General features: G+C 44.5%; 7 protein-coding genes across 10 annotated transcripts; 4 read left to right on the top strand and 3 right to left on the bottom strand.

Moving 5' to 3' along the window:
* Positions 1-1869: 1869 nt before the first annotated feature.
* On the bottom strand, positions 1870-49801 carry LOC121576437 (FYVE and coiled-coil domain-containing protein 1-like). Of its 2 annotated transcripts, none has more exons than XM_045223494.1 (18): positions 49740-49801; positions 45280-45386; positions 43187-43293; positions 42752-42877; positions 40413-40519; positions 35201-35344; positions 34977-35070; positions 32299-34812; positions 31702-31794; positions 29538-29656; positions 28354-28521; positions 25544-25693; positions 24777-25006; positions 21090-21243; positions 18669-18761; positions 18192-18402; positions 4103-4212; positions 1870-3734 (listed from the first exon to the last, which is right to left on the bottom strand). In XM_045223494.1, the coding sequence occupies exons 2-18, from the start codon at positions 45338-45340 to the stop codon at positions 3662-3664; spliced, it is 4554 nt and encodes a 1517-aa protein (XP_045079429.1). In that variant the 5' UTR covers positions 45341-45386; positions 49740-49801; the 3' UTR covers positions 1870-3661. The 2 variants fall into 2 exon arrangements, with proteins under 2 accessions (XP_045079429.1, XP_041745508.1); XM_041889574.1 differs by having other exon boundaries at positions 32299-34815.
* A 25280-nt stretch (positions 49802-75081) lies between these two features.
* Positions 75082-76600, top strand: LOC121577229 (chemokine XC receptor 1-like). The gene is made up of 2 exons (XM_041890989.2): positions 75082-75156; positions 75451-76600. Exons 1-2 carry the CDS (start codon positions 75141-75143, stop codon positions 76485-76487), a joined length of 1053 nt encoding a protein of 350 aa, XP_041746923.1. The 5' UTR covers positions 75082-75140; the 3' UTR covers positions 76488-76600.
* A 2150-nt stretch (positions 76601-78750) lies between these two features.
* LOC121576438 (cytochrome P450 2J4-like) lies at positions 78751-97367 on the bottom strand. Of its 3 annotated transcripts, XM_041889575.2 has the most exons (11): positions 97276-97367; positions 96788-97008; positions 96191-96356; positions 95238-95282; positions 94990-95139; positions 92521-92681; positions 92204-92380; positions 91296-91434; positions 80608-80795; positions 80294-80435; positions 79569-79833 (listed from the first exon to the last, which is right to left on the bottom strand). In XM_041889575.2, the coding sequence occupies exons 2-11, from the start codon at positions 96983-96985 to the stop codon at positions 79658-79660; spliced, it is 1542 nt and encodes a 513-aa protein (XP_041745509.1). In that variant the 5' UTR covers positions 96986-97008; positions 97276-97367; the 3' UTR covers positions 79569-79657. The 3 variants fall into 3 exon arrangements, with proteins under 3 accessions (XP_041745510.1, XP_041745509.1, XP_041745511.1); XM_041889577.2 differs by lacking the exon at positions 95238-95282; XM_041889576.1 differs by lacking the exons at positions 80294-80435; positions 95238-95282 and having other exon boundaries at positions 78751-79833.
* A 27035-nt stretch (positions 97368-124402) lies between these two features.
* On the top strand, positions 124403-132993 carry LOC121577230 (T-cell acute lymphocytic leukemia protein 1 homolog). The gene is made up of 4 exons (XM_041890992.2): positions 124403-124486; positions 126314-126979; positions 131304-131401; positions 131867-132993. The coding sequence occupies exons 2-4, from the start codon at positions 126462-126464 to the stop codon at positions 132325-132327; spliced, it is 1077 nt and encodes a 358-aa protein (XP_041746926.2). The 5' UTR covers positions 124403-124486; positions 126314-126461; the 3' UTR covers positions 132328-132993.
* A 12508-nt stretch (positions 132994-145501) lies between these two features.
* Positions 145502-148816, top strand: LOC121577231 (PDZK1-interacting protein 1-like). The gene is made up of 4 exons (XM_041890993.1): positions 145502-145672; positions 147748-147862; positions 148339-148428; positions 148587-148816. Exons 1-4 carry the CDS (start codon positions 145606-145608, stop codon positions 148657-148659), a joined length of 345 nt encoding a protein of 114 aa, XP_041746927.1. The 5' UTR covers positions 145502-145605; the 3' UTR covers positions 148660-148816.
* Positions 148817-150658: 1842 nt separating this feature from the next.
* Positions 150659-390723, bottom strand: LOC121577422 (inaD-like protein). The gene is made up of 49 exons (XM_045223383.1): positions 390654-390723; positions 389405-389464; positions 389059-389237; positions 386747-386929; positions 385298-385437; positions 384599-384800; positions 373173-373301; positions 369218-369460; positions 368864-368966; positions 368329-368417; positions 367519-367657; positions 352523-352666; positions 345244-345323; positions 344545-344601; positions 344297-344431; positions 339399-339575; positions 339203-339274; positions 338785-338988; positions 313831-314040; positions 313331-313426; positions 310277-310648; positions 309782-309963; positions 299855-299917; positions 298662-298733; positions 291392-291506; positions 291122-291184; positions 290617-290727; positions 289685-289744; positions 287209-287314; positions 221463-221659; positions 215145-215236; positions 174736-174808; positions 174027-174152; positions 173423-173521; positions 172768-172848; positions 172381-172524; positions 169936-170074; positions 169514-169620; positions 169041-169124; positions 165567-165760; positions 165157-165304; positions 163450-163536; positions 162975-163110; positions 162416-162453; positions 162115-162237; positions 161874-161978; positions 153821-153912; positions 153448-153571; positions 150659-153203 (listed from the first exon to the last, which is right to left on the bottom strand). The coding sequence occupies exons 2-49, from the start codon at positions 389424-389426 to the stop codon at positions 153057-153059; spliced, it is 6084 nt and encodes a 2027-aa protein (XP_045079318.1). The 5' UTR covers positions 389427-389464; positions 390654-390723; the 3' UTR covers positions 150659-153056.
* LOC121576439 (TM2 domain-containing protein 1) lies at positions 390714-409808 on the top strand. Its single transcript, XM_041889578.2, has 7 exons — positions 390714-390885; positions 392868-392941; positions 396925-397033; positions 397778-397869; positions 402538-402611; positions 407525-407637; positions 409768-409808. Exons 1-6 carry the CDS (start codon positions 390752-390754, stop codon positions 407633-407635), a joined length of 594 nt encoding a protein of 197 aa, XP_041745512.1. The 5' UTR covers positions 390714-390751; the 3' UTR covers positions 407636-407637; positions 409768-409808.
* Positions 409809-416657: the final 6849 nt, after the last annotated feature.

Genomic DNA, 416657 nt, shown 5'->3' on the forward strand with positions numbered 1-416657 from the left:
TATACCTGGTGCATGTTATACCTGGAGCATGTTAAACCTGGTGCATGTTATACCTGGTGCATGTTATACCTGGTGCATGTTATACCTGGTGCATGTTATACCTGGAGCATGTTATACCTGGTGCATGTTATACCTGGAGCATGTTATACCTGGAGCATGTTATACCTGGAGCATGTTATACCTGGTGCATGTTATACCTGGAGCATGTTATACCTGGTGCATGTTATACCTGGTGCATGTTATACCTGGTGCATGTTATACCTGGTGCATGTTATACCTGGAGCATGTTATACCTGGAGCATGTTATACCTGGAGCATGTTATACCTGGTGCATGTTATACCTGGTGCATGTTAGCACCAGGTATAAACGGGGCTAAAGACTTCCAACCTGGAACAGGTGTGAGGAGTTAGGAAGTGGAAGAAAGTGACATCATTAACAAACTTTATTTAAAAGTTGAACAGTACATGTTTTACAGGTACCGTAACCATAGTGACTGATAAAGAATAGGGTCATGTGGATTTCACTGAAGTCACATGATACTGGTGGCAGACTCTTGAAAGCCCTTAGTCAGTTTGTTAATTAAAAATACATAGGATATCTTTCCCAACACAATCTCTTTTACAAACACCATAAAATACTATCAAAATACTATTTCTGGTGACATTGTAAATCATTATTATTGCTCAATTCCATCCAAAAGTGCAGAACTGTAGAGAAAATATGAGGCTTTGTATACAAATTGCACACATTTACACCACTTGTAAAATACAAAAGAAATGTTCCCTATAAAAATGGAAAACAGTTCTCTGCAAAAGCAGCATTCGATTTAGCTATTGAGCCCCATTGGTGTAAGGTGAAGTTGCCCCTATAATCTGATCTTGGGTCAGTGTTTAATTTTCCCCACTAATGGTTAAGGTTATGATTGGGGAGGGGAAGTAGATCTGCACTAAGGGAAAATTCACCCCAGAGCTTGCTTCATTAGTGAAGAACATTGGTCGCCTCCTTGACTGATGGTATGACAGATGTCATTCCTTATTGCTTTCAGATACAATAATACATACAAAGGAAAAAGATCAACACTTAGGATCCTTATAAGAACAAAAAACAGAGGTCCTCTCTATACATGGTCTCTAAAATGTATGGCTATAACAAAATTCTAAAATCCCTTACCACGAAACATAACAAAATCATATTCCTATGATGGTATATAATCTATAGGCCTGCTATTATGCTCAATCCAGATATTATCCAAAGAGACACAAACATGATTGTGGACTACAGGAAAAAGAAGAGGACCGAGCACACCCCCATTCTCATCGACGGGGCTGTAGTGGAGCAGGTTGAGAGCTTCAAGTTCCTTGGTGTCCACATCACCAACAAACTAACATGGTCCAAGCACACCAAAACAGTCGTGAGGAGGGCACGACAAAACCTATTCCCCCTAAGGAGACTGAAAAGATTTGGCATGGGTCCTCAGATCCTCAAAAGGTGCTGCACCATCAAGAGCATCCTGACTGGTTGCATCACCGCCTGGTATGGCAACTGCTCGGCCTCCGACCACAAGGCACTACAGAGGGTAGTGCGTACGGCCCAGTACATCACTGGGGCCAAGCTTCCTGCCATCCAGGACATCTATACCAGGCGGTGTCAGAGGAAGGCCCTAAAAATTGTCAAAGACTCGAGCCACCCTAGTCATAAACTGTTCTCTCTGCTACCGCACGGCAAGCGGTACCGGAGCGCCAAGTCTAGGTCCAAGAGGCTTCTAAACAGCTTCTACCCCCAAACCATAAGACTCCTGAACATCTAATCAAATGACTACCCAACTATTTGCATTGCCCCCCCCCCCCCTTTTACTGCTGCTCTTGAATTATTTGTTTCTTTTTTTCTAATTATTTAAAAATTATTTTTAGTATTTCTTTGGTATTCTTTCTTAAAACTGCATTGTTGGTTAAGGGCTTGTAAGTAAGCATTTCACTGTAAGGTCTACACCTGTTGTAACCGGTGCATGTGACAAATAACATTTGATTTGATAAGCTTGCCATGGTAAACTACACTGTGCCTTGAGGTGCTCGGTGAGGATAGCCTAAACACAAAAGAAGTAGAAGCCCTGTGCACAGCAGTGTATTCTCAAAGATGCAGACCATAGCACGAACTGGCTATGCAAAACACGTGTAAAATACACACACTTGGAAAATCGTAATTTTGTATCTTCAAAGTGCAGTTTTATATGTGTCTTTTGTAATTGAAACATAATTCAAAACAATGTTAAAAGGGAATGTATCTCCTTTAGGCAAAGGTTGGCACTTGCTTTGTCAGTGAGTGAAATTGAGCTTATAGGTCACGGTAATAGATCATGTTAGTTGATAGTGTGCTATATAATATAACCTTGGAGTAATACAACAATATTATTATGTTGCAGTTATCTTAATGAAATTATCATTAAACATTGTATTTTGCATTAAAACCATTAGAAAATTGATGTCTTAAAAACTATCCCTTTGGGATATAAAAGCTCCCCATGTGCTTTTTACATGACAATAAAGATGTCAGTCTTTCATCTGAAAACTTGAAATATGGAAAAACTTGAGGAAAGCCTATCAACGGTTGAAGAGAGAGTTCCTATATAGTGTATGACCCATGAGTCTGAGTTCAATTCATTTACACAGTAGGCTTCAAAAGCTCCCACAGACACAAGTAACTGGTAGCAAAGCTTTCAATCCCTTGCATGAATTACTGCCTGTTCTCCCCCCACACACAATTATCTTCCCTTCAGACTGACAGCATTTGAAGATGACACAAAGTAACTGCCTCCTCCTAAACGCAATGTAGTCTAGCTGTACTTGTTTTTGTAACATTCATCATGTTGTTTTTGTAGCATGAAACAGATGCTATATTGTCCAGTATTCTCCTCTGTATTGTGTGATTACAATGTGTGCAGTTGCTCAATAAGGGTAATCTTACTTGTGGACACTGTGTTAGTCCGTTGGTAGAACAAAATCATAACTAGTAACATTGTATAAATGTGTGCACAATAACCTCTCTATCTGTGTTTAACAAGACCATGTAGTGAACTCCTAAGGTTACCATTTTAACTCCTCACCTGTGGTTTTGTTTTGAATTCCTGGTTTTCCTATAGATGTAGGACCTACATTTGAGCCAGTTTGCTACAGCAGGAAAATAATCCTGCAGCAACAGAAAATGTGAATTATTATGTGGATTATAATTAATGGGCATTTTTGTAGGGTTTGATACATTTTTCGTAAGGGAAAATCAAGTCTGAAATTTAAAAGTGGAAATTGCAAACTTTAGAAACCTCTTTAAGCCTAAAATATACTACAGGTTTTACATTTCATGAAAGTTCTCCTGCAAGAGGGTAATCAAATAAAGATCCTTCATCTGTACGTTTGTTTCACCACATACTCTATGTGAAGAGTCCATTAGGTCAAAACATTTGACTTAAGAGTGAACAACCATGTCTGTAGGGTGTTTATGCTCTAACTAAAACATAACCAACACACTCAAAACATTAAAACATTAGTGTTAAAAATATAGGGATCCTACAATAACTGCATTTTTTCTAAAACAGCAAAACCAAATATAAAATACTGTACTTGAAAAAAAACATAACCTTCACCCTGCGTGAGTATCCCTTATCCAGGGTTAGAAATCACTTCCATCGTATATAATCGTCTTCTCGATTGTCAAGTGGTAGAGAACTTTCTTTGAGATGAACCTGTCAGGGTTATAGTGAAGAAATAGAACAATATAAAATATGCAACAAAGATTAAACCATCACAAGCAACTTCATAGTACTGCAGTGCTTCAGAGAGATGTCATCCTTCATCACAAGGGCACATGGGATCTGGAGACTGACTTGATGCTATAGATAGATGTTCTACACAAGCACACTCTGCCATGAGAAGTTGGGTTTCAGCGTGAGCATTCAAGGGTTTGAAGTGATTACGGTTAAGAACATGACTGTTTTGCCTATCGTTCGCTGAGAAGGCATAACTTTCTGCTCTACACAAACACACGGAGAGGTAAAGAGTTTTGACTGAGTACAGGGTAATTATAATAATAAAGGTGTTTAGTGTATCATACCTTGAGAAGGAGTTGTCGAAGATGAGAGTGTAGAGACCAGGGTTCCTGACTTTCAGCTGGCCTTGGATGGTCTCTTTGTGAGAATGACAGCGAGTCAGAGGAATCAGCACCTGAGAGCAGAACACGAGAATAAGTCAATGGAGTCCTAGCTTATAACGCTCAGTGACAATACTGTCGATGTGGAGCAGTTTTTATTTGAGATATTAAAGTTCATGTTCAAAAAGAGGCCACAATCTTCAGTCTCATTGTAATCTGATAGGTTATTTGAATTGGGAATTGGGAGGTGGGGGAGCCCTTCTTTTTGGTGACCATTCAAAATCAAAAGCTATTTTATTGCTATTAAAATAGGCTGTGGTTACGAATACAGAGCTTTAGCCCCCGCCCCCTCCCGCCCCTATGGAAACCTCTTTCTCAAAGCTAAGGATCCGGATCACGTTCTGCGCATGTGTTATTTTACACACACTATGTACAGTTGAAGTTGGAAGCTTACATACACTTAGGTTGGAGTCATTAAAACTCGTTTTTCAACCACTCCACACATTTCTTGTTAACAAACTATAGTTTTGGCAAGTCGGTTAGGACATCTACTTTGTGCATGACACAAGTAATTTTTCCAACAATTGTTTACAGACAGATTATTTCACTTATAATTCACTGTATCACAATTCCAGTGGGTCAGAAGTTTACATACACTAAGTTGACTGTGCCTTTAAATAGCTTGGAAAATTCCAGAAAATGATGTCATGGCTTTAGAAGCTTCTGATAGGCTAATTGACATAATTTGAGTCAATTGGAGGTGTACCTGTGGATGTATTGCAAGGCCTACCTTCAAACTCAGTGCCTCTTTGCTTGACATCATGGGAAAATCCAAAGAAATCAGCCAAGACCTCAGAATAAAAATGGTAGACCTCCACAAGTCTGGTTCATCCTTGGAAGCAATTTCCAAATGCCTGAAGGTACCATGTTCTTCTGTATAAACAATAGTACGCAAGTATAAATACCATGGGACCACGCAGCCATCATACTGCTCAGGAATTAGACGCGTTCTGTCTCTTAGAGATTAACGTACTTTGGTGCGAAAAGTGCAAATCAATCCCAGAACAACAGCAAAGGACCTTGTGAAGATGCTGGAGGAAACAGGTACAAAAGTATCTATATCCACAGTAAAACGAGTCCTATATCGACATAACCTGAAAGGCCGCTCAGCAAGGAAGAAGCCACTGCTCCAAAACCGCCATAAAAAAGCCAGACTACGGTTTGCAACTCACATGGGGACAAAGATCGTACTTTTTGGAGAAATGTCCTCTGGTCTGATGAAACAAAAATAGAACTGTTTGGCCATAATGACCATCGTTATGTTTGGAGGAAAAGGGGGAAGGCTTGTAAGCTGAAGAACACCATCCGAACCGTGAAGCACGGGAGTGGCAGCATCATGCTGTGGGGGTGCTGTGCTACAGGAGGGACTGGTGCACTTCACAAAACAGATGGCATCATTAGGAAGGAAAATTATGTGAATATATTGAAGCAACATCTCAAGACATCTATCAGGAAGTTAAAGCTTGGTCGCAAATGGGTCTTCCAAATGGACAATGACCCCAAGCATAATTCCAAAGTTGTGGCAAAATGGGTTAAGGACAACAAAGTCAAGGTATTGGAGTGGCCATCACAAAGCCCTGACCTCAATCCTATAGAACATTTGTGGGCAGAACTGAAAAACGTGTGCGAGCAAGGAGGCCTACAAACCTGACTCAGTTACACCAGCTCTGTCAGGAGGAATGGGCCAAAATTCACCCAACTTATTGTGGGAAGCTTGTGGAAGGCTACCCGAAACGTTTGACCCACGTTAAACAATTTAAAGGGAATGCTACCAAATACTAATTGAATGTATGTAAACTTCTGATCCACTGGGAATGTGATGAAATAAATAAAACCTGAAATAAATCTTTCTCTATACTATTATTCTGACATTTCACATTCTTAAAATAAAGTGGTGACCCTAACTGACCTAAGACAGGGAATTTTTACTAGGATTAAATGTCAAGGAATGTGAAAAACTGAGTTTAAATGTATTTGGCTAAGGTGTATGTAAACTTCTGACTTCAACTGTATCTACTGCTCACACTCCCCCTCCCTTTACGGTTCAGTCTTTACTCACTCTCTTCTGAACCATGATGATGTAGCCTATCTCTGACTCATCTTTCTGAACAGCTGAAATAAATGTAAACAAACATTAACGCAAATGTTTATTGAAGGCTATACAACCTCAGATATTGCAGTTGCACAAGCAGGATGCAGTCCCTACACATTGCATTGGAGCAAAAACAATCAGTGTTTTCTGTGATGATGTAGGATCATCTTTGTAGTTGCTGCCATATTGTAGCCACTAGCCAGAGTTCCTGAAAAAAAGAATGTAACTCCCAACTTGAGTTTTGCATTGGGGCAAAACTCTTTATCAAATCAAGCTGTATTTATATAGCACATTTCAGATATGAATTCAACGCGATGCACTTCAAAGGAAAAATAACATAAATAAAAAACAATGACAATAAGAACATAAATATTTATTACACAAACATAAGAGGATAAAAAACTAAAGAATAACAATAAAAACTGAAAGACTAAAAAAGCACCCTGAGGAAAAGCTAAGCTAAAAAGGTGTGTTTTAAGATCTCTTTTAAATATGTCCACAGTTTCGGCCCCCCTCAGGTTCTCTGGCAGGCTATTCCAGAGGCTGGGGGCATAGTAACTAAAGGCTGCCTCTCCATGCCTCTTGGTCCTAGGCTTTGGGATAGTTAAAAGGACAGTGCCAGAGGACCTGAGGGACTTACTGGGTACATAACTCAAAAGCATGTCTGACATGTATTGGGGTGCACAATCGTGGATTGATTTAAAAACCAATAGAAGAATCTTAAAATTAATTCTAAAACTCACAGGCAGCCAATGCAGACTTTAAAACCAGTGTAATGTGTGCTCTCCGTTTGTTCTTGGTCAGTACCCGTGCTGCAGCATTCTGTATGGTTTGCAGTTGACCAATGGCTTTCTTGGGTAGACCAGACAGGAGAGCATTACAAGGACAAGGACATCCCAGCTGGCCAAACCCTCCCTTTACCCGGACGACGCTGGGCCAATTGTGCGCCGCCTCATGGGTCTCCTGGTTGCGGCCGACTGCGACACACCCTGGGATCGAACCCGGGTCTGTAGCTCAGCTGGTAGAGCACGGCGCTTGTAACGCCAAGGTAGTGGGTTCGATCCCCGGGACCACCCATACACAAAAATGTATGCACGCATGTCTGTAAGTCGCTTTGGATAAAAGCGTCTGCTAAATGGCATATTATTATTATTATTATTATTGCTATTTCCCCAAAATACATGTCCTATTTTTGGCTTCAAAAACAATAACAATTGTAGGCTATAACAAATTTGCATTGTCATGCAGTGACAGAATTATAATTTAGATAATGCAATCATTTTAGATTTAGATAAAAATCATTATTGATTACTTACTGGGCAAACTTTTTTTTTTACTTCTTGCTGTTAGCCTACTTCATCATCCTCTGTCTGCATCCCTAATCTCTACCTGTATCCTACCTGCTTCTGGTATACAGTGAGGGAAAAAAGTATTTGATCCCCTGCTGATTTTGTACGTTTGCCCACTGACAATGAAATTATCAGTCTATAATTTTAATGGTAGGTTTATTTGAACAGTGAGAGACAGAATAACAACAAAATAATCCAGAAAAACACATGTCAAATTTTTTTATAAATTGATTTGCATTTTAATGAGGGAAATAAGTATTTGACCCCTCTGCAAAACATGACTTAGTACATGGTGGCAAAACCCTTGTTGGCAATCACAGTCATGTGTATGCACACATGACTGTAAGTCGCTTTGGATAAAAGCGTCTGCTAAATGGCATATTAGGTCAGACGTTTCTTGTAGTTGGCCACCAGGTTTGCACACATCTAAGGAGGGATTTTGTCCCACACCTCTTTGCAGATCTTCTCCAAGTCATTTGGCAACTGACATTTGGCAACTCGAACCTTCAGCTCCCTCCACAGATTTTCTATGGGATTAAGGTCTGGAGACTGGCTAGGCCACTCCAGGACCTTAATGTGCTTCTTCTTGAGCCACTCCTTTGTTGACTTGGCCGTGTGTTTTGGGTCATTGTCATGCTGGAATACCCATCCACGACCAATTTTCAATGCCCTGGCTGAGGGAAGGAGGTTCTCACCCAAGATTTGATGGTACATGGCCCCGTCCAATCGTCCCTTTGATGCGGTGAAGTTGTCCTGTCACCTTAGCAGAAAAACACCCCCAAAGCATAATGTTTCCACCTCCATGTTTGACGGTGGGGATGGTGTTCTTGGGTCATAGGCAGCATTCCTCCTCCTCCAAACACGGCGAGTTGAGTTGATGCCAAAGAGCTCGATTTTGGTCTCATCTGACCACAACACTTTCACCCAGATCTCCTCTGAATCATTCAGATGTTCATTGGCAAACTTCAGATGGGCCTGTATATGTGCTTTCTTGAGCAGGGGGACCTTGCGGGCGCTGCAGGATTTCAGTCCTTCACGGCGTAGTGTGTTATCAATTATTTTCTTGGTGACTATGGTCCCAGCTGCCTTGAGATCATTGACAAAATCCTCCCGTGTAATTCTGGGCTGATTCCTCACCGTTCTCATGATCATTGCAACTCTACGAGGTGAGATCTTGCATGGAGCCCCAGGCTGAGGGAGATTGACAGTTATTTTGTGTTTCTTCCATTTGCGAATAATCGCACCAACTGTTGTCACCTTCTCACCAAGCTGCTTGGCGATGGTCTTGTAGCCCATTCCAGCCTTGTGTAGGTCTACAATCTTGTCCCTGACATCCTTGGAGAGCTCTTTGGTCTTGGCCATGGTGGAGAGTTTGGAATCTGATTGATTGATTGCTTCTGTGGACAGGTGTCTTTATACAGGTAACAAACTGAGATTAGGAGCACTCCCTTTAAGAGTGTGCTCCTAATCTCAGCTCGTTACCTGTATAAAAGACACCTGGGAGCCAGAAATCTTTCTGATTGAGAGGGGGTCAAATACTTATTTCCCTCATTAAAATGCAAATCAATGTATAACATTTTTGACATGCGTTTATCTGGATTTTTTTATTGTTATTCTGTCTCTCACTGTTCAAATAAACCTACCATTAAAATTATAGACTGATCATTTCTTTGTCAGTGGGCAAACGTACAAAATCAGCAGGGGATCAAATACTTTTTTTCCCTCACTGTAATGCATTTCCACCTCTCACTCTATCAGTCTTGCTCGTCCATCTTCCTGAATTAAAGTTAGATATTCTAACAGATCAATCTTGATGGCAAAACATCATTAAATATTGCTACATTATCTTATGTGGATGTAGGGCTTAAGGAGAGCCTCACACTCTGTTTAAATATAATGAGCACCCAGATTAACTGCTGCTTACGCACCACAATAATATCAGACAGAAAGCTGGCCCCGGGAAAAAATTGTGCTAGCCGCCCCCTCATTGGCTACTATGTTGCAGTATCAATATCCTAGGAGCAGCGTTGTTGATAGAAAATGTTTCAATATTATGTGAGCAGTGCCTCGTTCTTTGATACAATGTTTCAATATTCTCAGACCCACTGGGCACAGATGTCTATTCCACGTTGGTTCAACATCATTTCATTGAAACGATGTGGAAACAACGTTGATTCAACCAGTGTGTGCCCAGTGGGGAGACACCTTGTTGATACAATGTTTCAATATTCTCAGAATGTTTCCCTTACCTGGCGAATAATGTAGACAGGCAAATGCAAAAATGAGCTGGGTGCACACATTGTGAGGAAGATCTCTGAATGCAGCGCAATCAGAGAAGAATGTACTACCCGAAATAAATAGGTTTGACAAGGTGACATATAAAGGGGCCTTAGCTCCCTTTAAAAAGATTAGATGTAGATTTTCCTTTTGTATTTTGTGATTTCCGTCATTCTTTGGTCGAGTTTGTTTGTTTTCATGCATCCTTGTCGATTGTAAGCCTAAGTAAGTCCTTTGATGTAGGCCTACGCCTTTTACTTCAATGCACGTGTATGATTTATCTGGCATAGCTTGCACACTTTACAGAGGTGTATGGCACCAGTTAGACCTCTCATTCAAACCCTTGTAATTTTGTTTGTCTTGTGTCAACCCCAAATGTTGTATGAATATTCTTCATGCTACTGAATGTATCCAGAGTATTTCCAGATGTGATTTCGTTATTTACAAATGGCTGCAGAAAAGAAATGTAAACGTAAAATGCACATAAAATCAACTCTGCAAAGTTTGACTCCGGTGTTGTGTCAGGTAAACTGTTGTGTTTCTGCCCTGGTAAAATGCAAGTGCTGTTATTGTGAAGTGGGAACGTCTAGGAGCAACAACGGCTCAGCCGCAAAGTGATAGGCCACACAAGCTCACAGAACGGGACCGCCTGTCCTCGGTTACAACACTCACTACTGAGTTCCAAACTGCCTCTGGAAGCAACGTCAGCACAAGAACTGTTCGTCAGGAGCTTCATAAAATGGGTTTCCATGGCCGAGCAGCCGCACACAAGCCTAAGATCACCATGCGCAATGCCAAGCGTCGGGCTGAAGTGGTGTAAAGCTCGCCAACATTGGACTCTGGAGCAGTAGAAATGCGTTCTCTGGAGTGATGAATCACGCTTCACCATCTGGCAGTCCGACGGACAAATCTGGGTTTGGCTGATACCAGGAGAACGCTACCTGCCCCAATGCATAGTACCAACTGTAAAGTTTGGTGGAGGAGGAATAATGGTCTGGGGCTGTTTTTCCATGGTTCGGGCTAGGCCCCGCAGTTCCAGTGAAGGGAAATCTTAACGCTACAGCATACAATGACATTCTAGACGATTCTGTGCTTCCAACTTTGTGGCAACAGTTTGGGGAAGACCCTTTCCTGTTTCAGCATGACAATGCCCCCTGTGCACAAAGCGAGGTCCATAAAGAAATGATTTGTGGAAGAACTTGACTGGCCTGCACAGAGCCCTGACCTCAACCCCATCGAAGACCTTTGGGATGAATTGGAATGCCGACTGCGAGCCAGGCCTAATCGCCCAACATCAGTGCGCGACCTCACTAATGCTTGTGGCTGAATGGAAGCATGTCCCCGCAGCAATGTTCCAACATCTGGAAAGCCTTCCCAGAAGAGTGGAGGCTGTTATAGCAGCAACACCATATTAATGCCCATGATTGTGCTTAATCTTAAAAATCTAAATTAAAATTCATTCCTGTCCCGTCTTGTCCTGTCAAATGTATTCCTGTACTGTCCTGATCGCGGAACTCTACTGTCCCTTCCCGATAAAAATCACTCCCATTTTATCCCATGCACATTTTTGCATGGGATTTCGCTTTGGATAAGAGTGTATTGTAAATCACCTAAATGTAGCTGGATTAAGGATGGAGGATGAGGACAGAGACTGCAGCAGGATGGTCTGCTCAGCACAGCACACATACAACTGTAGCTTACAGCTGAGCACTGAGCACATAAAACTGTAGCCTACAGCTGAGCTACAGAGGACCACAAAACTGTAGCCTACAGCTGAGCACTGAGCACATATGAACATTTACAACACATTAACATTTAAGAAGTACAACATGACACAAAACACATTTTTTAAAACCTGAACTGTGAGAATGCTATTCATTGACTACAGCTCAGCATTCAACACCATAGTGCCCTCTAAGCTCATCACTAAGCTAAGGATCCTGGGACTAAACACCTCCCTCTGCAACTGGATCCTGGACTTCCTGACGGGCCACCTCCAGGTGGTAAGGGTAGGTAACAACACATCTGCCACACTGATCCTCAACACGGGGGACCCTCAGGGGTGCGTGCTCAGTCCCCTCCTGTACTCTCTGTTCACCCATGACTGCATGGCCAGGCACGACTCCAACACCATCATTAAGTTTGCCGACGACACAACAGTGGTAGGCCTGATCACCGACAACGATGAGACAGCCTATAGGGAGGAGGTCAGAGACCTGGCCGTGTGGTGCCAGAACAACAACCTCTCCCTCAACGTGACCAAGACAAAGGAGATGATTGTGGACTACAGGAAAATAAAGAGGACTGAGCACGCCCCCATTCTCATCGACAGGGCTGTAGTGGAACAGGTTGAGAGCTTCAAGTTCCTTGGTGTCCACATCACCAACGAACTATCATGGTCCAAACATACCAAGACAGTCGTGAAGAGGGCACGACAAAGCCTATTCCCCCTCAGGAGACTGAAAAGATTTGGCATGGGTCCTCAGATCCTCAAACAATTCTACAGCTGCACCATCGAGAGCATCCTGACTGGTTGCATCACCGCCTGGTATGGCAACTGCTTGGCCTCCGACCGCAAGGCACTACAGAGGGTAGTGCGTACGGCCCAGTACATCACTGGGGCCAAGCTTCCTGCCATCCAGGACCTCTATACCAGGCGGTGTCAGAGGAAGGCCCTCAAAATTGTCAAAGACTCCAGCCACCCTAGTCATAGACTGTTCTCTCTGCTACCGCACGGCAAGCGGTACCGGAGTGCCAAGTCTAGGTCCAAAAGACTTCTCAACAGCTTCTACCCCCAAGCCATAAGACTCCTGAACAGCTAATCATGGCTACCCGGACTATTTGCACTGCCCCCCCACCCCATCCTTTTTACGCTGCTGCTACTCTGTTAATTATTTATGCATAGTCACTTTAACTCTACCCACATGTACATATTACCTCAACTACCTCAACTAGCCGGTGCCCCCGCACATTGACTCTGCAACGGTACCCCCCCTGTATATATAGCCTCCCTACTGTTATTTTATTTTACTTCTGCTCTTTTTTTTCTCAACACTTTTTTTGTTGTTGTTTTATTTTTACTTTTTTTGTTAAAAATAAATGCACTGTTGGTTAAGGGCTGTAAGTAAGCATTTCACTGTGATGTCTGCACCTGTTGTATTCGGCGCATGTGACCAATACAATTTGATTTGATTTGATTTGATTTGAACGGCAGTACTGCCAAGTCAATCTATTTTTATTTCACTCTTCACCTCAGATTGCACTGGTTAAGTTAAATACGCGAACAATTGGGCTTGATGGTAAAGTTAGGAGTGGAGCAGCTATGTCACTTAAGGCAGCTTGTCCCACTCTCCGATTGGTAGCCTAATTGATTAAACCGCAGCATTTTTTTTACAAGCTGTGTACTCGGTTTCCTTCTTTGTCAAAGACAACTCCATCAAATGTAGCTAAACATATCTCATTCCTTTGCTCTAATGTTAATATTAATGATGGGTCCTTGGCTGCAACAAGACATTGCAATTCCTCTATTGAAGGCTTCATTGTTTAGCCTACTGACATAGGTTAGCATCTGCAGTAGCCTAGTGACTGGCTACAACTGGAGCGAGGCGCAAGAGTGAGCCGACCGAAGGGAAATTACAATGTATGTTTTTATAGATTTTAATTAAGTAAACTATATTAAGCCAAGCCTACACCGTTTTTTATGAAATGCTCCACACATTACATATTTCTGCCCATGAAACTCAGTTTATAACTAGTCCTGTACTGACAGTTCCTGTGGACAGTTGATCCTGTCCTGAACTTGACTCTAGAACTTGACTCCCATTCCTGCCAGAATCCCGCGGGACTCGCAAGACCCGTGGGAGTCCTGTTTCCATGTCAACCTCTATGCTACGCTACTATGGCAGAGACTTTGATATTACTGGCCGCAATTGATATGGTGAAAACAATGTGTGGAGAGGCAGACGCACAGAAACTCACATCAATACCTTTGTCAGATAACACTGTTAAACAAATAATTTATGCTATTGCTTGCTATCAAGAGGAAACTCTGACTAAACGACTCAAAAACTCCCCTATGTATCCTCTCCAAATGGACGTTAGCTGTGAGGGCTGAGATGCCCATGCATTGACTTTTGTTTGCAAAACATATCGGGGATGCTATTCACGAGGACATATTGTTCTGTTTCACGATTCCCGAGCATGAAACGGCACAGGGTATGTTCAGTGTGCTGCGTGGCTATATTGACAAAAAACAGATTCCATATGCGATCGAATGGTGGGCTTTTGCACAGATGAGGCTCTATCTATCACGGGACGGCGGGGAGGCCTCTGAACTCTAGTTATGAATGCGTCTCCCTCTGCCATATGGATGCATTGTATGATACACCAAGAGCAACTGGCGGCAAAAGATCTGAGCACAGAACTCAAAGAGATATACTGCAGCAGGTAACTTCGATTGTAAACTACATCAAACCACATCCACTGAGCACGCCTGTTCGCAAAACTATGTGGCGATATGGGATCAGATAATGACAGATAATGTTCTATTTCACACCGAGGCTTGGTGGTTATCGACCGTGTGCATTCCCCCCGAATACCTCGATTTGGCGCACGTGTTTTCCAAAACGCAGGCGACCAAATTACCACCTCATCGGGCGTGGATTGCGCGATAAACCTCCGGGTAGACGCTGTGCCTCCCAGGAGTCATGTGTATCCCCTGTCACAGGCTGAAACTGAGGCGATGGAGACATACGTCTCCGAGTCCCTGCGCCAGGGGTTCATACGTCCCTCCACTTCGCCCACCTCCTCAAGTTAATTTTTTGTGAAGAAGAAAGACGGAGGTCTGCGCCCATTCATTGATTACCGAGCACTGAACAAGGGGACAATACGTTATAGATATCCTCTACCCCTCATTCCATCTGTGATCGAGTCAATGCATGGGGCGCGCTTCTTCACAAAATTAGATCTCCGGAGTGTGTACAACCTGGTGTGTGTCCGAGAAGGGGACGAGTGGAAGACAGCATTCAGCAAAACCACGGTGCATTACGAATACCTGGTGATGCCTTACGGTTTGATGAATGCTACATTCGTCTTCCAGTCCTTTGTGAACGAGGTGTTTCGGGACATGCTTGGTCGCGGTGTAGTGGTCTACATCGATGACATTCTGGTGTATAGATAGGGATAGGCGCTGTCTCAACGCTCGGGCACGCCACCCAAGCTCCACCCCTGTGCCTTCTTCTCCAAGAAGCTCAGCCCGGCGGAGCAGAACTACGACGTTGGTGATCAGGAGCTGTTGGCTGTTGTCCGAGCCCTGACCGTGTGGAGGCACTGGCTCGAGGGGGCCAAACACCCTTTCCTCGTCTGGGCGAACCACTGTAACTGGAGTACATCCGGGCAGCGAGGAGGCTGAAACCTCGCCAGGCCAGGTGGGCCCTATTCTTCATCCGGTTTGATTTTATACTATCTTACATCCCGGGTACGAAGAACGTGAAGGCAGACGCACTGTCACGGCTGTACGACACAGAGGAGAGGCCCATAGACAACACCCCCATACTCCCGGCCTCCTGCATTCTGGCGCTGGTAATGTGGGCGATGGACGCGGACATAGAGCGGGCGTTACGCACAGAGCCATCTCCACCTCAGTGTCCAGCTGGGCTGCAGTACGTGCCGTCTCTTTTCCGTGACCGTCTGATCTATTGGGCACACACGTCCCCCTCTTCTGGTCACCCAAGTATCGGTCGTACAGTGCGCTGCCTGACCGGAAAGTACTGGTGGCCTACCTTGGCTAAGGACGTGAGGGTGTATGTCTCCTCCTGCTCGCTGTGCACCCAGAGTAAGGCACCTTCGCACCTCCCAGCGGGTAAGTTACAGCCCTTACCAGTTCCACAACGCAGACGGCCCTGCAGACTGCGGAGGCCCCGTTTACACATGTCTTCCGGCACTACGGGGTGCCAGAGGACATAGTGTCTGACCGGGGTCCCCAGTTCACATCCAGGGTCTGGAAGGCATTCATGGAACGTCTGGGGGTCTCGGTCAGCCTGACCTCTGGTTTTCACCCCGAGTCTAATGGGCAGGTGGAACGGGTGAATCAGGATGTGGGTAGGTTCCTGCGGTCCTACTGCCAGGACCGGCCGGGGGAGTGGTCGGTGTTTTTGCCATGGGCCGAATTTGCCCAGAACTCTCTCCGCCACTCCTCCACTAACCTAACGCCATTTCAATGTGTTTTAGGTTATCAGCCGGTTCTGACACCGAGGCATCAGAGCCAGACTGAGGTTCCTGCGGTGGATGACTGGTTTCGGCGCGCGGAGGAGTCCACCTCCAACGCGCCGTGCGTTGCCAGAAGGCCAACGCTGACCTCCACCGCAGGGAGGCCCCGGTCTTTGTTCCGGGTGATCGGGTCTGACTCTCGACCCGGAATCTGCCCCTCCGCCTGCCCTGCCGGAAGCTGAGCCCGCGGTTTGTGGGGCCGTTCAAAGTCCTGAGGAGAATAAACAAGGTTACTTACAGGTTACTACTCCCTCCTGAATACCGCATTAACCCCTCGTTCCATGTGTCTCTCCTCAGGTTGGTGGTGGCTGGTCCGCTCCAGGAGTCTGAGGTGCGGGAGGTCCCTCCGCCCCCTCTGGACATCGAGGGGGCCCTGGTGTACTCTGTCCATTCCATGCTGGATTCGAGGCGTCGGGCCTTCAGTACCTCGTGGAGTGGGAGGGGTACGGTCCGGAGGAGCGGTGCTGGGTTCCGGTGAGGGATATCCTCGATCCCTCCCTATTGCGGGATTTCCACCGTCACCATCCGGCTCGCCCTGCTCCGCGTCCTCCTGGCCGTCCCCGAGGCTGGTGTCGGCGCGCTGCTGGAGCTGCACGTCAAGGGGGAGGTACTTTCACGACTTCCTCCGAAGCGGCCACATCTCCGACTTCCGACTTCTGTGCGTTCAAGACAACTGGGAACTCAGAAAGAAACGAGCTCCGACTGAACGGTCATCATACTCGGAATTCCAACTCGGGAACTCAGGCCTCTTCCTAGAACTCTGACATTCCGAACGTTCACTGATGTCATGTTTTGACCTCGTATTTTTCAGAGTTCCCAGTTGTCTTGAAAGCACCATAAAACTCATGGTAGGCTACCCTTTGCCCGCTTATAGCTGGATTCAGTGCTCTCGTCTGCATTACAACCAAATATCGATCCAGGTTGGATGTGACAGCAGAGATGAGGTACGCACTGTCGACCACGCCCCCTGACTTTGAGAAGCTCAGACTCAACATGCATCAAGCCACACCCATCTCATTAGTGCTGGTGAGATAAGAGACATTATGTCAGACTAATTTGCAATTGACTGTCATAGCCCCACATTAAAAGTATGTGATGGTGAGTTGAGAAGACAATCAGAAATACTGTTAGAATGTTTTTCAATTGACTGCCATAACCCCAAATAAAAAAGTAAACATTGGCTGTTAATTACTTACTTTTTTTCAAATTGATGGGGTCACGAGAATTTTCAGATGTCAAAATGGGGTGGTCAAAATGGGGTGGTGGGCCAAAAGAGTTTAGGAACCCCTGCTCTAAAGAGTTCCCTTTCACCTGCTACCATGGTTATGCATTATGCTTTTCATAATTGTTTCCATTAGAAGCATTTACATTTGGGCCTGTCCATAGCTAATTCCCTGGAGTGTAATGGGCTACCTGAACTGCACCAGGCTGCTTGCTCTTCTTTGGGTGAAAGGTTAATAAAGAGTTCTGTTCTCAGCAGGGGGAGCTCCTCTCCCATTTACACTGCTCCCAGGTGAAGCTTCCCCTAGGTACAGATCTAGGAGCAGCTTTCGCTTCCCCAATCCTAACCTTAAACATTTGTTTGGGAAATGCAAAACTGACCCAAGATCAGCATCTAGGGGCAACATCATCCTACACTATTTACACTCAACAAGGGTTATTATTGGCTACTGGGATCATCTGCAGCAATAGTCCTCCTAATCACGGCCCTGGAGAGCTACAGGCCCAGCACTAACACAGTATGTATCAAGCGTCTCCCAGTAGGAGTGCTGATCTAGGATCGGTTTTGCCTTTTAGATCATAATGAACAAGCTTACATGGACAAGGAGGACCTGATCCTAGATCAGCACTCCTACTCTGAGATGCTTGATACATACAGCCCCTGACTCAACTAATCTTAGTCTTGATGACTGCACAAAACCCTGCTTGTACCTCCAATAGCTCTCTAGGTCCAGGGTTGGTGACTGACCACTGGCCTAAGAGCGGAGCTTCTCTATAGTGGTCCTACCTTGGACTGTTCCACTGGGACGTCGGCAGTCTCACGGTACACCACGCTGAAAGAGATGCTCTTGGGCTCCGAGGAGAACACCCAGCTCACGGTAGGCCCGCAATCGACCACGGCGATGGTGATCACACTGTAGCAACTGGACTTGACAAAGAGCTCTCGGGAGCCGTCGCCAAACTGAGAAATGTCTTCGATGCTGAGAGGGACAACCAGCCTGGAAACACAACCAGATAGTAGAGGAAGAGTAGGCATTGATTTGACTGAGATTTCAACTTGAGTTTTCACACAGAATACACTGCCAGTCCTGGCCGGGATTTGGTGTAGTGATTAGGGTAGGTGTAGTGGAAAAAGGAAGTACTGCCAGAGGAAGCTGTAATGGTAGTGCTTTTATTGCCACCATACGTGTGTGTGATTGTGTGTGTGTGCGTGTGTGTGTGCAGGTGTGCAAGTGTGTGTGTGCACGCAAGGTTCTAGACTCACGTGACTTCTCCAGACTTGAGAAGGGTGATCTCTGTGTCCTGCACAGTTGGTACATTCTCTTCCTGGTCGTCTTGGGTCACGGCTCCTGTGCATCTGCAGGTCACGGGTCACATGACAAAAGACGGTATTGATTTACGACATAGCTCCTCATAACCACATACAGTGGGGAGAACAAGTATTTGATACACTGCCGATTTTGCAGGATTTCTTACTTACAAAGCATGTAGAGGTCTGTAATTTTTATCATAGGTACACTTCAACTGTTAGAGACGGAATCTAAAACAAAAATCCAGAAAACATTGTATGATTTTTAAGTAATTAATTTGCATTTTATTGCATGACATAAGTATTTGATCACCTACCAACTAGTAAGAATTCAGGCTCTCACAGACCTGTTAGTTTTTCTTTAAGAAGCCCTCCTGTTCTCCACTCATTACCTGTATTAACTGCACCTGTTTGAACTCGTTACCTGTATAAAAGACACCTGTCCACACACTCAATCAAACAGACTCCAACCTCTCCACAATGGCCAAGACCAGAGAGCTGTGTAAGGACATCAGGGATAAAATTGTAGACCTGCACAAGGCTGGAATGGGCTACAGGACAATAGGCAAGCAGCTTGGTGAGAAGGCAACAACTGTTGGCGCAATTATTAGAAAATGGAAGAAGTTCAAGATGACGGTCAATCACCCTCGGTCTGGGGCTCCATGCAAGATCTCACCTCGTGGGGCATCAATGATCATGAGGAAGGTGAGGGATCAGCCCAGAACTACACGGCAGGAACTGGTCAATGACCTGAAGAGAGCTGGGACCACAGTCTCAAAGAAAACCATTAGTAACACACTACGCCGTCATGGATTAAAATCCTGCAGCGCACGCAAGGTCCCCCTGCTCAAGCCAGCGCATGTCCAGGCCCGTCTGAAGTTTGCCAATGACCATCTGGATGATCCAGAGGACACGATACGACTGCACCGTATTGAGGGGAGGATGGATGGGGCCATGTATCGCGAGATCTTGGCCAACAACCTCCTTCCCTCAATAAGAGCATTGAAGATGGGTCGTGGCTGGGTCTTCCAGTATGACAACGACCCGAAACACACAGCCAGGGCAACTAAGGAGTGGCTCCGTAAGAAGCATCTCAAGGTCCTGGAGTGGCCTAGCCAGTCTCCAGACCTGAACCCAATAGAAAATCTTTGGAGGGAGCTGAATGTCCGTATTTCCCAGCGACAGCCCCGAAACCTGAAGGATCTGGAGAAGGTCTGTATGGACGAGTGGGCCAAAATCCCTGCTGCAGTGTGTGCAAACCTGGTCAAGACCTACAGGAAACGTATGATCTCTGTAATTGCAAACAAAGGTTTCTGTACCAAATATTAAGTTCTGCTTTTCTGATGTATCAAATACTTATGTCATGCAATAAAATTCAAATGAATTACTTAAAAATCATACAATGTGATTTTCTGGATTTTTGTTTTAGATTCCGTCTCTCACAGTTGAAGTGTACCTATGATAAAAATTACAGACCTCTACATGCTTTGTAAGTAGGAAAACCTGCAAAATCGGCAGTGTATCAAATACTTGTTCTCCCCACTGTATCTACTGTGCCTATTGGCTGATTAATAATATGGGGCTGACCAGAACCGTACCGTGCTGTGCTGGACCATATGTTATGCTTTCACATTGTCCTTTCCAGCACGGTTCTAGTATCTATGGTGGATGTGTAACCTGGCCCAGTACAGCTAGGCTTGGCTCAGCTTGGCTCCGTGATCGACTAGATCACCAGAAGGATACAAAGTGAGACAAATAAAGCTGTAGGTTTCCAAGGTTTCTCAGAGGACTGATGAACGTGAAGGGAGTGACTTATTGACCATGGCTATGGTGAGTCACAAATCGATTTCTGGAATGATCTTGGCTGACATCACTCACTTTGTTCATGGTGAGTTTTTTGATAACAACACACCTTACAGACAAGGGTAAAATCAGGCCGAAGCATCATCTGAGATTAGAATATTCTCCAAAACGGGAGATGATGATATAAGAAATCACACTTATAAATCTGGATGTTTTAAATCGCACCTCTGGATGCATAAATTCACGGTCATTTTCTCTCCCATTGTTAACTCCTGGGTTTCTCCTTGGTCTGCTCATGACTTCCATTTACAATCATTTCAGCAGCGTGTGTTCATATATGGAAGGCAGCAGAGTGTGTGAAGGTCACTCTGAACTTATTGTCATGAAATGAGTGCATGTCTTTCAGAGATCTGAGAGAGAGTTTGTCATGACTCTTTGAGAGAGAGTTTAGCATGACTTTGTCATGACTGTCTGAGAGAGAGTTTGTCATGACTGTACACTTGGACTGTGAATGCTGTGTGTGTGTGTGTGTTTTATTTGGCTAGGTATCTGTCCATGTCTGGTTGCACTCACATGTCTAGTGCCCCCGGTGTCCGTGCGTCCTGTTCCCACTCCAGTGAGCCCCCTGTTGTTTGGGACAGCGAGTTGCTGTAGTATGTCCCGTTCACTTCTTCCTCTGTGATGATGTCATAGGCCGCGTCATCAGACTTGGCGCTGGGGTCCGACACTACACAGGAAACAGGACGTCAAACCAGTCATGTACCTGTAACACTTCACTGTAGCCTCTTATGTATGCATTCATAAAGCCTTCATAAGAGCTAAATAAGACATAACAGGAAGTCAAACCTATACCTATTCTATACCAGACAGTCATACATGTTTTACACAGAGAAAAGCCATAGTGATGTTCACATTGTGTGTTTATGTACAACAGATTGTGATCACCAAGGCTTTTCTCTTGCTGTACTTACCAGCCTATCTATTATCCTCATGGGTGAAAGTAGATTTAATTTCTTCCCGGTACGGGGACCTCCTATGTGTTCAAGCACTTCCTTTTTTTAAAATGGACCTAATCATAGAATGACATATAGAGTCCCTATTAATTTAATAGGATCTTTATGGACCTAATCATAGAATTACATATAGAATCCCTATTAATTTAATAGGATCTTTATGGGCCTAATCATAGAATGACATATAGAATCCCTATTAATTCAATAGCATCTTTATGGGCCTAATCATAGAATTACATATAGAATCCCTATTAATTTAATAGGATCTTTATGGGCCTAATCATAGAATGACATATAGAATCCCTATTAATTTAATTGCATCTTTATGGGCCTAATCATAGAATTACATATAGAATCCCTATTAATTTAATAGGATCTTTATGGGCCTAATAGTGAAGATATGTTGTTGAACTTTTAAAATGCATTAGCCTACCGTTTAATGTGGCATAAACATAACCAGTCATGATTTTTTAAAATCTGATTGTCAAACAATTACTTAAAAAGGCTCATGTAGGCTTGCCTGACGACTCAAACTTAATTATTCCGCTGCTCTATGTTTGCTAGATACTTTAGTCTGAGACTGCCATCGTTGAAGTCGTTTGTGGTGACGTCAAAATGAGGGGTGTTGTACAAAACAAAGTAATCAGCGATTGAATCACCTCTAACCAATCAGAGTATCAAAGCCAATGACGGATGTTCAAAACGCTGCTTTATCCACGTGTTCTGGCTCTGTCCCAACCCATCGGATTCTGGGACCATTTAGAACAGTTAGAATGTGTTTGCGTTCTAGAAATCGTCGGCAAGGTACTCAGATCCAGACTAATTGCGGAGAAGAAACTAACGCGTGGCGTAGCGTTTGGCCGGAGCAAGGAGTTTGGGTAGCCAGTCAACATGTAGGCTACCAGCGCACGTTACTCAGGGACGGCAGAACTAGCAAAGTTGCTATTCCTCAAAAAGGTTCTTGGAAATGTTTTTGCATTATTTCTTATGTTTCTCCTTAAGCAAAAAGTTAAGAAGAAATAAGATCCTTGAAAATAAAGTTCTTGGAAATGTTCTTAATTCCAAGACAGCTAAACCCTTGTCTTAAACTCAGGGAAGTGAGAGAATAAGCTAATGAAAGCAATTGAACATGTTTAATTCACTCAGAGACTTTATCTGAAAGTTTCAGTATTGATTATTTTAACATTGATTATGATCTTAAGAAGATAGTTAAGAAGTTAATAAGAAGATATTTGAAAAGTTTGTAAGAAAATCATTACAACTTAAAATATTGTTGAGGAATTGCACTGTATTATTATTTATTTTTATTTTTTGTAAGAAGTGTTTTGTGAATCTGGGCCCAGGTCCCTAAGCACACATTCGCATTCTCTCAAGATGCTGAAATAAATAAATCATATCTCTCCACTCCTGTTCCTGAGACAAAATTAACATTTGGTCTACAGTCAGTGTCCAGACTTCAGTTACTATTCCAACTATTAGGCTACTCCACTCTAAAATAAAAGTTTTATGAATGACATTCGGTTATTGTCATTCATTAGGCCTACACAAATCTTGTAACCTGAATTGATACGTACACTGTCGTCCGCGCGTCTCGGTCACTCATCTTTGCCTTGGCAAAATGTCTGCGTTACCGTCGAACCACACCGCATTTTGGAACCTATTCCACAACTTTAAGTCTATTCACTAATTCTTCATGCGACCGACGTGTGGTAATGATAAATAGTGTAATAGCCTTAAGTTTTCTTGGAATCTATGTTTTAATTATTGTGATAGGCTCATGTTTTACCGGTACGGTGTACTCCCACTATTTATTTTGCCGGTTCCGGCTTACTTCCACCCCTGCTTATCTTGTCTGCCAGGTTTCATATGTGTGATGATGATGTAGCTCAGCTGGTAGAGCACGGCGCTTGTAACGCCAAGGTAGTGGGTTCGATCCCCGGGACCACCCATACACAAAAAAAAAATGTATGCACGCATGACTGTAAGTCGCTTTGGATAAAAGCGTCTGCTAAATGGCATATTATTATTATTATTATGTATGTCATTGGGATTTGTTGTTATGCTCTGTAACCTTCCACAACAGAACTGCCCTTTAGGGACTAGAAAGATTTATTGAAATGTAATTTCTCTAGTAGTTGTACATTTTGACTTCCCAGTACCATGTTGTGACAAAACAAGACCGATGATTGCCAAGGCAACCTCTGCTGCGGGTTTTGCCATTTTCAATCTTTTTTTAAATGAAAGCAGTAAAGCAGAAGGGAGATTAAGAAATTGAGGTGGCACCCAGTACCTTAACAGTGTTTCCCTTTTTGCTCAGAACAAGGTAAACCCCTAGAATCAATCACATTTATTTATAAAGCCCTTTTTATATCAGCAGATGTCACAAAGTGCTATACAGAAACCCATCCTAAAACCCCAAACAGCAAGCAACGCAGATGTAGAATCACGGTGGCTAGGAAAAACTCCCTAGAAAGGCAGGAACCTAGGAAGAAACCTAGAGAGGAACCAGGCTCTGAGGGGTGCCAGTCCTCTTCTGGCTGTGCCGGGTGGAGTTATATGGTTCCTGTCCTTATTCCGCAGGGTACAGAGGCTCCTTTGTATGTGCGGGTGTGTAAGTGTGCATACTAGAATTGTGTGCGTGTATGCATGCGTGTGTCCATCTACAGTAAGCTACAAAAGTATTGGTAACACATTTTTGGTTGTTAATTTGAGGGTATTTTCATCCATATCAGGTGAACCGTTTAGAAATTACATCACTTTTTGTACATAGTCCCCCCATTTTAGGGGACCAAAGTATTGGGACAAATTCACTTATATGTGTATTTAAGTAGTCAAAAGTTTTTTTAGTATTTGGTCCCATATTCCTAGCACACAATGATTACATCAATCTCGTGACTTTACACATTTGTTAGATGCATTTGCTGTTTGTTTTGGTTGTGTTTCAGATTATTTTGTCCCCAATAGAAATGAATGGTAAATAATGTATTGTGTCATTTTGGAGTCACTTTTATTTTAAATAAGAATATAATATGTTTCTAAACACTTCTACATTAATGTGGATGCTTCCATGATTATGGATAGTCCTGAATTAATTGTGAATAATGATGAGTGCGAAAGTTACAGACGCATAAATATCATACCCCCCCCAAAAAAGCTAACATCCCGTTATTGTAATGGTGAGAGGTTAGCATGTCTTGGGGGTTATGATATTTGTGCGTGTGCATATGTGTGTCCATCTATATCTCACCTTTAACCCTGGGAGTGGGTTTGTAGTGGGCTGGTTCGGGAGGTGAGTGAGGCCCAACTCCGGGGGGAGGTGGCTGGGTGTCAGAGGGGCTCAGCTCACCCTCTGTGAACCTCTCCACCACGGCGCTGTGCTGGGAGTAACACTCCCTGCAGCAACGCTCCTTTTTCCCACTGTGCTTGGTCATCACAAAGTTGTTACTGCAGTAGTAGCAGAAGATGCGTCCACACAGCCTGAAACAAGAAGAGTGTAGCATCGTATCACCCAAAACATGAAACCTCTCAGATTGTCTCAATTCTGGAAACTATTGTATCACAGTCCAAACAAGGTTAGCGATAGAGCAGATCACCTTTTCACTCAACATCAATTCAGAAGTTAAATTCAAATACTGAATTACCAGTCAGACTGTAGTGTATGGAAGCCACGATACGGAAAACATTGAAGAGTCAACAAAGCCACTGACTCTCTCTGACATGACCAGGCTGAACAGTCAGCTCTAGAAACAATAAAAGCATTCCCATTACAGCTTCCTGTGAGTCCAGCCAGTACTTCCTTTTTCCACTACACCTACCCTGATCACTACACCAAATCCTGGCCAGGACTGGCAGTCTATTGTGTGTGAAAACAGTTGAAATCTCAATCAATGCCTACTCTTCCTCTGCTATCTGGTTGTGTTGCTAATAGCTAATAGTGCTTAACATGTTGTCCATTGTTCCCGTAACAAGACATAACAAGGCCATCTAGTGAGTCAGCGCCCTCTCAGTGCCCACCTGCAGTGGTGTCGGCGTAGCCACCAGGTGAAATGGGCCTGGCAGCCCAGGCAGTGGGTGGTCTCCTTGTCCTGTAACAAACGCTCCTCTGTCCACAGCTTCTGCTCAAACTCCAGAGCGTCCGACTTCTGCCACAGAACATCCTTATCCCTGCCGGAGCACATACACACTGTGAATACATTTGGAATGTTTGGATCCAGCATCGAAGTACAAAGGACCCAAAAGATCACATGAAGACATACAAAGACACACACAGGTGGGGGGTTAAGGCGTCAGCATGCTTCAGTTCGGCTGGTGGCTAGCCGAAGTCGGCTAGGCGAACCGAACGAGTGTGCTCGCATACTCCCTTAAAAGACATTCGCTTGAAAAACGTGAAAAAAGCGGCTATAGTACTGTTTGTCCATTTAGAGACGCTGTAGCCAGTATACACAGAATTAATCTAAAATAACTCAAGAAATCTGTCATTAATTTTGACTTTTTGCTGAGGAGATCTTAGTCGCCAAGTTTACATCTAACTAAGATGTTTGGTGCAGTATTTCTCAATGAAAAAATGTGCATGAAAACGAGTTGTCTCTCGTTGAATGACAACAAAGACTTTGCTGAAGAATCCCTACTGTTGACCAATCACAGACGAAGGGGCGTAGACTTCGGCTACCGACATCGGCTTGCCTCAAGAAAAAAATGTGTGTGCCCGAACAACTGAAAAAAACATTAACGCAGTCCAAAACGAACAAAAACATCACAAAATGTCATCATAATATATGCACAAACTCTTCCAGCTGGGAAGCATGCGGATGCCTTTAGAGTGCAGGACCTGCTGCCAAAAAGAACATGGTTATATCAGTCTGGTTGTTCCACTCTGATCATCAGGCAATTATCTGCTCAGTTAGGTTTGTTCAGGCATGGTTTCTTGTCCTAATTAATTAATTAATTAATTGTCCTAATCTAACTTAACATGCACTTCCAACGACCCCGTTCTGATGTATGTCTCTCTGCCAATGAGCAGTTGGAATATAAAAAAATGAAGGAGTAAATGAAGATAAACAAAAGAGATTGAAGGGAATTAAGGACACCCCAGGGAGCGGGCATTGTGTTTTATTCCCTACTGGGATGAGAGCTATGCAAATGGAGGATTCACACACAGAGAGAGACACACACACACACACAGAGAGAGACACACAAACACAGAGAGACACACACACACACACACAGAGACACACACACAGAGAGACACACACACACTCACAGAGAGAGACACACACAGAAACACAGACACAGACAAAGAGAGAGAGAGAGAGAGAGAGAGAGAGAGCTGTCGCTTTCTGTTCTTTCCTCTCCTCCTTCATATCCCCCTCTCGCTCTCTTCCTCCTTCATATCCCCCTCTCGCTGTCTTCCTCCTTCATATCCCCCTCTCACTGTCTTCCTCCTTCATATCCCTCTCACTGTCTTCCTCCTTGATATCCCCCTCTCACTGTCTTCCTCCTTCATATCCCCCTCTCACTGTCTTCCTCCTTCATATCCCCCTCTCGCTGTCTTCCTCCTTCATATCCCCCTCTCACTGTCTTCCTCCTTGATATCCCCCTCTCACTGTCTTCCTCCTTCATATCCCTCTCACTGTCTTCCTCCTTCATATCCCCCCTCTCACTGTCTTCCTCCTTCATATCCCCCTCTCACTGTCTTCCTCCTTCATATCCCCCTCTCACTGTCTTCCTCCTTCATATCCCCCTCTCACTGTCTTCCTCCTTGATATCCCCCTCTCACTGTCTTCCTCCTTCATATCCCTCTCACTGTCTTCCTCCTTCATATCCCCCTCTCACTGTCTTCCTCCTTGATATCCCCCTCTCACTGTCTTCCTCCTTGATATCCCCCCCTCACAGTCTTCCTCCTTCATATCCCCCTCTCACTGTCTTCCTCCTTCATATCCCCCTCTCACTGTCTTCCTCCTTCATATCCCCCTCTCACTGTCTTTCTCCTTGATATCCCCCTCTCACTGTCTTCCTCCTTCATATCCCTCTCACTGTCTTCCTCCTTCATATCCCCCTCTCACTGTCTTCCTCCTTGATATCCCCCTCTCACTGTCTTCCTCCTTCATATCCCCCTCTCACAGTCTTCCTCCTTCATATCCCCCTCTCACTGTCTTCCTCCTTCATATCCCCCTCTCACTGTCTTCCTCCTTCATATCCCCCTCTCACTGTCTTCCTCCTTGATATCCCCCTCTCGCTGTCTTCCTCTTTGATATCTTGGACTACTCCTAGGCAAAGATCTGAAAGAATCGGATATGTATAAGATATATAGCAATTCTTTCATCTTGCCCTCTGGTAGTCTAGATGCCCATTTTGCCATATTGGATACACCTAACCAATCCTTTCACACCTACAGAAGTGCCTAGGGGTTGATTTGAAATTCAGAAGCGGTCTCTCTTAGTCTCCAAACAACTTCTTTATTTTTCACCCACCTCTGTGTCATTCACCTACATCCTTTTCCACAATCCACCTCTTTTCCTTTCCCTCCTTCCCTCCTTTTCATCAGATGAGATTGTCAGTGGTGAGATGGCATTACAAAGACCGACACTGTGCTCGCTATGGGAGAGCATCCTCAGAGGACACACTCCCCACAGGACTCAGCCAAGAGGGTAGAACCAGAAATACCTTGCTATCTGATCACCCAAACGAAGGTAGAAAACAACATCAACACCCTTTCCAGTTTCTAAACAAAAGCCCGTCCCAGATCTACTGATCAAAGGTTCAGCTGTCGCTTTGTGTTTTTCTACCCGCGCTCAGGACAGTGCAGAGGAGGGACTAGATCGTACTTTATAAGTTCGATGAGGCGCTCCTCCAGGGTGCTCTTGGTTCGGTAGAGGTCGTCGATCTCTGCGGTCGTCCTGAGGTAATAACTACGTTTGTCCACCTCGGCCTGCTCCAGTTTCTGCTTTAGCTCCTCACACACCGCCTGGACCGTGGAGAGAGCCTCCTCAGCACTAAATGACAGAGAGATAAGGGAGAGAGAAATATGAAAGTAAAAGGCTCTGCATGGTCAATCCATCATCTGCAGCGTTTACTGCGATGCGGACTCCACAGAAGGCAGAGCATCCATACTTCTTGCGCTTCGCGGAGCAGAGCCGAGCTGTTGTCAAGGAAGCTAGTTTGTATTTATACAGGACCTCCCGCCCCCACCTACCGTCTTCCCAATCATGTCAATGTGGAGCTATACGGAGCCCTCCGCATTGTTACAAAATTTGAGAGGCACACGGCGATGCGGTACGGAGCTCGATTTGGCCTTTGCAAGCCTCCGGAGGCTCCACAGTGCATTACACTCTCTGTACGGAGCCTCCGGATAGCATTTCTGGAATAAGCATAAATTGGCTTTAACTGTCCACTGAACATTTGTAAAAGGTAATATTCTGTTAACTCATCCCAAATAATGTTGTTGACTCGTCCTAAACTTGTATTTGTGGCCAAAACATAAATTGGAGAAAAAACACTTCAAAAACCCCACCTCAAATTTGTATCTCAAAAAGACTGTTTAAAAAATGCTTGCTATTTCCTCATAGAACATGATATCATGTTGGCTCATTGGCAGAGCTGGCCAATCAGCGGTCTACTCGCATTAATATTTTGAATGACCGGTATACGCCCACACAATTCCAACACATAAAAGCTGTTTTTTAACATACTTAATAAAAACGATTTGGAAGAAAAACGATTTCACTCATATTGTAATTAATTATAGTTCATAATTCATAGAAAACTGGAAATACTGGACAGTTAATTTAAGAGAATGGAAGAGGGAGTGTGTACGATTACATGGTTTTGACTGCATCATCTCTGACTTGTCCACTCACATAAGAGAATAGTAGACAGAATTGTCTTGTCCATTCTGTATGATGCGTTTAAAAATATATATCTTAAAGACAGGGGCTACTTAGTTCATCTAAATGGAGAGGTTGTTTTCTGTTTGGGGTATAATAGGTAAACGGCGGGGTTATAGCCTTACCTGGTGACAGAGTCTCTCAGGTGCTGAATCTCTCCCTCACTCTGACGAATGGCGGCTTCCGACTTTGTGATGTGAGCATCCTTCTCTCCAATCAGCCGTGAGTACTCCTCATTCACCCCCTTCATCACATATAATCATAACATTCAGTAGTAAAAAAAAAAAGAACAAACAACCTTTCAGAAACAGGTGAACTTTTTACCCTTTTATTCGACCATCTCCATTCTTTATAGTGTTTGATCGGTTGATAAATGAATATAGACCAAGGATTAAGAAGTCTACAGAGGAGCGATGCTTTGTAAATGAACGGCCTATCTCTCTCCTTCTTCACTCAATTATCATAGCAAAGTATTACAGTACAGGCAGATGAATTACAACGTGTCACATCCTCTCTAGGAGAGGAAGGAGATTAAGACCTCTGTTTTATCAAACTCGGTTGATGAACACTGGGCTCTAATCTGTGTCGTATGAATTAACCCGGTCAAGTGTGTACAGGCCTGCTCTTCTCGCCCTCTCTCTCATATTCATTTATTTGCCCCTTTGGCCTCCCTCATATTTATTCCTAGGTATCTCTAATGAAAACGTAAAAAGGTACGCCAGAGCAGACAGGCTGGATGTGACACATCTCACTTTGGCATCTCCCCATTTATTTCATCATCTTACAGATTCTTATCACTGCTTCTTTACTTTCAGCTATTTAAATGGCAGCTATTTCAATGGCAGCTATTTCAATGGCAGCTATTTCAATTGGGTCTAGAGACAGTGCTGAACAGACATGCCATTTAGCCAATTATTTTTTCCGGTGCCAGTGTATCCCAAAGTGTTCTACTGTATGTATCTTGATTTTGATTTCTTAGGATCCCCATTAGCCGACGCCAATGGCGACAGCTAGTCTTACTGGGGTCCGACACATAACGAAAAATACATAACAGACAAAAGACATTACAGACAAGGGATTGAAGACTGTGTCTATTATATTGTACTCTTGTCATACAGTGCATTCGGAAAGTATCCTTTGACTTTTTCCATATTTTGTTACGTTACAGCCTTATTCTAAAATTGATTAAATTATAAAAATTCCTCATCAATCTACACACAATACCCCGTAATGACAAGTGAAAACAGGTTCTAAGAAATTTTTGCAAATGTATTACCAATGAAATACCTTATATACAGAACCTTTGCTATGAGACTCGAAATTGAGCTCAGGTGCATCCTGTTTCCATTGATCATACTTGAGAAGTTTCTACAACTTGATTGGAGTCCACCTGTGGTAAATTCAATTGATTGGACATGATTTGGAAAGGCACACACCTGTCTATATAAGGTCCCACAGTTGACAGTGCATGTCAGAGCAAAAACCAAGCCATGAGGTCAAAGGATTGTGTCAAGGCACAGATCTGGGGTAGGGTACCAAAAAATGTCTGCAGCATTGAAGGTCCCCAAGAACACAGTGGCCTCCATCATTTTTAAATGGAAGAAGTTTGGAACCACCAAGACTCTTCCTAGAGCTGGCTGCCCGGCCAAACTGAACAATCAGGGGAGAAGGGCCTTCGTCAGGGAGGTGACCAAGAACCTGATGGTCACTCTGGCAGAGCTCAGACTGGGGCGAAGGTTCACCTTCCAACAGGACAACGACCCTAAGCACACAGCCAAGACAACACAGGAGTGCCTTCGGGACAAGTCTCTGAATGTCCTTGAGTGGCCCAGCCAGAGCCCGGACTTGAACCCGGTCGAACATCACTGGAGTGACCTGAAAATAGCTGTGCAGCGACGCCTTCCATCCAACCTGACAGAGCTTGAGAGAATCTGCAGAGAAGAATGGGAGAAACTCCCCAAATACAGATGTGCCAAGCTTGTAGCGTCATACCCAAGAAGACTCGAGGCTGTAATCGCTGCCAAAGGTGCTTCAACAAAGTACTGAGTAAAGGGTCTGAATACTTATGTAAATGTGATATTTCTGTTTTTTATTTGTAATACATTTGAAAAAAATTGTTAACCTGTTTTTGCTTTGTCATTATGGAGTATTGTGTGTAGATTGATGAAGGGAAAACAAACAATTTAATACATTTTAGAATAAGGCTGTAACGTAACAAAATGTGGAAAAAGTCAAGGGGTCTGAATACTTTCCGAATGCACTGTATGTGAATAATGTGAAGATACAGACCTCTAACTCTGAGACTTTGGCCTCCAGACCGGACACCTTCTCCTGCTCTTTTGGCAGCTGGACTCTCAGTTTCCCCAGCTCATCATTCACACTCTGGACAGAGAGCAAAACACACGTGTTCAAATGGTGCCAAGTGGTCTGTCTGATTATCACATTGCTCTTAATGCTGCTTTTCGACTGTAACACCAGTGTTACACTAGTGTATACACCATTATGTTATACTAAGGACATTGTGTTTCCATAGCTAGGGCTGACAGTGAGGACTTGTGAAGAGCAATCAAAACAGTTGCTTTGTGACGAGGTGTTAAAGTCCACAGTTAGCCATTGTTATTTAAATGTCAGCTGAAAAGTACCAGTGGCATGGCTTTGGCCCCAAGTGAGAGCAGGTCCGCCTGAGCCATGGCCCAGTGAGACACTGGTGCCGGCCCGCACAGATGGAAACAGAAGTCTGAGACTTTTGGGTAAAACACTGGGGTAAATCCTGTATGGAAATACGGCATAAACTGCCCTTTCATGTGGTGCCGTAATGATATGATTTTGCTACGGTCCGTGTTTCCCCCACGGCCAGGCTTTTCACAGAACTCCAGTCAAACTCACCTTGATCTGGTTCTGATGATTCATGCTCTCGGAGCTCATCTGGAACTTGACCGCCTCCATTTCCTCCTGACTGGAGTCTTTGAGGCTCCTCACCTGGCCCTCCGCCTTCTCCAGCTTCTCTTGGAGCTCCAGCATGGCTGCCGGAAGGTTCTCCATCATCCTCAGCTCCTCTCTCAGGCTGGCATTCTCCTGGCGAAGGGTGGCCATGCTGGCCTCCAGCCGCTCCACCTCCCTGGACGTCCGCTCCTCTAGCTCCCCTATCCTGCCTGCTTCCCCCGCCCAGCCTTCCTTGGCCTCCTCCCTTTCTGCTGTCAGTCTACAGATGGTCATCCCAAGCTCTGCCATCTCTGTATTGGCCCGGTGGAGGCCCTCGCGTGTCTCAACATTCTCCATGGCCAGCCTCTCGTTCTGGGCCTTGAGTGTGGCCAGCTCTCCCCTGGCGGAGGCCTCAGCGGCAGCCAATTCTGTCCGGGTGGCTGCCTCCACCCGGTCACGCTCCCTGCTCAGAGCCTCTTCCCTCTCATTACACTGCAGGAGCTCGGCTACGTGCCTCTGGTTGAGTGCCTCGGTCTGGGCTTTAAGCTGCTCTGTTAGGGTCCTGAGTTCGTCTCTCTGGGCCTCCGTCACCTCCAGCTGGGCCTGGCTCCTCATCCTGTCCTCCGCAGAGGTGTTCAGCTGCACCCTCAGATCCAGCACTTCCGCCTGGAGCCTGATCACTTCCTTCATGTTCACCTCCAGCTGGCCCTCCACCATGGTCAGTTTGGCGGCTATCTCCTGGCTCTCCTTGGCCTGGGCAGAGCTCCTCTCTAGCTGGGTTCTCTCCACCGTCTGCTTCTCGGTGGTGAACCTCTCTATCAGCTTTGTCTTTTTGGCACAGGCCTTTTCTGCATCTGCCTTAGCCTTCTCCAGTGCCCTTCCCCTGGCCTCTAGGGCCTCCACCCTGGCCTGGAGCTCTACACAGCCCTTTTCCTGGTTCTCTAGCTGGCCCTCCCGGTCTTTGAGCTGCTCCTTCAGGCTGGCCTCACTCCTGCGGGACCGACCCAAGCTCTTCTCCAGCTCTCCGATCTGCCCGTGGATGGCCTTCAGCTCCTCCTGCATTGAGCTCAGGGCCGCCCTTACTGTGGCCTGCTCCTCCCTCAGGCCTTGGTTCTCCTGCTCCAGCCGTTTGCCGGCAGCGTCAGAAACCTCTGCAGCCATGGCTGCCCTCTGCAGACTCTCATCCAAGGCCCGGTTCTCTTCACGCAGCCTCCAGTCTTTCTCATCCACAGTCACTTTGGCGTCGTCCAGCTGGCCCCTCAGCTGCTTGTCAGAGGCCCTCAGTGCAGCCACCTCGCCCTCAAGGGCTGCCCGGCTCTCCGCCAGCTCCTTCTTCAGCTCCTCATTCCTCTTCACTGTGCCCAGCAACTTCCCATTCAGCTCCATCAGGTTGGTGCACTGGGTCTTGTACTCCTCGATCCTATTGGCCTGCTCCCTGACGCTGGCCTCCAGTTCGGAGAGGTTGGCACTCAGGCCGTCCCGCTCTGTGGTCAGGCTACGGCTCTGGACCTCCAGGTGCTGGAGCCTCTGGGTGCTGGAGAGCAGCTCCACCTCTCTGGTCTTCAACTGCTCCTTCAGGTAGAGGAGTTCCACCTCCAAGGCTTCTTTCAGATTGCCCATGCTTCCCTGGATCTCCTCTTTCTCCTCCTGCGCCCTGTCCCTGGCCTCCTCGGCCTGTATCCCCTTCTCTTCCAGAGCACTCTGGAGGTCATGCAGCTGCCTCTGCAGGTTGATGGCCTCCTTCTCCCTCAAAGTTAACGCCCCCTGCAGCTTGTCAATGGCGTTACACTGCTCCTCTGCACACTCTGTGAACTTAGACTTCTCCTCTGCAGCAGACTTTGACAGCGCCTCCAGCTTGGCCTCATCCTCCTTTGCTGCCACCTCCTTGACCCTTAGCTCATTTGCCAGCTTTTCGGCCTGCCTCCTCCTGTCCTCTCCCTCTGCCAGAGCCACTATCTTCCCACCCTCTGCCTCCTTCACTCTGTCCAGCAGCTCGTGGATCTTCTGTGCTGAGTCAAAATAGCTGGTCGCCTGCTGGCCCTTCTCATCCAACACACCATCCAGCTTGGCCATTAGTTCTACGTTCCTCCCCTCTGCGGCCATCAGCTTCTCCTGGAGGTGGCGCTGTTCTGCTTCCCTGGCCCTCTCCCCAGCCCTCAGGGTCTCCAGCTCGCAGGACAAGGCCTCCTCCCGCCTCTCCAGGGCTTTCAGGGTGCCTTGCATACCCTGCTGTTCCTCCTGTGCGGTCAGCGACACGTCCAGCTGCCTCTGGAGCTCCACCACCATGCCCTTGAGCTCGGCACCCTCCTCTCCCATCTGCCGCACCCTGTCCTGGAGCTCCCGCTGCTTCAGCTCTGACTGGTCCAGCTCCAGGCGGAGCTCTTCCAACATGCTCACCTCCACGCCAGAAGGCAGCGACTCGTTCAGCTCGCTCAGCATGCCCGGGCCGTACTCAGGACTGCCGGGGAACTCATGAGCCTGCTGGGAACAGGGTATTACAGTGAGTACTGCAGACTTGACACATTGTTAAGACTTGACTAGAAATACTGTATGATCTGACAAGATATGACTAGATCATAATAGAACCATATTAGTCCCAGTAGAGTAAACGCTCAGAGGAGGAAGGCGGGCTGTGTCAGTACCTGTGAGTAGGTGCTGGCCAGGCTGTTAATGCTGGAGCTGCGACTGGGTGGTTTCCACATGTGGCCAGGTGAGTTGGGCATGCCCAGTGTCCTCCTGGAGATCAGAAAACACACATGTGATGTGACATCACCAAGTGTCTACAATTGATCAATTCCTCAATCCAACACACAGCATCTTGAGTATGGGGTGCATTTATAAACAGAATGCCTTTGCGATTGGTTACCTTGCAAAGGTGGGCCAGGACGAGTCAAGGTCATGACCCCTGGAAGCCACATCAAACTGGACATCATTGAGCTCATACAGGTGACTTATGATGTCAACACTGAGGTGGGATTTCAGCAAGGGGCTGCGAGCATAGTACCAGTCACTGCAGGGAGATGGAGAGAAGCATATAGACAGGGGAAGGAGAAGAGAGATAGGTATAACACATTCACATAGAAATACCTTCACTAACATACTTAGATTGTTCGTTATATTAAATCACCTCGACACTTACAAAAAGTACAAATATGGACTAATGGACATGCCTTTTACAAACACACAGATACATTTCACAAGTGTTTATTTAATTTTTATTTAATTTATTTATTTCACCTTTATTTAACCAGGTAAGCCAGTTGAGAACAAGTTCTCATTTACAACTGCGACCTGGCCAAGATAAAGCAAAGCAGTGCGATAAAAACAACAACACAGAGTTACATATGGGGTAAACAAAACATAAAGTCAAAAATACAAAGAGAAAATATATATACAGTGTGTGCAAATGTAGTAAGTTATGGAGGTAAGGCAATAAATAGGCCATAGTGCAAAATAGTTAAAATTTCGTATTAACACTGGAATGATAGAGGTGCAAAAGATGATGTGCAAATAGAGATACTGCGGTGCAAAATAAATGATATAGGGATGAGGTAGTTGGGTGGGCTAATTTCAGATTGGCTGTGTACAGGTGCAGTGATCGGTAAGCTGCTCTGACAACTGACGCTTAAAGTTAGTGAGGGAGATAAGAGTCTCCAGCTTCAGAGATTTTTGCAGTTCGTTCCAGTCATTGGCAGCAGAGAACTGGAAGGAATGGCGGCCAAAGGAGGTGTTGGCTTTGGGGATGACCAGTGAGATATACCTGCTGGAGCGCAGACTATGGGTGGGTGCTGCTATGGTGACCAGTGAGCTAAGGTAAGACGGGGATTTGCCTAGCAGTGATTTATAGATGACCTGGAGTCAGTGGGCTTGGCGACGAATATGTAGTGAGGGCCAGCCAACAAGAGCGTACAGGTCACAATGGTGGGTAGTATAGGGGGCTTTGGTGACAAAACGGATGGCACTGTGATAGACTACATCCAATTTGCTGAGTAGAGTGTTGGAGGCTATTTTGTAAATGACATCGCCGAAGTCAAGGATCGGTAGGATAGTCAGTTTTACGAGGGCATGTTTGGCAGCATGAGTGAAGGAGGCTTTGTTGCGAAATAGGAAGCCGATTCTAGATCTAACTTTTGATTGGAGATGCTTAATGTGAGCCTGGAAGGAGAGTTTACAGTCTAACCAGACACCTAGGTATTTGTAGTTGTCCACATACTCTAGGTCAGACCCGTCGAGAGTAGTGATTCTAGTCGGGTGGGCGGGTGCAAGCAGCGTTCGGTTGAAGAGCATGCATTTAGTTTTACTAGTGTTTAAGAGCAGTTGGAGGCTACGGAAGGAATGTTGTATGGCGTTGAAGCTCGTTTGGAGGTTTGTTAACACAGTGTCCAATGAAGGGCCAGATGTATACAAAATGGTGTCGTCCGCATAAGAGGTGGATCCGAGCGTCACCAGCAGCAAGAGCGACATCATTGATGTACACAGAGAATAGAGTCGGCCCGAGAATTGAACCCTGTGGCACCCCCATAGAGAAGGCCAGAGGTCCAGACAACAGGCCCTCCGAATTGACACATTGAACTCTATCTGAGAAGTAGTTGGTGAACCAGGCGAGGCAGTCATTAGAGAAACCAAGGCTATTTAGACTGCCAATAAGAATGCGGTGGTTGACAGAGTCCAAAGCCTTGGCCAGGTCGATGAAGACGGCTGCGCAGTACTGTCTTTTATCGATCGTGGTTATAATATCGTTTAGGACCTTGAGCGTGGCTGAGGTGCACCCATGACCAGCTCGGAAACCAGATTGCATAGCGGAGAAGGTACGGTGGGATTCGAAATGGTTGGTGATCTGTTTGTTAACTTGGCTTTCAAATACTTTCGAAAGGCAGGGCAGGATGGATATAGGTCTGTAACAGTTTGGATCTAGAGTGTCACCCCCTTTGAAGAGGTGGATGACCGCGGCAGCTTTCCAATCTCTGGGGATCTCAGACGTTACGAAAGAGAGGTTGAACAGGCTAGTAATAGGGGTTGCGACAATTTCGGGCTAATTTTAGAAAGAAAGGGTCCAGATTGTCTAGCCCAGCTGATTTGTAGGGGTCCAGATTTTTCAGCTCTTTCAGAACATCAGCTGTCTGAATTTGTGTAAAGGAGAAGCGGGGGGGCATGGGCAAGTTGCAGCAGAGGGTGCAGAGCTGGTGGCCGGGGTAGTGGTAGCCAGGTGGAAAGCATGGCCAGCCGTAGCAAAATGCTTGTTGAAATTCTCGATTATTGTAGATGTACAGTGGGGAAAAAAAGTATTTAGTCAGCCACCAATTGTGCAAGTTCTCCCACTTAAAAAGATAAGAGAGGCCTGTAATTTTCATCATAGGTACACGTCAACTATGACAGACAAAATGAGAAAAAAAAATCCAGAAAATCACATTGTAGGATTTTTAATGAATTTATTTGCAAATTATGGTGGAAAATAAGTATTTGGTCAATAACAAAAGTTTCTCAATACTTTGTTATATACCCTTTGTTGGCAATGACACAGGTCAAACGCTTTTCTGTATGTCTTCACAAGGTTTTCACACACTGTTGCTGGTATTTTGGCCCATTCCTCCATGCAGATCTCCTCTAGAGCAGTGATGTTTTGGGGCTGTCGCTGGGCAACACAGACTTTCAACTCCCTCCAAATATTTTCTATGGGGTTGAGATCTGGAGACTGGCTAGGCCACTCCAGGACCTTGAAATGCTTCTTACGAAGCCACTCCTTCGTTGCCCGGGCGGTGTGTTTGGGATCATTGTCATGCTGAAAGACCCAGCCACGTTTCATCTTCAATGCCCTTGCTGATGGAAGGAGGTTTTCACTCAAAATCTCACGATACATGGCCCCATTCATTCTTTCCTTTACACGGATCAGTCGTCCTGGTCCCTTTGCAGAAAAACAGCCCCAAAGCATGATGTTTCCACCCCCATGCTTCACAGTAGGTATGGTGTTTGGATGCAACTCAGCATTCTTTGTCCTCCAAACACGACGAGTTGAGTTTTTACCAAAAAGTTATATTTTGGTTTCATCTGACCATATGACATTCTCCCAATCCTCTTCTGGATCATCCAAATGCACTCTAGCAAACTTCAGATGGACCTGGACATGTACTGGCTTAAGCAGGGGGGACACGTCTGCCACTGCAGGATTTGAGTCCCTGGCAGCGTAGTGTGTTACTGATGGTAGGCTTTGTTACTTTGGTCCCAGCTCTCTGCAGGTCATTCACTAGGTCCCCCCCGTGTGGTTCTGGGATTTTTGCTCACCGTTCTTGTGATCATTTTGACCCCAGGGGTGAGATCTTGCGTGGAGCCCCAGATCGAGGAGATTATCAGTGGTCTTGTATGTCTTCCATTTCCTAATAATTGCTCCCTACAGTTGATTTCTTCAAACCAAGCTGCTTACCTATTGCAGATTCAGTCTTCCCAGCCTGGTGCAGGTCTACAATTTTGTTTCTGGTGTCCGTTAACAGCTCTTTGGACTTGGCAATAGTGGAGTTTGGAGTGTGACTGTTTGAGGTTGTGGACAGGTGTCTTTAATACTGATAACAAGTTCAAACAGGTGCCATTAATACAGGCAATGAGTGGAGGACAGAGGAGCCTCTTAAAGAAGAAGTTACAGGTCTGTGAGAGCCAGAAATCTTGCTTGTTTGTAGGTGACCAAATACTTATTTTCCACCATCATTTGCAAATAAATTCATTAAAAATCCTACAATGTGATTTTCTGGATTTTGTTTTCTCAATTTGTCTGTCATAGTTGATGTGTACCTATGATGGAAATTACAGGCCTCTCTCATCTTTTTAAGTGGGAGAACTTGCACAATTGGTGGCTGACTAAATACTTTTTTTCCCCACTGTATCTGTGGTGACAGTGTCTCCTAGCCTCAGTGCACTGGGCAGTTGGGAGGAGGTGCTCTTATTTTCCATGGACTTTACAGTGTCCCAAAACGTTTTGGAGTTAGTGCTACAGGATGCAAATTTCTGTTTGAAAAAGCTAGCCTTTGAAAAGTTGCATATCGCGGGGGTTGTTCGATGCTAATGCAGTACGCCACAGGATGTTTTTGTGCTGGTCAAGGGCAGTCAAGTCTGAGGGGAACCAGGGGCTATATCTGTTCTTAGATCTGAATTTTTTGAATGGGGCATGCTTATTTAAGATTGAAAGGAAAGCACTTTTAAAGAACAACCAGGCATCCTCTACTGAGGGAATGAGGTCAATATCCATCCAGGATACCCGGGCCAGGTCAATTAGAAAGGCCTGCTCGCTAAAGTGTTTTAAGGAGCGTTTGACAGTGATGAGGGGTGGTCGTTTGACCGCGGACCCATTACAGACGCAGGCAATAAGGCAGTGATCGCTGAGATCCTGGTTGAAGACAGCGGAGGTGTATTTAGATTTAGTTTACAGATTTAGGGTTGTACCTGGTAGGTTCGTTGATAATTTGTGTGAGATTGAGGGCATCTAGTTTAGATTGTTGGTTGGCCGGGGTGTTAAGCATATCCCAGTTTAGGTCACCAAGCAGTACGAACTCTGAGGATAGATGGGGGACATGATTCTGTACAACGGGAGACTTTTCGAGTAGCGGATCGGCACAATATACTGTATCTCTACTCAGTCAGACAATGTCTAATCCCCTCCCACTGGACACTGCTTCCAGTAACCTTTGGTAACATAAGAACCGGCACACTGTGTTTACTCACCTGAGGAACTGGGAAACATGTTTACAGAAGTAAAACACCACAAGGGAAAAGAGAAATGAAAGGCGCTAACAAGAATCAGGGAGGAAACGTTGTTTACTTGAAACAATCGATTTCAGAATAGTAGTCTATAACATAAACAAGTGTCTTAATTTAGCCAAACACTATCCCAAATTTGAACCTATGACCTACGCATCCATGTTTAATACCTAAAACTGTTGCCGAAGTGGGGTCAGGTTTGAGATGTGAAACAAAAAGTGTCTTCTCACTTTGCAGGTCCAAAGTGTGATATTTATTTGAGACATGAACCCCTCTATCCCTCAGGGATTTCAACAACTGATCATCTGTGAATCCTGTTCTGGGTAGAGTTTTACCTGGTCACCCTTTGGTTCATCAGGCACTGCTGCAGCGTGTCGGCCAGTCTCTGGTGCACCAGGGAGTAACGAATGAAAGCCCTGCCTTTCCCCAGAGAAGTCTTCAGCTGGAAGGGGAAATTAAAGGACATATTCACAGTACCGTACAGCAAATATATGTGATAGCTGTTCATCTGCAGCACCAATGAGGCCTTAAATTAGCGTACAGTGCTTTCGGAAAGTATTCAGATCCCTTGACTTTTTCAACATTTTGTTACGTTACAGCCTTATTCTAAAATTGATTAAATTGTTTTTTTCACCTCATCAATCTACACACAATACCCCATAATGACAAAGCAAAAACAGATTTTTAGACATTTTTGCTAATTTATTAAACATAGAAAACTAAAATATGACATTTACATAAGTATTTAGACCCTTTACTCAGTACTTTATTGAAGCACCTTTGGCAGCGATTACAGCCTCAAGTCTTCTTGAGTTTCTCCCATTCTTCTCTGCAGATCCTCTCAAACTCTGTCAGGTTGGATGGGGAGAATGCTGCACAGCTATTTTCAGGTCTCTCCAGAGATGTTCGATCAGGTTCAAGTCCGGGCTCTGGCTGGGCCACACAAGGACATTCAGAGGCTTGCACAGAAGCCACTCCTGCATTGTCTTGGCAGTGTGCTTAGGGTCGTTGTCCTGTTGGAAGGTGAATCTTCGCCCCAGTCTGAGGTCCTGAGCGCTCTGGAGCAGGTTTTCATCAAGGATCTCTCTGTACTTTGCACTGTTCATATTTCCCTCGATCCTGACTAGTCTCACAGTCCCTGCCGCTGAAAAACATCCCCACAGCTTGATGCTGCCACCACCATGCTTCACCGTAGGGATGGTGCAAGGTTTCCTCCAGACGTGACGCTTGGCATCAGGCCAAAGAGTTTAATCTTGGTTTCATCAGACCAGAGAATCTTGTTTATCATGGTCTGAGAGTCTTTAGGTGCCTTTTGGCAAACTCCAAGTGGTCTGTCATGTGCATTTTACTGAGGAGTGGCTTCCGTCTGGCCACTCTACCATAAAGGCCTGATTGGTGGAGTGCTGCAGAGATGGTTGTCCTTCTGGAAGGTTGTCCCATCTCCACAGAGGAACTCTAGAGCTCTGTCAGAGTGAAAATCTGGTTCTTGGTCACCTCCCTGACCAAGGCCCTTCTCCCCCAATTTCTCAGTTTGGCCAGGCGGCAAGTTCTAGGAAGTCTCTTGGTGGTTCCAAACTTATTCAATTTAAGAATGATGGAGACCACTGTGTTCTTCGGGACCTTCAATGCTGCGGAAATCTTTTGGTACCCTTCCCCAGATCTGTGCCTCGACACCATCCTGTCTCGGAGCTCTAAGGACAATTCCTTCGACCTCATGGCTTGGTTTTTGCTCTGACATGCACTGTCAACTGTGGGACCTTATATAGACAGGTGTGCGCCTTTCCAAATCATGTCCAATCAATTGAATTTACCACAGGTGGACTCCAATAAAGTTGTAGAAACATCTCAAGGATGATCAATGGAAACAGGATGCACCTGAGCTCATTTTCGAGTCTCATAGCAAAGGGTGTGAATACTTATGTAAATAAGGTATTTATTGTATTTTATTTTATTTGTTTTTATCGCAAAAATGTCTAAGAACCTGTTTTCGCTTTGTCATTATGGGGTAAAGTGAGTAGATTGCTGAGGAAATGTTTTTATGTAATCCATTTTAGAATAAGGCTATAACAAAATGTAGAAAAAGTCAAGGTGTCTGAATACTTTCTGAAGGCACTGTATGTGCTTCCTGAATGTGTCCATTAAAAGGATAGTTAAAATCAACATTTTCATTCCTATAATCAATCATCCATATTCAACGACATCTGTTGTGTAGATCCTGTTAACAAAGATTATTTGTTTTTCATGGCTAGTATCCACTACCCAGCAGAATGCCAAATTCCTCCATGCCATTATAACGACTTATCAGTGAGACAGACAATCTACGTTAATAATGCAATCCATAACAGCTGCAATGTCAGGAGTATTATCCCTTTAAATCACAACAGGGATCACCGTTGTGAAATATGCGTCAAAGCAGATTTGGTAGATCATTTGTAGATGAAGTTAATTTGTTCCTTCGTTATTTCACATTTGGTGACACAATAAGACCCAAAACTGCAATGGTATCCATAACTTGAGATAGAGGGTGCACAGAAATGGTGACAGTAGTGTTTAAAAAGGTGGTAAAAAGCTCTAAAGATAGAATGTCATTACATATGAATTACTACTATACATTGTGTAATAACAGTTAATGATCCTTATAATTGACTTTTAAAAAGTGCTGAACTCTATATACCTCTGGGATGGATTTGACAAAGCGGATACCATCGTTGGCTCCTTTGATCTTGGCCAGACAGTCGCTGAAATAATCCCAGTAGTCTTTTCTGGTGCCAAGAAATGTCGTCTTCTCCTTCTGGTCAAACTGAATAGCGTAGATGACGTGTTAGCGACAAATTGTATATGACCTACTTTATAGAGATGTGAACAATGCCATATTGGTGAGCATGCCAGATTGGCCTTGATTTGACTTGGACTCTGTAAGGTGGTTTCCTGAACACATATTAAACCTAATCCTGGACTAAAAAGCAGATTGTTCTATAGAAGATTGTTCTATACATTGTATTGATTCATTAACCAGTCCTGGATGTTGCTTTGGGGCCTTTGACCCGACTGAAGAACGGGAAAACACTGTTCGTACTATCTCACTGTCTATGAACATTGAGGGACTCACCTGTAGAAGGTACTCCAGTTTGTAGGAGAATTTCTGCAGATTGGGACTATCATCTGTGATTGGCTCCCCGTTCTCCCTGTACTCTTTAGTGAGCTCAGCAACAGCATCTGTGGTTCGAGAGAGAGAGAGAGAGAGAGAGAGAGAGAGAGAGAGAGAGAGAGAGAGGACGAGAGAGAGAACGAGAGAGAGAGGATGAGAGAGAGAACGAGAGAGAGAGAGAGAGAGAGAGAGAGAGAGAGAGAGAGAGAGAGAGAGAGAGAGAGAGAGAGAGAGAGAGAGAGAGAGAGAGAGAGAGAGAGAGAGAGAGAGAGACGAGAGAGAGAGAGAGAGAGAGAGAGAGAGAGAGAGAGAGAGAGAGAGAGAGAGAGAGAGAGAGAGAGAGAGAGAGAGAGAGAGAGGACGAGAGAGAGAGAGAGAGAGAGAGAGAGGACGAGAGAGAGAGAGGGACGAGAGAGAGAGAGAGAAAGAGGACGAGAGAGCGAGAGAGAGGACGAGAGAGAGAGAGGACGAGAGAGAGAGAGAGAGAGGACGAGAGAGAGAGGACGAGAGAGAGAGAGGGGGAGAGAGAGGACGAGAGAGAGAACGAGAGAGAGAGGATGAGAGAGAGAACGAAAGAGAGAGAGAGAGAGGTCGAGAGAGAGAGAGGACGAGAGAGAGAGAGAGAGGGATAGAGAGAGAGAGAGAGGTCGAGAGAGAGAGAGAGAACGAGAGAGAGAGAGAGGACGAGAGAGAGAGGACGAGAGAGAGAGAGAGGACGAGAGAGAGAGAGGACGAGAGAGAGAGAGAGAGAGAGAGAGCGAGAGAGCGAGAGAGAGAGAGAGAGAGAGAGAGAACGAGAGAGAGAGAGAGGACGAGAGAGAGAGAGAACGAGAGAGAGAGAGAGGACGAGAGAGAGAGAGAGAGAGAGAGCGAGAGAGAGAGGACGAGAGAGAGAGAGGACGAGAGAGAGAGAACGAGAGAGAGCGAGAGAGAGAGCGAGAGAGAGAGCGAGAGAGAGAGAGAGAGAGAGAGAGGACGAGAGAGAGAGAGAGGACGAGAGAGAGAGAGAGAGGACGAGAGAGCGAGAGAGGACGAGAGAGAGAGAGAGAGAGAGAGAGAGAGAGAGAGAGAGAGAGAGAGAGAGAGAGAGAGAGAGAGAGAGAGAGAGAGAGAGAGAGAGAGAGAGAGAGAGAGAACACACTTCAGAAAGGCATACAAATACATGTACTTCACACAAGCATTCCCCTCACTCAGACACAGCTGACAGGAACTGAGAGTTTCTACGACACTAGCTACATGCCCTTTACCTGTTGAGAGAAACACATTGCTGTGATTTGTCCCTGACCTGGTAGCCTCTTTCTCTTGAACTAAATGGGAAAACAACTCAAATCGATCTAGGCCAATAGGCACGGTATCTGTGGAACGTTTTGAGTGGGCACAGAAACCCTGGAACTTCTAGAAACCATTACAATGCACCAAACATACACACAGTCATATGTAATATCCTCACAGAGCCCTGGATACATTTAAATATCCAGGTCAAAACAGAGTTGAAAGCCCAGTATATCCACCCAGGCATGTCTCCCCAATCCCTACCCACAACCTCTTCCTCCAAACAGACATCCCCCAGTCCCCTTTCACCTTCCTCACATGTCCCAGCTCAGTACAATTACCCACTTGCCTCTCATCCAGCGTAAAAACAGGAAAGACACCTGCGACGGGTGCACCCTGAGGCTAATCACCCCCTCTATCTCTCGCTGCATGCTGACAGGGCCTCTCTGTCGCCCCAGCCACACCCTGGGGGGCACACCCCGGGGGCTGGGGGAGAGGGTCGGCTCCATGATGTCCTTCCAATGAGGAGACGGGACAACCAATGTGTGGAAAGAAATGCTGTTGGGCTTGTAACCAAGACCAAGCCAGTCACATCTAGGCCACTGCAACCCCTCTGTCACTTTCTCTACCTCTGTGATCCTACTCTCTTTCTATCTTTCTTTTACAGTGGCGGTCTACCCCTGTAACATTCACACAGGCCCGGACACACTCGTTGTTACAAAGGGACTGACACGCGAGAAGTCACACGCAGTCACGCACACAAACACACAATGGCAGTGTACCATGCAGATCTCTGATAATCCTCTGAAGCTGGCTCTCCCCCACAGCCACACCGGCAGCCATGGTCCGACAGGCTCTATGGCAACCAGGTCACTGGGTGATACACAGTCTGCTGAATCAGAGAATCAGATGGACAGTCAGGAACAAAAGACAATTATGTACTGACACACACACACGGGTGGGGGGGACTGGGACCAAAAATCTGCCCCCCATTATTAGCCACATAATGATAATTTTGCGGGGGAAAAAACAAGTTAGATAGTCCCACTGGGCTAAAAATGGACCAGCCCTACATCACAGTACTACATCCCTTTCACATTCTGTCTGTCTGTCATTCATTCACTATATCACACCCACCCACTCACACACACACACACACACACATGCATGCAAACACACACATACAGTCAAACACACACACACACACACACACACACACACACACACACACACACACACACACACATACATACAGTCAAACACACACACACACACACACACATACAGTCAAACACACACACACACGTTCATTACACATTTCTAAGCACCACTGGAGACCATGCAGTGTTTCCCAACTTGTGGTTTGAACTCCACCTAGGTTGTGGCTAAAAATGAGAAATATGTATGCTGGTGCATAAGCCTGTCAGCTCAGTGTTGGCTCAACACAAGACAAGTCTGAGAAAGAAAGAATTAGATGTACTTTTAGGTTGTGAGTTTTTCTATGAGCTCCACATGGAACTCACTTTTAGAATATGGTGTTATTGGCTGTCTGGTTGCATAGAGATCACCCTCTGCGAGGCCAGAACAACTGGATGCATCTGCTTTTCATGGGAAATGGAAAGAGAGCCTGTGACGCGCCTACCGCTTTTGGACGTTAACAACAAAGACAGTACAGTCTAAAAGATAGGCAGAAACTGCTTCTCCAATAGAAATCCCTGATTACACTTGTAGGCGATGTCATGGCGACGTTGGCTAGCTTAGCTCATGCGTAGAAATATGTCAGCGGGTCTAATGGTCATCTCGCACCGAACTGAGCATGTGGAGGCCATCAAATCAAAGACACTTCTTCGATATAAAGTTGTTTTGAACAAAAATGAAGTTTTTCACTTTCACAAGGTTGGAGTATTAACATGTTCAACTAGTTAAGACATTGGCTCGAATCTAGGTTGTGCCTTTACATTTCGAGAAAATGTACTAAGATTTTTCACTTCTCCCTTTGACTTCTCAAACCCCGGCCTGGTCTGCTTGGTCTGTTTCGCAAGTCAGTTTCGCAAGTCTCGCCTCTGGTTTTAGAAACTCTGTATTAACAAGGCGACACTAGGCAACACTCCACCTTAACATGCTGACCACACCAGCCGCGTTGCGTGTGTGAGCGTTGCTAAATAAATGTACACATACGCTATACGGCATGTACACATACACCACATACAAAAGTATGTCGACACCTGCTCGTCGAACATCTCATTCCAAAATCATGGGCGTTAATATGGAGTAGGGCCCCCCTTTGCTGCTATAACAGCCTCCACTTTTCTGGGAAGGCTTTCCACTAGATGTTGGAACATTCCTGCGGGGACTTGCTTCCATTCAGCCACAAGAGCATTAGTGAGGTAGGGCACTGATGTTGGGCGATTAGGCCTGGCTCGCAGTCGGCGTACCAATTCATCCCAAAGGTGTTCGATGGGGTTGAGGTCAGGGCTATGTGCAGGCCAGTCAAGTTCTTCCACACTAATCTCGACAAACCATTTCTGTATAGACCTCGCTTAGTGCACGGGGGCATTGTCATGCTGAAACAGGAAAGGGCCTTCCCCAAACTGAGTGGCGCAGTGGTCTAAGGCACTGCATCGCAGTGCTAACTGTGCCACTAGAGATCCTGGTTCGAATCCAGGCTCTGTCGCAGCCGGCCGCGACCGGGAGACTCATGGGCGGCGCACAATTGGCCCAGCGTCGTCCAGGGTAGGGGAGGGAATGGCCGGCAGGGATGTAGCTCAGTTGATAGAGCATGGCGTTTGCAACGCCAGGGTTGTGGGTTCGATTCCCACGGGGGGCCAGTATAAAAAAATATGTATTCACTAACTGTAAGTCGCTCTGGATAAGAGCGTCTGCTAAATGACTAAAATGTAAAGTTGGAAGCACAGAATCGTCTAGAATGCCATTGTATGCTGTAGCGTTAAGATTCCCCTTTACTGGAACTAAGGGTCTAGCCCGAACCATGAAAAACAGCCCCAGACCATTATTCCTCCTCTACCAAACTTTACAGTTGGCACTATGCATTGGGGCAGGTAAAATAACAACCCAATGTTTACATCCCAGGACAAATTAGCTAGCAACAGCAAGCTAGCTAGCTAAATGTCCATGAATGTTTCATGTGTTTTGACCTGTCCCCAAATTAATATAGTTGGTTCAGAGTTCTTTTTGATATTTCAACCTGCATGTCATGATCTCATCTGGTGTGGATGGACAAAATCAATATGTACGCATGCGGACGCATGTGCGTGCCCAGTGTAGTCAGCATGTAACTCCTCCTCCTCCACATTTACTGGATTGATTCACCAGTGCAGAAGAGAACCTTCCCCAACTGTTTTTTTCTCTTGTCAGGGCCATAAAAAATGAAACGCTGCTCAGGCTTTTCTTTTATGCCAGCTACATTACATGCTGACTAGACTGGGCACGCGCATCGCGCGCATGTTGATTTTGTCCATCCACACCAGACGCAATCTGGACACGCAGGTTGAAATATCAAAAAGAACTCTGAACCAACTATATTAATTTGGGGACAGGTCAAAACGCATGAAACATTCATGGACATTTAGCTAGCTAGCTTGATGTTGCTAGCTAATTTGTCCTGGGATATAAACATTGCGTTGTTATTTTACCTGAAATGCACAATGTCCTTTTTTTCTGGATCTTTGTAGAATTCTGACACTTTGAGTCACACAAAATCGTGTGTTCTCTACTCCGACGATTAATCCACAGATAAAAGGGGAAACCTAGTTTGTTTCTAGTAATCTCTCCTTCTTCAGTCTTTTTCTTCTTCTGTGGACTTTATATGGTGGTTGGCAACCAACTTTAAGGTGCATTACCACCACCAACTGGACTGGAGTGTGGACCTCAGTTCATCTTTCAATTACCCACATGGTTATATGCTCCTAATGAGGAGATGGGAGAGGAGGGACCCTTTAACATGTCAAGCATCAAAAATATAATCAAATTCTATTTTAGCGCCTGGCTATACAGACGCTTGTTGACACGCGCGAGCAGTTTGGATTCAATGATTGAATAACATGTATGTGTACATTTATTTTGCAATGCTATAGCACGCAACACGGACGGTGTGGTCAGCATGTTAGGTTACATAGAGATCATATTTAACACAGCAGCCATGGCCTCACCTCCACACCTATCATTTACTGCACTGAGAGTTTTGCTTAGTCTTATCTATGATAAGTGAAGTGGATATTATTAGGTTGGCACTCAGGCTCCAAAGGCAAATATGTCTATAAAATATGCAGGCAGACAGTTAGGCATACAGCAAATTCTAAAATACTGTATCACACTTCTTAATTCAGCTGTGACTGTCTTTTTCTTTGGTTCTTCCTTTCTTATTTATTAACGTTATTTCTCTCTCTCTATCTTAGCCTAGTAAAGCAGTTTAACGTGATGGGTGCAAATGTGCACAGTATTATATATTGTGTATGTCTGTGTTTAAATTGCATAACGTTAGTTGTATCTTCTGAGTGGAACAGATTTTGTTGTGGCTGAAACAAGATTGCGGTCATTGCAAACTGTTGCGTAAGGACAGGGTAATGTCTGACTATCAATCCCCGGAAGGCGAAAACATTGTGCACTTGTCCTTTAAACATTTTACTTGTCGCTGAAAGTAGATTATGTTCGCACACAACAAGGTTTCAAACATGAGAAAGTCCATCGATCGATTGCAATACGTGAGAGACTAACAAAGCTCCACTCAGACCCCGATATTGCCGAAAGAGGAAGTGGGGAAGTGTAAACAAAGTGAAACTATTAATACATTGTATCGTTTCCTAATTGTTGGATAAGGGAAACCGATTACATCTGGGCGCGGACTTATTGTGGCTTTTATTTAAAAAGGACAAGCTGTCCAAACGTAAAAACAATATAGACTGTACTTAATTCGTAATAGCTGATCAAATTAAAACATGAATTGCCAAAACATTTGACTCTAGACTACATTATGTTGCCGACACATTTGACTAAATCCCTAAATCAAATGGGGAGTAAATGGGCTGGTAGCTATGAAAATGTAAATGTAAATGTCAACATTGCTAATAATGTTGTTATTATCTGACTATATCCAGCCTGTCCTTGGCATGCATATAGCACTAAATCAGTTACTTCATTAGAAGTGAATGTACATAAAACACATTTAAATTAATTTAAACAAATAGACATAGATCATTTAACAAAGAAAACAACTTAAACGTACGTTAAACTGCGTGATCCATGAAAATCCTGATACTTTACAGCCACATACAATCATGCGATGTATGGGGCGGCAACAATAACTGGATTGACAAGTAGGTCAACCACTTACAATGCGAGAATGAGGACAAGGCAGGGTTTACCCTAGTTACCACAGCCGCAAAGTCGAAATTGGCTATAGGCCTATCGATAATTTTGTTTGCTTTTTGCGCTTAATTTAAGGTTACAGTTAGGCATAAATTTAGCAGTGTGGTTAAGGTTAGGTTTGAGGTTAGGGATAGGTTTAAAATCAGATTTTAAGAAGATACATTGTAGAAATGGGCGGGGTTTATGACTTTGTGGCTGGGGTAACTAGGGTTGACCCATAGGCAGAGGACTCGGTATGTATAGTTTGGTTGTAGAGTATTACGAGGTAAACTGTAAAATCGTGTGACTAATGTACGACTGGTTTATTTCTCAGGACTACCACACCCCACGCAGGCATGATTTGTAAGAAAATAGGCTTTAAGCCAGAGCGGCACAGGCAAAGCGAAAGGGTTTATTCCACCCAACATCTGTCCACGAAAATAGGACCACGAAGTGGGTTGCAACCTGGTCTCAGAGCATTTCGTATTATTCTATACGTAAATCCGTGACACTCCATTTATACTGAACAAAAATATAAAGCAACATGTAAAGTGTTGGTCCCATGTTTCATGAGCTGAAATAAAAGATCCCAGAAATGTTCCATATGCACAAAAAGCTTATTTCTCTCATTTTACATTCACATTTACCTCATTTAGCAGACGCTCTTATCCAGAGCGACTTACAAATTGGTGCATTCAACTTCTCATAGCAAGTGGGACAACCACTTTTTTCTTCTTTTTTTTATGGGGGGAAGGATTACTTTATACTATTCCAGGTATTCTTTAAAGAGGTAGGGTTTCAAGTGTCTCCGGAAGGTGGTCAGTGACTCCGCTGTCCTGGCGTCGTGGGGGAGCTTGTTCCACCATTGGGGTGCCAGAGCAGCAAATAGCTTTGACTGGGCTGAGCGGGAACTGTGTGTCTGTAGAGGTAGGGGAGCTAGCAGGCCAGAGGTGGATGAACGTAGTGCCCTCATTTGGGTGTAGGGTCTGACCAGAGCCTGAAGGTAAGGAGGTGCCGTTCCCCTCACAGCTCCGTAGGCAAGCACCATGGTCTTGTAGTAGATGCGAGCCTCAACTGGAAGCCAGTGGAGTGTGTGGAGGAGCGGGGTGACATGAGAGAACTTGGGAAGGTCGAACACCAGACGGGCTGCAGCGTTCTGGATAAGTTGTAGAGGTTTAATGGCACAGGCAGGGAGCCCAGCCAACAGCGAGTTGCAGTAATCCAGACGGGAGATGACAAGTGCCTGGATTAGGACCTGTGCCGCTTTCTGTGTAAGGTAGGGTCGTACTCTGCGAATGTTGTAGAGCATGAACCTGCAGGATCGGGTCACCGCTTTGATGTTAGCGGAGAACGACAGGGTGTTGTCCAGGGTCACGCCAAGGCTCTTTGCACTCTGGACACAATGGAGTTGTCAACCGTGAGGGCGAGATCATGGAGCGGGCAGTCCTTCCCCAGGAGGAAGAGCAGCTCCGTCTTGCCGAGGTTCAGCTTGAGGTGGTGATCCGACATCCACACTGATATGTCTGCCAGACATGCAGAGATGCAATTCGCCACCTGGTTATCAGAAGGGGGAAAGGATCAAATGAATTGTGTGTCATCTGCGTAGCAATGATAGGAGAGACCATGTGAGGATATGACAGAGCCCAGTGACTTGGTGTATAGAGAGAATAGGAGAGGGCCTAGAACTGAGCCCTGGGGGACACCAGTGGTGAGAGCACGTGGTGCGGAGACAGATTCTCACCACGCCACCTGGTAGGAGTGACCTGTCAGGTAGGACGCAATCCAAGAATGAGCAGCGCCGGAGATGCCCAACTCGGAGAGGGTGTAGAGGAGGATCTGATGGTTCACAGTATCAAAGGCAGCGGATAGGTCTAGAAGGATAAGAGCAGAGGAGAGAGAGTTAGCTTTAGCAGTGCGGAGAGCCTCCGTGACACAGAGAAGAGCAGTCTCAGTTGAATGACCAGTCTTGAAACCTGACTGGTTTGGATCAAGAAGGTCATTCTGAGAGAGGTGGCAGGAGAGTTGGCTAGAGAAGGCACGCTCAAGAGTTTTGGAGAGAAAAGAAAGAAGGGATACTGGTCTGTAGTTGTTGACATCGGAGGGATCGAGTGTAGGTTTTTTGAGGAGGGGTGCAACTCTCGCTCTCTTGAAGACGGAAGGGACATGACCAGCGGTCAAGGATGAGTTGATGAGCGAGGTGAGGTAAGGGAGAAGGTCTCCGGAAATGGTCTGGAGAAGAGAGGAGGGGATAGGGTCAAGCGGGCAGGTTGTTTGGCGGCCGGCCGTCACAAGTCGCAAGATTTCATTTGGAGAGAGAGGGGAGAAAGAAGTCAAAGCATAGGGTAGGGCAGTGTGAGCAGGACCAGCGGTGTCATTTGACTTAATAAATGAGGATCGGATGTCGTCAACCTTCTTTTCAAAATGGTTGACGAAGTCATCCACAGAGAGGGAGGAGGGAGGGGGAGGAGGAGGAGGATTCAGCAGGGAGGAGAAGGTGGCAAAGAGCTTCCTAGGGTTAGAGGCAGAGGCTTGAAATTTAGAGTGGTAGAAAGTGGCTTTAGCAGCGGAACAGAGGAAGAGAATGTAGAGAGGAGGGAGTGAAAAGATGACAGGTCCGCAGGGAGTTTAGTTTTCCTCCATTTCCGCTCGGCTGCCCGGAGCCCTGTTCTGTGAGCTCGCAATGAGTCGTCAAGCCACGGAGCAGGAGGGGAGGACCGAGCCGGCCGGGAGGATAGGGGACATAGAGTCAAAAGATGCAGAAAGGGAGGAGAGGAGGGTTGAGGAGGCAGAATCAGGAGATCGGAGGGAGAAGGATTTAGCAGAGGGAATAGATGATAGGATGGAAGAGGAGAGAGTAGCGGGAGAGAGAGAGCGAAGGTTGCGACGGCACATTACCATCTGAATAGGGGCAGAGTGAGTAGTGTTGGAGGAGAGCGAGAGAGAAAAGGATACAAAGTAGTGGTCGGAGACTTGGAGGGGAGTTGCAGTGAGATTAGTAGAAGAACAGCATCTAGTAAAGATGAGGTCAAGCGTATTGCCTGCCTTGTGAGTAGGGGGAGACGGTGAGAGGGTGAGGTCAAAAGAGGAAAGGAGTGGAAAGAAGGAGGCAGAGAGAAATGAGTCAAAGGCAGACGTAGGGAGGTTAAAGTCACCCAGAAAGTCACACAACACAATTCAACAGTCTCAAGTTTTGAGGGAGCGTGTAATTGGCATGTTGACTGCAGGAATGTCCACCAGAGCGGATGCCAGATAATTTAATGTTAATTTCTCTACAATAAGCCGCCTCCAACGTTGTTTTAGAAAATTTGGCTTTACGTCCAACCGGCCTCACAACCGCAGACCACGTGTAACCATGGCAGCCCAGGACCTCCACATCCAGCTTCTTCAGCTGTGGGATCATATGAGACCAACCACCTGGACAGCTGATGAAACTGAGGAGTATTTCTGTCTGAATAAAGCCTTTTTGTGGGGAAAAACTAATTCTGATTGGCTAGGCCTGGCTCCACAGTGGGTGTGAAATCCATAACTTAGGGCCTAATGAATTTATTTCAATTGACTGATTTCCTTACATGAACTGTAACTCAGTACAATCGTTGAAATTGTTGCATGTTGCGTTTATATTTTTGTTCAGTGTAGTATGATATGTTCGTTTTCGTGTGGTTATATAAGACAGATGGTTACACGAGGCACAAAAATGAAAGTAGGGTGGTTGGTTGGGTGAGCGTATAACGTAAATGTCTAACAACCCAAAGGTTGCGAGTTTGAATCTCATCATGGACAACTTTAGCATTTTAGCTAATTAGCAACTTTTCAACTACTTACTATTTTTTAGCTACTTTGCAACTACTTAGGATGTTAGCTCAGTCTGAGAGCTGTTGAGGGACTGGTACATTCAGTGAGGTGAGAGGTCACACATGGTTTAGATGGTAAATATTTGTCAACATAGCGGTTCATCTCGTAAGCAAAAGTGAATATGTTCCATCATCTATGTTAATTTACATTAGTGCAAATTGTCCATGTATTTTCTCGCCCCTTTTGGCTGTATGAAAGTTTATTTCCCCTCAGGCACACACATTTGTTCTTTGTTATTAAGAAAGTAATTTGTGTAGAATGTACCTTTCCCCACATCTCTTTACATTGCTTATGCAGTTGTCAGAGCAGCTTACCAATCACTGCACCTGTACACAGCCCATCTGTAATTAGCCCACACAACTACCTCATCCCCATATTGTTATTTATTTTGCTCATTTGCACCCCAGTATCTCTATTTGCACATCATCTTCTGCACATCTATCACTCCAGTGTTAATACTAAATTGTAATTATTTTGCACTATGGCCTATTTATTGCCTTACCTCCATAACTTACTACATTTGCACACACTGTATATAGATTTACTATTGTGTTATTGACTGTATGTTTTGTTTATCCCATGTGTAACTCTGTGTTGTTGTTGTTTTTATCGCACTGCTTTGCTTTATCTTGGCCAGGTCGCAGTTGTAAATGAGAACTTGTTCTCAACTAGCCTACCTGGTTAAATAAAGGTTAAATAAAAATATTCGGTGGCCTGATTGCGTCCAGACTGTCAAATACCGAACACAACACCATCCGGGGAGATCTGAACCTAATGCGAGCACAATGTGACTTTCGTGTATCCAGACATAATGCAGCTTGGAGTGATCGGATGACAGAAGTCACATTTAAGCACCGGGTGTAACCGAGGCCATAGACACTACATATCCATTACTTTTAGTGTTTTATATAATATAACTACATGTTTCTTTCTGTGTTGTAGGGGCAGTCAAGAAATGGAACGGCAAGGACACAGAACATGACATACGCAGAGCTGTGGGAGACCGGGGGTGGTGTTTACCACTGTAGCCTACCATGGGTGGTGTTTACCACTGTAGCCTACCATGGGTGGTGTTTACCACTGTAGCCTACCATGGGTGGTGTTTACCACTGTAGCCTACCATGGGTGGTGTTTACCACTGTAGCCTACCATGGGGGGTGTTTACCACTGTAGCCTACCATGGGTGGTGTTTACCACTGTAGCCTACCATGGGTGGTGTTTACCACTGTAGCCTACCATGGGGGGTGTTTACCACTGTAGCCTACCAAGGGGTGGTGTTTACCACTGTAGCCTACCATGGGTGGTGTTTACCACTGTAGCCTACCATGGGTGGTGTTTACCACTGTAGCCTACCATGGGGGGGTGTTTACCACTGTAGCCTACCATGGGTGGTGTTTACCACTGTAGCCTACCATGGGTGGTGTTTACCACTGTAGCCTACCATGGGTGGTGTTTACCACTGTAGCCTACCATGGGTGGTGTTTACCACTGTAGCCTACCATGGGTGGTGTTTACCACTGTAGCCTACCATGGTTGGTGTTTACCACTGTAGCCTACCAAGGGGTGGTGTTTACCACTGTAGCCTACCATGGGGGGTGTTTACCACTGTAGCCTACCATGGGTGGTGTTTACCACTGTAGCCTACCATGGGGGGGTGTTTACCACTGTAGCCTACCATGGGTGGTGTTTACCACTGTAGCCTACCATGGGGGGTGTTTACCACTGTAGCCTACCATGGGGGGGTGTTTACCACTGTAGCCTACCATGGGTGGTGTTTACCACTGTAGCCTACCATGGGTGGTGTTTACCACTGTAGCCTACCATGGTTGGTGTTTACCACTGTAGCCTACCAAGGGGTGGTGTTTACCACTGTAGCCTACCATGGGGTGGTGTTTACCACTGTAGCCTACCATGGGGTGGTGTTTACCACTGTAGCCTACCATGGGGGGTGTTTACCACTGTAGCCTACCATGGGGGGTGTTTACCACTGTAGCCTACCATGGGGGGGTGTTTACCACTGTAGCCTACCATGGGGGGTGTTTACCACTGTAGCCTACCATGGGGTGGTGTTTACCACTGTAGCCCACCATGGGGTGGTGTTTACCACTGTAGCCTACCATGGGGGGGTGTTTACCACTGTAGCCTACCATGGGGGGTGTTTACCACTGTAGCCTACCATGGGGTGGTGTTTACCACTGTAGCCTACCCATGGGGGGTGTTTACCACTGTAGCCTACCATGGGTGGTGTTTACCACTGTAGCCTACCATGGGGGTGTTTACCACTGTAGCCTACCATGGGGGTGTTTACCACTGTAGCCTACCATGGGTGGTATTTACCACTGTAGCCTACCATGGGGTGGTGTTTACCACTGTAGCCTACCATGGGGGGTGTTTACCACTGTAGCCTACCATGGGGTGGTGTTTACCACTGTAGCCTACCATGGGGTGGTGTTTACCACTGTAGCCTACCATGGGGGGTGTTTACCACTGTAGCCTACCATGGGGGGTGTTTACCACTGTAGCCTACCATGGGGGGGTGTTTACCACTGTAGCCTACCATGGGGGGTGTTTACCACTGTAGCCTACCATGGGGTGGTGTTTACCACTGTAGCCTACCATGGGGTGGTGTTTACCACTGTAGCCTACCATGGGGGGTGTTTACCACTGTAGCCTACCATGGGGGGTGTTTACCACTGTAGCCTACCATGGGGGGTGTTTACCACTGTAGCCTACCATGGGTGATGTTTACCACTGTAGCCTACCATGGGGGGTGTTTACCACTGTAGCCTACCATGGGTGGTGTTTACCACTGTAGCCTACCATGGGGGGGGTGTTTACCACTGTAGCCTACCATGGGGGGGTGTTTACCACTGTAGCCTACCATGGGTGGTGTTTACCACTGTAGCCTACCATGGGTGATGTTTACCACTGTAGCCTACCATGGGTGGTTGTTTACCACTGTAGCCTACCATGGGTGGTGTTTACCACTGTAGCCTACCATGGGGGGGTGTTTACCACTGTAGCCTACCATGGGGGGTGTTTACCACTGTAGCCTACCATGGGGGGTGTTTACCACTGTAGCCTACCATGGGGGGTGTTTACCACTGTAGCCTACCATGGGTGATGTTTACCACTGTAGCCTACCATGGGGGGGTGTTTACCACTGTAGCCTACCATGGGTGGTGTTTACCACTGTAGCCTACCATGGGTGGTGTTTACCACTGTAGCCTACCATGGGGGGGGGTGTTTACCACTGTAGCCTACCATGGGGGGGTGTTTACCACTGTAGCCTACCATGGGGGGTGTTTACCACTGTAGCCTACCATGGGGGTGTTTACCACTGTAGCCTACCATGGGTGATGTTTACCACTGTAGCCTACCATGGGGGGGTGTTTACCACTGTAGCCTACCATGGGTGGTGTTTACCACTGTAGCCTACCATGGGGGGGGGTGTTTACCACTGTAGCCTACCATGGGGGGGGGTGTTTACCGTGCCACTATGCCTTCAGCAGGCTTGAAAAGTGGGATTGATCTGTTTGTCTTTGTCTGATCCAATTGTCTGTTTCAGTTTTCAGTAGTTAAATCCTTTGACATACGGTTAATTTCAACATTTTACATTTTTAACACAAATGCACTGGATTGGGCCTCCCGAGTGGCGCAGCCCGGTTCGATTCCGGGCTGTATCACAACCGGCCGTGATCGGGAGTCCCATGCGCACAATTGGCCCAGCGTCATCCGGGTTAGGGGAGGGTTTGGCCGGGGTAGGCCATCAAAATATTTGCTCATGGACAAACAAGATGGTTAAAAAACATTTATCTAAGACAGGTCTCAATAATTGTGCTATTTTTACAAATAGTGAGATGTAGATGTAAACAAATCAAATCAAATTGTATTTGTCACATGCGCCGAATACAACAGGTAGTTCACCTTACAGTGAAATGCTTACCTACAAGCCCTTAACCAACAATGCAGTTTCAAGAAAAATAAGTGTTAAGTAAAAAATATATTTATTTTTGTGTGAAAAATAACAAATAATGAAAGAGCAGCAGTAAAATAACAGTAGCGAGGCTATATATGTCACGTTGCTGTGGATTGGTGTGGTGTAGAATCAGGCGCAGGAAGCAGAGGATAAGTCCAACAAGACTTTACTAGAGCACACAAAAAATAATCCAAACAGCCCGGAGGCAAAAAGACGCACACAGGCGTAAAATAGCGAGCGCACACACAGGTGCGAAAATACTCTCCTAACACAAGGAGGAAGCTATGAAAATAGCGTACCGACACGGGTAGCGCAACAACACGACACGAACAATTACACACAACACTAAACTAACAACAAGGAAACTAAATAGGGTGCTAAATGAGACATAACACAAAACAGGTGTGACTAACAGACAAAACCAATCAAACAAGAAACATAGAGCGGTGGCAGCTAGTACTCCGGAGACGACGACCGGCGAAACCTGCCCGAACAAGGAGGAGGAGCCGCCTCGGCCGAAACCGTGACAGTACCCCCCCCTTGACGCGCGGCTCCAGCCGCGCCCGCCTCCGGCCTCGGGGACGACCAGGAGGACGCGGAGCAGGGCGCGTAGGATGACCACGATGGAATTCGGTCATCAGGGACGGATCCAGAATGTCCCTCCCTCGGCACCCAGCACCGCTCCTCCGGACCGTACCCCTCCCACTCCACGAGATATTGGAGACCCCCATCCGGCGTCTCGAATCCAGGATGGTCCGAACAGTGTACGCCGGAGCCCCCTCGATGTCCAACGGGGCGGAGGAGTCTCCTCAATCTCAAAGTCCTGGAGTGGACCAGCTACCACCGGCCTGAGGAGAGACACATGGAACGAGGGGTTAATATTCTTGTAATCAATAGGTAGTTCTAACCTGTAACACACCTCGTTCAATCTCCTCAGGACTTTAAAAGGCCCCACAAACCGCCCGACCCAGCTTCCCGGCAGGGCAGGCGGAGGGGCAGGTTTCTGGTTGAGAGCCAGACTCGATCTCCAGGTGCGTACACTGGCCCCTCACTGCGGTGTAGGTCGGCGCTCGTCTTCTGTCGACGTATGGCACGCTGCAGATGGACGTGTGCAGCGTTCCACGTCTCCTCCGAGCGTCGCACCCACTCATCCACAGCGGGGGCCTCGATCTGGCTCTCATGCCACGGTGCCAGAACCGGCTGGTACCCTAACACACTGGAAAGGGGTTAGTCTCGTGGAGGAGTGGCGGAGAGAGTTCTGTGCCATCTCGGCCCAGGGCACATATCTCGCCCACTCCTCCGGCCGGCCCTGACAATATGACCTCAGAAACCTACCCACATCCTGGTTGACTCGTTCAACCTGCCCATTACTCTCCGGGTGGTAACCCGGTAAGGCTCACCGAGACCCCCAAACGTTCCATAAATGCTCTCCGGACTCTGGAGGTAAACTGGGGGCCTCGATCGGACACTATATCCTCGGGCACCCCGTAATGCCGGAAGACGTGAGTAAATAGAGCCTCAGCGGTCTGTAGGGCAGTAGGAAGACCCGGCATGGGAAGGAGACGACAGGCCTTCGAGAACCGATCCACAACGACCAGGATGGTGGTATTCCCCTGTGAGGAGGGAAGATCGGTAACAAAATCCACCGAGAGGTGAGACCAGGGTCGTTGTGGAACGGGCAGGGGCTGTAATTTACCCCTGGGCAAGTGTCTGGGCGCCTTACACTGGGCACACACTGAGCAGGAGGAGACATAAACCCTCACATCCCTGGCTAACGTTGGCCACCAGTACTTCGTACTAAGGCAGTGCACTGTCCGGCCAATACCTGGATGTCCAGAGGAGGGGGACGTGTGAGCCCAATAAATCAGCCGATCCCCGGACCTCGAGCGGGACGTACGCCCGACCCACCGGACACTGTGGAGGACTAGGGTCGGTGCGTAACGCCCGCTCGATCTCCGCATCGACCTCCCACACCACCGGTGCCACCAGACAAGACTCCGGTAGTATGGGGGATGGACTCCACGCACCTCTCCTCCGTGTCATACCGACGGGACAGAGCATCTGCCTTCCCGTTCTGGGACCCAGGGATGTAAGTGATCTTGAACACAAACCGGGCGAAACATAGTCCATCGAGCCTGGCGAGGATTCAGTCTCCTAGCTGCCCGAATGTATTCCAGGTTACGATGGTCGGTCAGAATGAGGAAAGGGTGCTGAGCCCCCCTCAAGCCAATGCCTCCACACCTTTAGGGCCTGTACTACGGCTAACAGCTCCCTGTCCCCTACGTCTAATTCCGCTCCGCCGGACTGAGCTTCTTAGAATAAAAAGCACAGGGGCGGAGCTTAGGTGGTGTACCGGATCGTTGAGAAAGAACTGCCCCGATACCGGCCTCAGACGCGTCCACCTCAACTTGGAAGGGTAAAGTGGGATCCGGGTGCGCCAACACCGGAGCCGAGGTAAACAGGTCCTTCAGTCTCCCAAAGGCCCTGTCCGCCTCAGCCGACCACTGCAAGCGCACCGGACCCCCTTCAGAAGAGACGTTATGGGAGCTGCCACCTGTCCAAAACCCCGGATAAACCTCCGGTAGTAATTTGCAAAACCCAAGAACCGCTGCACCTCTTTAACCGTAGTTGGGGTTTGCCAATTACGCACGGCTGCCACTCGGTCCACCTCCATTCTCACCCCTGACGCAGACAACTGGTAACCCAAAAAAGGAAACTGACTCCTGAAAGAACAGACATTTCTCAGCTTTGACATACAGGTCATGCTCCAACAGTCTCCCTCAATACCCTGCGCACCAGGGCTACATGCTCGGCCCGAGCAGAACTGTACACAAGAATATCATCTATGTACACCACTACTCCCTGCGCCTGCATGTCCCGGAAAATTTCATCTACAAACGATTGGAAGACTGATGGAGCATTCATTAACCCATATGGCATGACGAGATACTCGTAATGGCCGGAGGTAGTACTAAATGCTGTCTTCCACTCATCGCCCTCCCTAATGCGCACCAAGTTATATGCGCTCCTGAGGTCCAATTTTGTGAAGAACCGTGCCCCGTGTAATGACTCCGTCATGGTCCCAATCAGCGGGAGTGGATAACTATATTTCACAGTTACCTGATTGAGACCGCGGTAATCAATACACGGACGCAAACCTCCATCCTTTTTCTTCACAAAAAGAAGCTCGAGGACGCGGGAGAAGTGGAGGGACCGTATGTATCCCTGTCTCAGAGACTCGGCAATGTAAGTCTCCATTGCCCTTTTCTCCTCCTGTGACAAAGGATACACATGGCTCCGCGGAAGCGCGGCTCCTGTCTGGGAGGTCTATCGCACAATCCCCCCTGTCTATGAGGTGGCAACCGTGCCGCTCTGGTCTTACTAAACACGAGCGCCAAATCCTCATACTCAGGAGGAATGTGCAGTGCTGGCATCTGGTTCGGACTCTCCACCGAGGTCGCCCCTCACGGAAACACCCAGACATAACCCCTCACACTGAGCAGACCACCCTTTAAGAGCCTTCTCTCGCCCACGAAATAGTAGGATCATGGGTAATCAACCAGGGAAGCCCCAGTACCACCGGATACGCAGGAGAGTCGATCAGATAGAGTTGAATCGTCTCCTCATGACCCCCTGCGTCATCATCCTAAGTGGCGCTGTGACCTCCCCAATCAACCCAGATCCTAACGGACGACTATCTAAGGCATGTACAGGAAAGGGCTTTTCGACTGGAAGGAGGGGGAATCCCCTAACTTAACACAGAATCTCCGATCTACAAAATTCCCAGCTGCGCCTGAATCGACTAGCGCCTTATACTGGGAACGAGGTGCAACCTGTGGGAAACAAACAGGTAATGTAATGTGTACGACAGAAAGCTCTGGGTAAGTAGGGCGCCTACTCACCTGGGAGGACTCCCCACTGTATGACCTGCCATCTCCCTCACCAGGGGACCCTCCCCAGCACCTAGCCGCGGTGTGCCCTCCGCGGCCACACTTGGTGCAGGAGACTGCCCCCCTCGGGCTCCTACCTCTTCTCCCTCTAGCGCCAGCACCTCCAAGCTCCATCGGACTCTGCTCGGAGGCGCTGGAGGGTGGAATGGGAGGCCCCCACCGGGGATGACCGCGGGTCGCAAGCAGGGTGTCCAGTCGAATGGCCATGTCCACCAGCTGGTCAAATGTTAGTGTAGTGTCCCTGCATGCTAACTCCCTGCGGACGTCCTCCCGAAGGCTACATCTAAAGTGGTCTATGAGGGCCCTCTCATTCCACCCAGCATCAGCCGCTAGAGTCCGGAACTCCAGCGCAAACTCTTGAGCGCTCCTCATCCCCTGTCGGAGGTGGAATAGACGCTCCCCCGCCGCCTTCCCCTCTGGTGGATGGTCGAAGACTGCACGGAAGCGGCGGGAGAACTCCGCATAGGTGACTGTGGCGGCGTCTATTCCCCTCCATTCGGCGTTGGCCCACTCCAACGCCTTGCCGGTGAGACAGGAGATGAGGGCGGAAACGCTCTCGTATCCCGAGGGCGCCGGGTGTATGGTGGCAAGGTAGAGCTCCACTTGTAAGAGGAACCCCTGACACACGGCAGCGGTGCCGTCGTACGCCCTCGGGAGCGAGAGCCGAATCCCACTGGGTTCGGTCGATGGACGGGCTGGCTGTCCGGTGGTGATGGTGCGATAGGTGGGGCTGTGGGAACCCCGCTGGTTTCCCATCGACGAAGGGTGTCCATGACGCCCTCCAAGGCGTGCCCGATCTGGTTGATCCGGTGCTCTTGACCAAGGAGACGCTCCTCCATGATGTCGACGGGTGCTCCTGCTGATTCCATGTATGGTGTGTAATTCTGTCACGTTGCTGTGGATTGGTGTGGTGTAGAATCAGGCGCAGGAAGCAGAGGATAAGTCCAACAAGACTTTACTAGAGCACACAAAAAATAATCCAAACAGCCCGGAGGCAAAAGACGCACACAGGCGTAAAATAGCGAGCGCACACACAGGTGCGAAAATACTCTCCTAACACAAGGAGGAAGCTATGAAAATAGCGTACCGACACGGGTAAGCGCAACAACACGGCACGAACAATTACACACAACACTAAACTAACAACAAGGAAACTAAATAGGGTGCTAAATGAGACATAACACAAAACAGGTGTGACTAACAGACAAAACCAATCAAACAAGAAACATAGAGCGGTGGCAGCTAGTACTCCGGAGACGACGACCGGCGAAACCTGCCCGAACAAGGAGGAGGAGCCGCCTCGGCCGAAACCGTGACAATATACAGGGAGTAACGGAACAGAGTCAATGTGCAGGGGCACAGTTTAGTTGAGGTAATTGAGGTAATATGTACAGTTAAATTCGGAAGTTTACATACACCTTAGCACAATACATTTAAACTCAGTTTTTCACAATTCCTGACATTTAATCCTAATAAAAATTCCCTGTCTTAGGTCAGTTAGGATCACCACTTTATTTTAAGAATGTGAAATGTCAGAATTGTAGAAGAGAGAATGATTTATTTCAGCTTTTATTTCTTTCATCACATTCCCAGTGGGTCAGAAGTTGCCTTTAAATTGTTTAACTTGGGTCAAACGTTTCGGGTAGCCTTCCACAAGCTTCCCACAATAAGTTGGGTGAATTTTGGCCCATTCCTCCTGACAGAGCTGGTGTAACTGAGTCAGGTTTGTAGACCTCCTTGCTCGCACACGCGTTTTCAGTTCTGCCCACACATTTTCTGTAGGCTTGAGGTCAGGGCTTTGTGATGGCCACCAATACCTTGACTTTGTTGTCCTTAAGCCATTTTGCCACAATTTTGGAAGTATGCTTGGGGTCATTGTCCATTTGGAAGACCCATTTGCGACCAAGCTTTAGATTCCTGACTGATGTCTTGAGATGTTGCTTCAATATATCCACATAATTTTCCTTCCTCATGATGCCATCTATTTTGTGAAGTGCACCAGTCCCTCCTGCAGCAAAGCATCCCCACAGCATGATGCTGCCACCCCCGTGCTTCACGGTTGGGATGGTGTTGTTCAGCTTGCAAGCATCCCTCTTTTTCCTTCAAACATAACGATGGTCATTATGGCCAAACAGTTCTATTTTTGTTTCATCAGACCAGAGGAAATTTCTCCAAAAAGTACGATCTTTGTCCCCATGTGCAGTTGCAAACCGTAGTCTGGCTTTTTTATGGCGGTTTTGGAGCAGTGGCTTCTTCCTTGCTGAGCAGCCTTTCAGGTTATGTCGATATAGGACTCGTTTTACTGTGGATATAGATACTTTTGTACCTGTTTCCTCCAGCATCTTCACAAGGTCCTTTGCTGTTGTTCTGGGATTGATTTGCACTTTTCGCACCAAAGTACGTTCATCTCTAGGAGACAGAACACTTCTCCTTTCTGAGTAGTTTGACGGCTGCGTGGTCCCATGGTGTTTATACTTGCGTACTATTGTTTGTACAGATGAAAGTTGTACCTTCAGGCATTTGAAAATTGCTCCCAAGGATGAACCAGACTTGTGGAGGTCTACAATTTTTTTCTGAGGTCTTGGCTGATTTCTTTTGATTTCACCATGATGTCAAGCAAAGAGGCACTGAGTTTGAAGGTAGGCCTTGAAATACATCCACAGGTACACCTCCAATTGACTCAAATGATGTCAGAAGCTTCTAAAGCCATGACATAATTTTCTGGAATTTTCCAAGCTGTTTAAAGGCACAGTCAACTTAGTGTATGTAAACTTCTGACCCACTGGAATTGTGATACAGTGAATTATAAGTGAAATAATCTGTCTGTAAACAATTGTTGGAAAAATTACTTGTGTCATACACAAAGTAGATGTCCTAACCGACTTGCCAAAACTATAGTGGTTGAAAAACGAGTTTTAATGAATCCAACCTAAGGGTATGTAAACTTCCGACTTCAACTGTACATGTAGGTAGAGGTAAAGTGACTACGCATAATTGTTACCTACCCTTACCACATGGGGGCAGCCCGTTTGGAAGTACAGAATCCAGTTGCAGAGGGAGGTGTTTAGTCCCAGGGTCCTTAGCTTAGTGATGAGCTTTGAGGGCACTATGGTGTTGAACGCTGAGCTGTAGTCAATGAATAGCATTCTCACGTAGGTTTTCCTTTTGTCCAGGTGGGAAAGGGCAGTGTGGAGTGCAATAGAGATTGCATCATCTGTGTATCTATTGGGGCAGTATGCGGTCTAGGGTTTCTGGGATAATGGTGTTGATGTGAGCCATGACCAGCCTTTCAAAGCACTTCATGGCTACAGATGTGAGTGCTACGGGTCGGTAGTCATTTAGGCAGGTTACCTTAGTGTTCTTGGGCACATGGACTATGGTGGTCTGCTTGAAACATTTTTACATTTTAGTAATTTAGCAGACGCTCTCATCCAGAGCGACTTACAGTTAGTGAGTGCATACATTTTCATACTGGCCCCCTCCGTGGGAAACGAACCCACAACCCTGGCGTTGCAAGCGCCATGCTCTACCAACTGAGCTACAGGGATAGGTTGAAAATGTAACCACTTGCCAGTTGGTCAGCGCATGCTCGGAGTACACATCCTGCTAATCCGTCTGGCCCTGTGGCCTTGTGAATGTTGACCTGTTTAAATGTCTTACTCATGTAGTGTATTGAGATTATGATGGTGTTAAAAGTTTTTTAAGTGGAACTGAAAGAATGTTGATTTTAGTATCAAGAGGGAATGTTTTAGTGTAATGTCACATACAACAGACAGGAAGAGTGTTGTAGACAGGGGAGACTGGTGATTGGCCAGAAGAGGGAGCCACCCATCTTTTTGCATTGTTTATAAATAGGGGTTAAACGAAGAAGAAAGTCAGAACGGCCATGGCAATCTGGGACGCCGTTCTCCGGACACCGCGGGTCTGTAACTTATGCTGTAACCTCATGATTTTAATAAAAGCCTCTAACACAGTGCAGCTTGAGCGGACTCTTTGTTGACAGCAATAATTGCCACCATTCACCCGATACGACAAATGGCGCCCAACGTGGGGCTGGTCTGCACCTCTCCTGTGTTTCAGTCAGCCGCCAGGCTAACTCGCTTTGAAGCATGGCCAGACAAGGGTGAGTTTTTCTTACCGCTTCGGAGCTTGTTAGATTGGATACGACTTGTGTACACTGGAGAGATGTACCATATGACCGTGCCTCGGGTGGCGTTGTTGCTGTCGACTAGGAGGCTGCCTAAAATGTTATTCCATTGTAAACGGCAGGTAATTGGAAGTTTAGAGCATAAAACGGTAGGAATTAAGTATTGGCAGGTGTACAATTAAGGCAGATATGCGCATTCATTAGGGCACTGTACCGCTTAAGACCCCGGGGGGGCCATTTAGAAAATGATGGGCCGGCAAATCCGCGTGCACGATAGAATGTGCATTCGGTGGGTTTTAAAGAAAACTCGGTTTGATGGGATTTATCTGATTGTGATTATGACTCGACTCTCGTCCGACGGGGGGTTTGATTGGGTTTGATTTCTCGGTGTAATGGTCATTAATCCACGGTAGCAAAAACGGTAGGATAAATATGTTAAAATAAATAGGGCAGTGCAGGATGTTTGTTTGTGTGGTAGGCCGCAGTTAGCTAAAGGCTAATGTTAATGCTAAATGGGATTGGGTTTCATGCTACATGGTACATGGCGGCTAATGCTAAATGCTAATTGTGTTGCGTGCTACATGCTAACGGATATCCTTAGAGGGCCATTGCGATGGATTAAAGCCTCTTAAATTTGTTTGTATGTGGGTGGAATTCAGAGTTCTATGCAAATGTGAGTTCTGTTATGTGTAATTGTCTGAGTATAAGGTATAAAATAGTGAAGCTGTAGCGTAATGCTATCGGTCTAGTGTTTGGGAATCGTATCATTGAATGCATTTGCGCATGCGTTTAATTTTGCGACACTACACTACAGAAAGAGGGAGTTTATGGCACGAGATTAGGACACGTTGGTTAAAGATGAAACTTGTTTTGTGACCTATTGAATTTATAAATTAAATATATGTTGGCGAAGTATAATGAATTAAATTAAATGACGGATTAAAATTAAATAAAAATGTTTTTGAGCGATCTATTTAGTCCTGAGTTAAATGACGGATTAAAATAAAATACGTAATGAATTAAATTAAGTCTTGAAGCGAATATGAACGAAGGAATATTGAATATGCTTGAAATAACTCAGTGATTGCATTAACTACTAAAATCTTTTCCTGTGTCTCTGTTCTTTTGTCATCTGAGAGGAACCAGAGGAGAGAGGAGATACAGGAAGTGCTGACGTGCGTCACGTGACAAGGTGTGACACAGGCAGAGGATCAGATATCAGGCTAGTTCACAAACTCATCCCTTACAAAATATGTGATGTTATGACAATTTTGCATAGGCTTGGCAAATGATTCATTAAAAATTGCATTTTGGAGGCTATGTGCATCACTTGGGTTAATTACAGATGGGTTGGGAATCAAGGACTGACATTATTCTGTAAATTTAAGATAATTAGGTGCCTATAGAGCAAGGGGGTTTATGGGAATTGTAGTAATGGTAGGGTTACAGGCTTTGTTTTGGGATTGCTTTGAAGTTGACTAACTTACATTTGCATTTGATGGGTTGTGGTAAGATAGCCACCACTAATTGATAAATTGGTGACATAGGATATAGGAATAAAAATTGGTTTTAATTATTCATGATTTTTAATTGATTTATTTAAAAAAATATATATATATTTAAGGGGGGAAGCCATAGGCTATATAGTCTAAAATAAAATAATTCACGATAAAGGAATATAAAAGGGTTGATATAGGGGGAAAAATAGTAATCCTTTAACTAAAGTAGTGTTAGAAAAACTAATGGCAGAAGTTAGTACACCTTTCTCACATACGGATTCAGCAAAATGACACCCACCTTATGAGAAGAGAAGGAGAGCTTAGGGATGTTTATCCTCAGCTTCCAGGGATCATCCAGGAGGGTGATTGTTGCATCAGAGATGGAGATGAACGAATAATAGATAGAGGACAAGCAGAAACGACGATAAAGATGAATCCAAAACTCCAGAAGGAAGGAAATGAGATGTCTGGAAGAGAAGAGTGAGGTTAAAAAAGACGAGGATGATGAAGATGAGAGTGATTGAGAAGAGGTCATGCATGGGTGGATATGACTCTGTGATCAGAAGGAAGTTGGCAAGAGAGGAAAGAAGAAGGATACTAGAGATTTGATCTCTGATGGAAGTTGAAGGAAGAAGGATACACAAGATTTGATCTCTGATGAAAGCAAAGATGAAGAAAGCGATGAAGATTTGGAGATTAAAGGTGCTTTATGTTCAAGAGGATTTTATCCTACAAGGACTGGCACAGAAGAAATAGAAGGAGATATAGACCGAGGCTTATCAGGCCTGGAGGAAGCGAGGACTTTGGGAGAGGTAAAGAGAGCTAGAGGAACAGCTCGAGACGTTGAAGAGACAAGGAGAAAACCTGCTGAGAACATTTTTAATCCCAAGAATTGGAGGAGAAGAAGAATACATTGAGGCAAAGATGCTGAAGAAGATGATGGAAGATGATATTTTGAGGACAGAACTTAGAATATAAGCTTTTGAAGAATCCTGATATGTCAACAGCAAGAAAGAACAGGACGAAGAAACTCTGAGAAAACTCAATCATACAACTGGTGGAGAAGAGAAGCTTTGGTTATGAAGAATCAGAGTGAACCAAATCAACAATCACTGTGACAGCTTCAACTGAACAATATCAAATGTAATTGTACCAGCCAAGGGGGGTACCAAATGTTCCATATCCACAGCCAGTTTCTGGACAGACACAGAATTGGAGAGGAAGAGGACGAGAAGAAATAGAAGGAGGAGGAAGATTTCAGCTACACTTCCAGCAACTTTCAGAAGACTGTTATAATTGTGGACAGATTGGGTACTTTACCTGTGAGTGCAACAAGTCAGGAGGAAAAAACTGAGAACATTTTTAAGGAAGATACAGGAGCAAGTGAAGATTCTAGAGTGCCTAGAAGATCCGGAAGGGGGGTGTCAGCTGATAGCATCGATTAGAGAAGAAGAGAAAATAGCTAACAATTGAAGTAAAACCAGAGGACTATGAGAAATAATGGTGAATAGTGGAAAAACTTATCTGTGTTCAGCCTAAAGAGGTTAAACATCTCACTATGTAAAATTGACTAATTAGGATAGGGATTTGAGGTAGTAAACAGCTAATTACTCTTAGGGAACCAATTGAGCTATGTTATAAAAAATCAAGGAGAAATTAAAATAGACATACTAATATTAGAAGATACTGTTATGGCAGTGTTGGGAAGAGATGCATTGTTTAAATTGAATTGTACAATAAGATGTACACTAGACGACTGTCTGGTAGAGGATTTGAAAAAGTACGGTTTTTGGGAATCATATTTGCTTAAAAAGATAATATCATAGGAAGGATGATAATCTATTAGACTGCCTATTAGACAATCTGTCTGGAAAATAAAGTTAAAAGGGGTGACTGTTATTCTGGGTTACATTCTTACACCAAGAGATTTCAGGCTAGGCTAAAAGGTGTGTAGTCGTTTGCCAAGTCTGTGTGTAAAAAAAGTCAGAAGCAGGTGGGGACCTTCCCAATCACATATTCTAAAAATTTGGTGGTAAAGGGATTTTGTGAATAAATCAGTGGAAAAGGTTTTAAAGGTTATGAGAGAAAAGATTAGATTAAAATAAGTTAGGAGAACTAGGGTTGAAGGAACTCTAAGACAGTAAGCTAAGTTTCAAAGTTAGTAGTAAGACAGAGAGAGAACAGTGATGAAGGACATTTTAAAGTTTAGTGGGAAGATATGGTAGGAGTTTAGATCTGTTAGGAGCAGATGCATTGAGAAAGTATGTGTTGCTGAATGATAAGAGAAGATTGAGGGTGATTGAGTATCTATATTTACAGTTCCAGCAGGGAGATCAAGGTAATTATAGGTGTATTTTTTATAATCAAAAGTTTGAAAGTCAGGGATTAGAGATAGGACTGAGAGTTGGGAAAAAGTGACACTAGTGGTGATAGATGGAAGTACAAGCAAAGACTTCAAATCTTTGGAAAATGGATTAAGTAACAATAAGGACATTAACACTTCAGTCTATTATAACAACAGTGAGAAGCAAGTTAACTCTTTCAACATTGATAGTTATTAAAGCCATAAATATATCGCATTTGATTATAAGGGAACCAATAGCTCCAGCGCCAATTTTAGGGGAAAAAATACTTATTAGGGTTAGGATGGGGACGTTCCTCCCACATGGAGAGATAATTATGGAGAAGAAGTATTGTTATCAGGACCAAGAGTAGAAGCTGTGGCACCTAATCAAAGGAGGTATAGTTTGGAAGAGGGTTAGGAGTGACTGTTCACTTATGTTGCGTAATGTTACAGAGAAAGGTCAGGGAGAATATATGTGTACTTATCTAGTGCAAGCATTAGAATTTGTTCCGGTTAAGAATTATTGGTTAAAAGGCTATGTAATTCATAAAGTAACGCTTATAATGGAAGAGTTGAGGTCTGTTGTAGCCTCCACAGTCATTGAGGGAGTTCAGGAGGAGTAGATTACAGTAGTCACTCCAACAGTAGATAATACACAGAGGATATTGGTAACTGTGCCACTAGAAATAATTAAGGTTAATACATACTTTAATGGTAACTTTGGAAGGGATTAATGATACGATGGCAATAGCAAATGTAGGAAGTATGACACCGACAACAACTTTTCTGAAATTAAATGGGGAATTTTAGACTCAGGGGTTTATGTTACGGATGGAGAGTGCTGTCAATGATAGTACGAATAGGGTTAAAATAGGAGAGCAGATAGTGGTAGAGAGAATATAGATTCATCATGGAGGTACAGGATGAGGTCTTTGATTTTAATGACAGACAAGGAGAGGTATCTGATCAGTACCGCTCGTTAGGGGAGAGAGAAACTAAAGGGAGTGGTTTGATTCTTCTGTTGTGAAAATTAGAGATAGATGGGCAGGTTCCAGCAGCTCATTCTGTAAGATCAGTGAGGAATCTTGAGGGTCCATGTCTGTTGAGAATTCCAGCAACAAACATGTTAGAGACGGTCGTTCGACCTCTATCAAGTATGTGTCAATTTTATGCGTTGTCATGACTGTGGTATCAGCAACAATAATCAGTAACAGATAAAATAATGTTGTTGTCAAAACATTTGTTTAAGCCTAGGTTTAGGTGTTATTGGGTTAAGTGAATTAACTTGTGTGAATTTGTTAGATGGGAAGGAAACTCAGGTAACAGCAAACCCTGAAGCATTTGAGGTGTAACCATTGAGGGCTAAAAGTTGTTTTTGTTCTAATAAAACATATGAGGTAAGGGGTATGTTTATGGGAATATCAGATTGTGATGTTATATGATAACTTTGGGTAGGCATTACCTTAAGGGTAGTAATGAGAAATATGTTACTTTTTATGTACCAGGTAGTAAGAAGAGCAGGACTTTGATGGTTAAAAGATTAGCTTTTGCCTGACAATGTGACTATGGGGAATTTTAGAGATATTTGGAGGGTTTGTGGTGATAAAGCATATATATTCTTACCTTATGGATAGACAGGATGTTGTTACATGTCAACGTTGAAGCTTCCATATGAGGTTTCTACCATTATAAGAGGGGTAGCACCGGACACAGAAATCTGAAGCTATATTTGAAATTGGATGAAAAGAGACATGGTTACATGTCATAGTCTTCAAGCCTATCATTGAAGGATAAATCTAAGGGAGAAGGGGGGACTTTTTCCATGGTATGGTGTAACATAAGGTTAGTTATACTTTGAGTCCAGATAGTTCAGATAGTTATATATGCATTGAAGAATATAAGGGATGCATTTGGGAGATCTGAGAAGACTTGGTTGCAAGATCAGGTAGGCCAGTAGGGGCAGTGATGGGTTACATTTAATGGCAGCTTTGATAACACTGTGTGATGTTTGTAATTTGTTACTGACCTTTGAGAAAGCTATGATATTGAGATAGGTTGGAGAGTGATGCCTGGAGACAACACTCAGATGCCGGTGTTGACTGTTCCTGATCTGGATGAAGATGGACCAGTGGAACTGAATGGATAAATATCATTTTTGATTATTTGATGATTTTTCTTTTTTTTTTTTTTTTTTCAATATTAGGGTGATGTTGGTATGATTTTATGAATCAAGGGGGGAAGAGGTTAATGTGATTCATACATCATTTATATATCATTTTTATATTCTTAGTTGATATTGATGTTTAATTTGAAAGTGTTGTTTTGCAAAAGATACTGTTTGGTTTTTCCTTTTCTTCCAGAAGCATTTGGGGAACATATGGAGATTGAAATACTCAAACAACGACAATATGAAGGGACAATATGACTGGAGGAGATGAAACAAGGAGGGTGTGGCCGATTCCATCATCAACAGTCCATTGGAAGAGGAGACTACGGGGAGATGAAGTGTAGTGGACTACATTCCAGTGTCTGCAATGAAATATAGACATGTGTAATACATAATTGTGTCATATTCTTAGGGATTAATTTTTGTAGAAGGATATTTGATGTTATTGAATACATGTGAGGATCTTAGATGTTTTTGTTTATTTCGGTGATGTTTAGGGACAGGGAATTTAGGCAGGGAGAGGTTCACTGTAGGGTCCAATGGGTTGACCAGCCTTACAAGTGGATGTTTTTGGATAGGATTTTGTTTGCAGGGGCTTACATGTGTATTTAATTGCATCATAGTTTCAAATGCATTTACATTGTTTATGAGGTTATCTGGAGTACCGAGGTGGTTGCCTGGGGCAGAGGGACCGTGAGAGAATTTTACTGTCTTGATTGATATGGATGGAAGGTTGCCAGACAGTTTTTCGCTCTTACACTCCATAGAGATTTGTTCATATTTCATAGTAATGTATTCACACTTCATAAACAGTTGTTCATATTTCATAGAAAGGTATTTACACTCTAGAGGAGAATGTTTTTGGTTTAATGTTAAAGATACTCAATAAGATAAATTGTTACTTGTCATAATCCTATTCTGTTTGTTTTCGAGACTTTTAGTTTGTCTCGAAAGGGGGGAATGTAGTGTATTGAGATTATGATGGTGTTAAATGTTTTTTAAGTGGAACTGAAAGAATGTTGATTTTAGTATCAAGAGGGAATGTTTTAGTGTAATGTCACATACAACAGACAGGAAGAGTGTTGTAGACAGGGGAGACTGGTGATTGGCCAGAAGAGGGAGCCACCCATCTTTTTGCATTGTTTATAAATAGGGGTTAAACGAAGAAGAAAGTCAGAACGGCCATGGCAATCTGGGACGCCGTTCTCCGGACACCGCGGGTCTGTAACTTATGCTGTAACCTCATGATTTTAATAAAAGCCTCTAACACGGTGCAGCTTGAGCGGACTCTTTGTTGACAGCAATAATTGCCACCATTCACCCGATACGACACTCACATCGGCTACGGAGAGCGTGATCACACAGTCGTCCGGAACAGCTGATGCTCTCATGCATGCTTCAGTGTTGCTTGCCTCGAAGCGAGCATAGCAGTAATTTAGCTTGTCTGATAGGCTCGTGTCACTGGGCAGCTCGTGGCTGTACTTCCCTTTTTAGTCCATAATAGTTTGCACGCCCTGCGTCGGAGCCGGTGTAGTACGATTCAATCTTAGTCCTGTATTGACGCTTTGCCTGTTTGATGGTTCGTCGGAGGGCATAGCGGGATTTCTTATAAGTGTCCGGGTTAGAGTCCCGCTCCTTGAAAGAGGCAGCTCTACCCTTTAGCTCAGTGCGGATGTTGCCTGTAATCCATGGCTTCTGGTTGGGGTATGTACGTACGGTCACTGTGGGGACGACGTCATCGATGCACTTATTGATGAAGCCAGTGACTAATGTGGTGTACTCCTCAATGCCATTGGAAGAATCCCGGAACATATTCCAGTTTGTGCTAGCAAAACCGTCCTGTAGCTTAGCATCTGCATCATCTGACCACTTTTGTATTAAGCGAGTCACTGGTACTTCCTGCTTTAGTTTTTGCTTGTAAGCAGGAATCAGGAGGACAGAATTATGGTCAGATTTGCCAAATGGATGGCGAGGGAGAGCTTTGTACGAGTCTCTGTGTGTCGAGTAAAGGTGGTCTAGAGTTTTTTTCCTCTGGTCGCACATTTAACATGCTGGTAGAAATGAGTTAAAACTGATTTAAGTTTCCCTGCATTAAAGTACCTGGCCACTATTAGCGCCGCCTCTGGATGAGCATTTTCTTGTTTGCTTATGGTCTTATACAGCTCGAGCTTGAGTACGGTCTTAGTGGTGGTTTGTGGTGGTAAATAGACAGCTACGAAAAATATAGATGAAAACTCTCTTGGTAAATAGTGTGGTCTACAGCTTATTTACATTTGAGTCATTTTAGCAGATGCTCTTATCCAGAGCGACTTACAGTTAGTGAGTGCATACATGTTTTTAATTTTTAATTTTTTCATACTGGCCCCCCATGGGAATCGAACCCACAACCCTGGCGTTGCAAGCTCCATGCTCTACCAACTGAGCTACACAGGGCTTATCATGAGATACTCTACCTCAGGCGAGCAAAACCTTGAGATTTCCTTAATATTAGATGTCGTGCACCAGCTGTTATTTACAAATATACACAGACCGCCACCCCTTGTCTTACCGGAGGCAGCTGTTCTATCTTGCCGATGCACCGAAAACCCAGCCAGCTGTATGTTATCCATGTCGTCGTTCAGCCATGACTCGGTGAAACATAAGATATCACCGTTTTTAATGTCTCGTTGGTAGGATATTCTTGATTGGAGCTCATCCATTTTATTATCCAATGATTGTATGTTGGCTAATAGTACTGATGGTAGAGGCAGATTACCCACTTGCCATCGGATCCTTACAAGGCACCCCGACCTACGTCCCTGATATTCTTCATGCGAATGACGGGGATTTGGGCCTTGTCGGGTGTCTGAAGTAAATCCTTCACGTCCGACTCGTTAAAGAAAACATCTTTGTCCAGTATGAGGTGAGTAATCGTTGTGCTGATGTCCAGAAGCTCTTTTCGGTCATAAGAGACGGTGGCAGAAACATTATGTACAAAATAATTTACAAATAACGCAAAAAACACACACAATAGCACAATTGGTTAGGAGCCCGTAAAACGGCAGCCATCTCCTCCGGCGCCGTTATCTTCAGAGCCATGTATTTAGTTAATATATGGCTCTGCATGTAATTACTGAATTATGAATTCTTATAGATATATTAGATATGGCTGTACATATGATTTGTGTGTATTTCTGGTACTTCACTATTTTTAAAGGTTTAACAGGAACTGTAGGAGGAAGAGAAACGTTATGGGGGATGTTTATAACAGAGATGCAGTACCTTAGCTACATCACAACTCCCCTGTCCTCATATCATTGTGTAGCCTACCAGGGACAGTGAAGCCATCACGCTAAACCGTAATGACAGGCACAATAGGTACGTTTGTTTTGGTTAATAATATAGTCAGCCAAATTCTTCAAACTTGATTCTAGATTTAAACCCAAACCAAGATATAGAGCAAAACCAATATACAGTTTTTACATTTTAATTGTTGCAGTTTTCATGACTTCTTACTTTTTCTCTTTTTTTATGCCTTTTTATATTTCTGTAATTGTAATTGTAGGTGTGTTGCTAAATCATCTAAATAATTTGAATTGCTGCTTTAAAAACAGTGTATTGTGAATGAAGATGTGATGTAACTAATTTAATCTGCAAAATTCACTTTTCAAGATTCCAGCCTTTCCATAAACGATTATGAAACTAACAGCACCAATGACGAATATGATGAGAATTACACAGACGAGGTCTGTAACAAGGCCGCCGTTGTCAAGTTTGGTTCCATCGCCACCCCTGCCTTCTTCTCTGTGGTGACCATCCTGAGTCTAGCGGGCAACATCCTGGTCCTCGTCATCCTGGCCAAGTACGAGAACCTCAAGTCTCTCACCAACATCTTCATCCTCAACTTGGCCCTATCTGATCTGGTTTTCACCTTCGGCCTGCCCTTCTGGGCCGCCTACCACATCTGGGGCTGGACCTTTGGCTGGATCCTCTGCAAGACTGTCACCTTTGTCTTCTACGCTGGCTTCTACAGCAGCGTTTTGTTCCTGGCCATCATGACTATCCACCGCTACCTGGCCGTGGTGCATCCTCTGTCCGACCATGGTTCCCAGAGGGGCTGCTACGGGGTCACAGTCTCTCTCGTCATCTGGGTTGTTAGTTTTGGGGCGGCCGTCCCTGCTTTGATTTTTAGCTCTGTCCAAGAGAACCCCCATGAAGGAGACAACCATTTGTACTGTGAATACTGGGATCGGCTGTGGAAGAGAGTGGGCAGCTACCAACAGAACATCTTCTTCTTGGCTGCTTTTGTAGTGATGGGGTTCTGCTACGTGAGGATATTAGGGACAATTTCCAAGTCAAGGTCACACATGAGGAATCGAACCGTGAAGCTGATCTTCAGTATAGTGGCAGTATTTTTCCTCGGCTGGGCACCTTACAATGTGGTGATATTTCTAAGGTTGTTGCATGACGACTCCATAGCACCTTTCAATACTTGTGAGGTCAGCACGAGGCTTGACTATGGGTTCTATGTGTGTCGACTGATTGCTTTCTCCCACTGCTGTCTCAACCCTGTCTTCTACGCCTTTGTTGGGATTAAGTTCAGAAATCACTTGAAGGTGATTCTGCTGAAATTTCGCCATCGCCAAAGCACCATGGATTCACAACAGATTAGATCAGCTAACATTTACTCGATGGGATCTATGTACTAGCGCAGGGGTCTTCAACCTTTTCATGCCTAGGAACCAGGCAAACCGGCGACGCAGGGACCCATCATATGTTAGCAAAAAAAATATGTAACATCTTGTCATATCATCAGGTTAATGTACGGGCGCAACTTTGGTTTTAGAAGTGGGGGGGGGACATAACCCACCCCCCCCACCCCCAAAAAATAAAAAATAAAAATAAACATTGTAAAGTGGTTATCCCACTGGCTATAAGGTGAATGCACCTATTTGTAAGTCGCTCTGGATAAGAGCGTCTGTTAAATGACGTAAATGTAAATGTAAATGTAAATAACCTGGTGGAGGGTCTGGGGGCCTCCAACATAATTTTTTGGGCATCTGAAGCTAATTTTGTGCATTTCTACACAATCTAATATGACTGTTTTGGGGTCGTTTTGGGGTCACTTTTATTGTAAATAAGAATAGAATATGTTCAGGGCCTAAAATGAACACCCGCCACCTGCCAAATGCGGGTAGATTGCGCACAGACATAAAGGTTGGTCTAATTTACTTTGAATGTGGATGCTACCATGATTATGGATAATCCTGAATGAATTGTGAATAATGATGAGTGAGAAAGTTATAGACGCACAAATATCATACCCCCCAAAAAAATGCTTCCCTCCCCTCTTATTGTTATTGTAATGGTGAGAGGTTAGCATGTCTAGTGGTATGATATTTGTGCATCTGTAACTTTCTCACTCATCATTATTCACGATTCATTCAGGATTATCCATAATCATGGTAGCATCCACATTAATGTAGAAGTGCTTAGAAACATATTATATTCTTATTTTCAATAAAAGTGACTCCAAAATGACACAATATGTTATTTACCATTCATTTCTATTGCGCACAAAATAATCTGAAACACAACCAAAACAAACAGCAAATGCATCCAACAAGCTTGATGTAGTCATTTCATGCTATGACTGTGGGACCAAATACTTAACTTTTTACTACTTTAATACACATACAAGTGAATTTCTCCCAATACTTTTGCCCCCTAAAATGGAGGGACTATGTACAAAAAGTGCTGTCATTTCTAAACGGTTCCCCCGATATGAATGAAAATACCTTCAAATGAAAGCCGACAAGGTCATTGTTAGATTTTAAGTATAAAACGCTAGATTTTAAGTAAAAAACGCTTCACTGTCCCAATAATTACGGAGTGCACTGTAATTTATATTATAGGCCTAATAGTACTGTAGAGCTCTTTTTACTTTCACACAATATAGCTGGACTGCCCCGTCCTGCCCCTAGGCCCTGCAGCGCTCCAACCCAACACATCCCACTCAGCTTCAGGATCTTAGTGAAACATTCATGATTGGTTTCAGGTGTGTTAGGCCAAGGCCAGAGTGACAACCAACAGTACAGCAGATCCCCAGTAATTTACTTCTGTTGGAACGGGACAAAACAAAGGCTACAAAAAATGTCAATACACACAACAGCTGTTAGACACTGCCATCTGACAGATAGCTAGAGGCTATAGCTGAACTGGCTGTGGTAGCTACTAATTAGCTAGCTAGCTAGTTAATTCACTTCAGACAGAACATCAATCGAGAGGGGATGAAACTCTACCTAACATTACATGTCAGTTACACTACTAGTTCAGCACTGAGAATAAATAGTTTTTTTTCTGTTAAGTCAAAGAGCAGTTACATTGCCAGCTACATCAGTCAAATAAAGAGTAGATAGTTTCTGCTCTGCATCCTTTTACAACTCATTGAAAGACTGCAACGCGTACAGACTGAACTATGCTCAACTCTCCTGTGCTGGTCCAGCCAGCCTTCCAGAAGCTTTGCCTTCACATAGCCTGTCAGCCCGCTGTTTCGTGCCTGCACGGTCTTAAATCCAGTTGGATAAACACTCCAAACAGCCTACCTGAACGCACACTGTTGCGCGTTTTGTACCACATTCCAATGATAAAACTGGGGGGGACAAAAATGCAAATTCAGAATGTAGGGGGGACATGTCGTCGCCCCCGTCTGTCGTCCACCCCCACCAGCCCCCGTCCGTCCGTCCGTCCGTCCCCAGTGAAAGTTGCGTCCCTGAGTTTCATTCATCATCAGTAAGCCCATGTCTTGTTTTGAATTGTCAAATGACAGACTAAGCAAGGAATTAATAGTTTTGGGCGGCAGGTAGCTTAGTGGGTATGAGCGTTGTGCCAGTAACCGAAAGATGGCTGGTTCTAATCCCCGAGCCGACTAGGTGAAAAATCTGTCGATGTACCCTTAAGCAAGGCACTTAACCCTAATTGCTCCTGTAAGTCGCTCTGGGTAAGAGCGTCTGCTAAATGATGTAAATGTAAATGTACAGTGAGGTGTGCTATATTTGGGTTATAGATTGTGATCATGTGCAAATATAATGACAATCCATGATTGAATGAATGTGATTATTTTTATTGTTAATTTATGAAGTGGAGAGACTGCTTTTCATTCATGTGTTCATTTGAAATATACAGTATTGCAGAAGATTTGAAATAAGTATGATTAAGATAAGTAGGCTTAAGATAAAAATGACAACTTGCCTTGACCTTGCCTTGATTGACCTTTGACCATTGAACTATATTCTGAACTCTGATTATATATCGTTGAAGTGCTACTTTGGCTTTACCTGGTACCTTACGGGAGCAGAGTATGTTCAAGAGAAAGAAAATGCTGTGTTTTGTTTTTCAGGGAAGTAAATAAGTAAAGGAAACACATTTTGTAAACAATGTCTTCCACAAATCTAATTTCCAGTAAAAATAAATAAATAAAGAATTTGTATTTGAATTTGCCTGCAATTCTAATACACCACTCTTACAATATAAAAATCATGATATATCAGCTTTATGCTGGAATTCTCTCCACACCCTACTACCATAAACCTATTTCCTCAGTTTGAGTACAAAATATTTTAGACAGGTTTGACAAACAATGTAAATCACCTTCATCAACCAGTTCATGCAGGGCCTAGTCCTACACAAAGCACAAGGAATTAATATAAATCGTATTTACTTGATTCCTCACATCCTCGTCTCCTTCTCAAGGCACATTGGAGCAAAAGATCTGAGGTTCCCCCCCTCGGATCTTCTCCTCCAATGTATTTTGAGAAGGAGGCAAGGAGAGAGAACACAAGGAATCAACAAAATACAATAGAGAGTCACCCAAGGTGTCTTATCGAGGCAGGGCACAGATTTTGAAGGGCTTTGGTCCACTGATGATGCCCACCTGGCCCTCCAGGCCAAGCTCCCAGCCCTGTGGAGGTGTGAAGGTGAACCTCTGGAGCAGACAGGTGAAGAACAGAAACAGCTCCATCCTGGCCAGCTGCTCCCCTGGACACATCCTCTTACCTGAGAGAGAGGAGAGCACACACACACACACCACACCACACACACACACACACACACACACACACACACACACACACACACACACACACACACACACACACACACACACACACACACACACACACACACACACACACACACACACACATCTTTAACATGAGGATGGAGTGTGTGTGTGTGTGTGTGTGTGTGTGTGTGTGTGTGTGTGTTCTCCACCCTTCCAACCTCTATGTGTCTTGGCAGACTCTATGGAAAATGAAAACCATAACAGTTCTGTCTAATGTCTCCTCAAGAATCTGCAGTAGCACATTCCATTTTGAACAACCGTTTCTCTGGTAGGGCGGATTGAAGCAAGATAGGATAGTGATACATGTTTGGGAGACAAATTAAGGGTTTTTGTTATGGATTAACAGTATACATAAACAATTTACATTTTAAGTGCATTTTAATAATACATTACCTATAGAAAATGGGATAAAATTGTCTTTTTTGACAAATCTTCCATTTTTATCCAGGAAATGTCCAGGATTGAACTGATCAGGGGTTGCATACTCATTTCTGTCCTGTAGGATTGGTTTTAACATGGGAAGAACCATAGTTCCCTGTGCAAAACAGAAGAGTCCATTTGTCAAATGGCATTGCCAGTAAAACCTTCAGTGTGACGTCAACATGCACCATTGCACCAACACGCATCAACTCAAACATTCAGTTGATCATGTACTCCAGCAGTAGAATCACAACATCTCCACCACCATCCATCGACCCTACACCCACCTTGGGCACTAGATACCCCGCCACGGTGGTGTCCTTACTGGCCACTCTGGGAGGCGTGAAGGGGACGATGTTCCCAAACCTCTGGATCTCATGAATCACAGCGTAGGTATACGGCATTTCGGCTCGGTCGTCCATTGAGGGCTGGCGAGCCGAACCTATGACCTCATCGATCTCCACCTGCACCTTCTCTACGGAGGAAGTCAGAATGAGGAAGTTAATGATTGTCTAGAGCAGATGGCTGCATAGCGCATGCAGTATAATTGATTAATAAAGCCATAAAACAAGTCATTCTTCTGGTAAGCACTAGGCTATTATAACAGAGTACTGTTAGGGCCTGTTTACTCTTAGGGCCTGTTTCCTCTTAGGGCCTGTTTCCTCTTAGGGCCTGTTTCCTCTTAGGGCCTGTTTACTCTTAGGGCCTGTTTACTCTTAGGGCCTGTTTACTCTTAGGGCCTGTTTACTCTTAAGGCCTGTTTCCTCTTAGGGCCTGTTTCCTCTTAGGGCCTGTTTCCTCTTAGGGCCTGTTTACTCTTAGGGCCTGTTTACTCTTAGGGCCTGTTTACTCTTAGGGCCTGTTTACTCTTAGGGCCTGTTTCCTCTTAGGGCCTGATTCCTCTTAGGGCCTGTTTCCTATTAGGGCCTGTTTCCTCTTAGGGCCTGTTTCCTATTAGGGCCTGTTTACTCTTAGGGCCTGTTTCCTCTTAAGGCCTGTTTACTCTTAGGGCCTGTTTCCTCTTAGGGCCTGTTTCCTCTTAGGGCCTGTTTCCTCTTAGGGCCTGTTTCCTCTTAGGGCCTGTTTCCTATTAGGGCCTGTTTCCTCTTAGGGCCTGTTTCCTCTTAGGGCCTGTTTACTCTTAGGGCCTGTTTACTCTTAGGGCCTGTTTCCTCTTAGGGCCTGTTTACTCTTAGGGCCTGTTTACTCTTAGGGCCTGTTTCCTCTTAGGGCCTGTTTCCTCTTAGGGCCTGTTTACTCTTAGGGCCTGTTTCCTCTTAGGGCCGGTTTCCTCTTAGGGCCACAGAGGGTTGTCATCAGTGCCAGAATTCATTCATTCAGAGTGCGCAGCTGAACACTGTATGCTGGAAACACTCGGTTTGCAATTTTTGACTAAAACATAACCAATATTAGTTAAATATAAATACCGAACTTGTTTTTGCATGGATTGCGCTATCGTAGTCCATGTGGGTTTTAATGACATTATGAAGAGCAACTCTGAACAGTTGAAACTGGATTTTAAAGAGCTGATTGACTCTCTGCTATCTGGCCCTGTGCCCTCTCTGAATCGTGGCATTGAACACTTTAGCAGGATTATATTCTCTTCACAACTGGCTATGTGATTATTGCAGTTTAATGGGTGTAACTTTTGTTGACAATTTTGATACCTTTTGGAAACAAAACACATTTTATAAGGAGGATGGGATCCACCCAAAATATGTGGGTTCCTGGATCCTTTCACAGCATTATAAGGCTGCGTTGAGACAATGACTTATCAATGACCCAAGCCCAGCTCAGTTAATCCCTACCATTGTGAAGCGGAGTTGTCATTATGCTTCTGCAAATATACATTATACCAGTGACGTTGGTAAACACAATGTAAGTAACCTAATTTATGTCCCTCTAACTGCCCTGAATGCCTCTGCTGATCCTATAGCTATTGTATGCAGTAATCATGTGCCTAGGAACCAGATTGACAGTGCATTCGGAAAGTATTCAGTCGTCTTGACGTTTTCTACATTTTGTTACATTACAGCCTTATTCTAAATAGATTAAATTGTTTTTTTTTCTCTCACAATACCCCATAATGACAAAGGAAAATCAGGATTGTAGAAATTTCTGCTAATTTATAAAAGATAAATAACTGAAATATCACATTTAAGTTTTCAGACCCTTTACTCAGTACTTTGTTGAAGCACCTTTGGCAGCAATATACAGCCTCGAGTCTTCTTGGGTATGACACTACAAGCACGGCACACCTGTATTTGGGGAGTTTCTCCCATTCTTCTCTGCATGATCCTCTTAGGCTCTGTGAGGTTGGATGGGGAGCGTTGCTGCACAGTAATTTTCAGGTCTCTCCAGAGATGTTCGATCAGGTTCAATTCCAGGCTCTGGCTGGGCCACTCAAGGACATTCAGAAACTTGTCCCGAAGCCACTCCTGCGTTGTCTTGGCTGTGTGCTTAGGGTTGTTGTCCTGTTGGAAGGTGAACCTTCACACCAGTCTGTGGCCCTGAGCGCTCTGGGGCAGGTTTTCATCAAGGATCTATCTGTACTTGCTCTGTTCATTGTTGCCTTGATCCTGATAAGTCTCCCAGTCCCTGCTGCTGAAAAACACCCCCACATCATGATGCTGCCACCACCATGCTTTACCCTAGGGATGGTGCCAGGTTTCCTCGAGACGTGACGTTTGGCATTCAGGCCAAAGAGTTCAATTTTGGTTTCATCAGACCGGAGAATGTTGTTTCGCATGGTCTGAGAGTCTTAGGTGCCTTTTGGCAAACTCCAAGCAAGCAGGCTGTCATGTAACTTTTACTGAGGAGTGGCTTCCGTCTGGCCACCCTACCATAAAGGTCTGATTGGTGGAGTGCTGCAGAACTGGTTGTCCTTCTGGAAGGTTCTCCATCTCCACAGAGGAACTCTAGAGCTCTGTCAGAGTGACCATCAGGTTCTTGATCACCTCCCTTACCAAGGCCCTTCTCCCCCGATTGCTCAGTTTGGCCGGGCGGCCAGCTCTAGGAAGAGTCTTGGTGCTTACATACTTATTCCATTTAAGAATGATGGAGGCCACTGTGTTCTTGGGGACTGTCAATACTGCAGACATTTTTTGTTACCCGTCCCCAGATCTGTGCCTCGACACAATCCTGTCTCGGAGCTCTACGGACAATTCCTTCGACCTCATGGCTTGGTTTTTGCTCTGACATGCACGGTCAACTGTGGGACCTTATATAGACAGGTGTGTGCCTTTCCAAATTATGTCCAATCAATTCAATTTACCACAGGTGGACTCCAATCAAGTTGTAGAAACATCTCAAGGATGATCAATGGAAAGAGGATGCACCTGAGCTCAATTTCGAGTCTCATAGCAAAGGGTCTGAATACTTATGTAAATAAGTCATTATGGGGTATTGTGTGTAGATTGCTGAGGATAAAAAATATATATATATGGAAAAAGTCAAGGGGTCTGAATACTTTCCGAAGGCACTGTATACTGTTAGCACTGAGGCTGTGTGCCCTGGTAGGAAGTCCACTGTGTGCAGCTCACCTTGCACTAACATAAATAACATGAGCATATCTACTACTGCTAAGCTTCCCAGTAAAGCAATGAAAACAAGTAAGCATCCCAGAAGAAAAGTGCTCAAAATAGTCCACGTTAACATGTGTAGCTTAAGAAACAGGGTTCATGAAATCAATAATTTGCTAGTAACAGATGACATTCATATTCTGATCTCTGAAACTCACTTAGATAATACCTTTGATGATACAGTGGTAGCAATACAAGGTTATAACATTTACAGAAATGACAGAAATTTCAATGGTGGAGGTGTTGCTGTTTATATTCAGAACCACATTCCTGTAAAGCTTAGAGAGGATTTCATGTTAAATACTGTTGAAGTAATATGGCTACAGGTTAATCTGCCTCGCCTAAAGCCCATTCTTGAAGCTGCTATAGACCACCAAGTGCTAACAGTCAGTATATGGATAATACTCGTGAAATACTTGATAATGTATGTGATATCAACAGAGAGGTATATTTTCAAGGTAATTCAGATATTGACTGGCTTTCATCAAGCTGCCCACTCAAGAAAAAGCTTCAAACTGTAACCAGTGCCTGCAACCTGGTTCAGGTTATCAGTCAACCTACCAGGGTAGTTACAAACAGCACAGGAATGAAATCATCAACATGTATTGATCACATCTTTACTAATGCTGCATAAATCTGCATGAAAGCAGAATCCAGATACATCAGATGTAGTGATCCCAATATAGTAGCCATTTCTAGGAAAACCAAAGTTCCAAAGGATGGGCCTAATATTGTGTATACAAGGTTAAAACGGTTAAATCCCTGTGGATTGACGAGGAATTTAAAAATGGTATGGTTGAGAGGGATGAGGCAAAAGGAATGGCAAATAAGTCTGCCTGCACATCCGATTGACAAACGTATTGCAAGTTGAGAAATCATGTGACTAAACTGAATAAAAAGAAGAAGAAACTACACTATGAAACAAAGATAAATGACAAAGAATGATAGTAAAAAGCTTTGGAGCACCTTAAATGAAATTTTGGGAAAGAAAAGCTAACTCAGCTCCATCATTCATTGAATCAGATGGCTCATTCATCACAAAACCGACTGATATTGTCAACTACTTTAAAGATTTTTTCATTGACAAGATTAGCAAACTTAGGCATGACATGCCAGCAACAAACTCTGACACTACACATCCAAGTATATCTGACCAAATTATGAAAGACAAGCACTGTCATTTTGAATTCCGTCAAGTGAGTGTGGAAGAGGTGAAAAGATTATTGTTGTCTATCAACAATGACAAGCCACCGGGGTCTGACAACTTGGATGGAAACTTACTGAGGATAATAGTGGACGGTATTGCCACTCCTATTTGCCATATTTAAGCCTACTAGAATGTGTGTGCCCCCAGGCCTGTAGGGAAGCAAAAGTAATTCCGCTACCTAAGAATAGTAAAGCCCCCTTTACTGGCTCAAATAGCCGACCAATCAGCCTGTTACCAACCCTCAATAAACATTTGGAAGAAATGGTGTTTGACCAGATACAATGCTATTTTATATTAAACATATTAAAAACAGACTTTAAGCACGCTTATAGGGAAAGACATTCAACAAGCACAGTACTTACACAAATTACTGATGATTGGCTGAGAAATTGATGATAAAAAGATTGTGGGGGCTGTTTTGTTAGACTTCAGTGCGGCTTTTGACATTATTGATCATAGGCTGCTGATGGAAAAACGTATGTGTTATGGCTTTACACCCCCTGCTATATTGTGGATAAAGAGTTACCTGTCTAACAGAACATAGAGGATGTTCTTTAATGGAAGCCTCTCCAACATAATCCAGGTAGATACAGAATAGGCCCTTTTCACGATGACGTCATCTAACTTCCGCCTTTCCGCGTAGCAGGTTAACTTCACTTCCGTTCGCCCGTAACCTGAGACTTCTCTTCTGAGGTACGTTTAAGTTAAATTAGTAAAGTTAAGAGTAATAATGTTTACGTATATGCAATGGTTTGTAACTTGCTAACGTTATTGTTAATTCATAATTGTTCACTGCCTTAGTTACTTAAAAGTGGGCTAACGTTAGCTAACAACAACTTAGTACCAGATACCGATAACGTTAAAAGGTAGCGTTACATTGCTGCCTGGCTGTAATGTAACAGGTTTACTTAGCTAGCTATCTAACCCTTTGTTAGGCAGTTAGTTTATTCATGAATGTATAGTAACTCACCTATTCAAATACTGTTGTGCATGATAGCTAGATAAATATTGATTCCTGGTCAAAGCTGAATGTTAATTTAGCTGTTTCTTTTCTCCCGGTGTCTGTATCGCAACAGTATCCCATCCAACACCGAAGCATGGCACAATCTTCGAGAAGATGCTATTGCAGTGTACCATTTTGTTCAAACAACAAACAGAAATTCCCGTATCTTCCCGTAAAAATCTCCTCAGCTCAGCAGGAGGACACTCTTAAGACCCAGGCCATCGCCCGGCTGAGGATTTTAGTCGAGAGGGCCATACGGAGGGTGAAGGAGTACCATATCTGGGATGGGCTTGTTCCTCTTTCCACAGTGGGTTCAGTGAATCAGCTGTGGGCCATCTGCTGCCTCATGTCGAACTATCAGGGACCTCTTGACATTAAAGGAGACAAACCAGTCTGATGTTTTTGTCAACTGGAAGTTGTATATTTCCTGAGTAAGCTAGATGGGCTGTAAATAGAAGTACTTTTATATTACTGTATTGTATGTACAAAAAATGTAAATATGAATTAACTTTGTTGGTAATTTAATTGATCTAATGTTATACTGTATGTTTTTGTTAAGGGTAATAACTTTTTCATAGCTATTAATGAACCTAATGTGATATATTGTAAAAATATCCAACTATTAACCATGTTATGTGCTTATGTGTCATGGCACTGATGGAACTATTAAATATATGTTTGCAAGCAACTGCTTCCAATCCTTTTGATTTTGGTAAGAGCATTTACAACATCGCAATCCTTTTCAAAATTTGTATTTCAATACATAGATATACAGTATATAACACAATTAAGTTCATTTGCAGTTAAAGAAAAACATGTCGACATTTACATCACAATCCTTTTCAAAATGTGTGTTTCAGTACATAGGAGATATACAGTATATGACAAGTTAATTTGCAGTTAAAGAAAAAAAATGTCAAAGGTTCACCTTCCACATTTACCTTAACACTATTTACACATAAAATTCTGCCTTATGTTTTATAACTTAAGAAGACATCCATGTAGATGTTATAATAGAAATGATCAAGCTTCTGTCGCATTGAGTGGATAATCTCCTCATCCCTAAAGATTCTCTCAACTGTGAAGTCAGTGCGGGTATCTGTAATGAAGTCACACCACTGAAGTCCGCTTAAGGCGAGTTGGCCTTGAACCTGATAGTAGTATTTGTGGCTCTTCTTAAGGCAGGCCTGGCCTTTAACTGTGATCAGGTGTTTAACTTGGGTAACATTTTCAACATCGCAACTCTTAACCTCAGCAAGACCAAATGGTGGTGCTTCTGTTGGGCAGAAGACTTTAGCATCCGGGCTGGCTGCAAGGTGAGGTGAATCAGGGTGGATGATGACCCCGCATTGTTTCAGAGAGACATCACAAAAATCAGAATATTGCCTCAGTATCTCAGGTTCCAGATCCAACCCTCTTCTCATAGCAGCTGTCTGAGGAGTTCCTCTCAGAATGCGGGTTGCCAAAGCCTTGGCAGACAACTCCCCACCGAACATGGCATATTTCCACGGAATCTGCTGGCTGTCAGTCGGGGTTTGCGTACCTGGCTCCACAGCTGGCATTCTGACTGCATTCTTGTTTCTGCTTCAATAGCAGCAGACATCTCCTCTGACACAATCAGGCTGTCCAAATGACATTGTTGTATGTAGTTGGGCTCAAAATCAATGGGAAATTTAAAGTTGTAACCTTCAATAGGCAACTGAGGAAACTCACTGGCACCAGGGTGTTTAATAATATCTCTACTTAATTCTAGAGGGCACTGGTAAGAAAGCACAGACCCAAATGGCACAGGGCCAAATTTAGAGTCCACCAAATTAAGGCCCTCAAGCCCGTGCAGCAATTTGCAAATCCCTGGTTGTGGACGGATGTCTTTCAGTTTCTCAGCACTGGCCATGACGTGAGGATCCGGAATAGGCCCTGGCATGAAAGTGAGATATGTCAAGTTTAGATTTCATTAAATGCCACCTTATCTTTTTCACTAAAAAAGACAACCACACTCATCCAGTCTCGTACATGCTTCTAATACAAATAAAAAAATATCCACTGAAAGTCTATATAAAAAGTAACAAATAATAATCACTTTTATGTTTGTATTATTTTAGAAATGCACTAAAGTCTTTGTGCTCTAGTACAGGTGGGGGCTCATTCAGACTCACCATCATAGGCTCGGTACAGTGTGCACTTCACACCAGCTCTGACACTTGTTTTTTTCTTAGCCGCTGGTTTACACACCGCCATATCATTGGTGGCCTCTGGTACAATTCCCTGTGATATAATAATGATGAACAATACATTGTCAAAAGTCAATACAAACTGCAAAGTTCTGCATCAGTGTAACAAATAATGTCTGACCTGTGTCCTAGGCCGGTGCCAGGTCTGCAGTGCGCTGGTGCATGACAGAGGCAATGGCACTGTCTTAAAGCCCATGGTAACATAGTGAGCACTTTGAAAAGAAGTGCTACTATGTGATTACATAGTGCTTTCCCAGCAGAGCAGGAACATGACATGTGATTGAGTACCACAGGAACCTCTGCAGAGTCTAGTGTAACCTGTTCATAGAGACATAACAATTAGTGCTGTACTTACAAAACATTTTTTTCTGCGTTTCATTATAAACTACTGTACACAATTTCAAAACCCAATTTCTTTTTTTAATTAAGAAAAATTGGCTGTTCTGAAACCTTTGACAAGTAGTGCCAACACTTATCGAAAATTTGAACATTTTGAGTTATCACAGAATCTTTCCCAGTCTTTATTGCCGTCAACAACCCACATCGGTTTGTAAGAATTTCGTTGTGTATTAAGTTTAATGATACAAAATCAGAGCTCAGACTGAGAAACAAACTGATCCACAGTGGAACATTGTGGAATCATTCTTATTAAATCTGCAACCGCAGCAAAACACAACAAAAAGAAAACTTATCTATCTTAACCTATCTTATCATAATGTTAGAGAACTGTTTATCTGAGAAACCTGAAGCCGATGAGCCTCCTCATTTTTCTTCATGGACCTGTAACATCGCCCTCTCACTGTCACCTCACCGTTAACTACACTTGAGACTGTTTCAATACAGTGATTGGGAGAAAGGGCGCAGCATTAGCCATTAATACATTACTGACTCTTATCTTACGGTCGATACAAACAGCAGTAATATTAAAAAGAGGCTGCAAAACAGAAACTCGTCAGCTCATAACCTTCGCTAGCATAGGGCTAATTTAAGCTAAATAAAGATAAACACGTACCTTCATAATCAAACAGGTAACCTTCAACGAAGAACTTGTAGCCTTTATCAAGCTTCGATCTTGAAGTAAGGGACCACTTGTCAGCAAGTCGTTCTACGTCGTTAAGTCGTATTGGTGGCAGATGTGAAAGGGACTGGGTGAACTCCATAATGATGTGCTACTAGCTAAGCGTTCCTAAGCGACACCGGATGTAAACATAACCTGCATCGCGGCAGAACGGAAGTTGTCTGACGTCACGTGAAAAGGGCCTATTCCCCAGGGCAGCTGTCTAGGCCACTTACTTTACTAATCTTTACTAAGTAAAGCCAGTGTGTCTATGTATGCGGATGACTCAACAATAAATATGCCAGCTACCACAGCGACTGAAACGACTGCAACACTTAACAAAGAGCTGCAGTTAGTTTCAGAGTGGGTGGCAAGGAATAAGTTAGTCCTAAATATTTCAAAAACTAAAAGCATTGTATTTGGGACAAATCATTCACTAAACCCTAAACCTCAACTAAATCTTGTAATACATAATGTGGAAATTGAGCAAGTTGAGGTGACTAAACTGCTTGGAGTAACCCTGGATTGTAAACTGTCATGGTCAAAACATATTGATACAACAGTAGCTAAGATGGGGAGAAGTCTGTCCATAATAAAGCACTGCTCTACCTTCTTAACAGCACTATCAACAAGGCAGGTCCTACAGGCCCTAGTTTTGTCACACCAGGACTACCAAAAAAGGGACTTAGGAAAATTGCAATTGGCACAGAACAGGGCAGCACGGCTGGCCCTTGGATGTACACAGAGAGCTAACATTAATATGTCAATCTCTCCTGGCTCAAAGTGGAGGAGAGATTGACTTCATCACGACTTGTATTTGTGAGAAGTATTGACATGTTGAATGCACCGAGCTGACTGTTTGAACTACTGGCTCACAGCTCGGACACCCATGCATAACCCACAAGACATGCCACAAGAGGTCTCTTCAGAGTCCCCAAGTCCAGAACAGACTATGGGAGGCGCACAGTACTAAATAGAGCCATAACTACATGGAACTCTATTCCACATCAAGTAACTGATGAAAAAACAGATCAAAATACACCTAATGTTTACTCTTAGGGCCTGTTTCCTCTTAGGGCCTGTTTACTCTTAAGGCCTGTTTCCTCTTAGGGCCTGTTTCCTCTTAGGGCCTGTTTCCTCTTAGGGCCGGTTTCCTCTTAGGGCCTGTTTACTCTTAGGGCCTGTTTCCTCTTAGGGCATGTTTACTCTTAGGGCCTGTTTACTCTTAGGGCCTGTTTCCTCTTAGGGCCTGTTTCCTCTTAGGGCCTGTTTACTCTTAGGGCCTGTTTACTCTTAGGGCCTGTTTCCTCTTAGGGCCTGTTTCCTCTTAGGGCCTGTTTACTCTTAGGGCCTGTTTCCTCTTAAGGCCTGTTTACTCTTAGGGCCTGTTTACTCTTAGGGCCTGTTTACTCTTAGGGCCTGTTTCCTCTTAGGGCCTGTTTCCTCTTAGGGCCTGTTTACTCTTAGGGCCTGTTTACTCTTAGGGCCTGTTTACTCTTAGGGCCTGTTTCCTCTTAGGGCCTGTTTACTCTTAGGGCCTGTTTCCTCTTAGGGCCTGTTTACTCTTAGGGCCTGTTTACTCTTAGGGCCTGTTTCCTCTTAGGGCCTGTTTCCTCTTAGTGCCTGTTTCCTCTTATGGCCTGTTTCCTCTTAGGGCCTGTTTCCTCTTAGGGCCTGTTTCCTCTTAGGGCCTGTTTCCTCTTAGTGCCTGTTTCCTCTTATGGCCTGTTTCCTCTTAGGGCCTGTTTCCTCTTAGGGCCTGTTTCCTGAACACAGATTAAGCCTAGTTCTAGACTAAAAAGCTTGCTCAATGAAGACTTTCTATTGTGTCCGGGAAACCAGCCCTTTGACCCCACATTTTTTTATAGTAATAGATGTGTTCCCCCAGTGTCACACCTTGAATGTCGGGGTACTTGGCCATGTACAGCATTGCCCAGCGAAGGCTTTTGGACGTCGTCTCTGTCCCAGCCCCAAACAGATCCACCACACAGTACAGCAGGTTCTCCTCAGTGAAGCCAGCCGCCCCATCTTGATTCTGCACGGGGAAGTGGTCATCAGGTGGTCAAGTTGAGGTCAAATCATCATGCACTGTTAGGCTGTGGGAGGTTTGCTGACAATTTACATATTCAGTCATATTAAACCACAAATGTAATATTTTCTTGATGAAATTAGCCCAAAATATGACGAACAAACCATCTTAATTCTAAAGACATGAGAGTAGATCACAAGCAATAACTATTAAAAGTTAAAAGTCGTGCAGCCCGTCTGGTGTTCAACCTTCCCAAGTTCTCTCATGTCACCCCGCTCCTCCGCACACTCCACTGGCTTCCAGTTGAGGCTCGCATTTACTACAAGACCATGGTGCTTGAATACGGAGCTGTGAGGGGAACGGCACCTCCTTACCTTCAGGCTCTGATCCTACACCCAAACGAGGGCACTACGTTCATCCACCTCTGGCCAGCTAGCCCCCCTACCTCTACGGAAGCACATTTCAGTCAGCCCAGTCAAAGCTATTCGCTGCTCTGGCACCCCAATGGTGGAACAAGCTCCCCCACGACGCCAGGACAGCGGCGTCACTGACCACCTTCCGGAGACACTTGAAACCCTACCTCTTTAAGGAATACCTGGAATAGTATAAAAGTAATCCTTCTACCCACCCCTCCCCCACCCCCCATTAAAAAAAAAGTGGTTGTCCCACTGGCTATTATAAGTTGAATGCACCAATTTGTAAGTCACTCTGGATAAGAGCGTCTGCTAAATGACGTAAATGTAAAAGAGCTGAAAAAGTCCAGCAGTGGTATTACCTTCTCTATCTCTTCGAGGTAACAGTCTATGTAGTCTCTGGGATTGGACGGGTTTCTGTCCTCTTTGTGTTCCTCTACTTCCTCTCTGATAAACTGCTTTATGGTACCAAGGTTGATGAAGGCTGATTGGTGCCTCCCAGGTAAATAGTGCAGCAGTGTCGGAAACTGATTATACATCTGTCGAAAGAACAGGAAATTAGCCTGAGAAGGTAGATTTCCTGAGGAGAATCTGTGTCCTTGCAGATTCTGTGCACTATAACTCACTTTGCCAAAGAGACACACTGATCACCAAACAGAGAATAGCAGACAGATCATACCGATCCCCAGAAGGTAGCAGGCAGCTGAAAAACATCCTCTGAGCATTTCAGCATGTGGTGGAAGTGGTGATCATTGTATTTGAACCTATGACCAAACACCAGGGTGCACACGATGTTGGCCACTGCATTGTTGGTGACGACTTCAGGGTTAAAGGGCAGGCCTGAAACAGATCAGAGGTTGGGTCAAAGATGGTGGATAAATGAAGATGTCTTACTCAGACAGTTTAGACACAGATAGAACAATGAGCCAGATATTTCACCAGATGTATAAGTGTGAAGCATCTGGTTGGCGTTTCCAATCACTACCAAATATGGTGATGAGAGGAAGCCCAGTGGCCGGCAGTGGGAGAACATCGACCAAGATGGATTTTGGCCAACATTATGCTAATTTTCTCATTGATTAAACATTTGATCTCAATACAGTTTTCTGTTCCCAAAACTAAAATCTGTTATGAACCGATTGGACTCAGTCTTATACAGTTGAAGTCGGAAGTTTACATACACTTAGGTTGGAGTCATTAAAACTCATTTTTCAACCACTCCACACATTTCTTGTTAACAAACTATAGTTTTGGCAAGTCGGTTAGGACATCTACTTTGTGCATGACTCAAGTAACTTCACTTATAGTTCACTGTATTACAATTCCAGTGGGTCAGAAGTTTACATACACTAAGTTGACTGTGCCTTTAAACAGCTTGGAAAATTCCAGAAAATGATGTCACGGCTTTAGAAGCTTCTGATAGGCTAATTGACATAATTTGAGTCAATTGGAGGTGTAGCTGTGGATGTATTTCAAGGCCTACCTTCAAACTCAGTGCCTCTTTGCTTGACATCATGGGAAAAACAAAAGAAATCAGCCAAGACCTCAGAAAAAAAATTGTAGACCTCCACAAGTCTGGGTCATTCTTGGGAGCAATTTCCAAATGCCTGAAGGTACCACGTTCATCTGTACAAACAATAGTACGCAAGTATAAACACCATGGGACCACACAGCCGTCATACCGCTCAGGAAGGAGACGCGTTCTGTCTCCTAGAGATGAACGTACTTTGGTGCGAAAAGTGCAAATCAATCCCAGAACAACAGCAAAGAACCTTGTGAAGATGCTGGAGGAAACAGTTACGAAAGTATCTATATCCACAGTAAAACTAGTCATATATCGACATAACCTGAAAGGCCGCTCAGCAAGGAAGAAGCCACTGCTCCAAAACCGCCATAAAAAAGCCAGACTACAGTTTGCAACTGCACATGGGGACAAAGATCTTACTTTTTGGAGAAATGTCCTCTGGTCTGATGAAACAAAAATAGAACTGTTTGGCCATAATGACCATCGTTATGTTTGGAGGAAAAAGGGGGACTTGCAAGCCGAAGAACCCCATCCCAACCATGAAGCACGGGGGTGGCAGCATCATGCTGTGGGGGTGCTTTGCTGCAGGAGGGACTGGTGCACTTCACCAAATAGATGGAATCATGAGGAAATAAATGTATGTGGATATTTTGAAGCAACATCTCAAGACATCAGTCAGGAAGTTAAAGCTTGGTCGCAAATGGGTCTTCCAAATGGACAATGACCCCATGCATACTTCCAAAGTTGTGGCAAAATGGCTTAAGGACAACAAAGTCAAGGTATTGGAGTGGCCATCACAAAGCCCAGACCTCAATCCTATAGAAAATTTGATGGCAGAACTGAAAAAGCATTTTCGAGCAAGGAGGCCTACAAACCTGACTCAGTTACACCAGCTCTGTCAGGAGGAATGGGCCAAAATTCACCCAACTTATTGTGGGAAGCTTGTGGAAGGCTACCCGAAACGTTTGACCCAAGTTAAACAATTTAAAAGGCAATGCTACCAAATACTAATTGAGTGTATGTAAACTTCTGACCCACTGGGAATGTGATGAAAGAAATAAAAGCTGAAATAAATCATTCTCTCTATTATTATTCTGACATTTCACATTCTTAAAATAAAGTGGTGATCCTAACTGACCTAAGATAGGGAATTTGTACTAGGATTAAGTATCAGGAATTGTGAAAAACTGAGTTTAAATGTATTTGGCTAAGGTGTATGTAATCTTTCGACTTCAACTGTACATTTTACCCTTTGCCAAAGTTTTTAAAAAAAAGCGTTGTTTAGAAGGAGTACAAGGGCGAATTGAGTCATTGCACACTCGCACTTCACAGAGTAGGCATTCCCTAACGGAAATACTGTTTGCAAATAACTACATCTCAAGATGCACGTTCATAGCATTCGTTTCCAGGTAGAGAGAGGATATCTTGATCAGAGACGGTTGGAAATCAAAGCTAAGAAACATCTGGACTTCACAATAGCAAAGTTTTGTGTTTGAACCCCAGATAGCATTAAACCATACAACAACTAGCCATTCTGGATAAGAGTGCCAGTTAAACAACTGAGACTGTGGTTCATTCACTGATTTGGGCACCATAAAAGTATAGCAAAAACGCTGACCTCACCTCTCTCTGCCAGGTAGGATTCACACAGGAAGTGGCTCTCCTGGAGTATGGCGGTCTCCAGGGTCTTCTTCCCCACTCCAAAGTACTTGAGCGTGGACAGGGCAAAGCGCCTCTGCTGCCGCCACATGTGACCGTTAGAGGAGATCAGGCCTAGATAAACCATAATCTGGTCAAGACATCGCAACAATGACAGAATTACTAAGACCCAATATGACTAAATGAGACCCAATATGACTGTGTGGTTCTACCTGATGGGTCATTCTTGAATTGTGGTGGTAAATGCTGGCCGTTGACTTCGGCACCATGTTGTAAAAACACAAAATTACACAAATAATACATTTTACTGCAGTTATATTTAATTGTTATTTAATACGAAAGCCAATGTAAATCCTTTATTCTGAAAAACATTTTTATGCATTGTAGAAAATACTGAGGGCTAGCTAGTGTAATGAAATGTTTTTGGGATTTAGAGATACACTCTATCTATATATTATTTTGAATGCTAGACAGTGAAAATATGTATTTAAGATATTGTACAGATCAATAAAAACAAAGGTGGCTATTAAAATACCTTCTTTTTTTTCTACTATAATGTGTTTCCCTCAGTTTTAGGTCATCGTTGTTACCACCTTGAAAATCACTGATTACAAAGATATACAAGGACCTTGAGCATTCTCTCCAGTGGCAAACTGTTATTGGGGGAGGGGTCTATATCAGGGGAGGGTGCTGAGGGAGGACTGCTCATAATAATGGCTGGAATGGTGTCAATGGAATGGCATCAACCACATGTTTGATGTGTTTGAGACCATTCCATTGACTCCATTCCAGCCATTATTGTGAGCCGTCCTCCCCTCAGCAGCCTCCAATGGTCTATATTAAAGAACATTCTTAGCTAATCACACCCTTTTAGTATGTATACATTTGAGGATTCCATTGATAATTTGGTGTGTCTAAATCCAAAGTGTCACTTGGTGTTGGTCAATTCAAATAAAGGGAAATAACGTTGTGAGCAAAATGATTAATCATACCATTTTAGAGTTATGTTTTTTAAATGATTGATGACCTTAGATTTTATTTTGTGACCTCCATTTTAGAATGTGGACCAAAAATGTCTCATTGGTGTTACTACTCCTACTGGTGGCACACTGTTATCATAATAGTCTAAATTATTTCAATTCATTAAGCTACCATATTAGCCTACCCAAGCCTCTGCTCAGCCTGTCGTTCAGGGGGTAAGATGGCCGATCGGTGAAGGTGTCGGACTGCTCCACAAAGGCTTCCTTAAAGCCTCTGAGACCAGAGAGGAGCACACAGCGGTTCCCTCCACCCAAGTCTAGTGTAGTCACATCCCCGTAGGTCTCTACGAACTATAGAAAACACACTACAGTGGGCATGTCACACTAAGCACACTAATTACATTATAATTTATCTACAATACAAACTAATGATTACAGAATGATTACATCCAATTGGTCACTGAGTATAGCATTTTTTGTTGTTGTGGAAAAGGTGCTATCTAGGACCTAAAATAGTTATTCGGGTGTCCCCATAGGATAACTCTTTAAAGAACCCTTTTTTAGTTCCAGGTAGAACCTTTTTGGGTTCCATGTAGAACCCTTTCCACAGAGGGTTCTACTTGGAAAGCAAAATAATTCTAGCTGGAACCAAAAAGGGTTCTACCTGGAACCAAAAAGGGTGTTCCTATGGTGGACAGCCGAAGAACCCTTTTGTAACCTTTTTATCGAAGAGTGTATAATTTGAGCAGATACACACGACCTTATCTCTCACGTGTCCTTACCTTTTTAAAGGAGCCTATGCGGTCCTTGATGCTGATATTCAGCATATTCCCAACAAAAGGCAGGGGGAAGGGGCCTGGTGGGTAGTTCTTAGAAGGCAGATCACGGATGTACTTGGTCACCAACAGAACCAAGAGGAACAGGAGGACCCCCTTGGTATCGATCCAGTGTCCCACCAGACAGGCTAATGCCTCCAACATGGTGGAAACCCTCACGGAACTCTCTGGTAACACATACAGTAGCAGGAGAAACCCTGAGTATCAGTCTTTACTCTTGAAGCATGTAGTAGAAGATCACATGCGGTCAGCAGACAAAACCGTAAACTTTTATTTTGAATAAACAAGTCATATTCTGTGAGAACATAAATCCGTGGAGGACTGCAGTGATATAGAGCAAAGTTCAACAGCTTCTGGCTTTCACAAATGTAAACAAATTCCTTGCCTTTCCAGGCCAAACCGATGGTGAAAATGTTTCCTAAAATGGTACTTACATTTGTAGTTTGGTGTGACCCAGATGTATCAGCCTGTTCAGACTGACTCTTACTGGGGCAGGAATTTAGACTGGGATACTCGCACATTTGTTACTCAATATCTGCACAATGAAGGTCTCTGTGATAGGCTAGTTTTGTAAATGTGATTATGTAAAATGCTTGTACAATGAGGTTACACAAGGTAATATTCGACTGTCATGTGCCAATACTGACTACTACATTCTAGTTCATAATATCGTGTAGACAACGTACAGAGAGAAAGAAAAAGTATTCTACTCATTTTCACTTTATTATATAATTGATGAGTTCCAATACATTAAAAATGTCACAAACTATAAGCAAGTGAGAGTTACATAACAATACATAACAGCACTATTCACGCAGTAAAGCTCAAATACAGACTCCCAGACAGGTCCACTCTGTCCTGGTTGAACACATCCACCATGCCCAGCGAGGCCAGGGGTGCGTTCAGCTGGTAGTCCTCCTGCAGTTTAAACTTGGGGATCGAAATGTGGACATTGGTCCTTGTGCCCATGTTTTGCTTTTACAACTTGGAGAAAAAGCACAAAACACACAGACAACAGCTGCCTCTGTTCGCACTCTCAGAGGCATCCGCATGGTCCTAAAGCACACGATGACGCTTTTTGTATCACAATGCAATAATAAAACAAAAATGAAATGTCCGAATGTGGGGGGGTCATGCCACCCCTGTCCCCAGTGAAAGTTGCACCTCTGGATTAATGGCAAGGAGAAGTAATCAACATTTAAAAATGAATCGATTTGGTAGATTTGGACCCCCTGCAATACCTCCACGAACCCCCGGGTTGAAAACCCTTACTAGGGGCACTTGAAGTTTCAGAGCAGCATGGAGTGAGCAGGTTCCCGTCCACCCGTGATCATTTGTAAATGTACAATTGATACTATTTTAAGGATCTCAATTGATATTGTATTCCCTTTTTGCTTTTTCTACACATATTTTTCCTTACCTAATCTTTTCTTACTTTTTATTATTGTAAAAATAATTATTTAATTGTATCTTGTTCTTTTCAATCTGTTGTATTTTAGTAACTGCAATATATTAAAATGTCAAATAAAGTTAGTATTGGTATCTAAACAGATCTGAAACACTTTAGGTAGGCTACTACAATACAATGGATACTAGGGCAGATACAGAAGAGGACAGACATGTTTAAAAGCACTAAAGATAGATTTAAATATGGGGACATAGACGAAGTGGTTTAGGGGTATAGTGTAGTGTGCTCATCCCTGACCATCCCTGTTGAAAACAAGGATAGAGGTCTGAGATAGAAGTCTGAGCATAAACAAAGATGAGAGTGATTTCTGGGGACAGCCTCACACTTGTGTGTAGTTTGACAAGCTCTGGCCACCTGCCGTTCCTCCAGAGAATGATCTGTCCACACTTTGGGACTGTGTGAAGCTTTAAAAAATATATCTGTTTAAGAAACTTCAACTGGGGTTCCACTGCCCTCTGCTGGGGAAAGAGAAAAAAGAGGAAAGGATTACATTACCAGACACCTATTAATGCTTCTCAGAGTAGGATCAGGTGCCCTCTGTCCATCTTAATCTTATTCATTATGATGTAAAAGGAAATCTGATCTTACTATTCTCCATGGTTGGTCCTCTTGCCTATTCTTTGAAAGTGGAAGGAGCCACAGTTATACACCTGAGCCTGCTTAATGCACAACACAATCCATCAATCAGATTGATACACAAGTGTGTAGGTGTGGGTTATAGGGTGTCTAATTGTTCAAAATGTTTTCAATATGGGTGACTCTTAAAAGAGCCTGTTTTGTTTTTGTACAGACATCACCCTTACCTGAACAGCACCCTCACCTGAGAAGTAGAAATCAAAGGGAGAGAAACTGGGAATTGAATAACTGCAGTTGACATAGCTAAGTAAATGGAAGAATACTCTTATTGCAATGTGGATGGCTCTTAAAATATCATTTGGTTGTGTATAGTGTAGTCTATTGTGCTTCCAGGGAACAGCACCCTCTAGGTGGTGAAGATCTCCCGCACATGGATTGCCTCCCGTGCTGCATTGTTGGCCCCCATCCTTGTAACATCCTGCACAGCTGATTCAAATGATCAACTCATCATCAAGCTTCAAGTGGTATTTATGTATTCATTTATGATATGATCCTGCTGTTGTCACATGCTACACATGCATGTGTGTGCACATGCATCTATCTATCCAATATTATCATGATTTGTTATAAGAGATATTATACTTCAGTAATCCACAATGATCTGGTGATGTAAAAGTCCAATAGTGACATTATCTTCCATATTCCTACAGATACCTTGCAACTGGAGATTCCTTCAAAATGATTGCCTACAGTTACCGTGTAGGGCACTGCAAGGTTGGGTGACCAGGGCCATCTGAGACTGCCTCCTAGGGGAATGTAGGCGTGTGAAGGCTACCTGTATCCTGCATAACTTCATGAGGATGGACACGAGAACCAGGAGGGGATCTGCAGCTCGCCGCCGTGTGCACACACGTGCATGTGTAGCATGTGACAACAGCAGGATCATATATTAAATGAATACATACAGTGAGGGGAAAAAGTATTTGATCCCCTGCTGATTTTGTACGTTTGCCCACTGACAAAGAAATTATCAGTCTATAATTTTAATGGTAGGTTTATTTGAACAGTGAGAGACAGAATAACAACAAAATAATCCAGAAAAACACGTCAAAAATATTATAAATTGATTAGCATTTTAATGAGGGAAATAAGTATTTGACCCCCTCTCAATCAGAAAGATCCTCCTGCTCAAGAAAGCACATATACAGGGCTGTCTGAAGTGTTGGGGTCAGATGAGACCAAAATGGAGCTCTTTGGCATCATGTCACGAGTTGCTAAGCCAGAACCCAGAAGCAGACCAGGACAAGGTAAGTTGAAACGAAGGTGAGTGTTTATTTACAAATTCAAGAGTGATGCTGAATAATCCAGGGAACAGAGCGGGCGGCGTTGATTAGTTGTTGGGGGTGCAGTGGTTGATCCCATCCTGGGTCGGCAGCCGCCGACCACCAGGCAGAGGTTGGATGAAGGTTCCGGACGGGTGACTGCAGATGGAACAAAACGGGGGTAAGTAAGCAACAAACCAACAAGGTGCAAAAACAACAAAACTAACGCTAGGCTCTAAGACTGATACTCTGGTAAACCTACTGTTCATGGCTAACGATCCGGCAGGGAATGGATGTTAGGCCAGAGCCTAAGAAGGGTGATGATCAGGACCAGGTGTGCAGATTGCTGATGGGATGCAGGTGCGGAAATCAAGAGAGCTCCCCGGAGCGTTCCCGAACCCTCGGGAAACTGGAGATCACGAACAGAAAAACTAGTCCACAGACAGGACCCGACTCAGACTGCCGGGATCGTTACAGTACCCCCTCCGACGAACGCCACCGGGCGGACTCCCCGGAGCGCCAGGATGGAGGCGGTAGAAGTCACGGATGAGGTCAGCATCTAGGATCTGTCGCCGCGGAATCCAACTCCTCTCTTCAGGACCATACCCCTCCCAGTCCACGAGATACTGGAAACCCCGGCCCCGCCGTCTGGAATCCATGATGCGTCGCACCGTGTAGGCAGGACCACCTCCGATCATCCGAGGAGGAGGAGGAGGAGGCGGAGGAGGCAACAGAGGACTGAGGAAAACAGGCTTGAGGCAGGAGACATGAAAGGTGGGATGGACTCTGAGCGTCCTCGGTAGTTTGAGTCGAACTGCCACTGGATTGATCACCTTCTCCACCACAAACGGACCAATGAACTTGGTAACAACTTCCTAGACTCAGTCCGTAACGGAAGATCCCGTGTGGCCAACCAGACCCTATCTCCGATGGTATAGGTGGGAGCGGGGATCCGGCGACGAATCGCCTGGAGCTGATACCGGTCCGAAACTCTAAGGAGTGCCTTTCTGGCCCGATGCCAGGTCCGGTGGCAACGACGAATATGGGCCTGAACAGAAGGCACTGAGAGCCTTCTCCTGAGAAGGGAACAGGGGAGGTTGGTAGCCATACAGGCACTGGAAGGGAGACATCCCAGTGGCAGATGTAGGGGAGAGTATTGTGGGCATACTCAACCCAAGGCAACTGAGAGACCCAGGAGGTGGGGTTGGAAGAGACCAGGCAGCGTAGCGTGGATTCCATCTTCTGGTTGGCTCTCTCCGCCTGACCATTGGATTGGGGGTGAAAACCAGATGTGAGACTGACTGTAGCTCCAATGGCCAAACAGAAGGACTTCCAGACAGCAGAGGTAAACTGAGGGCCACGGTCGGAAACGATATCACTGGGCAAACCGTGGACCCTGAAAACCTCCCTAACCAGGATCTCGGACGTCTCCGAGGCAGAGGGAAGCTTGGCAATTGGCACAAAGTGGGCGAACTTGCTGAATCTGTCCACGATAGTCAGAACGACCGTGTTCCCCTCAGAAGCGGGCAACCCAGTGACGAAGTCCAGGGCCAGATGCGACCATGGTCGCCGGGGAATAGGAAGGGGGTGAAGTAGTCCAGAGCTGGGCCGATTGGTACTCTTATTCTGCGCACACCCTGGACAGGCAGCAACAAAACCCCGAGTATCCTCGGCCATGGCAGGCCACCAAAAGCGTCTGCGAAGAAACGCCATTGTCCGAGCCACGCCAGGGTGACAAGCCATCTTGCTGGCGTGGGACCATTTGAGGACAGCAGGACGAACCGACTCAGGCACAAACAACCGACCGGGTGGACCGTTACCGGGACCGGGCTGAGTCCGAAGGGCCGCCAGCACCTCCTCCTCAATCTTCCACATAACTGCTCCCACGACGCAGTTCCGGGGGAGAATTGTCTCGGTCTTGGACCCACTCTCCTCCGTCTTGGAGAACATCCGGGACAAGGCGTCCGCCTTGCCGTTCTTAGACCCAGGTCGGAACGTCAGGGAAAACTTGAATCGTCCGAAAAACAACGCCCACCTGGCCTGACGGGAGTTGAGACGTTTAGCCGATTGCACTTAAGCAAGATTCTTGTGGTCAGTCCAGACAATAAACGGTTGCTCCGCCCCCTCCAACCAGTGGCGCCACTCCTCCAAGGCAAGTTTCACCGCGAGAAGCTCCCGGTTACCCACATCGTAATTCCTCTCCGCAGGCGAAAGGCGACGAGAGTAGTAGGCGCAGGGATGGAGTTTACTGTCCGTGGAGCATCGCTGCGACAGGATGGCGCCAACTCCCACATCAGACGCGTCCACTTCAACGGCGAACTGACGGGCCGTGTCCGGTTGAGAGAGAATCGGTGCGTTGGTGAATCGCCTCTTCAAATCCAGAAACGCTCGATCCGCCTCCGGATTCCACTTGAAGGTCCTGATACTGGAAGTCAAGGCAGTTAACGGAGCGGCCACACGGCTGTAATCCCGGATGAATCTGCGGTAGAAATTCGCAAACCCCAAAAATCTCTGGAGCTGCAATCTCGTACCGGGCTGGGCCCATTCCAGAACCGCTCTAACCTTCTCCTGGTCCATCCTAATCTCTCCCCTGGAGATGATGTACCCGAGAAAGGATGTCGTGTGGGCGTGAAACTCGCACTTCTCGGCCTTCACGAACAGGCGATTCTCCAACAATCGCTGCAGAACCTGCCGGACATGCTGGACGTGGTCGGAAGGTTCCTTCGAGAAGATCAGAATGTCATCCAGGTAAACAAACACAAAGAGACCGATCATATCTCTCAGGACGTCGTTCACCATACTCTGGAATACCGCTGGAGCATTGGTCAGTCAAAACGGCATCACCTGATACCGAAGTGACCCATCGGTGTATTGAAACCCGTCAACCACTCGTCCCCCTCTCTGATCCGGACCATGTGATACGCATTGCGTAGGTCTAGCTTGGTGAACACCGTAGCACCCTGTAAGGAGTCGAAGGCAGAACTCATCAAGGGCAGGGGATACTTGTTCTTGACCGTGATGTCATTCAACCCCCGATAATCAATACACGGTCGAAGAGAGCCATCCTTCTTACCCACAAAGAAGAATCCTGCCCCCAGGGGGTGATGACGAGGGACGAACGAGACCAGCAGCTAGGGACTCCTTGATGTAGGTCTCCAAAGCCTCACGTTCAGGTCGGGAGATACTGTATAACCTTCCCTTGGGGGTAGACAGCTCCAGGGAACAGGTTGATGGCACAATCATATGGTCGGTGGGGGAGGGAGTGACAGAGCCTTCTGCTTACTGAAAACTTCCCCCAAATCGTGATATGTCTCGGGAACCAGGGACAAATCTGGGGGTTTAGCCTCAATCACCTGACTGGGAACCGAATGGGGGCAGGCAGTCTTGAGACAGTTAGCATGACAATCAAGGCTCCAACTCGTTACCTTGCCCGTCACCCAATCGAACGTGGGATTGTGTTCCTTCAGCCAGGGGTATCCAAGGACCAGAGGAACATGGGAAGACGGCAGAATGAAGAATGAAATCATCTCAGAATGATTCCCCGACAACCGCATCTTAACCGGTTCAGTCCTCATCGTGATACGTGCCAGACTACTGCCGTCCAGAGTGGTAGCTTCAATGGCTTCCGGCAATTGCTCCTTGGAAAGCCCCAGCTGTTCCACCAACTCGGCATCTAGAAAGCTTCCATCGGCACCTGAATCGATAAAAGCGTTAATCGCTAAGCTCTGATTCCTGTTCATAAGGGTAGCCGGGAAACGGGGTCTGACAGAGGTATTGAGAGGTCGAAACTGGCTCGCTAAAAGTCCTCCCAACTTTAGCGAGCCGCGCAGTTTGACGACCCGACTGGAACCTGAGAAGCTGATCGGTTGGACGGAACCCATTGCTTCTCCCTCCTTCGGCTCTCGGACTCGATTATCCACCCGAATAGACAAGGCTACCAAGCTGTCCAGGTCACTAGGCTCCGGATAGGAGATCAACTCATCCTTGAGCTGCTCCGACAGACCCTGGTAAAGGCCGCTTGCAGAGCCTCCTCATTCCACCCACTCTCCACAGCCAACGTCTTGAACTCGATCACGAAGTCGGCCACGCTGCAGTTCCTTGGCGGCGAAAACAGGCGCCTAGCTGCGTCCCTCCCTCGGACGGAATGGTCGAAGAGCTTCCTCATCTCGGCCGTGAACCCCTGGTATGAAGCCATGCAGGGATCCTGTCGTTCCCAAACGGCTGAAGCCCACTCAGCGCTCGACCACGCAGCAACTCAATCACAAAGGCTATCCTAGCCTTGTCTGTGGCATAAGAGTAGGGCTGTAGATCGAACACTAATCCACACTGCATAAGGAAGGAACGGCATCTTCCCAGCTCCCCCTCATATTTATCCGGCGTCGGAACCTTGGGCTCACGGAAGGACACAGCTTCAGAAGCGGCAGGCGAGATGGGTGAAACCGGTAGTGGATCCTCCACCGGACACTTGCGTTGGTTCTGGACCTCCGTCAGACCGGTAGAAAGGTTCCGAACTGACAACGCGATCTCCTGTAGTACCGTGCTATGATGGCCCAACATCTTCTCCTGCTGGGTAATGGCATGGCGAACAGAGTCCAGGTCCGCTGGGTTCATTACTGGCCGGATCGTTCTGTCACGAGTTGCTAAGCCAGAACCCAGAAGCAGACCAGGACAAGGTAAGTTGAAACGAAGGTGAGTGTTTATTTACAAATTCAAGAGTGATGCTGAATAATCCAGGGAACAGAGCGGGCGGCGTTGATTAGTTGTTGGGGGTGCAGTGGTTGATCCCATCCTGGGTCGGCAGCCGCCGACCACCAGGCAGAGGTTGGATGAAGGTTCCGGACGGGTGACTGCAGATGGAACAAAACGGGGGTAAGTAAGCAACAAACCAACAAGGTGCAAAAACAACAAAACTAACGCTAGGCTCTAAGACTGATACTCTGGTAAACCTACTGTTCATGGCTAACGATCCGGCAGGGAATGGATGTTAGGCCAGAGCCTAAGAAGGGTGATGATCAGGACCAGGTGTGCAGATTGCTGATGGGATGCAGGTGCGGAAATCAAGAGAGCTCCCCGGAGCGTTCCCGAACCCTCGGGAAACTGGAGATCACGAACAGAAAAACTAGTCCACAGACAGGACCCGACTCAGACTGCCGGGATCGTTACACATCAACTCAACTCGCCGTGTTTGGAGGAGGAGGAATGCTACCTATGACCCCAAGAACACCATCCCCACCGTCAAACATGGAGGTGGAAACATTATGCTTTGGGGGTGTTTTTCTGCTAAGGGGACAGGACAACTTCACAGCATCACAGGGACGATGGACGGGGCCATGTCCTGTCAAATCTTGGGTGAGAACCTCCTTCCCTCAGCCAGGGCATTGAAAATGGATTGTGGATGGGTATTCCAGCATGACAATGACCCAAAACACACGGCCAAGGCCACAAAGGAGTGGCTCAAGAAGAAGCACATTAAGGTCCTGGAGTGGCCTAGCCAGTCTCCAGACCTTAATCCCATAGAAAATCTGTGGAGGGAGCTGAAGGTTCGAGTTGCCAAATGTCAGACTCGAAACCTTAATGACTTGGAGAAGATCTGCAAAGAGGAGTGGAACAAAATCCCTCCTGAGATGTGTGCAAACCTGGTGGCCAACTACAAGAAATGTCTGACCTCTGTGATTGCCAACAAGGGTTTTGCCACCAAGTACTAAGTCATGTTTTGCAGAGGGGTCAAGTACTTATTTCCCTCATTAAAATGCAAATCAATTTATAACATTTTTGACATGCATTTTTCTGGATTTTTTTGTTGTTATTCTGTCTCTCACTGTTCAAATAAACCTACCATTAAAATTATAGACTGTTGGGGAAGGGTAAATGAGCTCAGTGAGCTGATACTAAAATGTAAAATGTAAATGTAAATCATGTCTTTGTCAGTGGGCAAACGTACAAAATCAGCAGGGGATCAAATACTTTTTTCCCTCACTGTACATACCACTTGAAGCTCGATGATGAGTTGATCATTTGATTCAGCTGTGTACAGTCGTGGTCAGAAGTTTTGAGAATGACACAAATACTAATTTTCACAAAGTCTGCTGCCTCAGTTTTGATGATGGCAATTTGCATATACTCCAGAATGTCATAAAGAGTGATCAGATGAATTGCAATTAATTGCAAAGTCCCTCTTTGCCATGAAAATGAACTTAATCCCCAAAAAACATTTCCACTGCATTTCAGCCCTGCCACAAAAGGACCAGCTGCCATCATGTCAGTGATTCTCTCGTTAACACAGGTGAGAGTGTTGACGAGGACAAGGCTGAAGATCACTCTGTCATGCTGATTGAGTTAGAATAACAGACTGGAAGCTTTAAAAGGAGGGAAATCATTGTTCTTCCTCTGTTAACCATGGTTACCTGCAAGAAAACATGTGCCGTCATTATTGCTTTGCACAAGAAGTGCTTCACAGGCAAGGATATTGCTGCTAGTAAGATTGCACCTAAATCAATCAATTTATCGGATCATCAAGAACTTCAAGGAGAGAGGTTCAATTGTTGTGAAGAAGGCATCAGGGTGCCCAAGAATGTCCAGAAAGCGCCAGGACAGTCTCCTAAAGTTGATTCAGCTGCGGGATCGGGGCACCACCAGTGCAGAGCTTGCTCAGGAATGGCAGCAGGCAGGTGTGAGTGCAACTGCACGCACAATGAGGCGAATACCTTTGGAGGATGGCCTGGTGTCAAGAAGAGCAGCAAAGAAGCCACTTCTCTCCAGGAAAAACATCAGGGACAGACTGATATTCTGCAAAAGGTACAGGGATTGGACTGCTGCGGACTGGGGTAAAGTCATTTTCTCTGATGAATCCCCTTTCCGATTGTTTGGGGCATCCGGAAAACACCTTGTCCGGAGAAGACAAGGTGAGCGCTACCATCAGTCCTGTGTCATGCCAACAGTAAAGCATCCTGAGACCATTCATGTGTGGGGTTGCTTCTCAGCCAAGGGAGTGGACTCACTCACAATTTTGCCTAAGAACACAGCCATGAATAAAGAATGGTACCAACACATCCTCCGAGAGCAACTTCTCCCAACCATCCAAGAACAGTTTGGTGTCGACCAATGCCTTTTCCAGCATGATGGAGCACCTTGCCATAAGGCAAAAGTGATAACTAAGTGGCTCGGGGAACAAAACATCGAAGTTTTGGGTCCATGGCCAGGAAACTCCCCAGACCTTAATCCCATTGAGAACTTGTGGTCGATCCTCAAGAGGCGGGTGGACAAACAAAAACCCACAAATTCTGACAAACTCCAAGCATTAATTATGCGAGAATGGGCTGCCATCAGTCAGGATGTGGCCCAGAAGTTAATTGACAGCATGCCAAGGCGGATTGCAGAGGTCTTGAAAAAGAAGGGTCAACACTGCAAATATTGACTCTTTGCATAAACTTAATGTAATTGTCAATAAAAGCCTTTGACACTTATGGAATGCTTGTAATTATACTTCAGTATACCATAGTAACATCTGACAAAAATATCTCATAACACTGAAGCAGCGAACTTTGTGAAGACCAATATTTGTGTCATTCTCAAAACTTTTGACCACGACTGTAGTGCCTAGGCACATACACCCCTTTCAGTCCCCAGGACCAGGACTGAGAACCACTGCTCTTCATTGGGACCTCTTCATCTGCAGACTGGCTTCACAGCTCTCTGTATCTGAGGACAGAAAACATAACAAGAAACAGACTTCATTATACTGAAATTAGACCTCCCTGAATATTATGTTACTATTATCTCCGTCCTCACTTCTAGGGACTGGAACTACACAAAAGAACCTGCCCTATCCAGAATAGCCTACTCTCTCACTTTGTCAGATGGGGCTGCTATCCTTTCACCCTCCTCCATGGCTGTTAGCTAGCTACCTACAAATGCATTTGGAGTTTTTTTTTTGGATAAATACATCAAGATAGCTAGCTAATATGAAGTTAGGTAGCTGGTGATATTTAATTAACTTATCTAGCTAGCTATACCATACGTAAAGTTGGCCCGCACTGTAGCTAGTTAGCTAATAATACATTGTTTTTTCTTTACATTTTAGAAATGTATTTACTTACTTGAATAGGTTCTCCCAGCCATGTGGACGATTGGAAACAGGGCTGCAAAGTTTGTCACCAGAGCGGTTTAGAGCATATTACTATTTACCTGTGAATAAATTCATGAAATGGAGAATGGATTAAACTATTTACCCATTTAATAACCAGACCTTCATACAAACTTACTATGCTGAATTATTGGCGCACAATCGAACGTGCTGCTATATGCTGCCATATGAAGCCAGCACGCCCACAAGCAAGCCACTCTGGGCGGCCGAAGCGGCACGCGGCAATTTACCGCATGCTAAGGCGACACTGTGTACTAGCTAGCTTGATAGTTAGCGACACCATGCCTCCCGCCTGCTGTGTACCAGAGTCCTCCTTAGGACAAGCTGGCTAAGCTAGCACACGGTCTCCTTTGCTCCCACCTTGCCCTCGCCGTCATTAACAGAACTACGGGAAAACCGTGCCCGACAGGCGGGGGCGAAGGACACTGTCTACTGGTGTGCGGCTGGCTAGCTACCGTTGTCTCCCCCGACCCCAAATGTTGGATGCAGAAGGCCAAAAACATCACAAAATGTAATCATAATATATGCACAAACTGTTTCAGATGGGAAACATGCAGATTCCTTTAGCCTCAGAGACCCGAGATCGGGCGTGTTCAGGGGCTTCACTATACCATAGCTCACGTGTCAAACACAAGGCCTGCGGTCCGAATCCGGCCCATGACACATTTTTATCCGGCCCTGCAATGATTTGGGTTGTCAATTCATTTTGGCCCGCTTCCATACCACCACAATGCACTGCACTACAAATCACATCAAGCACTGCCAACTTGCTGCATGCAAAATGGCAGTGCATTGCCACACACACACCCCTCCTCCCAAACCCACACAGATGTCAGCCAGTGCCCTGTAACATATCATCACTATTGGCACTGGCCGAATCTTCTACAGACCCAAAGTGTTGGAGGCTAAATGTCCATTCCCAGCATGGTCAGCGCAAAATGTTGGGTTCCAACTGGTCATTGCTTTAGCCTACAGAAAATATCAATGTTGTCAAAAAGTTATAAGATAAAGGATTCACAGGCGGGTATAAATGACTACTAAAGGACAATAGGACATACAAGTAAGTATAAATGAGTCAACAGTTGAGTCTTCTACTTTATGAAATGACAGCCTGGACCTGATCTCATCTGTGAATTCAATGTCAATTGCCCTGCTTTTGTGTGTCCCGTTTACAGCGCACAGTGGAGGGAAAGTGTACAGACACATGCCACAGTCCTAGCTAGGCTAATAAAATGTTGTAGTCTGGCTTCGGTTATTAAAGCTTGGCTGGTTACTCAACTACAAGAGATTTTGAGTGCACCATACAGCAAATATGCATTTAACCACACCAGTGATGCATTTAAACACCATTTAAGAGTTAATGTTACAACAACCTAGCTATGTTTTTGTTATTTGGAGTTATTAAATACTTTTTGATTAGGGTTGCAGCATATTATGCTCATATGCAAGCATAGCAGCAAAGGCTGGACACATTTTATTTATCTCTAATTTTGTTTTAATATGTTTAAATGCTATATACAGCATCCTATAAGTGGACATTATAAAGCCTATTTTTTCAAATAAAACAATGGCCAGTTTGCGTCGCAGTTGTATGTAAAAACAGACATAATGGGCCATGTCTGGTCCGCGAATTCGTTGTGTTTTTTCAATTGAGTTTGACACCTCTGCCCTCCCTTACAGAAAAATATTGATGTTTTGAAATTGCAGTAAAATGGCAGTAACTGCAGTGACTGTGGTATTTTGGACACAGTAATTGCAGTATACTGTCGTTTTACTGCACTCTGACTCCAATCTTTTTCGTAAGGGCTAGCTCAACACAAACAATTTAAAATAGGCTACTAAAATCATTCCAATCGCGATTAAATGTCAAATGCAGTTTAGCAGTATTAGAGGGCTGACTTTATGCGGACGCTTTGGAGTGGGAGGTAAGGCTGCTTGTATGGCTGGCTCGCTTTATGGAGAGGGCATCAATGCAGCTGCAGGGAACCGCGTGACAGTGCAGAGGTAAAGATGGCTGGAGTAGATGGCTTTGGCTAGGTCTGCTGTTTGACATGACATGACACTAAACGAGAGTTTTATTCCCAGTGCTGAGCAAGTGTGTAGCAGCTAATTATTGTACGACGTGTTTGTAGAATGTTAAGACCCCTATTCACTGAAGTGAATGAAGCTAAAGCAACAAGGTGATAATGGCTGGAGTCAATTTTGCTTGTTTTTGCTGTTCTCCAAATTGCATTTTAGAGTTTTTTTATTGTGTAGAAATGCTTTGGCTGAGGCTGCAACCTGGTCTCAGAGCATTTCGTATTATTCTGTACATAAATTATATTATTTTACTTTTAGCTTTGTGTGTTCTGTTGTGTATTGTTGGATTTTACTGCACTGTTGGTGCTTGGAACACAAGCATTTCACTACACCCGTAATAACATCTGCTAAATATGTGTATGCGGCCAATAAAATTTGATTTGATTTTAAAAGGGTTAAGGTTAGGGGAAGGGTTAGCAAACATGCTAAGTTGTTGCAAAGATCAAAACTTCACTCCAGGGTAAGCCTACACGAAACACTGTAGTAGGTAGGGAACTTCCGGTAAAGGGCAGGTATACAAGATGGCGTATTGAATACACAGCGGTACAAATCACCTCAAGATAAAAACATAATATTCAATATCAGTAAGTTAGACTAAATATTAACATTTCATATATTCGAGGGTAATAACATTCAATCTGGATAATAACACAAAATAAATTATAAGGCTAGAGAAATGTATCGACAAATATTACAACAGCACACAACACCCAAACATGACGGAAGATAAACGAGGAGAATCAATCTCCAAGAGAAAACGCGACTCCTCGACTAATACAGATGATTTATGCTTTTCACCACTGGGACTAAAAGGGACAGTCACTAGGATGGAAACGGATGTTAAGGAACTTAAAAAGGAGAACAACTTTCTGAGAGAAGCCTTACTAGACATACAAACTAGATCGATGAAAGAAAATCTAGTACTTACGGGGATCCAGGAAAAAGAGGGAGAGATTACAGAAAAAATTGTGAAGGACTTCTTTCTTACAGCACTTCAAATTCCACTCGAGGCTGTCGACAAAATCCAACTCGAACGTGTACACCGTTTTGGATAAAAAGGACAGAGATATGAGCATCCAATCATTGCCAAATGTGCTTTTTGAAAGGATAAAGTAATGGTTAAAAGGTAAAAGACTTGCTGGCACGAAAATAGGCATGAATGATCAGTTCCCGAGGGAGATTGCAGAACGGCGCAAAGTTCTGTACCCAATCTTCAAGGAAAATAGATTAAAGGGGAAGCGTGTTGCTCTTGTTGTCGATAAACTGTATATTGACAACCAAATGTTCCGCGACACAAAGACTACTCCATGGCTATTCTGAAAGTTTTAATAGAGGAGTCGAATAATAGAACAATCAATACTAGCCATGGTAGGGATTGTAATAATAAAGCACATTTATAGTAGGTATAATATTTTATAAAGGGATAAGACGATATTACAAGAAAAGATAACAAGCAAAATAATACATCTTCAAATACAACTAAATTAGAACACAAGTACTCAATCAACATAGTGGAGATAAAAACATAGCAAACAGAAGACATAGAAGACACAGTATGTGGGTATGTGTGGATGAATTGTGGTGGAAGGTGTGGTGTGCGTTTATGTGTTTGAATAAGTGTGGCGTTAAGTGAGTGAGAAAGGAAATGATTGCATATCCCAGCACCAACGTGTGTCTGTGAGCAGGGGTTGTGAGAGAGAGCTTTCAATTTTGTGCAGATGAGGGATATACATTTTTAAATATAGTATACATCTAATATATTTTTGTATTGTCCTATCATGATGGAACGATCCCCAACCCTATATCCTAGACACCCACCTGAGTGACCCATACACCAAAGAGAAGTCCCCATCTATTTTATGGACCTGCTGCCAGAGCCCCCTGATGGAAGAGCATAATATACAAGGAAATTCTCAAAGCTGCTAATGAGAACCTTGACGACTGTCACGGTTTCGGCCGAGGCTGCCTCTCTCCCTTGTTCGGGCAGGCTTCGGCGTTCGTTGTCTCCGGAATACTAGCTGCCACCGTTGTATGTTTCATGTTCGTTTGCTTTTGTCTGTTTGTTGTCACACCTGTTCTCGTTTAGCGTAATTAGTGTCCTATAAGTTTCTCGTTGTGTTTGTCTAGTGTTGTGTGTTATTGATTTTGGTCTGTCGTGTGTAGGGCTTAATTAGTATTTTCGCTCGGTTGAGCTTCCCTCCACTGCGTTGGAGTGTTACGCACCTGTTAGTGCGCTTTTGTTTTTGTTCGCCTTCGTGCGTAATTTCGCCTTCGGGCAAGAGTTGTCGTATTTCCTTGTTGGAGATTTACTAAAGTCTGTTGGACTATACTTCGGTGTCCTGCATTTGATTCCACCACTGCACCCACCTACAGCACGCGTGACAGAATAACACACCCAAGAATGGAATCAGCAGGAGCCGCAGCAGCCCAGGCGACGCTGGAGGACAGGGTCCGGGAACAAAGTGACCAGATCCTGCAGATGGGGACCGCACTGCAGGAGGTGATCACCACCATCCGAGGCTGGGGGACGCCGCCACCGCCATCCTCCCTGCCAGCACCATCGGCCAGTCAGCCCATTCCCGCACCAGAACCCAGAGGAGTCCGACTCTCGCTCCCGAGGGCTTACGATGGGACCGCGGCCGGGTGCCAGGGTTTCCTTCTCCAGGTGGAGCTGTACCTGGCCACCGTGCACCCGGTGCCCTCGGGACATGAGAGCGTGTCCGCCCTGATCTCCTGCCTTTCCGGGAAGGCGTTGGAATGGGCCAACGCGGAGTGGAGGAGGATCGACGCGGACACCATAACATACGACGAGTTCTCCCGCCGCTTCAGGGCGGTGTTTGACCATCCCCCGGAGGGGAAAGCGGCGGGGGAGCGTCTGGTCTTCCTCCGGCAGGGGAGGAGGAGTGCCCAGGAGTTCGCCCTCGAATTCCGTGACTCTAGCGGCAGATGCAGGGTGGAATGATCGGGCTCTCGTCGATCACTACAGATGTAGTCTACGAGAGGGACGTCCGTCGGGAGCTGGCCTGTAGGGACACCAGCCTCACGTTCGACCAGTTGGTCGACATGTCCATCAGGCTGGATAACCTGCTAGCTACCCGCGGACGTCCCGAGGGGGGTCCGTCCATTTCACCCTCCAGCGCCTCCGAGCCGTGCCCCATGGAGCTCGGGGGCGCTGGCGCTAGAGAGAGGAGGGGTCGGCTTACTAGGGGGTCCATCCCCTGCACCAACTGTGGTCGGGGAGGACACACCGCGGCTAGGTGCTGGGGATGGCCTCCTAGGGGAGAGGACGACAGGTCCCGCACTGGGGATTCCTTCCAGGTGAGTAGGCGCCCCACTCACCCAGAGCTCTCTGTTGCACATTTCTGTATGCCTGTGAGTTTTCCACAGGTAGCACCTCATACCCAGCATAAGGCGCTGGTAGATTCAGGCGCGGCTGGGAATTTTATTGATAAGAAGTTTTGTTTAGCTTTAGGGATTCCCCTTCTTCCTGTTGATGTCCCTTTCCCCGTTCATGCCCTAGATAGCCGTCCGTTGGGTGCGGGCTTGATCAGGGAAGTCACTGCGCCACTTAGGATTTGTGCGCAGGGGGGTCATCAGGAGATGATTCAGCTATTTCTGATTGACTCTCCTGCGTATCCGGTGGTGCTGGGCATGCCCTGGTTGAGTACCCATAACCCATCTATTTCGTGGCAGGAGAGGGCTCTGATGGAGTGGTCTGCTCAGTGTGTGGGTCGATGTTTGGGCGTTTCCGTGGGGGCTACCTCGGTGGAGAGTCCAAACCAGGTGCCCGCATTGCACGTTCCCCCTGAGTATGGGGATTTGGCTATCGCGTTTAGTAAATCGAGGGCGACGCGGTTGCCACCCCATAGGCAGGGGGATTGTGCGATAGACCTCCAGGCAGGAGCTGCGCTCCCACGGAGCCATGTGTATCCTTTGTCTCAGGAGGAGAAGAAAGCTATGGAGACTTACATAGACGAATCTCTGAGACAAGGATACATACGGCCTTCCACTTCCCTTGCGTCCTCGAGTTTCTTTTTTGTGAAGAAGAAGGATGGTGGTTTGCGCCCGTGCATCGATTACCGTGGTCTCAATCAGATCACGGTGAAGTACAGTTATCCACTCCCGCTGATTGCGACCATGACTGAGTCCTTGCATGGGGCGCGTTTCTTCACTAAATTAGATCTCAGGAGCGCGTACAACTTGGTGCGCATCAGGGAGGGCGATGAATGGAAGACAGCCTTTAGTACCACCTCGGGCCATTACGAGTATCTTGTCATGCCATACGGGTTGATGAACGCTCCGTCAGTTTTCCAATCATTCGTGGATGAGATCTTCAGGGACATGCAGGGGCAGGGGGTCGTGGTGTACATAGATGACATTCTTGTGTACTCGCCTACCCGTGTCGAGCATGTGGCCCTGGTGCGCAGAGTGTTGCGGAGGCTGGTGGAGCACGACCTGTATGTTAAGGCAGAGAAGTGTCTGTTTTTCCAGGAGTCGGTCTCCTTTTTGGGGTATCAGTTGTCTGCGTCAGGGGTGAAGATGGAGGTAGACCGGGTGTCAGCCGTGCGTAATTGGCAAACACCAACCACTGTGAAGGAGGTGCAGCAGTTTTTGGGGTTTGCGAATTACTACCGGAGGTTTATCCGGGGTTTTGGACAGGTGGCAGCTCCCATCACGTCTCTCTTGAAGGGGGGCCCGGTGCATCTGCAGTGGTCTGCCAAAGCGGACAGGGCGTTTGGGAGGCTGAAGGACCTGTTTACCTCGGCTCCAGTGCTGGCGCATCCGGATCCCTCTTTACCATTTCAGGTAGAGGTGGACGCGTCTGAGGCCGGTATTGGAGCCGTGCTTTCACAACGGTCAGGCGCGCCACCTAAACTCCGCCCCTGTGCCTTCTATTCCAAGAAGCTCAGTCCGGCGGAGCGAAACTATGACGTAGGGGACAGGGAGCTGTTAGCCGTGGTACAGGCCCTAAAGGTGTGGAGGCACTGGCTTGAGGGGGCTCAACACCCTTTCCTCATTTTGACGGACCACCGTAACCTGGAGTACATCCGGGCAGCGAGGAGGCTAAACCCTCGGCAGGCTAGATGGAATATGTTTTTGACCCGGTTTACATTTAAGATCACGTACATCCCTGGGTCACAGAACGGTAAGGCAGATGCGCTGTCTCGGCGGTATGACACGGAGGAGAGGTCCGTGGAGCCCACTCCCATACTGCCGGAGTCGTGTCTGGTGGCACCGGTAGTGTGGGAGGTCGATGCTGAGCTCGAGCGGGCGTTACGCACCGACCCTAGTCCACCACAATGCCCGGAGGGTCGGAAGTATGTTCCGCTCGAGGTTCGGGATCGATTGATCTATTGGGCTCACACGTCACCCTCCTCTGGACACCCGGGTATCGGCCGGACAGTGCACTGTCTTAGTGCCAAGTACTGGTGGCCCACGTTGGCAAGGGATGTGAGGGTTTATGTTTCCTCCTGCTCGGTGTGCGCCCAGTGTAAGGCGCCTAGACATCTGCCTAGGGGTAAGTTACTACCCCTGCCCGTTCCACAACGACCATGGTCCCACCTCTCGGTGGATTTCCTTACAGACCTTCCTCCTTCACAGGGGAATACCACTATACTGGTCGTTGTGGACCGGTTTTCTAAGGCCTGTCGTTTGCTCCCCATGCCGGGCCTTCCTACCGCCCTGCAAACTGCCGAAGCCCTATTCACCCATGTGTTCCGGCACTACGGGGTACCCGAGGATATTGTGTCTGATCGAGGTCCCCAATTTACCTCCAGAGTCTGGAGAGCTTTTATGGAGCGGTTGGGGGTCTCGGTGAGCCTCACCTCGGGTTACCACCCGGAGAGTAATGGGCAGGTGGAACGTGTGAACCAGGATGTGGGTAGGTTTCTTAGAACATACTGCCAGGACCGGCCGGAGGAGTGGGCAAGGTACGTTCCCTGGGCCGAAATGGCCCAGAATTCCCTACGCCATTCCTCCACTAACCTAACCCCTTTCCAATGTGTGTTAGGGTACCAGCCGGTTCTGGCACCTTGGCAGCAGAGCCAGATCGAGGCTCCTGCGGTGGATGAGTGGGCGCGGCGCTCGGAGGAGACATGGAACGCTGCACACGTCCACCTGCAGCGGGTCCTCCGACGTCATAAGGCGAGCGCCGATCTCCACCGCAGTGAGGGACCGGTGTACGCACCTGGTGGTCTGGCTCTCTACCAGAAACCTGCCCCTCCGCCTGCCCTGTCGGAAACTGGGTCGGCGGTTTGTAGGGCCATTTAAAGTCCTGGGAAGGTTGAACGAGGTGTGTTACAAATTACAACTACCTGTTGAATATAAAAGTATTAACCCCTCGTTCCATGTGTCCCTTCTCAGGCCGGTGGTAGCTGGCCCACTCCAAGAAAGTGAGATCAGGGAGACTCCTCCGCCCCCATTGGACATCGAGGGGGCACCGGCGTACTCCGTGAGGTCCATCTTGGATTCGAGACGTCGGATGGGGGTCTCCAGTATCTAGTGGAGTGGGAGGGGTACGGTCCGGAGGAGCGGTGCTGGGTGCCGAGGAGAGACATTTTGGACCCGTCTCTCCTGACAGAATTCCATCGTGGGCACCCGACGCACCCTGCTCCGCGTCCTCCGGGTCGTCCCCGAGGCCGGAGTCGGCGCACGTCTGGAGCCGCGCATCAAGGGGGGGGGTACTGTCACGGTTTCGGCCGAGGCTGCCTCTCTCCCTTGTTCGGGCAGGCTTCGGCGTTCGTTGTCTCCGGAATACTAGCTGCCACCGTTGTATGTTTCATGTTCGTTTGCTTTTGTCTGTTTGTTGTCACACCTGTTCTCGTTTAGCGTAATTAGTGTCCTATAAGTTTCTCGTTGTGTTTGTCTAGTGTTGTGTGTTATTGATTTTGGTCTGTCGTGTGTAGGGCTTAATTAGTATTTTCGCTCGGTTGAGCTTCCCTCCACTGCGTTGGAGTGTTACGCACCTGTTAGTGCGCTTTTGTTTTTGTTCGCCTTCGTGCGTAATTTCGCCTTCGGGCAAGAGTTGTCGTATTTCCTTGTTGGAGATTTACTAAAGTCTGTTGGACTATACTTCGGTGTCCTGCGTTTGATTCCACCACTGCACCCACCTACAGCACGCGTGACAACGACCTTGTACCTAGCCGGTGGGGTTGGTTACTTAATGCCAAGAGTGTGCAAAGCTGTCATCAAGGCACAGGGTGGCTACTTTGAAGAATCTAAAATCTAAAATATATTTTGATTTGTTTAACACTTTTTTGGTTACAACATGATTCCATGTGTTATTTCATAGTTTTGATGTCTTCACTATTATTCTACAATGTAACTTTTTTTTTTTTACAAATAAAGAAAAACCTTTAATGAGTAGGTGTGTCCAAACTTTTTACTGGTAGTGTACCTGTAACCTGTGTGTTTTCTTTCTGCATCCTTCTATGCCTCTGTACCTTTCCCTTTTACTCTGCTCCTGTTCTTCAGGATCTAGGGGTTCTGCCATGCTCTGAGATACCTACCATATCCCTTCCCCAGACCTGGATCCACCTGATGTCCTCTAGGGGTTCTGCCATGCTCTGAGATACCTACCATATCCCTTCCCCAGACCTGGACCCACCTGATGTCCTCTAGGGGTTCTGCCATGCTCTGAGATACCTACCATATCCCTTCCCCAGACCTGGATCCACCTGATGTCCTCTAGGGGTTCTGCCATGCTCTGAGATACCTACCATATCCCTTCCCCCAGACCTGGATCCACCTGATGTCCTCTAGGGGTTCTGCAATGCTCTGAGATACCTACCGTATCCCATTCCCCAGACCTGGATCCACCTGATGTCCTTTAGGGGTTCTGCAATGCTCTGAGATACCTACCGTATCCCTTCCCCAGACCTGGATCCACCTGATGTCCTCTAGGGGTTCTGCCATGCTCTGAGATACCTACCATATCCCTTCCCCAGACCTGGATCCACCTGATGTCCTCTAGGGGTTCTGCCATGCTCTGAGATCCCTACCATATCCCTTCCCCAGACCTGGATCCACCTGATGTCCTCTAGGGGTTCTGCCATGCTCTGAGATACCTACCATTTCCCTTCCCCAGACCTGGATCCACCTGATGTCCTCTAGGGGTTCTGCCATGCTCTGAGATACCTACCGTATCCCTTCCCCAGTCCTGGATCCACCTGATGTCCTTTAGGGGTTCTGCCATGCTCTGAGATACCTACCGTATCCCTTCCCCAGACCTGGACCCACCTGATGTCCTCTAGGGGTTCTGCCATGCTCTGAGATACCTACCATATCCCTTCCCCAGACCTGGATCCACCTGATGTCCTCTAGGGGTTCTGCCATGCTCTGAGATACCTACCATATCCCATTCCCCAGACCTGGATCCACCTGATGTCCTTTAGGGGTTCTGCCATGCTCTGAGATACCTACCGTATCCCTTCCCCAGACCTGGATCCACCTGATGTCCTCTAGGGGTTCTGCCATGCTCTGAGATACCTACCATATCCCTTCCCCAGACCTGGATCCACCTGATGTCCTCTAGGGGTTCTGCCATGCTCTGAGATACCTACCATATCCCTTCCCCAGACCTGGATCCACCTGATGTCCTCTAGGGGTTCTGCCATGCTCTGAGATACCTACCATATCCCTTCCCCAGACCTGGATCCACCTGATGTCCTCTAGGGGTTCTGCCATGCTCTGAGATACCTACCATATCCCTTCCCCAGACCTGGATCCACCTGATGTCCTCTAGGGGTTCTGCCATGCTCTGAAACACCTACCGTATCCCTTCCCCAGACCTGGATCCACCTGATGTCCTCTAGGGGTTCTGCCATGCTCTGAGATACCTACCATATCCCTTCCCCAGACCTGGATCCACCTGATGTCCTCCATGATCCACCACCCTCCAAGATCCCACTTTTCATTACATTATCTACAGCTACTGTTAATGTCATGTGGTTTGATATAATCTGCTAAAGACCTGTGCTTGACATATCATCCTGGGCACCGTGAGATACACAGATGCACTACATACACTAGCACTGCAAACACTCCAAGAGCAAAGAGAACAGCTCTACCTGGACTTTACAGTCTCCCTCTTCAAGTCCATCTTCCGAGACGACAGGCTGCCTGTCGAGGGTAAGTGACTGGCAGAACCACCTGTAGCACCCACCTCTTCTCTATCCCACACGCCAAAACTGAGATTTTTAAAAATAATCCATAACCTACTACTGCCAAGACTGCCCCTCTCTCATATTGTGTACTTTGTCATTCACACTTCTGTTTTCTCAATTAAATTGTAATGTATTGTTGAGGTGTTGTTAGCCTATACTCATGTTTTTCAGTCTATAACTGCCATGTGGGTATATTAAATAAAATCAACAAGTTCATGACCCACCTGTTCCACAAAAAACTACTTTTTCATATTTCAATCTTAAATATTGCCAGGTTGTTATTTTCACTGGGTGTTCATTTAATTCATGAATTGTTGTAAATCCCTTTTGGTATTTGTGAGTTCAACATTATTAAACTGTCTGTTTGTGTCATGCATTATATTCAACCACAAGTGTACTGCTGTATTACTGAGCTATGCTATGTTGTGGAGTAAGGAAGGTAGGGAAAAATAATCATAATAGGACTAATAGCATACTTTAGTAAGACAAGACAAGGGGAGGGAAGCTCAAAATAAAAAATATGCCAGCCAGAGGAGCCAGTGCATGAATTGAACTGATTTGCACATAGTGGCCGGGGACTTTAGTGCAGGAAAACTTAAATCCGTTTTACCTAATTTCAACCAGCATGTCACGTGCAACCAGAGAAGAAAAAAAACTAGACCACATTTACTCCACACACAGAGACGCGTACAAAGCTCTCCCTCGCCCTCCATTTGGCAAATCTGACCATAATTTTATCCTCCTGATTCCTGCTTACAAGCAAAAACTAAAGCAGGAAGTACCAGTGACTCGCTCCATACGAAAGTGGTCAGATGACGCAGATGTATGCTACAGGACTGTTTTGCTAGCACAGACTGGAATATGTTCCGTGATTCATCCGATGGCATTGAGGAGTACACCACATCAGTCACCGGCTTCATCAATAAGTGCATCGATGACGTCGTCCCCACAGTGACCATACGTACATACCCCAACCAGAAGCCATGGAATACAGGCAACATCTGCACTGAGCTAAAGGGTAGAGCTGCCTCTTTCAAGGAGCGGGACACTAACCCAGATGCTTATAAGAAATCCTGCTATGCCCACGACAAAGCATCAATACAGGACTAAGATTGAATCCTACTACACCGGCTCTGATGCTCGTCGGATGTGGCAGGGCTTGCAAACTATTACGGACTACAAAGGGAAGCCCAACCGCGAGCTGCCCAGTGACATGAGCCTACCAGATGAGCTAAATGACTTCAATCAATCAAATGTATTTATAAAGCCCTTTTTACATCAGCAGATGTCACAAAGTGCTACACAGAAATGCAGCCTAAAATCCCAAACAGCAAGCAATGCAGATGTAGAAGCACGGTGGCTAGGAAAACTCCCTAGAAAGGTAGGAACCTAGGAAGGAACCTAGAGATGAACCAGGGTCTGAGGGGTGGCCAGTCCTCTTCTGGCTGTGCCAGGTGGAGATTATAAGAGTACATGGCCATTAAGGCCAAATTGTTCATCAAGATGTTCAAACGTTCTATGCTCGCTTCGAGGCAAGCAACACTGAAGCATGCATGAGAGCACCAGCTGCTCCAAACGACTATGTGATCACGCTCTACGTAGCCGATGTGAGTAAGACCTTTAAGCAGGTCAACATTCACAAGACCGCAGGGCCAGATGGATTACCAGGACGTGTACTCAGAGCATGCGCAGACCAACTGGCAAGTGTCTTCACTGACATTTTCAACCTGTCCCTGACTGAGTCTGTAATACCTACTGTGTTATGTTTCAAGCAGACCACAATAGTCCCAGTGCCCACGAACGGCAAGGTAACCGGCCTAATTGACTACCGACCTGTAGCACTCACGTCTGTAGCCATGAAGTGCTTTGAAAGGCTGGTCATGGCTCACATCAACACCATCGTCCCAGAAACCCTAGACCCACTCCAATTCGTATACCGCCCCAACAGATCCACAGATGATGTCATCTCTATTGCACTCCGCACTGCCCTTTCCCACCTGAACAAAATGAACTTTTACGTGAGAAGGCTGTTCATTGACTACAGCTCAGCGTTCAACACCATAGTGCCCTCAAAGTTCATCACTAAGGTAAGGACCCTCCTGGGACTAAACACCTCCCTCTGCAACTGGATCCTGGACTTCCTGACGGGCCGCCCCCTGGTGGTAAGGGTAGGCAACAACACATCTGCCACGCTGATCCTCAACATGGGGGCCCCTCAGGGGTGCATGCTTAGTCCCCTCCTGTGCTCCCTGTTCACCCACAACTGCGTGGCCAAGGACGACTCCAACACCATTATTAACTTTGCCGACAACACAACGGTGGTAGGCCTGACCACCAACAACGATGAGACAGCCAATAGGGAGGAGGTCAGAGACCTGGCAGTGTATGCCAGGACAACAACTTCTACCTCAACGTGATCAAAACAAAGGAGCTGATCATGGACTACAGGAAAAGGAGAGCAGAGCACGCCCCCATTCACATCAACGGGGCTGTAGTGGAGCAGGTCAAAAGCTTCAAGTTCCTTGGTGTCCACATCACCAACAAACTATCATGGTCCAAACACACCAAGACGTTTGTCGTGAAGAGGGCACGACAGCGACTCAGGAGACTGAAAAGATTTGGCATGGGTCCTCAGATCCTCAAAAAGTTAAACAGCTGCACCATTGAGAGCATCCTGACTTTTTGGCAGGGGGACACTATTTGACATGACAGACCCCAAGGGGTGCACGTTTTGGTTTTTCCCTAGCACTACACAGCTGATTCAAATAATCAAAGCTTGATGATTAGTTGATTATTTGAATCAGCTGTGTAGTGCTAGGGCAAAAAACAAAATGTGCATCCCTTGGGGTCCCAAGGACCTAGTTTGGGAAACACTGCCCTAGCAGGTTTAGCTGAAATGATGCCCCTGCGTGTGTTAGGGGTAGTATGGACATAAGCATGATAAGGGAGACATTTACATGTGCATTCTGTTGAACTAACTAAACTCATGCGCTGAAACACGTCAATATAAAGTTGTTTTTGACGAAAATAAAAATGTCAGTTTGTCACTTTCACAGGTTGGAGTAATAACATGTTAAACTACTTAAGACTGGCTATAATCTAGGTTGTGCCTTTATATTTCGAGAAAAGTAACAACTAATTAATCATTTGTCTCTTCTCTCATTGACTTCTCAAACTCCAAACCCCGGCCTGGTCTGTTTGGATAGTAAGCGTTCCCGGAAGTCTCACGATGTTGCGCCTCTAGAATGTGTGTTACGTTAGGTTACATTGAATGTGACGCTTGGACTCGGAAACTGACAGGATGGATGTTGGTGGTCGTGACCGCTCAGTGGTCGTGAGACGTGACCACACTGTTTGTCTATGGTCGTGACAGAGGGAGCTGCGTTGACAAACATTAACGACAGAAGGAAATAGTTCAGCAGTTTTTCCTTTTTCTTTTTTCGACCTTTCCCACCATTAGGCATAAATGTCAGTCATCTTTTGAATGTCTGACGTAGGCTAATTAGCCAATCTGCTAGAAAAAATATATATTTCAAATGGACTCACGCATACATATTTATCCATTTAGATGTTTGTTTTGTTCACTAGGCCTACTGATAATTGACTATTAATTTAATGTCGGCATATGTCTTTGTGATTTACCCCCCAAACCCTACTTTGAAATATGGGATCGAAAATGGTAGGCCTAAGGACACATAGGAGACATGTAGGCCTCTGAGCATATACCGCACCATACCCACGTTGAGTGTCTCGCCTCCCACTTTGACTTATGACCCTGCAGGTCGTTGGCGCACTGATACCGCCATATCTCTGCCGGCAAGGTGGTCCTATGAGCTTTATACCTAATTCTGCCAAGTTTCCCAAGGCATCCGGGATCCTTCAATCACTGCAATCCCTGCAAAATGAACAAAGCAAGATAAAGGCTTCTGATAATTTAGCTGATTTAGCCTTCTATTTTTTCTCTGTAGATCTATATGTTTATTTCATTTAGACTATTTAGCTATAAGAATAGACTACACCATTGTAGAGTCAGCTAAATAATAAGGATAACCATAATTGGCGAGGTAGGCTACCCGGTGTAAGCTATGCTGTTTCAATTGATAAGGTTTTTCATGCAAACCTCTCGTGTGAATATTGAATATCTGGCCCAAGAGACAGTTGTTAGAGATAATTGATTGACAGTGTTTTGAGTGTTGTCAAATGCATTACCTTAGAGTTTGAACCAAATTACAGAGTATTCATTAATTATCATTGTTGCACAATATAATATTATCAGAAATACATTCAAAAGACCAATGCTATTAATTGTACATGTCGCATTCATTAATTCAAATTCATTAATGACTTTAGCATGCACTGTTTAGTTATTCTCCTTCATAAAAGGTTAAGATATTAGTCAAAACAAACACACGGCCTAATGGTATTTTTCTCAAGTCAACATCCTCACTGATATGTTTTTTTAAATACGCCCCATTGCTCTATAATTCATTTTGGACTAAGCCTTGGAGCATTTTACAAGGCACATGGGATGTTTTCCTTTCAAATTTCCCGCTTAGCCTATATTTCAGTGCATATCCATTCTCAATAGGCCTATAAGACAACATTTTTTCTTCCCATTTGCAAATTCCCTCGATAAAACGCCAAATAATAATGAATAATTGTATAAATAATGGGTTTAGGGGCCGCAACTGCGCGCCCTTATCTCTCGTCACCACATTGCACCAGTGTTCAGCTCGCTCCCCACACTAAGCGCCACACTGGACATGATGTGGAATTATATAAAACCTCACTTCCAGCTTCCACACAGTACTTCAGTGAATCTAAAACCTCAGACATGGACGACCCTCGACAAAATGGCTCCACACACACTCTATCAACAACACTCCGGCTATGGTAAGGACAACACACCCAAATAATCATTAGCAAGTCATATTTGTTGTTGGTGTGGATTTGTGGATATGTTATCGGTAATGGAAATATAGAAAATTTGAAAATTGTTTGTCATTGTTCGTTCCTATTTCGGGTTGACAAATGCAGGTCCATTTGTTTCTCGGTCAAGGGAAATACACCAGTTAGCTTATCGATTTAGCATTCATTTTATCTACCAATATAATAAGCTTCGATATTTTCACTTATTTATTCGTTTAGCAAAATATCCTCAGTCAATTTCCACTATCCACATACTTTGGGAATGCTATAGGCTAATATTAATTTGTGGATTATAATTTCATTCTGATATAGGCTGCTGAGCAATAGCCTAAATACATTTGCATATGTATATATTAGTCATGTAGGCCCAGTCTAAAGATGTTATTATCCCCACATCTTTACAGGCTATTGTGAAACAGAAAATGACCACTCTGTTTCTGTAAAAATGTGTGAAGCCAAGGTCTACACAGTTTGGCTATGGAATGAAAAGGTTTGCGCCTTACATATTGTGCACTCTAAAACCTGATTCAATTAGGTTCAAACGTTCAAAACCATAGGTTAATAATTAACGATTGCCTAAAATAAACGACGCAAAAAACGTACTGTATACCCTATTCTCTTCTCGTTACCTTTTATGCGCACGAGCTATAACCAAAACAATATTGGTTGTGACAAAAACTACACTTATTCCGTTAGCAGCATGGGAAGAAATAACATTTTTGCAGCATGGAAGAAATAACTTTATTTTGAAACTAAGTTATGCTCAAGCAACAAAGTAAGAATCGAAAAACTAAAATACATTCAAATGAAAAAGACAATGAACGAAGAATTATGAGATCAATTGAAAAATAGGTGCTCAAGAGTGACAGAGGTTATCATTGCAACGTAATTAATATGAGTGTGGTATAGGCTGCTATATTATAACGATAATGATACAGTGAAAGACAAAGGCTTATTATATTGATGTCCACGTCATGTTTAGTTTAGTGTATTTTGTCTAAGTCTATTGTCTATAATAGACATTAAAAGGAAGCGTTATCTCTGCGTGGACATTTAGAAATATATATATATATATATATATTGTTTTAGACAATTGTCTAAAAACCAAAATAAAATATATATTTTTAAAAAATTATAAGTTTAACGGTGCGACGATTGTTGGGCAGATGCAACAATGTGGGGGAATGATTAGGGCCCCTCCCTGTTAAAACCTGTGCGTTATCAGAACTGTTATCCACCCTGCCAGTTAACAGCAGTTTATAAGGTCAGGGTCACGTGAACGTCGAGCACCAGTTAGAACAAAGCCAGGTAGCCTATGTTTATTTTTTATTTTTTATGTGCAGGCCAAATAGGCCAACAATTGTTTTAAAAACACATAATCAAAAACCAAGGCTTTAATGATATTCTCTAAAGTAGTAGCCATGTCATGTGATATGATAATTCCCTTGTGATGGACTGCAGGAGTGCAGTCAAAATAGTTAACTGTATTATAGCCTGTAATTGACAAGGTAATGCAACAGTGTGTTCATACAGTTAAGCACATTGATAGTATAGGCCTATGCACCCACCTCCTAGAGCAAATGAATGGATGCAGCTATCTGCCTGGCGAATTGGTTGATGAGTCGGCGCGCGCGGGATTGACAGTACGCCTATACGTTTACAGAGCTCTGGACACGCAGTGTCGCGAGCACAGGAGTCTGCATTTTGTATACAACTATAAACTATAGTTTATTAATTAGAAAAATGTTAGATTCATAATTACAAAGCATAAAAGCTATCTTGTTTTTGCAGGTGACATCAAGGATTCATATCGATGAGTGGGGTCGCTTCGATGTTCAGCTCAGTCAATCTCGGATAGGCCTACCATTAAGCCTTTGCGTTTTCCTAGGCTATTTGTGGCATTTCTACGCACGGTCGAATCGATCGAATAGCCGTTGAAATGATGGAAAAACTGAAACCAGAACTTGGGCATCTCAGTCCTATGGTCAAGGAGTGCAAGTCCCCACTGCACGACAGCCTGACTACTTCCATAGCAGGTCGTGTCAGTGGGGAGGGGGACGAGGCTGTTGGTGAGACACAGGAAAACACGACGGCAGCGTCGGAAGACTCAGCTGAGAGGAAGCGTGTCCCCAGGGAGCACTGCAACCCGACTATATTCATTAATGGCGTTGCCAAGGAAACGGCGTACCACAGCGAGCTAAAAAAGTTAGTGCCGGTTATCGAATTGGCCAGGGGAGGAGGGCCCGTGGATATAAAAGCTCGGGAGCAGACGGCAGACATTAACCACAAGGGACAGACCACGGAGCTGTGCAGACAGCCGATACCCCTGCCACTGGCTCCCCTGGACCCGTTGTTGAGCGAAACTCGAATGGTGCAGTTGAGCCCGCTCGCCTTTCCTCTCCCTGCACGAGCGATGCTGTACAGTAACTTTGCTCAACCGCTCGCCACCATGAACAGGTAAGGCAAACTAACCCTTTGGAAATGTATGTCCAAATGATGTGCGTGGTCTTGAGATGTTTATGCTGTGGGTCAGCACAATCACTGTTGGATATGTATTGGATTTATGTAGCCTTATCCCAAGTTTAGGCCTGAAATGTGCATCCCGATTTATTTATGTTTTATTATTATTCATGTTATTGTTATTATAGGCTATTAAATAATAATAATAATAATAATGCTAATAATAATAATGATGATTATAAAAGCTTTGCGTTTTCCATTTCTTACTTTGGCAAATGGAAATGTGTAGGCCTATATTAACTGTCATAGTTTAGTCCAACAAAATCACCAGTATAAAAGTCTATAGATATATATTTATGTGTGGTCTAATTCAGTGGCGGCTCCTGAAAAAATTCTCAGGGGGGGCAATTTTTCTGATGATTTAGGTGACCTACACACATTTTTAAAAAGATATGTCCAGCAACAACATGAAGACAGGGGCAGCATATAAGTCAATACCAGAAGCATTTATTGACTGATCTCAAAAGTGTTGGCTTACAAAATCAAAATAAGTTATCACAGTAAAAATAATCAAGGGTGTTCTTTCACATTCCTCAACACTGCATAAACAATATGCATTTCCATAAACAAATGAAATATCAGCTGAAAATACAGCATCTTGGTATTTGTTCAGATTGCAGGATCAACAAGAGCTTTTACCACATTTTTTGCCTCATGGTTGAATTGGAAATATGTGCACCTGAGCATAATTCACAACAAGCAAGCAGGAGCTTTTGATAGAGGCTACTGAAAACATTGATGCAAGTTATTGGTAATAAGACATTTTTATAGACTTCCATATTCTGCCCTCTTGTATAGATTTGTGAAAATGAACAGTGATAGACATTTTGCTTGAAAACAGAATTTGAAAGTAATTTCTAGAAAAGGTAAACACAGCTATCTGTATGGCTTTGTAAAAATGAACAACCATATTCTGGCCAATTGTATAGATTTGTAAATATGAACAACCATATTCTGGCCAATTGTATAGATTTGTAAAAATGAACATGAACAGATATTTTTTTTTGTTTTACTTTTTTAAAATGAAAAATAACTATTTTAAACAACATCAACTGTGAACTGATTTGGGCGTGTGTGTGTTAAAGAGACAGGGAGGGAGGGACAAAGAGAGAGAGAGGCTACATTACTTGTACTGAAACTGTTCTCTTCTCTGTTTCAATACAGCAAAGCGTTCAATGACTTTCTCATTGAAATCAGGCATGCTGAGGACTAGTTCCCTCTCCATGGAAAGCATGGCCAGTGCATTCAGACGTTCCTGGCCCATTGAATTTCGCAGGAATGTCTTAACTCGTGTCAAAGTTGAGAAACATCTCTCAGCTTCAGCTGTTGTCATGGGAGTAGTTATGAGGATGTTCAACAGAGTCACAGTCTCAGAGAACGTCTCCTGGAGGTTGTAGCTCATGAGAACCTGGTACAGTGCCAGTGCACCACAGCCTCCCTTGAATTCAGGATTCTCATAGATCAGAGATAGTTCTGTCTTGAGCTTTGCCTTGCTCAGCATGGGGTATGCATTCACAGTGGCATTCAGAGCCTCATCAGGAAATGAATGGCAGTACCTTTCAAACATGTCTGCTTGCAGTAAGGTAGCACTCACAAGGTGGCCAGAGAAAGAGAACCTTTCTTTGATGTGATCCAGGATGGTGTTGCAGACCTCTTCAGACAGCCTCTGCTTCTCCTCTTCTCTCAAAGCTGTTCTGGGTCTTTTGGCTCCTGTTGCTTCTTGCAGCTGCTGTTGAGAGGAGTCCCTGAAGGCAAACAGACCAATGTGTTTGTTGGCTTTGTACAGTATTGTTGTCTATGTGATGCACAGGTATATGCAATGTATCCATGATGTATAGTACAAATACTTCAGTTCCACTTAAAATGGGCAGGGATGCATAAAGTCTTTAGTGTTTAAGTTAGCCTTTGTGTCTCACATAGCCTGGATGTTCAGCACAGTATACAGTGGTGCTCATAAGCTTATGATCCCATGCTAAAGTTGACTAAAAAGAGGAATAAAAAAGAAAATAAAATTGGTGTCCATAAAGGTTGGATTTTCCAACTTTTTTAATTAAGTCATTAAGATAAATTTCCAAAAGATTATTTTTTTATTTTTTTATTCCTCTTTTTAGTCAACTTTAGAATGTGTTCATACACTTATGAGCACCACTGCACAGTACACATAGTATATAAAATAAAATAGATTACACCACTGGCCATATATAATGAGAATAATGTAATTTCAAACACAAATGCAGTCTCCTTTCATGCATACATTTTCAAATAAAGCTCTGCTTTGAGAAAGATCGAATGATATTGTTTAATCTTACCTTATGGCCTGCACACTGCTTGTGAAGCTGTCGAGGGCACTTTTGATAAAGACAGCATCGATGTCCCTTCTGTAGCTTCTGGTACAGAATGTCGACGTGGGGCATGATTTTGTGAAAAAGCCGCAGGAAAAAAATAAAATCTTCATCATGCAGCATCCTCACGTAGCCAGATGCCTCTCTCACTGTGCCCTGGTCAAATGAACCCAATGAACCCGTCCGGATGGCTTCAAAACATTCTATTAGGTCGTCTCGATTCTCGTGAGACAGTGTTCACGACTCTGCTGTTGAAGTTCCACCGTGTGGATGAAGGTCTGGGCAGTCTTCGTGCAACAGTCTGGTCAAGAATGCTGGTGCGTTTGGGTGACCGGGAAAAAAAGTTGTAATCCCGCTCAGATCGGAAAAGAAAATGTTCACTTTTTTGATGCGAGAAGTAGCTTGCTGCATGATCAAATTCAGCTGATGCGCATAGCAATGCACGTAATGGGCATTCTTGAAATGCTCACGCACCTTTTTCTGCACACCAGCCTTCTCTCCCCTCATCACACTGGCTCCATCGTAGGCTTGCGCAATGAGTTTGACTTTCTCGTCATCGGCAAAAAGACCGTTCAGTCTCTCCAAAAGTACACTGGCGATTGAGACTGAGGTTGATTCCGAGATGGGAAGGAACTCAAAAAATCGCTCCTGCACTTTGTGCTTGCTATCTATGTACCTCAGCACAAGCACCAACTGTGTCTGTGTAGAAACGTCCGTGGTCTCGTCAGCTTGGATAGCTACGAAGTTCGCAGACTTCACCTCCTCCACAATATGTTCCCTCGTGACCGCTAGCATACACTCCAGTAGCTCGTTTTGAATGGTCTTTGATGTGCCCTTGAAAACTTTAGCATTTTTAAGATGGTCATCAAACACCTCATCTAATTGTGCCACAAAGTTGACAAGTCCAAGAAAAATACCAGGGTTGGTGGAGCCCTCAGTTTCATCTTTGCCTCGCAAAGCTAACTCCAAACACGCCGCAAAAACTTCACACACTGGATTAGCCGGCTGAGGATATGGCGGTTCTTGCTAACCTCATCGTTGTGGCGGCGGACAGCTAGCCTGTATCCCTCATCCAGTTGAGTGGCAATATTCACTCTCCCCAAAGCAGAAATTCTCAAACAGCTATCCATGTGGGTCTTTGACAGCTCATGTTTCTTAATCTTTTCTGAAAGATGGTGCATGTCGGTTACACCAGTCGCTGTCCAAGCGGTGCTGTCTGCCGTGCCGCCTTCAGGGTGAATGAGTAAGCAGGGGTAGCAGAAAACTGCATTAGCTACATCGCAGCCTGCTAGCCAGGTTTTTCGTTCATACCAATTTTTGGAAAATCCTCGGTGTAGGACTTCCCCCTTTAGTAGAAACCTGTTGAATTATTAAATTTGGTCTGGGAGGTCCTAATTGTTTCGTTGCCAATTTATCTTCATTTGTTCGCCGACAAAAAGGAAATTCTTTCAAAGACACAACCGAGTTGCACTGAAGCCTAGCCATGTTGATAGTAGTAGTGAATTGATTGACGCTGCTACCCTCTCTTTTCTTAGTTACGTTCATGTGACGAAAGCGCGTAAGTGCAAGCCCACAGACACCCATTGAGATTGTATTGAAGGCTCTGAAATTTGAAAAAAATAGATTTTACATGGGAGTCTATGACAGAAGTTCTGGGCGATTTTCAATCTGACTGAAATCGCCCCAAAAGGGGGTGGAGCCATTTGAAGCACGACTTTAGCCTGATTCGACATTTAGTGGCAGTGTGGCACTGTGGCAGATCAGACGTATAGTTTACAACACTGATAACTACTGTTGCCGTGATATAATTGATTAGAAAAAAAATCCCTTCCTTTTCCCGTTTGGCAGTGCGTCGCCCATATCGCCCTATTGAACAGGCCGTCCCTGGTCTAATTCCACACTTCTACATCTTTCTCTAGTGGCTACGGTGGCGAGACTGAGCAGTATGCCATGTACCCCAGCCATCGGATCAAACGAGGACCTGGGCCTTATGAGATTGAAATCAAGGATGATAATGGTAAGAGTATTTTAGATTTTAATAATTATGTTTAGCCACACTTTGGTCTGGATATTGCATCAATCTGTCAGGGTGCAAAGGGGTAAAGGGAGCTTCGGACAATAGTCATTTTAAAGAGAAAAGCTGCATCAGAGAGACTAACCAATTGTAAAGTGCCAAGGCATTGCATCAAGTCTAACTGTCATACCATCAAACAGTGTGGTTTAACAAAGAGTGCTGACATCTGTGTTGGTGGTCTTTAGACAGAAGGAAAGGGCATTTAGGGAATGGGGCAACAGGGATGACAAACTCAGGTCCTGGAGGGCCGCAGTGCAGGCTTTTGTTCCAGCCTAGCTCTAACACATCTGATTCAACTATACACACTGCTGGTGAATGCAGACAGTGTATTATCAAACATATCAGAAAACCTATGTTATTTTATTATTATATTACCTATGTAACACCCTCTCCTCCTCTCCCTGTCAGGCTCGCAGCCCAAAATTGTGCGGCGGATCTTCACCAACAGCCGTGAGCGTTGGCGCCAGCAGAACGTGAACGGCGCCTTCGCTGACCTCCGCCAGCTCATCCCCACCCACCCGCCCGACAAGAAGCTCTCCAAGAACGAGATCCTCCGACTGGCCATGAAGTACATCAACTTCCTGGCCAAGCTACTGGACGACCAGGAAGGTGTGGTGGGAGGCGGCGACGGCAGCGGTGTTGAGGGGGCCTGGGCCCGCGAGGGCTGTGAGGAGAGCCTGGTCCGGGAGGAGCTCCTCCAGGGCATGCTGTCGTCAGGCAACTCGAGCTGCGGGAGTCTTCTGGGCGGGGACGGGAGTCCCGACAGCTACACCGAGGACCAGGACTCGTCTGTCGAGTCTCGAACGCCAACCTCCAGGGGTCTCCATCCTCACTCTGGACTCCATATGGACGAACGCAACCACAGATGACTCAGCGTTTTCCCTATGTGGAGAAGAAAATAGACATTGTGAGAAGCAGGAGGTTGGCGATTTGGAGCAAATTTCCACCTGGGTAGAGTGGATGGGGGCCAATAGGATGTTTCCAATGGTGATGCATTTGTGTTGTGTACAGATTTGCTCTTTCTCTTCTTCCTGTTTCCCTCAATGGCTCTGTCTGTTATTGGCCAATCCAGAGGAGGGTGTGTTCTCTGGTGGAACACAAGGCTTTGTCCCAGCTGCTGTTGTAAGCAGGTGATGGATTTGGGAGTCATGATAGAACAAACTATTGAAAAACAGTGAAGGTGTTTCGGAAAAAGGCATGAAATCGCAAAATGGTACCTTTTCTTGTCTAAGGTGAAAGTTTGTTTAGGTACGCTGCTTGACTCTTTAAACAAGAATGATAACTGTGTTCTTAAGTACTACAGACCACTAAATGTAAGTGATTTGTTTTAATCTTAGAGCCCTCTAAAGTTCTTTTGAGTTATTTTAGTACCTAAAATTTGGGGTTATCAAATAATTATGTTCAGACCTGAAGTCCAGAAATTGTTTTGTTGAAGATCACCTCATTAGTTGTTGGATGACACAGTTAATCCCCAAACACAAATAGTTATTCAGTGAGATAACTGATAATCGGTCAAGATAAAAAAAAGTGTGAGATCTCTGTGTTGCTGTCAATATTTATGTTAAGAGAAGAACAAAGTGTTTACTTGTTAATGTGATATTCACATAAACAACATGGTTGCAATATTTACCATACAAAATGTCATTGAGATCATACAGTGAGGGAAACAAGTATTTGATCCCCTGCTGATTTTGAACGTTTGCCCACTGACAAAGAAATGATCAGTCTATATTTTTAATGGTAGGTTTATTTGAACAGTGAGAGACAGAATAACAACAAAAAAATCCAGAAAAACGCATGTCAAAAATGTTATAAATTGATTTGCATTTTAATGAGGGAAATAAGTATTTGACCCCCTCTCAATCAGAAAGATTTCTGACTCCCAGGTGTCTTTTATACAGGTAATGAGCTGAGATTAGGAGCACACTCTTAAAGGGAGTGCTCCTAATCTCAGTTTGTTACCTGTATAAAAGACACCTGTCCACAGAAGCAATCAATCAATCAGATTCCAAACTCTTCACCATGGCCAAGACCAAAGAGCTCTCCAAGGATGTCAGGGACAAGATTGTAGACCTACACAAGGCTGGAATGGGCTACAAGACCATCGCCAAGCAGCTTGGTGAGAAGGTGACAACAGTTGGTGCGAATATTCGCAAATGGAAGAAACACAAAAGAACTGTCAATCTCCCTCGGCCTGGGGCTCAGCCAGAACTACACGGGAGGATCTTGTCAATGATCTCAAGGCAGCTGGGACCATAGTCACCAAGAAAACAATTGGTAACACACTACGCTGTGAAGGACTGAAATCCTGCAGCGCCCGCAAGGTCCCCCTGCTCAAGAAAGCACATATACAGGCCCGTCTGAAGTTTGCCAATGAACATCTGAATGATTCAGAGGAGAACTGGGTGAAAGTGTTGTGGTCAGATGAGACCAAAATCGAGCTCTTTGGAATCAACTCAACTCGCCGTGTTTGGAGGAGGAGGAATGCTGCCTTTGACCCCTAGAACACCATCCCCACCGTCAAACATGAAGGTGGAAACATTATGCTTTGGGGGTGTTTTTCTGCTAAGGGGACAGGACAACTTCACCGCATCAAAGGGACGATGGACGGGGCCATGTACCGTCAAATCTTGGGTGAGAACCTCTTTCCCTCAGCCAGGGCATTGAAAATGGGTCGTGGATGGGTATTCCAGCATGACAATGACCCAAAACATACAGCCAAGGCAACAAAGGAGTGGCTCAAGAAGAAGCACATTAAGGTCCTGGAGTGGCCTAGCCAGTCTCCAGACCTTAATCCCATAGAAAATCTGTGGAGGCAGCTGAAGGTTCGAGTTGCCAAATGTCAGCCTCGAAACCTTAATGACTTGGAGAAGATCTGCAAAGAGGAGTGGGACAAAATCCCTCCTGAGATATGTGCAAACCTGGTGGCCAATTACAAGACACATCTGACCTCTGTGATTGCCAACAAGGGTTTTGCCACCAAGTACTAAGTCATGTTTTGCAGAGGGGTCAAATACTTATTTCCCTCATTAAAATGCAAATCAATTTATAACATTTTTGACATGCATTTATCTGGATTTTGTTGTTGTTATTCTGTCTCTCACTGTTCAAATAAACCTACCATTAAAATTCTAGACGGATCATGTCTTTGTCAGTGGGCAAACGTACAAAATCAGCAGGGGATCAAATACTTTTTTCCCTCACTGTATGTACGACGCGCGCACACACACACACACACACACACACACACACACACACACACACACACACACACACACACACACACACACACACACACACACACACACACACACACACACACCTTTCAAAGTTAACTGAGAGCCAAAACAAAGGAGGAAAATCATTCCTGTCCAATAACAACAATAAAACAACATTATAATATCTCTGTATCAAAATATATTTAAAGACAGGTACAAACATTCCACTCTATGTGTACATAAAACAGACAATAGAACTTGTCATTTTTTAAACTGGTTCTTTCCTTGTGACCATGAGTTTATCATCTTTTTTCACATTCACTTCTTTCGTTTATCTTTTATTGCTAACATTAATAAAGTAAGTGTTTTACGACTGTATTTAACATTATGCACATGCTATTTCAGCAGACTACTGAGTAACCAGAATTGGTACCTTTTAATTCTACGATGTAGTAAATAAAAGGGTTATTAATTTTTGTGTGATATTTTGTAGGATAAAACCTTTGTTGTAAAGTGATTATAGAGCCATCTATAAATACATGCAATGTTATATCTCACAGAATTGTAAGAAACCACAAAATAAAAAATGGAGAAAATGAATTTGACAAACGTGTGCTGTTGTGCTAATCTTATATTCACATTTCTATGTAATATTTATTCCAATTCACGTTATATTTGTCCGTCATCTATTAGATAAGTGGGTCTATTTTACTTGAAACATTTCCGAAACATACAAGTACTAAAACCAACCAGGTGGACCCATAGAATTACATATAGAGTCATAGTGAATTATAGGATATCTGTGGGTAGACCTCTCACAGGAAGATGAATAAGAGGTCTGTCTGCAATCTGCATGGGCAGTAGTTTGTAAACAAAGACATGGTGTAAACATTGTTTGGTGCATGGGTTTGATTCAATTCCAGTATATTTCAATGGCAGTAGTTTAATTTATGCCTACTCCAAACTGGAATCAAAATAGAGATACATGACATGGAAGGAATTGGTATGAGGATGGAATTGAATTGAGGGATTTTTTTTTAAAGTGACCCCAACCCCCAAAACGACCCATTAAAAATGCCAATCGAGTTTCAACCCATTTTTAGGGCAGTTCCCCACCTTTTGAAATTCCCTAAAGATGACCATGGACCATCATCATTAAATAATCCATCCACAGACAGACCCCACAATCAGGATAGATGCCTCTTCAGATGAGATGCAATGGGTCCAATGAAACGTTTGTGTTCCCACCATATGAATTGACCACTATTGTACTTATCCACTAATAAGATTGAGATAGCAATAGAGATAGAGTGGAGCTAGAAGGTATTTGAGGGGGCACTGGGGAGCAGTATGTCATGATTACAGCTCTATGATGAGTGGAGCGATGGAGAGGATGACTGATAAGAATCACTGCCAATGAAAAAGCCATCGGAGACGGAGAGGTTAGAGTACTGGTCCCATAGGGAATTAAGGGGTGTGTGTGAAATACTGGCACAACACCAGTTCCCACCTCGGTCTATGCTATCTATGTTCTCACAATGCGTTCATCTAGGGGCATCATTTAAATTTCAGGAGAACATGGGAAAAGAGCCTAATGGTCAGAAGCAGAGATATACTGTCTATTTACATATGGCTCTATATATGGCTCTGATTGTAAGTAAACTAGTATATCACACAAAATGTGAGCATGTGGGAAAATATTATGTGTGTATATGTGGATATATACGTTATGTGTGTATTTGTGGGTATACATTATGTGTGTATATGTGGGTATATATGAACCAAAATAATCTTTGTTAGTTTCTTCATTAAGGAGGACTGCATTGGCCTCATACTGTACATAAAGGACCCAGATTAAGACTAGTCCACGATTTAAAGGCTCTTTCAATAAATATTTTTTATTGTGATTCATTTTTAGTCCAGAACTAGGTTTAATCTATATGTCCAGGGAACCGGCCCTTAAGGAAGTAATGACACAAATACACAGTGACGGAGAGGTGCTACATCACCCCAGGATTTACACAGCAACTGTGCACTTGTCTCACCCCCGCTATAATGACACAGGCAAACGCATAGACTAAACAAACACAGGTTTATATTTCAGAGGGCCTTTACATAAAATTAAAGAAAATGTGGATTACGTTGTGTAGCTACAGTGCATTCAGAAAGTATTCAGACCCCTTGACTTTTTCCACATTTTGTTACGTTACAGCCTTATTCTAAAATGTTCATTACTCCATAAATGTGTCATTACTCCATAATGACAAAGCAAAAACAGGTTTTTAGAAATGTTTGCAAATGTATCAATAAAAAACCCGGAAATATCACATTTACATAAGTATTCAGACCCTTTACTCTGTACTTTGTGAAGCACCTTTGGCAGTGATTAGAGACTCAAGTCTTCTTGGGTATGACGCAACAAGCTTGGCACACCTGTATTTGGGGAGTTTCTCCCATTCTTCTCTGCAGATCCTCTCAAGCTCTGTCAGGTTGGATGGGGAGCGTCACTGCACAGCTATTTTCAGGTCTCTCCAGAGATGTTTGATCGGGTTCAAGTCCGGGCTCTGGCTGGGCAACTCAAGGACATTCAGAGACTTGTCCCGAAGCCACTCCTGCATTGTCTTGGCTGTGTGCTTAAGGTCATTGTCCTGTTGGAAGGTGAACCTTTTCCCCAGTCTGAGGTCCTGAGCGCTCATGAAGGATCTCTCTGTACTTTGCTCCGTTCATCTTTCCCTCATTCCTGACTAGTCTCCCAGTCCCTGCCACTGAAAAACATCCCCACCGCATGATGCTGCCACCACCATGCTTCACCGTAGGGTTGGTGCCAGGTTTCCTCCAGACGTGACGCTTGGCATTCAGGCCAAAGAGTTTAATCTTGGTTTCATCAGACCAGAGAATCTTGTTTCTCATTGTCAGAGTCCTTTAGGTGCCTTTTGGCAAACTCCAAGCGGGCAGTCATGTGTCTTTTACTGAAGAGTGGCTTCCGTCTGGCCACTCTACCACAAAGGCCTGATTGGTGGAGTGCTGCAGAGATGGTTGTCCTTCTGGAAGGTTCTCCCATCCCCACAGAGGAACTCTGGAGCTCCGTCAGAGTGACCATCGGGTTCTTGGTCACCTCCCTGTCCAAGGCTCTTTTCCCCGATTGCTTAGTTTGGCCGGGCTGCCAGCTCTAGGAAGAGTCTTGGTGGTTCCAAACTTCTTCCATTTAAGAATGATGGAGGCCACTGTGTTCCTGGGGACCTTCAATGCTGCAGAAATGTTTTCGTACCCTTCCCCAGATCTGTGCATCGACACAGTCCTGTCTCGGAGCTCTACGGACAATTCCTTCCACCTCAAGGCTTGGTTCTTGCTCTGACCTGCACTGTCAACTATGGGACCTTATGTAGACAGGTGTGTGCCTTTCCAAATCATGTCCAATCAATTGAATTTACCACAGGTGGACTCCAATCAAGTTGTAGAAACATCTCAAGGATGATCAATGACAACAGGATGCATCTGAGCTCAATTTTGAGTCTCATAGCAAAGGGTCTAAATACTTATTTGTAATACATTTGCAAACATTTCTAAAAACCTGTTTTCTCTTTGTCATTATGGGGTATGTATTTTGTGTAGATTGATGAGGAAAACAATTCATTTAATACATTTTAGAATAAGGCTGTAACTTAACAAAATGTGGAAAAAATTAAGGCGTCTGAATACTTTCCAAATGCACTGTATGTATAGAAATGAATTTAGGCTAATGTGCAAGGGAATATTTGTAGGCACTGTAACACACACACACACACACACACACACACACACACACACACACTGAATGTCATGTCTTTATACTTGCAACAGCAATCTAACAATATTAATTACAGGTCTATGCCACACTTATCTACCATTTATGTATTGCTTTCAGGGTAACACTCAGAATAAGGCCTTCCAGATATGAACAGCCCATCAGCCACATCCATAAAAACCACTGCTGTACATCCACCCATAGATGAAATATGTTAATTTCACATTCATGTCATTATGTCCACTCAAGCATATTGAGTATGAGAGCGAGTTCACTCCATTGAAATAATGGATTAAATCGAGACACTTCAACTCAGCGAAATCACAGCGGATTCTTGTCCCTTTTTAACTCTTACAATCCTTCTCCCATAAGAAGACAGTGAGAGAGCAGTCAGAGCAGCCAGTCCCAAATGGCACGCTATTCTCTACATAATGCATTTGGGCCTTTCAAACAAAGACCAGTGTTACAGACAGATAACAAAATAAAAGCTCTTTATGGCTGGAGATAACTAGACAGACAAGGGGAGAGAAATCAATTAACGGCCCCCTCTCTCCTCCCATTCCTCCCTCCTCCCATCCCTCCGTCCCTGCCTCTGTGTGTGGTTGGTGGGATGGATGGGCCATATGGGAGTTGTGCTGGCTCCAGAGAACAGAGCTGAGGGCTGGTTCTCAGCAGGTAACGGGACAGTGGGGAGAGCCGCTGCTACAGGCTCTCAGGGCTGCTATCTGACCACACATCACAGCCGGCCTACTCCCCCGAGGTGTGTGTGATGGAGAGACAGAGAGAGAGAGAGAGAGGGGAGGGGAGGGGAGGGGAGGGGAGGGAAGGGAAGGGGTGGTGTTAATGAGGGGGTGGGGTTGGCTGAAAGGGACCTGCTAATTTGGCTGGTGGTGAGGTTAGGACAAAGCCTAGTACTGATGGACTGCATAAACTGACAGACAGACAGGCGGATGGACAGACAGACAGGTGGGCTGACAGACAGACAGGTGGGCTGACAGACAGACAGGCGGATGGACAGACAGACAGGTGGGCTGACAGACAGACAGGTGGGCTGACAGAGAGACAGGCGGATGGACAGACAGACAGGTGGGCTGACAGACAGACAGGCGGATGGACAGACAGACAGGTGGGCTGACAGACAGACAGGCGGATGGACAGACAGACAGGTGGGCTGACAGACAGACAGGCGGATGGACAGACAGACAGGTGGGCTGACAGAGAGACAGGCGGATGGACAGACAGACAGGTGGGCTGACAGACAGACAGGCGGATGGACAGACAGACAGGTGGGCTGACAGAGAGACAGGCGGGCGGGTGGACAAATACACCACCCCCCACACACACACACACACACACACACACACACACACACACACACGCTCATCATGTGTCCCTGGAGTCCAAAGGGGGTGTGTCCCATAACCTTCCAGCACATCCCCCTTTCTGCTCTACTAATCAAGTCTTTTACATTTCCCCGTCATGCCTGAAATAACAACATGCACCCATGTGAAGCCCACTGCACCAACTACACCTATGTGAAGCCCACTGCACCAGCTACACCCATGTGAAGCCCACTGCACCAACTACACCCATGTGAAGCCCACTGCACCAACTACACCCATGCAGGCGACAGTAGCTACTGAAAGTACAGAAGTATGACTCTGATAAACGTCAACTTTAAGTGCAAAGGCAGCTCACTTGTTGCATAATCTGTCATTCTGGTACATTGTAAAGTTCACCATAGATGTCGTTAGCTATAGTTTTATACTAAGAAATCATCCTTGTATATTGACAGCCGTCCCATATAGATTGCAAAATAGTTGGGAAGAGATTTTTGACATACCGATTCCATGGCATAGTGTTTATGAACTGATGCGTAAAATGACGCCGGAATTCAAAACTGAGAATTGTTCAATTTAAATTATTATACAAAATTCTTGCTACCAATAGAATGTTATTTATATGGGGGATACATTTACATTGACATTTACGTCATTTAGCAGACGCTCTTATCCAGAGCGACTTACAAATTGGTGCATTCAACTTATGATAGCCAGTGGGACAACCACCTTTTTTTTAATGAGGGGGGTAGAAGGATTACTTTTATACCATTCCAGGTATTCCTTAAAGAGGTAGGGTTTCAAGTGTCTCCGGAAGGTGGTCAGTGACTCCGCTGTCCTGGCGTCGTGGGGGAGCTTGTTCCACCATTGGGTTGCCAGAGCAGCGAATAGCTTTGACTGGGCTGAGCAGGAATTGTGCTTCCGTAGAGGTAGGAGGGCTAGCAGGCCAAAGCCAGAGCAGTGCCCTCGTTTGGGTGTAGTGTCTGATCAGAGCCTGAAGGTAAGGAGGTGCCATTCCCCTCACAGCTCCGTAGGCAAGCACCATGGTCTTGTAGTAGATGCGAGCCTCAACTGGAAGCCAGTGGAGTGTGCGAAGGAGCGGGGTGACATGAGAGAACTTGGGAAGGTTGAACACCAGACGGGCTGCAGCGTTCTGGATAAGTTGTAGGGGTTTAATGGCACAGGCAGGGAGCCCAGCCAACAACGAGTTGCAGTATTCCAGACGGGAGATGACAAGTGCCTGGATTAGGACCTGTGCCCCTTTCTGTGTAAGGTAGGGTCGTACTCTGCAAATGTTGTAGAGCCTGAACCTGCAGGATCGGTTCACCGCTTTGATGTTAGCAGAGAACGACAGGGTGTTATCCAGGTTCACGCCAAGGTTCTTTGCACTCTGGGAGGAGGACACAATGGAGTTGTCAACCGTGATGGCGAGATCATGGAGCGAGCAGTCCTTCCCCGGGAGGAAGAGCATCTCCGTCTTGCCGAGGTTCAGCTTGAGGTGGTGATCCGACATCCACACTGATATGTCTGCCAGACATGCAGAGATGCGATTCGCCACCTGGTTATCAGAAGGGGGAAAGGAGAAAATTAATTGTGTGTCGTCTGCGTAGCAATGATAGGAGAGACCAGGTGAGGATATGACAGAGCCAAGTGACTTGGTGTATAGAGAGAATAGGAGAGGGCCTAGAACTGAGCCCTGGGGGACACCAGTGGTGAGAGCACGTGGTGCGGAGACAGATTCTCGCCATGCCACCTGGTAGGAGCGACCTGTCAGGTAGGACGCAATCCAAGAGTGAGCAGCGCCGGAGATGCCCATCTCGGAGAGGGTGGAGAGGAGGATCTGATGGTTCACAGTATCAAATGCAGCAGATAGGTCTAGAAGGATAAGAGCAGAGGAGAGAGAGTTAGCTTTAGCAGTGCGGAGAGCCTCCGTGACACAGAGAAGAGCAGTCTCAGTTGAATGACCAGTCTTGAAACCTGACTGGTTTGGATCAAGAAGGTCATTCTGAGAGAGATAGCAGGAGAGGAGAAGGCACGCTCAATAATTTTGGAGAGAAAAGAAAGAAGGGATACTGGTCTGTAGTTGTTGACATCGGAGGGATCGAGTGTAGGTTTTTTGAGGAGGGGTGCAACTCTCGCTCTCTTGAAGACGGAAGGGACATGGCCAGCGGTCAAGAATGAGTTGATGAGCGAGGTGAGGTAAGGGAGAAGGTCTCCGGAAATGGTCTGGAGAAGAGAGGAGGGGATAGGGTCAAGCGGGCAGGTTGTTGGGCGGCTGGCCATCACAAGTCGCAAGATTTCATCTGGAGAGAGAGGGGAGAAAGAAGTCAAAGCATAGGGTAGGGCAGTGTGAGCAGGACCAGCGGTGTCATTTGACTTAATAAATGAGGATCGAATGTCGTCAACCTTCTTTTCAAAATGGTTGACGAAGTCATCCACAGAGAGGGAGGAGGGAGGGGGAGGAGGAGGAGGATTCAGCAGGGAGGAGAAGGTGGCAAAGAGCTTCCTAGGGTTAGAGGCAGAGGCTTGAAATTTAGAGTGGTAAAAAGTGGCTTTAGCAGCAGAAACAGAGGAAGAGAATGTAGAGAGGAGGGAGTGAAAAGATGACAGGTCCGCAGGGAGTTGCGCTCGGCTGCCCGAAGCCCTGTTCTGTGAGATCGCAATGAGTCATCAAGCCACGGAGCAAGAGGGGAGGACCAAGCCGGCCGGGAGGATAGTGGACATAGAGAGTCAAAAGATGCAGAAGGATACAATCTTCCCAGCTCTGCAGATTTTGCTGCGAAGAGACAGAATCATTAGATCATTTGTTTTGGTACTGTCCATTTGTGGCTTGTTTTTGGACACAGGTCCAGGAATGGCTGAAGGATTGCAATATTTAGCTAACCCTGCAAATAGTACTACTGGGTGATCTGAAAAGTCATAGTCAATTGATCAATAATATAATAATACTTTTAGCAAAAAAAAATATTTTCAATTTACAATCTGTAGAAACAATGAGAATAGAATGGTTCAGAACTTTTGTGAAACATCACAGTACAGTTGAAAAATATATGGCAAATAGAAATCCAATATGGTTGGTGTTAAGAGACAGATGGGAGGTGTTGAATGGAGCTGAAGGATGGGACTAATAACAACTAACAACAACTAATAACAGCAAGATAACTAATGTAGGGCATACTGTGTCCATAATAAGTATATAGGTTATAGGTTGAGAGCTTTTGTGAAGTAGCACAGTTGGAGAGATATGGCATATTGAAGCAAACCGGATGGACATCATGAAAATGATCAGAGGTTGAGGGTAGGGGAAGTTCAGGAGTAAAAACAAACAAAATAAAATAATTGTAAAATTGACTGGGTCCATAAAATTTAAAATGTAAAGTGAGGAAAAAAAGTATTTGATCCCCTGCTGATTTAGTATGTTTGCCCACTGACAAAGACATGATCAGTCTATAATTTTAATGGTAGGTTTATTTGAACAGTGAGACAGAATAACAACAAAAAAATCCAGAAAAACGTATGTCAAAAATGTTATAAATTGATTTGCATTTTAATGAGGGAAATAAGTATTTGTCCCCTCTGCAAAACATGACTTCGTACTTGGTGGCAAAACCCTTGTTGGCAATCACAGAGGTCAGACGTTTCTTGTAGTTGGCCACCAGGTTTGCACACATCTCTGGAGGGATTTTGTTCCACTCCTCTTTGCAGATCTTCTCCAAGTCATTAAGGTTTTGAGACTGACATTTGGCAACTCGAACCTTCAGCTCCCTCCACAGATTTTCTATGAGATTAAGGTCTGGAGACTGGCTAGGCCACTCCAGAACCTTAATGTGCTTCTTCTTGAGCCACTCCTTTGTTGCCTTGGCCGTGTGTTTTGGGTGATTGTCATGCTGGAATACCCATCCACGACCCATTTTCAATGCCCTGGCTGAGGGAAGGAGGTTCTCACCCAAGATTTGACGGTACATGGCCCCGTCCATCGTCCCTTTGATGCAGTGAAGTTGTCCTGTCCCCTTAGCAGAAAAACACCCCCAAAGAATAATGTTTCCACCTCCATGTTTGACGGTGGGGATGGTGTTCTTGGGGTCATAGGCAGCATTCTTCTTCCTCCAAACACGGCGAGTTGAGTTGATGCCAAAGAGCACGATTTTGGTCTCATCTGACCACAACACTTTCACGCAGTTCTCCTCTGAATCATTCAGATGTTCATTGACAAACTTCAGACGGCCCTGTATATGTGCTTTCTTGAGCAGGGGGACCTTGCGGGCGCTGCAGGATTTCAGTCCTTCACGGCGTAGTGTGTTACCAATTGTTTTCTTGGTGACTATGGTCCCAGCTGCCTTGAGATCATTTGACAAGATCCTCCCGTGTAGTTCTGGGCTGATTCCTCACCGTTCTCATGATCATTGCAACTCCACGAGGTGAGATCTTGCATGGAGCCCCAGGCCGTGGGAGATTGACAGGTATTTTGTGTTTCTTCCATTTGCGAATAATCACACCAACTGTTGTCACCTTCTCACCAAGCTGCTTGGCGATGGTCTTGTAGCCCATTCCAGCCTTGTGTAGGTCTACAATCTTGTCCCTGACATCCTTGGAGAGCTCTTTGGTCTTGGCCATGGTGGAGAGTTTGGAATCTGATTGATTGATTGCTTGCTTCTGTGGACAGGTGTCTTTTATACAGGTAACAAGCTGAGATTAGGAGCTCTCCCTTTAAGAGTGTGCTACTAATCTCAACTCGTTACCTGTATAAAAGAAAACTGGGAGCCAGACATTTTTCTGATTGAGAGGGGGTCAAATACTTATTTCCCTCATTAAAATGAAAATCAATTTATAACATTTTTGACATGCGTTTATCTGGATTTTGTTGTTGTTATTCTGTCTCTCACTGTTCAAATAAACCTACCATTAAAATTATAGACTGATCATTTCTTTGTCAGTGGGCAAACGTACAAAATCAGCAGGGGATCAAATACTTTTTTCCCTCACTGTATATAGTATGTATAAGCTGGAAGTAGAGGCCTAAGCGTTGTTGTTCACTAGTTTACTCCAATTAGGGAAGGGGTGGTGGGGTTGGAAAGTAATAAAGGTTAAAAAAATTAATTAAAAAAAAACAAAAAAAACATCCCCGTATGCAACTCTAAATCATGTTAAATTATAAATGAAGCTGGAGAGGGCTGTTTAATTCAGCCTAAAATAACCTACTATAATACTTTTCTTTTGTCTAACTCCTTACTGGGCAAAAACAGAGTTCAAGGGATCTATTTAAACTAGAACCTCCAGTGACATATTAGAAGTGTGGTCATGAGACTGATTTAACACTCACCAAGCCAAAGTCCTTCTTCAAAGATTACTGTTTATTCTCCAGGTTTCTATGTGTTTTCGCTGAGCTGCTATTGGAGTCTGTTTATCTAGTCTGCTTCCTGGTCACTGTATTGGAAAATCCCCTGTCCCAAGTGTTATGTATTGAAGTGGACATTTGTAGGCCATCCATCTATTAACAGAAAATATGCTAATATTGTTATTATATTAGATGTGCAAATTAATCTCTCTGTCCTACAAATGTCAATCACTTTCCAAAATCAACAAATAAAACTTGAGGTTATGGCTATTATTACTGATTCATCACCAGTTGTTTGTCTAAGCAGGCATGGTTTAGTCATTAACCGAATACAGCACCAGGATGTGTGTTCTTTACACACCAAAAAACATCAGTGAGCTACATAGAACAAACCTATTCTGAGGAGCTACTCGCAAGGCCATTTTGTTATCTAAAAACAACATTTTGTGGATTTTCAGCAAGACTCAACAATGGGGAGAGCGTCTATTGTGGTTCTATGGCTGATGCTGACTTTGGGAGTAGGCACAGCTCAAATAGGTAAGAACTGAAACTCATGGTTACATTTGAAGTTAATGGTAGTCTACATAAAGAAATAGCTGCCTTATGTGACTGCATGCTGTTCCAACTCACTGTTGATAATAGTGGGAAGCATAATATATATACACACACATACATACACTACCAGTCAAAAGTTTGGACACACCTACTCATTCAAGGGTTTTTCTTTATTTTTTAAAAATTTTTATGTTGTAGAATAATAGTGAAGACATCAAAACTATGAAATAACACATATGGAATCATGTAGTAACCAAAAAAGTGTTAAACAAATCAAAGTATATTTTATATTTGAGATTCTTCAAATAGCCACCATTTGCCTTTGATGACAGCTTTGCACAATCTTGGCATTCTCTCAACCAGCTTCATGAGGTAGTCACCTGGAATGCATTTCAATTAAAAGGTGTGCCTTCTTAAAAGTTAATTTGTGGAATTTCTTTCCTTCTTAATGCGTTTGAGCCAATCAGTTGTGTTGTGACAAGGTGGGGGGGGTATACAGAAGATAGCCCTATTTGGTAAAAGACCAAGTCCATATTATGGCAAGAACAGCTCAAATAAGCAAAGAGAAACGACAGTCCATCATTACTTTAAGACATGAAGGTCAGTCAACACGGAACATTTCAAGAACTTTGAACGTTTCTTCAAGTGCAGTTGCAAAAACCATTAAGCGCTATGATGAAACTGGCTCTCATGAGGTCCGCCACAGGAATGGAAGACCCAGAGTTACCTCTGCTGCAGAGGATAAGTTCATTAGAGTTACCAGCCTCAGAAATTGCAGCCCAAATAAATACTTCACGGAGTTCAAGTAACAGACACATCTCAACATCAACTGTTCAGAGGAGACTGCTTGAATCAGGCCTTAATGGTCGAATTGCTGCAAAGAAACCACTACCAAAGGACACCAATAAGAAGAAGAGACTTGCTTGGGCCAAGAAACACAAGCAATGGACATTAGACTGGTGGAAATATATCCTTTGGTCTGGTGAGTCCAAATTTGAGATTTTTGGTTCCAACCGCTGTGTCTTTGTGAGACACAGAGTAGGTGAACGGATGATCTCCACATGTGTGGTTCCAACCGTGAAGCATGGAGGAGGAGGTGTGATGGTGTGGGGGTGCTTTGCTGGTGACACTGTCGGTGATTTATTTAGAATTCAAGGCACACTTAACCAGCATGGCTACCACAGCATTCTGCAGCGAAACGCCATCCCATCTGCTTTGCGCTTAGTGGGACTATTATTTGTTTTTCAACAGGACAATGACCCAACACACCTCCAGGCTGAAGGATAAATTAATAGTGTCACTCAATAGTTTATCTTGACTGCCATGTTAATAATCCCATCAACTGGGACGATATCTCAAGAGAATGAAAATCACATCACAGAACATTAGAATGACAAGTGACAGACATACTGCATTGTCTAAATTGATCAAAAACACTTAAAGGTGCAACCTGTAACTTACATGCCCAGTCGTAAGTGTTACCTCTGCACTTGTTTGTAATCTGAGCGGGTGGGCCTTGGTGTATGTAACTGTATGTTTTTATTTGTTAAAACATTTGATTCTTGGCCGAATGTGTTTGTAGTACTTCGAGTTGACACTAGGAAAACTATAGGTACATATTGCACTTTTAAAGATGCTCTATGCAGCAATTGCACCTGAAACATGTGGAATAAAAATGATTGCTTAATTGGGCACCTTTAAAGCCGCAAAATGTAACTTTTTGGGCGACCCGACCAAATTCAGATAGAAATGCTAGTTATAGATCTGTTCTATGTGCTCTATTTCTATGCTTACCGGTCTTAAGTTTAGTTTTTGTCTTTTACTTTCGGTTTTGTACACCAGTCTCAAACAGCTGAAAATATATTTTTAGTTATTGAAGATATATTTCACAGCGGTTAAGATGGTACAATTATTCTCTTGTTTTGTCACATTAACTGAAATTAGGCGAACTATTCGAATTTTAGCAAGCAGGAAATGGGGAGAGTTTTCTGCGTATTGCACCTTTAAGTATACATACCGGTATCCAATGATGACTTTCCCCCTTATGTCCTGATAAGATAAGGTGGAGCGGGCACTGCCACAGTGGCTGACGGGCATCATAGCTGTGACCGGGTTTCTCTTCCTCATCTTCGTGGCGTTTCTGGTCAACAAGGCCTGGTGTCAAGACTCGAGGTGAGCCAAGACACCACAACACTTGACCATCTCCACAGTCCACACAGCTACTGTAGTAGGACAGTCAACGTCTGAAAACGTTTCTTGGCGTCAAATCCTTGCTTCTGCTGTCCTTCTTTGCGCAATTCATCATCCCACTCTCAAAGCACATTGGAGGAGAGGATCCAAGGTTACTGTCTCGGACCTGCTCTGCCAATTACCTACCTTTGAGAACGAGGTGAGGAATCGAGGAAGCGAGGATTTGACAGCTAAGGTTTTCAGACATGGCCATGCACATCATGGTCCTAAAGTAAATCATTTAAGATGTAATGAGTGTTGGGACACAAGTATTGGGTCTTTAGAGTCTCTAGCCCAATCTCGTTTTTCCACCTGCACCCAACGACATGAGATTGACAAGACGTTATAATTGCTTCTGAATCTGAACGTAAGGGAGCATTCTTACTGTATGTTTACCATCTGTTCTCGATTGCATGAAGGCCAGAGACCAAAGAATGTGAGTGTGGGAAGACCCCTGGCTATGTCAAGACCAATGGAGACCACTATGATACCAGTCTGGACATGTTCAGGTAAAATGCCACTTATTCCACTTCATCTCTCTTGTTTTGTGGTCTACATTTCTAACAATACTGGTGACCTACAGATAAATAATGTTGGTGAGTGTGCAATTACAGTAGGGCTTGTGTTCTAATACGTGTGTGTGTGTGTGTGTGTGTGGGTCCCACAGGAGCAGCGATCACGAGAGTGCATATGAGAACATGGACGTTGAAGGCATTGAGGACAAAGTCACTACCATGTGACCGATGAGGACCAATACAAGCCACCAATCTGTGGTTTGTCGTGGACACACACAAACACGTAGTTTCAGAGACATGCGAAGGCAATTTACCAAGAGCACTCCAAGCAAGTATCAAAAAGTTTAAAGATCAGTAGATATCCATTAAAGTGAATCTTAGATATTGATGTCCAAAAACTATTTCTGATTTGTTTTAAAAGCTACAGCACATACAGTATGGGCCTAAAGTGTAATTGAACACTTAAAACCCTTTCCTGCAGTCAAATGACCAAATTGCCCTCTAGTGGCCTCATGGGTGGAATGTTATTAATATCTTTTAAAAAACAGCAGAAAATCTGGTGTTTCTATGTCAAACCGTTTTGTTATACAGTATTTCAGTCTTCTGTGATGTATATACAGTGTAATATTGGGATGTAAACTCAAAATTGAATACATTTCAACTCTATATCTGACATGGTACAGGTGTCGTCTTTTTTTAAAAGCCGATAACCATGTGTGTGAGGTGGATACTTTGGTTTCAAAGTAGATTTGTTTAAAACTACCAAGAAACACTGTGATTTAGCCCACTGCAATCCTCATAACAATGGAAGCAACTGAGATATTCCTTATCAGTGTATCAATGACACATGGTAGAATGACAATTCATTTTAAGAACAGCCACACTTGAAGATTAGAGGGAGGACATGGTGGAAATGGTTGCGGTCCCCTTGTATTTAATAAAACATACATCATCATCAAACAATTCATCAGAAGTCATAAAGAGCATCAATGTAGGAACACAGTCAGTAGGCTACACACATTTAAAGGTAAGACTTGCATCTGTGATCGTAGACAATATATTTTTCATACAATTTCTTCTATAGATATATATACTGTATATCCACGTTATTACAGCATAGCTTGTCACGCATCGTTTGTTTGGATTATAAAAAAAAACAAACATTTTAGTCATTTAGCAGACGCTCTTATCCAGAGCGACTTACAGTTAGTGAATGCATACATTTTCATACTGGCCCCCCGTGGGAAACGAACCCACAACCCTGACGTTGCAAGCGCCATGCTCTACCAACTGAGCTACAGGTGAATAAAGATGTTTTCTGTGGCGCTAAGGTCAAGCAAGTCAGTTCATCAGTGGCATCATAAGAAGGAATTATTGGGAGTTACAGGATCATCATCATCATCAGTACAACTTCTGATGAACAAACACACACGCATGTGTACACACACACACACACACACACACAGCCTATTGCTGAGTGACATGCATAGGACAAGCAAAAATTCTACAGTAGATGGAGAGATCACAGGATGACAGCAGCGCGCGAGAGAGAGAGAGAGAGAGAGCAGTGAGTGGCCAGATATGTATGCGTTTAAAGGGATTGAGCATTAAGACTTGACAGCGCTAGGCTCTCACAGAACTAAGACTGACATATGATAAACACCCACTGTCTATTCTAGCACATCAGAGACTTATGGCAAAGCAGTAGTTCCCTTAAGAGGCTCCACACGGGACTAGTAGAACACTTCCTCTAAATCCTGGGGATGGCAGGTAGCCTAGCGGTTAGAGTGTTGGACCAGTAACCGAAACGTCGCTGGTTTGAATACCCAAACCGAAAAGGTGAAAAATCTGTCAATGTGCAAGGCATTTAACCCTAATTTGATCCAGGGGTGCCATACTACTATGGCTGACCCTGTAAAGACTACCAAGGTGTATGTGACAATAAAACATATATTCTTACAAGCATTTCGCTACACCCGCAATAACATCTGCTAAATATTTGTATTTGACCAATACATTTGTTTTGATTTGACTTCTGAGTATTTAGGGCACACATTTAAGACACAACCTACTAGATATTGCCACCAGATTGCACTTCAACTTTAACTAGGGCGGCAGGTAGCTTAGTGGGTAAGAGCGTTGTGCCAGTAACCGAAAGGTCGCTGGTTCTAATCCCCGAGCCGACTAGGTGAAAAATCTGTCGATGTGCCCTTGAGCAAGGCACTTAACCCTAATTGCTCCTGTAAGTCACTCTGGATAAGAGCGTCTGCTAAATGACTAAAAATGTAAAATGTAAACTGAGACGGGCACGGTTTGAGAGTTAATATGCAGGGTAATATACAGTGTCGACCAGGGTCGTATTCATTAGGGCACAGCGTAGCAAAATGGTTTGCGACGGAAAACAAAAACAAGTATTTTTTCATTAAGTTCAGGTAGTCCCTCCTTGTTTCAGACCATTTTCCCAGTTTGGTGCCTAATGAACACATCCCAGAGGGGGCCTCAAAGTGTCTTGGAGGAACGCGTTGTCACTTCCTGTGAGCGTGGAGGGGTTTACAGGAGACAGACGAAGGGCTCCAAGAGAAACAGTATATCCTGTCATTGTTGGACGTGGCAAGCTGCTCGCCGCTGGACAGGACAGTGTGAAGCTACAGACAGACATGGGTCGTATTCATTAATGCACACCGTAGCAAAATGTTTTTCTTCGTAAAATGAAAACGAGTGTCTCCTATTGGACAAGTTCAGGTTGTCCTTTCCTGTTTCAGTCAATTTTCTTCCATTTGGTGCCTAATGAATACAACCCTGCTACATGATGATAAATGCGTCTCATAACAAGAAAATAATGGATCATTGTTGATTCTCATAGTTCCCAAAAATGATGTAAAAATAATAATTGTTTTACTGTGACAGGCTAAAGAATAAGCTTACAGTAACATACATGTAGTACCATCCATATGACATAAAGGCAGGTAAAACTAAAAGTATTAGCACCTTGTTGAAACGTGTCCAGTCCACTAACACATTAAAATTATAGTTGGTGGAGGATTGGATAGGAAGTGAATGATCCCACTCAAAGCAGAAATAGCATAATATCATAATAGCATATCACAATATCATAGCATCATTTCATAATAGCATATCACAATAGCATAATATCCCATCCCCCTTCAACCAGTAAGACATAGCCTGGTTCCAGACCTGTTTGTGCTGTCTGGTTTGGCGTGACAATGTAGCACAAAAATCTGGGACCAGGCTAGTTAAGACATGGATGTATTTTGACACCATTTCATAGGACCTATAGGCTTACAGGGCTATTCCATAGCCAGCAACAAAGGAGGTAAAGATTTGGCTAACTATTTGGCTACCCTCCATACTCACCCCCACTAGTGTAAAGCAAACCCCAGCAACAGACTCACAATGCCTGATGGAAGTCCTGAGATTCGCCTACATTACATTGTACTGCTAATGGCAACTGATCTGACAAACACACGCATACAGTACACATTTTTCCTGGTCTCGAATTCGAAGCGGGTTCAGATTATTTGTCAACACTTCGTGTACTAATAACCTGTCTCACATCTTAAAAAAAAAAAAAAGCTTCCTCGTGACGCCTACAAAATCTTACAGCAACTTCTTGCAGGACTACACAAGGTACTGTATAGTGACATACCAGCCGGTAGTTGGGTGGCCTTTATAACTGCCTTTTAATGTCTACAGAGGGTGTTATGTCATTCTTACGAGCATGCTATGAAGTGTATTACAAGTGCATGGCTGTTTACCAGTTATTTTGGCCATGTCTAGCCTAATCACTGTTGAACGGAGTAGTGTTGTGTAAAAGCCAGACACTAGGAGTTTAAATTGTGTGTTTGCACCAAGTATGACATGATATGAGACAGATGGACAAGTGTCTGTGATGAATGAGAACGTGTCAACCTGACAGTGACTAGCTAGCATATATTGTGTGCGTGTGTGTAGTATCTGTTCCAGTTTAGTGCATCATAGCCCTGTTCCCTGCCGAGACCATTCCTCCTCGCAGTTTGCACATTAGCAGTAACTGCAGCTAACATCGCTAACGGCTAACCAGTGTCTCCCGATAAGGGAGATGCTAAGCTAACGCTAGGCTAACGGTGAAGAGACCTCCTAAACCAACGGAACCACTCATATTGCTCTATCAGTGTTCTATGAAGAAAGCACATGTGTGATCACACAAATTTGAAATGACACAAAGAGATCGGATATTCACATTGTTCACATATAAAGCTTGCCCCTTTGCTTCCTTGCTTCATAATATCCAAACGTTCACCATTTTGAGTCGTGTATCCAGTCAGTGCAGCGATTGAACCGCCCTCACAGTGAAGCTCCTAAGATGGCACACAGGAAATGAGGTGCCCCTACTCTTATTTCCAATGGTTCACTTGAGGACACAGCTGAACGTGGCACACGTGTTCTCTCTCTCACTGGAACAGCCACCTGTGTTACCTATTGGCTGAATCCTTCCAGAACCAATGCCCCCTTCACGTTAATGGGCTGTTTAAAGGCCTGAAGACGGGCATCAGTTGTTGGTCAACTCCACAGAACATGTTGGAAAGTTCAAACCAGTTCAAGGGGTACAGTGTGTGTGTGAGCTAGGACAGCACTTCCAGGGTGACGGCCCCTCTCTGTCTCTTCAATATGGCCACAGCCAGCTCGTGTGTGGTCCCTTCCAGACTCTCTCCGTTCACAGACAAGATCTGGTCGCCCCTCTTCAGACGCCCGTCCACTGCTGCTGCCCCCTGCAGCGACAACAGGGGAACACACACAGACACACACACGCAAAGTGGTGGAAATAAGAAAATTGGCCTTGTTACAGTATTTTTAAATGCAACCTTATGATCCTTCCTCCCTTTTAAGTAATCACTGATCTGTTTGTGTGTGTGTGTGGGGGGAATCTGCTGCCATCTAATGTCCCAGAGGGGAAATCAGTACAAGTCACATTACCCTGCATGTGTGTGATGGTGCAGAGCTACAGATGGTTACCTTGCTGAAGACAGTCTTGATATAGATGGGCAGGTCTCCATGAGGGCTTCCGAAGCCTCCTACGATGCTGAAGCCCAGGCCGTCAGAACCCTTCTCCAGGCAGATACTCTTTGGCTTGGGGGCTCTGCAGAGAGCATCAAATTGTAAAACAAGCACTGTATAGCTTCAAAACTGGGAAAAAACTATTATTTTGATCTCATGCATCCATTGCTCGGTCTATGAATTTGGGAGCGGTTACATTTCTCCAGCCCTAGCCCTCAGCTGTTTATCAAACAAGTGGCTGGGTGACTGCTTTTTGTTCCTTTAACCTTTAGGGGAGAAGGCACAAAACTGACCTCAGATCAGTGTCTAAGAGAAAATGAGTCCGACTTACTCTGGCTCCCCTGGCTGTGTCTCGGGGCTGCTGCTAGTCGACATACTCTCCACCTGACTGGCTATAGCACTGATGTTGGTGTCAGCGATCACCTTTAAAACACACAGACACACACACACACACACAGATTAGTATGCACAAATGACAGGAGACAAAACAATGCACGTGTCAAGTTTTTCAATTATTATTAACAAGGCATGATCTGTGCATGTGTGTGTCTGTGTGTGTGTGTGTTGTAGACAAGGATGACTGTCAGTGTATATCATATCAACGTACATGCGATTTGTGTTTAAAATCACCCCCCTATTTGAAACCTTTAACATCCTTCATGGCTGAATAGAATTACTGAAGAATGGATTTTACTACAGACAGGTCCTGGATCACAGCCACACAAAGGCCTAATGTAGCAATCATTTATCACTCCTCTCTCTCTTTTACACCCCCCCCTTTAGTTGTCTTTTTAAAATGAAATATTCAGTCAGCCACCTATTGAGGGTGGCGACGGTCTGTCAGCATCTGTTCATTTCCATATTTAATCAACCGAGAGGCAATTAAAAATATGAAAACAACAACAAAGGTTAATTAATGGACGATTAACGGACGACTGGTGGGCTGCGGAGGGAACGTTAGTGGAACGCTTCCAAGCCATCGCCTGCACTTATCTTACAGACACACCTTCTTTATGGAGAGAGAGGTGGAGGGAGAGAGAGGAGGAGGGAGAGAAAGAGGGGGAGGGTAGGGGTAGAGAGAGAGAGAGAGAGAGAGAGAGAGAGAGAGAGAGTGAGTGGGAGAGAGAGAGAGAGAGAGAGAGAGAGAGAGAGAGAGAGAGAGAGAGAGAGAGAGAGAGAGAGAGAGAGAGAGAGAGAGAGAGAATGTTCTCTTCCTTTGTTAGATGGAATCCCCAGCAGGGGGAAACCGCACCACTGGCCACCCCACCACCATGGCAGTACATATCCTGCTGTTCTGACGTGTTGCAGTGATGTCAGAGGGGGAAAAACTGTGTTTTCTTGTTTGCAGTAACTTCTTTGTTGTTGTAATATCGCAAACGGACGTGGCAGTTTGACCACTAAGGATTCCAGACCAAAGTTGCGAACAAGAACGTAAGAGGGGGCAGAGAGAGATCGAGTCAGACAGTAATTGCTGGGTGTCCTGGGTGGTGTGTGTGTGGTGTAATCAGCACCAGGCAGCAGGGCTAGCCCAGTCTAACAGTCCAGACTAACAGCCCAGTCTAACAGCCCAGTCTAACAGCCCAGTCTAACAGCCCAGTCTAACAGTCCAGACTAACAGTCCAGACTAACAACCCAGTCTAACATTCCAGTCTAACAGTCCAGACTAACAGCCCAGACTAACAGTCCAGACTAGCAGCCCAGTCTAACAGTCCAGTCTAACAGCCCAGACTAACAGCCCAGACTAACAGTCCAGTCTAACAGTCCAGACTAGCAGCCCAGTCTAACAGCCCAGTCTAACAGTCCAGTCTAACAGTCCAGACTAGCAGCCCAGTCTAACAGCCCAGTCTAACAGTCCAGTGCTGAGGCTCCTGGAGCCGGACTGATAAAGCAGCATTAGCATAAAGGCCTGATATTATCTGGCAAAACTGCCAGCCGGCTGCAACATGCTGGACACACACACACAGCAGTATCTTCTAATGCACACACATACGGTACACACAGTACACACACTGCTAAACACATACACATGCAGTTCAGTTTTTCAAGAATGTATATTTAAAAAAATGATTTTATTTACATATCTTATCAGAAAACATTTATTTGATGGATGTAAAATAATAGGCAAGTAAAAAGCATAATATGGTTACATTGGGTGATGGGTGTCATTACGTTTGATAACTGATACTTCATTTGACCATACAGAGATGTGTGTGTGTGTGTGTGTACAGTGCATTCGGAAAGTATTCAGACCCCACATTTTGGTACGTTACAGCCTTATTCTAAAAAGGTTTTAATTATTTTTTTCCCTCATCAATCTACACACGATACCCTATAATGACGGAGAAAACAGGTTCTTGAAATTTTAGCACATTTATTAAAAATAAAAAACAGAAATACCTTATTTACATAAGTATTCAGACCCTTTGCTATGAGACTCGAAATTGAGCTCATGTGCATCTTGTTTCCATTGATCATCCTTGAGATGTTTCTACAACTTGATTGGAGTCCACCTGTGGTAAATTCAATTGATTGGACATGATTTGGAAAGGCACACACCTGTCTATATAAGGTCCAACAGTTGACAGTGCATGAGCAAAAACCAAGCCATGAGGTCGAAGGAACTGTCCGTAGAGCTCCGAGACAGGATTGTGTTGAGGCACAGATCTGGGGAAGGGTACCAAAACATTGAAGGTCTCCAAGAACTCAGTGGCCTCCATCATTCTTAAATGGAATACGTTCGGAACCACCAAGACTCTTCCTAGAGATGGCCGCCCGGCCAAACTGAGCAATCGGGGGAGAAGGGCCTTGGTCAGGGAGGTGACCAAGAACCCAATGGTCACTCTGACAGAGCTCTAGAGTTCCTCTGTGGAGATGGGAGAACCTTCCAGAAGGACAACCATCTCTGCAGCACTCCACCAATCAGGCCTTTATGATAGAGTGGCCAGACAGAAGCCACTCTTCAGTAAAAGGCACATGACAGCCCGCTTGGAGTTTGCCAAAAGGCACCTAAAGACTGTCAGACCATGAGAAACAAGATTCTCTGGTCTGATGAAACCAAGATTGAACTCATTGGCCTGAATGCCAAGTGTCACGTCTGGAGGAAACCTGGCACCATCCCTACGGTGAAGCATGGTGGTGGCAGCATCATGCTGTGGGGATATTTTCAGCGGCAGGGACTGGGAGTCTAGTCAGGATCAAGGGAAAGACTCAGACTGGGGCGAAGGTTCACCTTCCAACAGGACAACGACCCTAAGCACACAACCAAGACAACGCAGGAGTGGCTTCTGGACAAGTCTCTGAATGTCCTTGAGTGGCCCAGCCTGAGCCCGGACTTGAACCCGATCAAACATCTCTGGAGAGACATGAAAATAGCTGTGCAGTGACGCTCCCCATCCAACCTGACAGAGCTTGAGAGGATCTGCAGAGAAGAATGGGAGAAACTCCCAAATAGGGGTGTGCCAAGCTTGTAGCATCATACCCATGAAGACTCAATAATCGCTGCCAAAGGTGTCACGTAACAAAATGTGGAAAAAGTCAAGGGGTCTGAATACTTTCCGAATGCGCTGTATATACAGTACAAGTCAAAAGTTTGGACACACCTACTCATTCAAGGGTTTTTCTTTATTTTTACTATTTTCTACATAGTAGAATAATAGTGAAGACATCAAAACTATGAAATAACACATATGGAATCATGTAATAACCAAAAACGTGTTAAACAAATCAAAATATATTTTATATTTGAGATTCTTCAAAGTAGCCACCCTTTGCCTTGATGAAAGCTTTGCACACTCTTGGCATTCTCTCAACCAGCTTCACCTGGAATGCTTTTCCAACAGTCTTGAAGGAGTTCCCACATATGCTGAGTACTTGTTGGCTGCTTTTCCTTCACTCTGCGGTCCAACTAATCTCAAACCATCTCAATTGGGTTGAGGTCGGGTGATTGTGGAGGTCAGGTCATCTGATGCAGCACTCCATCACTCTCCTTCTTGGTCAAATAGCCGCCTTACACAGCCTAGAGGTGTGTTGGGTCATTGTCCTGTTGAAAAACAAGTGCAAACCAGATGGGATGGCGTATCGCTGCAGAATGCTGTGGTAGCCATGCTGGTTAACTGTGCCTTGAATTCTAAATAAATCACCAACAGTATCACCAGCAAAGCACCCCCACACCATCACACCTCCTCCTCTATGCTTCAGGGTGGGAACTACACATGCAGAGATCATCTGTTCATCAACTCTGCGTCTCAAAAAGACACAGCGGTTGGAACCAAAAATCTCAAATATGGACTCATCAGACCAAAGGACAGATTTCCACCGGTCTAATGTCCATTGCTTGTGTTTCTTGGCTCAAGCAAGTCTCTTCTTTTTATTGATGTCTTTAGTAGTGGTTTCTTTGCAGCAATTCGACCATGAAGATCTGATTCACGCAGTCTCTTCTGAACAGTTGAGATGTGTCTGTTACTTGAACTCTGTGAAGCATTTATTTGGGCTGCAATTTCTGAGGCTGGTAACTCTAATTAACTTATCCTCTGCAGCAGAGGTAACTCTGGGTCTTCCTTTCTTGTGGCGGCCCTCATGAGAGCCAGTTTCATCATAGCGCTTGATGGTTTTTGCGACTGCACTTGAAGAAACTTTCAAAGTTCTTGTAATTTTCCGCATTGACTGACCTTCATGTCTTAAAGTAATGATGGACTTTCGTTTCTCTTTGCTTATTTTAGCTGTTCTTAGTCTTTTACAAAATAGGGATATCTTCTGTATACCACCCCTACCTTGTCACAACACAACTGATTAGCTTAAACGCATTAAGAAGGAAAGAAATTGCACAAATTAACTTTTAACAAGGCACACCTGTTAACTGAAATGCAATCCAGGTGATTACCTCATGAAGGTGGTTGAGAGAATGTGGAAAGCTGTCATGAAGGCAAAGGGTGGCTACTTTGAAGAATCACAAATATAAAATATATTTTGATTTGTTTAACACTTTTTTGGTTACTACAGCGCCTTGGAAAAGTATTCATCCCTCTTGCCGTTTTTTCTATTTTGTTGCATTACAACCTGTAATTTAAATTGATTTTAGTTTGGATTTCATGTAATGCACATACACAAAATAGTGGAAATTGGTGAAGTGAAATAAAAAAATTACTTGTTTCAAAGAATTCTATAAAATAAATAACGGAAAAGTGGTGCGTGCATATGAATTCACCCCCTTTGCTATGAAGCCCCTAAATAAGATCTGGTGCAACCAAATACCTTCAAAAGTCAGATAATTATTTAAATAAAGTCCACCTACGAGCAATCTAAGTTTCACATGATCTGTCACATGATCTCAGTATATATACACACCTGTTCTGAAAGGCCCCAGAGTCTGCAACAACACTAAGCAAGGGGCACCGCCAAGCAAGCGGCACCCTGAAGACCAAGGAGCTCTCCAAACAGGTCAGGGACAAAGTTGTGGAGAAGTACAGATCAGGGTTGGGTTATAAAAAAATATCCGTAACTTTGAACATCCCACAGAGCAACATTAAATCCATTATTAAAAAATTGAACCACAACAAACCTGCCAAGAGAGGGCCGCCCACCAAAACTCACGGACCAGGCAAGGAGGGCATTAATCAGAGAGGCAACAAAGAGACCAAAGATAACCCTGTAGGAGCTGCAAATCTCCACAGCAGTGATTGGAGTATCTGTCCATAGGACCACTTTAAGCCGTACACTCCACAGAGCTGGGTTGAAAAAAGCCATTGATCAAAGAATAAAATAAGCAAACATGTTTGGTGTTCGCCAAAAGGCATGTGGAAGACTCCCCAAACATATGGAAGAAGGTACTCTGGTCAGATGAGACTAAAATTGAGCTTTTTGGCCATCAAGGAAAACGCTGTCTGGCACAAACCCACCACTACTCATCACCCCGAGAACACCATCCTCACAGTGAAGCATGGTGGTGGCAGCATCATGCTGTGGGGATGTTTTTCCATCAGCTGGGACTGTGAAACTGGTCAGAATTGAAGGAATGATGGATGGCGCTAAATACAGGGAAATTCTTGAGGGAAACCTGTTTCAGTCTTCCAGAGATTTGAGACTGGGACGGAGGTTCACCTTTCAGCAGGACAATGACCCTATGCATACTGCTAAAGCAACACTCAAGTGGTTTAAGGGGAAACATTTAAATGTCTTGGAATGGCCTAGTCAAAGCCCAGACCTCAATCCAATTGAGAATCTGTGGTATAACTTAAAGATTGCTGTACACCAGCGGAACCCATCCAACGTTAAGGAGCAGTTTTGCCTTGAAGAATGGGCAAAAGTCCCAGTGGCTAGATGTGCCAAACTTATAGAGACATACCCCAAGAGACTTGCAGCTGTAATTGCTGCAAAACGTGGCTATACAAAGTATTGACTTTGGGGGGGTGAATAGTTATGCACGCTCAAGTTCTGTTTTTTTGTCTTATTTCTTTGTTGTTTCACAAAAATATATATTTTGCATTTTCAAAGTGGTAGGCATGTTGTGTAAATCAAATGATACAAACCTCCAACAAATCCATTTTAATTCCAGGTTGTAAGGCAACAAAATAGGAAAAATGCCAAGAGGAGTGAATACTTTCGCAAGCCACTGTACATGATTCCATATGTGTTATTTCATTGTTTTGATGTCTTCACCATTATTCTACAATGTAGAAAATAGTACAAATAACGAAAAAACCTTGAATGAGTAGGTGACCAAACTTTTGACTGGTAGTGTATACAGTGGGGCAAAAAAGTATTTAGTCAGCCACCAATTGTGCAAGTTCTCCCCCTTAAAAAGATGAGAGAGGCCTGTAATTTTCATCATAGATACACGTCAACTATGACAGACAAATTGAGAAAAAAAATCCAGAAAATCCCATTGTAGGATTTTTAATGAATTTATTTGCAAATTATGGTGGAAAATAAGTATTTGGTCACCTACAAACAAGCAAGATTTCTGGCTCTCACAGACCTGTAACTTCTTCTTTAAGAGGCTCCTCTGTCCTCCACTCATTACCTGTATTAATGGCACCTGTTTGAACTTGTTATCAGTATAAAAGACACCTGTCCACAACCTCAAACAGTCACACTCCAAACTTCACAATGGCCAAGACCAAAGAGCTGTCAAAGGACACCAAAAACAAAATTGTAGACCTGCACCAGGCTGGGAAGACTGAATCTGCAATAGGTAAGCAGCTTGGTTTGAAGAAATCAACTGTGGGAGCAATTATTAGGAAATGGAAGACATACAAGACCACTGATAATCTCCCTCGATCTGGGGCTCCACGCAAGATCTCACCCCGTGGGATCAAAATGATCACAAGAACGGTGAGCAAAAATCCCAGAACCACACGGGGGGACCTAGTGAATGACCTGCTGAGAGCTGGGACCAAAGTAACAAAGCCAACCATCAGTAACACACTACGCCGCCAGGGACTCAAATCCTGCAGTGCGAGACGTGTCCCCCTGCTTAAGCCAGTACATGTCCAGGCCCGTCTGAAGTGCATTTGGATGATCCAGAAGAGGATTGGGAGAATGTCATATGGTCAGATGAAACCAAAATATAACTTTCTGGTAAAAACTCAACTCGTCATGTTTGGAGGACAAAGAATGCTGAGTTGCATCCAAAGAACACCATACCTACTGTGAAGCATGGGGTTGGAAACATCATGCTTTGGGGCTGTTTTTCTGCAAAGGGACCAGGACGACTGATCCGTGTAAAGGAAAGAATGAATGGGGCCATGTATCGTGAGATTTTGAGTGAAACCCTCCTTCCATCAGCAAGGGCATTGAAGATGAAACGTGGCTGGGTCTTTCAGCATGACAATGATCCCAAACACACCGCCCGGGCAACGAAGGAGTGGTTTCGTAAGAAGCATTTCAAGGTCCTGGAGTGGCCTAGCCAGTCTCCAGATCTCAACCCCATAGAAAATCTTTAGAGGGAGTTGAAAGTCTGTGTTGCCCAGCGACAGCCCCAAAACATCACTGCTCTAGAGGAGATCTGCATGGAGGAATGGGCCAAAATACCAGCAACAGTGTGTGAAAACCTTGTGAAGACTTACAGAAAATGTTTGACCTGTGTCATTGCCAACAAAGGGTATATAACAAAGTATTGAGAAACTTTTGTTATTGACCAAATACTTATTTTCCACCATCATATGCCAATAAATTCATAAAAAATCCTACAATGTGATTTTCTGGATTTTTTTTTCTCATTTTGTCTGTCATAGTTGACGTGTACCTATGATGAAAATTACAGGCCTCTCTCATCTTTTTAAGTGGGAGAACTTGCACAATTGGTGGCTGACTAAATACTTTTTTTCCCCACTGTATATATTGTGTGTCTGTGTGTGTATGTGTTCCATGTGTGTGTGTGTGTGTACCTGGAAAATTATGCTGCCGTAGGCATTCTTCAGCATGGTGACCACATCCCCATGGGACAGGCCATCCAGAGACTGGGAGTTGATACTCACAATTCTATCACCCACCTGGAGGACACACCCCCACACACACACACCCCCACACACACACACACACATGTGCCAGCGTGAGCCATCACAAACAGTAAGGGGATTCTAAGACACTGTGATGTGGGCTCACACACACAGACACACACACACACACCTTGAGCCTGTGCGTCTTGGCTGCCACCCCGTTGGCCTGGATCATAGCCAGGAAGATGGGGATATCCCCCAGAGGACTGCCCTTCCCCCCAGCTATACTGATCCCCAACGCATCAGTAGGACCCTGAGAGAGATCGTCAATGCTATTATCATTATTAATAATAAAATATTATAGAAGAGGATGTTGTGATTGTTGTCATATTTTTCATGCCAATAAAGCTTCTAGAGTTGAATTGGCACAGTATACAGTATGGTCTATAAATATAAATTAGCATATCATAACTGGAGACAGCTCAACTTACCCTTGTGATCTCCACAGTGCGCATCCCTGTTTCTGCAGCTACGACAAACCCAGAGAGGGAAAAAGATGGGGATGGGAATTACACACAGAACTAACTGGGATTTCTATTGACAGGGCAGTTTCTGAGCCTTTTCCAACATCTACACTGTCTGTGGGAAGGGTCCGGGTCTGGTCAATCCTCTCTGTGGAAAGGGTCTGGTCCTACTTTCTGTGGAAAGGGTCTGGTCCTACTTTCTGTGGAAAGGGTCTGGTCCTACTTTCTGTGGAAAGGGTATGTTCCTCCTCTCTGTGGAAAGGGTCTGGTCCTCCTCTCTGTGGAAAGGGTCTGGTCCTACTTTCTGTGGAAAGGGTCTGGTCCTCCTCTCTGTGGAAAGGGTCTGGTCCTACTTTCTGTGGAAAGGGTCTGGTCCTCCTCTCTGTGGAAAGGGTCTGGTCCTCCTCTCTGTGGAAAGGGTCTGGTCCTACTTTCTGTGGAAAGGGTCTTGTCCTCCTCTCTGTGGAAAGGGTCTGGTCCTACTTTCTGTGGAAAGGGTCTGTGTCTGTGTCTGGTCCTAATTTACCTGCACTCTGTGATGACGTCATGCTCTCCGTCATTGGCTTCCTGACGTTATTGAGGAGCTGAGAGGTGGAGGGGGTGGAGTTTAGCGGGGGGTGGGGCGTGACGATTGTGCTGCTGGCACTGACGTGACTCATCTGCTGGAGGGAGGAGGAACAGAGCTATGATCCAGTCAGGAGAAAACACACACACATGCACAGCATGCTGCCCGGTGGCAGTGAGTTTGGCTGGGTGGGTGAGTGAGTGACATACAGGTGACACCAGAAGGAACCTGGTAAACGTCCATCAGTCGGCCATTTTGGCTTCCATGCATGTGATGAATGGAGAGAGGAGGAGAAGGAGGGGAGACAGGAGTATTAATGACACAGCAGCCAGGGTCAGTCGCTGACTGAGCTTCTGCATGCAAGCTCCCATGCAGCGGGGGTGAGAATGGGCGCACACACGCGCACACACACACACACACACACACACACACACACCTGGCTTCCCTGGGAGGTGCGTCTGGAAGAGATCCAGGAGGCAGCCTTCAGTCGGCCCAGCTCCAAGAGCACCACCCCCCTGGCACACTGCAGAGGCACAGGTAGCGCAACAGCACGTAACTACCAGAGCAGAGCAGCTAGGGACTAACCTTACAGTGTCCACTTCCTAGTGCACTAATGTCTGATGGCATAGAACTGCAACCTGGTAGGATCTCCACTTCCATGTTTACTACTGAGGACAGGACATGCACTTCAACCTTACAGGGTCTCCATCTCATAGGCCGCGTCCTAAATGGTAACCTATTCCATACACTAGTGCCATTTGGGACTCAGTCATAGTGCACTACTTTAGACACAACCCAACCCATGTAAAGAACCTTATTTGTCAAGTGCACAGGATAAGGTGCTACTATATACCTCAGTGAGGGCATTGTAAACGTAGTGTACATCACTGTAGCATGGGCACACAAAGCACCCACTTCAGAGGGACTCCACATTGTAAAGAACTGCATCCAGAAAGCCCCTCAGCTCTACCAATGCAGCTTAAAACACACCACTTCATTAGAGAGCACTGCAGCCTTTGAACATAACTGTACCAATGGTGACCCCTTGTGGAAGAAGGAAGAAGAGTTTGGTGGCTACTGACAGACTTGGTATAGAGCGCTTGCCAGCTTGTAGTCCAAAAAAACGGAAATGATTTTACCTCTGGTTCGGTCAGCCATTGCTATGGGCAAAATGAATTGGGAAAGAATAGGGTTTTGGAATAAATGCCTTAAATAAGGTCTGAGGTTAACACAGGCTTAGGAGATCTTATACATTTTGTTCTATGAGATAATATAAGTCAGTTAACATGACCTTTATGAATTATGAAGCCTTTATATGCTAAATCTGCTTTTATTATTACATAAATGCATAAAAATTCACAAAAAGTGACGTTAGCTGATTAAGATTATCTCATAGAACAAAGCATATAATATCTCCTAAACCTGTGTTTACCACAGACCTTATTTTCGGCGTTTATCCAAAAACCCTCCAAAAACATTAATTTTCCCATAGGCTTTGTTCAACGAACAGTGCCTACAAAAAGACTCCATTACTATTGCTCTCTATTGTTTTGGACTGTGACAGTGAGAGGGATGTTCTTTGATGTGTTACTTTGATGTGTTTCAAGTATAAGCTGTTATTTGTTTTAGTGTAGTTCTTTGTTTTTGTCTGTGAAGGCTGGAGTTATTTGTTTGTCTGTGAAAGCTGGAGTTATTTGATTGTCTGTGAAGGCTGGAGTTATTTATTTGTCTGTGAAGGCTGTAGTTATTTGATTGTCTGTGAAGGCTGGAGTTATTTGTTTGTCTGTGAAGAGTGTAGTTATTTGTTTGTCTGTGAAGGCAGTAGTTATTCGTTTGCCTGTGAAGGCTGTAGTTATTTGTTTGTCTGTGAAGGCTGTAGTTATTTGTTTGTCTGTGAAGGCTGTAGTTATTTGTTTGTCTGTGAAGGCTGTAGTTATTTGTTTGTCTGTGAAGGCTGTAGTTATTTGTTTGTCTGTGATTACGGTGATTGATTACTGTGTTTTTTTTGTAATTGCGGAGTGTTTGTCTATGATGGCAGTTTTATTCAAACTGGACTGAAGGCCATTTCATACATCAAGTCTATGTGGTTGTTTTTTGGTGTGACGGTGAGCCTTTAGGTCTGTTCCACCCCCCCACCCCTCACCTTGAGAATGGCAGCTACCGTCTCCTGCGAGGCCGGCCTCATGTCGTCTCTGTTGACAGAGAGAATCTGGTCCCCCTGCATTAGCCGGCCATCCAGCTCGGCTGCGCCCCCTTTCACCACGTCCGAGATGAACACCCCCGTGCCGTTCCTACCATACAAATTAAAATATTTGATTTATTCCTATGGGTACGTATGCTCAAAATGGATCTCATCTTTGCCATCGAAAGGAGAGTGTGTAGGTAACCAAAGCACACTACTGACAACTAATTCCAGGTAAGAGTGTAGAAAATAGCTACAGCACAGATCCTCCTTACACCTCTTGCTGGTTCACATTAAACTCCCTGCTTGTGGTGAAACTTCTGTTATGAAGACACACCGAGTGTGTGTGTGTCAGTGAGTTGCTACTGTACCTCTTGCCAACAATACTGAGGCCCAGGCCACGGCCGGCCTTCTTCTGCAGTTCCACACTGAACACATCCAGGTTTTCCTGGTTGCGATACTGCGCCTCGTCCCGTAGAACCTTAAGACACACCTTGGCCGGTGTCTGCCTTAGGGCTGTGATGGCGTCCTCGTGGGCCGCGCTGCGCAGGTCCACGCCATTTACCTGGATGGTCGTACACACACACACACACACACACACACACACACAGTCACTCACTCCTTTATCCCTCTAACACCTACTGAAAGCCAGATAAATTATAGCAGTTCTGTATAATTCCAGTAGATGGAGACATTGTCTAAATTGAGTGCACTGGGGAACATGACACGACAATGTGATGTAAGATATGAGGTTATAAGAGGTGCAGAGTTAACTGTGATCGTTTATTTTCAACTGCACAGTTAGCAGACCTGTTGGACAAGATGAGGAGAGAGCGAGATAGACAGTTAGAGAGACAACATCATCGCTGCCAGTTTTAACGTTTTTGAAAAAGCTAACATAAGTGCATGTGATAGATGGGAGTAATAATACATATTTTGTTGCAATCTTCAGTTGTCTCCTCTTTCCTATTAAGAGGCATGAAAAAGTATTATTGTGATATAATGCTTACTTAATTGAGAATGTAGAGCATTTGAAATTGGGGGCGGCAGGCCCATTCTAAACAGATATGGAAAGGTCGCTGGTTCAAATCCCTGAGCCGACTAGGTGAAAAATCTGTCGATGTGCCCTTGAGCAACCCTATTTGCTCCTGTAAGTCGGTCTGAATAAAAACATCTGCTAAATGACTAAAATGTAAAATGAGAGACAGAGGGAAGGAGAGAGAGAGCTAGAGAAAAGCCTCACCTTACTGGAATTTAGCTAAAATATTCTAGGTGTGCAAAGAAATTCCCCAAGCCTAGCCTGTAAGGTAGAACTCAGGAGATTCTGGACACTGTAATCCAGAATATTATCATCACAAGAGAGACTGACCCTTCAGAGCAACTGGCCCAAAAGCACCAGCTAAATTCAACAATTCAACCATCAATAACAAAATTCAAACAAATAGAAATCTCTATCTAAAATTCATACACTAATTATTGGCAAAACTATATTCTATCTAAAAACAAACTTAAATATTACAAAATTCTAAACAGATATCGAATTATCACAGCACCTCGTCAAAATCCAATATTTCAAACAAAGACATCAACAATGTACAGACCGATCGCCTGGCAACAGGATGCCATAAAACAAACATGAGACGCAGAGAAAAGAAAGACTTTGTAAGCATTGTGGGTCAGGTGAAGTACAGGATGAGCAGCTCTTCCTACTTCACGGCTCCACATATGCTTCAATCTGAGGTATTTATCTCATTACATTTGAAAAACGTATTGCAGGATTTCTTAAACTGCCTGTTGAGGAGATGTATTTTGTTTTTTCTAGGAGAAAACATGGAGACAGTAGACCTTGCTGCAGAGCATGTCCTGGCCTGTCATACTATACTATAAGAGAGACAACAGTTCCCACCATTTTTTTATTTAATGTCTCAATTGTTGCTTGTTTGTTTTATTTTGTGTGTATCATTTTTTCGTGTATGATTCTTTTTTTTGTGTGGATGTTTATAAATATTGTTGCTCAAATACATTGTTCATTTTTGTAATACTTCATATACAGTTGAAGTCGGAAGTTTACATACACTTAGGTTGGAGTCATTAAAACTTGTTTTTCAACCACTCAACACATTTCTTGTTAACAAACTATAGTTTTGGCAAGTCGGTTAGGACATCTACTTTGTGGATGACACAAGTAATTTTTCCAACAATTGTTTACAGACAGATTATTTCACTTATAATTCACTGTATCACAATTCCAGTGGGTCAGTTGTAAGTCGCTCTGGGTAAGACCGTCTGCTAAATGACTTAAATGTCAATGTAAATGTCAGTAGTTTACATACACCAAGTTGACTGTGCCTTTAAACAGCTTGGAAAAGTCCAGAAAATGATGTCATGGCTTTAGAAGCTTCTGATAGGCTAATTGACATCATTTGAGTCAATTGGAGGTGTACCTGTGGATGTATTTCAAGGTCTACCTTCAAACTCAGTGCCTCTTTGCTTGACATCATGGGAAAATCAAAATAAATCAGCCAAGACCTCAGGAAAAGAAATGTAGACCTCCACAAGTCTGGTTCATCCTTGGGAGCAATTTCCAAATGCCTGAAGGTACTACGTTCATCTGTACAAACAATAGAACGCAAGTATAAACACCATGGGACCACGCAGCCGCCATACCGCTCAGGAAGGAGATGCGTTCCGTCTCCTAGAGATGAAAGTACTTTGGTGCGAAAATTGCAAATCAATCCCAGAACAACAGCAAAGGACCTTGTGAAGATGCTGGAGGAAACAGGTACAAAAGTATCTATATCCACAGCAAAACGAGTCCTATATCGACATAACCTGAAAGGCCGCTCAGCAAGGAAGAAGCCACTGCTCCAAAACCGCCATAATAAAGCCAGACTACGGTTTGCAACTGCACATGGGGACAAAGATCGTACTTTTTGGAGAAATGTCCTCTGGTCTGATAAAACAAAAATAGAACTGTTTGGCCATAATGACCATTGTTATGTTTGGAGGAAAAAGGGGGTAGCTTGCAAACCGAAGAACACCATCCCAACCATGAAGCAGCATCATGTTTTGGGGGTGCTTTGCTGCAGGAGGGACTGGTGCACTTCACAAAACAGATGGCATCATGAGGAAGGAAAATTATGTGGATATATTGAAGCAACATCTCAAGACATCAGTCAGGAAGTTAAAGCTTGGTCGCAAATGGGTCTTCCAAATGGACAATGACCGCATAGAAAATGTGTGGGCAGAACTGAAAAAGCGTGTGTGAGCAAGGAGGCCTACAAACCTGACTCTGTCAGGAGGAATGGGCCAAGATTCACCTAACTTATTGTGGGAAGCTTGTGGAAGGCTACCCCAAACGTTTGACCCAAGTTAAACAATTTAAAGGCAATGCTACCAAATACTAATTGAGTGTATGTAAACTTCTGACCGACTGGGAATGTGATGAAAGAAATAAAAGCTGAAATAAATAATTCTCTCTACTATTATTCTGACATTTCACATTCTTAAAATAAAGTGGTGATCCTAACTGACCTAAGACTGGGAATGTTTACTAGGATTAAATGTCAGGAATTGTGGAAAACTGAGTTTAAATGTATTTGGCTAAGGTGTATGTAAACTTCCGACTTCAACTGTACATTGCTTTGGCAACAATGACAACCACCATTCATGCCAATAAAGCATTTATTGAATTGAATTGCATTGAGAGAGAGAGACAGATAGAGGGACAGAGAGCGATAGAGAAAGAGAGAGAGCGAGAGCGAGCGATAGGGAAAGAGAGAGCGAAACAGAGGGAGAGAGAGAGAAAGCGAGAGAGAGAGAAAGAAAGAAAGAGCAAGACTAACCTCCAGGATCTGATCTCCAGCCCAGAGTCGTCCATCGCGTGCCGCCGCCCCCTCCTCATACACCTCATGGATCACTATGGCATCCTAAAGAGAGAGAGAGAGAGAGAGAGAGAGAGAGAGAGAGAGAGAGAGAGAGAGAGAGAGAGAGACAAAGGTAGAGGTGATCAAAGCTAGGCTATATGTCTTCTAACTGGACTGAAAGCCTCTTGAAAGATCAGTGGAAACATAATTAATGTATGTTTCTATGCTGTCCTTGGGCAACATGGCTACAGATCATTCAATTAAATGGCAGTAGCTGCTGCTGTGTGTTCTAAGGAAACTGAGAGAGAGAGAGAGAGAGAGAGAGAGAGAGAGAGAGAGCTAGGCTACTCTGCAGTGCGGCTGTGGCTCTCACCTCTGGCTGAGATGGAGACAAGTTGACGTAACCTGTCATGGTCAACATGGTCGGCCCTGAGCAGGGCTAGCAGTCTTACCAGCTGGGTGTCTTTGCCTCCTACGATGCTGAGGCCCAGGCCAGAGCGACCCTTGGCGATCTCTATGACTATCTCCTGGCCTGGAACGATAGGGCACGTGGCTGGGTCTACAGCATAGGTAGAGGGAGGAGAGATAAAGAGAGTTTCTGTTATTAAACCTCAAGGCAAGAGAGTTTATATTGTTGGTTGTCTTCTTTATAATTAATATTATGGAATATACTGTATAACACACATAAACAGGTGTCAAGTCACAACTTTCTGCACAAAGAATTTAATAGATAAATTAATAGACAGCTGATATTGAGTAAAACAGTTCTTCCCCAGTGAGCACAAGACGTTGAAAATACGTATTTTCAACATCTTGTGCTCACTGGGTCCCTAGCCCTGTAAATGGCCTGCTAGTTGTGAGTGTGGGTCCATACCTTTGCTGCAGTACTCAAAGTCTGGGCTGGTGCAGGAGGAAGGCAGGGAGGAGGCAGGGGGGGACACCAGCCCCCCTTCCACAGAGCTCACCACAGGCAGCTTACTGGAGAGCCGACAGGTTTTGGACAGGCTTGCAGTCTGCGCACACACACACACACACACACATTTTAAATACTTTATTTGAATCCACCAATCAAAGTGACAAAAAAAGGATCCAAACATTTCAAAGGTCCCTGTATGCATGGCACTCAAGGGTACAGAAAGCACCTCCTTCTCCTTCTTCTGCCCACGACAGCTGAAACAGAGCAGTACCTAGCCAATTGCTTTGCCCTAGTTCCTGTCAGGCCTGCAATCTGGAGGCCACGCACTGCAAGCCTGTGTACGTGGCCGAGACCTCCAAATATCAGTGCCACCAGCTTGCACCTACACCCAAGGCTGTCCAAGCATGCCATGAGGGGCTGGTATTTAAGCAGCTTCTCGGCAAAGGCCTGCTCCATGTAGCCGTCAAATGAGCAGCCCACTTCCAAAATGAGCCCCTCCCCGTGGCCTCCCCCCACAATAACAATATCTGGCGTATTTGGCACACAGGAAAACACATCATCATCAACATCAAACCAGCTTCCTCTTACACAAGAATGTTTCTGCATGTGTGCTGTTGGTGAGACATGTTGTCTCACCTCGCTGGCTATCAGGTCAACAAGGCGGTCATGTCTAGCAATGTACAAAACAGCAGCCATTCACAACATGGGCAATGGACTCCATTACATTTGACTCATGTAGAATACAAAATGGGTCATGGTTTGCAGGGTACCAGAGTGCTAGATTATATTTTGTTGGTAGAACTTGCAGCCTCCCCTTAACAGTAAAGGTGAGAATGTCTTCGCCAATGGCAGCATTCTGGTATATGGAATGGGAGACAGAGTGGACAGCACAGTCCAGAGCAGAGAGTTTCCCCTGCAGCCTCAGGCCAGTCCAGTGTTGCAGTAGCTGCATCCGTCTGATACCAAGGAGTGTTGTCCTGGATGTAGGATGAGATGTTCCACCATGGGTGACAGAAGCCTCCACAACAACACCGCAATCTGCCACAACTGCAATTTTTACATTTTACTCATTTAGCAGACGCTCTTATCCAGAGCGACTTACAGTTAGTGAGTGCATACATTTTCATACTGGCCCCCCATGGGAAACGAACCCACAACCCTGGCGTTGCAAGCGCCATGCTCTACCAACTGAGCTACAGGGGACTACACAGAGGCAGTCACTGGCTCAGTTTGCACCGTGTCCACCTGAGCTCCACTCCAGTCCGGTTGCACAGGTCATTGAGGTCCGGCCAGTCTGACCAGACTCCAAAGCCCGCAGCAAGTGTGTCCAATTTTCCATTGGCCTTCCTCCTGAAGCCCAGGAAGTTGTCCTCAGTGTCCCTGGCCAGTGGAACCTTCCTCCTGAAGCCCAGGAAGTTGTCCTCAGTGTCCCTGGCCAGTGGAACCTTCCTCCTGAAGCCCAGGAAGTTGTCCTCAGTGTCCCTGGCCAGTGGAACCTTCCTCCTGAAGCCCAGGAAGTTGTCCTTAGTGTCCCTGGCCAGTGGAACCTTCCTCCTGAAGCCCAGGAAGTTGTCCTCAGTGTCCCTGGCCAGTGGAACCTTCCTCCTGAAGCCCAGGAAGTTGTCCTCAGTGTCCCTGGCCAGTGGAACCTTCCTCCTGAAGCCCAGGAAGTTGTCCTCAGTGTCCCTGGCCAGTGGAACCTTCCTCCTGAAGCCCAGGAAGTTGTCCTCAGTGTCCCTGGCCAGTGGAACCTTCCTCCCCTGTAGGTCCAGAAGGAGGGAGGCTCTGGCTAACTGTCACATCGTCACTGTTGAGCATGTTCAGTCTGGTAGCAGTGCAAACCACTCAATATTCGGGACTTCTAAACCCCCCTCTCTTTGGCTCAGGAAGACAACATCACGTGTGGTGTGTGTGTTTAAGCATAGCCACTTTCTCACCACTTGAACAGTTTTGTTATTCATTTCCCTCAGAACCTTCTGTGGGATTTGCACATTTGCAAGCAGATGTTGAATCTTTGCTAGGGCCACCTCTCTCACAGCTTCTAGCTTCATGACCACAGGCAGAGGGGAAATGTCAATCATATCAAGCCTGGTTGAATACTCATGGACGAGCTCCTCAACTTGTTCCCCCCACTCGCCAGCAACATTAAACTTATGTCCAAGATAACTATATGTTTCGTGACGAGAGTAAACTCTGATTGGTTTATTCGTTAGTGTAAATGTTGGGGGCTTATCAGTTCTAGACTTGTACCAGCGCTTACCTCCGCTGCATCTTTCATAGAACACTGCATATTTAGTGTCTTTCACTTCCTGCCCAGACCATTTCAAAAAGTCATCTGTGCGAGAAAGCATGTCTTTGATAACATGCTCCTCTCTGGAGGAGATCTGAAAGTCATCAGCATACCCCTGTCCTGGGTTCGGTGTCCGCACATGGGCTGGGGCACACTGGCATTGCCATTTCAGACACTGGTTGATGGATGACGTTAACAGCACTCAATGGGTAGCCGGTTTTTATGCCAACCCTGAGTGGGATTGGCTCAGTCAGCTGCTTCACGCACACACACGCACACACACACACACACACACAGCAAAACACAACAGAAACATAAATATCATTCAATATTTTACCAGATATTTAAAATAGCTGCGATTAACTGAATAATGCATTTTACTGTTAAATATTAAACACAAGTTGTCTGATACTGTGAGGTCGCTCTGATTCATTCTACCTTCCATTGCACTACATGGAGTGTTAGGGATAGAGGTAACCCAAATCCACTGTCATGCTCACCTGCTCCAGAGGGGTCTTGGCAGCTGGCACAGTCACACTCTCCGAAGACTCAGCCGCCTCCTTCTCTGAGGCCTTGAGCTTCTGCAGAGAGCACAAACAAGAGTTACAAGCATGAACACACACACAACACACACACACACACTAGGTCAGAAGAATACAGGTCACAGGTTTGAATTCATCACCCTGGAAAACTTCAAAAGGAAAGTGCATTTGTTTTGGTTTGTGCAATGACTGCCTGGTGTTCATGTTAGGGGTGTGACTGCCTGGTGTTCATGTTAGGGGTGTAAAAGTGACTGCCTGGTGTTCATGTTAGGGGTGTAAAGGTGACTGCCTGGTGTTCATGTTAGGGGTGTAAAGGTGACTGCCTGGTGTTCATGTTAGGGGTGTAAAGGTGACTGCCTGGTGTTCATGTTAGGGGTGTAAAGGTGACTGCCTGGTGTTCATGTTAGGGGTGTAAAGGTGACTGCCTGGTGTTCATGTTAGGGGTTTGCAATGACTGCCTGGTGTTCCTGCTTGACTTTTAAGTTGCTCAACTAATTTAGACCTGAGAAATCAAGTCAGTAAACAACTCAGTGGCTTGTTGCCTGGACACACGGAGGCTCTCAGGCTGGTAGGGACTTGTAGGGTGCAAAGAGGAAGTAACACATGGGCTGACCTTTGAGGAAGTCTCTCCCTCTCGGAGGATCTTGAGTGTCGCTTCTCTGGACACAAACTCCGTAGCTGTGTTCCCACTGGACCCAACACTGGGATTCACCTGTGTGTGCGTGTGTGAGCGAGAGGCAGAGAGAGAGAGAGAGAGAGAGAGAGAGAGAGAGAGAGAGAGAGAGAGAGAGAGAGAGAGAGAGAGAGAGAGAGAGAGAGAGAGAGAGAGAGAGAGAGAGAGAGAGAGAGAGAGAGAGGAGAGAGAGAGAGAGAGAGAGAGAGAGAGAGAGAGAGAGAGAGAGAGAGAGAGAGAGAGAGAGAGAGAGAGAGAGAGAGAGAGAGAGAGAGAGAGAGAGAGAGAGAGAGAGAGAGAGAAATACAGGTCAGAGCAACAGAATTGCCAAGACACTGAGCAGAACATTTATTAAAAAGACAGCTAGACGTAACACTTCAATCCAACATCAGGTTCGTATTCATAAGTATATGCAAAATGTAGCAAAACAGGGTTTCTTTGCAACAGAAAAAGAAAACAAGTGTTTCTTATTGTCCAGGTAGTCCCTCCCTTTATCTGTCAGTTTTAGGACAGGTAACAGAGCGTGGGGAGTGGAGCCTCTTACCCTGCTGATGGAGATGGAGGCCTCCAGGGGTCCCCTGCTGAGGGCCAGACTCTCTGGGGGTTGGGGCTTCTCTGTGGGGGCCGGAGCCACTACCACCGCTGCTGCTGTTGATTTGGGGGGATGAGTCTGGGATAACAATAATGATGATGATGATTGTGATGGTGATGATGATGATGATGGTCATGATGATGATGGTGGTGGTGATGATGATGGTCATGATGATGATGATGATGATGGTGGTGATGATGATGATGATGATTGTGATGGTGATGATGATGATGGTGGTGGTGATGATGATGATGATGGTGATGATGATGATGATGATGGTCATGATGATGATGATGATGGTGGTGGTGGTGATGATGATACATTGAGTCAACACATTCAAAGTAGAAAGTTGTCAACTGCACTGCCATTCCTTCCAATTGAGTTCATATCTCCAGATAAGTGCACTGATCAGATATGTGCAACAAAAAAACATGCATGTTTTGGATAAGAAGGGTCCATTTTGGACCAAGGGCTGACGATTTCTGATAGATTTCAGTTATTGTTTTGTTGCTTTTGGAGGTGCGTTTGTGTTTAGGCCTGAGCAGATGCTTTCGCATAACATATCTGATCATCAGCTTTTGGATGACCATTCGGTCATAGGAGTGTATGTGTGTAGCTAGGTGTGTGTGTGTGTGTGTGTGTGCATGAGAATAGGACTCACCTCAGTGGAGGAGAGGACAGCAGGAGGGTTTGGAAAGGGGGGAACGGCCATCTGGTTGATAGCATCTTCATTCCTATAGGAAAGGAATGGGGAAGATGAAAAAGAGAGAGAGAGAGGAATAGAGAGAGAGAGGGAGAGAGAGAGAGGGAGAGGGAGGGAGAGAGAGAGAGAGAGAGAGAGAGAGAGAGAGAGAGAGAGGAGAGAGAGAGGAATAGAGAGAGAGAGAGGGATAGAGAGTTAGAGAGAGAGAGGAGTAGAGAGAGAGAAAGAGAGAGAGGAAGAGAGAGAGGGATAGAGAGTTCGAGAGAGAGAGGGAGAGATAGGGAGAGAGCGAGGGATCGAGAGAGAGGGATAGAGAGAGGAATAGAGAGGGAGAGAGTTAGAGAGAGAGAGAAAGGGATAGAGAGTTAGAGAGAGAGGGAGAGAGAGAGGAGAGAGAGGGAGAGAGTTAGAGAGAGAGGGATATAAAGAGAGCGAGAGAGAGAGAGAGAGAGAGGGAGAGAGAGAGGGATAGAGAGAGAGATAGAGGAGTAGAGAGAGAGAGAGGAATAGAGAGAGAGCGATAGAGAGAGAGAGAGAGGGATAGAGAGAGGGAGAGAGGAATAGAGAGAGAGAGAGAGAGAGGAATAGAGAGGGAGAGAGAGGAATAGAGAGAGAGAGAGAAAGGGATAGAGAGTTAGAGAGAGAGAGGAGAGAGAGAGGGAGAGAGTTAGAGAGAGAGAGGGATATAGAGAGAGCGAGAGAGAGAGAGAGAGGAGTAGAGAGAGGGATAGAGAGAGAGGGATAGAGAGAGAGAGAGAGAGAGAGAGAGAGAGGGAGAGAGAGAGAGAGAGAGAGAGAGAGAGAGAGAGAGAGAGAGAGAGAGAGAGAGAGAGAGAGAGAGAGAAAGGGATAGAGAGTTAGAGAGAGAGGGAGAGAGAGAGAGAGGAGAGAGAGAGAGAGAGGAATAGAGAGAGAGAGGGATAGAGAGAGGGAAAGAGTTAGAGAGCGGAGCGAGAGCGAGAGAGATAGAGAGAAGGATAGAGAGAGAGAGGGAGAGAGAGAGAGAGAGGGAGAGAGAGGAATAGAGAGAGAGGGAGAGGAAGAGAGAGAGAGAGAGAGAGAGAGAGAGAGAGAGAGAGAGAGAGAGAGAGAGAGAGAGAGAGAGAGAGAGAGAGAGAGAGAGAGAGAGAGAGGGGGATAGAGAGAGAGAGAGGAATAGAGAGAGAGAGGGATAGAGAGTTAGAGAGAGAGAGGAGTAGAGAGAGAGAAAGAGAGAGAGGAATAGAGAGAGAGAGGGATATAGAGTTAGAGAGAGAGAGGGAGGGATAGGGAGAGAGAGAGAGGGATAGAGAGAGAGGGATAGAGAGAGGAATAGAGAGGGAGAGAGGAATAGAGAGAGAGAGAAAGGGATAGAGTTAGAGAGAGAGGGAGAGAGAGAGAGGAGAGAGAGGGAGAGAGTTAGAGAGAGAGGGATATAGAGAGAGGGAGAGAGAGAGAGAGAGAGAGAGAGAGAGAGAGAGAGAGAGAGAGAGAGAGGGAGAGAGAGCGAGTTTTTATAAAACCTTTATTTTATACTCAAGTGTTTACACAAATAATGGCACACTGCCTTTTCAGAAATGAAACAACAAATGTCATTCCTAAATAAAAATTAAAACAAAAATTAAATAAAAATACAAAAGCATATATATATATATATATATATATATATATATATATATATATATATATATATATATTGTGACGTCACGAGAGGCTACACAGCTTTCAGCGGGATTGCTCAAGTAGTGCAAGGAGACCAGGTTCAACCAAAACAAGGATTTTATTAAAGGTCTTGGGGAAACTAACGAAAGTATAACACAATACTGTTCTCTGGTGGCTCTTTAAGGGTTAACAGTTCAGGGATGTCTCTTCCACATCCAAAATCATAACTCTCCTCGCTCAAATAACTTTTCCCCAGTCTTACTGTCTTCCACGTTGCAGCTAGTGGCCAACCCAGCAAAACGTCCTTCCAAACGTCCCACACGTATTTCCACAGGTGCATATATCCAAAGGTGAGTATTTCCCAAAGGTAAGTATCTCCAAATCATTATATTCCTCATGGAAGTGGACGTGCAGCACTCTTGTCCTCCAGAGAGCCCAGGTTGGAGACTGTGTCTCTTCCCTTCCAAAACCTTCAGCTCATCAGCTCCTCATTTGTTTCAGCTGCGTGGGAAGATTGGCCATAGAGGGTTGGAGTTCCCGACCATACCAGCAGATGGAGCCATAGCTGTCTGGGTTTGCAGCCACCTCAGGGGGATGTAACGTCCCTCCAGGACACAGCCTCTCGTGACATCACACATCCCCCTCCTCGGGACCGACGTCCTCGTCGGGGTAAAGGCAGCGAAGAAGGCATCACGCCGGGAGAGGGCGTCCGCATTGCCGTGGTGCTTGCCAGACTGCTCTCTCTTCAACTCCTCCAACTCTAGGACCAGGGACTCAGCCTCCTGTTGTCTCTCCTTGAGTTTCTTACTGAACGCATCAGCCTTGGTTTTAGCAGAGTTTAGCTTCTGTTGAGCAGCTTTCAGTTCCTTCTCTCTCTCTGCCTCCGCATTCTTCATCTTGTTCTCCAACACCTTGTACTTCTCCTCTGCCTTCTTCTGGACCTCCTTACTACTGCGCAGGGTCTCCTCACACTCCTCGATGGTCCTGCGCAGCCTCTCCAGCTCCTCCTGTTGCTTAGGGAAGGAGCTCTGTTGGAGTTTAGCCTGGAGGATATCTAACTCTTCTGTCTTCATGTCTAACTGTTGCTTTAACAAACGATACCTCTCAGCGGTCCCCTTCAGACCAGACAGTTCTTTGTCCAGATTCTGTAGCTCCGTCTCTGTGTCGGTCTGGGCACCTGCCATCCCTATCAGAGCCCGGGGCGGGAGTGAGTAACTCGGAGGATTGCACCGGAGCCTTCCCAGGATGAGTCTTGCCTCTCCGTTTCCGAGGTACTCGGGTTATCCTCTCCTGAGACTCTCTCCAGAGTGGGTAAAAGGCTGGGCAGTCTCGTCCAATTAGGACAGGGACGGGGAGGGAATCAACCACCCCGCCGTCGTGTGTATGGTTCCCCGTGTGCTGGTCATTGTAAGTTCAGTAATGGGGTATTCTCTGGTGTCCCCATGGACACAGGAAACTGGGAGGACTTTCCCCCGGGGTCAGACACGTTGGGCCCACCAAATCCTTACGCACCAGGGTGGCCCGGCTACCAGAATCCAGTAAGGCCTCCACATCATGGTGATTCACAGTTACCGGGCAGGTGGGGGGTCGATCTGGGCCGCCATCTACGACTCCCAAGAGCGAGGCAAAACGGTGTGTGGGTGCTGAGCTGGAGGACTCCGCAGTGGGCATAGGTTCATCGGCTGGTTTCCCACACTGCCAGGAGATATGTCCCATCTCCCCACACCGGTAACACTGTCGAGTTTCCCCCTCCTGGTGTACTCTTCTTGGACCCGCCTGGTTTCTGGCTCCCCCTGGAGCCGGGATAAGTCCTGACGTGGCTGGGTTCGAGACCTTGGGGTCCTTTGGACGGGTTCTTCCCATTTGTGGTGGGGCCGCACTCCTGGGGTCTTTTTGGGAAGCATTCAGCATCTCCGCTGTGGCCTGGTACTTTTCCACAGCTTCCACGGTCAGATCAGCCGTGGTCAAGGCCTGTTGACTGATGAACCGTTTTGCCTCATAAGGCAGGGCGCGTAGGTAACGATCCACCACAACGGCCTCCACCACCGCCGCTGCTGTATTCCTCTGCGGATCCAGCCATTTCCTTGCGATTCGGACAAGTTCATGCATCTGCGCCCGAGGAGGTTGGTCTGGTTGGAAGGTCCAGCTGTGAAAGCGCTGGGCCATACCAAACTTTGTGAGTCCATATCTGCTGAGGATCTCAGACTTCAGGGCATCATAGTCAGTAACCTGGTCAGGGCCCAGGTCCCGGACAGCATTCAGTGATTCCCCGGTTAGAAAGGGGCTAACAGACCAACCCACTGTTGCTTGGGCCAGGCTTCCCTAGTGGCCGTGGCCTCAAATGCATGCAGGTATGCCTCAATGTCATCGGTAGCTCCCATCTTAGATATAAAGTCACTTGCCTTTATTGGGCGGGTATTTTGGACAACCCTCTGTCTCTGCAACTGCAATTCCTCTGCCTTCAGAAGGTTGGCTTTCTTCTGCTCCTCCAAGAGAGCCACGTTTGCTTGCATCTGGCCGTGCTGGCCAGCAACAAGGGCTTTCAATATGTCCTCCATTTCAGTCGGCGGGGAGCCTACGGCCAACTTGGAAAACTGGGTGATCAAACCTTCGATATCCTCCTCTGACATGCACTATTAACGCTTGAGCGTTCCCGTATTCTCCACCATCTGTGACGTCACGAGAGGCTACACAGCTTTCAGCGGGATTGCTCAAGTAGTGCAAGGAGACCAGGTTCAACCAAAACAAGGATTTTATTAAAGGTCTTGGGAAACTAACGAAAGTATAACACAATACTGTTCTCTGGTGGCTCTTTAAGGGTTAACAGTTCAGGGATGTCTCTTCCACATCCAAAATCATAACTCTCCCTCGCTCAAATAACTTTTCCCCAGTCTTACTGTCTTCCACGTTGCAGCTAGTGGCCAACCCAGCAAAACGTCCTTCCAAACGTCCCACACGTATTTCCACAGGTGCATATATCCAAAGGTGAGTATTTCCCAAAGGTAAGTATCTCCAAATCCTTATATTCCTCATGGAAGTGGACGTGCAGCACTCTTGTCCTCCAGAGAGCCCAGGTTGGAGACTGTGTCTCTTCCCTTCCAAAACCTTCAGCTCATCAGCTCCTCATTTGTTTCAGCTGCGTGGGAAGATTGGCCATAGAGGGTTGGAGTTCCCGACCATACCAGCAGATGGAGCCATAGCTGTCTGGGTTTGCAGCCACCTCAGGGGGATGTAACGTCCCTCCAGGACACAGCCTCTCGTGACATCACAATATATATATATACATTCAACTCATTTCATCAACAAAAAATTGTTTCCCCTCCTCCACAAAACAAACCGCTCCTTCGTAAGCACACTTCTCCTCAAACAATGGGGGATCTTTTACAGCCGAGAAGAACTCAAAATCCACTTTTATTCTCGCTTTCACTAATCCTTTAAAAACACATCTTACATCCTGCCCATATCCCGTTTCTATCTTGTTTCCTACTCAGAAAAACGGACATCTTAGCTTGTCCCACAATAAAATGTAACAGTTGACATTTTCTTTCTGTTGCTTACTATATTGAAACCCAAAATAAAAACAGTGTTATTGAAAATCTCCCCTACAGCTTTAAACAAAGACTCCAGCATTTCCAAGAGAGGCTTTATCCTCTCACACTCCATAAAACAGTGAAAAACGGTTTATCTTATGTTACAAAAAGGACATCCATCTCCAACATCTGAGTTAATAACAGATACAAAAGAATTAACTGCAATGATGCCATGTAAAACCCTCCATTGCATATCACCAGTACCCTTTTGTAACTGAGGCTTGTACAGTGCTCTCCATGCTGGCTTTACCTTGTCATCAATGCCCAATTGTACCCTCCATGGAGTGTATTTTCTATTTTTCAATGTATCTTTATTCAACACCTTGACACACCCCCTATATAAGTATTTCCCATTCACCTCATCCAAACCCACCTCTTCCAACCATCTCAAATCCAGTAATAACGCCTTTCTTTCTGACTCTGGGACATTGGGTGTAATCCCTAGTCTTGGAAATGAGACGTTTTCATCTTGCACCTTCTTCTTATGGCTAATAAGCATACAACACTCTTCCATCCATTAAGGTGGGCCCAGCCATGGCCATGAACTGTTTTAAGGTGATGATTTTGCCCTTCACAAGAATCTTGGAGAAATGTGGAACAGCTGCAGTTATACAATCCAGTATTGCCCCATACACCAGAGGTTCCTCCAACAGCCAATGCACTGACTCCGCTGAAGTGCGTCTGGACACCTTCATTATTCTCCACACCCTAAGAAACCTCTGTAAAACGGAGGTACTCCCTCCCTAGAAATCTGGCTACTATCAACCAAAAATAAAGCCTTCTTTAAACCTAATCCCCCAACCTGCTGTAATACAAGACCTGCCACCCCTCTCCAAACCACATTTTCCGGTCCATAAAGCAACCTTTGAATAAACTGAAACCGGAAAGCAGCAGTCCTACTAGCAAGATGTACAAGACCTTGTCCCCCCTCCTCTTTTGACAAATACAAAACACTTTGTGGAACCCAATTATATTTATCCCAAAATAAATCTACAATAATCGCCTGTATTTTAGCCAGAAGGCCAGATGGTGGCTCTAAAACTGACAACCGATGCCACAGTGCAGAGGCAATCACATTGTTAACTATAATAGTGCACCCCCTATATGACATACGAGATAACAACCAACGCCATCTCCTCATCCTCCCTTCCACCATTTCAACCACCCCAATCCAAATTTTTTCCATTGTCCCCTCATCTCCTAGGTACACTCCAAGATACTTAAAACCTCACTTACACCATTCCAGCACCCCTGGCAAAGCCAAGATCCCTCCAGACCATTATCCAATCTGTAAAGCACAACTTTTTTCTCAATTTACCTTTGCAGAGGATATTCCCCTAAAACGATCAACCATTAGACTCAAACTATCCACCTCTGCTTGATTTTCCACTAAAATAACTACATCATCAGCATAGGCTGAGAGACAAATAGGAGGAATATCCTCTGAAAGGTACACCCCTTCAATGCGACTTCTAATGCTATTTAGTAGTGGCTCTATAGCAATGGCATATAACATTCCAGACAAAGAACATCCCTGCCTAATACCTCTACACACTTTAAAAGGAGCACTCAAGCCACCGTTAACTTTCAATACACTTTCAATGTCACCATATATCACCCTTATCATGGCAATAAAACCAGAGCTGAAACCAAACGCCTTAAAAGTGTGCCATAAGTATTGATGTTCAACTCGGTCAAATGCCTTTTCCTGATCAATTGAAATAAGACCAGCATCCAACCCAATAGCCCTAGAGACGTCCAAAAAATCCAGAATCAGAGAAATGTTATCCCCTATCTGCCTTCCGGGAACACAGTAGGACTGGTCCGTATGTATGATTTGCCCCATCACCTCCCTCAGCCTGTTGGACAAAGCCTTTGACAGGATCTTATAATCAGTGCACAATAAAGCCACCGGCCTCCAATTCTTCACCTCCCTAGGGTCACCCTTTTTGGGCAGTAGGGTGAGGACAACCCTTCTGCAGCTTATCGGTAGTAACCCTCCGGTCAAACTATAATGAACTACTGCTAGCCAATCCTCTCCCAACATAGCCCAAAAAGACTTAAAAAAGTAAACGGGAAGCCCATCAATGCCTGGTGCCCTTCCATTTTCCATGCCTTGTAATGCAGTGTATAGCTCCTGCAAAGACAATGGTTGCTCTAGCTCAACCTGAGCTTCTGCAGCCACCTGTGGGAGCCCATCAAGGAACTGCGGGGTCACTGTTTTATCCTCTTTGTACTCACACTTGTAGAGATCAGCATAGAACTCTACTGCCCTCTTTCTAATTTCACTAGGGCTAGTGAGCTCCTGTCCAACAGCTGATTTGAGACAATGAATAATTATTCTTTGTCCATTCTTTTTCTCTAAACCAAAGAAAAATTTGGATGAGGCATCCATTTCAGAGATTCCCTGAAACGTATTTCTCACCAATGCCCCCTGTGCTCTGATACCCAGCAGGTCTGCCAATGCAGCTTTTTTCCTCTTGAGGGCCTGAGTATGGCCTCGATCTCCTGTGGTCTCAACCAACGTCAGGAGTTCCACTATTTCAGACTCCAGGGCTTTCATTGATTTGGTGATGTCTTTGGTGACATTGTGTATTGTGTATTGAATTACAGAATTGTGTATGGTGACATTGTGTATTGATTACAGAATTGTTGAATCTGGATTTTCCCTATATCCCACCACTGTTGAAGGGATACAAAACTGGCATTTTGAGACCTCAACCTCTCCCAGAAAAAACTAAAACATTTCCTGAAGTGAGCATCACTCAATAAAGTTCTATTAAAATGCCAGTATGCGCTTTTGGGTTTTACAGCGTTAAAAAACACCACATTTGTTATTAAACAATGATCAGAAAATCCCACTGGGGTTATCACACTTGATTTATTTGCAAATTATGGTGGAAAATAAGTATTTGGTCAATAACAAAAGTTTCTCAATACTTTGTTATATACCCTTTGTTGGCAATGACACAGGTCAAACGTTTTCTGTAAGTCTTCACAAGGTTTGCACACACTGTTGCTGGTATTTTGGCCCATTCCTCCATGCAGATCTCCTCTAGAGCAGTGATGTTTTGGGGCTGTCGCTGGGCAACACGGACTTTCAACTCCCTCCAAAGATTTTCTATGGGGTTGAGATCTGGAGACTGGCTAGGCCACTCCAGGACCTTGAAATGCTTCTTACGAAGCCATTCCTTCGTTGCCCGGGCGGTGTGTTTGGGATCATTGTCATGCTGAAAAACCCAGCCACGTTTCATCTTCAATGCCCTTGCTGATGGAAGGAGGTTTTCATTCAACATCTCACGATACATGGCCCCATTCATTCTTTCCTTTACACGGATCAGTCGTCCTGGTCCCTTTGCAGAAAAACAGCCCCAAAGCATGATGTTTCCACCCCCATGCTTCACAGTAGGTATGGTGTTCTTTGGATGCAACTCAACATTCTTTGTCCTCCAAACACGACGAGTTGAGTTTTTACCAAAAAGTTATATTTTGGTTTCATCTGACCATATGACATTCTCCCAATCCTCTTCTGGATCATCCAAATGCACTCTAGCAAACTTCAGACGGGCCTGGACATGTACTGGCTTAAGCAGGGGGACACGTCTGGCACTGCATTATTTGATTCCCTGGCGGCGTAGTGTGTTACTGATGGTAGGCTTTGTTACTTTGGTCCCAGCTCTCTGCAGGTCATTCACTAGGTCCCCCCGTGTGGTTCTGGGATTTTTGCTCACCGTTCTTGTGATCATTTTGACCCCACGGGGTGAGATCTTGCGTGGAGCCCCAGATCGAGGGAGATTATCAGTGGTCTTGTATGTCTTCCATTTCCTAATAATTGCTCCCACAGTTGATTACTTCAAACCAAGCTGCTTACCTATTGCAGATTCAGTCTTCCCAGCCTGGTGCAGGTCTACAATTTTGTTTCTGGTGTCCTTTGACAGCTCTTTGGTCTTGGCCATAGTGGAGTTTGGAGTGTGACTGTTTGAGGTTGTGGACAGGTGTCTTTTATACTGATAACAAGTTCAAACAGGTGCCATTAATACAGGTAACGAGTGGAGGACAGAGGAGCCTCTTAAAGAAGAAGTTACAGGTCTGTGAGAGCCAGAAATCTTGCTTGTTTGTAGGTGACCAAATACTTATTTTCCACCATAATTTGCAAATAAATTCATTAAAAATCCTACAATGTGATGTTCTGGATTTTTTTTTCTCAATTTGTCTGTCATAGTTGACATGTACCTATGATGAAAATTACAGGCCTCTCTCATCTTTTTAAGTGGGAGAACATGCACAATTGGTGGCTGACTAAATACTTTTTTCCCCCACTGTAGACATAATATGACATTTGAAATGTCTTTATTCTTTTGGAACTTCTGAGTGTAATGTTTATTGTTAATATTTATTGTTTATTTCACTTTTGTTTACTATCTACTTCACTTGCTTTGGCAATGTTAACATACGTTTCCCATGCCAATAAAGCCCTTAAATTGAATTGAAATTGAGAGAGAGAGAGAGAGAGAGAGAGAGAGAGAGAGAGAGAGAGAGAGAGAGAGAGAGAGAGAGAGAGAGAGAGAGAGAGAGAGAGAGAGAGAGAGAGAGAGAGAGAGAGAGAGAGAGAGAGAGAGAGAGAGAGAGAGAATTGCATTAGCAGTAATCAATGGTGTGGAAAGTGTGATGTGCAGAGAGCCAATGTTAATGGGAGCATCTCCTCCTGTGTATCCGAGCGTGTGTTTGTGTGTGTGTGTGTGTGTGTGCATGTAGTGGTATTGATTGGTCAGGACATCAGAGAGAGACATCAGGTATAAACATGATCAAGGACATTATTTCCATCCGTCTAGATCGATATCCTCCTGACCTAAGGGGAACATATGATATCCTCCTGACCTAAGGGGAACGTACACTACCGTTCAAAAGTTTGGGGTCACTTAGAAATGTCCTTGTTTTCGAAAGAAAAGCAATTTTTTTGTCCATTAAAATAACATAAAATTGATCAGAAATACAGTGTAGACATTGTTAATGTTGTAAATGGCTATTGTAGCTGGAAATGGCTTCTTTTTAATGGAATATCTACATAGGCGTACAGAGGCCCATTATCAGCAACCATCAGTTCTGTGTTCCAATGGCACGTTGTGTTTGCTAATTGCACTCACTAACTGTAAGTGGCTCTGGATAAGAGCGTCTGCTAAAATGACTAAAATGTAAAAATGTAAGTTCAGGTACTCCCTCCCTGCTTCAGTCGGTTTTCTTCAGTTTGGTGCCTAATGAATATGACCCAGAGAAACACAGATGGCCACAGGCCCAGTTCAAAATGGACAACTAGCACTTGTGGAATCAATGATGAATAAGACCGGTATATGCTTCTACATATCCAATCCTTTTCCTCTTCAGAAGTGCCTAGGGGGTTGAGGGTGATAGATCTTGTGATTCTGGTCAAATCTGCAGAGGACAAATGGAAGCTATGATGGAGAAAGCCAGACAGAGTCATGTTCGGTTCGGGATTGAGAGGGCCAGCCAGGCTAGATATTGATCGTCTCTCACAGCAGGTGATTTGGCTCTGGTTCAACGGCTGGGATAGTACCACCTGAGCCCAATTCAACCTCCATACAGCAGGCAAGCTCAACATTGCATGGTCAGAATAGGCTTATGCTCTCTCTTTCTCTGAAGAGAATAGTCTCCATTAAACACAGCAACAATGTACTTGAGGTGGCTTGACATAAATTAGTATCATAATCAGCTAGTGTACATTAGTAATGGTAAACATATTCAATCCATCTATATTGATAATGATAACTATAGGTATTAACCTGTATCAGTTGCCAATAGCATCAATCATTTGTTGATGAAATGATATCATTACAGTTAATGAAGGTCAAGTAAGTCACTTCAGGGAAAAAGCAATCAGCAACTCAAATATGCATCCCTCCACAGGCCAGCATTCTCCAGTTCTTTTACATCTTCCTGTCCTCACTCCCTAGATGGGGACCTATTTTGCACATATTTTTCTTTCTTTTCGTTCACTCTCTGTTTGTGTCGTAATGGAATCTCCCGGCGATTCCCATGCTTGTCTGTATGTTCAGGGCTAGGTTTCCCTGGTTGAGATTACAATACACAGCCTGGTGGTGTTTACACTAGGAACAGCAAACACGGGAAACAAAACAGTTTGGTGTTTGTCCCCCCCACCTCAGGGGACTAGTACGAGGTGAGGACATGAGAAATATCAAAGCTGACAGATACCAGAGAGCCCCCGGGTTAGCGCTAAAGGAGTGAGACGCGGAAAGAGGGAGGGGAAGACGAATCAATAACCACTCCCTATTGCATGCAAATGGCTCTGAGCGGATTGCACCAAAACGAAATCAGGTTACAAATAGTTTGCAGACTGCAGAGGCGACAACTGTTAATGGATTTACAAGGCATAGGCTGGTGGTGCTCAGTGAGAAGAGCCGTGTGTGGTAATTCACATCAGTTGTTTGATTTATAAACCTTCTATTAAGTCTAAGCAGTCTACAGTTACCATAAATACACAAGAAGGGGGGTAAAATAAAAATATATACAGCTGGTCCCAATTTGCTCCCTACCTCTTCCCCTTGGCCCTTTAACCCTTCGATGTCTGTGAAAGCAATATAGTGGAAGCTCAACCACTACACTGCTTATACCTGTGCAGACCCGTCAGATCAGCAAACATAGAAGGGTAGGGAGCGAAACAGGGCCGACAGGTGCTATAGACTGATGAGAGTTACAAGTGGTTCACCCTTTGCAGCAGAGGAGTGTGAGCGCAGGCATCTCGTCCGATGTCGTCCTATAGAATGGATCCTTCTGTATCTTGTGACACCTTACGTCACTGGAAGCAGAGCCACAAGGAGGTCATGAGCTGTCAGTCAAATGAGTAGGTTCAGAATGCGTAGGTTAGAGACTCATAAATATCAAGAGGCTCTATGAGTTGACTCCATTCCTTTCCTTTGTCATCCTTGGGCTCTCTCTTGTCAATGTTCTCTCCTCTCCTCTCCTCTATGGTGCCCTTCTTTTTTTCCTCTCTACTGTCCTTGTCCCATCACCTCCTTTCGTTTCTTGTCATCTTACCTTTTATGTGGTTTCAGTCAGAACCGGTGGGGATGCGCTCTTAACTCCATCCCGGGGTATATCTTGGCTTTGTCGTCTCCGATAGACAGCCAGACCGTCAGACAGCCAGACAGACACAGGGAACGGCCAAGAAGAGCAGGAGCAGCTGACTTCTCCAATCCACAAGGAGGGTCCTCAGGTGGCTGCCCAGCCCAGTACCCGGTGATGATATCCTGCTATCCTTCCTGTTCACCTCTCAAGTGGTTGTGAGTAGTGTTGTGGTTCCCTTGCTTCAGACCCTCATCTCTCTCTCTTCCCCTTTACTTCCCTGTCCTTGCCTCTCTCTCTACTTCTCTCACTTCCTCTCTCCATATTCCTTTCCTGCGCCTCTCTCTTTCCCTCTTCCTCCATCTCTCTACACCTCCCTCCCTTCCCCGTTATTGTCTCTGCCTAGTAAGTGACCCTTTTCCAATTACGTTTAATTCGTTTTTTTCCCCTCTTCCACGAAGGTGACAGTAGGGACAGTGGGAATTTATGAATCAATCTGTTGCTTTATCCCCACACACCCCCTTTCTCCCACAGCTATAAGAAATTGTGTCCAATCCATAGTAAGCTGACAAGGTCGTAGGATGTGTTGTTTGCTTGTGTGTGTGTGTGTGTGTGTGTGTGTGTGTGTGTGTGTGTGTAACGAAAAACGCTCGCCTTGCGTCACGGCACTAACTCATATACGTGGCGCGAACAGGTGGACCGACACTTTACCGTTTGCCCTTTCTCCTTCCTATCGATAGTCTGGCCGACTCAGAAGCGCCCTGTCCTTTCGACGTCCCATTGCTCATTGCCAAACGATCATTGACTCGATATATGCAGTGCATTCGGAAAGTATTCAGACCCCTTCACTTTTTCCACATTTTGTTACGTTACGGCCTTATTCTAAAATGGATTAAATATATAAAAATCCTCATCAATCTACACACAATACCCCATAATGACAACGCGAAAACAGGTTTTTAGACATTTAAAAATGTAAAACAGAAATATTTACATAAGTATTCAGACCCTTTGGTATGAGACTCGAAATTGAGCTCAGGTGCATCCTGTTTCAATTGATCATCCTTGAGATGTTTCTACAACTTGATTGGAGTCCACCTGTAGTAAATTCAATTCATTGGGCATGATTTGGAAAGGCACCCCCCTGTCTATATACAGTGGGGGAAAAAAGTATTTAGTCAACCACCAATTGTGCAAGTTCTCCCACTTAAAAAGATGAGAGAGGCCTGTAATTTTCATCATAGGTACACGTCAACTATGACAGACAAAATGAGAAAAATGTTTTCCAGAAAATCACATTGTAGGATTTTTAATGAATTTATTTGCAAATTATGGTGGAAAATAAGTATTTGGTCAATAACAAAAGTTTCTCAATACTTTGTTATATACCCTTTGTTGGCAATGACACAGGTCAAACGTTTTCTGTAAGTCTTCACAAGGTTTTCACACACTGTTGCTGGTATTTTGGCCCATTCCTCCATCCAGATCTCCTCTAGAGCAGTGATGTTTTGGGGCTGTCGCTGGGCAACACAGACTTTCAACTCCCTCCAAAGATGTTCTATGGGGTTGAGATCTGGAGACTGGCTAGGCCACTCCAGGACCTTGAAATGCTTCTTACGAAGCCACTCCTTCATTGCCCGGGCGGTGTGTTTGGGATCATTGTCATGCTGAAAGACCCAGCCACGTTTCATCTTCAATGCCCTTGCTGATGGAAGGAGGTTTTCACTCAAAATCTCATGATACATGGCCCCATTCATTCTTTCCTTTACACGGATCAGTCGTCCTGGTCCCTTTGCAGAAAAACAGCCCCAAAGCATGATGTTTCCACCCCCCATGCTTCACAGTAGGTATGGTGTTCTTTGGATGCAACTCAGCATTCTTTGTCCTCCAAACACGACGAGTTGAGTTTTTACCAAAAAGTTCTATTTTGGTTTCATCTGACCATATGACATTCTCCCAATCCTCTTCTGGATCATCCAAATGCACTCTAGCAAACTTCAGACGGGCCTGGACATGTACTGGCTTAAGCAGGGGGACACGTCTGGCACTGCAGGATTTGAGTCCCTGGCGGCGTAGTGTGTTACTGATGGTAGGCTTTGTTACTTTGGTCCCAGCTCTCTGCAGGTCATTCACTAGGTCCCCCGTGTGGTTCTGGGATTTTGCTCACCGTTCTTGTGATCATTTTGACCCCACGGGGTGAGATCTTGCGTGGAGCCCCAAATCGAGGGAGATTATCAGTGGTCTTGTATGTCTTCCATTTCCTAATAATTGCTCCCACAGTTGATTTCTTCAAACCAAGCTGCTTACCTATTGCAGATTCAGTCTTCCCAGCCTGGTGCAGGTCTACAATTCTGTTTCTGGTGTACTTTGACAGCTCTTTGGTCTTGGCCATAGTGGAGTTTGGAGTGTGACTGTTTGAGGTTGTGGACAGGTGTCTTTTATACTGATAACAAGTTCAAACAGGTGCCATTAATACAGGTAACGAGTGGAGGACAGAGGAGCCTCTTAAAGAAGAAGTTACAGGTCTGTGAGAGCCAGAAATCTTGCTTGTTTGTAGGTGACCAAATACTTATTTTCCACCATAATTTGCAAATAAATTCATAAAAAATCCTACAATGTGATTTTCTGGATTTTTTTCTCTCAATTTGTCTGTCATAGTTGACGTGTACCTATGATGAAAATTACAGGCCTCTCTCATCTTTTTAAGTGGGAGAACTTGCACAATTGGTGGCTGACTAAATACTTTTTTTACCCAATGTAAGGTCCCACAGTTGACAGTGCATGTCAGACCAAAAACCAAGCCATGAGGTCGAAGTCACTAGCCGGCTTCCACATGGGCCCTGCACTTTAGAGGCTGCTGCCCTATTTACATAAACCTGAAATCACTGGCCACTTTAATAAGGTTTACATATTTTTGCTTTACTCATCTCATATGTATTTCTGTATTCTATTCCACTGTATTTTAGTCTGTGCCACTCCGACATAGCTCATCCTAATATTTATATATTTCTTAATTCCATTCTTTTACTTTTAGATTTGTGTATATTGTTGGGAATTGTTAGATACTACTGCACTGTTGGAGCTAGAAACACAAGCATTTCGCTACACCCGCAATAACATCTGCTAAATATGTGTATTTGACCAATACAATTTGATTTAGAGCTCCGAGACAGGATTGTGTCGAGGCACAGATCTGGGGAAGGGTACCAAAAAAATTATGCAGCATTGAAGGTCCCCAAGAACACAGTGGCCTCCATCATTCTTAAATGGAAGAAGTTTGGACACACCAAGACTCTTCCTAGAGCTGGCCGCCCGGCCAAACTGAGCAATCGGGGAAAAAGGGCCTTGGTCAGGGAGGTGACCAAGAACCCGATGGTCACTCTGACAGAGCTCCAGAGTTCCTCTGTGGAGATGGAGGAAACTTCCAGAAGGACAACCATCTCTGCAGCACTCCATCAATCAGGCCTTTATGGTATAGTGGCCAGACGGAAGGCACTCCTCAGTAAAAGGCATATGACAGCCAGTTTGGAGTTTGCCAAAAGGCACCTAAAGGACTCTCAGACCATGAGAAACAAGATGCTCTGGTCTGATGAAACCAAGATTGAACTCTTTGGCATGAATGCCAAGCGTCACGTCTGGAGGAAACCAGGCATCGCTCATCACCTGGCCAATACCATCCCTACGCTGAAGCATGGAAGTGGCAGCATCATGCTGTGGGGATGTTTTTCAGTGGCAGGGACTGTGAAACTAGTCAGGATCGAGTGAAAGATGAACGGAGCAAAGTACAGAGAGATCCTTCATGAAAACCTGCTCCAGAGCACTCAGGACCTCAGACTGGGGCGAAGGTTCACCTTCCAACAGGACAATGACCCTAAGGACACAGCCAAGACAACGCAGGAGTGGTTTCAGAAAAAAAGTCTCTGAATGTCCTTGAGTGGCCCAGCCAGAGTCCAGACTTCAACCCGATCGAACATCTCTGGACAGACCTGAAAATAGCTGTGCAGTGACGCTCCCCATCCAACCTGACAGAGCTTGAGAGAATCTGCAGAGAAGAATGGGAGAAACTCCCCAAATACAGGTGTGACAAGCTTGTAGTGTCATACCCAAGAAGACTCAAGGCTGTAATCGCTGCCATAGGTGTTTCAACAAAGTACTTAGTAAAGGGTCTGAATACTTATGTAAATGTGATATTTCAGTTGTTGTTTTCTATAAGTTTTTGACCTCTCCTCCTCCCTTGAATTGGCTGCAATTGAATCACAGCTACTGTAAAAACAGAAGAGAACCCAATCGAATCACGGCTACTGTAAAAACAGGAAACAAGAGAGAACACACTGAAGACTAGTCTGCAGAGTACACACGACTAGTGGGATAGAAACAAGTGAAATTCAATCAATCTGAAAACCAATCTAAAAGAAGAGGCTGGAAAATCCCTATAAACCTAATTGTGTGTATGTGTGTGTGTGTGTGTGTGTGATGAATTGAGATCGGTGTATTATCTCCTCATGTCTATGGCCATTCAACACCGTTCAGGGACACTGAAGTACAAACACCTCAGAAGGTCAACAGCATAACCATGGCCAAGTCCCTTACTATAAGGTCAAGTCCCTTACTATAAGGCCAAATCCCTTACTATAAGGTCAAGTCCCTTACAATAAGGCCAAGTCTCTTACAATAAGGTCAAGTCCCTTACAATAAGGTCAAGTCCCTTACTATAAGGTCAAGTCCCTCATAATAAGGCCAAGTCCCTTACTATAAGGTCAAGTCCTTTACTATAAGGTCAAGTCCCTTACTATAAGGCCAAGACCCTTACTATAAGGCCAAGTCCCTTACTATAAGGCCAAGTTGGTGTCCACATCACCAACGAACTATCATGGTCCAAACACACCAAGACAGTCGTGAAGAGGGCACGACAAAGCCTATTCCCCCTCAGGAGACTAAAAAGATTTGGCATGGGTCCTCAGATCCTCAAAAAATTCTACAGCTGCACCATCGAGAGCATCCTGACTGGTTGCATCACCGCCTGGTATGGCAACTGCTTGGCCTCTGACCGCAAGGCACTACAGAGGGTAGTGCGTACGGCCCAGTACATCACTGGGGCAAAGCTCCCTGCCATCCAGGACCTCTATACCAGGCGGTGTCAGAGGAAGGCCCTCAAAATTGTCAAAGACTCCAGCCACCCTAGTCATAGACTGTTCTCTCTGCTACCGCACGGCAGCGGTACCGGAGTGCCAAGTCTAGGTCCAAAAGACTTCTCAACAGCTTCTACCCCCAAGCCATAAGACTCCTGAACAGCTAATCATGGCTACCCGGACTATTTGCACTGCCTCCCCACCCCATCCTTTTTACACTGCTGCTACTCTGTTAAGTAAGTATTTATGCATAGTCACTTTAACTCTACCCACATGTACATATTACCTCAACTACCTCAACTAGCCGGTGCCCCCGACATTGACTCTGCAACGGTACCCCCCTGTATATATAGCCTCCCTACTGTCACTTTATTTTACTGTATATATAGCCTCCCTACTGTCACTTTATTTTACTTCTGCTCTTTTTTCTCAACACTTTTTTTGTTGTTGTTTTATTCTTACTTTTTTTGTTTAAAATAAATGCACTGTTGGTTAAGGGCTGTAAGTAAGCATTTCACTGTAATGTCTGCACCTGTTGTATTCGGCGCATGTGACCAATAAAATTTGATTTGATTTGAAGTCCCTTACTATAAGGCCAAGTCCCTTACTATAAGGCCAAGTCCCTTGCTATAAGGTCAAGTCCCTTACTATAAGGCCAAGTCCCTTACTATAAGGACAAATCCCTTACTATAAGGCCAAATCCCTTACTATAAGGCCAAGTCCCTTACTATAAGGTCAAGTCCCTTACTATAAGGTCAAGTCCCTTACTATAAGGTCAAGTCCCTTACTATAAGGTAAAGTATCTTACTATAAAGGTCAAGTCCCTTACGCCTTCAAAAAGTATTCACACCCCTTGACTTTTTCCACATTTTGTTGGGTTGTTACCGCCTGAATTTAAAATTGAATAAATTGAGATTTTTTGGTCACTGGCCTACACACCATTCCCCATAATGTTCACATTTTTACAAAATAATTAAAAACAAAAAGCTGAAATGTCTTGCGTCAATAAGTAGTCAACCCATTTCCTATGGCAAGCCTAAATAAATTCAGGAGTAAAAATGTGCTTAATAAATCACATAATATGTTCCATGGAGTCACTATGTGCAATAATAGTGTTTAACATGATTTTTGAATGACTAACTCATCTCTGTACCCCACACATACAATTATCTGTAAGGTCCCTCAGTCAAGCAATGAATTTCAAATACAGATTCAACCAAAAAGACCAGGGAAGTTTTCCCAATGCCTTGCAAAGAAGGGCACCTATTGGTAGATGGGTAAAAATAAAGAAAGCAGGCATTGGATATCCCTTTGAGCATGGGGAAGTTATTACTTACACTTTAGATGGTGTATCAATACACACAGTCACTACAAAGATACAGGTGTTCTTCCTAACTCAGTTGCCGGAGAGGATGGAAACCGCTCAGGGATTTCACCATGAGGCCAGTGGTGACTTTAAAACAGTTAAATAGTTTAATGGCTGTGATAGGAGAAAACTGAGGATGGATCAACAACATTGTAGTTACTCCATAATACCAACCTAATTGACAGAGGGAAAATAATATCCCAAAACATGCATCTTGTTTGCAACAAGGCACTAAAGTAACACTGCAAAAAATGTGGCAAAGCAATTAACTTTTTGTCCAGAATATAAAGTGTTATGTTTGGGACAAATCTAATACAGCACGTTACTGAGTACCACTCTCCATATTTTCAAGCATAGTGGTGGCTTCATCATGTTATGGGTATGCTTGTAATCATTAAGGACTGGGGTGTTTTTCAGGATAAAAAATAAATGGAATAGAGCTAAGCACAGACAAAATCCTAGAGGAAAACCTGGTTCAGTCTGCTTTCCACTAGACACTGGGAGATTAATTCACCTTTCAGCAGGATAATAACCTAAAACACAAGGCGAAATCTACAATGGAGTTGCTTTACAAGAAGACAGTGAATGAATCTACTTGAAAATCTATGGCAAGACCTGAAAATGGTTGTCTAGCAATGATCAACAACCAATTTGACAGAGCTTGAAGAATTTTGAAAAGGATAATGGGCCATTTTTTATTCAGGCTGTAACACAAAATGCGTAATAAATCATGGGGTGTGAATACTTTCTGAAGTCACTGTATAAGGTCCTTTACTATAAGGCCAAGTCCCTTACTATAAGGCCAAGTCCCTTACTATAAGGCCAAGTCCTTTACTAGAAGGCCAAGTCCCTTAACTATAAGGTCAAGTCCCTTACTATAAGGCCAAGTCCCTTACTATAAGGTCAAGTCCCTTACTATAAGGTCAAGTCCCTTACTATAAGGCCAAGTCCTTTACTATAAGGTCAAGTCCCTTACTATAAGGTCAAGTCCCTTACTATAAGGCCAAGTACCTTACTATAAGGGTGGCAGGTAGCTTAGTGGTTAAGAGCGTTGTGCCAGTAACTGAAAGGTCGCTGGTTCTAATCCCTGAGCCGACTAGGTGAAAAATATGTCGATGTGCCCTTGAGCAAGGCACTTAACCCTAATTGCTAAGTCGCTCTGGATAAGAGCGTCTGCTAAATGACTAAAATGTAAGGTCAAGTCCCTTACTAGAAGGCCAAGTCCCTTAACTATAAGGTCAAGTCCCTTACTATAAGGCCAAGTCCCTTACTATAAGGCCAAGTCCCTTACTATAAGGCCAAGTCCCTTACTATAAGGTCAAGTCCCTTACTAGAAGGCCAAGTCCCTTAACTATAAGGTCAAGTCCCTTACTATAAGGCCAAGTCCCTTACTATAAGGCCAAGTCCCTTACTATAAGGTCAAGTCCCTTACTAGAAGGCCAAGTCCCTTAACTATAAGGTCAAGTCCCTTAACTATAAGGTCAAGTCCCTTACTATAAGGTCAAGTCCCTTACTATAAGGCCAAGTCCCTTACTATAAGGCCAAGTCCCTTACTATAAGGTCAAGTCCCTTACTAGAAGGCCAAGTCCCTTAACTATAAGGTCAAGTCCTTTATTATTCTCTACTGTGGTCCTTGGGACCTGGGTGGGTCAGACAGTGACACTATGGCTGCGTCTGAAATGGCACCCTATTCACTTAACAGTACACTATAAAGTGTGGCATTTGGGACGCATCCTTTCCTTGCAGCCGCTGTCAAAAAAAGCACCCTTTAGTTTACTCTGTTACTGCCATGAGACGCATAACTTAACAGATGTTGAAAGCAGCGTGGATAACTACAAGCACTGATTTCATGCATGCTAAACATGATGTTTTGGTTGTCAGATAAAGTGAGCATGGCTGCCTAGCAGTCAGCAGTCCAAACGTTACACACACAGAAAACCTCATGTCAGAAAACCTCATGTTGGTGAAGCATAAATCAACATGTTGTTATCTTTTCTGCAGCCTTTTTTCCTCCAGCAGCTCAGAAATAATGGATGTGCTGCTCACTGATGCTGTGAGCTGGTGTCAAGCAGAGCCTGTGAGCTGGTGTCAAGCAGAGCCTGTGAGCTGGTGTCAAGCAGAGCCTGTGAGCTGGTGTCAAGCAGAGCCTGTGAGCTGGTGTCAAGCAGAGCCTGTGAGCGGAGTTGAGCAGTTGGATATCCCGCTCATTGCTCATGGAGTGGTGCTTGTGCACTGCACCGGCGCTCCATGTCGATTCCAACCGCTCCATGCTCACAGGGAAAAGAAAACTGCCACTCCAAATTCGCTCTATTCACTAAAAACACAATTTAACCAACACCCATCTATTTTTGTGACTACCATTTGGTTTTGAAGTAATGAAAAGTATTTGAATAAACATGAAAAGTTGAATGTAAGAAGCGCATATCATTTCAAATAGGCTACATGTAATTTTAAACAGCATATAAACATAAATAGGTCAGGAGCCAGACAGGGAGCCTAAGAAGGAACCCAAGGCTATATTATTTCAAGCCTATAGCCTACAAAGAAATACATTGTGAAGCATTTGTGAGTGCGACAATAGACTGGTAGGGACATAAAGGGCTCAGCATTGAGTTTGGCCGGTCTGTGGTTCAGCCGGTCTGTGGTTCAGCCGGTCTGTGGTTCAGCCGGTCTGTGGTTCAGCCGGTCTGTGGTTCAGCCGGTCTGTGGCTTCAGGCTCATGCAATGGTGCCTGGAGAGCAGGCCAGCAGCGGAGAATATCCTCTCCACACCTGCAGAGCCACTTGGGATGCTAAACACCCTTTGGCCACTCTTGAAAGGCTGGGCAGCGATGCAGTTTTTGATATAGGTTTTTAAGCAAACGTGAACGTGGGAATATGGCAGGCCTATTGGGCCAAAATCAATTATGGCCTACAGTATAGATAATAGAACAAAAATGAACGAAACGTTTAAGAGATCTGATTTTTAGTTTATAAATACTTTGCTACAATTAGTTATCTACCCACCTCTTTCATTCCTTTTAGCATGTGCACGTAGTTAAGTACACCATCATGCTTTCGGGATACGTGTCTTTTCAGATTCCACAATGATTTTTTAGTTGTGGACTCTACAGCAGGACAATAGATTCTTGGCGAGTTTAGGGACTTTAAATGTGTTAATGGGTGTTTGCGAGGCATGTCACTACACCCATCTCGTTGTATAGCCCACCACATGCACTGTTTTCTAACCACATCTGGATGGATCCATAACAAATTACTATGGGAATAAATATCCCTGAATGACAGACATACTGGAATAAAGTAGGCTAATGCAACTGAAGCCACCAAATTGTTGCTTACTGAAACACCCAAAGTCATTCAATTGTTATAATAGGATTTGAAGCAATAGCCCACCCACGTGTGGTCAACTATAAGCATGGGGACTGGTCTTGATAAATCAATCAGATTTTTATTTTCACTGAATATTGGTGTCGTAGTAAATATAAAATGTTATAGCTTGGTCTGACTAAAATGTTGTGCATGACCCATTTTGTGTTAGGAGCTTGTTTTCAATCAATGCTGTTCCTATGCAAGAACAATGGACAGAGGACCATATCTTGTCAAGGACAACACCCACGCCACAGGCCACAATCACTGTTGCTCCCCACGAGTTTCCCTTGAGACATACACACACTCACACACACATTTCTCTGTGGACGCACACACACAAACTCCACTTCTTTCTACTGGTCGGGTGCCAAGGGCAGAGGACTCTGCCGTGCACCAATGGGGCTTCTACTCTGGACAGAGCAGACCCGCCTCCTACGCCTCGGGAACCAATCAAGGGACTAGAAGAAGGACCCCTTCCTTATTGTTACATTGTATAAAATAATGCTGTAACTCTGTTTATCCATCCTTCTCAACTGTCTCCATAAGAGGCAATTGATTGGGTCCATGCATGTTAATTAGCAGGATCCCATGCATGTAGCTTGAGCAGTACCAGCTATCTCTGTGTTTAATAAACTGCCTTTTGCTTAAGCAAATTCCTCTCCGTCTAGCGTCGTTGGTTTTGTACTTCCTCTCCATATTATGGTTTCACCAACAAATTGGTAGCAGAGGATGGTTTCTAATTCGATCTAAAGAGTTGGTGCGAGAGGAAAAGGCAAATCATCGATCTAAAAACAGACGGAAGAGTGACCTGAAATCCAGGAGACATCAACTATTCGTCTTGCCTCAGGAACCTGATCAGAGCGCTCTTCTAAAAAGGTATGCAGAGCCTGTTAAAACGAAATCTTGCATATTGTATTATAGACCAATACCAAATTTTGATCAGAAGTACTGAGTGTGAGTATGAATACTTGTTAAATAATTTTCCATCCTAATGAATTAAGGCATACATGAGATATCTGGTACTGTGTTTTATACTAAGGAATAAAGGAATAAGGAATAAAGGAATAAGGAATAAAGGAATAAGGAATAAAGATAAACGTATCCAGAATGTGTCAAACTACGGATTGACGCATTGGTGGATAAGATTTGACCCATAAATCTAGATTCCTAAGGGACTCAGTTTGTTCTGAAATCTCTCGCATAAAATATACCCTATAGGTTGCGAGGAGGTTGAAGTTAAACTGTGGCAGAGTTCTAGACATTAGGTGGGGGAGAATCACCGAAATTGACCAGAGGTACTAAATTCCCGGGGATGCCAGTTATCTCTGTGATTTCACACTTAAAACGTTCCATATAAATGGTTGTGTGAAAGGTACAATTAAGCTGAGACTAAGTCCTTCCTAGTGATCGAGTTGTCTAAAAAAAAAAAATCCTTTGATAGGGATCCAGTTGCTTCTGTGACTTCACATAAGTATAAGGTTGTGTGAAGGGTAGCAGTCGAACTGAGACTATGTTTTAGGACGCTCTGGTAACCTAAATTTTTTAAGGTATTGTATTCTAATTGGCAGTTTTGTTTTGCTGTGTTTATATATTAACGTGTCTGTGTTTATATTTTAACGTGTCTGTGTTATGTATTATAACGTGTAATGAATGATGGGAAGTTATAGTGAGACTTATGAGACTGAACACCAATCTGTGGAATTGAGTGAATTTGACCAAGGGTTTCAGGAACCGGGGACTGGGGAGACTGATATTGAGGTTGTGCATGATTCTAGAACAAGCGTGAGATAACTAAAGCGTGGTGTGTGCTGTGTGTAGAAATTACTGCATTGGTATATGTGACTGGAATTCTGATTCTTATGATAATAATTGCATTACAAATTATATAAATTAGCCTCTTTATATGCGAGGGTGTCATACATGAGATAAGTCTGTATTTGATACCGATAATACATCCTTGGAAATAAAACACCAGGGACGGGATAAGTGTATAAAGATAGAGAAAACAAGATGGCAGGGCCAAACATAACTATACCCAAATTTAATGAATACCTAGAACAACGAATGACAGACAGAGCAGGGGGAAAAGAAAAGTATAAGAAAGTTAAGAAAGTGTGGGAGGAGGTAAAGTTAAGATGGACACAGGCAGGTTACCTTAGGGGAGTACCTCCCTCAGAGGAGGAACTCAAGATTATGAAGAAAGGACTGGAGGTGGCAGTTGAGAAAGCCGAGGAAGAGCTGAGAACAGGGACATGGGCAATAGTGAAGAGCAGGAGGGTGCAACCAAAGAAAACATATACGATGTGTGTGGCCACTGAAGCAGCTTTCCCAGAGGCCACTATCAGCACCACTCCTGGCCCCACCTCACTATACAGCCTAAAAGGCACCATGACTTTTGGCCCACAACCACAACCATGGCCTCAGCAGGGCACCCCATTAGGTCCTCCAAGAAGAAGGAACTACCTGTGCTACAACTGTGGAAAAACTGGACATTTTAAAAGAGACTGTAGAGGAAAGGGAGGACCCCCACAACAACCATAGACCCACCTGTCTGAACTCCAGGTGCCCGAAGGCGTGATCCTCATCCAATACTACCACCACCGACATCACAGATTGAACTCAACCAAGGCGATATAGCACAGTTACAGAGCTCAGCAGGACCCTATGAACACTCAGTCTGGGCCCAGGAGGGGGCGGCAGAGGACAAGACAAAACTCTGGAGGTGCCATGATGGAAGATATACACCAGCTAGACTCTGCCCAGAACTCTGTTGAGTGAGGCCCACGGGCCCACACATGAGGGGAAGTTTAAAACCCTCCAAAAGGTTTCACACATCTGGTGGCACCCTCACATGACAGAAACTGTAGACAGGTTTTCAAAATGGGTAGAGGCAATTCCTACAGAAAACTACAGAATTAGAGGATGATAGGTCAGTCATTAAGTGGCTACAAACTAAATTAATACCCAGATATGGTATACCAAGGCAGATAAGATCTGACAACCACACATTGTAGCAACAAACACCTGAAAAAGGTGGAGGTAAGATTCGGAATCATGCACAGATTCGGTTCAGTAACATCCACAGTCCCAACCAAACATTTAAAGCTAAAATAACAAAGGTTTGTGCAGGAACAAAATTAACATAGGTCCACCAAGGGAGGGAGGTCATATGCCCTCCCTTGATGTACAACAGATAGAAATGACTGATTATGTGATGAAATTGACGGAATTTTCTGCAGCACTCTCTTCTCAGGCGCAGAAGGCCCAAGAGGGGAGCTGTCGGGAAGTACGCTGACACTGAAGGTAAAAGTGGGAGACTGGGTGAGGGTAAAAGTCCACAAGAGAAAGTGGCTGGAACCCAGGTGGACTGGACCGTCACGAAGTGAAGGAGGTTACTTCACACTCAGTCCAGGTCAGAGGTAAATCAGGCGCACCCTGGCACCATCTAACTCATTGCACACCAGCCCCCACTCCTTCTAGATCACTGACAGAAGTCAGGGCTGATTGAGCAGCCAAAACCAAAATTTGACACCAAAATGAAGATGAAATAGAATTTGAATAACAGCTTTGATGTATTTAATCGTGCACTAGAGGGGGACTAACATTGTTTAATTAACTAGCCATATAATTAGTATGCTAGTTTTGTTTTCTTTCCTTCATTATTGTTTTTCTTTTAAGACTGATTCAACTATGCTTAATGCCAACATAATTAATGGATCACGTCTAGTAGACGTGAAGAGGGGGATTTGTCGTAGTAAATATAAAATGTTATAGCTTGGTCTGACTAAAATGTTGTGCATGACCCATTTTGTGTTAGGAGCTTGTTTTCAATCAATGCTGTTCCTATGCAAGAACAATGGACAGAGGACCATATCTTGTCAAGGACAACACCCACGCCACAGGCCACAATCACTGTTGCTCCCCACGAGTTTCCCTTGAGACATACACACACTCACACACACATTTCTCTGTGGACGCACACACACAAACTCCACTTCTTTCTACTGGTCGGGTGCCAAGGGCAGAGGACTCTGCCGTGCACCAATGGGGCTTCTACTCTGGACAGAGCAGACCCGCCTCCTACGCCTCGGGAACCAATCAAGGGACTAGAAGAAGGACCCCTTCCTTATTGTTACATTGTATAAAATAATGCTGTAACTCTGTTTATCCATCCTTCTCAACTGTCTCCATAAGAGGCAATTGATTGGGTCCATGCATGTTAATTAGCAGGATCCCATGCATGTAGCTTGAGCAGTACCAGCTATCTCTGTGTTTAATAAACTGCCTTTTGCTTAAGCAAATTCCTCTCCGTCTAGCGTCGTTGGTTTTGTACTTCCTCTCCATATTATGGTTTCACCAACATTGGTTAGCCTACAATTAGGCTGTGGAAATGGTAGGATTATTTTGCTCTTCACTCGCAGTCGCTTAGTAGCCTAGGCCTGCTCCCGACGCCATATTTTCCTAACGGAAACCCTGAGGCCTAAATAGGCTACTGTAAAATGCACCATAATATTAAATCAATTTAATTAAGATACATTTCTAACAGTATAAACAGCACAACAAATACAATAATAATTTAAAAATATATATAATCAATCCTCCAGGCTGTGTCGCAGCCAGCCGCGACCGGGAGACCCATGGGGCGGCGCACAATTGGCCCAGAGTCGTGCAGGTTAGTGGAGGGTTTGGCCGGCAGGGATGTTCTTGTCACATCGTGCACTAGCGACTCCTGTGGCGGGCCGGGCGCAGTGCACGCTGACACGGTCGCCAGGTGTACAGTGTTTCCTCCGACACACTGGCTTCCGGGTTAAGCGGGCATTGTGTCAAGAAGCAGTGCGGCTCGGTTGGGTTGTGTTTCCGAGGACGCATGACTCTCGACCTTCGCCTCTCCCGTGTCCGTACGGGAGTTGCAGCGATGGGACAAGACTGTAACTACCAATTGGATACCACGAAATTGGGGAGAAAAAGGGCGTAAAATACAAAAAAATACAAAAAACTAAAAAACAACAACATTATAATCAATCCCATATAGTCTGTTCTAACAAAACAAGGTTTTAAAGTCTCTAGTACAGCCAATATTAAAAACAGCCAAATGCATTCCTGAATTCAATCGCTTTGACATGTTGCGGTTTATTCATTGTTTAATTATTCAAGGCTCCCTTTGTTATTTCGTTTTATAACTAAAATGCTTCACTATATTTAAACACATGGATGACTTGTATGCTGTGTGATGACATGCACAAATTAATGTCTTGATTGACATACTGTATATTGAAGTAGGCCTTTATGCCAATACGTAAATTACGCTAATACAGCTACAGTAAATAGGACTCTTAGGCTCCATGTCATTTCAATAACTTCATTTCAATAAAAACCTTGAACCCACCTGTCACTGAATTTACCGAAATATGTGTATTTTACACTCTAGCAGTAGGCCTACATTAAGATAAATATCATAAAAGACAAAAACTTATTGAGCATTTCATCCTCAAAACACCATGAAGGTCTGCTGCGCAGAATGTATATTAACAGTAGAATTGCCTGGACTCAAGGAGTAGCCTACCAATAGCCGCCAGTCTAATAAATCAATTTAATATACACAATCACAAATAAATCCATTAATATTTTGTTTAGGAAGGTCATAAAAAAAAACATGATACTAAGACAAATTATTTCAAAAGAACAGAATAGCATGTTTTAAAATGTATTTCTCTGTGCTATAGTAGCTGAGGCTATGATTGCTTCATGTCAACAAAATTAATTAACTTGTTATACTCTTTCAGATAGGGTATAGCAATCAAAACGTCTGGCCTGCATGGACCTCTGTAGGATTATTTGGGAAAGTAAGCAAGTGCCAACAAGCTTCTGAAAAAGACACCCTCAAAGATGCCCTCTGGTGGTTTCAACGAGCATTAACGGCAACAATGGCTGACAGTAAAATACTGTGACATCATGCACTGTAACTTGCTGTACCATACTGCAGCATCCTGCAAGCTGTGCTACAGTATGATGCAACTTTTAAATGAGGAACCACTGTACATCACCGCACTCCCTCTCTTGCTCTTGGTTCTCATCTTTGTAAGTCACCTTGATTTAGCACCTGTGTGTTTTATCAGTTTCTTTATGAAACTATTTATTGAACTCATGACAGTAGCTAAAGCAAGGGGCGCTATTGGAGCGGGCGAAAAGGCCGACGCTCCAGCCTTTGGGAATCTTGCTCCGTGCTCCAGTCAAATTGTGCACGCTCCGCTCCAGCTCCACTCACATACTCTGGTGTCAAGTCAGTAACCACAAGTCACCCCCCCCCGGTCTGCAGTGTGTTTTAATATGCGATTGGGCTCTGGCCCGCTGTGTTCAATTAAAGGGACTAAAGGATGGCGACGAGCGGCGAGAAGAGGCGAGGGGAGGAAATGAAGTGCTGCATCACCATTGTGCTCTGTGTGCTCCTCAGAGAGATAATAAGGCAGGCGGCAGGGGGTGGGGGGAGGGAGAGAGAGAGATGAGAGAGATGGGGGAGAGGGGGGTAGGGAAAGAGAGAGGGATGGATGGATGAGGGAGAGAGAGTTTGAGAAAGAGATTAGGATAAGAGACGGAGGGTTTGAGAGCGGGGGGGGCTATGGAGAGAGAGGGAGGAAAAAATAAGCTTTCTGAGAGAAGGAGAGGTAGAAAGGTATAGAGGTAGAGAGAAGGAGAGGCAGAGAGGAGAGGTAGAGAGAAGGATAGGTAGAGAGGTATAGAGGCAGAGAGAAGGAGAGGTAGAGAGAAGGAGAGATAGAGGTATAGAGGTAGAGAGAAGGATAGGTAGAGAGGTATAGAGGTAGAGAGAAGGAGAGGTAGAGAGGTATAGAGGTAGAGAGAAGGAGAGGTAGAGAGAAGGAGAGGTAGAGAGGTATAGAGGTAGAGAGAAGGAGAGGTAGAGAGAAGGAGAGGTAGAGAGGTATAGAGGTAGAGAGAAGGAGAGGTAGAGAGGTATAGAGGCAGAGAGAAGGAGAGGTAGAGAGGTATAGAGAAGGAGAGGTAGAGAGGTATAGAGGCAGAGAGAAGGAGAGGTAGAGAGGTATAGAGAAGGAGAGGTAGAGAGGTATAGAGGTAGAGAGAAGGAGAGATATAGAGGTAGAGAGAAGGAGAGGCAGAGAGGAGAGGTAGAGAGGTATAGAGGTAGAGAGAAGGAGAGGTAGAGAGGTATAGAGGTAGAGAGAAGGAGAGGTAGAGAGGTATAGAGGTAGAGAGAAGGAGAGGTAGAGAGGTAGAGAGAAGGAGAGGTATAGAGGTAGAGAGAAGGAGAGGTAGAGAGAAGGAGAGGTAGAGAGAAGGAGAGGTAGAGAGGTAGAGAGAAGGAGAGGTAGAGAGGTATAGAGGTAGAGAGAAGGAGAGATAGAGAGAAGGAGAGGTAGAGAGGTATAGAGGTAGAGAGAAGGAGAGATAGAGAGGTATAGAGATAGAGAGAAGGAGAGGTAGAGAGGTATAGAGGTAGAGAGAAGGAGAGGTAGAGAGAAGGAGAGGTAGAGAGGTATAGAGGTAGAGAGAAGGAGAGATAGAGAGGTATAGAGATAGAGAGAAGGAGAGATAGAGAGGTATAGAGGTAGAGAGAAGGAGAGGTAGAGAGGTAGAGAGGTAGAGAGGTAGAGAGAAGGAGAGGTAGTGAGAAGGAGAGGCAGAGAGAAGAAGAGGTAGAGAGGTAGAGAGAATGAGAGGCAGAGGGAGAGGTAGTGAGAAGGAGAGGCAGAGAGAGTGTTAGAGCCAGAAATAATTAGTAATAAGCCGGAGCAAGTGAGCGTAGTCACTGGCTGCATCTCAAATGGCACCCTATTCCCCACTGGGCCCTGGTCAAAAGTAGTGCACTATATAGGAAACAGGGTGCCATTTGGGACGTAGTAAGTCAGTAGCTGGCTTCATAGCTGGTGTTTGAATGGACTGATATTAAAGACCAGTTAATGAGACTCTACAGGCCTCTCTCTCTCACAAGACTCAAGCAGAGGTGGTCACAATGTCACCCTCCCTCTTTCAGTCCACTCTCCCACCTCTTCTCCCTCTCTCTCTCTCCTCTTCTGCCTCGCTCCTTCCCTGCACCTCCCTCATCCTCTCCCTCCCTCGCTCTTTCCTTCCCCTCTCCTCCTCTCCCTCCATCTCTCCCTTCTCACTCCCTCCTCTTCCTCTTTCCCTCTCCACCCCAAATTACACCAAGGTCACCGTTGTACGTGGGGTTCATTAGACGTTGCTGGGTAATAGTGTGTAGACGACGGAGAGCGGTAGTGCCGCCTGCCTAATGCTTGTGTCAAAATGTTACATCCGCGTTCTGTCAACGTTGGCTGAGGGAGAGAAATAGGAGTGGACAGCCTTACATTTGGTTCTAACAACATCATCTCCAAGGATACAATACCTTTTTTTCTACAGAGCGCCGGGGTCTTTGGCACCACTGAGGAGGGAAGAAATAAATAAATGGAGGGAGGTACTTGACTGCTGGTACACTGAGAAAGGATGGTATCAAAATAGCCCATCTTTGCTCACTGTTCAAAGGAAGCACAAACGAAGGATGGTAGGTGCAATATGTAGGCTAACTGACCTACGCACATACTTGTTTTAAAATGAGAACTCAACATACAGGCACCTCTGTAGTGCATAATGGTACGTAGGAGTAGCTTCCCAATGATCTCTAGCCATCTTGTCAAGGCAGTGAGTCACAAAATGAACTTAGTTATCCACGTTGGAAGAAACCTGTGCTGGAATGCTTGTGGGAGGCAAACAGTAAAAATGTTTTATTTTGTATACCACCCCTACCTTGTCACAACACAACTGATTGGCTCAAACGCATCAAGAAGGAAAGAAATTCCACAAATTAACAAGGCACACCTGTTAATTGAAATGCATTCCAGGTGACTACCATGGTCTTGGTTAGTAGGCTATTTGTAGGCATATGTGTTATTTCATAGTTTTGATGTCTTAGTACAAATAAAGAAAGACCCTGGAATGAGTAGGTGTGTCCAAACTTCTGACTGGTAGTGTACATCAAAGAAGACTGAAATATAACAAAACTGTTTGACATAGTAACAACGGATTCGTCGTTTTTATTAACTTTGTGGCAACAGTTTGGGGAAGGCCCTTTCCTGTTTAAGCATGACAATGCCCCCGTGCACAAAGCGAGGTCCATACAGAAATTGTTTATCAAGATCGGTGTGGAAGAACTTGACTGGCCTGCACAGAGCCCTGACCTCAACCTCATCGAACACCTTTGGAATGAATTGGAATGCCGACTGCGAGTCAGGCCTAATTGCCCAACATCAGTGCCCGACCTCACTAATGCTCTTGTGGCTGAATGGAAGTGTAATACCTTGCTAAAACCAAGTATAGAGTATATTTGTTATAATTCATTGGTATTAGATTTAAAAGGTGATCGAATAGCTCCTGATTTGTAATGTCATTAATGCATTTCTTTTGAAGCAATGTTTTAATTTTTTTTTACAAGTGAATAGGTTGGTTTACTTTTAAGTTTAAGTTTCCCACGTATCTCGTTAAAGTTTTGACCAATGAGGTAACTTGTTAAGTTGTGGCCAATGGGAGAGTGGACTGGTTGCTGGGAAAGAAAAAGAGAGGGAAAGGTTGAAAGAAGGGAGAGGAGAGACGTTAGTGGGGTTGGTGAAGGAAAAACGACCAAAGGAAACGATAAAGAGAGAACAAAACCATACCTACAGAGTTTTTTTAAGGGAAATCCTGATTTTATTTATATAAGAGAGTGTTTATTATTTCGTTAAGAAAGACCTAGTAGAGACTGAAGCTGCCGTCGCATTGTGGAGACATTCAACATCCTAGAGGTTAGCCTAGCATCGTGCAAGACTTGGAGAGAATTGCTTGTGACGATCAACGAGTTCGGGTTTCCAACGGATGTCTGTTGCTGCTACGGAGTACTGGCTGCATTGATAGCTGTGTTCGCTGTGGATCTTGTGAGGACACCTGCACGGAACTACTATATTTTGCTGAGGCATTATCTACAAGTAGTGAGTAACTACAAATGTGGGGTGGACTTCGGGACATTATGTATGTCGTCATTTTTTTTATGAGCTCCAACGCGCCCAGGGTTTAAGCAAGCTTGCAAATAATTTGGACATGGGTTGTGGAAAAATCATTGGGATTTATTATTTTTATTTCTTTTGATGTGATACATTGAAAATGTGATTAATATAGATATTGAACCTTATGTCTGTTGTATTGGTGGAGTCATTTACTGTTTCAGTTTCATTTAATGCATGGGAAAGCATATCCTTATAATAATAACCAAGTCTATAATCATTCAATCTGAAGTTAATACCCTATTTGTCATTCACCCTAGCAAGTTTACAATAGGGATTCTTATTGGAGATGTCCTTCTCACCTAATATCCCATGCTGTTCAGATATTCTAAATAAGGTAATATTGTGAGAGTCAAATTCGAGCCTGGTGAGAGGGTTAAATTTTGGGGGGCTCGTCCGGGATCTTGGTTATTGTTGATGGGATATTTTTGACTCCCCATTTGACAATTTTGAATTGACATTTTGAATTTTCTTCTGACATTGCTGTATAGGCATAAACCTACAACATGCATGTTGAAGAGATTGTTACCTGGTGTAGAGAGAAACAGCTAGCTACTAATCGTGCAGTTGTCCTTAGCAGTGTTACAGATGATGTGTCTGATGAGGTTCTGCTGGAAACGCTGACTTATGTTAAGGCTTTTGGTAAAATTAGACTGCGTGGTCGTTGTTCTTATTCAGCTGGTAAAAAGCAGTATGTTTTGGTAGAGATATCAAACAACCTTAACGAAATAGCTGTGCCAAGTGTTGTTGGGATACCTGGAGAGTTGGGTCCCTGGCCTGTACATGTAGTTTCACAAGTCACGTCTCCAGTTGAGAAAGAGGGTGAAGATTTCCAGGCAAAGCTATTATCCTTTCTGAGATATGAAGGGAAGACTGTGGCTGATGTTAAAGGCCTGGTAAGTCCCTCTGGTGCTGACCTCAACGCTGAACTGGTTACTGCCATAAGTTCACTGGTAGAAAAATGCAACAATGTGCCATCTGAGACTCAGAGTTACCATAAGCTACGTATGTTCTCAGGTGTGAAGCCCACTCCTAGTGGAGAGGAAGAGTATGACGCATGGGCTGAGCAAACCACCCATTTTCTAGAGGAATGGAAGTGCACCGACAATGTGAAAAAACAGAGAATAATAGAAAGTCTTAAAGGGCCTGCTGCTGACATTGTGAGGTTCTTTAGGACCGGAAACCCCCATGCTACAGCGATCGAATACATGAAGGCTCTAGAAACCGCATTCGGTACCACCGAAAGTGCACCTGATCTCATGGTAAGGTTCAGAAACACATTCCAGAGTGAAGGAGAGAAGCTTTCAGCTTACCTGTTGAGACTTGACAAATTGCTGCACACTGTATATCGAAAAGGAGGCATTGAGCTGTCAGAGATGAATCGCACACGCATTGGCCAAGTAGTGAGAGGTGCATCCTCACATGACATGGTTGCGCTTCGTATTCGCATGACCTATAAGCTGCGTGATCCACCAACCTTTACTGAGCTGCTGCAGGAAGTAAGGGAGGAGGAGGACATGATTCAAGACAGGAACACAACGAAGAGTGTTGTGAAGTCATCAGCAGTTGCTCCTGTTGCTACAGTTTGTGAAGAAGCTAATACTGAGATAGAAGTGCTGAGAAAAGAGCTAAAAGGTTTGAAAATTGAAATGACACGTCTCATGTCTGCTAACGTCACAGCAGCTCACTCTGACACACAAAGGTCAGATGTTGCATTTAAAAGCAAAAAGAAAAGGGTAAATCCATCACAAGAACAGACACAGGCCGACAGAAACCCTGGAGTGTTCTGTTATAGATGTGGAGAAGATGGCCATTTCAAGAGAAACTGTGAAGGTGAAGAGAACTTGAGGAAAGTCAACACACGCCTGATCAAACAAAAACGGTCTATGGGAAACTACAGAGGGACCCAGTAAAGGAGCGGCCTGACGTCCCGGTGAAGATACGTTCCACAAAGTGCCACAAGTATGAAGACATGAAAGACATGCTACCTACAGGTTTAGTTGGCCCAAGTTCTGTCGTTTCTGTACAGATTGAAGGTGTCTATACTAAAGCTTTACTAGATAGTGGTTCTCAGATTACTCTACTTTACAGATCCTTTTATGACAGGTACCTGACGCATTTGCCATTGATTCCTATAGGAAACTTAGAGATATGGGGCCTTAGCTCTGAGCAGTATCCATATGATGGCTATTTGTCGCTCAAGCTTGAGTTCTCGGGATCGGTTGTGGGCGTAGCAGAGACCATTGAAGCACTTGTGTTGGTATGTCCAGATCCGGCCATGAAAGGTGACGTGTCTATTCTGGTCGGCACAAATACGTCTGTAGTGAAGAGACATATGACTGCTTGCAGAGAAAAGGAAGGTGAAGGTTTCCTTAGCACACTACAAGTTCATCCTGCTATCAAGGAGGCATATGAGAGGATGAGAGGAAGCTCAACTGATGATGATGAGAAGAGAGGAACGGTCTGGTTCGCACAGACAAAACCTGTCACCCTGCCACCTGGTGGGCAGGCGAGAGTTACTGGAATTCCAAAGTTTCCTGGGATACCTTCTACTCAAACCCTTGTGGTAGAGAGGCCTGAAGAACCCCGGTTCCCTGAATAACTACTAGTGAGGCCTGAAATCCAGACGGTTGCAGTTGTGTCGTCTAGAAGAATCACCCTTACTGTCAGGAATGTCTCGACAAAGGAGATCACTCTGAAACGAGGTATGCCTATTGCTCATCTGTTTCCTGTAGATATTGCTCCTGGGTTTCCATTGAAACGAGAGCAGGATTCATCTGAGAAATTGACGTCTTCTTCATTCAACTTTGGAGATTCTCCAGTGCCTGAGGGATGGAAGAAGAGGTTATGTGAAAAGATGATGGAACGGAAAGAAGTGTTCTCAACACATGAGTTTGATGTGGGTTGTTCAAAGAGTACTCATCACACCATCAGAGTTACTGAAGACAAACCGTTTAGGGAGAGATCTCGCCGCTTGGCTCCAGCTGATGTTGAAGATGTAAGGAAGCATCTAAATAACTTGAAAAGTTCTGGGATCATATCTGAGTCGAGAAGCCCCTATGCATCTCCTATTGTGGTGGTGAGGAAAAGAATGGCACCATACGCATGTGTGTTGATTACAGGACCCTCAACAAGCGCACTGTTCCCGACCAGTACACAGTCCCACGTGTGGAGGATGCTCTGACATGTTTGAGTGGGAGCAAATGGTTCAGTGTGTTAGATCTCCGAAGCGGATACTATCAAATCCCAATGGGTGACACAGATAAAGAGAAGACTGCATTTATCTGTCCAGTTGGATTTTACCAATTTGAGAGGATGCCACAGGGTGTGTCCGGAGCACCTGCAACATTTCAACGTGTCATGGAACAGACAGTTGGAGACATGAATCTACTCGAAGTTCTTGTTTACCTTGACGACTTAATCGTGTTTGGAAGGACGCTGGAAGAACACGAGCAGAGGTTGCTCAAGGTGTTGGACCGCTTGAAAAGTGAAGGCCTAAAACTGTCCCTTGACAAGTGTCAGTTTTGCCGCACATCTGTCAACTATGTTGGACATATCATATCCCAGAATGGAGTGGCCACAGACCCATCAAAAATTGAAGCTGTCACCAAGTGGCCAAGGCCTGAAACTGTGACTGCTCTGCGTTCTTTCCTAGGATTCTGTGGATATTACAGGAGATTTGTGAAAGACTACTCTAAAGTGAGTTACCCCCTGAATCAGCTCTTATGTGGATATCTTCCCGCAGGCAAGAAAGGGAGAAAGTCCAAGGAAGAGGTGAAAGCCTACCTCAACAACTCAGAACCATTTGGATCAAGGTGGAATGAAAAGTGTGAATTGGCATTCGAGACATTGAAGGAAAACCTCACAAAAGCTCCTGTGTTGGCTTTTGCTGATCCTCAGTTGCCATACGTTCTACATGTAGATGCTAGCCGCGAAGGGTTAGGTGGAGTACTGTACCAAGATCAAGGTGAGGGTCTGCGTCCTGTGGCATTTGTGAGTCGAAGCCTGACCGCTTCTGAACGCAACTACCCAGCTCACAAGTTAGAGTTTCTTGCGTTGAAGTGGGCCGTGGTTGATAAACTACATGATTACCTGTATGGGGTCAAGTTCGAGGTTAGAACAGACAACAACCCATTGACATATGTCCTCACGTCCGCAAAACTGGATGCCACTGGTCATCGTTGGCTGGCTGCGTTGTCTACCTATGACTTTAGTCTCAAGTACAGGCCAGGCAGGCAGAACATAGATGCCGATGCTTTATCTCGCCGCCCTCATCAGCAATATGCAGTGGAACAAGATTGGAGAGACATTCCTGCATCCGGTGTTAGAGCCATGTGCCAGATGTCTAATGTTGTTAGAATAACTCCTGGATCATCTCATAGTAGAGTGATTGATCAGTTGGGAGCCTCTATGCATGCTGTGCCTCAAGCATACTGTAACCTGAGCATGCTGACGTCTAACATGCCCAGATTGAGCACTATGGAACTTTCTGCATCGCAACAAGAAGATCCTTGCTTAGGAGAGATGTGGGTTGCTCTTAATAAACATGATATCACCAGGGTGACCAATACAAAACATCCACTCATCTCTTTGCTCCTGAGAGAGTGGGAGAAGCTAAAGATGGAAGATGGAGTTATGTACAGGATCACACATCCGCCAAACAAGACTCGTCGTGCTCAGTTACTTCTTCCAGAGAAGTTCAGAACTATGGTTCTCACGTCGCTGCATGATGACTCAGGTCATTTAGGATTTGACAAGACATATGGACTTGTCAGAGACCGGTTCTACTGGCCACGCATGAAGATGGAAGTAGAGGAGTACTGTAAGTCCTGTGCTCGCTGTGTACAGAGGAAAACACTTCCAAAGATAGTTGCTCCGCTTGGTCATATGCAAAGTGATGGACCTATGGGCCTTGTGTGTATGGATTTCCTGTCCATTGAGCCTGACTCCAGTAACACAGCGAATGTTCTTGTCATTACGGATCATTACACAAGATACGCTCAAGCTTTTCCTACGAAGGATCAGAAAGCATCCACGGTCGCCAAGGTATTGTGGGAGAGGTACTTCATCCATTATGGGCTGCCCAAGAGGATGCATAGTGATCAAGGTAGAGATTTTGAAAGTCGACTCATCCATGAGCTACTGAATATGCTTGGAGTGGAGAAGTCAAGGACAACACCATATCATCCTCAGGGAGATCCGCAACCCGAGAGATTCAACCGAACCTTGTTGAACATGCTTGGAACTCTTGATCCTACACGAAATAACAAATGGAGTCAGTATGTTGGGCATCTAGTGCACTCGTATAACTGTAGTCGGAATGAAGCGACTGGCTATTCGCCATATTTTTTGATGTTTGGACGTGAAGCTAGATTGCCTGTTGATATTTGTTTTGGAGTCTCGAGTGATAGCTCTTCAGAGAGAACTTACCTCAAGTATGTATCTGATATGAAGAAACAGTTACAAGCTACTTACAAACTTGCTGAGAGCACTGCTGGAAAGCAAAACCAAGAAAACAAACAGCGATATGATAAGAAGATCCGCTACACGCAACTTATGCCTGGAGACAGAGTCCTCATACGGAATCTAGGACTGCAAGGAAAACATAAGCTGGCAGATCGCTGGGCCTCTACGCCATATGTGGTGGAAAGTCAGATGTCAAACTTACCTGTGTTTCGTTTGAAGCCTGAAATTGGAGATGGACCCATTAAGATTCTTCATCGAAATCACCTGCTACCACTGGGGCAGAAAGTGCGCATAGAACCTGTGGTTAACATAGAACCAACACCTGGTAGAAGGACCCTGCAAAGAAGGAGAAAGAGAAAGGGAAATGAAAAGTTGCCTGGAAACTGTACTCCTCGGAATAATGAGAAAGTTGAAGAGGTTGAGAATCCAGAAGATGAGAAGGATTTTGACTCAGAAGATGAGGACATCGGAGTATGGTATGAAGTGCCAAATACAAACTGTATAAGCCGAGAAGTGGAAGAGAGGTCGGAACCATTTAGCTTGGACTTAGACATAGTTTGGAAACAAATGACAGGGGAACCTGAAAGAGCAGACCAAGTTCTGGAAGTAAAAGAGTCCAGTCAAGAAGCTGAGGTCGCAACTGGAGTTGAAGTAGATGATAATGAGGCATCTAACTCAGTTGAAGAGATTACAGAAGAGGAACGAGAAGTTCAGGGAGAAGTGGAAACTTCGGAGGAAATGGAAGGACCAGGGATAAGAAGATCTCAGAGAGTAAAGAAAGCACCTGTATTACTTACCTATGATAAACCTGGAGTTCCAAGTATAGCCCCAGTTGTCAGATATTGTCTCACATTGTACAAGTGGATTGGATAAGGGAAACACAAATGTATCTCATTTTCAATTATCTAACAAGTTTTGTCTCAGCTGTAGGTTGTAGTTAAGAGTTGACACATTTACTTGTCATTACATTTCACTTATGTTTACAAGTCATGAGGACATGCCTATTTTGGTGGGGGGAGGGTGTAATACCTTGCTAAAACCAAGTATAGAGTTTATTTGTTATAATTCATTGGTATTAGATTTAAAAGGTGATCGAATAGCTCCTGATTTGTAATGTCATTAATGCATTTCTTTTGAAGCAATGTTTTTTTTAAATGTACAAGTGAATAGGTTGGTTTACTTTTAAGTTTAAGTTTCCCACGTATCTCGTTAAAGTTTTGACCAATGAGGTAACTTGTTAAGTTGTGGCCAATGGGAGAGTGGACTGGTTGCTGGGAAAGAAAAAGAGAGGGAAAGGTTGAAAGAAGGGAGAGGAGAGACGTTAGTGGGGTTGGTGAAGGAAAAACGACCAAAGGAAACGATAAAGAGAGAACAAAACCATACCTACAGAGTTTTTTTAAGGGAAATCCGGATTTTATTTATATAAGAGAGTGTTTATTATTTCGTTAAGAAAGACCTAGTAGAGACTGAAGCTGCCGTCGCATTGTGGAGACATTCGACATCCTAGAGGTTAGCCTAGCATCGTGCAAGACTTGGAGAGAATTGCTTGTGACGATCAACGAGTTCGGGTTTCCAACGGATGTCTGTTGCTGCTACGGAGTACTGGCTGCATTGATAGCGGTGTTTGCTGTGGATCTGCTGTGTATGTCGTCATTTTTTTTATGAGCTCCAACGCACGCCCAGGGTTTAAGCAAGCTTGCAAATAATTTGGACATGGGTTGTGGAAAAATCATTGGGGTTTATTATTTTTATTTCTTTTGATGTGATACATTGAAAATGTGATTAATATAGATATTGAACCTTATGTCTGTTGTATTGGTGGAGTCATTTACTTTCAGTTTCATTTAATGCATGGGAAAGCATATCCTTATAATAATAACCAAGTCTATAATCATTCTATCTGAAGTTAATACCCTATTTGTCATTCACCCTAGCAAGTTTACAATAGGGATTCTTATTGGAGATGTCCTTCTCACCTAATATCCCATGCTGTTCAGATATTCTAAATAAGGTAATATTGTGAGAGTCAAATTCGAGCCTGGTGAGAGGGTTACAGAAGCAAGTCCCCGCAGCAATGTTCCAACATCTAGTGGAAAGCCTTCCCAGAAGAGTGGAGGCTGTTATAGCAGTAAAGGGGGGACCAACTCCATATTAATGGCCATGATTTTGGAATGAGATGTTTGACGAGCAGGTGTCCACATACTTTTGGTCATATAGTGTATTTGGCCTGGCGAAGCGGTTTTATGCGCTTACTGAATGGAAGCTGAACATGAGTTTTTTACTCGGCTGGTCTCAGCTGGTATCGGGAAGAAATTAGTCCTCACTGTCCGAGTCAAGACCGAGTACAAATGTATCCGACATCGAGACAAGACCGAGACACTCTAAATTACATTTTAGTCATTTAGCAGACGCTCTTATCCAGAGCAACTTACAGTTAGTGAGTGCATACATTTTTTATAGAACTAGAACAAAATGTGGTCTTGAGACTGGTTTCGATTACCACAACACTGCTAAGGTGTTTCTGAAACAGCAATGTAGGTGGGACTTAGAGCACCTTCAAGCATAAACGGTTTGAAACTAAGGGGGGCAGGGGTCCCCTCAGTAGGAAAGGCATTGACGCCTCTGGTCCCAAAGGCTAGCCTTACCTGATGAGGGTGATCTTGACCTTGGATGAGGCGCTCTTGATGATGGCCGAGGCGTTCAGGTGGCTGCGGCCATACAGGACCTGGTTGTTTATCTGATGGGGAAGGAGAGAAGGAGAGAGCATTAAACTACAATAGAGGGTTGTATTCATTAGGGCACACCGTAGCAAAACTGGAAAAAATTATGTAGTCATGTAATGTAGTCCCTCCCTGCTTCGGTCAGTTTTCTTCCGTTTGATGCCAAATTAACACGACCCAGGTATTTATTATATACCGGAAGAAGGGATGAGTTTCATGTCTTTCTCTCTCTAACAAAGACACAGCAACATAAACACTCAAACATGCATGAACACACGCACGCAAACACGAATACACCCTGTAAGCGCACGCACCAAACACAGTCCTCTTATTGTTGCCGATGATAATGACAGGATAATGCCTCCACTCAAGTGTGACAACAGTGTTAAGCACATGATTACTGATGTACACACACACACACTGCAGAGAGATAGGTAACTCATTTAAACTAAATGCTTTTATGATGAGACCATTCAACCTTTACAAAAAGCAAGTAAAAGTCTAAATTAAGATGTCTGGCTAAAGTGCCATTGAACTCTAGGGCACCAGTTTTCCAAAATGGCCACCAACCAGCTCCATCGGTTCTAATTGGACAGGATTCACATGGCCATTTCAATATAAATAATTGGTACATGAAGCCCAATTATGGCTTAAAATGTTTGAGGTGGTGTTTCTGTGTGCGTGTGTGCACATATGTCCCTGTGACTGTGTGTGAGAATGCATCAGCCTGTGACTGTGTGTGTGTTGCAGTGGGTCGGGCCTGCCTCCCTCCACTCCCGCTGCTTGTGGCGAGCCACGTACATTTTTCATGGCAGCAGTGACATTGTTGTAATGAGTAAAGCTAGCATGACAGAGAGGGTGAGAGGAATGGAGAGAATAAACAACTGGGTTGACAGAGGGAGGGAGGAGAAAGCGATATGATGGGATGAATGGGCAAGAAAAGGTCACACAAAACAATGAAAAGGAAAAGGTCACACAAAACAACAAAAAGGAAGAGGTCACACAAAACAACGAAAAGGAAGAGATCACACAAAACAACGAAAAGGAAGAGGTCACACAAAACAACAAAAAGGAAAAGGTCACACAAAACAACGAAAAGGAAGAGGTCACACAAAACAACGAAAAGGAAGAGGTCACACAAAACAACAAAAAGGGAGAGGTCACACAAAACAAAGAAAAGGGAGAGGTCACACAAAACAACGAAAAGGAAGAGGTCACACAAAACAAAGAAAAGGAAGAGGTCACAAAACAACGAAAAGGGAGAGGTCACACAAAACAACGAAAAGGAAGAGGGTCACACAAAACAACGAAAAGGAAGAGGTCACACAAAACAACGAAAAGGGAGAGGTCACACAAAACAACGAAAAGGAAGAGGTCACACAAAACAACAAAAAGGAAGAGGTCACACAAAACAACAAAAAGGAAGAGGTCACACAAAACAACGAAAAGGAAGAGGTCACACAAAACAACGAAAAGGAAGAGAACCCACAATACAACGAAAAGGGAGAGGTCACGCAAAACAACGAAAAGGGAGAGGTCACACAAAACAACAAAAAGGGAGATGTCACACAAAACAACAAAAAGGAAGAGGTCACACAAAACAACGAAAAGGAAGAGGTCACACAAAACAACGAAAAGGGAGAGGTCACACAAAACAACGAAAAGGGAGAGGTCACACAAAACAACGAAAAGGGAGAGGTCACACAAAACAACGAAAAGGGAGAGGTCACACAAAACAACGAAAAGGGAGAGGTCACACAAAACAACAAAAAGGAGAGGTCACACAAAACAACAAAAAGGAGAGGTCACACAAAACAACGAAAAGGAAGAGGTCACACAACAACGAAAAGGGAGAGGTCACACAAAACAACGAAAAGGGAGAGGTCACACAAAACAACGAAAAGGAAGAGGTCACACAAAACAACGAAAAGGAAGAGGTCACACAAAACAACGAAAAGGAAGAGGTCACACAAAACAACGAAAAGGGAGAGGTCACACAAAACAACGAAAAGGGAGAGGTCACAAAACAACAAAAAGGAGAGGTCACACAAAACAACGAAAAGGGAGAGGTCACACAAAACAACGAAAAGGAAAAGGTCACACAAAACAACGAAAAGGAAGAGGTCACACAAAACAACGAAAAGGGAGCGGTCACACAAAACAACGAAAAGGGAGAGGTCACACAAAACAACAAAAAGGAGAGGTCACACAAAACAACGAAAAGGAAGAGGTCACACAACAACGAAAAGGGAGAGGTCACACAAAACAACGAAAAGGGAGAGGTCACACAAAACAACGAAAAGGAAGAGGTCACACAAAACAACGAAAAGGAAGAGGTCACACAAAATAACGAAAAGGAAGAGGTCACACAAAACAACGAAAAGGAAGAGGTCGCACAAAACAACGAAAAGGAAGAGGTCACACAAAACAACGAAAAGGAGAGGTCACACAAAACAACGAAAAGGGAGAGGTCACACAAAACAACAAAAAGGAGAGATCACACAAAACAACGAAAAGGAAGAGGTCACACAAAACAACGAAAAGGGAGAGGTCACACAAAACAACAGACACAACAGACAAAGGCAAACACGTCAGCCCAATTCAGGCTCGTCGATTTTCCTATCAATGTTTGTGGAAGATGAGCGCATCAAAACACTACAGCTCTATGTAGACACATATATAATTCATTGCATTTAGTAGCAGTGCTCAAACCAAGCAACTACTCTAATCAAATCATAAGAATCAATCACATCTATATTGCATGGCTACTCGCTGCTTAGGCAGTCTTTTCAGAAGCTGAACCTCCCTAAGGAAGACATAAAAGAGGAGACACAGAAAAGAGAAGTGAACATCAACAGATAGAGAAAGGAAAGACGAGAGAGAAACATTTTTTTTTTAGGTTAGCCCCTGTGGCCTTAGTGACAGCTATTCCTCTGTCATTCCTCGGAGGCAGACACACACACTCAGACGCATGCACACACAGCTGTTGTGTTGTGATGAATTGTGTGGCCTGAGAGGAGCCCTGGCATCAACAGTGACAGTGGTGTGTTGGGAGTTGGGACTGTCTGTTATACCTCTATATCAATTGCTAATAACCCATCCACAACCGTCCGACTATATCTGATCAAGTGAAAATCTGAGGCTCGCACCCAACCCTAATCCGCAAATATAGAAAATGCGTTGTACAGTCAGAGATTTTTTGACAGGCCTTTTAGATAGGCCTATGTTTCTGCTTATAATTTCCAACATTGACTATAATTAGATACATGCAGCTTCTCTTCTGCCATTACTTGTTGCCCTAGAATACTAAATAAACTCTTGCTCACCAGGATAATGTCATACATCGATAGAATGAATGCTTTAACCTAGTTTACATCAGGGAAGTTAGTTCTCTGTCATCTCTGCTTCTCTTGGGCAGCAAAGACATTTAGGGACCAGGGAGAAAATGCAATAACAAAAAAAAAAAACGGGAATGATTTTCCATGCAGAATGTCCAAATGACATCAGTTTGACCGGTTTTAAGGAAATTAAAAGCTGTTAAAATGACCCAACATGTTTTTGATAAGATTTCAGTTCGGCTTGGATGCATAATTTATGTGGTTGAAATACTATCAGCTTTTATGATGCTGATAAAGACAGCACCCCCACCTTTACAGACGGTCCTTAACCGCGCATTCATGCTCTTAAGATGCTGAAAGAAATAAATAATATTTAAATTGCCAAAATGATGTAGCCTAATTAGCCTACTCCTGTCTATACAAACATAAATAAAAATCACTCAAAATAGGCTACTACATCAGAAAGCATGATTTGGCCACAGAGGATCATTAGCTTCTTTAAAATAAATAAACTGTGGATTGTTTTAAATCGCATTGCCTAAAGTCGTCAGAATGGCCCTCAATTTGGGCAACGCGAGCGGCAAATTCCAAATAGATGATTGTAGAAATGTGATGGTCATTGAAAAGCAGAGAGGCCCAGCAAGGCTTATCATAATATTTCCAAATACAATCGCGGGAAAACGTCGCTTGGAAAGGAAATGGCTATTGCTGTAAAGAGAAGACAATGAAAATACTAATCTGTCTTTAAGTTATCCAAATTCTCAACTTAATTGAGCGAACAGTTTAGCTACTCAATGCCACTACACACTCAGCCATGCATTGAACGGTCATTTTTGCCTAAATTATTACTATCCAATCTACTCATCACATTAGGAATAGTAGGCTATCTTACATAAGTCTACAATTGCGATAATGCATGGAATGCTTTATTACTGAGTGGCGCAGTGGTCTAAGGCACTGCATCGCAGTGCTAACTGTGCCACTAGAGATCCTGGTTCGAATCCAGGCTCTGTCGCAGCCGGCCGCAACCGGGAGACTCATGGGCGGCGCACAATTGGCCCAGCGTCGTCTAGGGTAGGGGAGGGAATGGCCGGCAGGGATGTAGCTCAGTTGATAGAGCATGGCGTTTGCAACGCCAGGGTTGTGGGTTCGATTCCCACGGGGGGCCAGTATAAAAAAAAATATATGTAATCACTAACTGTAAGTCGCTCTGGATAAGAGCGTCTGCTAAATGACTAAAATGTTTAAAAAATGTAAATAAAATATGCATTTTTACGGTGAAAATTAGCTTCTCCAAACTTGAAACTCAAGCCTATGAGTACATTTCCCTTGACCTGCCATTTTGAATTCAAATTTGTATAGCGCCTCACAATCATTATAGCTTACATAACATAGCCGGCACTGCTATCATCCTCTTTTACCACTTCACCAAACATTAGACTACTGTTCTGACCCTCCCTTCTATAACATTAGACTACTGTTCTGGCCCTCCCTTCTATAACATTAGACTACTGTTCTGACCCTCCCTTCTATAACATTAGACTACTGTTCTGGCCCTCCCTTCTATAACATTAGACTACTGTTCTGGCCCTCCCTTCTACAACATTAGACTACTGTTCTGACCCTCCCTTCTATAACATTAGACTACTGTTCTAACCCTCCCTTCTACAACATTAGATTACTGTTCTGGCCCTCCCTTCTATAACATTAGACTACTGTTCTGGCCCTCCCTTCTATAACATTAGACTACTGTTCTGGCCCTCCCTTCTATAACATTAGACTACTGTTCTGACCCTCCCTTCTATAACATTACACTACTGTTCTGACCCTCCCTTCTATAACATTAGACTACTGTTCTGACCCTCCCTTCTATAACATTAGACTACTGTTCTAACCCTCCCTTCTATAACATTAGACTACTGTTCTGACCCTCCCTTCTATAACATTAGACTACTGTTCTGATCCTCCCTTCTATAACATTAGACTACTGTTCTGACCCTCCCTTCTATAACATTACACTACTGTTCTGACCCTCCCTTCTATAACATTAGACTACTGTTCTGACCCTCCCTTCTATAACATTAGACTACTGTTCTGGCCCTCCCTTCTATAACATTAGACTACTGTTCTGACCCTCCCTTCTATAACATTAGACTACTGTTCTGGCCCTCCCTTCTATAACATTAGACTACTGTTCTGACCCTCACTTCTATTTATTTTCAACTCTCCGTTGCACAGTTTTCCTCTTATTAATTAAACTCCGACATTGCCCTTTTTGCCTCAGTGGATCGCCGTTAACTTTTTCTGCCCACGTTTCCAAAAGCATTTGTCAGTTGGTGTGTATTTGGCATGCTACAGTTAGGCCCTATAGGTTAGGCTACATGCTAACGCCAGATACCAATAGGTTAGGCTACATGCTAACGCCAGATACCAATAGGTTAGGCTACATGCTAATGCCAGATACCAATAGGTTAGGCTACATGCTAACGCCAGATACCAATAGGTTAGGCTACATGCTAACGCCAGATACCAATAGGTTAGGCTACATGCTAATGCCAGATACCAATAGGTTAGGCTACAAGCTAACGCCAGATACCAATAGGTTAGGCTACATGCTAATGCCAGATACCAATAGGTTAGGCTACATGCTAACGCCAGATACCAATAGGTTAGGCTACATGCTAACGCCAGATACCAATATGTTAGGCTACATGCTAACGCCAGATACCAAGAATGAAAGAAAAACCTCCATGTAGCCTGTAGATATGAACTGCACAAGAATGAGACATTTATGGATTTTTTTTTATGCATTGTTTTCTCTTTATTCAACCTACCCGCACTTCATCCACACAATATTTCAACCCGCACATCACTAGTGTGTGTGTTTAGGTGTGGCCACCCTCACCTCCAGCAGCTCGTCCCCTATGCGGATGCGTCCGTCCTTGGCGGCGGGGCCCCCGGGGCTGATGCCTACCACGAAGATGCTGAGGCAGGAGCGATCCCTGTTCCCCGCCAGGCTCAGACCCAAGCCCTGGCGCTCCTTGTCCAACTCCACACACAGAAGCTCCCCGCACAGCTCCCCGTAACGCAACCTGATCCGCTCTGGAGGGACAGGAGTAAGAGAGAGAGGGGTGGTTAGTTCTAATGCTCTATGTTTCAGTGTTGAAGAGAGTTACAGGTAAAAGAGCACACCGCCAAACCATACATGTAGTTTTACACATGCACTAGAAAAGTTCTTAAAGGCAATCAGCCTTAATTTTTTATTTAACCTTTATTTAACCTTTATTTAACAAGTTAGTTAAGAACAAATTCTTATTTACAATGACAGCCTACACCGGCCAAACCCGGACGATGCTGGGCCAATTGTGCGCCGCCCTATGGGACTCCCACTCACGGCCGGATTGTGATACAGCCTGGAATCGAACCAGGGTCTGTAGTGACGCCTCTAGCACTGAGATGCTGTGCCTTGGACCGCTGCGCCAGTCGGGAGCCCAGCCTGACTGAATACTTGACATAGACACCCGTAGGCGGCACACACACACAATTCTTATTTTCTTTACTGTGATGAGTCTTTTTGACCTGTCCAGTCGGTGGAATACCCTGGTCTGTTCCATTATACATGAGTGCAATTATTACAATTACCATATCTCCCAACTATCTGACCGAGGAGGCTCTGGGCTACCTCCAATACACAGAGGAGCATGTTCATCTCTGCTCTCTAACTAAAGTCTAAGCTCTGCTTTCTAGTTTTAAAATGCTAGCTAGTTCTGCTATGCAATAATCCCTACAATTGCAGTATTCAAGTCACTTTGGATGTACCATGCCATCTATTTAACACAATGTAATCTTCAATCCATTCTGGGGTACCTCAAGGCTGTGTCGGAGTCCTGCTGTAGTTCTGATAGAGCTACACAGGTGCCAGGTTAGTCTAGGGCTGGGCTGTATACCGTATTTTACTATATACCAGTATTGATGCACGGACCGGTTTGGGTTTTTACTTTACCTTCTATAATGGTATTTGAATGTTTGGTTTATTACATGTGATACGCCGTGTGTAACGTCCATTTTTATAATTTACTCCGCTACTTGAGTCAGCTCTCTCCGCTCTCTTTCTCCCTCTCCATGCCGCTTTCCACACAGACCTAGCCTCGCCCCCATTCACACAAGGAGCGCATTTGTTGTTGCTCGACCAGGAGATACTTGCGTTGATGACAACGATGCCGTTTCCACTTTGCGTCTTAATACAAATCCACAAGCATTCTATAATTACACTATTTTAGTTTGTTTCTTACATGTGCAAACAGCTAGTTTGTCTTTCTCTTATATGTCCTCCCCCTCTTCTCCTATCTTATCTGTCCTCCCTCTCTTATCTGTCCTCCCCCTCTTCTCCTATCTTATCTGTCCTCCCTCTCTTATTTGTCCTGCCTCTATCTTTGCCCGTCCCCTCTCTGTCCACAGCTAAAGGTCGGGGGAGAGCTGAGGTCCTGACTTAAATCCCTCTATGTGTGTGTCCCCCATTGAAGATCTGCCCATTTTCATGAAAGGACCATATTAGATTACCCTCAAAGGCAGCTGCCCATCAAAAGAATGAGATTCAAATCTTCTGATCAAACAACCCCTGTGCATGTACGCTGTGTGTGTGTGTGTGTGTGTGTGTGTGTGTGTGTGTGTGTGTGTGTGTGTGTGTGTGTAGGGAGAGGAAAGAGAACATTTTCAAAGGGATTTTCAAAGGGAACCTGCTGCAACACCATGTAAAAAGCCACTCTTCCACCCAATCCATTGCACAGCGATTCCTCCATCCAACTCGCATCATTTATCCATCACCCAAATCGTCCAATCAGCAAAGCGGTATATACAGGTCTATATTTGGCTCAGACCACCCCTTCCTCTCTTTCTTTGTAATTCTGCCCAGCCCAACATAGTGTTTAATGAAAAACCTGCAGCTGTCACACAGTGAACATGAAGGGGAGAGAGAGATACAGTGCCTTCAGAAAGTATTCATACCCCTTGACTTATTCAACATTTTGTTGTGTTACAGCCTGAATTCAAAATTAATTAAATCATTTTACAACCATCTACACACAATACCCCATTATGACACAATGAAAACATGTTTTTAGAAATGTTTGGAAATGTATTGAAAATGAAATGCATAAATATCTAATTTACACCCCTGAGTCAATACTTTGTAGAAGCACCTTTGGCAGGGATTACAGCTGTGAGTCTTTCTGGGTAAGTCTCTAAGAGCTTTCCACACCTGGATTGTGCAACATTTGCCCATTATTCTTTACAAAATTCTTCAAGTTCTGTCAAATTGGTTGTTGATCATTGCTAGACAACCATTTTCAGGTCTTGCCGTATATTTTCAAGTAGATTTACACCGAACAAAAATATAAACGCAACATGCAACAATTTCTAAGATTTCACTGAGATACATACAGTTCATTATAATGAAATCAGTCAATTGAAATAACTACATTAGGCCCTAATCTATGGATTTCACATGACTGGGAATACAGATATGAAACTGTTGGTCACAGACACGTAAAAAATAAAAACTAGGGCCGTGGATCAGAAAACCAGTCAGTATCTGGTGTGACAACCATTTGCCTCATGCAGTGCGACACATCTCCTTTGTATAGAGTTGATCAGGCTGTTGATTGTGGCCTGTGGAATGTTGTCCCACTCCTCTTCAATGGCTGTGCGAAGTTGCTGGATATTGGCGAGAACTGGAACACGCTGTCGTACACGTCGATCCAGAGCATCCCAAACATGCTTAATGGGTGACACGTCTGGTGAGAATGCAGGTCATGGAAGAACTGGGACATTATCAGCTTCCAGGAATCGCGTACAGATCCTTGCGACATGGGGCCGTGCATTATTATGCTGAAACATGAGGTGATGGCAGCGGATGAATGGCACGACAATGGGCCTCACGATCTCGTCACGGTATCTCTTGTCCATTCAAATTGCCATCAATAAAATGCAATTGTGTTCGTTATCCGTAGCTTATGCCTGCCCATACCATAACCCCACCGCCACCATGGGGCACTCTGTTCACAACGTTGACAACAGCAAACCGCTCGCCCACACAACATCATACGGTCTGCCATCTGCACGGTACAGTTGAAACCGGGTTCATCCGTGAGTAGCACACTTCTCCAGCGTGCCAGTGGCCATCGAAAGTGAGCATTTGCCCACTGAAGTCGGTTACGATGCCGAACTGCAGTAAGGTCAAGACCCTGTCGAGGACGATGAGCACGTACAGTGAATTCGGAAAGTATTCAGACCTCTTCGCTTTTTCCACATTTTGTTATGTTTCAGCCTTATTCTAAAATGGATTTAATAACAAAATGTCCTTATCAATCTACACACAATAACCCATAAAGACAGGTTTTTAGAATTTTTTACTAATAAAAATAAGTACCTTATTTACATAAGTAGACAGACCATTTTCTATGAGACTCGAAATTGAGCTCAGGTGCATCCTCTTTCCATTGATCATCCTTGAGATGTTTCTACAACTTGAATGGAGTTCACCTGTGGTTAATTCAATTGATTGGACATGATTTGGAAAGTCACACACCTGTATATATATATATATATATATATATATATATATATATATATATATATATATATATATATATATTTATTTATTTATTTATTTATAAGGTCCCACAGCTGACAGCATGTGTCAGAGCAAAAACCAAGGTAGGTGGTCGAAGGAATTGTCCGAGGATTGTGTCGAGCACAGATCTGGGGAAGGGTACCAAAAAATGTCTGCAGCATTGAAGGTCCCCAGGAACACAGTGGCCTCCATCATTCTTAAATGGAAGAAGTTTGGAACCACCAAGACTCTTCCTAGAGCTGGCCGCCCGGCCAAACTGAGCAATCAGGGGAGAAGGGCCTTGGTCAGGGAGGTGACCAAGAACCCGATGGTCACTCTGACAGAGCTCCAGAGTTCCTCTGTGGAGATGGGACAACCTTCCAGAAAGAAAAACATCTCTGCAGCACTCCACCAATCAGGCCTTTATGGTAGAGTGGCCAGACGGAAGCCACTCCTCAGTAAAAAGGCACATGACAGCCCGCTTGGAGTTTGCCAAAAGGCACCTAAAGGACTCTCAGACCATGAGAAACAAGATTCTCTGGTCTGATGAAAACAAGATTGAACTCTTTGGCCTGAATGCCAAGTGTCACGTCTGGAGGAAACCTGGCACCATCCCTACGGTGAAGCATGGTGGTGGCAGAATCATGCTGTGGGGATGTTTTTCAGTGGCAGGGACTGGGAGACTAGTTAGGATCGAGGGAAAGATGAACGGAGCAAAGTACAGAGAGGTCCTTGATGAAAACCTGCCCCAGAGCGCTCAGGACCTCAGACTGGGTGAAGGTTCATCTTCCAACAGGACAACGACCCTAAGCACACAGCCAAGACAATGCAGGAGTGGCTTCGGGACAAGTCTCTGAATGCCCTTGAGTAGCCCAGCCAGAGCCCGGACTTGAACACAATTGAACATCTCTGGAGAGACCTGAAAATAGCTATGCAGCGACGCTCCCCATCCAACCTGACAGAGCTTGAGAGGATCTGCAGAGAAGAATGGGAGAAACTTTCCAAATACAGATGTGCCAAGCTTTTGGCATCATACCCAAGAAGACTCGAGGCTGTAATCACTACCAAAGGTGCTTCAACAAAGTACTGAGTAAAGGGTCTGAATACTTATGTAAATGTGATAGTTCTATCTTTGTTAATTATACATTTACAAAAACACAGTTTCATTAGCTGTCCGGGTGGCTGGTCTCAGACGATCCCCCAAGTTAAGAAGCCGGATGTGGAGGTCCTGGGCTGGCGTGGTTATATGTGGTCTGCAGTTGTGAGGCCGGTTGGACGTACTGCCAAATTCTCTAAAATGACGTAAAATTATCTGGCAAGAGCTCTGGTGGACATTCCTGCAGTCAGCATGCCAATTGCACGCTCCCTCAACTTGAGACATCTGTGGCATTGTGTTGTGTGACAAAACTGCAAATTTTAGAGTGGCCTTTTATTGTACCCAGCACAAGGTGCACCTGTGTAATGATCATGCTGTTTAATCAGCTTCTTGATATGCCACACCTGTCAGGTGGATGGATTATCTTGGCAAAGGAGAAATGCTCATTAACAGCGATGTAAACAAATCGATGTAAACAAAAATATTTGAGAGAAATAAGCTTTTTGTGCATATGTAAAATGTCTGGGATCTTTTATTGCAGCTCATGAAACATGGGGACCAACACTTTACATGTTGCGTTTATATTTTTCATCAGTATAAGTCAAAACTGTAACTCGGCCAGTCAGTAACATTCACTGTCTTCTTGGTAAGCAACTCCAGTGTAGATTTGGCCTTGTTTTAGGTTATTATCCTGCTGAAAGGTGAATTCATCTCCCAGTGTCCTGGTGGAAAGCAGACTAAACCAGGTTTTCTTCTAGGATTTTGCCTGTCCATTCCATTTCTTTTTTATCCTGAAAAAACCCAGTCCTTAATGATTACAAGCATACCCATAACATGATGCAGCCACCACTATGCTTGAAAATATGGAGTGTGGTACTCAGTAATGTGTTGTATTAGATTTGCCCCAAACATAACACTTTGTATTGAGGCCAAAATGTTCTTTGCTTTGCCAATTTTTTTTGCAGTATTACTTTAGTGCCTTGTTGCAAACATGATGCATGTTTTGGAATATTTGTATTCTGTACAGGCTTCCTTCTTTTCACTCTGTCAATTAGGTTAGTATTGAGGAGTAACTACAATGTTGTTGATCCATCCTCAGTATTCTCCTATCACAGCCATTAAACTCTAACTGTTTTAGTCACCATTGGCCTCATGGTGAAATCCCTGAGCGGTTTCCTTCCTCTCCGGCAACTTAGTTAGAAAGTACGCCTTTATCTTTCTACTGACTGGGTGTATTAATACACCATCCAAAGTGTAATTAATAACTTCACCATGCTCACAGGGATACTTAATGTCTATTTATCTTTTTCTACCAATCTACCAATAGGTACCCTTCTTTGCGAGGCATTGAAAAACCTCTCTGGTCTTTGTGGTTGAATCTGTGATTGAAATTCACAGCTCGACTGTGGGACCTTACAGATAATTGTATGTGTGGGGTACAGAGATGAGGTAGTCATAAAAAAATAATGTTAAACACTATTATTGCTTGCCATAACAAAGGGGTTGAACACTTATTGACTCAAGACATTTCAGCTTTTCATTTGTAATTAATTAGTAAACATTTCCACTTTGACATTATGGGGTATTGTGTAGGCCAGTATTGTGTAGGCTATTTAATCAATTTTAAATTCAGGCTGTGACAACAAAATGTGAAAAAAAACAAGGGGTGTGAATACTTTCTGAAGGCACTGTAGAGAAGGAGGGGGAGAGAGAGAGGAGGGAGAGAGAATAAGCGGGAGGGATAGTATCTGTGACCTTTCAGAGATAGAAAATAAAAACATTGAGAGCTATTTCTTTTTTTACAGCGGAGAGAGAGGGGAAAAGACAGAGAGAGAGAGAGAGAGAGAGAAAGGGAGGGAGCGAAAGAGAGAGAGAGAAAGAGAGGGAAAGAGGGAGGGAGAGACACAGAGAGAGCGAGAGAGCGAGAGACAGCTTTCATTCCTGTCACACTGTGAGAAGAGTAATTAAAAGTCCTAAGAGGTTCATACATTCCCACCGATAAAAAGAAGGGGGAGAGAAACACTCTGTGAGCATAAAGGAGGTCAGAAACAGAGGGAAGGAGGGAAGAGAGGGGAGAGAGAGACCTTAGAGGTAGTAAGTGTGGATGGGTTGAGAAAACAAAAAGAGTAGGAAGAGAGAACAGAGGAAAAGAGGCAGGGAAGGAGGGAAAAGAGGGAGAGAGACCTTTGTGATAGTCATTTGAAGAAACGTAGGAAGAGGAGAGAAAAAGAGGTGAGAGTGAGAAAGACAGAGAAACTAAGGGGAAAGAAAGAGGGATGGGTTGAGAAAGGGAAGACCGGGAAGAAGAGAGGTGGAGAAATGTAGCAAGAAGGGGAGGAAGAGAGAGGGGGAGGATTGTGAAAATGGAGGCATAAAGTGCAGGAATCTGGTCCGGACCGATAACCAGCATGGCCCATTAACCACAACCACAGAAACATTGCAAGAACATTTTATTAAAACGTTCAGTGGTTTTAGTGACACTTGGGTTTAGGAAAATAAAAATCCATAACTCCATCCAACATCATTAACGACCACATTATGAATTATGTTGAGATATTGACATTATTACTTAATATTTACTATAAAAAACTGATAGGTGGTCAGTTCAAGAGTCTGGGGAGTTGGCTAAAGCACATAACGATCTGGGCCCATATTCATAAAGTGTCTCAGAGTGCTGATCTAGGACCGGTCTTGCGTTTTAGATCATAATGAATAAGACCACATGGACATGGAGGCAGCTGATCCTAGGTCATCACTCTTCCATCTGGACTAGGCTCCTAAAGTGTGTGGCCTCAACATGAGGATCGAGGGAGGGGCATAGAGGACACAGAGGACAAGGGCAAAGAGAGAGAGAGAGTCTGAAACGGAGAGAGAGAACTAACACCATTGTAAATACAACCCATATTTATGTTGATTTATTTTCCCTTTTGTACTTTAACTATTTGCACATCGTTATAACCCTGTACATAGCTATAATATGACATTTGAAATGTCTCTATTCCTTTTAAACTTTTGTGAGTGTAATGTTACTGTTCATTAACTGTTTATTTCTGTTGCTTTGGCAATGTAAACATATGTTTGACTGTGGAATGGCTAACTGGCAATTGCTAACTGTGGACTTTAACACCTTGTCACAAAGCAACAGTCTTGAATGATGTAGAGGTTGTTGATTCTGCTCGCCAGAAGCCTGTAGTGTCACAGCCCTGATGGAAACACCATAACACTAGAGCTACATTAACATAAAACACTGGCAGCCCACTGGTGTGGCGTAAGTCTCAATGGGAAAGCATAATTAATGAGGCTGCAGGCTAAAAGGAGAATGACCCCGTGGAGAGGAGTGTAAAAGAAGGAGAGGAAAAGTCGTGGCTGACTGAGGAGGTTAGTCACCATTAGTCCTCTACTCGGTTGTGGGATAGGAGCTGTGTTTAAGAGTGAGTGAGTCAGTCAGTCAGTCAGCCAGTCAGTCAGTCAGTGTGTGAGTGAGAGTGAGAGTGAGAGTGAGAGAGAGAGAGAGAGAGAGAGAGAGAGAGAGAGAGAGAGAGAGAGAGAGAGAGAGAGAGATGAATAGAGAGAAGAGGGGTCATCAGTGTCAACATCTAGTGGTTAATGAGACTCGTCCATCACTGTCCAGTGCCACACTACGAGCATAGACAGCAACACACACTTCCATTGAGAGATCCTCAGAATTATGGACAACTGTTAGTTCATCAATTGAGTTTCAATATACGATGAAAGCCTATTCACAATTTTTTAATACAGGGAAATGCCTTTCTTGCAATTTCTAATCCCGACAATGCAGAAATCAACATCAGTAGTACTATAAAATATAGTAGAACAAAAAACAACTCAGATAGTGTTATGATGAGTTGCTCAGGTATCAAAGAATCAAGGATGCAAGGATATACTTAGACAATTTGTGGAGATTTCATACCAAGTATTTATTGAATCACGAGCTCGTGGGTTCATCTAACAAACGGACATGGCTTTGCCCTTCGTCAGCTGAACTAACTTGAATAAAGAAGACACTACCTTATATACCCTTCTGTTACCCTCTTACTGGCATACATCTGGCAAGTCTCCATGGGCACTCCCTGTCTTTGATGTTCATCACTCTTTACCCCAAGTCACTATCCTAAACATCACTCATGCTATCCTAAACATCAGTAATCTCCTTTGACATAATGGAATGTAGACTTCATGGCCCCAAACCACTTATATAGTAACTCTACCTCTGTCCTCACAATCCTATAACATGACATCATTACAGATAGTCCATGTAGCCATTCTGTTAGCTATTTAGCAGTCTTATGGCATGGGGATAGAAGCTGTTTAGGAGCCTGTTGGTGTCAGACTTGTTGCGCCAGTACCGCTTGCTGTGTGGAAGCAGAGAGAACAGTCTATGGCTGTCCTCACCACCCTATGTAGCGCCATGCGATCGAGGGTGGCCCAGTTGCCATACGAACAGTGATGCAGCCAGTCAAGATCCTCTCAATGGTGCAGCTGTAGAACATTTTGAGGATTTGAGGGCTCATGCCAAATCTTTACAGCCTACTGAGGGGGAAGAGGCGCTTTTGCGCCTTCTTCATGACTGTGTTGGTGTGTGTGGACCATTTTAAGTCCTTAGTGATTTGGACAGAGGAACTTGAAGCTCTCGACCCGCTCCACTACAGCCCCGTCGATGTGGATGGGTGCTTGCTCGCCACCCCGTTTCATGTAGTCCACCATCAGCTCCTTGGTCTTACTGACGTTGAGGGAGAGGTTGTTGTCCTGGCACCACACTGCCAGGTCACTGACCTTCTCTCTATAGGCCGTCTCATCGCCGTCGGTGATCAGCAAAACGTTGTTGTTGGAGTTGTGTGTGGCCACGCAGTCGAACAGGGAGTACAGGAGGGGACTAAGCACATCCCCCTGTAGGGCCCCTGTGTTGAGGATCAGCGTGGCGGAGGAGATGTTGCCTACGCTCACCACCAGGGGTCGGCCCGTCAGGAAGTCCAGGATCCAGTTGCAGAGGAAGGTGTTCAGTCCCAGGGTCCCAAGCTTGGTGACGAACTTGGAGGGGACTATGGTGTTGAACGCTGAGCTGTAGTCAATGAAAAACATTCTCACATAGGTATTCCTCTTATCTAGGTAGGTGAGGGCAGTGCAATTGAGATTGCATGGTCTATGGATCTGTTGGGGCGGTATGCAAATTGGAATGAGTCTAGGGTGTCTGGGATGATGGAGTTGACGTGTGCCATAACCAGCCTTTCAAAGCATGACAACAGATGTGAGTGCTACAGGGCGGTAGTCATTGTGGTAGGTAGCCTTAGAGTTCTTAAGAACCGGAATGAATCGTCTGGTAGATGCATTGTTGGGCAGATCACGTATATTTGGGGTATTTGGGCTCAGCTGTCTATGTGTGTGTTAAAAATATATTCTGCACTGAACATAGGATTACTACAGCACATTGATAGGTGAAACACTTCTCTCCAATATTCCCTCCAATTTTTTGGGGCACTAAGCACATTTTTGGTCTTGTGAGCGGAAACTTGAACGTTGTGAGAATTTGGTGCAACTTCCAGTGCATGTTTACATTGAACACTGAGGCTGTACCCTTACAGTTTTAGACAGTAGCCAGTAGGCTGTTGTGGCTATTTGAAAATAATGTAGGCCTACCAACAAAACCAATGGAGCAAATACCATAACATTTTCACATGGAAATAGCTTTTGATTTCTATTATATAGCCTACAGTAGCCTATATGTGGTGTCCAATGCAGGCCTACATTGCATGAGACTTTTAAAAACGTTTTTACATTATGAAGGGCTTGACATTAATGATTTTTTACTAAGTCTGTAACACGATGGGCCAAGGTGACTGTAAATTGCATTGTATTATGTTGTATGATGCAAGAAACCACTTTACAAAATAACAGTTTTACTATACAGAGAATTAGACAATGTAGGCTACCCCTCTGCCTATTGGCTTATTTGCATATTCAAGCCTGTCTCAAAATACAACACTGCCCCTTCAATTAATACATAAGCTTTTTACCTGACTGGCTTTTCAAAGAGAGCTTGAAATGTAGCCTACACGTTTTGTGCTCATGTAGGAAGCAGTTACTCCCCATTGCTGACCTATACTTATCTATAACTGGGCTAATAACTCGCTGACTAGCAAAGAATATCAACAAATGTGCACACGCACGGCTCCCCGCCAATAGAATTCTACTCTGTTGTGCTCCGGCTACAACAAAATCACAGACTCAATCTTGCAAAGTTAGATTTGTTTTGGTTTGTTGCATTGAAAAGGGGCTGATATAATGTTGATTCGATCACAGAAACAACGTTGCTCTACATAGTGCAAACTAATGGGGCGAACTCAGTGAAGTTCAATCTCTTGCGTCTCTGTGCGGCCTGGCATTTCTTCTGCGTGGCAGTCCTGGAGGAGGTGCGCGGCTATACACGCGCGCAGTTTAGAGGGAACATTGCTTCTCTCTATGCATGGTAAAAAATCTGTTGATCTATGCAGAATCTGAGTATTTCAAATCAAATCAATCAAATTGTATTTGTCACATACACGTTTAGCAGATGTTATTGCGGGTGTAGCGAAATGCTTGTGCTTCTAGCTCCGACAGTGCAGTAATATCTAACAAGTAATATGTAATAATTTCACAACATATACAGTGGGGGGAAAAAAGTATTTAGTCAGCCACCAATTGTGCAAGTTCTCCCACTTAAAAAGATGAGAGGCCTGTAATTTTCATCATAGGTACACGTCAACTATGACAGACAAATTTAGATTTTTTTTCTCCAGAAAATCACATTGTAGGATTTTTAATGAATTTATTAGCAAATTATGGTGGAAAATAAGTATTTGGTCACCTACAAACAAGCAAGATTTCTGGCTCTCACAGACCTGTAACTTCTTCTTTAAGAGGCTCCTCTGTCCTCCACTCATTACCTGTATTAATGGCACCTGTTTGAACTTGTTATCAGTTTAAAAGACACCTGTCCACAACCTCAAACAGTCACACTCCAAACTCCACTATGGCCAAGACCAAAGAGCTGTCAAAGGACACCAGAAACAAAATTGTAGACCTGCACCAGGCTGGGAAGACTGAATCTGCAATAGGTAAGCAGCTTGGTTTGAAGAAATCAACTGTGGGAGCAATTAGTAGGAAATGGAAGACATACAAGACCACTGATAATCTCCCTCGATCTGGGGCTCCACGCAAGATCTCACCCGTGGGGTCAAAATGATCACAAGAACGGTGAGCAAAAATCCCAGAACCACACGGGGGGACCTAGTGAATGACCTGCAGAGAGCTGGGACCAAAGTAACAAAGCCTACCATCAGTAACACACTACGCCGCCAGGGACTCAAATCCTGCAGTGCCAGACGTGTCCCCCTGCTTAAGCCAGTACATGTCCAGGCCCGTCTGAAGTTTGCTAGAGTGCATTTGGATGATCCAGAAGAGGATTGGGAGATTGTCATATGGTCAGATGAAACCAAAATATAACTTTTTGGTAAAAACTCAACTCGTCGTGTTTGGAGGACAAAGAATGCTGAGTTGCATCCAAAGAACACCATACCTACTGTGAAGCATGGGGGTGGAAACATCATGCTTTGGGGCTATTTTTTTCTGCAAAGGGACCAGGACGACTGATCCGTGTAAAGGAAAGAATGAATGGGGCCATGTATCGTGAGATTTGAGTGAAAACCTCCTTCCATCAGCAAGGGCATTGAAGATTAAACGTGGCTGGGTCTTTCAGCATGACAATGATCCCAAACACACCGCCCGGGCAACGAAGGAGTGGCTTCGTAAGAAGCATTTCAAGGTCCTGGAGTGGCCTAGCCAGTCTCCAGATCTCAACCCCATAGAAAATCTTTGGAGGGAGTTGAAAGTCTGTGTTGCCCAGCGACAGCCCCAAAACATCACTGCTCTAGAGGAGATCTGCATGGAGGAATGGGCCAAAATACCAGCAACAGTGTGTGAAAACCTTGTGAAGACTTACAGAAAACGTTTGACCTGTGTCATTGCCAACAAAGGGTATATAACAAAGTATTGAGAAACTTTTGTTATTGACCAAATACTTATTTTCCACCATAATTTGCTAATAAATTCATTAAAAATCCTACAATGTGATTTTCTGGATTTTATTTTCTCATTTTGTCTGTCATAGTTGACGTGTACCTATGATGAAAATTACAGGCCTCTCTCATCTTTTTAAGAGGGAGAACTTGCACAATTGGTGGCTGACTAAATACTTTTTTCCCCCACTGTACCCAATACACACAAATATAAGTAAGGGATGGAATTTAAGAATATATACATATATGGACAAGCAATGAAAGAGCGGCATGGACTAAGATACAGTAGAATATTATAGAATACAGTATATACATATGAGATAAGTAATGCAAGATATGTAAACATTAAAGTGACTAGTGTTCCATTTCTTAAAGTGGCCAGTGATTTCAATACGCAGCAGCAGCCTCTAATGTGCTAGTGATGGCTATTTAACAACCTGATGGCCTTGAGATAGAAGCTGTTTTTCATTCTCTCTGTCCCAGCTTTGATGCACCTGTACTGACCTCGCCTTCTGGATGATAGCGGGGTGAACAGGCAGTGGCTCTGGTGGTTGATGTCCTTTATGATCTTTTTGGCCTTCCTGTGATATCGGGTGCTGTAGGTGTCCTGGAGGGCGGGTAGTTTGGTTTCTATCACGTACCATGTTTCAGGCTTTTCCTATCAATCAACCAACTTATCCGTCTCCATCTGCAGGGCTGTCCTGCACAGACAGACTACATCATTACCCTGATCTGGGGTCAGATATCATTTAATTCCCTAATGGTTAAGGGTAGGATTGGGTGTAGGGTAATCTAATCCTAGATCGGTTATCATCGGTGACTTCTACCTAGAGCCCCATTCTCACTAAGGGGAATAGAGCCATTCTTGCCCACAGCCAAACCTCAACAATAGACATGTTGCTGTACGCAAAACACTTTGTTCATTGAGTCACTGTAAATTAACAATAAATATAACTAGTCAAGGTCGGTCGCCTGTCGTTTCTAGTGTGCTGTTTTTACATACTGGTTGTTCCTGACAAAACCAGGGTCTAGCTCAGGGGTGGGCAAACCTTTTGGCTCAAGGGCCACATTTAGTTTTTGAAACCAAGTGAAGGGCCACATACTATATGCGTGACAAAACATGTGAAGCCTTTATTCATTTCACATTGACACGCAACTACTAGTGTACTGTAGGTGTACATATGCTTGCAGAACAATTCTACCCTTGTACCATCTCTACCCTTGTTTTTTGTGAACACATTTTTCACAACATTGATATAATTTATATCATCACAGACAGTCAAACACACACACCGATCCTGCATCTCTACCCTTGTAAAGTACAATCAAACTTATAGTCACAATATGCAAACTTGAAAATAGATATATATTATATGACTGGAGACATGCAAAATGTAACATACAATTTGAGTGAAACATATGGTAAGAGCATCCATTTAATTTGGAATGGTCTGTTTTTGAAAGCATATTAAGGAACAATTCATCTCCATTGTGAGCCATATTTACCGTTAAACAATCACCTCAGCCCAAATCTGACTGATTAGTTACTACCTGTATCCAAGTGCATTGCTGGATAACTCTCACTGCATAACCATCAGCATGAAAAAGCATAATCCTTGCCTACCCCAGTCACGGTTGTTCAAGTCTTAATGTGAAAAATGGGTCTGGTCACCTCTTTTGGCAAGGGCATCAAAGTCTGGTGTCATCTTTGATGTAGAGATTCTCAGAACAGCTGACAAGTGGTCATTTGTTAAATTTAACCTGTGACGGGATTTGTTGTAATACATGACTGAGAAAGTTTGTTCACACACATCTGTGAACCTGAATAAAACAAGCATCCTTTGGGCGTGCTTTTTAATGTTTGGAAACGTTGTTTCATTCAGTGAGCCATAAAATTGGTCTATTGTTGCTGTTTTGTACTTCTCCTTCAAAGCACTATCACATTGGATGTCAATGAGCTCCAATTGTGTGTCTGGTGGGGCTTTCTCACTGTCGAAAGACAGGTGGCATGATACAAGCTCCAGCTCAGCATGCAGGTCGATCAAAGTGCTACTGTATGTCTCAGTGCGGCACTGCGACGTGGGCGCGTTCAGTGTGGCCAGTGGCGGAAAATGAGCGAGAGACCGGCTGCTCATTTGTCTGGAGAAAAACACAAGTTTGGCCTTGAATGCTTTCACGTTGGAATACAGTTCATGCACAAAATCCCTGCAGTTTCACATTTAGATCGTTCAGATGCCCTAATATGTTCACACCGAAAGCAAAGTCACCCAGCCAGTCTGTGTCTTTCAACTCGGAGAAGTCGTCGGCTTTACCAACCGTTTCAAGGAACATACCTATCTCCCCTCTCAGTTCCCACACACGGCGAAATACTTTCCCCAGGCTTAGCCAGCGCACATTTGAATGGTACAACAAGTCCTGGTGCTCTGCCTCTGTCATTGAGCAGCTGAATGAACTGAAGATGGTTAAGCACCCTTGCCGGTATAAAGTTTTACAGCCACTTTGACAACGTTTTCCAGCTTTAACACACTGATGAATAATACAGTGAAGAAATATAAATTCCTCTGAGTTAGGGCTTTCTTCTTTTACTTTGTCTTGTAATCTTTTTAGTAGGCCAATGTTTCTACCGGTTAGATTTGGTGATCCATCTGTTGTGACTTTTGTCAGTTTGCTCCACGGTAGATTCATTGTTTCCAAGCAGGCAGACACCCTGTCATATAAGTCAGAGCCCCTGGTTGTTCCCATCATTGATTCCATCGCAAGAGGTTCCTCTGTTATTTCAATGTTCTCATTTATTCCTCTGACAAAAATTAAAAGGTGAGCGGTGTCTCTGATGTCAGTACTCTCATCCAGTGCTATAGAATAAAGATCGACACCATCTGCTTTTTTCTTCAACTCGGAGATTAGCTCCTCACCTATCACTTCCACGCGCCTGGTGATGGTTCTGCGTGATAAGCTAATTTTCTCGAATTGGCTTTTACTCTCAGGACAAAGTATACCAGCAGTCTCCACCATACACTCTTTCACAAACTCCCCTTCAGCAAAAGGCTTGCTATGCGTTGCGACTTTATGTGCCTCTACGTAGCTTGCCTTAGTTACAGAGTCTTGAGTAGAGCACTGTTTAGTGAACGTATTTTGTTGGGCTTTTAAGTTAGTGGCAAGTTTTGAGGCCTTCCTTGCCTTTTCCTGAGAGGACAGATTGCTAGCGTAGTTAGCATGCTTGCTTGAAAAATGACGATTGAGAATATATTCCTTAAAAACGGCAACTTTCTTGGCATATCAGACATACCGCCTTATGTCCAATATTAGTAAAACATTATTTTGCTGTCCATTCTTCTTTAAACACACGATATTCAGAGTCCACTTTCCTCATTTTCGCAGCACTCATTTTTCACGTCAAAAGTCGTCAAGCAATGAAGTGGCTATGACGACTGAGCGCATTCTGAATCCAACTGTAGGCCCTAATACAGAGCGTGCTGCCAGTCTACACCGCTATCTATTGGAGGTTGTTTATATATCATGGAATTAGTAATTTTAGGCCATAAATCGTAATTAATAATATTATAATAAACTCAGCAAAAAAAGAAACGTCACTTTTTCAGGACCCTGTCTTTCAAATATAATTTGTAAAAATCCAAATAACGTCACAGATCTTCATTGTAAAGGGTTTAAACACTGTTTCCCATTCTTGTTCAATGAACCATAAACAATTAATGAACATGCACCTGTGGAACGGTCGTTAAGACACTAACAGAGGCCTTTCTACTGACTCTGAAAAACACAAAAATAAAGATGCCCAGGGTCCCTGCTCATCTGCGTGAACGTGCCTTAGGCATGCTGCAAGGAGGCATGAGGACTGCAGATGTGGCCAGGGCAATAAATTGCAATGTCCGTACTGTGAGACGCCTAAGACAGCGCTACAGGGAGACAGGACAGACAGCTGATCATCCTCGCAGTGGCAGACCACGTGTAACAACACCTGCACAGGATCGTACATCCGAATATCACACCTGCGGGACAGGTACAGGATGGCAACAACAACTGCCCGAGTTACACCAGGAACGCACAATCCCTCCATCAGTGCTCAGACTGTCCGCAATAGGCTGAGAGAGGCTGGACTGAGGGCTTGTAGGCCTGTTGTAAGGCAGGTCCTCACCAGACATCACTGGCAACAATGTCGCCTATGGGCACAAACCCACCCGTCACTGGACCAGACAGGACTGGCAAAAAGTGCTCTTCACTGACGAGTCGCGGTTTTGTCTCACCAGGGGTGATGGTCGGATTCGCGTTTATCGTCGAAGGAATGAGCGTTACAACGAGGCCTGTACTCTGGAGCGGGATTGATTTGGAGGTGGAGGGTCCGTCATGGTCTGGGGCGGTGTGTCACAGCATCATCGGACTGAGCTTGTTGTCATTGCAGGCAATCTCAACGCTGTGCGTTACAGGGAAGACATCCTCCTCCCTCATGTGGTACCCTTCCTGCAGGCTCATCCTGACATGACCCTCCAGCATGACAATGCCACCAGCCATACTGCTGATTCTGTGCGTGATTTCCTGCAAGACAGGAATGTCAGTGTTCTGCCATGGCCAGCTAAGAGCCCGGATCTCCATCCCATTGAGCATGTCTGGGATCTGTTGGATCGGAGGGTGAGGGCTAGGGCCATTCCCCCCAGAAATGTCCGGGAACTTGCAGGTGCCTTGGTGGAAGAGTGGGGTAACATCTCACAGCAAGAACTGGCAAATCTGGTGCAGTCCATGAGGAGGAGATGCACTGCAGTACTTAATGCAGCTGTTGGCCACACCAGATACTGACTGTTACTTTAGATTTTGAGCCCCCCTTTGTTCAGGGACACATTCTTCAATTTCTGTTAGTCACATGTCTGTGGAACTTGTTCAGTTTATGTCTCAGTTGTTGAATCTTGTAATGTTCATACAAATATTTACACATGTTAATTTTGCTGAAAATAAACGCAGTTGACAGTGAGAGGACGTTTCTTTTTTTGCTGAGTTTATTTAATAAATGTTTAGTACTTTGCCCACCCTTGGTCTGGTCGCACTGCTGTGCACAGAGTTTCCTTTCTTTTTCTGTCTTTCTTTTCAATCACCATTTGATCAATAAACGGTGACACAAAGAGAAAAAGGTCAAAGATGGATTGCATGTTATTTTACTGTCAAAATGCTTTTTTGACATTCTGAGTATGAAGCAGGCCTAGGATCCAATTTGGGTAAAATCCAAGTTCTTTTAAATGGTTATTTACATTTATTTTAGAGTATTTTTAATATAAGAATACCAATCGTGAACTCTTTGCAACCTTGAGTCACGCACAGAGTTAAGGAGCACTATCAGAACAATGTGGGAGGCAGGACAGCTGCTGCTGGCTTAATTATAGATCTCTCTCTTCTCAGAGGGATCACTGTGTGGCTGTGTGTGTGTGGCTGTGTGTGTGTGTGTGAGAGAGAGAATGTCTGTGTGTAATGTGTGTTTGTGTCAGTGTGTGTGTCTGTCAGTGTGTGTGTGTGTGTCAGTGTGTGTGTGTGTGTGTGTGTCTGTCAGTGTGTGTGTGTGTCTGTTAGTGTGTGTGTGTGTGTGTGTGTGTCTGTCAGTGTGTGTGTCAGTGTGTGTGTCTGTGTCTGTGTCAGTGTCAGTGTGCAGCCTGCATCTGGCACTAACATGTGGGTAGTAGGGTGGAGGTGGCCAGCTGAGACAATGTGGCTGGGAGGAGACAGGAACAATCTAGCCATGACTGAATGATTTACCAATGGCCTGATCCCAAATAGACACACACACACACACCAAACACACACTCTGAACACACACACACACACACACACCGAAAGAACACACACACACACTCCTAATAGTATCATACAGACTGGGGATTCTTTATTTTCTCTATTCTTTAGTCCATCCGGTAAATCCAATGGAGGTGAGAGAAGCCCTATTGGAAGACAGGACTAAGGGGAAGGTGAGAGAAGCCCTATTGGAAGACAGGACTAAGGGGAAGGTGAGAGAAGCCCTATTGGAAGACAGGACTAAGGGGAAAGTGTGAGAAGCCCTATTGGAAGACAGGACTAAGGGGAAGGTGTGAGAAGCCCTATTGGAAGACAGGACTAAGGGGAAGGTAGGAGAAGCCCTATTGGAAGACAGGTCTAAGGGGAAGGTGTGAGAAGCCCTATTGGAAGACAGGTCTAAGGGGAAGGTGAGAGAAGCCCTATTGGAAGACAGGTCTAAGGGGAAGGTGTGAGAAGCCCTATTGGAAGACAGGTCTAAGGGGAAGGTGTGAGAAGCCCTATTGGAAGACAGGACTAAGGGGAAGGTGTGAGAAGCCCTATTGGAAGACAGGACTAAGGGGAAGGTAGGAGAAGCCCTATTGGAAGACAGGTCTAAGGGGAAGGTGTGAGAAGCCCTATTGGAAGACAGGTCTAAGGGGAAGGTGAGAGAAGCCCTATTGGAAGCCCAGACTAAGGGATGAAGAGGCTGCATCCCAAATGGCACCCTGTTCCCTATTTCTGGTGAAAAGGAATGCATTACACATGTAAGATTTACATCTGTTCAGTGTAGTTCCCAGTCAGAAGTGCAGCCCCTGTAGTCTGGCCCCAGCTCTGTTTGTGCCCTTAGAGCTTGCAAGAAAGGCATTTCACTGTACTTGTGCACGTGACATTCAAACTTGGAAACTCCATTGCTGTCATTATCAAGTCAAACATTTGTCATGACAATGAGTGGCAGGGAGTTGGCATGATGGCACCAACAGGCGGACACTACAGCCCCTGCACTTGTTTGTAAATAGAACTGCCAGTGCCAATGAGTTCAGTGGTAACCTCCCCCAAAACCAAAGATGACACACACACAGTATGGGGGTGTATATCACATGGAGAGGCAGTGTTGCGCAGCCTCTGAAGTGTTGACACTGTCACACACTGATGCCTCAATCAGGTAATAATATGGCTATATACAGGGAGTACCAGTACCGAGTCGATGTGCAGGGGTACCAGGTAATAACATGGCTATATACAGGGTGTGCAGGGGTACGAGGTAATTGAGGTAGCTATCTACATATACCTGTAGGTAGGGGTAAAGTGACTAGGCAACAGGATAGATAATAGACTGAGCTGTAGCAGCAGTGTATGTGTAGCAGCAGCAGTGTATGTGGTGAGTGTGAAAGTGTGTGTGTGGTGTCAGTACGCATGTGTGCGCATGTTGTGTGTGTGTGGGCGTATGTAGTGTGTGTGTGTGTGTGTGTGTGTGTTGGGGTGTCAGTTAGGGATGTTAATCGGTTAGCCGCGGAAAATACATTTGACAGGTCATGCTTATCGTCTATAGGTTCATTTGCATAATTTAGTAGAATTCAATTGGCGCGTAGTTTTAATTCCAACTGTTGACTACAAAGCTTCTATCCCCTCAAATAAATCCCCATTCAGAAACCATGCTGGCTAATGCTTCATTATTATGACAGCTAGCAGGGTGTCTAAGTAGCTACCTGGAGAGGGATGTAGCCCTGTATGCTATATTAGCGTAGCATCATATTCATGTAGGAGGAAACAGAGCACGTCTCACTATGAAAGCTCAATAAAGCATTACAGCTAACTCTGCATGGCTACATCCCCTTATTAGGTAGCAGAAATGTTTCTGCCCATAAAGTCTCTCCTCTCTACGCGGGCAATAGAGTTCAGTGTGTTGATTCCTCACAGTACATTGTGGAACTCTTTGCCAGTCTCTTTTAAATTACATGTGTTCATTCTTTCTTTACTTGTGATGTTGTTCACGTCGGAGTCTACTTGTTGCAGGAGCATGGGAATCATTTGATGACGTCTTTAAGAGAAAAGGAAAACCTGTCAGTATCACCTTTTCAGCCAGTATCACCTTTTCAGCAGTGTGCCGGGTTTCCATTGCTTGTGATGTTGTATATTACTGTAACAAAAATGTGTAACCTCGGAACGAGCCTATAGTATGACAGGAATTGAGAAACACCAGTCTTAATGACCAAGACATTATACGCCCCCATTAGCATAGCCCACAGTAGACAAGATGGATGTCCTTTCAGGGAACTCCCAGTGAACTGTGTAGTCTCATCCTTAAGAAGCAGAGTAGCATGTTCCTCACTGTCCTCCATTGTAGCACCATCCAGTACCAACCAGCTCCAGAGAGGATTAATGCTGCTTTCTATTCAGAGCTTTTCCTGAAGCATCACTGCTACTTTCTAGGAACTGATGCTCGAGTTAAGAGAGGGCTACGCATGGTGAAAATAAATTAGGCTCTCTGATAAAGCACAAATAGACAGTTTATACAGGGATTTTGCATGACAATTAGCAGGAATCATATAATGTAATTCCCAGACACTTCCGCCCAATTACTGAATACAGTAATCATTTCACTTATCTAAGAGGGAGAAATGGAGAGGCAGAGAGAGGGAGACAGTTCAGTTAGGTGGATGGTAGTCCTCCGTGGCCTTTCCTAGAAATACTGCTATATGAGCAATGTACATGGCCTATCTACCATCTACAGCAGGGGTAGGCAACCCTGTTCCTGGAGTGCCGCAGATACTGAAGGATTTTGTTACAACTAGGCACCACACACCCGACCAACTGAGCTAATTGGCTTCATCCAAGATTAATGTGTGAGTGTCTCTGTGTGTGTGTGTGTGTGTATGTATGTATGTATGTGTCCGTGCTTCCTCCAAGACTAATAAATGTGTGAGTGTGTGTGTGCATGTGTCCATGATCCCTCCAAGATGAATGAGTGGTGCAGCATCAACAGGAGGAAGCCTAGTTCACCTAGCCCAGTGACCAGCAGCACACTGATATCATCATATACTGCATAAACCTCCCCCATGAGAGTGCTGATTTACATTCACCAGGGCACACAGGTGTAGGGGGAGCAAGGACAGGGGGAGGCAGACAAACACACACAGAGAGAGAGAGAGGGGCAGCCACACAGATAAGCTGGCACGTACACACACACACACAAGGGTAGAGAGCACACACTAAGAGGCTGCCATGCACACATATACATTGTCCCACATAAACACAAAGCTAGACTGTTTCTCTTATCAGTCAGACACACCTATCTTTTACCACACTGATCGAGAGAACCTCGATGTCATTGCCTTCACTTGTGATGTAATTGGAAGAATTCACAAGTGGCTGCCTCGGCTCTGACCCTCATTGGTTAGAATCAATTTTAGACAAGGATAATAGGAAAACATATATATATATATATACAGTGAGGGAAAAAAGTATTTGATCCCCTGCTGAGACTGGCTAGGCCACTCCAGGACCTTAATGTGCTTCTTCTTGAGCCACTCCTTTGTTGCCTTGGCCGTGTGTTTTGGGTCATTGTCATACTGGAATACCCATCCACGACCCATTTTCAACGCCCTGGCTGAGGGAAGGAGGTTCTCACCCAAGATTTGACGGTACATGGCACCGTCCATCGTCCCTTTGATGCGGTGAAGTTGTCCTGTCCCCTTAGCAGAAAAACACCCCCAAAGCATAATGTTTCCACTTCCATGTTTGATGGTGGGATGGTGTTCTTGGGGTCATAGGCAGCATTCCTCCTCCTCCAAACACGGCGAGTTGAGTTGATGCCAAAGAGCTCCATTTTGGTCTCATCTGACCACAACACTTTCACCCAGTTCTCCTCTGAATCATTCAGATGATCATTGGCAAACTTCAGATGGGCCTGTATATGTGCTTTCTTGAGCAGGGGGACCTTGCGGGCGCTGCAGGATTTCAGTCCTTCACGGTGTAGTGTGTTACCAATTGTTTTCTTGGTGACTATGGTCCCAGCTGCCTTGAGATCATTGACAAGACCTCCCGTGTAGTTCTGGGCTGATTCCTCACCGTTCTCATGATCATTGGAACTCCACGAGGTGAGATCTTGCATGGAGCCCCAGGCCGAGTGAGATTGACAGTTATTTTGTGTTTCTTCCATTTGCGAATAATCGCACCAACTGTTGTCACCTTCTCACCAAGCTGCTTGGCGATGGTCTTGTAGCCCATTCCAGCCTTGTGTAGGTCTACAATCTTGTCCCTGACATCCTTGGAGAGCTCTTTGGTCTTGGCCATGGTGGAGAGTTTGGAATCTGATTGATTGATTGCTTCTGTGGACAGATGTCTTTTATACAGGTAACAAGCTGATATTAGGAGCACTCCCTTTAAGAGTGTGCTCCTAATCTCAGCTCGTTACCTGTATAAAAGACACCTGTGAGCCAGAAATCTTTCTGATTGAGAGGGGGTCAAATATTTATTTCCCTCATTAAAATGCAAATCAATTTATAACATTTTTGACATGCGTTTTTCTGGATTTTTTTGTTGTTATTCTGTCTCTCACTGTTCAAATAAACCTACCATTAAAATTATAGACTGATCATTTCTTTGTCAGTGGGCAAATGTACAAAATCAGCAGGGGATCAAATACTTTTTTCCCTCACTGTATTTAAAATATATTTCAAAAAAATATATATGGGGGATTGGAAATGACGCAGACAATTACATTGATAGAAGCCACAATCTATTTGCAATATTAAAGCTGATCTAGCGCCTAAAAAAGAAAGGATATAAAAAAATAAGAAAAGACAAGGATAAACTCGAAAGACTAAATGATCTCTATCAAACACGCACGCACACTCCTCTCTCACACACACACACACACCAGAGTCCTCCAGAAGATTGTGTGTGAGAGAGAGAGAGAGAGAGAGATAATTGCCTGGTTTAGCTGAGGTGAAACACCACAGTAAGGACAAGTGTATATCTGAGAGTGTTCCTCAACACCTGTTTCTACAGAATGGTCCTTCCACAGGGAGAGGAGGGGGCGGATAGAGAGAGAGGGAGGTAGAGAGAGGAAGAGAGAAAGCGAGAGGGAGGGGAGAGGGAGGGAGGGAGAGAGAAAGCGAGAGGGAGGTAGAGAGAGGGAGGGAGGGAGAGAGAGGAAGAGAGAAAGCGAGAGGGAGGGAGGGGAGAGGGATGAGAGAGGAAGAGAGAAAGCGAGAGGGAGGTAGAGAGAGGGAGGGAGGGAGAGAGAGGAAGAGAGAAAGCGAGAGGGAGGGAGGGAGGGGAGAGGGATGAGAGATCAAATGAGAGAAATAATCGGAGAGATGAACATAAAAGGAGAGTGAAACAGATGAAGAGCGGGACAGAGATTGAAGGGTGCCAACGTCTCATCAGAGCAGTCTGAAGTGGACAGACAGACAGACTCTACGTTGGTGTGGGTGACTCTTGGCTATTTTCTAAGTGGCTGCACTGGCGACAAAGTGGGCTCAATGTCTCCATATTGCAGTCTACACACACACACACACACACGTTGACCCACAAACTAGAAACCCACTTATAAAACAGCCACACACCTCCTGATTCTCGGTCTGTCCAGACTAGAAAGCCAACAAGCTTATTAAAGATACACACTGACCTGGCAGCATGGTCCATGCTTCACTCTCCCAGCAATCCTGAGCTTAACATCCCCATGCGCCAGTGTGTGTGTGTGTGTGTCTGTGTGTGAGTGTCCGTTGTCAACCTCGTGGTGTTGGTTGGCAGCGCTGCCTTGAGCAAGGCTGAGCAGGCATGCTGAAATACTGTGAGAATCCACGGAGAACACACGTAGAGAGGAAAGGAGAGAGAGGAGAGGAGAGGAGAAAGAGAGGAGAGGCGAGAAGAGAGAGGAGAGAGGAGAGGAGAGGAGAGGAGAGCAGAGAGAGAGAGAGGAGAGGAGAAAGAGAGGAGAGGCGAGAAGAGAGAGGAGAGAGGAGAGGAGAGGAGAGGAGAGCAGAGAGAGAGAGAGGAGAGGAGAAAGAGAGGAGAGGCGAGAAGAGAGAGGAGAGAGGAGAGGAGAGGCGAGAAGAGAGGAGAGAGAGGAGATGAGAAAGAGAGGAGATGAGAAAGAGAGGAGAGGCGAGAAGAGAGAGGAGAGAGGAGAGGAGATGAGAAAGAGAGGAGAGAGGAGAGAGGAGAGCGACTGCTTGCCATACAGCTTCTGTGCTGAGTGCACCACACTTACAAGCCTCAGCATCCCTCTACCCATCGCTCTCTCCCCCTCTCTGTCTCTCTCCCTCCACACTATGTGAAGCCATAGAAGAGACAACTAGTCTAATCTATCCCACTTGCTCCATAGAGAATTATTATATTTTTCTCTACCTCTCTCAAGCATGTGGTAGGGCTGATTGGATTTGGTGTGCGTCAGTTTGTGTGCCTGTGTGAGGCTGTAATCGTTGATCCATCCCTTTATAAACGTCCCTTTATAAACGTGAGTTTCTAGTGTGTGTGTAAGCTTGCATGTGTATAAGAGTGTTTGTGTGTGGGAGAACGTTTATGTGTGTGTGTTTGTTTTGTGTGAGAGAGAGAGAATGAGAGAGAGGCAGAGAGAGGAGGGAGCTATCACTGCAGTAGAGACAAGGGGGGTTGAAAGGAGGGAGGGGGGTTGAGGAGAGGGACGGGGGGTTGAGGAGAGGGAGGGGGGGTTGAAAGGAGGGGGGGGTTGAGGAGAGGGAGGGGGGATGAGGAGAGGGAGGGGGGATGACAGGACAAATTGCTGGTGATTGAGGCTGATCTGCACCACTGCCCTAGCTGGCAGAGCAGGAGCGGTGTGTGTGTGTGTGTATGTGGGCACCATTTAACACACACACAGTTTATTAATTAAAGAGTAGAGGGAATAGTGTGTGTTGTGTGTTAGCTTTGGGGGGTCGGGAGCAAATGTTTCATTACGATCTGTTTTGCACATTCTGATGGCTTATTGATAAGTCACTTCACGATTTGGCAGCCCAGTCCGCCCACTGAACACACACACTGTTATTGCTCTTCTCCTCATAGCTCCTATCTGACAAACTGGTGTCACAAAACCAACGTGATGCCTCTCACTCACTGTCAAACAGACAGACATCAACAGCTGATTGACTGTTAAGGAGAAGAAATATACTAAACAAGCGTCCCAATGACTCATACATCAAACATTTTACATTTACATTTTCGTCATTTAGCAGACGCTCTTATCCAGAGCGACTTACAAATTGGTGCATTCACCTTATGATAGCCAGTGGGACAACCACTTTACAATTATTATTATTTTTTAATTTTTTTGGGGTGGGGTAAGGGGGGGTAGAAGGATTACTTTATCCTATCCCAGGTATTCCTTAAAGAGGTGGGGTTTCAAGTGTCTCCGGAAGGTGGTGAGTGACTCCGCTGTCCTGGCGTCGTGAGGGAGCTTGTTCCACCATTGGGGTACCAGAGCAGCGAACAGTTTTGACTGGGCTGAGCGGGAACTGTGCTTCCGCAGAGGTAGGGGGGCCAGCAGGCCAGAGGTGGATGAACGCAATGCCCTCATTTGGGTGTAGGGACTGATCAGAGCCTGAAGGTACGGAGGTGCCGTTCCCCTCACAGCTCCGTAGGCAAGCACCATGGTCTTGTAGCAGATGCGAGCTTCAACTGGAAGCCAGTGGAGTGTGCGGAGGAACGGGGTGACGTGAGAGAACTTGGGAAGGTTGAACACCAGACGGGCTGTGGCGTTCTGGATGAGTTGTAGGGGTTTAATGGCACAGGCAGGGAGTCCAGCCAACAGCGAGTTGCAGTAATCCAGACGGGAGATGACAAGTGCCTGGATTAGGACCTGTGCCGCTTCCTGTGTAAGGCAGGGTCGTACTCTGCGAATGTTGTAGAGCATGAACCTACAGGATCGGGACACCGCCTTGATGTTAGTGGAGAACGACAGGGTGTTGTCCAGGGTCACGCCAAGGCTCTTTGCACTCTGGAAGGAGGACACAACGGAGTTGTCAACCATGATGGCGAGATCATGGAAAGGGCAGTCCATCCCCGGGAGGAAGAGCAGCTCCGTCTTGCCAAGGTTCAGCTTGAGGTGGTGATCCGTCATCCACACTTATATGTCTGCCAGACATGCAGAGATGCGATTCGCCACCTGGTTATCAGAAGGGGGAAAGGAGAAGATGAATTGTCTGTCGTCTGCGTAGCAATGATAGGAGAGGCCATGTGAGGATATGACAGAGCCAAGTGACTTGGTGTATAGCGAGAATAGGAGAGGGCCTAGAACTGAGCCCTGGGGGACACCAGTGGTGAGAGCATGTGGTGCGGAGACAGATTCTCGACACGCCACCTGGTAGGAGCGACCTGTCAGGTAGGACGCAATCCAAGAGTGAGCCGCGCCGGAGATGCCCAACTCGGAGAGGGTGGAGAGGAGGATCTGATGGTTCACAGTATCAAAGGCAGCAGATACGTCTAGAAGGACGAGAGCAGAGGAGAGAGTTAGCTTTAGCAGTGCGGAGAGCCTCCGTGACACAGAGAAGAGCAGTCTCAGTTGAATGACCAGTCTTGAAACCTGACTGGTTTGGATCAAGAAGGTCATTCTGAGAGAGATAGCAAGAGAGTTGGCTAAAGACGGCACGCTCAAGAGTTTTGGAGAGAAAAGAAAGAAGGGATACTGGTCTGTAATTGTTGACATCGGATGGATGTAGGTTATTTGAGAAGGGATGCAACTCTCGCTCTCTTGAAGACGGAAGGGACATAGCCAGCGGTCAAGGATGAGTTGAGCGAGGTGAGGTAAGGGAGAAGGTCTCCGGAAATGGTCTGGAGAAGAGAGGAGGGGATAGGGTCAAGCGGGCAGGTTGTTGGGCGGGCAGGTTGTTGGGCGGGCGGCCGGCCGTCACAAGTCGCAAGATTTCATCTGGAGAGAGAGGGGAGAAAGAAGTCAAAGCATAGGGTAGGGCAGTGTGAGCAGGACCAGCGGTGTCATTTGACTTAACGAGCGAGGATCGGATGTCGTCAACCTTCTTTTCAAAATGGTTGATGAAGTCATCCACAGAGAGGGAGGAGGGGGGGGGATTCAGCCAGCAGGGAGGAGAAGGTGGCAAAGAGCTTCCTGGAATTTAGAGTGGTAGAAAGTGGCTTTAGCAGCAGAAACAGAGGAAGGAAATGTAGAGAGGAGGGAGTGAAAAGATGCCAGGTCCGCAGGGAGTCTAGTTTTCCTCCATTTCCGCTCGGCTGCGAGCTATGAGCTCGCAATGAGTCGTCAAGCCACAGAGCAGGAGGGGAGGACCGAGCCGGCCGGGAGGATAGGGGACATAGAGAGTCAAAGGATGCAGAAAGGGTGGAGAGGAGGGTTGAGGAGGCAGAATCAGGAGATTGGAGGGAGAAGGATTGAGCAGAGGGAAGAGATGATAGATGGAAGAGGAGAGAGTAGCAGGAGAGAGAGAGTGAAGGTTGCGACGGCGCATTAACATCTGAGTAGGTGCAGAGTGAGTAGTGTTGGAGGAGAGCGAGAGAGAAAAGGATACAAAGTAGTGGTCGGAGACTTGGAGGGGAGTTGCAGTGAAATTAGTAGAAGAACAGCATCTAGTAAAGATGAGGTCAAGCGTACTGTCACGGTTTCGGCCGAGGCGGCTCCTCCTCCTTGTTCGGGCAGGTTTCGCCGGTCGTCGTCTCCGGAGTACTAGCTGCCACCGCTCTATGTTTCTTGTTTGATTGGTTTTGTCTGTTAGTCACACCTGTTTTGTGTTATGTCTCATTTAGCACCCTATTTAGTTTCCTTGTTGTTAGTTTAGTGTTGTGTGTAATTGTTCGTGTCGTGTTGTTGCGCTACCCGTGTCGGCACGCTATTTTCATAGCTTCCTCCTTGTGTTAGGGAGTATTTTCGCACCTGTGTGTGCGCTCGCTATTTTACGCCTGTGTGCGTCTTTTTGCCTCCGGGCTGTTTGGATTATTTTTGTGTGCTCTCGTAAAGTCTTGTTGGACTTATCCTCTGCTTCCTGCGCCTGATTCTACACCACACCAATCCACAGCAACGTGACAGAATTACACACCATACATGGAATCAGCAGGAGCACCCGTCGACATCATGGAGGAGCGTCTCCTTGGTCAAGAGCACCGGATCAACCAGATCGGGCACGCCTTGGAGGGCGTCATGGACACCCTTCGTCGATGGGAAACCAGCGGGGTTCCCACAGCCCCACCTATTGCACCATCACCACCGGACAGCCAGCCCGTCCATCGACCGGAACCCAGTGGGATTCGGCTCTCGCTCCCGTGGGCGTACGACGGCACCGCTGCCGGGTGTCAGGGGTTCCTCTTACAAGTGGAGCTCTACCTTGCCACCATACACCCGGCGCCCTCGGGATACGAGAGCGTTTCGCCCTCATCTCCTGTCTCACCGGCAAGGCATTGGAGTGGGCCAACGCCGAATGGAGGGGAATAGACGCCGCCACAGTCACCTATGCGGAGTTCTCCCGCCGCTTCCGTGCAGTCTTCGACCATCCACCAGAGGGGAAGGCGGCGGGGGAGCGTCTATTCCACCTCCGACAGGGGATGAGGAGCGCTCAAGAGTTTGCGCTGGAGTTCCGGACTCTAGCGGCTGATGCTGGGTGGAATGAGAGGGCCCTCATAGACCACTTTAGATGTAGCCTTCGGGAGGACGTCCGCAGGGAGTTAGCATGCAGGGACACTACACTAACATTTGACCAGCTGGTGGACATGGCCATTCGACTGGACACCCTGCTTGCGACCCGCGGACGTCCCAGGTGGGGGGCCTCCCATTCCACCCTCCAGCGCCTCCGAGCAGAGTCCGATGGAGCTTGGAGGTGCTGGCGCTAGAGGGAGAAGAGGTAGGAGCCCGAGGGGGGCAGTCTCCTGCACCAAGTGTGGCCGCGGAGGGCACACCGCGGCTAGGTGCTGGGGAGGGTCCCCTGGTGAGGGAGATGGCAGGTCATACAGTGGGGAGTCCTCCCAGGTGAGTAGGCGCCCTACTTACCCAGAGCTTTCTGTCGCACACATTACATTACCTGTTTGTTTCCCACAGGTTGCACCTCGTTCCCAGCATAAGGCGCTAGTCGATTCAGGCGCAGCTGGGAATTTTGTAGATCGGAAATTCTGTGTTAAGTTAGGGATTCCCCTCCTTCCAGTCGAAAAGCCCTTTCCTGTACATGCCTTAGATAGTCGTCCGTTAGGATCTGGGTTGATTGGGGAGGTCACAGCGCCACTTAGGATGATGACGCAGGGGGTCATGAGGAGACGATTCAACTCTATCTGATCGACTCTCCTGCGTATCCGGTGGTACTGGGGCTTCCCTGGTTGATTACCCATGATCCTACTATTTCGTGGCGAGGAGAAGGCTCTTAAAGGGTGGTCTGCTCAGTGTGAGGGGTTATGTCTGGGTGTTTCCGTAGAGGGGCGAACTCGGTGGAGAGTCCGAACCAGATGCCAGCACTGCACATTCCTCCTGAGTATGAGGATTTGGCGCTCGTGTTTAGTAAGACCAGAGCGGCACGGTTGCCACCTCATAGACAGGGGGATTGTGCGATAGACCTCAGACAGGAGCCGCGCTTCCCGCGGAGCCAAGTGTATCCTTTGTCACAGGAGGAGAAAAGGGCAATGGAAACTTACATTGCCGAGTCTCTGAGACAGGGATACATACGGTCCTCCACTTCTCCCGCGTCCTCGAGCTTCTTTTTGTGAAGAAAAAAGATGGAGGTTTGCGTCCGTGTATTGATTACCGCGGTCTCAATCAGGTAACTGTGAAATATAGTTATCCACTCCCGCTGATTGGGACCATGACGGAGTCATTACACGGGGCACGGTTCTTCACAAAATTGGACCTCAGGAGCGCATATAACTTGGTGCGCATTAGGGAGGGCGATGAGTGGAAGACAGCATTTAGTACTACCTCCGGCCATTACGAGTATCTCGTCATGCCATATGGGTTAATGAATGCTCCATCAGTCTTCCAATCGTTTGTAGATGAAATTTTCCGGGACATGCAGGCGCAGGGAGTAGTGGTGTACATAGATGATATTCTTGTGTACAGTTCTACTCGGGCCGAGCATGTAGCCCTGGTGCGCAGGGTATTGAGGAGACTGTTGGAGCATGACCTGTATGTCAAAGCTGAGAAATGTCTGTTCTTTCAGGAGTCAGTTTCCTTTTTGGGTTACCAGTTGTCTGCGTCAGGGGTGAGAATGGAGGTGGACCGAGTGGCAGCCGTGCGTAATTGGCAAACCCCAACTACGGTTAAAGAGGTGCAGCGGTTCTTGGGTTTTGCGAATTACTACCGGAGGTTTATCCGGGGTTTTGGACAGGTGGCAGCTCCCATAACGTCTCTTCTGAAGGGGGGTCCGGTGCGCTTGCAGTGGTCGGCTGAGGCGGACAGGGCCTTTGGGAGACTGAAGGACCTGTTTACCTCGGCTCCGGTGTTGGCGCACCCGGATCCCACTTTACCCTTCCAAGTTGAGGTGGACGCGTCTGAGGCCGGTATCGGGGCAGTTCTTTCTCAACGATCCGGTACATCACCTAAGCTCCGCCCCTGTGCTTTTTATTCTAAGAAGCTCAGTCCGGCGGAGCGGAATTATGACGTAGGGGACAGGGAGCTGTTAGCCGTAGTACAGGCCCTAAAGGTGTGGAGGCATTGGCTTGAGGGGGCTCAGCACCCTTTCCTCATTCTGACCGACCATCGTAACCTGGAATACATTCGGGCAGCTAGGAGACTGAATCCTCGCCAGGCTCGATGGACTATGTTTTCGCCCGGTTTGTGTTCAAGATCACTTACATCCCTGGGTCCCAGAACGGGAAGGCAGATGCTCTGTCCCGTCGGTATGACATGGAGGAGAGGTGCGTGGAGTCCATCCCCATACTACCGGAGTCTTGTCTGGTGGCACCGGTGGTGTGGGAGGTCGATGCGGAGATCGAGCGGGCGTTACGCACCGACCCTAGTCCTCCACAGTGTCCGGTGGGTCGGGCGTATGTCCCGCTCGAGGTCCGGGATCGGCTGATTTATTGGGCTCACACGTCCCCCTCCTCTGGACATCCAGGTATTGGCCGGACAGTGCACTGCCTTAGTACGAAGTACTGGTGGCCAACGTTAGCCAGGGATGTGAGGGTTTATGTCTCCTCCTGCTCAGTGTGTGCCCAGTGTAAGGCGCCCAGACACTTGCCCAGGGGTAAATTACAGCCCCTGCCCGTTCCACAACGACCCTGGTCTCACCTCTCGGTGGATTTTGTTACCGATCTTCCCTCCTCACAGGGGAATACCACCATCCTGGTCGTTGTGGATCGGTTCTCGAAGGCCTGTCGTCTCCTTCCCATGCCGGGTCTTCCTACTGCCCTACAGACCGCTGAGGCTCTATTTACTCATGTCTTCCGGCATTACGGGGTGCCCGAGGATATAGTGTCCGATCGAGGCCCCCAGTTTACCTCCAGAGTCTGGAGAGCATTTATGGAACGTTTGGGGGTCTCGGTGAGCCTTACCTCGGGTTACCACCCGGAGAGTAATGGGCAGGTTGAACGAGTCAACCAGGATGTGGGTAGGTTTCTGAGGTCATATTGTCAGGGCCGGCCGGAGGAGTGGGCGAGATATGTGCCCTGGGCCGAGATGGCACAGAACTCTCTCCGCCACTCCTCCACGAGACTAACCCCTTTCCAGTGTGTGTTAGGGTACCAGCCGGTTCTGGCACCGTGGCATGAGAGCCAGATCGAGGCCCCCGCTGTGGAAGAGTGGGTGCGGCGCTCGGAGGAGACGTGGAACGCTGCACACGTCCATCTGCAGCGTGCCATACGTCGACAGAAGACGAGCGCCGACCTACACCGCAGTGAGGGGCCAGTGTACGCACCTGGAGATCGAGTCTGGCTCTCAACCAGAAACCTGCCCCTCCGCCTGCCCTGCCGGAAGCTGGGTCGGCGGTTTGTGGGGCCTTTTAAAGTCCTGAGGAGATTGAACGAGGTGTGTTACAGGTTAGAACTACCTATTGATTACAAGAATATTAACCCCTCGTTCCATGTGTCTCTCCTCAGGCCGGTGGTAGCTGGTCCACTCCAGGACTTTGAGATTGAGGAGACTCCTCCGCCCCGTTGGACATCGAGGGGTTCCGGCGTACACTGTTCGGACCATCCTGGATTCGAGACGCCGGATGGGGGGTCTCCAATATCTCGTGGAGTGGGAGGGAGTGCGGTCCGGAGGAGCGGTGCTGGGTGCCGAGGAGGGACATTCTGGATCCGTCCCTGATGACCGAATTCCATCGTGGTCATCCTACGCGCCCTGCTCCGCATCCTCCTGGTCGTCCCCGAGGCCGGAGGCGGCGCGCGGCTAAGGGGGGGGGGTACTGTCACGGTTTCGGCCGAGGCGGCTCCTCCTCCTTGTTCGGGCAGGTTTCGCCGGTCGTCGTCTCCGGAGTACTAGCTGCCACCGCTCTATGTTTCTTGTTTGATTGGTTTTGTCTGTTAGTCACACCTGTTTTGTGTTATGTCTCATTTAGCACCCTATTTAGTTTCCTTGTTGTTAGTTTAGTGTTGTGTGTAATTGTTCGTGTCGTGTTGTTGTGCTACCCGTGTCGGTACGCTATTTTCATAGCTTCCTCCTTGTGTTAGGGAGTATTTTCGCACCTGTGTGTGCGCTCGCTATTTTACGCCTGTGTGCGTCTTTTTGCCTCCGGGCTGTTTGGATTATTTTTTGTGTGCTCTAGTAAAGTCTTGTTGGACTTATCCTCTGCTTCCTGCGCCTGATTCTACACCACACCAATCCACAGCAACGTGACACGTATTGCCTGCCTTGTGAGTAGGGGGGACGGGGACGGTGAGAGGGTGAGGTCAAAAGAGGAGAGGAGTGGAAAGAAGGAGGCAGAGAGAAATGAGTCAAAGGTAGATGTAGGGAGGTTAAAGTCACCCAGAACTGTGAGGGGTGAGCCATCCTCAGGAAAGGAACTTATCAAGGCGTCAAACTCTCCAAGGGAACCTGGAGGGCGATAAATGATAAGGATGTTAAGCTTGAATGGGCTAGTGACTGTGACAGCATGGAATTCAAATGAGGAGATAGACAGATGGGTCAGGGGAGAAAGAGAGAATGTCCACTTGGGAGAGATGAGGATTCCTGTGCCACCACCCGCTGACCAGATGCTCTCGGGGTATGCGAGAACACATGGTCAGACGAGGAGAGAGCAGTAGGAGTAGCAGTGTTTTCTGTGGTAATCCATGTTTCCGTCAGCGCCAAGAAGTCGAGGGACTGGAGGGTAGCATAGGCTGAGATGAACTCTGCCTTGTTGGCCGCAGAACGGCAGTTCCAGAGGCTGCCGGAGACCTGGAACTCCACGTGGGTCGTGCGTGCAGGGACCACCAGGTTAGAGTGGCAGCAGCCACGCGGTGTGAGGCATTTGTATAGCCTGTGCGGAGAGGAGAGAACAGGGATAGACAGACACATAGTTGACAGGCTACAGAAAATGGCTACAATAATGCAAAGGAGATTGGAATGAAATTAACTAAACATCTGGGAAAGCGAGAGAGCGGGGCCTCCCTCACTTACGTTTCACTGAAACACCCAAATATAACTCTCCCAACTTCCACCTCAGAAACTATAATTGTTGTAAACTACAGCGGTTCAATGTTTTCTAGGAATAGACTAACTTAGTTTATTCAGCTAGCTAACTTGGTACAGTATTCTTCCGTGAAAACCATCCAGGGCACCGAATCCTATGACGCCACAGCCAATTAGTATGCCAGCCTCCAACAACACGGTTTAGCACCAATACTCGGCCACAACAAGCAGATCATTCGTGTCCGTGTCTAACGTTGTGTAAAGTTCTGGGTTAGTCCCGACAGCTTGAGCGAGTCCGTCGTCAACTTATTCAGCCAGTTAGTTAGCTAGAATAGTTAGCATACTAGCTAGCCATTGATAGTAATGACTCATACATCAAACACATCATCTGACCCTCCCAATGACTCATACAGTGGCTTGCGAAAGTATTCACCCCCCTTGGCATTTTTCCTATTTAGTTGCCTTACAACCTAGAATTAAAATGTATTTTTTGTGGGTTTGTATCATTTGACTTACACAACATGCCTACCACTTTGAAGACTCAAAATAATTTTTTTTGTGAAACAAACAAGAAATAAGACAAAAAAATAGAAAACTTGATCGTGCACAACTATTGAGGTCTGTGCTTTGACTAGGCCATTCCAAGACATTTCCCCTTAAACAACTTTAGTGTCGCTTTAGCAGTATGCTTAGGGTCATTGTCCTGCTGGAAGGTGAACCTCCGTCCCAGTCTCAAATATCTGGAAGACTGAAGGCTTTTTAAAAAAAAGGTATCTGTGAACAACAGATGCATATTTGTATTCCCAGTCATGTGAAATCCATAGATTAGGGCCTAATTTATTTATTTAAATTTACTGTTTTCCAAATATGAACTGTAACTCAGTACAATCTTTGCATGATGCATTTATATTTTGTTCAGTATAGATAAGAAGAAAAAAAAAGAAAATAATTTAAAAGATATTTCAATTCTGGGTAATCTCACATCGTAGTTCTTGTGTTTAAAACATTTATTTATTTATTATTATCTACATTATTATTATTATTATTATTATTATTATTACTGCATTGTTGGGAAAGAGTTCTCAAGGTAAGAATTTCACTGTACTGTTTTACACCTGTTGTATCCTGTGCACATGGCAAATTAACTTTGAAACTTAAAACGTACAAAGCTGTAAGGATTTCTTGAAACCCCAGAGTAACATTATGGTTCATATTGCAAGACCAGTAGAAAATTGAAAGTTCAAAAGTTCAAAGACACCAGATACGAGGATGTCACCTTTAAATAAAATACTTCAGAGCAGTCAGGCATTTCAAGGAATTCGCAATTTAAATGTCAAACATATTTTGATATTTGATCCAGACATAGCAAGAGACAAGAGCTGTCAGAGAGCCCTTGATTACATTTTAAAATAACAATAATTGTGCTCCCCAATTTTACAACAATGTTCCAAACTTTGTATAACATTTCTAGAAAAATCTGGTATATCCAATTAACTTTTTTTGGGAAAATCATGTAGCGTGGTCGTGTCTTACGAAATAGTCAGCTAAACACATTAGCTAAAAGACTACAGAATGGCTACTGAGCATCCAAACAATCCTCAATATGATTTTCAGAAGAGATTTTCTTGTGAAAATAAATCACTCAGAATTCTGTGAATGCCACTTGAAATCCAAAGATAATCTATAAATAAAACAAAATGGGAGAAATGTTACAGTCTCCATCCTAGATCTCTAAACAAATGAAGAAAAAGTTGAAACTTTGAGCGGAGTAACATACCTTAATATAGAGGCTTGTTAATTTTCACCTTCGGAGATGAGAATTGCAAAGGCATCAAAGCCTTGGCCTAAGCCTGCTTCCCACACACAAACAGTGCATTCGGAAAGTATTCAGACCCCTTTACTTTTTCCACATTTTGATACGATACGTTACAGCCTTATTCTAAAAATGGATGAATCCCCCCCCCCATCAATCTACACACAATACCCCATAATGACAACATTTTTGCAAATGTATTAAAAACAAAAAACAGAAACACCTTATTTACAAAAGTATTCAGACCCTTTGCTATGAGACTCGAAATTGAGCTAGGTGCAGGTTTCCATTGCTCATCCTTGAGATGTTTCTACAACTTGATTGGAGTCCACCTGTGGTAAATTCAATTGATTGGACATGATTTGGAAAGGCACACACCTGTCTACATAAGAACCCACAGTTGACAGTGCATGTCAGAGCGAAAACCAAGCCATGAGGTCGAAGGAGTTGTCCTTAGAGCTCCGAGACAGGATGGTGTCGAGGCACAGATCTTGGGAAGGGTAACAAAAAGCATTGAAGGTCCCCAAGAACACAGTGGCCTCCATCATTCTTAAATGGAAGAAGTTTGTAACCACCAAGACTCTTCCCAGAGCTGGCCGCCCAGCTAAACTGAGCAATCGGGGGAGAAGGGCCTTGGTCAGAGGGGTGACCAAGAAACTGATGGTCACTCTGACAGAGCTCCAGAGTTCCTCTGTGGAGATGGGAGAATCTTTCCGAAGGATAACCATCACTGCAGCACTCCACCATCAGGCCTTTATGGTAGAGTGGTCAGCCCGCTTGGAGTTTGTTAAAAGGCACCTAAAGGACTCTCAGAGCATGAGAAACAAGATTCTCTGGTCTGATGAAACCAAGATTGGACTCTATGGCCTGAATGCCAAGAGTCACGTCTGGAAGAAACCTGGCGCCATCCCTACGGTGAAGCAGGGACTGGGAGACTAGTCAGGATCAAGGGAAAGATGAACGGAATAAAGTACAGAGAGATCGTAGCCAAGATTGTAGCGTCATACCCAAGGAGACTTGAGGCTGTAATCGCTGCCAAAGGTGCTTCAACAAAGTACTGAGTAAAGGGTTTGAATACTTATGTAAATGTGATATTTCAGTTTTATTTTATACATTTGCAAAAATTTAGACAAACCTGTGTTTGCTTTGTCATTATGGGGTATTGTGTGTAGATTGATGAGGAAAAAATCAATTTAATCCATTTTAGAATAAGGTTGTAACGTAACAAAATGTGGAAAAAGTCAAGGGAATACTTTCCGAATGCACTGTACACACATACATAGAGACACACACATGCACATTCCCTGTCTTTTTCCTCAGTCAGGCTTTTTAACCAGACGGGGCACAACAAAAGGCAGAGGGTCGGAGGAGACCAGTGCAGACGAAATCAGAGAAGAGAGGAATGCAGTGCTGAGGAAATAATAATGATCTGAGGGTTGATCAAGGCTATTTCATCCCACTACAAATGGTGCACCATGGGAGACAGAGAGAGAGCAATGGAGTGAGAAAAATGGAGCGGGAAAGAGACAGACACACACAGCCGAGGCTCTGCATGGTTTAAACAAGAGACATCAGAGTGATCATAAAGAGACAGACTGACACACACACAGGCCCATCTCCTTCCCCTGTTTCAGTAAGACTAAATGCATTCAACTGCCAATTTGACATCGGCAAACCTAACATAGGAAAGAGCACTAGCTAAGAAAAAAACAGTAAATGAACTCGGAACAATTTCAAGATGGTGGTTGCAAGCTGGTGGTGGCATTCACTAACAAGATAGCCTCTATGAATGTAGCCTGTGGTTGTCAGTGCTATTTCCCATTAAGCCACCCCATGCTCCCACGGTTACGGTCTCGTCAACGGGCAGTATCTCCTCTGGCTGCCTTGTTTGCGTCAGACGGCTAGGTCCTCAGATGATTGGGACAGGGAATGTGCATGTCTGTGTGTTTGTCTATGTCTATGTGCTTTAATAATGACTGATTGAGGACATTCTACACAATACCAGACTCTTGACAGAGTGGGAGAGCAAAATAAATGAGGGAGAGAGAGAAGTTGAACAGAAGCAGGGAAAAAATATATATAGAGAGAGTAAGGGATGGATAATTGAAGTAGGATGGGGAGAAGGAAGGTGGGGAAAATTGAATCACCAGGGAATGGGGTAAGTGTGTGTTATACAAGCTGTGATAAATGATGTTCCTCTAGTGTAACACGATGAAGGGAAGATGGAAAGGTAGACGGATAACCGATGAAGCAGTACAGTGGCTTGCGAAAGTATTCACCCCCCTTGGCATTTTTCCTATTTTGTTGCCTTACAACCTGGGGTTAAAATGATTTGGGGGGGTTGTATAATTTGATTTACACAACATGCCTACCACTTTGAAGATGCAAACTATTTTTTATTGTGAAACAAACAAGAAATAAGACAAAAAAACTAAAAACTTGAGCGTGCATAAGTATTCACCCCCACAAAATCAATACTTTCCAGCAATTACAGCTGCAAGTCTCTTGCGGTATGTCTCTATTAGCTTGGCACATCTAGCTATTAGGATTTTTGGCAAAACTGCTCCAGCTCCTTCAAGTTGGATGGGTTCCGCTGGAGTACAGCAATCTTTAAGTCATACCACAGATTCTCAATTGGTTTGAGGTCTGGGCTTTGACAAGGCCATTCCAATACATTTAAATGTATCCCCTTAAGCCCTCCTGTAGCTCAGTTGGTAGAGCATGGCGCTTGCAACGCCAGTGTTGTGGGTTCGATTCCCACGGGGGGCCAGTATGAAAAATGTATGCACTCACTAACTGTAAGTCGCTCTAAGAGCGTCTGCTAAATGACTAAAATGTCAATGTAAAACACTTGAGTGTTGCTTTAGCAGTATGCTTAGGGTCATTGTCCTGCTGGAAGGTGAACCTCCATCCCAGTCTCAAATCTCTGGAAGACTGAAACAGGTTTCCCTCAAGAATTTCCCTGTATTTAGCGCCATCCATCATTCCTTCAATTCTGACCAGTTTCCTAGTTCCTGCCGATGAAAAACATTCCCACAGCATGATGCTGCCACCACCATTCTTCACTGTGGGGATGGTGTTCTCGGGTGATGAGAGGTGTTGGGTTTGCACCGGACATAGCGTTTTCCTTGATGGCCAAAAAGCTCAATTTTAGTCTCATCTGACCAGAGTACCTTCTTCCATATGTTTGGGGAGTCTTCCACATGCCTTTTGGCGAACACCAAACGTGTTTGCTTATTTTTTTCTTTAAGCAATGGCTTTTTTCTGGCCACTCTTCCATAAAGCCCAGCTCTGTGGAGTGTACGGCTTAAAGTGGTCCTATGGACAGATACTCCAATCTCCGCTGTGGAGCTTTGCAGCTCCTTCAGGGTTATCTTTGGTCTCTTTGTTGCCTCTCTGATTAATGCCCTCCTTGCCTGGTCCGTGAGTTTTGGTGGGCAGCCCTCTCTTGGCAGGTTTGTTGTGGTGCCATATTCTTTCCATTTTTTAATAATGGATTTAATGGTGCTCCGTGGGATGTTCAAAGTTTCAGATATTTTTTTTATAACCCCAACCCTGATCTGTACTTCTCCACAACTTTGTCCCTGACCTGTTTGGAGAGCTCCTTGGTCTTCATGGTGCACCTTGCTTGGTGGTGCCCCTTGCTTAGTGGTGTTGCAGACTCTGGGGCCTTTCAGAACAGGCGTATATATACACAGAGATCATGTGACACTTAAAGTCCACCTGTGTGCAATCTATTTAACTAATTATGTGACTTCTGAAGGTAATTGTTTGCACCAGATCTTATTTAGGGGCTTCATAGCAAAGGGGGTGAATACATATGCACGCACCACTTTTCCGTTCTTTTTTTTGTAGAATTTTCTGAAACAAGTGATTTTTTTCATTACACTTCACCAATTTGGACTATTTTGTGTATGTCCATTACATGAAATGCAAATAAAAATCCATTTAAATTACAGGTTGTAATGCAACAAAATAGGAAAAACGCCAAGGGGGATGAATACTTTTGCAAGGCACTGTATGACCACTTCAATTGTGGATAAAAGGAGGAACTAAAAGGAGGATAAAAAGGTCTGAGTGAAAGTTGAGGTGCTCTTCTTCAGAAGTGAAAGTTGAGGTGCTCTTCTTCAGAAGTGAAAGTTGAGGTGCTCGTCTTCTGAAGTGAAAGTTAAGGTGCTCTTCTTCAGAAGTGAAAGAGTACAAGAGAGAATAAGAGAGGAAGAATCATTTTCAATCTTGCAACAATATTTGACATTCAGAGTTTGAGGACAAGTATTCCTTTAAGCCTCCCCCCTCCCTCCCCTCCTCTCCTCTCCTCTCCCTCCCCTTCCCAGTTGGCCACAGGAAGCCATGCTATTTTCTCTCTCCTCTTATCCCCAATCTGTCTGAACACATCTGGTGTGTCTGCTCTGGATTTGACACTGGGGCCTGCCAGCTAGGTCAAAAAACAGAGCGGTAAAAAGGGTATGTTATCATTTGAAAGATAGGAGGACAGTTCCCTTGAAGGTACAGACAGGGAAGGGTATGGGATCCATCCACCTGTAGACTAGATGAGATGTGATGATGGTTTATCGCTCCGTGTGTGTGTGTGTGTGTGTGTGTGTGTGTGTGTGTGTGTGTGTGTGTGTGTGTGTCGCGGTTGACTGGTCTTGTGTGAATGCGTGCGTGTTTTGAAGAAACTGAAAAAGATGGATTACATGTGTGCCGGCAGCGGTGCTGTTCTAAACCCAGCCTGCGGTGTACGTCTGGGAGGATTCTACACAGCAGCACTGTGTCGGCCTTGACCCCATTGTTTTTTTGTTGTTGCTTTCAGACACAACCCTTCTGCGTCCCAAATGGCACCCTAGTCCTTATGTAGTGCACTACCTTTGGCCATAGAGGATATAAAGGGAATAGGGTGCCATTTGGGCCCATAAGGCTCAGGTCAAAAGTAGTGCACTACACTGAGTGCCAGGGCCTGGGGCACAGATAAATGAGGCCCGGCACCCTGCAAGCCTGTGGGCCAGGCTGATGGATGAGTGAGAGCTGGCTGCCAGGCCACCCAGGGCACTGCCAGGCCACCCAGGACACTGCCAGGCCACCCAGGGCACTGCCAGGCCACCCAGGGCACTGCCAGGCCACCCAGGACACTGCCAGGCCACCCAACTAAACCCAGTGTCTACACCGCAGTGTAATGACTGAACAAGTATTAGCAGGCACGGCACAAGCACACACAAAGTACAATCAACACACACACTGTTTTATCTTTGTGTGTTCCTTCCCTTGTCAGTACATTTACCCTGGTACTGTTGGTTTATGGAGTTAAATCTGCCTGCCTTCCGCATTGACACAGACAGGCAAGCAGCTATACAGTATTTCTTCTCAGTCAATCTCCTCCCTTTCCAACCCTCCATCCCGTTCTCCTCCTGACACCGCTCAGCACTAGTGGAAAAACACGTTGAAGAGAGGACTGCCACTCAAAACGTCAACCTTAGCTGCATCCATCGCCACTCGCAGAGAGAGTAGAGAGTGTCAGGCCTCCGAAATAATTTCTGAATGAAAGCTGTATGAATGAAAGCTCGGTAGAGCTCTGTAAAAACAAAAAATTGGTGTAGTGGCACTTTGGATACTTTTTATTGTGGCGTAAGATCTATAGTAACAGCTCCCACCCTTGACAAAACGTTTTAATAGGGTACTCATCTCTTGAAAAAGTAAAAACAAACCCACCATGTTGGATTTAGAAACAATAAGCAATAGGCTAATATAAAGCCAATTGAACAGTCCCAAAAGTACAAACTCCACCCACCCGGCATGCTGGTACTTGAAATAAAACAAACTTTTAATTAATTACACCACTTTAGATTGCCAAAATTATAGAAAAAAAACGAACAAACAAAAAAATCTAGTAACAAGTATGATTTATTGCACAAAATACACTGATCAAAAATATGAACGCAACATGTAAAGTGTTGGTCCCATGTTTTATTGAGATAAAATAAAATATCCAAGAAATGTTCCATACACAAACAGCTTATTTCTCTCAAATGTTCTGCTCAAATTTGTTTACATCCCTGTTAGAGATCATTTCTCCTTTACCAAGATAATCCATCCATCTGACAGGTGTGGCATATCAAGAAGCAGCATGATCATTACACAGGTGCACCTTATGCTGGGGACAATAAAAGGCCACTCTAAAATGTGCAGTTTTGTTACACAACTCAATGCCACAGATGTCTTAACATTTGAGGGAGCGTGCAATTGGCATGCTGACTGCAGGAATATCCACCAGAGTTGTTGCCAGAGAGAAATTAACATTCAATTCTACCATAAGTCCCCTCCAACGTCATTTGAGAGAATTTGGCAGAACGTCCAACCGGCCTCACAACTGCAGACCACGTGTATGGCGTCGTGTGGGCGAGTGATTTGCTGATGTAGACGTTGTGAACAGAGTGCGCCATGGTGGCAGTGCGGTTATGATATGGACAGGCATAAGCTACGGACAACGAACACAATTGCATTTTATCAATGGCAATTTGAAATCGGAGCGATACCGTGACGAGATCCTGAGGCCCATTGTCATGCCATTCTTCCGCCGCCATCACCTCATGTTTCAGCATGATAATGCACGGCCCCATGTCTCAAGGATCTGTTCACAATTCCTGGAAGCTGAAAATGTCCCAGTTCTTCCATGGCCTATATACACACCAGACGTCACCCATTGAGCATGTTTGGGATGCTCTGGATCAATGTGTACGACAGCGTGTCCAGTTCCTGCCAATATCCAGCAACTTCGCACAGCCATTGAAGAGGAGTGGGACAACATTCCACAGGCCACAATCAACAGCTTGATCAACTCAATGTGAAGGAGATGTGTCGCGCTCCATGAGGCAAATGGTGGTCACACCAGATACTGACTGGTTGTCTGATCCACATCCCTACTTTAAAAAAAAAAAGGTATCTGTGACCAACAGATGCATATCTTTATTCCCAGTAATGTGAAACCCATTGATTAGGATCTAACTGAAAATGTTGCATGTTGCGTTTATATTTTAGTTCAGTATAGTATAGACATCAAGAAAATTGCAAGAGAGAGGTCATCGTGATTGATTGCCGTGGCAACATGGCATAACAAATGGAGGGAACCTCAGGGAGGAGAGGAGAGGAGAGAGGGGAAAGGCACTTGTTCACAAGGTCAATATTGTTGGATCTCACCTTAGCAGAGGTCAATCCTTTCTAAATGGAACTGTGTGAACAAGCCAGAGTGATTGAGACCCTAATGATCCTAGATTCCCATTGAGGCATGCCTGCCATTGCAGCCCAAGCAGACCTTGACAAGAGCCGAGGTAAGGCACTGCGAAAGATAAAGCCGACAAGTACACTCTTTAAAATATTTTTGACAACAGCTATTTAAACAGGCTTCTAAACATCTCACCACTGGGGAAGCAACATAGAGAAGACCAGATGGCACTGAAATGAAAGTAAGCCACTGTGAAAGTAAAGCTGGTGTTTGATACAGCAAAATAGTATTTAGAGGAAAAAACCCTTGAAGCTTAGAGAGAGAGGCCCAATACCGAAACCAGACAGAAATCTACTGCAAGGTATCCCTAAGAACTTCACTGTGGCGAGGGCTAAGTGGAAAGCGGAAACGCTGAGAAAGTTTAACTCTTAACCTTTTGTTCAAGATCAGCAATAACACACCTGATTCAACTAGTCAACTAATCACCAAGTCATTGATTAGGCTAGTTACATTAGGTGTAATGCTGGGCTGGAACAAGAAGGTGCATAACCTGAGGGAACGTCCCTGAGGAATGGATTGGGAAACTATATATTAGAGTAAAAAGCTATAAAAGAGGGGAAAAAACACAGTGCAGTGACAAGACAAGATGGCCACCTTCCCCACTCTTACATGTTAGTACAGTAGTTATATTGGTTAGGTTGCATCCCTGGCCCACCCTCAGTTGCCAGGCAACAGATACAACAGTCAGCCAACACGCCCCCCTGCAAAGACAAAGAGAGAAACACAGATTAAAGCATTTTCCTTTGCTGATGCACGCTAACTTCCTTAGCAAGGTAATGATAACAGGGCTAACAGCGCTAACTTTCTTAGCAAGCCTAATGATAACAGGTCTGATAATTAGCCTGTCTTACAAAAAGCGCTAACTTCTTTAGCAAGGCTAATTATAATGGGGCTAAATATTAGCATTAGCCTGACTCTATGGAGATCACATGGCTGTGTGCTCGATTTTATACACCTGTCAGCAACGGGCGTGGCTGAAATAGCCGAATCCACTAATTTGAAGGGGTGTCCACATACTTTTGTATATCTAGTGTATACAGGAGAGGTGATGGGCTGTCAAGTTATCGGCCTCAGCCAGATAGATGATGATATTCAGCTCTCTGCTGCAGAACGGTCCATTAAACAGCACTCTAACCACAAATCAACCCGCAGAGGAAGGAGCGAGGAACAGAGGGGGGACGGATGAGCGGAAGGTAGAGAGAGAGAGAGAGAGAGAGAGAGAAGAGGGGGGGAAGATGACCAGAAGTGACAGACCGAAGGGTAAGAGAAAGAGACAGAACAGGAGAGAATTGGTAGATGATAGAGGGGAAGGAGGAGAGGAAAAACAAACAGAAAGGGCACGAGGATGAGTCAACAGGCGGAACAAGGTGGTGATAAAAAGGTGAGAGATGGCAGGAAGGAGGAGGACAAGAACATAGAGAAAACACTAAAAGGCAGGAGAGAGACGGAAAGAGAGACGAAAGAGACAGAGACCGAGACAGAGAGAAAGAGAGAGAGAAAGGTGGAGGGGGACAGAGAGAGAGAAAGGTGGAGGGGACAGAGAGAGAGAAAGGTGGAGGGGACAGAGAGAGAGAAAGAGAGAAAGAAAGGTGGAGGGGGACAGAGAGAGAGAAAGAGAGATAGAAAGGTGGAGGGGGACAGAGAGAGAGAAAGAGAGAGACAAAAGGTGGAGGGGGACAGAGAGAGAGAAAGAGAGAGAGAAAGGTGGAGGGGGACAGAGAGAGAGAACGAGAGAGAAAGGTGGAGGGGGACAGAGAGAGAGAAAGAGAGAGAGAAAGGTGGAGGGGGACAGAGACAGAGAGAAAGAGAGAGAGAAAGGTGGAGGGGGACAGAGAGAAAGAAAGAGAGAGAGAAAGGGGGAGAGAGAGAGAAAGGTGGAGGGGGACAGAGACAGAGAAAAAGTGAGAAAAAGGTAGAGGGGGACAGAGAGAGAAAGAGAGAGAAAGGTGGAGGGGGACAGAGAGAGAGAACTGTGCTGCTCCACTGCCTGCTTGCTCGCTAGGCCTACTTGTTGTTAATTAAGGCTGAACTAAACAAGACTGAGGCCCAGAGCATCACAGCTCAGGACAAACAACAAGAGAGAGACATGTACACATTCAGCCAGAGAAAATAGCCCTGAAGCTCTAGTCTGGCCTGTCAAGGCAGGGCCAGCACAATGAAGGCTTTACGCCAAAACACCTTGGTAGTCAAAGGAGCACTTTTTAAATGAGATGTCTTGCATTCACTTTGTTCTGTAAATCATGGACTTGGTGGAACTGTGAGGTAGTGGTAGCTGTAGCTGTCCCGTGTATCTCAGTTGGTAGAGCATGGCGCTTTCAACGCCAGGGTTGTGGGTTTGATTCCCACGGGGGACCAGTATGAAAATGTATGCACTCACTACTGTAAGTCGCTCTGGATAAGAGCGTCTGCTAAATGTAAATGTAGTCTGTTGGGTTATTTAACGGTCAACGCCGGTAGTGATGACTTAGGCTATTATAGTGATTTAGGCTAATTTTGTAATTATGACTACATTTTGTTTCTGTTACATTTTGAACATAAGCAACTTTGAAAATAGCAACAGAGCACTCACATCTTCTCTTTGAAAAGCTAGTCCTGCAAGCTACTTCTAAGACATCATCAGTCCTACCCAGAGCTTGGCAAACTGATTGACTAAACCTTCACCCCACCACCACAACACACTTATCAACACTGACTGATTGACCGACCCTTCACCCCACCACCACACACATATTCAACACCGCACACACGCACACACACGCGCACACACACACACACACACACACACACAAAGCTGAGCTCCCACCACCCTCCTGGATACCAGACCACAAACCAGCTAAAGGGACAGTTTAACCCAAAGTCAACCATTACACCAGAGGACACCTCATAGATATTGTCGGGTATCAGGACTTCAATGAATGACAATCAGTTGGCCTGTCCCAAATGGCACCCTATTCCCTATATAGTGCACTACTTTTGAACACAGCCCTATATAAAAGTAGTGCACACTATGAAGGGAATAGGGTGCCATTTGCGACACAGATAATGTGTTATCATGTTCATGGCAATACTTTTCCTTCTCTGTCCTGTAGCCCTTACCAAGCGCTCTCAGAGTGAAATGCAATCGTTTAGAGTACTCCAACATTCTTCCCACTCCAGAGACCAACACTATGTTCATAACCACTATGTGAGAGCAGGACTGCAGCAGTGGACAGACTGAGAATGGCTGTGGATAACACTTTATCTGGATAGTCCATCTGTAGATGCTCTACAGACTATCAGTATCATTTCAACTATCTACTAATCCTAACCCTAACCTCAACCATTATTCTGAACCTAACCCTAACCTTAGCAAGCAGTTGTAACCTCAGCAAGCAGAGCATCTACAGATGTACTATCCAGACTATCCAAATAAAGTGTGACCGGGCTGTGACTGCAGCAAATGTTCATTTAAGGCACTCCTCTGCAGTGAGAGATTCAATGTAGACAGACAGACTCTCAGACATACAGACAGACTCTTAGACAGACACACTCAGATAGACACTCTCAGACAGACAGACAGAAGGACAAACAGGCTCTCCGACAGCCAGACTCTTAGACAGACAGACTCTGAGATAGACAGACAGACAGTCAGACTCTTAGACAGACAGCCAGACAGACAGACAGCTAGACTTTCAGATAGACAGACTCTCAGCCAGACAGCCAGACTATCAGCCAGACAGCCAGACTCTCAGCCAGACAGACAGCCAGACGGCCAGCCAGACTCTCAGCCAGATGGACAGCCAGACTCTCAGCCAGCCAGACTCTCAGACAGCCAGCCAGACTCTCAGCCAGCCAGCCAGACTCTCAGATATACAGACTCTCAGCCAGACGGACAGCCAGACTGACAGCCAGAAATAGAGGCTGGGATGTGACTAAGTGCCAGTCATTGTGACACGGATTGCGGTGTAGCTGGCTGTCGACCCACTTCAGTCCTCAACACACACACACACACACACACAGTCAATAACAAGCTGTCCAGGAACACAACACACTGAGTCGCTGAGTGGTGTACATGCACACGCAGACACACACACACACACACACACACACACACACAGGCATACAAATGCAAGCATGTACGACACACACACACACACACACACACACACACACACACACACACACACAGTGTGGACAGTGTAATTAGAGAGAAATCCATACGTCTCCTTCTGCCACCAGTCTCTCCACCACAATTATCAATCACACAGCTCACATTAAATATGGACAGGGAGTTAATACCACTATTAATCACATATCATATCAATCAATCTTATAAAACATTCTAGTCATCACAGGGCTCCAGACTGCAACTATTTATTCGCATGTTGCTACCATTTAACTAGGCTGTGCATGTTAAATGTTTAATTGGTTGCACTGGTGCGAGCTGCACATTCTACCTGGTCACCACAATCAAAATGTCCTATTTCTGGGTCTGATAAAAAATATAATTTGTTAAACAGCAAAGTGCATTATCCTCATGATTCCTGTAATAAAAGTGTCTGCCCTGCCGCAGTGCCTGCCTGTTTCACTGGGGCCGGCTGCTGTAATGAGCGAGCCTCTCAAAATCTCTCTCCCCCCCGTGTGCCCATCGATTGTATAACATTTCAAAATGCAATTGCGGAAAAACAACAACTTTGGAAGCAACTAGGTGTCCATATTAAAAGAGAGGAGAGTCTCAGCTTTCTGTAGTTATAATTTATTTCTCAACGACCATTATTGAGCTCAAAGCACACTCAAGATATCTGATATGGCTTTGAAATACGGAGCCCGCAAAACTGTGCCTCAGTCATCACTAGGCTTTATTGGAACGTTTTTTTAGGACATTACATTTACTGTTAGATTCATTTATTGCTACTAGCAGTAGGTGTTATATTTAGAGTTAGCGATCTAGCTAATGTGTTTTGAGTTTCCACTTAAAATCAGGTGGTGAATTAGCACTAATTGAAATACGTCTACATATTATATTAGTGCACATAAAGATGAAGGCAAATTAATATCTATTAAACAAAAAAATCTGAAAATTCTGGAGCCCTAGTTTGAGATGGTATTCTATAAATACGTTGTTACATCATGTCCAAGCAGGAATGCATGATTCAAAATATTTTGATATGCAACCTAATCCTGCGATTGTAATGCATTTTGGGATGACAATTAAGCTATTTTTGTTATATTTGACTCTCAGCAGTCTATTACACTTCTTAATAAAGCATTGTGAGATAAGATGATGACTCAAATGTATTCTATGGTGTGACGCTGCCCACCAAATCATGGGCTGGTGCCAACAACTGAGAAGGTTAGTGGCACCAGTGCCACCAGGGGAACATTTTAGTCTGGAGCCCTGCATCTGCTAGGTAATGTTCATATGCTAGGTAATGTTCATTAAAAGGGCCAATCCTAACTTCCACTTTTTACTTAGTGCAAGCTAGGGTGTTATGATGAATAGACAGTCACAGACACATGCCAATGAGCAGAAACATGACTAGAATTTCAGTCAGAGCTCAGAGTGAGTCTGGTGTAGTGTATTCTGTAGTAGCCCCGAGCCAGAACCCCACTAGGACTGGCAGAGTGATGCTGCATAACACACAGTGTGCTACTAAACAGGTACCACAAACACACACACGCTCACACACACACAACAGGGTTTCCATTTGGAAAATGTTGCGCTGGAGGACATGACCTGGAAAATGTACATTTACCGGTCATTTGAGAAATGTACTAGTCACATATGTAACCCATTAGGGTGTCCACCCACAATGCTCAGAATGACAGAAATCACATTTAGATTATGGTAATTCATTTTAACAAAACATGCAACTCCTGTAATGAAGCAGCCAATAAAATTTAATTTTCAAACATTTGCCAATATGCAATTCGGGGGGAAATGGGAATATACCTTTCTAAACAGTGCACCTGATGCCAGCAGTATATGACAGAGATGAAAATCTCCCTTAGAAACTTAGAAACGGTAAATTTAAAGATGCAACTAGAATGGGCTGCTAATATGACTAGGATTGTGCTTTTGGCTTCCTGACAACGAAAGAAAGTTGAAATATGGCATATGAGGAAGTCTTTCATAGGCAGCGCGCGTTGCAAAAGGCCTAGCATAACCATAATTTACGAGTTGTCCATTTCTTCATTGTCTTTTGTTTGGAGTGCTCCATGTGCGCAATGAGCATGTGTCTGGTTTCTCTGTCTTGTTAATGTTGAGGGAGCGCACGCGCCTGAGCACACAGCGAAGTAGCCTTTTTATTTTTTTTATTTCACCTTTATTTAACCAGGTAGGCCAGTTGAGAACAAGTTCTCATTTGCAACTGCGAACTGGCCAAGATAAAGCAAAGCAGTGCGATAAAAACAACAACAACAGAGTTACAAATGGGATAAAACAAAACATACAGTCAATAACACAATAGAATATATATATACAGTGTGTGCAAATGTAGTAAGTTATGGAGGTAAGGCAATAAATAGGCCATAGTGCAAAATAATTACTATTTAGTATTAACACTGGAGTGATAGATGTGCAGAAGAAGATGTGCAAATAGAGATACTGGGGTGCAAATTAGCAAAAGAAATAACAGTTACAGATGTTAATTACAGATGGGCTGTGTACAGGTGCAGTGATCGGTAAACTGCTCTGGCCTGCTGCGCGCAAATCTAGGAAAGTACTCATTTGGTGATGTTTGATTTCTGATTGTCTTAGTCACCACGTCCACCACTAATATGCTGAGCTTCTCCATCATGTTTTCTTCACCTCACACAGTAAGTCAACGAAGTCTGTGTGTTTTACATCCATTGCGAATCACAGCCTAATAGTTGTTCACTATAGGCCTATTTGAAAAATCGTTCCAACAATCTCTCGGCCTCGATAATCACCAAGCCTCGGTGTGAAAGAGCAAAATATCATCATCTGATGATCCCACATATCCAGTGGCAACGTTATAAAATACCTTTCGCTTGCGTAAACACTGTTGTCTGTCCCAAGCTCACTGGCGAGGGAAACTCTGAGGGGCCCGGAACAGGCTAGTTGATAAAATGTTGCAAGTGCGCTCGCTATAGCTCATGTCAAGACAGATGGAAAGAGAGGCAGACCGGCTGAGTGGAGTGACGAATGCTATTGAAATAACCAGAATTTTCATCAGTATATTTTCTACTGTTTTTATTTGCCGGTTTTATGTATTTTAATTAGTTGACAATGGAAGTCATAGGCCAACGGCTGCATTGGCCATCTCGGAGTTCCATGCGCTCATTTATGCTATTTAGCAGCCAATGATCACGGTGTATCAATGTGCACATTTGGCAGAGGCTGGTGCTCTCGCATTAGTTTAATTATAACTTTGATGTTTGTATAATTTTTATTCATTTTTATGATTAACCACGTGACAATGATTTTGAGAAATTAAAACGTATTATTGAAATTAAACTGTTCCACGAAAATGCACATATGAAAATCATATTTGACACGCAGATCGGTAGGATAAATTGTATGCTTCCCCAAACTTTAAACTCACCGGAAGAATTGCCTCAACCTTTCTACAGTCGGATTTTCAAGCAAGCTAAGACATGCCTCATAATATGAAGTAAAAAAATCTGGTTTCAAACAATTAAGTATGTTTTCAAAATGCATACTGCCTCCAGCTCACATTGTAAAAGTGGTGGGTGACGCGCTGATAGCCTGCCTACCGTTGTTTTTTTCCGTCAATTTCGCCAGCAACAATTTTTATTTATCTGCTTTTCTTTTATTAATTTTTGGCCAAAAGCTGGCAATTACCGGCTAATGGAAACCCTTACGCGCGCACACACACAGACGCTCAGACACAGACATGCGCTTAATCTTACCTGCAAATCCCCCTTGTACCAAATCAGCACATTACAGCACTCAGGAACGTGCATGCACACACAGCAAAGACAGGGAGCTACATGGATAAGCACTCAGTCAGTCTTGTTGGACTCTGCTGTTAGAAAAGCAGGGACAGGAGTGTGTGTGTAGGGCTCTAGATGCACTTTATCCACTAGTGACACTGGTGATACCAACTCTTTCAGTTGATGGCACCAGCATATGATTTGGTCGCACCACTGACCTGACCAGTATCCTGTTTCCCGTATTGTACCTTCATTCATTCAGAAACGGGCTAATAATGACTAGCCATCTTTTAAATTAGCATGCCATTGTGTTCTTGCAGTGATTTGGATAGATTTAAATCAGGGTTCAACTTTTTTTCTCACTGGCAGTTTGTAAATGTATTGGGGTGCATGCTCTCTCTCTATATTCAGCTAGTGATAGGCTACTTTGGTTATTAATTAATGATGTATTAAAAAGCTGTATGATGTAATTAAGCAATGTAAGACATTACTCTATTTGTTAGAATTGCATTCATTTCATACATTTTTGTTTCTAAAGTAGGCCTGTAACTTTAAGATAAAAAAAAATTAATCTCAAAATAGGACATTGCCTCTTTAAAACCGACTGCTTTTCAAAAGAGATTGATACTGTATGTCTACAGTAGGCTAGCCAAGACCATGCTAGGTGTCTTTTTGTACAGTAGCCAGTAGACAATTGTTTTCCCAGTGACAAGTAAGAAAACTGAGATGGCAGCCTATGATTCCTCCCGAGTGGCCTAATAGTTTACTTTTTGAATTGTGCTTCGCCTCATGGGTCTCCCGGTCGCGGCGACACAGCCCGGGATCGAACCCGGATCTGTAGTGACGCCTCACACTGTACTACGCTGGCTCCTCCATTACTCATCCAGCTAGCAGACATGGTGCCAGGGTCTGACTGACTGGGATAAATACCTGCTCCACTGGGTCCCTCTCTCTCTCACACACGCTTTCTCTTCTCGTCCTCCGCTGTCCTCCTCCTATCATCGGTCCCTCTCACCCCTTTGGCCAGATGGTGGCATTCATTCACTGCAACGCTGCACACATCGATTCAGCACACACACACACACACACACACACACACACACACACACACACACACACACACACACACACACACACACACACACACACACACACACACACACACACACACACACACACACACACACGTATATCAACACAGACACAGACAACAGCGACAACCACTTCAGTCTTCAGGCCAAAAGCCTTTGCCAGCCCAGAGCCTATAACTCAGGGACGTTCATCGCAAGGGAGAATGGATTGGGGATGTTTTGTGTGGTTATTGGGTCTCTCACATTTGGTAGAACAATGTGTACGACAATTTAACAACAATATTAGGGCTTTAATGGGGGGCTTTTAAAAAGATGCATAGGTCTATTCAAAGTGCCTGCCTGATAGCAATGATCTGATCGTAGTTTGACTAGTGATTTCAAAACGTCTAGTATTACCAAATTACAGTTGACCAAATTCATGAGAACTATTCCCTATATAATGTACTACTATTCCCTATATAATGCACTACTATTCCCTATATAATGCACTCCTATTCCCCATATAGTGTACTACTATTCCCCATGTAATGTACTACTATTCCCTATATAATGCACTACTATTCCCTATGTAATGTATTACTATTCCCCATGTAATGCACTCATATTCCCTATATAATGCACTACTATTCCCTATATAATGTACTACTATTCCCTATATAATGTACTACTATTCCCTATATAATGCACTACTATTCCCTATATAATGCACTACTATTCCCTATATAATGTTCTACTATTCCCCATGTAATGTACTACTATTCCCTATATAATGCACTACTATTCCCTATATAATGCACTACTATTCCCTATATAATGCACTACTATTCCCCATGTAATGTACTACTATTCCCTATATAATGCACTCCTATTCCCTATATAATGCACTACTATTCCCTATATAATGCACTCCTATTCCCTATATAATGCACTCCTATTCCCTATATAATGCACTCCTATTCCCTATATAATGCACTCCTATTCCCTATATAATGCACTACTATTCCCCATGTAATGTATTACTATTCCCCATGTAATGCACTCCTATTCCCTATATAATGCACTCCTATTCCCTATATAATGCACTACTATTCCCTATATAATGCACTACTATTCCCTATATAATGTACTACTATTCCTCATGTAATGTACTACTATTCCCTATATAATGTACTACTATTCCCTATATAATGCACTACTATTCCCTATATAATGCACTCATATTCCCTATATAATGCACTACTATTCCCTATATAATGCACTACTATTCCCTATATAATGCACTCATATTCCCTATATAATGCACTACTATTCCCTATATAATGTACTACTATTCCCTATATAATGCACTCCTATTCCCTATATAATGCACTACAATTCCCTATATAATGCACTACTATTCCCCATGTAATGTACTACTATTCCCTATATAATGCACTACTATTCCCTATATAATGTACTACTATTCCCCATGTAATGTACTACTATTCCCTATATAATGTACTACTATTCCCTATATAATGCACTACTATTCCCTATATAATGCACTCATATTCCCTATATAATGCACTACTATTCCCTATATAATGCACTCCTATTCCCTATATAATGCACTCATATTCCCTATATAATGCACTACTATTCCCTATATAATGTACTACTATTCCCTATATAATGCACTCCTATTCCCTATATAATGCACTACTATTCCCTATATAATGCACTACTATTCCCCATGTAATGTACTACTATTCCCTATATAATGCACTCCTATTCCCTATATAATGTACTACTATTCCCTATATAATGCACTACTATTCCCCATGTAATGTACTACTATTCCCCATGTAATGTACTACTATTCCCCATGTAATGTACTACTATTCCCTATGTAATGCACTCATATTCCCTATATAATGCACTACTATTCCCTATATAATGTACTAATATTCCCCATGTAATGTACTACTATTCCCTGCTCTTCCTCTCGGGGAAGGACTGCCCGCTCCATGATCTCGCCACCACGGTTGACAACTCCATTGTGTCCTCCTCCCAGAGTGCAAAGAACCTTGGGGTGACCCTGGACAATACCCTGTCATTCTCCGCTAATATCAAAGCGGTGACCCGATCCTGCAGGTTCATGCTCTACAACATTCGCAGAGTACGACCCTACCTTACACAGGAAGCGGCACAGGTCCTAATCCAGGCACTTGTCATCTCCCGTCTGGATTACTGCAACTCGCTGTTGGCTGGGCTCCCTGCCTGTGCCATTAAACCCCTTCAACTTATCCAGAACGCTGCAGCCCGTCTGGTGTTCAACCTTCCCAAGTTCTCTCATGTCACCCCGCTCCTCCACACACTCCACTGGCTTCCAGTTGAGGCTCGCATCTACTACAAGACCATGGTGCTTGCCTACGGAGCTGTGAGGGGAACGGCACCTCCTTACCTTCAGGCTCTGATCAGACCCTACACCCAAATGAGGGCACTACGTTCATCCACCTCTGGCCTGCTAGCTCCCCTACTTCTACGGAAGCACAGTTCCCGCTCAGCCCAGTCAAAGCTATTCGCTGCTCTGGCACCCCAATGGTGGAACATGCTCCCCCACGACGCCAGGACAACGGAGTCACTGACCACCTTCCGGAGACACTTGAAACCCTACCCTCTTTAAGGAATACCTGGAATAGTATAAAGTAATCCTTCTTCCCCCACCCCCCATAAAAAAAAAAGGTGGTTGTCCCACTGGCTATCATAAATTGAATGCACCAATTTGTAAGTCGCTCTGGATAAGAGTGTCTGCTAAATGATGTAAATGTAAATGTATATAATGCACTACTATTCCCTATATAATGTACTACTATTCCCCATGTAATGTACTACTATTCCCTATATAATGCACTACTATTCCCTATATAATGTACTCCTATTCCCTATATAATGTACTACTATTCCCTATATAATGTACTACTATTCCCCATGTAATGTACTACTATTCCCTATATAATGCACTACTATTCCCTATATAATGTACTACTATTCCCTATATAATGTACTACTATTCCCCATGTAATGTACTACTATTCCCTATATAATGCACTACTATTCCCTATATAATGTACTACTATTCCCTATATAATGTACTACTATTCCCTATATAATGCACTCCTATTCCCTATATAATGTACTACTATTCCCTATATAATGTACTACTATTCCCCATATAATGTACTACTATTCCCCATGTAATGCACTACTATTCCCCATGTAATGCACTACTATTCCCTATATAATGTACTACTATTCCCTATATAATGTACTACTATTCCCTATATAATGCACTCCTATTCCCTATATAATGCACTACTATTCCCTATATAATGTACTACTATTCCCCATGTAATGTACTACTATTCCCTATATAATGTACTACTAATTCCCTATATAATGCACTACTATTCCCTATATAATGTACTACTATTCCCTATATAATGCACTACTATTCCCTATATAATGCACTCCTATTCCCTATATAATGCACTACTATTCCCTATATAATGTACTACTATTCCCCATGTAATGTACTACTATTCCCCATGTAATGTACTCCTATTCCCTATATAATGCACTACTATTCCCTATATAATGCACTACTATTCCCTATATGTAATGTACTACTATTCCCCATGTAATGTACTCCTATTCCCTATATAATGCACTCCTATTCCCTATATAATGCACTACTATTCCCTATATAATGTACTACTATTCCCCATGTAATGTACTACTATTCCCTATATAATGTACTACTAATTCCCTATATAATGCACTACTATTCCCTATATAATGTACTACTATTCCCTATATATTGTACTACTAATTCCCTATATAATGTACTACTATTCCCCATGTAATGTACTCCTATTCCCTATATAATGCACTACTATTCCCTATATAATGTACTCCTATTCCCTATATAATGTACTACTATTCCCTATATAATGCACTCCTATTCCCTATATAATGCACTACTATTCCCTATATAATGTACTACTATTCCCCATGTAATGTACTACTATTCCCCATGTAATGTACTACTATTCCCTATATAATGTACTACTAATTCCCTATATAATGCACTACTATTCCCTATATAATGCACTACTATTCCCTATATAATGTACTACTATTCCCTATATAATGCACTACTATTCCCTATATAATGTACTACTAATTCCCTATATAATGCACTACTATTCCCCATGTAATGTACTACTATTCCCTATATAATGCACTCCTATTCCCTATATAATGCACTCCTATTCCCTATATAATGTACTACTATTCCCTATATAATGCACTACTATTCCCTATATAATGTACTACTATTCCCTATATAATGTACTACTAATTCCCTATATAATGCACTACTATTCCCCATGTAATGTACTACTATTCCCTATATAATGCACTCCTATTCCCTATATAATGCACTCCTATTCCCTATATAATGTACTACTATTCCCTATATAATGTACTACTATTCCCTATATAATGTACTACTATTCCCTATATAATGCACTACTATTCCCTATATAATGCACTACTATTCCCTATATAATGCACTCATATTCCCTATATAATGCACTACTATTCCCTATATAATGTACTACTATTCCCTATATAATGCACTCCTATTCCCTATATAATGCACTACAATTCCCTATATAATGCACTACTATTCCCCATGTAATGTACTACTATTCCCTATATAATGCACTACTATTCCCTATATAATGTACTACTATTCCCCATGTAATGTACTACTATTCCCTATATAATGTACTACTATTCCCTATATAATGCACTACTATTCCCTATATAATGCACTCATATTCCCTATATAATGCACTACTATTCCCTATATAATGCACTCCTATTCCCTATATAATGCACTCATATTCCCTATATAATGCACTACTATTCCTATATAATGTACTACTATTCCCTATATAATGCACTCCTATTCCCTATATAATGCACTACTATTCCCTATATAATGCACTACTATTCCCCATGTAATGTACTACTATTCCCTATATAATGCACTCCTATTCCCTATATAATGTACTACTATTCCCTATATAATGCACTACTATTCCCCATGTAATGTACTACTATTCCCCATGTAATGTACTACTATTCCCCATGTAATGTACTACTATTCCCTATGTAATGCACTCCTATTCCCTATATAATGCACTACTATTCCCTATATAATGTACTAATATTCCCCATGTAATGTACTACTATTCCCTGCTCTTCCTCTCGGGGAAGGACTGCCCGCTCCATGATCTCGCCACCACGGTTGACAACTCCATTGTGTCCTCCTCCCAGAGTGCAAAGAACCTTGGGGTGACCCTGGACAATACCCTGTCATTCTCCGCTAATATCAAAGCGGTGACCCGATCCTGCAGGTTCATGCTCTACAACATTCGCAGAGTACGACCCTACCTTACACAGGAAGCGGCACAGGTCCTAATCCAGGCACTTGTCATCTCCCGTCTGGATTACTGCAACTCGCTGTTGGCTGGGCTCCCTGCCTGTGCCATTAAACCCCTTCAACTTATCTAGAACGCTGCAGCCCGTCTGGTGTTCAACCTTCCCAAGTTCTCTCATGTCACCCCGCTCCTCCACACACTCCACTGGCTTCCAGTTGAGGCTCGCATCTACTACAAGACCATGGTGCTTGCCTACGGAGCTGTGAGGGGAACGGCACCTCCTTACCTTCAGGCTCTGATCAGACCCTACACCCAAATGAGGGCACTACGTTCATCCACCTCTGGCCTGCTAGCTCCCCTACTTCTACGGAAGCACAGTTCCCGCTCAGCCCAGTCAAAGCTATTCGCTGCTCTGGCACCCCAATGGTGGAACATGCTCCCCCACGACGCTCAGGACAACGGAGTCACTGACCACCTTCCGGAGACACTTGAAACCCTACCCTCTTTAAGGAATACCTGGAATAGTATAAAGTAATCCTTCTTCCCCCACCCCCCATAAAAAAAAAGGTGGTTGTCCCACTGGCTATCATAAGTTGAATGCACCAATTTGTAAGTCGCTCTGGATAAGAGTGTCTGCTAAATGATGTAAATGTAAATGTATATAATGCACTACTATTCCTATATAATGTACTACTATTCCCCATGTAATGTACTACTATTCCTATATAATGCACTACTATTCCCTATATAATGTACTCCTATTCCCTATATAATGTACTACTATTCCCTATATAATGTACTACTATTCCCCATGTAATGTACTACTATTCCCTATATAATGCACTACTATTCCCTATATAATGTACTACTATTCCCTATATAATGTACTACTATTCCCCATGTAATGTACTACTATTCCCTATATAATGCACTACTATTCCCTATATAATGTACTACTATTCCCTATATAATGTACTACTATTCCCTATATAATGCACTCCTATTCCCTATATAATGTACTACTATTCCCTATATAATGTACTACTATTCCCCATATAATGTACTACTATTCCCCATGTAATGCACTACTATTCCCCATGTAATGCACTACTATTCCCTATATAATGTACTACTATTCCCTATATAATGTACTACTATTCCCTATATAATGCACTCCTATTCCCTATATAATGCACTACTATTCCCTATATAATGTACTACTATTCCCCATGTAATGTACTACTATTCCTATATAATGTACTACTAATTCCCTATATAATGCACTACTATTCCCTATATAATGTACTACTATTCCCTATATAATGCACTACTATTCCCTATATAATGCACTCCTATTCCCTATATAATGCACTACTATTCCCTATATAATGTACTACTATTCCCCATGTAATGTACTACTATTCCCCATGTAATGTACTCCTATTCCCTATATAATGCACTACTATTCCCTATATAATGCACTACTATTCCCTATATAATGTACTACTATTCCCCATGTAATGTACTACTATTCCCCATGTAATGTACTCCTATTCCCTATATAATGCACTCCTATTCCCTATATAATGCACTACTATTCCCTATATAATGTACTACTATTCCCCATGTAATGTACTACTATTCCCTATATAATGTACTACTAATTCCCTATATAATGCACTACTATTCCCTATATAATGTACTACTATTCCCTATATATTGTACTACTAATTCCCTATATAATGTACTACTATTCCCCATGTAATGTACTCCTATTCCCTATATAATGCACTACTATTCCCTATATAATGTACTCCTATTCCCTATATAATGTACTACTATTCTCTATATAATGCACTCCTATTCCCTATATAATGCACTACTATTCCCTATATAATGTACTACTATTCCCCATGTAATGTACTACTATTCCCCATGTAATGTACTACTATTCCCTATATAATGTACTACTAATTTCCCTATATAATGCACTACTATTCCCTATACAATGCACTACTATTCCCTATATAATGTACTACTATTCCTATATAATGCACTACTATTCCCTATATAATGTACTACTAATTCCCTATATAATGCACTACTATTCCCCATGTAATGTACTACTATTCCCTATATAATGCACTCCTATTCCCTATATAATGCACTCCTATTCCTATATAATGTACTACTATTCCTATATAATGCACTACTATTCCCTATATAATGTACTACTATTCCCTATATAATGTACTACTAATTCCCTATATAATGCACTACTATTCCCCATGTAATGTACTACTATTCCCTATATAATGCACTCCTATATATTCCCTATATAATGTACTACTATTCCCTATATAATGTACTACTATTCCCTATATAATGTACTACTATTCCCTATATAATGTACTACTATTCCCTATATAATGCACTACTATTCCCTATATAATGCACTCCTATTCCCTATATAATGTACTACTATTCCCTATATAATGTACTACTATTCCCTATATAATGTACTACTATTCCCTATATAATGCACTCCTATTCCCTATATAATGCACTCCTATTCCCTATATAATGTACTACTATTCCCTATATAATGTACTACTATTCCCTATATAATGCACTCCTATTCCCTATATAATGTACTACTATTCCCTATATAATGCACTCCTATTCCCTATATAATGCACTACTATTCCCTATATAATGTACTACTATTCCCTATATAATGTACTACTATTCCCTATATAATGCACTCCTATTCCCTATATAATGCACTCCTATTCCCTATATAATGTACTACTATTCCCTATATAATGTACTACTATTCCCTATATAATGTACTACAATTCCCTATATAATGTACTACTATTCCCTATATAATGCACTCCTATTCCCTATATAATGTACTACTATTCCCTATATAATGTACTACTATTCCCTATATAATGCACTCCTATTCCCTATATAATGTACTACTATTCCCTATATAATGCACTACTATTCCCTATATAATGTACTACTATTCCCTATATAATGTACTACTATTCCCTATATAATGTACTACTATTCCCTATATAATGCACTCCTATTCCCTATATAATGCACTCCTATTCCCTATATAATGCACTCCTATTCCCTATATAATGTACTACTATTCCCTATATAATGTACTACTATTCCCTATATAATGTACTACTATTCCCTATATAATGTACTACTATTCCCTATATAATGTACTCCTATTCCCTATATAATGCACTCCTATTCCCTATATAATGCACTCCTATTCCCTATATAATGTACTACTATTCCCTATATAATGTACTACTATTCCCTATATAATGTACTACTATTCCCTATATAATGCACTACTATTCCCTATATAATGTACTACTATTCCCTATATAATGTACTACTATTCCCTATATAATGCACTACTATTCCCTATATAATGCACTCCTATTCCTTATTGGCAGACTAAATAGCCTTGGTTTCTCAAATGACTGCCTCGCCTGGTTCACCAACTACTTCTCAGATAGAGTTCAGTGTGTCAAATCGGAGGGCCTGTTGTCTGGACCTATGGCAGTCTCTATGGGGGTGCCACAGGGTTCAATTCTTGGGCCGACACTTTTCTCCGTGTATATCAATGATGTCGCTCTTGCTGCTGGTGACTCTCAGATCCACCTCTACGCAGACGACACCATTTTGTATACATCTGGCCCTTCATTGGACACTGTGTTAACAAACCTCCAAACGAGCTTCAATGCCATACAACAATCCTTCAGTAGCCTTCAACTGCTCTTAAACACTAGTAAAACTAAATGCATGCTTTTCAATCGAACGCTGCTAGCACCCACCCACCCGACTAGAATCACCACTCTCGACGGGTCTGACCTAGAGTATGTGGACAACTACAAATATCTAGGTGTCTGGTTAGACTGTAAACTCAACTTCCAGACTCACATAAAGAATCTCCAATCCAAAGTTAAATCTAGAATCGGCTTCCTATTTCGCAACAAAGCCTCCCTTCACTCATGCTGCCAAACATGCCCTCGTAAAACTGACTATCCTACCGATCCTTGACTTCGGCGATGTCATTTACAAAATAGCCTCCAACACTCTACTCAGCAAATTGGATGTAGTCTATCACAGTGCCATCCGTTTTGTCTCCAAAGCCCCATACACTACCCACCACTGTGACCTGTACGCTCTTGTTGGCTGGTCCTCACTACATGTCCGTCGTCAAACCCACTGGCTCCAGGCCATCTATAAATCACTGCTAGGCAAATCCCCGCCTTATCTTAGCTCATTGGTCACCATAGCAGCACCCACCCGTAGTCTGCGCTCCAGCAGGTATATCTCACTGGTCATTCCCAAAGCCAACACCTCCTTTGGCCGCCATTCCTTCCAGTTCTCTGCTGCCAATGACTGGAACGAATTGCAAAAATCTCTGAAGCTGGAGACTCTTATCTCCCTCAATAACTTTAAGCATCAGTTGTCAGAGCACCTTACCGATCACTGCACCTGTACACAGCCCATCTGAAATTAGCCCACCCAACTACCTCATCCCTATATTGTTATTTATTTTGCTCTTTTGCACCCCAGTATCTCTATTTGCACATAATCTCTTGCACATCTAGCATTCCAGTGTTAATACTATTGTAATTATTCTGCACTATAGCCTATTTATTGCCTTACCTCCATAACTTGCTACATTTGCACACACTGTATATATATTTTCTGTTGTATTTCTGACTTTATGTTTTTTTTACCCCATATGTAACTCTGTGTTGTTTTTATTGCACTACTTTGCTTTATCTTGGCCAGGTCGCAGTTGTAAATGAGAACCTGTTCTCAACTGGCTTACCTGGTTAAATAAAGGTGAAATAAAAAAAATAAAAAGAATATTCCCTATATAATGCACTCCTATTCCCTATATAATGTACTACTATTCCCTATATAATGTACTACTATTCCCTATATAATGTACTACTATTCCCTATATAATGTACTACTATTCCCTATATAATGTACTCCTATTCCCTATATAATGTACTCCTATTCCCTATATAATGTACTACTATTCCCTATATAATGTACTACTATTCCCTATATAATGTACTACTATTCCCTATATAATGTACTACTATTCCCCATGTAATGTACTACTTTAGACCAAAGCCCTATGGGTCCTGGGCAAAAATAGTTGACTATAGGCGATAGGGTGCCATTTGGGATGCACACTGTCAACAACCACAGGTGAACCTGGAGAACACAGTACTCAATATACAGTTAATAAATATGAAGGTAGATCAGGGATATGAGGGTTAAATCAGATCTGAGCCCTCTTATCAGGGACTGATTGAGACCTGGGACACCAAGGGTGTATTCATTAGGCACCAAACGGAAGAAAACGGAGTGAAACAGGAAGGGACTACCATGACTTGTCCAATCAGAAACACTATTTTGGTTTTAAAACGTTTTGCTACGGTGTGTCCTAATGAATATGACCCAGGTGAGTGGACTCTCTCTGATTGAGCTAGATTTGACTACACTGGCTGTAGAGTGCTGCCTCGTAGCCCATAGGGACACGTCTCTGTGTATAGCTTGGGATTACGTCCCATCACAGGCCTCATTCAGAACCCCTCCACATACAGTAGCCTAAATATGGGCAAACAGCCTCCTGTCTTAGTGCAGGATTTTCTGTAAGTCTTCATTTCCACAATGACTTCCCATCAGGCAAACCAGGGTTCAGATACTATTAAAAATAATTTCAAATGGCTTTATCTGTGCTCGATTGAGCTTGTCTGGCTTAATGGACCAATATCACAGTCACAAAAAAAAAAAAAAAAAACAGGCTAGAGCAAACACTCAAAGTATTGGAAAGACTGCGAATAGTATTTGAACCCAGGTCTGGAATCAGCATGCTGTGGTAGTTCCCCCCCAAGCGAGGCCTTTCTACTGACCGCCTGTGGTCCTGATCTCGGATCAGTGTTTAGCCATCTGATTGAACAGAAGAGAAGTGGATGACTGGGGCAGTAAAGGAGGGAGGGGGATTTAAGTCAGTCAGCTCCACTGCTAATACAAGGCAGCAACCCAAGTCGCACTCTATTCCCTATGTAGTGCACTACTTTTGACCAGGCTCTGGTCAAAAGTAGTGCACTATGTAGGGAATAGGGTACCATTTGGGACACAGCCAGCCACTGCTAATGCATGAGATCCTATCAGTCAGAATGGAGTGATTGATTCAGACTGGCTAGACAGGGACATGCACGGGTTAGACACGTAATGCACGGGTAGGACACGTAATGCACAGGTTAGACACATAATGCACAGGTAAGACACTTAATGCACGGGTAAGACACTTAATGCACGGGTTAGACACTTAATGCACGGGTTAGACACTTAATGCACGGGTTAGACACTTAATGCACGGGTTAGACACTTAATGCACGGGTTAGACACTTAATGCACGGGTTAGACACTTAATGCACGGGTTAGACACTTAATGCACGGGTAAGACACGTAATGCACGGTTTAGACACGTAATGCACAGGTTAGACACTTAATGCACGGGTAATACACTTAATGCACGGGTTAGACACGTAATGCACAGGTAAGACACGTAATGCACGGGTAAGACACGTAATGCACGGGTTAGACACGTAATGCACGGGTAAGACACGTAATGCACGGGTTAGACACGTAATGCATGGGTTAGACACGTAATGCACGTACACGAACAAGCACACACACATCTACACACACGTGTATCCAGAAAGTCCCCAATGACCATAGTCACACACACACGCAAGCTTGCAAACACATGAGCACGCACACACACACACAAACACACATGAGAGGAAACGGTTGTTCACATAAGCTTCCACACTAACACACGTGAGCCAAAAGCATCATCAACATTTATATTCCGCTCCTTCGTCGCATGTCTTCACTATCAATTCCATTTCAAAGCTCGATCTAACGTTCAAAGAACTTAAACAGCCGAAAATTCACCCATCACATTCAAACGACTGCCTATCAAGGCTAAATAAAAAAGTGTGTGTGTGTGTCGGGCAAAGTAACAAAGCTTGAAGAAAGTCTTATAATCTACCAGTCATTCCTAACAATTCAATTTTGACCGCTGCTCTTAAATTGACTGAGTTTAAGTAGCATTGATTGTGTCAGAGGTAAGTCCAACGGTGACCTCATCAGACCCCACTTAAGTTGTCAGAAGGAAAATATTTTATGGATGGTGTGTGTGTGTGGTATTTGTGCATGCAGTGTGAGTGTGTGTGGGGTGTGTAGGAAAGAGGAAAACCCACGGGCCCACTGGACGGACAGACAGACGCTAGTCTTAGCGGAGGTGAAGAGTTGGAAAGTAAACACAGCAATGAGCTCACCCCTATTCCCTACTGGACACACTTTAAAGAGTTCCAGCTTCACTGACCTTCTTGGATGTTGGGAAATTGATTTTGGTAGAGGGCATTCTATGGTGGAATGACAAAATAATAATGATATACCGGGTGGTTTAAGCGCTGTGTTGCGTCGTGCCTAAGAACAGCCCTTAGCCGTGGTATATTGGCCATACCCCCTCTTATTACTTAAATATAGATTGGGTTTGTGGAGTGCTTGTACACCAGGGACTCAAAGCACTGACATTGTTTGGGTGGCGGAACTCTAGCCTAGAATCCAACTGATATGCTCCGTTGCACCATTCTTCACTTGCAGGAATCCAGGCTGATGGGACCAGGGCGATAGAGTAGAGCTCAGAGCCAGTCAGGGACAGTAGGCTGACTTTAATTGAAAGGGATAGTTCACCCAAAAGTTGAGATGTTGAGCCAACTGAAGGTACAGGAGACACTCAAGTGTTTTCACTGAGTCATAAATGAGAAGATCCACCACAAATCAACAGCATTTCAACATGCTTATGAGACGTGAATGAGATGAGTGAAGAGAGGCGGATGTACCCAACAACACAGTTTCCGATTGGTCAATAGAGTAGAGACTAACCTTTGGCCTCCTCCAGCTCCTCGGCCCGCTCCTCTGTCAGCTGACCAGGTGGCCGGTAGGGCGGGGGGAGTCTCATTGGGGGAGGGGTGCCTCCTACTGCTGCTTTCTGCAGTGGGGGAACCAAATATATGACGAGTAGTTTAGGGACCTGCAGCACGCCGGGATCAAAGCCGTCCATCCCTGACACAGTCTAAAGTGGCTTCCTTCCTCTCCTGCCATTCATCTGCACCAGGAACTGGACAGGTGACTTGAACTTCTAACTCTCTGCTAGAGGAAGTGTTTACCCAAGATAACACGTGACCCTGTCCTTGGAAACGTCACAAAGAGAAGCCTTGGGAGGGAAAAAAAGCAGAAGAGAGAAGACTGAGAAGAGAGAGAAGAGAAAGGAGAGAGAAGAGAGAGAGAGAAGAGAGAGGAGAGAAGAGAGAAGAAAGAGAAGAGAGGAGAGAGAAGAGATAGAAGAGAGAGGGCCTACGCCTCCAGGAGGGGTAGAAGCTGACAGGGAAAAGCACGACGTGTGGTGTGTTTGTGTGTGTGAATCTGCAATTATGCTTGGTGTCAGGCAGCACTCTAGCACCTCCCTATTGCACTAAAGTGGTTGGGAAATGTAACTGAAGTACATGAAGGGCTCCTTGTGTTCTTTCTCAGACCTCTAAATGGGGTCTATTCCTCAACGTTCCCTAATGTCACTTCCCCATCCATCTCATACACTTTACTTATCCAACATTATCCCAAGCGAGATATACAGTGCATTCGGAAAGTATTCAGACCCCTTGACTTTTTCCACATTTTGTTACATTACAGCCTTATTCTAAAATGGATTAAATTGTTATTTATTTTCCCTCACTCAATATACCACTTAAAATACACATTTACATAAGTATTCAGACCCTTTTACACAGTACTTTGTTGAAGCACCTTTGGCAGCGATTACAGCCTTGAATCTTCTTGGGTATGACGCTACAAGCTTGGCACGCCTGTATTTGGGGAGTTTCTCCCATTCTTCTCTGCAGATCCTCTCAAGCTCTGTCAGGTTGGATGGGGAGCGTCACTGCACAGCTATTTTCATGTCTCTCCAGAGATGTTCGATCGGGTTCAAGTCCGGGCTCTGGCTGGGCCACTCAAGGGCATTCAGAGACTTGTCCCGAAGCCACTCCTGCGTTGTCTTGGCTGTGTGCTTAGGGTTGTTGTCCTGTTGGAAGGTGAACCTTCCTGAGCGCTCTGGAGCAGGTTTTCATCAAGGATCTCTCTATACTTTGCTCCGTTAATATTTCCCCTCGATCCTGACTAGTCTCCCAGTCCCTGCCACTGAAAAACATCCCCATAGCATGATGCTGCCACCACCATGCTTCACCGTAGGGATGGTGCCAGGATTCCTCCAGATGTGACGATTGGCATTCAGGCCAAAGAGTTCAAACTTGGTTTCATCAGACCAGAGAATCTTGTTTCTCATGGTCTGAGAGTCCTTTAGGTGCCTTTTGGCAAACTCCAAGCGGGCTGTCATGTGCCTTTTACTGAGGAGTGGCTTCCGTCTGGCCACTCTACCATAAAGGCCTGATGGAGTGCTGCAGAGATGGTTGTCCTTCTAGAAGGTTCTCCCATCTCCACAGAGGAACTCTGGAGCTCTGCAAGAGTGACCGTCGGGTTTCTTGGTCACCCCCCTGACCAAGGCCCTTCTCCCCCGATTGCTCAGTTTGGCCGGGCGGCCAGCTCTAGGAAGAATCTTGGTGCTTACAAACTTCTTCAATTTAAGAATGATGGAGGCCACTGTGTTCTTGGGGACCTTCAATGCTGAAGACATTTTTTGGTACCCTTCCCCATATCTGTGCCTCGACACAATCCTGTCACGGAGCTCTATGGACAATTCCCTTGACCTCATGGCTTGGTTTTTGCTCTGACATGCACTGTCAACTGTGGGACCTTATATAGACAGGTGTGTGCCTTTCCAAACCATGTCCAATCAGTTGAATTTTCCACAGGTGGACTCCAATCAAGTTGTAGAAACATCTCAAGGATGATCAATGGAAACAGGATGCACCTGAGCTCAATTTCGTGTCTCATAGCAAAGGGTCTGAGAATATTTATATAAATAAGGTTTTTCTGTTTTTTATTTTTTATAAATTTGCAAAAATCTCTAAAAACCTGTTTTCACTTTGTCATTATGGGGTATTGTGTGTAGATTGCTGAGTTTTTAAAATGTATTTAATCCATTTAAGAATAAGGTTTTAACGTAACACAATTTGGAAAAAGTAAAGGGGACTGAATCCTTTCCGAAAGCACTGTATATATAATTTTTTTTGCTACTGCTCGACAAAATAAATCTTTGTCGACCAACTGCCTATCGACCAAACAATCGACCAGTCAACTAATTGGGTTCAGCCCTAATAAACATATTTTATAAGTTAAAAGTTATAACCAAGCCTGTGACATTTTCACCACCATAAAATGTTCTCAGAAAGTAGGGAGGGCTGCTTACCGGCATGACTCTCCTCTTTGCCTTGTGTTTTCTGTAACTGGGCGCTGTTAGCGAGACAGGCTGGAAAGAGAAAGACACATGCAGACATAGGTGCGTGCATGCACAGACAGACAGACACAGACAGTCAAACGTGCGCACACACACGGACAAACACACAGACACACAGACAGACACACAGACACAGACAGTCAAAAGCGCGCACACACACGGACAGACACACAGACACACAGACACAGACAGTCAAAAGCGCGCACACACACAGACAGACACACAGACAAACACACAGACAGACACACAGACAGACACACAGACAGACACACACACACACACACACACACAGACAGACAGTCACACAGACAGACAGACACAGACAGTCAAACGTGCGCACACACACGGACAGACACACAGACACACAGTCACACAGACAGACACACAGACACAGACAGTCAAAAGCACGCACACACACAGACAGACACACAGACACACAGACAGACACACAGACAGACACACAGACAGACCCACAGACAGACACACAGACAGACACACAGACAGACACACACACACACACACACACACATACACACAGACAGACAGACACACAGACAGTCAAACGCGCGCACACACACGGACAGACACACACACAAAGGAAGAGCATCAAACTCCGTTCATGCTTAGATAACAGAGACACCAAGCACCAGCCCGAAATAACAATCCAACTACAAGAAATTCTAACCTACAAGAGAAGCAGCAGAGCAAACAACCAATTCTCTAAGGCAAAGAGGGGGCACAACAAACTACAACAGTGATACACGCTGTATCCCTGCAGAGACTATCCACTAAGAAAACGCTTGAGCATCTGAGGGATATAAAAATATTAATTCAGTTGGGTCATGATTTGTGCTGCGTGTGTGTGTTAGTGTGTGCGTGTTTACCCTTGGCGTGGCAGAGAGGCTCTGGACGATGAAGACCACGGGACTGGGAGCTGTCTTGATAGCCTGGACCGCCTCCTCATGACTGGCATTCTGGAGGTCCACACCTGATACCTGACACACACACAAGCGCGCGCACACAGACACACACGTACAGAAAGGGAAAGAGAGGGAGAGAAAGAGAGAGAGAGAAAGAAAGAGAAAGCGAGAACACGCCAGAGAGAGTGAGAGAAGAGAGAGAGAAAGAGAGGAGAGAGAGAGAGAAAGCGAGAGCGAGAGAGCGAGAGGAGAGAGAGAGAAAGAGGAGAAAGAGAGAGAGGAGAGCGAGAGAGAGGATACAACAGAGGTCACAAACCTGTCTGGAATTTGCGTTTCTGTAGCATTGACATGGTGTTCTAAGTAGTGTTCCTCTAGCGTTGCTACAGTGTTGAATTAGCATTCCTGTAGCATTCCTGTATCAATGCTGTGTCACTGCTATAGCGTTGTGCTAGCGTTCTCTCCTCCTCACCTGCAGTATCTTGTCTCCAGTCTTGAGGGAGCGAGTGCGTCCTGCTGGGCTCTCCGGCAGTACCTGTAATTGATTTAATTTATTCCAATTAATGAATTAAATAAAAATTTACAAGTTGTAAAGGTACATTCTAGGATTTAAACAAAAAACAAAACAGGGTACGCTACCACTTGTTTTGGTATAAGGCTTCACAAATCCCTGACTGAAGCGTTAAGCTAAAAAGTCGAGGGAGGGAGAGAAGGGGAGGGGAGAATGTCGGCACGGCGTCACCTGTTTGATGAAGATGCCCTTGAGTTCCTCTCCGTTCTTCAATCTTTTGATGACACTGTGCCCGCCCACGATGCTGATGCCAAGAGACTCGCCATCCTCCTGCCACACCTCCACTCTGGAAGCACGTGGGCACATGCCAGGGTAAGTTCACACACACAGATGAGAGAAAACGTGCACACACACACACACGCAGAGAGACAGACGCACGTACACACGCGCACACACACAAAGCCTGTGATCTCCATTACTCAGGCATCTTGCCTACATCCATTATGTACCAGAAAAGCTCATTAATGTGTTCATGAGTCAAGTAGCAAGACTTCTCTCTGGAAGAGACATGCACACACACTACATGGCCATAACTATTATGAGAACAACGAGTTCCGGACCTCTGTCATTTTCTCAAATGAAAAAAAATCAATGTATATTGTGGCGTACAGCACGTCAGCCATCAGGGGGAGACTCGTCGAGGCCTGGTAACAGATGGAGTATACATCACAAGGCGGTGGCGCCATCTGCTGGACGTGCCAGGTCTTGACGGGCTCCCCAGACAGGACTAATTGGGAGCTGGTGAGTAATTAAGGGCGGATTGCTCACCAGCTGTGCAAGGCCCATAAAGCTGCCAGAAGGGCAGCACATGGGGGAGGACTGGGGCAAGTAAGGTAACTTCCGTGTAGTTGGAGACGGTATCCTGGAGAGGGACTCATGGGGGAGACCTAACCTTTTCTTTTGATTATTTTATTAATAAACACCCCTGAAACCTGAGCTAATCATACTCTGTCCGTGTCTGATCTGTGTAAACGTCTTGACCCAACCCCCTGATCTGCCACAATATACATATATACAGTGGGGAGAACAAGTATTTGATACACTGCCGGTTTTGCAGGTTTTCCTACTTACAAAGCATGTAGAGGTCTGTAATTTTTTATCATAGGTACACTTCAACTGTGAGAGACGGAATCTAAAACAAAAATCCAGAAAATCACATTGTATGATTTTTAAGTAATTAATTTGCATTTTATTGCATGACATAAGTATTTGATACATCAGAAAAGCAGAACTTAATATTTGGTACAGAAACCTTTGTTTGCAACTACAGAGATCATACATTTCCTGTAGGTCTTGACCAGGTTTGCACACACTGCAGCAGGGATTTTGGCCCACTCCTCTATACAGACCTTATCCAGATCCTTCAGGTTTCGGGGCTGTCGCTGGGCAATACGGACTTTCAGCTCCCTCCAAAGATTTTCTATTGGGTTCAGGTCTGGAGACTGGCTAGGCCACTCCAGGACCTTGAGATGCTTCTTACGGTGCCACTCCTTAGTTGCCCTGGCTGTGTGTTTCGGGTCGTTGTCATGCTGGAAGACCCAGCCACGACCCATCTTCAATGCTCTTACTGAGGGAAGGAGGTTGTTGGCCAAGATCTCGCGATACATGGCCCCATCCATCCTCCCCTCAATACGGTGCAGTCGTCCTGTCCCCTTTGCAGAAAAGCATCCACAAAGAATGATGTTTCCACCTCCATGCTTCACGGTTGGGATGGTGTTCTTGGGGTTGTACTCATCCTTCTTCTTCCTCCAAACACGGCGAGTGGAGTTTAGACCAAAAAGCTATATTTTTGTCTCATCAGACCACATGACCTTCTCCCATTCCTCCTCTGGATCATCCAGATGGTCATTGGCAAACTTCAGACGGGCCTGGACATGCGCTGGCTTGAGGAGGGGGACCTTGCGTGCGCTGCAGGATTTTAATCCATGACGGCGTAGTGTGTTACTAATGGTTTTCTTTGAGACTGTGGTCCCAGCTCTCTTCAGGTCATTGACCAGGTCCTGCCGTGTAGTTCTGGGCTGATCCCTCACCTTCCTCATGATCATTGATGCCCCATGAGGTGAGATCTTGCATGGAGCCCCAGACCGAGGGTGATTGACCGTCATCTTGAACTTCTTCCATTTTCTAATAATTGCACCAACAGTTGTTGCCTTCTCACCAAGCTGCTTGCCTATTGTCCTGTAGCCCATCCCAGCCTTGTGCAGGTCTACAATTTTATCCCTGATGTCCTTACACAGCTCTCTGGTCATGGCCATTGTGGAGAGGTTGGAGTCTGTTTGATTGAGTGTGTGGACAGGTGTCTTTTATACAGGTAACGAGTTCAAACAGGTGCAGTTAATACAGGTAATGAGTGGAGAACAGGAGGGCTTCTTAAAGAAAAACTAACAGGTCTGTGAGAGCCGGAATTCTTACTGGTTGGTAGGTGATCAAATACTTATGTCATGCAATAAAATGCATATTAATTACTTTAAAATCATACAATGTGATTTTCTGGATTTTTGTTTTAGATTCCGTCTCACACAGTTGAAGTGTACCTATGATAAAAATTACAGACCTCTACATGCTTTGTAAGTAGGAAAACCTGCAAAATCGGCATACTTGTTCTCCCCACTGTATATATACACTACCAGTCAAAAGTTTGGACAAACTCATTCAAGGGTTTTTCTTTATTTTCACTATTTTGTACATTGTATCATAATAGTGAAGACATCAAAACTATGAAATAACACATATGGAATCATGTCGTAACCAAAAAAAAGTTTTAAGCAAATCAAAATATATTTTATATTTGAGATTCTTCAAATAGCCACCTTTTGCCTTGATGACAGCTTTGCACACTCTTGGCATTCTCTCAACCAGCTTCATGAGGTAGTCACCTGGAATGCATTTCAATTAACAGGTGTGCCTTCTTAAGTTAACATGTGGAATTTCTTTCCTTCTTAATGCATTTGAGCCAATCAGTTGCGTTAGGGGGGGTATACAGAAGATAGTCCTATTTATAGTTTCTTCAACTGCAGTCGCAAAAACCATCAAGCGCTATGATGAAACGGGATCTCATGAGGACCGCCATAGAGATGGAAGACCCAGATTTACCTCTGCTGCAGAGGATAAGTTCATTAGAGTTACCAGCCTCAGAAATTGCAGCCCAAATAAATGCTTCACAGAGTTCAAGTCACAGACACATTTCAACATCAACTGTTCAGAGGGGACTGTGTGAATCAGGCCTTCATGGTCAAATTGCTGCAAAGGATCCACTACCAAAGGACACCAATAAGAAGAAGAAGAGACCTGCTTGGGCCAAGAAACACGAGCAATGGACATTAGACCGGTGGAAATTTGTCCTTTGGTCTGATGAGTCCAAATTGTAGATTTTGGGTTCCAACCGCCGTGTCTTTGTGAGACGTGGTGTGGATGAAAGGATGATCTCTGCATGTGTAGTTCCCAACGTAAAGCATGGAGGAGGTGTTGTTATGGTGTGGGGGTGTTTTGCTGGTGACACTGTCTGTGATTTATTTAGAATTCAAGGCACACTTAACTAGCATGGCTACCACAGCATTCTGCAGCGATACGCCATTCCATCTGGTTTGGGCTTAGTGGGACTATAATTTGTTTTTCACTTTTTGTGTTATTTCATAGTTTTGATATCTTCACTAATATTCTATAATGTAGAAAATAGTAAAAAGAAAGAAAAACCATTGAATGAGTACGTGTGTCCAAACTTTTGACGGGTACTGTGTGTGTATATATATATATATATATACACACACAGTGAGGGAAAAAAGTATTTGATCCCCTGCTGATTTTGTACGTTTGCCCACTGACAAAGAAATGATCAGTCTATAATTTTAATGGTAGGTTTATTTGAACAGTGAGAGACAGAATAACAACAAAAAAATCCAGAAAAACTCATGTCAAAAATGTTATAAATTGATTTGCATTTTAATGAGGGAAATAAGTATTTGACCCCCTCTCAATCAGAAAGATTTCTGGCTCCCAGGTGTCTTTTATACAGGTAACGAGCTGAGATTAGGAGCACACTCTTAAAGGGAGTGCTCCTAATCTCAGTTTGTTACCTGTATAAAAGACACCTGTCCACAGAAGCAATCAATCAATCAGATTCCAAACTCTCCACCATGGCCAAGACCAAAGAGCTCTCCAAGGATGTCAGGGACAAGATTGTAGACCTACACAAGGCTGGAATGGGCTACAAGACCATCGCCAAGCAGCTTGGTGAGAAGGTGACAACAGCTGGTGCGATTATTCGTAAATGGAAGAAACACAAAATAACTGTCAATCTCCCTCGGCCTGGGGCTCCATGCAAGATCTCACCTCGTGGAGTTGCAATGATCATGAGAACGGTGAGGAATCAGCCCAGAACTACATGGGAGGATCTTGTCAATGATCTCAAGGCAGCTGGGACCATAGTCACCAAGAAAACAATTGGTAAAACACTACGCCGTGAAGGACTGAAATCCTGCAGCGCCCGCAAGGCCCCCCTGCTCAAGAAAGCACATATACAGGGCCGTATGAAGTTTGCCAATGAACATCTGAATGATTCAGAGGAGAACTGGGTGAAAGTGTTGTGGTCAGATGAGACCAAAATCGAGCTCTTTCGCATCAACTCAACTCGCCGTGTTTGGAGGAGGAGGAATGCTGCCTATGACCCCAAGAACACCATCCCCACCGTCAAACATGGAGGTGGAAACATTATGCTTTGGGGGTGTTTTTCTGCTAAGGGGACAGGACAACTTCACCGCATCAAAGGGACGATGGACGGGGCCATGTACCATCAAATCTTGGGTGATTTCCCTCAGCCAGGGCATTGAAAATGGGTCGTGGATGGGTATTCCAGCATGACAATGACCCAAAACACACGGCCAAGGCAACAAAGGAGTGGCTCAAGGAGAAGCACATTAAGGTCCTGGAGTGGCCTAGCCAGTCTCCAGACCTTAATCCCATAGAAAATCTGTGGAGGGAGCTGAAGGTTCGAGTTGCCAAACATCAGCCTCGAAACCTTAATGACTTGGAGAAGATCTGCAAAGAGGAGTGGGACAAAATCCTCCCTGAGATGTGTGCAAACCTGGTGGCCAACTACAAGAAACGTCTGTCCTCTGTGATTGCCAACAAGGGTTTTGCCACCAAGTACTAAGTCATGTTTTGCAGAGGGGTCAAATACTTATTTCCCTCATTAAAATGCAAATCAATTTATATACATTTTTGACATGCGTTTTTCTGGATTTTTTTGTTGTTATTCTGTCTCTCACTGTTCAAATAAACCTACCATTAAAATTATAGGCAAACGTACAAAATCAGCAGGGGATCAAATACTTTTTTCCCCTCACTGTGTGTATATATATATAATAATTAATTTTTTTGTACACAAAGAAAATCAATTACAGGTCACATCTACGTATATATTGCTCCCAGTGTTGATCAAAGCTCAGGAATCTTATGTTCTTGATCTGACTGAGTTTTAATCGTGCATGCCTCTTTGCGAACGAGTGTAATCATGAACAGTGGTTTGTTCATTATGTTCGCCTGCGTCCTCCGGATATGTCCCCCGGATTTTCCTTTTTAGCAGCACATTCACCACTCTCTCAAACGGCTAATTCCGCCCTCTCGTGGCACAGGCCGAGGGCCGACGTGAAACAAACTTTCCCAGCTCGCAGTCGGCTCAAGTAGGCAATAGAGACGCTGCTGTGTTTGCGAGATGCCGGACAAAAGGCAATTTTAAAACCGTCCCGTGACTCTTGCCGTGTCTACAGACATCCCCCAAACAAACAAAAAACGACACTCACAGAATGAGTGCACAACCTCATAGATATGTCAGTCAGTCAGGTGGCTCTGCCGGCAGAGACTTCTATTGCAGTTGAAGGGCTCTGGCTAGTATTACTTAGCCAGCTATTAAGATGACGTAAGAAGCTAAAGCTAACGTTAAACGCAGCCTACCTCAGCAGGAGTAAAAAATACGCTACTAAGTTCTCATAATAACTTTGCTTTACTGAGAGTAGGCTACCCACATGTACATATTACCTCAACTACCTCAACTAGCCGGTGCCCCCGCACATTGACTCTGCAACGGTACCCCCCTGTATATATAGCCTCCCTACTGTCACTTTATTTTACTGTATATATAGCCTCCCTACTGTCACTTTATTTTACTTCTGCTCTTTTTTTCTCAACACTTTTTTTGTTGTTGTTTTATTCTTACTTTTTTTGTTTAAAATAAATGCACTGTTGGTTAAGGGCTGTAAGTAAGCATTTCACTGTAATGTCTGCACCTGTTGTATTCGGCGCATGTGACCAATAAATTGATTTGATTTGATTTGATTTGAGGCAGACAGTGATGATGTGGCGCTCAGTGATGAGGCTGAGGTAGGATGCAATGCATGCAGGAGGGAGGGAGCAGAGGAGACAGAGAGGAAGCAAGCAGAGAGAAAGGTTAGTAGAGTGGTTCCCAAACTTGAGGTCGTTGCCCCATGTGGGGTCCCCTGAGAAAATCTGTAAAAATCTTATCAAACAAATTAGGAACTTTAACAAAATAAGATATGTTTCAATATGAACATCTCCACATGGCCTATCTCCCCTATAGGCTTACATTAAAATGCAATCAACATGCAAACAATACAGTTCTAAAAATGTCCTACGTTTTCCTTTTGTCGCTGATGCTACGTGTTAGTGTGAATCATTCCTCATAATTCCTCCCTTTCAGGGGTATAACACATTACCATTGTATAGCTAATAGGCTATGTGTTTGTAGATGGACTGAGGTGAATGAAGCTACAGTAGCCAAGACAATTATAATGATAGTGATAGTGTTAATGGCTGGGGGCATTTTTGCTGTTCTCCAAATAGCATTTGAACGTTTTCTTTAATTGTATAGAAATGAAGTAAATGAGTTTCAACTTTCCAAACATTTCCTCAACACTTCCGCTGACATTTCTGGAAAGTTGAAGCTCATTTACTGCATTTCTGTATAATAATAAAAATAACTTTCAAATGCTATTTGGAGAACAGCAAAAACAAGCAAAAATAACCCTAGCGATTATGACCTTTGACTGCTGTAGGTTCATTCATCTCAGTCCATCTACAAACACTAAAACTCAAACCCTGGTTACGGCCCTGCACACAACCACACACGCAGGTCCACGCACACACACAACCACTGCAGTTATGATCACATTGTTCTCTATTAGGGGGACCTGGAGTTTCACATTACTTTTAAATGTGATATAAATTAGCATCCTGGTTGCAAACTACACGTTTTATAATGATTCTTTCCCCACTCATTCTGTACTGAAAAACTAAACGAACTGTGAACAAAAAACCGAGGTGAATTTAATGAATTTGCTAAATGTCTCATTAAAAAATATATACTTTGTCAGTATCCACTTGGACACATACACACAGACAAACTGACGCACACGGACACAGCCCTTACCTGCGTGGGGGTCCCCAGTGACTGAAGACAGGGGTTTCCTCTCCCTCTCCTTCCTCCCTCTCAGGTAGATCACTAAGAGCACACGTCAAGATGTTGTTAACCACTGTAATTGACCACTAATTGTTTTGTTCTGTATCTACATGCTGACTACTTCCAGCTCCCCCTTGCAAGAGAGGTTTCTGACCCCAAGGGTCTTTTCCCAGTTAACGAAAGGTTAAAGAGCGACTGAACACGCCGAATGGAACGTGTTTTTCTATTGCTCATTAGAAAAACAAGATTTCGGTCTAGGAGGTGTATTTCCTGACCGATTCCGGGTTTGGTTAATGATGTTTGTCCCCCAAGAGACGCTGTAGACGCGGAAGCCTATTTCACTTCTTCAAAATCCCCCGAATTAATCAAAGATACAGTTGAAGTCGGAAGTTTACATACACTTAAGGTTGGAGTTGTTAAAACTTGTTTTTTAACCACTCCACACATTTCTTGTTAACAAACTATAGTTTTGGCAACTTTGTGCATGACATAAGTAATTTTTCCAACAATTGTTTACAGACAGATTATTTCACTTATAATTCAGGAAGTCAGGAATTGTGAAAAACTGAGTTTAAATGTATTTGGCTAAGATGTTTGTAAACTTCCGACTTCAACTGTAACTCATGAAATCGGTAATTCATTTTGACCTTTTTTGCCAAGGAGGTTTTAGTCGTGCAACTTTACATCTAACTAAGGTGGTTAGGGTTAGGGTTAGGGTTAGGGTTGGTACAGTACTTCTCAAGTTTAAATAATGTGTGACGTGTTGTGTTGTGTAAACAAAGTCGGAGCTGCTGGGCAGGTCTGTCTCTCTCACCATCTATGCTATTGGATAGAGAGCAATCACCACAGCTGTTCACCCCATGTTAGTGGGCAAATGAACATCATCAAAAACCCAACCTTCATTTACCCGTTGTGAGGCACGGATGTTCCAAAATCCGTTTTAGACGAGATTTACTTTATGACCAAAATGATCCTATTTACACTTTGTAGTCAATTTTGACACTAGAATAACTGTTTCTACTCAAATCAATGCCACGTAGGACGTTTTCAAAGGGATGTGTTGCTTTTTAAAGGCATTCACTCTTTAAATAACAACCAGAAGGGATGGTGAATGTAGAATGTGTGTGTTGAATGTGGCTCTACAGCGTGTTCTGTTGTCCTACCTGTGTCGTCCTCCTCCCTGGCCCCTCCTCTTTCTCCTCTCTGTGCCAACCAAACGCACCGAGCTAGAACAGAACACATCAACCATTACATATATCAATCAATCCATCCACTAATCAATCACTTTATTGTACCAGTTGGGATATTTGTAGTGCAGTACAATACGTTGTTCTGTTACATTTTTTTATTGTATTATTATTATACAGTTGAAGTCGGAAGTTTACATACACTAAGGTTGGAGTCATTAAAACTCGTTATTCAACCACTCCACACATTTCTTGTTAACAAACTATAGTTTTGGCAAGTCGGTTAGGACATCTACTTTGTGCATGACACAAGGAATTTGTCCAACAATTGTTTACAGACAGATTATTTCACTTATAATTCACTGTATCACAATTTCAGTGGGTCAAAAGTTTACATACACTAAGTTGACTGTGCCTTCAAACAGCTTGAAAAATTCCAGAAAATGATGTCATGGCTTTAGAAGCTTCTGATAGGCTAATTAACATCATTTGAGTCAATTGGAGGAGTACCTGTGGATGTATTTCAAGGCCTACCTTCAAACCCAGTGCCTCTTTGCTTGACATCATGGGAAAATCAAAATAAATCAACCAAGAAAAAATTGTAGACCTCTACAAGTCTGGTTCATCCTTGGGAGCAATTTCCAAACGCCTGAAGGGACCACGTTCATCTGTACAAACAATAGTACGCAAGTATAAACACCATGGGACCACACAGCCGTCATACCGCTCAGGAAGGAGACGCGTTCTGTCTCCTAGAGATGAACGTACTTTGGTGCGAAAAGTGCAAATCAATCCCAGAACAGCAGCAAAGGACCTTGTGAAGATGCTGGAGGAAACAGGTACAAAAGTATCTATATCCACAGTAAAACGAGTCCTATATCGACATAACCTGAAAGGGCGCTCAGCAAGGAAGAAGCCAATGCTCCAAAACCGCCATAAAAAAGCCAGACTACGGTTTGCAACTGCACATGGGGACAAAGATCGTACTTTTTGGAGAAATGTCCTCTGGTCTGATGAAACAAAAATAGAACTGTTTGGCCATAATGACCATTGGTATGTTTGGAGGAAAAAGGGGGTAGCTTGCAAGCCGAAGAACACCATCCCAACCATGAAGCACGGGGGTGGCAGCATCATGCTGTGGGGGTGCTTTGCTGCAGGAGGGACTGGTGTACTTCACAAAATAGATGCCATCATGAGGAAGGAAAATTATGTGGATATATTGAAGCAACATCTCAAGACATCAGTCAGGAAGTTAAAGCTTGGTCACAAATGGGTCTTCCAAATGGACAATGACCCCAAGCATACTTCCAAAGTTGTGGCAAAATGGCTTAAGGACAACAAGGTCAAGGTATTGGAGTGGCCATCACAAAGCCCTGACCTCAACCTATAGAAAATGTGTGGCCAGAACTGAAATAGTGTGTGCGAGCAAGGAGGCCTACAAACATGACTCAGTTACACCAGCTCTGTCAGGAGCAATGGGCCAAAATTCACCCAACCTATTGTGGGAAACTTGTGGAAGGCTACCCAAAACGTTTGACCCAAGTTAAACAATTTAAAAGGCAATGCTACCAAATACTAATTGAGTGTACGTAAACTTCTGACCCACTGGGAATGTGATAAAATCTGAAATAAATCATTCTCTCTACTATTATTCTGACATTTCACATTCTTAAAATAAAGTGGTGATCCTAACTGACCTAAAACAGGGAATTTTTACTAGGATTAAATGTCAGTAATTGTGAAAAACTGAGTTTAAATGTATTTGGTTAAGGTGTATGTAAACTTCCGACTTCAACTGTATATGTACCGCGTTAGGATATGACAAGGCAAGACTTTTTCGCTACTTATTCCCACTGTTGATACAGTAGCACTGGATATAACACTGTGTCCCTTTAGGTTCACCGAGCAGAAATGTTCCCTTCTATGTGTGGTTAGTGGGTCTGTATAACTATTCAAATTACATAATTTACTCTGCTATAAACCTCCAACCTAAACAGGGGTCGTATGTATCAAGCATCTCAGTGTTCTAGGATCAGCTTCCCCGTGTTCATGTAATATTATTTATGATGATCTAAAAAGGCACAACTGATCCTAGATCAGCACTCCTACTCTGAGACACTATGAATACAGGCCTTAGCCAAAGGGGGAAATTATAAAGATTTCTTAGAACGTGAGGACGCTCTTTCAGAGTAAAGAATTCCGATTTAACTAGTGTGTGATCTCCAATTCCAGCGGGCAAAGACGAGAGCTGATAAATGAATTTGGTATTAATCTCAAGCAACAAGAGATGTAGTCGAAAACAGTGTGAGTATGAGTGAGGATGTTATGGACGTGAGGAGAAGTCAAAACGTCTTTTGGGCTCCTTTTGGTTTATTAGAAATCGGACAGGAGGAGAAAATTGAAAAGGTGGGACTACTGAAGACCAAGATATCGGCTTCCTATCTGATCCTGCGCTGTGAAAATGGTCTTTGTGGGATTTGGAGGGGTTTTGTGGTTGAGAATGCTTGGTGAGAGCAGACCGCAATTCTGTTTTCATACACCGAGTTAGAAACCTTGTGTGATGTGCAGAGCCAAAGTTTGCGCCTAAAAGGTGAACGTTCTGAGAAGTATTTTTTGCCTGTGTGTGTGATTTGGGAGAACTGGATAGGTGACAGCACCTTTCTGGTCGGCATCCCCCCATGTACTATCCCAGTGTTTCCCAATCCTGGTTCTGGGGACCCAAAGGGGTGCACATTTTAGTTTTTACCCTAGCACTAACACACTTAACTACTCAACTCATCATGAAGCTCAATCACTTTTTATAACTACTGTTTACAGGCCTCCTGGGCCGTATACAGCGTTACTCACTGAGTTCCCTGAATGCCTTTCGGATAATTTTCTAATTTTTGGTGACTTCAATATTCACATGGAAAATCCACAGACCCACTCCAAAAAGGCTTTTGGAGCCTTCATCGACTCAGTGGGTTTTGTCCAACATGTCTCCGGAACTACGCATTGCCACAGGTCATACCCTGGATCTAGTTTTGTCCTGTGGAATAAATATTGTGGATCTAAATGTTTTTCCTCATAATCCTGGACTATCGGACCACCATTTTATTAATCTGCTCAGACCCCAACCAAGGATTATCAAAAGCTGCGCTATAAATTCTAGGACAACCCAAAAATTCCTAGATGCCCTACCCAAGGATAGAGTATAAAATCTGTTAACCACCTAACGGAGGATCTAAATTTAACCTTGCGTAATACCCTAGATGCTGTGGCACCTCTAAAAATGAAAAACATGTTTCACAAGAAATTAGCTCCCTTGTATACAGAAAATACCAAAGCCCTTAAGCAAGCTTCCAGAAAACTTGAACGGATATGCTCTCCACCAAACTGGAAGTCTTCCAACTAGCTTGGAAAGACAGTACCGTGCAATATGGAAGAGCCCTCACTGCTGCTCGATCAGCCTACTTCTCCTAATTGAGGAGAATAAAAACAATACAAAATGTATTTTTGATACTGTCACAAAGCTAACTGAAAAGCAGCATCTCCAAGAGAGGATGGCCTTCACTTCAGCAGTGACTAATTCATGAACTTCTTCGACGAAAAGATCATGATCATTAGAAAGCAAATTATAGACTCCTCTTTGAATCTGCGTATTTCTACAAAATTCAGTTGTCCGGAGCCTGCACAGAACTGCCAGGACCTAGGATCAATGGAGACACTCAAGTTTTAATCCTGTATCTCTTCCATATTCTATCTCATTCACAAAATTAGTCATGGCCTCCAAACCTTCCAGCTGCCTTCTGGACCCTATTCCAACTAAACTACTAAAAAGAGCTACTTCCTGTGCTTGGCCCTCCTATGTTGAACATAATAATAATAATAATAATAATAATAATAATAATAAATGGTGCGACTGCATCTAGGGTATTACACAAGGTTAAATGTATATCCTCGGTTAGGTGGTTAACGGAGCATTTACAAGCATTTCGCTACACCCGCAATAACATCTGCTAAACACATGTGACCAATAACATTTCATTCGATAAACGGCTCCCTATCATCCAGATGTGTACCAAACTCACAAAAAGTGGCAGTAATAAAGCCTCCTGAAAAAGCCAAACCTTGACCCGGAAAATAAATTTAAAAATTAAATCAGACTACATCGAATCTCCCATTCCTCTCAAACATTTTTGAAAAAGCTGTTGCACAAGCAACTCACAGCCTTCCTGAAGACAAATAACGTATATGAAACGCTCCAGTCTTGTTATTAGACCCCATCATAGCACTGAGACTGCACTCGTGAAGGTGGTAATTGACCTTTTAATGGCGTCAGACCAAGGCTCTGCATCCGTTCTCATCTTCCTAGACCTTAATGCTGCATCTGACACCATTGATCACCACATTTTTGGAGAGATTGAAAACCCTAATTGGTCTACACCGACAAGTTCTTGCCTGGTTTAGATCTTATCTGTTGGAAAGTTTGTCTCTGTAGATGGTTTGTCCTCTGACAAATCAATTGTACGTTTCGGTGTTCCTCAAGGTTCCGTTTTAGGACCACTATTGTTTTCACTATATATTCTACCTCTTGGTGATGTCATTCAGAAACACAATGTCAACTTTCACTGCTATGCCGATGACATACATATGTACATTTCGATGAAACACAGTCAAGCCCCAAAATTGCCTACCCTGGAAACCAGTGTTTCAGACATAAGGAAGAGGATGGCGGCAAATGTTTTACTTTTAAACTCGGACAAAACAGAGATGCTAGTTCTAGGTCCCAAGAAACATCTGCTGTTTGATCTGACAATGAATCTTGATGGTTGTACAGTCGTCTCAAATAAAACTGTGAATGACCTCGGCGTTACCTTGATCTCTCTTTTGAAGAACATATCAATAATATTTAAAGGGCAGCTTTTTTCCACCTTCGTAACACAAAATAATTATGCAAAAACGCTACTCCATGCTTTTGTCACTTCTAGATTAGATTACTGCAATGCTCTACTCTCCAGCCACCCAGCTAAAACACTAAATACACTTCCGTTAGTGCTAAACAAATATGTCTGCTAGAATCTTGACTAGAATCCAAACATTTAATCATATTACTCCAGTACTAGCCTCTCTACACTGGCTTCCTGTTAAGGCTAGGGCTGATATCAAGGTTTTACTGCTAACCTACAAAGCATTACATGGACTTGCTTCTATCCATCTCTCCGATTTGGTCCTGCCGTACATACCTAAATGTACGCTACGGTCACAAGACGCAGGCCTCCTTATTGTCCCTAGAATTTCTAAGCAAACAGCTGGAGGCAGGGCTTTCTCCTACAGAGCTCAATTTTTAAGGAATGGTCTGCCTATCCATGTGAAAGACGCAGACTCGGTCTTGACCTTTAAGTCTTTACTGACTCATCTCTTCAGTAGGTCCTATGATTGAGTGTAGTCTGGCCCAGGAGTGCGAAGGTGAACGGCAAGGCACTGGAGTGACGAACCGTCCTTGCTGTCTCTGCCTGGCCGGCTCCCCTCTCTCCACTGGGATTCTCACGGCTTACTAGTGCTCTCCCATACTGTCCCTAGGTGGGGTGCGTCACATTGTGCCAGGCTTTTTTCGCTATACTCGACTTGAGTGGATTGAGTCACTGACATGATATTCCTGTCTGGTCCTAGGGTGGAGGAGATCTTCGTGGGCTGTACTCAGCCTTGTCTCAGGGTAGTAAGTTGTTGGTCTGTTGATATCCCTCTAGTGGTGTTTTGGCAAAGTGGGTGGGGTATATATCCTGCCTAGTTGGCCCTGTCCGGGGGTATCGTGGGACAGGCCACAGTGTCTCCTGACCCCCCCTCCCCCAGCCTCCAGTATCTATGCTGCAATAGTCTATGCGCTGGGGGGCTTAGGGTCAGTATGTCCTATCTGATGAAATTCTCCTGTCTTATCTGGTGTTCTGTGTGAACTTAAGTCTCTCTCTCTCTCTCAAAGCCAACTGACATTTACTCCTGAGGTGCTGACCTGTTGCAACTTCTACAACCACTGTGATTATTATTTGACCCTGCTGATCATCTATGAACATCTTGAAGAAAAATCTGGCCCGAATGGCACAGCCAGAAGAGGACTAGCCACCCCTCAGAGCCTGGTTCCTCTATAGGTTTCTTCCTAGGTTCCTACCTTTCTAGGGAGTTTTTCCTAGCCACAGTGCTTCTACATCTACATTTCTTGCTGTTTGGGGTTTTAGGCTGGGTTTCTGTATAAGCACTTTGTGATATCTGCTGATGTAAAACGTGGTTTATAAATACATTTGATTTGATTTGAATCAGGTTTGTTAGTGCTAGTGCAAAAACAAGTTGGGAAACACTGTTCTATCCTGTATTTTCAGATCATGGTTCAGATATTCTGTATGTATGACTGACTCAGGCAACATCACTGGGGTCACTGCTTGCCATACCATCATGTTACCAGCAGAGGGGGCTCCAAGACAACTAGGGAGCCAGAGGATGAGCAGATCAACTCAATTTTAGAGACATAACTGTAATGACATGTAACTCTTACTCAACCCACTAAAGAGGGGATACTGTCTGATATAAATTACACTAAACAAAGCAGATTACATTCTATTAATTCTGGCATTTCAAACTTTTAGATTTGTTGAAACAAACACAGTGGATGTTAGAATGGCGCTGCAATGGATATCTGCCGTTTTATTGGCTCCTGACCAATTCTGCTATTTTGTGTGTTTTTCTGCACTGATCTTAACTTTTATTGTACATAATGTTTCCGCCGAAGAGAGCTTCTGGACTTCAGAAAAGCTTTCACTAAAAGGAAGAGGCGGCATAAAAGAGGCCGACGTGCGGGCACCCTGACGAAACTACGTTGGCGAATAAATAATTTGCCTCTACCCTCCGTTCAATTGGCGAATGTACAATCACTGGAGAACAAACTGGACGAGCTCCGTTCGAGATTATCCCATCAACGGGACCTGAAGAACTGTAATATTCTATGTTTCTCGGAGTCGAGGCTGAACAAGGACATGGATAATACACATCTAGCTGGTTTTTCTATGCATCGGCAGGAACGAACGGTAAGCTCAAAGGAGGAGGTGTGTGTCTCTTAACAACAGCTGGTGCACAATCTCTAATATTAAGGAAGTCTTGAGGTTCTCCTCGCCTGAGTTAGAATACCTCATGATAAACTGTAGACCATACTATTTACCATGAGAGGTCATCTATATTTTTCGTAGCTGTCCATTTACCACCCCAAACCGATGCTGGCACTAAGACCACACTCAACGAGCTGTATAGGGCCATAAGCAAACAAGAAAATGCTCATCCAGAGGAAGTGGCCGTCTTACCTAATTTCTACCAGCATGTCACGTGTGCAACTATAGATCACCTTTACTCCACACACAAGAACGTATACAAAGTTGTCCCTCACCCTCCATTTGGCACATCTGACCATAACTCTATCCTCCTGATTCCTGCTTACAAGAAAAAACTCAAAAGCAGGAAGCACCAGTGACGCGCTCAATAAGGAAGTGGTCAGATGACGTGGATGCTGCGCTACAGGACTGTTTTGCTAGCGCAGACTGGAATATGTTCCAGGATTCATCAGATGGCATTGAGGAGTTTACCACATCAGTCCCCACAGTGACCGTGCATACATATTCCAAGAAGCCATGGATTACAGGCAACATCCGCACTAAGCTAAGGGCTAGAGCTGCCGCTTTCAAGGTGCGGGACACTAATTCGGACATTTCTAAGAAATCCCGCTACGACCTCTGACGAGCCATCAAACAGGCACTCACATCTGTTGCCATGAAATGCTTGTAAAGGCTGGGCATGGCTCACCCAGACACCCTGGACTCACTCCAATTTGTATACCGCCCCAACAGATCCAAAGATGAGGCAATCTCTATTGCACTGCCCTCTCCCACCTGGACAAGAGGAACACATATGTGAGAATGCTGTTTCATTGACTACAGCTCAGAGTTCAACCCCATAGTGCCCTCCAAGCTCATCACTAAGCTAAGGACCCTGGGACTGAACACCTCCCTCTGCAACTGGATCCTGGACTTCCTAACGGGCCGACCACTAGTGGTGAGGGTAGGCAACAACACATCTGCCACGCTCACCCTCAACACGGAGGCCCCTTAGGGGTGTGTGCTTAGTCCCCTCCTGTACTCCCCTTTCACCCACGACTGCGTGGCCGCGCATGACACCAACACCATCATTAGGTTTGCTGACAACACGACAGTGGTAGGCCTGATCACCGAAGACGATGATACAGCCTATAGGGAGGAGGTCAGAGACCTGGCAGTGTGGTGCCAGGACAACAACCTCTCCCTCAACGTCAGCAAGACAAAGAAGCTGATCGTGGACTACAGGAGACGGAGGGCCAAGAACACCCCCGATTCACATCGACGGGGCTGTAGTGGAGCGGGCCGAGAGCTTCAAGTTCCTCGGTGTCCACATCACTAAGTATCTATCATAGTCCACACACACAACAACACAGTTGTGAAGAGGCACGACAATGCCTCTTCCCCCTTAGGAGACTGAAACGATTTGGCATGGGCCCTCAGATCCTCAGTTATACAGCTGCACCATTGAGAGCATCTTGACTGGCTGCATCAAATCAAATTTTATTGGTCACATACACATATTTAGCGGATGTTATTGCGGGTGAAGTGAAATGCTTGGTATGTCAACTGCTTGGCATCCGACCACAAAGCACTACAGAGGGTAGTGCGTACGGCCCAGTACCTCACTGGGGCCGAGCTCCCTGTCATCCAGGACATCTATATCAGGCGGTGTCGGAGGAAGGCCCTAAAAATGGTCAAAGACTCCAGCCACCCAAGTCAGACTGTCTCTGCTACCACACGGCACAAAGTGTGGAACCCACAGGACCCTGAACAGCTTTTACCCCCAAGCCATGTTTATTATCTATCCTGTTGCCTAGTCACTTTACTCCTAGTTACATGTACATATCTACCTCAATGACCTCGTACCCCTGCACATCGACTAGTTACTTGTACCCCATGTACACTACCGTTCAAAAGTTTGGGGTCACTTAGAAATGTCATTGTTTTCGAAAGAAAAGCCATTTTCTTGTCCATTAAAAGAACATAAAATTGATCAGAAATACAGTGTAGACATTGTTAATGTTGTAAATGGCTATTGTAGCTGGAAACGGCTGATTTTTTATGGAATATCTACATAGGTGTACAGAGGCCCATTATCAGCAACCATCAGTCCTGTGTTCCAATGGCACATTGTGTTTCCTAATCCAGGTTTATCATTTTAAAAGGCTAATTGATCATTAAAAACCCTTTGCAATGATGTTAGCACAGCTGAAAACTGTTGTGCTGATTAAAGAAGCAATAAAACTGGCCTAGTTAGTTTGTTAGTTTTTCTTAGTTAGTTAGTTAACTGGATAAATAGGTAGTTAAATAGTTTACCAAATAGCTACCTGGACTATCTGCATTGACCCTTTTTGCACTAACTTTTCTGTCTCATCACATTGCTCCTGCTACTGTTTATTATCTATCTGTCACTTTATTCCTAGTTGTATGTACATATCTACCTCATACCCCTGCATATCGACTCGGTACTGGTACCCCATGTATATAGCCAAGTTATTATCTTGAATCCCTGCACATTGACTCGGTACTTGTACCCCGTGTATATAGCCCAGTTATCGTTACTCATTGTGTATTTATTATTACTTTTATTATTACGTGTTTTTCTTTTCTATTATTTCTCTATTTTCTTTCTCTCTGCATTGTTGGGAAGGTCCCGTTAGTAAGCATTTCACTGTTAGTCTACACCTGTTGTTTACAAAGCATGTGACTAAGAACATTTGTTTTGAATGAGTGTTGGTATTGGTAAAACATTCAACCTAATATTGGTATTCCAAAGGAGAGGGGTACTAACTCTTTGTCTCTGAGGATGAGGTCTGATCTTCCGTTCCTGGAGCCTGAGTCTGCCTCACTGTCCCAAGTCTCCACCCAGGAATCCACAGACTGACCAAGAGAGAGCTGGTCAAGGAGGGCTCTGGACTCCAGCTCCGAGTTGGGTATCTCCTCCACAGTACCATCTCCAACTTCCTCCTCCACCTGTCAAGATGGTAAGACAAAATGGTCTCATCCTATCCCCAGCCACAATACCCTGACCTTCACCCTAACAATGGTCAGCACTGTGAATGTATATGAGTAGCATGTTAAAAATGACATTTTATTTTAATATAATACTGATTCAATAAGTAACGGTGGTCTTGAAGACAACATGAGAGGTTAAGTCAGGTGTCCTGAAACAAAAGCCTGCACACACTGCTGCCCCCTGATGGCCAGCGCTGATGTAGAGGTGGAAGCCAGACATCTGTCGTCTGACTTCCCAAGGCACAATACCGCAGAGGAGTAGAGCATTCACCTGCTCCTGAGCTCCAGGGTGGACGGGGGCTCTATTGTCCCTCTCCCACTCTCCCCACGGCGGTGGAGGTTTTCTGGGGTAGGAGTCCACGGTCTGCCCCTCTCTACCCTTCACCATGTCCTCCTTTTCCTCTTCTCCCTCCTCTTCATCCACGGCCATTTCCCTCTCCTCTCCTGGAGGGAGGGGGCTGGGGGTCAGGGTAGGAGTGGGGGTGGGGTTAAGACTCTTAGAGGTCAAGGTGGGGGTTGGGTTAAGGGTCAAGGCAGGGATCAGAGGTGAGGTGTAGCGCAGGAAGCCACTGTCCAGGATCAGCTCGGGTTCGTCCTCCTCCTCTCCAAGGACTTCTGGGAGGATGGAGCCATTGCGAAACCGCTGGAGAAACACACATTTTAATGTACTGCAGTTGTGTTGACTTGTTCCACACAGGTAACACCTCTGATACAGAGTAAACATTTGGAGTGAACCTGCAGTGCAGTTTCCTTTAACTGCAATCGATTGAATTGGGGCCCCAGTGTTTTAGGAGAAATGTGAAGATAAAACCCTGTGAATACTGTGTGTGTGTGTCTGTGTGTGTATATATATCTCCCTCTAAGTTTATGACTAGAGTACAATCCAACAACCCTCTCAGGTCAAAAGAGATCTCTGGTGTCAAGACTACCTGGCTGTTTTATCGCTGCTGGCAGAACCTTCTGATGTGTGGCTAAAATCGAATATCCTATGTGCTGCATACAAAGCAGGTCAAAGCACTCGCTCGCTCGCTCGCACGCAAACACACACACAAAACGAAAGGATTTTACGACCAATGATGGCTACAATGAGCTGGGCTAGGGTTTCTCTCTCTCTCTCTAGTGTTGGCCTAGCCAAGCTTAGCCAGGGGTACTTAGGAGTTGTGTCATTAGAACGCACTTAAGACATGGGCTCCCGAGTGGCGCAGCGGTCTAAGGCACTGCATCTCAGTGCTTGAGGCATCACTACAGACCCCCTGGTTCGATTCCAGGCTGTTTCACAACCGGCCGTGATTGGGAGTCCCATAGAGCGGCGCACAATTGGCCCAGCATCGTCCGGGTTTGGTCAGTGTAGGCCGTCATTGTAAATAAGAATTTGTTCTTAACTGACTTGCCTAGTTAAATAAAGGTAAATTTAAATTTAAAAAATCCTGTGAAGCTGAGAGCGTACTTTTAGCACAGCTCTCTCCTCAGACCATCCCGCCGACTCAGCGCCTTTCATCCCGACAAGAAAAGGAAAAGGACAACACCCAGACCCCCAGGACAATTTACAGTGAGAAATGTGCCGAGTCTAAAAACTTAATGGCACAATTAGTCTCATTTTTGGTGGATTTACGGCCAGCCGCCACTTTAACTCCCACGCTCCGCCATTACATCTTTACTCAAATTCAAGGGTAATATGGGACAGGGAGTGAGTGCCAGATAGATAGAGAGAACGAGAAAGAAAGAACCTTAAATGGCACAATTAGTCTGATTTCATTTTTGGTGGATTTACTGCTGACCGTCACCTTAACTCCCACGTGCCACCATTACATCTTTACTCAAACTCAAGAGTAATATGGGACAGAGAGTGGGGGGAAGGAAAAGAAAGAAAGAAAGAAAGAAAGAAAGAAAGAAAGAAAGAAAGAAAGAAAGAAAGAAAGAAAGAAAGAAAGAAAGAAAGAAAGAAAGAAAGAAAGAAAGAAAGAAAGAAAGAAAGAAAGAAAGAAAGAAAGAAAGAAAGAAAGAAAGAAAGAAAGAAAGAAAGAAAGAAAGAAAGAAAGAAAGAAAGAAAGAAAGAAAGAAAGAAAGAAAGAAAGAAAGAAAGAAAGAAAGAAAGAAAGAAAGAAAGAAAGAAAGAAAGAAAGAAAGAAAGAAAGAAAGAAAGAAAGAAAGAAAGAAAGAAAGAAAGAAAGAAAGAAAGAAAGAAAGAAAGAAAGAAAGAAAGAAAGAAAGAAAGAAAGAAAGAAAGAAAGAAAGAAAGAAAGAAAGAAAGAAAGAAAGAAAGAAAGAAAGAAAGAAAGAAAGAAAGAAAGAAAGAAAGAAAGAAAGAAAGAAGAAAGAAAGAAAGAAAGAAAGAAAGAAAGAAAGAAAGAAAGAAAGAAAGAAAGAAAGAAAGAAAGAAAGAAAGAAAGAAAGAAAGAAAGAAAGAAAGAAAGAAAGAAAGAAAGAAAGAAAGAAAGAAAGAAAGAAAGAAAGAAAGAAAGAAAGAAAGAAAGAAAGAAAGAAAGAAAGAAAGAAAGAAAGAAAGAAAGAAAGAAAGAAAGAAAGAAAGAAAGAAAGAAAGAAAGAAAGAAAGAAAGAAAGAAAGAAAGAAAGAAAGAAAGAAAGAAAGAAAGAAAGAAAGAAAGAAAGAAAGAAAGAAAGAAAGAAAGAAAGAAAGAAAGAAAGAAAGAAAGAAAGAAAGAAAGAAAGAAAGAAAGAAAGAAAGAAAGAAAGAAAGAAAGAAAGAAAGAAAGAAAGAAAGAAAGAAAGAAAGAAAGAAAGAAAGAAAGAAAGAAAGAAAGAAAGAAAGAAAGAAAGAAAGAAAGAAAGAAAGAAAGAAAGAAAGAAAGAAAGAAAGAAAGAAAGAAAGAAAGAAAGAAAGAAAGAAAGAAAGAAAGAAAGAAAGAAAGAAAGAAAGAAAGAAAGAAAGAAAGAAAGAAAGAAAGAAAGAAAGAAAGAAAGAAAGAAAGAAAGAAAGAAAGAAAGAAAGAAAGAAAGAAAGAAAGAAAGAAAGAAAGAAAGAAAGAAAGAAAGAAAGAAAGAAAGAAAGAAAGAAAGAAAGAAAGAAAGAAAGAAAGAAAGAAAGAAAGAAAGAAAGAAAGAAAGAAAGAAAGAAAGAAAGAAAGAAAGAAAGAAAGAAAGGAGAGAGAGAGAGAGCTTGACACATTGTAGAGTCCATGCCCCGATGAACTGAGGCTGTTCTGAGGACAAAAGGGGAAGCAACTCAATATTAGAAAGGTGTTCCTAATGTTTTGTACACTCAGTGTATTTCACTACCATAAAAACACTTTCAAACAAGCAGGTACACACATTTCTTCAGGAAAATAACCTTTTCTAGTGTTTGAAAAGTGCTTTATAAACATACTACGGTGGCGCTATTATTATTTTCTCTGTCCTCGCTCTGTCCCCCTGTCCTCTGGAGCCCCAGGTCCCCAAGTCCCGTCTCCTCGGTCCCTTCCACCTACATGGACACACACAGAGGTGGCAACATTCACTCACACCAGTTATGTAGGAGGTGACACACTTAATAACAATACAACACTTCACGTCACTGCCATAGACATCAGCAATTATACTGTAGTACTAAGCTATTTCAGTATTCTTCAAAAAACTAAAAGGAAATCCAGACGATTGCTTGCATTGGGCAAAGTTTAAAAAATAAACATGAAATAGACACATAAAAGCAAAGCCAAAAACACATAGAAACTATTGAAATGGTTGATTAAATGCTGCTTAAATGCGTGCATCGTCTCTGTCAAATTAATATTCATTTGGGACAATGAAATTGCATTGCATTGTATAAAAAACACCTCCCAAATCAAGTAAGTAAAGCCCCTGATCCTGATCCCTCACCACCTCACGTACCACCAGTGGCTTGCGGATGCCCAGGTAGACTGTTCCAGACGGGACAGCCTTCAGCACCTCCACGGCCTGGGACAGGGTCACCGTGTCCAGGTAGGTGTCGTTGACAAACACCAGCTGATCCCCGGGGAGAATGTGCCCATGGCGCTCTGCTACACTGCCGGGCACCACCGAGCGGATAACGATGACCGAGCGTGCCACGTCCAGAGGGTCCTGCAGAGGGCAACACAGGCAGTAGAAACATGTTAGAGAGTCGATGGATAGCGAGCATGTGGAGATTAGTTCATTTATTTTTTATTTAACTTTTACTTATACAGGATGGGTCACCATTGAGACCACGGTCTCATTTACAAGGGAGGCCTGTGAACATGAACATACACAATATAATACACATCATGTAAGATATTATCAATACAATAAATACAACAAGATGAATCAAAACAAACAACTCTCACATATAACCTTCCTTAAACTCGATCTACACTGTCCAATGGAGACCAGCGAGTCTAATTTCAATTTGAAGGCCATTCCATGAGCTGGGGGCATAAAAACTAAAAGCATTTTCCCCCAGCTCAATCCTGGGCCCTTCTGGTAGTCAGAGACTGCCAGCCAACAGAACTATACAAAATGCAGTGTGATAGACAATCTAAAGGTTTTAAACACAGGCTGCCGCACGCATGTAGATTATATCACCATAATCAAGTACTGGGAGAAGCGTTGCTTGAACAATCGTCCTTCTAATTTCCAAAGTGAGGCATGATTTATTTCTATAAAAGAAACCAATCTTAATTCTCTGCTTTTTTGTCAGTTTTTCAATGTTAGCACTAGTTTAACATCAGTAAGCGATTTTTTGAATTGAGTCAAAACCATGCTGAAGGTCATGAAAGCCACAGGAGTAAATAACTGTATTATCTGTGTAGAGATGAATTTAACAGGTTTTAACAGATAGACCAATATTATTTACATAAATAGTGAAGAGAACAGGGCCCAAAAAACGACCCCTGCGGCACACCCTTCATAATATTGAGGAATCTAGATTTGATACCATCAGTAAGCACACATTGTGTCCTGTCCGTTAGATAGCTCTTGAACCAATTGCAACATGCCTAATCTAGGCCTATTTCAGACAACCTTTGAAAAAGTAAGAAATGGTCAACCGTATCAAACGCCTTCGACAGGTCAATAAATAAGGCAGCACAACAATTTTTATGGTCTACACAATATAGCACATCATCTAAGACAGGGATGGGCAACTCCTCGGGGGCCGGAGAGATGTCACACTTTTTCCCCATCCCTAGAAAACACAGTTGATTAAACTAATTGCATTCTAAACTGAATATTATCATTAGTTGATTACTGGAGTCAGGTGTGTTAGCTGGGACTGGGGCAAAAGTGTGACACCAATCAGGCCCCCGAGGACTGGAGTTGCCCATCCCTGATCTAAGAGTGTAGCCGCTGAAAGAAACAGCAATTACAGAAAAGATGTCTCTGGGTCCATCTTTCGCTCAAAATGTGACAGGTTTCTGACGGGTCACTTCGCTAACAGTAACCACTTTGGCAACATTGGCCGTGTCCTTGAACAGTCCATAGCCAATAAAGCATAGCAGGAGAATGGCGCTGATCTGGGGAGAAAAAGTTGCTGTGTGTGTGCGTGCGTGTGTTCGTGCATGCATACGCGTGTCCTGTGTGTTCATGAGTGTGTGTGTGTTTGTGTGTGTGTGCCTGCTTGGTTTGCACATGAGGCTCTCTACAGCTCAGGTAACATCCATCTCGGAGGCCTGTTGATTTCCTCAGTATAGGAATGCAACTGGAAGAAGGCTTGGCACCACCAAACAAAACTAAGTCAGAAATCACCTGAAAGCAAAACAAATGCCATTCCATGGAGCCTTCAAGACATTCTGGGAACACTCCCTTGTTCCTATTAACCACCGATGTGTTATGAGTTCATTGTGCAATTATATGAGCTGCTATAAGGGCTGCTTATAATGCAATAGGTTACATCTTCTTCGTGTGATGTACTACAAATGCAAATTGTATGCATTTAAAGTGTCAAGGTGGAAATGAATCAACCCACAGATTTTCTATCAGACCTGGGTCTAAACAGTTTTTGTGATCTTTGATATAGGCCTAGCTTGCTGCAGCGTAATGGAACCAACAGAATAGCCCCAAAATTGCAAAACCCACCCACCCACTAAGCTAAATTAAGTAAACCTAAACTACTTAAAATAAAAAAAATGTCCCACCAAGGTCTGGGTTGCTTGCTAGCCTGGCCCTATGCTGAGCCATGGGGAAGTTGAGAACACCAGTAGAAAGCTCTGCTCGCTCCATCACCATCCTACAGACAGTTAGGTAAATTTACGGGAGGTCCAAACACAGCCACACATCCCCTCTCAGGCCAAGTGTCACTGGTATCAATCACGGCCAGGACAGCCTGCGCCATAAAACTGCAATTCAGCAGCAATTTAATGCCTCACACAATATATTAGATGACCCATATGGTCAGCTTTTTATGTGACGAGCACCGATATAAAAGTGATTAACAAGTGGTTATTTATATAAAAACTAAAGCTGTACAAGTATAATTAGTGGGGAGAGTCAGGGACTAATATGGGAAGAGAGAAGACATTACCATCATGACTCTATCCATGGATGCAGCGGAGTGTGTGTGTGTGTGTGGTCCTGAACAGGTGGGAAGGGGAGACCAGGACAGAGGATCAGGAATGCTGACAGGGACTTCCTTCCTACAGGTGCAGATCAATGGGAGTCACGTTCGGGGCACACGCACTCAGGACACACACACACACGTATGTGCTGTGTGCCCAGCAACCTGCTTCCAGAGTGGCCACATCTAGCTCTGACTCTACTTATAGCTACTTTGAGGGAAAATGTACTTTCTATACCTGTGGAATGTGGTTGTCCCCCCTAGCTATCTGAAGATGAATTCACTAACTGGAAGTGGCTATGGATAAGACCATCTAACACTAATGTATGTGACATGGTCTCTACTACGCCATTCGTCAGATAAAAAAAGGTCAAGCCCTAACCACAGAGCTAGGATCAGAATACCGTACCGAAAGTCTAACTGTAACCATTAGGGGAAGGAAAATAGATATCTGACACCAGGTCAGGGATTACGGGGACTCCCTTTGGGTACCAGGGCTGAGATGAGAGGGCAGCTCTAGGCCTCTTATGGAGAGAGGGCCAGACAGACAAACATCTGACATCACTAACACTACACTGAGACTACAGCTGACCATAGCAGCACAACAGAAGAGAGAGAGAGATGATCTGGTGCTTCTGTCCCCAACCAAGGAGGGCCTACAGCAGCATCTAGATCTTCTGCACAGATTCTGTCAGACCTGGGCCCTGACAGTAAGTCTCAGTAAGACTAAAATAAATGGCGTTCCAAAAAAGGTCCAGTTGCAAGGACCACAAATACAAATTCCATCTAGACCCCGTTGCCCTAGAGCATCTGAGAGACAAGGCAAGAAGGGCCTTCGATGCCATCAAAAGGAACATAACATTTGACATACCAATTAGGATCTGGCTAAATATACTTGAATCAGTTATAGAACCCATTACCCTTTATGGTTGTGAGGTCTGGGGTCCGCTCACCAACCAAGAATTCACAAAATGGGACAAACACCAAAATTGAGACTGTGTACAACATAAAACACCAAATAATGCATGCAGAGCAGAATTATAGTGAGGGAAAAAAGTATTTGATCCTCTGCTGATTTTGTACGTTTGCCCACTGACAAAGACATGATCAATCTATAATTTGAATGGTAGGTTTATTTGAACAGTGAGAGACAGAATAACAACAAAAAAATCCAGAAAAACGCATGTCAAGAATGTTATAAATTGATTTGCATTTTAATGAGGGAAATAAGTGTTTGACCCCTCTGCAAAACATGACTTAGTACTTGGTGGCAAAACCCTTGTTGGCAATCACAGAGGTCAGACGTTTCTTGTAGTTGGCCACCAGGTTTGCACACATCTCAGGAGGGATTTTTTTCTACTCCTCTTTGCAGATCTTCTCCAAGTCATTAAGGTTTCGAGACTGACGTTTGGCAACTCGAACCTTCAGCTCCCTCCACAGATTTTCTATGGGATTAAGGTCTGGAGACTGGCTAGGCCACTCAAGGACCTTAAATGTGCCTTTTCTTGAGCCACTCCTTTGTTGCCTTGGCCGTGTGTTTTGGGTCATTGTCATGCTGGAATACCCATCCACGACCCATTTTCAATGCCCTGGCTGAGGGAAGGAGGTTCTCACCGAAGATTTGACGGTACATGCCCCCGTCCATCGTCCCTTTGATACGGTGAACTTGTCCTGTCCCCTTAGCAGAAAAACACCCCCAAAGCATAATGTTTCCACCTCCATGTTTGACGGTGGGGATGGTGTTCTTGGGGTCATTGGCAGCATTCCTCCTCCTCCAAACACAGCGAGTTGAGTTGATGCCAAAGAGCTCGATTTTGGTCTCATCTGACCACAACACTTTCACCCAGTTCTCCTCTGAATCATTCAGATGTTCATTGGCAAACTTCAGACGGCCCTGTATATGTGCCCTGTATATGTGCTGCAGGATTTCAGTGCTTCACGGCGTAGTGTGTTACCAATTGTTTTCTTGGTGAGTATGGTCCCAGCTGCCTTGAGATCATTGACAAGATCTCCCGTGTAGTTCTGGGCTGATTTCTCACCGTTCTCATGATCATTGCAACTCCACGAGGTGAGATCTTGCATGGAGCCCCAGGCCGAGGGAGATTGACAGTTATTATGTGTGTCTACCATTTGCGAATAATCGCACCAACTGTTGTCACCTTCTCACCAAGCTGCTTGGCGATGGTCTTGTAGCCCATTCCAGCCTTGTGTAGGTCTACAATCTTGTCCCTGACATCCTTGGAGAGCTCTTTGGTCTTGGCCATGGTGGAGAGTTTGGAATCTGATTGATTGATTGCTTCTGTGGACAGGTGTCTTTTATACAGGTAACAAGCTGATATTAGGAACATTCCCTTTAAGAGTGTGCTCCTAATCTCAGCTCGTTACCTGTATAAAAGACACCTGGGAGCCAGACATCTTTCTGATTGAGAGGGGGTCAAATACTTATTTCCCTCATTAAAATGCTAATCAATTTATAACATTTTTGACATGCGTTTTTCTGGATTTATTTGTTGTTATTCTGTCTCTCACTGTTCAAATAAACCTACCATTAAAATTATAGACTGCTCATTTCTTTGTCAGTGGGCAAACGTACAAAATCAGCAGGGGATCAAATACTTTTTTCCCTCACTGTAGGCCGATACCCGCTAATGATCAAAATCCAGAAAAGAGATGTTAAATTCTACAACCACCTAAAAGGAAGCGATTCCCAAACCTTCCATAACAAAGCAATCGCCTACAGAGAGATGAACCTGGAGAAGAGTCCCCTAAGCAAGCTGGCCCTGGGGCTCTGTTCACAAACACAAACAGACCCCACAGAGCCCCAGGTAAGCAACAGAATTAGACCCAACTAAATCATGAGAAAACAAAAAGAGAATTACTTGACACATTTGAAAGAATTAACAAAAAAACAGAGCAAACTAGAATGCTATTTGGCCCTAAACAGAGAGTACACAGTGGCAGAATACCTGACCACTTTGACTGACCCAAACTTAAAGAAAGCATTGACTATGTACACTCAGTGAGCATAGCCTTGCTATTGAGAAAGGACGCCGTAGGCAGACCTGGCTCTCAAGAGAAGACAGGCTATGTGCACACTGCCCACAAAATGAGGTGGAAACTGAGCTGCACTTCCTAACCTCCTGCCAAATGTATGACCATATTAGAGACATATATTTCCCTCAGATTACACAGAGCCACAAAGAATTTGAAAACAAACCCAATTTTGATAAACTCCCATATCTACTGGGTGAAATACCACAGTGTGCCATCACAGCAGCAAGATTTGTGACCTGTTGCCACAAGAAAAGGGCAACCAGTGAAGAACAAACACCATTGTAAATACAACCCATTTTTATGTTTATTTATTTTCCCATTTGTACTTTAACTATTTGCACATAATATGACATTTGAAATGTCTTTATTCCTTTGGAACTTTCGTGAGTGTAATGTTTACTGTTCATTATCTACTTCATTTAAAATATATATTTAACAAGTCAGTTAAAAACGAATTCTTATTTACAATGACGGCCTACCCCGGTGAGAGGTGAGAGAGGTGAGAGAAGATTTAGGGGAAGAGGAGAACTGAGGCCTGCTGGAAAGGAGAACACAAACATTGGGCTCCAGTGTAACGGTGAAGTAGAGGATGAAGAAGAAGGGGGAGGTGTACTTGTTCTCCAGCTGGCCCTTTCCAGAGACACAGGCTGCATTGTCCTGCTATGGCGTTTCAGCCAAGAGTGATTCACCTCGCTTCGCCTCACCCCCATCACGCAAGCACACACACACACACACACACACACACACACACATCCCACAGGGCCGGAGATGTCAGCAGAGTGGCTCTTAAAGTAGGGAATGGGACATGGGGTTGTGTTTGTGTTTGTGTTGGGTGGGTGGGGGGGGTGTATAGGACGAGAGGAAGGAGGGAAGGCAGGGAGGAGAGATTAGGGCCCACGGACAGCAACATAGTGTCAACGAAACAGAGCGACAGAGAGGGACAGAGAGAGAGAGAGAGAGAGAGAGAGAGAGAGAGAGAGAGAGAGAGAGAGAGAGAGAAACTGCCCGCCGCAGCCTGGGTGATGCACTTTTCCTTACAGTGAAAGTTATGAAAGAAATTGGGCTAAATCGCAGAACGTTACATAAGAATGCCATGAGAACTCGAGAGCTGTAAACTATTCGAGTTGAATACTTTGGGGTCATGATCGAATGGCTCACATTTTCATACTTTTCATAATTAACGTTATTATGAAAATAGGCCCAGTGAGTTCCGGCCAGGGCCTCCATGTGGAGAAAAGTGGGGCTATGGTGGTAGTGGTGGGCCATGATGTCAGACTGACAGATAGTCAATATGGAGCTGTCTGTCAGACTGTCTGCTCCACTACTGTATGCATGTCCACCTGTCTGTCTGTGTCTGTCTGCGTAGGCAACGCTTCAGCTCGTCTGCAAATCTCCCTCAGCGCAATTCCTGGAACTCTTGCTCTGGAATTCTCTCTGTCCATTCATCTCTTTGCTTCACTCTCTCTCCCTCTCTCTCATCCATCTCAGCCTGGCTGTCTCTTTCCGTTTGTTTTTTGTTCTTGTCACTGGATGAGAACGAAGAGTTTCACATGGCCAGTGTTCCTAAAGACCCCCATATTCCCTCTGGTCAAAAGTAGTGCACTATGTAGCGAATAGGGTGCCATTTGGGACGTAGACATAGGCCGAGTGTTCTCTGGGTGGGACATAGTGGATGACCAAGCCACCAGCAGTGACAAGACAAGATAAGCAGAACAGCTAGCTAAGACTCCAGTTAACCCTTTAACTGAAGTGCTTGTCAAGGGTGTTTGAGATTAAATATTTTACTTCAACAAAGGGCGGAAGGAACATTACGCTTGTGTCCTAAATGGCACCCTATTCCCTTTATAGTGCACTACTTTTGACCAGAGACCATAGGGGTTGCGAACTACCATTGAAAAATGCTTATGTCAGTTTGTGTCAATGAAAGCAGTTTGACATACAGTACCATACAGTGCCTTCAGGAAGTATTCATACCTCTTGACTGGATTAAATGCAATTTAAAAAATTACCCATCTACACACAATATTTCATAATGACAAAGTGAAAACATATTTTCAGACATTTTTGCAAATGTAATGAAAATGAAATACAGAAATATCTAATTTACATAAGTATTCACACCCCTGAGTCAATACATTTTAGAATCACCTGTCACACCCTGGTTCTGGGGACTCTATATGTTGAGCCAGGGTGTGTAAATTCTATGTGTTTATGTTCTGTGTGGGAGTTCTAGTTGTGTTTATTTCTATGTTGGCCAGAGTGGCTCCCAATCAGAGGCAACGAGTGTCAGCTGTTGCTGGTTGTCTCTGATTGGGAGCCATATTTAAACAGTCTGTTTCCCTTAGTGTTTGTGGGATCTTGTTTCCGTTTGGTTTGTTCCTTGTTGGTTGTGTTAAACCGTAGGACTGCACGTTTCGTTTTGTTGTTTTGTTGTTCATATTATCACTGAAGATAATAAAAGTTTAAGTATGTTTGCAACTAACGCTGCGCATTGGTCTACTCCGTATAACGATCGTGACAGAAGATCCCACCATACCAGGACCAAGCAGCGTGTCCAGGAGCAGGCAGCCTGGACGTGGGAGCAGATAATGGACGGGCAGGGGTCCTGGACCTGGGAGAAAATCCAGGCCGGGATGGATCGCCGTCCATGGAAGGAGACGGTAGAGGCGCGACGGAGAGAGGAGCAACGGCGTCAACAGTGTCGTCGTCGGACGGGCGAGAGGCAACCCCAAAAAATTTTTAGGGGGGGGCACACGGCATGGGCGACGGGGCAGCAGGAGGCAGCTACAGGGCGTAGTAGGAGGTTAGGTGAGGAGGCCACCAGGTTAAGGGGGCTATTGGCGCAGAGGGAGCAGGAGTTAGTGGTGCAAAGGGTGGAGCTATTGGAGGCGATAAGGGAGAAGGTGAGAATTGAGGCACAGCGAGAGGAACTCGGTAGGCAGCTGAGGGAGCGGAGGGTTATGACGAAACCCAGTCCCGCTCCTCACACCAAGCAAGTGGTGTGCGTCACCAGTCCGGTCCGGCCCGTTCCTGCTCCCCGCACTAAGTGGATGGTGTGCGTCGCCAGCCCGGCCCGGCCTGTTCCTGCCCCTCGCACCAAGTCTACGGTGCGCGTCGCCAGCCCAGCCCGGCCTGTTCCTGCTCCTCGCACCAAGCCTACGGTGCGCGTCGCCAGCCCGGCCCGGCCTGTTCCTGCCCCTCGCACCAAGCCTACGGTGCGCGCCGCCAGCCCGGCCCGGCCTGTTCCTGCTCCTCGCACCAAGCCACGGTGTGCGAGTCGTCAGCCTGGTCAGGCCCGTTCCTGCCCACGCACCAAGCTACGGGTGCGAGTCGCCAGCCCGGTCCGGCCTGTTCCTGCCACTCGCACAAGCCACGGTGCGTGCCGCCAGCCGGTCCGGCCCGTTGCTGCTACGCACCAAGCCAGGGGTGCGAGTCGTCAGCCGGTAAGGCCCGTTGCTGCTCCACGCACCAAGCCAGGGGTGCGCATCGTCAGCTCGGTCCGGCCCGTAGCTGCTCCACGCACCAAGCCAGGGGTGCGATCGTCAGCCCGGTCCGGCCCGTTGCTGCTCCACGCACCAAGCCAGGGGTGCGCATCGTCAGCCCGGTCCGCGTAGCTGCTCCACGCACCAAGCCAGGGGTGCGCGATCGTCAGCCCGGTCCGGCCCGTCCTGCTCCACGCACCAAGCCAGGGGTGTGCGTCGTCAGTCCGGCACAACTCGTGCCTGGGTCACCGGTGCCTGGTCAGGTACCGGTCAGCTGCTCCACACCGGAGCTGAAGCTATCCGCTCCTACGATGTCCAATTCAGCTCCAGCCAGTGGGGCCAGACCGGACCAGGGGCGCTACGAGTGGATTATTGGAGGGTGGTGGTCTAGCCCGGAGCCGGAACCGCCTCCGAGGAGGAATGCCCACCCAGCCCTCTCCTGGTTTGTTTATGTTCAGGCGCGGTCGCAGTCCGCGCCTTTGGGGTACTGTCACACCCTCGTTCTGGGGACTCATATGTTGAGCCAGGTGTGTAAATTCTATGTGTTTATGTTCTGTGTGGGAGTTCTAGTTGTGGTATTTCTATGTTGGCCCGAGTGGCTCCCAATCAGAGGCAACGAGTGTCAGCTGTTGCTGGTTGTCTCTGATTGGGAGCCATATTTAAACAGTCTGTTTCCCTTAGTGTTTGTGGGATCTTGTTTCCGTTTGGTTTGTTCCTTGTGTTAAACCGTAGGACTGCACGTTTCGTTTTGTTGTTTTGTTGTTCATATTATCACTGAAGATAATAAAAGTTTAAGTATGTTTGCAACTAACGCTGCGCATTGGTCTACTCCGTATAACGATCGTGACATCACCTTTGGAAGCGATTAGCGCTGTGAGTCTTTCTGGGTAGGACTAAGAGATTTACACACCTGGATTGTACAATATTTTCACATTATTATTTTTAAAACTATTCAAGCTCGGTCAAGTTGGTTGTTGATCATTGCTAGTTAGCCATTTTGAAGTCTTGCCATAGATTGTCAAGCCGACATAAGTCAAAACTAACTAAGCCACTCAGGAACATTCAATGTCGTCTTGGTAAGAAACTCCAATGTATATTTGGCCTTATGTTTTAGGTTACACTACTGCTGAAAGGTGAATTTGTCTCCCAGTGTCTGATGGAAAGCAGACTGAACCAGGTTTTCCTCTAGGATTTTGCCTGTGCTTAGCTCTATTCAGTTTATTTTTATCCCCCAAAAACTGCCTAGTCCTTGACGATGACAAGCACACCCATAACATGATGCAGCCACCACCATGCTTGAAAATATGAAGTGGTACTCAATGATGTGTTATGTTGGATTTGCCGTGATGTGTTATGTTGGATTTTCCCCAAACATACCGCTTTGTAGTCAGGGCTTAAAGTGAATTTCTTTCTTTTAGTCTTTACATGCTTCCTTCTTTTCACTCTGTCATTTAGATTAGTATTGTGGAGTAACTACAATGTGGTTGATCCATCCTCAATTTTTGCCTATCACAGCCATTAAACTAACTGTTTTAAAGTCACCATTGGCCTCATGGTGAAATCCCTGAGCTGTTTCCTTCGTCTCTGGCAACTGAGTTTGGAAGGACATCTGTCTCTTTGTAGTGACTGGGTGTATTGATACACCATCCAAAGTGTAATTAATAACTTCACCATGCTCAAAGGGATATTCAATGTATTTTTACCCATCTACCAATAGGTGCCCTTCTTTGTAAGGTATTGGAAAACCTCCCTGGTCTTTGTGGTTGAATCTTTGTTTGAAATTCACTGCTCGACTGAGGGACCTTACACATCATTGTATGTGTGGGGTACAGAGATGAGGTAGTCATTAAAAAATCATGTTAAACACTATTATAGCACACACAGAGCCCATGCAACTTATTATGCAACTTGTTAGGCAAATGTTTATTCCTGAACTTATTTAGGCTTGCCATAACAAAGGGGTTGAATACTTAAGACTCTAGACATTTCAGCTTTTCATTTTTTATGAAATTTGTAAAAAATATTCTATAAACACTGACATTATGGGGTATTGTGTGTAGGCCAGGGACACAATCTCAATTTTATCAATTTAAATTCAGGCTGTAACAACAAAATGTGGAGAAAGTCGAGGGGTGTGAATACACAGGACATGACATATACACTGAGTGTACAAAACATTAAGAACACATGCCCTTTCCATGACTTACCAGGTGAGAGCTATGATCCCTTATTGATGCCACCAGTTTAATCCACTTCAAATCAGTGTAGATGAAGGGGAGGAGACAGGTTAAAGAAGGATTTTTAAACCTTGAGACAACTGAAACATGGATTGTGTGTGCCATTCAAAGGGTGAATGGGCAAGAAAAAAGATTTACAGTGCATTCAGAAAAGTATTCAGACCCCTTTACTTTTTCCACTTTGTTACGTTACAGACTTATTCTAAAATGCATTCAATTGTCCCCCTCATCAATCTACACACAACACCCCATAATAACAAAGCAAAAAAATAACATTGCGGAAAAAATGAAGAAAAAATAAAACATTTACATAAGTATTCAGACCCTTTACTCAGTACTTTGTTGAAGCAACTTTGGCAGCGATTACAGCCTCAAGTCTTTTTGGGTATGACGCTACAAGCTTTGCACACCTGTATTTGGGGAGATTCTCCCATTCTTCTGTGCTGATCCTCTCAAGCTCTGTCAGGTTGGATGGGGAGCGTCACAGCTATTTTCAGGTCTCTCCAGAGATGTTCAATCAGGTTCATGTCCGGGCTCTGGCTGGGCCACTCAAGGACATTCAGAGACTTTTATATTTTACATTTTAGTCATTTAGCAGACGCTCTTATCCAGAGCGACTTACAGTTAGTGAGTGCATACAGTTTTCATACTTGTCCCGAAGCCACTCCTGTGTTGTCTTAGCTGTGTGCTTAGGGTCATTGTAATGTTGGAAGGTGAACCTTCGCCCCAGTCTGAGGTACTGAGCGCTCCTGAGCAGGTTTTCATCAAGGATCTCTTGGTACTTTGCTCTGTTCATCTTTCCCCTCGATCCTGACTAGTCTCCCAGTCCCTGCCGCTGAAAGACATCCCCACAGCATGATGCTGCCACCACCATGTTTCACCGTAGGGATGGTGTCAGGTTTCCTCCAGACGTGACACTTGGCATTCAGGCCAAAGAGTTCAATATTGGTTTCATCAGACCAGAGAATCTTGTTTCTCATGCTCTGAGAGTCCTCTAGGGGCCTTTTGGCAAACTCCAAGCGGGCTGTCATGTGCCTTTTACTGAGGAGTGGCTTCCGGCTGGCCCCTCTACCAAAAAGGCCTGATTGGTGGAGTGCTGCAGAGATGGTTGTCCTTCTGGAAGGATCTCCCATCTCCACAGAGGAACTCTGGAGCTCTGTCAGAGTGACCATTAAATTCTTGGTCACCTCTGACCAAGGCCCTTCTCCCCCCGATTGCCGGGCGGTCAGCTCTAGTAAGAGTCTTGGTGGTTCCAAACCTCTTCCATTTAAGAATGATGGAGGCCACTGTTCTTGGGGACCTTCAATGCTGCAGAAATGTTTTGGTACCTTTCCCCAGATCTGTGCCTCGACACAATCCTGTCTCAGAGCCCTACGTACAATTCCTTCGACCTCAAGGCTTGGTTTTTTCTCTGACATTCACTGTCAACTGTGGGACATTATATAGACGTGTTTGCCTTTCCAAATCATGTCCAATCAATTGAATTTAACACAGGTGGACCCCAATCAAGTTGTAGAAACATCTCAAGGGTGATCGGAAACAGGATGCACCTGAGCTCAATTTCGAGTCTCATAGAAAAGGGTCTGTATACTTATGTAAATACTTTTTTTATATATACAGTTGAAGTCAGAAGTTTACATAGACTTAGGTTGGAGTCATTAAAACTTGTTTTTCAACCACTCCACACATTTCTTGTTAACAAACGATAGTTTTGGCAAGTCGGTTAGGACATCTACTTTGTGCATGACAAGTAATTTTTCCAACAATTGTTTACAGACAGATTATTTCACTTATAATTCACTGTATCACAATTCCAGTGGGTCAAAAGTTTACATACACTAAGTTGACAGCTTGGAAAATTCCAGAAAATGATGTAATGGGAAAATCAAAAGAATTCAGCCAAGACCTCAGGAAAAACAATTGTAGACCTCCACAAGTCTGGTTCATCCTTGGGAGCAATTTCCAAACGCCTGAAAGTACCATGTTCATCCGTACAAACAATAGTACGCAAGTATAAACACCATGGGACCACACAGCCGTCATACCGCTCAGGAAGGAGACACGTTCTGTCTCCTAGAGAGGAACGTACTTTGGTGCGAAAAGAGAAAATCAATCCCAGAACAGCAGCAAAGGACCTTGTGAAGATGCTGGAGGAAACCGGTACAAAAGTACCTATATCCACAGTAAAACGAGTCCTATATCGACATAACCTGAAAGGCCGCTCAGCAAGGAAGAAGCCAATGCTCCAAAACCACCATAAAAAAGTCAGACTACGGTTTACAACTGCACATGGGGGACAAATATCGTACTTTTTGGAGAAATGTCCTCTGGTCTGATGAAACAAAAATAGAACTGTTTGACCATAATGACCATTGTTATGTTTGGAGGAAAAAGGTGGATGCTTGCAAGCTGAAGAACACCATCCCAACCGTGAAGCACGGGGGTGGCAGCATCATGCTGTGGGGGTGCTTTGCTGCAGGAGGGACTGGTGCACTTCACAAAATAGATGGCATCATAAGGAAGGAAAATTATGTGGATATATTGAAGCAACATCTCAAGACATCAGTCAGGAAGTTAAAGCTTGGTCACAAATGGGTCTTCCAAATGGACAATGACCCCAAGCATACTTCCAAAGTTGTGGCAAAATGGCTTAAGGACAACAAAGTCAAGGTATTGGAGTGGCCATCACAAAGCCCTGACCTCAATCCTATAGAAGATTTTTGGGCAGAACTGAAAAAGTGTGTGCGAGCAAGGAGGCCTACAAACATGACTCAGTTACACCAGCTCTGTCAGGAGGAATGGGCCAAAATTCACCCAACTTATTGTGGGAAGTTTGTGGAAGGCTTTAATTTAAAGGCAATGCTACCAAATACTAATTGAGTGTATGTAAACTTCTGACCCACTGGGAATGTGATGAAATAAATAAAAGCTGAAATAAATCACTCTCTACTATTATTCTGACATTTCACATTCTTAAAATAAAGTGGTGATCCTAACTGACCTAAGACAGGGAATTTTTACTAGGATTAAATGTCAGGAATTGTGAAAAACTGAGTTTAAATGTATTTGGCTAAGGTGTATGTAAACTTCCGACTTCAACTGTACACTACCGGTCAAAAGTTTTTGAACAGACGCTTGAACGGCATACACAAACAGAGGGAGAGAAACACACACACACACACACACACACACCTTCCTCCTCCAACAACCCTGATGTGTGTATGCTGGGAACCTGTTTCATAACAGCCGCAGACAGCCACACTAAATAACATAGCAGTTGCCCATAACGACTGACCGAGTTTCAGATCTAATCCTCCTACCTAACGGTTAAGGCTAGGTTATCTGATCCTAGATCTGTGCTTTGGACCTTGAGCATGACTAACACCATGCAAACTACTGTTTATCATTGCAGTGTGTGACGTAGCTCTCCGCTCAGCAATGCGTTTTAATGTCCATCTTCATCCAATTCAATCCAGCTTACTCATCGATTTACCAGTCGGCCACTCACTTAAATAACATTTATTTGATCGGATTCTACCGTAGCTACGGTAACAACTGTATAATTAAGTAATAACAAATACAGAGGATGATTTATGTTTGTCCGCTAAAACATTGCCGGGGGAAACTAACTAAATGCTGTATTGATGTGCAGGTGAGGGTATTATTTCACTGCCAGTCGAAAATTCAAAATGGATTCCATTTCAGACGGAATTCTCGGTTTCTTATTTCTCACAGTGATTTATTTCGGCATGTAGGTAATGTATATTTGTCCCCACATAGGGAACGTAGCCTCACACACTGATTTTATATAGGGAGAAGTAAACTAAACATAGCATTGGTTTATGAGGAGGTCGGAGGTACAATTATTTTTGACTGTGTCCCAAATGGCACCCTATTCCCTATGTAGTGCACTACTTTTGACAAGGGGCCATAGGACTGGTCAAAAGTAGTGCACTATATAGGGAAGATTGTGCCATTTGAGACACAACATTTGGCTGTGGTCACAGACTACAAGGGGCGTAAGCTTCCCTTTTCTGTACCAACTATTTGGTTCTATGAAATTATTTACAAAGTGCACTTTTGCGATGTCTCCAGCATATAGAAATGAACAGGTCAATGCCAACAACATACCAGTTTAAATCAGATCAAACACAGTAGTGTGTGTAAAAGGATATCAAAACAATAGGTTGAGCTTTGATCCCTAATGGAACAAGTGATACTGAACAAACACATGCAAAACACACTTTCAGCCCCCACCCCACCCCACCCCACCCCACCCCACACACACACACACACGCAGGGTCCTCAATCAAGATCCTTTACAGAGAAAGAAATCCTATGACTTCACGGATTACGCCACTGACTAAAATAAATGGGGAGAATAAGAGAAATGACTTTTAAATGGCTGGGCCGTAAGAAGAGCTGGGCCAAACCTGATACCACTGAGGTAAAACTAAGCCTGGGCCCACCCTGTCGAATGGCCGTTTGAAAACCTCACCCGCCGCCATTTATCTCCATTAAGAGGTGCCAGTGAGGGGGACCCTACACCCCACAATTGTCCATCGCTCATAATGATACCCGTCACCCGTTTAAAACACACTTGCTGTCGCAGCTAAGCTAATACTAGACACTCTGATTTGGGCCTTTCTGCCTCTCCAGGAGTCATGTTTCTAGTTAATGACCTCGGGAGTGTTCGGGCTGCAGTCGCTGGTCGCAGTGTAATGCCATATGAAATGACGTCTGACTACGATGTAGTCCGTTTCATAAATGTAAAGAATGACGTTGTACTGTCTTGGGAAACGGGAACTTGTCCAATAAGAAACCCGTATTTTCGTATGCCGTTACAAAACATTTTACAACAGTGTGCTCTAATTAAACATTTAACAAACTGCCAGGGTACATTCAGTTTGATAGTCCTATGGGCATAAATGGTGTATTGAATGTATTGTGCTGTATATTGAAGTGTGGGGGGATAGTGTGTGTTGTTGTTTATGTGATTATTCGTGTGTGTGTGTGTGTGTTGCTGCTGACCCCAGCATTTGTTCAGCAGACAGACAAACAGATAGAGCATCCTGTACTGCAGACTACAGCCCAGAGTGCGTCTACAGGCAGCAGTGCTGCAGACTGCACAGTGGATCCCATTCAGTCTCATCAGCCTAAAGCCTCTAACGGAGACGCGTACGGACCTGAAAAATCAATTCACCCTCTCGCCCAGGGCAGCCTGCCTCGGCTTGCAGTGAGAGACGGATTAGGAGAGAGAGAGAGAGAGAGAGAGAGAGAGAGAGAGAGAGAGAGAGAGAGAGAGAGAGAGAGAGAGAGAGAGAGAGAGAGAGAGAGAGAGAGAGATTGATAAGGCAAGACAGACACTTCAACTATGTAGTGCTGCTATGGTATAACTTATGTTAATGTTGTCATCACCTCCATCTCATTTATATGAATTACTGTGTAAACTAAACACCTCATTCTTTATATTAATATGCAGTGATGGGTAACTTCCATTACGAGGGAGAGAGGAATGGAGGAGAGGAGAGAGGGACGGAGGAGGAGAGGAGGGAGAGGGGGTGGAGGAGGAGAGGAAAGAGGGGGACAGAGGGAGAGAGGAGGGCGAGAGAGACAGAGGAGGAGAGAGGGGTGGAGGAGGAGAGGAGGGAGAGGGGGACGGTGGAAGAGAGGCGGGAGAGGGGGACGGAGGAGAGGGAGAGAGAGGGACGGAGGAGGAGAGGGAGGAGAGAGGGACGGAGGAGGAGAGGGAGAGGGACAGAGGAGAGGGAGAGGGGGACAGAGGAGGAGAGGGAGAGGGGGACAGAGGAGGAGAGGGAGAGAGGGACAGAGGAGGAGAGGGAGAGAGGGACAGAGGAGGAGAGGGAGAGGGGGACAGAGGAGGAGAGGGAGAGAGGGACAGAGGAGGAGAGGGACAGAGGAGGAGAGGGAGAGAGGAGGAGAGGGAGGAGAGAGGGACGGAGGAGGAGAGGGAGAGGGACAGAGGAGGAGAGGGAGAGGGGGACAGAGGAGGAGAGGGAGAGGGGGGACAGAGGAGGAGAGGGAGAGGGGGACAGAGGAGGAGAGGGAGAGAGGGACAGAGGAGGAGAGGGACAGAGGAGGAGAGGGACAGAGGAATAGAGGGATGGAGGAGGAGAGGAGGAAGGAGAGAGGGACAGAGGAGGAGAGGGAGAGAGAGTAGAAATAGAGGTCTTAGAGGTGAAGCTATGCCTATATTTAACTATTCAAGGCCCTAGGATACAGTTACTCTGAAACACAAGGGGCCCTATAACACATTCACAAACAATCCATTAAACCCTTCATATAAAGGCTCTGCATTTCCCTGACTTGTTCACAACAGTCTTTCCCATCTTCTTTGAATCCATCTCATCTAATCTTGTATGTCTTGTCTTATCTGTTCAAAGCTCTCTACAAATGAAAGGAATTGGACAATATGAATAATAATTTGAATGTCCTATTTCTTCAATGCTGTGTATTTCAGTTGTTTTGTGTTTGCAGGGAAAAAGAACTAGACAATCACAACCACAACGATGAGGCACATAGCGATGCCAAAGACTAGGCCATATGCTCACATACATGTCACATACTTATCTACTCATAAATACTGGGTTATACTGTATAATCATAAATAGTCATATAGATTCTTCCTTCAGTTCATTTCTGAGCTGCGACTCTGTTCTTTATGACTTCACTCACACTACGAGACTGGGTCACGTCCTCAGGTCATATACTATATACAGTGCCTTCAGAAAGGATTCACACCAGTTGACTTTTTCCACATTTTGTTTTACAGCCTGAATTTAAAATTGATTAAATTGAGGGTTTTTATGTCACTGGCCTACACACAATACCCCAGAATGTCAAAATTGATTACAAATATATATTATTAACACAAAATCAAAATTGTCTTGAGTCAATAAGTATTCAATCCCTTTGTTATTACAAGCCTAAATAAGTTCAGGAGTAAAAATGTGCATAACAACTCACATGGACTCACTCTGTGTGCAATAATAGTGTTTAATATTATTTTAATATGACTACATCATCTCTGTACCCCACACATACAATTGTCTGTAAGGTCCCTCAGTCGAGCAATGAATTTCAAAACACAGATTCAACCACAAAGACCAGGGAGGTTTTCCATTGCCTCGCAAAGAGTACCTATTGGTAGATGGGTAAAAATAAATTGCTTACCAAGATGACATCGAATGTTCCTGAGAGCCTAGTTACAGTTTTGACTTATATCGGCTTGAAAATCTATGGCAAGACTTGAAAATGGCTGTCTAGGAATGATCAACAACCAACTTGACAGAGCTTTTTTTTTTTTATCTTAAAAAAAAAAAAATGTGCAAATATTGTACAATCCAGGTGTGCAAAGCTCTTAGAGACTAACCCAGAAAAACTAACAGCTTTAATCACTGCCAAAGGTGATTCTAACATGTATTGACTCAGGGGTGTGAATGCTTACGTAAATCAGATATTTCTAAAAACATGTTTTCAATGTCATTATGGGGTATTGTAGATGGTTGAGAAAAATGTTAATCCATTTTGAATTCAGGTTGTAACAACAAAATGTGAAATAAGTAAAGATGTATGACTACTTTCTGTAGGCACTGTAGTCCTATGGATTCTTCCTTCAGTTCATTTGTGAGTGACTCCGTTTGACTCCGTTCTTTCTGACTTCACTCCTTCCTGATGTGAACGGACAGACAGTATAGAAGGGCTTGCTGCTCCCGTTACTGCTATAAAGCATACTAGCTAGCTCCCCAGACAAAGAAGACGTCCAGTTTGTGGTGTCATTAAAATGGGATCTTTGTGTTCGATTTGGCCCGTTTCAGACTTGGAGCAGCGTTGTTACATTTCAGTCATTTACTGGACCCTTGGAAAAAGTTATGAAGGGGTGATGTGTAGCCTTACTTTCGTTCTGACTTTTATTTTAACACTAAGAAATAAGGGTTACAGATGCATCCTTTCTGCTGCCAATGGCGTCCAACATGAAGTCTCCGTTTGGATTGTTAGCAGGTGAATTTTATTTTTGTTTCTGACTGGAAGCATAGTTTTGTAAAGTACAAAAAATAACATTATATTGAAACGCTTTTAGTTATCCAGGACGCCTGGTTATCAGATTTTGATTGAACAGTGCCCTAGGTCTACCCTATCGATCATTTAAAAAGCTGCTCACCAGTGATTTATGCTGTGGAGTTCATATTGAATGTGATTAGGGCCTCATTATACATATACATTACAGTGGGGAAAAAAAGTATTTAGTCAGCCACCAATTGTGCAAGTTCTCCCACTTAAAAAGATGAGAGAGGCCTGTAATTTTCATCATAGGTACACGTCAACTATGACAGACAAAATGAGGGAAAAAAATCCAGAAAATCACATTGTAGGATTTTTTATGAATTTATTTGCAAATTATGGTGGAAAATAAGTATTTGGTCAATAACAAAAGTTTCTCAATACTTTGTTATATACCCTTTGTTGGCAATGACACAGGTCAAACGTTTTCTGTAAGTCTTCACAAGGCTTTCACACACTGTTGCTGGTATTTTGGCCCATTCCTCCATGCAGATCTCCTCTAGAGCAGTGATGTTTTGGGGCTGTCGCTGGGCAACACGGACTTTCAACTCCCTCCAAAGATGTTCTATGGGGTTGAGATCTGGAGACTGGCTAGGCCACTCCAGGACCTTGAAATGATTCTTACGAAGCCACTCCTTCGTTGCCCGGGTGGTGTGTTTGGGATCATTGTCATGCTGAAAGACCCAGCCACGTTTCATCTTCAATGCCCTTGCTGATGGAAGGAGGTTTTCACTCAAAATCTCACGATACATGGCCCCATTCATTCTTTCCTTTACACGGATCAGTCGTCCTGGTCCCTTTGCAGAAAAACAGCCCCAAAGCATGACGTTTCCACCCCCATGCTTCACAGTAGGTATGGTGTTCTTTGGATGCACCTCAGCATTCTTTGTCCTCCAAACACGACGAGTTGAGTTTTTACCAAAAAGTTCTATTTTGGTTTCATCTGACCATATGACATTCTCCCAATCCTCTTCTGGATAATCCAAATGCACTCTAGCAAACTTCAGACGGGCCTGGACATTGGCTTAAGCAGGAGGACACGTCTGGCACTGCAGGATTTGAGTCCCTGGCGGCGTAGTGTGTTACTGATGGTAGGCTTTGTTACTTTGGTCCCAGCTCTCTGCAGGTCATTCACTAGGTCCCCCCGTGTGGTTCTGGGATTTTTGCTCACCGTTCTTGTGATCATTTTGACCCCACGGGGTGAGATCTTGCGTGGAGCCCCAGATCGAGGGAGATTATCAGTGGTCTTGTATGTCTTCCATTTCCTAATAATTGCTCCCACAGTTGATTTCTTCAAACCAAGCTGCTTACCTATTGCAGATTCAGTCTTCCCAGCCTGGTGCAGGTCTACAATTTTGTTTCTGGTGTCCTTTGACAGCTCTTTGGTCTTGGCCATAGTGGAGTTTGGAGTGTGACTGTTTGAGGTTGTGGACAGGTGTCTTTTATACTGATAACAAGTTCAAACAGGTGCCATTAATACATGTAACGAGTGGAGGACAGAGGAGCCTCTTAAAGAAGAAGTTACAGGTCTGTGAGAGCCAGAAATCTTGCTTGTTTGTAAGTGACCAAATACTTATTTTCCACCATAATTTGCAAATAAATTCATTAAAAATCCTACAATGTGATTTTCTGGAGAAAAAAAATCTCAATTTGTCTGTCATAGTTGATGTGTACCTATGATGAAAATTACAGGCCTCTCATCTTTTTAAGTGGGAGAACTTGCACAATTGGTGGCTGACTAAATACTTTTTTCCCCCACTGTATATGTAGAATTCTCTGATATAGAGCAGAATTCATGTTTCCTTCTATTAAGGCAAGTCATCCAGGTCCTGAGGCAGCAAAGCATCCCCAAACCATCACACTACCACCACCATGCTTGACCACTGGTATAAGGTTCTTACTGTGGAATACAGTGTTTTGTTTTTGCCAGGCATAATGGGACCCATGTCATCCAAAAAGTTATACTTTTGACTCATCTGTCCATACAAGCATGGTGGTGGGAGTGTGATGGTTTGGAGATGCTTTGCTGCCTCAGGACCTGGAAGACTTACCTTAATAGAAGAAACCATTAATTCTTCTCTGTATCAGAGAATTCTACAGGAGAATGTCAGGCCATCAGTCTGTGATCTGAATCTGAAGCGCAGCTGGGTCATGCAGCAAGACAATGATCCAAAACATACAATCAAGTCTACAGGAAAATGGTTAAAAAGAAACAAATGTGAAGTCCAGACCTAATCCCAATTGAGATGTTGTGGCAGCACTTGAAACGAGCAGCTCATGCATGAAAAGCAGTTCTGCATGCAAGAGTGGGCCAAAATTCCTCCACAGCCATGTGAGAGACTGATCAACAACTACAGGAAGCATTTGGTTGCAGTCATTGCAGCTAAACGTGGCACAACCAGTCAATAAGTGTAAGGGGGCAATTACTTTTTCCACAAAGGGGAATTGGGTGTTGCAAACTTTGTTAATTAAATAAATAAAATAAGTATATGTTTTTTTGTTTTTTGTAAACTCAGGTTACCTTTATCTAATATTAGGTTTTGGTTGAAGATCTGATAACATTCAGTATAAAAAATTTACAAAAATAGAGAAAATCAGAAAGGGGGCAAATACTTTTTCACGGCACTGTCGTTCTTGTGTTTTCCAGTCACAGAGAACCGATATGGAGCTGGGTGCCTGTGTCTGACGTGTGTGATGTTTGAGGTTTGGCCCAGCTCCAGGTAACACTGCGGCCCCTTGCCAAGCCCAACTACAGACTGATTCCTTTTGTTGTCCCTTACCCGATGACTTGTGACACAGCCGTGCACGTTTACTTTTCTGATCAGACTACAGGAGAAAAGACAAGCAAGATTTCATCAGCTTATTTTTCTCTCCTCCTTTTGCATCCCCCCATCCCTGAAGAGAACCAGCCGAGATGGAAGGCTTTGGTCGGGGTCGTGTTCAATAGGCACCAAAATGAGAAAGAAAATAGAATAATATAGGGAGGGACGACAATAAAACACATTCCTTTTCCGTTTCACCTTTTGCTGTTATGAACATGAACCAGGCTTTAGTCTGCTTTAGCCCACTCCCTCGACAGCCCACTTTGGCCACATATAGAACTCAAACAGTCCCCTTGAGAACTCTCCCCCCTCCGCCTTCTACCCCACCCTTCTACCCCTCCTCACCCTAAGCTCCATCATTTATCAATTTCTTTGTTTATTTTCCCAGAATTTCCTGGTAAAACCGCCTGGCCCTTTGCAAGGGTCACTGCTGTTGGTATGGGGATCAAGCTCACACGTTCTCCCTCCTCCAGTTAATATTCCTCCCCGAATTAGAGGAGGAAAGGGGTGAGGAAGAGGAAGCGAGGGGGGGGGGAGAGAGAGAGAGAGAGAGAGTGCAGAAACAGGAAGTAGGCTTGGGCGGTATACCGTATATACCGCATACCGGGGTATTTGGAAATACCCACGGGATGATTTTTCAATACCGTCAATACAGTTGAAACTACTTCTTTTACGTTTTTCTATACATTTTAATATTTGTAGCTACTTGTTAAGTAAATACCTGCAGTCAACTTGAGCAATATGTTAGAAGGTAAAGCAGATTGTGTTCTTCATTTCACCCGTCACATTATTTTACATTATGAAGCTTACCGTAGTTCCCTAGAACAGTTGAGCCCGTCACGTTTGTTTGTAAATAACAAGTGGGAGCAGGGGAGTCCAGCTGTGTATTGACAGGGGTCGCGTTTTATACTGAAAGTTAACAGTGTTGTTCTGCTTCAATAGTGTGATCAGGACATGCAACTATAGTTTTCCTTCACAAAAAAATACATTACTGCAACACATTCAGCAGAAAATGGCTTCATTTTCATCAGATGACAACAGAAGTGCAACACTATTTGGCTGGCAGCCACAGAAGAAAGCTAAATGAGCTTCCAATGAAAAAGCAAGGTCTTCTTTGCATAGAAAGAATGTAGGCAGCTACATTTCCTAATGTTTTTCTTAAAGTTAGTCTTGCATGTTACCGGAGAAGACTAGGCTGGCTACACTGAGTGAAGTACTGGAGAAAAGTAGCTCCACATCAGTCAGAGCACTGACTGCCCCTTCGTGAATTCTCATCCGAGTGGAGAAGTGCAACTGAAGCACAAAATTAGTCTGATGCCGAGCTGAAATTACAATAAGAAGCATTTTAGATCGGCATTTACAAAACGATATTTCTTATGAGTTTGATCTTTTTTTCCTGTGTTAAAAAACCCCAAAGAATTCTGCGTTAACGCGACCCCTAAGTTTAACTTGCTAGTTATCTAAGTAAGTGGCTGAATTAATAAGGTGATGGGGTATCATATTGGGTTGGCTTTCTGCCGTGTTTGAGAAGTCAAAGCCCTTTGGATGAGTATTCTGTACAGCTGCCACTTATCTTTAGACTTCCTTGCATTTTTTCTCCTCTCCGTTCTCGGCCGTCTGCTCCTCCCCCATCCTCTTCGAGCAGAGCAGGCAGGCCTGTTGCCCTAGCGACTCCAGACTCCACACAGACACAGCGTGTACACATGCTGCTCCAGAGCCACTACTGTTCATTTGCACAATGTCTCTCGTTCACATTCGCTTGTAAATATCCAAACTCACCAAAAATGACATTCGGTAGCTCCTACCTATATAAGTATAACTTCATGAGCTGGACTGCCTGTCTTTGCAAAAAAAAAATTAAAATCTTTGTTTGAGCTTGTTAGCATATTTAGCTAGCAACCTCAATGGAAATTCGCAATTACCTGTGCTAATTTTGTTAGCATTCTGGTAATAGACGCCCGATGGGCTTTTGGGCATTTTTTGGGCGCCCCCTTGTGTACTAAGCCAGTAATACCGTAAATCCCGGTATGAGAGAAGGACGGTATGACGATATGAAAATGTGGATAACGCCAACCCTAACAGGAATGAAAGAGAGCGAAGGGGATGAGAAGGAGAAGAAGAGGCAGAAAGAGTAGACAAGACAGGTGAGTGAGGGGTGGAGCCTCTCTCTCTCTACCTGGTAGTCTAGGATGCTGAAGCCCAGGTCTCTCTCTCTCTACCTGGTAGTCTAGGATGCTGAAGCCCAGGTCTCTCTCTCTCTACCTGGTAGTCTAGGATGCTGAAGCCCAGGTCTCTCTCTCTCTACCTGGTAGTCTAGGATGCTGAAGCCCAGGTCTCTCTCTCTCTACCTGGTAGTCTAGGATGCTGAAGCCCAGGTCTCTCTCTCTCTACCTGGTAGTCTAGGATGCTGAAGCCCAGGTCTCTCTCTCTACCTGGTAGTCTAGGATGCTGAAGCCCAGGTCTCTCTCTCTCTACCTGGTAGTCTAGGATGCTGAAGCCCAGGTCTCTCTCTCTGGTAGTCTAGGATGCTGAAGCACAGGTCTCTCTCTCTCTCTCTCTCTCTCTCTCTACCTGGTAGTCTAGGATGCAGAAGCCCAGGCCTCTCTCCCTCTCCCTACCTGGTAGTCTAGGATGCTGAAGCCAAGGCCTCGCTCTCCCTTCTCCAGCTCCAACAACTGGATGTCTGGGGACCACAGAGCCATCTCTCCCTTTTCATCCTCCTCCTCCTCCTCCTCTCTTTCCTCATGCACTTTCTCCTCCTGGTGGCTGGGGTATGTGGGCGCTTGCTCCTCCTCCGACACCTCCTTTAGGGTGGTTTGGTCCTGGTGGGTGAAAGAGGCACACGGTTGTGATAAGGAGACAGGACACCATTATTTTAGCTTCCGGAACATCTTTACCAGATAAAATCGGATATGTGTTGTACTGCAGTAATCAACAACACTGACTGTCACCTGGCCACTGTCATCGGCTACTTTACACACAGTTAGCTGTCCAGTAAGTGTCAGCACTTTGCAGAGAAATGATAGAGTAGCATACCTGAGGCTGGTCACCTGTAGGGTCTCGGCAGTAGGCCTGACTAGTCACTAAAGAGGACAGTTTGGCTTCAATCTAGAAGGAGGATATGCAGTAGGCTATCATATGTATGTGTGTGTGTGTGTGTAAATGCGTGTGCGTGCTTACATATGTGTGTGTATGTGCACGTGTGTGCCTGTCTGAATGTGTGTGTCCTGACCTCAGAGAGGCTAGCGGCGGGGCTGGGCGAGCACCACTCATCGTCCCGGTCAGGCTGGTTGTCTGAGTTCTCCTCTGTCAGGTGTCTGCAGCACACGAGGGTGAAGGGAGGGGGAACCTCACGAAGGAACGCCACTGCCTCGCGCCTCGACTTGCCATACAGCTGCACCCCGTTTACCTGTAGACAGAGACACACGTAGCACGTACAGCGACACAAACACACAATGTCACTACATACACATGTACAGGAAATTCCCTTAAGACAGGCAGACAGAAAAACACTCACCTGCAGTGTGCACACACACACCATTCATTTAGAGTAAATACACAGCCAACTGCTGGCTGGTGCAACAGTTTCAAAGGGAAGATAAACTACATATACAAAAGTATGTGGACACCCCTTCAAATTAGTGGATTCGGCTATTTCAGCCACACCCATTGCTGACAGGTGCATAAAACCGAGCACACAGCCATGCAATCTCCATAACACTGTCTGTCCTTGGTTGCAACACTCACTACCGAGTTTTGGAAGCAACGTCAGCACAATAACTGTTTGTTGGGAGCTTCATAAAATGGGTTTCCATGGCCGAGCAGCCGCACACAAGCCTAGGATCACCATGCGCAATGCCAAGCGTTGGCTGGAGTGGTGTAAAGCTCGCCGCCATTGGACTCTGGAGCAGTGGAAACACGTTCTCTGGAGCCATCTGGCAGTCCGATGGACGAATCTGGGTTTGGCGGATGCCAAGAGAATGCTACCTGCCCCAATGCATAGTGCCAACTGTAAAGTTTGGTGGAGGAGGAATAATGGTCTGGGGCTGTTTTTCATGGTTCGGGCTAGGCCCCTTAGTTCCAGTGAAGGGAAATCTTAATGCAAGAGCATACAGTAATGACATTCTGGACAATTCTGTACTTTCAACTTAGTGGCAACAGTTTGGGGAAGGCCCTTTCCTGTTTCAGCATGACAATGCCCCCGTGCACAAAACGAGGTCCATACAGAAATGGTTTGTCGAGATCGGAGTGGAAGAACTTGACTGGCAAGCACAGAGCCCTGACCTCAAACCCATCGAACACCTTTGGGATGAATTGGAACACCGACTGCGAGCCAGGCCTAATCGCCCAACATCAGTGCCCGACCTCACTAATGCTCGTGGCTGAAAGGAAGCAAGTCCCCGCAGCAATGTTCCAACATCTAGTGGAAATCCTTCCCAGAAGAGTGGAGGCTGTTATAGCAGCAAAAGGGGGATCAACTCCATATTAACGCCCATGATTTTAGAATGAGATGTTGGACGAGCAGGTGTCCACATACTTTTGGTCATATAGTGTAAGACATCAGAAGCTAATGGAGTCAATTTGTGACTTCAACAATTCCCAACAAAGATTATCTCTATGTTAATGAAGTGAACCAAAAGAGATATAGTAGCCCAGATGAGGAGGGTGTGTGTGTGTGTGAGATCAGAGGGGCCAACCCATTGGGATAGCCCTATTCTCAGTGAGGGGACTCAGGGAGCCGCTGGGCCTCTTGATTGCTGTTTAATGGAGCGGGCTGTGCTGGTGCGTCTGGAGAGCCCGGCTATGCTATGTGCCATCTGCCCAGAGATGTGGGGGAGACCTGGCCCCCCCTACTAAGGTTTAGAGGCCTCCCATCTTACCGGGAGACTGCATTAAGTTCACGTTGCAGCTCGGAAAAATGTAGGTGTGGATCAAGATGTACTAGTATGGAGGGTTGGGATTGTGTCGAAGCCTGACATTAATTTAGCTATACCTTTGGCATTTAAAACCTGAATGTAGCGATATATTTGGAGCTCTAAAAACTAGCCTCCCCTCCCCTCTCTCCCCACCCGTCTTCTCTTCCCACTTCTCTCCTCTCCTCCTCTCCCCTCCTCTCCTCTCACAGGGTATTCCCGTCCTGTGCCACAGTACCATGGTGGTTGCTTATGCCAAGTCTGCCAACAGCAACAGGCTGAGGGCACAGTGGTGAAGCTGCACCAAGCCGTGCCAGGGAGGGGAGGGGGCAGGAAGAGGGATAGGGGTGAGCAGGGGGGTGGCACAGAGGAAGCAGGGATCTGCCGTACAGATGGGCTCGGTTAGCCAGCTAACCCCTCTTCACAAGAGTATGTACGCACACACACACAAACTCCCAACCACACACTCACATAACACACACACACACACACCTATAATGAAAAAGCCCAATGAACAACAGAAAATACAACAGCACAGAGGTCCCCTGTAGTGTACATTAGATATGGGTCTAACTAACCCCCTCCACAGTCACAGCCACATCTGAACTGGAGCCAAGAGGCAGGGCCACCGTCTGACCACCAAGGCCATGGGACAGGCTCAAGGTGATAGGGGACAAAATATACTAGGAAATGATGTTAAGTTATGACACATTAAATGTGTGCCACCATCATTTTGAGGTTACACCAGGTAAAGCCTGCATGTACAGTGAGGGAAAAATGTATTTGATCCCCTGCTGATTTTGTACGTTTGCCCACTGACAAAGAAATGATCAGTCTATAATTTTAATGGTAGGTTTATTTGAACAGTGAGAGACAGAATAACAACAACAAAATCCAGAAAAACGCATGTCAAAAATGTTATAAATTGATTTGCATTTTAATGAGGGAAATAAGTATTTGACCCCTCTGCAAAACATGACTTAGTACTTGGTGGCAAAACCCCTGTTGGCAATCACAGAGGTCAGACATTTCTTGTAGTTGGCCACCAGGTTTGCACACATCTCAGGAGGGATTTTGTTCCACTCCTCTTTGCAGATCTTCTCCAAGTCATTAAGGTTTCGAGGCTGACGTTTGGCAACTCGAACCTTCAGCTCCCTCCACAGATTTTCTATGAGATTAAGGTCTGTAGACTGGCTAGGCCACTCCAGGACCTTAATGTGCTTCTTCTTGAGCCACTCTTTTGTTGTCTTGGCCGTGTGTTTTGGGTCATTGTCATGCTGGAATACCCATCCACGACCCATTTTCAATGCCCTGGCTGAGGGAAGGAGGTTCTCACCCAAGATTTGACGGTACATGGCCCCGTCCATCGTCCCTTTGATGCGGTGAAGTTGTCCTGTCCCCTTAGCAGAAAAACACCCCCAAAGTATAATGTTTCCACCTCCATGTTTGACGGTGGGGATGGTGTTCTTGGGGTCATAGGCAGCATTCCTCCTCTTCCAAACACGGTGAGTTGAGTTGATGCCAAAGAGCTCCATTTTGGTCTCATCTGACCACAACACTTTCACCCAGTTCTCCTCTGAATCATTCAGATGTTCATTGGCAAACTTCAGACGGGCATGTATATGTGCTTTCTTGAGCAGGGGGACCTTGCGGGCGCTGCAGGATTTCAGTCCTTCATGGCGTAGTGTGTTACCAATTGTTTTCTTGGTGACTATGGTCACAGCTGCCTTAAGATCATTGACAAGATCCTCCCGTGTAGTTCTGGGCTGATTCCTTACCGTTTTTATGACCATTGCAACTCCACGAGGTGAGACCTTACATGGAGCCCCAGGCCGAGGGAGATTGACAGTTATTTTGTGTTTCTTCCATTTGCGAATAATCGCACCAACTGTTGTCACCTTCTCACCAAGCTGCTTGGCGATGGTCTTGTAGCCCATTCCAGCCTTGTGTAGGTCTACAATCTTGTCCCTGACATCCTTGGAGAGCTCTTTGGTCTTGGCCATGGTGGAGAGTTTGGAATCTGATTGATTGATTGCTTCTGTGGACAAGTGTCTTTTATACAGGTAACAAACTGAGATTAGGAGCACTCCCTTTAAGAGTGTGCTCCTAATCTCAGCTCGTTACCTGTATAAAAGACACCTGGGAGCCAGAAATCTTTCTGATTGAGAGGGGGTCAAATACTTATTTCCCTCATTAAAATGCAAATCAATTTATAACATTATTGACATGCGTTTTTCTGGATTATTTTGTTGTTATTCTGTCTCTCACTGTTCAAATAAACCTACCATTAAAATTATAGACTGATCATTTCTTTGTCAGTGGGCAAACGTACGAAATCAGCAGGGGATCAAATACTTTTTTCCCTCACTGTATAATATATATTTTTATAATCTTACAATGCATTATGACTGGCAGATCATGGGTTCTATATAATTTACTGACATCTATTAAGCTACATCCCATCTATTTATAAATGTCATTGTTTGGTTACTTTGCATGTATTTAGACAAGGAAAATGTTGTGTGTGTTGTGCGGTGGGTGTGTGTGTGTTGTGCGCTGTGTATTGTGTGGTGTGTGTTGTGTGGTGTGTGTGTATTGTGTGGTGTGTATTGTGTGGTGTGTGTGTGTATTGCGTGGGTGTGTTGTGTGTGTGTTGTGTGTGTGTATTGTGTGTGTGTTGTGTGTGTGTATTGTGTGTGTGTGTTGTGTGGTATGTGTGTGTGTTGTGTGTGCTTTGTATTGTGTGTGTGTGTTGTGCGCTGTGTGTTGTGTGTGTGTGCTGGGTGTGTGTGTGTGTGCGTGTGTTTTGTGTGGTGTGGTGTGTGTGTGTTTTGTGTGGTGTGCGTGTGTTGTGTGTTGTGTGTTGTGTGGTGTGTGTGTGTGTGTTGTATGGTGTGTGGTGTGTGTTGTGTGGTGTTGTGTTGTGTGTGGTGTATGTGTGTTGTGTGTGTTGTGTTGTGTGGTGTGTGTGTTGTGTGTGTGTTGTGTGGTGTGTGTGTGTGTGTGTGTTGTGTGTGTGTGGTGTGTGTGTGTGGTGTGTGGCATGTGTGTGTTGTGTGGTGTGTGTTGTGTTATGTGGTGTGTGTGTTGTGTTGTGTGGTGTGTGTTGTGTTGTGTGGTGTGGTGTGTGGTGTGTGTGTGTTGTGTTGTGTGTGTGGTGTGTGGGTGTGTGGTGTGTGTGTTGTGTTGTGTGGTGTGTGTGTGGTGTGTGCAGTACCTCCAGTAGTTGGTCCTCTGGTCTCAGGAGGCCGTGTTTGGCCACAGGGCCCTCTGGGGCCACAGAGGAGATGTAGTGGTGGCCGTCAAATGAGTCCAAATCCACCCCCAGACGCATGGTGTGGATGGGCAGCAGCTAGGATAGAAAATAATACTTTATCATCCCTATGGTAACTGGGGAGTTTTTGTCAAAGGGAACTGTGTGGCATAAGCATTAAGCTCCAATATTTGATGGTAACTTGTTGTCACCTTGGAGTACTTCTGTAGTTCAGCATCATCTTCAATAACAGGGTCCAGTTCAATCACCTGGGAGGGAAAAACACAAACAATTGTCATCATAAACAGGGTGGTTCGAGCCCTGAATGCTGATTGGCTGACAGCCGTGGTATATCAGACCGTATACCACACGTATGACAAAACAAATATTTTTATAATAATAATAATAATAATATGCCATTTAGCAGACGCTTTTATCCAAAGCGACTTACAGTCATGCATGCATACATTTATTTTTTTGTGTATGGGTGGTCCCGGGGATCGAACCCACTACCTTGGCGTTACAAGCGCCGTGCTCTACCAGCTGAGCTACAGAGGACCAAATTACGTTGGAAACCAATTTATAATAGCAATAAGGCACCTCGGGTTTGTGGTAAATGGCCAATATACCATGGCTAAGGGCTGTATCCAGGCACCTCCACGTTGCGTCATGCATAAGAACAGCCCTTAGCCGTGGTATTTTAGCCATATACCACACCCCCTCGTGCCTTATTGCTTAATTATATAATTCCTTCTCTATGGGATTATCAAACCACGCTTGATATCAAATCAAACTGCTACTCACTGACATGACTGACCATGTCATTGACTACAGTGATTTCTCTGAGATTGTCTATGGTGTGCAGGTATTCTGTCCATATGTTCATATCCTGCTGTCAGTTAGAATCTCACCAGAACGTCATACTGTGGCCCCAGAGACTGCTCCCATTTGGCCCTCAGATCCAGTTCAGACAGAGATATCTCCTTCACACCTGTAAGACACAAGGACAGCATCAATGCATATGTTAATATCCGTGGCACAAGTTGTATATTGCATGGAACTTCGCTGAATTCCACCACTTTACAACCTCACTTTCATCATCCCCAGCACAATACCAGTGTCAACATATCTGAAAACAGCACATTTAAGTTCTGTATAGATCAAAAGTTAAAACAGAAATACCCTCCCTTGGGCTAAGAAATCATTGCAGGTTTTGAAAATCACTGTTTTTTAACCACAGATCATAGAAACGTGCTAATGGGGATCCCTAATAAAGACAATACACACATCCTAAACACTTCCATTTGACATTTCAGTCAGTTAGCAAAGAAAAGAGGGAAGGAAAAAACAGAGAGAGAAGAGGGAAAGCAAGAGAACAGCTGGACGTTGGAGCTAGGGTGGACAAGCACAATCAGACTGGTTCAAGTCTTAAATTACTGTCCTGGCACAGTGGCACTACCATAAGAGATTATTTTTTTAGCAAATGTGTAGTGTAATGTACTGCGAATGTCAATGGTTCAGACATGCATTGTTCTATGTGATTGACAGCCACTACACTAAACTACACAAAAATCTAAAAGCACACATCAGCGCTTCAGTTAAGAATGGACTCACTCAAAACCTCGATGTGGACATCAGCCAACATTTGTTCTGCAGTGGACTGGACAAGAATCAGTTTCTAAGATCTTCAACTTTCAATGATTCTAATACACATAACAAAGCATGTATTTGACCCAAATGGCACCCTATTCCCTAGCGCACTACTTTGAGCCCATAACGCCCTCCTAATATTGAGTTGCACTCGGAGCATGGACTCTACAATGTGTCGAAAGCGTTCCACAAGGATGCTGGCCCACAGTTGTGTCAAGTTGGCTGGATGTTCTTTCGGTAGTGGACCATTCTTGATACACACGGGAAACTGTTGAGCGTCAAAAACCCAGCACCATTGCGGTTCTTGACACACTCAAACCGGTGTGCCTGGCACCTACTACCATTTGGGACGGAACCCATGTATTTCTGCTTCAGGTGGTACTTCCATAGCGATCACCAGTAACTGAGAGAAATGTACTCCACATGACCAAAAGTATGTGGACATCTGCTCGTTGAACATCTCATTCCAAAATCATGGGCATTAATATGGAGTTTGTATTTGTATTTATTATGGATCCCCATTAGCTGCTTCCTGGGGTCCAGCAAAATTAAGGCAGTTCATACAATTTAAAAAACATTACAATACCTACTCCATCACTACCACATATCTACAGTACAAAATCCTGTGTACGTGTGTGTATAGTGCGTATATTATCGTGTGTGTCTATGCATGTGTCAGTGTTTGTGTTGCTTCACAGTCCCCGCTGTTCTATAAGGTGTTTTTTTAAATCTAATTTTACTACTTGCATCAGTTACTTGATGTGGAATAGAGTTCCATGTAGTCATGGCTCTATGTAGTACTGTGCGCCTCCCATAGTCTGTTCTGGACTTGGGGACTCTGAAGAGACCTCTGGTGACATGTCTTGTGGGGTATGCATGGGTGTCCGAGCTGTGTGCCAGTAGCTAAAGACAGACAGCTCGGTGCATTCAACATGTCAATACCTCTCATAAATACAACAAGTGATGAAGTCAATCTCTCCTCCACTTTGAGCCAGGAGAGATTGACATGCATATTATTAATATTAGCACTCTGTGTACATCCAAGGGCCAGACGTGCTGCCCTGTTTGAGCCAATTGCAATTTTCACAAGTCCTTTTTTGTGGCACCTGACCACACGACTGAACAGTAGTGCAGGTGCGACAAAACTAGGGCCTGTAGGACCTGCCTTGTTGATAGTGCTGTTAAGAAGGTAGAGCAGCACTTTATTATGGACAGACTTCTCCCCATCTTAGCTACTGTTGTATCAATATGTTTTGACCATGACAGTTTACAATCCAGGGTTACTCCAAGCAGTTTAGTCTCCTCAACTTGCTCAATTTCCACATTATTTATTACAAGATTTAGTTTAGTGAATGATTTGTCCCAAATACAATGCTTTTAGCTTTAGAAATATTTAGGACTAACTTATTCCTTGCCACCCACTCTGAAACTAACTGCAACTCTTTGTTAAGTGTTGCAGTCATTTCAGCCACTGTAGTAGCTGACATGTATAGTGTTGAGTCATCCACATACATAGACACTCTGGCTTTACTCAAAGCCAGTGGCATGTCATTAGTAAAGATTGAAAAAAGTAATAGGCCTAGACAGCTGCCCTGGTGAATTCCTGATTCTACCTGAATTATGTTGGAGAGGCTTCCATTAAAGAACACCCTCTGTGTTCTGTTAGACAGGTAACTCTTTATCCACAATATAGCAGGGGGAGTAAAACCATAACACAAATTTTTCCAGCAGCAGACTATGATCGATAATGTCAAAAGCCGCACTGAAGTCTAACAAAACAGCCCCCACAATCTTGTTATCATCAATTTCTCTCAGCCAATCATCAGTCATTTGTGTAAGTGCTGTGCTTGTTGAATGTCCTTCTCTATAAGCATGCTGAAAGTTTGTCAATTTGTTCACTATAAAATAGCATTGTATCTGGAAGAACACCAATATTTTACTAAGGGTTGGTAACAGGCTGATTGGTCGGCTATTTGAGCCAGTAAAGGGAGCTTTACTATTCTTAGGTAGCGGAATTACTTTTGCTTCCCTCCAGGCCTGGGGGCACACACATTCTAGTAGGCTTAAATATGGCAAATAGGAGTGGCAATACCGTCCACTATTATCCTCAGTAAGTTTCCATCCAAGTTGTCAGACCCCGTGGCTTGTCATTGTTGACAGACAATTTTTTCACCTCTTCCACACTCACTTTACGGAATTCAAAATTACAACGCTTTCATCATTTGGTCAGATATACTTGGATGTGTAGTGTCAGCAATTGTTGCTGGCATGTCATGCCTAAGTTTGCTAATCTTACCAATGAAAAAAATCTTTAAAGTAGTTGGCTATATCAGTTGGTTTTGTGATGAATGAGCCATCTGATTCAATGAATGATGGACCTGAGTTTGCCTTTGTCTCCCAAAGTTTCATTTAAGGTGCTCCAAAGCTTTTTACATTTTAGTCATTTAGCAGACGCTCTTATCTAGAGCGACTTACAGTTAATGAGTGCATACACTTTTTACTATCATTCTTTATGTAATTTATCTTTGTTTCATAGTGAAGTTTCTTCTTCTTTTTATTCAGTTTAGTCACATGATTTCTCAATTTGCAATACGTTTGCCAATCAGTTGCGCAGCCAGACTTATTTGCCATTCCTTTAGACTCATCCCTCTCAACCATATAATTTTCCAATTCCTCATCAATCCATGGGGAATTTACAGTCATTTTCTTAATGGGTGCATGTTTATTAGTAACTGGAATAAGCAATTTCATAAATGTGTCAAGTGCAGTGTCTGTTTGCTCCTCATTACACACCACGGACCAACATATACTCTTTACATCAACAACATAGGAATCACTACAAAACGTATTATATGACCTCTTACACACAATATTAGGCCCAGCCTTTGAACTTTGGTTTTCCTAGATATGGCTACTATATTGTGATCACTACATCTAATAGATTTGGATACTGCTTTCAAACAAATCTCTACAGCATTAGTAAAGATATGATGAATACATGTTGATGATTTCATTTCTGTACTGTTTGTAACTACCCTGGTAGGTTGACTGATAACCTGAACCAGGTTGCAGGCACTGGTTACAGTTTGAAGCTTTCTCTTGAGTGGGCAGCGTGATGAAAGCCAGTCAATATTTAAAAATCACCCAGAAAGTATACCTCTACTGATATCACATACATTATCAAGCATTTCACACATTATCCAGATACTGACTGTTAGCACTTGGTGGTCTATAGCAGCTTCCCACCAGAATAGGCTTTAGGTGAGGCAGATAAATACTGTTGAAGTAATATGGCTACAGGTTCAACATTAGTTCATCTCTAATCTTCACATGAATGTGGTTCTGAATGTAAACAGCAACACCTCCACCATTGGCATTTCGATATTTTCTGTAAATGTTATAACCTTGTATTGCTACCACTGTATCATCAAAGGTATTATCTAAGTGAGTTTCAGAGATCAGAATATGAATGTCATCTGTTACTAGCAAATTATTGATTTCATGAACCTTGTTTCTTAAGCTACATATGTTAAAGTGTGCTATTTTGAGCACTTTTCTACTGGGATGCTTACTTGTTTTTATTGCTTTACTGGGAAGCTTAGCAGCTGTAGATGTGCTCATGTTCTTTATGTTAGTGCAGGGTGAGCTGCACACAGTAGACTTCCTCCTAGGGCACACCGGCTCAGTGCTAACAGTATAAATCTGGTTCTTAGGCACATGATTACTGCATACAATAGCTGTAAGATCAGCAGAGGCATTCAGGGCAGTTAGAGGGACATAAATGATGTTACTTATATTGTATCTACCGACACCCCTGGTGTAATGTACATTTGCTGAAGCATTATGACAACTCTGCGTCACAATGGTAGAGATTAGCTTAGCTGGGCTTGGGTCATTGATAAGTCATTGTCTCAACGCAGCCTTATAATGCTGTGAAAGGATCCAGGAACCCAAATTATTTGGGTGGATCCCATCCTCCTTATAAAACGTGTTTTGTTTCCAAAAAGTATCGAAATTGTCAACAAAAGTTACACCCATTGAGCTGCAATAATAACGTAGCCAGTTGTGAAGAGAAAGAATCCTGCTAAAGCGTTCAATGCCACGATTCAGAGAGTGCACAGGGCCAGGTATGATGGGTTTTTTGTTAGTGTCTAACAGAGAGTCAATCAGCTCTTTAAAATCCAGTTTTAACTGTTCAGAGGTGCCCTTCATAATGTCATTAAAACCCACATGGACTACGATAGAATCGATTTCCATGTCTTGACGTACTACATTCGGGCGCAGTTTAGTAATGTCATTTACTCGAGCTCTGGGATAGGACATTGTTTTTGCACCAGGAACGGTCACATTTCTTACCATGGAGCTGCCCAAAATCACGGCTGGCGAGAAGGACGAGGAAATCCGCCCATCCCATGCTTCACAGGATTCGTAGAATCCTTTATGGACAGGCGAGAGGCAGGATAACTTGAGCCCGTTGCTCCCGGCGCCTGGTGCAGGCCTCCGACAGATGGAGAAGCCCTGCTCGATCCACTCTACTCTTCTGGGAAGGCTTTTCACTAGATGTTGGAAAATTACTGCGGGGACTTGCTTCCATTCAGCCACAAGAGCATTAGTGCGGTCGAGCACTGATGTTGGGTGATTAGGCTCGCAGTCGACGTTCCAATTCTTCCCAACGGTGTTCAATGGGGTTGAGGTCAAAGCTCTGTGCAGGCCAGTCAAGTTCTGCACCGATCTCGACAAACCATTTCTGTATGGACCTCACTTTGTGCACAGGGGCATTCTCATGCTGAAACAGGAAAGTTGGAAGCACAGAATTATCTAGAATGTCATTGTATGCTGTAGCGTTAAGATTTCCCTTCACTGGAACTAAGGGGCCTAGCCCGAACCATGAAAAACAGCCCCAGACATTATTCCTCCTCCACCAAACTTCACAGTTGGCACTATGCATTGGGGCAGGTACCGTTCTCCTGGTATCCGCCAAACCCAGATTTGTGCGTCGGACTGCCAGATGGTGAAGCGTGATTCATCACTCCAGAGAACGCGTTTCCACTGCTCCAGAGTCCAATGGCGGCGAGCTTTACACCACTCCAGCTGACGCTTGGCATTGCGCATGGTGATCTTAGGCTTGTGTGCTGCTGCTCGGCCATGGAAACCCATTTCATGAAGCTCCCGACGAATAGTTACTGTGCTGACGTTGCTTCCAGAGGCAGTTTGGAACTCGGTAGTGAGTGTTGCAACCGAGGACAGACAATTTCTATGTGCTACGCGCTTCAGCACTCGGCAGTCCCGTTCTGTGAGCTTGTGTGGCCTACCACTTCGCAGCTGAGCCGTTGTTCCTCCTAGATGTTTCCACTTCACAATAGCACTTACAGTTGACCAAGGCAGGTTTAACAGGGCAGAAATTTGACGAACTGACTTGTTGGAAAGGTGGCATCCTATGACGGTGCCACGTTGAAAGTCACTGAGCTCTCCAGTAAGGATATTCTACTGCCGATGTTTGTCTATGGAGATTGCATGGTTGTGTGCTGTCAGCAATGGGTGTGGCTGAAATAGCAGAATCCACCATTTTTAAGGGGCGTCCACATACTTTTGTATATATAGTGTATGATTTTTAGGCCATTTCACCCAGCCCTAACACACACACACACACACAGGGAAATAAGCCCTTGACAAAACATTATTGTTATCAGTGTGGCTTGTATTGGTTCCCCTGTGCAACAGAATACTTTATTGGGGAGATTTGGCAGATAGAAGGTCTTGTCAGGATTCAATAGGGCTCAGGGTAACGTGAGCCCCCTCACACCTCCATAAACACAATCTTCCTATCTACTCTACCAAGCCCAAGCTCTAGCCTTTTTCTCTTCCGTCCCCCCTCCCCTCCCCTCTCCTCGTCTAGCTTGATATTTATATCCCGGAGGGTGAGCGTCTAGTATGACTGTAACAGTGTAACAGTGCCCAATAAGCCTGCTGTGTGGGGACTAGGCTGAAGTAGGGGGTGGAGGGGGAGGTTTCGGGAGGATGGGGTGACCCACCGGTGACCCAGACCGGGAGGAGGGGGGGATTTGGTTCCAGTGCTGATGTAAAGACTGACTGACTGTGTAAAGGCAGAAGTATCAAGTGGAGTTTAAAGAGAGAAACGGTGATCAAGAACAGAGAGACTTTGTGGTTCTGAGACTAAAACCTATAGATTAGTTTTACCGGACAAAGATGAAGCTTAGTCCTGGACTAAAAAGCTATTTCAATGAAGATGGGATAAATAACCTGCCTAGCTAACATGGTAACAGTTGATAGGGATGATGCACCTTACTGGCAGACTATCCAACAGGGATAGGAGTAGGTGACATGGAGTAATGAGGTGTGTGTGTGTGTGTGTGTGTGTGTGTGTGTGTGTGTGTGTGTGTGTGTGTGTGTGTGTGTGTGTGTGTGTGTGTGTGTGTGTGTGTGTGTGTGCGTGCGTGCGTGTGTGCAAGTGAGAGCGAGAGAGGAGGACTACAGATGGTAGATGGTTGGATGGATGAATGGACAGATACATTAGCTCACCTCTGGCCAGCTGTGTTCTGCTAGTACTGGTGCTCATCAGGAGTGTCTCAGTGGGCTCCACAAGGGGCGCAACCTGCAGGTCTGACAACCGAGACTTGATCTCTGCAGACCTCTTCAGAGACACACGTGACGGCTCCCTCTGCACTGCAACACACACAAGTGAGTATAAGAACGGACACACGCATGAGAAAACCAACGCAGGCATAAAACAATCAAAAAAATTCAAAACCATGCATGTTCACACACACACACACACACACAGTGGTTGATGTACACTCAACACTCGGCTGTTTATTCAGTAACATCAGTGGGGTAGTTCTGACAAATCATATGAAAACACCAGCAGCCAGACATAAAACATACTGATCAGAACAGAATGCTGGTTGGAAAGACGTGTCTGGGATATTTTTGCTCAATTTGAACCAGGCCTTGTACAAATGAGCACTCCATTACATGGTGTGTGCGTGCGACCACATTCAACAACAATAACTGCCAACAACTGACATATAGTCAGAATAAATCTAGTTGTGGTGTTTAATATCAAGTTTTAGCTTGAATGGAATTAGAGGTAGTAGTTACTTCATCCTACGCGACACAGGGAATATTTCCATCTGACCGTTACATAGGATTTAGCACAGCTCCTCTCTATTCATTTGTACTGTAACACTGATTCCCGCTACAGTATATACATAGTGCCATCAGAAAGTATTCACACCCATTGACTTTTTCCACATTTTGTTCCGTTACAAATTGGGATTAAAATTGATTAAAATTGTTGTTGTTTCCTTACGACCTACACAAAATAATCTGTAATGTCAAAGTGGAAGAACATTATTTATTTTTTTTGATTAACAAAAAATAAAACACTGATACAGTGGGGAGAACAAGTATTTGATACACTGCCAATTTTGCAGGTTTTCCTACTTAAAGCATGTAGAGGTCTGTAATTTTTATCATAGGTACACTTCAACTGTGAGAGACGGAATCTACAACAAAAATCCAGAAAATCACATTGTATGATTTTTAAGTAATTCATTTGCATTTTATTGCATGACATAAGTATTTGATACATCAGAAAAGCAGAACTTAATATTTGGTACAGAAACCTTTGTTTGCAATTACAGAGATCATACGTTTCCTGTAGGTCTTGACCAGGTTTGCACACACTGCAGCAGGGATTTTGGCCCACTCCTCCATACAGACCTTCTCCAGATCCTTCAGGTTTCGGGGCTGTCGCTGGGCAATACGGACATTCAGCTCCCTCCAAAGATTTTCTATTGGGTTCAGGTCTGGAGACTGGCTAGGCCACTCCAGGACCTTGAGATGCTTCTTACGGAGCCACTCCTTAGTTGCCCTGGCTGTGTGTTTCGGGTCGTTGTCATAATGGAAGACACAGCCACGACCCATCTTCAATGCTCTTACTGAGGGAAGGAGGTTGTTGGCCAAGATCTCGCGATACATGGCCCCATCCATCCTCCCCTCAATACGGTGCAGTCGTCCTGTCCCCTTTGCAGAAAAGCATCCCCAAAGAATGATGTTTCCACCTCCATGCTTCACGGTTGGGATGGTGTTTTGGGGTTGTACTCATCCTTCTTCTTCCTCCAAACACGGCGAGTGAAGTTTAGACCAAAAGCTCTATTTTTGTCTCATCAGACCACATGACCTTCTCCCATTCCTCCTCTGGATCATCCAGATGGTCATTGGCAAACTTCAGACGGGCCTGGACATGCGCTGGCTTGAGCAGGGGGACCTTGCGTGCGCTGCAGGATTTTAATCCATGACGACGTAGTGTGTTACTAATGGTTTTCTTTGAGACTGTGGTCCCAGCTCTCTTCAGGTCATTGACCAGGTCCTGCCGTGTAGTTCTGGGCTGATCCCTCACCTTCCTCATGATCATTGATGCCCCACGAGGTGAGATCTTGCATGGAGCCCCAGACCGAGGGTGATTGACCGTCATCTTGAACTTCTTCCATTTTCTAATAATTGCGCCAACAGTTGTTGCCTTCTCACCAAGCTGCTTGCCTATTGTCCTGTAGCCCATCCCAGCCTTGTGCAGGTCTACAATTTTATCCCTAATGTCCTTACACAGCTCTCTGGTCTTGGCCATTGTGGAGAGGTTGGAGTCTGTTTGATTGAGTATGTGGACAGGTGTCTTTTATACAGGTAACGAGTTCAAACAGGTGCAGTTAATACAGGTAATGAGTGGAGAACAGGAGGGCTTCTTAAAGAAAAACTAACAGGTCTGTGAGAGCCGGAATTCTTACTGGTTGGTAGGTGATCAGATACTTATGTCATGCAATAAAATGCAAATTAATTACTTAAAAATCATACAATGTGATTTTCTGGATTTTTGTAGATTCCGTCTCTCACAGTTTAAGTGTACCTATGATAAAAATCACAGACCTCTACATGCTTTGTAAGTAGGAAAACCTGCAAAATCGGCAGTGTATCAAATACTTGTTCTCCCCACTGTATATCTTGATCTTGTTTTAAGAAATTTTTACAAATTAATAATTTAAAAGCTGAAATGTCTTGAGTCAATAAGTATTCAACCCCTTTGTTATGGCAAGCCTAAATACGTTCAGGAGTAAAAATTAGCTTAAAAAGGTCCCGAAAAGTCTGATTCCAAATGTAAAATAGCCTTTTGACCTTTGACATTGATGCAATTTCAATGTTGTTGAGTTCCTTTTCATTATCACCCATAATATTTTTGGGGGGGTGGAAATGCAAAACATTTGATAAACTTTTATTTTTGTCTCATGGCTAACTCCCAGGAAATTTGAAAAGACAGGCTGAGTGGGCGGGGAGCTTATACTCATGAGCTTGCCTTGACTGACAGCTCTTTGAAACACCGATGTCAAGAAACTTGAATGCAGTGAACAGTGGTGCAGTAAAATCATCTCAAGCAAATGTGGTGATAATGAAAAGGAACTCAACAACATTGAAATTGCATCAATGACATACATTTGTTTTGTACATCTCCCGTTTGACATGTTTCTTGTGATGCGGTTCACAGCAGCACTGACGGATGTGTTGACATGACAACTGCGTCAGAGTTATGAACGACCCTTCCCCCCTTTTGTTCCATCCAGTAACCAGCTAACACCAGACACATATGAAAATGGGAGGGTCGTTCATAAAGTATCCATTCCCCTTGACTTAGTCCACATTTTGTTATTACAATCGGAATTTAAAATGGATTAAATCTATTTTTTTCCACACCCCTCTACACACAATACCCCATAATGACAAAGTGAAAAAAAATTTTTTGAATTTTTTGTGCTAATTTATTGAAAATGAAATACAGAAATATCTCATTTACACCCCTGAGTCAATACATGTTAGAATCACATTTGGCAGCGATTACAGCTTTGAGTCTTTTTGGGTAAGTCTCTAAGAGCTTTGCACACCTGGATTGTACAATATTTTCACATTATTATATTTTAAACTCTGTCAAGTTGGTTGTTGATCATTGCTTGACAGTCATTTTCAAGTCTTGCTATAGATTTAAGTCAAAACTAACTAGGCCACTCAGGAACATTCAATGTCGTCTTGGTAAGCAACTCCAGTGTATACTTGGCCTTGTTTTACGTTATTGTCCTGCTGAAAGGTGAATTTGTCTCCCAGTGTCTGTTGGAAAGCAGACTGAACCAGGTTTTCCTCTAGGATTTTGCCTGTGCTTAGCTCAATTCTGTTTCTTTTTATCCTAAAACAACTCCCTGGTATTTGCTGATGACAAGCATACCCATTACATGATGCAACCACCACCATGCTTGAAAATATGAATAGTGGGTACTAATGCTTTGTATTCAGGACAAAAAGTTAACTTCTTTGCCACATTTTTTTGCAGTATTACTTTAGTGCCTTATTGCAAACAGGATGCATGTTTTGGAATATTTTTATTCTGTAAAGACTTCCTTTTCACTCTGTCATTTATATTAGTATTGTGGAGTAACTACAATGTTGTGGATCCATCTTCAATGTTCTCCTATCACAGCCATTAAACTCGAACTGTTTTAAAATCACCATTGGCCTCATGGTGAAATCCCTGCGCGGTTTCCTTCCTCTCCGGCAACTGAGTTAGGAAGGATGCCTGTATCATTGTAGTGACTGGGAGTATTGATACACCATCCAAAGCGTAATTAATGACATCACCATGCTCAAAGGGATATTCAGTGTCTACTTTATATTTAATGTTTACCCAATAGGTGCCCTTTTTTGCGAGGCATTGGAAAACCTCCCTGGTCTCTGTGGTTGAATCTGTGCTTGAAATTCACTACTCGACTAAGGGACCTTACATATAATTGTATGTGTGGGGTACAGAGATTGGATATTCATTCAAATAAATAATGTTAACCACTATTATAGCACACAGAGTGAGTGCATGCAACTCTTTATTCAGTGATTTTATTTGGCCCCCCAAGTTTACTGAGAAAAAATAGAGAATATTTTTTCTTTTTTTGGGGGGGTGCCACAAACTGTAAAAACACCAGCAAATCACTCCAAGTGATTAAAAAAAAAAATATTCCCATGCATAATGGAGAGATACAGTATATGTAAACGTATACAATTGTAAGCAAGGTTTGAAATGATTATGTTTTAATCAAATATTATATCAGTTTGGGCTTCTTGCGTTCAATTTGCAGCCTACAAATTATTTGTAATTATGTTCCGGCCCCCTGACCATCCGCTCAAGAAAAAGAAAAAAAATCGGCCCGCGGCTAAATCTATACTGAACAAAAATATAAATGCAACACGTAAAGTGTTGGTCCCATGTTTCATGAGCTGAAATAAAAGATCTCAGAATTTTTTCATACGCACAATAAGCTGATTTCTCTCAAATGTTGGGCACAAATTTGTTTACATCCCTATTAGCGAGCATTTCTCCTTTGACAAGATAATCCATCCACCTGACAGGTGTGGCATATCAAGAAGCTGATTAAACAGCATGATCATTACACAAGTGCACCAGGTGCTGGGGCCAAAAAAAGCCCACTCTAAAATGTGCAGTTTTGTCACACAACATAATGCCACAGATGTCTCAAGTTGAGGCAGGGTGCAATTGACATGCTGACTGCAGGAATGTCCACCAGAGAATTTAATGTTAATTTCTCTACCATAAGCCACCTCCAACGTTGTTTTAGAGAATTTGGCAGTACGTCCAACCGGCCTCACAACCGCAGACCACGTGTACTGTAAGTCAGTAAAATCGTTGAAATTGTTGCATGTTGCGTTTATATTTTTGTTCAATATAGTTGATGATCCCTGCTGTACAGAATACAAATACTGCAAAACATTTGTTTGTAATAAGGCACTAAAGTAAAACTGCCAAAAAATTGGCAAAGAAATTAACTTACATCCTGAATACAAAGCTTTATGTTTTGGGGCAAATCCAACAACACATCACTGAGTACCACTCTTCATATTTTCAAGCATGGTGGTGGCTGCATCATGTTATGTGTACAGTGAGGGAAAAAAAGTATTTGATCCCCTGCTGATTTTGTACGTTTGCCCACTGACAAAGAAATGATCAGTCTAATTTTAATGGTAGGTTTATTTGAACAGTGAGAGACAGAATAACAACAAAAAAATCCAGAAAAACACATGTCAAAAATGTTATAAATTGATTTGCACCTGAGCGCGGTGGTCGGGAGAGGTTGTGTTTTCTCTAGCAGGAGGTAAGCTTGGCTTCTTATATGATGTTGAGTAAAGCTTAAACCATGTATTTAGATTGTAGGTAGGTATTGTAGTCAGGTATTATAGGTAGTTTACTTAGGTGGTTATTGTAGGTAATTATTGTAGGTAAGTATTGTATTCGGCGGACCCCGGCGAAGCACGAGTGCTAGCTAACCCACTACTTGGACCAACAAAGCTAGCTGGCTAGCGGGTAGCTACTGGTAACTTTTAGCAACTGTGGTTAGTTGTTTCCAATGTTATTTCACGCTTAAGAGTACCTGTAATTGAGCCAGCTAGCTACCTACCATTCAGCTGTTTTTCTAACCTCATTATCCGAGGCATTAACGTTGGGTGGTTGGTAGCTGCTGTACTTAATTACAGCTACTGATTGCAGTCTGCCACCCAGTTAGCTGGCGTTGGGTAAGTTTGGCTTTATACATAGCTTGGGCTTTGTCGAGTAAGGCTTAAACTATGTATTTAGATTGTAGTTAGGTATTATAGGTAGGCATCGTGGGCTGTATATTATTAGGTATTATAGGTAGGCATCGTGGGCTGTTGTGGGTAGTTGTTGTATGTAGTTATTGTAGGTTACTTTTGTATTCGGCGGTGCCGGGTGTAGCACAAGCTAGCTAGCTAACTCACCTCCTGGACTAGCTGGCTAGTAGCTATTAGCAACGGTAGCAACTAAATACAATATCTTTTTAGCCAGCTACATTCGTTCGCAGCGACGCCGTTTTTCAAACAAAGTCAACACAGCAGCCCTTGCTAGCTAGCCAACAATACCAGCTGGCTGTACTGTGGTAGCTAAATACAATATATTTGTGCTAGCTAGCCAACGTTTAATCATTGCTGCGTTATGAAAGAACTAGACACGGACACAAATTATCTGTTTAGTGTGTTAACACACTATTGGTAGTTTGTTGTAACCAAGTATTGGTGCTAAACTGTGTGTTATTGGATGCTAGCATGCTAGTTAGCTATGGCGTCATAGTTAGCTAGCTGAATAAAGTAAGTTGAGTCTAGTCCTTGAAACATTGAACCGCTGTAGTTTACAACAATTCTAATTTCTAAAGTGGAAGTTGGGAGAGTTTTATTCGGGTGGTTCAGTGAAACAATTATAGTTTCTGAGGTGGAAGTTGGGAGAGTTATATTTTTTGGGGGTGAGGGAGGCCTTGCTCTCTCCTTTCCCAGATGTTTAGTTCATTTCATTCCGATCTCCTCTGCATTATTGTAGCCATCTGCTACAGCCTGTCAACTATGCCTCTGCCTATCCCTGTTCTCTCCTCTCCGCACAGGCTACACAAACGCCTCACACCGCGTGGCTGCTGCCTCTCTAACCTGGTGGTCCCTGCACGCACCACACACCTGGAGTTCCAGGTCTCAGGCAGCCTCTGGAACTGCCGTTCTGCTGCCAACAAGGCTGACTTCATCCCAGCCTATGCTACCCTCCAGTCCCTCGACTTCCTGGCGCTGACGGAAACATGGATTACCACTGAAAACACTGCTACTCCTACTGCTCTCTCCTCGTCTGACCATGTGTTCTCGCATACCCCGAGAGCATCTGGTCAGAGGGGTGGTGGCACAGGAATCCTCATCTCTCCCAAGTGGTCATTCTCAATTTTTCCCCTAACCCATCTGTCTAACCCATCTGTCTATCTCCTCATTTGAATTCCACGCTGTCACAGTCACTAGCCCATTTAAGCTTAATATCCTTGTCATCTATCGCACTCCAGGTTCCCTTGGAGAGTTCATCAATGAGCTTGACGCCTTGATAAGTTCCTTTCCTGAGGATGGCTCACCCTTCACAGTTTTGGGGGATTTCAACCTCCCTACGTCTACATTTGACTCATTTCTCTCTGCCTCCTTCTTTCCACTCCTCTCCTCCTTTGACCTCACCCTCTCACCGTCCCCCTACTCACAAGGCAGGCAATACGCTTGACTTCATCTTTACTAGATGTTGCTCTTCTACTAATCTCACTGCAACTCCCCTCCATGTCTCCGACCACTACTTTGTATCCTTTTCTCTCTCGCTCTCCTCCAACACTACTCACTCTGCCCCTACACAGATGGTAACGCGCCGCCGCAACCTTCGCTCTCTCTCTCCCACTACTCTCTCCTCTTCCATCCTATCATCTCTTCCCTCTGCTCAAGCCTTCTCCCTCCAATCTCCCCTGATTCTGCCTCCTCAACCCTCCTCTCCTCCCTTTCTGCATCCTTTGACTCCCTGTGTCCCCTATCCTCCCGGCCGGCTCGGGTCCTCCCCTCCAGCTCCGTGGCTTGACGACTCATTGCGAGCTCACAGAACAGAGCTCCGGGCAGCTGAGCGAAAATGGAAGAAAACTAAACTCCCCTGCCGACCTGGCATCTTTTCACTCCCTCCTCTCTACATTTTCTTCATCTGTTTCTGCTGCTAAGGCCACTTTCTACCACTCTAAATTCCAAGCATCTGCCTCTAACCCTAGGGAAGCTCTTTGCCACATTCTCCTCACTGCTGAATCCTCCCCCCACCCCTCCTCCCTCTCTGTGGATGACTTCGTCAACCACTTTGAAAAGAAGGTTGACGACATCCGATCCTCGTTTGTTAAGTCTAATGACACTGCTGGTCCTGCTCACACTGCCCTACCCTATGCTTTGACTTCTTTCTTCCCTCTCTCTCCAGATAAAATCTTGCGACTAGTGACTGCAGACCGCCCAACAACCTGCCCGCTTGACCCCATCCCCTCCTCTCTTCTCCAGACCATCTCCGGAGACCTTCTCCCCTACCTCACCTCGCTGATCAACTCATCCTTGACCGCTGGCTATGTCCCTTCCGTCTTCAAGAGAGCGAGAGTTGCACCCCTTCTCAAAAAAACAACACTCGATCCCACTGATGTCAACAACTACAGACCAGTATCCCTTCTTTCTTTTCTTTCCAAAACTATTGAGCGTGCCGTCTTTAGCCAACTCTCTTGCTATCTCTCTCAGAGTGACCTTCTTGATCCAAACCAGTCAGGTTTCAGGACTGGTCATTCAACTGAGACTGCTCTTCTCTGTGTCACGGAGGCTCTCCGCACTGCTAAAGCTAACTCTCTCTCCTCTGCTCTTGTCCTTCTAGACCTGTCTGCTGCCTTTGATACTGTGAACCATCAGATCCTCCTCTCCACCCTCTCAGAGCTGGGCATCTCCCGCGCGGCTCACTCCTGGATTGCGTCCTACCTGACCGGTCGCTCCTACCAAGTGGCGTGGCGAGAAGCTGTCTCCCGCACCACGTGCTCTCACCACTGGTGTCCCCCAGGGCTCAGTTCTAGGCCCTCTCCTTTTCTCCCTATACACCAAGTCACTTGGCTCTGTCATATCCTCACATGGCCTCTCCTATCATTGCTACGCTGACGATACACAACTAATCTTCTCCTTTCCCCCTTCTGATAACCAGGTGGCGAATCGCATCTCTGCATGTCTGGCAGAAATATCAGTATGGATGACGGATCACCACCTCAAGCTGAACCCTGGCAAGACGGAGCTGCTCTTCCTCCCGGGGAAGGACTGCCCCTTCCATGATCTCGCCATCACGGTTGACAACTCCGTTGTGTCCTCCTCCCAGAGTGCGAAGAGCCTTGGCGTGACCCTGGACAACACCCTGTCGTTCTCCGCTAACATCAAGGCGGTGACCCGATCCTGCAGGTTCATGCTCTACAACATTCGGAGAGTACGACCCTGCCTTACACAGGAAGCGGCACAGGTCCTAATCCAGGCACTTGTCATCTCCCGTCTGGATTACTGCAACTCGCTGTTGGCTGGGCTCCCTGCCTGTGCCATTAAACCCCTACAACTCATCCAGAATGCCGCAGCCCGTCTGGTGTTCAACCTTCCCAAGATCTCTCACGTCACCCCCTCCTCCGCACACTCCACTGGCTTCCAGTTGAAGCTCGCATCCGTTACAAGACCATGGTGCTTGCCTATGGAGCAGTGAGGGGAACGGCACCTCCGTACCTTCAGGCTCTGATCAGTCCCTACACCCAAACGCAGGGCATTGCGTTCATCCACCTCTGGCCTGCTGGCTCCCTTCCTCTGCGGAAGCATAGTTCCCGCTCAGCCCAGTCAAAACTGTTCGCTGCTCTGGCACCCCAATGGTGGAACAAGCTCCCTCACGACGCCAGGATAGCGGAGTCACTCACCACCTTCCGGAGACATTTGAAACCCCACCTCTTTAAGGGAATACCTGGGATAGGATAAAGTAATCCTTCTACCCCCCCAAAACAAAAAAATATTGGAAAGTGGTTATCCCACTGGCTATAGGGGTGAATGCACCAATTTGTAAGTCGCTCTGGATGGCGTCTGACTAATTGCTCCTGTAAGTCGCTCTGGATAAGAGCGTCTGCTAAATGACTAAAATGTAAATGTAATTTGCATTTTAATGAGGGAAATAAGTATTTGACCCCCTCTCAATCAGAAAGATTTCTGGCTCCCAGGTGTCTTTTATACAGGTAACGAGCTGAGATTAGGTGCACACTCTTAAAGGGAGTGCTCCTAATCTCAGCTTGTTACCTGTATAAAAGACACCTGTCCACAGAAGCAATCAATCAATCAGATTCCAAACTCTCCACCATGGCCAAGACCAAAGAGCTCTCCAAGGATGTCAGGGACAAGATTGTAGACCTACACAAGGCTGGAATGGGCTACAAGACCATCGCCAAGCAGCTTGGTGAGAAGGTGACAACAGTTGGTGCAATTATTCGCAAATGGAAGAAACAAAAAAGAACTGTCAATCTCCCTCGGCCTGGGGCTCCATGCAAGATCTCACCTCGTGGAGTTGCAATGATCATGAGAACGGTGAGGAATCAGCCCAGATCTACACGGGAGGATCTTGTCAATGATCTCAAGGCAGCTGGGACCATAGTCACCAAGAAAACAATTGGTAACACACTACCCCGTGAAGGACTGAAATCCTGCAGCGCCCGCAAGGTCCCCCTGCTCAAGAAAGCACATATACAGGGCTGTCTGAAGTTTGCCAATGAACATCTGAATGATTCAGAGGAGAACTGGGTGAAAGTGTTGTGGTCAGATGAGACCACAATGGAGCTCTTTGGCATCAACTCGCCGTGTTTGGAGGAGGAGGAATGCTGCCTATGACCCCAAGAACACCATCCCCACCGTCAAACATGGAAGTGGAAACATTATGCTTTGGGGGTGTTTTTCTGCTAAGGGGACAGGACAACTTCACCACATCAAAGTGTCACAGGCCGGCTCATAGCCTGTGGCAAAAATGAGGGGACATGAACAACAGGTATAGGCCAATCAAAAGGTTGTCTATTAACTTTAAACAAAGAAAAAGGAATGAGGTGTGGCAATATCATAATGTAGGGTGTAGGTAAGGTGCATGGATGCATGAATCTGTGTGTGTGTGGACTTGACTGAGTGGAAACTAAGTAAACCTACAAAGGAACAAACAAACCAGGATCATACCTGGAGGAGCAGGGAGAGAGAGAGAGAGTGGGGTTAGTGAAGCAGTTTTAAATACCCTGAGCCCAGGTGGCTCCAATCACACCAACTCCAATCACTAACGACCCTCCTCTGCCTGCAGGAGGAACCGCCCCATGTACACGGGGCCATGTACCGTCAAATCTTGGGTGAGAACCTCCTTCCCTCAGCCAGGGCATTGAAAATGGGTTGTGGATGGGTATTCCAGCATGACAATGACCCAAAGCACACGGCCAAGGCAACAAAGGAGTGGCTCAAGAAGAAGCATATTAAGGTCCTGGAGTGGCCTAGCCAGTCTCCAGACCTTAATCCCATAGAAAATCTGTGGAGGGAGCTGAAGGTTCGAGTTGCCAAACGTCAGCCTCGAAACCTTAATGACTTGGAGAAGATCTGCAAAGAGGAGTGGGACAAAATCCCTCCTGAGATGTGTGCAAACCTGGTGGCCAACTATAACAAACGTCTGACCTCTGTGATTGCCAACAAGGGTTTTGCCACCAAGTACTAAGTCATGTTTTGCAGAGGGGTCAAATACTTATTTCATTTCCCTCATTAAAATGCAAATCAATGTATAAAATTTTTGACATGCGTTTCTGGATTTTTTTGTTGTTATTCTGTCTCTCACTGTTCAAATAAACCTACCATTAAAATTATAGACTGATCATTTCTTTGTCAGTGGGCAAACGTACAAAATCAGCAGGGGATCAAAAACTTTTTTCCCTCACTGTATGCTTGTCATCGTCAAGGACTAGGGAGTTTTTTAAGATAAAAATAAACGGAATAGAGCTAAGCACAGGCAAAATCCTAGAAGAAAACTTTCCAGCTTTCCAACTGACACTGGGAGACACATTCACCTTTCAGCAGGACATTAACCTAAAACTCAAGGCCAAATATACAGTTGCTTACCAAGAGGACATTGAATGTTCCTGAATGGCCTTGTTAGTTTTGACTTATGTCGGCTTGAAAATCTTTGGCAAGACTTGAAAATGGCTGTCTAGAAATGATCAACAACCAACTTGACAGAGCAGGAATAAATTTTTTTAAGAACAATGTGCAAATATTGTACAATCCAAGTGTGCAAAGCTTTTAGAGACTTACCCAGAAAGACTCACAGCTGTAATTGCTGCCAAAAGGTGATTCTAACATGTATTGACTCAGGGGTGTGAATACTTATGTAAATGCAATATTTATGCATTTTATTTCCAATAAAATGGCAAACATTTCTAAAAACATGTTGTTTTCGTTATGTGGTATTGTGTGAAGACCAAAAAAAAGTTTAATGAATTTTAAATTCAGGCTGTAACACAACAAAATGTGTAAAAAGTAAAGGGGTGTGAATACTTTCTGAAAGCTCTGTACTAGGCCCTCCAAGTACGACAAGTCAAGCAGACTGTACGTGAGGGAAAACACCAGGGGTGTGTGTGTGTGTGTGTGTGTGTGTTCGTGTGCGTGAAATCAGACCGCTCACTTTACATGGTTAGCAGTCTCCAGTTAGCTTAGAGGGTGTTGTAATGAAACAAAGAGACCAGGAGAGATAAGAGTTCCACGGTCACTCACCCTGCTCTTCTAAATCACCTCTGTCACACTGCTCGGCTGACCAATGGCCAAGGAAGTGACCAATGCAGCAAGCCTCTGAGAAGTCGCAGGAAATTAGGTCATAGATCTTTGGATGCTTTCCCTGAGACTTTTTGGAAATTACTGTATAGAGTAGTAAACAAATTTGTCATAGTAATCGTCCCCTCTGACGCTGGATGGTAATTAGAAATGGCCAGAGGAAGCTTGAACTCATTGGACTGCAGATGGCCGGAGGGAGGTTGAACTCATTGGACAATGGAGTACATATCTATTGGGATGGTAGTTTAACTTAAGGCCCTGTCCTCGTGTCCACCTTACCATCCTGTCACAGTTCCATGCACACTCCCGAGGGTTTAGGGATGTCTTTTCACTAAGTACACATGTACAAGGAACGAGCGCTCGACAGTACACTTCCCAAGCCACCAAGGTACCCTTTCTGAAAATCTGCATTTCTGAATAAGTCCATTGGTCTTAAAGGATTTTTTTTTGTATTTGTTTTATTAGTCCACTGTTGAAATACAGTGCATTCGGAAAGTATTCAGATCCCTTTACTTTTTCCACTTTGTTACGTTACAGCCCTATTATAAATTTGATACAATTGTTTTTTTCCCCCCTTATCAATCTACACACGATACCCCAGAATGACAAAGCCAAAACAGATTTTTTGAATGTATTTGCAAATTTATAAAAAAGAAATAAACTGAAATATAACATTTACATAAGTATTCAGACCCTTTACTCAGTACTTTGTTGAAGCACCTTTAGCAGCCTCAATTCTTCTTGGGTGTGACGCTACAAGCTTGGCACACCTGTATTTGGGGACTTTCTCCCATTCCTCTCTGCAGATCCTCTCAAGCTCTGTCAGGTTGGATGTGGAGCGTCGCTGCACAGCTATTTTCAGGTCTCTCCAGAGATGTTCGATTGGGTTCAAGTCTTGGCTCTGGCTGGGCCACTCAAGGACATTCAGAGACTTGTCTCGAAGCCACTCCTGCATTGTCTTGGCTGTGTGCTTAGGGTCGTTGTCCTGTTGGAAGGTGAACCTTCGCCCCAGTCTGAGGCCCTGAGCACTCTGAAGCAGGTTTTCATCAAGGATCTCTCTGTACTTTGCTCCGTTCATCTTTGCCTTGATTCTGACTAGTCTCCCAGTCCCTGCCGTTGAAAAAGATCCCCACAGCATGATGCTGCCACCACCGTGCTTCACCATAGGGATGGTGCAGGTTTCCTCCAGATGTGACGCTTGGCATTCAGGCCAAAGAGTTCAATCTTGGTTTCATCAGACCAGAGATTCTTGTTTCTCATGGTCTGAGAGTCTTTAGGTGCTTTTTGGCAAACTCCAAGCGTGCTGTCATGTGCCTTTTGCTGAGGAGTGGCTTCCGTCTGGCCACCCTACCATGATTAGTGGAGTGCTGCAGAGATGGTTGTCCTTCTGGAAGGTTCTCCCATCTCCACAGAGGAACTCTGGAGCTCTGTCAGAGTGACCATCGGGTTCTTAGTCACCTCCCTGACCAAGGCCCTTCTCCCCTGATTGCTCAGTTTGGCCGGGCGGCCAGCTCTAGGAAGAGTCTTGGTGGTTCCAAACTTCTTCCATTTAAGAATGATGGAGGCCACTGTGTTCTTGGGGACCTTCAATGCGGCAGAAGTTTTTTGGTAACCATCCCCAGATCTGTGCCTTGACACAATCCTGTCTCAGTGCTCTACGGACAATTCCTTCGACCACATGGCTTGGTTCTTGCTCTGACATGCACTGTCAACTGTGGGACCTTATATAGACTGTTGTGTGCCTTTCCAAATCATGTCCAATCAATTGAATTTACCACAGGTGGACTCCAATCAAGTTGTAGAAACTTCTCAAAGATTATCAATGTAAACAGGATGCACCTGAGCTCAATTTTGAGATTCATAGCAAAGGGTCTGAATACTTATGTAAATAAGGTATTTATGTTTCTTTTTTGATAAATTAGCAAAAATTTCTAAAAACCTACTTTAGTTGTGTCATTATGGGGTATTGTGTGTAGATTGCTGAGGATTTTTATTTATTTAATCCATTTTAGAATAAGGCTGTAACGTAACAAAATGTGGAAAAAGTCAAGGGGTCTGAATACTTTCCGAAGGCACTGTAGTCCCAAAATGTTCTGCATGTCAGCAATCAAGTTATCAAGACATGTAACTTTCAAAATACAGAACTACAGCCGGTATGATGCAAAACGCATCATACCGGCTGTATTTCTGCCGTAGTAGGACTTGTGATACACACTTACAGGTGACTGGTAAAGAGTCCTAGTAGTCCTTACCTTTGTCCAGGGACCTCTCCAGTGACAGTTTGGGCGAGGCGATCTTCCTGACCAGGGTGAGGTGGACCGTCTGGGCTGTCTGCTTCATCACCTCCAGAACCTCCTGGTTAGTGAAGCCCTGCAGGCTCACCCCATCCAGCTGACACAATGAAACAGGCCAAAATGACTTCTCACCCTTGTCCCCGTAAACTCTGACAGGGGGTTTATACCATTGTTCTATTTTAAGCAGGTAAGTCATAGAGAACACATTATTTTCAATAGAAGCCTGACCTGACAATGAAGACCCAATATAGTTGTGTTATAGTGTGATGACATGGGCAGTGTGTGCAGGCTTTTGTCCCAGCCATTCACTACCAAATATGAGTCAGCTTTAATAAATGTAAATGACCAAGACTGTGGTTAGCTAAATGAGGTGTAAGTGCTGTGTTGGGATAAGCAAGTCTCTCTCTCTAGGATGCCATAGTGATCCATGAGGAGGGGGTGGCCTCTCTCTCTCTCTCTCTCTCTCTCTCTCTCTCTCTCTCTCTCTCTCTCTCTCTCTCTCTCTCTCTCTCTCTCTCTCTCTCTCTCTCTCTCTCTCTCTCTCTCTCTCTCTCTCTCTCTCTCTCTCTCTCTCTCTCTCTCTCTCTCTCTCTCTCTCTCTCTCTCTCTCTCTCTCTCTCTCTCTCTCTCTCTCTCTCTCTCTCTCTCTCTCTCTCTCTCTCTCTCTCTCTCTCTCTCTCTCTCTCTCTCTCTCTCTCTCTCTCTCTCTCTCTCTCTCTCTCTCTCTCTCTCTCTTTTCTCTCTCTCTCTCTCTCTGAATTGTCTCACCGCCATGATCCTGTCATAGATCCGGATGTTTCCACTCTGCTCAGCGGCACTCCCAGGAACCACGTTCTTCACAAACACCCCAACCGCGTCTAGAGAGAGAGAGAGAGAGAGAGAGAGGGGGGGGGCCAAAGAGAGACAGACAGAGGGAAAGAATGCAAAATAGAGAGAGAAAGGGGGGTAGAAAGTAAAAAGGACAGCGAAAGGGGGCAGAGAGAGAAAGAACGGGGGGTAGAGTAGGTGAGATAGAGAGAGAAAGAACGGGGGGTAGAGTAGGAGAGCGCGCAAAACCAAGGAGAGGGGAATAGAGGGACAAGACACCATCAAAACAATACATCTCAAACAGTGTCAATAATACTGGATCTGAGTACAAATAGGGGCTACGGGACCAGGATTAGGGGCCTGGGTTAGCGGCTAGGGGACTAGGATTAGGGGCCTGGGTTAAGGGTAAGGGGCTAGGGGACTAGGATTAGGGGCATGGGTTAAGGGTAAAGGGCTAGTGAGCTAGGAATTTACATGGTATTGGGCATCGGCCTACCTTCACAGGTTAAGGCGTTGTATCCGATGATAGTGATCCCCAGGCTCTGGCCCTCCTTCTTCCTCAGAGGCACTTCATGGATCTCATAACCCTCCAGGTTGGGCTGGAAAACACAGGGAAGATATAGAGATATCCTGTACATGTACTGACGTCCTAATGTTATGGACATATTCACCACAACATGTAGGGTAGTAGAGGGGCAGGGGTAACAGGAGAAGGTGTGTGCATGTCTAGGTGTGTGTGTGTATGTGTGTGTGCGTGCATAGAGAGGCAGAAGGAACAGTAGGTCTGTGCATGGTTAGGTGTGTGTGTATATATGCATGTGCGCGTTCCCCAACATCCTGTCTCACTCACCGTCCTGCTGACCCTGCGCTGGGGTCCGACTCCAGCGGGTAAGGCAGAGACGGGGCCGGAGGCGGGCGGGGGAGGGGGCGGGGGGAGGGGGGTGGAGGGCTGTCCCGAGGGGTCACGGGCGATGAGCATGCGTACGTGGCTCCCGCAGCCCTGCAGCACCTTGACCACCTGGTCGCTAGACAGGCCACCCGTGGGGGTCTCACCAATACCCAGGATGTGGTCACCCATACGCAGGCGCCCGTCCTATAGGGGGGAGAGAGGAGAGTAGAGGGAGGGGGAGAGGGGAGAGTAGAGGGAGGGGGAGAGGGGAGAGTAGAGGGAGGGGGAGAGTAGAGGGAGGGGGAGAGGGGAGAGTAGAGGGAGGGGGAGAGTAGAGGGAGGAGGAGAGGACAACGTTACAATTTTAACTAACTTGAAATATGGATAACACACAATGCATTATAGTTAAGTTCAGGGTCTAGCAATAACAGTATTTTACATAATTTCTTACAGAATGTTATTGTTTGCTAGTACATGAAAGAACTACCCAAAAAATCTGCTCATAATCAACATTTAGCTTAGTTGGACCATCTGATAATTTCAGCCAATGTGGTCCAATGCATTTTACATCCCACTTGAATAGGCTAGACCCACCCTGGTCTGGGCCTGGCCCGCGGTACTAAGCTAGGAATTGTATACACCGACTCACAGGTCAAGCAGAATAAACTCAGAAAGGGAAAATGAGGAGATAGAAAAAAAAATGATGCTCCACAAAGAGAGGGGAGAATGGCTGCCTTTGTGGAAAGAGAGATGAAAAGTGTTTGATGCATAAACTTGGTGCAGGAAATCTCCCCAAATTCTCTCCCTGGATCTGTGCACGGGACAACGGGGGTGCATTGAAGCCAGCCCTGGCCATTAAACATTGAAATGGGAAACGCCAGGGTCTAACAAAGCCCCAGTTTTGACAGCTTTTTTGGAGCATAAGATCCAGTGATGTGTGAAATGCTGCACTGTGCCTTTTGAACAAGCAGGGTTTTGTTGCCCAGCCTGGGCTCTCTTGGACATTCAGAGAAAGAGAGAGAAAGGGAGGGGTAGACAGAGTGAGAGAGAGAGCAAAAAGGAGGGAGGGGTAGAGAGCGAGAGAGAGAAAAAATAAAGAGGAGAGAAAGAGAAAAAGAGAGAAAGAGGAGTGGTGCGAGGGGGTTTCAGAAACAAGGGACAGGGTTTTTTAAATCCAGATCCCTCTTGGATAACACTTTTTTTTTAAAGGTTAAAACCGACATTGACAGCTTTTTTTTTTTTTACATGTTCCCATGTTAACTATCTGAATAACTGAATACACCCCAAAGCTCACAACAGAAAGGAAAAAAGCAAAGTGTTGAGTGGGAAAAGAAAAGAAAGGGACTGCTTGTAAATGGGCTGTGTCAGGGACTTTGGGCGCGGTCCTTCGAGCCGGACGCGGGCCTAGCGTGCTCTGTGTAGCCAGGATGTAATCCCCTTACAAGGTGATCATTTTTTCCCCTCCGGCTCAATGGCTATTATATGTAACTGAGCCCTTTGTGGAACGCGCTCAGCATTAATTCAGCTAAACTGGTGGTTACTATTCATTGGGGATAACTGGTCTGTTACCAAAGGATCAGGAGGAAGAGAGAGAAGGAAGCTGTTTAAAGTGAAGCCCTGAGTATGTAATGGTTTAGTAGGCCTACTGCTGAGGAATGTTGTGGAAAACGGTCACAGCCTACATCTTAATCGTCTTCTAAAATGATCTTTATTTAATATCTTTCTTGACTAACGCTGTTAACAACAAATCCATTTACGGATACATTTCTTTAATGTTTGAGAAAAAGCAAACAATATTGACCACTGACATAACTAAGTAAGAGTAAACCAAAGAAAGCCTACAGCTAAAACTGACATCTCATGACAAGAGACAAAACAGACAGTGTCTATTCATGTGGGCAATATTTGTTCTGTGGGATGTCAGGTAATGATCCATGTTAAATGTGCGTAACTTCAGGGTCGTGTTCATTAGGGCACACCGTAGCAAAACATAAAAAAATGTTATACAATGGAAAACAAAAACAGGCGTTTCTTATTGTAGGGGTTTTCAAAACAGTCCGCGGAGGTACTGCAGGGGGTCCGTAAATGTTTTAGTTTTTATTTTGTGTGTGAAAACAAATATTTTATGAATATCGCTAGCTGCAACAGAATACCATTGTGGATACCATTTTTATGTCTCTGTGTCCAGTATGAAGGATGTTAGAGGTAGTTTCAAGCCAGTGCTAACTAGCATTAGCGCAATGACTGGACTAGGTTCCTGGAAGTCTACAGGAACAGTTAGCATGCTAGCTGTTCCTGTTCATGCGACTCGCTTCTTGACGTTTATTGTCACGAGTCTTGCCCTGGGGGCAGAACTGAGCGGTTTCCACTAGATGGGCCAGCTGCAAAGTCAAAATTGGCTATATCGTAAAAATGTGGTGTTACGTTAAGCTAGTGACCACTCATTTTAAATCAGATTAGGTGAACGGATGATCTCTGCATGTGTGGTTCCCACCGTGAAGCATGGTGACAAGGTCAGTGATTTATTTAGAATTCAAGGCACACTTAACCAGCATGGCTACCACAGCTTTCTGCAGCGACACGCCATCCCAACTGGTTTGCGCTTAGTGGGACTATCATTTGTTTTTCAACTGGACAATGACCCAAAACACCTCCAGGCTGTGTAAGGGCTATTTGACCAAGAAGGAGAGTGATGGAGTGCTGCATCAGTTGACCTGGCCTCCACAATCACCCGACCTCAACCCAATTGAGATGGTTTGGGATGAGTCGGACCGCAGAGCGAAGGAAAAGCAGCCAACAAGTGCTCAGCATATGTGGGAACTCCTTCAAGACTGTTGGAAAAGCATTCCAGGTGAAGCTGGTTGAGAGAATGCCAAGAGTGTGCAAAGCTGTCATCAAGGCAGGTGTAGGCTGTCATTGTATATAAGAAATTGTTCTTAACTGACTTGCCTAGTTAAATAAAGGTAAAAAAAATAAATTAAATAAAAAGGCAAAGGGTGGCTACTTTGAAGAATATAAAATATATTTTGATTTGTTTAACACTACATGATTCCATATGTGTTATTTCGTAGTTTTGAGGTCTTCACTATTATTCTATGATGTAGAAAATAGTAAAAAAATAAATTAAAACCCTTGAATGAGTAGGTGTGTCCAAACTTTTGACTGGTACTGTATATGTTTTAATAATACCATCTTGAGAAGAACTCAGAACCAAATAAAAGCTAGACAGTCAGGCAGAATAGAAGAAAAAAAACACCGGCATTCAGGGCACATGCCCATTGATTGTTACAATGTTTGAGCAGATGAACACAGCATTAGCCATGGCAAAATGCATAGAATTGCAGAAAATTAGCTTTAAGACTGCAAACTAGTCGCTCAGTTCCATGCTAAACTATATAGAATTTCTGGAAATGAGCTTCAAAACTGCTCAATTTTCTCTCAGCTAAAAATAAATAAATATTGCAGAAAATGTGTTTACAACAGCAACATTTTCTCCACGCCGCCAAGATACCATTACCCTTCTAGGTAATAGACTATGTTAGAGTTTACACTTCCTCTTCCAATGAACTGTGGTAGACTGTTTCATAATGAAACAGCCTACCAAATCTATTCATTTTAAAATGTTGATTACTTCTACTTGCCATTATCATTCACCTGATAAGACGTGATTATTTTTTGCTAACATACGATGGGGGTCCCTGGGTCGGCAGTTTGCCTGGGCACGGGTCCCTGGTCAAGAAAAGTTTGAAAACCCCTGCCTTATTGGACAAGTTCAGATCGCACCTCCCTGTTTCACTCCATTTCAGACCGTTTTCTTGTTTAGTGCCTAATGAACACAACCCAGGTTCCTGTCATAGCAGACTGCTCTGTATATTAGCTTTGATTGTTTGAGTGTAAGTAATGACCAGTATTGTACCTTGTCAGCCACACTGTTCGGAACCAGAGTCCTCACCACCACCCCAGTGGTCTTGCCTCCAACGATCCCAAAGCCCAGGCCCGAGCCATCGTTCACCAGCTCTATCTCCTCCATGTGTCCCCACTGCTCCTGGACGCTCCATAGAGGAAGAGAAGGAGATAAAGAGAAGATAGTGTGAATGATTGGTGGATATAACCCAAGATACAGCCTAAGCAGGGATGTGATTGGTACAATACAGAAGCACCAGTGATTAAAGGCTACTGGTCCAGTTTAAGGATAAAACACAGATGTAAGTATTACAGATTTTTTATTTTTTTTGTAAAAAATATCAGGTAATCCTGATTAATCGAGGGGGGGAATCACATCTCCAATGACAATGCATACATTTGTGCATAGGATGGTACAGCAGGTCCACTGACACAACAATAATTTACTAGAAGCTCTGAACATTTAGTCTGGGCCCTGCCAGAGTCGAGCCTTATTAATTATCAGTGCGTACATGACCTACGATATTAACTGAACCATTGTGTCTAACTGCACATGGCTGTGGAGCATTTTCAGGCCCAACTTGTAATGGTTTTCGCTAAACGTCTGAAAAATAAACGAGCAGCAGAGGCTGATCAATGTCCAGGTCAGGCAGTCCCTGTTACTACCTCCCTGATCACACTCATTTCCCCCAGCCTAATCACCACCACGTCTTCTCCTAGGCTCTTTATTAAACAACCAATAGGCTGCAATCACAGCAGCTCTTTTTCTTATTACACAGCGTTATCTGATAGTTAACTTCCTCTGCAGTTTGCTCTCTATCTATTGAAACCTCATTGTGGTACTGCAGCCCCTGGGGAGACAAAGCTTTTCTACCCCTCCTGCTCAGTTCTTATCCCGCCTACAGAAAAGACTAAGAGACATTTCCCCCAGATAAGAAGTGGAACTTCACAGTCAGTAACACAGATGTGTTTTGTGGTGAGGGCTGGTTTTAGTCTTTAGCTTTCAGGCCAAATTAACAAGTGTTACCTGTTTCCTTACAAGTGGAGATGTAAGCAGGCTTGGTTTAGTTCAAAAAGCAACTTCTTGACACTACAGATTCAATCAAACTCGTTTGACAATTTGTACGGTCTGTGTGAACATGTCTTATTCTGAAAACTTGGGCTGGGCGATTTGGCCTTAAAATCATATCTTCATTTTTTCAAACGTATGGGCGATTCACAATATACTGTATATCTAAATAAGCTTTGTTGCACAATTAATGGTCAATACGCTGCATTTCAAACAGTCAAGAATAACCTAATGAATTTAGGGCTTGTAAAATTATACCTAGGCTAAATACAGTGGGGGGAAAAAGTATTTAGTCAGCCACCAATTGTGCAAGTTCTCCCACTTAAAAAGATGAGAGGGGCCTGTAATTTTCATCATAGGTACACGTCAACTATGACAGACAAATTGAGGGGAAAAAAATCCAGAAAATCACATTGTAGGATTTTGGATTTATTTGCAAATTATGGTGGAAAATAAGTATTTGGTCACCTACAAACAAGCAAGATTTCTGGCTCTAACAGACCTGTAACTTCTTCTTTAAGAGGCTCCTCTGTCCTCCACTCGTTACCTGTATTAATGGCACCTGTTTGAACTTCTTATCAGTATAAAAGACACCTGTGCACAACCTCAAACAGTCACACTACAAACTCCACTAAGGCCAAGACCAAAGAGCTGTCAAAGGACACCAGAAACAAAATTGTAGACCTGCACCAGGCTGGGAAGACTGAATCTGCAATAGGTAAGCAGCTTGGTTTGAAGAAATCTACTATGGGAGCAATTATTAGGAAATGGAAGACATACAAGACCACTGATAATCTCCCTCGATCTGGGGCTCCATGCAAGATCTCACCCCGTGGGGTCAAAATGATCACAAGAACGGTGAGCAAAAATCCCAGAACCACACAGGGGGACCTAGTGAATGACCTACAGAGAGCTGGGACCAAAGTAACAAAGCCTACCATCAGTAACACACTACGCCGCCAGGGACTCAAATCCTGCAGTGCCAGACGTGTCCCCCTGCTTAAGCCAGTACATGTCCAGGCCCGTCTGAAGTTTGCTAGAGTGCATTTGGATGATCCAGAAGAGGATTGGGAGAATGTCATATGGTCAGATGAAACCAAAATATAACTTTTTGGTAACAACTCAACTCGTCGTGTTTGGAGGACAAAGAATGCTGAGTTGCATCCAAAGAACACCATACCTACTGTGAAGCATGTTTTTCTGCAAAGACACCAAGCCCCTCCGTCTTCTGTGCTGTGTGCACTGTGGACCATCCCACTCACACACAGACACCAAGCCCTCTCCCACTCACAACAACAAAGACGAAAGATCACGTCTTCCTCTCTGACAACAAGCAGTTTCAACTCGCTCTATGCATTTGAGGTTTGGTCCAACAGAATCGGCTCTATTCCCCTTCTAACGATACCCTTTTTAACTCCCCAAATTTAGAACAGACCCTACTAAAACGGGAGTATCAATTAAGATAATTTTCGAAAATGTGTTTGTCGTCCGTGACATTGCGGTACCAAGTACCGCTAGCAGCATTTTAGTCACATACTGTTATGTGCTGGCTGTCTAAGCTATGTTTTATAAATGTGTAATGACTGTAAAAAAAAAAACTCATTTATTTAAGGAATTGGCAACTCATTCTCATTCTGAAAAATAAGCATAATCTTATCCAGTTAGGACCCTTGATTTCAACATCTAAACAAAGTGAACAGGCTATGTTGTTTGAACAGTTGGAGACGGACAGGAGGGTGTATTCATAACAGTTCAACTGTTCTACCTAGTTAGAAAGAAAATAGATCCACGTTGTCTAGACTTTAAATATAAAGATTAGCTGGCTACTAACTAGCAGGTGGGCTTGTGCTTGAGAGATTGTTTATGAGACCTGTGTTAATTTTCTATAATGCCTGCTACCAGAAGTTGGTCATTATTAGTGAATGTGTATGGTTCTGGTTACATTCATGTACTTTGGAGAAGTCTGCATGTCGATGGTAATGTTCCCTCAAATTATTATACAACTCAGTTATTTTCCCCTTTATCTCCCCAATTTACTATTCCTTTCCTCATTGCAACTTGTTGCATTGATGTTCTTAAAATGTAAACCTATTGTTTAATAACTTCATACTTATAACCAATGTTTTTTCAATCCATCATCCTAATAGTAAAAACGATATCCCATTGTTCACGTAACGAAACTAAAACATTTTTTTTTTGAATCCACCATTTATTTTCATCCACCACTGGTGTTACTCAACCTATACAATAAAGTAATAACCATTTGAATTCATCAAAGCACTTTCTTTCAGTAAAGTCTTTAGACCTCTAATTGAAATTTTCCAGCTCAATCTAACTCGCTTGACCGTCTCCATTTTTTCCCGCTAACCAGAGCCATAAATTATCGTCCTTTGTCCTTAACTCAATTTTCACAGCTCTATCGCCACTCCAGCTCGCCATTCAATCCCTTTAACCGTTCTCTCTGATTCGGCCCCAATCAATAAAACAAATACTTGATATCGTTGATAAGCATACACTTAATGACATTCCTACCATCTGAACGATGTACTGTCTCTCACCTCTCCCCCCCTCTCCTGCTCCTTCCTACATTATGGGGGAGGCGCGGGTACCTTCCCTACAAATCTTCCTTCTTAGGAAATAATGTCATTCGTACTTGTAACATATTTTCATAGACCTATCTAGAATACTACTAAAGCTATCTAATGCAACTTTTAATACACGTAAAAACTCTCTCTCCCTACACCCATTTACCATTGAATAAGTGCGTCTTCCTAGTTACCCCCCAACCACGCCTCAAATGTTCCATTCAGCATTAACCAACCAAATACTAAGTAGTATCCGGTTATCATTCATACCAGCCGTTGAATTCCCTCATACACACAGATTTCACCTTATGCCATTCAAATGCCCAACAAACCATAATAGTTCAATGGAAACCTCTATTGGCTCTCTACTATTTATACATAACTTCTATAACCACTTTAGTTATGGTCCGATTACCCATTAAACCTTATCACATAACCTTATCACCTAATCAAATAACGGCACAACCTTAAACTCATATCGGCCGGCTGGTAGCCCAGTAACCAAGAGCATCGTCTCAGTAACCGAGAGGTCGCCGGTTCCAATCCCCGAGCCGACCAGGCGAAAAATCTGCCGATGTGCCCCCGAGCAAAGCACCCAACCCCCACCGCTCCTGCAAGTCGCTCCGGACTAGAGAGTCTGCCAAATGACCAAAACTGCAAATGTAAATATTCTCTACTTTCTCACTCATGACGTACGTCTACGTTTGGGTGAGAAAGTTCATACGTATATATCGTTGGAATTGTATAGGTACCTCTCAAATAATCGCTTCGTGGTGTTTTTAGCCAATTCTTAATTGACACAAATCATTTTTTCAAACATTTTACCCGTTGAACCAAAAAATAGACTGTCCTATCTCCGACACTGCCCTTTCCTTTACCCCTGCAGTCACGATGGTTATGACCTGTTCTGTTACAGTATTTACACGGGGCCTTACACTCCCTTGCCAAATATTCCTCTTTGTTACAGTTAAAGCACTTCCTCTCTCCTTCGTGCTTCAAAAAGACCCTCGCTGTCTCTAGCCCCTCCCCTCGCTGTTTTTTCAAATCCGTTCCACAGTTTACATGCATCTGCTTAATCATAACTTTTACCTTTTCCACATCGAGATGCCCAATAAATCCATACCTCTTCTCCCAAATGGATCCATAAAACATATTTCTTCGATCTCCTCCTAACATATATCTTTCATCCCCCGTTAATTCTCGGACCTCTTTAGAATATTTATTTCCCATGGTGGAAAAATAAGAAATCCCCCCGTTTAGTAATAATTCAATCCAGAATTATTTTCCTAGGAGCTATTATTAGTGCGTCTCTTGAGCCAATGTTATGATCTGCTTTTGTAATTAACCATTTAAATTATCTAACCCGTAACCCAGAGTTTTTTTTTTTTTACTCTGGTTTCATGAAAGGAGTCAGATAACCATTTTTTCTCACGCGACTAATTCAGTCCCTCCTTGAAACAATTATCACGTATTCGGATGGATCATCAAGTCTCACACGTACACAACATTATACGATCATTTGCTAACACTATTTGTAACCTAGAGGTCGTAACTGCTCCAGTTTCATGAAACAGACAGAGTTAGAGCAAATCCCCAGTTGTTTACGCGACTTTTGACCTGTTTAATGTATCCATCGCACAAGATGAAAATTATCCCCCTTCCTGTTTATATTGTAACACTGTACCCCGTACAATCTCAATATTAACTAGTTTATTTTGGTGATGGCCATTCACCTTGAGTCATTTCAGACCCCCTTCCTTTTAATTCTCTTATGAGATTTTGGTAACTATTCTCTGCCCTCCACAAGAATTACTATTCTCATACAAGTTCAAATAATTTCACCAAAATCCATGAATAAAAATTACTGACCTTTTCCTTGCAGTATGGATTTAAATGCTTTTTCAAACTCGTTAACGTCTTTATCGTTCATAAGAGTAATCACCGGCCTGTTTATAACCTTAACGTCGAAGGCCAGGACTATTCTCCACGGATGCAATCACCCGCCCGTGCACGGTTTCGGTGTCCTTAGGACGACAAAGACGTTTTTAAGATCCGGCTCGAAGGACCGCTGTTACGAGAATTTCTATCTCTAATTCAACCCAAGCTTGAATCATTACCAGAGGTTGTAAGGCTCTGGTTTTAATCATAAATTATTCAAGGTCCACAACCAGCAAGAATGATCTGTATTTTTATTCATGGAGAGCTCTGGCGCCAAAACCCATACATACTGTTTTATACCCCTTGACACACAAAGGCACTTTGCTCCGCCCACCTTTAGGAGGCTTTTCTTAAACAGTTTCCGCCGTCTCCTTCACCCTGGAATGTTTAGTCCCGCCCCCCTCTGTTAGTGGGTTGCCACTACATTATAACTCTTAACACCGTTCACACATGTATACTGTATTTGGGGTGAAATCCTTTAGTCATTATTCTTAAATACAAATTAATCTAACCACTCACTAACTGTAAGTCGCTCTGGACTAAAATGTAAATGTAAATATTCTCAACCACACACACAAAAACATTATCCTCATGGCAAGGTTTGGCCTAAATTGCATGTCCTTCCATATTGACAGTTCTGCCACATGAGACGTTACAGAATTATTAGACAAACAGAGAGTCTGGGTTAATGACAGTTTTAATGAGAAAGACATAATGGGAACATGGATTCCAGGCACTCTGTTTCAGGAAGAAAATAAACTGTTCTACTGTGAGCATGGGACAACATGGATTCTAGATCATTCATCTTGGAGTAGGAGTGCTGATCTAGGATCACCTCACCCCTGTTGATATAATCCTATTTATCATGACTTAAAAAGGCAAAACGGATCCTAGATCAGCACTCCTACTCTGAGACTTTGTGAATAAGGGCCCAAGGTAGAAAGGGAAAACATCACACTTGTTTTAAAACATTTAAAGGAACTTTGGGTTCAAGATAACGCCAACAACCTCTAGAAGCCATGTGAGAGCGAGGAATGCACCAGAGCAACATTAGACTGTACAATCTGCCATTTAAGGCATGGAAGGGAACGAATCCCTTTAGCCAACCTAGGTCAATATTTTCTCAGCTTTTCACAATTAGAGAGCCGGTTTGGATGGGCAGGGGAGCTTGTTTAAAGGGGAGAGTAGGGATACGGAACATTTGTTTTTAAGGGGAAGACTCAGTTGATGGGTATCGGGGTTGAGAGGGGCCGAATTACATCTTTGATTGACATGTGACTCATCGTGCGGAGTTCAGGTTGCCTGTTGAGAGTAAAGAAGAGATTGTTTTCCGTGTATACAGGGCCCTGTCACACTGACGAAAACTACTATTGATACACACTGAACAAAAATATAAACGTAACATGTAAAGTGTTGGTCCCATGTTTCAAGAGCTGAAATAAAAAGATCCCATAAATGTTCCATATGCACAAAAAGCTTATTTCTCTCAAATTTTGGGCACAAAAAAATTGTTTACAGCCCTGTTAGTGAGCATTTCTCCTTTGCCAAGATAATCCATCCACCTGACAGGTATAAAATATCAAAAAGCTGATTAAAACAGCATGATCATTACACAGGTGCACCTTGTGCTGGGGATAATAAAAGGCCACTCTAAAATGTGCAGTTTTGTTACACAACACAATGCCACAGATGTCTCAAGTTGAGGGAGCGTGCAATTGGCATGCTGACTGCAGGAACGTCCACCAGAGCTGTTGTCAGAGAATTTAATGTTCATTTCTCTACCATAATTTCAATGCACAGAGATACCTTGACGAGATCCAGAGGCCCATTGTCGTGCCATTCATCCGCCGCCATCACCTCATGTTTCAGCATGATAATGCACGGCCCCATGTCGCAAGGATCTGTACACAATTCCTGGAAGCTGAAAATGTCCCAGTTCTTCCATGGCCTGCATACTCAACAGACATGTCACCCATTGAGCATGTTTGGGATGCTCTGGATCGACGAGTACGACAGCGTGTTCCAGTTCCCGCCAATATCCAGCAACTTCGCACAGCCATTGAAGAGGAGTGGGACAACATTGCACAGGCCACAATCAACTGCCTGATCAACTCTTTGCATAGGAGATGTGCATTAGGAAAATAGTGGTCACACCAGATACTGTCTGGTTTTCTGATCCACGCCCCTATGACCAACAGATGCATATTTGTATTCCCAGTCATGTGAAATCCATAGATTAGGGCCTAATGCATTTAATTCTATTGACTGATTTCCTTATATGAACTGTAGATCAGTCAAATCTTTGTACATTTTGCATATGTAATTATATTTGCTTTTCACGAGTTGGTCATTCCCACATTTTCAGTATTTATTGTCAAATTTTTCTGAAGAATCAGAACGGAGACAGCGAATAGAGGGAGTGGTGCAAAGCTGACACTTAAACATTGTAATAAAAGAGACTCAGCTCCGGTGTCTGGGTTTTTGTGGAGGCTTGGCTCGGGTGACAGATAGTTAGGCCGGGGAAAACGGCAATAAAAATCAAATCCAGACTTCAGTCTTTTTTTAAGCCAGCGTTCCATTAAACGACCTCAAGAGAAACAGCACATGAATAAAACAAGGCAAAAGCAAGGCCCGGGCTTGATACAACGCAGGATATGGCCTCCATCCAAACGGGATTAAAAACAACAGGAATAGTGAAATAGCACACGATAATGACCCAGAAATAGGCACTACATTATCATAATGGCTGGAACTAGGCAGCCTAACTTGTCTGTGTTGTATCGTTTGCATGAAACTCAGATTTGGGCGTCTGGCACTCGTTTCTCAGGTTTTTTTCCCCAGTTATTTGTTTTCGGGAGGGATTTCTGAAGACTTTTCTTTGGGGTTATTTAATTAAACTTGTGGCGGGTGGAGCTGGTTCTGTTTGTTGTCAGAGCTTGAGGTTAATCGTGTCGATCATCCCAGTGTTGATCTATCCCAGTCTCGTTTTCACCCGCTCACGTTTAATTTCCGTCCGTAAGAAAACAGAGAGGGGTCAGCCAGTCTGTGTTGCTTTCCATTCTACTCCTCCCTTTACATGTCAGTTCTGATTAAAATTACCACCCATTTTAGCCTATTGAGTTGAATGGTAATAAAGCTTTGTTCATAACCACTGCTTTTTGCTTAAATATGGGTCACCCTACACTGAATAACTATAATACGTTTAAACCTAATTTAATTGTTTGAATGAAAAATGGATCCACTAAAAACAGAGCTTGTTATAGTCGTAGAGTTTAAAGATTAACATTGCTCAAAAGTGTTAGGCTAAGTATTGCATTTTGTCCGATTGTAGGCCTAATGATTGCAATAGCGGAGGTGCATAAAGATGGCGGCTCCCCATGCACTTACCACAAATTCCTAGTTTTGCTAAGTTCACTGTATTGTACATTGCTCTCCGTTACTCTTTTTTTGTATTGTCATTAGCGTATTAGCGTAAGAGTATACATGATCCCAATTTTTGTTTCAATACGCCGGCAACTAAAGAAAACTATAAAGTAGATTGTGTTGATTTATTGGCACATTGAACCATATCACTCACCGTAGTTTTAAAAACAACAGCAAATCTGTGATCTAGGTCTACATTTTCCATTGTCTTCTAATGCTCTCTGCTTTCATCTCCTTGACTTCCATGTCATGTCTACATTGATTAAAGCAGCGCACAGCGACTTAAAATACATAGTCAGTCAGGGCAATCCTGCAAGTGAAGCACTAACTTCATTTCCAATAGACTATAAGGACATCAACATCATACACTCAATGTCAACAACCCACAGTCAGGTACCATCCTGCATTAATATGAATTTCAAATCAGAATTTTGACTTCTAGTAGTCACCTAAAAACTGACCTCCAAACTTTAGTCTCCAGTGATGGTCAAGTGCCTGTTTTGTGTGACAGGAGCAGAGTAACAGCAAATAGCCTAGCCCTTTATAACAGAGTTAAAAAGTCTACATGTTAGACATAACGACGCTCCTGTGACCTACTGACCACCACATATGAGTCAAATGGCGAGAGGTCAGTAGACAACACAAGTTGATGTGTAGCCAGAAACCACAGGGCATAGTTCTGGACCATACTCCTTTCTAGTACTTTTATTTATTGGTCCTGGTTAAAAACATCAACCAGAAGCCCATGAGGGCAAAAATATTGTCAAAAATGTACCACAATAAATCGATAACTTTTCAAATGAGAAAGAGTTGCCTCCTATAGATTCAGGCAACCCGTCAGAAAATATCTCAACCTACTCAGGTAACTGAAAAAAGACAGATTATGTGTCATGCAACTAGGGCTGGCACAATTACCATATAACTGACGGTTGTGGATGAAGACTGTCATAAAATTTAAATAACCGTCATAATCGTTAAAAAATGTGTTAAAATCCAATGGTGTGGAACGAACAGCTGCCTGAAGACGGGACGGCCGGGCATTCGTGGGGTTGAGTCCGTTTCTGACGTAACATGGACTCTTAACAACGTGATGAAACTTTGTTGCTCCTTGCTAAAACAAGCAAACTAGTCTTTGGTTGCCAAGGCAACGCCCCACACAATGCAGCAGCACACATAGAAATAGAATGAATAGAACAGACTTGGAACCTTTAACCCTGGCAAACTCATGGGTACACACGAAATGACTGCCTGATATTGTGATGCAATCATTTCCATGGTAATATAGAATGTTCATTCAAATGATGTCAACTGATGTGGCTCATGCAATGGAATGTATTTTTTGTACTGTCAATTGAGTTGAATCAACAAATATTTTAGCACATACTTCCTGCTTTGCTTCTAAAAAAAAACGTTGAAATTGCCATGGAAACGCGTGGGGGAAAGATTCAGTCTCTTCATTGCCCCTCTGCAAAAATACCCTACATTTAGGCTAGTGTTTATATGTGTATTTCACACTATGTACAAATCTGAGTATAATACTTGTATGGTGCCAACCTCAACACACGTTCATGTCATCTTTACCAATCAACTGCATTACAGTTAAACACGACTTTGACTACCACCACCGATTTCTGTATGCTAGCTATGCTAACCAGCTTACTGTACAGTATACAAACGGGAGTTAGCATTTAGCAGTCACGTCTCCTACATTTCTACATGTTATGCAGCGAAAACAGCCAAATGTATCCAAATCGGACTTAAGTGACCACATTGTGGGCCTGTTACAATACATGAATAGTGACGGATTTGACGAATATCCACTTTGTTAGGACAGATTTGTTGAATGTGCGCCAATCTGGTCAGCGGAATGTCTGCATTCCATTGACTCCTTTACGGCATTTATCATTGACCGATTTACCTCATACCATCTCATCCTATGGCCGCCAGTCCACCCATTATGCCATCATTGACTTGAATGGGGAAGCCCATTTTATTCATTATATTATTTTCTTTTTCGAACGGTTATCACGGAGACCACAGTCATTTGGCTGGCCAATTACCGTCACCCCAAATTCCATGACCGTCACAGTCCAACATGCAACACTGAAAACACAATGCCTTAAAAGTATGTATTTGAAGGATGAAATCTAATGAAGCAACTGCTTATGTAAAAAGAGCTTTACAAAATACATTTGATTGATTGATAGCACCATGACATGGCAGTTTAAAATACATTTTCATACTGAGATACATACATGTGTGCTCAGCATTTACATTTTAGTCATTTAGCAGATGCTCTTATCCAGAGCGACTTACAGTTAGTGAGTGCACACATTTTCATACTGGCCCCCCGTGGGAATCGAACCCACAACCCTGGCGTTGCAAGCGCCATGCTCTACCAACTGAGCTACAGGAGGCCCTTACCTTGTGAACGGGCCCAGGCGGGAGTGAGGGCGGGGGGTTGTGTATATGCTGTGTGATGGTGGCAGGGTCCCTGGCCACCACCAGATCCACCCTGTCCCCAGGCTGCTGCAGGAGAGACATGGCCTGATGCTGGGTGACGCTCTGGTCCAGGGGCGTCCCGTTGATCACCAGGATCTGGTCGTTCTCCTGCATGCGCCCGTCCCTACCGGCATACACAACACAAATCAATCAAATGTATTTATAAAGCCATTTGTACATCAGAAATGGTCACAAAGTATTTTTACAGTAACCCCGCCTTGACCTCAAAGAGAAAGAAGACCTAAGAAGTGTATCTTGTATGGTTTTTTATGTAACGTTTACTGAACCAGGAAGTATTTTTAGAAGATTATTTTGTCATATGACTTTTTCTAGAAAGGTATGTGGTCTGTGTATTTCATTTTTGGCAGTGCCTTTACAAGCTGTGCAAATGTAACTACAAATGTCACTGCATATCCTTTGTTGTTAACATAAGCTGATAACAATCATAAATGCTTGTTGAGTGCTTGCATGCTTATAAATGTGTAATGTTTCCTTTACAAGGGGCCCTAATACGAGCTGTCAAACATTCTAAATCGGCATATGAGATATCCTTGACTAAGATTCTGCTGGCCTTGGTAAAAGAGACTGAGGAGGAGAAGCTGGTGAGAGAGTAGGTGGTACCAGTGTGCAATGCTCCAGGGCTGGACCTGTCTGATGAAGACCCCGTGGCCCCCTGTCCCTTCGGCCCTCAGGCCCACCACACTGAAGCCCAGGCCCCCAGACAGGGGCTTGGGCAGGCTGATGTGCTCAGTCTGCCTCCCTACATCACAAGAACACACAGTGAATAAATAGGTCATCAATAACATTCAAATACAAATATAAAACACTCAAATTACATTGATGGGGGAAAAATCTGGTCAAAATGTACACATTGCAAATACCCAGGGAACACCTTTTAAGCTACAATCACCAGAGTTTATTAGGTACACCCATCTAGTACCGGGTCTGACCCCCATCTAGTACCAAGTTAGACCCCCCCCAGGGATGTTGGTCTATGCTGACGCGACGGCATCACTCAGCTGCTGCAGATTGGACGGCGGTACACAACCGCCAACAGCCTGTACAGTTGACACCATGTTTTTCCACTCCTAAATTGTCCAGTGTTGGTGATCGCGTGCCCTCTGGAGCTGCTTCTTCTTCTTGTTTTTAGCTGATAGGAGTGGAACCCGGTGTGGCCGTCTGCTGAAATATCCCATCCGTGACAAGGATCGACAAGTTGTGCGTTCCGAGATGCTGTTCTGTACACCACTGTTATACTGCGCCATTATTTGTCTGTTTGTGGCCAGCCTGTTAGCTTGCACAATTCTTGCCATTCTCCTTCGACCTCTCTGATCAACGAGCTGTTTTAGCCCACAGGTCTGCCACTGACTGGATGTTTTTTGTTTGTCGCACCATTCTCGGTAAACCCTTGACACTGTTGTGCATGAAAAGCCCAGGTGGGTGGCAGTTTCTGAGACACTGGATCCGGCGTGCCAGGCACTGACGATCATACCACACGCAAAGTCGCTTAGGTCACTCATTTTGCCCATTCTAACATTCAATCGAACAGTAACTGAATGCCTCGATGCCTGTCTGCCTGCTTTATATAGCAAGCCACGGCCATTTTCGTGAACGGGGTGGTGTACCTAATAAACTGGCCAGTGAGTGTATATCTCCACCAATGGCAGTAGGCCTACATAAGATAATCAAAAGGGAAACATCTCAATCTCCCAGAAGCTTGGCTTGTGCGTAAAACCCATGAATTCAGACAAACAAAGAAGTGTTTGTCTGAATAGGCTATCTCTGATGCAGCACAAAATATATATATATACATTGAATAATGAAGTAAGCTTTATGCGACATTCTTTAGCGCGAACCCATTAAACCTCTTTGTTTGGCCTACATAAAACCCCCAGGTAAAACTGTTTAAACCCATTTTGTCTTGATTCTCCACCAATTACAGCACACCAACACACAAATGACACAGTCTACTCTAAAACCTCCATCTCTCCACGGTGGAGTATCCTAGCTAGCTGTGACCACAGCTTCAGGTGGGCGGTGTGTGTGGGCAGAACAGGTGCAACCGCCCACCTTAGCGGAGGTGCAGAGCCATCTCTGGAGCTGGTCAGGGGAGGCGAGGGCCGAGCCGTTGGACAGCACAGAGCCGGGGCCGGATGCGCATAGGCTGGTGGCTGGGCGGCTGGCACTGACAATCAGCTGGCCCTTCCTAGAGAAGCTGAAATCACTGCAGGTGTCTGGAGGCATGCAGTTCAGCTGGGGGAAGGAGAGAAGGAGGAGGAGAGGGAGGTTTGGTGGGTTATTTCACTGTGGAAGAGGGTACAAAGAAAGCTAAGGTAGAGCTGCTTTGTTTACAAAAATTAAATAGAATAATTTCAGTTAATGTGATTATGTGAATAAAGATACAAGTTGAGAGATATCTAATTCGATAGAGCCACACAGAAAAAGTATCCAAGGAAAGGCTGCCATTCTAAGCTGCTTTCGTTCACCAACAACCGTAAGCCATATTCTTTCACATCCGATTTTCCCACGATAGGAAAATGGGCTGCAGATTAGGGGGGGGGGGGGTCAATACAATCCTCTGCAGCAGCAGCTCTGGCCGGTCCCAAACAGGTAATGTATTAATAACCTTTAGACTTACATTGTGGAAAGTTATCAGTCTCCTGCTTATTTAGCCCGGGCTGACGGTGCAGCCTTTCCCTTCCATTTCATCAATACACTCGGACAAGGCACTTACTCAAGTCCCGCCAGTAGATATTAAAGCTTGATAGATCCACAAAAAAGCCGCTACGCCACCTCCTCTACGCTATCACGCGATAGGTTTTTACCTGAAGCATTCATAGACACTCGGCTGACCTTCGCAGCACTTAGAATATGAAGGCAGGCATCGGTTACTGCCATTATCTTAATTTGGCATGTGGATTGTTTATTGTAAGACGTTCTTTTTTTTACATCAATAACAATGCAACCTGAATACAAATGAATTAGAGTGTTGCTGGGCGGTTTTTCCGATGCCTCCTTTTAAGCTCAAGGGAAAGGTTTAGAATGCAGTGTTCTGTAGACTTAAAGCACACTGACATTGAGTGGTGTTACCATTTCATCAAAATCTGAAATGTTACATAGCAATAAATCAACCTTGTTTTGGGATACAGTGATGTGAAAAGTATTTGCCCCCTTTCTAATTTTCTCTACTTTTGCATATTTTTTATACTGAATGTTATCAGATCTTCAACCAAAACCTAATATTAGATTAAGGGAACCTGATTGAATAAATAACACAAATTACATTACATTTCATAAAAGTTATGCAACACCCAATGCCCCTGTGTGAAAAAGTAATTGCCCACTTACACTGAATAACTGGTTGTGCCACCTTTAGCTGCAATGACTCCAACCAAACACTTCCTGTAGTTGTTGATCAGTCTCTCACGTTGCTGTGGAGGAATTTTGGCCCACTCTTCCATGCAGATCTGCTTTAACTCAGCGACATTTGTGGGTTTTCAAGCATGAACTGCTTGTTTTAAGTCCTGCCACAACATCTCAATTGGGATTAGGTCTGGACTTTGACTTGGCCATTCCAAAACTTCAAATGTGTTGCTTTTTAGCCATTTTCATGTAAACTTCATTGTGTGTTTTGGATCATTGCCTTGCTGCATGACCCAGCTGCGCTTCAGCTTCAGCTCACAGATGGATGGCCTGACCTTCTCCTGTAGAATTCTCTGATACAGAGCAGAATTCATGGTTCCTTCTATTAAGGCAAGTCTTCCAGGTCCTGAGGCAGCAAAGCATCCCCAAATCATCACACTCCACACCACCATGCTTGACCGTTGGTATAAGGTTCTTACTGTGGAATGCAGTGTTTGGTTTTTACCAGGCATAATGGGATCCATGTCATCCAAAAAGGTATACTTTTGACTCATCTGTCCTTAGAACGTCTTGATGATCATCCAGGTGCTTCTTGACAAACTTGAGTCTACTTTTTGGACGAGATGGGGAATTGGGTGTTGCGTAACTTTGTTAATTAAATCAATAAAATAAGTATAATTTTGTTTTTGTAAACTCAGGTTCTCTTTATCTAATATTAGGTTTTGGTTGAAGATCTGATAACATTCAGTATCAAAAATATGCAAAAATAGAGAAAATCAGAAAGGGGGCAAATACGTTTTCACGGCACTGTATGTTAACTTGGGATACATGTTTGTTATTATATGTCAGGTTACAAAATCAAGCAAGCCAACATCATAAATCTTAATCATTAAGCTTAATCATAAATGGCCACATAACACTATTGTAATCTCCACACTGCTATTAGAGCCTACACTCTATTCACAAACCACAGGTCTTTATAGCAGGTTTTCCCATTCTCTGCTGGTATCCATTATTACCTGGTCTTTGAGTTGTTTGATTGAGTGCTGCAGCGTGAGGATGTGTCCTAGCAGCGGGCTCTGTAAGGCATCCCTCAGCACCCCAAGCCTCTCACTGTGGGTCCACTCCTCCCTCTGGGCCATCTTAGCCTGCAGCCGCTCCAAAGCCTGCAATACCTGCTGGAGCTCCACTGTGGAGACTGACACACACACACCATAAACACACGGGCCCATGTGCACGTACACACACAGTCACACATAGAAAAACACAGAAACAATGTTCACTTTGGAAAAGTTCATTTTTATCACATTTATATCCAGTACTGTTCATAAAACAGTTCAATAATGGGAGCAGACTTAAAAGTACCTGTTGGGACATTTTCATACATTGTCCTCACTTGGTCTCAGAGTATCTTTGTGATGCAGCCTGTGAGGAAGCAGGGCAAGTTTACATGAACAACACAGCTCATAACAACAATTCTAATCATCTTTAGGCAGTTGACAAGGCATTGAATAAAAGGCCTATCAAGAACAATTAGTGATCGCCTCCATTACTAAATTGAGTACAAAGTGGTACTGCTTTTGAGCTGGGTCCATCAAGTTGGCTAAGCATCATCACAATACAGCACTTTTACAACACAACAGTAGAAGTCTACATTTAAATCTAACTCTAGATTGGCGGTAAAGTGGGTCAATGTGCCTTTGTGAGAAATACACAATCGTCCATCTGTCAGCAAGCTATTGGCATGGGTTAACTATTTACATAGCCAGTGGTGAACAAGTTTCGACAGGCAAGCTAAGCCAAGTTTATATTTGCCAAGTAACACAATGCCACAGATGTCTGAAGTTGACAAACCACAACAAAATTGTTAGCTAAACCCAAAAGAAGATGAAACTAGATCCTAAATTATCTAGCTAGAAGGAAAATATTTGATTTTGTTCCACCCTACTCGTACAGCGGAAGTTGATTACTGAATCAGCACCTTACCTGAACCAGGAAGTAAAGTTTTTTAAAAAATCAGTGGGCGAGAGAAAAATAACAACGAACTGGAGAAACTGCTCCACAAAATCACTGAACTATCACATTGTTTGTGAGCAACGTCTAAGCTGTGAGAGCCCTCTAACGTTAGAGATGTAGTTAGTTAGCTAGTTATCTAACAGCTGCTTTGCTTTACAAGCAGCAGGTGCACAGTGCACACAATCATCATTATATATTTCTCTCCAGCCAGCATAGCTAGTCTAAATGTATGAACTAAACAACTTTTGTTGAAGTAAGTTTAGGTTCTCTGTAACAAGAGCTTTGTCTGAAGATAAAATAACTCCATAAACAACTTTTAAATTCTGAGCTTATCGAAATGTTCCACTAACTCCAGTGAGTCAGCTAGTTACAGGAGCTAGCCAACTTAAGTGAGTTAGCTACTGTTCTATCTAGCTAACAAGCTGTTGCGATACAGAACCTGATTTGCTAGCTAGCATAGCATTAGCATGTTGTTTTTGCATACTACAAGGCTAAATAAATTTTCTTTCTATTGACCACTTGCATTTTAACACTCTTATAGCTTAACCTGTTCAGATTTTTTAGTTAAACTACTTTTAAAGTTGAAAACAAGTCTTACTGGTACGATTTCACAAGGGTTTGGACTTGGACGATACTCAGAGATGTGTCGCTTTAAAAACGTCCGATGTCACGTGATCAAGTGGGAGCATTGTCAACATGGCGTTTCACAGAAGTCGGCTGTTTTCTTTACGGACCCTATCGTTAGGCATCTTGTTTTACTGTACGTATTGCCATTTCCAATTTGTTCTCGCAAATGATGTCGATAGCTGTGAAAGTCTACGCCTGGGACAATATCCTTTTACACTTGATTACTTGCAAATCACGACAATATGACAGGGTTTTCATTCAAGCTAGCTAGCTAACGTTACCTGGCTAACTAACGTTAGCATGCATTCTCTGAGCTAGCTAGCTAACAAAAGCCTGCGTGTTGTGTACTTTTGGAAAACATGAAACGGATATTAATAGTATAGTTATGGCTTCTCATCTGTATTCACCTGTCATCTTCCATGTAACATTAACTCTTGCCAAGAGTCTTGGTTTTTCATCAAGATATGTTATCGGTTTTTATTGACAGCATGTTTTATTATGTGTGTGTATACACTGCTCAAAAAAATAAAGGGAACACTTAAACAACACAATGTAACTACAAGTCAATCACACTTCTGTGAAATAAAACGGTCCACTTAGGAAGCAACACTGATTGACAATAAATTTCACATGCTGTTGTGCAAATGGAATAGACAACAGGTGGAAATTATAGGCAATTAGCAAGACACCCCCAATAAAGGACTGGTTTTGCAGGTGGTGACCACAGACCACTTCTCAGGTCCTATGCTTCCTGGCTGATGTTTTGGTCACTTTTGAATGCTGGCGGTGCTGTCACTCTAGTGGTAGCATGAGACGGAGTCTACAACCCACACAAGTGGCTCAGGTAGTGCAGCTCATCCAGGATGGCACATCAATGCGAACTGTGGCAAGAAGGTTTGCTCTGTCTGTCAGCGTAGTGTCCAGAGCATGGAGGCGCTACCAGGAGACAGGCCAGTACATCAGGAGACTTGGAGGAGGCCGTAGGAGGGCAACAACCCAGCAGCAGGACTGCTACCTCCGCCTTTGTGCAAGGAGGAGCAGGAGGAGCACTGCCAGAGCCCTGCAAAATGACCTCCAGCAGGCCACAAATGTGCATGTGTCTGCTCAAACGGTCAGGAAACAGACTCCATGAGGGGTGGTATGAGGCCCGACGTCCACAGGTGAAGGTTGTGCTTACAGCCCAACACCGTGCAGGACGTTTGGCATTTGCCAGAGAACACCAAGATTGGCAAATTCGCCACTGGCGCCCTGTGCTGTTCACAGATGAAAGCAGGTTCACACTGAGCATGTGACAGAGTCTGGAGACGCCGTGGAGAACGTTCTGCTGCCTGCAACATCCTCCAGCATGACCGGTTTGGCGGTGGGCCAGTCATGGTGTGGGGTGGCATTTCTTTGGGGGGCCGCACAGCCCTCCATGTGCTCGCCAGAGGTAGCCTGACTGCCATTAGGTACCGAGATGAGATCCTCAGACCCCTTGTGAGACCATATGCTGGTGCGGTTGGCCCTGGGTTCCTCCTAATGCAAGACAATGCTAGACCTCATGTGGCTGGAGTGTGTCAGCAGTTCCTGCAAGAGGAAGGCATTGATGCTATGGACTGGCCCGCCCGTTCCCCAGACCTGAATCCAATTGAGCACATCTGGGACATCATGTCTCGCTCCATTCACCAACGCCACGTTGCACCACAGACTGTCCAGGAGTTGGCGGATGCTTTAGTCCAGGTCTGGGAGGAGATCCCTCAGGAGACCATCCGCCACCTCATCAGGAGCATGCCCAGGCGTTGTAGGGAGGTCATACAGGCACGTGGAGGCCACACACTACTGAGCCTCATTTTGACTTGTTTTAAGGACATTACATCAAAGTTGGATCAGCCTGTAGTGTGGTTTTCCACTTTAATTTTGAGGGTGACTCCAAATCCAGACCTCCATGGGTTGATACATTTGATTTCCATTGATAATGTTTGTGTGCTTTTGTTGTCAGCACATTCAACTATGTAAAGAAAAAAGTATTTAATAAGATTATTTCATTCATTCAGATCTAGGATGTGTTATTTTAGTGTTCCCTTTATGTTTTTGAGCAGTGTATATATATCAACCTGACAAGCACAATTTGTTAGATATCATGTTATATTATTTACTATGCTGTGGATGACAGTTGATATTTTGTCATTGCCTTAATACTGTTCAAGTATATTTGTAAAGAACCAAGGATAGACGATGCCACTCAAGAACCTGAGAATTGCAAGGACATGATTGCTTGGGGTGAGTGGTTCTGGTTGAGTGATGTATAATATACTGAACAAAAATATAAACACAACAGGTAAAGTGTTGGTCCCATGTTTCATGAGATGAAATAAAAGATCCCAGAAATTTTCTCTATGCACAAAAAGCTTATTTCTCTAAAATGTTGTGCACAAATTAGTTTACATCCCTGTTAGTGAGCATTTCTCCTTTGTCAAGATAATCCATCCACCTGACAGGTGTGGCATATCAAGAAGCTGATTAAACAGCGTGATCTTCAAGCAGGTTGAGATCTTCAAGTTCCTTGGTGTCCACAAACTATCATGGTCCAAACACACCAAGACAGTCGTGAAGAGGGCACGACAACGCCTATTCCCCCTCAGGAGACTTAAAAGATTTGGCATGGGTCCTCAGATCCTCAAAAAGTTATACAGCGGCACCATCGAGAGCATCCTGACTGGTATGGCAACTGCTCAGCCTCCGAACGCAAGGTGTTACAGAGGGTAGTGCGTACGGCCCAGTACATCACTGGTGCCAAGTTTCCTGCCATCCAGGACCTCTATACCAGGCGGTGTCAGAGAGACTCCAGCCACCCTAGTCATAGACTGTTCTCTCTGCTACCACACAGCAAGCAGTACCAGAGCGCCAAATCTAGGTCCAGAAGTTTTCTTAACAGCTTCTACCCCCAAGCCATAAGACTGCTGAACAGCTAATCAAATGGCTACCCGGACTATTTGCATTGACCCCCGCCCCTTTTTTTAACGCTGCTGCTACTCGCTGTTTTATCTATGCATAGTCACTTTATCCCTACCTACATATTACCTCGACTAACCTGTACCCCCGCACATTGACTCGGAACCGGTACCCCCTGTATATAGCCTCGTTGTTGTTATTTTATTGTTTCTCTTTTATTTTTTACTTTAGTTTATTTAGTAAATCTTTTTCTTAACTCTTATTTTTCTTAAAACTGCATTGTTGGTTAAGGGCTTGTAAGTAAGCATTTCACTGTAAGATCTACACCTGTTGTATTTGGCACATGTGACAAATTAACATTTGCTTTGATTTGAAACCGTCTCGGGGAAACTCATCTGCATGCTCGTTTTCCTCACCAGGGTCTTGACCTGACTGCAGTTTGGCATTGTAACAGACTTCAGTGGGCAAATGCTCACCTTCAATGGCCACTTGCACACTGGAAAAGTGTGCTCTTCACGGATGAATCCCGGTTTCCACTGTACCGGGCAGATGGCAGACAGCATGTATGGCGTTGTGTGGGCGAGTGGTTTGCTGATGTCAACGTTGTGAACAGAGTACCCCATGGTGGTGGTGGGGTTATGGTATGGGCAGGCATAAGCTACGGACAACGAACACAATTGCATTTATCAATGGCAATTTCAATGCACAGAGATACCTTGACGAGATCCAGAGGCCCATTGCCGTGCCATTCATCCACCGCCATCACCTCATGTTTCAGCATGATAATGCACGGCCCCATGTCGCAAGGATCTGTACACAATTCCTGGAAGCTGAAAATGTCCCAGTTCTTCCATGGCCTGCACACTCACCAGACATGTCACCCATTGAGCATGTTTGGGATGCTCTGGATTGATGTGTACGACAGCGTGTTTCAGTTCCCGCCAATATCCAGCAACTTTGCACAGCCATTGAAGAGAAGTGGGACAACATTCTAGACTTCCTGCCTGTCATCTTTTCACTCCCTCCTCTCTTCACTTTCTTCCTCTGTTTCTGCTGCTAAAGCCACTTTCTACCACTAAATTTCAAGCCTCTGCCTCTAACCCTAGGAAGCTCTTTGCCACCTTCTCCTCCCTGCTGAATCCTCCTCCCCCTCCCTCCTCCCTCTCTGTGGATGACTTCCTCAACCATTTTGAAAAGAAGGTTGACAACATCCGATCCTCATTTATTAAGTCAAATGACACCGCTGGTCCTGCTCACACTGCCCTACCCTATGCTTTGACTTCTTTCTCCCCTCTCTCTCCAGATGAAATCTTGCGACTTGTGACGACCGGCCGCCCAACAACCTGCCCGCCTGACCCTATCCCCTCCTCTCTTCTCCAGACCATTTCCGGAGACCTTCTCCCTTACCTCACCTCGCTCATCAACTCATCCTTGACCACTGGCTATGTCCCTTCCGTCTTCAAGAGAGCGAGAGTTGCATCCCTTCTCAAAAAACCTACACTCGATCCCTCCGATGTCAACAATTACAGACCAGTATCCCTTCTTTCTTTTCTCTCCAAAACTCTTGAGCGTGCCGTCTCTAGCCAACTCTCCTGCTATCTCTCTCAGAATGACCTTCTTGATCCAAACCAGTCAGGTTTCAAGACTGGTCATTCAACTGAGACTGCTCTTCTCTGTGTCACGGAGGCTCTCCGCACTGCTAAAGCTAACTCTCTCCTCTGCTCTCATCCTTCTAGACCTATCTGCTGCCTTTGATACTGTGAACCATCAGATCCTCCTCTCCACCCTCTCCGAGTTGGGCATCTTCGGCGCGGCTCACTCTTGGATTGCGTCCTACCTGACAGGTCGCTCCTACCAGGTGGCGTGGCGAGAATCTGTCTCCGCACCACGTGCTCTCACCACTGGTGTCCCCCAGGGCTCAGTTCTAGGCCCTCTCCTATTCTCTCTATACACCAAGTCACTTGGCTCTGTCATATCCTCACATGGCCTCTCCTATCATTGCTAGGCAGTCGACACACAATTAATCTTCTCCTTTCCCCCTTCTGATAACCAGGTGGCGAATCGCATCTCTGCATGTCTGGCAGACATATCAGTGTGGATGACGGATCACCACCTCAAGCTGAACCTTGGCAAGACGGAGCTGCTCTTCCTCCCGGGGAAGGACTGCCCGCTCCATGATCTCGCCATCACGGTTGACAACTCCGTTGTGTCCTCCTCCCAGAGTGCAAAGAACCTTGGCGTGACCCTGGATAACCCTGTCGTTCTCCGCTAACATCAAAGCGGTGACCCGATCCTGTAGGTTCATGCTCTACAACATTCGCAGAGTACGACCCTGCCTTACACAGGAAGCGGCACAGGTTCTAATCCAGGCACTTGTCATCTCCCGTCTGGATTACTGCAACTCGCTGTTGGCTGGGCTCCCTGCCTGTGCCATTAAACCCCTAGAATCCAATGGTGGAACAAGCTCCCTTACGACGCCAGGACAGCGGAGTCACTCACCACCTTCCGGAGACACTTTAAACCCCACCTCTTTAAGGAATACCTGGGATAGGATACAAGTAATCCTTCTACCCTCCGCCTACCCCACCCCCCCAAAAAAAGAAACATTTGCAAAAGTGGTTGTCCCATTGGCTATCATAAGGTGAATGCACCAATTTGTAAGTCGCTCTGGATAAGAGTGTCTGCTAAATGACTAAAATGTAAATATAAGGATGTTAAGTACTATATTTATGGAATATTATATGAATCAATATTATATGAGCTTAATTTCTCAGATCAAATTAATATTTCAACAAAATAATGTTTTACGAATGCTAATCATATCTGTTTCTAACAACATAAATGATTTCAGAACAATCTTAGATGGTGGTTCTAAATCCTCTTTCTTGTGCTTTTTGAAGTGGAAAGACCCTTAGTCTTTCATGCATATATTTTATGTACGGAAGGTCCCAGGAATAGAACCCACTATCCTGGTGGTGCATGGTCTACCAACTGAGCTACAGAGGACCAGCATGATGATTGGTTCTAAAACTTACTCCATCTATAAGTACTTTGGGAATTAGAATGTAGTTGACACAGTATCTGCATGGAGGTACCACGTAGCCTATCTCAAATTGAAAGACCCTAATTTGCAGGGACGAGAAATTATAATAGGTAGCCATAATACGTAATTTAGGTCTTGGTTCTTAAAAGTATTAAAACATATATTAAAGTTATCAATGTGTGTCTTTCCATCAGAATCTACATATTTGTTCGCACAACTGTGTTTGTTCTGTGTTGCTTTATCCTAAACCATCTTTTGTGGTTTTCAGTGGAATGCCTACCTGCTCCAAACGTCAGCTGCCGCTTGTCCAATGGGACGGAGTTTCGATTCAGTGGAGAGGAGGTGGGCTTTAACAAAAGCCTCCCTTGCAGGAATGTGTATGTACAGTACCAGACACTTAGCCCTGTGGAAGCGTTGCACATGTACACCCAGTAAACCAAACATTAGGAACAACTTCCACTCCCCTCTTTTGCCCTCAGAACAGTCTTAATTCGTCGGGGCGTGGACTCTACAAGGTGTCGAAAGCGTTCCACAGGGATGCTGGCCCAAGTTGACTCCAGTGGTTCCCACAGTTGTTAAGTTGTCTGGATGTGTTTTGGGTGGTGGACCATTCTTGATCCACACGGGAAACTGTTGAGCATGAAAAACCCAGCAGCGTTGCAGTTTTTGACACAAACCGGTGCACCTGGCACCTACTACCATACCCCGTTCAAAGCACTTGCGTCTTTTGTCTTGCCCTTTAACCCTCTGAATGGCACACATACACAATGTCTCAATTGTCTAAAGGCTTAAAAATTATTCTTTAACCTGTCTTCTCCCCTTCATCTACACTGATTGAAGTGAATTTAACAGGTGACATCAATAAGGGATCATAGCGTTCACCTGGATTCACCTGGTCAGTCTATGTCATGGAAAGGGCAGGTGTTCCTAATGTTTTGTATCGGCTGTATCAGGGTTGTATTCATTAGGGCACAACGTAGCAATGATGACCCTAAACATGTTTTGTTTTCAATTGATATTGATTAGGCTAAATCATATACCATCGTATAGTTATGTGATGTTTTTATACAAATGTAAAACATTATTGAACTGTTTCGAGCTAAAATGTTATTTCCTTGCAGAAGCGGTTACTCCTACAAAGTAGCGGTGGCCCTGTCGCTCTTCCTGGGATGGTTAGGAGCAGATCGCTTCTACCTGGGATACCCAGCTTTAGGTACAGTGACTGTTGTTATTGCTGTATACTCTCAACAACTAACATGGGGGTGCTATGGATGAATTTGCTATTAAAGTATATTCATTTTCAAGTCCTATCTGCTGCTAACAAACAGGTTTAAATACAATGAAAGATTTTCTAAACATTTTAGAATCACAAGGAATATAATTGTTTTTGTAAAAAAAAGGGGAACACATTTTGAAATGCATGACTAGCTACCCATTCATTTATTGGATATATTTATCATGTTAAATTTTTTCTCCCCAATTTCGTGAAATCCAATTGGTAGATAGTCTTATCCCATAGCTGCAACTCCCGTACGGACTCGGGAGAGGCGAAGGTCGAGAGCCATGCGTCCTCCGAAACACGACTCCGCCAAGCCACACTGCTTCTTGACGCACAGCTCGCTTAACCCGGAAGCCAGCCGCACCAATGTGTCGGAGGAAACACTGTACAGCTGGCGACCGATGTCAGCGTGCATGTGCCCGGCCCACCACAAGGAGTCGCTAGAGCACGATGGGACAAGGACATCTCGGCCGGCCAAACCCTCCCCTAACCCGGACGACGCTGGGCGCCTCATGGGTCTCCCGGTCGCGGCCGGCTGCGACACAGCCTGGGATCGAACCCGGGTCTATAGTGACGCCTCTAGCACTGCGATGTAGTGCCTAAGACCGCTGCGCCACTCGCAAGGCCTATTTATCATGTTTTTTATACGAGAGCTTGAAAAGATCTGCTGGTTTTGGACAGAAACACAATTTACACTTTTGTTGATTAGTATTAAGTAGACCATTAATCAACAAAGCAGGTCTTTAAGAAACAGAGACACTACTTCCTGTGAGGACCTGAATGAAACCACTATTATATCACATTATAAAACACACGTAAACCCAAACACTGGAGTGAAACAAACTGCTGTTTCTTACTCTTTATGTCGCGTTTATCTCCTTCTTAATCAGATTACAAAGGGCTGGTGGCTGAAAGACATGTTTTTTGGGAGGATTTTTGCCTGGCATGAGCCAGCTTTAGAGGCTGCACTGAGCAGCACCTGGCCTGGTTTGGCACGGTTGGCTCGGGCATCACCATGGAACGGTGGGTTATTTAGTGGGCTTTTGCTTTGTAGAGTAGCCACCCGACTGGCATCGTTTTTAAAAACGTCCACCCAGGAATCAACAAAGCTACCCCCGTTACCTCCCAATGGAGCAATTTACAATAGTGTTAACAATTATTTTGAGTAATTATGAGTTGGCGTTTCCATAATTTGCCTGTAATTCAGATTCTCTGTGGTTTAGCTGTGTGTGTGTGTGGCAGTGAGCTAGTGAGTGCCAGTAGTCATCGCCCAGTGATGCAGTGACTACGCCCAGACATGCAGTAGTGTCAGTTATGTTACATAGTTCTGTCGTAAGCTAGTGACAGTGTGAATGTTGAAAGGATGATTTCTAGTTGAATGACCTGCTTGCCTTGCTCTGTTTTTTAATCCAATTCACACCCTCAGCTGCTCAAAGCGGCTCATCTGCACACTTTCATGTTTACTCTTCTTCACTGCCCCTCTCAACGATAAAGACCTGTTGTTCCCAATCCTCAGTTGTTTTGGACACAAAGTTGACTTGGCACGATTTCCCTCTGAAAGCAAATCAGGAAGCAGACCAATAAACACACACACACACCCTCTCCACTCCACCGCCCAGCAGTGAAAGCATTCAATATCGTTCAAATCACATTTTATTTGCCACATGCGCCGAATACAACAGGTGTAGTAGACCTTACAGTGAAATGCTTAATAATACAAGTGTTAAGTAAAAAACAGATAAGTAAAAAATAAAAATAGCTAATAATTAAAGAGCAGCAGTAAAATAACAGTAGGGAGGCTATATACAGGGGGTACCGGTACAGAGTCAATGTGGGGGGGCACCAGTTAGTCGAGGTAATATGTGGGTAGAGTTAAAGTGACTATTCATAGATAATAAACAGAATAGCAGCAGCGTAAAAGAGGGGGTTGGATGGGGGGGGGGGGCAATGCAAATAGTCCAAGTAGCCATAATTAGCTGTTCAGGAGTCTTATGGCTTGGGGTAGAAGCTGTTAAGAAGCCTTTTGGACCTAGACTTGGCGCTCCTGTACCGCTTGCTGTGCGGTAGCAGAGAGAACAGTCTATGACTAGGGTGGCTGGAGTTTTTGACAATTTTTAGGGCCTTCCTCTGACACCGGCTGGTATAGAGGTCCTGGATGGCAGGAAGCTTGGCCCCAGTGATGTACTGGGCTGTACGCATTACCCTCTGTAGTGCCTTGCGGTCGGAGGCCGAGCAGTTGCCATACCAGGCGGTGATGCAACCAGTCAGGATGCTCTCGATGGTGCAGCTGTATAACTTTTTGAGAATCTGAGGACCCATGTAAAAAAATGTCAGTCTCCTGAGGGGGGAATAGGCTTTGTCGTGCCCTCTTCACGACTGTCTTGGTGTGTTTGGACCATGATAGTTTGTTGGTGATGGAACTTGAAGCTCTCAACCTGTTCCACTACAGCCCCGTCGATGAGAATGGGGGCGTGCTCAGTCCTCTTTTTTAACCTGTAGTCCACAATCATCTCCTTTGTCTTGATCACGTTGAGGGAGAGGTTGTTATCCTAGCACCACATGGCCAGGTCTCTGACCACCTCCCTATAGGCTGTCTCATCATTGTCGGTGATCAGGCTTACCACTGTTGTGTCGTCGGCCAACTTAATGATGGTGTTGGAGTCGTGCCTGACCATGCAGTCATGGGTGAACAGGGAGTATTGGAGGGGACTGAGCACGCACCCCTGAGGGGCCCCCGTGTTGAGGATCAGCGTGGCAGATGTGTTGTTACCTACCATTACCACCTAGGGGCGGCCCGTCAGGAAGTCCAGGATCCAGTTGCAGAGGGAGGTGTTTAGTCCCAGGGTCCTTAGCTTAGTGATGAGCTTTGAGGGCACTATGGTGTTGAACGCTGAGTTGTAGTCAATTAATAGCATTCTCACGTTGGTGTTCCTCTTGTCCAGGTGGGAAAGGGCAGTGTGGAGTGCAATAGAGATTGCATCATCTGTGGATCTGTTGGGGCGGTATGCAAATTGGAGTGGGTCTAGGCTTTCTGGGAAAATGGTGTTGATGTGAGCCATGACCAGCCTTTCAAAACACTTCATGGCTACAGACGTGAGTGCTACGGGTCGGTAGTCATTTAGGCAAGTTCTTAGTGTTCTTGGGCACAGGGACTATGGTGGTCTGCTTGAAACATGTTGGTATTACAGACTCAGTCAGAGACATGTTGAAAATGTCAGTGAAGACACTTGCCAGTTGGTCAGCGCATGCTCGGAGTACGCGTCCTGGTAATCCTGCGGCCTTGTGAATGTTGACCTGCTTAAAAGTCTTACTCACATTGGCTACGGAGAGCGTGATCACATAGTCATCCGGAACAGCTGATGTGCTCATGCATGCTTCAGTGTTGCTTGCCTCGAAGCGAGCATAGAAGTGATTTAGCTCGTCTGGTAGGCTTGTGTCACTGGGCAGCTCGCAGCTGTGCTTCCCTTTGTAGTCTGTAATAGTTTTCGAGCCCTGCCACATCTGACGAGCATCGGAGCCGGTGTAGTACGATTAAATCTTAGTCCTGTATTGACTCTGCCTGTTTGATGGTTCATCGGAGGGCATAGCGGGAGTTCTTATAAGCGTCCAGGTTAGAGTCCCGCTCCTTGAAAGCGGCAGCTCTACCCTTTAGCTCAGTGCGGATGTTGCCTGTAATCCATGGCTTCTGGTTGGGGTATGTACGAACGGTCACTGTGGGGACGACGCCATCGATGCACTTATTGATGAAGCCAGTGACTGATGTGGTGTACTCCTCAATGCTATCGGAAGAATCCCAGAACATATTCCAGTCTGTGCTAGCAAAACAGTCCTGTAGCTTAGCATCTGCGTCATCTGACCACTTCCTTATTAACCGAGTCACTGGTGCTTCCTGCTTTAGTTTTTGCTTATAAACAGGAATCAGGAGGATAGAGTTATGGTCATATTTGCCAAATGAAGGGCGAGGGAGAGCTTTGTATGCGTCTCTGTGTGTGGAGTAAAGGTGGTCTAGAGTTTTTTTCCCCCTCTGGTTGCACATTTAACATGCTGGTAGAACGGATTTAAGTTTCACCTTTGCCTCGCAAGTTAATTTCCCATTCAGCCACACATGGGCAAAGTTGGAACCGAACATGGGGAATAAACTGAAACCTTGCCTGGATTGGAGCGTTTTCATGTAAACAACAAAGTGTCGCTCACACAATAGGTAGCAAATTATGATTAGGGGCCACGGAGGGGTTTATTTATGCCAACTTTAAAGAGGCATGGAGTACCCCATAAAGTTTTATACCAGGGCTCTCCAACCCTGTTCCTGGAGAGCTACCGTCCTGTAGGTTTTCACTCCAACCCTAATCTAGCACACATGATTCTAATAATTATCAGGTTGAGAAGGTGAATCAGGTTAGTTACAACTGGGGTTAGAGCGAAAACCTGCGGGAGGGTAGCTCTCCAGGAACAGGGTTGGAGAGCCCTGGTGTAAAACTACAGGAAGGTAGCTCTCCAGTAACACGGTTGGAGAGCCCTGCTTTATACCCTATTAACTCTAACATCTCTCTCTCTCTCTCTCTCTCTCTCTCTCTCTCTCTCTCTCTCTCTCTCTCTCTCTAGGGCTGCTCAAGTTCTGTACAGTTGGCTTCTGTGGGATTGGGAGCTTGGTGGATTTCATGTTGATCTCAATGCAGGTGAGTGGCATTTAGGGGACAGCTGTGGAACACAGAGCTGTTAAATAATCCCATTTATCTGTTGGTTATGTCTGTGAAGAGGCTGTTTTCACAGTAACCATGAAAGGAATGGTTTATGTGGTCTGTTGATGACAAGGGTGGGTTAGGTCAGTATTTCCCTTTTGGGTCACAGCTGATGACTACATTGGTTGGTCCCAAGACACATGAAAAGGCTAGTTGGGTTACACTGCAAAGAGTTAGGGAACCACTGTGATGTTATCAGAATAGGATGGATTTCATACAAGTTTGATAATTGTATGATTTCAAAACAACTTCTAAGTTGTTCAATTTGGGCGCAGCTCCATGTATAAAAACAGTAGCTCTTTCTCCTACTAACAGTGATGGTAATCAAGAAAGTGTAGCACATTTTGTCACCACAGAGCAGCCTGGGCTTTGCTACAATGGTCAAGCTTTTACACACACTCCAATCAGAGTAAGCCATGTAACACTGAGCAGAAGCATAGCCAAGCCAGTCAGGAGGAGCCAAGCCAGCCTGCATGTCTGTTTGTATTCAGAGGGCACCTGTGTCTCAATCAGTGCGGCCCCAGCCCTGTGCGGTGTACAGAGCAGAGCAAGCCTTCAGATTTAACTCACTGTCAACATGGTGGGATGTTTTCTAATGAAAAGTAGGTTTATTTGTTTGGGATTAGTAATTGTTTTTTCCCCTTGTTCCTTGAAAAAAAATATGGGTTTATCGTATAGACTAGGGGTGGTGTGTAGTTTTAGGACTGTAGGCCTATATCTTGAATTATATTTCAGCAAAGGCCTATGCTGCTGGAGTCTTCCTGTATCACATCTGAGACCAAAACACAAATCATGATACACACTCCAAAGAAACAGAAAACCTTCACTCTCTTTATTTACCTATCTTCCTCTCCAGTTCTACACTACTACATCCGACTGTGTAGCAGGCCTGTATAAAGTCGCTATTTCGTTAGAAAACGGCAACAGCGTCCGTTCGGCCACTTTGATTAAGCGAGGCGACCGTTGCACTGTTTATTGTTCTCCTAATGTCTTATTGAAGGTCCTGAGAGAGGAATGCTTTTAAGCTGCTTTGGCTGGCACGCCCCAGCACAACACTTACATTCTCAATTAGCTGTATACGCTGCGTCTGGGCTCTCTCGCCTTTTTAAAGAGTGACACTTTTGATAAAGAGTTCTGCGTCTCCGGAGAACCCATTTAATCTTTGCGAGGCGCTAAAGACCCATATTTTAAAGGCTAACTACCTTGACTAAGAGCAACGTCGGAGCGGGCAAATGCAATTTTGAGAAGTTTAACTAATTAATAAATACCTGGGATTATTATTTAAATTGGTAGATTCTGGCTGGACAGGACTAGAGGAAAGGAGACCGGATGGCGATTGTTTGGGGCCTCTCGCTCCCTCTCACTATCGAAAGGCCGAGGTCCACACCAGATGAATGATGTCGGGGAATTTTCCAATTGACTCTCAAACTGGGCAGAGCAGGAGTTAGACAGATGTGATAGATAGATGGAACGTGAACGGAGGGAGCTGTGTGTCAGGCATGGGATTCAAACAATACAAGGTAGTGGGTTTCCGGGCCGGCATACAGTGTTGTGAAAATTAAACCCACTTCTGAAAGCCCTATCACCAAAGCCACTACCTGCTATGGATGAAATCTAGGCTGGAATGCATCATAGTTGAGTGGTAGCCTAGCTGAAGTTGGTCTGGAGCCATAGATGGAGTGCTGTTGGTCTGGAGTCATAGATGGCATGTTGTTGGTCTGGAGTCATAGATGGCGTGCTGTTGGTCTGGAGTCATAGATGGTGTGTTGTTGGTCTGGAGTCATAGATGGAGTGCTGTTGGTCTGGAGTCATAGATGGAGTGCTGTTGGTCTGGAGTCATAGATGGAGTGCTGTTGGTCTGGAGTCATAGATGGAGTGCTGTTGGTCTGGAGTCATAGATGGAGTGCTGTTGGTCTGGAGTCAGTGGGTGGAGTGCTGTTGGTCTGGAGTCAGTGGGTGGAGTGCTGTTGGTCTGGAGTCATAGATGGAGTGCTGTTGGTCTGCAGTCAGTGGGTGGAGTGCTGTTGGTCTGGAGTCAGTGGGTGGAGTGCTGTTGGTCTGGAGTCAGTGGGTGGAGTGCTGTTGGTCTGGAGTCAGTGGGTGGAGTGCTGTTGGTCTGGAGTCAGTGGGTGGAGTGCTGTTGGTCTGGAGTCAGTGGGTGGAGTGCTGTTGGTCTGGAGTCAGTGGGTGGAGTGCTGTTGGTCTGGAGTCAGTAGTGGAGTGCTGTTGGTCTGCAGTCAGTGGGTGGAGTGCTGTTGGTCTGGAGTCAGTGGGTGGAGTGCTGTTGGTCTGGAGTCATAGATGGAGTGCTGTTGGTCTGCAGTCAGTGGGTGGAGTGCTGTTGGTCTGGAGTCAGTGTGGAGTGCTGTTGGTCTGGAGTCAGTAGGTGGAGTGCTGTTGGTCTGGAGTCAGTGGGTGGAGTGCTGTTGGTCTGGAGTCATAGATGGAGTGCTGTTGGTCTGGAGTCAGTGGGTGGAGTGCTGTTGGTCTGGAGTCAGTGGGTGGAGTGCTGTTGGTCTGGAGTCAGTGGGTGGAGTGCTGTTGGTCTGGAGTCAGTGGGTGGAGTGCTGTTGGTCTGGAGTCAGTGGGTGGAGTGCTGTTGGTCTGGAGTCAGTGGGTGGAGTGCTGTTGGTCTGCAGTCAGTGGGTGGAGTGCTGTTGGTCTGGAGTCAGTGGGTGGAGTGCTGTTGGTCTGGAGTCATAGATGGAGTGCTGTTGGTCTGGAGTCAGTGGGTGGAGTGCTGTTGGTCTGGAGTCATAGATGGAGTGCTGTTGGTCTGGAGTCAGTGGGTGGAGTGCTGTTGGTCTGGAGTCAGTGGGTGGAGTGCTGTTGGTCTGGAGTCAGTGGGTGGAGTGCTGTTGGTCTGGAGTCAGTGGGTGGAGTGCTGTTGGTCTGGAGTCAGTGGGTGGAGTGCTGTTGGTCTGGAGTCATAGATGGAGTGCTGTTGGTCTGGAGTCAGTGGGTGGAGTGCTGTTGGTCTGGAGTCAGTGGGTGGAGTGCTGTTGGTCTGGAGTCAGTGGGTGGAGTGCTGTTGGTCTGGAGTCATAGATGGAGTGCTGTTGGTCTGGAGTCAGTGGGTGGAGTGCTGTTGGTCTGGGTATAGATGGAGTGCTGTTGGTCTGGAGTCAGTGGGTGGAGTGCTGTTGGTCTGGAGTCAGTGGGTGGAGTGCTGTTGGTCTGGAGTCATAGATGGAGTGCTGTTGGTCTGGAGTCAGTGGGTGGAGTGCTGTTGGTCTGGAGTCAGTGGGTGGAGTGCTGTTGGTCTGGAGTCAGTGGGTGGAGTGCTGTTGGTCTGGAGTCAGTGGGTGGAGTGCTGTTGGTCTGGAGTCATAGATGGAGTGCTGTTGGTCTGGAGTCAGTGGGTGGAGTGCTGTTGGTCTGGAGTCAGTGGGTGGAGTGCTGTTGGTCTGGAGTCAGTGGGTGGAGTGCTGTTGGTCTGGAGTCAGTGGGTGGAGTGCTGTTGGTCTGGAGTCAGTGGGTGGAGTGCTGTTGGTCTGGAGTCAGTGGGTGGAGTGCTGTTGGTCTGGAGTCAGTGGGTGGAGTGCTGTTGGTCTGGAGTCAGTGGGTGGAGTGCTGTTGGTCTGGAGTCAGTGGGTGGAGTGCTGTTGGTCTGGAGTCAGTGGGTGGAGTGCTGTTGGTCTGGAGTCAGTGGGTGGAGTGCTGTTGGTCTGGAGTCAGTGGGTGGAGTGCTGTTGGTCTGGAGTCAGTGGGTGGAGTGCTGTTGGTCTGGAGTCAGTGGGTGGAGTGCTGTTGGTCTGGAGTCAGTGGGTGGAGTGCTGTTGGTCTGGAGTCAGTGGGTGGAGTGCTGTTGGTCTGGAGTCAGTGGGTGGAGTGCTGTTGGTCTGGAGTCATAGATGGAGTGCTGTTGGTCTGGAGTCAGTGGGTGGAGTGCTGTTGGTCTGGAGTCAGTGGGTGGAGTGCTGTTGGTCTGGAGTCATAGATGGAGTGCTGTTGGTCTGGAGTCATAGATGGAGTGCTGTTGGTCTGGAGTCAGTGGGTGGAGTGCTGTTGGTCTGCAGTCAGTGGGTGGAGTGCTGTTGGTCTGGAGTCAGTGGGTGGAGTGCTGTTGGTCTGGAGTCATAGATGGAGTGCTGTTGGTCTGGAGTCAGTGGGTGGAGTGCTGTTGGTCTGGAGTCATAGATGGAGTGCTGGTGGTCTGGAGTCAGTGGGTGGAGTGCTGTTGGTCTGGAGTCAGTGGGTGGAGTGCTGTTGGTCTGGAGTCAGTGGGTGGAGTGCTGTTGGTCTGCAGTCAGTGGGTGGAGTGCTGTTGGTCTGCAGTCAGTGGGTGGAGTGCTGTTGGTCTGGAGTCAGTGGGTGGAGTGCTGTTGGTCTGGAGTCAGTGGGTGGAGTGCTGTTGGTCTGGAGTCAGTGGGTGGAGTGCTGTTGGTCTGGAGTCAGTGGGTGGAGTGCTGTTGGTCTGGAGTCAGTGGGTGGAGTGCTGTTGGTCTGGAGTCAGTGGGTGGAGTGCTGTTGGTCTGGAGTCATAGATGGAGTGCTGTTGGTCTGGAGTCAGTGGGTGGAGTGCTGTTGGTCTGCAGTCAGTGGGTGGAGTGCTGTTGGTCTGGAGTCAGTGGGTGGAGTGCTGTTGGTCTGGAGTCAGTGGGTGGAGTGCTGTTGGTCTGGAGTCAGTGGATGGAGTGCTGTTGGTCTGGAGTCAGTGGGTGGAGTGCTGATCTTGACATGGTAGAGCACAGACTCCGCTTGTGTGTTGTGTCTGTCTGTATATGCATACATCCACCTGTGTGTTTTCATTGGTCTGTGTGAGTTCACTGGTCCCTCCCAGATATGTGTTACCTGCTGGACCATTGTTTTCACCATCTGTCCACTGTCGTTTCTCATTCCTCTTTTAGATTGTGGGTCCGTCAGATAAGTCTGACTACATAGTGGACTACTACGGTGCCAGACTCACACGCCTCTCCATCACCAATGAGACGTACAGAAGAACCCAGATGTCTCCCTGAAGGTAGCTACACTAGTAACGTACTAGTTAGACAATAGGCTTTGTTGAGTCATTCACTGTGTAAGTGTGGAAACCCAGAACAAAAATCTTATGTAACGTCATCAGCAACCATTTACATGTACTCTGTGTACAAAACATTAGGAACACCTTCCTAATATTGAGTTGCATCCCCTTTTGCCATCAGAACAGCTTCAATTCGTCGGGGACATGGGCTCTACAAGGTGTCAAAAGCGTTCCACAGGGATGCTGGCCCATGTTGGCGCCAATGATTCCCACAGTTGGCACGTTGGCTGGATGTCCTTTGGGTGGTGGACAATTTTTTTGTTACATTTTGTTAAATATTTATTGAATATTAAAAACATACAATCTACTTGCAGTGAAGCTGCTCAACTACATCACATGAGTCGTCTAACAGACTCCCATCCAGAGTGACACACAGAAGCAACCAGGGTCAACGCCCTGTTCAAGGGCACGTCGACAGATCTCCTAAAAGGTCAAAAACGGGGATCCAAACCGAAAATGGTGAACCATTTTTGAAACATAAAGGAAATTGTTGAGCGTGAAAAACCCAGCAGCGTTGCAGTTCTTGATACTCATACCGGTGCGCCTGGAACCTACTACCATACCCCGTTCAAAGGCACTTCAATCTTTTGTCTTGCCCATTCACCCTCTGAATGGCACACATACACAATCCATGTCTCAAGGCTCAAAATTCATTCTTTAACCTGTCACCTCCCCTTCATCTACACTGATTTGAAGTAGATTTAACAAGTGACATCAATAAGGGATCATAGCTTTCACTTGGATTCACCTGGTCAGTCTATTTCATGGAAAGGGCAGGTGTTCCTAATGTTTTGTACACTCAGCATATGTTACGTAGTCTGTCCAACGATTATTCACTATGTAACTGTCTTTCCATCTACCTCTGTACTAATGTCATTTTGATTGTCTAATTATTACATCTGTATAGGGTTGCACAATTCTGGGAACTTTCAATAAATGCCCTGGTTTTCCAGAAATCGTGGCTGGAGGATTCCGGATTTCCTGCTTATTACCTCATAATTCTGTGAATCCTCCAACCAGGATTTCAGGAAAATCAGGGAATCTATTGAAAGGAAAACGCGCAGCGCTCGCTTCGTAGTTTTATTAGACAAGTTTAAAAGATTGACGTTTCGGCCTTCAATGGCCTTCTTCATGGTCTTCAATGGCCTTCTACTTCTTTCCAATCTATTGAAAGTTCCCAGAAATGTGCAACCATGCATCTGTATGACATGTACACAGCCAGGTGGCAAGACAAACTCTGAACGACTCTAACACTAGAAGTGAACCAGATCCCAAGGTTGTGTGGTTTTGCACCACTCTAGCTTGTATGACCTATGGAGGAGAGGGAATGTGAAGGCAAACACCCAGTCAAGGACAACTTTGCCTATCCATGGTTATGGACCCCCCCCTCTCCCTCTGGTACTCCAGGACGGACCCACTACCCTGGGGAGGGAATTTTTAAATGTCAGCCTGCTAAGTAAATGTTTGGGGAGGGTGGCGCTTCAGGAGTGAGGGGGAAAAGGGTCGTGAGAGTGCAGTTATTATACCTGGCATAGGTGTCCCTCATCAGTTGAGCTCTACCACAGAGGAACGAGAATCACACACACACACATACTCACTCACACACACCCTTTCACACATTTTCTCAAAAAACAATATCCACGTCTTTAAATCTCCAAGATTTCAACTCTCCCTTCTCTATCCCACTCTCTGTCTGTTTTCTATGGCTCCCTAGTCTCTGGTTAGCATTATAGAGGCTGCAGTGTGTTTGTGGTGACGGGGGTGTTTGGTTCAATTATACACATGTGGAGTCCATTACAAGCCTTTGAGTGTTCACACTCAGAGAAATAGAGGGAGCGAGAGAGAGAGAGATGGTCTTCATCCACCGTCTACAGTTCCTCAGTCTCTGTCCTTCATTTTACTGCATGCATGTATCTCACGGCCACATAAAAATTTAACACTGACTGCCTCGAGTATTCACCAATTTGTAAGTCGCTCTGGATAAGAGCGTCTGCTAAATGACTTAAATGTATTCAAGTTCAACTCAGAAAACAACTAACTGTTTACAACCTCTCTTTTCTCTCGTTTCAGGACTGAAGTGAAAAACAACAAAAATATATGGGGGATTGGAAATGATGCAGACAATTACATTGATGGAAGCTACAATCTATCTGCAATATTAAAGCTGATCTACACCCCCCCCAAATTCAAAAATAAATAATAATAATATCTCCGCCCTCAAACCTGTCATGTCAATAATGCCGCTCTTTTGGGAGCCTATTTTTTACTTGATCATTCCGACACACGGACACTAAGACCATCCCAGTCGACACATTGATCCTCTCTGAATGTACCCCAACGTGGTGATGCTCGGCTTTTTAAAATGGCTACAAAAAGGCTTCATTACAGGAGAAGACTTTATACAGCATCTCTTTAGTCTTTCCTTGATTATTTGTGTCCTTCATTCCTCAAAACACATTTAAAAAGATCAGAGGAGATGAGGATAGATGTTGCAAAGGAATCAATCAAAAACGTTTGGGATTTACCCGTTAGTCACCAGCTCAGGTCCTGTAGGGCTAGAATAGGACAGACCTTTGTTCCAACCCAGCATTATCACACCCTATAGCTCTCCAGGACCATAGAGCTTCAAGTCATCATTGTTGTACTCCTATAAGAATCTAGAATCTGCACTGAGAACAGTGTACTGTAAATATCATCATCATCTATTGTTATTTGAGTATGTCTGGCAGCAACTATTTATGTTCTGTTTGACTGTTTTGTTGATTTCATTTGACATTTGCGATTTTTATAAATAAAGTAAAATTTTATGAAAATGGACGCCTTTGTAAATGAAGTTCTGTTCAAACTTGCCATTTAAGTCCAACACAGAGCATTAGCAGTTCATTTGGCTAACTCCAAGCTCATTGGAGGAACTGTGGCAGTGACCGATCGTCCTGCAGGGATTTCAGAGGTCAAGGAAATGACACGCTAGCTCTCGGCATCATCCTGCAGATGAAGACAGTTCTTCTCCCCCTGAACCCTCCCTACTGTCATCTTTATTACAAAGGATCCAGTGGGGGTTCTTGGGAAGAGTCACAAGGCAGAGCCGCCCTGCTGTGTGTCTGTACACACATTCTCCCTGTTGCTTTCTATTGCACTGTGTCGATAAGGAGTGTCACATCCATATGTTTAAAGATGTCTTTCAGGCTCATGTATCAGGCCATTGACACCATGTCTGCATCCCAAATGGCACCCTATATCCTCCATAGTGCACTACTTTTGACCAGAGCCTTATGGGCCCCTATCAGGCAGTAGGTGGGCAGCTGGATATTCTAGGCATTGTGTCAGTATGGATATCCAACACCACTGCGGTGAATAGTGGTTAATGGATTTGTTATAGCGAGAGTTGACTCGTAGTTGGAGGTTGCTTGCGGTGGAGCGGGTCCTTTGTTGTTTTGACTGTTTCAGGGCATAGGAGCTGAGTGTGTTTACAGATGTACATGTATAACATGCCTGGCTGTATTCAATGACAGTGGGACTTGAAGTCTCTTTTCAAGGTTTCTTCGCAAAATAAATTTTTATGAAGGGATAACTCTTTTTAAAAAAGTATTCAATAATGGGTAAAGCCTAAGGTAGGAACTTGTTAGTAGTTTGAACTGAATACAATTTTCAAAACAACGCCTAAACCCTACAAAGAACCAAGTGATGGTCTGAAACACAGTGGTCAAGTTATTTTCACAACTCCCCCAAATCCACTTCCTCCCTCACACTCTCCACCTCCACTCCCCAACTCATCCTCCTCTTCCTCCCCCTCTTCCCCCCAACTCATCCTCCCTCTTCCTTCGCCCTAGCTGGAGCTCATCAATACAGCACAGGGATAAGAGTGGGGAGAGTTATAGGGCACTTCCCAGGAGAGGAGAGAGCTGCAGAGTAGAGGCTGAGCTGAGCTAGGCCTAACCCTCCCACCACCCGCCTGACAGAGAGGAGGCCATTCCTCATATAGCCGAGTGCTTTATAGCCTCACACTCCGCTAGTGTGGAGCGCTGATATTACAGAGCACACACACAGAGAGGAGAGGGGAGAGACAGTCAGACTCCAGAGACAGTCAGACTCCAGAGACAGTCAGACTCCAGAGACAGTCAGACTCCTGCACCCACTCCAGACCTGCTCCCCTGAAAACAATCTCAACCCCTTTGGAGAAATTATCCTGCATTGCAGCCTCCATTGATTGCACCCACAGCCCGACAAGGGAGAGTGGAGAGAGAGTGGAGAGAGAAGGGAAGATAATAGTTGGGTCTGCAGTGATTCGTGCGTGTGTGTGGGCCTTAGCATGTGTGTGGGCCTTAGCATGTGTGTGTAGACGTCTGTATATATGCGTGTGCTAGTTGGATCAGACTAAGGAGGATTTAGCTGCTCTACTGACTCACACACTCAGACACCCAAGCAAACTCCCTGATGTCAAGGAGTTTAAACACAACAACCCCCCCCCCCCCCTCTCCCAGGCTCTCCCACACACACACTCTATTCTCAGAATCAGAGAGGCCCTGCAGTAACTTGTCCCCTATAGGCACCTCTACAGTGGTCTGTGAGAAAAGCCTAAGCTGAAATAACAGGAAGGCTGGGATGATGAGGTCACCGGCCCCTCAGTAATGTTTGCTTGTCTTTATAGAAGTCAAGTGAGTGAAATCATAAAGTGACACAGGGAGAGTCCCAGCTGGTTTGGTTACTCAGAGCCAGGGTTGTGCGGCTTGGGCCTACAGCCAGGGGTCTGTCCCAGATGGCACCCTATTCCCTATATAGTGCACTACTTTTAACCAGAACCCTTTGGACCCTGGTCAAAAGTAGTGTACAGTAAAGGGAATAGGGTGCCATTTGGGACGCAACCCAGGAGGTTTCCAGACCAGGAACAATTCTGGTCCCTAGTTATAGCTTGCCTACTACCAGAGTTATAATCAGAGTCTTTCCTGGCCAGGTCACATGGTGAGGAACAACTCTAGGATTACATTATTTGGCAGGGGAGGACTAGCCTGGTTAAACCAGACTGAACGCTGCCTTCACCATTTAGTTTAACCAGGCTAGGAGTGCACAGCTGTGGCCCTTGAAGGTTTTCATCCTTTAAACCAGAGACTAAGTTCTACCTGAGAAACCAGCTGTGTGCTTTAAACAGTTCTACAGACTTAAATGAGTAAAAAGCTGAGCACTGTCATATACTGTGATGAGTCCACATACTGTGATGAGCACTGTCATATACTGTGAAGAGTCCACATATACTGTGATGAGCACTGTCATATACTGTGAAGAGTCCACATATACTGTGATGAGCACTCATATACTGTGATGAGTCCACATATACTGTGATGAGCACTGTCATATACTGTGAAGAGTCCACATATACTGTGATGAGCACTGTCATATACTGTGATGAGTCCACATATACTGTGATGAGCACTGTCATATACTGTGATGAGTCCACATACACTGTGATGAGCACTGTCATATACTGTGATGAGCACTGTCATATACTGTGATGAGCACTGTCATATACTGTGATGAGTCCACATACACTGTGATGAGCACTGTCATATACTGTGATGAGTCCACATACACTGTGATGAGCACTGTCATATACTGTGATGAGCACTGTCATATACTGTGATGAGCACTGTGATGAGCACTGTCATATACTGTGATGAGCACTGTCATATACTGTGATGAGTCCACATACAGTGGGGGAAAAAAGTATTTAGTCAGCCACCAATTGTGCAAGTTCTCCCACTAAAAAAGATGAGAGAGGCCTGTAATTTTCATCATAGGTACATGTTAACTATGACAGACAAAATGAGAAAAAAAATCCAGAAAATCACATTGTAGGATTTTTAATGAATTTATTTGCAAATTATGTTGGAAAATAAGTATTTGGTCAATAACAAAAGTTTCTCAATACTTTGTTATATACCCTTTGTTGGCAATGACGCAGGTCAAACGTTTTCTGTAAGTCTTCACAAGGTTTTCACACACTGTTGCTGGTATTTTGGCCCATTCCTCCATGCAGATCTCCTCTAGAGCAGTGATGTTTTGGGGCTGTCGCTGGGCAACACGGACTTTCAACTCCCTCCAAAGATTATCTATGGGGTTGAGATCTGGACCTTGAAATGCTTCTTACGAAGCCACTCCTTCGTTGCCCGGGCGGTGTGTTTGGGATCATTGTCATGCTGAAAGACCCAGCCACGTTTCATCTTCAATGTCCTTGCTGATGGAAGGAGGTTTTCACTCAAAATCTCACGATACATGGCCCCATTCATTCTTTCCTTTACACGGATCAGTCGTCCTGGTCCCTTTGCGGAAAAACAGCCCCAAAGCATGATGTTTCCACCCCCATGCTTCACAGTAGGTATGGTGTTCTTTGGGTGCAACTCAGCATTCTTTGTCCTCCAAACACGACGAGTTAAGTTTTTACCAAAAAGTTATATTTTGGTTTCATCTGACCATATGACATTCTCCCAATCCTCTTCTGGATCATCCAAATGCACTCTAGCAAACTTCAGACGGGCCTGGACATGTATTGGCTTAAGCAGGGGGACACGTCTGCACTGCAGGATTTGAGTCCCTGGCGGGTAGTGTGTTACTGATGGTAGGCTTTGTTACTTTGGTCCCAGCTCTCTGCAGGTCATTCACTAGGGTCCCCCGTGTGGTTCTGGGATTTTTGCTCACCGTTCTTGTGATCATTTTGACCCCAGGGGTGAGATCTTGCGTGGAGCCCCAGATCGAGGGAGATTATCAGTGGTCTTGTATGTCTTCCATTTCCTAATAATTGCTCCCACAGTTGATTTCTTCAAACCAAGCTGCTTACCTATTGCAGATTCAGTCTTCCCAGCCTGGTGCAGGTCTACAATTTTGTTTCTGGTGTCCTTTGACAGCTCTTTGGTCTTGGCCATAGTGGAGTTTGGAGTGTGACTGTTTGAGGTTGTGGACAGGTGTCTTTTATACTGATAACAAGTTCAAACAGGTGCCATTAATACAGGTAACGAGTGGAGGACAGAGGAGCCTCTTAAAGAAGAAGTTACAGGTCTGTGAGAGCCAGAAATCTTGCTTGTTTGTAGGTGACCAAATACTTATTTTCCACCATAATTTGCAAATAAATTAATAAAAAATCCTACAATGTGATTTTCTGGATTTTTTTCCCTTAATTTGTCTGTCATAGTTGACGTGTACCTATGATGAAAATTACAGGCCTCTCTCGTCTTTTTAAGTGGGAGAACTTGCACAATTGGTGGCTGACTAAATACTTTTTTTCCCCACTGTACACTGTGATGAGCACTGTCATATACTGTGATGAGCACTGTCATATACTGTGATGAGCACTGTCATATACTGTGATGAGTCCACATACACTGTGATGAGCACTGTCATATACTGTGATGAGCACTGTCATATACTGTGATGAGTCCACATACACTGTGATGAGCACTGTCATATACTGTGATGAGTCCACATACACTGTGATGAGCACTGTCATATACTGTGATGAGCACTGTCATATACTGTGATGAGTCCACATACACTGTGATGAGCACTGTCATATACTGTGATGAGTCCACATATACTGTGATGAGTCCACATACACTGTGATGAGCACTGTCATATACTGTGATGAGCACTGTCATATACTGTGATGAGTCCACATACTGTGATGAGCACTGTCATATACTGTGATGAGTCCACATATACTGTGATGAGCACTGTCATATACTGTGATGAGTCCACATATACTGTGATGAGTCCACATACACTGTGATGAGTCCACATATAATGTGATGAGTCCACATACACTGAATGGGAATAAAACTATATTCTATTTTATACAGTCTTGAGAGAGTTGAAAGTCTGACTGTCTTGTACTTTCATGCTGAAGGTGTGGGGGGGGGTCCCAAATGGCACCCCTATTCCCTACATAGGGCCCTGGTCAAAAGTAGTGCACTATATAGGGAATAGGGTGCCATTTGGGATGCACACATAGTCTTCAGCTCCAGTAGAACACCAGTGAAGATCTCCAGGCTTCACATCAGACCACATCATGTTCGTTAACGCAGCAAAACAGCCGCAGCGGCAGTGGCCAGCTGGGACATAAAGGAATCTTTGTTCTCCAGATGTCCCTGATTTTCATATAGTTCATACATCTTTCCCTCCATCCCTCCTTCCCTCCCTCACTCCTTAAGTACATCCTGCTTTCTGGCAGCTTCTCAGAAAGAGAAAAAAGAAAGAAAGAGAAAAAGAGAGAGAAAGAGAGAAAGAGATAGAGAAAGAGAGAGAGAGAGACGGACGGTTCGCGGCTCTCTGTATATCCATGCAGGGTCACGAGCCATGTGTGTTTAATCAAAATGTAATTATTGCACTGTACCATGCTCCAGAGCCCCCTCAGCTTCTCTCAGCCCAGCACCAGGGCTGCATCCCAAATGGCACCCTATTGGGAAAACTATGTTGGGACACATCCCAGGTTATAGAGGATGAGAAAACCGTCCAGGCCCTAATTGGTTCAGTATGGGGACAATATCTCCCCCATACATGTTATGATGAATCACTTCCTGTGCTAAAGGTTCTCTGAGGTATTTGAGCGCACTGTCCTGACCATAGCCTCCAACGCATGGGCGTATTGTACACACACAGACGTACTCGACACAGACATACATGCATAGACACATACACACACACGCAGACGTACGCACACAGAACCACACTCACACATACAAAAGAGAAGGCATGCGCACACACCCAAAGGCGTACAGTATGCTAAGGCAGCGCAGGTCAAGACTGATTCATGTGCATCACCAGGCCTTGTGAGAGCTGCTCGTTGACTCTGTCACAACTAATTTCTACTTCCTGATCATGTCCTGATTGGAGGGTTGGAGGTCATGTTGCAGTCTCGTTGGACCATGGCCCTGTGCACAGCGATAAGGGTGTGGTCTGAAACCGCTCCATAAGCT

This window comes from Coregonus clupeaformis, chromosome 11 (genome assembly GCF_020615455.1).
Source record: "Coregonus clupeaformis isolate EN_2021a chromosome 11, ASM2061545v1, whole genome shotgun sequence".
NCBI lineage: Eukaryota > Metazoa > Chordata > Actinopteri > Salmoniformes > Salmonidae > Coregonus > Coregonus clupeaformis.

Coding starts and splice junctions, on each gene's coding strand:
- LOC121576437 (XM_041889574.1), bottom strand. CDS start 45,340: ATGGCTGCCGGTGTGGCTGTGGGGGAGAGCCAGCTTCAGAGGATTATC. Junction 29,657..31,701: donor CCAAAGTCTCAGAGTTAGAG/GTCTGTATCTTC, acceptor TATGTGATGAAG/GGGGTGAATGAGGAGTACTC. Junction 21,244..24,776: donor ACCCACTCCCAGGGTTAAAG/GTGAGATATAGA, acceptor TTTCCTGTGTAG/TGTCGGACCCCAGCGCCAAG.
- LOC121576438 (XM_041889575.2), bottom strand. CDS start 96,985: ATGTTGGAGGCATTAGCCTGTCTGGTGGGACACTGGATCGATACCAAG. Junction 92,682..94,989: donor ATCCTACCTGGCAGAGAGAG/GTGAGGTCAGCG, acceptor GATCTGTTTCAG/GCCTGCCCTTTAACCCTGAA. Junction 80,796..91,295: donor CAAGTACCCCGACATTCAAG/GTGTGACACTGG, acceptor CTTCCTCCGTAG/AGAAGGTGCAGGTGGAGATC.
- LOC121577230 (XM_041890992.2), top strand. CDS start 126,462: ATGATGGAAAAACTGAAACCAGAACTTGGGCATCTCAGTCCTATGGTC. Junction 126,980..131,303: donor CCGCTCGCCACCATGAACAG/GTAAGGCAAACT, acceptor ATCTTTCTCTAG/TGGCTACGGTGGCGAGACTG. Junction 131,402..131,866: donor TGAAATCAAGGATGATAATG/GTAAGAGTATTT, acceptor TCTCCCTGTCAG/GCTCGCAGCCCAAAATTGTG.
- LOC121577231 (XM_041890993.1), top strand. CDS start 145,606: ATGGGGAGAGCGTCTATTGTGGTTCTATGGCTGATGCTGACTTTGGGA. Junction 145,673..147,747: donor AGTAGGCACAGCTCAAATAG/GTAAGAACTGAA, acceptor TGTCCTGATAAG/ATAAGGTGGAGCGGGCACTG. Junction 148,429..148,586: donor ACCAGTCTGGACATGTTCAG/GTAAAATGCCAC, acceptor TGGGTCCCACAG/GAGCAGCGATCACGAGAGTG.
- LOC121577422 (XM_045223383.1), bottom strand. CDS start 389,426: ATGTATGAAAATGTCCCAACAG. Junction 310,649..313,330: donor ATAATAATAGCGCCACCGTA/GTATGTTTATAA, acceptor GTGTTTCTCCAG/CGGTTTCGCAATGGCTCCAT. Junction 163,111..163,449: donor GCACCTCCCAGGGAAGCCAG/GTGTGTGTGTGT, acceptor TCCTCCCTCCAG/CAGATGAGTCACGTCAGTGC.
- LOC121576439 (XM_041889578.2), top strand. CDS start 390,752: ATGGCGTTTCACAGAAGTCGGCTGTTTTCTTTACGGACCCTATCGTTA. Junction 390,886..392,867: donor GAAAGTCTACGCCTGGGACA/ATATCCTTTTAC, acceptor AATACTGTTCAA/GTATATTTGTAAAGAACCAA. Junction 397,870..402,537: donor CCTGGGATACCCAGCTTTAG/GTACAGTGACTG, acceptor CTCTCTCTCTAG/GGCTGCTCAAGTTCTGTACA.